Source organism: Bos mutus, chromosome 10, assembly GCF_027580195.1.
Source record: "Bos mutus isolate GX-2022 chromosome 10, NWIPB_WYAK_1.1, whole genome shotgun sequence".
Classification (NCBI taxonomy): domain Eukaryota; kingdom Metazoa; phylum Chordata; class Mammalia; order Artiodactyla; family Bovidae; genus Bos; species Bos mutus.
The window spans coordinates 33,412,214-33,988,929 of NC_091626.1; the positions used below are offsets into that span (position 1 = coordinate 33,412,214).

The window sequence follows — 576,716 nt, forward strand, 5'->3', positions numbered from 1 at the left end:
TATAAGAAGAGGAAATCTGAACACACAGAGATACAAAGGATGCACCAGCACGAAGGAAAAACTGTGAGGGCACAGAGAGAAAGTGGCCGTCTGCAAGCCAAGGAGAGAGGCCTCAGTAGGAACCCAACCTGCCAACTGACACCTCGCTCTTGGACTTCCAGCCTCCAGAACTAAGAGCAAGTAAATTCCTATTGTTTAAGCCATATTGTCTGTGGCATTTTGTTACCCTAGCAAAATAATACAATCTTCTATAACTGTGTATGTAAAGCCAGATTATTTCCTTGTGAGTTTATTGAGGTCATAAAATATGGTGGATTGATCTATGCTTACTCAACATCTAACCAGAGTCTGGCCCAGAATAGGTGCATGGGAAGTGTCTGTTGAATAAACACAAACCATGTTTTGATCATGGCAGAGGCAGAGCAGCTGGATGCCAGCCTGGCTCTTTCCATTTTCCACCTGAAGTTCCAGACTGTTGTTTGTTTCATTTTCCCTAAATAAAAATGACTGTTTTTGTTCTTTGACTATAAAGATGTAAAGCATACACATATAGAAATGTGTATTCATTGTAAAGTATAACCTGGTAGTGTATCAAAGTATGAAGAAGAAAGTAGAACTCACCCAGCATTTCAACACCCAAAGTAACTATTTAAATTCTGGAACATATATTTCTCAAGGCTTTGGGGCAGTTATATCCATATGGTTATTAATTTATCTCTAACAAATACATGACATGACTTATATACTCTTGTTTTTATAACATGCCTTTTCCGTATAACACAATTTGTATATCTTCCATATTAGAAAATAAATATAGATTTATGGTAGTAATTTCAAGTGGCTGAATTATATTTCATTTAAGGAATGTGCAATAATTTATTTAGCCTAGTGCCTACTGATGGTAGTTAGGTTTTTCTAGTGTTTTCCTAATATAACTAGTGCTGTGAGGATTTAGTCTTTTTGTTGCGGTTCTTGTCTTATTATTACCTCTTTCTACTTCCAATTTCTTTATTTACTAAGACATGAAAGATATAAAACAACATACTCTGTAACATATGTATGCAATTGTGGAACTGGTAATGTAGACACAGAGGTAATGTAGATACCTTAAGAGGAAATCCTTGTAGAATTCCCTTCTGGGATAGTTCCATCTGTTCCCAGAACTTCTCTGGTGGCTCAGCGGTAATGAATCCACCTGACAACGAAGGAGATGCAGGTTCAATCGCGGGTCAGGAAGATCCCCTGGAGAAGGAAATGGCAACCCACTTCAGTATTCTTGGCTGGGAAATCCCATGGACAGAGGAGCCTGGTGGGCTACAGTCCATGGGGCCACAAAAGAATCAGACGTGACTTAGCGATTAAACATTATCTGCTCCCAGGAGTCAAAACCTTTCCTGTGAGCTCCACACTGAACTATCAACTATCCTTGACATTTCCATTTTGGATGTATCAGGTTCAAGGTGTCCAAAATGCATCTTCTGATTTCTCTTCTGAAACATGTCTTTCACTAACAGAGCTTTCCCATCTCAGCCAACAGTGCCATTGTTCACCCAGCTGCTGATGGCAGGAACAAATTTATCCCTGACTTTCCCTTGCCCTTTCTTCCCACACCCATTTCATCAATGAGTCCTTGTTGATTTTATCTCCTAGTTTTATCTGCACCCTGTCCTCTTCTTCCTGTCTTCACTGTTCATTTTGTGGCAGGACACTCACCTCTTGCCTAGATGATGGTAACAGCCTTCTCATTGGTCCCACACTCTCCTCTCCTATTTCTTCCTGCTGCAGAGTGATCATGCTACACCCCACCTATAAGTGCCTTGATAGCTTCTCTTTGTACTTTGCAGGGAAAAGTTCTAACTCCTTACCTTGGTCTACAAACTGAATGATATTGCATTTGTTATGCCCAGCATCACTTTTCATTCCTCTCCCCTGCATTACCCCCCAGGAGCCTCACTTTCTTATGGTTTCTTTAACATCCCACACTTAGCTGCACTTGCAGGCTGTTACAAGCACTTTCCCCTCTGCCTGGTCTGCTCTTCCTTCTACTCCACTTGGGCTATGTTCTCTCCTTCCCCTTAGTTTGCAGCTTAAATATGACCTTCACAGAGACACTTCCTATAAACATTTAATCTAAAGAATGTCCCTTTTCCCTTTTCGTCTCTCTTTGATCTCCATCTTTCGTTTTTTCCTTTCTTAGAACTTTTTTGATGTTTACAAATGTTTCACTTCTTTTTTGGTCTTCTTACTCAATCTCTCTCTCTCCTCTACTAGAAGCCATGCTTGGATACCAGGGCTGAAGACCTTCAGCCTGCAGGCTTGACTGCACTCAGAGGCTGAGGCCATCTCAGGACCTAAGGAGGTATGTCCCCATCAGATGTGATTTTGCTGCCAAAGTCCAAGGTACAGTGTCTGGGGTTCTAGGAGCTTGTGGTGTATAGCTGAAACTTTCATCAGCAGCTGTTCCATATGATGGGGCTTCTACCTCCAGTTTGAGTTTGAATTTCAGTTGCCAACTAGGATTGACAGTTCCTTGAGGACAAGCATACCAAACTGCAGATTTGGTTTCAGACCACTACAATAAAGTGAATCTCACAATAAATCCAGTGACAGGAATTTTTTGAACTCCCAGGGTATATAAAAGTTATGTTTAAACTATACCGTAGTCTATTAAGTATGAAAAAGAATTATGTATAAAAAGTATATACCTTAGTTAAAAACACTTCATTTCTTAAAATTTGAATAATCATCTAGGCCTTCAGGGATTGTAATCTTTTTGGTGGTGGAGGGTTTTGTCTCATTGTTGATGGGTGCTGACTGATCAGATTGCTAAAGGTTGGGGTGGCGGTGGCAATTTCTTGACCTATGACAGTAATAAAATTTGCTGCATTGACTGGCTCTTCCTGTCATGAATGGTTTCTCTATAGCATGCAGTAATATTTGATAGCACTTCATCCACAGCAGAACTTCTCTCAAAATTAGAGTCTATCCTTTCAAACCCTGACAATGCTTTATTATCAAAGTTTATGTAGTATTCGAAATCCTTTGTGTTAATTTAAAAACTCTTCATAGCATCTTCACCAAGAGTAGATTCCATTTCAAAAAATCACTTCCTTTGCTCATCCGTAAGAAGTAACTCTTCATCTATTAAAGTTTTATAGTAAGATTGCAGCAAGTCAGTCATTTCTAATTCTAGTTCTCTTGATATATCTACCACATCTTCAGTTTTTTTTTTTTTTACTCTTGAAGTATTGAACCCTTCAAACTCATCTGTGAGGGTTATAATTAACTTCTTCCAGACTCCTATTAATGTTGATATTTTGACCTCTTCCCATGAATCAAATATTCCTGATTCCATCTAGAATGGTGAATCATTTCCAGAAGGTTTTAAATGTACTTTCCCCAGATCCATCAGAGAAGTCACCATATATGGCAGTTTAGTTCAGTTCAGTTCAGTTGCTCAGTTGTGTCCGACTCTTTGTGACCACATGGACTACAGCACGCCAGGCCTCCCTGTCCATCCACAATTCCTGGAGTTTATTCAAACTCATGTCCATTGAGTCAGTGACGCCATCCAACCATCTCATCCTTTGTCGTCCCCTTCTTCTCTCGCCTTCAATCTTTCCCAGCATCAGAGTCTTTTCAAATGAGTTAGCTCTTTGCATCAAGTGGCCAAAGTATTGAAGTTTCAGCTTCAACATCAGTCCTTCCAATGAACATTCAGGACTGATCTCCTTTAGGATGGACTGGTTGGACTCCTTGCTGTCCAAGGGACTCTCAAGTGTCTTCTCCAACACCATAGTTCAAAAGCATCAATTCTTCAGCGCTCAGCTTTCTTTATAGTCCAACTCTCACATCCATACATGACTACTGGAAAAACCATAGCCTTGACTAGACGGACCTTTGTTGGCAAAGTAATGTCTCTCCTTTTGAATATGCTATCTAGGTTGGTCATAACTTTTCTTCCAAGGAGTAAGCATCTTTTAATTTCATGGCTGCAATCACCATCTGCAGTGATTTTGGAGCCCAGAAAAATAAAGTCTGACACTGTTTCCACTGTTTCTCCATCTATTTGCCATGAAGTGATGGGACCAGATGCCATGACCTTAAGTTTTCTGAATGTTGAGCTTTAAGCCAACTTTTTCACTCTCCTCTTTCACTTTCATCAAGAGTCTCTTTAGTTCCTCTTCATTTTCTGCCATAAGGGTGGTGTCATCTGCATATCTGAGGTTACTGATATTTCTTCTGGCAATCTTGATTCCAGCTTGTGCTTCCTCCAGCCCAGCGTTTCTCATGATGTACTCTGCATGTAAGTTAAATAAGCAGGGTGACAGTATACAGCCTTGATGTACTCCTTTTCCTATTTGGAACCAGTCTGTTGTTCCATGTCCAGTTCTAACTGTTGCTTCCTGACCTGCATACAGGTTTCTCAAGAGGCAGGTCAGGTGGTCTGGTATTCCCATCTCTTTCAGAATTTTCCACAGTTTATTGTGATCCACACAGTCAAAGGCTTTGGCATAGTCAATAAAGCAGAAATAGATGTTTTTCTGGAACTCTCTTGCTTTTTTGATGATCCAGCAGATGTTGGCAATTTGATCTCTGGTGCCTCTGCCTTTTCTAAAACCAGCTTGAACATCTGGAAGTTCATGGTTCACGTATTGCTGAAGCCTGGCTTGGAGAGTTTGGCCGTTAAAGCCTTACAAACTGTACTTCTTAAATGAGAAGACTTGAAGGTCAAAATTACTCCAAAACCATAAACTGAAGGATGGATTTGTAACCTCCATCAGAGTTCTTGGGTGATCAAGTGTATTATCAATATTTTGAAAGGAATATTTTTTTTCTGAGCAGTAGGTCTTAAAATTGGACTTCATATATTCAGTAAACCATGTTATAAACAGTGTATTTTCTGTTATCTAGACTTTGTTGTTCCATTTTACAGGCACAGGCAGAGTCGATTTCCAAGAATTCTTAGGGGTGCTAGGATTTGCAGAATAGCAAATGAACAGTGGTTTCAACTTCAAGTGCCCAGCTGTATTAGCCCCTAACAAGACAGTCAGCTGTCTGTTGAAGATTTGAAGCCAGGCATTAAGTTTTCCTCTCTATCTGTGAAAGTCCTCGATGGCATCTTCTTCCAGTAGAATGCTGTTTCATCTACATTGGAAATCTATTGTTTAGTGTAGTGACTTTCATTAATTATCTTAGCAAGATCTTCAGGATAACTTTCTGTGGTTTCTACATCAGCTGCTCTACTATGTACTTTTATGTTATGGAGATGACTGCTTTCCTTAAACCTTATTGAATCAACCTCTTCTAGCCTCAAACTTCTGCTACAGCTTCCTCACCACTCTCAGCTTTCACAGAATTGAAGAGAGTTGGGGCCTTGCTCTGGGTTGCTTTGACTTAAGGAAATGTTGTGGCTGGTTTGAGCCTCTGTTCAGATCACAAGAACCTTCTCCATATTAGCAGTAAGGCTATTTCACTCTTACCATTTGTGTCTAGTACAGTAGCGCTTTTCATTTCTTTCAAGAACTTTTCTTTTGTATTCACTTCTTGGCTAACTGGGGCAGGAGGCCTAGTTTTTGACCTGTTTTAGCTTTTGACATGCCTTCCTCACTAAACTTAATCATGTCTAGCTTTTGATTTAAAGTGAGAGATGTGCAACTCATCATTTGAACCCTTAGAGGCCATTGTAGGGTTATTAGTTGGTCTTATTTAAATATTGCTGTTTAAAGAGGGGATAGAGAGGCTCAAGGAGAGGGAGAGAGATAGGGTATTATCTGTCAGTGGAGCAATCAGAACACACACATTTATCAATTAAATTCACTGTCTTATGTGGGCATAGTTTGTGGCTTCCCCAAACAATTACAACAGTAACATCAAAGATCACTGATCAGAAAATACAATAATAATGAAAAAGTCTGAAATATTGCAAAAATTACCAGAATGTGGCACACAGACATGATGTGAGCAAATGCTGTTAGAAAAATGATGCTAGTAGACTTGCTCAATGCAGGGTTGCCACAAACCTTTCATTTTTTTTTTTTTAAAGCAGTATCTGTGAAGCACAATAAAGTAAGCCTGTATAGCCATACCAGGCTCTCTCCCTGGACCTGGACTTGTTCCCAGGTCCATCTCTAGTCATTGGCTAAGATGCATCTAAGATCCTGAATCAGATAGAATATTCTCTTCTACTTGTCCTTCTACTCTTCCTGCCTGTTTCATGACCTGACTGAAAATATTGCCACTGTCTAGAGCTTTCTGCTGTGCTTCACTCCCAGGTATAGATGACAGCCTACACTGGAATCAAGCTCATCACTGACCCTTTGGATATTAGGATTTGCATTTACTTGCTGTCCAGTTTCATTGGAGCCAAACTGTAGGAAGAGCAGTTTGAAACCAAAGAGTTCTAAACTGGAATTTTGGTTCTGACACTTTTTAGCTGTGCGAAGAGTCAGACACGACTGAGTGACTTCACTTTCACTTTTCACTTTCATGCACTGGAGAAGGAAATGGCAACCCACTCCAGTGTTCTTGCCTGGAGAATCCCAGGGACGGGGGAGCCTGGTGGGCTGCTGTCTATGGGGTAGCACAGAGTCGGACACGACTGAAGCAACTTAGCAGCAGCAGCAGCAGCAGCAGCTGTGTAACCTGAGACAAATTATTGACTTCTTTGAGCCTTAGTTTCACCATCTGTCATTTGGGGGTATAGAATACGTATCTTGAAGAGAGGATTACTGATTTCCTATGACAAGTAGCTAAAGCAGAGCCTCGCATATAGCTGGCACTCAGGCCTCCCCAGCCTGCCTGCTCTAGTTCCTCTGTCCCAGCTCCTTTCTCCCATTCCACTAGCCCACAGGACACAGATTCTGTCCTATGTCTGCAGAGTTGCATCAACTATTTCAGGCTGTTTTTTCTCTCTTGATTTGAGCTGAGTTGACTGCTTTAACTTCCTGAGCTTATGTTTTCTTTTTGGCCCATATCCTTTAAACAAAAACTCTTTTTTAACTGCCTCTAGTTTACACATCTGAGCCACTTTGATCTATTTCTTTCTAGCATAAGAGCCATTTGTTCTCTTTTGGAAGTAAGTTAGATGCATTTTCAAAGAACACTATAGTCATCTCCAGAGAAGACATTGGCCTGATCTCCCCAAAGATGAGGTATAGGGTGGATGACATTCATTATATTCACATGCAAAGGATGTTCTTAGAATAGGGGGACATTTCTTGTGCATTTTTAAGGCTGTAACAGTGCTTTGAACTGCAAATAGGATATAATGTGATGGCCCTTTGTGATAAGAGTATTTTTGCAATGATTTCCAAGTGCACAATTTATTATTTTTTTTCAAGGTTACAATTAGAATTACATGACCATATGACTTTTCTGGAAGGCATAAAGCTTCTCTCTAGAACCCGGCCCCCTCAGACACCTTAGCAGGAATAATTTGAAGAATGACTGGGATCCCATATGTTTCTTCATTCCTCCTAGACAGCGCTGACATTTGGGAATTTATTCTTAGAGTTTGCCTCTTTGAACATGTTTGGTTCAATTAGTCTACTGAAGCTGAGGTGGCATAAACTGTTTTTTAAAGAAGTGGTACCATTTTCAGAATAGGATGTTTGAGACTCAACAGATGGGCTTGTGATCAAGCTAAACTGCCATTTATCAAATTTAGAGTAAACTTAAGTAGTTCCAGAGTACCTAACCCAGTTCCTTAAAAAGTAGAAGCTCAAGAAATGCTGGTTAGAAGAATGAATCATCAACTACTGATGGCTGGAAACCTATTGACGATTTAGGGAAAGGGGAATAAATATGTTGCAGATTATTTAATCTTAGAATGTCAGATGTACTACTGCATGAATAAACTGTCACTGATTTTCTTTCCTGAGATTAAAAGGTCAGAGCTGCTTTACATGATAGTGAGTTACTATTTAAGGAAGACCTACTGTAATGGGCATCTGCTGGTTTTGTTTGTCCAGTATCTCTGGTCCTTTTGGGGAACTGTACCTGTCTCTGTGGTCAGTGAGATTATCAAATATGGTATTGCCTGGCACTTGCGCCATGCTAACTCAGTTCCTGGACTATGTACACGATGCAACCATTCTTGGTGCAAGCATAGATATGTAGATGTATGACACAGTTGGACAGATGCTTAGATAGTGAAAAGAGAGGTTTCTATTTAAACTGGGACTACTAAACTCAGAATTGGTGAGTCTGGACATTAGCATGCAGGTAAACGTTTAGTGGCTATCTCTGGCTGACTTCCAAGAAATGCATATATATGCATATATTTAAATTTATTATAAAGTCCACTGATATAAGAGGTGTATAGCACAAATTTTAAGCAATAGTAAAATATCCAGTACCGTTTATTGTGAATTTCATATAGCCCATTGATTCTCACAGGATACTTTCACTGAGTTTTGCTTGACTCTTAAGTCTGTCGGTCAACCTATGGTTGTCATTGAGGATAATGTAGTTCCAACATAATCATTAGTTGGTATTTTCATTTATCTTAGTGATAGAAATGAAAGGATGAAGATATGTGCTAGAATTTATATTCGTGTTAATGATGTGAGTGACTTCTTTATTGAACTGGGTAATAGCTTTTGAATATTGGAAGAATATTTGCTTATTAGTATTTACAATGTAGCAGCTATAGACACAAACACTTAAATTTAATCCTCATTACTCATAATCTGCATTTTCCCTATTATTTTCTGAAGTCTAGATAATCAACAAACGGTAACTCAAACCCTGATTTGTAGCATTAGCTGAGATCCATGGCTGACTTCAAGGTTCCAATATGACATCACTGAATATGGGGGTTGGAAATTAATGTGTTGTGGCATGCCAGTATAGTGGATTTCCACTATACAGATTTATCAGAAATCAATAGCTTTAACAGCAGAGATAATAGTAAAATGTATTTACACAATTAGGAAGCAAGGAGTTTTGATTGCCTTCCTTTTTAATATGTCATTTAATTGCAAATCACTATAATTTACTTTTTGTTAGTGATTAACCACTGACTCACTAGATCCCTGAAAATTTAAAAGTGGGCTCTCACAAGCCAGTAGAAGCTAGTTTCAACATATCACTGAACAAAAGGCTGCTGTGGTGTGGACAACTCCTTCACTAGACCGAGAGGATCTGTCTGCAGAATACAGGTTCCTCCAGGGAAGCACTGTGGAGAGACCTACAGAAGGGATTCTGCCCAGGGATTCTCTCCATTTCCTTTTGTTTTCTAGCTAGATGGACCTGGATTTTTGTTGCTACCAAATATTCCTGAAATGTCGAGAGCTCTGAACTTCATCACTTCCATTTAAAACGGTCTTCATTTAACAGGTGAAGTTTTTTGGTTATTAAATGCTGTCTCATTTAATCTTCAGAACAATCTATCAGACGTCTGAATGCCTGTTTTTCTTTGTTCTCATTTTTCCATACGCCATGAGAAGGGAAGTGACATGGGCTTGAGTGAGATTCAAGTCCACTTCTGTCTGACTGCAAAACAACTTCCTCAGCCTGTCTTCTCAGCAAATGTAGGGTTACTAAATAGCAAATAGATCAGTGTCTGTAAGATTACTAAGCTTCTGACCTAAAGAAAAGAAAACATCTGTTCACTGGCTTCTTCCACCGCTCAGCCCCCTCCCTAGTCTGCCTTTTTGGCATTTTCTGTATATTTCCCCATGTAATCCTCTTATTCTCTCAAGTCTAGAGATGTTAACAGCTTAGGGGGGAAAAAGTGGTTCCTATTCACCAAAAGAAGTCGGTTTAACTTCATTTCACAGATAAGAAAACTGCATTACCAAAACTTGAGCTGAACCCCAAGAACTGCAGGCAGTGTTGGAGCCAGAGTCCCCACCCCACTTTCCAACTGGGGAACATTCCCGCTGGCTGACTGTTGGTAAAAGAAGAATTGAAAAATACCCACTGTGCCTCCATCAACAAATTCTGCAAATGCCAGAAGGAAATTATGTTTTCATCATTATTATGCCCTTTGACTATAGTTATCAAACTTCAGCGTACATGGAAATCATCTTTCTAGTCACATCCACAAAAATGTACCTGAATTTCCAAGTAATTATCCTGAGTGAAAGAAGAAAAAAAAAAAAAAAAAAAGTACTTATGGTATCATTTCGTTTACATACCATTCTAGAAAATGGAAACTATAGTGAAAGAAAGCAGACCAGTGGTTGCCTATGGACCATGAAGGAGGCATGGATTGCCAAGGGGCATCAGGAAACTTTTCAGGGTTGTGGTGATGGTTTAACAAAAGCTGGCTTAAAGCTCAGCTTTCAAAAACTAAGACCATGGCATCCGGTCTCATCACTTAATGTCAAATAGATGGGAAAACAATGGAAACAGTGACAGATTTTATTTTCTTGGGCTCCAAAATCACTGTGGACAGTGACTGCAGCCATGAAATTAAAAGACACTTGCTCCTTGGAGGGCTTCCCTTGTGGCTCAGCTGGTAAAGAATCTGCCTGCAATGAGAGAGACCTGGGTTCAACCCCCGGGTTGGGAAGATCCCCTGGAGAAGGGAAAGGCTATTCTGGCCTGAAGAATTCCACGTACTGTATAGTCCATGGGGTCGCAAAGAGTTGGACATGACTAAGCAACTTTCACTTTGCTCCTTACAAGAAAAGTAATGACAAATCTAGACAGTGTGTTAAAAAGCAGAGACATCACTTTTCTGAAAAAGGTCCATAGAGTCAAAGCTATGTTTTTTCTAGTAGTTATGTACAGATGTGAGAGTTGGACCATAAAGAGGGCTGAGCACTGAAGAACTGATGCTTTCAAAATGTGGTGCTGGAGAAGACTCTTGAGAGTCCCTCGGAGAGCAAGGAGACCAAACCAGTCAATCCTAAAGGAAATCAACCTTGAATATTCATTGGAAGGACTGATACTGAAACTGAAGTTCCAATGCTTTGGCCACCTGATGCTAAGAACTGACTCATTAAAAAGACCCTGATGCTGGGAAAGATTGAAAGCAGGAGGAGAAGGGGATGACAGAGGATGAGATGGTTAGACGGCAACACCGACTCGATGCACATGAGTTTGAGCAAGTTCCAGGACTTGGTGATGGAGAGGTGTGCTGCATTCATGGGGTTGCAAATAGTCAGACGTGACTGAGTAAGTGAACAACAAAATGTCAAAAGCCAATAAATTTAACTTTTTAAATATGTGTAGTTTATTGTATGTCAATTATACCTCAATATAGCTTTTTGTTTTTGGAAATAAGTTGCTTTATACTTATTCCCTAGACATTTTATGTGTGTGTGTATCATTTCTTTCTGGCAGGTTTTTGCTTTGGTTTTAAATGATCTATTAACAACTGACAGTGAACATTGAATACAAACATCAAAATCAATAGTTCAGTTCAGTTCAGTCGCTCAGTTGTGTCCGACTCTTTGCGACCCCATGAACTGCAGCTCACCAGGCCTCCCTGTCCATCAGCAACTCCTGGAGTTTACTCAAACTCACATCCATTGAGTCGGTGATGCCATCCAACCATCTCATCCTCTGTCGTCCCCTTCATCTCTCGCCTTCAATCTTTCCCAGCATCAGGGTCTTTTCCAATGAGTCAGCTCTTTGCATCAAGTGGCCAAAGTATTGAAGTTTCAGCTTCAACATCAGTCCTTCCAATGAACATTCAGGACTGATTTCCTTTAGGATGGACTGGTTGGAGCTCCTTGCAGTCCAAGGGACTCTCAAGAGTCTTCTCCAACACCATAGTTCAAAAGCATCAATTCTTCAGTGCTGAGCTTTCTTTATGGTCCAACTCTCACATCCATACATGACTACTGGAAAAACCATAGTCTTGACTAGATGGACCTTTGTTGGCAAAGTAATGTCTCTGCTCTTCAGTATGCTGTCTAGGTTGGTCATAAATATTATTATATGAAAAGGAAAAACAAAACCCCAATCTTGTAAATCACCACTGAGTCATAAAATCTATAGTCTTTTATCATGTTCCTGATTACAAGTCAAAATGTATATTGTAGAAATCAATGAATATGTAATGCTTACATTACATATGTTTTTCCATTTGCCTGTATTTTTAAAAATCTTTTCCATATTTCTACATAGTCCTTGAATGTGTCAATTCTAGTGGAATTTTGCTTATAATTAAATTCACATACTGTGATTTGCTTATTGATTTATACATATCTAAATATTTGGGTCATTTATTAGCAATAATACATAGTTTAGTTTTAGCAATTTTCATAAATGTATTTTCTCATTTGAATTATACCCTTGCCCTATATTATTGATATTTCAATGTAACATAGAGGAAAGGATATTGAACACAGTATCCAAAGAATTGGGCTGAGCTTTGACTTGCCACATACTGGCTGAGGGTCTTCTAAAAGTCACTTAATATAGTTGGGGCATTTAGAAAATGTGAGCAATAGAAATAATTATACTTGTTCTACTAATCTCACAAGATATGGTTGAGAATCATGCAAAAATTTACAATTATGGTTATTATCCATTAATTCATTGGGCTATTTGTTCATTGGAATCTTTTATATATAGATTTGTATTCATTCCAAGCAGATTTTGAAGAAAAAGTTTCCCTGTCAAATTAATCATGAATGATTTTTCATTCTTTCAGATTCCTCTTCATCTCTATTATGCTTTTTGTGTGTGTGCAGGTGATATGGTTTGATGTAATCAAATCTGCTTACCTTGTTTTTTATAATTTCCCATGTTTCAGAAAATTTAGGAAATACTTAGAAACCTACTTTTAACAGTTTTAAAGTATTTAACTCAGTAGTATATTTGGAATTTATAGTGGCATGTGGTGTGAATTGTGGGTGGAAATTAAAATCTTTAATTCTATACTAAAATTTTTTCTCAATAGCACTGAATAATTAAGAAAATTTATTTTGTGTTCTGCATGTTATAGGCACTTAATGAGAGCTAAATAAATATATATATGGGTGATAGCAAGAGAATAACTGTAAATATAGAAGTTGAAGGAAAACATTTACTGTTTCAGAGTAAGATCTCTTCATATGCAGGAGTCTCTTATTTTGTTTCTCTAATCCTGATCTTCTCTTTTCCCAAAGCATTAAAAAAAAATTAAGGTATAACTCATATACAACATTATATTAATTTTGGTATACAACATAGTGGTTAGATATTTGCATATACTGTAAATGGTCACCATAACAAGTCTAGTTAACATCTGTCAAAATACATAGTTACAAAAAAAATTTTTGTGATGAGTCCCCAAAGCATCTTGTGTGCCCATTACATATAGATTCCTTCTCCTAAAAAACCATGTTACTTTTTCACTCAAAACATATCTTTCATTGCCTACAGAATAAGCCGAAGTCCCTAATAATGAGTCCCTATCTGTGTCTCCAGTTCTGTCTCCTGTTTGTCTTTGTTAAATCTGAATTATTCACTTTTGGTCATATGTCATAAACTTTCCTATTACTGTGAATTTCCCTTTCCTAGTTCTCTCATGTAGAAAGATTTCCTCCTTCTTTCCACTGAGGGCACCCATCAGAGGGATAAATAGAAATTGAAATCCAGATCACAATAATTTCACCAATTGATGTCCTTGCCTTGGGCCTATGACTGTCCAAAGAAGATTTCTTAATTCTCATGAAGATGACAAACTGGTTAGTGATAGCTCTAGTGAGAAGATAATTAGGATCTCAGCTGTATTTATAACCTTTTTCTTATAACAGTGAGGCAAATGCTACAGTAGAAAAAGCATATGGTGGCATTGGAAGAAGACATAGGAAGGGCTCTTCACTAAGTCTTGGACAGTCAAAGAATGGCTTTTAGAGGAAAAGTTATCTAATCTAGGTTCAGAAGGAATATGCCTGGTGATATAGGAATGGGTAAAGGAAGAAAGGGCCTTCCCTGGTAGCTCAGTGGTAAAGAATCTGCTTGCCAATGCCGGAGACATGAGTTTGATCCCTGGGTTGGGAAGAGCCCCTGGAGAAGGAAATGACAATCCACTCCAGTATTTTTGGTTGGGAAATCCCGTGGATGGGGAGGCTGGTGGGCTACAGTTCATGGGGCTGCAAAAGAGCCAGACATGACTTAGCAACTAAATAATAACAAAGGAAGAAAGAGAGAGCATGGTAAGTACAAGGAACAAAAAGGAGTGTGGGAAGCAAGGAAGTATGAGGAAGTGGGTTGCAAAGGGGAATGGTGAGCACTGATACTGGGGTAAGTAAGCAAGAGTCTGATAGGGAAGGATTTATAAAAACTAATTTAGGGCATTAGACTTTTAGCTGAGGACAAAGAACAATTCAGGAGTGTGATGTAAATAGATTTATGCTTTAAGAGCTTTAGCTACAGTGTAGGGTAAAGAATGAATTGGGTGGAGCTTGGGGATGGAGGCGGAGAGAAGTACAGCAGGGAGATAAATTTACATTCAGTTCAGTTCAGTCACTCAGTCGTGTCCGACTCTTTGAGACCCCATGAATCACAGCACGCCAGGCCTCCCTGTCCATCACCAACTCCCAGAGTTCACCCAGACTCACGTCCATCGAGTCAGTGATGCCATCCAGCCATCTCATCCTCTGTCATCCCCTTCTCCTCCTGCCCCCAATCCCTCCCAGCATCAGAGTATTTTCCAATGAGTCAACTCTTCGCATGAGTTGGCCAAAGTACTGGAGTTTCAGCTTTAGCATCATTCCTTCCAAAGAAATCCCAGGGCTGATCTCCTTCAGAATGGACTGGTTGGATCTCCTTGCAGTCCAAAGGACTCTCAAGAGTCTTCTCCAACACCACAGTTCAAAAGCGTCAATTCTTTGGTGTTCAGCCTTCTTCACAGTCCAACTCTCACATCCATACATGACCACAGGAAAAACCATGGCCTTGACTAGACGAACCTTTGTTGGCAAAGTAGTGTCTCTGCTTTTGAATATGCTATCTAGGTTGGTCATAACTTTCCTTCCAAGGAGTAAGCGTCTTTTAATTTCATGGCTGCAGTCACCATCTGCAGTGATTTTGGAGCCCAAAAAAATAAAGTCTGACTCTGTTTCCACTGTTTCCCCACCTATTTGCCATGAAGTGATGGGACTGAATGCCATGATCTTCGTTTTCTGAATGTTGAGCTTTAAGCCAACTTTTGCAAACTCCATTTTCACTTTCATCAAGAGGCTTTTTAGTTCCTCTTCACTTTCTGCCATAAGGGTGGTGTCATCTGCATATCTGAGGTTATTGATATTTCTCCTGGCAATCTTGATTCCAGCTTGTGTTTCTTGCAGTCCAGTGTTTCTCATGATGTACTCTGCATAGAATTTAAATAAGCAGGGTGACAATATACAGCCTTGATGTACTCCTTTTCCTATTTGGAACCAGTCTGTTGTTCCATGTCCAGTTCTAACTGTTGCTTCCTGACCTGCATACGAATTTCTCAAGAGGCAGATCAGGTGGTCTGGTATTCCCATCTCTTTCAGAATTTTCCACAGTTGATTGTGATCCACACAGCCAAAGGCTTTGGCACAGTCAATAAAGCAGAAATAGATGTTTTTCTGGAACTCTCTTGCTTTTTTGATGATCCAGCGGATGTTGGCAATTTGATCTCTGGTTCCTCTGCCTTTTCTAAAACCAGCTTGAACATCAGGAAGTTCACGGTTCACATATTGCTGAAGCCTGGCTTGGAGAATTTTGAGCATTACTTTACTAGCGTGTGAGATGAGTGCAATTGTGTAGTAGTTTGAGCATTCTTTGGCATTGCCTTTCTTTGGGATTGGAATGAAAACTGATCATTTCCAGTCCTGCAGCCACTGCTGAATTCTCCAAATTTGCTGGCATATTGAGTGCAGCACTTTCACAGCATCATCTTTCAGGATTTGAAATAGCTCAACTGGAATTCCATCACCTCCACTAGCTCTGTTCGTAGTGATGCTTTCTAAGGCCCACTTGACTTCACATTCCAGGATGTCTGGCTCTAGGTCAGTGATCACACCATCGTGATTATCTGGGTCGTGAAGATCTTTTTTGTATAGTTCTTCTGTGTATTCTTGTCATCTCTTCTTAATATCTTCTGCTTCTGTTAGGTCCATACCATTTCTGTCCTTTATCGAGCCCATCTTTGCATGAAATGTTCCCTCGGTATCTGTAATTTTCTTGAAGAGATCTCTAGTCTTTCCCATTCTGTTGTTTTCCTCTATTTCTTTGCATTGATTGCTGAAGAAGTCTTTCTTATCTCTTCTTGCTATTCTTTGGAACTCTGCATTCAGATGCTTATGTCTTTCCTTTTCCCCTTTGCTTTTCACTTCTCTTCTTTTCACAGCTATTTGTAAGGCCTCCCCAGACAGCCATTTTGCCTTTTTGCATTTCTTTTCCATGGGGATGGTCTTGATCCCTGTCTCCTATACAATGTCATGAACCTCATTCCATAGTTCATCAGGCACTCTATCTATCAGATCTAGGCCCTTAAATCTACTTCCACTGTATAATCTAAGGGATTTGATTTAGGTCATACCTGAATGCTCTAGTGGTTTTCCCTACTTTCTTCAATTTCAGTCTGAATTTGGCAATAAGGAGTTCATGGTCTGAACCACAGTCAGCTCCTGGTCTTGTTTTTGCTGACTGCATAGAGCTTCTCCATCTTTGGCTGCAAAGAATATAATCAATCTGATTTCGGTGTTGACCATCTGGTGATGTCCATGTATAGAGTCTTCTCTTGTGTTGTTGGAAGAGGGTGTTTGTTATGACCAGTGCATTTTATTGGCAAAACTCTATTAGTCTTTGCCCTGCTTCATTCTGTATTCCAAGGCCAAATTTGCCTGTTACTCCAGGTGTTTCTTGACTTCCTACTTTTGCATTCCAGTCCCCTATAATGAAAAGGACATCTTTTTTGGGTGTTAGTTCTAAAAGGTCTTGTAGGTCTTCATAGAATCGTTCAACTTCAGCTTCTTCAGCGTTACTGGTTGGGGCATAGACTTGGATTACTGTGATATTGAATGGTTTGCCTTGGAAACGAACAGAGATCATTCTGTCGTTTTTGAGATTGCTTCCAAGTACTGCATTTTGGACTCTTTTGTTGACCATTATGGCTATTCCATTTCTTCTGAGGGATTCCTGCCCTCAGTAGTAGATATAATGGTCATCTGAGTTAAATTTACATTATTGTTGTGGTAATCCAAGTGGATGATGAGACCCTGAAGTACTTATCCTCATGGATACAGATTATGAGTATGCTCTAGGTACATGAATTTAGGGTAACAAGAATTCTCAGTGTTGATTGCATAGGATGAGGTCTGACCTCCAGCAGTGCCAACAGTGATAGTAAGTGGCAAATTTAAGAGACCTGTGGATGGTAGAATAAACAAAATTGGCTGTCAGAGCTAGGGATAGAGAAGAATTGAAGCTATTGACTTGACAACTGGGTGGATGGAGGTGAAATACACTGGAGGGAGAGAATGACTGGGCAGGCTGCAAGATGATACATTTGTTTTGGATATGTTGATTTTGGGATCTCCATGGAATTGCCACATAAAGAGGGTCAGTCAGCACATAGGTAGGCATGTCTAGAGTTACAGGAAGAGATCTGGAATTTGGAAATTTTGGAATTCAGAAATTTGTAGGTTTCAATATATTTTTATCTCTTTTATAAATATTAGTGACAAAATTTCCTGTTATCAAACACATCAGTATCTGTGAAGCAAAACATGTATATTCACAGCAAATGGGATAACAAAAGAGTACAAATAGCTTCATGACAGTTCAGGTCAGACTTTTCTGGCAAATGAGTTTGTAACAAACTTATGAAAAAGAAGTTTAGGATTTCAGAGTTTTACATTAAAAAATGGGGATACAGACTGCTTACCTGCCTTATCTCATTTAATTCTGTTTTTTCTTGTTTAATGATTTTTCTCAGCCTTTTTTTTTTTGGCTGAGAAATCAATACTTTTATTATTTTTTAAATTTAATTTTTATTTTATATTGGACTATAGTTGATTTACAATGCTATGCTAGTTTCAGGTGTATAGCATAGTGATCCAGCTATATATCTACATATATCCATTCTTTTCCAGATTCTCTTTCCATATAGGTTATTACAAAATAGTGAGTAGATTTCCCTGTGCTATACAGTACGCCCCTGTTGACTGTCTATTCCTTAAAAAAAAAAATTTTTTTTTGTTGGAGTATAGTTGATTTACAATGTTTTGTTAGTTTCAGGTGTACAGCAAAGTGAATCAGTTATACATATACATATATCCACTCTTTTTTATTTTTTTTTTTAGCTTTTCTCTCTAATTTTATTTTATTTTTAAACTTTACATAATTGTATTAGTTTTGCCAAATATCAAAATGAATCCGCCACAGGTATACATGTGTTCCCCATCCCGAACCCTCCTCCCTCCTCCCTCCCCATACCATCCCTCTGGGCCGTCCCAGTGCACCAGCCCCAAGCATCCAGCATCATGCATCGAACCTGGACTGACAACTCGTTTCCTACATGATATTTTACACGTTTCATTGCCATTCTCCCAAATCTTCCCACCCTCTCCCTCTCCCACAGAGTCCATAAGACTGTTCTATACATCAGTGTCTCTTTTGCTGTCTCGCATTACGGGTTATTGTTACCATCTTTCTAAATTCCATATATATGCGTTAGTATACTGTATTTATGTTTTTCCTTCTGGCTTACTTCACTCTGTATAATAGGCTCCAGTTTCATCCACCTCATTAGAACTGATTCAAATGTATTCTTTTTAATGGCTGAGTAATACTCCATTGTGTATATGTACCACAGCTTTCTTATCCATTCATCTGCTGATGGACATCTAGGTTGCTTCCATGTCTTGGCTATTATAAACAGTGCTGCGATGAACATTGGGGTACACGTGTCTCTTTCCCTTCTGGTTTCCTCAGTGTGTATGCCCAGCAGTGGGGTTGCTGGATCATAAGGCAGTTCTATTTCCAGTTTTTAAGGAATCTCCACACTGTTCTCCATAGTGGCTGTACTAGTTTGCATTCCCACCAACAGTGTAAAAGGGTTCCCTTTTCTCCACACCCTCTCCAGCATTTATTATTTGTAGACTTTTGGATCGCAGCCATTCTGACTGGTGTGAAATGGTACCTCATAGTGGTTTTGATTTGCATTTCTCTGATAATGAGTGATGTTGAGCATCTTTTCATGTGTTTGTTAGCCATCTGTATGTCTTCTTTGGAGAAATGTCTATTTAGTTCTTTGGCCCATTTTTTGATTGGGTCGTTTATTTTTCTGGAGTTGAGCTGTAGGAGTTGCTTGTATATTTTTGAGATTAGTTGTTTGTCAGTTGCTTCATTTGCTATTATTTTCTCCCATTCTGAAGGCTGTCTTTTCACCTTGCTAATAGTTTCCTTTGATGTGCAGAAGCTTTTAAGGTTAATTAGGTCCCATTTGTTTATTTTTGCTTTTATTTCCAATATTCTGGGAGGTGGGTCATAGAGGATCCTGCTGTGATGTATGTCGGGAGTGTTTTGCCTATGTTCTCCTCTAGGAGTTTTATAGTTTCTGGTCTTACGTTTAGATCTTTAATCCATTTTGAGTTTATTTTTGTGTATGGTGTTAGAAAGTGGTCCAGTTTCATTCTTTTACAAGTGGTTGACCAGATTTCCCAGCACCACTTGTTAAAGAGATTGTCTTTAATCCATTGTATATTCTTGCCTCCTTTGTCGAAGATAAGGTGTCCATATATGCGTGGATTTATCTCTGGGCTTTCTATTTTATTCCATTGATCAATATTTCTGTCTTTGTGCCAGTACCATACTGTCTTGATAACTGTGGCTTTGTAGTAGAGCCTGAAGTCAGGTAGGTTGATTCCTCCAGTTCCATTCTTCTTTCTCAAGATCGCTTTGGCTATTCGAGGTTTTTGTATTTCCATACAAATTGTGAAATTGTTTGTTCTAGCTCTGTGAAGAATACTGTTGGTAGCTTGATAGGGATTGCGTTGAATCTATAAATTGCTTTGGGTAGTATACTCATTTTCACTATATTGATTCTTCCAATCCATGAACATGGTATATTTCTCCATCTATTAGTGTCCTCTTTGATTTCTTTCACCAGTGTTTTATAGTTTTCTATATATAGGTCTTTAGTTTCTTTAGGTAGATATATTCCTAAGTATTTTATTCTTTCCGTTGCAATGGTGAATGGAATTGTTTCCTTAATTTCTCTTTCTGTTTTCTCATTATTAGTGTATAGGAATGCAAGGGATTTCTGTGTGTTGATTTTATATCCTGCAACTTTACTGTAGTCATTGATTATTTCTAGTAATTTTCTGGTGGATTCTTTAGGGTTTTCTATGTAGAGGATCATGTCATCTGCAAATAGTGAGAGTTTTACTTCTTCTTTTCCAATTTGGATTCCTTTTATTTCTTTTTCTGCTCTGATTGCTGTGGCCAAAACTTCCAAAACTATGTTGAATAGTAATGGTGAAAGTGGGCACCCTTGTCTTGTTCCTGACTTTAGAGGAAATGCTTTCAATTTTTCACCATTGAGGATAATGTTTGCTGTGGGTTTGTCATATATAGCTTTTATTATGTTGAGGTATGTTCCTTCTATTCCTGCTTTCTGGAGAGTTTTTATCATAAATGGATGTTGAATTTTGTCAAAGGCTTTCTCTGCATCTATTGAGATAATCATATGGTTTTATTTTTCAATTTGTTAATGTGGTGTATTACATTGATTGATTTGCGGATATTGAAGAATCCTTGCATCCCTGGGATAAAGCCCACTTGATCATGGTGTATGATCTTTTTAATGTGTTGTTGGATTCTGATTGCTAGAATTTTGTTAAGGATTTTTGCATCTATGTTCATCAGTGATATTGGCCTGTAGTTTTCTTTTTGTGGGATCTTTGTCAGGTTTTGGTATTAGGGTGATGGTGGCCTCATAGAATGAGTTTGGAAGTTTACCTTCCTCTGCAATTTTCTGGAAGAGTTTGAGCAGGATAGGTGTCAGCTCTTCTCTAAATTTTTGGTAGAATTCAGCTGTGAAGCCGTCTGGACTGGGGCTTTTGTTTGCTGGAAGATTTTTGATTACAGTTTCAATTTCCATGCTTGTGATGGGTCTGTTAAGATTTTCTATTTCTTCCTGGTCCAGTTTTGGAAAGTTGTACTTTTCTAAGAATTTGTCCATTTCTTCCACGTTGTCCATTTTATTGGCATATAATTGTTGATAGTAGTCTCTTATGATCCTTTGTATTTCTGTGTTGTCTGTTGTGATCTCTCCATTTTCGTTTCTAATTTTGTTGATTTGATTTTTCTCCTTTGTTTCTTGATGAGTCTGGCTAATGGTTTGTCAATTTTATTTATCCTTTCAAAGAATCAGCTTTTGGTTTTGTTGATTTTGCTATGGTCTCTTTTGTTTCTTTTGCATTTATTTCTGCTCTAATTTTTAAGATTTCTTTCCTTCTACTAACCCTGGGGTTCTTCATTTCTTCCTTTTCTAGTTGCTTTAGGTGTAGAGTTAGGTTATTTATTTGACTTTTTCTTGTTTCTTGAGGTGTGCCTGTATTGCTATGAACTTTCCCCTTAGGACTGCTTTTACCGTGTCCCACAGGTTTTGGGTTGTTGTGTTTTCATTTTCATTCGTTTCTATGCAAATTTTGATTTCTTTTTGATTTCTTCTGTGATTTGTTGGTTATTCAGCAGCGTGTTGTTCAGCCTCCATATGTTGGGATTTTTAATAGTTTTCTCCTGTAATTGAGATCTAATCTTACTGCATTGTGGTCAGAAAAAATGCTTGGAATGATTTCTATTTTTTGAATTTACCAAGGCTAGCTTTATGGCCCAGCATGTGATCTATCCTGGAGAAGGTTCCATGTGCGCTTAAGAAAAAGGTGAAATTCATTGTTTTGGGATGAAATGACCTATAGATATCAATTAGGTCTAACTGGTCTATTGTATCATTTAAAGTTTGTGTTTCCTTGTTAATTTTCTGTTTAGTTGATCTATCCATAGGTGTAAGTGGGGTATTAAAGTCTCCCACTATTATTGTGTTATTGTTAATTTCTCCTTTCATACTTGTTAGCATTTGTCTTACGTACTGTGGTGCTCCGTGTTGGGTGCATATATATTTATAATTGTTATATCTTCTTCTTGGATTGATCCTTTGATCATTATGTAGTGACCTTCTTTGTCTCTTTTCACAGCCTTTGTTTTAAAGTCTATTTTATCTGATATGAGTATTGCTACTCCTGCTTTCTTTTGGTCCCTATTTGCATGGAAAATCTTTTTCCAGCCCTTCACTTTCAGTCTGTATGTGTCCCCTGTTTTGAGGTGGGTCTCTTGTAGACAACATATGTAGGGGTCTTGTTTTTGTATCCATTCAGCCAGTCTTTGTCTTTTGGTTGGGGCATTCAACCCATTTACATTTAAGGTAATTACTGATAAGTATGTTCCGTTGCCATTTACTTTATTGTTTTGGGTTGAGTTTATACACCGTTTTTGTGTTTCCTGTCTAGAGAATATCCTTTAGTATTTGTTGGAGAGCTGGTTTGGTGGTGCAGAATTCTCTCAGCTTTTGCTTGTCTGAAAAGCTTTTGATTTCTCCTTCATACTTGAATGAGATCCTTGCTGGGTACAATAATCTGGGCTGTAGGTTATTTTCTTTCATCATTTTAAGTATGTCTTGCCATTCCCTCCTGGCTTGAAGAGTTTCTATTGAAAGATCAGCTGTTATCCTTATGGGAATTCCCTTGTGTGTTATTTGTTGTTTTTCCCTTGCTGCTTTTAATATTTGTTCTTTGTGTTTGATCTTTGTAAATTTGATTAATATGTGTCTTGGGGTGTTTCTCCTTGGGTTTATCCTGTTTGGTACTCTCTGGGTTTCTTGGACTTGGGTGATTATTTCCTTCCCCATTTTAGGAAGTTTTCCACTATTATCTCCTCAAGTATTTTCTCATGGTCTTTCTTTTTGTCTTCTTCTTCTGGAACCCCTATGATTGAATGTTGTAGCATTTAATATTGTCCTGGAGGTCTCTGAGATTGTCCTCATTTCTTTTAATTCGTTTTCTTTTATCCTCTCTGATTCATTTATTTCTACCATTCTATCTTCTAATTCACTAATCCTGTCTTCTGCCTCTGTTATTCTACTATTTATTTGCCTCCAGAGTGTTTTTAATTTCACTTATTGCATTATTCATTATATATTGACTCTTTTTATTTCTTCTAGGTCCTTGTTAAACCTTTCTTGCATCTTCTCAATCCTTGTCTCCAGGCTATTTATCTGTGATTCCATTTTAGTTTCAAGATTTTGGATCAATTTCACTATCATTATTGAATTCTTTATCAGGTAGATTCCCTATCTCTTCCTCTTTTGTTTGGTTTGGTGGGCATTTATCCTGTTCCTTTATCTGCTGAGTATTCCTCTGTCTCTTCATCTTGTTTAAATTGCTGAGTTTGGGGTGTCCTTTCTGTATTCTGGCAGTTTGTGGAGTTCTCTTTATTGTGGCTTTTCCTCACTGTGTTTGGGTTTGTACAGGTGGCTTGTCAAGGTTTCCTGACAAGGAAGCTTGTGTTAGTGTTCTGGTGGGTGGAGCTGTATTTCTTCTCTCTGGAGTGAAATGTTGTGCCAGTAATGAGTTATGAGATGTCTATAGTTTTGGGGTGACTTTGGGCAGCCTGTATCTTGAAGCTCAGGGCTGTGTTCCTTTGTTGCTGGAGAATTTGCTTGGTATGTCTTGCCCTGGAACTTATTGGCCCTTGTGTGGTGCTTGGTTTCAGTGTCGGTATGGAGGCATTTGATGAGCTCCTGTCAATGAATGTTCCTTGAGTCAGGAGTTCCTGGAGTCAGGGTTTGGACTTAAGTCTCCTGCTTCCGATTATCGGTCTTATTTTTACAGTAGTTTCAAAACTTCTCCTTCTATACAACACCATTGATAAAACATCTACATTAAAGATGATAGGTTTCTCTACAGTGAGGGTCACTCAGAGAGGTTCACAGGGTTACATGGAGAAGAGAAGAGAGAGGAGGGGGTTAGAGGTGACCCAGATGAGATGAGGTGAATCAATAGTGGAGAGAGTGGGCTAGCCAGTTGTCACTTCCTTATGTGCACTCCACAACTGGACCACTCAGAGATGTTCACGGGGTTATACAGAGAAGAGAAGAAGGAGGAAGGTAACAGAGGTGGCCAGAAGGATAAAGGGGGGGAATGAAAGGAGGGAGACAGATCCAGCCAGTAATCAGTTCCTAAGTGTTCTCCACCGTCTGGAACACACAGAAATTCACTGAGTTGGGTAGAGTAGAGAGGGGTTAGGGAGGAGACACAGGCGACCTGGTGGAGAAAAAGGAGGGTCCAAGGGAGAGAGGCAGTCAAGCCAGTAATCTCACTCCCTAGTGAAAAATGGGTCCTGAAGATTGGGTCCTTAAAGGTACAAAATTGGTAACAAATACATAAAAGCAAAAATTAAAAATCTAGAGTAGAGTTTGGAATTTCAAAAATACGAACAAACAAAACAAACGTTAAAGAAAAGAAGAAGGAAAAGAAAGAGACAAAGAACAAACAAAAAAAAACAAACAAGGAACAAACAAAAACAAATTGAAAATTATAAAGAAAGTACAGGTACAAAATTGATAACTAATACCAGAAAGCGAAAATTAAAAATCTAGAGTAGAGTTTGGAATTTCAAAAATACAATGTTAAAAAAAAAAAAAGAAAAGAAGAAAAATAAAGAGAGAAAACAAACAAACAGATACGAACAATGTCACAAAAATTATAAAGAAAATACAGGTACAAAATTGATATCAAATACCAAAAAGCATAAATTAAAAATCTAGAGTAAAGTTTGGAATTTCATATATACAATGTTATATAAAAAAGAAGAGAAAGAAACAGAGAAGAAGAAAAAAAAAAGTCACAGAAATTATATAAAAAAACTATAGGTACAAAATTGATAACATATACCAAAAAGCGAAAATTAAAAATCTAGAGTAGAGTTTGGAATTTCAAAAATACAATGTTAAAGAAAAGAAGAAAAACAACAAAAACAACAACAAAAAAAAACCAAGGTCAAAAAATTATAAAATATATATATATGAAGTTTGCTGAAGAAAAAAAAATAGGGTTTTTTTTTTTTTTTTTTTTTTTTGCAAAGTAATAGGTTATAAAAGTGAAAATTAAAGGAACAATAGAGGACTTAAAAATTTTTTTAATTAAAAAAAAAAAGAAAGAATGATGGTAAAAATAATAAAAATATATCTAGGACTTTTTTTTTTTTTTTTTTTGTGGGTGTTGTGGGTTCAGTTCATTTTGGCTAGTTCCTTGGTTAGATTTATATTTCTCAAGATCTATAGGCCCCTTCCTATGTAGTCCGTAGTAACCACAGGGTTTTGATCTATTGTCTGTAGCTTCCAAGGCGTTTCCCTCTGTTATATCTTCTTCTGTTTGCTAGTCTCTTCAGTATCTGGTTTCGCCCTGACTCAAAGGGCACGGTGGAGGACACTTTTTTTTTTTTTTTTAGGCTTACTTGTTCAGTCGCTGTGGGGAGGGAGGAGGATGCTGCAAACAAATAACACTGGCGTGGGCTCGCAGTGCCTCAGCCACCCTGGGTCTGCCCCGCTCACGGCGCGTGTAGCCTCCCTGTCCACACTGCTCGGACTCTAGGTTGTTCCGCGGGAACAATCCGAGGCTGGCCCTGGGCTGCATGCACCTCCCAGGTCCAAGCCGGTCAGGTTCAGGCACTCGGGTAGTCCTCAGAGGCGCAGACTCAGTTGGGCCTGCGTTTTGTGCTCTTCCCAGGTCAGCGCCAATTTGCTCTTCCCAGGCGGCGCCAATGCTGCGACTTATCGCCTCCCGCCACTCGGTTATCTGGATGTAAAACGGCGCACCTTCTCAGGCAGGTATTGACCGTCCAAACCCCAAGAAGTTTTAGTTAGCAAAAAGCCTGCTTACAATTTTATAGATAATGTCTCTCTGGGGCTGCGATTGCCCCCCTTCGGCTCTGGCTGCCTGTCACGGGAGGAAGGTCTGCAGCCGGCTATCTCTGCTCAGTCCTTTGTTTCGTGCGCGGGCCCGGCGGTCTTAGGTTAGGGCTGGCTTTTCGCGTGGTAGGTATCCCACAGTCTGGTTTGCTAGCCCAAATTATTTCGCTCAGACAGCGCTCAGGGTATTCAGGCCAAATTCTTACTCTCAGCGATGCAGCCCACGCCGCGCCTCCCTGCCCAGCCCCGTCTTGCTAATGGCGGATGCAGGCGTCTGCGCTGCTTCTCTGCTGGGGGAGTTACTGTAGGGCTCGCAATCTGCGAGTTTTAAATTGTTCATTTATTTTTTCTCCCTGATATGTTGCCCTCTGTGCTTCCAAAGCTCGGCACAGATTCGGCAGTGAGAAGGTTTCCTGATGTTTGGAAACTTCTCTCTTTTTAAGATTCCCTTCCCGGGACGGAACTCCGTCCCTCCCTCTTTTGTCTCCCTTTTTTTTGTTTTTAATATTTTTTCCTACCTCCCCTCGAAGAGTTGGGTTGCTTCTCTGGGTGCCCGATGTCCTCTGCCGGCACTCAGAAGCTGTCCTGTGGAATTTACTCGACGTTTAAATGCTCTTTTGATGAATTTGTGGGGGAGAAAGTGTTCTCCCCGTCCTACTCCTCCGCCATCTTGGCTCCTCCCCTCTCCACTCTTTTTTAGATTCTTTTCTCATATAGGCAATTACGGAGTATTGACTCTATATCCCATTTAATTCTTCAATCAATTATATGAGATAGGGACTGTTATTATTCTCTTTTTACTAATAAAGAAACTCAAACACACATAGGTTAATTAAAATGCTGAGGTCACACAATAATATTCAAAACCAGGCAGTCTAAGGCAGGAGAACGTTTTGAGTAGACAGGAGTTGGAACAGGGTCAACCATCATAGGCAGGTAAAGTGAAATTAAGAATGAAATTGCCTCACTGGATTTGGCAATTAAAAAATCTGAACAGAACAGTGAGTAAAGAAAGCATTCTTAAAGCATATTGATGTTGAAGAGAGAGGAATGAGGCTGCTGCTGCTAAGTCGCTTCAGTTGTGTCCAACTCTGTGTGACCCCGTAGACAGCAGCCCACCAGGCTCCCCCATCCCTGGGATTCTCCAGGCAAGAACACTGGAGTGGGTTGTCATTTTCTGCTCCGATGCATGAAAGTGAAAAGTGAAAGTGAAGTCGCTCAGGTGTGTCCAACTCGGTGCGCCCCCATGGACTGCAGCCTACCAGGCTCCTCTGTCCATGGGATTTTCCAGGCAAGAGTACTGGAGTGGGGTGCCATTGCCTTCTCCTAAGAGGAATGAGGGGGCAGCTACGAAAGTGAAGTTCTTCCAGAGGCATGAGTGAATAGGATCCAGAGTGCTAGTGGAGGGATGGTGAGGGGAATTGCTTTCTGCTCACTATGAAGAAAGAAGATAAAGGAAAGACAGCCAAAGCAGGAAGTCTAAGGGTTGACAACATAACCTGTTCTCTGTGGCTCATCTTCTGAGATGGAGAGGTAAGAGGGTAGCTCTGAGGTGTGAAAAGAGAGAAGCAGCTTTGGAAAGCTACTGTAGAGAATGGAAGGGTCAGTTGACTAGGGATGTGTAGAAGGCATCCCTAGATGCCTAATATATTCAGTGGAGAGGCAAATTGATTATGGAGACCTTGAGTTTCTGGTGCCTCAATCTTGGAGCTTTTGTGATTCTCTCCTGAGAAGCTCAGCAGCTACAAGTATAGAGAAACTCATAGTTGGATATATTAGTGTGGAGTCTTTGCTAGGTGGTTGTACCATAGGTCTGATCTTTGAGAATTGAGGCTGCTGCTGCTGCTGCTGCATTGCTTCAGTCATGTCTGACTCTGTGCGATCCCATAGATGGCAGCCTACCAAGCTCCCCCATCCCTGGGATTTTCCAGGCAAGAACACTGGAGTGGGTTGCCATTTCCTTCTCCAATGCATGAAAGTGAAAAGTGAAAGTGAAGTTGCTCAGTCGTGTCCGACTCTCAGCCACCCCATGGACTGCAGCCTACCAGGCTCCTCCATCCCTGGGATTTTCCAGGCAAGAGTACTGGAGTGGGGTGCCATTGCCTTCTCCAGGGGGAAGGGATAATTCCATGGTAGATTCTCAGTAGCTGTCTATTTTACACATAGTAGACTTAAAAGCAGCAACAGCAGCAGTGTATATATTGGAGAAGGCAATGGCACCCCACTCCAGTACTCTTGCCTGGAAAATTCCACGGATGGAGGAGCCTGGAAGGCTGCAGTCCATGGGGTTGCTGAGGGTCAGACATGACTGAGCGACTTCACTTTCACTTTTTGCTTTCATGCATTGGAGAAGGAAATGGCAACCCACTCCAGTGTCTTGCCTGGAGAATCCCAGGGACGGAGGAGCCTGGTGGGCTGCCGTCTATGGGGTTGCACAGAGTTGGACACGACCGAAGTGACTTAGCAGCAGCAGTGTGTGTATATATATATGTCCGTTCCAGTCTCCCAATTTATCTCCTGCCCCTTTGGTGTCCATACGTTTGTTCTCAACATTTGTATCTCTATTTCTGCTTTGTAAATAGGTTCATCATACGATTTTTCTAGATTCCACATATGTGTTCATATGCAATATTTATCTCTTTCTGACATTTCATCCAGTATGACAGTCTCTAGATCCATCCACATTTCTTCAAATTACACTATTTTGTTCCTTTTTATGGTTGAAACCATAGTTGATTGTATATGTACCACATCTTCTTTATCCATTCCTCTGTTGATGGACATTTAAGATGTTTCCATGTAGGACAATGGCTCTTAACTTGGCTGCACATTGAAATCACCTCGGGAACTTAAAAAACTACTGATGTATGAGTCTCACACTCAGAGATTCTGATGTACTTGGTCTGGGGGCTGTGGCCAGGACATTGGGATTTTTATAAGCTCCCCAGGTGATTCTAGTGTACAGTCAGGGAATTATTGTTCCCCTAATTTGCTGTAGCTAAAGCAAGGTCGGGAGAAGGCAATGGCAACCCACTCCAGTACTCTTGCCTGGAAAATCCCATGGACAGAGGAGCCTGGTAGGCTGCAGTCCATGGGGTCGTGAAGAGTCGGACACTACTGGGCGACTTCCCTTTCACTTTTCACTTTCCTACACTGGAGAAGGAAATAGCAACCCACTCCAGTGTTCTTGCCTGGAGAATCCCAGGGATGGGGGAGCCTGGTGGGCTGCCGTCTATGGGGTCGCACAGAGTCGGACACGACTGAAGCAACTTAGCAGCAGCAAAGCAAGTTCACAATCCACATCAGTTAGGGTAGATCAGGGTATTGTACAGTGAGGAACAGTGCCAGAATCTCAGTGTCTTAACAGAAGCTTATTTCCTGCTTATATAATGTCTACCACAGGTCTAGGTAATCCTTCCTGTAGCTGTTCTTGTGTTGCTTGGCATTCCACAGTCACTGAAGCAGAGGAAGAGGAGCATCAAACACTGGATTCTGACTCTTATCTGCTTTCACCAGGAAGTAATAAACATTGCCTCTATTCACAGTTCATTGACCAGAACTATTAATAGTTTATGGCCATAATTAATTTCAAGGAAGTGGAGAAGGTGCTTGGTTATTGGTGAGCATAAATAATGACCACCACCTAGAGCTATTATTGTAGATGAAAATAGAAAGGGATGAAAAGGCTTATTGACAAACATTTATATGGTCCTTGTTACATGCCAGATATTATTTTAATAGCTATCAAATAGGATCTCATTTCATCCTCGTAACAGCACTCTTAAGTAGAATTTCAAATTTCCATTCTTACAGCAGGGGAAATTGAGGCTAAATATTCTGCTTTCTCTTAGATTCTGGGGTGGGAGAGAGAAAGACAAAGGTTATAAGTTTAAGTGTGGGACTTTGTGCAAGCAAGGGAATCAAATAATAATTTGGATATTTTATTGCTAGAGCAGAGGTTGGGCTCTAGGTGAGGTGGAGAGTGAGATTTGGAAAATGGATTGGGAAACTGGAAATGGTTTGAGCTGATACTGCAGCTAATGTCACCAATCCTGGAGGCCAGGATGGAGAGCAACTTCTGGCTTTCTGTTTTCTTCTTTCCTCCCATTTCTCCATCAGAACCACCCATTTAACATCTACAGGTTGCATCTTATACCTCTGTCCAAAAACAGAGAGCAGGGATGGAGAGAAAAACCATCCCCAGAGAGAGTAGTGGGTGGGCCATTTTGAAATAAAAGATCAAACAGTGTTAGACTGGACCTATTTTTAACACATTTCTGAGAGTTTACATATAATTATAGCTACTGTCAAATAAACTATATTGTAAATCCTCAAAGGAGGGATAAAAGAATCCTTCAGCAAACCTATAGTAATTACAAACCATTGCTTCCTAATATATCATTTTCTAACTCTTTGCTCTTGTACTGGTTGCTGTTAAACTGGAAAGTGAAGTTGCTCAGTCGTGTCTGACTTTTTGTGACCTCATGGACTGTAGCCTACCAGGCTCCTCTGTCCATGGGGTTTTCTAGGCAAGAGTTCTGCAGTGGTTTGCCATTTCCTTCTCCAGGGGATCTTCCCATCCCAGGGATCGAACCCAGGTCTCCCACATTGTAGGCAGACATACACCTGCAGCTCAGCTAGCCTTCCCTTCATTTCATAGCTGTGACTTTGGAGTTGGTGAACACCTCTGGGTATTGGAACTCTTGGCTCTCACAGTCAACACCACTCTAATTGCAGTACCCCAAGACAGAAGGAAAGGACAATGATTCTGCTCTAAAATGTAATCTTTGCAGTGAAATGCCCTTTGTGTGACATTGAAAGCTTGCTGATTCCTGTCTGTTTCACCTGTATATCCTGTGGCTTGGTTACAACATATGGACTCTGTCTGAAAACCACTTTTAAAATGCTGTACCGGCACCTGCTGCAATCTGCCAGCACATTCCTTCCAGCCAGTCAGTCCATACGCTGCCAGTTCTGCTCTGTTTTCCTTAATTCTATGTTGATTAGGAGCTGTTGCAAGTGATTATCAGGGGTTTCTCTTCTCTGCAGTTCTGCAAAACCAGCGATGGCAGTAGAGATCATCAAATGTTGCTGATCATTACCACGCTATACCAACATCAGGTTTTTTCTATTATTTACAAGGAGCTCTCACTACAGGTTTAGAAGGCTCGATTCTAGTCACAATGTAGCCTCTAAAGCACTGTGGCATCTTGGATTAGGCACCTTATCTCTCCAAGCCTTGCTTTCCTCTTCTGTAAATTGAAAATTTAAACTAGAGGATTAAGAAAAGTGTGTAAACCAAGGATTTGACACTTTCTAATGATCAGTTTTTTTTTGCAATAATCAAAATAATTGCAAAGTTATAATGCTATGATATTATGAAGGACAAAGAAAAAAGGATGTCATTTTAATTAAATCTGCAGCTGGAAATAAATGGGGAAATTCTACCAGTAATTGTGTGACTGTGTCTTAATGGAGTCCAAAAGAGTTTCCTCTTTGGGAAGTGTGAGCTAATACACCCACAGAGGAGTGATTAGGAACAGGGATATTTATACTAGATGGGAAATGCTGGCAAGCTGAGATTTTATATCAATACCCAGAAGCAAGATGTGGGCAGCTGATGATGTGCAAAAGAACATGTAGATTTGAGATATTTCCTGTAAATGGTGATGATAGATTTATCATATGTTAGAAGCCTAGGATTGCAATCTATGAAATATATTGATATTATGCATGTATTTTATAGATATTTATATATTTTCTATTATATATGTGAAATTAGCCTGCTTATTAATACCGCAGTACCTAAGACTGTGAATGGCTGATTAGTCGTGGTCTGTACAGTAGCCTAGTAGCCATAAGCAGAGGTCACAGAAGAATCACCAGAAGAGGGGCAAAATCCAATTGTCTGTCTAAGCTCAGATTTCCAGTTCCTCTTCTGCTTATACAGACTTCCTTGATGGCTCAGACAGGAAAGAATCTGCCTGCAGTGCAGGATACCTGGGTTCAACCCCGGGGTTGGGAAGATCCCCTGGAGAAGGCAATGGATACCGACTCCAGTATTCTTGTCTAGAGAATTCCATGGATCCTGGAGGGCTACAGTCTATGGGGTCCCAAAGAGTTGGACACAACTGAGAGATTTTGACCTTCATTTTCCTCTTAAATCACACACAGTAAACTTCAGAAAGAGAGCTGTAACCTCAGCCACATCTCTGACTCATGTCCTGGCAGGCTAATCACCAGGATCCAATCTGAACTTGAGCTCCTTGTTATTTAACTAAAGACACTCCAATGCATTTATACTAAAAAAACACCCCTATGCATTTATAAGACATTCTAGTTGTAGGGAAATGAACTGGCACCACCAGGAGTGCTTGGGGTAGAAATCAAGGCTGCCTGCCAGTGTACTAAGTTGCTTCAGTCATGTCTGACTCTTTGAGATCCTATGGACTGTAGCCCGCCAGGCTCCTCTGTCCATGGGATTCTTGAGGCAAGAATCCTGGAGTGGGTTGCCATGCCTTCTTCTAGGGGATCTTTCTGACCCAGAGATAGAACCTGTGTCTCCTGTGGTTCTCGCATTGCATGCAGATTCTTTACTGCTGAGCCACCAGAGGAAGCCCAGAAAGCAAGGCTGCTGCTAAGTCGCTTCAGTCGTGTCAGACTCTGTGCGACTCCATAGATGGCAGCTCAGCAGGCTCCCCTGTCCCTGGGATTCTCCAGGCAAGGACACTGGAGTGGGTTGCCATTTCCTTCTCCAATGCATGAAAGTGAAAAGTGAAAGTGAAGTCACTCAGTCATGTCTGACTCTTAGCGACCCCATGGACTGCAGCCTACCAGGCTCCTCTGTCCATGGGATTTTCCAGGCAAGAGTACTGGAGTGGGTTGCCATTGCCTTCTCCCGAAAGCAAGGCTAGGCTACTGTTATTCCAAGTCTCTTGATTTTGTGTGGAAAGAATCCTAGCAGAGCAAACTGCTTCTTACAGCGCATCAACCTTCTGGGTTTGATCAGTCACCCAATCTCTGGAGGAACCAGTGGAAATTTCAGAGGAGAGGGAGAAAATGATCCTAAACTAAAGCCTGGATATTGGCTGTGCATTTATGTGTCTCTTGGCTACAGGCTAGCTTCCCTCCAGGCTCAGAGAGTAAAGAGTCCTCCTGCAGTGAGGGAGACCCGGGTTCAATCCCTGGGTCAGGAAGATCCCCTGGAGAAGGAAATGGCAACCCACTCTGGTACTCTTGCCTGGAAAATCCCATGGATGGAGGAGCCTGGTAGGCCACAGTCCATGGGGTCGCAAAGAGTCGGACACGACTGAAGGACTTCACTTCACCCACTTTGGCTACAGGCTATGGCCCTTACACAGACTGCTCTGGAGAGGGGGACAGTAACTTGAGCGCACTTGGTAATCTAGGGGTCTCCAAAGGAAGTCCAGACACCATCCCCGCTTCCCTATTCCCCTGCCCAGAGTAGGGGCAGAGCAGAGGTTATTTCTTCTGACCCCTTCCAGGGAGAATCCTACTACTTCTGAGCAGCCCAGTTTGATCGTTTCTAGCAAGGGTTATCTAGCACAGGTCCCAGCAAAGGGGACACCCCCATCCAACGCTCCTTTAGCCTTCCTACTTAATGCTTTGCCTAGCTACTAACCTCTGACCCGGTGGGAGCGCACTTTCTGTCCTCACTCCTCTTCCCTGTTTATGCAGTCGTCCTTTCTAGACAGGCCCGGGCGAAGCCTCCGGAGCGAAAGCCTTAGATCAGTTATTCTTAAACTTGAGCAAGAAGAATATTTATCTGGAGCGCTTCTTAAAGCATTGTTAGCCCCAGCTCCCAGAGTTCCTGGTTTCCGAACTCTGGGGTAGAGCCGAATAATTTGCATTTTAAACAAGTTCTTAGGAGGTGCTTCCAGTCCGGGACCACTTAGAACCACGGCCTTAGATAAAAGGAGGTATCCTTGCCGTCATGAGCTCCCTCATTTCTTTTCCTCTGTTGCCCCAGTCCCTTCACACTTAGGCTATTTTCCCTTCTCCGTCACAGACTCTGGCTTGTGGGCTCTGTTTTTAACGGTTCCCCTCCTGTCGCTGGTTCCGAGCTTTGTAGGAAACGATTCCCGCTCGCAGTCTCGGTCCTGGGCAGCTTCGCGCCCACCGCCTTCACGGTTTTTCCACTGCAAATGCTGCTCGCTGCACTCTCCTTCTCTTGGAGGGTGAATTAGTCACTCTCTTCCCCTACTCGTTTCATTAAGTGCAACCTTTCCTGCAGCTTAGCGGCGGCGGGGCTCGCCGCTCGCCTCTGCGCTCCGCAGCCCTGGGAAGCATCCCAGTGCAGTCGCAGCGCCCCACCGAGCGCCAGACCTAGCCTGGGGTGCAGGGGCCATTTCCGAGCCCCTCCACCACCCCCCCTCACCCCCCCCAGCTCTGCGCTCGGACCTTATGTGGCTCTGGCTCCAAGGCGTGGGCTAGGGCGGGTGCAGAGAGCTCCTCTGTTAAGCTTCGGGAGCCCAAGCCCAGAGGGGGGCAGTAGCAGCGTCAGGTGGCTTCTCTGCGTCCCCGCGCGCCGCCCAGTCAGTCCCCTTTCCGTTCTCAGCCTGGGCTGGAGCGGGAGATGATCAACACCTCCGCCCCGGCAGCCGCGTTCCCGGGTGCAGTCGGGACTCTGGACCTTGGCAGGAGAAACGGAGATGTGACCCCCTCTGACTGCCTATTGCTCTCTTTGGCATCCCGCCTGCCTCTCCCCACTTTCTCGCCCTCTTCAGGGACCCATTGGACAGCGAGCGTTAGCCTCGATCTCCGGGAAGAGAAAAGCGGCCACCGGGCGCGCAGCCGGGCAGAAGTTGGGCTCAGCCGGGCAACCCTGAACCAGCCGCGCCAGAGGGGTGGATGAGGGAAGGGAGAGAGGAAGGGGCAGTAGAGAGGGCTTTGAGTAGGCTTTTCCTGCTCCCTCGGCCCCGATGGTCGGGGCAGGGGGAGAAATGCTGATCCCGCGCCTAGGTGACCGCCGCCGCGACAACAGCCTCAGCGGCAGCTTCAGCATCAGCACCGGCGGGACAGCGACAGCGGGGGCGGCGCAGGCGCATTGTGCCCCGCGGAGCCTGCAGTTCCCGAGCCCCGTGCGCGGCACCGCCACAGTCTGGGCAGCGGCGGCCGGGGGAGTGCTACTACCATGAACTGCCTGGTCCTTCTCCCCAGAGCTGCTCATCCGGGTCGGGCTGGAGACACAGTCAGGGGACCCCGCCGCCGCCGCCGCGCCCCCTCTTCTTTCGGCTCGATCTTCTCTTCCACCTTTTCCTCTTCTTGCTCCACCTTCTCTTCTTGCAACCCCCCCTCCCCCGCCGCGGATCCTGGCCGCTGCTCTTTAGACCCAGGATGCCGGGGGGCAAGAGAGGGCTGGTGGCACCGCAGAACACGTTTCTGGAAAACATCGTCAGGCGCTCCAGTGGTAAGAAGAGTTACAGTCAGAACACCCCTCCACCTGCATCCTGACCACCCACGCCCCCATCCACCTCATCTCATCCCTTTCCCAAGGGGGGGAGGGGGATACGGACGGCCCTTTCCAATGGCTTCAGTTACCAGGTGGACCTGATGTGAGGTGGGGGTGGGAACGAGGTGGCAGAAAGAAAGTTTGTTGCAGCCCCTCCCCAAGACTTACTCACCCCCCTCCCACCTGTCCAGAACCGGGAGCAGAGGAAGTCGAAGGGGAGTAGCGGGTAGGGAGGAGGTACAGCTGGAGAACAGAGTTGAGTTTGTTGAGGGATGTCTTTCTTGTTCATCTTTCCACCACATTTTTTTTTTTTTTTAAATCAAGTAGACTGCAGAGACTGATCAAATTTTTAATTTCGGTGGAAGGGCTTCCCTTAAGTTGGGAATGGCTGTGAAAGTGGCTCCTTAAGATTTAAGTCTCTGGAATGGCTTTCAGGCCCAATGGGCACCGTTCAAAGGAGCCTAGTGTTTGGGAGCCTAGTGCTTGGGAGCCTAGTGCTTGGAATTGAACCTAAGAAAGAGGCTGTTCTGGAAAAAGGGAAAGGCTATTATTTTGGTCAAATTTGAAGTTTCTTTTTTCTGAGGCATTGGTCTGTGTTGATCTATATGATATATTTGATATGACTTAAACAGGAGAAATATAGAGGGAACACAATAGCTACTGTGCTTTTAAAGTAACTAAAGAAACAATTTTAAAAATGCCGTCCTACCTTGCTACTGAGGCTAGGGTTTTCTTGCCTTAAAGTGACTTTAAATTTCTGTCCATTTCTGCCTTCATTTCCTCTAAGATATCTGAATGGGGATGGTTATATATTTCACCTTTTAGGACCTTGTAAACTTTGCATTTTACTGAAATATACATCTTCGACTTGTTTTCAAATCTTTTATGTAATTTTTAATTTTACAAGCAAGATATGTAAAATATGCTTTAAAGTTGTCCTTTTTTCCTTCAGAAGCCAGTTATTTTATTTTGAGATCCTTTGCTTGGAGAATTATAAGAAAGACATTTCTGCATATTAATTACAGTAGATCTTGGACTAAAGCAATGGAAATGCTCTATGCAGTTCCATAATCATTGTTTAATCATTCATTCATTCAATTAAACAATATTTATTTGGATGCCTTATACAAGAGACACTCTGTGGAATCCTTTGGATAAAAAATGATTAAGACACTTGTGCTTTCAAAAAGCTCCCTGCTTAGTGGGCAAGACAGAGAGAGGCACAATTGTGCTTTTCCTGAATTGATAGATTAAGTTGTTAATTCTTAGGATATAATCTCTTCTAAAACTAGGTTTGGAAATATTTCCCTTGATTTTGGGACTGTAATGTCAGTGTCCCAAGGTACTTTTCATCAATCTCTGACATGGTATTAGGCTTTAATTTGTGACTTTTGACTTTATTTCTTCCTATTTTATCAATGCCTGTTTCAAGTCTTGAACTGACCTTTTGGGGTTGGAAAAAATGGCTAATAGGCCTGGTCTAGTTTTAAAAAATAACTATAATATTTTTAGCCATTCCAGTGTGATTTTGAGTGTGTGTTTGATTTTTTATGATAATATAAAATATGAACTCATTATGGTAGACAATTTATATGTTTATACATTATTTCCTATATTAATATTGTATAGAAACCTGGAGTACAAAGAGATATTACTATTAAAACAACCAGTTTGGGAAATTTAAAGTTTATTGGAATTAGCTATTTAAGATATAGCTTTTAAGATAGAGCCCGTTTTTTTCAGCTTTCTCATCCTCTTGGGTTATTTCAACTCCATGCAATTTGGTCTGCAAGAGGACTTTTAAGAGAAGGCCTTAAAAATTTTTGGAGGGTTCTCTATTGCTCTGCATGGTAACTAGAAAGTAGATGAGAATTGACTGAAGTTTACTCTTATAGCATCTTTGGATGAAACTTCTTATACAGACTGAAACTATGAGCCAGTTTGCAGAATATCTTTTATTTTTGATATACCATGAAATTATGACTTACTTTATGTGGTTTAGAAATAGCTGCTTCTATTGCCTCCATTTTAAATCCACTATCCAAATTAATGAACGTTTTATCTTTTTTACACTTCATGTTATAATTGCTTCACTGGCTTAATGTTTCTTTCCATGGATAGCAGCTAGTACAAATGAAAATTCATCTGTTTTTGCATTTTAAATATCACCTCTAATTGCATGTGGCTAACTTACAATACAGCTACTCAAAACCTCTCAGCTTTGTTTGAAATGTGTTAGATATTTGAGGTAAGTATATGTTCTTGTGTATGTAATCAGTACTGAAATGTCTCAATGCCACTTACATAGGAAGTACCTCAGAAATTGAGAATTACAGTGTTAAATTTTGTGGGAATATCCCATAGTTGTCGTCATTTGTATATGATTTGGCAGAGAAATAAAAAAATTCATTCTGAGAAATTGTTTAATTGAGATTAACAGAAAATACCCATCAGGGTTCTCACAGATGGATTGAGTTTGTCACAGTAAAGATTTCATTATTCAATAACTTAACAATGTTGAAAGTGATGTATTTGCAGAGCTTTAGTGGAAAAAAAGGGAAGTGGTACTCCCAATATATTTAAGAATTGAAGAAAGATGGTTTGGGATTGGCTATTTACCTGTCCTCCATGAAATTCTTCTTTTTCTGACACAACCTCATTTTCTTCTTGTGAAAAGATCAGATCTTTTAGTGAGAATCAGATGGAGTACAAACATATGTAGAGCTGCACACAGATAAAGTACAGACAGGTATCCACTCAGACACCAAGACAGATGCAGAGGAAATACATTCTTTCACACACTCAGTGGGCAAAAGAGAGATGTAAAAAGTAGCGGAATACAGAGAAGGAGGGAACAAGAAGTAGGGGAGAGAGAAAAGGAGGGATACAAGCTTTTATTTATTAGGCTATCACTAATGAGCTGAAATCTCAGTCAATTAGAAATCCATCAGAATACTTCTTGATGAAGAACAAAAGAGCAAGAAGTGTGATATATTTGGGTATAGTTTTTAAACATGAGGATTTCCTAATAGAGTTCCAAACTCCTCAGTTGCAATTTTCCAGAATAACGGTGCTGTATTCTTTGCCCTAGAGTGGCACTATGGCCTATTTGCTGTTATTTTATGCTTCATGAGATTGGATTTTTATTTTCCTTATTTAGTTGACTCAGTCTGTTATGGGAAAGCATTTCAAATTGTTATTGGTGATTCAAAGTCTATAAAATAAATAATGAGGGCCATTGAGTAGGATGGATACAAACATACTATATAGCCAAATACCCAAATGGTACAAGTAGGAAATTCCTCTTTTAAGATAAAAGATAAGATCATTTTTAGACAAATAAAAGGAATTACAATCATTACATGTGATTCTAATAGGCAGAGAGTGCACATTATTTACTCCAAGAAGTTGTAAAGGTCAAGAGCATAAATGCAATAGCAAGATTTAGATACATTTTTGGCTAGTAAAATCAAAGTATGTAGTTAGGAAGAGAAAGTTTAGGAACTATGTGGCGAGTTCATTACAGACATGCAATGTCTCATAGAAGGCTTCCATCCAAAGTGCTTACTGACTGAATCTGTGTCTGAAACATTATTAGGTTAGCTTTCCTTATTTAAATTTCAGTATTTTTGCAAGCTCTTCATCCATATGTTTTGGGCTGTAGGGAGCAGTACACTTATGGGTAGAGGGTAGGTACCTGAAAGAAAGTAGCAGTTTTTTAAAGACTTTTAGGTAGAACTTTAGATTTAAACAAAACAAAATATTTCCAAGGCCTTCAATGTGATTACTGCTTTGGGCAGTACATTTTTGTGTATATGTTGGCTTTGATTCCTTAGCAAATAGGCAGACATTGTTAGTTTGAGTGACAGTAACTAGTTGCCATTTTGAAATTTTTAACTATAAAAATAATTTCTTTTAAATTAGAATATAGCTATTGTTCTTTAATATTTTAGACATTAGGAAAAACTAGAAGTGTTTTCTTTTTAGAGAAAAAAAAGGGGCTCAGGAAAGAAGAAAACAGAAAAAGCAGTATTTTATGAACTGTTTAACCTTCAAGAGAAGCAACTCAGTATACTGTTTTCCATTTTACTTGAAATACCTCCCCAAGTACTTTCTTTGCTCTTACCAATAGGAAAATCTAAAATAATTTTTGTGCTATAGTTAATATTTGTAAAAACTGAGATCTTAAATGAGATCCTATAGGAGAGGAAGTAGAAAACTAGTGATTTAAAAACAAACAAAAAAAAAGACATAATGACTCATAAGTATCATCCAATTTAAAAAAATGATGAAGGACAAATTTTTTTTTTGGTATAGAGTACTTGATATTTTTTCTTGAAAGATCTAAAACATTCTTCAGGGGATATTGATAAAACCACTTAGAATTTCTGAAGCTTTGGTTTATCCAAGTCTTATGATGTATCAGTTCTACTTTTAAAATATCACAGAGGTTGAAATTACACTGACCACTTCCTAAATTATATTTATGAGTAAGCCAGAGGATTGTCCCATTCTTCAGAGTCCACATTGCCTTATATAACAGATGCAGTACTTTGTTGACTAGGGAGTTGCTTATCCCAGGACATCCTTGTGTTCACTAGAAACTGCTCTGTTTGTCTGTCTTTTGCTTGATTCCAGAAGTAGTTCAGTTCAGTTCAGTCGCTCAGTTGTGTCCAACCCTTTGCGACCCCATGGACTGCAGAGGTAGAAATCCACACGCTTGGCTGTCTGTCAACTGCCCTATGAAACTGGAGCCTATTATACACAGTGAAGTAAGCCAGAAGGAAAAACATAAATACAGTATACTAACGCATATATATGGAATTTAGAAAGATGGTAACAATAACCCGTGTACAAGACAGCAAAAGAGACACTGATGTATAGAACAGTCTTATGGACTCTGTGGGAGAGGGAGAGGGTGGGAAGATTTGGGAGAATGGCATTGAAACATGTAAAATATCATGTAAGAAACGAGTTGCCAGTCCAGGTTCGATGCACGATACTGGATGCTTGGGGCTAGTGCACTGGGACGACCCAGAGGGATGGTATGGGGAGGGAGGAGGGAGGAGGGTTCAGGATGGGGAACACATGTATACCTGTGGCGGATTCATTTTGATATTTGGCAAAACTAATACAATTATGTAAAGTTTAAAAATAAAATACAATTAGGAAAAAAAAAAGAAAAAAGAAAAAAAAAAAAGAAACCTATAGCACAGTATTTTATAGAGTAGAAGGGAGTAGCTATGATTTTTTTGACAGTGACTGAGTACATTTCTGTAAAGAAGTCTTTTAGTTTAGTTAATATTTATCTTTTGCTTTCATTGTTAATAACAGCTGCTGGCTAGCATGAAGGAACAATGCTTCCACATTCTCCAGCCTTTAGTCTAGGAAAAGGTTGCACTGTCTTGTAGTTAAGATTCACCACAAGAGGGCACTATAGGTTCTGCCACAGGTAAACTAATTTACATCTGTTTCTCTTTTCTGTCCTTTTCCTCAAGTTTGGGGGTTAAAACTCAATGAAGTTAGCTGTCACTCTTGGCAGAAAATATCTAAAATAGAAGACCCATAAGAAAGTGAAATGAAGAAAGGAATTGCAATCTTATATTAGTTGATGATAACCAACATTTTCTGACTGACTGAATGTGATATTAGTAAAAACAGTTTATGGAAACAAATTCAAATTTTAGATTAGTATAACATTCGCTTTAGCAGATGAACAAAATGTTATTGTAGCCATCTCAATGTGGTGATAGTATATATAAAATATGAAGTTTTGCAGAATAATTATGTATAAATAATGTTCACATTAGAAGGATGAATACATATTTTCTGTTTCAACAAAAAATTTCCTCATCAGATGTCTTAATATAATTTTGATTAAGTTTGATCAAGTAGAATCAGTTCATGATAATGCTTTGATTTTATTAAAAGATAGTTTACAGATTTACAGATACTTACCTAGGATGTTACATGATTCTAGTAGTTCAATGTTATACAAACTTTAAAAATGAAATACAGAGCTAAAATAAATATTCTTCAAAGTTTTCCAAACTTATTAAACTCTCAAAAAATATGATTGGAGGTATAGTACTCCTTTAAGAGGTTTTATTTCTTATCCGTCATCAAGTTTGAATCTTGGTTTTAGGGATTTTTTTTTCTTTTTGGTAGGGTTAGAAACCATATTTTGAGAGATGCTCTGAAATGTCCTAAACAAAATCAAGTTTTAGTGGGAAAAATTAAAATGTGAATTCACTTTTGTGAATAACATAGATACAGTGTGATCGGAGAAGGCAATGGCACCCCACTCCAGTACTCCTGCCTGGAAAATCCCATGGATGGAGGAGCCTGGTGGGCTGTAGTCCATGGGGTCGCTAGGAGTCGGACACGACTGAGCGACTTCACTTTGACTTTTCACTTTCATGCATTGGAGAAGGAAATGGCAACCCACTCCAGTGTTCTTGCCTGGAGAATCCCAGGGACGGGGGAGCCTGGTGGGCTGCCGTCTATGGGGTTGCACAGAGTCGGACACGACTGAAGCGACAGCAGCAGCAGCAGCAGTGTGAAAACAAATAAACCTGAATAACAAATCACAAAACCAGTGGTAATTATTGTGGAAATTGAGGTCAAAGAAAGTAGTCTTTATGTGTTGTAAGAAATGGACATTTGTAAAATATTTTTCTTTACTAATAGAATTTTAAAAAATCCAGTCTCATGTTCTTGCCACACACACAATAAAGCAGAATAGTAACTATGTGAAATGATGGACATGTTGATTAGCTTGATTGTATACGATATGAAATCATCAAGTTATATACTTTAAATATATACAATTTTTATTTGTCAGTTATACCTCAGCAAGCCTGAAAAAACATCCTCAGTGTATTTCACTAAATATGCTAGCTTAATAATGTAGGATATAACTCCTTTTCATCATTGAAGAATGACTAAAAAGAGTCATTTGAATATTCTCATTTTATATATGTAGATGTTTTAATATTAGAAAGACTTGGTCTTGAAAGATAGTTGATCAAATGAACACTGACAATATTGTCACATATTTCAGAGTGCATTTTAGACATTATTTTAGTATTTGGTTGTTCATGAATATTACTACTAATGCAAAGAAGTATTTGTATACATTCTAGATAATGGTTTTTTTGATATATTAAGCTTTCACATGGGAAAAGATAAGAAAATTAAATAAAAAGTGAAATAATTTATAAAGGAAGAGTGGTTGAAAAGCAATTTGAAATCTTATTGAAATGGATTTCTTTCTTTATTGGGTCTGGTCCCATCAGGGAAACATAAGTACTAAGTCCTATTGATTTCACAAGATATATGATTTTAGATCTGAGATTAGGTGCACAATCAGCAGTTTCTAGAGATAATGACAAATAGCTGGGAAGTCAGGGACGTGTCGGATATGGACTAAGCTGCTTGAGGATATGGGTTGTACCTTACACATACTTTTATGTCCTCCGCTGTGGAGAGCACTGTGTACTAGTTGAATAAATGTTTTTTTTTTTTTTTAATTTTGTCTCCTAAATTAACCAAGTCTAGAATTGATGTTTTTCTAAAATACGGCTGATTAAATCTATTAGGTAAGCTTGTATCAGTAATTGCATAGTTTAAAATATTTAGATAACCAATGTGTAGATCTGAACATGGAAATCACATTGAATGGGGAAAATCAGATGGGACTCTTGAGAGCATGAAAGGTGAATGTGTGAGTGATCTCACATTCATCTCTTATTGCAACTGGATATACAGCTGAAATACTTACTGTCATTTTTTGTTCTGATCGCTAAGCCTTAAAACGTAGACTATTTTATATAGGAAATAACTTTATAAATTTGTTGATTCTAATTAATTCTTTTTGTAAAATGATTTTGCATTAGGAGTTATTGATGGTAAGTTTTATCCTTGGAAATTGGTCTATATCAATTTATGTATCTTCTGAGTGAGTTCCGCCTTGAGAAGCAGCTGGCAGTCCTGTGCAGTAATCAGAAGAAGAGACAGGATACATTTTGGCTTGTTAGAGCCTGCAGGGTCAGCCTCAGGTCACCAAGTTTAACTGGAAAACAACTCACTTAGACTAAGAAAGAGCAAAAGTTCATCTTTATCCTCATTTTTTCTGTAAGCCTTTTCATGTCTCCTGGCATATTTTTAATTTGGGACAAATTATAGCACAATGAGTTTATTTTCACAGTGTTGAGAGAATAGAGAAAATTTTCAATGAGGATTAAACAGTCTGGGAATAAACTCACCTAAAATAACTCCCATCTTTTTGCTTGACCTTCATACTCTTTCTAGTTAATCATTCACTAATTCGATAATTTGACATAAATTTGTTGAGTGCCCACCATGTACTAGACTCTGATCTAAGCACTGGGGCTGCACATTGAACACAATGATAAAACAAATGTTTCCTCCTGCCCCCTTTTTCTTTCTGTGATGGGCAGGGTACACACCGGTTAGGCACCATGGGTTCTGGAGGCTTGCATTAAAATCCTGGCTCTGGTGCTTACTAGCTCTGTGACGAACTTGTCTGTCCCTAGTTTTCTGCTCTGCAAAATGCAAGTAATAATAGTGCCTAGCTTACACGGTGCTGAAGTGAGGATTAAATGAGAAGATACGTGCAAAGTGCTGAGAACAGAGTCTGGCACTTAACAAGTTCCATGTCAGTATTAGTGTAGCTAGTTATTATTATTATTTAGATGTTTAACACTTTGAATGCACCATTTGTAGTTGATGCCTTTAATTCTTGGTCACCACTTCCTTTCGAACCTCCTTTCGGTGGATTTCTGACTAAACTGAAATGTTGAGACTTCCTGCTGCTGCTGCTGCTAAGTCGCTTCAGTTGTGTCTGACTCTGTGCGACCCCATAGATGGCAGCCCACCAGGCTCCTCCGTCCTTGGGATTCTCCAGGCAAGAACACTGGAGTGGGTTGCCATTTCCTTCTCCAATGCATGAAAGGGAAAAGGGAAAGTGAAGTCGTGTCCGACTCTTCGTGACCCCATGGACTGCAGCCCACCAGGCTCCTCCATCCATGGGATTTTCCAGGCAAGAGTACTGGAGTGGGGTGCCATTGCCTTCTCCATGAGACTTCCTAGAAGGTTACAAGTGAACATTCTTGTGAATCCAGAAACCTTTCATTTGTCCATATTTTTCTAGTTTTGCAGGATTTAAGACTCTGCTCCCCTATCCTCTCCTCACTTTTTGGCTTTTGTGACTTTGTACTTTCTCTTGCCATTTTCCCTTTAATTTTCTATTCTCTTTCCACTCCCCTTCCCTCACATCCCCTCCTTTCTCCCCTCCCAAAGGGGAGGTTCAACTCATGTTCAACTTTCAACTGTTTTTCTTACATTTATACCCTTCTTTTCAGAGCAAGTTTGTCCTCTGTCATAATTTAAACTTTATCCTTTCTGTTCTCCAGTCCCATGTTACCAGTGGCCTACAGAATTTCTCCTCTGCTCCCCACAAGTTATCTAAAACTCAGTATGGCCACAGCATTGAATTTATCATTGTTTTTGGTGTCAAGCAGACTTACTTCCTTTGGTATTTCCCCATTTCTGTCAAAGGTGTCTTTAATATTTTAATCTTTTAGTCTAGAAATTTTAGGGTCATTTTTGGCTTCCCATGCAGTATAATACTAGTCTTACTTCCTAACCAGATTATTTATCTCTAGGGGTAAGAATTTTGCCATATATTCCTGCTGTACTCTTTATAAGTGCTGGGTGCAGAGTGAGTGGATGTATGATAGTTCACTGTACTGACTCATCTCGGGGCATGAGATGTGTCCATAACTGGCATCACGTATGGCCAATGTGTATAAGTATGATGGACTAAAGTAGGAATTACAGGTTGAAAGAAGAGTTGCATCATTAACTGGGCCCAGAAATGAAAGATCTCCTCTGAGAGTGAGGAATGAAAGGTGTGATATGTTCTTCTTGTTCATTCCTAAGCAGCCTCTTTTTCTACTAGAGCAACCATAGTCAAGGTAACTGGTCATCTTTCTGGAACTCTGTAGGGCAGAAAACAGTGCTCTCAACAGATAAAAGGCATTTCCATCTTGTCTCGACACAGACTTCCGTCCTGACTCTAGCCATCGGTCTAGGTGACATCTAGGACTCTACAGGATTACAGTATTAATGATTACCTTGCAGGGTTGCTGGAAAGATTCAGCAAACTCACAAATGTGGTGGCTCTGGCACTGTGCCTCGTCAAGGGCTTAAAAAATATTCACCTGTTCCTATTTTTCTCTAAAGTGGGAGTGGTTTTTTCTTTTTTTTTTTTAACCTGAAGAAAGGAAAGTATTAAATAGCTGAGACTTTCTTGAGTTTTATCCTGGTGGATCTTAGCTTAAAGACATTTGGCTTCACTTTACCAAGGGCGTACTTATTTGGAGAAAAACCCAAAACAAACAAACACCGCTCTTCCCTACAATGACAAAAAACTACTACTTACAGTCAAAGAAGCATCAGTTCTTTTTGCCTCAGTAATTGGTAATGCTTGGATAAGCTCAAGAAGAAGGCAGAAATTTAGCTTCTTTTTGTAACCGGCTCAGTTAAATCTGGCCAAAGGAGAGAAATTTGAATATGTGATCTGTATCTTTCCCTTGAACAATTAGCTCCTACTGCATAGATAGTAGAAATTAAAAAATATATATATAGGACAAAGCTTTAGCAATTAATTGGATTATAAATGTATTTAGAAAAGCCTCGCTTCTATTTTTCTACTAGGTGTGGAGCTGAGACTAGTCTTTTAACTGAAATTCTTCATTAGTTATCTTGCCATTAGTGTTTGATAGCCTTAAAAGGTAAACTCTAAAGGAAATAGAATCCCTTTATAAGAGCTGAAGTTCATTTGAAAAAACAAGGTTTGTTTATTTTCAAGATTGAAAATGATGCTTAAACATTAAATATGTAATACTTCTCCCCACTGATAAACGTAACTTGACTGATTTAGCTTCTATCCAAGATTATGTAACTAGTGAATGTTTTACATCCTTATGTATTTTAAGAAATATCATTGTAATAAAATTCAGTAAAAATTTGTTTGTATCTACATGGGTGAAGATTTTCTGTTGTACTATGAGACTACAAATCATACAGGCCATCATTGCAGTTATCTTTTATTTTTAATGATGCTGATGAGTGTACTTTTAAGAAACATATCTTTCATAAAGAAAACACCAATTATTAAAAGTAGAAACCTTGAATTGTTGGACATTCTTTTATGTGTGTGTGTATAGAAATATTTTCTATAACAAAATTGCTATTTTCCTACCATTAGAATTTCAGGAATATATGTTAAAATAGCTCGTGAATCCTGAACCACTTTGGCTGGATGGAAAAATGAATTTAATGCCATCAAAGAAACACAGAAACTTAAAAATGTACCTTTGATCTTGAAGGAGATGAAAAGTGGAGGCATATTTATATCTTTGATGACAGCTGAACAAGTTTGAATAAATTAACAGATTTTTTTTGCATATTTCAAACTCCCACAGTGATGGTCTGCTTAATGTTGCCAATATTATTATATAATAATTAGTCTCATTGTGAAAGGTACAAAGCGTATGTGTCTACACACACACATACACACACATACTCACGCACACACACATTTCTTTGATATAGAGCTGTAGGATAAAGGTGTATTTGTGAGGACTGAAACATACCAGTCTTATATTCTATTGTTGACATAGTAGAAGTGGGTAATGCACCTACCAGAAATCAACATTGTGGATGTGGGCATGACATATAAATTATTTATGCTTTTGTTTAGCCATCTGTGCCAGGATTTTATTTAACCCAAATAAAATGTGCTATATGTGCCTCAGGGATTGTTCTGCTGTTTCTGTTCTCTGAAACTTAAATATATCTATAGATACCACTCACCCAGAAGACAAGTTTAAAAAGTAATATGTGCTGCATGATTTAAATTCACAAGTTTCCAGAGTTCAGGGAAATCTGTGTTGGAACACCTAATCTTTTTTTTTTTTTTTTAACAGAACTGTCCATTCTTTAAAAAAAAAATACCTAGCACAATCCCTATCTATATTCTTGACAATGTCTAGCGTTGCTCTAATAATTACTTATTGACTGTATGACTTTAGGAATAAGAATTTTTCTATTTGATTTGATCATTCAACAAACTTTTGTGTGTATACAGTGGTGAACCAACAGACATGGTGGCTGCCCTCATGGAACTTGTAGTCTGGTGGGGAAACAGGCATTTCACCAACCCAAACCAAATATAAATTATAAATTGTGGTAAGCATTTTGAAGGAACAGGGGAGGGTGCTGTGGTCAAGTGTATTTGAGACTAATTTTGACTGGGAGGTGGTGTCTGGGAAGACATTCCTAAGAAAGTAGTGTTGAATTAAGACCTAAAGTAAGAGGTACATAGATGATGAATGGACAGAAGACTATTTCAGACAGAGAAAACTTGTAAACAGTCCTAAGAAGGAAGAGAAAATGAGTGGCTGGGTTTGTGAAGCTTAGAAGCCAGTGTAGTTGCATCTCAGTGGACAAAAAAAGAGAAATGTGGAAAACCAGGGTGGAGAGACAGAAACCTGACTATTCAGGGAAAGGCTTTTGCATTGTATTCCAAGTGCAGTGGACAGATCTTCTGGCTGCAGGGGTCATTTGCTGTATAATGGCAAGTTGGGTTGGAGGAAAGAACAGTGCCAGTAGGGAACTAGCCAGGAGACTCTTGTGATAGTCTGGGCAAGAAATGGTGGGGTATTTTGCCTGGGATGGTACCTGTAGAGTTTAAGAGAAGTGGGTGCTTCTGCTGGTAAAATTATTAGGGTTTAGTGTTGAAGTTTGAACCAGTCCATTATTCCATGTTCAGTTCTAACTGATGCTTCTTGTCCTGCATATAGGTTTCTCAGGAGGCAGGTAAGGTGGTCTGATAGTCCAGTCTCTTCAAGAATATTCCATAGTTTGTTGTGATCCACATAGTCAAAGGTTTTAGCGTAGTCAATGAAGCAGAAGTAGATATTTTTCTGGAATTCCCTATGATCCAGCGATTGTTGGCAGTTTGATCTCTGGTTCCCCTGCCTTTTCTAAATCCAGCTTGTACATCTGGAAGTTCTCAGTTCATGTACTGCTGAAGCCTAGCTTGAAGGATTTTGAGTATTACCTTGCTAGTATGTGAAATGAGCACAATTCTATGGTAATTTGAACATTCTTTGGCATTGCCTTTCTTTGGGATTGGAATGAAAACTGACTTATTCCAGTCCTGTGTCCACTACTGAGTTTTCCAAATTTGCTGGCACATTGAGTGTAGCACTTTCACAGCATCATTTTTTAGGATTTGAAATAGCTCAGCTGGAATTCCATCATCTCCACTAGCTTTGTTTGCAGCAAAGCTTGCTAAGGCCCACTCGACTTCACACTCCAGGATATCTGGCTCTACGTGAGTGACCGACAACACCGTTGTGATTATCTGGGTGATTAGGACCTTTTTTGTACAGTTCTGTGTATTCTTGCCGCCTTTTCTTAATCTCTTCTGCTTCTATTAGGTCCTTGCCATTTCTGTTCTTTATTGTGCCCATCCTTGCATGAAATGTTCCCTTGGTATCTACAATTTTCTTAAAGAGATCTCTAGTCTTTCCTATTCTATTGTTTTCCTCTGTTTTGTTGCATTGTTCACTTAAGAAGACTTTCTTATCTCTCCTTGCTTTTCTCTGGAATTCTGCATCCAGTTGGGTATATCTTTCCCTTTCTCCTTTGCCTTTCATTTCTCTTCTTTCCTAAGCTATTTATAAAGCCTCCTCAGACAACCACTTTGCCTTCTTGTATTTCTTTTTCTTGGGAATGGTTTTGGTCACCACTTCCTATGCAGTGTTATGAATCTCTGTCCATAGTTCTTCAGGCACTCTGTCTACCAGATCTAATCCCTTGAATCTGTTTGTCACCTCCACTGTGTAATCACAAAGGATTTGATTTAGGTCATACCCCAATGGCTTTATTCAATTTGAGCCTGAATTTTGCAAAAGGATGAATTTCAATAAGTGATGAATTGGATGGCACGAATGAAGAGGTGTGAAGCATGGGGTTTTGGCTCAAGCACCTGGGAATAGATGGAGGTAGGGATGGAGATGGGGAAAACTGAGATGGAGAAAACTGGAAGATTACTAGGTATAGTGTGAAGCTCTAGATATCACCTGCATTATCACTTTGCCTTCTAGCTCCCTTTTCATTCCTTGGAAGAAAATAATGCAGCCGAAGAGAGCTTTGCTCAGTGTGATTGTGTGCAGAAGTGATTTCTGTATTCTTCTTCCAGAGGTTCAGAAAAAGAGTATCAGGTAATTAACCTGATCAGTCTGGTTGTTTTGTGGATTAGAAACATGTAGCTTCAGATTTTAATAGGAGGCCGGCTCATATGAGAGACAAAACTCTGAGGGGTATGTATGTATGTTTCTTAAGTGGGTTTTTAAAATTGAAGTAAGTATAGTTGATTTATAATATTATATTAACTTCAGAAGTATAACAATGATTTAAAATTTTTGTAGATTATACTACATTTAAAGTTATGATGAAATATTGGCTATACTCTCTGTGCTGTACAATATAACTTGTAGCTTATTTATTTTATACAGTATCAATAGTTTGTAGGTCAGTCTCCTATCCCTATCTTGTCCCTACTCCCTTCTCTAACCAAAATTCTAAATCAAATGTAACTTTATAATGAATATTTGACAGTCAGTAGCTCAGCTGGTGAAAAATCTGCCTGCAATGCATGAGACTCAGTTCAATTCTTGGGGCAGGAAGATCCGCTGGAGAAGGGATAGGCTACCCACTCCAGTATTCTTGGGCTTCCCGGGTGGCTCGGATGGTAAAGAATCCATCTGCAATGCAGGAGACCTTTCAATTTCACTTTTCAGTGTTGAAATACCCTTTTCAATCCCTTTTAGAAAACATTAGTGATTGGTTCATGAATTTCATTGTGTTGCTTTCAAGCTCCAAATTTCCCTTTTGGCCACTGATTTTTGGAATTTGAATTCTTTTGCTCTTTGAATCAGAGGATTGTGGAGGGCGGGGTAATACTTGGAGCTGTGAGAGTCTACACTCCAGTCCTTCCCTTCCACTGCTCACTTTGTGGGTTTAACCTCTGTTGGAGGAGCTCTATGCCAGGGTTTTAGGGCTTTCAGAATAAGAGTAATGACTTCTAGGTGATGTGCTTCTCCAAGGCTAGGACTAAATGAATATAATCAGAAGGAGAATCTGGTTGATTTTCCTCGGAAGCAGCTCTAGATCTTGGAAAAAGTATAAATTTGTGAGCAAGTTTTATTCAGTGTTTCTGCCTTCTTTTTGTGAAGACCTTTCCTTTCCTACCTCCACTGCCCGTCTTCTCTCTTCCTCAGGACTCTATAGAATTCCTTTGTGTCTTGTAAAAGCAGAAGTGTTAGTCTCTCCGTTGTGTCCGACTCTGCAATCTCATGGACTGGGACCCACCAGGCTCCTCTGTCCATGGAATCTCCAGGCAAGAATACTGGAGTGGGTGGCCATCCCCTTCTCCAGGGGATCTTCATGACCCAGGGATCAAACTCTGGTCTCCTGCATTATGGTAGCACTTGTTAAAATATCTGAAAATTTCTCTGTGCTTGTATGGTGAAATACTTCTCTCTAGGGTAATTTGCATAAAAATGATGAGAGGAAGAGAGAGAGGTTTAACACCTCAACAGGTGTTCCATACTTTCATTGTTTATGAAATTTCTGGATCAGAAAAGTGTGTAGTTTTCATTAAAAACAAAATAAATGAAACAAAAACCTCAATAAGTATCTAATCATGCCAGACACAGCTAATGTTGCAGTAGAGGAAAGGCATCATTTTCCTAGGAAGGGGAGAAACATCTAATATGCTTTTACATTGTTTTCATTGACTGAATATAACCTTTCTTCTTCCAGAAACTTCTGTCAGCAAAATTATTGACCTCATGGTTTGTACACGATCTCCTTTAGGAATGGGATTAATGTGTAGTGGTGTTAAATTGAATGTCATTATTTTCCTTGTTGTCTGAAGAAATAGGCCTGTAAAGAGGAAGGGCTTCCTTTATATTACATGAAAACAAAAGTTTAAACAGCAGTTCAGAAATATAATGGCGGAAGAGAAAGTCTTAGATAGTGAGATCTAATTCTATCTTTCTCCCCCACTAAATTCCCTTTACCCGTGTTTGCCAAGTTTTCTAACGTCCCTGGCCGGTTTTCCTATCCTTAAAAGTGAGGAAAGGATGCACAAGATGAGCGTATTCATGAGCTTGAGGAATCACCTGATGACCTCACTAAAAAGCAGATTCTGATGCATTCGCTGTGTGGGTCCCAGATTCTGCATTGCTCAGAAACTCCCAGCTGATACTGGTCCACACTTTGAGTAGCAAGGTGTGAGAGCAAAGTTTTCCAAACCTGACAGCCTGAGGCTGACCCTTGTGGCTGTATTTTTGTGTGGCTGCCAACATTTAGGGCTTATTGAAGTAGATCAGGGCTTCTCCACCCTGGCTACATGTTGTATCACTTGAGAAGATTTAAATATTGATACTTATGCCTGTTTCTCACTCCAGATGCATGAAAATCACTCTTTTGAGAGGTGGAGTCACACGAGTAACTCCTGTGATCCCCTTCAATTCTCCTCAACCTCCATCCCAATCAAATGAATAGTCAAAATTGAGAAACACTCATAAAGATCCTGGTGGTCTTGTGATTTAGTTTTTGACCGTCCAAGCCTTGAGGAAAAAGTGTTTCACTTCATGTCCATCTCTGGGAGGATATTGGATGGTCTTGAAAAAATACAATGAAATGTTTTTGAGCCCCAGACTCTTGCAGAGATCTGTTTGAGAATCTGTTGTTGTGTGGGATTATTGCTTCTGAAATGTTTTACTGGACTACTACCATCTGTGACAGAAAATTACCCAATTCTTAGATGCCTCAATAGAAACATATGTGTGTTTAAAACATTTGGACATGATTGTTGCTAAATCACGTGGCTTATAACCAACAAAAATTTATTTCTCACCGTTCTGTGGTCTGCAAAGCCATGGTCAGGGTGCCAGCATTGTCAGATTCTGGTGAGAGTGCTCTTCCTGGTTGTAGACTGCTGACTTCTCATTGTATCTTCCTCATATGATTGGAAGCCAAGCAGAGGGAGCAAGCTCCCTTGTCATTATAAGTGTCCTAATCCCAGTCATGATGGGCTCCATCCTCATGACCTCATTGAATCCTATCAAATCCCAAAGTCCCACCTCCTAAATACCATCACATGAGGAGTAAGGTTTCAACGTATCAGTTTTGGGAGAAGGCATACATTCATTCCATAATAATCAGGATTGTGATGGTCACTCAGAATTATGGGCAATTTCTTTAATGGCTTTGTGTTTTCAAAACTTCTGAGGTGGTCTTGCTTTCAAGATTTGCAACTATCTCCTTTGCAAAAGATGTTATCCTTCAGTAACCAGATTGCTTTTCCCTGCCATGTTTTAAAGCCAAAGGGAATTAAAATTTCCTGGAAGCAATTTTAATTACTCTGCTATCTTGTTCTTAATATTTGTTAATAATACCAGATTTCACATTTACTGCAATAATAATTTTCATGACTATAGGGAAATGAAGCAGTTGTGTGAATATTTCATATATACATACTGAATTTCAACAAACAGATCAGTTTCCAAAAGAAGCTCCTGGACTATTTATTTAATACTTAGTAATTTCCATTTAATTTAGCTTTTAAAATAAAAAAAAGTCTGTCTTTATCTTTCTTTCCCACTTTCTCCTAATATTTTATTTTGTAGTTTAGCTCTTAGTATAATTTTATAGATTTTGGTTTGCAGGGTCAACATTTAAATTTTTATTTTTCCTAGGGTATTTGTTTATACACACACACAGAGCGCTTACACAGAAAGCTCTCTCTGCGTATATAATACAGTTGTAAAAGAATCTTGTACACAATAAACAATACTAGTTTATAGGTAATTTTTACTCCAGTGGTTAGCTTATAAAGATTTTGCTCATATTATTCTAATCTCCATAAACTACCCAGAGTGGTAGGCATTGTTATAAGGAAACCAATAACCTAACTAAAATTCCCCAGGTTTTTCACAGTAGCTCCCTTGGTTGTATTGAGACAATCCAAGTGTTGGCAGAAAATTTGTGGAAAGGGCTTCTAGTGATAATTAAAAAAAACAATTTTTTAAATTGGAGTATAGTTGCTTTACAATGTTGTGTTAATTTCTGCTGTACAGGAAAGTGAATCAGCTATATGTATGCACACATCCTCTTTTTTAGATTTCCTTCCTATTTAGGTCACCACAGAGCTTTGAGTAGTTTGGTGATAATTTGTAATGAAAATTTACTAGTTGATGACTTGTTATATGAAGGACCTAGCACTGTGGTTAATTTTCTCAGTTCAGTTGCTCAGTCGTGTCTGACTTTTTGCAACCCCGTGAATCACAGCATGCCAGGCCTCCCTGTCCATCACCAACTCCTGGAGTCTACCCAAACCCATGTCCATTGAGTCGGTGATGCCATCCAACTATCTCATCCTCTGTCACCCCCTTCTCCTCCTGCCCTCAATCTTTCCCAGCATCAGGGTCTTTTCAAATGAGTCAGTTCTTCACATCAGGTGGCATTGGAGTATTGGAGTTTCAGCTTCAACATCAGACCTTCCAATGAACACCCAGGACTGATCTCCTTTAGGATGGACTGGTTGGATCTCCTTGCAGTCCAAGGGACTCTGAAGAGTCTTCTCCAACACCACAGTTCAAAAGCATCGATTCTTTAGCGCTCAGCTTTCTCTATAGTCCAACTCTCACATCCATACATGACCACTGGAAAAACTATAGGCTTGACTAGATGGACCTTTGTTGACAAATTAGTGTGTCTGCTTTTTAATATGCTGTCTAGGTTGGTCATAACTTTCCTTCCAAGGAGTAAGCGTCTTTTAATTTCATGGCTGCATATACCATCTGCAGTGATTTTGGAGCCCAGAAAAATAAAGTCAGCCACTGTTTCCACTGTTTCCCCATCTAGTTCCCATGAAGTGATGGGACCAAATGCCAGGATCTTAGTTTTCTGAATGTTGAGTTTTAAGCCAACTTTTTCACTTTCTTCTTTCACTTTCATCAAGAGTCTCTTTAGTTCTTCTTCACTTTCTGCCATAAGGGTGGTGTCATCTGCATATCTGAGCTTATTGATATTTCTTCTGGCAATCTTGATTCCAGCTTGTGCTTCCTCCAGCCCAGCGTTTCTCATGATGTACTCTGCATATACGTTAAATAAGCAGGGTGATAATATACAGCCTTGACGTACTCCTTTTCCGATTTGGAACCAGTCTGTTGTTCCATGTCCAGTTCTAACTGTTGCTTCCTGACCTGCATACAGGTTTCTCAAGAGGCAGGTCAGGTGGTCCTGTATTCCCATCTCTTTCAGAATTTTCCACAGTTTATTGTGATCCACACAGTCAAAGGCTTTGGCATAGTCAATTCTCAGTTAGGCTTTATAAAATATTCAGAAATGGTAGAAGCAGTTCTTATGTTTGCCTTCCTAAACTCAGAGCACATATTGCTAGCATGTCATCATTAAGACCTTGAGGTAAGAGCTGGTGAGCACACAGTTTAGTTACTTTGCTCTCTGTTGGTCTAAATTAATGGAATCAAACTCCAAGCATAAAGATGAATGGAGAGCATATTTCTTTGACTGTTTTTTTTAAACTTTAAACTCAGTACAAGCAAATATTCTAGTATGTACCTAGCAAATATCTGGATTGTCCATATTCTATATTGTTAAAATTAAGTATAATTATTTTAAAAATAAGATTGAAGTCAGGCAATATTTCAACAACTCACTTTTTAAAAAGGTTCATTTTTAATTGGAGGATAATTACTTTACAATATTGTGTTGGCTTCTGCCATACAACAACGTGAATCAGCCATAAGTATACATATGGTCTCTCCTTCTTGAAGCCCCCTGTACCCCATCCCACCGCTCTAGGTTATCACAGAGTACTGCTTTGAGCTCCCTGTGTTATACATCAGCTTTCCATTAGCTGTCATTTTACATATGATAATGTATATTTTTCAGTGCTACTCTCTTGGTTCATCCCACCCTCTCCTTCCCCCATGGTGTCCAAAGTCTGTTCTCTATGTCTGCATCTGTATTCTTGCCCTACAAATAGGTTCATCAGTACCGTTTTTCTAGATTCCATAAATGTGCATCAATATATGATATTTTAAGAAGTTGTGGTACATATATGTATAGTGGAATATTACTCAGCCATAAAAAAGAGTGTATTTGAGTCAGTTCTAGTGAGGTAGATGAACACAAAGCCTGTTAAACAGAGTGAAACAGCTTGCTTTTGATTCCAACTTCTGTATTCTTTTCCCCAAACCACTCTGCCTTCAAGCTAATATAAGAATTAGTCTTCCTTGGTGTGAATTGTTTTAAGACTTACCTTTCATTCCTAGTCATATTTCCCATAGAAAAGGTTTGAATTTGCAAATATCTCAGTCGAGAATTGGGATTTAAGGAGCTTTGTGATTCCTGCTTCTGACCTCCTGGGGCACCGGGGCTTCGTGAGTCTCTCACTCATCGCTGGATGGAGTTACATGTGACGTATGATCCAAGACCTGGCACAGAGCAAGGGCTCTGCTCCTGGCTGCTTTTGTTATTAATTTTGTTATACAGTAATACTAGGTTAGCAGTGAAATAACATATCAACAGCAAGTGGATCATGACAGCTGGGCCCTGCTGAGCCAGAGTCTTCATTTCCCATGTGGGACTGTTGAAAGTGGTATGTTGGGGCAGGCTAATATTTTTAATAACTGACTTAACTAGGGACAGTAAGAAATTCTGTTCTAAATCTTAAAAAATGTCTTGAAAACAAGTCTATTTATGAGAGAGGCTGACGTGCAAGACCTTTGGGGATAGTTTGAAGCAGGTTTTTAAAACCATAAGATATGACTCTTCACAGGGCATAGATCGATTTAATGGGTCTTGACTGGCGCACTAAAAGATTGAAACAGAACAGAAATGGAGAACATCTTGTACAGAAAACATTTTCTGAGAAATATTTTCAGTTGTGTATACACGTGTGCATGTGTGTAAACACTGAATCACTATGTAAAATTTATTTCTTACTATGAGCTTTAATTAAACAAAATTGAAAAACACTGATTTGGATAGTTTCTGGGGAAAGAAAGCCCTTTACTGTGTATGGTCCTTCTGTTTTAGAACTGTGGAATTCCCTTTCCTGGGATACTGGGCAATTCCTCTAATCAAAAAAGTAATTACTGTATTGGGGCTTTGTATGCACAGTAGGCATAAAATGTATAATTCTGAGGACTATATCATCCATATGAAAAGACAAAAATTACCATAGATGAAAGCATACAGGAGGTATTTAGGAAGGTACTTCACACTAAATTTAATGATATTAATTGTATAAAGAGATCCCTGTAAGAATCTATGAATGTATCTGTTTATTGATATAGTCAGGGCTTCCCAGGTGGAGCAGTGGTAAAGAATTTGCCTGCAGTGCAGGAGATACAGGCTCAATCCCTGGGTCAGGAAGTTTCCCTGGAGAAGGACATGGCAACCCACTCTAGTATTCTTGCCTGGGAAATCCCATAGACAGAGGAACCTGGTGGGTTACCATCCACAGGGTTGCAAAAGCATTAGACACAATCTAGCAACTAAAACAACAACAAAAACATTGATATAGTCACTCAATTAGCAAGCATATATTATATGCCAGGCACTGTATTAGGTATTGGAGGGTCAAATAGGACCTTACAGCTCACCAGGAAGGTATGTGTTAATCATGTCATGACACAGATGGGTATAAAATTGCAACCTTGATAAGGGCTGTGATGGAGAGGTACATTGTGTCTAAAATTATTAGGGATGACCTGGTTCAAAGGTCAGGGAAAGGTTCACTAGGGTCATGACAATTGAGTTAAGGTCTAAATAAATGTTGATGTCAACTAGATACAGAGGGAAATGAATGATGTTTAGATAGAGAGAACGTCAAGTTAAAAGGTCTCCTGTGATGGAAGAGGATGAAGCTTACAAGAGAAAGGAAAAGTCACTGTGGCTATCATGCTCAGGGCAAGGGGCAGAATGCTGAGAGCTGAGGCGTGACAGACTTTGAGGTCATTATAGACCATGGATACGTTGGAGGGTTCTGATAAGTTACTGATGGATGTTACAGCAGGAAGGGGACGTGATCTGGTTTGAATTTTGAAAAGACCTGTTTGGCTTCAGTGTGGATAATCATTGAAAGAGTCCTCAGTGATTCTTTCATTGAGACGGTCTGAGTAAACAGATTAGATAGATCTTGGCATGCTCTAGGGGAGAGATGATGGAAGCTTGGAATTGGAAGAAGATGATGAGGATCTAGAGAAATGGTGAGATTTGAAAGGGTTTTAGGAGATAGAATTAATAGGATTTGGTAATACATTAGATATAAGCGTAATCAGAAGGATCTTGAAAGATGGCTCCCAGATTTCTGGCTACATAATTGCATTGTTGTTGTTGTGCAGTTGCTGAGTCATATCTGACTCTTTGCGACCCCATGGACTGCAGCATGCCAGGCTTCCCTGTTTCACCAACCCCACGGAATCTCCTCAAACTAATGTCCACTGAGTTAGTAATGCCATACAACCATCTCATCCTCTGTCACCCCCTTTTCCTCCTGCCCTCAATCTTTCCCAGCACTAGGGTCTTTTCCAATGAGTCGGCTCTTCACATCAGGTGGCCAAAGTATTGGAGATTCATAATTGCATAATTCCTCTAAAACAGGGAACACTGGGAGAATATCTGACCTGGGGGAATGACAGGTCATATACATGTTACTGAGGTACATTTAAGCTATCTAAGAGGAGAGGTCAACCTGGGTATAAAGATCTAGAGTTTATAGAAGAGGTCTGGTCTGGTGATATAATACAGTTATAAGTTACTGAATCTATGGAGATAGGTGAAAGCATGAGAAGTGGACATGAAGGAACTTGAATATATACTCACTGGATAAAGAATGTTGAGCCTGCAAAGAAGAAGAGGAGTATACAGAGAATCAGGGAAATTTTTTTTTTTTTTTTTTATGAAAGCTAAGGATTGAGACATTTTTAAGGAGGGAGTGGTTACCAGTGCTTCTGAATTAAGTGAAAAGAGCAAAAAATGTCCTTTGGATTCAAGTGACATGAGAAGTAATGAAAGGTTGTTGTTGAACGAAAAGACGCCGGGATTCTTGGCCCCCAGAGGAGAAGAATTCAATCTGGGGCCAGAGACGAGGCTTGATTGCTCAGAGCTTTTGTGTAATAAAGTTTTATTAAAGTATAAAGGAGATAAAGAAAGCTTCTGACATAGGCATCAGAAGCGGGCAGAAAGAGTACCCTCCTGCTAGTCTTCAGCTGGATGTTATATAGTCACTGCTGCTGCTGCTGCTGCTAAGTCGCTTCAGTTGTGTCCGACTCTGTGCGACCCCATAGACGCATAGACGCATAGACCCCATAGACCCCATCAGGCTCCCCCATCCCTGGGATTCTCCAGGCAAGAACACCGGAGTGGGTTGCCATTTCCTTCTCCAATGCATGAAAGTGAAAAGTGAAAGTGAAGTTGCTCAGTGGTGTCCGACTCTTAGCGACCTCATGGACTGCAGCCTACCAGGCTCCCCGTCCATGGGATTTTCCAGGCAAGAGTGCTGGAGTGGGGGTGCCATTGCCTTCTCCTATATAGTCACTAGCAGTCTGTTAATGAAAGAAAGGAATGTCTTAAAACTCAGAATGGCACCAGGCCCCTCACCCATAAGATGCATTTTGGGATAATCTTGGCACCACATGGTTCATCCTGGGCCATAAATTGATTAACTTGAATCTTGTAGAAGGACAGATTACTATACAGATAATTTCGTTTACACAGATTCAGTTTAGTTCAGTTGCTCAGTCGTGTCTGACTTTTTGCGACCCCATGAATCACAGCACGCCAGGACTCCCTGTCCATCACCAACTCCCAGAGTTCACTCAGACTCATGTCCATCGAGTCAGTGATGCCATCCAGCCATCTCATCCTCTGTCATCCCCTTCTCCTCCTGCCCCCAATCCCTCCCAGCATCAGAGTCTTTTCCAATGAGTCAACTCTTGCATGAGGTGGCCAAAGTCCTGGAGTTTCAGCTTTAGCATCATTCCTTCCAAAGAAATCCCAGGGCTGATCTCCTTCAGAATGGACTGGTTGGATCTCCTTGCAGTCCAAGGGACTCTCAAGAGTCTTCTCCAACACTACAGTTCAAAAGCATCAATTCTTTGGCGCTCAGCTTTCTTCACAGTCCAACTCTCACATCCATACATGACCACTGGAAAAACCACAGCCTTGACTAGATGGACCTTTGTTGGCAAAGTAATGTCTCTGCTTTTGAATATGCTATCTAGGTTGGTCATAACTTTTTTTCCAAGGAGTAAGTGTCTTTTAATTTCATGGCTGCAGTCACCATTTGCAGTGATTTTTGAGCCCCCAAAATAAAGTCTGACACTGTTTCCACTGTTTCCCCATCTATTTGCCATGAAGTGATGGGACCAAATGCCATGATCTTCGTTTTCTGAATGTTGAGCTTTAAGCCAACTTTTTCACTCTCCACTTTCACTTTCATCAGGAGATTACATAGATTAGGGGAACAATATCTGAGTATAACATACTGTTTTGTCAAGTAGGTTCTGAGCCATGAGGCAGAACCGACTTGAAGACAGAGTTTGGGGTAAATGCATAGCACATTAGCATAGCTTAAGACAAATATTTCCATAAGAAAAATGCATTGGTTATCTCAAGGTTTGAGAATAGTTAACTTCAGGTGAAACCAGGTGTCATTATAGCAACACAGTATTTTAAGAGAAACCTCCTTTTAAATTTGTATAGAGAAGGAAAAAAATATTGCTAGTTTGTTTCCTCCTGCCCCTTCAGAGAGATAAAAATTTCTGACACTTGCAGACTATTTCCTCCATTTGGCCTTGCTACCTTTACCCTCTCAGTAATTGGTGACCTAGGCTGTCTTTGAGTGGTGAGGACATAGCCAGATAGAAGTGAGTTGAGTGAACAGGAGCTGAGAAGAAAGAGCCCGTGAGAACAGACAACTTTTATGGAAAGTTTGTCCTGTGAAGGTTTGGGCACATATACTGATAGCCAGAAAATGTGGGTTGACTGGTAACCACTAACTGTGCCACAGAGAATGGATAGTTGAACTGGTTTTTAAACATTTTGATAGGCAAAGGGATAGAGAAAAAGTATTTCATGTGGACAGAGGGCATCATGGATGATTATCTTTTGGTGACATAATGAGGAAAACTGACATAAAGTATGGTCTTTAGGAGTAATGAGAAATATGTTTGTACAGGCAGAGAGGCTGAAGCTTATTTCAGAGGACTTTGTAAGTCTGGAATAGGACCCAATGATATAAGCAGTTGTGAGATTTGATATGAATGAAGAGTAGTAGGAAGGAGGCAGGGTTTGAGGGAGGACAAATGAATGTTAGTTTGAAAATCATCCTGAACGTCAGGATGAGTTGAGAGAGGGAGACCTTGTATAACAAGCTGTATGCACTGCCACAGCTAACCTAGTCATGAAGTGGGGAGCATGTGAATTAGGATAAACTGTCTAGGACTGGCCTGGGCTAAAAGGGGAAAGAGGTTAATTTTAGGTGATCATATTACAAGTCTTTATAATTGATGCTATATATAAATGAAAATATTATATATTTATAGAAGAATTTATATTTTATGAAGCATGTATATAGAAATAAGCTTATTTTAGTCTCTAATCACTATATGTATCAGAGAAAGGTAGTATTACCATTCTTACAGCTGCTGCTGCTGCTGCTAAGTCACTTCAGTCGTGTCTGACTCTGTGCGACCCCATAGACGGCAGCCCACTGGGCTCCCCCATCCCTGGGATTCTCCAGGCAAGAGCACTGGAGTGGGTTGCCATTTCCTTCTCCAATGCATCAAAGTGAAAAGTGAAAGTGAAGTCGCTCTGCTAGAGGACAGCTTACATGACGCTGGTGCCTAAAACGTGTGATCCTCTGGCCCTTTGTGCTCCTTGTGTTTTCTTTGAACTTTGAGGTCTACTTTATTTGAAGTGAAAGATACAGATCTTGGGTTCAGTTCAATTAGTTTTGACAAATGTATGTATATACCTCAATTATTTATATCTCTATAAAGAGAAAACGACCTTCTCCATAACGTTCTTTTTGCATCTTTCCTGTCAGTCCCTCTTCCATCTGCCTCCCTCAGAAATCATTGCTCTGATCCCTATCACCATATATTAACCTGACAATATTTAAACTTCATTTGAATGAAATCAGTTTCTGACTTCTTTTAGTCATCATAATGTTTTTCAGATGAATTTGCAGTGTTCCAATCTATCAGTATGGAGAAGGAGGGAAAACACATGTGTATGTGTGTATTAAGTCACTTCAGTTGTGTCCAACTCTTTGCAACCCCATGGACCATTGCTGGCCAGGTTCCTTTGTCCATGGGATCCTCCAGGCAGGAGTACTGGAGTGGCTTGCCATGCTGTCCTCCAGGGGATCTTCTTGACCCAGGGATCAAACCCATGTTTCTTATGTCTCCTGCATTGGCAGGCAGGTTCTTTACCACTAGCTCCACATAATGTTTTTCAGATTAATTTTTATTGTTGCAATCTACCAGTAATTTCATCATGAGAAACGCTGGGCTGGATGAAGCACAGGCTGGAATCAAGATTGCAGGGAGAAATATGAATAACCTCAGATATGCAGATGACACCACCCTTATGGCAGAAAGTGAAGAGGAACTAAAGAGCCTCTTGATGAAGTGAAAGAGGAGAGTGAAAAAGTTGGCTTAAAGCTCAACATTCAGAAAACTAAGATCATGGCATCTGGTCCCATCACTTCATGGCAAATAGATGGGGAAACAGTGGGAACAGTGGCTGACTTTATTTTTCTGGGCTCCAAAATCACTGCAGATGGTAATTGCAGCCATGAAATTAAAGACACTTAACTCCTTGGAAGGAAAGTTATGACCAACCTAGACAGCATATTAAAAAGCAGAGACATTACTTTGTCAACAAAGGTCTGTCTAGACAAGGCTATGGTTCTTCTAGTGGTCATGTATGGATGTGAGAGTTGGACTATAAAGGAAGCTGAGTGCTGAAGAATTGATGCTTTTGAACTGTGGTGTTGGAGAAGACTCTTGAGAGTCGCTTGGACTGCAAGGAGAGCCAACCAGTCCATCCTAAAGGAGATCAGTCCTGGGTGTTCATTGGAAGGACTGATGGTTGAAGCTGAAACTCCAATATTTTGGCCACCTGATGCGAAGAGCTGACTCATTTGAAAACACCCTGATGCTGGGAAAGATTGAGGGCAGGCAGAGAAGGGGATGACAGAGGGTGAGATGGTAGGATGGCATCACTGACTCAATGGACATGAGTTTGGGTGGATTCCATGAGTTGTTGATGGACAGGGAGGCCTGGCGTGCTGCAGTCTTTGGGGTTACAAAGAGTCGGACATGACTGAGTGACTAAAGTGAAGCATGATCAGTAATTCATTCCACTGTACAGCTGGGTAGTGTCTTGTAGGAATATACCACCATTTTTAATCCATTCTTTTTGATGGACATTTGCATTGTTTTCGATTTTTGGCTATTATGAATAAATCTGATGTGAACAAATTTCAAGTCTTTTTATTAACATATATTTTCATTTCACTTGAGTAAATCCTTCATAGTTGAATATTTTACTTTACTTGAAACTGTTTTCCAAAGTGATCATACGATTTTATATTCTCATTAGCATTTTATAAAGAATTTCAGTTTTTCCACATTTTTGTCAACATTTTGTATCATTAGCCTTTATAACCACTCTAGTGGTTGAGCAGAGATATATCATTGTGTTTTTAGTTTGTATTCCCCTAATGCATGATGATGGTGAACATCTTATTCTTGTGTTATTGTCCATTGTATGTCTTCTCCTGTGAAATGTCTGTTCAAGTCATTTGCTCATTTTGTTAACTGGGTCATTTGCCCTCTGGTAGGATTTTTAGGACCTGTTTTGGATACAATTTTTGTCTTGGTATCAGCATGTGAATATTTTCTCTCAATATGTGGATTTCCTTTTCATTTACTTGACAGTATCCTTGAATGAGCAGTTGATTTTAATTTTGATAATGTCTAATTTATTTATTCTGATAGCTCAATAGTAAAGAATCTGCCTGCAATGTAGGAGATGTGGGTTTAACCCTTGGGTTGGGGAGATACTCTGGAGAAGAAAATGGTAACCCATTCCAGTATTCTTGCTTGGGAAATCCCATGCAGAGAAGAGGCTGGTGGGCTTCAGTCTATGGGATCACAAAAGAGTTGGGCATGACTTAGCCACTAAAAACAATAATTTATTTATTAGCACTTTATTTTATGGTGATTAAGAGTCTTGAGCTTCCTAGGTTGCGCAAGTGGTAAAGAATATGCTTGCCAATGCAGAAGACTCAAGAGACACAGGTTTGATCCCTGGATTGGGAAGATCCCCTGGTATTGTTGCTCCAGTATTTTTACCTGGAAAATTCGATGGACAGAGGGACATGGGGTTGCAAAGAGTTGGATGTGATGGAGTGTGCACATTCACATACACACAGACACACATGCACCCCCTGAAAGAGTCTTAGAAATTTCTGTCTCCTCAAGTTGCAAAGATCTCCTATGTTTTCTTTTTAGTTTTCACTCTTGTATTTGGGTCTATGACCTGTTTTAAATTACTTTTCTGTGTGTGGCATGAGGTAGGGGTCATGTTTCAATTTTGCTTTTGTGGATAGCCAGTTGTTTTAGCATAGTTCATTGAAGTTGTTTTTATTAATGAAATTGCCTTAGCATCTGCTAAAAATCAGTTGACCGTATACATGTGTATCTCTGAACTCTTTAATCTGTTTCATCAATCTATTTGTCCTCACTCCAATTTCATACTATATTAATTACCATAGCTGTATAGTTCTACAACTTGGTTCTTCTTTTTCAGAATTTATTTTGGGTTTTTTTTTATAATTTTCATTTTCAAATTTTATAATTATTTTGTCAGTTACTTCAGAAAAGCCTGTTGGTAATTTAATTGGAACTGTTTACATCTGTAGACTAATTTGAAGAGAATTGAAGTCTTAAAATATCTAGTCTTTCAGTTCTTTCACATGGCAGTCCATTTGTTGAAGCCATTTGAGAGCAGCCTTTTTTAGTTTTAACTCTAGAGGTCTTGCATGCATCTTGTTAAATTTATTTCTTAGTACTTTATATTTTTTGATATCATTCTAAGTAAAATTGCTTTTCATTTTACAATTTAAGGTTAGTTAATGGAAATAAAATATACTTTTATATTGACTTTATATCTGGTAACCTTGCTAAATTCACTTAATAATTTTAGATATTATTTTGAATATGCCTTAGGATTTTCTATGTAAACAGTCATATCATCTGCAAATAGATAAAATTTGCATTTATCTTTTTCACATTTATATCTCTGGTATTTTTTATTTTTCTTTTCTTTTTATTTCATTATTTGGAAATCCAATAAAATATTGAGTATATATCATTGACTTTTTCCTAATTTTGGGGGAAAAATGTTCAATATTTTAGCTTTAAAAATGATGTTAGCTATGGATTTTTTAGTAGGTCTCCTCTATCAGTTTGAAGAAGTTTTCTTTTATTCTTAGTTTGTTCAGATCTTTTAATCATGAATAAGTATGAATTTTGTCAAATGCTTTTTTTCTGCATTTATTGAAATATAATCATATGGCTTTTTTCTTTTATTTGGTTGATGGATTACCTTGGTTGATTTTATAATGATACATCAAATTATGTTCATGAGATAAACCCCACTTGGTTATGATCTATTTTCTTTTTATGTACTGCTAGATTCTACTTGCCATTATTTTCTTCTGGATTTTTACAAATACATTCATAACATCTATTGGTCAGTAATTCTTTCTTTAATAGTTCATTTTTCTTTGAATGTTTTTTATTTCACTCATTAACATTCCAATGTTTATTTTCTCCTATTTAATTTTGGTTTAATAGCTATTATTTTTCTAGTTTTTTTCCATGAAAAAGTTTAGATCATTGATTTTAAACTTTTCATTAAAAATAAAGTTTTAAAAGGAGAAATTTCTCCCTAAGCACTGCTTTAAATATATACCACAAACTTATTATCATCCAATTAAAAATATCTTCTATATTTCTTTTAATTCTACTTTGACCCAGTGGTTTAGAAATGAATTGGATAACATCCAAATGCTTTAGATTTTTCTAGATAATTAAAAGATGACTTTTGATTAAATTAATTTGAGGTCAGAAAATATGTCAGTTCAGTTGCTCAGTCGTATCTGACTCTTTGAGACCCCATGGAATGTAGAATGCCAGATTTCCCTATCATCAAACTTCCAGAGCTTGTTCAAACTCATGTCCAATGAGTCAGTGATGCCATACAACCATCTTATCCTCTGTTGTTTCCTTTTCTCCTGCTTTCAGTCTTTCCCAGAATCAGGGTCTTTTCTAATGAATCAGTTCTTCACATCAGGTGGCCAATGTATTGGAGCTTCAGCTTCAGCATCAGTCCTTCCAATGAATACTCAGGACTGATTTCCTTTAGGATTGACTGGTTTGATCTCCTTGTAGCATGTGGTTGAAAATAATGTCTTTGAATAATTTTATTTTAAAAAGAGCTTTAAAAATTTAAAGTTAGACTTCTGTAAATCAAGGAAATCAGTCCTGAATATTCATTGGAAGGACTGATGCTGAAGCTAAAACTACAATACTTTGGCCACCTGATGCGAAGGACTGACTCCTTGGAAAAGACCCTGATGCTGAGAAAGATTGAAGGCAGGAGGAGAAGGAGACAACAGAGGATGAGATGGCTGGATGGCATCACCAACTCAATGGACATGAGTTTGAGTAAACTCCAGGAGCTGGGGATGGACAGGGAGTCCTGGCATGCTGCAGTCCATGGGGTCGCAAAGAGTTGGACACGACTGAGCAACTGAACTGAACTGAACTGAACTGAAATCAAGGAAAGGAAAGGAAAGGTTAGTCATTCAGTCATGTCTGATTCTTTGCAACCCCATGGACTGTGGCCCTCCAGGCTCCTCTGTTCATGGGATTCTCCAGGCAAGAATACTGGAGTGGATAGCCATTCCCTTCTCCCGGGGATCTTCCCGACCCAGGGATCGAACCCTGGTCTCCCACATTGCAGTCAGATTCCTTACCATCTGAGCCACCAGGGAAGCCCTTCTGTAAATAAAACTGATGTACAAAGAATTTGTCCCATCATGTTAAAATTACATTACTACACTTTTTAGAGGAGTTATCCAAAGTTGCCTCTGCTTCTAAGTTTAATATTCTCAATTTGTGAAGAAGTGACTGTAACCTTAGTCTTAATAAACTGTTTTTAGCTGTGATTGTTATAGTCATTAACATTTAATATTAACCATACTTTATTTTCATAGCATAGTATTTACTTGAATGCAAGAGTATTGTAAACTAACTTCTTTTCAATGGAGTTTTTAGTTCATATGCAAATCTCGTACTTGTTGCAGATCTCACTTGCTGGTCATGCTATGCTAATAATAATTTCAAGGATATGTTTTATTATTTGTGCTTTAAAAACCACAGTTACATTTTTTTTTTTTATGAATTTGTGTTTTTAATTACTTGTACATGGTTAAATGATGCTAAAAAACTTCTCTTTTCTTTTTTCTTCTTTAGAATCGAGTTTCTTACTGGGAAATGCCCAGATTGTGGATTGGCCTGTAGTTTATAGTAATGACGGTTTTTGCAAACTCTCTGGGTATCATCGAGCTGACGTCATGCAGAAGAGTAGCACTTGCAGGTAGGTAAAAGAACAGCTCAGAAATGTTTTCTAAAGTTTAACTAAATGTTGAAGGTGATTAAAAGACTTAAATTTAGACTCACTGTGATATCATGATTTGTGATAAGAAATACATATTTGGTCTTCCACCCAGTTCCTGGCACAGAGCTCCTCAATTCTTGGCTTTTCTTGTGATATGTTAATGAGGTAACTTTTGGAAAGCCCTTAGCTAACCTAAGGATGGGGTTGACTGCTAGAGAAATCAACCATGTGATTAGAAGCACAACTTTTCCCCAGTCTCCTGGAGAGGGGCTGGGGGTTGAATTAGTACCAGTGGCAATGATTTAATCAGTTATGACTGTGTAAATGAAACTTCCATAAAAACTCAGAGGACAGGTTCAGAGACCTTCCAGTTGGGGCAACGTGTAGAAGAGCTGAGAGTAGCATATCTGGTAAGGGCATGGAATTCCCCTACCTTGCCTCTGCATCTATTCCATGTGTCTGTTTCTGAGTTATATCCTTTTATGATAAACCATAAGTCTGGTAAGTAAAATGTTTCTTTGAGCTCTGTGAGTTGCTCTAGCAAATTATTCAAACCAAAGGAAGAGGTCTTGGGAACCTCTGATTTATAACTGGTGCTGAAGTCTAAGGTTGGTATTATGGGAACCAATCTGGATTAGGTGGATCAAAAGCACAGCCAGCACCTAGGCTTGTGCTGATGCCTGAAGTCAGCAGGAGGGCAGTCATGTGGGACAGAACCCTCAATGTTCAACCTGCAGAATCTGATGCTGCCTCTGGATAGATAGTTGGAATTGGAATTCCAATTCCCCTCTCCCCCAGATTGGAATTGAGAACCTATTGACTCACATAAAACCTACAGGGCAAAAATTATATTAGAATGTTAAGGAGATTAAATTGTCAGTAGAAATATATAGTTTAAGAGGCACTGGTGAGAGCTTTTGCTAAGAGAAGTATTTTTGCATAGCTGTGAATTTATCAATTCATTCAATAAATATTTTTTAATCACCATCTGTGGGCCATGAACTATTCTATGTGCCAAGTGATCAGTGTTGTTGTTGTTCAGTTGCTCAGTCATGTCTGACTCTTTGCTACCCCATGGACTACAGCATGCCAGGCTTCCCTGTCCTTCACCATCTCCTGGAGCTTGCCCAAACTCATGTCCATCGAGTCGGTGATGTCATTCAACCATCTCTTCCTCTGTCGTCCCCTTCTCCTCCTGCCTTCAATCTTTCCCAGCATCAGGGTCTTTTCTAATGAGTCAGTTCTTTGCATTAGATGGCCAAAGTATTGGAGCTTCAGCATTAGTCCTTCCAATGAATATTCAGGGTTGATTTCTTTTAGGATTGACTGGTTTGATTTCCTTGCAGTCCAAGGCACTCCAAAGAGTCCAACACCACAGGACTGGAGAAACAGACTTAGGGAGGGCACAAACAAAACCTTGTGCTCACCAGGACCTACAAGAGACTGAACCAGACGTGCCTGTGAGTGTCCAGGAGTTTCTGGCAGAGGTGTGGGTCAACAGTGGCATGCTGCAGGCCAGGGGCACTGAATACAACAGTCCTGGGAGCTGTGGCTTGATGGCATAGATCCTTTTGAAGGAGGTCGCCTTACCACCGTTGTGATTGTTCAGTCATGTCTTACTCTTTGTGACTCCATGGACTATATAGTCCATGGAATTCTCCAGGCCAAAATACTGGAGTGGGTAGCCTTTCTCTTCTGCAGGGGATCTTCCCAACCCAGAGATTGAACCCAGGTCTTCTGCATTGCAGGCAGATTCTTTACCAGCTAAGCCACAAGGGAAGCCCATTACTGCCATTAACCCTAGCCTTAGGCCAAACTACAGGGAGGGAACACAGCCCTGCCTATCAGCAGAAAATTGGATTAAAGATTCACCGAGCATGGCCCTGCCCACCAGAGCAAGAGCCAGGTTTACTCACAGCTGGAACCTCCCAATCAGGAAACTTCCACAAGCCTCTTATCCTCATTCATCAGAGAGCAGACAGAACAAAACCACCATCACAGAAAACTAACCAAAACTGATCATGTGGATCACAGCCTTGTCTAACTCAATGAAACTATGAACCATGCCACAGGGCCATGCAAAATGGACGGGTCATGGTGGACAGTTCTGACAAAATGTGGTCCACTGGAGAAGGGAATGGCAAACCACTTCAGCATTCTTGCCTTGAGAACCCCATGAACTGTATGAAAAGGCAAAAATTTAAAGTGATCATTGGAGCAGCCTATATCAGAGACCCACTGATATCATCAGTGATGATATCACTGATATCATCAGTGGATATCATCCAGAACTTTTTGAGTTGCTAAAACTGTCTTCAACATACAGTCAGCAACTATCAACCAAGTAGGACATGGTTTTAAACATTTAAAAAGATCAAAAGTTCTTTCATCTTGAATAAATCACACATACTTTTGTCATGTTGGTATGTTGTACCACTGCTATTTTGTTTGACTTATATAAAACAGAATCTGGCATTTATATTATTTATAACAATGCTTTTAAAATATTCCATATCTGTGAGCTTAAAGAGAGTATTACCAAAAAAGATCATAAAAAAGAAAAGGAAGCTGTATGTAAGGAACCAATTTAGAACTAAAAGCTTTTCACAATATTTCAGTAAGACCAGATGGGATGTTTTTTCCTTGAGTTAATTTTTCTTTAACGCTCCCACTTAACTAAGTACCAAAAATCATGTTATTTTAGAACCGCAAGGTATATGAATTATTTTCTATTCCATATTCTTTATTTTTCAGAAGAAAAAAACTTGAGGTAGAGTTAGGTTAAGGGATTTGCCCAGGAAAACAGTGGTTGATTTTTTTCTACCTATTTTTTCTTTCTTTTTTTCCTACCCATTTATGCTGCAAAACATTATATGCATGTACAAATATATATATTCGACATCTTCATGAAGGGTAGGGATTTCATATGGAGTCTAAACCTGACTATTTATGGAAATCACTTAGAGAGGTTTAGCAAAACAGATTCTCAGACCTCACCTTAAGCCTATTGAATCAGGATCACCCCAGGTGGGTAGGTGGGAGCAGGAATCAGTACTTTTAACCAGCAGCTCAGATGGTTCTGATGCTTAGTGAGCTTTAAGAAATTCTCTGTTCAAACATCCTCTTCTTCCACTTATCCTCTTCCAGTTATCCTCATTTTCTCTCTATTAAAGTCATTCTCACATTCAGCCTTCACTTCCAGGTGTGAAATTGGTAAGTGGGAGCAATGGAAAACGGTGGCCCCTCTTTGAGAGACTCTCTTTGTCAGCACTGTTGTCTCTTGTGCCTTTTATCTGTGGGGTGGATATATTAGCTCTTGGCCTAGCTCTCTCATTGAGGTGTGTGTTCTAAGTTCTGGGAGGCTAAGGTTTGTATGGACCATTTCTGCTCCCTTATGTCTCAGCAGGGTTTAGAGTAAATGTTATTATATAGTTTTGAAATCACTGAATTCTAGTTAAATATGGACACAAATAATTTCATAGTGAGGGTAACCTTGTAAACAAATCAAAGAGTTTTACTGATTTTAATAATGACAAATTTTAGAAACTACACATCAGTGGGTATTTGTCTTTCCCAATCCTTCTCTCATTAGACCAGGGGAATAGAGTAAAAAATTAAATATATTCTGTAGTTTGTTCCAATATTATCATTGTGATTACTCCAGACAAAGTCTCTATTTTATTTGTTTTATTTTATTTCTTTTCTCCTTCATTCCATCCTCCTTCATCTTCCATAGTTATTCATTTTAGTGTATTTATTTTATGTCTTTCTAACAATTCCATTTGTAAAATAAATATGTGTATTCTTGTAATGATGTTGCTTTATGTGCATTTGTTTTTAAGGCCTGCCTAATTTATACTGTGCAGTAAAATATGCAATTTCTTGCTCTTTTCATTCACCATTATGTTCTTGAGATTTTTTTGTTGCTACATCATAATCTGTTTCATCATGTCTGACCATTTTATAGTGTTCTCATAGCCTTCATTTTCGTTATCCACTTTACTAGTCTTGAGTGCCAACTTCTGCCACTTTGCTACTCCAACAACTTGGAGGTAAACATCCTTATAGCCATCTTCTTGTGGCCCCATGTGAGAAGTTGTCTGTCACTATGCCCAGAAATAAGATTGCTGTACAGAATATATGGAGAATATATGCATAAATTGTAAATTAACTGCTGTCAGATTGCTGTCCAGAATGGCCCTCTGTTTTCACTCTCATCTGCCATGAGGGAAGGTTATAGAGTTCCCTGGTGGCTCAGACGGTACAGCATCTGCCTACAGTGCGGGAGACCCGGGTTCAATCCCTGGGTCGGGAAGATCTCCTGGAGAAGGAAGTGGCAATCCACTCCAGTATTCTTGCCTGGAAAATCCCATGGACGGAGGAACCTGGTAGGCTACAGTCCATGGGGTCGCAAAGAGTCAGACATGACTGAACGACTTCACTTTCACATCCTTGTACTTTATAATAGCAGCTAAATTTCTATTAAAAAATCTGATGTGTGCCATGTACTGTCTCATTTTTATTTCAGCTAAAGTTTCAAAAACTATTTTTTATTAAATTTCTGAATTCCTAGGAATTTCAAATGTTCATTTTATTATTTAATAATTGCATTTCCAAGCTTTTGGACTATTGCTGTATACTGAAGGACATAAAACACATTGTGTGTTAGAAAGAGATTGTATGTAGGTTTTGGGGGAATGGCATTTAAAAACGTCTGATCTTATCTCAGGACCCTTATAAAGTCCTGACATTAGAGACATACTGTCATAGTTCAGGTAAAAAGCACTTTAGCATTCTACTTTTGATTAATCTGAGCCTTTTAAAGGCCTGTTCTGCTTTTTAAAAAATTATTTTTATTTATTTTTACTTTTTAAGATAGAAGGGTGGGAAGACCAATCATATTGGTAGGGAGGATAGGAGTAGACAGATGCATTCGAATACAATTCCCACCCCCCCAAGCTATCAGATTAGACAATAAAGCAGAGATGTTAAATGACACTTTGTTTTCACAAGTAGTTTTATTAACACAGGGTTACCTCAGTCAACAAGAGAATATTCCACATGATGGATATCAGTCAGTCCCTTTCCATTTGGCTGAGGGCTCTGCTTCACACTGAGGCAAGTACTGGAGGGCAGAGTGCCTCAGTGATCAGGTCACACTCCAAACATTAGAGGTGTCTGATGCCAGTCCTAGCTTCCCTTAATTACATGTCATGGATTTAGCTTTTATGACTCGATCTAAATCCTTTTAAGCTCATATAAATTAATGGGCTGTGAAACCTTTTATGATCCATTGTAGAAAGTATGTAATGCTTTGATTTATTATGAAATTACTTCTTTCAGATTTTGAAAGCTGTTCCTATTTATTTCTAAATCCTTCTCCTTACTCTCACTTAGGCTTCTTTTTGATCCTTTGACTATAGATTTCAGCCCATCCTGTGATTAACTTTCATGATGATTTTACTTTTGTGGCTGAGTCTGAGGTGGAGACCACATATTTTTAAGTCAATCTGTGTGGTTTCTGTGATGAAGCATTTGCTAGGCTGTGAACGACAGCCTGTACATAATATTATCCTTTACTTGTGGGGACTGAATGTATATGGGCTTAGTCCAAGAACATTGTTAACCCTTAGCAGATATTTTAAAGTTAGTTTCTACAGTACAGTGAAGTGAATCAGTTCCTGCATTGCAGTGGATTCTTTACCAGGGCTACCAGGGAAGCCCTTATGTATACATATATCCCTTCTTTTGTGGATTTCCTTCTCATTTAGGTCAGCACAGAGCAATGAGTAGAGTTCCCTGAGCTCTACAGTAAGTTCACATTGTTGGCCATTAGCAGGTTAAGATAGATGGGCAGTATTTATGATTAGCTTATATATTTTCTCAGTGTGCACTTTCCTTTCTCCCATGGAAGTCTGTCAACATGGTAGCCATCCTTCCTGTCTGGGATCATAATGAGGCTCGTTTGTGAGATTATGATGGCAGAACAAGGGATCCAAAAATAAGTAAATCTTGCTATAAAACAGAGCCACTGGTCCCCAGAAGTTTCCAGGGTAGGATGTACTTGAAAGATACACTGCCAAATGCTCAGGCAAGCTGGATATGGCCCAAGCTAGCCTTCAGGAAATCTCCCTTACTCCCAAGATCAGAACTTCCCACAAGTTAGTTGTGTGGCAAGATAAGTGGCCAGAGTATCCAGCAGCAGGCTGTGGGTGAATTTATACCTCAATGTCATGGGCTCGCAAAGAAAGAAGACACACAAAATGATGTGTGTATCTCTTTCAGACACAGTGACTCTGCCCAGTAGCAGGAATGAACCAGCTCTTGTCCTCAAATTGTAAAGGATCAAGGGAGTAGGGTTGGGGCTGGAAGGGCCTTCTTCTAACCCCACCCATGAGAAGCATTCCAGTAATAATTCAGTGATTGTATAGTACATTATAATTTATAACTTCATGTACATTATCCTTTAATTCTCACTGTCTGAGTTATATTAACATTATCATCCCTGGTGGCTCAGAAGGTAAAGAATCTGCTTGCAGGCAAGGAGACCCCAGTTTGATTCCTGGATAGGGAAGATCCCCTGGAGAAGGGAATGGCTACCCACTCCAGGGTTCTTGCCTGGCAAATTCCATGGAAAGGGGAATCTGGTAGGCCACAGTCCATGGGGTCACAAAGAGTTGGACATGTCTGAGCAATTAACATTTTCACTTTTCAAGGATGAAAGAACTAAGAGTCAGAGAAGTTAAACAACTTGGCCATGGATTATACAGTTTATAAATGGTCCTCTAAGTGCAGTGGTCCTCTGTTATATCATGGCTGCTCCATATTATAGCAGGGATAGATGGCTTCTGTGCACCTAATTTTATTTTCTGTCCAATAGGACAACAGTGCAGTTGTGGAAGTCATTTATCATTACTGAAGGGGAGTTTTGTGATCCAGTACAGTAATTTGAAGTTCTATAGTTTTTTAGTATTCCCTTTATATATTCCTGGAGGATAGTCAATAAGATACATAAAAGCTGTATAAAATTATTTTATAGATATGTGGTTTCTAAAGTCTGATAATTATCATTTCTAAATCTTGTTTCCATTCAAATACCATTAACCATTCAAAGACTGCATTGAGCTTCAGTCATCTGGAGTCAGGTTGCAGGAAACCTCAGTAAAGAAACTTAGCATTTACATATAAGGAAAGCTGAGCAAGTAAGCAAATGTGCCACACCTATAGTACCCATAGTATATGGAGAAGCTCTGGTTTAGTCATTTTGGTTTAGACAGTGCTGGGTGGAAATACTTTCAAAATTTGAATTACTTTCCAGAACACTTGCCTTGAAAGAATGGATAATACATTTCAGACATTCTTTTGGGCCCTTTTGAAATACCTTGTACTATTTAACTGCTGTATTTTACTACTAAAATATGTGTTCTGTCACTGGAAATACATAGTTTAATAAGCTTAAAAATATGACTGAAACAATATAGGATATAAAATATTATTTTTGAAAAATTATTCAGAGTATAATAATCTGGCATTTTTTTCTTAAAATGCCCCTATTTTTCTTAGAACAGGCTATTTTAGCATTGGGAGAGCTAAAGGAATGGGTTATAGAATTTTCAGAGTTTGAGAAACTGCTTGTTTTCACCTTCTCTTTAGAATTTTAGCTGAATCAAACTTGTGTTGTATTCCTTCTTAAACTGTTACATCAGTTTCCAAGATAGTTTCTTTGATTCTTTTATTTAGTTGTAATTTATCTTTAATCCTATTAGAGTTAATTTTTCACCAATTTTGTTCTTGTTCCTTGTTATATTTTAGATGATTTCTTTTTCATGTTTTTTTTTGTTGGCCAGTTGTGAATATTGTGTTTTGGTTTACTGAACCATCAGTTCAGTACAGTTCAGTCTCTCAGTTGTGTCTGACTCTTTGCAACCTCATGAATCGCAGCACGCCAGGCCTCCCTGTCCATCACCAACTCCCAGAGTTCACTCAGACTCACGTCCAGTGAGTCAGTGATGCCATCCAGCCATCTCATCCTCTGTCGTCCCCTTCTCCTCCTGCCCCCAATCCCTCCCAGCATCAGAGTCTTTTCCAATGAGTCAACTCATCGCATGAGGTGGCCAAAGTACTGGAGTTTCAGCTTTAGCATCATTCCTTCCAAAGAACACTCAGGGCTGGTCTCCTTTAGAATGGACTGGTTGAATTTCCTTGCAGTCCAAGGGACTCTAAAGAGTCTTCTCCAACACCGCAGTTCAAAAGCATCAATTCTTAGGCATTCAGCTTTCTTCAAAGTCTAACTCTCACATCCATACACGACCACTGGGAAAACCATAGCCTTGACTAGATGGACCTTTGTTGGCAAAGTAATGTCTCTGCTTTCCAATATGCTATCTAGGTTGGTCATAACTTTCCTTCCAAGGAATAAGTGTCTTTTAATTTCATGGCTGCAATCACCATCTGTAGTGATTTTGGAGCCCCCAAAAATAAAGTCTGACACTGTTTCCACTGTTTCCCCATCTAGTTCCCATGAAGTGATGGGACCAGATGCCATGATCTTCATTTTCTGAATGTTGAGCTTTAAGCCAAGTTTTTCACTCTCCTCTTTCACTTTCATCAAGAGGCTTTTCAGTTCCTCTTCACTTTCTGCCATAAGGGTAGTATCATCTGCATATCTGAGGTTATTGAAATTTCTCTCCGCAATCTTGATTCCAGCTTGTGCTTCTTCCAGCCCAGCATTTCTCATGATGTACTCTGCATATAAGTTAAATAAGCAGGGTGACAATATACAGCCTTGACGTACTCCTTTTCCTATTTATTGAACCATAGACTCTGACATTTAGTAATAGGAGTAAATGCTTTTTCTTTTCTTAAAGACCACACACATTTAGTAGTTTAATTACTCATATCATACTTTTTGTTTTTGTGTGTTTTAATATTTTCTCTTTAGTAGAGTCTTTAGATTAAAAATATCAGTCAATAAAAAGTTTACCTGTCTGTAAAAAAATATTAGCAGTATTAAACTAGTGTTTTGTTTTGGTGGAGGAAAGGAGGGTGACTTTGTTCACTTTAACTGAGGAATTCTAATTTACTTTTGATGCCCTCAGAGATATTCATAAAACTCACATGACAGTAAGTCAGGCTTTGACAGGAACAGTGGCTTTTCAATGCCCTCTGAGGCATCATGTGCTAGTCTGGCTGTAAGATTATGGAGTTAGAACCTGTCATCCTATTTTAAGATTTTCTTGCTTATTTTACTGTTATAATGACAATTAACTATTCCTTTTTAATAAACAATAAAAGTAATTGAAAATTCAGGATACAGATTGGAGAACATTTGGTTGATGACAACTATCAGTGGGCTTCCCTGATGGTTCAGACAGTAAAGAACCTGCCTGTAATAAAGGATTTGATGCTGGGGTCCAGAAGATCCCCTGGAGAAGGCAATGGCTACCCACTCCAGTACTCTTGCCTGGAGAATTCCATGGACAGAGGAGCCTGGTGGGCTACAGTCCATGGGAGTCACAAAAAATCAGACACAACTGAGCTACTACACTTTCAATTTCATCTATCAGTACTTTCTTAGTTTCTAGAATTTTAGTTGCTCAGGTTGGTGTTACCGTACGATGGGTCATTACTCTGTAATTTTTAGTTGTGATATGGTATCATTGTTGAATCCTGCTAGTTTTCCTGGTTCTTGCTAACAAACTATGCTTTTCATGTTGTAAACTTTCTAGACTAAGATATTCAGGAGCAGATTTCCTATGAAGATAAAAAACCTTAACCTTTATGCCTTTCTGTGAGTGTATGGCTTTCAAGGCTCTGTACTTAATTTTGTTTTATACATTTAGTATTCTGCTCCTTAAAGAGGACCTCTAGAGCTGTATAAGCTTCAGGCCCCACCACGCTTGGATTTACTGCTGGCTGTGTGGATCACAATAAACTATGGAAAATTCTGAAAGAGATGGGAATCCCAGACCACCTGATCTGCCTCTTGAGAAACCTGTATGCAGGTCGGGAAGCAACAGTTAGAACTGGACATGGAACAACAGACTGGTTCCAAATGAGAAAAGGAGTACGTCAAGGCTGTATATTGTCACCCTGTTTATTTAACTTATATGCAGAGTACATCATGAGAAACGCTGGACTGGAAGAAACACAAGCTGGAATCAAGCTGGAATCAAGATTGCTGGGAGAAATATCAATAAGCTCAGATATGCAGATGACACCACCTTTATGGCAGAAAGTGAAGAGGAACTGAAAAGCCTCTTGATGAAAGTGGAGAGTGAAAAAGTTGGCTTAAAACTCAACATTCAGAAAATGAAGATCATGGCATCCGGTCCCGTCACTTCATGGGAACTAGATGGGGAAACAGTGGAAATAGTGTCAGACTTTATTTTTGGGGGCTCCAAAATCACTGCAGATGGTGACTGCAGCCATGAAATTAAAAGACACTTATTCCTTGGAAGGAAAGTTATGACCAACCTAGATAGCATATTGGAAAGCAGAGACATTACTTTGCCAACAAAGGTCCATCTAGTCAAGGCTATGGTTTTTCCTGTGGTCATGTATGGATGTGAGAGTTGGACTGTGAGGAAGGCTGAGTGCCGAAGAATTGATGCTTTTGAACTGTGGTGTTGGAGAAGACTCTTGAGAGTCCCTTGGACTGCAAGGAGATCCAACCAGTCCATTCTGAAGGAGATCAGCCCTGGGATTTCTTTGGAAGGAATGATGCTAAAGCTGAAACTCCAGTACTTTGACCACCTCATGTGAAGAGTTGACTCATTGGAAAAGACTCTGATGCTGGGAGGGATTGGGGGTAGGAGGAGAAGGGAACAACAGAGGATGAGATGGCTGGATGGCATCACTGACTAGATGGACGTGAGTCTGGGTGAACTCTAGGAGTTGGTGATGGACAGGGAGGCCTGGTGTGCTGCGATTCATGGGGTCGAAAAGAGTCAGACATGCCTGAGCGACTGATCCGATCTGATCTGAATAAGTTAATGTCTTAGAAATTCTAAGAAAAGCAATGACAAAGATATACTTGAGGCTTTAAAAACTGTCAAGCCACACATATTTTTCCTGGTGGAAGAAATTACCTGGACAATCATAGCAACTAGTAGAACTGGGTTTTTGAAACCAGATGCACAGCTTATGATTGCAAAAGCATCAAGAATAGTTTTAGAGTCTTGTACTCCTTTGACTGAGTTCTGTTCTATAAATTTGCAGACTTTTGGTGAAGTTCTCTTAAAAAAATAGATAATTTCAAATGTTAGGAAATGTTTGTGAGATGTGGGAGTTTACACTTTGATCTCTGTTTTTATGTTCCTCTAGCTATAGTAATAGCATATGTCCCCTTCAATTTCTCTTCTTTATTTTCCTTCCGTTAGGTCTACTTGTATGTATTTCAAAAAAATCCTCATAAGTAATGAGAATGCCAATTCAGTACTGCATATAATACTGAATCTTCACTTTTCATTGTAGTATGGGAATGTGAAAAAAACTGTACAAGCTGAAAGCATGTAGTGTGACCTTAATACTCAATGAAAAAGTATGATTGTTCCATGACCTTTAACAATGTGTGTCAAAGCATTAAAAAAAAATCTCTTTCTGTTGGTTTTAAGTGCAGGGAAATGAAAATAATAGTAACACTAATATTTATTTAGTACATTATTTAATGATCTATAACATTAGAAACATTGAGATTAAAGTGTTTCATTTCTTTGCAAAAACCTATCAAATCACTTGAACAATTCTTGCATTCTTGTAATATATTTTATGATATGAAGAGAGCATTTTTTTCTACCTCTTAGCAAATAGTATACTTCTTTTAAGTTTGAATCCTTTTCAACTTTATCCTTTTACTTTCAGTACTGTGAATTACTTCCTAGTACTCCTTTAATGTGAAGTTTTTTTTTTTTTAATGGTATTACATCCTCTGGGAAACTTTGGTCTTTTTTACAGCAATCCTTTTCCTGATTTATGTTGATGGGTTTGTCCTCACTAGGTTCCTCTGGCTGCATATTTCAAGTCTCTCAAGTACAGCAATATCAACATCTCCTCATTCTTTTAGAAGAAATAACTTCTTTTATGTTTAATTTGAATTTCACCTCCACCATGATCACTTTACATTCCTTTGGTGGCCTTTACTCTTTGATGGTGAATTCCTGCTTTTATTTATGCATTTTTGTGAAATGTCCCATGAGTGTGCCACTGAGAGACAAGGAGGCAACACACCTGCACACTTTGCTGTCTGTGCATGAGCTGAGTGGTGGATGCACTGTAATTCTGACAGGCTTTAAAACAAGTAGTGAAACTGATCACTGATTGTTATGGGTACTTGTTATTTACTCATGACTTGTAGACTGATGATCTAGCAGCAAAGTTTATGCTTTATGGTATCAATCATAGTTAATATACTATGAAAACCAAAATTTGGGAAACTGGTATTATTTAACAAAAGGATTGTTTAAGTAGCTAAAATTGATGCATACTGGACTTGTGTAAAGTAACGACTGTTTTTCTCTCTTACTCTTTCTCACTGTATGTTCAAAATCACTTAAAAAGCTATCTTCTAGCAAGAGTTTAATAGTCAAGATTAAAACATGGTTTAACTATTTTAGTTCATTTTGTGGGAGCAATTATTTTGTAACTAAATTTGAATACTTAATTTAAAAGAGACAAGTATATGATTTTATGTAGCATTTGAAAAGCAACCCCAAACTGAAATGGATTGTTTGGTGTTTTTTTTTTTTTTTCTTCCAGTTTTATGTATGGAGAACTGACTGACAAAAAAACCATTGAGAAAGTCAGGCAGACTTTTGACAACTACGAGTCAAACTGCTTTGAAGTTCTCTTGTACAAGAAAAACAGTAGGTATCTATGTCATCAATAAGATGCGTCAACTCCTTATTAATATTATATATTGGTAAGTGGTAGCTAACTATAGTGTAGAGAGAATATAAAAGATTTATTGCTTCTCTTGGCAGGAGGTATTTGTAAAAATTAAATAGCAAAATTAATAAATAATACTTATGAAAAACAACCTTTTGAGGAATGAAAGAAAAATACAATGCATTTTGAATATGATTTCTTTTGTGTGTCAGATGGAAGGTTGTTTTGTGATTAATACCCATGTTAAAGATCCTATAGTTATGTGACAGCAGCCAAAAGTGACCGAAAAATTCGTTCATTTCTTCTTATGGTTAAAGGGAAAGTGGATTGTTATCAGTGAGTATGTTATCTTTCAACATAACGTAGATGACATGTGAGTGTATGGTGTCTACCTGAGGTGATCTTTGCCAATATGGCTGTTTGCTAGACCAGACTGCTTTGTTGGAAGACTGGTGAGAATAGGTGTTACTTTCAGAAAGTACCATTCACATCTGGTAACTATGTATTGATTGTATGTGCTGTTGTCTAATGATGGGAAATATGAGTGGTCAGTTGTCCATTATACAATCACATAATAGTTCATGATATGGGTCTTAGATAATTATGGGCCATTTTGATGAGACTCTCCAATAGAGTTTGGAGGAAACGAACAACAAACAAAAAACCAACTAATACACTCATCAACCAAGTCCCCTTTCTAATTTGTTTTCTATGAATAGTCACTTACTTTATTTCTTTTTTGTTGCATTTCCAAATGGGCCTTTTTTTTTTTTTTAAAGAACAGTCACTGCATAAGATGAGTCAATTTATTTAGTGTTAATGGTTAAATGATAGCGAAGCCAATTATTATCTTTAGTGAAAATTGATGGTTACTAAATTCTTTCCCAGTTCAGGAAGCATTCTAGCTTCAACAGGAAATGCTTGTACCAAGTGCAGTGCTGGTTGGGTTTTGTGAAGCATAGTTTATCCTCTCCATTGTACCTTAAATGTTTGTTCCCTGTTGAATATTTAGGTTTTCTTTTTATTAATAGGCCATCACAGGGATAACGACAGCCATAGGCATTGGTTCACGTTAGTAGTGAAGTTCCTGTTACCGGGTGGTACTGGCAATGGAAGAATTAGTTTCAGTGGTTTTACCTAGGGAATGTTCTATCATCTTATTTTTCATTTTAGAATCAAGACTGAAAATATATTTCTCTTTGACACCATATCCAAATGTCTATTGGCTTGTCAACTAGAGAACAATCCATTCTGAATAATCAGCTCTGTCTTCTACAAGAGAAGAGCCAGTTTCTAGGTGCTTTCTGGGCTTTTTCACTAGATCCAAACACATACTGATATTTTGTAGCCAAAACTTGTATGCCAAAGCTCCCTTTCTTTCTTTATTTTATTTGCCTCACCACAAGGGAGGATCTTAATTCCCTCACCAGGGATTGATTCATGCCCCTGACCACCAGGGAATGCCCCTTTTCATTTTTATACAGGGTTGTTACCCCTTGAATGACTTCAATATGTACCTCAAGTTTAGCAAATGATTTACTATTATTCCATATTACTAAGGTCATTTTAGGGGCTTCCTTGATTGGTAAAGAATCTGCCTGCAATGTAGGAGACTCTGATTTGATTCCTGGGTCGGGAAGATCCTCTGAACAAGAGATGGGCTACCCACTCCAGTATTCTTGGGCTTCCCTTGTGGCTCATCTGGTAAAGTATTTGCCTGCAATGTGGGAGACCTGGGTTTGATCCCTGGGTTGGGAAGATGCCCTGGAGAATGGAAAGGCTACCCATTCCAGTATTCTGACTGGAGAGTTCCATGGACTGTAGAGTTGGACACGGCTGAGCGACTTTTACTTCACTAAGGTCATTTTTACCCTGAGATTTGAACAGAATAATCTTTTTTTTCTGATTTTACAGCTTCAAAGCCAGATCCATAGTTTCTGATTTTCTCAAAAATACCTTGTGGAAATTTTGTTTTGTTTATATCCTTTAAATCATGTTAGCAATAACTTTAATATTTCATTTCTAAAAGTTTCCTATGAAGATGGTTTGGATAGTTTGCTTTATTTTAATAGTGTGTAATGATTGTCTGGCCCTTGTTCGGGCCTATCTGGTTCGTTTCAGATAACTTATATATGCATAATTGTCTGTTTGGAGTCAGTAGGGATTATGGCACATAGCACTCTATATTAAAACTCCTGTCATTTCTGGATAGTATCTGCATTGAGCTTTTTCCTTAATATGATGAATAGATATTGTCCATGCACTATAATGGAGTTCTCCTATACTTAAAAGCAGCTTTAAAAAATCTTGTAAATAGTTAGCTAAAGGCTTCTGAACATCAACTGAAAAAAGTGTGCTCTTATGATGTTTTTTTAATGTTAGAAAAATTCACACATCTGTAGAGAACTGTTTTGGGAATGCCAAAATCTTGGCCTGAATGCCAAGTCCTCCCAACACTTCCATTAAATAATTAGCTAAACACCATTTGCAAAAGGAGAGACTGAGATATCTGATTTAATATGTATCACAATTGACATTTCAGTTTGCAACCTCAATTCTTTAGGTCCGTTGCTCTGATTATACTGGGTTGCTTATACTGTTGAGAAAAAATGCAGTGGCTCTGGGAGGATGACTGAGAATGTATCTTTCTGTTTACACAAAGGCAGAACTGTGATAGCTAGGGCAACTCCAAATAATCAATGCCAGGGCACTGCCTTGAGTTTCCAGCAGCTACAGGTCTCTCTACCTAACCCTCCCAGACTTTCCATCACCTTGAACTTCAAATCCAGAATATAGATATTCGCCAGCCATGCAGCAAAAACTCAGCCTCCTCGGAGAAGTCTGAGCCTGTGACTAAACTTGAAAAAAGTATACTGTGATTTCTGAAAGCAATTTTAACAACAGTTCTGACTCAATGCCGAAATTTGAAAAGTTGCTGTTTTCCTTGGAAGGTCTGAGCTGTAACATCATCTCTTTCTATTTAGATTTCTAGCAGACCTTGGAAAACGACTTATTTTTAATGCCCTTTTCTCTCTGTTTATGACCCACTGCCTCAAGCTCACTGTGTTGGAACAGCCATAGGCCATGTATCTGCGAGCGTCTGGGTCTGGTGATTTGTCAAACTGTGCACATCACTCACAGTTCATGGATACAGTGTGTAAAATAAGAAGCAGAAAACAAAGAACAAGCCTTTCTGGGAGATGGTGGGATTGTTTTTGAGGTCCCTGTCTCATCCTGTAATCATTTGGGAAAAGGCTATGTCCTTCTGTAGGCTCCCTGGGGCTGCAAAGGACCTGGTTGTCAGAACTAAATATTTATAAAAACCTCTTCTCTGGAATTCTTTGACTTTTAGCATCTGGTAGTCAAGTCACCTATTCTATGTAAATGGCAAATTTCCCTTTATGGTGATATTATCAGTGGACAATTTTTGACCACGGATTTGGAGATGCTTCTTATAGGTTTTCATTGAAAGTCACTAACAGGCTATCGACTTTCCTCTAAAGATTAAATATTAACAGCTGCACATCTCACTCCCCAAATCCTAAACTTGACAAAAGACCATATGTCTTTAAAATAGACTATTCAGAGAGGCTTTACTGCACTGTGGCTTGGAAAGACTACAATGAAAAATGCATCATTTTGATTCTGATGGAAAATTCCCTCAGTGTTTTATCATTTGGTGAGTAATTACTCCTTTGAAGGCATTTCTTGTGTCTTCAAATATTTATTATTTGATGTAATGCCAGTTTCTGATTTGTCCAAATCCTAAGGCTTGAATACTTTGAAACACTGTGTCTTCTGAAGTCTGCAGGAGCTATTGTTTGAAGATCATTGTGACAGAGTCCAGGCTCATGCTTTGAGCAAGGGAGGTTGGAAGCAGTGTCTCATGAAGATGTCTGAGACTTTCAAGGCCTGGGGACATTTTTTTCTTTAACACTGCCTTCAAGTCTTCAGGTATAGCTTTGTGTACATCAGGCTTGTAGTGTTACTGACATCCTGTCTCTCTGATGGGGGGATGTGGTCAGAGCTGAAGAGTTTAAGTCTGTTTGATTGATGAGAGAAACTTGAGGTAGAAACAGCAATTCAAAAGTTCCTGCAAGAGAAATACTTATCAAAGCATCAGGTATTGATGTTGAAGTCGACCGGAAACAATTCTCGAAGTAACACGGAGAAGCGCATAGGAATGCTCACACTTGGTGAGAACATGGAAGGGAGTTGTTGAAAGCAGCAGTGGTGTAGAGACCCAGATCTAAAGGTGACACTGAAAGGAAAGTGAAAGTGTTAGTCCCTCAGTCATGTCCAACTCTTTGTGACCCCAGAGACTGTAGCTCACCAGGCTCCTCTGCCTGTGGAAATCTCTAGGCAAGAATACAGGAATGGGTAACCAGTCCCTTCTCCAGGGGATCTTCCTGACCCAGGGGATTGTCCTGACCCAGGCCTCCCTCACTGCAGGCAGATTCTTTACCATCTGAGCCACCAGGAAGTCCCATTAACAATACTTAAATAGCAAGACTGCCTTTATTCCATTGTGTTATGAAATGATGCCCTGTGCTTTATTTTCAAATTTTGATATTTTGATTTGAAAAACATATTCATTAATTTTTGAGCAACTGGTAGTTGATATAAAATGAAAATTGTACTGACTCTTTTCAGTAATTAAAATACTGTTGTTTTGGTGCTGATTCCTGACATAGCAGTTAGTGGCTGAAGGAGGAGGGAAAGCAGAAGACCAAATCATTGTGGTGTCTGCATCACACTCTGTTGTCCTTTCTCTCTTTTCCAGGAACCCCTGTTTGGTTTTATATGCAAATTGCACCGATAAGAAATGAACATGAAAAGGTGGTTTTGTTCCTATGCACTTTCAAGGATATTACGTTGTTCAAACAGCCAATAGAGGATGATTCAACAAAAGGTAATTTTCAAAGGAATTACTATACTTAAGGATTAGCCTGTCATTTAAATATAGTATTATTATTTTAACAATATCCATGGGTTGAGCTTTTAAAACAAAATTTTACTATGTGGGCTTTCTTTGGTTTTATATTTATTCTAGTAATTGTCCAGAATCAATTTTATTCAATCATGTTGTTTGAATGGAAATAGGACATTGAAATATTAGGTGGTTAACTTAATTATTATAAGAGAAATTGAGATGAGCTATAAGGAAGAGATTTCATGGAGCATTATAATTTTGAATCAATATGGGAATTTCAACAACTTCTATCATACTGAGACTTAGAAACAAAAAGTATAACAGCTTCTGGGGTTGTTTGATGAAGTTCTACTGGAGCACAGTTGATTAGTTGATTGAATTTTGTTATATTGATTAGAGCATGAATAGTTGACTTTTTCAGGCTTTTCTTCCTTTATTTAGTTGTTGTAGATTCTCTTGGGTAGATGCTGTTTAATTATGTAAAGAACAATTTTGTCATCCAGAAAGCGGCTGGCAAAATGCAAACATTCTGATTGGAGTCTTATTGACTATAATATTCAGAGAGACTACTATAGAAGACATTAGTGAGTGGTATGAGCTTCTATCCCCTTTTATATGTAATTTACTCTCATTTTATTCTGTCTAATTATTTTTAAATTAGAAACTGATGTCATATAAATGAAATTTAAATACCCTTAGAAGAAGTTTTTATGAAATGGTATTTTTAATTATCTCTTAGGAGACTAAAAATGGATTGTTTTCTTTACATTTAACAAACATTGCATTTTTTTACCTCTTTAAAAAAAACTGGCACAGCAATTTTAATATTTTCAACTGTAATCATAATCAGAGAAAAATTACATGTATATATATACATATATCTTATGTATGTACACTCATGTATGTGTGTGTATGCTCAGTTTCTGTTTAGCATCAGATTGCAAGAGGAAAATTTTATGAAGTGCAGACCATTTGAAGTATGACAGAGAACAATTCATTGTGACTATTTCTGAAAATGTGTATGCAAAATCATCTCCTGGAAGTTCAAATAAACTATTCACTTTTCGACTTGTATTACCTGTTACTGATTTTACCTGTAGACCCGGTATCTAGGAAGTTTAGGATATATTGTAATACTATTTTTAATAGAATAGTTTTCTAATAGTGTTTAGGTGTATTGCCCCTTTGTTTTGAAATTCAAGGTGCTCCATCCAACAGCAGCAGAATGCATATGCTTCTCAAATTATGTGGAACATTCACTAGATAGATTATATTCTGGCCATAAAACACACTTCAAAAGCTTTGCTGCTGCTGCTGCTAAATTGCTTCAGTCGTGTCCGACTCTGACAGCCCACCAGGCTCCCCCACCCCTGGGATTCTCTAGGCAAGAACACTGGAGTGGGTTGCTCTTTCCTTCTCCAATGCATGAAAGTGAAAAGTGAAAGTGAAGTTGCTCAGTCGTGTCCAACTCCTAGCGACCCCATGGACTGCAGCCTACCAGGCTCCTCCGTCCATGGGATTTGCCAGGCAAGAGTACTGGAGTGGGGTGCCGTTGCCTCCTCCGAAAGCTTTGCTGCTGCTGCTAAGTCACTTCAGTCGTGTCTGACTCTGTGCGACCCCAGAGACGGCAGCCCACCAGGCTCCCCTGTCCCTGGGATTCTCCAGGCAAGAACTGGAGTGGGTTGCCATTTCCTTCTCCAATGCAGGAAAGTGAAAAGTGAAAGTGAAGTCGCTCAGTAAAAGAGTATAAATCTTGCAAGGTATGTTCTCAGATCACAATGGAGTCAAGCCAGGAATCAATGAGAGGAAGACAGGTAGAAAATCTCCAAATATTTGGAAACTAAGAGATTTCTAAATACCCCACGGGTCAAAGAAAAAGTCTTAAGATAAATTATAAAAATATTTTGAACTAAATGAAGATTTAAGTATGACATATCAAGTTTCTGAAATGTAAAAGCAGTGCTTAAAGGGAAATGTATATAATTAAATGCATATATTTGAAATGAAGAAAGTATGAAACTAAATATCTAAGCTTTCACCTTAGGCAACTAGACAAAGAAGAGTAATTTAAACCAAAGCAAGCTGAAGACAAGAAGTAATAAACCTTAGAGTAGAAATCAATGAAAAGGAAAAAATTAGAGAGAATCACTGCAACCCAAAAGCTGATTCTTGGAAAAGAATGTTAAAGTTAGCAAACCTCTAGCCAGGATAACCAAGAAAAAGGGAGAAGGGACAAATTACCATTACTAGAAATTAAAGAAGGACTAGCACTACATATCCCATGAGCATAAAAGCATGTAAAGAAATACTTTGAGTGACTTGATAGCCACTGCATCGATAACTTAGTTAAAATGGACCAATTCCTTGAAAGACACAAACTACCAAAACTCATGATAGGAGGAATAGATAACCTGAATTGTCCTATATCTATTAAATAAGTTAATAATTAATAAAGTTCCAAAATAAGAAGTGCTGCTGCTGCTGCTGCTGCTAAGTCGCTTCAGTTGTGTCCGACTCTGTGCGACCCCATAGACGGCAGCCCACCAGGCTCCCCCGTCCCTGGGATTCTCCAGGCAAGAATACTGGAGTGGGTTGCCATTTCCTTCTCCAATGCATGAAAGTGAAAAGTGAAAGTGAAGTTGCTCAGTCGTGCCCGACTCTTAGCGACCCCATGGACTGGAGCCTACCAGGCTCCTTCGTCCATGGGATTTTCCAGGCAAGAGTACTGGAGTGGGGTGCCATTGCCTTCTCCAATAAGAAGTGCAGATAGTTTTATTGGTGAATTCACAGTCTCTTCCAGAAAACAGTGGTAGAGAAAACTCTTCTTACTCATTCTATGAGGTCAGTTCCATCATACCAAAACCAGAAAAAGATATTACAGAGTAACATTTCTCGTGAATGTAGATATAAAAGTCCTCAACAAAAATAGATTGCCAGGATGTGTTAAAAGAATTACACTTAATGACTAAGTGAGATTTATTCCACATGGAAAGATGTTTCAAAATTTAAAAACCTATCACTCTCATTCATAGTACTGATATTAGGTTAAAGAAGAAAATTGATTTGATCGTATCAGTTGGCAAAGAAAAAGTATTTCGCCACACCCAAAAGTTGTTCATGATAAAAACTCACAGCAAAATAGGAATAGAGAACTTCCTTAACTTGACAAGAAACATTTATGAAAAACCTGCAGCTAACAGCTGTCTGTATCTTAAAGTGCCATATATATGTTTTAAAATTTTTATTTTATGGTAGGGTAGAGTTGATTAACTATGTTGTGTTATTAATAGTTTCAGGTGTATAGCAAAGCGATTCCTTTTTCAAATTCTTTTCCTATTTTATTTATTACAAAGTACTGGGTAGAGTTCCCTATGCTATACAGTAGGTCCTTATTGGTTATCCATTTTAAATATAGCAATGTGCACATGTCAACCTCCCAATCTGTCCCTCCCTCTGCCCTTTCCCCTGGTAACCATAAGTTTGTTCTCTAAGTCTGTTAGTCTGTTTGTTTTGTATATGTTTGTTTGTATCATTTTTTAAACATTCTGCATGTAAGCAATATCTTATGATATTTGTCTTTCTCTGTCTGACTTACTTCACTTATTTTGATAAATCTCCAGGCCCATCCATGTTGCTGCAGATGGCATTATTTCATTCTTTTTAATGACTGAGTTATATTCCTATATATATATATATATATATACATGTGTATATATATATATATATATTTATACCACATCTTTATTCATTCATCTCTTGATGGACTTTTAGGTTGCTTTCATATCCTGGCTATTGTAAATGGTGCTTCAGTGAACATCGCAGTGCACATATCCTTTCGAATCATGTTTTTCTTGTGATATATGCTCAGGCGTGGGATTGCTGGGTTCTATGGTAGCTCTATCCTTAGTTTTTTTAAGGAATCTCCATACTATTTTCCATAGTGGCTGCACCAAGTTACATTCTACATTTGTCGACTTTGATGAAGGTCATTCTGACAAGTGTGAGGTGATATATCACTATAGTTTTGATTTGTTTTTCTCTTATAGTAATTAGTGATGTTGAACATCTTTTCATGTGCCTCTTGGCCATCTGTGTCTTCTCTGGAGAAATATCTATTCTTGTCTTCTGCCATACTTTTTGATTGGATTGTTTGTTTTTTAATATTGAGCTTCAGTGAATTGTTTGTAAATTTTGGTAAAGTGCTATATTCTAAAATAAAAGATAAATGATTGGCATATGACTTGTGACCCAGCATATTCTTCAGATGAATTTTACTTGCCTTCATACATGAATGATTGCCAGACTGAGTAAAAAATCACAGACTTTTCCCCTCAAAAATATTTATACATTTTTAACTTTCATATTTAATGGTTATTGTTTTTCTCATTCACTTTAACTGACTTCATGGCACAGCTAAAGTTGGCCAAGAAAAGTACAATACTTTCTCACAGGTTTGACCTGCTGAACATTAATGGTGGTATCTGTTTATGGAAACTATAAGTTGGCAGCATTTTACAATGAGGTTGGGAGAAAGGGTGCTAATGTTGAAAGACTGACCTTTATTTCTCAAGCTAATAGCTCTCCATTTATCTGCCTCTACCTCCGTCTCTCTGCATCCTTTCATCAGACTCATAGAGCTTTTTCTCTTTTGAATGCATTATTTTATTCTTACAAAAATGAACTCCATTTAAATAAACTCGAGACAACTCAGACCACTTGATTTTTGAGTAATCTGTTCAATAGACCTGTAAATTAAAATTTATAGGGAAAATCAAACCTCATTGTGAAAACCTTAGACTAAAATATCTCTTTCCAATTTGTAGTGGAAGAGCTTATTTTAAATAGATTTTTATTTTGAGACTCCTCTACACCTTTCAAATGCATAACAGATTTCTAAAAAAGTATTGCACAATGTAACTGTGAATGGTGTATATGAGCTACTTTCTATTATTCATGTGAGTTGTAAAATTAATATGAAAAATTCAATAGAACTAAAATATTTATGGCATTAAGCAATCATCCAACTATCCCTATGAAGCTAGCATATCAGAAAGTATATTTTGAAAACTTGGCGCAAAAATGCATCTTTCAACTTTTTAGTTTGAGCAAAGAGGACCATAGAACTTTTGGGAAAGAGCAGATGAGATTTTGTGATAACACCAGAGTATCAATATGATTCGAGTATAGAACATTGAACATGGAGGCAGCAATGTTATTTTCTTATTGGAATATAAATGCTTTGCATTTTGTGTTAGTTTTTATTGGAATATAAATGCTTTGCATTTTGTGTTAGTTTCTGCTGTACGATCAAGTGAATCAGTCATATGCATACATACATCCCTTCCCTCTTGGAGCTCCCTCTCACAGCCTCCTCTCACCTCTCTAGATCATCACAGAACACCTTGCTGAACTTGTGCTTATAGCAGCTCCTTACCAACTATCTATTTAACACACGGTGGTGTATATATGTTAATCTTAATCTCTCTCTCTCTTCATCCCACCCTACCCCGCCCTGCACCATGCCCACATGTCCATTCTCTATGTCTGCATCTCTCTCCCTGCCTTGAAAATAGGTTCATCTGTACCATTTTTTCTAGATTCTACATATATAGTAATCTTACTTTAGATTCAACCTTGGGCACCAGAGTTACTTAACATGAGCCTTTTTGTGACTCTTCTAGGAGTATTTTTTCTTTTTGTTTATTTTATTTATTTATTTTTCCACAACCAAGCATACTGACTGAGCACACAGTATGGTGCTGGCACTATTAACTAGGTTTTGGAGATACAAAGTTCCTTCCATCATATCCTAATGGGGAGAGGGGTGGTGTGAAAACAGATTGATATATAATGGAAGCTTTCTTCTGATTACTCTTATTTTCTCAGTAAAAGAGAAAACATGGTTATCAACTGAGATTAAGGATGATGAGGAGGTAAGGAGGAGTTGAAGGGGAGAGGAGGAGGAGGAGAAGGAGGAGGGGGAGGAGGAGGAGGAGGGGGAGGAGGAGGTATGAAACAGTTGTGTAGAGAGTGGAGCAGTGAGTGGCAAAGGCTAAATTCAGCAGGTTTTCAGTGCAGCAGTAAGGTCCATGTGAAACTTGTGGTCATGCATTTCGTTAGTATCTATGAGCATGATGATGTGTTTACTCCACCCTAGTAGAAGGCGATGGCACCCTACTCCAGTACTCTTGCCTGGAAAATTCCATGGATGGAGGAGCCTGGTAGGCTGCAGTCCATGGGGTCGCTAAGAGTCGGACATGACTGAGCAACTTCACTTTCACTTTTCCTTTCATGCATTGGAGAAGGAAATGGCAACCCACTCCAGTGTTCTTGCCTGGAGAATCCCAGGGACGGTGGAGCCTGGTGGGCTTCTGTCTATGGGGTCACACAGAGTCGGACACGACTGAAGCGACTTAGCAGCAGCAGCAGCAGCAGAATAGTCAAAGGTGTGTAGATGGTGAAGTAGGTGAGTTGGATCCAACCAGAGTTGGGATTTGTTTAGGTGAGCAAGATGAAAAGAATCAGGGAGCTCAAGGATCAGGGAGAAGGGATCAAGGAGCTGAGGATATTTGCAACAGAGTAGGTTGAAGGTGTTTGCAAAAATTTGAAGCAATACTTAGATAGTAAAAGCTTGGCTGGGGATATAGAAAATAGTGTTTTAAATGCAGAACAAACAAGTGAATCCACACATAGGAAAGCCAGGATATAACTTTCTAGAACAAGGCCATTTTACCTTTTTTAATGTGGAAAAGGGGCAGTGATTGGAACAAAGGCCCATATCGTTTAAGAATGTGACAAAAGTGATTGGAATTGGTATCAGTCTCTTTCGGCTTATATTGGGATTTTTACCAAGAAACTCAGACATATAGGTGAAAAACCTGAGTAAATTGGCTAACTGTGAATTGTACTTCTAAGTTGTATCTGGAGTGGTAACTACAGTGTAATGGCAGCCAACTAATTTGAGAGTAGTACTTCCTCATATGATCACCAAAACTTCATTCTAGATGAATTTCTGCCTTTGAAATTAATGGCACCGAGGGATGTCAACTTACATATACATGATGGGTGGTAGCAGAAACTATTGAAGGGCAAGAAACCAGTCTTGATGAAGCAGTTACTATGTGTCAGGAGCTTTGTATTCTTTATAGCTCTTTCCTATAATTCTGAAAATTAGTGTTATTATCTCCATTTTACTGTTGAAGATTCTGACACTCAAAGTCTGACTGATTTTCAATCCAATGTTCTCTCTATTGGACCATGCTGCCTTATCCCTTTCCAGTGGATACTTATTGGGGTTTGGCCACCTTAAACCCCCTGCTCTCCTTTTTCCCTACAAAGATGAAGCACAGGTTGAGAACAGTCTGATTCTGACAGGACTGTACTGTTTTGAATCAACAGAATTTACTGATGATAATTCAAGGAGGGAAAAGTGTTTTTGTTATCTTTTGTTTCTGATACCGAGGTCCGGGAACTGTTGCTCAGATTATCAGTCAGTGGTACCTGATACATCATTTATAATAATACAAAGGGGGAAAAATGACAGCCAAGAAATCCATTCTGTTGATTATCCATATGTGTTCTAAAAGCGATGGTTCAAATCTCTGCCCATTTATATAGTACAGTATTTTCAAACAGATTCAAAAACTGCCAAGACACTTAACAGTGTGAAATATCCTGTGCCAAATAGTTATGGCATCTTTGTGCCAATAATTGAGACAAAAAAAGTTCCTGTAGAATGAAAATAACAGCAAAAATAGCAGCCTTCCCCTTGTAGGAAGCCAATGGTTTTCTTTAGAGAGGAAACAACAGATGAAATATGAGTAATTATACCATGTAGTCTCTTTGGCCAAGAGTATAATTGTTTACCTAAGCTTTTTTCTTATAGATTAGAATCTTGTGTTGCAGTCTAGTAGATTGATTGAGCTGCCTCTGTGACTTCCTTTTATTTTTAAGATTAGGCAGTCCATGACAAAGAGGTTAATTGCAACCCAATAGAGCTAAACTAATGTTTTATTAAGAAGGAGTTGGCATCCTAAGCTTTTAGGAGAACAAATGTTCTCATAATGCCATGAACAACTTATAGAGCAAGTATTAGGCTCTTCATATTCAGCTGTCTGTTCACATTACCCCATATCGACCACATCTAAGTAACATCAGTGAACTGTGCTGAATAATCAGTCACACCAGTTAGGTCTCAGTAAAGGTGAAATCAGTAAATGTATCGCTGGGGAAAGTTAGAACTGCTGATATGCCTTTTCTCCCCTCTGACCTAGACAGTGTGACTGCTTAACTTTTTCAAAGTTTGACTGTTTAGTGAGGGCTGCTGACAGATCTGGAGAAGGCAATGGCACCCCACTCCAGTGCTCTTGCCTGGAGAATCCCATGGACGGAGGAGCCTGGTGGGCTGCAGTCCATGGGGTCGCTGAGAGTTGGACACGACTGAGCAACTTCACTTTCACCTTTCACTTTCATGCACTGGAGAAGGAAATGGCAACCCACTCCAGTGTTCTTGCCTGGGGAATCCCAGGGACGGGGGAGCCTGGTGGGCTGCCGTCTATGGGGTCGCACAGGGTCCAACATGACTGAAGCGACTTAGCAGCAGTAGCAGCAGCAGCTGACAGATCAAATTAACTGATTCATCTAATCACATGGGCAATTGCAGATGTATCCAAGAGCACAAAGGTATAGTTATAAGGAAATTCACTGTGGCATTGTTAGTGATAGTAAAAAATCTAGAAGCCACTTAAATGTTTGTTAAGTAGAATATATACATGATCAGAAAAGAGCAAATGCCTAATTCTCTAAGATAATAAAGATACAGGCAAGAATCAGTTACCATGGTTGGGTGGAACTTGAGATGGAGGGAACAGAAGGGAAGTTGAAGGCTGTTGTGTTTCTTCTGTCTTCTTTTTTTCAATAATATATTTGATAAGGTAATCTGCTGAGAGTGAGGACAGAGGGACAGCATAAAGAAAATAATGCTGTTTAGAACTGAGGACTGCAAGAAAGCTCTCACCAGAGACAAAAGATCACTGAGCAATTTAGGGAGTGCATCTTTGAGTGCTCCCTTTGATTTAAATGTAAATCAAAACACTCCCCAGCTTTGCATTGGTTTTCTAGCTCTGTGAGCATTTTGATATTGAAGCTCTTAAATGGTTAAATGATTAGACAACTGCCTTTGCTGTCTCTAGGAAAACTCCTTACCAAGTATTGATATTTCCTTCTAAACTTCTCTCAGTATGTCTGAGTCAGTTTGACAATTGTCACCACTTTTTTTTTTTTTTTTCTGTTAGCAACTCCCCAGTTTTCATTTTGAGAGAAAAATTATAGTCCTCCACACTTCCTCCTTAACCCTCTACCCCACCCTTTCTAGCTTCTCCAACCCAAAGCCTTTCCTTCACAAGACAGAGTTGTATTAGTATCTGCTAAGAGCTGAACATAGAAAAGCAGAAGATTTGCTTCTTTATTTTCTAATTTTAACTATTAATACATATAATCTGGGTGCCTTGTTAATTTCTATTTATCTTTTTAACTAATGTTCTCATTCATTCAAAAATGTGTCCAGTGCCCACTATGTTCCAGTCATGGAACTAGACAACCAGGGATAGAAAGAATAAAATCTGGCACCTAAAAGTCATATCATGCAGTAAAACTCCCTTTTCATCTATGTTTAAGGGTTGTCTCATGCAGAATAAAATTTCAGATTGAGGAATTAACGTTTTTCTTTCTGTTTCTTTCTACTGTTTACCATGAAGAAAAGTGGATGTGTTTTATTTTCACAGTTTTAACATTTTGTCTTCCTCCAGGACATTGAAATAAGGTAAAGGGATGAAATAGTTCTTGATTATGTTGACTTCATGTGTAAAATGAGATACACAGACACAGGCACATTTGTTTTATGTTTAAATGAGGAACTGCTGCTTCCTCATTAAGAAACTGTAGTGTGTACTCACGATTCTTGAAATAGAAAACCAGAGGATGATGATGAACATTCATCATCATGTTTCTTCTTCCGCACACATTTGCTTCTTTGTACTATCCGAGGAAAGGAGTGAATATGTGGTATTTGATGATTTGTATTCTTCCATGTATTATTAAACTTATTCCTTTGATGTCTCCTTTAATTTTTAAAAAATATTTTCTGAACAAACCATTATCACACACAGGAAATAAAAATTATCTTCTCTTTTAATCCAATAATCAGATGTCCTAATAGATGCAACGTTATTTATCTTAGAAATAATGAACCTTAAGTTACTATAAGATTGACTTGCAGTAATTCTTGGCAGTCCAGTTGCTAGGACTCTGTGATTTCATTGTTGAGGGCCTGAGTTTGATCTCTCATCAGGGAACTAAGATCCTGCAAGACTTGTGGCTCAACCAGAGAAAAAGAAAAGAAAAGAAACTGAATCAATGTTGACTTGGAAGTTTCTAAAAATATTCACTGCAATTATAATACTCAGTTGCTGTAAAAAGAGAAATGATCAACAAGAAATATTTTAACATACCTGCTGCCAATATAGTCTCTGTCATCTGAGGACATCCTCATCATTTTAACCCAATAAATCAAAAACCAAACCAAAACCCAGTGATAATAATACATGACAATATTTCATGTTAATGCTCATGATAATAAAAATGCAGCTTATTTTTAAATCTTATTTTTAAAGTTACAAATAACTTTTGATTAATTAGTCAATTAAAGGTCTATTTTATGGCAAGCCTCTGCCAAGTTCTGAGAATGGAGAGATGAATGGCAGTTTAATGGGAGTGACTGACATGCTTATCAATGACTGCATTAGTATTGTTAGTGCCATGTGAGGTATGCGTCCTGTAGTGTGAATGCACAGAGGAGAGTGCATCTCTTCCAGTGGATCTCAGAATGCTTTGAGTTTGGAGGTACCAGTAAGCATTAGCCAGAATGATGGGAAGGGCAAACGCATTTCAGACAGGCAGCATGATTATAACATGTGAAAGCATGAAAGCATTGAATGTCATAGGGTGAACAAAGAATTCCTAATGGATTTAGTTTTGTTTTTCAGTTTGTCATTTTAATTACATAGTGATTTGAGTACAGAGTGTGTATGAGAAGCAGAAGGAGATGGATGCAGAGGAAATCTTTAGGGTCAGAAACAAAATGACACATATACCAAGGATATTCAGTGTTATCCTGAAGGCCTCTAGGGATCTCTTAAAGAATTAAAAACGGGAGAAGGGCATAGTAAAACTTGTGCTGTAGAAGGAGCTCTGGCAGCAATGTGGAAAATATGTGGTCAGAGAACAGAATATAGACTATAGTTTTTAGGAGCTACTATCTAACTCAGGTGAAAGATGATATATATGACATGACATATTAGCGATGGAGAAAGGAGATTAAATTTCAGGATATTTGTGGAAGGAATTGGATGTGTGTGTGTGTGTGTGTGTGTGTGTGTGTTTATGACGTGATAGTGTAGGAGGATGGTAAATCTCAAGTTTCTGATTCGGACAGCTGGAAATATTGTTGAGTCATTCACTGAGACCAAGAATCCACGAAAAAAGCAGAGTTGGAGATGTGGGGAGAAGGTGATGAAAAGATCAGTTTTGAACATGTTTAAGAGTCATCTGAGTAAGAGGTGACCAATGGCCAATTAGACATAGGTCTAGTACTTGGAAGAAAAGTCTAAGTTGGTGATATAGATTGCTTGATAGTGTTTTATGTTGATGTTTAGTTCTTAGAGCTGATGACATATCTGGTGCTTCCCTGTTTTTCTAGCATATTGCACAGGACAAACTTTAGGGTTGCATATGATTTCCAAAACCTAACATTCTAGTCACTAGGATGAGCACCATTAATGAAAAAGAATAAAGAATCTTCTATCAACCAGTACCAGTTTACTCTTTTCCCCAATCCAATAGTTGATATCATAGAGTGAGCTGAATTGATGGGACAATATAAAGCCTACATGAAGCCAGAATTAGATTGAAGAATAGCAGTAAAGTATGATGTCATCTACCTTGTGTGGCTTGAAAGACATTTGGTTGTGTCTGCCCAGGATTTCTTCCTTTATTTTTTGTCTGAAATTTCATCAATTCATCATTGTCTGAAATTTCATCAATTCCATTAGAGTCATTCCACTGGACCTTCACGAGTTTTCATTTTTAAGGAGTTGTTTGGTAAATACCCTAGTTAAAGGTAGTACGGTGGAAATTATCAAATGATCTTAATGGAGTTTGTAATAGATTAGAGCTTTTTGGGATAGCTAGAGAAAGGCTAATTGAGATAAGAGCAGACTGTGGTTGGTTTTGTTCCACTTGGTCACATCTCATTGACATTTCCTTAAAGTTAGTTAGCTTAGTAGTGAAAAATTAATGATTTTAATAATGGAAATAATGGAAGAAAAAATTCTTTTTTATTAAATTCACATCCCTTCTTCTCAGAAGTTAAAGTTACTACACTTTTAGAAAACATTATTAAAGGTTCTATATATTCACAAAATAATCCTTAAATACCAGTGAAATTGTTAGTAAGAGAGAAATAACATTTTGGTATGTTACAAAGAAGATGGAGGTGTGTGATATGAATTATAGTATGTGAGATTTGTTGAAGTTGGACTTTATTCTCTTACGTATGTATATCTTCACGTAAGTACACAATAAGACTGTTTTTATTATGGTAATGCTACCTTCCATAATAAATATCCCCCAACTTAAGTAGTTTAACACAAGAATTTGTGTTATTCTTGTTCATATAACAATCCAAGCAATTGATCCTTGGCATATGGCATTCTTCTATGCTCTGATTCAGTGGCTTTGCCATCCCCTGGGGCCTTATTGTCATTTTCATACAGCTAGCAGAAGGAGAGAGAAAGTATGGAGAAGTTTCACTTGCCTCTTAAGTTGTTGCATGCATAGAAGTGACACACATCACTTCTGCTCTCATTCCATTGGTGAGAACTACAGACATGCCCATACCTAGAGGCACAGAAGGCTGGAAAATGCATTCCTGGCTGGGCCACTGTTTCCCATTAACAAACGTATACAATGCTAAGGGGAGGATAGAATTTTATGGACACCTAGCTGCTTGGACCCTATGATATTAATAGATTTTCACAAAACACAAAGATCACACATAAAATTTACTTAGTATTTTATAACTGCCCTTGAAGTATATGATGATGCCTATGTAAAAATGAAATGCTTTAGGTTGAAACTTTTCATTAGGTCTGCATTTTCATTAGCATGAAGTGCTAACTTTTCATTACTTATGCTCTTTCTGAGATCCCTTGAATATGAGCAAGAATATTGACTTCTATATTCATTATGTGTGAAAAACTGAGACTTTCTTTCCTTATTTTTAAGGTTGGACAAAATTTGCCCGATTGACACGGGCTTTGACAAATAGCCGAAGTGTTTTGCAACAGCTCACGCCAATGAATAAAACAGAGGTGGTCCACAAACATTCAAGACTAGCTGAAGTAAGTGCAAGATTAACTTTACTTCTCAACATGCTGGTGGTGGTACATTTCCCCCATCCAAATGTCTCAATATTGATATTTCTGGCTATTATTTTACAAATACTTATGTGTTAATTGATTCTTCCCTTGTAGAATTGTAGAAATTTCATATATTTCTTTTTATGCTCTCCTACTTTGAAAATGGGAGGGTACTTTACAACATCCCAGATGATGTCTGTAGAATATGAGGTTTTCTTTGAGCAAATGAGATAGCAAGTTCATTCATTCACTTGTGTGTGCAGCATAGACTTATTGAGGGTTTGCTCTGTGCTTGGTAGGTACTATGCAAAGGATATGAAGATGAATAGGCCATGGACCCTATCATCAAGGAGTTAAATATCCAGCAGAAAAGGGAGGTGGTACCTGAATGAGATGATACCTGGGCTAAGCGAATTTTTTTAAAAAATTAGAGTTGATTTATAATGTTGTGTTATTGGTTTCTAGTATACAGCAAAGTGATATTATATATATATATAGTTATATAATATAGTATATATATTTTCATATTCTTTGAGTTATAGGTTATTATAAGACATTGAATATATAGTAGTTATTATAAAATTTTATATATATGTTGTTTATCTATTTTATGCATAGTAGTTTGTATCTGCTAATTCTAAGCCCCTAATTTTTCACTCCCTCTCCCCTTTGTTTACTTTAAGTTTGTTTTCAAAGTCTGTGAGTCTGTTTCATTCTGTAAATAAGTTAATTTGTATCATATTTTATATTCTATATATAAATGATATATGATATTTGTCTTTCTTTGTCTGACTTACTTCACATAGTTTGCTAATCTCCAGATCCATCCATGTTGCTGCAAAAGGCATTATTTCATTCTTTGTAATGGATGATACAATATTCCATTGTATACATGTACCACATCTTCATGTATTCCTCTGTCCATGGACATATAGATTACTTCTGTGTCTTGGCTATTATAAATAGTTCTATTATAAGTATTGGGGTGCATGTATCTTTTCAAATTAGAGTTTTCTCCAGAGTTATTGGGCTGAGTGAATCTTGAAGGAAAAATGTAGTGAAGAAGAGATGAAGATCATTTATGCCAGTTCAGTTCAGTTCAGTTGCTCAGTCGTGTCCGACTCTTTGCGACCCCATGAAGCGCAGCATGCCAGGCCTCCCTGTCCATCACCAACTCCTGGAGTTCACCCAGACTCATGTCCATTGAGTCAGTGATGCCATCCAGCCATCTCATCTTCTGTCATCCCCTTATCCTCCTGCCCCCAATCCCTCCCAGCATCAGAGTCTTTTCCAATGAGTCAACTCTTCGCATGAGGTGGCCAAAGTACTGGAGTTTCAGCTTTAGCATCATTCCTTCCAAAGAAATCCCAGGGCTGATCTCCTTCAGAATGGACTGGTTGGATCTCCTTGCAGTCCAAGGGACTCTCAAGAGTCTTCTCCAACACCACAGTTGAAAAGCATCAATTCTTTGGCATTCAACCTTTTTCACAGTCCAACTCTCACGTCCATACATGACCACAGGAAAAACCATAGCCTTGACTAGACAAACCTTTGTTGGCAAAGTAATGTCTCTGCTTTTGAATATGCTATCTACGTTGGTCATAACTTTCCTTCCAAGGAGTAAGCGTCTTTTAATTTCATGGCTGCAATCACCATCTGTAGTGATTTTGGAGCCCCCCAAAATAAAGTATGACACTGTTTCCACTGTTTCCCCATCTATTTCCCATGAAGTGATGGGACCAGATGCCATGATCTTAGTTTTCTGATGTTGAGCTTTAAGCCAACTTTTTCACTCTCCACTTTCACTTTGATTAAGAGGCTTTTTAATTCCTCTTCACTTTCTGCCATAAGGGTCATGTCATCTGCATATCTGAGGTTATTGATATTTCTCCGGGCAATCTTGATTCCATCTTGTGCTTCCTCCAGCCCAGCGTTTCTCATAATGTACTCTGCATATAAGTTAAATAAGCAGGATGACAATATACAGCCTTGACGTACTCCTTTTCTTATTTGGAACCAGTCTGTTGTTCCGTGTCCAGTTCTAACTGTTGCTTCCTGACCTGCATACAAATTTCTCAAGAGGCAGATCAGGTGGTCTGGTATTCCCATCTCTTTCAGATTTTTCCACAGTTTGTTGTGATCCACATAGTCAAAGGCTTTGGCATAGTCAAAAAAGCAGAAATAGATGTTTTTCTGGAACTCTCTTGCTTTTTCGATGATCCAGCAGATGTTGGCAATTTGATCTCTGGTTCCTCTGCCTTTTCTAAAACCAGCTTGAACATCAGGAGTTTCATGGTTCACATATTGCTGAAGCCTGGCTTGGAGAATTTTGAGCATTACTTTAAAATTCACATTCCTTCCCCACAGAAGTTAAAGTTACTACACTTTTAGAAAACGTTATTAAAGATTCTATATATTCCCAAAATAATCCTTAAATACCAGTGAAATTGTTAGTAAGAGAGAAATAACATTTTGTTATGTTACAAAGAAGATGGAGGTGTGTGATATGAACTACTGTATGTAAGATTTGTTGAAGTTGGACTTTATTCTCTTATGTATGTATATCTTCACATACGCATACACAATAAGACTGTTTTTATTATGGTAATGCTACCTTCTATAATAAATATCCCCCAACTTAAGTAGTTTAACACAATAGAAGCCTATTTCTTGCTCATATAACAATCCAAGCAATTGATCCCTGGCAGAGAGGACAGCATGTCCAAAGACTCAGTGATGAGATAGTATGGTGCCTTTGACTGTGAATTCAATGTGGATGAAGTCAGGTAGGAAAGAAAAGGTTAAGGTGGTATATAGTGAACAGAAGTGGATCGTGTCCCATATGCCAGGGAAATGACATGGTCATATTTGTGCTTCACAAACCTCACAAAGGGAGATTGGTCTCAATGGTATTTGTAATCCTGTTTTAACTGTATTAATTTGAAAACATTATTCTAAGAAGTTGACATCCATAGATGTCACCAGATTCCCAAGAGACCCATGGCACAAAAATGGTCAAGAACCCTTGTTTGACCTAGTGGCTCTATGTTGAAATGGTAACTAGAGAGACAAGTTAAGAGGTTCTAGTAGTAATTCAGCTTGGACAACTATGACCTTAAGCAAGGGAGCCAGTAGCAGAAGAGGGCAGATTGCAGATGTACTAAGATTAGAGTCAACACATTTGTTGATGGGTTAGAAATGAATGCGAGAAAGGGGATGAGTCAAGGTCACCTCTATGTTTTTGGCTTGAACAGCTGGATGGACAGATAGTATTGTTGTTGTTCAGTTGCTAAGTTGTGTCCAACTCTGTGATCCCATGGACTGCAGCACACCAAGTTTTCCTGTCCTTCATTATCTCCCAGAGTTTGCCCAAATTCATGTCTATTAAGTCAGTGATAGTATCTAACCGTCTCTTTCTCTGCCTCCCTCTTCTCCTTTAGCCTTCAATCTTTCCCAGTATCAGGGTCTTCTCTGGTGAGTTGTTCTTCACATCAGTTGGACAAAGTATTGGAGCTTCAGCATCAGTCCTTCCAATGAATATTCAGGGTTGATTTCCTTGAATATTGACTGGTTTGATCTCCTTACAGAGCAAGTGACTCTCAAGTCTTTTCCAACACCACAGTTTGAAAGCATCAACTCTTCAGTGCTCAGTCTTTATGGTCCAACTCTCACATCTGTACCTGACTACTGGAAAAACCATAATTTGACTCTATGGACCTTTGTCAGCAAAGTGATGTCTTTGCGTTTTAATATTCTGTCTAGATTTTTCAGAGTTCTTCTTCCAAGGAGCAAGTGTCTTTTAATTTCATGGCTACAGTCACCATCTGCAGGGATTTTGAAAGTGAAAGTGAAAGTCGCTCAGTCATGACCAACTCTTTGTGACCACATGAACTATACAGTCCATGGAATTCTCCAGACCAGAATACTGGTGTGGGCAGCCTTTCCCTTCTCCAGGGGATCTTTCCAACCCAGGAATCAAACCGGGATCTCCTGCATTGCAGGTGGATTCTTGGAGACCCCCCAGATAAAATCTATCACTACTTTCGTTTTTTCCCCTTGCCATGAAGTGATGTGACTGGATGCCAAGATCTTAGTTTTTTGAATGTTGAGTTTTAAGTCAGGTGTTTCACTCTCCTCTTTCATCCTCATCAAGATGCTCTTTAGTTCCTCTTTACTTTCTGCCATTAGGGTAGTATCATCTACATATCTGAAGCTGTTGATATTTCTCCTGGCAATCTTGATTCCAGCTTATGATTCATCCAGACCAGCGTTTCACTGATGCACTCCGAATATAAGTTAAATAAGCAGGGTGACAACGTACAGCCTTGTAGTACTCCTTTCCCAATTTTGAAACAGTCAGTTGTATCATGTCTGGTTCTAACTCTTGCTTCTTGACGTGCATATAGGTTTATCAGGAGACAGGTAAGGCGGTCTGGTATTCCCATCTCTTTAAGAATTTCCCACATTTTGTTGTGATCCACACAATCAAAGACTTTAGCATAGTCAGTGAAGCAGAAGTAGATGTTTTTCTGGAATTCTCTTGCTTTTTCTATGATCCAGTGGATATTGGCAAAATATTTGATCTCTGTTTCCTCTGCCTTTTCTAAATCCAGCTGCTACATCTGGAAGTTCATGTATTGCTAAAGCCTAGCTTGAAGGATGTTGAGCATAATCTTACCAGCATGTGAAATAAGTGCACTTGTATGATAGTTTGAACGTTCTTTGGCATTGCCCTTCTTTGGGATTGGAATGAAGACTGACCTTTTCCAGTCCTGTGGCCACTGCTACATTTTCCAAATTTGCTGGCATGTTGAGTACAGCACTTACAGATGGTGGCTACTGTTGGTTAATAAAATCTCAGATAGAAGAGGAAGAAAAGGAGGTTTGGGAGCAACGGTAGCAGATTTACTCTTGGGCATACTAAGTTTGAAGTTCCTGACAGGAAATTCAAGTGGAGATCTTTAAAAGGAAGTGGGATTTATGGGTCTGCCTCTCAAGGGGTATCTGTGTTTGAGTTACAGGCTTTGGTATCATCCTCACAGATTTGGCTGTTAAAGTCAGAGGACTGGGTGATGTTACCCATACAGAGTGTACTGAAACCAAAGAGAAAAGGAATGAGGACAGAACTCCAAGGCAGCTAGAAATTTTGCTGTTGACATGTTTTACACAATCGTCTTGTGTCTTACTGGTACAAAAGATGACAAAATAACTAATCAAGTTACCAAAACTGTGCTAAGCACTTACTCGGCACTCACAAAAATATTCTGAGGTAACTAACCAAGGAAGAGAAAGATACAATTAAATATGTAAGTTCATCAGCTTATTTTGCTGGTGAAAGTTTAGCTGAATTTCTCCAGAGTAACTTTCTTAACTTGTTGCAGATACTAAATTTCATTTGGAGAAAGTTAGGGAGCAAAGTATATTCTTCAAATTTGGAGAGTTCTGAAGTTTTTTTTGGAACATAGCTAACAGGGTGATGTGTTTGATTTTCTGGTACCTCTGAGGAGAGAGTAATACTTTGATGTGTAGAAATGTTTTTAAAAACCCAAGTAAGACATTAACATATCAAATGTTAAATGATAATAGTCATCATAATATTTTAAAAGATGCAAGGATTCTTCAATATCTGCAAATCAATCAATGTAATACACCACATTAACAAATTGAAAAATAAAAACCATATGATTATCTCAATAGATGCAGAGAAAGCCTTTGACAAAATTCAACATCCATTTATGATAAAAACTCTCCAGAAAGCAGGAATAGAAGGAACATACCTCAACATAATAAAAGCTATATATGACAAACCCACAGCAAACATTATCCTCAATGGTGAAAAATTGAAAGCATTTCCTCTAAAGTCAGGAACAAGACAAGGGTGCCCACTTTCACCATTACTATTCAACATAGTTTTGGAAGTTTTGGCCACAGCAATCAGAGCAGAAAAAGAAATAAAAGGAATCCAAATTGGAAAAGAAGAAGTAAAACTCTCACTATTTGCAGATGACATGATCCTCTACATAGAAAACCCTAAAGACTCCACCAGAAAATTACTAGAAATAATCAATGACTATAGTAAAGTTGCAGGATATAAAATCAACACACAGAAATCCCTTGCATTCCTATACACTAATAATGAGAAAACAGAAAGAGAAATTAAGGAAACGGTTCCATTCACCATTGCAACGGAAAGAATAAAATACTTAGGAATATATCTACCTAAAGAAACTAAAGACCTATATATAGAAAACTATAAAACACTGGTGAAAGAAATCAAAGAGGACACTAATAGATGGAGAAATATACCATGTTCATGGATTGAAGAATCAATATAGTGAAAATGAGTATACTACCCAAAGCAATTTATAGATTCAATGCAATCCCTGTCAAGCTACCAACAGTATTCTTCACAGAGCTAGAACAAATAATTTCACAATTTGTATGGAAATACAAAAAACCTCGAATAGCCAAAGCGATCTTGAGAAAGAAGAATGGAACTGGAGGAATCAACCTACCTGACTTCAGGCTCTACTACAAAGCCACAGTTATCAAGACAGTATGGTACTGGCACAAAGACAGAAATATAGATCAATGGAACAAAATAGAAAGCCCAGAGATAAATCCACGCACATATGGACACCTTATCTTTGACAAAGGAGGCAAGAATATACAATGGATTAAAGACAATCTCTTTAACAAGTGGTGCTGGAAATCTGGTCAACCACTTGTAAAAAGAATGAAACTAGAGCACTTTCTAACACCATACACAAAAATAAACTCAAAATGGATTAAAGATCTAAACATAAGACCAGAAACTATAAAACTCCTAGAGGAGAACATAGGCAAAACACTCTCTGACATACATCACAGCAGGATCCTCTATGACCCACCTCCCAGAATATTGGAAATAAAAGCAAAAATAAACAAATGGGACCTAATTAACCTTAAAAGCTTCTGCACATCAAAGGAAACTATCAGCAAGGTGAAAAGACAGCCTTCAGAATGGGAGAAAATAATAGCAAATGAAGCAACTGACAAACAACTAATCTCAAAAATATACAAGCAACTCCTACAGCTCAACTCCAGAAAAATAAATGACCCAATCAAAAAATGGGCCAAAGAACTAAATAGACATTTCTCCAAAGAAGACATATAGATGGCTAACAAACACATGAAAAGATGCTCAACATCACTCATTATCAGAGAAATGCAAATCAAGACCACTAGGTACCATTTCACACCAGTCAGAATGGCTGCGATCCAAAAGTCTACAAATAATAAATGTTGGAGAGGGTGTGGAGAAAAGGGAACCCTCTTACACTGTTGGTGGGAATGCAAACTAGTACAGCCACTATGGAGAACAGTGTGGAGATTCCTTAAAAAACTGGAAATAGAACTGCCTTATGATCCAGCAATCCCACTGCTGGGCATACACACTGAGGAAACCAGAAGGGAAAGAGACACGTGTACCCCAATGTTCATTGCAGCACTGTTTATAATAGCCAGGACATAGGAGCAACCTAGATGTGCATCAGCAGATGAATGGATAAGAAAGCTGTGGTACATATACACAATGGAGTATTACTCAGCCATTAAAAAGAATTCATTTGAATCAGTCCTAATGAGGTGGATGAAACTGGAGCCTATTATACAGAGTGAAGTAAACCAGAAGGAAAAACACCAATACAGTATACTAACGCATATATATGGAATTTAGAAAGATGATAACAATAACCCTGTGTATGAGACAGCAAAAGAGACACTGATGTATGGAACAGTCTTATGGACTCTGTGGGAGAGGGAGAGGGTGGGAAGATTTGAGAGAATGGCATTGAAACATGTAAAATATCATGTATGAAACGAGATGCCAGTCCAGGTTCGATGCACGATACTGGATGCTTGGGGCTGGTGCACTGGGACGACCCAGAGGGATGGTATGGGGAGGGAGGAGGGAGGAGGGTTCAGGATGGGGAGCACATGTATACTTGTGATGGATTCAATTTGATATTTGGCAAAACTAATACAATATTGTAAAGTTTAAAAATAAAATAAAATTAAAAAAAAGATAATATGCAGTTGACACAAGATTTAATGCACTCAGATACAACTTCCTTTTTAATATAGTGTTTTTTATTAAGTACTACTTGAATTTGAAGCTACTTTCTTTTCTGCCTTCGGTTGTTCGTTTCTTTCTATAAGTCAAGGTAAAGTGTAGGAGCTTGTTTCTGTGACTACTGATTTTTTTGGTCATGACTCTTTCTAGGTCTTAACTACACCCTATTCAGTTTTTCTTTCTTTGTTAATACAACTGGGCAAGAACATGAGGAAAGAGACTATAGAGAGGAAAAATTTCTACCTTAGCACCCCAAATCACTGAAGATGGTTTTTTCCTCTACCTCAAATGGAGAGTTCCTATCCCTTGGACAGCTCATCACTTTTCATTTTTACTCTTGATGAATTTTCATTCCTGTTTCTTCCCATCTGATTTTTTTCTTTCTTTGCTTTGCCTTTTGTTATTGTTCTTTATCAGTCATCCCTAATTTATAAGGCTGATTCAGATACAAAACTGCTTTATGTCAGATCTTAGGCCTTGATTTCAGAGAACATGTGGAAATAACAAGGTTTTCTACAGAGATATAGTCTATGTGTACTTTTAGGTTTTCAAAGACTGACTGAAAAGAGGCACCAAGTTAGCAGAAAGACAATTTTTCCAGTTGTAGTCAGAATCATGTAATTTGCTCAGCTTGAGTATTTGATTTGCTGTTAAATTTCAGGTCCTTTCACTTTTCCCAACACATATACATTTTATCCTATTTCCACTAGGCCTCCTAAATTTAGAGCTGATCCCCAGTTTCAAGGATTCTGGTGTCTGTGTAGGCAATTCATCAGTTTTCAACATGCTCTGACATTCTACTGATTGAATTCAGCTTCCACTTGCATCTGTGGTTCTGACTCCTTTAGAGTCAGTGTGCTCCCGATATTCAGAGAGAAAGAATGTGTCTGTATCAGTACAAAAATACATCAGGACATGTGATTTCATCCCCATCTATCCAAGGTTTACTGCTCCTGAAAGTACAAATGAAATAAAGCAAACAGTCGTTACTCACTGCTTTATAGAAAAGCCCCAATGACGGGGCTGAGATTAAAGCAGAGCTCTACATAGAAGAAACATCAAACTGAAGCATGTGGGGTGTCCCATGCCTTGCTTTGTCGGTGTTGCCTTTCTTCTCCTACTCTCCCTGCTCCTCCTTTTTCTCTTGGAGCAGTTTTGGATTGCTTTAAAAATTCAAGTCACCATCTGAAGAACTGGGTTATGAATGTTTAAAGAAATAGAAGACAAGGGTTTTTATTTTGAACCATACGCTATCATCACCTGGAAAGATTTTGAAAGTACAGATTCTCTGAATTTAATTTAATACACAAAATGAATTTAATTATTTTCTGGCATAGGGGTCTAAGCATGAGTATACTGTATTTTTAACAACTTCTCTAGATGATTCTAGTTTGTAGCCAGATTTAGGAAATACTGAACTCAAGAGTGAGTTCATCTCTAGAGGAGACACCTTATATTATTCCAGGGTGCTGAGTGGGACCAATTTGTCTATTAGCACAGAGTGTAGCACCAATAACACTTTTAGGGGTCCACCAGGATGCCTGAATTTCTACTAGCAGTTGAAGGAAAAAAATGAACTTTTAGGTAAAAAAATAAATAATTAAATGTTCATCTTTGTAATAACACTGTTAAAATAAAAATATAACTTTAAATAAAAATATAAATATTAAACAAACTATATTTTTATTTAAAATGTAATTTTAAATAAAACTTATATATTTATGTTGTATTTATATTTAAATAAATATAAAAATATTAAATAAAGTATAATTTTTATTTTATTATTTTTAAGGAGGAAGGGGTCCAGGAAGGCAAAAGTACTGAGTGCCCGTAAAGGTCCTAATGCAACCTGGCACTGAGTTTATTTTCTAAGTGTGTTTCTTTGTGCTCAAACTACAGAGTGTGTAAATACAGATGGTATAATACTAACATTGAGTATGAAGGAAATTTTCATGTTTAACACAGTGATGTTGGAATGAATAGATCTGTGGTTGAAAGGTGAAGGAGAAGCCATGATTCTGTAGGAGTCTTTATATGTAATTCTGTGTCTCAACATGAAACTTAATCTACCTGCAGGATAATTTGTTGCTAAGTAATTTAAGATCTCATGGAAAAAGCATTACTGGGGTACTGATAATGAGCATAAATATGTAAAAATCTTTATAAATAATTCTTATAGCTCCCAAGCTTAAAACAATAATTATAATGTACACCTAAAGAGAATATCAGTGATTCTTTCATGTTTCAAAATAGCAATGATTATATTATATGCTTAGTTTTCAGTTGTGTAAGTTGTACATATGAGAGACTTCAGGATAAGTCTCAAACTTCAAAAAATGCTAGTTTACTTATTTTGCTTTGTTGCATATAAATTACAGGCCAAGAGGTATTTTTGTTTACATCTATTTGTGCATTGACATAAATTTAGTGCATTTATGATTTTATAATTTGAACTTGTTGACTCCTACTTTCTCGGTCCCGTTAGTCTTAGGGACACTGAATAGTTGAATGTATAAGATGGTAAAGCTGCTGAAAATATTGTTCATCAAAGTCCCACTTACAAACTCCTTAATACACAGGTTTACTCAGTTATAGCTTCATTGGTGGCATGAAGCAGAGGTCTTCAACCTGCTTTTTCAACTCCTTTACACAATGTCCATGTTCCAGGTTCTGGACGGAAGTGCTAAGTCCTGTGTCTGTTGCCTTTTCCCAGGGTTGCCCAGACCTCTGCTCTTGCACTGCCATCTGCTTTTTCTCATTGTCTCTTTAATGAGACCTAATCAGAATAAGTCAGGGTTCATATAAACTTGCATGGAAAATTGTCAATTTGTCAAAAAGGTATGGAGAAACAAACCTGAGTATTTAGAATTTTTTTCTAAAGGAAATTTGCATCTGGGCAGGAAATCCAATATTCTTTAAATCTGATTGAAAGGGAAACAGAGGAAAGCAGGCTATAACATTTATAGCTCTGATACTGTTGTGCCTGTCATTAGGGCCCTGGTTGAGTCCCACGCAACAGCAAGATCACCAATAGTGGGGCCCTGAGGTTCAGCAAAGCCTTTAGAATCAAAGTTATGCTCCTTCAAATCCCAAATATGTAAAGAATGGGTAATGGTGAGCCCTGCAAATAACAGCTGGCCAGTCTGTGAGATGTGTGATTCTAGGCACTTCTGCCCAGTGAATGTGCAGAAGGCACTTCCAGTAGTGGATGTCCAGCAGTGCTGTGGATCAGTGTTGGTGTTGGAGGAGGTCATCAAGAGGATGGGACTGCCAGGTGTTCCTTGAGCTGGACCCAAGCAACTGGAAGCTCCTCACCCCCTCCCTTGTCCTTAAATGTACTTTCTGCCCACCATGCCCATTGTGGGAGCCATTTTCAAGGATACAAGCTTGAGAGAGTTAGCTGTGGTTGAGAACATCTGGACTGTATACATGACTGAAGCCAGTTAAACCTCTGTATAAACTTTTAAGATTTGGTGGGTGGGTTCTGAAACCTCTGGTTTTGTGTTTACCCAATGAAACCTTGTAAGTTCCCTTGCCTATGAAAACTGCCACCTGCTGATCTGGCGTGGTCTGCCTTTCTTTGGTCTCTTTCTGCCCTCCATGTGTGGGCACCAGTTTCTGAATGAGTTGGCCACGGGAGAGGAAGTCAGAGGGAATGGCAGACAAATCAACTTCGATAGAGTGATTGGATTTGCAGTGACTTTGGACAAACCTTGATACAACTCAGGAGAAGAGATATAATTACAAAGCATGGCTGGCTTTGAAACCAGTGGTTTGTCTGCCAGAAAATTTGCATTCATTACTAACTTTGCAGAGACGTCCGGGTCACTTATAAATGCATTTTGTCTCTTTTAGGTTCTTCAGCTGGGATCAGATATCCTTCCTCAGTATAAGCAAGAAGCGCCAAAGACGCCACCACACATTATTTTACACTATTGTGCTTTTAAAACAACTTGGGATTGGGTGATTTTAATTCTTACCTTCTACACCGCCATTATGGTTCCTTACAACGTCTCCTTCAAAACGAAGCAGAACAACATAGCCTGGCTGGTGCTGGACAGTGTGGTGGACGTTATTTTTCTGGTTGACATTGTTTTAAATTTTCACACAACCTTTGTGGGACCTGGTGGAGAGGTTATTTCTGACCCCAAGTTGATAAGGATGAACTATTTGAAAACTTGGTTTGTGATCGATCTGTTGTCTTGTTTACCTTATGACATCATCAATGCCTTTGAAAATGTGGATGAGGTAAGTTTCTTTTCTGTTTTTATTTTTTTGGTACTTTAATCACATTTTGAGAAAATTAGGATAAAAGGAGTTTATAAATAACCTAAACTTCTTTATAGTCACCACTTTCAACCTTCATCCTACTAAATACCTGCCATAAGTGATCATATTTTATTACTTTATAATTTTTATTCAATCTTTAAAAAATTTCTGGTTGAAAATACTAGGAAATGGCTGTGGTTGGAGGTTGTGTTTGAAAGAGGAGAAGAAAAGCCACAGCCTTTGAAGTCAAATATGGTTTATGAACTGGACAGTTGATTGAAAGATAATGCAATATATGTATTTTTTGGGGAAAACAGTAGCAGTTTAAAGCTCTGTGCACCCACAAATATTTTGACTCCTCCCCTCCAGATACATAGGTAGCAGTACTTGTGTTAACAAAAAAATCCAGGAAGCTTTTATGGTAGAGAAATTCTTGAAGTTTTGCCTTTTTGGTTTCTTTCTTTTTTTTTTTTTTAATAGTTTTTGCTTTAAGTTTTGCCTAATCATTTGTGGTTAAAGACTGTATTAGATGAATTCTGATATCTGGTCTAATTCAAGATTTTGCTTATTCAGTGTCATCTGCACAATTAGAAATTTTTAAACATATGTAATGTTTTAATGACCATTTCATCCAAGGCTTCTTCATTTCTAACTTAGTTGTGGATGATTTTCAACTTGCTATACCAAGGATGTATATAAATGAATCAATATAGAATGTATCTGTTTTTAAAATGTGTTCATAATAATAATTACAAACTTAATTTCCCTAAAGATTCTACTCTGTCCTCATAGACTGTTCAGATAGAAAATTCTCCGCTACATTGTTGTCATTCTGTGTGTGTTGGGAGGTAGATTGCAATTTTTCTTCAGGATCTTTTTCCATAAAGATTTCTGCATTGAATCAACTTTAATGATACCAAAAATATTTCCAGAAAGTTTAATATAGACATTGTATTTTGATGCTATACACATAACTATTAATTTAAAAATTCAAGGAAAAAAGAATCATAGTAATTTGTTTCTAATTTTATTTTTATTTATTTTTTAAAATTCCACCTACATCAAGTTTTTAAGGTATATTTCTATCTTATTTCCCTTCTGGAAGTATTGATGGGGATTAATTTTGAAAATGCTGATCTTATGATAAGAAGATAGTAAGTAGTATTTATATGTTCACTTACTAAATAGATTAATATATTAAGATCAATGCATTAGGATTTCTATTATTTAGAACATTGGCATAAAGATTTTAATACAAATAATCAAAAGATTGGTTTAGTTCACAGAAAAGAAAATAAATTAGATTGCATAATAATAAAAGCATCTAATATACTATATAAATATATACCGATATCCTCAGACTTATTAATATTAAGGAAAATGCAAAGTAAACTTATAGACTATACTGACATACCAACAGTTATCACACACACTGGGTTGGAGAATATGGTGTCTGAGAATGTGTACTGCTCAGATCTCCCTTCATGGAAACCTGCTGCATGAAGCACAGGTAGGGGCTTCCTGGAAGTGGCTCCTGGTTTGGAAAAGACATTCTTTAGCATCCCTTTCAAACCCAGCATTCAGTGATATCACACTGTCACCCTGGTAGCTTGAAACTGGCCACGATGGGAGTATTTACACCCTTAAAATGGCAAATGCTATGAATAAAGGCTTAAAAAAAACCTTTCTATGGCATTAGTTGTTAATCATTTAGCAATATACCACTGAATACAGTTGACTGACACTTGCTGTGGCTTTCTGATCTGCTGCACGTCACAGTTCAAAGCTGTTTCCCCAAGGCTACATTCAACCAATGACTAAGAATAGTGGTAATATTATGATTGGGCTTATCAGGTGGCTCAGTGGTAAAGAATCCACTTGCCAAGCAGGAGACGTGAGTTTGATCCCTGGGTCGGGAAGATTCCCTGGAGAAGGAAGTGGCAATTTAGTATTCTTGCCTGGAAAATCCCATGAACAGAAGAGCCTGGCTACAGTCCGTGGAGTTTCAAAGAGTCAGACATGACTTAGCAACTAAACCACCACCACCAATATTGTAATTAGCCTACTCCTGCTCAATGAAGAACTCCTCTGCTGAGCAACTTTTGCCCTGGAACTCCCCATTTACCTGTGCTGTGATTGAGGCTCTTTCTACACAATTCTTCCTTCCATCTTCATAGGTTTCAGACATGCATCGTGGTCTGAAGACTCCTCCCTCCTTTCTCCTTCATAGGCATTTATCTCAGTGAAAGTCTTGCATATCTAACCCTGACTTGGCATCACTCGGTAAGGGATCTGAATTGATACAGTGATGGTGTGAAGTCTCTTATACATTGCTCAAGGGAATACTGGTAAAACTTACATGAAGAATGATTGGCAATATCTAATTTTTAAAAAGAGAAGACCCTAGAGGCAACCACTTTCAGATTGTTTAGGGGATTCTTTTATATTTGCTTCCATCACCAAAGAGCAAGACTGTGTACTTACTCCTTTTGGTTTTTTAGTTTGGGACTTGTCTTTGACTTCTCACTATCAAATTGGAGGTTTCAGCCTCTTTCTCCCTGCCCTCACTGTATCCATGCACTTATTTCCATCACCTCATTCTCACAGTATAGATATATCATCCTTTTGGTTCCATAAATAGTGTTTATATCATTATGTCTACAAATATGCTATTTATGACTGAAAGTGAAAGTAAAAGTTGCTCAGTTGTGTTTGACTCTTTGTGACCCCATGGACTATACTGTCCATGGAATTCTGCAGGCCAGAATACTGGAGTGGGTAGCCTTTCCCTTCTCCAGGGGATCTTTCCAACCCAGGGACTGAACCCATGTTTCCCTCATTGCAGGCAGATTCTTTACCAGCTGAGCTATAAGGGAAGCTCATTTATAACTGAACCTTCAATATATTGTGATTACTTTTCCTCTTCTGCACTTTCCATTTTCCTGAGAGTTGATAATTGTCTGGTTTTATCATTTGCTTTCTTTTATGTACTCATCACTCACTCAACCATTAAACTCTATGCCAATTGTCTAAAGCTCCCTTCCTTGCATCGATGCAAGCAATATCCTATCAACATCATTTTCTTAAACAGATCTCTCGTCATCCTACTCTCCCACCTGATGGATAGTTTGACTGTCTGTAATATTCTAGGCCATTGATAATTTATCCTCAGATTTTGAAGGGCGTGGTACCATTACAGTCTACCTTCTAATAATTCTCGTAAGAGACTTTGAGGCATCGTGACCTATTTTCTCTTTCTGGAAATTTGATATATCTTCTCTATCTAGGATTCTGAATCTTTCCAGTACTATGCTTTATTGTTAGTCCATTTTCATCCATTTTGCTGGGCACTGTCTGGGTAGTCTTTTTCAATCTGGAAAAGCATGTCTTCTGTTTCAGTTTTTTTTCTTATGATTTTTCTCCATCTCCTTTCCTGTTCTTCTCTTTTCTCTCTCTTGTTGAAATTCCTTTTATTCTAATACCTACTAGACTTTTCTAATTTTTTCCCCCTCTTTCCTTATTTTCCAATCCTTTATCTTTTTGCTATACTGTCTGGAAAATTTTCTCAACATTATTTTCCAACTTTTCTTGTAACTAATAATGCCTTTATTTTCCCCTTAAAGTTTGCTTGGCCTGATACTAAGAGCTAAACTAGCATATGTATATTACTTGATATATGTATTTCTACTGCTGCTGCTAAGTTGCTTCAGTCGTGTCCGACTCTGTGCGACCCCAGAGACGGCAGCCCACAAGGCTCCCCTGTCCCTGGGATTCTCCAGGCAAGAACACTGGAGTGGGTTGCCATTTCCTTCTCCAATGCATGAAAGTGAAAAGTGAAAGTGAAGTCGTTCAGTCGTGTCTGACTCTTAGCGATCCCATGGACTGCAGCCTACCAGGCTCCTTCGTCCATGGGATTTTCCAGGCAAGAGTACTGGAGTGGGGTGCCATTGCCTTCTCCGATATGTATTTCTAGCATTTAACTTTTCATCATTCTAGATCGTTATACTCTAGTTGTATCTTTTGTAAATAGTCTATACATTCTGAGAGTTTCTCTAACTGGGAAGTTTACATTTCCCAGTAACTAGTCTGTTTACATTTACTGTAATTAATTACTTTTTGCTTTAGGTAGAGCATCTTATTTTCCACTCTGAAATGTGTTTTAGTCACTTTTTTCTCTCTTTTCTACTTTATTCTTCTTTTCTGCCATTTTTTGGAATGACTGAATTTTAAAAATCTTCTGGATTCCCTCTAATAGATTGGAAGTTTTTGTATTCATCGATTGCTCTTAATATTTTTATCTTCAGTATTTGACTTATAAGTATCTTTGCCCTTCTAAATAAATCGTTGGCCTCTGTTTGCCTTCTCATTTTTCAAACTAGTGTTGTTTTACATTTTGGTTCCACATTTTTTTCAAGTTTCTCTTTCAATTATTGGGTGGCTTCTTTAGGACTTGGTTTATTGTGAGCCTTTGGGATGGTGACTATAGATTTCAGTTTCCATATCTGTTAAAAAAAAAAAGGGAAGGGATGCTTGACTTTTTTACTTCACAAGATGTTTTTAAAGAGTCAATGGAAAAACAGATATGATTTTTGTTTGTAGAATTGTGCATGTTTGAGGGGATATTATTGTTTTGCTTGTGTGTGTCTATTTCCTCAGCTTGGTGACAAGCCCTGTGGTGGTTAGGAATGTGTTCCATCTCCTTGGCAGTTCTTCACTGCTTACTGCACATTGGTGACTCACCAACCTGAAGCAATAAAGTGTTAGTAAGGTTTTAGTAGATTGTACAAGGACATAAAACAAAATAGAACTTAAAAATGAGGAATTGAGCTACTGGTAGCTTGGGAATAGGAGAATATGAGTCTGAAGATCATAGCTTACTCCTTTAACATGATACGGTACAAAATAATTTAGGATGTAATGACATTTTCATATTAAAGAGTGTCTCAGATGATATGCTTTCTGAAGACAACTTGATTTACTAGGAATTCACGAAGTGGATATGTCATTCTTTAAAAGAACTGTGAGGCTGGGAAGATAGTGTCCATTGAAAGAAAGAATTCTGTTTGAAAAGAAATAATGTCAATTTCCTAGATAATATAATGGGGGTAAAAGACATTATCACAAGGAACTAAGGAATCAAACCAAACTCCTTTGTAGTATTTGAACACAGCTCTGGGAGGTCCAGGGAGCTTGATTTCTGAGAGGTTAGGGGGAACTGAATGATAAGACATCATAGAAATATGGGGCAGCTGCAGGTGACAAACAGTTTGGTAGACTAAATGGAATTAGGAAACATGATACTTGGGGAATTCAGGGGACAATGAGTGGTATTAGTGGCAAACACAATAAACAAGGTAGAGCAAACTGAAATTGGAAAAGTGATCACGAATGCACTGTTTCAGGAGACAGAATGATTGAGCCAGAAACTGCTAGGTGGAAATATTACAAATATTTTTAATTTCCAGAAAAGTTTAAGAAAATCATCTTCTAAATTATAATTTTTCTTGATTTATGCTTGTCAAATGGGCACATTCAGTTCAGTTCAGTTCAGTCGCTCAGTCGTGTCTGACTCTTTGTGACCCCATGAACCGCAGCACGCCAGGCCTCCCTGTCCATCACCAACTCTCGGAGTCCACCCAAATACATGGCCATCGAGTCAGTGATGCCATCCAACCATCTCATCCTCCGTCATCCCCTTCTCCTCCTGCCCTCAATCTTTCCCAGCATCAGGGTCTTTTCAAATGAGTCAGCTCTTCACATCAGGTGGCCAAAGTATTGGAGTTTCAGCTTCAACATCAGTCCTTCCAAAGAAAAATGGGCACATACATCATTTTATTTTAGCATATCTGTTTATATAGCAAATTTTTATCTCTGATCTAGATATCAAAGCAAAAATTGGAAATCAAAGCTAATTGTATTCATATATTTATTTTGTCACTTTTGAGAAATTTCAGGCCCTCCATTAAGGATATATTGGAAATTGCTATTTAATATAATTTGATCATCATTACTTTTTCATTAAAACCTTTAGATAATTAAAAATAATGTTTGAGTGGTATAGGAGAGGATTTCATAGTATTTGTTTTTAGTTTTACTAGTTTTAATCTTAGAAATATTCCCAAGTCACCTTATAATTATTGATTTTTCTTATTAGTGTGATAATAAGACTTTTTTAAAGAGCTGTTTTAGGTTCACAGCAAAATTGAGAAGAAGCTACAGAGACTTCCCATAACAGAGGTTGCCCCCACACATGCATAACCTCCCTGTTATCAACACCCCCCACCAGAATGAAATGACATTGACACATCAGGTTGTTCAAAGTCCATAGTTCACAGTAGGGTTCACTCATGGTGCTGTGCATTTTATGGATTTTGACAAATGCATAAGGGCATATTGTAGTATCATGCAGGGTAATGTCATTGTCCTAAAACTCTGTGCTCTGCCTCTTCATCCCTTCTTCCTCCTAACCTCTAGCAACCACTGATCCTTTTTACTATCTCTATAGTTTTGCATTTTCCAGAATGTCATATAGCTGGACTCCTACAGTAGAAAGCCTTTTCAGATTGACTTCTCTCACTTAGTAATATTTAAGGTTCTTCCATGTTTTTTCATGGCTGATGGCTAATTTGAGTGCTGAATAATATTCCATTGTCTGGACATATCAAGTTTATTTTTCCATTCACCTACTACTGAAGGATATTTTGATTGCTCCCAAATTTGGGTAATTATGAATAAAGCTGCTATCAACTTTTGAGTGTAGGTTTTTGTGTAGGCAAAACCTTTTGGGTAAGTTATCAGCTCGTTTGGGTGAATATCAAACAGCATGGTTGTTGGATCATGTAAAATATATTTAGTTTTGTTATAAGCTGCCAAACTATCTTTCAAAGTGGTTTTCACCATTTTGCGTTTCACCAACAATGAAAGACAGTTCCTATTGACTCACATTCAGTTTTTAGCATTATTAATGTTTTTGATTTTAGCCATTCCAGGACTTGTGATATCTTGTTTTAATTTGAAATTTTCTAGTGATATATGAGGGGACTTTCCAGTTGGTCCTAGTGGTAAAGAATCTGTCTGCCAGAGCAGGAGATGTAAGAGACGTGGATTCAATCCCTGAAGCAGGAAGATCTCCTGAAGGGGCATGGCAACCCATTCCGGGATGCTTGCCTGGAGAATCCCATGGACAGAGGAGTTTGCTTGGGCTATGGTCCACGGGGTCACAAAGAGTCAGACATGACGGAAGTGACTTAGCATGCACACACAGTGATATATGAACATATTTTCATATGCTTATTTGCCATCTGAGTATCTCCTTTTGTCAAGTGTCTGTTCAGATCTTTTGCTCATTTTTAATGGGGTTGTTAATTTTATTATTGTTGAGTTTTAAGAGTTCTTTGCATATTTTGGGTAATATTCCTTTATTATTTGCACATGTCTTTTGCAAATATTTTCCTCTAGTCTGTGGCTTGTCTTCTCATTCTTTTGACAGTATCTTTCACAGAGAAACATTTTTAATTTTAGTGAATTCAAGTTTATTATGTCTTTCATGGAGTGTACCTTTGGTGGTATATCTGAAAATGATTACTCAAGGTCACCTAGATTCTCTCCCATGTTATCTTCTTAGAGCTTTACAGTTTATGTTTTATGTTTATGTCTATGATCTGTTTTATTTTATTTTTTGAAGGGTATAAGGTTTGTGACTAGATTCATTTTTTTTTCCATTGGCTGTCCATGTGTTCTATCAAGATTTGTTGAAAAATGATCTTTTCTTTATTGTATTTCCTTTGCTCCTTTGTCAAAGGTAAGTTGACTATATTTATGGGGTTCTGTTTATAGGCTCTCTATTCTGTACCATTGATCCATTTGTTCATTTTTTTTTTCCACCAGTACCACCCTGTCTTGGTTACTACAGCTTTATAGCAAGTATTGAAATTGAGTGTCTGTCCTCTGACTTTGTTCTCCTTCAGTACTGTGTTGGCTATCTTGCACATTTTTTATTCCTCCATATAATCTTTACAATCAGTTTATTGATATATACAAAACAACTTGATGGAATTCTGATTGAGATTACATTGTAGCTTTAGATCAAGTCTAGAATAACTGACGTCAACACAGTATTGAATGCTTCTGTCCATAAACAAGGCTTATTGCTCCATTTATTTAGTTCTTTGATTTCTTTCATCAGTTTCATAGGTTTCCTAGTATACCGCCTGTACATATTTTGTTAGATTTATACCTAAGTTTTTTATGCTAATATAAATGTATCGTGTTTAAAATTTTAAATTCCACTTGTTCATTGTTGGTATATAGGAAAGTGATTGGCTTTTGTATATTGACCATATATCCTGCAAACTTCCTTTAATTGCTAATTAGTTCCAGACTCCTCCTCCCCCCCACCACCCCCAGGTCAGTTTGTTTGGATTTTCTGTGTCCGACTAATATGTCATCTCTAAAGAAAGATATTTTTTTCCCTTCCTAATCTGTATACCTGTTATTTCCTTTTTTTTTTAACGATATGATATAATCTGTAGGGTTTTGTAGATGTTCTTTTTCAAGTTGAGAAATTCTTCTCTGTAGCTAGCTTTTTGAGACTTTTTTTATGATGCATAATTGCTACATTTTGTCAAATGCCTTTTCTGCATATGTTGATATAAACATATGACTTTTTCTTCTTTAGTCCGTGATGGTATTGATTAAATTAATTGATTTTTTATTGTTGAACCAGCCATGCATACCTAGGATAAATCTTACTTGGCCATACTGTATGCTTATTTCTATATATTGTTGGATTTGATTTGCTAGTGTTTTGTTGAGATTTCTGCATCTATGTATTAGAGATATTCATTTGTAGTGTTCTTTTCTCATACTGTATTTGTGTATTTGAGTATTGATATTTGAGTAAAGCTGGCCTCTTAAAACTGGGTTAGAAAGTATTGTTTCTGCTTCTTTTCTGGAAGAGACTGTAGAGAACTGGTATAATTTTTTACTTAAATATTTGGTAGAATTCACTCACGAGTTAATCTGGCTCTGGGGCTATGTGTTTTGGAAGATTATTAATTATTGACTCAATTTGTTTAATAAATATAGTTCTCTTCAAATAATTACTTTTGTGTGTATATTTGAGTTTTGGTAGATTGTGTCTTTCAAGGAATTGATCCATTTCATTTTGATTATCAAATTTATGGGCACAGAGTTGTCCAAATTGTTCTATTATTGTTGTAGTTATTATTATTGCACTTGTTATACTTTAATTGTCTATAGCATCTGTAGTGATGTCCTCTCTTTCATTTCTCACATTAGTAATTATGTCCTCTTTTTTTCTTGGTTAGTGTGGCTAGAGGTTTTATAATTTCATTGATGCTTTCAAAGAAAAAGCTTTTAAAATTTTGTTAATCTTCTCTACTGATTTCCTGTTTTCAATTTCATGGATTTTTGCTCTAATTTTAATATGTTTTTTTCTTCTTATTACTTTGTATTTAATTTGCTTTTCTTTTTATAGTTTGCTAAGCTTAGAAATTTAGGTTATTGATTTTACTTCTTTGTTACTTTTTAATATATGCATTCTACACTGTACATTTTCCTCTGAGTACTGCTTTGCTACATCCCACAAATACAAAAAGTTGTATTTTTAGTTTCAATACATTTTTCTTGATATTTCTTCTCTGATCCATATTTTATTTATAAATGTGTTGTTTAATTTCTACATATTTTTGTATTTTCCAGTTATATTTGTTATTGATTTCTAGTTTAATTTCACTGTGATCCAAAGCAGCTGTTGTATGATTTCTATTGTCTTAATTTTGTTAAGGTGTGTTTTATAGCCCAGGATATGGTCTATATTGGTAAATGTTTCACATCAGCTTATTTTTTTTGCTGTTATTGTATAAAGTAGTCAAAGATGTCAATAATAGACTGTTGATTGACAGTGCCATTGCCTTCCACTATGTCCTTACTGGTTTCCTGCCTTTTAGATCTGACTGTCTCTGACAGAGGGATGTTGAAGTCTGTAAAGATAGTAGTGGATTAATCTCATTTGTACTTGAAGTTCTATTAGTTTTTGTTAGGTTGATGCATGCAAAAATTGTTATACCTTCTTGGAGAATTTATCCCTTTATCATTTATATAGCATTTCTCTTTATGGCTGATAAATTTACTTAACTCTGAAAAGTATAAGATGTTTCTGGATGGTTTTTATTTATTTATTTATTTTTATTACATGTATTGTCTGTAATGAAATATACTATTTCTGGGAGGATGTTACCTTCTCCATGGGACTTTCTCTATTTAAGTTTTTTTTTTTTTTTCTTTTTAGTTTCTTAGTAGCTTGCTTTAAAAACTTTAGCTGCAATTTTAAGTCCTAGTTACCTACCAGGTCTTTACTTAAGAAAGCCCACTAATAATCCCAGAGCTTCTAATAACAATAAAAACATTTATATTTTTTATTGAGGATTGGATTAGTAGTTTACTAACACTCATCTTTCATCTGTATGCTCAGCGGAAGGTTTATGGGTGACCCTATTTTTTATGCTTCAATTTTACTTCAAGTTAAGAGGTCAAATACAATAAAGATCTTTAGGAAACTGAGGGTTAGGCCCCATGCTCATTTCTGGTGGAATGACCTTATGCTTCTTTAGTGCAAAAATAGACCTTATGCTTCTTCAGTGCAAAGATTCTATCATCCTAATATCTTGGATTTGAAGTTCCTGGAACATAGTTGTCACACTGTATATATTTCTATTGAAGTGAATGAGGCATAAACCATTTCTTGTTAGTAATGAAAAAGACAGGGACAAGGGCAATCTTTGTGACACAACCTTATCTGTGGCCCCAAATCCTCCACTCAGAAAATCTAGCATTATCCTTTGGCTACTCTGCTCAGCTCTCCATTCATAAGTTTCTTTTCATGAATTTTCTTATAAATAATCTTCCAGTCAGATGTCCTACCCTACCAACTTTCAATACATGTTTAGGGGTTACCAAAGGGTTTAGATCTCTAAGCTGGGATCTCCCACTACGTGTACAAAGCATAGTGGACAAATGAATGCAAAGATGTACAAGGCTTAGTCACTGAACTCAATGTACCTACCTTCTAGCTTGAGAGTAAAACTTTTGCACAAACTATTCAAAAGTGTGAATAAAAAAGAAGTCAGTGTGAAAGAGGAGATGGGGAAAGGATTTGGGAAATGGATGAGAATCAGCCACAGATTTCAAATTGGAGCAGAGTGGCAGTAGATTGAACTTTTAAATTCTTTTCCAAGTGGGATTTGTGGCATAGAGTGTTATCAAGTTTGGGTAAAGATAGATATCCTTCTTATATTTGAAGGTTTAAAGATAGATATCCTTCTTATATTTGAAAAAACTGGTGATGTTCCAGGAATATAGTCTTTTGCATTAATTTTCTACGGAGACAAAACAATTTGTTTAACTGAGTAAATTAGCTTTGGGAGGATAGGAAGTTATAAGCAAAGAGGACAGCAGTGAGATTCCTTTATTTGATTTTGTTGCTTACATAAATAGAAATTTTTATGTGTACTGATCTTCATTCATGGTAAATGCTTCCTATTGTTAAGCATTAGGAAATAATTCTGATATAAAGGCAAAGAAGGGTGAAATATATTACAATATGTATACTATAACTCTTAAAAATTTTGCCTTAATTAACCATAGATACTTGCTTAGAAATTGCTCTTTATTATTTGTATAATAATTATCACTATGCTGAGAATTCATCATTTCTTCATTCTTCTTTGAAGGAAGTTCTAAACTTCCGTTCCTATTCCATTTAGTCTTTATTACTTTGTTTTATACTGTGATTTTATCTCTGGTTTCACATAACACATGCTGACTCACAGGAAACATGGTTACCTTTATAACAAAATTTTTTATCCTTCAGATCAGATCAGATCAGATCAGTCGCTCAGTCGTGTCCGACTCTTTGCGACCCCATGAATCGCAGCACGCCAGACCTCCCTGTCCATCACCAACTCCCGGAGTTCACCCAGACTCACGTCCATCGAAACAGTGATGCCATCCAGCCATCTCATCCTCTGTAGTCCCCGTCTCCTCTTGCCCCTAATCCCTCCCAGCATCAGAGTTTTTTCCTTAAGAAATTTGTTTATTATACATTGTGGATAAAGGGTTAAACAACCATTTCTCCTGCATGACAGCTTTACCTTTGGTCAGCTGTCTTCCATTCTTCCTCTGGGAAATGATGAAGGAAATATGCTACCTGTGTTTCTAGGCAATATTACTTAGATTTAAAGTAATATTTTTATATATATATATGATTTACATATATAGTTGGACACGACTGAGCGACTTCACTTTCACCTTTCACTTTCATGCATTGGAGAAGGAAATGGCAACCCACTCCAATGTTCTTGCCTGGAGAATCCCAGGACGGGGGAGCCTCGTGGGCTGCCATCTATGGGGTCGCACAGAGTCGGACATGACTGAAGCGACTTAGCAGCAGCAGCATGATATATATATATATCTGATGGGTAAATTTCATCTGAACTGTGAAGACCTTGTAATGAGCTATAAATAACTTGACAAGGACACATAGCTTAAGGGTTCCCTGACTGATACAATTCTGAGCCTTTCTCTTACGGAACTCTGAAGTTATACCTGTATTGTCATTATAGGTATTAAGTTAGGTAGGGCATGAAGCATCAAAAGCTAGAACTACAAACACAATTCATTGATAAGACAAAGCTGAGTTGTGTTTATTGCTTACCATTTGATGGGAGAACAGTATCTTGCAAAGATTTGGTAGCATCTCAGATATTTGATAGTATCTTCTGAGGAAATGAGAGAATTTTTTGGGAACTGGAAGTTTGATTTAAGGTGGATCTTTCAAATCAGGAGAAGTTTAGGAGAGTAGGCTTTGTTAGAATTGGGTAGGTTTAAGAATCATGATACCATAGTCCAGGATTGGTGGAAACAGTAAGGTGATGATTTTGAGGCAAAAAGTTCAAAAAATCTTAGGGCTTAAACTGTCTATGCTTTCCACTGAAGAACTAATGAGTCTTTGGGTAGTTCCTATAATAAATAATAAAACTATTTGCCTGGGCAGAAGTCCTGAAGAATAAGATCATACTAAAGAAGACACGAATAGTACCAAGTCATGTCGATATAGATGGCTAATTATGGTTTCAATTCTTTGTGTCCAAGCTAAGTATGGGGCTAGACAATTTCAGTTCTTAAGATTTTCAAAGTAAGATGGATTCAATACCGGCCAGTTGAGTCTTACTTGCTCACTTCTGATTTGTCCCCTGGTGGGAAGTTCACAAGGAACATAGCTCTGAGGACTGCAATAAAGACTGCTCTGAAGTCAGATCCTGTGGAAGAAGATGTCTTGTGTTCCTCTACTCATAAGCAGTGATTTCTGCCCTATATCATTTTTTTCTTAATATATACATTTTATTGAAGTAAAGTTGACTTACACATTTCAGGTGCACAGCAAGGAGATTCAGTTATACATATACACATGTTATTTTTCAGATTATTTTCCATTGTAGGTTATTATAAAATATTGACTATAAGTCCATGTGCTATACAGTAAAACTTTGTTGCTTGTTGCATATCTATTGTTTAAATTAGAAATCTAACATTCTATTCATGCTAAGTCAAACAAGTGGAATCAAAATGTCATAAGTTTTTTAGTGAGGAAAAAATTCATAAGTTTTCTAAAATATATATACTATACATACTATTTATATATTTGTATACAAAAGCTTTTCTACTATGCTTGATAAAGCCTTACAAAAGAACATTAAAAAAGAGATGGAGCAATTGGAAAATATAAACTAAATGAAATGGGAGCATTGAATATGAAATAGAAAAAGTGAAACAAGCTAGATAAAGGTAGAAGATCATCATATAGTCCAGTTGTTTTTAAACATGGCTGCCCATTAGAAACATATCTGGAATTTTGGAGAAAAAAAGTAATACCTGAGCTTTGTATTTTTCAAAAAAAATTCCAAGATAATCCTGATGTGCATCTGGATTTTAAAAAGTGATTACAGATTTTTCCATTAAATGGTAGTTTTGGTGATATAGAATTCTATTATTTTTCTGTTGAATTTATCATGATAAATTCTTGCAAGGCAAGATAGTGACATATTTCTCAACACAAAAAGTAAGCTAATATCTACCAATTGTATATTAAAGTTTATTTTATACATTCATATCTTATCTATTTGGGAGACTGTCTTGTTAAAATGAGACTTCTTTATCAGTTCAGTTCAGTTCAGTCACTCAGTCGTGTCCGACTCTTTGTGACCCCATGGACTGCAGCATTCCAGGCCTCCCTGTCCATCACCAACTCCTGGAGTTTACTCAAACTCATGTCCATTGAATCGGTGATGCCATCCAACCATCTCATCCTCTGTTGTCCCCTTCTCCTCCCACCTTCAATCTTTCCCAGCATCAGGATCTTTCCCAATGAGTCAGTTCTTCACATCAGGTGGCCAAAGTACTGGAGTTTCGGCTTCAGCATCAGTCCTTCCAATGAATATTCAGGACTGATTTCCTTTAGGATGGACTGGTTGGATTTCCTTGCAGTCCAAGGGACTCTCAAGAGTCTTCTCCAACACAACCATTCAAAAGCATCAATTCTTCAGTGCCGGGGTTCAGCCCCGGCTGATCCAGGGTATTCTAAGCGGGGACGACATCGGCGAGGATCAGGATACAATAGCTTCAATTAGATATTAATTAAAGATGTAAAGAGTAATAGAATGAGGATAGCTCAGTAGGAAAATTCAGTGAAGAAAAGAGGCTGAGTAGCTTGGTTTACGCGGGAGATCAATAAAACTTCAAGACAAGAAGTTTGCACCACTTACATAGGCCACAGGCGTCCTTCCATTCTCCTGAAGGAGAGGAGACACTGAGGCCTCCCCGGTTGGATCTTAGAAGCCCAGGCATAATTAGTAAGCATGGTGGGTTCCACGCTCCAGATGGAGACTCAGCCAGAGTGAGAGAGAGAGCGACATGGGGAGACCAGTATTTCGAGAAACTGATCCCCATTCTTTATTTCCATGGTCTACTTATATACACTGAGATGTTATGCAAAAGTCACATGGGATCAGCAGTCCTGACTTTGATCAAAGTCAGGTGCTTCATACAAATGTATACAGAGGTCTTAGGGGTGTTACATCATCTTCTGGCCAGGGGGCCTGCTGACAAATTATGACCCTCTCCTTGTGACAGCGGTCAGTCAACCAGGATACTTATTTCTCCAGGGGTGATTATTCTTAAAACAGACTCCACCCAAATAAAGTTACATTCCTATAGGGTGAGGGTGTAGTGGGTTTTAGTTAAGGAAAGAATTTACTTAGCCTAAGGTCTAACGTGATTAATATCAAAGGTTAATACTTATTTCTTCTATATATTCATATATATAAGGGCAGGGGATGTGGAGACTTATCAACAAACATTGGCTCAACAAATAAAAAACCCTTCACCAATACAATTTCTTTTTTTTTTTCACCAATACAATTTCTAATCAGCCCATTATACTTATACTAATAGTTTTCTAACTTTTCTAAGGAACCTGTTTTTAGAAAGTTTAAAGCATCTCGTGCCTCTCACAGTTGGGAGGCTGTGAGCAATCACATGTGGCCGGACAAGCCTGTCAGGCAGGCTAGAGAAACTTCAGAGGAAATTGTAGGTTAAAACACTCTTGTCACGCCCAGGAGTTTTTATTAACTGGAGCTCTAGGTTAACTCCTTCTCCGAAAGAGGTGGTGGGGGACAGCCCCCCGTAAAGTCAGAGGTGTAGGTGGGAGCACAAAGTAGTAAAGCAGGCAGGCTCTGGTTATGGGGGTAGATGCTCGAGGATTTCCAGGGGGACTCCTGAGGCTCGATCCTGCCTTTGCGTATGTCAAGCCTCCTTCCTCATGACCTTTGCCACGGGCGGAGTGCCTCACTCTGGCTCCCAACACTTCAGCACTCAACTTTCCTTATAGTCCAACTCTCACATCCATACACTACTGGAAAAACCATAGCTTTGACCAGATGGACCTTTGTTGGCAAAGTAATGTCTTTGCTTTTTAGTATGCTGTCTAAGTTAGTCATATCTTTTCTTCCAAGGAGCAAGTGTCTTTTAATTTCATGGCTCTAGTCACCATCTGCAGTGATTTTGGAGCCCCCCAAAATAGTCTGTCACCATTTCCACTGTTTCCCCATCTATTTGCCATGAAGTGATGGGACCAGATGCCACGTATGTATTTATTTTGCCCCCATTTTATGTCAAACAAGTATGAAATAATGTGCTCATAAATACATATGCTTTCCCCACATTGTATCAGTTAGCTTTTTTTCCCTGCATGACAAACTACTCCAAAACTTTATGGATAATTCTATCACCATTTATTTAACTCATTTGTCTGTGTTCTGAGTGATTCTGCTGGCTTTGGCTAGGTTTGGCTTATTTCAACTACGTTCACCAATGCATCCACGGTAGACTGCTGAGATGGCTGGTGGCTAGCTGATCTGGGATGGCTCATACAGATAATTCAGAGGACTGTTCTTATGACCTCTCATCCTCCTCAAACCTAGTTGCCATTCTTCATATGACAACTTAGAATGGCCATAGGTTCTAAGACCATGATTAGAGGTTATGCTTCTTGAGGTCTAGGCTTGGAACTGGCAAAATGTCACTTACATTACATTCTGTTGGTCAAAGTAGATCATAAAGCCAGTCTAGACTCAAGTCAAGATGTGGAAATAGAGTCTATCTTTTGTTGGGAGAAGTTGCAAAGTCATGTGGCTAAAGGGAAGGAAATGACTGCAGCTGCTTTTCTCAAACAATCTACTGCACATCCTATGAGAGAATGTTAGATGTAGGTGGAAGACCAAGCAACTGAATATTGTAAGTCTGTATTCCTGTTCTCTCAGCCCCACTTAATTGTCATATGTCCCTGGACAAGTTCTTTGATTACTCCTTTTCTGTTTATGAAGCAATGGGGAAAGAAGGTAGGAAAGAATACTAGCTGAGTTATCTATTATCCTTGGCTCAGATGAGAGAATTGAGTTGTATTTTAAATGGATTTATCATTGCAAGACATTATTTTTATGCTAATGACACCCCATGTACTTTTAATGTGGGAATCCACAAAAATACCTTGAAGAGTAAATAACACTGAGATATCTCCAGGATATTGTTCTCTGTGCTCTCATGGCTTAAGGGGCTTGTCAAGTAGGGAAATTGGCTAGAAGGGAAGGCTGATGACTGAAAGTTCTCCATTAGCCCTGCTGTGTTCTATTATGCATTTGATGTGTTTATATTCTCTTCCACCAGTGGAACCCCAGGGATTTGTGAGCTAAGAGCTCAGAGGTTGGGATAGAGGCAGAATGCCACTGGAGTACAGATGAGGGCACAGAAAAAAATTGGAAAGCATGCAGTGAAATTAAGCAGAAAATGAATGAGCAGACAAAACTGGTCAAAAGAACAGAATCAAGAGCTTGTAATAAATAGGTGGTAGTACAGAAGTAAGTAATTTTATTTTGGACAATCAAAGTATCCAGTATTACCACATGGGTTAAATTAAAATTCCTAACAGGGGATTAAGTATAATTTGAGACCCAATCTAAAGTTTATGAGGGTGAGTCATAAAATAAGTAAAATCTAATTTTGGATTGAGTTGAATATGACTCCTCCTCCCCTCTCTCCAAATCATATGATGCAGAAGAAATCATTAATCCAGATTATGTACTGTGGTGAAATGTTAACCTTAATGATACAACAGTGACTAATGGATTTTTCTTAACACATTTTTTCTGATATTTAAATATACTATATTTTAAAAATTCCATCAATTTTACAATCATAAGTAGAGTTTGAAGGATTTTCACAAAGCAAACACACCTAGTAATTCCTAGTAATGCCATATTAGGAAACAGAATATTGCCAGAACCTATTCAGGCCTTACATAGTCACAGTCCCTCCTCAAACAAAGAAAGCCACTTTGACTTGTAATGGCTTCTAATCCCTAAGAGTAGTTCCATTTGTTTTTAAACTTTTATAAATGGAATCACGCAGTATATACTCTTTTGTTCAATATGACACTTTTTAGATTTATTCCTGTTATTTCATATACTTCTAGTTTGTTCATGTTTATTTCTGGATAGCATTTCATTGGAATATGCAATGATTTTTAAAATCATTTCTACCAGAGATGGGCATTTGGATTGTTTCAAGTTTTAAGTATTTTATCAAGTTTTAAAAGAAATTAATTTAACTTTGAATTTTGATTATAGTGATTGCAGTAAATTTTTTTGGATGCAAAACAATGGAGAATGATATAGTTGGGAAAAAAAAAACCTTTCCAAATAAAGCAAACTTCCTTATTTCTGTATTACTTATTTTGAATAACAGTTTCTGGTTTCATAAATAGATGAAAGGGATACTGTGGACAAATTAAAAGGTGAAATTTTGGGGTTGTTTTTGAGAGCAAAAAGTTTGGTTTGACTGGAACATTATTGTTCAGCAAAGTCATGGTTGGAAATGACCTAGCTGTTTAGAGATGGGTTTGTAGACCTTGAAGGCCAGTAGAAGAGATTGTGTTTAATGTCTATGATGATCTCCTGGAGGATACACTTGATATTCTTCTAGGAAGATTATTATTGCAATGATTATTCGGTTGAGGACAGGAAGACTGTGCCGCTGTTGGCTATCATGGGAAATGCATGTAGAATCTGAAGACTAGGTCTGAGTGATGCTTCCATTCCTTGCTAGCTGTATGACTTTTGACAGGTTGTTTAACCTGTCTGAGCTTCAGTGTCCTCCTATGAACAATGGAGATAGGAGTCCTGATATTGTTAGGATGAAATGAGTTGGTCCATGTTAGAGAACTGTAGATTCTCCAGGGTTCTAGGGCCTACACAGACTCCTAAGGGGGTCACTGCTGTGCCTGGCTGGGAATAAGAGGAAAGCAAGCTATTTAATCTTCTTGATTCAGTCTTCTAGAGAATGCTTGTGTTTAAGCTGATATTGTGGGTACTAATGTGATTAGTTAAATAATATGTTATGCTCTAGATATAGTGAGGTTTAGAATGAGGTCAGATAGTGAAGTGGTTAGGAACAAGGAGTGTGGATGAGACTGTCTATAATTGAATCCTGGCTCCTCCTCTTACCAGTTACATAAATTTAGCCAAATTACTGTACTTAATTTTTCTAGGCTATGTTTTAGTAGTGATACCTATCATACAGGATTGTTAATTATGCTGCCTCCCTGCCCCGTGACACATTCAATTCATCACACTCACAAATACTTGTGTTGTAAAAATTTTTCATACATTACTGAATATATTGATTGCTTAACATATTACTGTATGCCAAGCTTTGGAATACAATTTGGAAACAAATTTGGAAAACTCAGCAGTGGCCACAGGACTGGAAAAGGTGAGTTTTCATTCCAAAACCAAAGAAAGGCCATGCAAAGGAGTGTTGAAACTAATGCACAATTGCACTCACTTCACATGCTAGCAAGGTCATGCTCAAAATCCTCCAAGCTAGGCTTCAACAGTACATGAACCAACAACTTCCAGATGTACAAGCTGGGTTTAATTGAAAAAGGGCAGAGGAACCAGAGATCAAATTGCCAAAATCCATTGGATCATAGAAAAAGCAAGAGATTCCAGAAAAACATCTACTTCTGCCTCATTGACTATGCTAAAGGCTTTGACTGTGTCGATCACAGCAAACTGTGGAATATTCTTAAAGAGATGGGAATAAATTGCATAAACTGACCACCTTACCTGCCTCCTGAGAAACCTGTATGCAGGTCAAAAAGCAAAACTTAGAGCTGGACATGGAACAACAGACTGGTTCAAAATTGGGAAAGGAATGCTTCAGGGCTGTAGATTGTCTTCCTGCTTATTTTACTTATATGCAGAGTACATCATGTGAAATGCCAGGCTGACTGAATCACAAGCTGGGATCAAGATTGCCAGGAGAAATATCAGTAACCTCAGATATGCAGATGACGCCACCCTTATGGCAGAAAGTGAAGAGAAACTAAAGAGCCTCTTGATGAAAGTGAAAGAGGAGAGTGAAAAAGCTGACTTAAAACTCAACATTCAAGAAAAGAAGATCATGGCATCCAGTCCCATCACTTCATGCAATATAGATGGGGAAACAATGGAAACAGTAAAAGACTTTGTTTTCTTGGGCTCCAAAATCATTGTGGATGGTGACTGTAGCCATGAAATTAAAAGATGCTTGCTCCTTGAAAGAAAAGCTGTGACAAACCTAGACAGTGTATTAAAAAGCAGAGACATTATTTACTTTGCTGACAAAGGTCCATATAGTCAAAGCTATGGTTTTTCCTCTAGTCATGTACAGATGTAAGAGTTGGACCATAATGAAGGCTGAGTACCTAAGAACTGAGGCTTTTGAACTGTGGTGTTAGAGAAGACTCTTGAGAATTCCTTGGACTGCAAGGAGATCAAACCAGTCAATCATGAAATCAGTCCTGAATATTCATTGGAAGGACTGATGCTGAAGCTGAAGTTCCGATACTTTGGCCACCTGATGTGAAGAGCTGACTCATTGGAAAAGACCCTGATGCTGGGAAAGATTGAGGGCAGGAAGGAAAAGGGGACAACAGAGGTTGAGATGGTTGGATGGCATCAATAACTCAATGGACATGAGTTTGAGCAGGCTCTGGAAGATGGTGAAGGACAGGGAAGCCTGTTGTGCTGCAGTCCATAGGATCACAAATAGCTGGACATGACTGAGCAGCTGAATAATATCAACAACAAGCTTTGTGATTGATACTAGGTATGATCTTCAAGTGATTTAGCATTTCCTGGCATGTTGTGCACACAAACAGAGACTTGTAATAAAGTACTGTTGTGATTATTATTGTAATATAGATGAGCAAAGAGTATATAATAACACAAAGGAAGAATACCTAACTTTCACAGTGAGTATGACCATGTAGATGATAGGTTGGGGAGGAAGATGTCAGAGAAATGCATATAGAGGAGAGAGTCTTTGTCATAAGCTCTAAATAAGGCCCTGGCTGCCTAGAGAGTGGGAGGGAAGGGTGCTTTAAGCAGAGGGAACAACTTATAATGTGGCATGAAGCAGCATGGGCACTCTGGGAGCTATACATAGTTGAGCATGGTGTGAGCCTAGATAGCATGGGGAGGAATTGCTGCAGAAGATGCTGACCAGATAGACAGATGCCAGGTCCTGAAGAACTTTTCATGTCAGAGTAAGGAGTAAACACTTAATCCTTTATGCAATGAGCTAACACCAAAGATTTTAGGTCAGAGAGGGACATGATTATATATATATATATATGTGTGTGTGTGTGTGTGTGTACACATATGCATATGTAATATAAAACAATACCAGGCTAGCCTATCCAGGGTGATCAGATAAGTAAAGGGAGTGAGAATGGAGGTGGGGTGGCTGATGGAGAGCCTATTTCTGTCACACAGGGAGGAAAACTATGAAGCCATGACCAAGACATGACCTTGGGAATAGGAAAGAAGGGACATTTTTTGAGAGATTTATTGAGATTTATTTTGAGCAGTCTGAATGCTGAGATCCTCTAAACTTGATAACTGTCTGGGTGTGGCAGGAAAGAGGGTGGGTCTCATAGTGATGTTGTTCACAAGAGAAGCAGATGAAGAACTGATTCAGGAGAAATGAGATTTGGGATGTTTACCTGTTGAACGCCTATGGAATACCTAGATGGAAATGTGCACAGGCATTTGGCTTCTGTATGAGGAACTTAGGGAAAAATTTTGTGCTAAGAAGTAAACCTGTGAATCCTTCAAGTATTGAAGTCAGTTGAAACATGGATAATATGAAACATGCATAATAGAAGCAGGGATAAGTCTAGCCCCAGAAAATGATTTTGCAAGAGATGTCAGGCAGGGAGCTGACTAAGATCTAGGAGGAAGTGGTATCATAGAAACCTTTACAATTCTTACCAAATATTTTGTAATATTGAAATGATATTGAACATGGCTACAGAAAATGGTGCTTTTAGATTGTTTGGAATCTAGAGCAGGTGGTCCTTAGGGTGGATCACCTCCTCTTGTAGAGATCTGCTCACATCAGAGGTCAAGAGAGTGTGTTTTTCCATCATTTGGCTTTAATTCTAGTAGGTCCTAATTCTTTACAGTCTAGCTGAAGGTTGTGACTATTTTTTAGTTTGATTTGGGGATAAAGTTTCTGTGTCTTTTCCTTTGTTTTTAGAAAAAAAATTATAGTCTTAGAAATACCATGGTTCTTTTAAAAATTGGAGCCAAGGGGAAGAAAATATCTACAGCACTATATTTATTTTTTAATTTAACCCTGTTTGAGTTCATGCATTTTGACTACAGGTTTCTTTAGAGCAGAAGCAAGGTATATTTGTCTTAATGTCCCCAGGGCCCAACTCATAGCCTGACATATAGAAATGCTTGATAAATACTTATTTTGGTCTTCTTGTTCATAATTACATAGTTCCTTTGATTTGAGAGCTTCCAGACTCTCTTGAATCTTCTTACCTCTCATGTCACTGAATGATGCCACTCATCATCTGAATTTTATTAATGCTACCCTTTTGAACTGTTTGAAGTTCAATGTCTCTCCTCCCCCAGTGTTCAAGTGAAATAAGAATTGATTTAAGGCTGTGTATATGCCACAGCCTTTGAGAGTAGGAATCTAAATAGAGCTAGGCCTAAGGATATTGAGCTTGAGACAGAAAACTGAGACAGGATGCTCCTGTTCCTCTTTTGCTTCCACTGGGTCTCCTGTTTCTACTTCTCTTTGTTTTCACTCTCTCTATTTCACGTTTTTCTTTTTAAAAATTTCAAACATATACCATCACATAGAGTATAATAAAATGCATTCTTAACCTTTTTAACTGTAACTATACAATGCCATAATTAGAGTCTCATTAATATTGCATCTGTTCTACTTTACCTACAAGTTCTTCTATGTTGATCAGAATTAAGCTCAGATTAGGTAAAGAATCAACCTGCAATTCAGGAGACCTGGGTTTGATCCCTGGGTTGGGAAGATCCTCTGGAGAAGGGAATGGCTATCCATTCCAGTGTTCTTGCCTGGAGAATTCCATGGACAGAGGAGCCTGGTGGGTTACAGTCCATGGAGTCACAAAGAGTTGGACACGACTGAGCAGCTGACACTTTCAGGTTATGTTAGATTCCTTGTCTCCCCTCTGGGAGACAGAATTAGCAGTAAGGAATTCATGGGCACTGTGAGACTTGAGGTGATAATCAGATGAGAGGGTCCTGGGTCACTGCTTTGTCTTCCTCTTCTGCACCAGGAATGACGTTAACCTTTCTGAGTGGCTTATTGCATGCTTTGCAAAAAAAGTAACTTTGGGAACTTCATGGACTGAATAAAGTCTATGGTGTGTTGAATAAAGTGTATGCTGTGTTTCTATTTGGATAATGCTCTATTTGATATTTTGAGCTTCTCAACAAAATATGAATCTTCTTGCTGCTATTCCCTTATAGTATTCTTTTCTATGACTATTGCTAGAGGATGATAGGATTTCATAGGTATCCCATTCTAGGTTCAACTCTTCACTTTTTCACAGCTCTACAAATTTAGTGATTTTCATAACTGGGAGGAGGTGGTAGAAACAGCAGTGACATTTACTCTTTCTCCTAATATAATATATGCAGAAATATTTCCTGTTTGCTTGACAGTAAAACTAGGATTCCTTTTTTTCAGAAGTTTTGCTGTTCATAGCATTTATAAAGTAAGAAATAAAATAAAATCTTTCAGAGTAGAGGAAACATTTACAAGGAGAAGAAATGAAGGGTCTGAATTTATCACCCTGTTTCTATACTCTGTGTATTGCATCTGAGCTATTTTCTTCTTTGGTTTTTCTCTGTGCTATTTATACTCCCCTTATGAAAATAAACTGGGTCTTACCTAATGAAACTTTTTTGTAAATCTAATAATTCACAAATATCTTATTTCCTGGTGGGAAGGAATCTGCATATAAAAACTTTCCTTATCATTTAAACTTTTTTGTTGCCTTAAAGTCAGAGCTGCATTATGTATGAGTATGTTCTTAGTATATAAACTGTGCTTGAGTTCATTAAGGTGAGCCATTGTTTTGCTGTCACCAGCCTTTGCTTTTCTGAAAGTGTTGTATCATTTCTTTTCTTTTTTTCAGGGAATCAGCAGTCTCTTCAGTTCTTTAAAAGTGGTGCGTCTCTTGAGACTGGGCCGTGTTGCCAGGAAATTGGACCATTACCTGGAGTATGGAGCAGCTGTCCTTGTGCTCCTGGTTTGTGTGTTTGGACTAGTTGCTCACTGGCTGGCCTGCATATGGTACAGCATTGGGGACTACGAGGTCATCGATGAAGTCACGAACACCATCCAAATAGACAGTTGGCTCTACCAGCTGGCCTTGAGCATTGGGACTCCGTATCGATACAATACCAGTGCAGGGATATGGGAAGGAGGACCCAGCAAGGATTCCCTGTATGTGTCCTCTCTCTACTTTACCATGACAAGCCTTACAACCATAGGATTTGGAAACATAGCTCCTACCACAGACGTGGAGAAGATGTTTTCAGTGGCCATGATGATGGTTGGCTGTAAGTATCTTTTCTGTTTTTTTAAAAAAGTATTATTGTTGGCAGCTCTTCAGCTCCAATCTTGGATAGGAGTAAAATGAAACTATTTTGTCTTCAGAAGAATGTTCAATCCATTTCATTTACCTTGCTTTAATTTTTATTCATCCTTAGAAAATAGAAATGCAAATTGATATATTTTACTCTTTAGAATGTATTAGCACATGAAAAACAGTATGAATGAAGTGATAAAAAAATCAGAATGATATTTATTTGATTTAATTCTGTTTATAGCATTGTTCCCAGCAGAGCTATTTCCAAAGAAAGAGCAACATCAAGAAAGACAGTGTCTGGCATATTCCATAGGTTTTGTTGACAATGCATTAAATTCTGAAAAGTAGACAGGATGTGATGTGAGATAGCCTGTTTATAAAATGTTTTAGTTAATAGTCTTGTGTAGGTTTTTACAATTTAGGCTAGTAAAAGTGTTTATAAATCTAGTCTCCATTACAGAATTCTAGGAGAAGGAAATGGCAACCCACTCCAGTGTTCTTGCCTGGAGAATCCCAGGGACGGGGGAGCCTGGTGGGCTGCCGTCTATGGGGTCGCACAGAGTCGGGCACAACTAACGCGACTTAGCAGCAGCAGGTGGAATATATGCCAGGTTGAGAGAATGAAAGGATTAGTAATTGTCAGAGCATCCAGCAATGATGAACGTGTCTAGGATGAGGCATGCAGACCTGAGTACCAAATGACTTGACAATGTTCTTGGAAGTAGGATGCTTCTCTACAGGAGTGAAGGACCAGGTATTCTATCACCACCATCAGACTGAGATTGGACAATACAGGAGATCAGAACGCTAAGGAAATATATACAAAAGAAGCTGTTGAAAAAGGAGATTTTGAGGGAGACTTCACCACCATATACACCATGTGTCACACTGACTTGGATGATTTATCCAAGCCTAGTTCTGAGACCTGGAGTAACCTCAGGACTGAAGTTATAATTAGTGTTACTATGTAGCCTCTGGGTCATGTTAATTGTTTTTGGTCTAAGCCATCCTTTTTGAGATTCCATGTTATACAATTTTATATTTTGACATTAATGGGAAAAATGTTAGAGTCTAGGAATGTCAGTTGACTTGTGAAATGTCAGTATATTGGGTCTAAACAAGGTAATTTGCAGAGTTCAGAATGTCTGCAAGTTACTGGACACTGATATTAACAGTGTTTAGTTTTCCATACTCTTTTAATTGGGTACAGAAACAAGAACACACAGATTCTCTTTGCTGCTTAAAAGCGCTAGAGGTAGAGTGTCAATTCCAAGTGATGTTTGCTCCACAGGCTTTTAGGAGGAAAATGTTCTCACAACGAGATCTTGATGATCTCTTAATTAAACTGCTGCCTACATACTGAAAGTGATAAGATGTATTGGCAGAAGAGGTGCTTTATAAATTCAGAAGAAAACATTTTGTCAGATGTAGTATTTATTATTATACTACTTTTTAATATTTATATAATGCATTTTGCCTTATACTTGAGTATGTTCAAGTAAAAAAAAAATCATTTTGAAGTAATTATAGACTCACTGAAATTTGCAAAGATAGTCTAGTGGAAGGGGAGGATAAGACGAATTGGGAGAGGAGGAATGACATTTATACGTTACTGTGTGTTAAATAGGTACATAGTGGGAACCTGCTGTATAGACCAGGGAGCTCAGTTTGGTGCTCTGTGATAACCTGGAGGAATGGGATGTAGGGGTAGTGATAACCTGGAGGAATGGGATGTAGGGGTAGGGAGGTGGGAAGGAGGCTCAAGAGGGAGGGGATGGGTGTATACATATAGCTGGTTCTTGTTGTATAACAGAAACAAGCACAACATTGTACAGAAATTTAACTCCAAAAAAAAAAAAAAAAAAAAAGATAGGATAATGAGGACCTGTGTGCTCTTCCCTTAGCTTCCTACAATAGTTATATCTTATAGGGCTCTAGTACAACATCAACATTGGCTGTGATACGGTGTGTGGATAGCTCTGTGTTGGATTATCACATTTGTGGATTCCTGTAACCACTACTGAAATCAAAACACAGAATTATTCTGCAAAGATCTCCTTCATGTCACACCCACCCCTTCCTCCAAGCCTCCCTAACCCTGGCAACTACTGATCTGTTCTTTATCTATATAATTTTGTGATTTTGAAAATGTTACATAAGTGGAATCATGCAAAATGTGGTTTTCTGAAATTGGTCTTTTCCACTCAGCATAAGTCTCTTGAAATCTAAGTGGTTGAGTGTATTAACAGTTTGTTCCTTCTTATTCCTGAACAGTATTTCATGGTTTGGGTATACTGCTGCTTAATCATTCATCCATTGAAGGACATTTTGGTAATTTCCAGTTTTTGGTTATTATAATAAATAAATTCACTAAATTCATTGCTAAAGGGCTTTTGTGAAAAAGAACATTTTCAAAGTTTAGTTCTGAAGCAATTGTGGAGAATAGCATACCTTGTTTGTGTATAGTTTTTTGTTTGGACATAACTTTTCAGTTCTCTGGGATAAATATCCAGAAAAGAAATCTCTTGGACAAATAGTGTCCTATTTTTATAAAAGAACTTGTCAAACTATTTTTCAGAGTGGACATATTAGCATAGTTTAATTTTTCAACAAGACAATAACAGAAAAATAAAATCTATGTAGAGCTGAAGGACACCATTATTCACTTTGTTTCTCAGACCCTAAACCTGAGAATTATCTTAGATTCCTGTTTTTCTTATGTATTACATCTATTCATAACACGTCTTGTTGACTTTACCATCAAAGTATATTTGATTATTTCTCTCTGCTTCTGTAGCTTACCATCCAAGATCAACTAATAATCTCCTATATGTTGCTTCTATTTTTACCCTTGACCCATAATCTCTACTCAGAAAGTAAGAACATATTGTTTCTGTGTTCAGAATCTTCCAGTGTTTTACATTGCATGTGAAATAAAATCCTGATCTTCCCACCCCTTCAATCAAAGCTTTAATGGTCTGGCCCTCACCTGCCTCACTCACCTCACTTTTTACCATTCCCACTCTTGCTTATTCTACTCAATCCATGCCAACCATATTGCTGTACACATCAGAAAATGGTACTGTCTCAGGCTCCTTGTATTGCTTCCCTCACTGCTTATAAACCCCTCCCCTAACTTATGCCCCAATTCAGGCAGGTCTCCAATCAAACCACCTCTCCAGAAATTCTTCTCAGTGCTACCCACTGCAATGCCAATCACACTTATTCTCTTCCCTTTAATCTTTTCTTTATTGCATCTACAAGGCCTGAAACCGTGTTTACTCTGTTTTCCTTTTCTTCAGAATGTAAGCTCCATGACAGTATGGCCTTTGTCTGCTTTTTCTTTTTTGGTCTCTATATACTCAACTTGTAAACAGTTCTTAATGCTGAGCCCAACCAAAATTTGTTGTATGATGAATGAAGTTGAAGATGTCCCTGATGATCATCATGAAAATCGCCAGTCCTTGAATCCACCCCATTTGGATCTCTGATGAACGCACCTGCCAGAAGAATGCACACTTTGAATTTTAGCCATGATTCCTTTGTGAAAGCCTGGCGATCTCAGCTGTATTGTCTGCCTGTGGTAGTGCAGCAGCTACTTCAGCTGGATTGTTGCTGTTGTCGTTTAGTTAAGTCCTGTCCGACTCTTTTGGGACCTCGTGGACTGTAGCCTGCCAGGCTCTTCTGTCTATGGGTTGTCCCGGCCTTAAGTTTCTCATGTGGCCTGATAATAAGTTCTGAGAGGCGAGGCAGTAGAATCACCAACAACAGTTTCTCCCACCTTAGTTTTTGTTTTTTACCAACTACCTTCTGAAACTATCAGCTCTAGACATTTTCACATAAATTCAGTTGAGTTTTCAAAACTTCATTTAGTTCATTGTTGGCCTCCTTCTTCCCTAATTCATGTATAGCCAATTATATTGCTATGTCAACATTTCTTTCTCCTGTCTCCTCTTAAGTTCCTGTCTTGATTTCAAGACAATCTGGGCAAAAAGTGGATCCTTTTCCTTCTTGAGTTTCTGCTATATCTCCTTTCAAAGCTGAATAAACCAATTTCTGATATCTTTTGAGTTTGGTTTTCTTTTTATGCCTCTGAAAAAATCCATCTTCTGTAGCCAGAGTGTTTCAAGGAGATGCCTTTTAATTTCCTTCTTAGTCCTTGGGTCCTTGGTAATTTCATGGAATGCTTCCTTTGAAACAACCCAAGAAGATGATTGAAACTGTTAAGTGCCATGAAGTGTTACAGTAACTTTCCACAGTTCCAAATCTTATTGGACACACGTGTACAAAATATCAGCCAAATGTGGCTGTTGCAGCTGTTTGTGTTCTTAGTATAATTTTTTCCCAATATAATTATTTTCCTGTGACAACACGAAGGAAAACAGAGGAAAACAAATCTAGTAAGTGTTCTTAGAACCTAAGAAGTGTTATCAGCCTCAGACTTATCCAGAGATTGTGCGTGTGTGTGTGTGTGTGTGTGTGTGTGTGTGTGTGTGTGATGGACAAGGGGAGGAAGGGAAGAAGGAGACAAAAAACAGGTTTGTGCTTTCAGTTGCACTAGGATTCCAGTCAATCTGTGTTGGCTGTTTGAGAAGCACCACTTGTAACCTTATAACTCAATAACTGAGAAAGATGTTTTTCAGAAGCTTGATGGAGATACCAACTGCCTATTTTCTGTTGAGAAAGTAATCACTGCTTGTAAATGATAGATTCTTTTTTTCTGGAGAGAGCCACCTGAAACTTCTGTGCCTTCCAGCAAACTTTAAAAATTTAAATGGCAGCAATTCCAGTTCCTAGAGCCTTTCTGAACCTTCTTTCTTTAATGGCCTGTCCTCTTAGACTCCTCGGTTCTTTCTCCCTGATACTGAATTATGTGAACTCTGTCCTGGACCACAGTCTCAAGATTCTCCTTGTTGATACCATAGTTTATGACCATGGCCTCCCTTCAACCCCAGGTACCTTCTGTTTCCTCTTGATACCTCTGTGTCAACAGTGTCCCAGTATTTCTCTTTTCTGCTACCTAGGGATTTCTTAGACTTAAATTTAGAGTTCTTACATTTGAATCCTGCTCAGATTCCATATCTGGAAGGGTTGTTTCTTACATAGGTCTATTACCATGTGTTCTTTTTCTCAGATTTATTTATTTTTTCTATGCTTTATGCCTTGAGTGCACCCCTTGGTTCTGGTAGCAGCCATTACTACCCCAGGACAGTCAGCTCCTCCTCATTCCTCTGTCTAATCATGAATGAACCTAACTACTCTGCTAATATTCACTAATCACCACTAAAGGGCTTTTGTGAAAAAGAGCATTTTCAAAGTTTAGTTCTGCAGTAGTTGTGAAGAATAGCATACCTTTTCTTTTTTAGATCAAGATGTGGGTAATTTCTGCCAATTTGCTCAGTAAATACTTAATGATGCCTTCCTAAAATGCTTTCTATTCCATTTCATTCATATAATCTTATTATTGAGCCCCTAATAACTTTCTTTTTTCTGAAGATTAGCAGACTAATTTTGCTTTTCTATTCAGAAAACACCTTCATATGTTGATGACTTGTTTTGATTGCTATAAAACAAAGGAATATGAGTTATAAAATTTTCTGATATAATTATCCTTTTTGCCTTAATATTTTTATGAATCCTCTTTTAAAGATGTGTTAGGTAGTTAGAATAGAAAAAAGGAGTCCAAAATGGTGGTGGCTAAAAGAAAGAAGGGAAAAGTCCGTGAAAATAGAACAAAGGAAGGTCCGAGGACCAGAGTGAGGACCTCAGGTAAAACAAACAGCCCTCCTGGCAACCCAATTTACATAGGGCAGGCTCAGGGGGAGGAGAAAAGCATAAAAAGAGGAGCCTAAATTGAGCCGGGGCTTCTCTTCTCTTTGCGTCTGTTGGGTCAGCCCGCCCACATGCCTCAAGGATGTGTTTTCCTTTGCTTGCCGAATAAAACTGAGCTGTAACACAGAGCTGTTCTGTCTGTCGCTTCAAATTTTTGCTGTGGCGAGACAGAACGGAGGAAATTACACACTCCCCCCGACAGATGTATCAAGAAAACAATTGCTTAACTCTTGCTTCATTTCTAAATAATTGCATAAATTGCATTTTAGCTTATTCCAACCATTGTAAAAATCTATACACTTGTGTTTTTCATTACAACTTTATAAAAAAAGAAACATAAAATAAGAATGTTTTAGATAACTTTTTGCCATAAATTATGTTCACCCAAAATTTTGTTTTCGTTTGCTTTGTTTTAATATATTATAAAATATTATACATGTTAGTAAACATGTTAACAGCCTATTTCAAAGGTCTATAAATACTTGAGTATTTATTTTATTTAAAAACAGTTTTCACTTTTTCCATTGTTGCCTGCTTAGTTGCCAATTGAAGCAGCCTGACTCATGGAGTCTATAATGATCAGAATATGTCCTGGTAGGGTGCCATGCTAAGTAAGTCTTTAAAAGTAAAACAAAGCAAAACAAAAACTACAAATGTGAAAATTGCCTGGGTTTAATTGGAAGAGAGGAAACCCAGTCATAACAATGCTGCTGTAATTTTTAAATGGTCTGTAATTGATGATAGCTCCAACAGTCTAAGAATTTTCTATAATTGACTGGTATGGTTTATAATGCATCAGGCAAATGGTTTAACACATTTAGAAGAATAGCAGGACCATCTGCCAGTGGGATATGTATGACAGGAAATTCAGATCTCCATGAGGGTAGTTATTTAAGAGTGACAAGGGAGCACTTAGTTACACACTGGTCACTCAACATCACGCAGAGGAGACAGATGCCACACATATTCTCTGATACATGGGCTCATTTAGCACCCTCAGTGGAGTTTAGATAAAAGCCAATCTGAGAGTGTGGTGTTGCACTTACCCCGCTCCATAGGAAACAGAAATAAATGCAAGATAGTGAGACTCAGAGATTGTAAAAATGTATTAATAGAATAAGCTGGAGCAAAGGTCTGTGTGACCTTGGAGGGCTTTGGATCTCTTTGGATTTTAATTTTTAAGTGAAAAATGCAGAAATTGAAATAAATAACTTTTAAGGTCTCTTTCTGTACTGACGTTCGATATATCTGAGGTTGGGTTAGTATAGTTATGACCCTGTTCTTAGAATTGGACTGGTTATTGGAGCTGAGGTTAAGATGGAAAAAGAAGAGGTGTCACTTAAAAGTTTAGGACTTTTCATATGCAGTGCATACTTGGTTTTACAGAGAGTAAGGTATGTCTTGTACAGAATATATTCAGTAAAGAGTTGAGAGGGAAGACTGCCAAGGAATACTATGGAGAAAAGAAATTAAGCTTTTGGAAATAACAGCGTTTTATCCTATAGAAGGTAGGCAGCTTGGAAGACTGAAAGACGTTTGCCTCAGGGTAAAGGAATGGACCCAGGGAGAATGCCCAATGGGGACTCTGAGGGATATTTGGTCTGAATAGATATCTAGGCAGGGTTAAAAGTTGTTAACCTTTTAAAAGGGTTAAGAGTTGTTATACTTCTCCAAAAAATTAAAAAATTTGTCTACAAATCTTAACATGAGACATTAGATGACACAGATATAATAATAAGTTATACGTTAAATTTTTTCTTTACTATTGTGGTATAGTTAAAACAGAGTGTCGACATGCTGATTTTCATTTCTGGTTTTAGTTTAGCCAGATGGAGAGAGCTTTAAGCTTAATGTTTATTTTGGAAACTGGGTCAGTTCTTTGTATCTGCTTTACCCTTGCTTGTAAAAAGACTTTTTTCTTCCCTTTTCTTTAATGAGCTTAATATCCCATGAAGAAACATATTTTGTGGAGCCCAAAGTTCAGGGTTATGGGCACCTTTTTTATGGTTTAGTAGTTTCAGATGTACAGTCCAGTATTTGAAAACTGTTTGAAAATTGTCCTGTTTGTCATGTGTTTAGTACAAAGTATTGTGCCTAGTTGATGAAAGTGAAAGTATTAGTTGCTCAGTTGTGTCTGACTCTTTGGAACACTATGGACCATAGCTGACCAGGCTCCTCTGTCCTTGGAATTCTCCAGGCAAGAGTACTGGGGTGGATAGCAATTCCTTTCTCCAGAGGATATTCCATCCCAAGTATTGCATCCAGGTCTCCTGTGTTGCAGTCAGATTCTTTACTATCTGAGTCAATAGGGAAGCCCTAGTTGGTAGATGTGCTCATTGAACATATGTTGAAAAAAAAATTAATAAAAAAGTTCACCTAGTTCAGCTTGAGGAATCCAGGAAAGTTTCTAGGAGGAATTGACTTTTGAGCTCAGGGTGCAAAAGTAAGTAGGTAAATGAGGCAAGACTAAGGTACTTTCCAGGGAAAGGGAACTTATGTGAAAAAACACAGGAATGAACTGAGTTGACCTATCTGCTGTTCTCTGCGTATTTCACTTTAGCTTGAATGGAAAGTAGGAGGAAGGCGAGGAAGAAAGGTACCAAGATGCCGAAGGCCTTGTATAGGTTAAGAAGGATTTTGTCATTTTTGCTGATGGTTATGAGATAAATAAGGATTTTATTCTTCAGTGTGGAAGATAGATTGAAGGAGATGGAGGCTGTGGGCAAAGAAACCAGTTAGGGTGCTTTGGAGTAATCCAGGAAGATATAAACTGAGTTGGTAGAGATATGATGGATGATACAGCTTAGAACTGGCAAATCTTTTTTATAAAGGGCCGGATAATTGTCTTAGGCTTCACAGGCTGTAATGTCTCTTTTGCAACTACTCATCTCTGCTGTTGTAGTGCTAAAGCAGCCATAGAAAGCACACAAACAAAGGAGCCTGAGACGTTCTAATAAAACTTCAAACAGATATAGATGGCCCATTGGCACATGGACCATGGTTGCCCATGGTCTAGCATACACAGTTTGGTTTATAAAAAGACCTTGGACTTTGGAATCAGACAAATCTAGGTTCATTTTTTATCTCTTATTAAGAATTTGCATTAATTATCTAAACTGTCATCTATACAATGGAGATAATAGGCCCTACATACAGAGTCATTTGAAATGCTAAATAAGGGCTTGTATGTAAAATTCCTGGCATGCTGCAGTCCACGTGTCGCAAGGAGTCAGACATGACTGAGCGACTGAACTGAACTGAACTGATGTAAAGTTCCTGAAACATTTAAATTGTTTTGGTGAATGAATGAATGAGTGAGAAAGTAGAAAGAAGAGTTCAAAAGGACTTGTAGATTTCTGGCTAATTCCGATGAGTGAATGACAAAGCTCTTTCTAAGGTGGGAATGAAGGGGCAGGTAATACTGGGACAAGAGGGCAGTTCATTTTTGGACATGCTGTGTGAGGGATTTGCAGGTCATTTGTTAGGAATGTCCACTAGGTTAGAAGTGATAAAATTTAGAAGTGTGGCTTTGGATTCCACTTTCAAGTTCAAGAAAATACATTTCTACTAGATTATTTGGTTATTATATATGCATGGGATTTCTTTTCATGTTACAAAGTAGAAAACAAAAAAATGATTTTGAGAGAAGTTTTTAATGAGAGTCTGCTTTCTAAGAACAGATATTTTAGTCAGGGGAGAATTTTATTTTATTTTTAATTGGAGGATATTTGTTTTACAATGTTGTGTTGGTTTCTGCCATACAACAACTCGAATCAGTCATATGCCCTCCCTCTGGAGCTGTTCTCCCCTTTCCCAGTCAGGGGAGAATTTTATTTACTGATGACTACAAGATGCTTTGGGACCTTTAAATAAATTTAGTTTTGATTTCCATGATTGTATATATTGCCTGGGGCAGGTTGTTGCTTTAAAGGGAAAGTGGTGCTCTGCTATAGAAAAACATTGAGGACTTAATGATCCTTACATATGTAGTATCAAGGATCAATGTACATATGATTTAAATTTTGATGGAGATAAAATAGTTAGATTTTTTCCCCTATGTGTTGAAAGACTAACAAATCTATAGATGACTATATTTAGAACATGCTAAGATAAAAGTCATCCACAAAGACCTTTGTTGTTGTTCAGTCACCAAGTCATGTCTGAATCTTTGCCACACCATGGACTGCAGCATGCCAGGCTTCCCTGTCCTTCACTATCTCCTGGAGTTTGCCCAAATTCATGTCCATTGCATCAGTGATGCCATCCAACCATCTCATCCTCTGTTGCCCTCTTCTCCTTCTGCCTTCAATCTTTCCGAGCATCAGGGTCTTTTCCAATGAGTTGATCTTCACATCAGGTGGCCAACGCTTTGGAGCTTCAGCTTCAGCATCAGTGCTTCCAATGAGTATTCAAGACTGATTTCATTTGAGACTGACTGGTTTGATCTTATTGCTATCCAGTTTAGTTCAGTTCAGTTGCTCAGTGGTATCCAACTCTTTGTGACCCCATGGCCTGCAGCATGCCGGTCTTCCCTGTCCATCACCAACACCCGGAGCATGCTCAAACTCATGTCCATTGAGTCGGTGATGCCGTCCAACTACCTCATCCTCTGGTGTCCCCTTCTCCTCCTGCCTTCAATTTTTCCCAGCATCAGGGTCTTTTCCAGAGTCAGTTCTTCGTATCAAGTGGCCAAAGTATTGGAGCTTCAGCTTCAGCAATGGTCCTTCTAATGAATATTCAAGACTGATTTCCTTTACGATTGATTGCTTTGATCTCCTTGAAGTCCAAGGGACTCTCAAAGGTCTTCTTCTACACCACAGTTCAAAAGCATCAGTTCTTTGGTGTTCAGCTTTCATTATGGTCCAACTCTCACATCCATACATGACTACTGGAAAAACCATATCTTTGACTAGATGGACTTTTGTTGGGAAAGTAATGTATCTGCTTTTAATACTCTGTCTAGGTTTATCATAGCTTTTTTTCCAAGGAGCAAGCGTCTTTTAAGTTCATGGCTGGTCACCATCTGCAGTGATTTTGGAGTCCAAGAAATAAAGTCTGTTACTGTTTCCATTGTTTCCCCATCTATTTGCCATGAAGTAATGGGACTGGAATTGGACTGGAATCAAGATTGCTGGAAGAAATATCAATAACCTCAGATATGCAGATGATACCACCATTATGGCAGAAAGTGAAGAGGAACTAAAAAGCCTCTTGATGAAAGTGAAAGAGGAGAGTGAAAAGTTGGCTTAAAGCTCAACATTCAGAAAACAAAGATCATAGTGTCTGGTCCCATCACTTCATGGGAAATAGATGGGGAAATAGTGGAAACAGTGTCAGACTTTATTTTTTGGGGCTCCAAAATCACTGTAGATGGTGACTGCAGCCATGAAATTAAAAGACACTTATTCCTTGGAAGAAAAGTTATGACCAACCTAGATAGCATGTTGAAAAGCAGAGACATTACTTTGCCAACAAAGGTCCGTCTAGTCATGGCTATAGTTTTTCCAGTGGTCATGTATGGATGTGAGAGTTGGACTGTGAAGAAAGCTGAGCGCCAAAGAATTGATGCTTTTGAACTGTGGTGTTGGAGAAGACTCTTGAGAGTCCCTTTGACTGCAAGGAGATCCAACCAGTCCATTCTGAAGGAGATCAACCCTGGGTGTTCTTTGGAAGGACTGATGCTAAAGCTGAATCTCCAATACTTTAGCCACCTCATGGGAAGAGTTGACTCATTGGAAAAGATTCTGATGCTGGGAGGGATTGAGGGCAGGAGGAAAAGGGGATGACAGAGGATGAGATGGCTGGATGGCATCACCGACTTGATGGACATGAGTTTGAGTTAACTCCAGGAGTTGGTGATGGACAGGGAGGCCTGGTGTGCTGTGGTTCATGGGGTCGCAAAGAGTCGGATGCGACTGACCGACTGAACTCAACTGAATGGGACTGGATGCCATGATCTTAGGTTTTTGAATGCTGCATTTTAAGCCAGCTTTTTCACTTTCCTCTTTCACTTTTATCAAGAGGTTCTTTAGTTCCTCTTTGCAGATGGTGTCATCTGCATATTTGAGTTTATTGATCTTTCTCCCAGCAATCTTGATTCCAGCTTGTGCTTCATCCAGCCTGGCATTTTGCATAATTTGCTCTGCATATAAGTTAAATAAGCATGGTGACAATATACGGCCTTGACGTACTCCTTCCCAATTTGCAACCAGTCTGTTGTTCCATGACCAGTTCTTACTGTTGCTTCTTGTCCTGCATACAGATTTCTCAGGAGGCAGGTCGGGTGGTCTGGTATTCCCATCTCTTGAAGAATTTTCCACAGTTTGTTGTGATCTACATAGTCAAAGGATTTGGTGTAGTCAGTAAAGCAAAAGTAGATGTTTTTCTGGAACTCTCTTGCTTTTTGTATGATTCAACTGATGTTGGCAATTTGAACTCTGGTTCCTCTGCATTATCTTAATCCAGGTTGAACATCTGGAAGTTCACAGTTCATATACTGTTGAAGCATGGCTTGGAGAATTTTGAGCATTCCTTTGCTAGCATGTGAGATAAGTGAAATTTTGTGGTAGTTTGAGCATTCTTTGGCATTGCCTTTCTTTGGGATTGGAATGAAAACTGCCCTTTTCCAGTTCTGTGGCCACTGCTGAGTTTTCCAAATTTGCTGGCATATTGAGTGCAGCACTTTTACAGCATCGTCTTTTAGAATTTGAAATAGCTCAACTGGAATTCCATCACCTCCACTAGCTTTGTTCATAGTGATGCTTCATAAGGTCCTCTTGACTTCACACACCAGAATGTCTGGCTCTACGTGAGTGATCAACACCATCATGGTTATCTGGGTCATGAAGCTCTTTTTTGTATAGTTCTCCTGTGTATTCTTGCCACATCTTCTTAATATCTTCTTCTTCTTTTGTTAGGCCCATACTGTTTCTGTCCTTTATCGTTCCCATCTTTGCATGGAATATTCCCTTGTATCTCTAATTTTCTTGAGGAGATGTCTAGTCTTTCCCATTCTATTGTTTTCCTCTATTTCTTTGCATTGATCACTGAGGAAGGCTTTCTTATCTCTCCTTGGTATTCTTTGGAACTCTGCATTCAGATGGGTATATCTTTCCTTTTCTTCTTTGCCTTTAGCTTCTCTTCTTTTCTCAGCTATTTGTAAGGCCTCCTCAGACAACTGTTTGGCTTTTTGCTTTTCTTTTTCTTGGGGATGGTCTCTTAAGAGCCTTTTCCATCATCACAGTTCGAAAGCATCAATTCTTTGGTGCTCTGCCTTCTTTATGGTCCAGCTCTAACAACCATACATGATTACTGGATAGACCATATCCTTGACTATACAGACCGTTGTTGGGAAAGCAATGTGTTTACTTTTTAATACATTGACTATGTTTGTCAAAGACCTTTAAGCATGGATTTAAGTATTGCTTTGGAATGCTCCAAGAGACTTTTCTTTGGGACATTTTCTAATTCAGTTTTCCCAAGTGGCTGCTTCTTACCTATATATTTGTTGTTGCTGTTGTTAATTTTTACAAAAATTGTGATGACTGAGGTAGGCCTCCCTTGGAGTTCAACTGCTAGAATTTAAAAAATACTCTTTGAAGCTAGCTCTTGAACTACCCTTTTAGATCCTATCTTCTTTCAAGTTGAATTTATGTTTAACAACCCCCAGAAGTCTTAATCTGTGGAAGTCTAAATTGGGAACCTTACAGGTTTAAAATGATTTAAAGGAAGGAAGCTTAAACTCATGCTTCTGGTTAGACTTTAGCAAAGGAGACAGATCTAGTGTTAACTCTTTCAATGAGACTTTGGGGTCGAAGCTAAGACATCAGGAACTTTTCCTATACTAAGCTGCTTATGTGTTTGTAAAATTCCTTAGGAAAGGCTTCAAAAGACCTTCATAGTAGGTTCAGTTCAGTTCAATCGCTCAGTCGTGTCTGAATCTTTGCGACCCCATGAATCGCAGCATGCCAGGCCTCCCTGTCCATCACCAACTCCCGGAGTTCACTCAGACTCACGTCCATTGAGTCAGTGATGCCATCCAGCCATCTCATCCTCTGTCGTCCCCTTCTCCTCCTGCCCCCAATCCCTCCCAGCATCAGAGTCTTTTCCGAGTCAACTCTTCACATGAGGTGGCCAAAGTACTGGAGTTTCAGCTTCAGCATCATCCCTTCCAAAGAAATCCCAGGGCTGATCTCCTTCAGAATGGACTGGTTGGATCTCCTTGCAGTCCAAGGGACTCTCAAGAGTCTTCTCCAATACCACAGTTCAAAAGCATTAATTCTCAACGCTCAGCCTTCTTCACAGTCCAACTCTCACATCCATACATGACCACAGGAAAAACCATAGCCTTGACTAGACTGAACCTTTGTTGGCAAAGTAATGTCTCTGCTTTTGAATATGCTATCTAGGTTGGTCATAACTTTCTTCCAAGGAGTAAGCGTCTTTTAATTTCATTGCTGCAATCACCATCTGCAGTGATTTTGGAGCTCTAAAAAATAAAGTCTGACACTGTTTCCACTGTTTCCCCATCTATTTCCCATGAAGTGATGGGACCGGATGCCATGATTTTCGTTTTCTGAATGTTGAGCTTTAAGCCAACTTTTTCACTCTCCACTTTCACTTTGATTAAGAGGCTTTTTAGTTCCTCTTCACTTTCTGTCAAAAGTGTGGTGTCATCTGCATATCTGAGATTATTAATATTTCTCCCGGCAATCTTGATTCCAGCTTGTGCTTCTTCCAGTCCAGCGTTTCTCATGATGTACTCTGCATATAAGTTAAATAAGCAGGGTGACAATATACAGCCTTGTACTCGTTTTCCTATTTGGAACCAGTCTGTTGTTCCATGTCCAGTTCTAACTGTTGCTTCCTGACCTGCATACAGGCAGGTCGGGTGGTCTGGTATTCACATCTCTTTCAGAATTTTCCACAGTTTATTGTGATCCACACAGTCAAAGGATTTGGCATAGTCAATAAAGCAGAAATAGACGTTTTTCTGGAACTCTCTTGCTTTTTCCATGATCCAGCAGATGTTGGCCATTTGATCTCTGGTTCCTCTGCCTTTTCTAAAACCAGCTTGAACATCAGGAAGTTCACAGTTCACGTATTGCTGAAGCCTAGCTTGGAGAATTTTGAGCATTACTTTACTAGCCTGTGAGATGAGTGCAATTGTGCGGTAGTTTGAGCATTCTTTGGCATTGCCTTTCTTTGGGATTGGAATGAAAACTGACCTTTTCCAGTCCTGTGGCCAATGCTGAGTTTTCCAAATTTGCTGGCATATTGAGTGTAGCACCTTCACAGCATCATCTTTCAGGATGTGAAATAGTTCAACTGGAATTTCATCACCTCCACTAGCTTTGTTTGTAGTGATGCTTTCTAAGGCCCACTTGACTTCACATTCCAGGATGTCTGGCTCTAGGTCAGTGATCACACCATCGTGATTATCTGGGTCATGAAGATCTTTTTTGTACAGTTCTTCTGTGTATTCTTGCCATCTCTTCTTAATATCTTCTGCTTCTGTTAGGTCCATACCATTTCTGTCTTTTATCGAGCCCATCTTTGCATGAAATGTTCCCTTGGTATCTCTACTTTTCTTGAAGAGATCTCTAGTCTTTCCCATTCTGTTATTTTCCTCTATTTCTTTGCATTGATCGCTGAGGAAGGCTTTCTTATCTCTTCTTGCTATTCTTTGGAACTCTGCATTCAGATGTTTATATCTTTCCTTTTCTCCTTTGCTTTTCGCTTCTCTTCTTTTCACAGCTATTTGTAAGACCTCCCCAGACAGCCATTTTGCTTTTTTGCATTTCTTTTCCATGGGGATGGTCTTGATCCCTGTCTCCTATACAATGTCACTAATCTCATTCCATAGTTCATCAGGCACTCTCTATCATATCTAGTCCCTTAAATCTATTTCTCACTTCCACTGTATAATCATAAGGGATTTGATTTAGGTCATACCTGAATGCTCTAGTGGTTTTCCCTACTTTCTTCAATTTCAGTCTGAATTTGGCAGTAAGGAGTTCATGGTCTGAGCCACAGTCAGCTCCTGGTCTTGTTTTTGCTGATTGTATAGAGCTTCTCCATCTTTGGCTGCAAAGAATATAATCAATCTGATTTTGGTGTTGACCATCTGGTGATGTCCATGTATAGAGTCTTCTCTTGTGTTGTTGGAAGAGGGTGTTTGTTATGACCAGTGCATTTTCTTGGCCAAACTCTATTAGTCTTTGCCCTGCTTCATTCCATATTCCAAGGCCAAATTTGCCTGTTACTCCAGGTATTTCTTGACTTCCTACTTTTGCATTCCAGTCCCCTATAATGAAAAGGACATCTTTTTTTTGGGTGTTGGTTCTAAAAGGTCTTGTAGGTCTTCATAGAACCGTTCAACTTCAGCTTCTTCAGTGTTACTGGTTGGGGCATAGACTTGGATTACTGTGATATCGAATGGTTTTCCTTGGAAATGAACAGAGATCATTCTGTCGTTTTTGAGACTGCATCCAAGTACTGCATTTCTAACGCGTTTGTTGACCATGATGGCTACTCCATTTCTTCTGAGGGATTCCTGCCCGCAGTAGTAGATATAATGGTCATCTGAGTTAAATTCACCCATTCCAGTCCATTTCAGTTCGCTGATTCCTAGAATGTTGACATTCACTCTTTCCATCTCTTGTTTGACCACTTCCAATTTGCCTTGATTCATGGACCTGACATTCCAGGTTCCTATGCAATATTGCTCTTTACAACATCGGACCTTGCTTCTATCACCAGTCACATCCACAGCTGGGTATTGTTTTTGCTTTGGCTCCATCCCTTCATTCTTTCTGGAGTTATTTCTCCACTGATCTCCAGTAGCATATTGGGCACCTACTGACCTGGGGAGTTCCTCTTTCAGTATCCTATCATTTTGTCTTTTCATACTGTTCATGGGGTTCTCAAGGCAAGAATACTGAAGTGGTTTGCCATTCCCTTCTCCAGTGGACCACATTCTGTCAGATCTCTCCACCATGACCTGTGTGTGTGTGTGATTAGATTGACTAGTTTTCTGTGAGTATGGTTTCATGTGTCTGCCTTCTGATGACCTCTTGCAACACCTACCGCCTTACTTGGATTTCTCTTACCTTGGGCCTGGGGTATCTCTTCACGGCTGCTCCAGCAAAGCACAGCCACTGCTCCTTACCTTGGATGAGGGGTATCTCCTCACCACCGCCCTTCCTGACCTTCAACGTGGGATAGCTCCTCTAGGCCCTCCTGTGCCCACACAGCCAGGGCTCCTTGGAGGTGGGGTTGCTCCTCCCGGCCGCCGCCCCCGGCCTCGGGCTTGGGGGCGTGGGGTAGCTCCTCCCGGCAGCCCCCCCCCCAACCTCGGACACAGGGTAGCTCCTCTCGGCCGCCCCCTGACCTCGGATACGGGGTAGCTCCTCTTGGCCATTCCTGCGCCGTCGCAGCCTGGCACTCTCGGCCGCTGCCCCTGACCTCGGAAGTGGGGTAACTCCTCTTGGCCACCGCCCTTCGTGCATGGGGTCCAGTTTCCCCAACTCCCTTCCCAGAGGAGGCCCAGTCTGGAGAATAACATCACTTCTCTGCACCTGGCCCACTATTACACACACAGGCACTCTAGATTCCATTGTACCTAAATAATTCCCAACCAGGATCTGTCTGTCTCTTTCGCTCCTCTTCCAGGATTGCTGAGTACTGGCTGGAATAAATCACACATCCCTGTGAGCAGGCACCACTAAAATGCATGGTTCACAACCTTAGGAATCTTTACTTATTTCAGGTCATCTCCTGCTCATGTTTGCAGAGTAGCTATTCTTATGCAACTTGCAATATGTTTTCTTCCTACTTCTTTAAACCTATGACCAGTGTTTTCCATCTCAACAGTTGGCCCTCCTTCTATTTCTTTGAAAAAGAAAGGACAATTATAGCAGACACACATTCTTTTCATTCCTGACCCCTTTCTGACAAAGGCAGGCTAGAGGAGGGTAAGGGGTGAGAGATGGGATGAGTAAAACACAGGGACAGTTATGTTATCAGCCAATGTAGTAGCTTCTCTTCTGACTTAGATGGTGTTACTTTTGAAAGTTTGGGGCCAAAGAATGGCATGATTTGTTTTATAATTTATGAAGACAAATTTGGCTGCTGCATGGAAAACGGACTATAAGGGACAAGGATGGAAGTGGGCAGACAGGTTAATAGTTAAGGTGAGAGAAGATGGTCATGGTGGTTAGAAATGGTTAGATTCTGGACAACTGGTTAGTACCAACAAAATGTGAGGGTTTGAGAGAAAGTGAAGGTTAGGATTTACTTTTAGCCTTTTGGTGTTAGAAACTATGAAGCTAAATTGTGTATGGTCATTTGTCATGTCTAGTGGGCAGTATTCAGTATGAACCTAGAGTTCTGTGACGTGGTCTAGGATATGGACATAGATTTACTTTGTCTCTTGGTGTTTTCTTTCCTCCAGTTTTTTCCCCTTCTTTTTCCCTGTGTTGTCCATCTATCTTTCTACTGGCTCTTTCTCATCACCCTATAAACATGCTCATGTCTTTTCAATTCTTAAAAAATACACATATGTAAATAAAACACGTGACTTTGCACTCTCTTTAACTATTGACACTCTACCAGTTCTACCCTTAAGCAGGCTTCCTAACGCATGTGTCTTTACTATTGTAGCTCTGCTTTCTACCTATTGACAGTGTACTTCTCCTGTACCACCTCTCAAAGTACATTTGCTAAATTTCACAAACACCTTTTCATCCATATTGCAGCACCTTCCTTGGTTTTGTCAACCTGAAAAACAAGAATCTAGTTCAAGAGGCAAAATGTTTATTTGGGATCAAGGAATTACAGTTGAAGGTATACAGATATAGGTAGAAACTCAAATAGTCTTCTGACCAAAGGAGAGGGGATCAGGGTTTTTTCTCAGGAGAAAGAGGGAGATGAAGTAAGTTGTTTTTTTAGAAGTGTTCATTGATATAAGATGATATAAAGCTAGATTTGTACTTCATCAATTGGTCAGGTGACATGGTCACTAGGTAAAAGCTCATTTATCAGTCCTTTCAACAGAAAGAATATTCTGGTTTATTTTGCAGCCTTCTTAAAATGGTGGCAGATTGGTCCAGTTCATAAGTATAGAAAATGTGATGTGCAAGGTTGTTTCTCTGGAATGGTTTCTCTGGCTCTGTTTTAAATGTCTCTACTAATGTCATCTTTCACAGCTTCTTTGATGTTTATTTCTCCCTGGTACCCTCCCACTGCTCTGGGTATTTCTTCTCTGTTTGCTTTGTTGGATCGTTGTACTCTGTCTGTCTCTTAAATATTGAACACCGTGATACTGGCAACAATTTATTGAAAGATCAAAGGCAGCTCTCCTGATAGGCTGAGCAGTGTCTCCTTACAAGGAGTGATTTAAGGGAGTCAGCCAACTTTAAAATCTATTCCTGATTCTTTTACCTGATGATCTTTTCTTTACGTGTCCTTCCCTGCAGAAGGCCCCTGTGAAACTGCCATTTTGTTCTCTGAAAGGTGTAAGTCCAGCCTCTATCACCATGTCAGCTCAGACTGAATTTCAAAGTAGTTCACTGTCACAATGAAGAGAAAAGAGATGCTGAGATTTCAGAGGAGGGTGAAGAAAACATTTGGAACATGGGGTGCTGTTTGGCAGGCAGGCATGGAAAGGAGCTAAGGTGATGATGCCAAGAGTGAAGAGACTCTTCGAGAAGGACATTTTTTTTTCTTCCTAGCTCTAAGTTGGGAAAGTAATCAAGGATTGATGAGTCACGCCCCTTTTCTCTGGTTTTCTGCCATGAGAACTTTCTTCCGAAGTCTGTCTAAAGTATCCCTGTCCTCTATTTATATCTCATTATCCCTTTATTGTGGTCTGTAATTATACTCTTTCCTTCTTTATATGCTTATTGCTTGTCTCTCCAACTAAAATGGGAGCCAAGAAGATTGGAATCTTGTCTGTCCGATTCAACTCTGTATCCCTGGTATAATAGGAACATAGTAGGTGTTCAATACATTCTTTAGAAATGAATGGATTTTGATATTCCATATGTGAAAAGTTGTAAATTCAGAGCAAAGCAAAACTGCACTGGTTCTCCAGACCTGAGTTTTTAGTGGTGGGTTTAAATAGATATTAAAACTTAGATACATGAATAAATGTGGCTGATTCAGTTTTCTGTAACAGATCTCACTGAGTTGGTGACCTCCCTACCCCTGCCACCCTGACTCTTTTCTACCCTTGAAAGTCCCCTTTAATGTTGCATCTGTCCTGTGGTTGTTCCTGTCACTATGTGTCTGTCAAGTCCCGGAATTCTGAATGGGAGACAGGATACATTTCTCTGTTGTTTTCACATTTCCCTTTTAACTTATTTTAGGTTTATTTTTTCACCTATATTTCTTTCTATTCTGCTCACCTGTGTTTCACTGCTCCTTCCTTTGACCCCATGTTTTCTGGAAAAAGAACTAAGGTTTAACCTTAAAAACAAAGCACAATAAGAATAACAACAAAAAAGCCATTTGCTGTCTCAGGGGCCTGGCACTCGCAAAGAAAATCTATGCTTTCATGATTACTGTTTTGGCTATGGGCTTAAAAAATGTCTAATTTGAAACTCAAAGCTACGCTGTTTTCTTTGTTCTTAGCTGTCTTTGCACTTCCTTTGAAAAGTGACTGCTACCATTTCATTGGGAGGACAGCAGAGGGGCCATTAGGAAGAACAAAGAATTAGAGGGACGAAAATGCTGTGTGTGCGTGAATGTGCGTGTGTGTGCACAGGCACACACAATCTCACAAGTTCCTCATCCTCAATCATAACTACCTGCTAAGTCAGTTAATACTTGTTCCTCCAGCTTTAAAAAGTTTTCTTTGTTGTTGTTCTCCTATTTCCTTTGTCCTTGTAGGATCATGGTTAAAAAATTTATTTACTGTTATTTTGTGGAATTTTGGGAAGTAGCAGAGGCACATAAATGTAAAGAATCATTTTGACCATATTGGCTGGGCCTTTTCTGTCTTTTTGCATGCTTCTGTCAGTTATACTGGTTTTTACTTCTCTTTTCTCTGTTTATTATCCAGATTTGTACAGCCCTTGATCTAAAATTTTGCACTAGTGTTTGCCATTTGTCTCAGTCTACTAAGTAGGGAATTCGCTACTTAGTAGGGAATACCACATCCTTACTAAACCCATCAGAAGTCCATTGATATAATATCTGTCTACTTAACCTGCAAGTCCACTCCAATGTCTGCTTGACTTCTCAGCTATGCCGTATGGTCCCTGATCTTTGGCGTTCCTGTGCTGTTATGACAGTCTCTGCTCAGTCATTCTCTTTTGCATTCTTTTCCTCTGTATGCATTGGTGCCAAGCTTTCTCTCATACTACATCAGTCTTCAAGCCCATCTCCAGCAGAGTATCTTTTCCCAATCCCTTAAATATATAAAATGACACTGTAAAAATGATTAAACACTGTCATTGGCTAGATTGAGTTGGCTGGATGAAGTCTAACCTTTTCCTGTAGGTTTATACATTAGAGTTAAAGGGAGGCATCAAATTTACCAGTATGATGAATGAAGCCAGACCAAAATATATTCGATTTCTTAATGTCAGGATTTTCTTACATTCTTAGGACTAGACATGGTCAGCAATAAAAGAGTGAAAGGAAAAACCACCCTCAGTATGAGGGGTAAATTTAAGCCAGTCAGGGCTAAATTCCTCTTCTACCAGCCTTTAATAAATAGCATGAAATAGACTATAGTGAATTTAGCACAGTGATGTTTGGATTTTTTGAGAAACCTGTTATAGGTGTTTCTCAGTTCGTGTTTGCTCTGAAATTCTGTCAGCTGGAATACTTCACTGAGGCAGTCAGTGTTGGATGGGAACATATGTGCCTTTGATGAAAGCCTCTTTGCAGGGAAAATCACTGGTCTTCCTGTGAAGCTCTGTCTTGTGAACATTGTTATACAAGCGCCACCTTTAAAGTCTTGAGCTTGAGTCTGAAGTCCTAAACAGGTTTATAGAGTACAGGCTTACCAGCTGAGCAGTAGTAAAAATGAAATGTGTTCCTATTGTGATATGTGGAGCTTTTCTGTTGTCTGATAGAACTTAACATAGAGAAATTTACATCAAGAGAAGGCTAGCTAATAAAAATCATCATGGTTACTGGTAAAGCCTTAAAGATTTTATGAAAAGGTTGTATCCTCATTGTAAATCAAGTGGCCAGAATTTCTGGAATAGAGAATGGAGGGAATGGTGTAGGGTGAGGTTACAAAGGTAGTGGGACCTGATCTTTCAACCCAAGAAGCAGGCACTGTGGGCAGAATTGTTTCTCCCTGAAATACATATGTTGAAGTCCTCACCTCCATGTGACTGTACTGGAGATAAGGCCCTTAAGGAGAGGATTAAGGGTAAATGAGGTTAAATGAAGTCATAGCATGAAGCCCTGATCTGGTGGAACTGGTGCCCTTATAAGAAGAAAAAAGGACAACAGGGCTTTCCCTCCCCCATGTGAGGACAGAGCAAGAAGGTGACCTGTTGGAAGCCGGGAAGAAAGCTCTCATCAGAACCCCATGCTGGAGCCTTACTATCAGCCTCCAGAACTATGAGAAAATAAGTTTTTGTTGTTTGAGACATCCAGTCAGTGGTAATGGTTATGGCAACCCAGACAGACTAAGATAGTGGGACTCTGTTTTTTTGATACTACTTATTCTTGGCATTTTTTTCAAACATTAGTTCTTTGGGGACTTTCGATCTCCTAACAATCTAGTTAACTGTCTGCATAGCAATAACTCCCCATTTAGGCTTTGAAAAGCTCCTTTAACTGCATCCAACATAGTACTTTGTGCCGAAGAGTATCTGAAAGTTTCATACATTTATCAGAGCAGCTACGAAGGTGCACATCCAGCTTGTCAGGCTCCTTTGCACTGAATTACTTTAATTTCCTAAAATTAAAGGTTGAGTTGCTGATGCAAGCCTATCTCTCTTGCTTCATTTGCATCCTTTTCTTTCCTTTTGCACCCTTATTTTCCTTCTGTACTAATCACTTGCAATATTTTATGCCTGAAACATTTTGAAATGTTTACTGTATGATATTCCAGGATTTATGAAACATTCATCTGTTCTTGATCAATATGTAGTCTTTGTAATTTTTAAAGCCTTTGCAATCTGGAATGGCAAGAACTTCTTTTTGTATGTTCCTCTGGTTTATGTATTAGCAACAACAAAAAAGACAGTACCTGTGAGGTCTTTTCTGTAATTCTTCCAGATTTTATTTTTCTTAATATGGGCATTTCTTTCTTCTTTAATATTTTGTCAGAAAACACTAAAACATTAAACTATTATATGCAGTCTCTGGAAATCCATAATTGGAAATCTAACTTCAGATTCCAGAATTATGTCTGCAAGAGTTGATTATAAGCTGTGTTGTGGCTATGTGATACAGACTATGGACCATCTCTGTAATATAGGCACAAAAGAGAATGGCTACTCACTAGGAATTTAATGGTTTAAAGATACCAGGTAGGTACAGAGGCAATGGAGAGGTTGGTTAATTCTTTATCGTCTACCTGTGAAATACAGAATGAATATGTAATGTCTAATCTTCCCTAGTGGCTCAGACTGTAAAGAATCTATCTGCTATCTGGGAGACCCAGGTTTGATCTCTGGGTCGGGAAGATCCCCTGGAGAAGGGAATGGCACCCCACTCTAGTATTCTTGCATGGAAAATCCCATCAACAGAGAGCTTGGTGGGCTACAGTCCATGGGGTCACAAAGAGTTGGACGTGACTGAACACACACACACACATATGCATATCCTGTGTAACATTATGTATCTTATTATGCATAAATATATATTGTAGGCCGACACCAGATCTAATGTTGGAAGTACCATAATTCATTATGGTACTCAAGGGAAAAACAAAACAGTGTACTTGTGGAGAATTTTCAAAGAAGAGGAAACATTTAGATGAATAGTTAAATATGCAAACTACAGTTACACAAAAGAAAGCCATATGGTTTAATGTTGTACATTAATTTGTTTTAAACCTTTTGTGGTTTATTTTCAATTTAAAATGAATATGTGCCTTAATTAGTTTTGAAGTGGGATAGGGAAACATATGTTTTTTAGTTAAAGACAGAGTAATTTATGCGGTATTCTCTCTCTTATTCTTGGTGCTAGGTCTAAATTCCAGTTAGCAAAAATAAGTGTGGTTCAGAGACCCAGTTTCAGCCCATCTTTATTATGTTAGTATATGTCTTTTTTCTTCTTGTTATACTTTGCTTAACTAAAAAGAAAGAACTTCTAGGTCTTCATTTGACTATTAATCAAGCACTTATGTAAGAAATTTCATATTTATATATATCTACTACATTTAATACAAATTTGTATGCCCCAGTACCTTAATTTCTTATGTCTTTGCCTGGCTATCTTTTTATCTATCTATTAGCATGCATCCTAAGTTGCTTCAGTCATGTCTGACTCTGCAACTCTATGGACTGTAACCTGCCAGGCTCCTCTGTCCATGGGATTCTCTAGGCAAGAATACTGGAGTGAGTTGCCATGCTGTCCTCCAGGGGATCTTCCTGACCCAGGGATCAAACCCACATCTCTTATGTCTCCTGCATTGGCAAGTGGGTACTCTACCACTAGCGCTACCTGGGAAGCCCATCTATCTATCTAATAGAGATAGGTATAGTTATAGATATCTAGGCCCAAGGATACAAAATGAAGTAAAGTCATTTTCCTGCTCTCTAGACCTCAGAGATATTAAAGAAGAACTGCCTTATAAAGTTGAATATGGAAGAAATAAAATTTAGATACCTGAATGCACTCATGTAAGGTGGAACCCAGAATATATGTCCGCTACCTCATTATCTCATGGAATAAACCAGAAAAAGAGTCTGGTTATAGATATAATCATATAGTCCTATGTATGTCATAGAGTTGTTATGAGGTCAGATGAAATAATGCATCATAAGCATGTTTTGTTTTAAATTTTTAAGCACAAAATTTATTGTTGATATTCTCAAAATACTGAAAATCCAGTTCCTGTCAAAATGAGGCAAATCAAGATGTATTTTATTCATCACATCTGAGCCCAGAAGGCTGAGAGATGGATGAATCAGTTCTTGCCCATCCTGAAGTCAGGTCACAACCAGCCTGGTGGATACTGAGAGGCAAGTGGGGCCTCATTCACTGGAGGCCTCAGGGAACAGCCAGTGAGATGTATACAGACCTGCTTTCGTGTGGTTCTGTGGCACAATTCTTTCCCCAGGTGGTGTGTGTGGCTTTAGAGTTATTTGTAGTCATAAAAAATCATGTGTCTTCATGGAGATTTCCTGGGATATTGATGACACAAAACTTGATCAGAACAGATGGAGTTTTCTCTAAACCTTTCTCCACCACAGTCAATTTCTGGACAAGACACAGCCATTTTCTTCTGCTTACTAATGGTCTTTCAGACACGACATATTTGTTAGGATTTTGAGATTCTATCCACAATGTCACGAAACACAAATCATACTTTCTTGTGTTTCAAAGAACAAGCTTAATTTATCTTCCATTTATTCAGAGAACTGATAGGTTTTTAAGATTCTATTTTGATTTGCTTTGGATTAATAAGGAGTTTTTTGTAGCAAGAAAGTGAAAACAGAGCCCTATGTCCTTGCAAACGTGTTTAATTATGGAACATGCTGAGCCACATTTGACCATTTTGTTGTTGTTGTTTCTAAACTAATGTCAACCTCTCCAGTCTGCTACGAAATGTGTTTTTCAGTTCTACAACAAAGATAAAAATAAAATAAATGGTTTGGAAAGCCCCCTGAGATATCTAAATGATAGACAGCCACACATTAATAGAAGTAATAGGCATTAATAGAATGACAAATTAATTGTGCTTCTTTTAAGTGATAACACTGAAAAATTAATGCACTTAACTGCTTTATTGAAATAGAAAGCTCTTTTGTAGTTTGCAGGATTTCTTTTATGTAATGAGAATGTTCACAAGTTTATAAATGAATGCATGACCTCTGTTTTAGGGGAGTCTTGGTAATGTATTTATGTTTTTTAAATTTTCAGACAGAATTTTTCTTTCTTATTATATACATTCAGAACTGAGTTCCCTAATGAGATAAATTACTATAAATTGTTAATGAGGGAATGGGAAGAGAAATTATTTTTCAGAAATTAATAGCTTTGAATAATTTATTGGTGTTTTAGATTTCATGTTTAATGAATTTTATTTTCAAGACTGTAATTTTTATTTCTTGACAAAATAACCTAAATAAATTTATTGTGAGGAATTTTTAAAAAACTACAACAACACTGAGTCCAGTGGTTTTTAAATTGCATTGGAGGGTTGAAGATTTCTTAGGGTCACCCTGGAACTGGAAGAGGGGTAAGAGAGGTAAGCTGGCAGGGTTCCACACTGTATAACCCATGAGGGTTTTGCATCTCATTGTAATCTGACACTTAGAATGCTCTGTATGTCAGAATAAATGGATGAACAAATTAACCCCTACCCTTCCAACCCTGCTTTAGCTTGAGAGGCACAGTTTTTCTCATTTTCTTCATTGTACTCAGAGTAAGCTTTCCAGATTTCACTAGAGGAGTTCCAGAGTTGATGTAAAATATTCTCTGGGGTGTCCTGCCCTATTGCTGCTACTCATACACAGGAATATCCTGGCTCCTCTTCCAATCATCTGCCTCTTCTTCCACGTTTTTCTCCACCATTGTTCCTAGACCTCCAGCTCTACTGTACCATTTGCCCCAGTGGGAGATAGTGTCCTAAAGTGCTGGTCAAGCATCAGTCTCCATTTCCCCGTTGAACTGGCACAGTGATCAGAAACACTGCCAACCCATTACGGAGATGGGCAAGCTCCCTGAAAACTGTCACGTGCTGTGTAAATGCAAGGTATTAGTAATAGTTTTTTTTTATAGGACTTTTTTGATTTGTCACAGTAACTGATATCATTTTGCCAAGACTGGACACCCTCAGATACCCTGGGACCTTGGCAGTCTGGTCTGCCTTCCTAAGCCTTCATTGACCTCTCTTTCTACCTTTGGTTTGGCGATATTATATGTAAATTTAATCATGTTCAAAAGACTGTTTGACCCTTAGTATTCTGAGACAGAGAAAATGATTCATCCTCTCACAGTGTCTGTGGGTGACGCATTGTGAGCAGGTAGATGATAACAACAGTAAATATTTCATATACTTCCATGACAGGAGAGAATGATTCTTTAGAGGATCTCATTTTACAGTGAATAGCTGACAATTTTTTTTAGGATGTCAAGTATGAATCTAAGTGCTTTACATAATTTGACTCATTTCATCCCCATAATAATCTTCTGAGTTAAGTGATATTGCCCATGTTTCACAGAGGAGAGAAATGGAGCGTAGACAGGTTGAGTCACTTGTTGAAAGCCGTCCAGCTCATAAGTTATGGAACTTGGTTAAGTTTCACTCTAGTCTAGGATGTGAGATGCTTTCAGTTTAATCATCTCAGCAATACTGTAATTTCCTTTTATGTTTTTTTTTTTCATCCCTGTGGATCCCAGAATGCTTTTCTAACCTTATAAAGCTTACAAGAAAAAAAAAAAAAAAAGAAATCTAGAGCAGTTATGTTGTTATTAAAACATCATTTCTAGGGAATTAGCTATAATATTTATTTGCTAATAAGATAAAAATAATTTCATTTTGTTCTGAATATAAAAGTAATGCGCACTTTTGAAGAAAATTAAAACCATACAGAAAATATAAATGAGAGATCATAATCACTTGAAGTCCCATTACCTAGACGTATTTGGGTGAATACACTTTCTGAAATTTCTCCATGTACATGTGAAAGTGAAGTGAAAGTGAAGTCGCTCAGTCGTGTCTGACTCTTTGCGACCCCACGGATGGTAGCCTGCCAGGCTCCTCAGTCTTTAGAATTTTCCAGGCAAGAGTACTGGAGTAAGTTGCCATTTCCTTCTCCAGGGGATCTTCCCGACCCAAGGACTGAACCTGGGTCTCTGCATTGCAAGCAGACGCTTTACCATCTGAGCCATCAGGGAAGTACATATAGCTTTTTATTAAGTAACACAAAACTATACATATTGTTCTGTAACCTATTCCTGGGCTCACAATGTATTAGGGATGTCTTTTCTGTGGCCATGACAGTAAGTATATACCATGTTTTAGAATGGTTATATCATACTGCTTTCTATGGGCTTCCCTTGTGGCTCAGCTGGTAAAGAATCTGCCTGCAGTGCGAGAGGCCTGGATTCAATCCCTGGGTTGGGAAGATCCCCCGGAGAAGGGAAAGGCTACCCACTCCAGTATTCTGGCCTGGAGAATTTCATGGACTGTATAGTTCATGGGGTCACAAAAAGTCAGACACGACTGAGCGACTTTCACCTTATATGGCTTTAATATAATATATTTAAGCAGTCCCATATTAAAGAACAGTCACTTCCAATATATACGTTATAAACAATATTATAATCATGATTTCCACAAATCTTTTGTTATGTGGACAATTGCTTTTTTGGAAGCAAATTCCTGAAAGTGGGATTGCTGGCACAAAGGGCATTCTTATTTTTATTTGGCTATATAGTGCCAAACCAGAAAGGCTATAACAACTTAACAATCTACCAATATATTTTGAGTATTCTCTTTTGCTTCTTTTCAATGTTGATTTTGTCAGTTTTAAAATAGTTTTGCCTGTTTGAGAGTTGAAAAAATTTTGTTTTTATTTCTGATACTTCAATGATGAGTAGGTTTGAATATATGTATTATACTTATTGACCATTTATACCTGTATATGAAGGGGACGACGGAGGATGAGATGGCTGGATGGCATCACCAACTCAATGGACGTGAGTTTGAGTGAACTCCAGGAGTTGGTGATGGACAGGGAGGCCTGGCATGCTGCGATTCATGGGGTCGCAAAGAGTCTGACATGACTGAGCGACTGAACTGACTGACTGACTGACTGACTGACTGAACTGATGTGTATATTTTGTAAGTTATGCACCTATTAATGTTACCTATCCACTGTTTTTGTTCATGTGTAGTTTCTTTTTCCTAATTTTTTTATATATGAAAGATAATTGTTTATTCAGTGTGTTACAAATAATTTTTTTTCAGTTTGGGAGTTATTTCTTTAGCCTCATTTAATAGTTTATGATTTGTCTATTTATTATTTGCATTAAAATTTTAATATTTATGTGCTCAAACAAGTTTTTAATGGATTCTTCTGGATTTTTAGGCATTCTTAATAAAACCTAATTTACCCCAACATTTATTTTTATTTTTATTATTTTTTTTAGGTTTTTATTTTTTTTATTTTTTAAATTTCATTTTATTTTTAAACTTTACATAATTGTATTAGTTTTGCCAAATATCAAAATGAATCCACCACAGGTATACATGTGTTCCCCATCCTGAACCCTCTTCCCTCCTCCCTCCCCATACCATCCCTCTGGGTCGTCCCAGTGCACTAGCCCCAAGCATCCAGTATCGTGCATCAAACCTGGACTGGCAACTCGTTTCTTGCATGATATTTTACATGTTTCAATGTCATTCTCCCAAATCTTCCTACCCTCTCCCTCTCCCACAGAGTCCATAAGACTGTTCAATACATCAGTGTCTCTTTTGCTGTCTCGTACACTGGGTTATTGTTACCATCTTTCTAAATTCCATATATATGCGTTAGTATACTGTATTGGTGTTTTTCCTTCTGGCTTACTTCACTCTGTATAATAGGCTCCAGTTTCACCCACCTCATTAGAACTGATTCAAATGTATTCTTTTTAATGGCTGAGTAATACTCCATTGTGTATATGTACCACAGCTTTCTTATCCATTCATCTGCTGATGGGCATCTAGGTTGCTTCCATGTCCTGGCTATTATAAACAGTGCTGCGATGAACATTGGGGTACACGTGTCTCTTTCCCTTCTGGTTTCCTCAGTGTGTATGCCCAGCAGTGGGATTGCTGGATCATACTATTCAACATAGTTTTGGAAGTTTTGGCCACAGCAATCAGAGCAGAAAAAGAAATAAAAGGAATCCAAATTGGAAAAGAAGAAGTAAAACTCTCACTATTTGCAGATGACATGATCCTCTACATAGAAAACCCTAAAGACTCCACCAGAAAATTACTAGAAATAATCAATGACTATAGTAAAGTTGCAGGATATAAAATCAATACACAGAAATCCCTTGCATTCCTATACACTAATAATGAGAAAACTGAAAGAGAAATTAAGGAAACAATTCCATTCACCATTGCAACGGAAAGAATAAAATACTTAGGAATATATCTACCTAAAGAAACTAAAGACCTATATATATAAAACTATAAAACACTGGTGAAAGAAATCAAAGAGGACACTAATAGATGGAGAAATATACCATGTTCATGGGTTGGAAGAATCAATATAGTGAAAATGAGTATACTACCCAAAGCAATTTATAGATTCAATGCAATCCCTATCAAGCTACCAACAGTATTCTTCACAGAGCTAGAACAAATAATTTCACAATTTGTATGGAAATACAAAAAACCTCAAATAGCCAAAGCGATCTTGAGAAAGAAGAATGGAACTGGAGGACTCAACCTACCTGACTTCAGGCTCTACTACAAAGCCACAGTTATCAAGACAGTATGGTACTGGCACAAAGACAGAAATATAGATCAATGGAACAAAAAGAAAGCCCAGAGATAAATCCACGCACATATGGACACCTTATCTTTGACAAAGGAGGCAAGAATAATACAATGGATTAAAGACAATCTCTTTAACAAGTGGTGCTGGGAAATCTGGTCAACCACTTGTAAAAGAATGAAACTAGAACACTAACACCATACACAAAAATAAACTCAAAATGGATTAAAGATCTAAACATAAGACCAGAAACTAGAAAACTCCTAGAGGAGAACATAGGCAAAACACTCTCTGACATACATCACAGCAGGATCCTCTATGACCCACCTCCCAGAATATTGGAAATAAAATAAAAAATAAACAAATGGGACCTAATTAACCTTAAAAGCTTCTGCACATCAAAGGAAACTATTAGCAAGGTGAAAAGACAGCCTTCAGAATGGGAGAAAATAATAGCAAATGAAGCAACTGACAAACAACTAATCTCAAAATTATACAAGCAACTCCTACAGCTCAACTCCAGAAAAATAAACGACCCAATCAAAAAATGGGCCAAAGAACTAAATAGACATTTCTCCAAAGAAGACATACAGATGGCTAACAAACACATGAAAAGATGCTCAACATCACTCATTATCAGAGAAATGCAAATCAAAACCACTATGAGGTACCATTTCACACCAGTCAGAATGGCTGCGATCCAAAAGTCTACAAGCCATAAATGCTGGAGAGGGTGTGGAGAAAAGGGAACCCTCTTACACTGTTGGTGGGAATGCAAACTAGTACAGCCACTATGGAGAACATTGTGGAGATTCCTTACCCCAACATTTAGAAATGACTTCCTCTAACAGGACACAAAACCAAGTTATGTAACTGTCATTTATTAGTCAGTCTCTTTTACTAGGCTTTCACAAACACTTTCTCATTTATTCCAGTTCCTAATATAATGTTACTTTTAATATTTCTCAAATGAGGGAAATCAGAAGAAGGGGGTAAATCACTTACCTCAAATCACACATCTAGTAAGGATTAGAATGTCAATTAGTCTGATGCCAAAACAGTGGAAACACTGTCAGACTTTATTTTTTTGGGCTCCAAAATCACTGCAGATGGTGATTGCGGCCATGAAATTAAAAGACGCTTACTACTTGGAAGGAAAGTAATGACCAACCTAGATAGCATATTCAAAAGCAGAGACATTACTTTGCCAACAAAGGTCCGTCTAGTCAAGGCTATGGTTTTTCCAGTGGTCATGTATGGATGTGAGAGTTGGACTGTGAAAAAGGTTGAATGCCAAAGAATTGATGCTTTTGAACTGTGGTGTTGAAGACTCTTGAGAGTCCCTTGGACTGCAAGGAGATCCAACCAGTCCATTCTAAAGGAGATCAGTCCTGGTGTTCTTTGGAAGGACTAATGCTAAAGCTGAAACTCCAATACTTTGGCCACCTCATGAGAAGAGTTGACTCATTGGAAAAGACTCTGATGCTGGGAGGGATTGGAGGCAGGAGGAAAAGGGGATGACAGAGGATGAGATGGCTGGATGGCATCACTGACTTGATGCACATGAGTTTGGGTGGACTCCGGGAGATGGTGATGGACAGGGAGGTCTGGCGTGCTGCAGTTCATGGGGTTGCAAAGAGTTGGACACTACTGAATGACTGAACTGAACTTAAAGCCACACTCTCAGCCATGGCCCTTCACTATGCCCTCTTACACAGATGAGAAAGCAGAGAAATAAAAAGGTTAAATGGCCAGCCTCCTGCTGAAAAATATTTTCCTCTTTTGATAGAAAGATTAGGAATTGAATCCTTAACTGTTAATATGATGCTTCTTCTAGTAATCGGATTCCATTTGAGTCTTTTGAAAGGAATTTCAGTGGAAAAGCAATTAGACATTAAAAGAAAGAGCCAGAGGAATGTTAAGATAAGAATAATGTGGGGTGTGCTTTGGATTTTAAGAATTAAAAGGATGATGTCCAAATAGTTAAGTGAATTTGTAAAAATGGGTCAATAAGAGAGCCCCCCATTGGAATGCTCGGTCCATTTTCAGGCAGGCGTATTGAGCAAACTCTTCCCTCATCTCATTTCCGGTAAATAGTCAGAGCAAGTATTAAGCAGGATTTTACATGTACAATTAGAAAAGATTTTATCCTGGTATTATGCTGGATTTTGCAGCAGATAAATTTCTCATTCACAGAACATTTTCAGTCTTCAGGTCAAAATTCACTATTTAAGAGGTGTATAGATTTCAGTTGATAGTACATCATTAACTATCAGTACATATGTGAATGCACTGATATTTTCAGCACACACTGTATTTAAGACAATGCAAAAAGTAAACTTTTTTTTGCCCTTTTGTCCCCTAAGAATACATTTAAATAGGCAGTAGTAAGTGAATAATTTCTGTTCTTGCAATGAGATGAACAGAGCTCAGTCTCATAAAAAATGTTAGGGCATTTAATGCAGAACAAAAGAAGTTATATGACAATGTAAAGCCATATCATAGGAGTAAAGCAGATCTTATGCTGATTACAGCAAAACAAAATATAACCTCCTTCATGGTAGTTAAACATATTTTAAACTATAGGGTAGGCTCCAGTTTTTATGCTAGTCTATATCCCTGTTTTATTGGTATGAACCCTCAAAACCGAATTTCTCAGATTTCTAGAAAATGAACCACATTACCTCCCATATGAATTGCTTCTCAGTCTTTCAGGATCCTGCTCAGTGATTGAGTGGATAGAAAATTGCCTCCCTGTACAATGTGGGCTCTGTTATTTTTACCTTCATCTGGACCTCTTCTCTTTCAGCTGAATTGTCGGTTACTTGTTGAGATTGAGAGCCTGAAAGGATGAGAAAATGTTTTCTGAGGCTCAGCGTGTATTTGCACCTGTACCGCCTTGTGAGCATATTGGTGTGAGCTTCTGTTGAGGTTTGCTTCTCGCCTGTCTAATCAAACCTTTCAGTTCCAGAGCACCTCTGTGTTCTCAAATCCCATTAGTTGTGTTTTCTAGCCTGGAGGTTTTCAGAACAGAATCCAGAGTTTATATAGCAACAGGGAAAGATTTTTTTCTCATCAGAAAAACAGGAAAGGCACTTCAGTGGTACAAGAAACTTAATTGTTTCAGTGTCCTAATAAAAAGGCTTCATTGAACCAGGGGCTTTCCCCTGAAGTTAATTACTTCTCACATCAGGGTTGTTCTTTCTAATATAATAAAACTGTAACCTTAAGAAGAAGTCTATTTTTTGACATGTTTTAAAAAATAGCATTAAAATTTGGATGCTTAAGAAATGTACTGACCATCTTTTTAGCTATGTCTTCCTTTCAGTAGTGATCCCCTAATCAGTTGATTACTCCAGGCATGGTTGTGGTAGAGAATGTATACATCAGCCACACGTGGACTCAGATCCTGGCTGTGGGCCAAGAATGACCTGGGCAAGTTGCTTGTTTCTAAACCACAATTTCCTCATTTGTCAAGTGGGCATTATAATGCCTTTCTCTTTTGAGAATGCCTCTTCTCTTTCTCTTATTGAAGTTGCAATTTAAGGTTAAATGAGATAATGTACATAAAATGCTTTCATAAAACTTGACGTCAAATAAGTGTTCAATAAAAAAAGATTTAGTACTACGATTAGGTATGATTGTTACCAAAATGGTGGTACTTCCATAGAGAGGTAACCTTTAGAAAATGACTTTTGGAATAATATTTTCCCCATTTACATATACTTTCACTTCAACATCAGTTGAGGATCTGCTATGTTTCTAACACTGGGATATAGATAGAATAGTACATGACTCTTGGAAACTTAGGAGCTTATGAGATAATTCCATGTTTACTTTTACTGCCTACACTTGTTTAAATCAGTTCAGTTCAGCCTCAGTCATGTCCAACTCTTTGTGACCCCATGGACTGCAGCACACTGGGCCTCCCTGTCCATCACCAACTCCCGGAGCTTGGTCAAACTCATGTCCATTGAGTCAGTGATGCCATCCAACCATCTTATCCTCTGTCATCCCTTTCTCTTCCTGCCTTCAATCTTTTGCAGCATCAGGGTCTTTTCTAATGAGTCAGCTTTTTGCATCATGTGGCCTAAGTATTGGAACTTCAGCCATCAGTCTTGAATATTCAAGACTGATTTCCTTTAGGATTGACTGGTTGGATCTCCTTGCAGTCCAAGGGACTCTTGAGTCTTCTCCAGCACCACAGTTTAAAAGCGTAAGTTCTTCAGTGCTCAGGTTTCTTTACACTTGTTTAAATATCATGTGTAAATTTTTATGGGATTTGTAACCCTTAAAAAGTCTACTGGAAAAGAATTAAAGCCTATACCCCCAAAAGTTCCATTTCTTGCTTTGGGGTTTCTTCTTTAGATTTCGTCTATAAATGACAGTAGTTCTGGAACTTTACAAGCCTTAAATATTCTATTAAATGAAGTATACACCAGAGCACATAGTCCCCACTCTCAAGAAATAGTGGGAGAGTTAGAAGAATATGCATATTTATATAGTGGGTTGATAGCATTAATTCAATGCAGAAAAATTACAAAAGCACAATTAGTTATACCCAAATAATTGATGGGTACCTCACAAGAGTTTTGGCCAGTTACAAAGTTACAGAGTCAATTAGATAAAACAACTGTTATTCTTCATAGACTGCTTAATTGAAGCAAGGAGATCTCTGGTTGAGACGTGCAGTATACTGATCTGATTCCATAAACATTTATTAAATGTTTGTTCTCTGCCAGGAACTGACTCAGCTCTGAATATTAAAAGGTGAATGAGACCAAGAACCTGTTCTCAAAAAATATAAAATCCAATATCTAGTGGGAATTTCCCTGATAATTTATCTTTAAGAATTCACTTCCTGTTATTTTTCACTGCTCAAATGGCAAGATATGCACATTTAAAACTTGAATATTCTCATAAGTATTTTATCAAAGTATTCGTTCTTTGTAGCATCTCACATGGCAGTATTGCGTGTAATTGCCAGATTATGAGGGCCATGTTTGTATGTCTACAAATAAACACTATTGTATTTAGAAACATCATATTAATACAGTGACAGGGGATTCCTTAAAAAGTTAGGGAAGGGTACATAAAGAAAATATCAAAGCAACAAGTTCCATGATAATTTCTAATAGATATTTTTTCCAGTGGAATCATACTTTGTCCTGAAGCTGAAAAATGACACGAATCAAGAAAGGTCAGGTTAAAAACATGTCATTTATTTCTAGATTGTCAAATTTAAAACTGTCGTATTATTAATTTCAGGTCATTTTCTAGACTAGTACCTACAGACTGGAATAAGAATAGAAGATATCATTTTTCTAAAGAAGAATTAAGGTAGCTAGTAATATATAGGCTGCTCTTATTATGACAGATGGGTTATCCTTCTACTTGACTTTTTTAAGGATGGTGGTTCTGGAAAACTGATGATTAATTTGTAATGTTATTTCCATTCATAGCTTTTTGAAAATCAGAACTGCTGATAATGGATAGGGGTTTTGATCTGTTCCTTCTCCTTCCTTTCTCTGATGTGTTTGAAGTGAAGTGAACTGAAGTGAAGTCACTCAGTCGTGTCCGACTCTTGGCGACCCCACAGGCTGTAGCCTACCAGGCTCCTTCATCCATGGAATTTTCCAGGTGAGAGTACTGGAGTGGGTTGCCATTTCCTTCTCCAGGGGATCTTCCTGACCCAGGGATCAAACCTGGGTCTCCCACATTGCAGGCAGACTCTTGTTTACTGAGCACTTAATGAACACCGAACAGTGTACTCCTGGGGAAAATGATGAGGCATGCATAGAACTGATGTTATATTTGAGGTCAAAGTAGTAGGTGTAATAATGTAAGTAATAATAATGCAGTAATAATTCTGTACTTCCTGGTTGTGTCACCTTGGATCACTTAGTGGTCTTTATGAGGTTTGTTTTTCATCTTAAATGTGACACCTATCTTATGGGTCATTGTAAGGGTTGGAGACATGTTCATTTGTTCATTAACCAAGTATTTATTGCACACTATTTTTCAGATGGTGCTAGTGATAAAGAATCTGCCTGCCAATGTAGGAGATATAAGAGACATGTTTTTTTTTTTTAATTAATTAATTAATTTTAATTCATGGCTAATTACTTTACAATATTGTAGTGGTTTTGCTATACATTGACATGAATCAGCCATGGGTGTACATGTGTCCCCCATCCTGAACTCCCCTCCCATATCTCTCGCCATCCCATCCCTCAGGGTCATCCCAGTGCACCAGCTTTGAGTACCCTGTTTCATGCATTGAACTTGGACTGGTGATCTATTTCACATATGGTAATTTACATGTTTCAATGCTATTCTCTCAAATCATCCCACCTTTGCCTTCTCCCACAGTCCAAAAGTCTGTGTGTCTCTTTTGCTGTCATGCATATAGGGTCATTGTTACCATCTTTCTAAATTCCATATATATGTGTTAACATACTGTATTGGTGTTTTTCTTTCTGCCATACTTCACTCTGTATAATAGGCTCCAATTTTATCCACCTCATTAGAACTGAATCAAATGCATTCTTTTTAATGGCTGAGTAATATTCCATTGTGCATATGTACCACAGCTTTCTTATCCATTTGTCTGCTGATGGACATCCAGGTTGCTTCCCTGTCCTAGCTATTGTAAACAGTGCTGTGATGAACATTGGGGTACATGTGTCTCTTTCAATTCTGGTTTCCTCAGTGCGTATGCCTAGCAGTGGGATTACTGGGTCATATGGCAATTCTATTTTCAGTTTTCTAAGGAATCTGCACACTGTTCTCCATAGTGGCTGTACTAGTTTGCATTCCCACCAACAGTGTAAAAGGGTTCCCTTTTCTCCACACCCTCTCCAGCATTTATGGCTTGTAGACTTTTGGATAGCAGCCATTCTGACTGGCGTGAAATGATACCTCATTGTGGTTTTGATTTGCATTTCTCTGATAATGAGTGATGTTGAGCATCTTTTCATGTGTTTGTTAGCCATCTGCATGTCCTCTTTGGAGAAATGTCTGTTTAGTTCTTTGGTCCATTTTTTGATTGGGTTGTTTATTTTTCTGGTATTGAGCTGCATGAGCTGCTTGTATATTTTTGAGATTAGTTGTTTGTCAGTTGCTTCATTTGCTATTATTTTCTCCCATTCTGAAGGCTGTCTTTTCACCTTACTCATAGTTTCCTTTACTGTGCAAAAGCTTTTAAGGTTAATTAGGTCCCATTTGTTTATTTTTGCTTTCGTTTCCATTACTATGGGAGGTGGGTCATAGAGGATACTGCTGTGATTTATGGCAGAGAGTCTTTTGCCTGTGTTTTCCTCTAGGAGTTTTATAGTTTCTTGTCTTACATTTAGATCTTTAATCAATTTTGAGTTTATTTTTGTTTATGAAAGTGTTCTAGTTTCAGTCTTTTATAGGTGGTTGACCAGCTTTCCCAGCACCCCTTGTTAAAGAGATTGTCTTTTCTCCATTGTATACTCTTGCCTCCTTTATCAAAGATAAGGTGTCCATAGGTGCATGGACTTATCTCTGGGCTTTTAATTTTGTTCCATTAATCTATGTTTCTGTCTTTGTGCTGGTACCATACTGTCTTAATGAGTATAACTTTGTAGTATAGCATGAAGTCAGGCAGGGTGATTCCTCCAGTTCCATTCTTCTTTCTCAAGATAGCTTTGGCTATTCAAGGTTTTTTGTATTTCCATACAAATTTTGAAATTATTTGTTCTAGTTATGTGAAAAATACTGTTGGTAGTTTGATAGGGATTGCATTGAATCTATAGATTACTTTGGGTAGTATACTCATTTTCACTATATTGATTCTTCTGATCCATGAATATGGTAGAAGGCAATGGCACCCCACTCCAGTACTCTTGCCTGGAAAATCCCATGGACGGAGGAGCCTGGAAGACTGCAGTCCATGGGGTCGCTGTGGGTCAGACACGACTGAGTGACTTCACTTTTACTTTTCACTTTCATGCATTGAAGAAGCAAAGGGCAACCCACTCCAGTGTTCTTGCCTGGAGAATCCCAGGGATGGGGGAGCCTGGTGGGCTGCCATCTATGGGGTCACACAGAGTCGGACACGACTGAAGTGACTTAGCAGTAGCAGCAGCTCCATCTATTTGTGTCATCTTTGATTTCTTTAATCAGTATTTTATAGTTTTCTATATATAGGTCTTTTGTTTCTTTAGGTAGATTTATTCCTATTTTATTTTTTTCATCACAATGTGAATGGAATTGTTTCCTTAATTTCTCTTCTTTTTTTCTTGTTGTTAGTGTATAAGAATGCAAGGGATTTATTAATTTTATATCCCACAGTTTTTCTATATTCACTGATTAGCTCTAGTAATTTTCTGGTGGTGTCTTTAGGGTTTTCTATGTAGAGGATCATGTCATTTGCAAACAGTGAGAGTTTTACTTCTTTTCCAATCTGGATTCCTTTTATTTCTTTTTCTGCTCTGATTGCTCTAGCCAAAACTTCCAAAACTATGTTGAATAGTAGTGGTGAGAGTGGGCATCCTTGTCTTGTTCCTGACTTTAGGGTAAATGCTTTCATTTTTTCACCATTGAGGATAATGTTTATTGTGGGTTTATCACATATGGTTTTTATTATGTTGAGATATGTTCTTTCTATGCCTGCTTTCTGGAGGGTTTTTATCATAAATAGATGCTGAATTTTGTTAAAGGCTTTCTCTGCATCTGTTGAGATAATAATATGGTTTTTATCTTTCAATTTGTTAAAGTGGTATATCACATTGATTTGTGAATATTGAAGAATCCTTGCATCCCCGAGATAAATCCCACTTGGTTATGATGTATAATTTTTTTAATATGTTGTTTGATTCTGTTTGCTAGAATTTTGTTGAGGATTTTTGCATCTATGTTTATCAGTGATATTGGCCTGTAGTTTTCTTTTTTTGTGGCATCTTTGTTTGCTTTTGGTATTAGGGTGATGGTGGCCTCATAGAATGAGTTTGGCAGTTTACCTTCCTCTGCAATTTTCTGGAAGAGTAGAATAGGTGTTATCTCTTCTCTGAATTTTTGGATAGAATTCACCTGTGAAGCCATCTGGTCCTGGGCTTTTGTTTGTTGGAAGATTTTTGATTACAGTTTTGATTTCTGTGCTTGTGATGGGTCTGTTAAGATTTTCTATTTCTTCCTGGTTCAGTTTTGGAAGGTTATACTTTTCTAAGAATTCATCTATTTCTTCCAAGTTGTCCATTTTATTGTCATATAGTTGCTGATAATAGAAGAGACATGGGTTTTATCCCTGGGTTGGGAAGACCCCCTGTAGGAGAGAATGGCAACCCACTCCAATATTCTTGCTAGAGAATCCTATGGACAGAAAAGCCTGGGGACTATGGTTCATAGGATCACAAAGAATTGGAAATGACTGAAGTGACTTAGCACACACACACATGTATCAGATACTGTTGTGGGCTTTTGGAATATAAGAGTGAGCTAAACAAAGATTCCTACTCTCATGGGGCCTACATTCTAAAGGGGGGAAGACAGGCAATAAATAATGGACACAGTAAATGAGGGAATTGATAGTATATTGAATGCCAGGCTGGATGAGTCACAAGATGGAGTCAAGATAGGCAGGAGAAACATCAACAACCTCAGATATGTGGATGATACTGCTCTAATGGCAGAAAGTAAAGAGGAACTAAAGAGGCTCTCCATGATGGCAAAGGAGGAGAGTGAAAAGCCTGGCTTAAAACTAAGTATTAAAAAAAAACAAGTTTATGGCATCTGGCCCCATAACTTCATGGCAAATATAAGGGAAAAATTAGACATAGTGACAGATTTCCTCTTCTTGGGCTCTAAAATCACTGTGGATGGTGACTGCAGCCATGAAATTAGAAGACGATTGCTTCTTGACAGGAAAGCAATGACAAATCTAGACAGTGTGTTGAAAAACAGAGACAATACTCTGTCAACAAAGGTCCATATAAGTCAAGGGTCTGGTCTTCCCAGAGGTCACATACGGTTGTGAGAGCTGGACTGTAAAGAAGGCAGAGCACCAAAGATTTGATGCCTTTGAATTGTGGTGCTAGAGAAGACTCCTGAAAGTCCCTTGGGCAACAAAAAGATCAAACCAGTCCATTTTAAAGGAATTCAATCCTGAATACTAGTTGAAAGGACTGATGCTAACACTGAAACTCCAGTATTTTGTTCACCCAATGCTAATGGCTGACTCATTGGAAAAGTCCCTGATGCTGAAAAGAATTGAGGGCAGAAGGAGAAGAGGGCATCAGAAGATGAGATGGCTGGATGGCCATGCAATTGACATGAACTTGGGCAAACTTTGGGAGATGGAGTGGTGAGAGACAGGGAGGCCTGGTGTGCTACAGTCCATGGGGTTGCAAAGAGTCAGACATGACTGGGCGACTGAACACCAACAAGCAGATAATAATCACTAGGCAGAAAAAGGATAAGTAGAGCAGAAGCTGGGTGTTTGGGAGTGTCGGGGCAGGGACGGCATCAGGTATGTTTGCTAAGATGGTGATGTTCAAGGAAAGCTGTGAAGGTGATGTGGTTACCTGTGCATTTCTTGTGAGAGCACCTTCAAGATGGAAGCAACGGCAGATGGAAAGCCCTTTGGTGGCAATGTGGCTGTGGTGTTAATATCTGAGGAATAATGAAGAGAAAGCCAATGTGACTATAGCAGAGTAAATGGGATAAAGGGAAATTACATATATGCAATCTGCCCAACATTGTGTCTGACAAATAACAGGCACTCTTCAATTATATTACCGCAGCAGGAGCCCATGATCTGAGGTAGGCATTGAACTGGTTTTGTGGAATTAGTGGTGTTTAAGATGTAAATTAAGGCACAGATAGAATGTAGATGGGGTGTGCAAATTGTTCTGGATTTTGTTATTTAGTCCTCACAGCAAAAAAGAGGTTAGGACTTTACCCCAAACTGTTTTATCATCCCAGCAACATGATCTAAACCAAGTCTGTGGTTTTCATTGCCAAAAGTTGGGCATTCTACTATTTTTTTCCCCACTGATGCTCTGCATGTCCCTTACATATCTTCAAAGAAACATGTACATGTAATGTGTGTAAATGTACACATAACATGTTTTACATACATGTAGATTACATGTGGGGCTTCCCTGGTGGCTCAGTGATAAAGAATACACCTGCCAATTCAGGAGACTCGGGTTAGATCCTTGGTTGAGAAGATCCCCTGGAGAAGGAAATGGCATCCCAATCTAATATTTTTGCTGGGAAATCCCATGGACAGAGGAGCCTGGCGGGTTACAGTCCATGGGGTTGCAAAAGAGCTGGACAGGACTTAGTGACTAAACAACAACAAAGATTACATAAAAATGTGAGAAGACAGAAATGAGATTGTTTCCTTTTCTTGAAATGGAAAATTCCCAGAAAAGGAATAATTCTAGTCACTTATAAAGCTACATTGTAACCACCCTGTTAAAATGAGGTTTCATCTAAAACCATGATTCTAATGTTTTCAACTGTGTCTCTATTAGAGGCTAGTTTTATTTAACTTATTCATGAAGTTCTGGATAGCTCATAGCTGACAGTTCCATGGTGATACAGATCCCTATGCCAATCTTTACTTCTTTCCCCTCATTGTATCTCTTGGAGTGATTTGGGGGCCTCCAGAAAATATAATTATGAGTGAGACTATCCCAGACCACATTAGATCAGTATAAATGATGACTCACAATGAGTAACTGGATTGAAATGGTGATTAATGATTTCTATTTTTTAGAGAAGGAATATGGTTAACATCTGAGAGCTCTTTATATATCATTAGAAAATTTAATTTTTATAATAACTCCTAATATGTTTTTCTATTTTAATAAAATAAATTAGTGTTCATGTACTCCTAAAAATCCATTCATTTTTACTCTGCTTATTTCCATTACCAGAATTTCTGTGAATGTGTGTTTTGGTCAGACGTGAGAATGAAGTGAGAACTAATTCCTGATTTTTATACAAGGGTGAGGGATTTTAGTTGGGGAGGTTTGAGGCTAAAATTGTTGCTTCTCTCTCCATGACTCAAGGAGCTTAACATAAGACGAAAGCCAAGAGCAATTTTTTTTTTTTAAGCCTCGGGGAACTATTACTGCTCTATGGTTACTTGAAAGATGAATAAAATTCTTTGACAAACTACGCTATTTTAGGTGATGATTATGAATCATTAAGAAATCAAAGCTTTTTCAAGTATGCATTAAAAACCATTTTGCCTTAGATTTTATAGTGTTCGTGCTCTTTAACTTCTCCTGAGTGCTATAGTTTTCTAGGTGGTTATATAAATTGAATTTAAAGAATCTCTGTAAATTAGACAAACCATTGCTGTATTACCTATTGAATCAGTTGCCCACCAGTCCATGCCATGTACAGAAGTTTCAAATTTATTTTAACATGCGGTCTGTCCTTGATTTATGTCATTGATCTTTCATGGCTTATTTTATATCCTAAGCCACAAAGATGCATTTGATTCATCCTGTGGCTTCATTTGTCTTGACAAATAACTGCTGTAATCCCTCCTCACTTACATTTTTACTCCTTGGAAAGAGTTTTTTTTAACTAAGTACCAATTTAGAAGTCATTTTTCAAATAGGTATTATTAAAAAATAGAAATGTATTTGTTAGGTAATTCTCCATAGTTTGAGGGAAGAAAAACTTAACCATTTTGTTCTCGTAGCAATTTATAATCCCAGCAGGGGTTTAGATTTAAGTAGATAGATGTACCAAACCGTGAAACTTAAAGGGAAACATACCTTGCTTCTGTGTCTAAAAAACAAAACAAAAAACAGTTGAAGCTTTCTAGTCCCTCTTAATTTCACACTAAAAATGGTTTTATGTGAGTGGTAAATATAAGATTTAATTGTGTTGTATTTGTGGATGGAAGATTGCTTTTCTAGCTAATTATTAAAGTAAATCAATATATAAGAGAAACTAAAAGATAATAGACCAAGGTAAGAGAATAGAAGACTAGATTCTGATGTAATTCAGCAAACATTCTAAGGACTAAAAAAAATAAGATTTGATTGTTGCCATCCCTCAGTTTTCAATTATTATTATAAAATTATAAAATAATTCTTAATACTTAATTTACAAGCTTTTATTATATTAAAGTCATCTTAATACACTTTATTATTCTTTTATAAGTAGCATTTCATTTGATTCTCACAGTGCTAAGAGGTAGGCAGACTTAGGTATGAATAATCTTTAGTCATATATATTTTTTCAGTATATTTTTATCCCTACCTGCACTGAGATATTGTTGACATATAATATTGTGTAAATTTAAGGTATATAATGGAGAAGGCAATGGCACCCCACTCCAGTACTCTTGCCTGGAAAATCCCATGGATGGAGGAGCCTGGTAGGCTGCAGTCCATGGGGTCGCTAGGAGTCAGACACGACTGAGCGACTTCACTTTCACTTTTCACTTTCATGCATTGGAGAAGGAAATGGCAACCCACTCCAGTGTTCTTGCCTGGAGAATCCCAGGGACGGGGGAGCCTGGTGGGCTGCCGTCTATGGGGTCACACAGAGTTGGACATGACTGAAGCGACTTAGCTTAGCTTAGCTTAAGGTATATAATGTGATGAATTGAAATAAGTATATATTGTGAAATAAACAGAGGAGTATGTAAAGCACTTTATATTTCCTGAATTTTTAAAAAGTACTTAAAAGCCTTTGCCCACTAACCTGAAATGCTGATTCCTCTTACATGAAAGTTACATGAAAGATGCTTACTCCTTGGAAGAAAAGTTATGACCAACCTAGACAGCATATTAAAAAGCAGAGACATTACTTTGCTGATGAAGGTCCGTCTAGACAAAGCTATGGTTTTTCCAGTCGTCATGTATGGATGTGAAAGTTGGACCATAAAGAAAACTGAGCACTGAAGAGTTGATGCTTTCTTTTGAACCACCCCATTGTTCTCTGTCCAGTTCTAACTGTTGCTTCTTGACCTGCATACAGGTTTCTCAGGAGTCAGGTAAGGTGGTGTGACATTCTCATCTCTTTAAGAGTTTTGCACAGTTTGTCACGATCCACATTATAAAGGCTTTAGGGTAGTCAGTGAAGCAGGAGTAGACGTTTTTATCCCTAACAATCACTAATCTTTTTTCCTTTCCTAAGAATTTTTATTTCAAAATATTTTTTTTCGCTCAGTATAATTTCCCAAAGATTCATCAAAATTGTTGTGCCTTTCAAAAAAAGCATCTCTTCTCCCTGGGTGATATTCCATGGAATATACAGATATCTGGCTGTTATGAATGAAATTGCCATGAGCTTTTGTTGACAAGTTTTTGTGTGAATATACATTTTCCTTTCTTTGGGATAAATGCTCAACAGTGCAATAGTTTGGTCTTGTGATAATTGTGTGTTTAGTTTTATAAGAAACTGCCAAACTGTCTTTTGAACTGGTACCATTTTAACTTTCCGTTGGCACTGCATGAATGATGCAGTTTCCCCTCTCCAGCCTTTGACGCTTTAATTGTTTCTTATTTTATCCATTCTGATAGGTGTGTGATGATATATTGGTTTTAATTTTTGTTTTCCTGGTGACTAATGATTTTGAACAACTTTTTATATGCTTATTTGCCATCTCTCTTTATTTGAAAGCAACTTATTTCAATAAGTTGATAATTTTATTCTTGATTTAATTAAACTTTTACCTTTATATTTCCTTTGAGTTTACTTTGTTTTTATCTTTAATTGAAAATGTACATTTTTTTTGTTTGTATTTTTATTTTCTTTTAAGCATATCTAATTCTGAAAATTTCTTTGGAGAATCTCTTTGGATATACACCACTGGTTTTGATATGTAATGCTCTCATTATTGTTAAATTTTCTAGTGTCAGTTTGTCTTTAAAATTATTTCTTAATACATGAGTTATTTTAAATTACTTTATCTCCAAGTTAAAATTTTTGCTTTGCTTTTGATGTCTCTTTTAGTCGTACTTTTCTTTTATTCTGCCCATTGATTGTGACTATTATGAAATAGGTTCTTTTGGAGTATGATGTATTCTAATAGCTTTTGAGGCTGTCTCTTGCATGGTTGAAAATGATGCATATCCTCTATTGTTTGTGTGTGTGTGTATACAACTTATTAATACTAATCAAATTTTCTATATCCTGTTTAAAGATCTTGATATGTTAGGTATATTGAAATCCCAATATTTATGTAGATTTATCAATTTCTCTTAATTTTATTGCATTTTTTGAAATATTATTTTCTTGCTTCTTCACGTTTCTTTAATTAATTTAAAATACTCTTTTTAGTTCCTGTTCTTCTTGCTTTTCGTATTGTTAGATTCCCCTCCCTCTTCCCTCTTATTCTGCTTCTTTTTTACCATTGCAAGCTTTCTGAGTTTTATTAACTTTGTAGGTATATCATTTTTCCCCTCTAATTTCTTCACTTGTGTGAAATTTTGCTTGAGGTATATTTGCATTTAACAGCATTGATGAAAACTTGTAGTTTAAAAATTATGTTTAATATAGTTCTGTTTAGTTTGAATTATGCAAAATTGGAATCATTTTATGTTTCTCGTGCTTCTCACACTTTCCCCACATTGTTTCCAGCCTTTTGCTGAATTGACTATCTTGTGTTTGCTATTGTAGTTGTTTTTAAAATTTATGTCCCCTTTCATTATTTGAAAGTTTATCTGATTGGCATTCTAAATTTTTATTTTTTTTCCAATTTTATTTTTTAAAATATAAATTTATTTATTTTAATTGGAGGTTAATTACTTTACAATATTGTATTGGTTTTGCCATACATCAACATGAATCCACCACAGGTGTACATGTGCCCCCGTCCTGAACCCCCTCCCACCTCCCTCCCCGTACCATCCCTCTGGGTTGTCCCAGTGTACCAGCCACAAGCATCCTGTATCCTGCATTGAACCTGGACTGGTGACTCATTTCATATATGATATTATACATGTTTCAATGCCATTCTTCCTAATCATTCCACCCTCTCCCTCTCCCAAAGAGTCCAAAAGATGGTTCTATACATCTGTGTTTCTTTTGCTGTCCCGCTTACAGGGTAACTGTTACCATTTTCTAAATTCCATATATATGCATTAGTATACTGTATTGGTGTTTTTCTTTCTGGCTTACTTCACTCTGTATAATAGGCTCCAGTTTCATCCACCACATTAGAACTGATTCAAATGTATTCTTTTTAATGGCTGAGTAATACTCCATTGTGTATATGTACCACAGCTTTCTTATCCATTCATCTGCTGTTGGACATCTAGGTTGCTTCCATGTCCTGGCTATTATAAACAGTGCTGCAATGAACATTGGGGGTACACATGTCTCTTTCAATTCTGGTTTCCTCGGTGTGTATGCCCAGCAGTGGGATTGCTGGGTCATAAGGCAGTTCTATTTCCAGTTTTTTAAGGAATGTCCACACTGTTCTCCATAGTGGCTGTACTAGTTTGCATTCCCACCAACAGTGTAAGAGCGTTCCCTTTTCTCCACACCCTCTCCACATGTTGCTTGTTGACTTTTGGATAGCAGCCATTCTGACTGTCATGAAATGGTACCACATTGTGGTTTTGATTTGCATTTCTCTGATTATGAATGATGTTGAGCATCTTTTCATGTGTTTGTTAGCCATCTGTATATCTTCTTTGGAGAAATGTCTGTTTAGTTCTTTGGTCCGTTTTTTGATTGGGTTGTTTATTTTTCTGGAATTGAGCTGTAGGAGTTGCTTGTATATTTTTGAGATTAGTTGTTTGTCAGTTGCTTCATTTGCTATTATTTTCTCCCATTCTGAAGGCTGTATTTTCACCTTGCTTATAGGTTCCTTTGTTGTGCAGAAGCTTTTAATTTTAATTAGGTCCCATTTGTTTATTTTTGCTTTTATTTCCAATATTCTGGGACTTGGGTCATAGAGGATCCTGCTGTGATTTATGTCGGAGAGTGTTTTGCCTATGTTCTCCTCTAGGAGTTTATAGTTTCTGGTCTTACGTTTAGATCTTTAATCCATTTTGAGTTTATTTTTGTGTATGGTGTTAGAAAGTGTTCTAGTTTCATTCTTTTACAAGTGGTTGACCAGTTTTCCCAGCACCACTTGTTAAAGAGATTGTCTTTAATCCGTTGTATATTCTTGCCTCCTTTGTCAAAGATAAGGTGTCCATAGGTGCATGGATTTATCTCTGGGCTTTCTATTTTGTTCCATTGATCTATATTTCTGTCTTTGTGCCAGTACCATACTGTCTTGATGACTGTGACTTTGTAGTAGAGCCTGAAGTCAGGTAGGTTGATTCCTCCAGTTCCATTCTTCTTTCTCAAGATCGCTTTGGCTATTTGAGGTTTTTTGTATTTCCATACAAATTGTGAAATTATTTGTTCTAGTTCTGTGAAAAATACCATTGGTAGCTTGATAGGGATTGCATTGAATCTATAGATTGCTTTGGATAGTATACTCATTTTCACTATATTGATTCTTCCAATCCATGAACATGGTATATTTCTCCATCTAAATTTTTTAATGCACATACTTGGTTTCTTTTGAAAGTAAATTTGTTGAAATACATTGACATGTAATAATATATAATATAAAAACAATAAACTACATATATTTAAAATGTAAAATTGTATATTTTGAAATATATTTCCAATATATATGATTTATATAGAATTATATATTTAAGAATTGATGCTTTTGAACTGTGGTGTTGGAGAAGACTCTTGAGAGTTCCTTGGACTGAAAGGAGATCCAACCAGCCCATTCTGAAGGAGATCAGCCCTGGAATTTCTTTGGAAGGAATGATGCTGAAGCTGAAACTCCAGTACTTTGGCCACCTCATGTGAAGAGTTGACTCATTGGAAAAGATTCTGATGCTTGGAGCGATTGGGGGCAGGAAGAGAAGGGGACGACAGAAGATGAGATGGCTGGATGGCATCACCAACTCAATGGACATGAGTTTGAGTGAACTCCAGGAGATGGTGATGGACAGGGAGGCCTGGCCAGCTGCGATTCATGGGGTTGCAAAGAATTGGACACGAGTGAGTGACTGAAGTGAACTGAACTGATATATTTAAAACACAAATATTTGACTTATAATAATATACTTTTATATATGACATATAACCAATTTAGAGCCCTAATATTATGCTAAAGCCTTTTACTGTGTGTATCACAATAAACTGTGGAAAATTCTGAAAGTGATTGGAATACCAGACCACCTGACCTGCCTCTTGAGAAACCTATATGCAGGTCAGGAAGCAACAGTTAGAATTGGACATGAAAGAACAGACTGGTTCCAAATAGGAAAAGGAGTACATCAAGGCTGTATACTGTCACCCTGCTTATTTAACTTATATGCAGAGCACATCATGAGAAATGCTGGGCTGGTAGAAGCACAAGCTGGAATCAAGATTGCTGGGAGAAATTTCAATAACCTCAGAAATGCAGACAGCACCACACTTATGGCAGAAAGTGAAGAGGAACTAAAAAGCCTCTTGATGAAAGTGAAAGAAGAGAGTGAAAAAGTTGGCTTAAAGCTCAACATTCAGAAAACGAAGATCATGGCATCTGGTCCCATCACTTCATGGCAAATAGATGGGGAAACAGTGTCAGACTTTTTTTGGGGGGGGCTCCAAAATCACTGCAGATGGTAATTGCAGCCATGAAATTAAAAGACTCTTACTCCTGGGAAGGAAAGTTATGACCAACCTAGACAGTATATTGAAAAGCAGAGACATTACTTTGCCAACAAAGGTCCATCTAGTCAAGGCTATGGTTTTTCCAGTAGTCATGTATGGATGTGAGAGTTGGGCTGTGAAGAAAGCTGAGCATTGAGAATTGATGCTTTTGAACTGTGGTGTTGGAGAAGACTCTTGAGAGTCCCTTGGACTGCAAGGAGATCCAACCAGTCCATTCTAAAGGAGATCAGTCTTGGGTGTTCTTTGGAAGGAATGATGCTAAAGCTGAAACTCCAGTACTTTGGCCACCTCATGTGAAGAGTTGACTCACTGGAAAAGACTCTGATGCTGGGAGGGGTTGAGGGCAGGAGGAAGAGGGGACGACAGAGGATGAGATGGCTGGATGGCATCATGGACTCGATGGACATGAGTATGAGTGAATTCCGGGAGTTGGTGATGGATATGGAGGCTTGGCGTGCTGCAGTTCATGGGGTCGCAAAGAGTCAGACATGACTGAGTGACTGGACTGAACTGAACTGAAGTATACATTTATTTTTAACATATAATATATTTAAGTATGCAGCTTCCCTGGTGGTTCAGCAGTGAAAAATCTACCCTCTAATGCAGGAAATGCAGGTTTGATCCCTGGGTCAGGAATATCCCTTGGAGTAGGAAATGGCAACCCACTCCAGTATTCTTGCCTAGAAAATCCCATAAACAGAGGAGCTTTGCAGGCTACAGTCCATGGAGTCGCAGAGTTTGACACAACTTAGAAACTAAACAACAACAACAATGATTTTTTTTAGGAAAAAAAATATTTTCTTTCATGTTTAAGTTCAAGTGTTAGTTGCTCAGTTGTGTCTGACTGGGGTGACTATGTGGACTATAGCCTGCCATGCTCTTTTTTGCTTGGGATTCTTCAGGCATGAATAGAAGAGTGGGTAGCCATTTCCTTCTCTAGAATATCTCCCAACTCAGGGATCAAACCCCAGTCTCCTGCATTGCAGGCAGATTCTTTACCATCTGAGCCACCTGGGAAGCCATATGTATATATATAGTACCAGGTCGCACTAATGGTAAAGAACCTGACTGCCAATGCAGGAGATGCAAGAGATGTTGATTTGATCCCTGGGTCAAGAAGATCCCCTAGAAGAGGAAACAGCAACCCACTCCAGTATTCTTGCCTGGAGAATCTCAGGAGCCTGGTGGGCTCTAGTCCACAGGGTTGCAAAGAATGGGACATGACTGAAGGGAGTTATATATATACATATATATTTATATACTCGTATTTATATAAATATATATACATATATATATAGCAGAGCTCAGAATTGATTATATGTTTCTCTGCCTTGTCCAAGAAAAGACCTATAGTATTCTTTTAATTTTCTCCTCTTCTTCCCTATCCCCTGTCAACCACCATGTTGATATTATCTAGAATTTGTTTCAAACTGTCGCAGTCATTTCAAATGGTTGTTGCTATTATTAGCAACCTCTCCTTATTTACCACTGTTGAGTTCTAGTCCATTCCTCTGGATGTTCCAGTTTCATTTCTTTCTTTGTTTAGAAGCTGTTTCCTATCTTGGATGGATTCCTGAAAGTTTCCCTGAATATGAGGTTTGCTTAGGTTTCCTCATCTAAGTTAAAACAGGCTATTTTGTAATAGGAATTTGGGGTAGGAAGGAGAGACCATGGCATGGACTAAGGCTGCCATCTTGACCAACAATTCAGGAGGCATTTTTTGTGTGAATAGGAAGTAGACTTGTGAATGGAGGCAGGCAAGTATTTGGAAATCAGACTTGTCTGTCATATGTCTGCTCATCTCTGCTCTCCTGACTACTAAAAACGTAGTCAACCCAATTGAGCTTTAGTTTCCTGACCTAAAATGTAAAATGGACATCATAGTAGTCTTGTGGGCTCCAAAATCACTGCAGATGGTGATTGCAGCCATGAAATTAAAAGATGCTTACTCCTTGGAAGGAAAGTTATGACCAACCTAGATAGCATATTGAAAAGCAGAGACATTACTTTGCCAACAAAGGTCCATCTAGTCAAGGCAATGGTTTTTCCTGTGGTCATGTATGGATGTGAGAGTTGGACTGTGAAGAAGGCTGAGCGCCGAAGAATTGATGCTTTTGAACTGTGGTGTTGGAGAAGACTCTTGAGAGTCCCTTGGACTGCAAGGAGATCCAACCAGCCCATTCTGAAGGAGATCAGCCCTGGGATTTCTTTGGAGGGAATGATGCTGAAGCTGAAACTCCAGTATTTTGGCCACCTCATGCGAAGAGCTGACTCGTTGGAAAAGACTCTGATGCTGGGAGGGATTGGGGGCAGGAGGAGAAGGGGATGCCAGAGGATGAGATGGCTGGATGGCATCACTGACTCGATGGACTTGAGTCTGAGTGAACTCCGGGAGTTTGTGATGGACAGGGAGGTCTGGCGTGCTGCGATTCATTGGGTCACAAAGAGTTGGACATGACTGAGCAACTGAACTGAACTGAAAGATAAAATGAGTTGAAGAATGACAAATAAGTTTGTATCACCACATATTCAGTGTTTAATAAATATTGATTTCTTTTTAGGTTAAATAAAATGAAATATGATACTTTTATACAAACTAAGTTGTAAACATGTGGAATCTATCACTCCTAAGAGTTTGTTTTGTTTACACAGATAACTATTTGATAATCGTTTAGAGAATGACTTTGTTGATGTATTGGTCAAGGATATACCCTTGGGATGTCTGGGAATGTATCCCCGATATTTTGAAGACAGTGCTGTGGTAGATGACTCTGTCTTTGACAATGCTCTTTTGTGGATCTAGCCACGGGAGGGTACTGACCATCCAATGATCTCTTATTTATGATGCTGCTACATAGGGGAGGTGTCCAGAGTAAGGTCCAGATGCTGCTCTGCTTTGGACCTATCACTTGCCATTCCAGCAGACAGCTCCCTGGAGCTTGAGAACTGCTTCCTGTGTTACAGACAGCATATGAATAAACATGAAATGACAAAAAGATATAACTTAGTATTGAGATCTGACTTCCTTTTAATTTCTAATACTTGTTACTCAGACTTCTTGTTCAGCTACCAATTCTCAGATCCTACATTCTGTAGGCATTCCTGGATTGAAGCTACTTTGCTGCTTGTCCCAGACACTGGTGTCCTTGGATTTCAGGCCCTTTGTTATATACTAACCTTGGCAGTTGCCCTCTACTTCAAGACTTGCATGAAATTATCAATAAGACCATTATGTGGGAGAGAATATGAACGCATAATAAACTAGGAAACAGTGTGGTGCTGTGAAGACAAATCACGGTAGACTTATTTCATTTTCTTCTCCGATAGAGTGACAGTCCTCATAAACAAGGGGGGAGTAGTGGACAAGATCTATGTTGCTTCCCTGTAATTACTCCTGAAACACTCCAGGTATGACAGGCCATATTTTATGTTTCCATACAGTTGAGAAACAGGATCTTTGTCACTAAGCCTGATTAATCTGTCCAGTTTTTCTGAGAGTCTGCATCCGAGCCAATATGCTGAATAAGTTGTGCTAAACAAAAATCAGGGCAACAGAGCTAAATAAAGAATTAAACTAACTCTGTCCATCTAGAAAAGACCATGAGAGGCTTCCTATATGTGGAAGGTTATAGTTAGAATAGCAGGAAGAGGTTGAGATTGTAACATTAAGAAAATATGCTGGGGCTTGAAGATGAAAGATATATGAACAAAGAATCCAGGAAGAATTGAGAGTGTGTTGTAAATTTTTCAGTGAAGGATACAACTTTTGTTTTTGAGACATTTTAGGTAAATTGTCTGAGAATGCTTTGGCGTGGGCTGGCTTTGGATCCCTTCTTCTATCTAGTGCAGTATTTTTACATACGTACTTTCATGGGGAAATTGGAATGATAAAGAATATAGATGTCACCAGAAGATGAGACAAGAAAAAAAAAAGTTTTGTTATTAAAGGAAAAAGAAAACAGATTCTCTAATTTCTATCCTACTTGGGGTGCATGAGGAACATGACTTTTACATGTGAAGGGTGGTCTATTCAATTTTTCTTCATGGATTTCACAGTTTCAATGGGAAAGCAAAGGGTAAAAGCCTGACTGAGTTCTGTTTATTGTTTAACAGAGAGATGAATGGGTTTTATATTTTCAGTATTCAACCTTTTTTTTTTTTTAAAGGGAAGATGGATTATTCTCATTTTTAGTGGAAACTGTGAACAGTGTTGATACAACTGAAATATATAGATTTGTGTAAAAGATAGGAAAGTGGTTTTGTTACAGAATGAGCTTTGGTGTTTCCTCTACCTCTCAGCTCGATCAGTGTTTCATTAGAGAAGTCTTCTCTGACCTCTGGAAAATGCTGGCTCAGTCTTTCATATATTCACAGCACTGAGTATATGTAGGAGTCTCTGTGTGACACACATTTGTGTACAGAGGTCCTATTTGTGATTTTTTAATTTAATATTCCACAGTAGATAGACTGTAAGCACCTCTGAACATAGGAAATGTGCAAGTTCTGGCTCACTATTTTCTAATCGAAGCCTAGTATCTGACACCTATTAGACTCTCAGTAAATGAATGAGACAGTGAACAAGTGGATATAGTCTAGATACTAAAATAATTTGAAAAAGAAAAAAAATAAATTATGAGGATGAAAAGAAATGTGGTCATTGCCCATGAAAGGAGTTTTCACTTAAAAAGTTTTATAGTAAGTGTGTTACCTTTTGAGTAAGGAAGCAAATTTCCAAACATGGAAGAGGCAGAGTGGTGGGTAAGAGGCCACGCTGTCATGTGCTGGGTGGGTGGCAGATGGAGGTGAAGTGGGCCTTATTCCAGCCTCTGTCTCGACCCAATTTTGACAACTGTTACTGAACATGTTTCTCTTTCATCGTGCAATTGAAAGCCCCATTAAAAGCACTCTGCAGGTCCTTTTGATATAGCAAGTGAGAGTGATCAAAGCCGGAAGAGAACTAAACCCTGTTGGCTCATCCTGGAAGGCTGGTTTGTTCACTCCCCTCCACTAACAGCTGCTTCACGGAACAGAAAGGTGGTTCATTTACTGGAGAACAGGAGACATAATAGCAGTTTTCACAGCAGCTGAACACATTTAGCAGAGTAATTTTCTAGCTTTTGGCAACTTCATGAGTTCATGGCTTCGTCTTTGTTGGGAAAGTCCAGGACTCATATCTTTCGTTTGTCATTTTGTTTTCTCCTAAAGTTAAAGAGAAGAAAGGAAAAGAGATCTTAGCAAGAACGGGGAAAATAAGATGGAAAAAATCCAAACTTTCATCTTATAGTCCCTGTGAAATCAAGTCTGGAATGATGGTGATTTTCAGGGCAGACATGCATGATTCCAGCATCCTACAGCCTTTTCCCTGTGACTCATTATTTTCTATATTCACTAATAACTTTTGGTATTAAGGTTATAATGCAAGAGTTGTCACTCTTTTCCCTTTCATTTGAAACAGAGAGTCTTGATTGTCATTCACAGGATCTGATGAACTGGTGAGGTTTTGAGATTTGGAGATAAGGATGGAAGTTGTGGTTATTTAATTGGAGTTCATCAGAAGGTGATATTTTCTAAGTCTAGTATGGGATTCCATCTGAACCCAGGTAATTGGCTTGGTGATTTTTCAGTGACTTCTTAATCTCTTTGATTTTGTGCACACTCTAAAGAAATAAACTGACACTCAGAAGTGCATCTAGATCAGTGGTGGGTAAATTATGAATTTTATAATGAATGTCCTTTACATTATACTCAAATATGTTTCATTTCCTTTTTCTAAAAATTTTAATTTTTTTGGCTGGGCTGGGTCTTCATTGTTGAGTGGGTTTTTCTCTAGTTGTGGAGAGTGAGGTCTACTCTGTAGTTGTGGTGTGCAGGCTCGTCATTGTACATGGGCTTGTCACTGTGGTGGCTTCTCTTGTTGCGGAGCCCAGGTGCTAAACACTTGCAGCCTTGAATAGTTGCGGCTCCTGAGCTCTAGAGCACAGGCTCAATAGTTGTGGAGAATGGGCTCAATTGTTCCTAGGCATGTGGGATCTTCCCAGACCAGGAATAGAACCCATGTCTCCTGCATTGGCAGGCAGATTCTTTACCACTGAGCCACCAGGGAAGCCCCTCATTTCCTTTTAAGCTTCCTTTTATCTCAAAAGCAGAATTTGAACATGTGAACTAATAATTATCACTGGCGGGTTAGCAGAAGTCAAACCTCATCAAATTTCAGATGTAAGACCTCAATTTGGCTTGTTGTTAGGGGCAAAATGAGCTGAGAAATACATCCCAAGTTGGAATTCAGGACTTTTGTCAAAGTATGGGCTAGAGATTGCCACTTAAGCCCCAGTTTAAGATGATTATTATATTATAATGATTAAGATGATATATGTGTAAAAATATAAGAAATGATAAACATGTCTAAAAGAAAACTGTTTTTCTACCTTTGATGAGGGCTAAATTTCTGTAGAGTGGGTATGTGTGTATATGTGCTTGTGTGTGTGAGTATGACAAGTTCTCTAGATCAGAGAAGGTGTAGTTTATGAGGAAACCTTTGAGGACCATGGGGGACCTGCGTAGATTAGTGCGTGGGTTGGATTTTGCTAAGATGAGAGGATCTCTGTGGTTGGATGGGATAAATCAAACACAACACACTCTCCATTATAATTAACTAGGCAACTGCTAACTAGGTTTCCTCCTCTTTTCCTTCTATAATGGTAGCATAAAAGTGGGAGAATGTGCTTGAATTCAGTGTGGTGGAGAACCTTCACAGTGTGGAATAACAGATTCTTGCCAATGAAGGAAAAACATGTATAGTGATTAAGAAAAAATATGCTGATAATCTCATTCTTGATATATAGAGATTGCTTAGACTAAAATTATTTATATGCCAATGTGGAAACAATTACTTTTTCAAATGTTATTAATGAAGATGGTGTGCATTTCTGAGGGAGTTGCATCTGTAACAAATTCATCAGGGTGTACTCTTAAGGTATTTTTATAGGAATGCCACCATTCTGAGACATTGGAAAACCCTATTCTCTTAATTGCACATAAATGTTACAATTCCTTAAGAAACTTGTGTAAGAATGGTATTTTTCATTCAACAAAAAAAGACTGTGGTGACCTCACAATATTTTCTGAAAAGTAAACAAGCATGATTTATAGTATAATGAACTTTATATAAGAGTCTGATCAACTTTTTAATATTAAACTATTATAATAGCATTAATAATCATGCATTTTATATAACTTGACAGCCCTAAGAATGGGACCAATCATCCATCTATCTATCCATTTATTATTTTTTAGCTATTTCCTCAGGCCATATGAATGATGCAGTCTAGTTTCATCTTTGTCATTGTGAAACCATCTTTTATTTGTTTATCACTGAAACCCTGGCACTTTCCCTGTCACGTCTAGATGATTTTTTCTGTGTCCACAGGGACTCAGAGTTCTTCATGGGCTAGTAGAGTGTTAGAACTGAAGGAGACCATAATGTGTTGTCAATGAGACTGAGGTCTGGAGATCAAAGTAATAAAATTGGTGATATCCAAACTATTTTTATATTCATTTTAACTGTCTGCATTTCCATCCCATCTTTCCCTTTAGTCTCAGAAAAATAAATGGTTCCTCCTTATTTATTCAGGAACAGACTCAGTTGGTTCCCATTCCTTCTCTCTCTGGGAGAATCCTAATTTCTATATTAAACACTTGACATAGTCTCATCCTGAGAAGATTTTTAGCTAAATGGAAACCAATAATGGATTGAGAATTGGTAGTATAGGAGTATATATGTGTGTGTGTGTATGTGTGTGCCTGTATGTGTGTGTGTGTGTGTGTGTGTGTGTGTGCAGTGATGATGGTGGTGGTGGTTTGAGGATTCCATCTTTTGACAGGAACATTGTGGGGAGTGAAGAAGAAGAAGGGAGCTCTTTTTTTCCCACTTGTAAAACATTAACTGAAGGACTATAGTATTCTGCTCAACTATTTATTATGCCCTAATAATGATACTGACAGTTTTTAATTTTCATAACTTATGAAAAATCATATAATTTTCATAAATGCATTTTTAACAGTCTTATGAAATAGGTATTATTATCCACACCTTTTTCAGATAAGAAAATTGTAGCAAAGAAAAATTAAGTGATTTGTGTTAAGTCCTACTGCTAACTGGTGGCAGAGCTAGGATTTAAATCATGCTTCTCTGACTACAGAGTTGAACTCTTTCTTAAGAAACAGACTACGCTGCTTCTATCAGACCCAAGCTAGGCTGGTTTTAGAGAGGTAATTAAGTCATAGTTTCCAAGAATGAGGAGATAAATATGCAAGTCATAAAGCTAGTATGAAACCTCATGCCCATTGATTAGCAAGATTAAGTTATGCAAAATGAGTAAGTTCTATAGATCTGCTGTACAACATTGCCTGCAAATGGCAATAATTGTGTTGTACACTTAAAAAGCTATTAAGGGTAGACCTCATATTATCTTTTTAAAATTTTGTCTTTGTGTTTATTTATTTTTTTAATATAAATTTATTTATTTTAATTGGATGCTAATTACTTTACAATATTGTATTGGTTTTGCCATACACCAACATGAATCTGCCACGGGTATACACGTGTTCCTCATCCTGAACCCCCCTCCCACCTCCCTCTCTGTACCATCCCTCTGGGTCATCCCAGTGCGTATTCTTACCACAGTAAAATTTAAAAATTGTATATGGATTATAAAGTACACATCTGTTTACATGTACTTTTAAGACGTGTTATGGATTTGGATGAGGGAAGAGATTATAAGTACATTATTAAGATTTTTGGTTGTGTGATACAATACATCATACATCTAAAGAATATTTATTAAATATATGTAGGGTATCAAAGCAGTAAATGTACTTACCATGCAGCTTAAAGAAAAAAAAAAGAAATCTCTACCAATCCTTCAGACTCCCTCTTCCCTAGAAACCACTCTCCTGGTTTTGTTTTCATAGCAAGAATGTCCACATACAATGTCTTGTTTAGTCTTGCCTGTTTTTTTGCATTTAGTATAAATGGATTCCTACACTACGTATGACTTGATTATTTGCCTCCACACTATGTGTTTTAGATTCGTCATCATGATGTGTGACATTGTAGTTCATTTTTTTCCCCACTGCTAAGTATTCCATTGTAAGACTGCTGCAATTCTTTTCTTAACCAGTGCAACATGTGGTAGATATTATTATCTCTAGTTCTATTTTTTTGTATAAACAATGCTTATATAAACATTTTTGCACACATCTCTCAGTGAACATGTGTACTAAATATTTATACACCTGGGAGTGGAATTGCCATGTACTTGGTCAATTTTATAAGATGATGTGAAATTTTGCTCCATTACCACCAAATTGCTGGGAATGAAATAGTTGTATTTTCAGATTACATTTCTCCGACTATTAATAAGAATTTTTTAAAAGAGAAGAATAAATTCAGATGTCTCCTACTATAATGGATCTTTTCAAGTCTTCTATTCATTTTCTTTGACCTGTCTTTTTAATTGGTTCATAAGAGTTCTTTCCATATTCTGAGTATTTTCCATATAATTTAGTGTTATAAGCCACAGTATCAAATGTGTATATATATTTACCACATGCCAGACGCTGTTCTAAGCTAACATACACTTTTTATAAGGGAGGTACCCTTAATATCCTCATTTTATAGATGTAGCAGCCATAGTATGAAGGTTAAGTTAACTTATCCAAGGTCACATCCAAAAAGTAGCAGACCCCAGGTCCAAGCACAAGCAGTCTGGCTCTTTACACTATGCTGCCTCTCCAGTGTTTACTTGTTGCCTTTTAGTATTAGAGATTTATGATTCATATTAGTATTAAGTACGGCAGATCTTCCAATCTGGTGCTGCTTATGTCAGAGTGTTATGACCTTTCTTGGTATTTTTCTCTTTCATATAAGTTTTAGAATCACCAAGCAAATTTATACCCCTCCCCCCACAGCAATATCTACAAATTATTTACAAATTTGATTAATAAATTTAATACATTGAAACTGTAGATAAATTGGTAGACAACTGGCATCTCATGATATTGAGCATGGCTTATCTTTCCATGTGTTTATAGTTTTCTTCACAAAAGTTTTACCTGTCTATTGTTAAGTTTATTTCTAGAAACACAAGTTTAAAATATATGATATATTGTATGTTAACTTATTTACTTAGTTTGTGAGCTTCAGAAGGACAGAAATTTTTGTCTTTTATTTACTTATTTTTAACTTACAAGGTTCCAGTACATGAACTAGTGTATTATACATAATGGTTACTTTATAAATACTTCTTGAATTAATAAAATCTAGTAATATACTTTAAAATTGTGTCCTCTGACCATTTATAGATATTGAATAGGAAAGCCCTTAATCTTTCTTAATTAAACTTATAGCCAATTATAATGATAAACTTTTATCGTTTCTAAACATTTGTCTGAAGGTTCTTTAGTGATTTGTATGTTATTAAATACAACATAATTTTTCTTTTAAACCTAACACTTCATTTTTCTTTTTATTGAAACCAGATAGAATCTCTAGTTCAGTAATGAGAGTGAATATTCTATCTTGTTCTTGCTTCCGAAAGAAATGCTTTTCTATTTTACCATGAAATATTATGTTTGCTCTAGGGTTTTTAAAATAACCTTTGTCATGTTAAAGAGGGGTTCTTTTCTCTAATCTGCTTATAATTTTGTAACAAATAGTCAAATTTTATCAAACTATTCTCTGTATTTATTGAGAAGATTATTTTTTTCTCTTTTAATCTGTTAACATAGTGAATTTGAGCAATAAAATTGATAATGATGATTCAATATTGTGTTTTCAGAATGAACTTTAGTCATTTATGCATAATTATCATATAGATACATAAGTTTTTAATAGATTATAGAGTTATTTTTGCTAATATTTTATTGAGAATTTTGCATTTATATTCATAAGTAAGAGTGGCAGTAATTTTTTCTTTTTTACGTACTGCTTGTGTCTAATTTTAAAAAATATTTATTTTTATTTGGCTGTGCTGGGTCTTAGTTGTGGCATGCAGGATCTTTTAAGTGACATGTAGAATCTACTTCCCTGACCAGGGATAACCCAGGCCCCCTGCATTTGGAGCACAGAGTCTTAAACACTGGACCACCTGGGAAGTCCTGTGTCTAATTTTTATATTAAAGGAAACTAGCCTCAGAAAAGACCAGGACTTTTCCTAACTTTTCCAGATTCTGAAGGAGCTAATGATAGACAGCTGCTGATGTTCAGTCACTAAGTTTTGTCTGACTTCTTGCAACGCCATAAACTGCAGCACTGCCAGGCTTCCCTATCCTTCACTATCTCCCAGAGTTTGCTCAAACTCATGTCCATCGAATCGGTGATGCCATCCAGTCATCTCATCCTCTGTTGTCCCCTTCTCTTCCTGCCTTCAATTTTTCCCAGCGTCAGGGTCTTTTCTAATGACTCAGCTCTTTGCATCAGGTGGCCAAAGTATTGGAGTTTCAGCTTCAGCATCAGTCCTTCCAATGAATATTCAGGACTGATTTCCTTTAGGATTGACTGGTATGATCTCCTTGAAGTCCAAGGGACTCTCAAGAGTCTTCTCCAACACCACAGCTCAAAAGCATCAGTTCTTCAGTGCTCAGCTTTCTTTATACCCTAACTCTCACATCCATACATGACTACTGGAAAAACGATAGCTTTGACTAGATGGACCTTTGTCGGCAAAGTAATGTCTCTGCTTTTTAATATGCTATCTAGGTTGGTCATAGCTTTTCTTCCAAGGAGCAAGCTTTTTTAATTTCATGGCTGCAGTCACCGTCTGCAGTGATTTTGGAGCCCCAGAAAATAAAATATGTCACGGTTTCCACTTTTTCCACATCTATTTACCGTGAAGTGATGAGATCGGTTACCATGATTTTAGTTTTTTGAATGTTTGACTGACTTAATCTGTTTCTTGAATGTTTCATAGAATGTTTCTGAAAAACCATCTATACTTGTTGATACTTTGTGTTCTGATATTAATTCTAATTCAATTTTTTTTTAAGATTTGTAGTACCATTTGTAATATTTATAGTATCAAAGAAGAGTTTCTCTTTTTTTGAGCCACTTTGCTATATTGAAAATGAAAGTGAAAGTAGCTCAGTTATGTCCGACTTTTTGCAACCCCATGGAAGTCCATGGAATTCTCCAGGCCAGAATACTGGAGTGGATAGCCTTTGCCTTCTCCAGGGGATCTTCCCAACCCAGGGATCGAACCCAGGTCTACCACATTGCAGGCAGATTCTTTACCAGCTGAGGCACAAGGGAAGCCCAAGAATACTGGAGTGGGTAGCCTGTCCCTTCTCCAGTGGATCTTCTCAATCCAGGAATCGAACTGGGGTCTCCTGCATTGCAGGCGGATTCTTTACCAACTGAGCTGTCAGGGAAGCCCTTTGCTATATTAAGTTCTGCTAAATTACATTTTGTAATAAATTTTCAAATTTATTATCACACAGTTGTCAACCCTGACAAAAAGTTGTTAATATCTGCTGTACCATCATTTATGTTTGTTTTTAATTTTATTTGTATTCATTTCTTTTTTTTCCTTTGATACTAGGATGTTAGGTACTTTCATTCTTTTTTTTTTCCTCCAAAGAATCAACATTTGGTTTGTTTATTGTCTTCATCCAATTTTTGTTTTCATCTTTGTTAGTTTTTGCACTTAGCTCTTTCATTTATTAAATTTCATTTTATTTTTTTAAACTTCTTCATTTGGATACTAAGCTCATTTTCAGCTTTTCATTTCTGTGTTGTAAGTATTCAATACTTATTTTCTCTTAGCTTTATCTTATAATTTTTATATGTTGTACCATGTTCATCACCTGTTATAAGCATTATTTTATATAACACTTAGAAAAATGCAATGATAACATAATAGCTTTTCATAATTTCTAAGTTTTATTTATACTTGTTGAAAGATTCTTTAAATGTTTTAAAATATAAGCTTTCCTACATATGAAAGAAAATGTAAAACTAAATTGGTTAAGATATTTAATAAACTTCTTCACATCCAGATCCAGCTCTTCTGAATCATTTATTGATTCAGAGTCATAGACTCTTATTTTTGTTTGCATTATGTCATCCTCTGTGCTATCAAGAGCTTTTATTAAAGAGTGCTTTACTATTTTCCCTGGAATTTTCTTCCAAAATGTGAGTTTTGATGCAGGTGCTCTTTTGATCTTCCCGGAAGTATGTCACTGGATCATTTTTGGTTAGCAAATAAGATTTGTATTTCTTCCTCAAATGGTTCTAAATATTGTATACACTGAAAAATGGAGGGTACAATTTTCTTAAGTCACCAGGAATAACAGTTGAATGCAATTAATGCAATTATGTCATCTGGTCATGTAAATTGAAAGTCATCATTGATTATAAGATACATTTTGATTTCTGAAATATTAAAATATGAAAAATGTGGATTACATACATGATATGTACATGCCTTATATTACATATGAGATAGTGCTCAGCTCTAAGTATTTTCTAATTTCTATTTTGATGTCTTCTTTCTTCTTTGACCAGTAGGTTATGTAAAAGCCATTTTAACATTTCCAAATTCATGAGTATTTTATTTTTGGTATTGGCTGATTATTTGTACTTTTAGTAAGAAATATATTCTGCATTGTATTAGTGTTTTTGAAATTTGTCAAGACTTGTTTATGACCTTGATATAGTCAATTTTGTCAAACATCCTTGTATGTTTGAGAAGCATGAAGTTCTCCAGCTTTTGTGGTTTTTGAATTGTGTTATTCAGTATCTTTACTGATTTTTTATCTGCTTGATAAATCAGTTTTTTGGTAAATCAGATGTTTAATAACTCCAATTATCTCTGTAAATTTTTCAAAATCTCTTTGTATATTGGCAATTTGCTTTATATATTTTGAAGCTATGTTACAAGGTGCATACCATTTAAAATTATGTCTTCCTAGGTGATTGAAATTTTGATAAATATGCAGTTGCTCTACATATCACTATTATTCATCTAATGTCTATTATGTATTCATTATATGTCTAGCAATAATTTACAATATCTCTAGCAATAATTTTAAATGATTAGATCTCTAGCAGTATTTGCTTTTATCTCTAACAATGATATTTAGATGGATGACTATTGTATCTGTTATTAATACCATAATTATTTCAATTATGCTTTATCTGGCACATAAATTTAGCCTTTAATGTTTAACCTTTCAATGTTCCTATACTCTTTTGAATCTTTTATAAACAATTCATATTGTAGTTTTAAAAAGTTCACTTTAACAATCTGGCTTTTAATCAAAGATTTTTGTTTACTTGCATTATTTTTAATTACCAATATTATAAATTTATATCTATAATCTTACTTTGATTTTTCAATTTTTAATTTTTCTATTTCTTTTCCTTCTTTTCTATTTTCTTTTGGATTGAGTTTTACCCTGTGTACTATTTTGGGAGTTATAATTTCCATGTCTATTCTTTTAGTGATTTCTCTAGATATCTTAATGTGTATGTGTAATGTGTAACAAAGTCTACTATTAATGAGTATCTTTACCTTCTTTCAGTGCAATATAAGGGATTTAAAATCAACTTCACTCATTCCCTTCTGAGCTTTTTACTATTATTCTAGTTTTTTATTTCCATCTATTTTTTAATGCCAGAAATTAGGTATCATAGTCACTAAAATATACAAAATGTGACTATTTTTTCTCTTGATTTCTAAAATGTAACCTTAGAATTTAATCTTTATTTTATTATATGATAGATTATATTCTCCATTCTATGTCTCTAATATATCCTATGTTCCTTAAGACCAGGTATCTGATTTTATTTTTTATTAATTCATAGTGCTTGAGACAATGCCATGTACTTAGTAGGTAGTTAATAATTTACTGTCTCATTGACTTAGCTTCCAATTATACTCATGAGTTTTCATTAATTGAGAAATTTAACATTCAAGTTAAAACATTTAGATTTTTTTTTTTTCCTGCTATGGTTAGTATTGGTTTTTCATGCTCCATTTCCATGGGACTGATTCAACTGGATGTTTCAGTTACCAGGTCAAGTGGGTACTGAAAGTATTGGATAGAAATAGAGATAAAAAGAAACAATGAGGAATGCACAAAATATTGTTGCATTTTGTGACTATGTGAAAAGCAGTAAAACTCATATGGTTCCATTTTTTCATTTGCTGCTGTTCTTCCTAACTATATTCTATATTTTTTTCTTTCAAATTATTGACCTCTATGAGTTCTCTTAATGTTCCCATGCTGTAGATGAGACAGTGATAACATTTTATTCCTTGGCCTCCTTCTGCATCAAACAAAGCTATGATAGCCCCAAGACAAATGTAAATCTCTTCTTCTTATCCATAATGTTCTTTTTTTAATATTCTAGCATCTTTCAGATAAAAAGCCTTTTTCTTCATTATGTGATAAACACCCTTGTTAATTTTTTAGCCTTATCTTTTCTACTTGGTTCATCTAGAAAAACATTTCTTTCCCACTAATAGAAATACTTTTCTTGCCTTACAATATCTGATTCAAGAATGGCTTAAAAATAAACCTGAATTTCACTTAAGATAATGTAATAAAGGACTCCAGATCAGACATCTGTTACTCATTATTTATAACCTCTGGCTAAAAGTCATGCTAATCAGGAGTTATTGCTATTTATTTCTCAGACTGCTTGCTCAGAAGACTCATTCATTGTCTTTAGTCATTTTCAATTTGCTTGTGATGTCAGTAAAGTGTAAGTAGAATTTGAAACACCAATTGTAAGTGGGGTACAGGGAACCATCACCATAAAGCAAATTAGTGATCAAAATTTCTCAGTTCTAACCCACTGCCTCAAAGTGACTTTTGTCACCTTATTCAGTTGCTGCAGAGTAATTTGGAATTAGTTGTTGTTGTTGAGTTGCTAAGTTGTGTCTGACTCTTTGAGACCCCATGGACTGCAGCATGCCAGGCTTTCCTGCCCTTCACCATCTCCCAGAGTTTGCAGATGGACTCATGTCCATTGAGTTGGTGATGCCATAAGTAGCTTCAATGATTTTTATTTTTTTTTTTTCTAAAAGAGGCAAGGTGCTTTTTATGTGTATTCCTCATATGTGACCATGTGATATTATCTATATGATCTTAAATTTTAAATCTTTCATTGATATTTGTTGCTGTTTTGTTGTTATTTAGTTGCTAAGTCATGTCTGATTCTTTGCGACCCTGTGGACTGTAGCCCACCAGCTCCTCTGTCTGTGGCATTTCCCAGGCAAGAACACTGGAATTGGGTTCCCATTTCCTTCTCCTGGGAATCTTCGCAATTCAGGGAATGAATCTGTGTCTCCTCCATTGTTAGGTGGATACTTTGCAGCTAAGCCCCAGGAGAGCCCAAAGTTACTGGAACTGAAAGGGATCAAAAGAGGGCTTCTTAAGGACTCATGAAGATCTTTGTTTAAAACAAAACAAAAAAAATCTTTGAATTCTGATCAAAATGCCTATAAAAGAAACAGGAGTCCATTTCATAGTCTTTAAGTCAATAAAGCAGTTTCTTGTGTAAATTCTATTGATGACTGTGCAACAGATACTATATTGATCATAAAACTGAACTCTGAATGTACCTGAGAAAGATTTTTGAAATGCATGGATCAGTCTACTTTTTATTTTTCCTTTAAGGATACTCCCCATAGTAAGAGGAAGGTAGAAGGAAGACTCCCTCACAATGCCTAATATTCATTGGCAATGCAAGATGAAGAATTGAAGTAACTTTAGTACTAGTAGGCCTCCATCTTGAGCTCTCCTCACCTGGAAAAAATTTTTTTTACGTTAGTTACCTACCATTTGCTGACAAAAGTAAATCAAACTGTTTCATTGTATTGCTGTAGAGGCCCTTTGCAGTCAAAACAGAATGTAATTCTGGTTGACTCATAGTTTATAATTGTAGTGACCTATTGACATTTCAAATGAAAAAGAAGGATGTGCTTGGTGCCACTAATGACCATGGCTTCTGCCCTTCCCCTCATAGTTCCAGAGAATTGCCATCAGGGAGAGCAACATCTTGAGATTGTTGTTGTAGGCTCCCTGTTTCTGGGTGTACCTACGGACTGTTAGATTGAATACACAGCAGGTGTTTCTATCATTGCTTCCTACTGGCATAACTTGTGATGTGAAAGCAATTTCTTCTATCTATGTCACACCCTTCACCATCTTTTTCCCCACTAGGAGAGTGAATTAAGTCTTTACCCAAATGGAGTAAGGGTTATACCTGCTACAGGAATTCATAGAAAGGAGAACTTGATGTAGGCTATTCATGTATGCTACAAAGAGGTGTTCTTCAGTAATGCCGATGGATCTTTATAAGACATCTCTTTGGAGCATAGGTTCCATCAGTAGATTTTCGTGAGAAAAAGACATGAGTCTTCTGGTTGTCTAAAATTTCAGGGTATTCTTGTCATATCTCTGAACTCAGAAGACTGTGATCATAAGTGGTACATTTCAATTTGTCCTTTGCTTCCATCCTGACTCAAAAAAAAAAAAATGATTTGCTTTATTCACATCATTATGTTGAATGAGCAAATGTTGACTAATGAGTTCCTTCATCTGTACTGGTAACACAAGGATTAAATTTGTGGGTGCTAGGTTATCAGAATCTTTGTATAATTTCCTAGGAGACTGAAGTAAATAAAACAACAAATGACATTTATAATTAACATTAGCACTCTAAAATATCCCAAATAGAAAGTAGGAAAATAACCTTGTCATCTCACATTTCCAAAGATTAAAAGGCTTATTTAAGAATTAACTGAACACACGGGAATTACATGTTACTTGTAATTTTGTTAACTGAGTCTAAAACTATGTAAAGTCAAGTTTCCTTCCATTATTATGAATTTAAGGTATTTTGCTCTGTTTCTCAGTTACCAATTAGAGTAGATTATAGGCTTGGTCATCTATAGATTCCTAGCTGTAGAAGATGAGGAGAATGCATTCATTCAGAATTAAAGAAATTAAATTGAGGAGTTATCTTTTGAAATATCTGAAAAGTTTATTGAGCCTTGGTGAGTTTAATTTCAGCACATTTAATGAAAACCAAAGGTGGATCCATTTAGTTAAGGCCATTAGGTGGAGGAAACTGTTCTGTGCAGAGGCTTAAGAGTGGAAAATGACTTACAATGAACTTTTGGCTTATAATTTAGCAAATAGACAAAAATTATCTAGAGTTGACTGGATGTTAACCAATGTTAGACAGCTTTTGTTATGATATAGGGGAAATCATTAGTAACCTTGACTTTTAGGTATTCTGAGGAGTGTGGTTTGAACATTCAGTTTAAATATACTGATAAAAGTAAAGATAGAAAAATTTTCTGGAATAAGAAACTGAGGTTGATTTAGTGTTGTCGCTACTTGATATGGAGGAAATTTATGAGGTAGTTGAACACAAATGCATTTGCAAACACACAAGAGGGCAATAAAGTGACTTATACCCCTAAGTTGATGACAGCATTTATTACTTACTGATCTGAGTGCTTCCTTTCCCACTCCCACACCTCCTAAGATACAGATTCCTTCTCTTTGATACTTAGATTCTGTGTGTGTGCATGTTTGTGTGTGTGTGTGTGTGTGTGTGTGTGTGTTTCTGAGTACAGGGTTATAGAATTAGGAGCATAATGTTTAGTTTCAAGCCTTGGTGACTCATGTTGATTTGGTGATTTGGTGCCCATTTAATCCATGACATTTTTATAACCTTCAGCTTCTAAATTTTCCGCTTAACCTTCTAATGCCTTTTTGAACAACTATCTTCAATACTTGTGGGTAACTAGCTTATATCCTATGTAGTTATATACTCAACTGAAACACACAGGCACATATGCATGCAGAGTTACTTCAGTTGTGTCTGACTGTGACTGAATGGACTGTACCTTGCTAGGCTCCTCTGTCCATGGGATTCTCCAGGCAAGAACACTGGAGTGGGTTGCCATGCCTTCCTCCAGGGGATCTTCCCGACCCAGGGATCGAACGCACATCTCTTATTTCTCCTGCATTGGCAGGCGGGTTCTTTACCACTACCACCACCTGGGAAGCCCCAAATACATAGGAACTATGCAGGATAAGTTATTACCACACAGAATTGTTACTGTGCAGAATTTGGTACTTAATGAGCCAGTTTTGTCTTATATCCAAAACATTGTGGTATGGAAATAGTCTGAATGTCAGAATTTGTCCTGGCTTCTCACCTTGGGAAGATTTGATTTTCAAGACTCAGAGCAACGGGAACTGCGCCTGCATAAAAACCCAGCCCTGCCCTGTCAGTTACTGTGATCATGGGCTGCTCTCTAGACTACTGTATCATCTTTCCCCCAGATTCTGGGTATCTGACTCTTGGTTCTTGCCTCTCTTTACTTCCTGTCACTTGGTTGTGCTATTCCTGTTATACTGTTCCCCTATGATTGAGTTTCCTTGGTGCAATCTCTGTCTTCCCTGACTGGGTCCGCATGTGATGTTCTGCTAGAATGAAAGCTCCACAAAGGGAGGGTATTTCTCTATTTAGTTTAATACTATGTCTTCAGTGTCTGTGTCAGTGCTTGGCAGGGGACAGACTTTCAATTAATAAGTACACATTGATTGAAATTTACATTCTTTTGTCTCTATCATTTTGTTTTCCTCAATTCTCTCACCTTTGAATTGCCATGAGTAATCTTTTTCATCTGTTACTGAACTTGTATTATCTATGGGGTAATAGAGGAACTTGGACAAAATCCCCTCTTTCTTACAGCTCATGTACATCTACTAGCCAACTCCTAGCCTGTGGCCATACACTGCATGATATAAACAAAGATGTTAATATGGTAAGGTGTTATCACCCATTAGACTGTGTTGCAACTGGGACCTAAGGATAAATTAGAGTCTCCAAGAGATTCTGGCCTCTCCCAAATTAGTTGTTTTTATGACTAAGAAATTCTTTAGTTCAGTTCAGTCGCTTGGTTGTGTCCAACTCTTTGAGACCTCATGGACTGCAGCATACCAGGCCTCCCTGTCCATCACCAACTCCCGGGGCATACTCAAACTCATGTCAATCAGGTCAGTGATGCCATTCAACATCTCATCCTCTGTCGTCCCCTTCTCCTCCTGCCCCCAATCCCTCCCAGCATCAGAGTCTTTTCCAGTGAGTCAGTTCTTTGTATCAGGTACCAAAGTATTAGAGTTTCAGCTTCAGCATCAGTCCTTCCAATGAATATTTAGGTCTGATTTCCTTTAGGATGGACTGGTTGGATCTCCTTGCAGTCCAAGGGACTCTCAAGAGTCTTCTCCAACACCACAGTTCAAAAGCATCAATTCTTCAGCGCTCGGCTTTCTTTATAGTCTAACTCTCTCATCCCTATGTGACTACTGGAAAAACTATAGCTTTGACTAGATGGACCTTTGTTGGTAAAGTAATGTCTCTGCTTTTTAATATGCTGTTTAAGATGGTCATAACTTTTCTTCCAATGAGCAAGCATCTTTTAATTTCATGGCTGCCATCAGCATCTGCAGTGATTTTGGAGCCCCCTAAAATAAAGTCTGTCACTCTTTCCATTGTTTCCCCATCTATTTGCAATGAAGTAATGGGACCAGATGCCATGGCCTTAGTTTTCTGAATGCTGAGTTTTAAGCCAACTTTATCACGCTCCTCAAGAGGCTCTTTGTTCTTCTTGGCTTGGAGAATTTTGAGCATTACTTTGCTAGCATGTGAGATGAGTACAGTTGTGTAGTAGTTTGAACATTCTTTGGGATTGGAATGGACCTTTTCCAGTCCTATAGCCACTGCTGAGTTTTCCAAATTTGCTGGCATATTGAGTGCAGCACTTTCACAGAATCATCTTTTAGGATTTGAAGTAGCTCAGCTGGAATTCCATCACCTCCACTAGCTTTGTTCATAGTGATGCTTCCTAAGGCCCACTTGACTTCACATTCCAGGATGTCTGGCTCTACATGAGTGATCACACCATCATGATTATCTGGGTCATGAAGATCTCTTTTGTATAGTTCTTCTTTGTATTCTTGCCACCTCTTCTTAATATCTTCTGCTTCTTTTAGGTCCATACCATTTATTTCCTTTTTCCCTTGGTATTTCTAATTTTCCTGAGGAGATCTCTAGTCTTTCCTATTCTATTATTTTACTCTTTTCTTTGCATTGATCACCAAGGAAGGCTTTCTTATCTCTCCTTATATTCTTTGGAGATCTGCATTCAAATGGGTATAACTTTTCCTTTTTCTCCTTTGCCTTTAGCTTCTCTTCTTTTCTCAGCTATTTGTAAGGCCTCCTCAGCCATCCTGCCTTTTTGCATTTCTTTTTCTCAGGGATGGTCTTGATCCCTGCCTCATGTACAATGTCACGAACCTCTGTCCGCAGTTCTTCAGGCACTCTATCAGATCTAGTCTCTAAATCTATTTCTCACTTCCACTATATAATCATAAGGGATTTGATTTAGGTCATACCTGAATAGTTTAGTGGTTTTCCCCACTTTCTTCAATTTAAGTCTGAATTTGGCAATAAGGAGTTCATGATCTGAGCCACAGTCAGCTCCCGGTCTTGTTTTCACTGACTATACAGAGCTTCTCAATCTTTGGCTGAAAAGCATATAATCAGTCTTATTTTGGTGTTGACCATCTGGTGATGTCCGTGTGTAGAGTCTTCTCTTGTGTTGTTGGAAGAGGGTGTTTGTATGACCAGTGCGTTCTGTTGGCAAAACTCTGTTAGCCTTTCCCCTGCTTTGTTTTGTACTCCAAGGCCAAGTTTACCTGTTATTTGGGTAGCTCTTGACTTCCTACTTTTGCATTCCAGTCCCCTATAATGAAAAGGACATCTTTTTTGGGTGTTAGTTCTAAAAGGTCTTGTAGGTCTTCATAGAACCAGTCAATGTCAGCTTCTTCAGCATTACTGGTTGGGTCATAGACTTGGATTACCGTGATATTGAATGGTTTGCCTTGGAAACAAACAGAGAGCATTCTGTCATTTTTGAGATTGCATCCAAGTACTGCATTTCGGACTCTTTTGTTGACTTTAATGGCTACTCCATTTCTTCTAAGGGATTCTTGCCCACAGTAGTAGATATAATGGTCATCTGAGTTCAGTTCACCTATTCCAGTCCATTTTAGTTCACTGATTCATAAAATGTCAATGTTCATTCTTGCCATCTCCTGTTTGACAACTTCCAGTTTGCCTTGATTCATGGACCTAAACATTCCAGGTTCCTATGCAATATTGCTCTTTACCAGACTTTACTTCCATTACCAGTCACATCCACAACTGGGTATTATTTTTGCTTTGGCTCCATCTCTTCATTCTTTCTGGAGTTATTTCTCCACTGATCTCCAGTAGCATATTGGGCACCTACTGACTTGGGGCATTCATCTTTCAGTGTCCTATCTTTTTGCCTTTTCATATTGTTCATGGGTTTCTCAAGGAAAGAGTACTGAAGTGGTTTGCCATTCCATTCTCCAGTGGACTATGTTTTGTTAGAACTCTCCACCATAACCCATCTGTCTTGGGTGGCCGTACAGGGCATGGCTCATAGTTTTCTTGAGTTAGACAAGGCTGTGGTCCATGTGATCAGTTTAAGTTCTTCAGCTTTATCAAAGAGCAATTTAAGGAAATTCTTAGATAAGTGGACTTATTTTTGTATGCTATCTATTTGGTTGGGGTCAGTGATCTTTTCTGTGGTATGAAAAGTAAACATTGTAAACAAGGACACAGATCCAAATGGATTATGTGGATAGGTGACAGGTGTTCTGCAATCTTAGAAAGTCTACAAGTAATAATATTGTTGTGTAGGTCAAGATGTACACTGACACTTGCTTCTAATATCTAGTGGCTCTATTTCTGCCACTGTGAATTTAATGTAGTTAATCTGAGGAGAATTATAGGAATGTATATCGAATTATTTTCCAACTTAAAACCACAGAATTATAGATCTTAGAGCTGAAAGCCACCTTAAGAAATCATCTATTTTAGATGCCTGCCTACAGGCAGGTTAGGTGTAATTCAAATTTCACACAAAGCATACATCTGAGACCCAAATAGGTTGAATGATTTTCCTGCCAAGGGTGACATAGCAAAGCTTTGAAATAAAATAAATCTCACTTATTGGTTATAGTCCAAAAGCTAATATATGTTCTCATAATTTCTGCTTAAATTTTCCTTTCATAGAAAGCTTCTGAAATAATCTTCAATGTTATAAGTGCATCTTTCTACAACATGTACAGGGCTTTTGAGTCTTTGTAGTTTTAGCTAAATGGGATTAGAGGGTAAAATCAAAGGTTTTCTCCTTTTTTTTTTTTCATGGCAGAGGTTTTGTGTTCTTGGTAAGACAAAGCACAATGCATCTAGTAAAATACAGAAGATTCAAGATTATCTGCAGAACCTCAGACTCTTGCTTGAGAATGTTCATGCCAACATTTTTCATCATTCTTAGGTAAAGAAAATGTAAAATGCTCTTAGAAGCATATGCATTAAAATTAGTAGAAAGGTTTAATAAAATTTCATAGATAAGTGAGACTAAAAGCTGTCTCACCTGCAACTTCCTATTTTAAAGAGGAAGAATTGGGTCCTAAAAAGTGATGAGACTATATATTTGACTGCAATGAAAGAAAAAGCATTGGAGTTTCAAGAGTTTCATGCTGGTCTCTCAAAGGCAAAGCTGATGGTAGAATACACTGGTTCTGACTCCAGTGCCAAGGCTTTTTTCTGTTTTAATGAAGTCAGTTCCCTTCTAGGATCTTCAAACTTTATATCATGCTCAGCGTTATTTTATCTGATGTGTTCAGTACCAAGCTTTAGGTTGAAAGCTTACTTCCACGGTTCTTTTTTTTTTTTTTTTTTTTAATATATCCAAATGACTTCTGAAACATTGATAAGAGGCAATTTTGTCTTGCTTTTTTCTCATACTCTGTGTTTTGTCTTCTCACGTTTGGAAATATTCACCACAGAACTTTAAAATTCTAATATTGAATTGTATGGGCCACACAGCGCTAACCTGAAGTCTTGGGCGGTCCTTATTTGTAAACTACAGTGTAGTAGCACCAGACTATCTAAATTGTGCTATGTCGCTCTTGCCTTAATCGAGAACTAATTTGGCTTGTATTCCTTTTGTTCTGTTGCCAGAAAGGCCACACAAGCAGAGTAGTATTGTTCTGAAGTCTCCCTGGAATCCAGGTTTAGTATGTGGAAATGATTAGATCCATATTTCGTCAAATTTCTTTAATGATAATAGTAAAATAGCCATCTCATTTAACTAAGATAGCATAATAACAATTTATATCAGGAGAAATAGGAGCAAAAGAACTAATTATGTATTCTTCCTTAGAATGCCCTTTCTGTTATTGTAGAGATGGAGGATTAGGTAAGCCAAATGTGGCATTTTCTTAGGTTTAGAAGTATTATTTTAAACCCCTGAGAAGTATAGCTTCCCATATCTTCACAGTACCAGTTCTCAGTTCAGTTCAGTTCAGTCACTCAGTTGTGTCCAACTTTTGGCGACCCCATGGATTGCAGCATGCCAGGCCTCTCTGTCCATCACCAACTCCCAGTCTATTCAAACTCATATCCATCGTGTTGGTGATGCCATCCAACCATCTTATCCTCTGTCATCCCCTTCTATTCCTGCCTTCAATCTTTCCAAGCACCAGGGTCTTTTCCAGTGAGTTGGTTCTTTGCATCAGGTGGCCAAAGTATTGGAGTTTCAGCTTTAGCATCAGTCCTTCCAATGAATATTCAGGACTGATTTCCTTTATGATTGACTGGTATGATCTCCTTGAAGTCCAAGGGACTTTCAAGAGTCTTCTCCAACACCACAGTTCAAAAGCTTCAATTCTTCAGTGCTCAGCTTTCTTTACAGTCCAACTCTCACATCCATACATGACTACTGAAAAAACCATAGCTTTGACTAGATGGACCTTTGTTGGCAAAGTAACGTCTCTAATTTTTAATATGTTGTCTAGGTTGGTCATAGCGTTTCTTCCAAGGGGCAAGCGTCTTTGAATTTCATGGCTCCAGTCACCATCTGCAGTGTTTTTTGAGGCCCCCAAAATACAAGCTCTCACTGTTTCCATAATTTCCCCATCTATTTGCCCTGAAGTGATGGTACCAGATGCCATGGTCTTAGTTTTCTGAATGTTGAGTTTTAAGGCAACTTTTTCACTCTCCTCTTTCACTTTCATCATGAAGCTCTTTAGTTCTTCTTCACTTTCTGCCATAAGGGTGGGGTCATCTGCATATCTGAGGTTATTGATATTTCTCCCAGCAATCTTGATTTCAGCTTGTGGTTCATCCAGCTCAGCGTTTCTCATGATGTACTCTGCATATAAGTTAAATAAGCAGGGTGACAATATACAGCCTTGACGTACTCCTTTTCCTATATGGAGCCAGTCTGTTGTTCCATGTCCAGTTCTAACTATTGCTTCTTGACCTGCATACAGATTCTCAGGAGGCAGGTCTGGTAGTCTGGTATTCCCATCTCTTGGAGAATTTTCCACAGTTTTTTGTGATCCACACAGTCAAAGGTTTTGGTGTAGTCAATAAAGCAGAGGTAGATGTTTTTCTGGAACTCTCTTGCTTTTTCTATGATCCAGCGGATGTTGGCAATTTGATCTCTGGTTCTTCTGCCTTTTCTAAATCCAGCTTGAACATCTGGAAGTTCACAGTTCATGCACTGTTGAAGCGTGGCTTGGAGAATTCTGAGCATTACTTTGTTGGCATGTGAGATGAGTGCAATTTTGCAGTAGTTTGAAGATTGTTTGGCATTGCCTTTCTTAGGGATTGGAATGAAAGCTGATCTTTTTCAGTGCTAAGGACACTGCTGAGTTTTCCAGGTTTGCTGGCATATCAAGTGCAGCACTTTCACAGCATCATCTTTAAGGATTTGAAAGAGCTCAACTGGAATTCGATCGCCTCCACTAGCTTTGTTCATAGTGATGCTTCTTTAGACCCACTTGACTTTGCATTCCAAGATATCTTGCTCAAGGTAAGTGATCACACAATCATGGTTATCTGGGTTGACGATCTTTTTTGTATAGTTCTTCTGTGTATTCTTGCCACGTTTTCTTAATATCTTCTAATTCTGTTAGGTCTGTACTATACGAGTTCTACTCATATTTAAATTTTCTGTTATTGAGTAGTATCATCTAACACTCTTAGCTATTCTGGCATTCAGTTCAGTTCAGTCGCTCAGTCGTGTCCGACTCTTTGTGACCCCATGAACCACAGCACACCAGGCTTCCCTGTCCCTTTCTTCCAGTTCTGGCCTTAAGTCCTCACAATTTTTGGTTTATTTTTTTTTAATGCAAAGATGTAATAATTTACCCATTTTGTGTTTTTTCAAAATGCTCCATCAACTTCACAAGCTTATTCCATTAGCCAAGTATTTGGAAGCAAATACATTTTCAACCAGGTGTATATATTATCTTAATGCTCATGTTGAGAGGAACCATATTTTTTCCTGAAAAGCATGATTGAAGAAGCCAGTTTTGCAAAGAGCTCATGATCAGTTTCTTTCAAGGTTCAACTCAAGTTTGACAGCTTGAAGAATTTCATGGAGCAAATGGCAAATTATTCTTTTAAAAATTTCAAGTGGTATTATAATTATTGTGAGTTTCCAAACATACTCTCACTCCACTCCCAGTTAAAGCCATGGGAAGCCTTGCTGTGCCACAGCTTTTGTGCAGCACAACCATGAAGGATAATATGTGGTCATGTTCTTGAAAACCTGTATCCAGCAGGATCCTGTTTTATTTTTTTTTGTTAGTTTTTCAAGCAGACCACATGACATACTACAAAAATGAAAGCTCAGATTTTACATGCAACAAGTATGCTGCTGCTAAGTCACTTCAGTCGTGTCTGACTCTGTGCAACGCCATAGACAGCAGCCCACCAGGCTTCCCTGTCCCTGGGATTCTCCAGGCAAGAACACTGGAGTGGGTTGCCATTTCCTTCTCCAATGCATGAAAGTGAAAAGCGAAAGTGAAGTCGCTCAGTTGTGCCTGACTCTTCGCAGCCCTATGGACTGCAACCCACCAGGCTCCTCCACCCATGGGATTTTCTGGGCAAAAGTACTGGAGTGGGGTGCCATTGCCTTCTCTGCATGCAACAAGTATAGTTTTTGACAAAATCCCTTCATGCTTGGATATTAATTTTGGTTTGGTGGGTTCCACAGGAAACCAGTTTATAATTATAGATGTTTTGGCATGTCTGTACCAAAGTTGTAGCAGCCTAAGGATGTTCAGAAGAGAGATATTCTTCTGTGTGTGTGTGTGTGTGTGTGTGTGTATGTTTTCTCTGCAGGTGCTTAATTTTCAAGGAGAGAAATGTTCAGCTTGAGCAAACATGACTAATAATTGTGAGATGTTTATCTGCAAACAGTCAAGTGTTGGCAGCACAGAATCCAAAGCAGAAATTATTACATTAGAGAAATGCTGTGGGATTTAGGGCTTCATTTTCCCTTTTCTTCTAACAGTCTTTCTTTGGAACTTCAACATTTTATTTATTTTTATAAAAATACTATATGATATATATTCTCCATCTAACTTTGTATTTAATTATTTCTCCCTTCTACTCTGTGATGATAAATAACAACTCTGAAACACAAAGGGATACTTTGACAGTGATCTTCACCATTCTGTCAACAAACTTTATACCCATAATATTTTAAAGTATTTACTTGTTTAACTACTTGCTACTTCCACTGGACTCTAACACTCCTTAAAGCACAGGCCATGTAATTTTGTCATTGTCTCCTGTCAGAAGTGTTTTTAACTATGATTTTTAAATTATTATATGTGAGCCTGGCCAATAATAGAAATTGATAATCTTAGTTATAAATCTATCTTCTTATCGCAGTCTGGAAAAATACTTTTCCCTTATATAGTCTCCTGTAACATTATATGCTTACTATATTCTGGAAATTCGGGATATAATAATAATTATAACCAACATAATTGTTTTAGAACTTAAAAGAACTTTAGATAGCATGTAATCCAAGGGAAAAACATGAAAATAAAGTACACAGAGATGACCCGATTTGTCTAGTACCATATGGGTACTAACAGTTGTGGATTGTTTGATTTTATGTATTATATATATTTAGTCTGGTGGTATTTCAAGAATCTTTTCCTAAGCACCAAGGTCAAACATGGAAATATAATTACTACCATTATCCACTTCATTCTTCAAGACCTAGTCTTTACATTTTTATTCCTTAAAGTACAATACTTGTTTTTTAAGGATTTGTGATAATCTTTGTTTGTTTGTTTGTTTGTTTGTTTTTGTATACTGGCATCCTACAAAGCCGTACAAATAATTCATAAATTGATTATGTGTCTTTTTCAATGCTTTTTATAAAATCATATAGTTTGTTTCAAAATGTACTCACTTCATACTGGAATTGATATAATTGTGTATTATAGAATTCAGATGAAACTTTTCTGGACTGTAAACTTGTAATAATTAAAGATTAGAATTTTAATGTTTCTGTCATCAATATTTTTCACTTACTAGCTTATTATTTAGTTTTCTATTCTTTTGTATTTGTCATTTGCGTTTTTAAAAACATCTGGCATATACATGGCATATTTATATTCTCTACATATATGTACCTTAAAGCTGAGTAAATGGCAAGCCTTGAGTAATAATTTTGATTTCTAAGTCAGTTGTTTGGAATGCAAATTACAGACTCAGGGAAATCATTTTTTAAGTGTATAAATATAACACATTCTGAATGTTATTAGTATTATAGATATCAGTTCAGTTCAGTTCAGTCCCTCAGTCGTGTCTGACTCTTTGCGACCCCATGAATCGCAGCTCGCCAGGCCTCCCTGTCTACCACGAACTCTCGGAGTTCACTCAGACTCTCGTCCATCGAGTCAGTGATGCCATCCAGCCATCTCATCCTCTGTCGTCCCCTTCTCCTCCTGCCCCCAATCCCTCCCAGCATCAGAGTCTTTTCCAATGAGTCAACTCTTCGCATGAGGTGGCCAAAGTACTGGAGTTTCAGCTTTAGCATCATTCCTTCCAAAGAAATCCCAGGGCTGATCTCTTCAGAATGGACTGGTTGGATCTCCTTGCAGTCCAAGGGACTCTCAAGAGTCTTCTCCAACACCACAGTTCAAAAGCATCAATTCTTCGGCGCTCAGCCTTCTTCACAGTCCAACTCTCACATCCATACATGACCACAGGAAGAACCATAGCCTTGACTAGACGGACCTTTGTTGGCAAAGTAATGTCTCTGCTTTTCAATATGCTATCCAGGTTGGTCATAACTTTCCTTCCAAGGAGTAAGCGTCTTTTAATTTCATGGCTGCAGTCACCATCTGCAGTGATTTTGGAGCCCCCCAAAATAAAGTCTGACACTGTTTCCACTGTTGCCCCATCTATTTCCCATGATAGATATATTACAAGTTAAATGGGATTTTGTGAGCTATTGTCCAATTTTATTATAATTTCAATTAGAAAAAATACTTTTTAATTCTAAAACAGAACTTTATAAAATGCCTTTTCTTCAGTATTGGCGACTCTCCAAGTGGCAAGAAGGACCGTGGTTATCAGGTAGATTCTCTTGGGATAAAACTTGTTAAATGTCTGTGTCTGGGTAAGAGAAGGCAGATGGCTATGTATATATCCAGATATTCTAACTTGGGAGCAAAGGACATTATCCTCCATGGCTTAAAGATTCTTTGTGCTTACTCCACCACATTTGCTCTTTACACCCATTTTTAAGTTATTGTAATTATTATTGCTGTAATACATATCTATGGTAGAAAAAGAACAGCAGGGTGTAAAATGAAATGTTAATGTTTCCCTCCGTCATTCCAGTCATTGAATGCAATTAATGTGATTAATAGCTTTCTTGTGTATTTAATAGAGTTTTTATGTACCTACAAGTACCTTTCATTAGATTATCTCAGTCTCAGTTTTTCTGTTTGAATATACCATTTACAAGTCTAGTCTTAATGAACCAGGCATCTCAAAGTATACTAGAATTTTGATGTTTTAAAATTTACATTCCATATGTCAAAGACCTTCCCTGGTGGCTCAGTGGTAAAGAGTTCGCCTACCAAGCAGGAGATATGGGTTTGATCCCTGGGTCAAGAAGATCCCCTGGAGAAGGAAATGGCAACTCACTTCAGTATTCTTAGCTGGAAAATCCCATGCACAGAGGAACCTAGTGGGCTACAGTCCATAGGGTCACAAAGAGTCTGACACAACTGAGCGACTTAGTATGTACACACATTTGTCAAAAGCTCAGAAATAGCAAAAGTAACGTCAGGGAATTACTGAAGTAGTAATTAGTAAAATTGTATTTTGTTTTATTATTTTATTCATAATATTGTACACATGCCAAAGAGACAATTTGCAAACTGGGAGCACTCAAACCAAAATGTAGGAGGCTTGGGGATATATGGTTATCAAGCAGCTTATATAAGAAAGCAGTCACTGTTTAGTATTCCAATGATTAGTTATAATATTAGAATTATCTTAAATGATAGGGAACTGGCTAGTGGTCACCTCATATCAATCTTGGGAAACTGTTTACTTATGATTTCCAAAGGCATAAGCAAGGCTAAGTTAGTCTTGCAAAAAAAGAAAATAAGCTAAATTAAACTTTGCTTGTTTGATTAAACTGGTTTTGTCTGCTTAGGGAGTTATTCAAGTCTGGTCTCTATTGGTGATTTTAAAAATCCCACCCTCTTTTGGTCATTCTCTCAGGACACTGAGAGTAAGACCAACCAGTGTAGCCTTACTCTCAGTTACCACTGTGGATGTAGTCAGACCCAAGAATCACATAGTTGGTTTTTCCATTAGGTTGAGTCATTAGGCCAGAGGGCTGTCTAGTCACCGTCTTCATCATTTATGTGTTTTCTGTTTTTTGATCCAGTTGTCTGATTGTAATAGATACCATTTCACGTGTGAGTGGCTGGAGACAGGCTTTTAAATCTTTGAGCAAACACAACACACTAAAAAGGTTAATATGATGAGTAAAAGGAAAACAATAGCCAAGAGTCAAAAAATTTCCTGGAGCAGAGATTCCCAGGAGCCAAGATTTAACCAATTAAATAACTTAAATGGGTTATAACTCCTTAAAGTTATTTACATGGACACAGCCTGATGTATTGGCAGTTACATGTACTCATGATTACTTAGGACAGGATGAATGTGAAGATACTTTATTTCAGGAGGTGATGATGCAGATACGCTTCCACCTCAATTAGGCTTCTATATGATGTGAATAGTCAGATAATTTAATAAGAGGTGTTTCTATGGTAACAAAAGAAAAACAAAGCTTGGTAGTTTGAACAAATCATAAATTCAGCTTCAGAGTTTGGAGAGAAGTTAGTTTAAAAAATTTCTGGATTGAAGTTCTAAGCATCTCTAGATGGTGGAATAAAGATGACAGTTTCTGTCTGATGAATTTTTCTGGTTTGCAGTTTGAATGTCTTTGATGATGTCATCACGTGTTCTACAGAGCTTACTTGAGTGGCCCATACAGCAACAGGGATAAAGCTTGTCCATATGTAACCTGTTGTGTTTTTTTTTTTTGAAGTTTCCAAGTAGATAAAACCTCAAAGACAGGATTAGAATTTGATAATGGATACACTATAGTTTTTAATTAAAATACAGTTTTTGATATTAATTCCATTTTTATCAAATAATATTTATAATGAAACTGATTTGTTTATGAAATAAGCCTAGTCTTATTAAACTGACTTGATTATATACCTAAGTGGATTCAGAGCAGTAATTCTATGCATGTTCTCAAATATGACATTTCAAAGTTTTGATAATATACAAGAGGTTTCAATTGACTCTATAAAGTCAATTTTGGCTCTTTAAAATTGCTTGATAATAGGGAAGCTCAGATTACACCTTCAGCATCCCTTTATGCTAAGAAAGTCATTGAGGACTTGTCCAATAGAGTTTTTAAAATAGGAGAATATATTCTTATTGAATTCATGTAAATATCTATATTGTCATGAACAATACGAATATTTAATAAGTTTCAGAAATCTAGAAGTGTCAGGTAAAGAAAAAAGATAAATGTTTCAATCTTTGTTGCAAAGACATACTTTACCAAATTGTTGTAAGCTATAGAAAACTTAAAAGGCCAGAGAAAAAGAGGTTATTTAAATCTGGAAAATAAAACATTAAATTAACTAGCAATGTTTTAAATGAAGTCACAAAAATTATAATCTTTTTTATCTGTTCATTTAGTCTTATGTAATTAATTCTTATTTTCCTTGACCTTGGGTTAGTGGCTTTATGAATCAGTTTTCCATTAAAGACTCTTTCCCTATGGATCTCTTTGAAGATGAAGCATTTTTGTAGGAATACTTTTGCAAATGCTTCAAAAGAAAGCAATAACTGTGAGTGTCAACAGAACTAAGAATAGCCGTGGTTAAAGATCTAGTAAGAGTTCCTGATAATGCAGTTATCAAGGACATTTGGTTACTTTTGTGATATAAGAATATTTCAAGATAAAGTTTAAATTTTAAGATGGAATTATGATATGACATTATATTAGAACATCTCAGATTCTAAGAATTTCATGTAATTTCTGAATTTATTTATAAGGTAGTGATGGAGAAACAGACATAGAGAATAGACTTATGGACATGGGGAGAGGGGAGGAAAGGGTGAGATGTATGGAAAGAGTAACATGGAAACTTACATTAACATATGTAAAATAGATAGCCAACAGGAATTTGCTATATGGCTCAGGAAACTCAAACAGGGGCTCTGTATCAATCTGGAGGAGTGGGATGGGGAGGGAGACAGGAGGGAGGTTCAAAAAGGAGGGGATATATGTATACCTATGGCTGATTCATGTTGAGGTTACAGAAAACAACAAAATTCTATAAAGCAATTATCCTTCAATTAAAAAAAAAAAGTTACATAGTTCTGGAAAAAACCTTAGTTCTCTTAATATTGAAAACATTATTTTTTCCTAAGTACCCAAAGGCCTACGACATAGACAAGGTGAAGCATAGGAATTTTTTTCCATGAGATACAGAATTTTCTGTTTCCTAGGCAGGTTACATTAAATATAAAGAAATCTTTTGTTTATAATTTCTGATTAAGAGCAGATCAATAATTTAAAATATCTGGGATTTAACAGAGAAAATAAAATTCTAATTTTGCTCCAGTATACTTTCAATATTAAAACTTTTTAAAATTGAATATAGCTCATTTACAATATTATATTAGTTTCAGGTATACAACATAGTGATTCAATGTTTTTGTACTTTTTAGTTAATTTAAAGTTATTAAAAACAATGGCTACATTTCCCTATTCTATACAATATATCTTTGTTGCTTATTTATTTTATACAGAGTGCAATTCAGTTTAGTTGCTCAATGTCTCCAACTCTTTGCAACCCCATGGACTGCAGCATGCCAGGCCTCCCTGTCCATCACCATCTGCAGTGATTTTGGAGCCCCAAAACATAAAGTCTGCTACTGTTTCCACTGTTTCTCCATCTATTTGCCATGAAGTGATGGGAACGGATGCCATGATCTTAGTTTTCTGAATGTTGAGCTTTAAGCCAACTTTTTCACTCTCTTCTTTCACTTTCATCAAGAGGCTCTTTAATTCTTATTCACTTTCTGCCTTACGGGTGGTGTCATCTGCATATCTGAGGTTAGTGATATTTTTCCTGGCAATCTTGATTCCAGCTTGTGCTTCTTCCAGCCCAGCATTTCTCATGATATACTCTGCATGTAAGTTCAGGGTGACAATATACAGCTTTGATGTACTCCTTTTCCTATTTGGAACCAGTCTGTTGTTCCATGTCCAGTTCTAACTGTTACTTCCTGACCTGCATACAGATTTCTCAAGAGGCAGGTCAGGTGGTCTGGTATTCCCATCTCTTTCAGAATTTTCCACTGTTTATTGTGATCCACACAGTCAGAGGCTTTGGCATAGTCAATAAAGCAGAAATAGATATTTTTCTGGGACTCTTTTTCGATGATCCAGAAGATGCTGGCAATTTGATCTCTGGTTTCTCTACCTTTTCTAAAACCAGCTTGTACATCTGGAAGTTCACGGTTCACGTATTGCTGCAGCATGGCCTGGAGAATTTTGAGCATTCCTTTGCTAGTGTGTGAGATGAGTGCAATTGTGTCATAGTTTGAACATTCTTTGGCATTGCCTTTCTTAGGGATTGGAATGAAAACTAACCTTTTCCTTTCCTGAGGCCACTGCTGAATTTTCCAGATTTGCTAGCATATTGAGTGCAGCACTTTCACAGCATCATCTTTTAAGATTTGAAATAGCTCAACTGAAATTCCATTACCTCCACTGCTGCTGCTGCTGCTGCTGATGCTGCTGCTAAGTCACTTCAGTCGTGTCCAACTCTGTGCAACCCCATAAATGGCAGGCCACCAGGCTGCCCTGTCCCTGGGATTCTCCAGGCAAGAACACTGGAGTGGATTGCCATTTCCTTTTCCAGTGCATGAAGGTGAAAAGTGAAAGTGAAGTCGCTCAGACGTGTCCGACTCCTAGTGACCCCATGGACTAGCTTTGTTCATAGTGTCCGACTCCTAGTGACCCCATGGACTAGCTTTGTCATAGTGTCCGACTCCTAGTGACCCCATGGACTAGCTTTGTTCATTGTGATGCTTCCTAAGGCCTACTTGACTTCACATTCTTGGATGTCTGGCTCTAGGTGAGTGATCACATCATTGTGAATATCTGGGTCGTGATGATCTTTTTTGTACAGTTCTTCTGTGTATTCTTGTCACCTCTTTGTAATATCTTCTGCTTCTTTTAGGGCCATACCATTTCTGTCCTTTATTGAGCCCATCTTTGCGTGAAATGTTCCCATGGTTTCTCTAATTTTCTTGAAGAGACCTCTAGTCTTTCTCATTCTATTGTTTTCCTCTGTTTCTTTGCACTGATCACCGAGGAAGGCTTTCTTATCTCTCCTTGCTATTCTTTGGAACTCTGCATTCAAATGGGTATATCTTTCCTTTTCTTCTTTGCTTTTTGCTTCTCTTGTTTTCAAAGCTATTTGTAAGGTGTCCTCAGACAGCCATTTGGCTTTTTTGCATTTCTTTTTCTTGGGGATGGTCTTGATCCCTGTCTCTTGTACAATGTCATGAACCTCCATCCATAGTTCATCAGGCACTCTGTCAGATCTAGTCCCTTAAATCTATTTCTCACTTCCACTGTATAATCATAAGGGATTTGACTTAGGTCATACCGGAATGGTCTAGTGGTTTTCCCTACTTTCTTCAGTTTAAGTCTGAATTTGGCAATAAGGAGTTCATGATCTGAGCCACCATCAGCTCCCAGTTTTGTTTTTGCTGACTGTATAGATCTTCTCCATTTTTGGCTGTAAAGAATATAATCAGTCTGATTTTGGTGTTGGCCATCTGGTGATGTCCATGTGTATAGACTTCTCTTGTGTTTTTGGAAGAGGGTGTTTGCTATGACTAGTGTGTTCTCTAACTAAACTATTAGTTAGTTTCAGGCTAACTCTATTTTCCTTTGCCCTGCTTCATTCTATACTCCAAGGCCAAATTTGCCTGTTGCTCCACGTATTTCTTGACTTCCTACTTTTGCATTCCAGTCCCCTATAATGAAAAGGACATCTTTTTTGGGTCTTAGTTCTAAAAGGTCTTGTAGGTCTTCATAGAACCGTTCAACTTTAGCTTCTTCAGCATTACTGGCTGAGGCATAGAGTTGGATTACTGTGATATTGAATGGTTTGCCTTGGAAATGAACAGAGATCATTCTGTCATTTTTGAGATTGCATCCGAGTACTGCATTTTGGACTCTTTTGTTTTACAGAGTTAGTTTTGTCTTTTAATTGCATACCCCTATACCACCCCTTCCTATATATCTATTTTTAAATTTAAATTCATTTCACTTTTAGCTTTACCATGCATAAGATTTCATTTCTCAAGATTCCTATTCCACAAACCTTCTGTCACTTTCTATATTCATTTAGGTTTATTCTTTTTCCTTTCTTATTCTAGAATAATTATTTTAATTTAGGACAAAATATTTTCTTTTTTGTCTTAATAAAAACAAAGAAACAAATAAACCCCAAACCCTTGTCTTCATACCTTTTCTTATCAAAATAACACATTCTATTTTTCTTACCTACTTTTTATATAATGCATTTTCTTTTCTTTATTTCTTTTCTTTGCTTTCCAGTGAAAACAAGGAAGGAAGAAATTTTGAACAATCATCATCATCCTGTATCAGATTAGCAAATTCTAAATATGTAATTATAAAAGCATTTTTCAAAGACATGTTTTTATAGTATAATTTTCTAATGTGACAAGAGACTTATGTATTAATAGACTCAGATAGCCTTCATCTCTCTATAAAAATTAAGAGGCCAAGGTGGATAAATTTATCCTGACTAATTAATGTTTCAGTATTTTATCTTATTTGAAATTATTAGATGTTCAATGAATATATATATATTATTTAGTTTAACTTAGCATAAACTTTTATCTAATTTCCACTTACATAAGTTACTTGTTTTTTAACAATTATGCTTGGATCAGAGATTAAATAGCTGTCATCTTATTTTTGTAGTGGACAAATTTGAAGAAATGCCTGCTTTCATTAAGCCAACAAACATAAACTAGCTTTCATTCATGAAAAATTACCCCAGATCATGTGAACTTGAAAGAAATTTGTGTTATTTTCTATATTTCTGAGAGTTTTAGGAATACCAAATTTATATAAAATTTTTTTCTTTAAGCCAATTAAATGGAGCTCTTTAGAAATTAATTTTGACAATATCATCTGAAGGTAGAACAATATCACATATCTAAAACATGGACATAGACATACATAAATACAGGTATAGATGCAAGGAGGAATCCTGTTTTAAAATTCTAGCCATTTCTTAGATATAAAACTCAAATTATACTTGGATCCAAATTATATTTCTTTTAGATGCACTAAAGTTAATTTTACCTGCTTAGATAGCCAGAATTTTTCACTGAAGATTTTTATTTGCATACTGAGCTGTTTTTGGAGTCATTTTGTCTTTTATAAGCTTCTGTATGTACGTGCTCATTTGTGTCTGACTCTTTGAGACCCCATGGACTGTAGTCCATTGGGCTCCTCTGTCCATGGAATTTTCTGGGCAAGAATACTGGAGTGAGTTGCCAGTTCCTTCTCCAGAGGATCTTCCAAACCCTGGGATTGAACTCATCTATTTCAGGTTTGCCTACATTGGCAAGCAGGTTCTTTATGACTGTGCCATTAGGGAAGCTCTGAAAGGTTTGGAATCCTCTCTTTTAAGGGTGTTCTTTAAGGTGGTTTTACCTAAGATAAAGGTTCCCAAACAGCTACTACAGCTCCTGAAAGGTCACTTGTTTCACCAAAGGCACCAGAGCCTTGCCCAAAGACCAGGTGGAACCCAATTTTGTCTTTAGATTTTCTAAGACATCTAACTGTGAGGGTGTTTTTTTGTTTGTTTGTTTTTTTCCCCAACAGCAGTTCCAAAACACAGGGAATCACATGTTTTTTTCCCTTTTTGAACAGATTAGGATGACTTACCAAGAAACAAAATACAGGTGTGTATAATATAGTCTAAGCATTCAAAACAAAACGAGAGCAGAGAGCTCACATCCAAGAGACTTACTCTCAAATTCTGGAGTCACTGAGAAAGCTGTGAACTCAGTGAGCCCTGTGGATATCAGGACCTGTTAGCTCACTGCTCCAGAGTCATTGAAAGTCTTCTTTAGATCTCAATTCTGATGCCTTAAAATGTCAAAAGTTTAAAAATAACAGAGGTAAAACCAATGAATTTACCAAATAGTAATTAGTGAAAATTTATTCTGCATAAACCAAAAAAAGGACAGCTTGCAAACCAGGAACACTCAAACCAAAACGTGGAAGGAGGCTCAGGGGTATATGGTTCTAAGACAGTTTATAAAGTAAGAAAACAGTCATTGTTTAATTCTTCACAGTGATTGGTTATAATACCAGAGTTTTCTTAAATGATGGGAAATTTTTTTGTGGTTACCTCTTATCAACTTTGGGAAGCAGTTTAGGTTAGCTTATGATTTCAGAGGTATAAGCAAGAAATGACCCAGGCTATGTTCAGTTCAGTTCAGTTCAGTTCATTTCAGTTGCTGAGTCCATTCTAAAGGAGATCAGTCCTGGGTGTTCTTTGGAAGGACTAATGCTAAAGCTGAAACTCCAGTACTTTGGCCACCTCATGTGAAGAGTTGACTCATTGGGAAAGACTCTGATACTGGGAGGGATTGAGGGCAGAAGGAGAAGGGGACAATAGAGGATGAGATGGCTGGATGGCATCACTGACTCGATGGACATGAGTTTGAGTGAACTCCGGGAGTTGGTGATGGACAGGGAGGCCTGGTGTGCTGCAATTCATGGGGTCGCAAAGAGTCAGACATGACTGAGCGATGTTAGGCTTGCAAAATAAGCTAAATTGAGCTTTGCTTGTTTGACTGGTTTTGTAAGATCGGGGAATGTTTCAAGGCTGTCTTCAGTTGTTTTTTTATTTTAACATGAAGTAGCAGAGTTATCAGCAGAGTTGTCCTGAACTTAGAAGCGGTCTCTAGTTAATCACGATACTCCATACTGAGAAAACTTCTGGTTTTTTTCAGGTGAAATCATTACATTTCATGGAGTACCTAAGGAACTAACTCATTTACGAACTTTCTAAACTGGGCAGCTAAATTTTCCTAGATGAACTTGGAGATACATCTAATTCTTACTCACAAAGTTGTCCTGATTGGATCAAATAGTTATATGGACAAAAGGATGTGGGAGAAGAACCATACTTCAGAGAGCAGAAAGCAAGCATCTGCTGTTTATCTCCCAGATTAATGAGTGCAGCTCTATTGGTAGAGTGAGTACTAATTAACTCATTAAACAGTTCCCACTGTGATTCCTCAGTGTAATTTCAGGCTAATCTGATGTCAGAGACTTAAAACCTAACCGCAGAAGCTTATCCTTGTAAACTATTGATAAAACTTTCAGGCACATTAGAAAAATTTCTTAGGCCATATAGTAGAAAGGAAGTAATAGAAAGTTACAAACTCTTGTTGTCCAGAAGGTACTTAAATTTTTTCTTTAGCTTAGTTTCCTAAATGTTAATTCATTTGACCAATATGAGGCCGAAGTTTCGTGTTTTATTGATAAAAGCCTTGATTGGCTGTAAATTTGCATCTGTGTCTAATCCTGAAGCCTTAAATGCTGCTCAGCTAAAATCCACCCAAGAAGCATGTATTTTAATAGTAAAACAGATTTATTGGGCTTCATGAAGAAAGAAAAGGCAAGAAAACGAACACTCGAAACTGAGTTTTGAAGTGACTGTTGTGTGAGTGAGAACAGTGGCACTGTTACTCCAGGGCACATATTACACTATCAATTACAGCCACGAAGGCGTGCAGCCCTGCTCTATAGTCTAGGGCTACACTGTGAACACTGTCAAGTTATTAGTGTCACACATGAAGCATGAGGCTGGTTGGTGAGTGTGTAGCACATTGTTTGTTGTTGGATCACAGCAAACTGTGGAAAATTCTTAAAGAGATGGTGACACCAACCCACCTTACCTGCCTCCTCAGAAATCTGTATGCCGGTCAAGAAGCAACAATTAGAACCAGACATGGAACAACCAACTGGGAGAAAAATCAATAAACTCAGATATGCAGATTTCACCACCCTTAAGGCAGAAAGTGAAGAAGAACTAAAGAGCCTCTTGATGAAAGTGAAAGAGGAGGGTGAAAAAGCTGGCTTAAAACTCAACATTTAAAAAACTAAGATCATGGCATCCAGTCCCATCACTTCATGGCAAATAGATGGGGAAACAATGGAAACAGTGAGAAACTTTATTTTTTTGGACTCCAAAATCACTGCAGACGGTGATTTTAGCCATGAAATTCAAAGATGCTTGCTCCTTGGAAGAAAAGGACCAACCTAACAGCATATTAAAAAGCTGAGACATTACTTTGACAACAAAGATCCATCTAGTCCATCCATGGTTTTTCCAGTAGTCATGTATGGATGTGAGAGTTGGACCATAAAGAAAGCTGAATGCCGAAGAATTGATGCTTTTGAACTGTGGTGTTGGAGAAGACTCTTGAGAGTACTTTGGACTGCAAGGAGATCAAACCAGTCAATCCTAAAGGAAATCAGTCCTGAATATTCATTGGAAGGACTGATGCTGAACCTGAAACTCCAATACTTTGGCCACCTGATGCAAAGAGCTGAGTCATTAGAAAAGACCTTGATGCTAGGAAAGATTGAAGGCAGAAGGAGAAGGGGAGTACAGAGGACGAGATGGTTGGATGACATCACTGACTCGATGGACATGAGTTTGAGCAAGCTCCTGAAGTTGTTGATGGATAGGGAAGCCTGGAGTGCTGCAGTCCATGCAGTCTCAGAGTTGAACATGACTGAGCGACTGAACGGAACAAAACTGAGCACATTGCTTATGAGACCTGGCTAAAGTCCCATGGTGTTGCATGCCATTGAATATAGAAATAACAGCATGAAGCTCAGCACTGATTCTGTAACTCACATTCACTCCCCTTAGAAGCAATGATTATTTTCCTGAAAAAGACTTTTAATGTTCTGTCCTCCCAAGCTGACTTGGCTGGAAAATAAGATTGAAGAGTTTTCAGTGGATTCCAGAATGTTCTTAAAAGATGATTAAATGTCTAAAATAAAAGGTTTTGAGGGGGTAAAAATATAGTGAGCCACCAGAGTTATTTTAGAAGAATATATCTGGTCAGGAGGCAGGATTTTGAAAGTAGCCTGAAATTAATTTGAACCCAGCCTTCACTACTCACTAACAATGTAACTTTGAGAAGTTATTTAATCTACTGAATATCCTTCTTCTTCATCTACATCTGTAAAATATGGATATTTATATCAACTTCACAGAGTATTGTGATACGAAGTGCTTCTTAAATGGCACTATTACTAGCAATATATACAGTGATAATGAGCTATTTTCCATTTATTACAGCACAAGTTGTTTCAGAGATTTCAGAAGTGAGACATTCTTGTCATGAGAATTTATCAACAGTGGAACTAATGCAGTCTTTCATGGACATCTTTAGACAAGTGATATGTATTTAGTTTCTTTTGTTCTTGTGTACCTCACTGTTGCTTATTTTAGAATATAAGCTCTTGAAAGCTAAGCACCATTTCAGTGTATCATTGATCACCTATACTGCCAAATATGAGTAGAAAAATGTGCTCTGTTAGGACGTCTTATACTTGTGCATGCTCAGTTGTGTCAAATTCTTTGAGACCCTATGGAGTGTAGCCCACCAGACTCCTATGTTCATGGGATTTTTCAGGAAAGAATATTGGAGTGGGCTGTCATTTCCTCCTCTGGGGTATCTTCCCAACCCAGGGATCAAACTCACGTCTTCTGCATCTCCTATATTGGCAGATATAGGCTTTACCACTGAGCCACCTGGGAAACCCATTCAGTTCAGTTAAGTTTCTCAGCTGTGTCCAACTTTTTGCCACCCCATGGATTGCAGCCTGCCAGGCTTGCCTGTCCATCACCAACTCCCAGAGTTTACTCACACTCCTGTTGGTTGAGTCAGTGATGCCATCCAACCATCTCGTTCTCTGTTGTCCCCTTCGCCTCCCGCCTTCAATCTTTCCCAGCATCAGGGTATTTTCAAACGAGTCAGTTCTTCACATTAGGAGGAAACCCATTAGGCAATGCAAATATCCCCTAATACATATGAATTTTACTGATGCCTTAATGGTGTTTCTATGCAGTGTCAATTCAACTGTTGAAAAGTGACAAATTTACATATGTCAATATTTCTTAATTCACCCCCCCTGTCCTTCCCCCACTGTGTCCACAAGTCCATTCTCTACATCTGCACCTCTTTTCAGTTCAGCTTAGTTCGGTCGCCCAGTCATGTCCAACTCTTTGTGACCCCATGAACCGCAGCATGCCAGGCCTCCCTGTCCATCACCAACTCCTAGAGTTTACCCAAACTCATGTCCATTGAGTTGGTGATGCCATCTAACCATCTCATCCTCTGTCATCCCCTTCTCCTCCTGCCTTCAATCTTTCCCAACATCAGGGTCTTTTCAAATGAGTCAGCTCTTCACATCAGGTAGCCAAAATATTGGAGTTTCAGCTTCAACATCAGTCCTTCCAATGAACACCTAGGACTGATTTCCTTTAGGATGGACTAGTTGGATCTCCTTGAGATCCAAGGGATTCTCAAGAGTCTTCTCCAACACCATGGTTCAAAAGCATCAATTCTTCGGCCCTCAGCTTTCTTTATAGTCCAACTCTCACATCCATGCATGACTACTGGAAAAACCATAGCCTTGACTAGATGGAACTTTGTTGGCAAAGTAATGTCTCTGCTTTTGAATATGCTATTTAGGTTGGTCATAACTTTCCTTCCAAGGAGTAAGCATCTTTTAATTTCATGGCTGGAATCACCATCTGCAGTGATTTTGGACAAATTCAGACTTAAATTGAAGAAAGTGGGGAAAACCACTAGACCATTCAGGTATGACCTAAATCAAATCCCTTATGATTATACAGTGGAAGTTAGAAAATAGATTTAAGGGACTATATATGACAGACAGAGTGCCTAATGAACTATGGATGGAGTTTCATGACATTGTACAGGAGACAGGGATCAAGACCATTCCCAAGAAATAGCTGTGAAAAGAAGAGAGGTGAAAAGCAAAGGAGAAAAGGAAAGATATACCCATTTGAATGCAGAGTTCCAAAGAATAGCAAGGAGAGATAAGAAAGCCTTCCTCAGCAATCAATTCAAAGATATAGAGGAAAACAATAAAATAGGAAAGACTAGAGATCTCTTCAAGAAAATTAGAGATACCAAGGGAACATTTCATGCAAAGATGGGCTCAATAAAGGATAGAAATGATATGGACCTAACAGAAGCAGAAGATATTAAGAAGAGGTGGCAAGAATACACAGAAGAACTATATGAAAAAGATCTTCACGACCCAGATAATCACGATGGTGTGATCACTCACCTAAAGCCAGACATCCTGAAATGTGAAGTCAAGTGGGCCTTAGGAAGTATCTATGGACAAAGCTTGTGGCGGTGATGGAATTCCAGTTGAACTATTTCAAATCCTGAAAGATGATGCTGTGAAAGTGCTGCACTCAATATGTCAGCAAATTTGGAAAACTCAGCAGTGGCCACAGGACTGGAAAAGGTCAGTTTTCATTCCAATCCCAAAGAAAGGCAATGCCAAAGAATGCTCAAACTACCACACAATTGCACTCATCTCACATGCTAGTAAAGTAATGCTCAAAATTCTCCAAGCCAGGCTTCAGAAATATGTGAACTGTGAACTTCCAGATGTTCAAGCTGGTTTTAGAAAAGGCAGAGGAACCAGAGATCAAATTGCCAACATTTGCTGCATCATTGGAAAAGCAAGAGAGTTCCAGAAAAACATCTATTTCTGCACCTCTGTTCCTGCTCTGTAAATAGATTCATCAGTACCATTTTTCTATAATGCATATATATACATTAATATGTGATATTTGTTCTTCTCTTTCTGATTTAGTTCACTCTGTATGGTAATTCACACAGGGAGCTCAACTTGGTGCTCTGTGATGACCGAGAGGGACAGAATGAGAATAGGCTTAAGAGGGTGAGGAGGTACATATACGTATGGCCAATTCACGATCTTGTATAGCAGAAACTAACACAACATTGTAAAGCAATTTTGTTCCAATAAAAAGGTGACAAAGTTCAATAAACTCAGCTCTTATAAAGTGGCTGCTGAACTGAATTGAACATAGTTTCACAGTCATGTCTGATTTTGAGATCCCATGGACTGTAGCCCACTAGGCTCCTCTGTCCAGGGAATTCTCCAGGCAAGAGTACTGGAGTGGGTAGCCATTCCCTTCTCCAGGGGACCTTCCTGACCCAGGGATCGAACCCAGGTCTCCTGTATTGCAGACAGATTCTTTACCAACTGAGCTATTGCAGTTTGTAGCAATTTTTGCCACTCCATGTCAATTAAAGGAAGGACTGAGCCATATAGTAGTGGCTGGCTGGCTCTGTATGTGGAACCTTTGTTAGTTCCAAGTTCAACTTGGCAACAAACATACCCAGAACTTATTTTCCATCCTTTTCAAAAAATAGATCTAGGTTTCTCAGATATTTTAAAATGGACAAAAAGCACACCAAATCCGTAATGGCTGTTTCTTATTTAAAAAAAGAGGAAATAAGTGAAAGTTGTGCATAGTGATAAAATTGCCACTAATGTTAATGAAATTCTTCAGAATCTTCTCTTTTCTGTCTGCCTACAACCCAGTTTCTTTTATCTCTTGCCCTTGTCCTCCAGAACATCTATACATCATTGTTTTAATATCAGCCTAAAAACTTGCATTTGCGTGTAGTTCTGGATCATAGTACTAAATACTTTTTTTTTTTTTTTTTAGAATCTCCTTTCGGTTGTAGAATGCGACAGTACCCTAACAGGTGTGCCGAATGAGATCAAACAGTTTCTCATTATACCAGCATTGAAAACCAGATTCTGCTTTCTAGTTTTTTACATTCTGAAATGATTTTTTATACTCTGATAATTAACAGTATGCAAACAGAATGTAAATTCCAAATCAAATTGGCGAAGTTGCAATAAATTTTAATGCCTGATACTGGGTAGAGAGAGAATGAGATAGCTGTATCACACTACAGATGGGAATATAAATTGCTACAAGTTTCTTGGATAGTATTAGGAAATATGCTTCAAAGAACTTAAAATGTGCTTAAATTACCAGAAATGTGATTGAAGGTAAAAGTTTACCTTTACATTGAAAATAAACTAAATGTTCAATAATAATGAACTTGTTAAAGAAATGCTTTCATTTATTTAGTAAATATTTGTCTATATTCACTATATGCCTCACACTGTTCTAGTCTCTGGGGGTATTGCTGGGGACAGATGACATGTGCGTGATTTAATACTACACATTGATTAAAATCTTAGAGTTTGATCACATGGATTACATGATGTCGCTGGTTGTATGGTAAATATGAGACTGCCAAACTCGTTTTTTCCCAGTAGTTGTACCACTTTGCATTCCCATTGGCTGTGTATGAGAGTTTTGGTTGTTCTATGTCCTTTTCAACATATTGTGTAATTAGTGTTTATAGCTTTACCCATTCTGGTGGGTGTGTAGTAATATCTCATTGTGATTAATTTGTATTGGCCTAGCTGTTAATGGTTTTGAGAATTAGTTTTGTTCTTATTAATCATTTTTTTTAAATTTTATTTTATTTTTAAACTTTATAATATTGTATTAGTTTTGCCAAATATCGAAATGAATCCGCCACAGGTATACCTGTGTTCCCCATCCTGAACCCTCCTCCCTCCTTTAATTTTAGTTCACCTATTTCTCCTAACCCCATCCCCACCTCTAGCAACTACCAGTCTGCTCTCTCTATGAACTTGTTTTTTTTTGTTTATTTTTTTAGATTCCACATATAAGAGAGATTACATGTTATTTGTCTTTCTCTGTGTGACTTATTTTCTTAGCAAAATGTCCTCCAGTCCATTCATGTTGTCATAAATGGCAAGATTTGATTCTTTCTTCTGATTGAATAATATTCCAGGGTATACACATACCATATTTTCTTACCAATTTATCCATTGATAGGCACTTGGGTTATTTCCATGTCTTGGCTCTTTTAACAATGCAGCAGTGAACATGGGGGTGCATATAACTTTTCAAGTTAATGTTTTTATTTTCTTTGGGTGAATATTTAGGAATAAATTTAGTGATCCTAAATTTATATTTTTAATTTTTTGAGGAACCTCCATACTGTTTTCTACATGACTGAGCCATTTTGCACTCTCACTAATAGTGTACAGGGCTCCCTTTTCTCCATGTCCTCTCCAACACTTGTAATTTACTGTCTTTTTAATAATACCCAGTCTAAAAGGTGTGAGGTGATATTTCACTGTAGTTTAATTTGTATTTCCCTGATGATTACTGATGTTGAGCAATTTTTTTACATGCACCTGTGGACCATCCATATTTCTTCTTTTTATTTATTTATTTATTTTTAAAATTTATTCATTTTAATTGGAAGCTAATTACTTTACAATATTGTATTGGTTTTTGCCATACATCAACATGAGTCCACCACAGGTATACATGTGTTCCCCATCCTGAAGCCCTCTCCCTCCTCCCTCTCCGTACCATCCCTCTGGGTCGTCCCAGTGCACCAGCCCCATATTTCTTCTTTGGAACAATGTCTATTCAGATCTTTTGCCCATTTAAAAAATTGTATTGTTTGTTTTTTACTATTCAGTTGTATGGAATCTTCATGTATTTGGGGTATTAGTCCCTTATCAGATTGATGTGCAAATATTTCCTCTCATTTCGTATGTTGCCTTTTCATTTTGCTGAGGGTTTCCTTTGATGGGCATAAGCTTTTTAGTTTGATATAGTCCCACTTATTTATTCTTTCTTTTGGTGTCAGAATAAAAAAAAAATCATTGCTAAGATCTATGTCAAGGGGCTTACCACGTATGTTTTTTCCTAGGGGTTTTATGGTTTCAGGTCTTACATTCAAGCCTTTAATCCATTTCAAGCTCATTTTTGCATATGGTCTAAAATAGTGTTGATTCTTTCTTTTTACATGTGGCCATCTAGTTTTCCCAACACAGTTTACTGAAAAGACTGTCTTTTTCTCATTTTATCTTCTTGGGTACTTTGTCAAATTTACTGACCATATATGCATGAGTTTATTTCTTGGGCTCTGTTCTATTCCTATTGCTTTAATACCAGTGCCATTCTGTTTTAGTCATTATAGTTTTGTAATATACCTTGAAATCAGGGATCATGATTATTATTCATTACAATATATATATATATATATATTTTAATGAAAGTTTTATAGGCTAAATTGTGCCCCCCAAATTCATAAGCTGAAGTGTTTAATACCTCAGAATGTGGCCTTATTTGAATATAGATTCTTTAAAGAGGTAATTAAGTTGAAATAAGGTAATTATGGTAGGCTCTAATTCATTATGACTTATATCCTTGTAAGAATAGAAAATTTGAACAGAGACATGCATAGAAGGAAGATCATGTGAAGACAAGGGATGACATGATGTGTAGACCAAGGAGAGAGGACTGCTAATATCTTGATCTCAGAATTCTAGCTTCCAGACTTGTGAGAAAATAAATTTCTGATTATTTTTAAGTCATTCAGTTTTTGGTACTTTCTTATTGGCACCATAGCAAACAAGTACAAAGGGGCTTTGAACTTTTTGACCCTTTTAAGTTAAGATACTGGATTAAAACATATTCTTTATATGTTTTGAATATACATATATCCACATACACTTGTATATATGTATTGGGAACATTTTCTCCCTGTTTGTAATGTGAATTTTTATTTTCTAATGAAAATACTTTGGAGTGCAGAAGGTTTTAATTTGTAAGAAGTGCAGTCTATCAATTTTGAAAATATTTAGTGCTTTTGGTGTTCTGTAGAAATACTTTTTTAACCTTAATGTCAATGGCGATGGTACCCCACTCCAGTACTCTTGCCGGGAAAATCCCATGGACGGAGGAGCCTGGTGGGTTGCAGTCCATAGTGCTGCGAAGAGTCAGGCACAACTGAGCGACTTCACTTTTGCTTTTCACCTTCATGCATTGGAGAAGGAAATGGCAACCCACTCCAGTATTCTTGCTTGGAGAGTCCCAGGGACAGGAAAGCCTGGTGGGCTTCCGTCTATGGGGTTGCACAGAGTTGGACACAACTGAAGTGACTTAGCAGCAGCAGCAGCAGCAATAAGATTTTGTCTGATGTTTACTTGTAGTAATTTTGTAGCTCTAGTTTTACCTTTAAGTCTATGATTATACTTTGAATTTAAAAAAATATATGATGTATGGTAAGAGTCAAGTTTTTTTTTTATTTTGTGTGAAGATGCTATTTTTCCACCTCTATTTACTGTGGACTACTGTCTCTTCTCTGTTTAAATACCTGAACAAACATAAACTAACTTTCTGGACTCTATTTTGTTCCATTAATCTATATAACTTACCCATATGGCAATACAGTGTTATCTTGATAAAGATCACTATATAGTATGTAATATATAGTATGTTTGTGGAATTTTATTGTTCAGTACATATATTTAAACTTATTTTTAAGTATTTTACACTATTTGATATTGATTTTTAAGTATTATTGCTTTACAAATTTAATTTTTGTGTTATTTATTGGTAGTATATAGGAATAAAATTAGATTTTTGTTTATTCTTTTTGTGCCTTGCACATGACTAGATTCACACTTTTTTGTTCTAATAGCTTTTGGTAGATTTCTTGGGATTTTCTATTTGTATGATCATGTTATTTGCAAATCAGCTATCCTTCACCTTCCCAACTACTGTGTCTTTTCTTTTTCCTGCCTTATTCCACTGGTTAAGATTTCAACATAATATAAAATACAAGTGTTGAGAGTCAATATGCTTTACCTCTCATCTTAGAGGAAGATCTTAAATCTTTTAATATTAAATATATCACCTATGTTTTTGTAAATTACTTCTATCCCTTTGAAGATATTTCCACCAAATTCTACTTTTCTGAGCGTTTTCATTATTAATGGGTATTAAACTTTATAAAGTGCTTTCTTGGAATCTATTGAGATGATTGTATGATTTTGCTGCTTTAGTCTGTTATTACAGTGAATTAGGTTAATTAATTTTCCAAATGTTATATCAACATTACCTTTCTAGGATAAATCATACTTGGTTGTGATACTTATCTTTTTAAAATATCACTGAATTAAATTTGCAAATATTTTATTAAGTGCTTTTATATTAACGTTTATGAGAGTTACTGGTTTGTAGTATTCTGTAGTGCATGCTTGATAAGTCACAAAGTTGTTTCCAATTGTTTGCAACCCCAAGAACTGTAGCCCACCAGGCTTCTCTTAGCAGCAGTAGCAGTAGCAGGCTTCTCTATCCATTGAATTTTTCAGGCAAAAATATTGGTGTGGGTTGCCATTTCCTTCTCCAGTTATGTAGTATTAGTATTCTAACACATCTGACTAGTTTCAGTGTCAGGGCAATGCTGCTGCTGCTGCTGCTAAGTCGCTTCAGTCATGTCCGACTCTGTGCAACCCCATAGACGGCAGCCCACCAGGCTCCCCCGTCCCTGGGATTCTCCAGGCAAGAACACTGGAGTGGGTTGCCATTTCCTTCTCCAATGCATGAAAATGAAAAGTGAAAGTGAAATCGCTCAGTCGCGACCCCATGGACTGCGGCCCACCAGGGTCCTCCATCCATGGGATTTTCCAGGCAAGAGTACTGGAGTGGGTGCCATTGCCTTCTCCTTCATCATGAAGTCAGAAATTATTTTTTAAGAATCTATTTTCTGAAAAAAACCTTGCTTAAGATTCCAAACATCTTTTCCTTAAATATTTGAGAAATTGCCTAGAAAAGCCATCTGGGTAGAGTTTTATTTGTGGGAAGACCTTTAATTTCAAATGTCATATCTTTATTTTTTTTTAATTTTATTTTATTTTTAAACTTTACAATATTGTATTAGTTTTGCCAAAAATCTGAAAAATGAATCCCATACAGGTAATATCTTTAATATGCTATTCTTTTTTTTTTTTTTTTTTTTTTTTGATTTTTTTTTTTTTTTTTTTTAAAAAAAAACATCACATGCCCCATCCTGAACCCTCCTCCCTCCCAACCTCCCCATACCATCCCCTGGGCCTTCCCAGCGCACCAGCCCCAAGCATCCAGCATCGCACTGAACCTGGACTGGCATCTCGTTTCATACATGACATTTCACATGTTTCAATGACATTCTCCCAAATCTTCCCACCTCTCCCACAGAGTCCATAAGACTGTTCTATACATCAGTGTCTCTTTTGCTGTCTCGCACACAGGGTTATCGTTACCATCTTTCTAAATTCCATATACATGCGTTAGTATACTGTATTTATGTTTTTCCTTCTGGCTTACTTCACTCTGTATAATAGTCTCCAGTTTCATCCACCTCATTAGAACTGATTCAAATGTATTCTTTTTTAATGGCTGAGTAATACTCCATTGTGTATATGTACCACAGCTTTCTTATCCATTCATCTGCTGATGGACATCTAGGTTGCTTCCATGTCCTGGCTATTATAAACAGTGCTGCGATGAACATTGGGGTACACGTGTCTCTTTCCCTTCTGGTTTCCTCAGTGTGTATGCCCAGCAGTGGGATTGCTGGATCATAAGGCAGTTCTATTTCCAGTTTTTAAGGAATCTCCACACTGTTCTCCATAGTGGCTGTACTAATTTGCATTCCCACCAACAGTGTAAGAGGGTTCCTTTTCTCCACACCCTCTCCAGCATTTATTATTTGTAGATTTTGGATCGCAGCCATTCTGACTGGTGAAATGGTACCTCATAGTGGTTTTGATTTGCATTTCTCTGATAAAGAGTGATGTTGAACATCTTTTCAAGTGTTTGTTAGCCATCTGTATGTCTTCTTTGGAGAAATGTCTATTTAGATCTTTGGCCCATTTTTTGATTGGGTCATTTATTTTTCTGGAGTTGAGCTGTAGGAGTTGCTTGTATATTTTTGAGATTAGTTGTTTGTCGGTTGCTTCATTTGCTATTATTTTCTCCCATTCTGAAGGCTGTCTTTTCACCTTGCTAATAGTTTCCTTTGATGTGCAGAAGCTTTTAAGTTTAATTAGGTCCCATTTGTTTATTTTTGCTTTTATTTCAAATATTCTGGGAGGTGGGTCATAGAGGATCCTGCTGTGATGTATGTCAGAGAGTGTTTTGCCTATGTTCTCCTCTAGGAGTTTTATAGTTTCTGGTCTTATGTTGAGATCTTTAATCCATTTTGAGTTTATTTTTGTATATGGTGTTAGAAAGTGTTCTAGTTTCATTGTTTTACAAGTGGTTGACCAGATTTCCCAGCACCACTTGTTAAAGAGATTGTCTTTAATCCACTGTATATTCTTGCCTCCTTTGTCAAAGATAAGGTGTCCATATGTGCGTGGATTTATCTCTGGGCTTTCTATTTTGTTCCATTGATCTATATTTCTGTCTTTGTGCCAGTACCATACTGTCTTGATAACTGTGGCTTTGTAGTAGAGCCTGAAGTCAGGTAGGTTGATTCCTCCAGTTCCATTTTTCTTTCTCAAGATCGCTTTGGCTATTCGGGAGGTTTTTTGTATTTCCATTTGAAATTATTTGTTCTAGCTCTGTGAAGAATTCTGTTGGTAGCTTGATAGGGATTGCATTGAATCTATAAATTGCTTTGGGTAGTATACTCATTTTCACTATATTGATTCTTCCAATCCATGAACATGGTATATTTCTCCATCTAAGGATTCTTCAATATCCATAAATCAATCAATGTAATACACCACATTAACAAATTGAAAACAAAAACCATATGATTATCTCAATAGATGCAGAGAAAGCCTTTGACAAAATTCAACACCCATTTATGATAAAACTCTCCAGAAAGCAGGAATAGAAGGAACATACCTCAACATAATAAAAAGCTATATATGACAAACCCACAGCAAACATTATCCTCAATGGTGAAAAATTGAAAGCATTTCCTCTAAAGTCAGGAACAAGACAAGGGTGCCCACTTTCACCATTACTATTCAACATAGTTTTGGAAGTTTTTTACAGCAATCAGAGCAGAAAAGAAATAAAAGGAATCCAAATTGGAAAAGAAGAAGTAAAACTCTCACTATTTGCAGATGACATGATCCTCTACATAGAAAACCCTAAAGACTCCACCAGAAAATTACTAGAACTAATCAATGATTATAGTAAAGTTGCAGGATATAAAATTTGCATTCCTATACACTAATAATGAGAAAACAGAAAGAGAAATTGAAACAATTCCATTCACCATTGCAACGAAGAGAATAAAATACTTAGGAATATATCTACCTAAAGAAACTAAAGACCTATATATAGAAAACTATAAAACACTGGTGAAAGAAATCAAAGAGGACACTAATAGATGGAGTAATATGCTATTCAAATTTTCTGTTTTCATGGCAGTGTGTTAGTTTGTGTCAGTCATGATTAGTTCATTGTATGGTGTATGGTCTAGCCAGGTAAATATTTCATATATACCTGAAAATTTTGTATATTGTAGCATTGTTTGGAGTAATGTTTTATAGTTAATTAGGTCAAGTTGCTTGATAGTAGTGTTCAGGTTTTGCATTTTTTAAATTGATTTTCTCATACTTGTTCAATGAATTCCTGAGAGAGGAGAATTAAAATCTCTATTTGCAATGTTGACTCTTTCCAAGTTTAATTCTTATAGTTTTTGCTTTATTTATGTTGAGACTCTTTTCTAGATGCATACACATTTAAAATTTTTATGTATTCTTAATAAAGTAATGAGTTAATTATCATAAAGTATTCCTCTGTTAGTATTTCTTGTACTGAAGCCTCCTTTGATAAATTTATCCCACCTAGCCTTCTTTTTTAAAATATAAATTTATTTATTTTAATTGGAGGCTAATTACTTTACAATATTGTATTGGTTTTGCCATACATTGACATGAATCCGCCACAGGTGTACACCTAGCTTTCTTATGTTTACTGTATTTTTGGTCATTTTAAAGTTTCAAGCTGTGTCTTTATATTAAAAGTGCACTTCTTATAGTTTGGTCTTGCATATTTATTTAATGTGACTTTCTCTGCTTTTTAGTTGGAATGCTTAAAATATTTTCTTTTAATGTGTTGTCACTATGGTTGGGTTTATATGTACTATTCTGCTATTTGTTTTTGCTGTTTTTCTTTTTTCCTCCCCTCTGCCTTGATATTTAGTGAGTATTTTTACACATTCAATTTTATTGCTTCTGTTGGTTAATTAGCTAAACCTCTTCGTTCTAATTTTTAATGATTCTTCTATGGTTTACAACATGTAACTTTAATTTATCACCATATTTTACCTTCACATGATGCTTTATCACTTTACATATTGTGTGTGTGTGTGTGTGTGCGCATGCACACGTGCAAATGCTCAGTTGCTCAACTGTGTCTGACTCTTTGCAACCTGATGGACTGGACTGTAGGCTGCCAGGCTCCTCTGTCCATGGAATTTTCCAGGCAAGAATACTGGAGTTAAGTTGCTAGTTCCTACTCTAGGGGATCTTAGTGACCCAGGGATTGAACCCACATCTCTCCTCTCTCCTACACTGGCAGGAAGGTTCTTTATGATTGTGCCACCTGGGAAGGCTCCTGTACATATAATGTAAGATGTTCAAATTCTATCACTTTAAAAGTTAAATTTAAATTCTATCACTATTCTTTTGCTATGGCTATAATATGTTTTTAAATATGTTGTGAACTCTACAATATATTATTGTTTTATTTTAAATAGTCACTTTCCATTAAATAAATTTAAAAATGTGAAAATGTCTTTTATACTTACCATCCATTTATTCTTTCCAGTGTTCTTCATTCTTTTATATAGGTCTGATTTTTCATCTGCAGTTATTTTCCTTCTGCCTAGAAAGCTTTCTTTAATATTTCTTGTTGTGCAAGTTTTCTAGTGATGAATTCCCCCGTTTTTATTTTTGTGAAGATATTTTTGTCTTTATTTTTCAAGAATATTTTCATGGTATATAAAATTAGATGTTGACAGAGTTTTCTTTTACCAATGGTTTTACAATTTGATTATATATAGTTTTTTTTTTTTTTTGTATTTTATCTTGTGTCCTGTGCTTACTTGCTCAGTCATGTCTGACTCTTTGTGACCCCATGGACTGTAGCCCACCAGGTTCCTCTGTCCATGAGGATTGTCCAGGCAAGAATACTGGAGTGGGTTGCCATGCCCTCCTTCATGGGTATTTTATCCTGCTTGGGGATTATTGTACTTTTTCAATCTATGTCTTTTGAATTTTCATTAAATTTGAGAGCATTTCATCTCCCTTTCCTTAAATATATTTTGCTATCTTCATTGTCTTCCTAGGACTCTAAGTAATGCACATAAAAGGATTTGCCATGTCTCATGGGTTATTCATGTTCTGTTTATATGTTTAAGTCTTTTTACTCATTCTTCAGTTTGGATAATTTCTATTGCTATGTCTTCGAGCTTACTGTTTCTTTCTTGTGAAAGAGTTTAATCAGCTATAAACCCTACCCAGTACATTTTTTATTCTAGATTTTGTATATTTCTCTCTAGAAGTTCTGTCTGATTGTTTGTATACCTTCCCTTTCTCTCCACTTTACGCTCATATTTTTATTTAAATCCTTAATCATATTTATAAAAGTCATTTTAAAGTTACTGTATGCTAGTTATATCATCTTTTTAAATCTATTTATATTGACTATTTTTTTTCTGTCTGTACATCATGTTTTCTTCTTCATGTATCTAGTAATTTTTGAACAAATGTTGAGCATTATCAGTTTTATGTTATGGATTAGGTTTTCTTGCCTTCACTTGAAGTGTTTTGAATATTGTTTTTATACATGGCTTGGTAATTTGAAGATAATTTTTATCCTTTTAAGGCTTGTTTTAAAAGCTTTATTGTTGTCATTTAGTTGCTAAATCATGTCTAACCCTTTTGTAACTATATGAACTGCAAACCACCAGGATCCTCTGTCTATGGGATTTCCCAGGCAAGAATACTGGAGTGGGGCTGACATTTCTTTCTCCAGGGAATCTTCCTGATCCAGGGATCAAACCCGTGTTCCCTGCATTGGAAGGCCAGTTCTTTTCAGTTCAGTTCAGTCGCTCAGTCGTGTCGGACTCTTTGCGACCCCATGAATTGCAGCACGCCAGGCCTCTCTGTCCATCACCAACTCCCGGACTTCACTCAGACTCACATCCATCGGGTCAGTGATGCCATCCAGCCATCTCATTCTCTGGCGTCCCCTTCTCCTCCTGCCCCCAATCCCTCCCAGCATCAGAGTCTTTTCCAATTAGTCAATGCTTTGCATGAGGTGGCCAAAGTACTGGAGTTTCAGCTTTAGCATCATTCCTTCCAAAGAAATCCCAGGGCTGATCTCCTTCAGAATGCACTGGTTGGATCTCCTTGCAGTCCAAGGGACCCTCAAGACTCTTCTCCAACACCACAGTTGGAGAAGCATCAATTCTTTGGCACTCAGCTTTCTTCACAGTCCAACTCTCACATCCTTACATGACCACTAGAAAAACCATAGCCTTGACTAGACAGACCTTTGTTGGCAAAGTAATGTCTCTGCTTTTCAATATGCTATCTAGGTTGGTCATAACTTTTTTTCCAATCTTTAGATGAGTCTAAAAGACTCCCCTTCATGGATCACTGCCTTGTTGTTATGAAGGGGCTTGCATTACCTCATTGAAGCTATAAGCCATGCCCTTCAGGGATACCCAAGATGGACAGGTCATAGCAGAGAGTTCTGACAAAACATGATCTACTGGATGAGGGAATGGCAAACCATCCCACTATAAATTCCCCCAGGTCTGAAGGTGTCCAACATGGTACTGGCGAAGAGCAGAGAAGAATTATCCATAGCCCCAGAATGAATGAAGCAGCTGGGCCAAAGTGGATACAACACTCAGTTGCTGATGTGCCTGGTGATGGAAGTAAAACCTGATGCTGCAAAGAACAGTACTATATGGGAACCTGGAATGTTATGTCCATGAATCAAGGAAAATTGGATTTGTCAAGCAGGAGATGCTAAGAATAAACATCGACATCCTAGGAATCAGTGAACTAAAATGAATGGGAATGGGCGAATTTAATTCAGATGATCATTTTTCTACTACTACCACCATTCTGTGGGCAAGAATCCCATAGAAGAAATGGAGTAGCCCTCATAATCAACAAAAAGAGTCTGAAATACAGTACGTGGGTGCAACCTCAAAAATGACAGTATGATCGCAGTTTGTTTCCAAGGCAAGTCATTTAACATCAAGTACTCCAAATCTATGCCCATACCAGTGATGCCAAAGAAGCTGAAGTTGATCAATTCTATGAAGACCAAGGAGACATCCTAGAACTAGCGCCTGAAAAAAGATGTTGTATTTGTATTCATCATCGTGAATTGGAATGCAAAGTAGGAAGTCAAGATATATCTGGAGTAAACCCCAAATTTGGCCTTGGAGAACAAAATGAAGTAGGGCAAAGGCTAACTGAATTCTGCCAAGAAAATGCACTAGTTGTAGCAAATACTCTTTTTCAACAACACAAGAGATGACTTTACACATGGACATCATCAAATGGTCAATACTGAAATCAAATCAATTACATTCTTTGTAGCCTAAGAATTGTATACATTCAGCAAAAACAAGACCTGGAACTGACTGTGGCTCATATCATCAGCTTCTTATAACAAAATTCAGGCTTAAACTAAAGAAAACTGGAAAAAACACTAGGCCAGCCAAGTATGACTTAAATCAAATCCTGTATGAATTTGCAGTAGAGGTAAAGAATGGAGTCAAAGGACGAGAACTAGATAACAATGTGTCTGAAGAACTATGGACAGAGGTCCATAATATTGTACAGGAGGTGGCAAACAAAACCATCCTAGAGAAAAAGAGAAGCAAGAAAGCGAAGTGGTTATCTGAGGAGGCTTTATGAATAGTGGAAGAAAGAAGAGAAGTGAAAAGCAAGGGAGAGAGGCTAAGATACAAGCAATTAAATACAGAGTTTCAAAGAATAGCTAGAAAAGACAAGACGGCTTTCTTCAATATACAGTATTTAATAATAGAAGAAAACAGCAACAGCGGAAAGACTAGAGATCTCTTTAGGAAAATTGGAAACATCAAGGGAGATTTCCACCCGATGATGGGCTTGATATAGGATAAAAATGGTAGAGACCTCAGAGATGCTGAAGAGATCAAGAAGAGATGGAAGGAATACATGAAAGAATGTATAAAAAAGATCTTTATGAACCAGATTATTACGATGGTGTGGTTAATCACCCAGAGCCAGACATTCTGGGATGGGAAGTAAAGTGAGTGTGAAAGTGAAAGTCGCTCAGTCTGTGTCTGACTCTTTGCAACCCCATGGACTGTCCATGGAATTCTCCAGGCCAGAACACTGGAGTGGGTAGCCTTTCCTTTCTCCAGAAAATCTTCCCAACTCAGGGATCGAACCCAGGTCTCCCACATTGCAGGCAAATTCTTTACCAGCTGAGCCACAAGGGAAGCCCAAGAACATTGGAGTGGGTAGCCTCTCCCTTCTCCATGAGAGTTTCCTGACCCAGGAATCAAATCAGGGTCTCCTGCATTGCAGACAGATTCTTTACCAACTGAGCTATCAGGGAAGCCCTAAGTCAAGTGGGCCTTAATAAGCACTGCTGTTGATAGAGCTAGTGAATGTGATGAAATTCCAGCAGAACTATTCACATTCCTAAAGGAGGATGCCAACAAGGTTTTACATTCATTAAGTCAGCATATCTGAAAGACCCAAAGTGGCCATAGCACTAGGAAAGGTAAATCCTCATCCCAATTCCCAAGAAGGGTAGTACCAAAGAATGTGCTAACCACTGGACAATTGCACTCATCTCCCATGCTAGTAAGGTCATGCCTAAAATCTTGCATACTAGGCTTCAGTATTATGTGAACTAAGAACTTGCAGATGTCCAAGCTGGGTTTTAAAGGAACAGGAATGAGAGATTAAATTGCCGACATTTGTTGGATTATAGAAAAAACAAGGGAATTTCAGAAGAACAACTATCTCTGTTTCTTAAATACACTAAAGTCTTTGACTGTGTTCAGTTCAGTTCAGTCACTTAGTTGTATCTGACTCTTTGTGACTCCATGGACTGCAGCACGCCAGGCTTCCCTGTCCATCACCAACTCCTGGAGCTTACTCAAACTCATCTCCATTGAGTTGGTGATGCCACCTAACCATTTCATCCTCTGTCGTCCCCTGCTCCTCCTGCCTTCAATCTTTCCCAGCATCAGGATCTTTTCAAGTGAGTTAGTTCTTTGCATCAGATGGCCAAATATTGGAGTTTCAGCTTCAGCATCAGTCCTTCCAATGAATATTCAGGACTGATTTCCTTTAGGATGGACTGCTTGGATTCCCTTGCAGTCCAAGGGACTCTCAAGAGTCTTCTCCAACGTCATAGTTCAAAAGCATCAATTCTTCAATGCTCATCTTTATACTCCAACTCCCACAACCATACATGACTACTGGAAAAAACATAGCCTTGACTAGATGGACCTTTGTTGGCAAAGTAATGTCTCTGCTTTTTAATAAGCTGTCTAGGTTGATCAAAGCTTTTCTTTCAAGGAGCAAGTGTCTTTTAATTTCATGGCTGCAATCACCATCTGCAGTGACATTTGAGCCCAATAAATAAATAAAGTCTGTCACTGTTTCCATTGTTCCCCTACCTATTTGCCATGAAGTGATGGGACCAGATGCCATGATCTTAGTTTTCTGAATATTGAGCTTTTTTTTTTTTTTAAATTTTATTTTATTTTTAAACTTTACATAATTGTATTAGTTTTGCCAAATATCAAAATGAATCCATCACAGGTGTACATGTGCTCCCCATAAGCTTTAAGCCAAATTTTTCACTCTCCTCTTTCACTTTCATCAAGAGGCTCTTTAGTTCTTCTTCACTTTCTGCCATAAATGTGGTGTCATCTGTATATCTGAGGTTATTGATATTTCTCCCGGCAATCTTGATTCCAGCTTGTTCTTCATCCAGCCCAGTGTTTTTCATGATGTACTCTGCATATAAGTTAAACAAGCACAGTGACAATATACAACCTTGACGTTCTCCTTTCCCAATTTGGAATCAGTCTGTTGTTCCATGTCCAGTTCTAACTGTTGCTTCCTGACCTGCATACAGATTTCTCAAGAGGCAGGTCAGGTGGTCTGGTATTCCCATCTCTTTCAGAATTTTCCACAGTTTATTGTGATCCACACAGTCAAAGGCTTAGGCATAGTCAATAAAGCAGAAATAGATGTTTTTCTGAAACTCTCTTGCTTTTTTGATGATCCAGCAGATGTTGGCAATTTGATCTCTGGTTCCTCTGCCTTTTTGAAAATCAGCTTGAGCATCTGGAAGTTCATGGGTCACGTATTGCTGAAGCCTGGCTTGGAGAATTTTGAGCATTCCTTTGCTAGTATGTGAGATTAGTGCAATTGTGTGGTACTTTGAGCATTCTTTGGCATTGCCTTTCTTAGGGATTGGAATGAAAACTGACCTTTTCCAATCTGTGGCCACTGCTGAGTTTTCCAAATTTGCTGGCATATTGAATGCGGCACTTTCACAGCATCATCTTTTAGGATTTGAAATAGCTCAACTGGAATTTCATCACCTCCACTAGCTTTGTAGTGATGCTTCCTAAGGCCCACTTGACTTCACATTCCAGGATGTCTGGCTCTAGGTGAGTGATCACACCATCATGATTATCTGGGTCATGAAGATCTTTTTTTTTTGTATAGTTCTTCTGTGATTCTTGCCACCTCTTCTTAATATATTCTGATTCTGTTAGGTCCATACCATTTCTGTCCTTTATTGAGCCTATCTTTGCATGAAATGTTCCCTTGGTATCTCTAATTTTCTTGAAGAGATCTCTAATCTTTCCCATTCTATTATTATCCAGTCCTATTACTGCATGGCATATAGAAGGGGGAAAGGTCAAAGTAATGACAGATTTCCTCTTCTTGGGCTCCAAAATCACTGCAGACGGTGACTGCAGTCATGAAATCAGAAGATGATTGCTTCTTGGCAGGAAAGTGATGACAAACCTAGACAGTGTGTTTAAAGGCAGAGACATTACTCTGCCAACAAAGGTCCATATAGTGAAGGTTATGGTCCTCCCAGTTGTCACATACTGGGAGTTTTTTCATGATAAGAACCCAGTGGTTGTGAGAGCTGGGCTGTAAAGAAGGCAGAATGCCAAAGAATTGATGCCTTTGAACTGAGGTGCTGGAGAAGACTCCTGAAAGTCCCTTGGACATCAAGGAGATCAAATCAGTCAATCTTAAGGGAGATCAACCCTAAATATTCACTAGAAGTTCTGATTCTGAAGCTGAAGGTCCAGTATTTTGGTCATTTGATGTGAACAGATGACTCATTGGAAGACTTCCTGATGCTGGGAAAGATCAAGGGCAGAAAGAGGAAAGGGCATCAGAGGATCAGATGGCTGTGTGGCATCATTGATGTAATGAACATGAACTTGGGCAAATACTGGGAGATGGTGAGAGACAGGGAGGCCTGGAGTGCTGCAGTCCATGGGGTCACAAAGAGTCAGAAACAACTGGGCGACTGAACAACAACAACAACAAAATATCCTTTATTCTTTTACTAGTTTAACCCTACTCCCAAGACATGACTCTTCTGTGTGCTCTAGTGAGTGTCCTATATATGCAATAAGGTCTCTTCTTTCTGGCTGTTCGGAAGTAAGTCTAGGATAGCTTTATATGATATCTAGATTCAGCTTACATATTCAACAGCTATTTTTATTTGGTCTCTAGGAGTTTTTATCTGTCCATACACAGTATAATATTCAGACAAAAACTCAAAATGGGTGTTTATGTATATTTCTGGAGCTTTTTCCTTTGATTAGCATATTCATTTCTCATATTTAATCACAAAAATCTTAGTTTGCTTAGCCTTCCCCAAATTCTGATCTCAGTCTCATCAGCTTAGCCTGATCACCCTCAACTTGAAATCCATTTTCTCTTCACTCTCCTCCACCCAATTCTTTTGTCTCCAAAAAGATATTCAAAGTAGTTGTTTGGTTCATCTTATTTACTTCCTGTCCCTCAGTGTAACAGTTATGTGCTTTTCCTTCCCAACTTTTAAATCAATTGTTTCATGTTTTTGTTTATTTTTGTTCTCTCTTTATTTACAATGAGAGGATATGTCTGTTATGAATTTCTTTATCATGGTTGGAAGGAGTTCAGGTTTCATTTTTAGGAAATCTCTTAATTTTCCCTAAAACATATCTACCATAATTTCAACTTGTTCAGAGATGAACTTAATGGGAAACAAGAATTACAAAAAATAAATCTTTCTAGTCTAAATTAGCCTTATTAGCTTTTCATCAGGTAATACTTCTAAAAGCAGACTTGATACCTTGCCATCTTGTTTATTTGCTTTATAGAATTTTTAAAACAATAGGTTACTATTTAAGACTAATAAATAAAAAATCAAAAATGCATTTAAGATAGCAAGAAAATCTTAGAACTTGGGATTTTGCTGATCACCTGCACTCAAGTTCTTGTCATGAAAATGCTTAAGAAGTATTTTTCTGGCTTCCCAAATCTTTATGTATGTCAATATGATATTAATGTCAGATTTCAATTTTCTCATTTAACAACATACAAATAGCTGACTTTTGGACTCAGTGGGAGAATGAGAGGGTGGGATGATTTGAGAGAATAGCATTGAAACATGTACATTACTATATGTAAAATAGGTAAGCAGTGCAAGTTCAATGCATGAAACAGGGCACCCAAAACCAGTCCTCTGGAACAACCCAGAGGATAGGGTAGGGAGGGAGGTGAGAAGAGAGAAGAGGGTTCAGGATGGGGGTGACACATGCACATCTGTGGCTGAATCATGTTGATGTATGGCAAAAATCATCTCAGTATTGTAAAGTAATTATCCTCCAGTTAAAATAAGTAAATATTAAAAAGTTTTTGCTATTTCTTATTTTAGAACTATAGCTCACTTCTGCTGAGTGTTTGCATGTGGCAACCTCTGTACAGACCATTTTATACACATCATGTCATTAAATTCACTTCCCAAATGATATAGAAAAGGCAAGGCATATTATTATTGTTGTCATTTTTTATCTGAGGAAACAGTTTAGAAAAATTGAATAAATTTAACAAGATTAGAAACTAGTCTGTAGTAATTTTGCAACTTGTACCCATATTTACCTGATTCAAAAGTCCCATACTCTTAATCTTACCAGCCATTTAAAATGAAATAAGCACATTTATACACAACATTTTTATAAATTTTTATTGTGAACTACTTTGTGAAGTTCAGGTCTTCTGTGGTAACAAACACACAAGCAGAGTCTCCAGAAAAAAAACCTCATGTCTTCAGAAATGAAGTATAGGAGATAAGCTTTAGTCTGTACTCTGCTCCTTCTTCTATGAAAGGATATTTTTAGTTTAATTATGTTTATAATTTAATTACTTTTCCAGGAGTCATGTAGGAATGTGGGAGTTTAACCATAGAGAAGGACCCATGGACGGAGAAGCCTGGCAGTCCATGGGGTCGCTAGAGTCGGACACAACTGAGCGACTTCACTTTCACTTTCATGCATTGGAGAAGGAAATGGCAACCCACTCCAGTGTTCTTGCCTGGAGAATCCCAGGGACAGGGAAGCCTGGTGGGCTGCCGTCTATGGGGTTGCACAGAGTCGGACAGGACTGAAGCGACTTAGCAGCAGCAGCAGCCCCTTAAAATACCCTCTTATGTTAGAATTCTGAGTTTAAAATTAAAAATAGAAAGCTCAAAATGTATCAACCCTTGGAGCTAAGCTGTCAGTTGACATCCACAGAGAGAGAAATCACTTTGCATCTGTCGGAAGCAGACTGGTGACAGTCACTCTTGTGCTTTGCAAAGTCTAAGGGCTGTTCTCATCTCTAGCTACTTCTATACCCTGCCACCTGATCCTTTTAACTGGGAGAAAATATTGAGTAGGATTTTTAGATTTATGATAAATAGGTAAAAAATTGTAGTATTTTCTTCTACTCCAAATCTCAAAAAAGAAAATATTAGTGTTCACTTTTTTAAGTGCCTCCAAACAATTGTTAAAGAAATTCAAAATATGGGACATTAGACAATCATCCTCCCCAAATATACAGTCTATGATTTAACCAGTTGGACAACTCATTTTTATCAAGGGCCCAAAGCTGTATAGCATAAAATATGTGTTTGAATCTCTGATTTGTGTATAGTTTTTATTATCAGATAATTCTACAAATTTGCCTAATGACTTAAACAATTACAAAAGGCATTTGTTTCATTCAGAAAGAGCCAAGTTATAGGCCTTTAGGCTGGTAACAACACAGAGAACTCTGTGATCCACATCCACCCTGTAGTTGTGAACTACAAGTGAAATTTGGTTATTGTTAAGCAACTGTATTTTCATATTCTTTTCTCCCCTCAGTTCAGTTCACTTCAGTCGCTCAGTTGTGTCTGACTCTTTGCGACCCCATGAATCAGAGCATGCCAGGCTTCCCTGTCCATCAGCAGCTCTCAGAGTTCACTCAAACTCATGTCCATTGAGTCGGTGATGCCATCCAGCCATCTCATCCTCTGTCATCCCCTGCTCCTTCTGCCCCCAGTCCCTCCAAGCATCAGGGTCTTTTCCAATGAGTCAACTCTTCACATGAGGTGGCCAAAGTATTGGAGTTTCAGCTTCAGCATCAGTCCTTCCAAAGAACACTGAGGACTGATCTCCTTTAGAATGGACTGGTTGGATCTTTTGCCGTCCAGAGGACTCTCAAGAGTCTTCTCCAACACCACAGTTCAAAAGCATCAATTCTTCGGCCCTTAGCTTTCTTCACAGTGTAACTCTCACATCCATACATGACCACTGGAAAAACCATAGCCTTGACTAGATGGATCATTGTTGGCAAAGTAATATCTCTGCTTTTTAATATGCTATCTAGGTTGGTCATAACTTTCCTTCCAAGGAGTAAGCGTCTTTTAATTTCATGGCTGCAATCACCATCTGCAGTGATTTTGGAGCCCAAAAAAGTAAAGTCTGACACTGTTTCCACTGTTTCCCCATCTATTTCCCATGAGGTGATGGGACCAGATGCCATGATCTTTGTTTTCGGAATGTTGAGTTTTAAGCCAACTTTTTCACTCTCCTCTTTCACTTTCATCAAGACTTTCTGCCATAAGGGTGGTGTCATCTGCATATATGAGGTTATTGATATTTCTCCTGGCAATCTTGATTTCAGCTGTGCTTCTTCCAGCCCAGCGTTTTTTATGATGTACTCTGCATAGAAGTTAAATAAGCAGGGTGACAATATACAGCCTTGACGTACTCCTTTTCCTATTTGGAACCAGTCTGTTGTTCCATGTCCACTTCTAACTGTTGCTTCCTGACTTGCATATAGGTTTCTCAAGAAGCATTCAGGTGGTGTGGTATTCCCATCTCTTTCAGAATTTCCCACAGTTTATTGTGATCCACACAGTCAAAGGTTTTGGCATAGTCGATAAAGCAGAAATAGATGTTTTTCTGGAACGCTCTTGCTTTTTCCATGATCCAGAGGATGTTGGCAATTTGATCTCTGGTTCCTCTACCTTTTCTAAAGCCAGCTTGAACATCTGAAAGTTCATGGTTCACGTATTGCTGAAGCCTTGCTTGGAGAATTTTGAGCATTACTTTACTAGCATGTGAGATGAGTGAAATTGTGCGGTAGTTTGAGCATTCTTTGGCATTGCCTTTCTTTGGGATTGGAATGAAAACTGATCTTTTCCAGTCCTGCGGCCACTGCTGAGTTCTCCAAATTTGCTGGCATTTGAGTGCAGCACTTTCACAGCATCATCTTCCAGGATTTGAAATAGTTCAACTGGGATTCCATCGCTTCCACTAGCTTTGATTGTAGTGATGTTTTCTAAGGCCCACTTGACTTCACATTCCAGGATGTCTGGCTCTAGGTGAGTGATCACACCATCGTGATTATCTTGGTCATGAAGCTCTTTTTTTGTACAGTTCTTTTGTGTATTCTTGCCACCTCTTCTTAACATCTTCTGCTTCTATTAGGTCCATACCATTTCTGTCCTTTATCGAGTCCATCGTTGCATGAAATGTTCCCTTGGTATCTCTAATTTTCTTAAAGAGGTCTCTAGTCTTTCCCATTATATTGTTTTCCTCTATTTCTTTGCACTGATTGCTGAAGAAGGCTTTCTTATTGCTCCTTGCTATTCTTTGGAACTCTGCATTCAGATGCTTATATCTTTCCTTTTCAACTCCTTTGTTTTTCACCTCTCTTCTTTTCACAGCTATTTGTAAGGCCTCCTCAGACAGCCATTTTGCCTTTTTGTGTTTCTTTTCCATGGGAATGGTCTTGATGCCTGTCTCCTGTACAATGTCGCGAACCTCCATCCATAGTTCATCAGGGACTCTGTCTATCAGATCTAGTCCCTTAAATCTATTTTTCACTTTCACTGTATAATCGTAAGGGATTTGATTTAGGTCATACGTGAATGGTCTAGTGGTTTTCCCTACTTTCTTCAATTTCAGTCTGAATTTGGCAATAAGGAGTTCATGATCTGAGCCATAGTCAGCTCTTGGTCTTGTTTTTGCTGACTGTATAGAGCTTCTCCATCTTTGGCTGCAAAGAATATAATCAATCTGATTTCAATGTTGACCATCTGGTGATGTCCATGTATAGAGTCTTCTCTTGTGTTGTTGGAAGAGGGTGTTTGTTCTGACCAGTGTGTTCTCTTGGCAAAACTCTGTTTTCCTTTGCCTTGCTTCATTCCATACTCCAAGGCCAAATTTGCCTTTTACTCCAGGTGTTTCTTGACTTCCTACTTTTGCATTCCAGTCTCCTATAATGAAAAGGACATCTTTTTGGGTGTTAGTTCTAAAAGGTCTTGCAGGTCTTCATAGAACTGTTCAATTTCAGCTCCTTCAGTGTTACTGGTTGGGGCATAGGCTTGAATTCCATGATATCGAATGGTTTTCCTTGGAAATGAACAGAGATCATTCTGTCATTTTTGAGATTGCATCCAAGTACTGCATTCTGGACTTTTTTGTTGACCATGATGTCTACTCCATTTCTTCTAAGGGATTCCTGCCCACAGTAGTAGATATAGTGGTCATCAGAGTCAAATTCACCCATTCCAGTCCATTTTAGTTCACTATTCCTAGAATGTCGACATTCACTCTTGCCATCTCCTGTTTGACCACTTCCAATTTGCCTTGATTCATGGACCTGACATTCTAGGTTCCTATGCAATATTGCTCTTTACAGCATCAGACCTTGCTTCTATCACCAGTCTCATTCACAACTGGGTATTCTTTTTGCTTTGGCTCCATCCCTTCATTCTTTCTGGAGTTATTTCTCCACTGATCTCCAGTAGCATATTGGGCACCTACCGACCCAGAGAGTTCCCCTTTTAGTATCCTATCATTTTGCCTTTTCATACTGTTCATGGGGTTCTCAAGGAAAGAATACTGAAGTGGTTTGCCATTCCCCTCTCCAGTGGACCACATTCTGTCAGACCTCTCCAACATGACCCGCCCGTCTTGGGTGGCCCCACACAGCATGGCTTAGTTTCATTGAGTTAGACAAGGCTGTGGTCCATGTGATCATATTGGCTAGTTTTCTGTGATTATGGTTTCAGTGTGTCTGCCCTCTGAAAAGCTTTTCTCCCCTAGAAAAGCTTAATATTATCCTGTTCTTACAACTGGAACATGATCTTTGGCAAGGCTGTCAGGCAGGGGGCTGAGAGGTGATAAGTGCTTAACCACAGCAGTGGTAGTTTGGGTGGGGCAGATTTCTTATCTGTAGATGGGGGGAGTAATGCCCAGGCCCATGTTTGTTAGAAGGATTAAATGGGATTGTGAAAGCACATGTAAACTATGAAAGCCAGGGAATCTTAGGTAGTATCTTTCTTCTTCAGAATGTTAATCAGCCGTCAGCCTCATTTTCCGACCTTTTCATAAGTGTTCAGTTGTAACCCACTGTCAGGTTAGGTACCACCTGAAGATCTTTTTTATCACGTGTTTATTATAGCTGACGTTTCTGCCACAGTGATGTGCCCAGTAAGATGAACTTGGTATGGCTTTATTCCATACATGTCAGACTTTGGCAGTATGATTTATTAAAAAAGGGAACATTTCATACCTAGTGTTATTAGAAAAAAATGAAACCTAGTCATGTGGGGGATAGAGAAGTTTAGTAATAATCATGCACTGTTTTATGGGTACACAGTGTTTCATGGGCTACACCATCTTGAAAATTAGAAAGAGGAAGATAATTTTATATTATCAAGAATGAAAACCTTTGATATGTTTTAAATCAATGCCATTTTTATAGACCTAACAGGTTTGTGTTGACTGCATTCATTATAAGCACTTAACTCTTACTCTTTAGCCAGCTCCTAATGAAAAGACAGAGGTTACAAAGTTTCTGTAGATAAAATGCTCAAAGTTTCTAGGAATGATAGTTCCTAGGAATCATAAGTGAAGCAATATATTCTGCTTTTTAAGTTTCCAGCTGATGAATTTTTTCATGTTTTCATATATTATTACATGAATTTGTTCTTTTAATTTGATGATGATATGACTGTTTTACACATTATAATCTCTTGGTGATTACTCACTGAGAGATCCAATCCTGTCTAAATATAGGATGGGATTATATCATTAAAATAAGTCAGGGAAGTACCCTATCATATATAAAATACATACTTACAGTGCTTGCTTAACATCAGTTTATTTGTTGTTGCAATCAGTGTACAAGATTCTCCTGGGAAATGTGCGATTCATGGAAAATATATTTTCTTATGCATAATCAATTTACACTTATGTGGAGATGCTAAAGATATACAACTGAAGTGATTTACCAAAAAAAAAAAAAAACTTAGAAGATACAGATCAACATAAAGGAAAAAACAGACAGATTAGTGTCAAGTTATGGCCAACCTTTCTCAGGTTCTCCAAGACTGCAAGAACCTAACTGTGTTAGAGTCCACTGGCTTACATTCAGTTGCTCTGCATTGCTGAATCTTCTTCATGTCTTTTGGTTTATCATCTTGTAGATCCTTATCATTTTCGCTTCACAGAGATGGTATCTAAGCTGGTAGCTTTTTTGCCTGTTGTAATCTTTTTCCCACTCTAGTAAGCTTGTCTAAAATGATAAAAATATGCCTTTTTTCAATTTGCCTTTTATCCATTATTCACCAAATATTGACTCGAGTCAATTAAGGAATGCCACTTTAGAGACTCACATAGCATAGTGACAGAGGACTGCAGGAAGTCTATGCCTAAAACTTCAAAAAGCCTTGGCTAGGGAAAATAAGGAGCCCAGTCAGCTCACATATACTGTTCTTCACCTTGCTCTCTGCCACTTGCCTAGGTTATTTTTTGACCAAATTCAAGTTTGACTTCATCATGTGGCACTTCTACTCTTGCTTTTCCTACAGATTGGTGTTACCTTTCATGACTAGTTCCTTCTCTCCATCAGGCTGTGACATGGGTTGATGCAGCACATCAGTTTTTAGATTTGCTAAAATGGGTTCCTCAGTTGCTGGCATGCATTAGCATCCTGGGATTGTGGCAACAGTTTCTCCTGTGCTCCAATGCCTGCATCTGCCTCTTCCTGTCTACTGCAATGATTGTGAAATGGTTTGCATGGAGATCTGCAAAATGTTACAAGGTTTTTAATGAAGAAAAAGGGTTCTAAGAACAAACTAGTATGAAGAATGGTGTCTTTACTGCAAGGCTTCTTGAAGCTTTTGATATGCTAATATCAAAAATTAATGTGAATTGGGATTTTAAGAGGGAGAACTAATATAAAACTTATTTGATCCAGAAACTTTTTTTTAAAGACAAACATCTGTCACCATCACAGGGAATTATAGTGTTCCAAAGAATAAATTTTGCAAATTTTTGACATGGACTGCATGTCAAATCTAATTCCTTATACCTTGACCAAGTCATCATTCCTTCCCTAGAAAATATTGTTTTCATATCACTCATATTAAAAAAAAATTCACTGTTCATTTTAAACTCCCATGGTCAGTTATATTAGTCTGTATACAGTCTCAGCAAAAAAAAGCAGCATAATGGTTTTAGCTTCTAGAGCCTTGGTTTTATGCTTCATGCCCATTCCAATGAATGTAAAGAGCAGTTTGGGGAAGAGTAGTATTCTAGGCTAGGAGGAAATGGCATGATTCCTTTTAGGCATTGCATCAGGCAGTTTGATAGATACAGTTATCCAAATAAGGTGATTGTGTAGGCTCTTAATGTCATGAGGTGATACGGCATGTAATCAGGGAAGACATATGAGTTCAGATGTTAGTTGAGATCCCATGAATGAACAGAAGTTCTTAGAGTGAGCTGTGACGCAAGTGATCATTACAAGCCCACAGACCTTGTCTCTTGTAACAAGGGAAGGGGCCTTGGAGAAAGGAATTGGAATAAACATGGAGTCACCCATGGTGTGTCTGGTTTACCTGGGATACCTTTCCTTACCCTTGTTGTCCCAGCATAACTAATAAGATTGCTGTCTTTCACTCTCAAGAAAGTGTTGGTTTGATTGATTAATTCTATAGACGGTTAAGATAAGGGAGAAGATAAGAATCAGTGTGTCCTAAATGTGAAGGAAATAAACATTACTTAAAAGGAAGAGAATAATGAAAGTTGTTAAGGGCAATGTTAAGTCAGCAATGATGAGGCTGACCTAAGATTTTAATGTAGAATAGTTGCAGTAGGAAAGTAACTTGCCTGTTTAGTTTTGACCTTATTGACCCTTCAGAACATTTTGCCAACTGTAGTATTATTAAATGATCAGGCCTCTTATTGTCGTGATATTTTGTCAGATTTCTGATACATTGTTTGGAAGATTTTTAAGAAATAAGAGAAAATTCATAATCATTCTTGAGCATCAGTTCAGTTCAGTTCAGTCGCTCAGTTGTGTCTGACTCTTTGCGACCCCCTGAATCGCAGCACACCAGGCCTCCCTGTCCATCACCAACTCCTGAAGTTCACCCAGGCTCACGTCCATCGAGTCAGTGATGCCATCCAGCCATCTCATCCTCTGTCGTCCCCTTCTCCTCCTGCCCCCAATCCCTCCCAGCATCAGAGTCTTTCCCAATGAGTCAACTCTTCTCCTGAGGTGACCAAAGTACTGGAGTTTCAGCTTTAGCATCATTCCCTCCAAAGAAATCCCAGGGCTGATCTCCTTCAGAATGGACTGGTTGGATCTCCTTGCAGTCCAAGGGACTCTCAAGAGTCTTCTCCAACACCACAGTTCAAAAGCATCAATTCTTCGGCGCTCAGCCTTCTTCACAGTCCAACTCTCACATCCATACATGACCACAGGAAGAACCATAGCCTTGACTAGACGGACCTTTGTTGGCAAAGTAATGTCTCTGCTTTTGAATATGCTATCCAGGTTGGTCATAACTTTCCTTCCAAGGAGTAAGCATCTTTTAATTTCATGGCTGCAATCACCACCTTCAGTGATTTTGGAGCCCCCCAAAATAAAGTCTGACACTGTTTCCAATGTTTCCCCATCTATTTCCCATGAAGTGATGGGACTGGATGCCATGATTCTTGAGCATAGACTTTTACAACTAAATTGCTTTAAGTATTAGTCAAAAAATAAAATTATATATATAAAACTGTGCATCTCTTTATCTTCCATAGCGCTTCATATTGCATTTACACACAGTAAGCACTTAATAAATGTGTACTTGACATGTTAATGCATAATCTAATTATTGGCTAATACCAAAAAGACCTAAATATAATTATAAAATAGCTAAAACACCTTTTTAAAAGTTTTGGCAATGTGCATACAATTTAAATGAATTTAAATTTGGATGGACTGTTCAAACTACTGCACAATTGCACTCATCTCACACACTAGCAAAGGAATGCTCAAAATTCTCCAAGCCAGGCTTTAACAGTAAGTGAACCATGAACTTCCAGATGTTCAAGCTGGATTTAGAAAAGGCAGAACCAGAGATCAAATTGCCAACATCTGCTGGATCATTGATAAAGCAAGAGAGTTCCAGAAAACATCTAACTACTGCTTTATTGACTACACCAAAGCCTTTGACCGTGTGGTTCACAACAAGCTGTGGAAAATTCTTCAAAAGATGGGAATACCAGATCACCTGACCTGCCTTCTGAAAAATATGTATGTAGGTCAAGAAGCAACAGTTAGAACTGGACATAGAACAACAGACTGGTTCCAAATCAGAAAAGAGGTACGTCAAGGCTATATATTGTCATCCTGCTTATTTAACTTATATACAGAGTACATCATGAGAAATGCTGGGCTGGATGAAGCAGAAGCTGGAATCAAGATTGCCAGGAGAAATATCCATAACCTCAGATGTACAGATGATACCACTCTTATGGCAGAAAGCAAGGAAGAACTAAAGAGCCTCTTGATAAAAGTGAAAGAGGAGAGTGAAAAAGTTGTAAAACTCAACATTCAGAAAACTAAGATCATGGCATTGGGTCTCAACAGTTCATGGCAAATAGATGGGGAAACAATAGAAACAGTGACAGACTTTATATTTTTGGGCTCCAAAATCACTGCAGATGTGACTGAAGCCATGACATTAAAAGATGCTTGCTCCTTGGAAGAAAAGTTATGACCAACCTAGACAGCATATTAAAAAGCAGAGACATTACTTTGCCAACAAAGGTCCATCTAGTCGAAGCTATGGTTTTTCCAGTAGTCATGTTTGGATGTGAGAGTTGGACTATAAAGAAAGCTGAGTGCTGAAGAATTGATGCTTTTGAACTATGGTGTTGGAGAAGACTCTTGAGAGTTCCTTGAACTGCAAGGAGATCCAACCAGTCATTCCTAAAGGAAATCAGTCCTGAATATTCATTGAAAGGAGTGATATTGAAGCTGAAACTCCAATACTTTGGCCACCTGATGCAAAGAACTGACTCATTTGAAAAGACCCTGATGCTTGGAAAGATTGAAGATAGGAGGAGCAGTGGACGACAGAGGATGAGATGGTTGGATGGCATCACCAACTCAGTGGATATGAGTTTGAGTAAGCCCCAGGAGTTGGTGATGGACAGGGAAGCCTGGGGTGCTGCAGTCCATGGGGTTGCAAAGAGTAAGACACTACTGAGTGACTGAACTGACTGATGCAACTTAATGTCTTTCGTGGAGACACAAACTAGTTTTACCATTTCACCATAAGGTACAGAGTGTAGGCTAACTGTTTTAATATTTTCATGTTAGTTGACTACTTTTGTCAGTAACCCACTTAAAAAAATAATTTATTTTAATTGGAGGATAATTACTTTACAATATTGTGATGGTTTTTGCAATACATCACCATGAATCAGCCACAGGTACACATGTGTCCCCCCCATTCTGAACCCCCGTCCCACCTCTCTCCCCATCCCACCCCTCTAGGTTGTCCCAGAGCACTGACTTTGGATGCTCTGCTTCATACATTGAACTTGCACTGGTCATCTATTTTACATATGGTAATATACATGTTTCAATGCTATTCTCTCATATTGTCCCATTCTTGCCTTCTCCTATATAGTCCAAAAGTCTGTTCTTTACATGTGTTTCTCTTTCTCTGCCTTGCATATGGGATTGTCATTACCATCTAGTTATTCTTAGGGATTATGAAGGAAATTGATATTACTGGCTCTGCATTAAAGAGCTTAGAGTATAAATTTATTTAAGGATTATATTGCCTGTCCTTTTATGAATTGTCTGCTATGCATTACATGAAATTTTGTTAGGTGTTAAGATTATTCATGTACCATACAGGCAGTTGGAGAGATTGCTGTTGTTGTGTGCAGGGAAATGAGTGCAGATAGGGAAATGATAAATTAGCTTATGGAAGAAATATCAATACAAAGTGCTGAGTCTGGTAGGTAGAAACTTTCCTCCATTGAATAGATCCCATAGATTCTTTCAGAGTGCCCTTACCTTAAAGGCTGTTTGTATACACTAAGTATTTTTTACGGAGAAAATAAGATCACAACATTTTAGGAAATTTGCCAAATAGCCGTGTGCCAACTGTATTCCAACAGAGACTGGAGACTGAACAGCAAGGAAGCTGTTGTGCTAACCTATCCATAAGTTGAAATAACAGATTCTAGGCTCTTAATTGAAAGGAGGCTATCGGTCTGAGACATTCTGAAGGGAAAATGAAAAACTCTTGGTAATTAATTTTATAAAGGGGTCACACAGAGATTGGAGACAACAACAGACCGGAGAAGATCAATGGTGCTGTTGCTCATCTCAGGTTTCCTGATGATCTTTTATGTATGTGTCACCTGGGGATTGACCTAAATGTTCTCTAAAGAGATTTATAGCTTCTACCTTTCTAAGGAATACAAATAAATTATTCTTTTTTAAAAAATTTGGAATTTCTTTTGTTTATTGCAAACATTGCATAATGCTGAAGTTTAAAGAACATCAAAATCATTACAAATCATATTTGCCAAATATACATATGAATTAATAAATGTCCCTTTTATAATTAAAAATATGCTGTTAATCTTTTCATATCTCTCCTAAGAGATCCCGTTCATCATCTTAATGGTCACCTAGTTTTCAATTGTGTTGTTTTGCCATCATTTGTATTACCCAACCTTTATTGTTGAACATTTTACTCTTTCTGCATATTATAAAGAACACTTCAGTTATCCTTTTTGTGTGCTTATTTTATAATGTCATGGTGTAACTTCCAAGAAATGGGATAATTGGTCCAAACAGTGTGCCCATTAAAACTTCAGCTGAGACCACTGAATAACTAAATCTCACCATCCTTGCTGTCTGCTGGTACATCCCAGGTTTCTTCAGGAATCATGATCTCAAGACAACATTCTACAATATGCAAGTCCCCTTAATGTCTGGCTCTGGAAATTGCATAATATCATCACTGCCATATTCTATTGGAAGTCATAAACCAGCCCATATTAAAGGAAGCATATTCCACCTTTTGGTGGGAAAAGCAATAAAGTCTTATTGCAAAATGATGTACATACCAAGATAGGAAAAATGTATGGTCAGATTTTGAAATCTACCACAAAGGAACTTAATGACAAAGATTTGGAAGCAAGAGTAAACTGTTTGGAGGCTCAACAAGAAGATAGGTTATGACACTATTTTTCAGAATATATGAGAAACTTTTGTCTGTCCCACAGATACCATTCTTAGTAGCCTCAAGAGTTTATTTAGGTTGTTGGCAGTACCATTTCACTCTGAGTCTTGGATCAATAATACTCATGTTTTGGTAAAGATGTATTTTAATATTATTTCAAGTTTTATATTTAATGCTTCCATATTAATGTAAGTATAATAGTAACACCCACTTTATATAGAAAGAATAAGTGATCTAATGTTACCTCCCTCTATTGTGTCTTTTTACATTCTGGTGCTGAAGATTAGAGAAATGGCTTGCAGGTATAATTAATGAAAATTACATTTAAAATGTCTATTTAGGACAAAATAAACAGAGGAGAGTTATAAATAAATTTATTTTTTCACCGTAGTGGATCCATTCTGTATTCACCATACTTTTTCTTTTACTTTTTTCTTTTCTGTAGCTGATAAAACTAGATGTACAACTTGGTATAGTGAATTGATATTTTCATTTTATAATTTGAAGAGAAAAGGAAAATCTCTGCATCAAATCATTGAACTACTGCAAGACTATCTGATCTCATCATTGTAGTTGGATTATTTTGTGTTTTAAAGTTTTTTTAAATAAAAAGGTATAAGAATATATATGAATACCCTGAAAAATATAACTAATAAATGAATTCAGTCAAGTTGCAGGACATAAGATTAATATGCAGAAGTCTGTTATCTTTCTATATACCAATAATGACCTATAAGAAAGAGAAAATTATCCTATTTAAGATCCTATCGAAAAGAGTAAAATACCTAGGAATAAAATTAACCAAGGTGGTAAAAGAACTGAGCTCTGAAAACAACAAAACAGTTATGAAAGAAACTGAAGATGATAAAAGTAAATTTAAAGATAGCCCATTCTCTTGGATTGGAAGAATTAATATTGTTAAAATGGTCATTCTACCCAAAGCAATCTACAGATTTAATGTAATCCCTATCAAAATACCCATGAAAAATTTCACAGAACTAGAATGAATAGTCCTAAAATTAATATGGAACCACAGCAGATTCTTAATTGCCAAAGCTATATTGAGAAACAAGGACAAAGCTCTAAGTATCAGACTGTTTTCAAACTATATTACGGCCTCCCTGTCATATAGGCTCTTTGTTTTCAGACAGTGTTACAAAGATATAATAATCAAGACAGTATGATTCTGTCACAAAACAGACACATAGATCAACAGAATAAATAGAGCTTAGAAATTAACCCACACACATATGGTCAATTAATCTTAGACAAAGGAGACAAGAATATACAATGCAGAAAAGACTCTCTTCAGGAGGTGGTGCCAGGAAAATATGACGGTTAAAAGAATGAGATAAGAACATTTCTTCATGCTATATACAAAAATAAATTCAAAATGGACTAAAGACCTAAATGTAAGACTAGAAACCACAACACTCCTAGAAGAAAACAGGCAGAACACTTCTGGACATATTTTTTTTTTGGATCTGTCTCCTAATGTAAAGGAAGCAAAAGCAAAGCTAAACAACGGACCCTAATTAACCTTAAAAGCTTTTGCACAGCCAAACAAATCATTGACAAAATGAAACAACAACACACTCAATGGGAGAAAATATTTACAAATTATATGGCTGGAAAGGAGTTAATATCCAAAGTATATAAATAGCTCACATTGTAGTGAGCAGTGAAAGTCACTCAGCCATGTCCAAGTCTTTGGATCCCTATACAGTTCATGGAATTCTCCAGGCCAGAATACTGGAGTGGGTAGCCTTTCCCTTCCCCAGAATATCTTCCCAACCCAGGAATCGAACTCAGGTCTCCTGCACTGCAGGTGAATTCTTTACCAGCTGAGTCACAAGGGAAGTCCAAAAATACTGGAGTGGGTAGCCTATCCATTTTCCAGTGGATCATCCTGATCCAGGAATTGAATCGGGTTCTCCTGCATTATAGGCAGATTCCTTAACAACTGAGATATCAGGTAAGCTTGCATATCTGAGAGTATTATGTAAATGAATTACACTTCGATAAAAAATAGTAAGCATTGCCATATAATTATTGCAGGCTTCTCAGGTGGCTCTAGTGATAAAGAAACTGCTTGCCAGTGCAGGAGAGGTAAGAGACACTGGTTTGATCCCTGTGTTGAGAAGATCCCCAGAGGAGAGCAAGGCAACCCATTCCCACATTCTTGCCTGGAGAATTCCATGGACAGAGGATCCTGGAGGGCTACAGTCCATGGGATTGCAAAGAGTCAGACACAACTGAAGGGACTTAGCATGCACACATGTAATTATTGAAACTAGTTTGATATAGTCAGTTTTCATGATGATCATGGTATCTGGCTGAAACTATGGAAATCTTTCCAATATCTTGCTATAACTTGATAAAAAATATTTTGTTCTCTGTGACAACTTATCTTACTAGTTGAGCATTAATTCTAATAGTGATTCCCAGGGCTGATCTCCTTTAGAATGGACTGGTTGGATCTCCTTTTTCACTCTCCTCTTTCACTTTCATCAAGAGGCTTTTTAGTTGCTCTTCACTTTCTGCCATAAAGGTAGTGTCATCTGCATATCTGAGGTTATTGATATTTCTCCTGGCAATCTTGATTCCAGCTTGTGCTTCTTCCAGACCAGCGTTTCTCATGATGTACTCTGCATACAAGTTAAATAAGCAGAGTGACAATATACAGCCTTGATGTACTCCTTTTCCTATTTGGAACCAGTCTGTTGTTCTATGTCCAGTTCTAACTGTTGCTTCCTGACCTGCATACAGGTTTCTCAAGAAGCAGGTCAGGTGGTCTGGTATTCCCATCTCTTTCAGAATTTTCCACAGTTTATTGTGATCCACACAGTCAAAGGCTTTGGCATAGTCAGTAAAGCAGAAGTACCTGTTTTTCTGGAACTCTCTTGATTTTTCGATGATCCAATGGATATAACATCAAGTAATTAATGAAATTAATTTCTAACAAGATAGTTGGCATGGTTCGGGTACTAGGTAAATGGGACATGGATTAAGTGAATACTGGGAAAGAGGAAATATCTGGTTCATAACTGATGCCTGGAGGGTGCTTTCTTTTATGGGTCATTGCAAAAGAGCATCCAAGGAAACCTGAAGCCATTATGAGACAGCTGGAAGGAGAATAAAACTTGGAAATTGGAGGCCTGATTTTCAGCTTCACTTTGTTCAGCCACTTGGAGTGATTTCAAGTGTTTTAACAGGCTATGTGATACATATACAATCATATTTTGGTGGAACATTTTCCTTCCATGTCTTAAATTTCATTTATTAAAGGTAGACTTTAGTAAATAGAAATAGAAATGGAAATGATGGTTGAACCACTTATGTGGCTTTAATGGTTACCAAAATGCATTCTTATATAAGTATTTTAAACTACATAGTCTAAGGCTAATGATTACTTGCCAAGATTTATAAAAGAAAGATAACTAGGAAAAATAAATGTTTGATGTCAACATGAATGGGCACAAAAAGTCTAAAAAATATAAATTGTTATAAGACAGTGAATGGCTGCAGTGTGACCTAAGGAGCAAACAAAATGAAGTGACTGAGAACATAATTTATTCAGAGAACTAGATATCATCATCTGATCTGTTATTCTGTGCAACTTATAAGAGTTTAGGTAAAGTTACAATTAATTAGCTCGATATAGATTCTGTTTGACTCTGCCAGTTGTTTAACCATGAGAAATAAACTATACTTAATTTATATACTTGATATCGGTATAAGCTCATTTGTGTATTTTTGTAAACTATGAAAAGGATATGATGATCACTAGTTTTCTTTCAAAGACTGTGGTTTTGGAGAATTAAGGATGAACACTTTTCCCTTGGAAGTAGTGAGTACTACTTGAGAACAGAGATTGTGTTTTATCCTTAGTGACTATTTTAGTGGGGGCATATAATAGATGTGCAATAAATATCCATGGAATTAAACAATGCATGAATGAAATCTGGGATTAAGTTATATGACATTATTCAATCATTTAAACTTTGTTTCTTTTTGAAAGCATTCATTCATGACTTCAATGTTTATATTATAAAAATAATAGATGTTTTTGAGTATTAAGATATATTCAATAAAATATATTAAAGTTTTTTTTCCCTAAATATGCTATTAGACTCTGATGTGTATCATAAGGAACTCACTCCTCTCCTCTCTCAGATCTACTAATCAGTTGAGAATCAACTATTCATAAAACTGTTTATTAGAACATTAAGAGTTACATAACTAATCAAAATTAGTGGTTTAAAACAAGAACAGCCATTTATTTCACTCACAAATCTGTAATTTGTGCAGGGCTAGGAAGGCATGACTTATTTCTGGCACATATGTTATCGCTGCGTTTGCTTGACTGGGTCTGAAAAATTCACTTATTAGTTGGCTCAGCCACATACATGGCTAGTAAGCTGATGTTGTCAAGCTGTGTGCTGCATACGGAATCATAGATTGATAGGACATTTTGCTTCCCATCTTAACTATAATTATTAAATATCAGTATAAATAGAAGGGGAAGTGATGGTTGAACCATCCACCCTGCCTTAAGTCAGAAATGTCTTCTTATATCCATAGTTAAAATTGTTCAGCCTAAGGCCAGTGTTTAGCTGGGAGCTCAGCCAAGACTCTTGGCCAGGGGCCTTGATTTCTCTCCATGTGGACCTTTCCAGAGGAATATTCAGGCTCCTTCACAACACAGAAAATATATTCTAATTATTTTAGCAGGTATTTTAGTAGTGAGGAATTAGAAACTTCTAGTTTCTTAAGGCATGGGCCCAGATATTGGCATGTGATTATAGTTACCATAGTCCATTAGGAAAATAGTTAATAGAGTATGCCTAGATTCAAGGGAAAGGAAAAAAGACCCTGGCTGTATATGGAAGGAGTGTCAGAAAATTATAGCCATCTTTAACATAATTTTCTTTAAAATAATCCCCTTGTGGTGAATAAGAGAACTATAGGACTTTTAGCTAAGACATTTACCAGCATATATGTCAGAATTACCAAGTCTTTAAATATGATGTGAAAGTGAAAGTCACTCAGTTGCGTTCAACTTTTTGTGATCCCATGGACTATACAGTTCTTGGAATTCTCCAGGCCAGAATACTGGAGTGGGTAGCCTTTCCCTACTGCAGGGGATCTTCCCAATCCAGGGATTGAACCCAGGTCTTCCATATTGCAGGTGGATTCTTTACCAGCTGAGCCGTGAGGGAAGCACTTAAATATGATAAGCCAGTAAAACTGGGCTTGTCTTAAATTTTCTTAAACTTAAAAGGCTGCTGCTACTGCTGCTAAGTCGCTTCAGTTGTGTCCGACTCTGTGCGACCCCATTGATGGCAGCCCACCAGGCTCCCCCATCCCTGGGATTCTCCAGGCAAGAACGCTGGAGTGGGCTGCCATTTCCTTCTCCAATGCATGAAAGTGAAAAGTGGAAGTGAAGTCGTTCAGTCGTTTCCGACTCTTCGCGACCCCATGGACTGCAGCCTACCAGGCTCACCCATCCATGAGATTTTCCAGGCAAGAGTACTGGAGTGGGGTGCCATCGCCTTCTCCAAAAGGCTACAGGAAAGCATATAAAAAGAGGCTTAACATATTTTAACTGGTGAATCAAATTATTAGTAGTAAAGTAGGAAAATTACCTCTATGGCATCCCATTCAAAGGAAGTAAAAGTGAAATTGAAGTCACTCAGTCATGTCTGACTCTTTACGACCCCATGGACTGCAGCCCACCAGGCTCCTCCATCCATGGGATTTTCCAGGTAAGAGTACTGGAGTGGGTTGCCATTTCCTTCTCCAGGGGATCTTCCCAACCCAGGACAAACCTGGGTCTCCCGGATTGTAGGCAGATGCTTTACCGTCTGAGCCACCAGGAAGTAAAGTAGGAAAATTACCTCTATGGCATCCCATTCAGAGTATCAGATCAGATCAGGTCAGTCGCTCAGTCGTGTCTGACTCTTTGCGACCCCATGAATCGCAGCACGCCAGGCCTCCCTGTCTATCACCAGCCCCTGGAGTTCACCCATTCTCACGTCCATCGAGTCAGTGATGCCATCCAGCCATCTCATCCTCTGTTGACCCCTTCTCCTCCTGCCCCCAATCCCTCCCAGCATCAGAGTCTTCCAATGAGTCAACTCTTCGCATGAGGTGGCCAAAGTACTGGAGTTTCAGCTTTAGCATCATTCCTTCCAAAGAAATCCCAGGGCTGATCTCCTTCAGAATGGACTGGTTGGATTTCCTTGCAGTCCAAGGGACTCTCAAGCGTCTTCTCCAACACCACAGTTCAAAAGCATCAATTCTTCAGTGCTCAGCCTTCTTCACAGTCCAACTCTCACATCCATCCATGACCACAGGAAAAACCATAGCCTTGACTAGACGAACCTTTGTTGGCAAAGTAATGTCTCTGCTTTTGAATATGCTATCTAGGTTGGTCATAACTTTCCTTCCAAGGAGTAAGTGTCTTTTAATTTCATGGCTGCCGTCACCAAGTTATATAATAGTCCCCTACAAACCTTGCCGGGCCAAGCAAGAGCATTCATGTTTGATGAATGACAATAGGCCTTCCCAATTCATTTACTATCTTAATATGGCCAGGACATGTATCACCTTGGTTTCTCAACATTTTATTCTCTCACATGCATTAATAATGTACTTTTGCGTTTTTGTGTCACCAGTAGTGAAACTTTGATTTGAAGAAAAGAATGTTTCTGGAAAAAATGTTTCCTAGGTTTTTGGTGTGTCATTTTACTGAAGGAAAATATTTAAATACCTATAATGTTCCAGGAACTGATCTTTGTTCTGGAAATACAGCAGTGAGCAAAAAAGAAAGGACAAGGCCCAGGCTAGTATTTATGGATTTTGCATTTCTAATTGGGGAGGTAGATATCAACAGATAAATATGTCGTATAAATTAAAGTAGTGATATGTAAGTTTAGGAACAAAGACATAATATGGGTAGAGACTGATGCTGAAGGAAGGGGATGTTTTTTCTGCTGAGTGAAAGTCAATTGTTTGGAAGCTATTTCCATGATGATGATGCTGATATATACATAACATTTCATGGATGCTTACTCCGTATTGGACTCTTTTAAAACCATTTTATATGAGTTATCTTATTTAGCACAACTCCTTTGTAAAGTCTAGAGTAACTGTAAAGTTGTAAGAGAGGAAATAGAATCATCGAGAGCTCTAGTAACTGGTCCAAATACACATAGCTAGTCAGTGGGAAAGCATGTACTCTTAAAGGAGACAAGGATGCTGGTAGAGGTGGTGAGAAGAAATTGAATTAAGGCTCTATTTTGAAGGTAGAGCCAATAGGAATTGATAATGGAGTAGATTAGATGAATCAAGTGAATTGAAGAAAGACTCTGTAGCTATAGTCTGAACAAATAGGTGTGGCTTTGCAATTTAATGAGATGAAAAATGCACTTGGTTGTTGAAGAGAAGGTAGTGTTAAATAAAAGTTCTCTTTTGAAAATGTTAGATTTGAATGGCATTAGACATTCAAGAGTATCTGTGTATCTGTTAATTCAAGAGAGAGGTTATTACTTTGGGAGTTAGCAGCATAGAGCTAGTTTCTATTGAGACCGATTTCTTTCATTGTCAGGTGTCATGTTCCACGGTCACTTCCCTTGAGGTTGTACTCTTTTATCCTGTGAACACAAACTGTGGTGGGAAGCAGTATTGTTGCTTGCCATGGAATGTCATACTTGCTGTCACCATATTTTATGAAATATGCACTAGTCTTAAATGTTGAAAATATTTTTAAAGAAGAAGTGATTTCTCTTTTTAAAAATATACATATATTACATAGATTTGTACAGATGATAAAACTTTTATAAAGTTGTATACCCCCAAAATGACTGCATGAAAAATACTAGTTAAATATAATGTCTATTTGTTTTTGTTGTTCAGTCACTAAGTCATGTCCGAGTCTTTGTGACCCCATGGACTGTAGCCCTCCAATTCTGTCCATGGGATTCTCCAGGCAAGAATATTGGCTTGGGTTGCTATTTCCTCCTCCAGATGGTCTTCTCGACCCAGGGATTGAACTTCCATCTCTTACATCTCCTGCATTGGCAGGCAGATTCTTATAGTTCTGTAGGATGTCATAATTGAGAGAGCTACATGTGGGTATATGTGAGCTTTCTGCTGATTTTTATAACATTTCAAAGTAAAAAACTTTTTACATAATTATGTATGTATTATATATGTATATATAATTATGTATATATTATATGTATTACAAATATGTATGTATGTACAAATATACATACATATTTATACATATAAATTACATATATTGTATATACATATATGCATGCACATAATTATATATATAATATGTATTACAAATATGTATGTATGTACAAATATACATACATATTTATACATATAAATTACATATATATACATATATGCATGCACATAATTATATATATATAGTTGAATGTCTTACCTTAAATTATGACCTTGATTAGTCTTACTCAGTATAGGACACCACACTCACATGAAAGCTGGAGGCAGAAGGTATCTTTGTAATATACCCAGCTTAATGGGATGTTGATTATATCCTTCATTTATTAATGATGAAAACTGTAAACACATTGACAGTTTTATTCATATTTCAGTGCTTAAGCTATTCATATGACTAGAATGTGTGCATATTTAATGTACCCCAAAAGATGAAATGTGTGGTAATTTGTTTAACTAAAAGGCAGTAGTAAGACACTTTGGCAAATATAGCATATTACAAGCATGTTAGGGAGCCAAACAAGTTGAACATGTCAAAATAATGGTTCTGTAATATTCACTGACATTTTAAAATAGCTGGAGGCTATTCAAAAGCTTGACTGTAGCATTATTTAATTAACCTGTAAAAAGCTCATTATGTAAAAAACAAATTCTCTTCATGTCACTTTCTTGGAAATTCAAAATTCCATGTTTGTTATATGATTCTTCTACCATCAATTTGTTCACATTATTTCTGTGCTTGTCTTTCTTAATACCGAAAATGAGGAATAGAGTTTTAAGTTTGTGATTACCTCTACTTTTTGTTTGTTGGTCTGTGCTGACACCAACATCCCAAAATAATAGCAATGCCCCCCCATAAAAACAAAATAAAAACCCTAAAAAGTGATTTAAAAAAGAACCCGAGTAACTGCTTGTAAAATCACAACTTCCTATTTTGAAATTTTAATTTGTTATGCCCAAAGAGCCACTGTTCTTAAAGAAAACAAGTGATTTTCTGAAAATAGATTGAGGATCTTAAGCTGCTTCACTGGTTTGATGTTATACTCTTTCCATCAAGTGGAATTTGATTGATGAAACTGTGAAATGAAACAGTTCATACATTTTGTTCAGAGGAATTATTTTTTCAAATGCTTAGAGGAACAAGAGTGGAAGTGATCATTGTCTGATATTCTATTTATTTGTTAAATGCTTTTGCAATGAGTATGGTTATTAACTATAGTGTTCACTGAATATTAAAGGGAATAAAATACTGCCTTCTTTTTAAAAGAGCTTACTGTTAAGGGATAAAACTAAAGGGACAGGGTAGGTTAGGAGTGGTATGTGATTGAAGATGTATTTATTTGGCTCTGAACTCAACTGCTTTTAGAAGTTTTTTCAAGATCAGGTTAACATTAGTAACCTGATAGATCTGGAGAAAGAGGAGTTGGTAAATTATTGGTTGATGGAGGAAGTAGCAATCAGGGGCATTAAAACACCTTATACTTTTCTTTAGCTACTGTAGATAGATAACAGAGGTTTGCAGGTTACAAGTTACTTTATTCTTAAAATAATGAAGTAAAAAAATCTTTACAGTACTGGATTACTGACATAAATTTAATAAATAGAAATTATCAGATCAGATCAGATCAGATCAGTCGCTCAGTTGTGTCCAACTCTTTGCGACCCCATGAATCGCAGCACGCCAGGCCTCCCTGTCCATCACCAACTCCCGGAGTTCGCTGAGACTCACATCCATCAAGTCAGTGATGCCATCCAGCCATCTCATCCTTTGTCGTCCCCTTCTCCTCTTGCCCCCAATCCCTCCCAGCATCAGAGTCTTTTCCAATGAGTCAGCTCTTCGCTTGAGGTGGCCAAAGTACTGGAGTTTCAGCTTTAGCATCATTCCTTCCAAAGAAATCCCAGGGCTGATCTCCTTCAGAATGGACTGGTTGGATCTCCTTGCAGTCCAAGGGACTCTCAAGAGTCTTCTCCAACACCACAGTTTTTGCTTTGGCTCCATCCCTTCATTCTTTCTGGAGTTATTTCTCCACTGATCTCCAGTAGCATATTGGGCACCTACTGACCTGGGGAGTTTCTCTTTCAGTATCCTATCATTTTGCCTTTTCATACTGTTCATGAAGTGGTTTGCCATTCCCTTATCCAGTGGACCACATTCTGTCAGATAGCTGTTAATTCCAATCCTGTTTCTTCCTAGAATCTTCTAGAAATGAAACACCTTGATTTATCTTCTCATCCTATATTTTTGATATTCTGTCAAAAATATTGATAAGGAAGGAAATATTCCAAAAGCTGGAAAAAGCATGCAATGAGAATGAGCATATATTTCTAAACTGAATCATCAATTCCTCAAAATTTTGAATTGATTAAGCTTCATTCAGGAAGTCAGGGCTGGAGGATAATTTTAGTGATAAGGCTAAGAGGCAAATCATAAACTCGGATCATCTAATTCTTCATGAACTCTATGGATCACCATCATGTTTTACCAAATTGACTAGCTGGTGGTCACTCATAAAATCATGTTTATCATACTAAAGATAAGATTTACTGAGTGAACACCAAATTCTAGGCACTCTTCTCAGGGGGTTATCATGCATAATCCTGAAAAGTTTATTAAGGTATCTCTGTCAGATAATTTATTGATCTGGCCAGTATTCATATAATTTATTTTCACTTGGGATATTTGTTTTATTTTCATCATTTCTTCTCTTTCAGCTCTTCTTTATGCAACTATTTTTGGAAATGTTACCACAATTTTCCAGCAAATGTATGCCAACACCAACCGATACCATGAGATGCTGAATAATGTACGGGACTTTCTGAAACTCTATCAGGTCCCCAAAGGCCTTAGTGAACGAGTCATGGATTATATTGTCTCAACATGGTCCATGTCAAAAGGCATCGACACAGAAAAGGTATGGATTATTATAACCGTTTTTGTTACTTATTTTATGTTTCAATAGGATCTTCAGATGCATGAAACTTGGTCACTCACATAGTACTTGTATATTATTGTTATTCTGTATTTCACAAGCAAATATCAGTCAGTCATATTACTTAGCACTTAGAAGGTAGAAAGCAGTCAACCATTAATCATCAATTAGTACTAGTAGCCATCACACTTAATTTAGGGTTTGTGGTTCCTGAAAACAACTAATTACTTCATTTGCCTAAAATGCTCTCATTACCACTCAGAATAATTTTCCAAATTCCTCAAAAATGCTAACAGTGTTGCCATTTCTCCTGCTAGATTTTATTCCAGATTTCTCTTTTGACACTTTCCTCATTTAAAATTTAGAAACATCCTTGCTTATAACTAAAAGGTTATATGTCTTCTATTTTACCCTCTACTTAAATTCATCTTCTCTCATTTCTGTTTTATAATGCAACTTAAAATTCTCTGTTTTCCCCATTTCCTTACAAAACATGAAATGAATACCACCTCTGTAATCCACCTGACATTACTAATTTCTTTCTTGTCTTTTTATGGAATCTCTAAATTTTTACCATCTAACATATACCAGGGTGAAAGAAGAAATCAATGTCCTTTCATGATAAATAAAGTAAAATTAAAAAGTCCTCACTTCCTATACTCAGCTGATTCACATCAAACTTAGAGAATGACATGTAAGGCTTGCATATAACAATTTTAGAGAAAACTGATCTTGAACTATTTCATTTTATAAGCATTGATGAAGGCTTTATTTTTAGGTACTGATTTTTGACATATGGTAATCAGCACATAACTTGGCCAACAAAAATCCATAGTCAAAGCTATAGTTTTTCCAGTAGTCATGTATGGATGTGACAGTTGGACCATAAAGAAAGCTGAGTGCTGAAGAATTGATGCTTTTGAACTGTGGTGTTGGAGAAGACTCTTGCAAGTCCCTTGGACTGCAAGGAGACCCAACCAGTCCATCCTAAAGGAGATCAGTCCCAAATATTCATTGGAAAGACTGATGCTGGAACTGAAGCTCCAATACTTTGGTTTGACTCATTAGAAAAGACCCTGGTGCTGGGAAAGATTGAAGGCAGGAAGAGAAGGGGATGACAGAGGATGAGATGGTTGGATAGCATCACTGACTCAATGGACATGAATTTGAGCAAGCTCCCACACTCAGTGAAACTGAGCTCAGAGGCAACCATCTACCTTGTCAATCAGTATCTTGGTCAGAAGCTTTTCTTTCCAGAAAATTCAGGGGGGTCTTATGGTAGCTGACAGAAAACATCAGTAAAATGTTGGAATGATAGCTCTTTACATAAACCCAGAGCCTATGCCACAGATCTGATGCAGATCTGATCTTTGAGTTCCTTTCTCTTTCTCTGAATTCCCAGATGCTAGGTTAGTGCAATAATGGAGTCAACAGATTCTCACAAGACTCACCTGTCTGCTTCATGATACAGTTAGGGTATAATACACTGGCATTGGGTGCATATGGAAGTGCATCCACAATGTAGTTTTAGTATAGACATTTTTTTGGTTGTTTGCTATTCACTATTTGTGGTCACAGGAATGTACTTCTGATTGGTAGAATATTGATGGAAAATGGATGTTAGGGAAAAAAGATGAAGTTAATATTAAAATTGAAATAGAATTTTTATTCACATGAAAATATTTTTAAAGAAATAAATAAAAATATTACAGTGAATTCAGTTCAGTTCAGTTGCTGAGTCGTGTCCTACTCTTTGCGACGCCATGAACTGCAGCACTCCAGGCCTCCCTGTCTATCATCAACTCCCGGAGTCCACTCAAACCAATGTCCATTGTGTCGGTGATGCCATCCAACCATCTAATCCTCTGTTGTCCCCTTCTTCTGTCGCCTTCCATCTTTCCCAGCATCAGGGTCTTTTCAAATGAGTCAGCTCTCCGCATCAGGTGGCCAAAGTATTGGAGTTTCAGCTTCAACATTAGTCCCTCCAATGAACACCCAGGACTGATCTCCTTTAGGATGGACTGGTTGGATCTCCTTGCAGTCCAAGGGACTGTCAGGAGTCTTCTCCAACACCACAGTTCAAAAGCATCAATTTTTAGGCACTCAGCTTTCTTTATAGTCCAACTCTCACATCCATACATGACTACTGGAAAAACCATAGCCTTGACTAGATGGACATTTGTTGGCAAAGTAATGTCTCTGCTTTTTAATATGCTGTCTAGGTTGGTTATAACTTTCCTTCCAAGGAGTAAGTGTCTTTTAATTTCATGGCTGCAGTCACCATCCGCAGTGATTTTGGAGCCCAGAAAAATAAAGTCAGCCACTGTTTCCATTGTTTCTCCCTCTATTTGCCATGAGGTGATGGGACCGGATGCCATGCTCTTAGTTTTCTGAATGTTGAGCTTTAAGCCAATTTTTTCATTCTCGTCTTTCACTTTTATCAAGAGGCTCTTTAGTTCCTCTTCATTTTCTGCCATAAGGGTAGTGTCGTCTGCATATCTGAGGTTATTGATATTTCTCCCGGCAATCTTGATTCCAGTTTCTGCTTCCTCCAGCCCAGCATTTCTCATGATGTACTCTGCATATAAGTTAAATAAGCAGGGTGACAATATACAGCCTTGATGTACTCCTTTTCCTATTTGGAACCAGTCTGTTGTTCCATGTCCAGTTCTAACTGTTGCTTCCTTACCTGCATACAGGTTTCTCAAGAGGCAGGTCAGGTGGTCCTGTATTCCCATCTCTTTCAGAATTTTCTATAGTTTATTGTGATCTACACAGTCAAAGGCTTTGGCATAGTCAATAAAGCAGAAATAGATGTTTTTCTGGAATTCTCTTGCTTTTTCCATGATCCAGTGGATGTTGGCAATCTGATCTCTGGTTCCTCTGCCTTTTCAAAAACCAGCTTGAACATCTGGAAGTTCACGGTTCACATATTGCTGAAGCCTGGCTTGGAGAATTTTGAGCATTCTTTAATAGCATGTGAGATGAGTGCAATTGTGCGGTAGTTTGAGCATTCTTTGGCATTGCCTTTCTTTGGGATTGGAATGCAAACTGGCCTTTTCCAGTCCTGTGGCCACTGCTGAGTTTTCCAAATTTGACTGCCTACTTATAGCCAATGAAGTTGTTCAGAACTGAACTCCTAATCATCTCCCGTAAACCGACTCCAGTGACATTCTTCCCTGGTGCAGTTAATGGAAACTCCACCCCTCAGTTGTTTAGGACAAACCTCCTATGTTGAAACTTCCACCAAAATCCTGTTGGCTCCATCTCTGTTTCTCACCACCTCCATTGCTGTTACTTGGTTGAAGTCACTCTCTTTTGTCCCACGTGTGTTATTTTGTAGCCAGATGATTGATCTGTGCATCCTCCCCTGTCCGTTTATAAATTATTTTCAAAATGGCAACCAATAAGCTTATTTGGCTTTCATAATAAAGCTTTCTATCTTTTCTGTTACTCTCATCTCTCTTTTCATCTTATTTATCTAATCCATCCATCCATCCATTCATCCATCCATGTATCTATCTGTTATATAATTCATCTTTACTTTTGATAATAGGAATGACATTGGTTGAGCCTGTTATAATAGGATAGAAGAAAGAAAATTAAAGTTTGATGACAGTAATCCATAAATCTTATAGTTGTAGAAATAATCTTAGAAATATGGATTTACTTGAAGATAGCCTTAGTATACTGCACCTGGTTTTTAAGAGTTATGCTGTTTGATACTGGGCTCCTCTGGTGGCTCAGATCTTAAAAAAAAATCTGTCTGCAATGCAGGAGACCCAGGTTTGATCCCTGGGTCAGGAAGATCACCTAGAGAAGGGAATGGCTACTACCCACTTCAGTATTATCTTCTGGAACAAAATAATGTGTGAAACAAAATCTTTGTTCTAATGTTTCTCTTGTTAGTTTTAAAACAGCTGTATATATTTTTTCAGCTGCTGGTGCTATAGAATTTAATGATGCATTGCAGCTAATTAGAGAAAACCTTCACCCCAATGACTGAGATTTCATTCTACCACTTCCACATATTTAGTTTTATAGATTTTTTTGAATTTGGCTTTAAACCTACAAGCAAATTAATCACTGTAATTTAATTCAGTCTTAACTTGTCTTTTGTGAATAATGCTTTCTCTAATATAAGTTATGGCATTAAGATCAGTACTGATGTGAAGTTGTAGCATTTTTATCATGAAAGTTTGCCTTAGGAAATTTAAAAATATAGAACAGTATCTAGATTAATTTTATTTGGTTGAAAGTATTTTATTGACAACTAATTACTATAGTTTCTTCAGTTTTTTAAAATTCAGTAACCAAAATCCATCCTCTGGCCTTTGCTACTTGATAACATTCTGTGCACTTAAAAGACAAGAGAAATGGGGGGGATGAGAGGATTTAAAAGGGAAAGAGCAAATTATGGGGGAGGGATAGAAATGATGATAGTTAAACCTAAAAAAATCTATCTGACGGTTTGAGGTAACTTTTCTGAGAAATAATTTAAACGACGTAAATGCCTAGAGAGTTTAATTTTCAGCTTTAGGACTATATGAAAAAATATACTACTTGTATTATGTGGGACCATATTTTTCTCATAATACTGGATTTATTTTCTGCTTGTTTTGTAGGATATATTTTAAAACCTTACCGTTTTTTATTTTCCACGGTCTTAACACGTTTTTTTCTAATATATTCTTTGACAAATCTCAATAAGAAAAAAGTTCTTTGGTCTTAATTTCTTGTTTCATGTGTTTTGTAATAAGCATGAAGTATCAGTAGGCAGATCCCATTATATGAAAAGTTCTGGCAGAATTATGCAAAACATTCAGGCAGATTTATGCCTTTAGAATATAAATCTAGAATATAAAGATTTTGAATATGTTAAAATATTGGATTATTTTTATAGCGTATTTATCACAGAAGCACTTTACTTCTTCCAAATATAGTAGGCAATATATACATTTTTCTACAAATTAACTTTCTTTTGTTTACTTTTATACATGTTTTTCAATTTAGAAAAGCCTGTCTAAATATTTCTTTGTATTCCTAAATGTGAAAAACAGGGATGACATTCTTATATATTCATGGTGTCATTATCTTGGTTCAATATTTAAATTATTTAAATACTTCAAGAAGTCTCTATAGCAATGCATAGCTGAACCCGAGTGAAGGAACTAGCTTTCTAAAAAGAGCCTCACCTGGTTAAAGATGCCATGTAAGCATACACATGTGAAGATAGTTAAACAAAACTGAATTGATCTTAAGATGAATTAATAGGACTTTTGCATTTGGGTCAAGGGAGGTACGGAGAAGGCACTGGCACTCCACTCCAGTACTCTTGCCTGGAAAATCCCATGGATGGAGGAGCCTGGTAGGCTGTAGTCCATGGGGTTGCTAAGAGTTGGACAGGACTGAGCGACTTCACTTTCACGCATTGGAGAAGGAAATGGCAACCCACTCCAGTGTTCTTACCTGGAGAATCCCAGAGACGGGGGAGCCTGGTGGGCTTCCGTTTATGGGGTCGCACAGAGTTGGACACAACTGAAGTGACTTAGCAGCGGTAGTAGCAGCAAGGGAGGTAATAATCATCCCAATGTAGTCCATGCTAGTCATATTATAGGCAAAATACTATGTTTAGCTGAATATTTTAGAGAAATATTATCAAATGACAGTACACTTATGAGAGATAATCATGATAACATAAATTTCTGGGAATCTTGTTATAAGATGAATAGTTAAAAGAAATATGAATACTTAGTTTGGCTAATTAAAGATTTTGGAAAGAGGTATGATGGGTAACCTGAGATATTTGAAGTATTTAAAGATGCAATGCTCTGTCTGCATCAGGCAGAAATTAACTCCCTGCCAGTAAAGAATATAGACAGAACAGTGCAAAGTGAATTTTGAGGTCCTGACACTAAAATTACATGCTAATTGTATCTGAATGATTTAGAGTACTATTAAATATCATAGCCATTTTACAATTCAAAAACATATATTCAAGAGACCCTTTATTGAATATTATATAATAAAATCCAATAATGATTCAATAATTGTTTCTCAACAATTTTTATTAGTACATCTAATGGCTGTAGTTTACACATGAAACTAACTGGTTTTACCAATGTGGCATAACAAACACCATCTTAAAAACAATCTTGAGGATTCAGAATCTCTGATGGAGCTAAGCCAGGCCAGGCCCACGGGACAAGTAGCATTTTTTTTTTCCCCTATGGTTTTTAACTAAACTGCTTGTTGAGCAAAAGAGACTTTGGGTAGTCTATTATTTTAGGAAACTATACTTCAGCCTGTTGTGTGAAAGTAACATGCTTCAAATATCTGAAAACTATGACTTTTCTATCTATACCTTAACATGGCAAGGAAACTTAATTATTGTCATGTGTGCATGTGCTTCTCAGTTGTTATCTTCTGAAAAATTACAGGGTAAGCGTTCACACTTTTCTAGCTGACATGAAGGCGTTAGCTGAAAAAGTAGACTTTATCTAAAACCTCAATTATATTTTTCCTTTAATGAATCAGAAGTTAACCAAAATACCATTCAAGGGTTAATTAGAAACATTGTAAGTAGATAGGAATTTTAAGTAATATTTTCTGTGATAGTAATTTGAAACATCAAGTTATATTTGATGTGTCATGGCTTTTGAAATATTTTAAGAGTGCTCCAATGTCAGCTTTATTTTATTGTTAGCTAATACACTTAGTAGTAAATTTTGTATGTGTCATGTAGTAGGCAGTATTATTTTCCTCCAAATGGTAGGGAGACATTGCATAACAGGTTAAAACCAGAGTGGCTCAAATCATTCTCTAAGAATAATATTAAGTGCACTATTTGTGTATCATGTTGAAATTACCTTAGTGCATTAGAGTGGGCTAGTTTGTATTTCATTCTCTCAACATTCTTGTCATAGCCTCTGAGGAAGGGACTGAGGAATCATTTGATAATTATAGTCCAGGAATGAGAAGGAGTTGTTCATATAAGACCACTGGTGATTTGCTCAGTAGCCTAGATTCATCTTGATATGAGAATTGCTTTTGATGCTTTTATGAAACTCACATCCACAATAGAGATTACTATCACTTGGTTAGAGTATGAAAAGTGTGCACATAGGGCTTGCATAAGATAAGCAATAATACACAATATCAAATAATTTCATTTATTGTGGTTACTTTTGATTTCTTCCTTTACCAATCATAAACTATAAGAATTAGGTTATGCATGGCACCATTTTTAATCATAGTCTTTGCTTGTTATTCACTGCATACTGTTTTCTTTAAATATAGATGAAAATAGAACTTCAGTTGAAGGACAATTTGGATGAATAAAATATTTCTATATACATATGCCATGAATGAAAATAAATATATTTTGGACTTCGGTGAAAAAAAAATAATGAATGAATCCATGAATGTTGAAGGTGGTGTTACAGTATGAGTAGGTGTTTGTAAACTACTTATTATTTTGTACTAAGCCACCTTGATTCCTCTGTTCTTAAACTCTCTAAACTTACTACAGCAAATCTGTAGAAATGACCATCAAAATACTTATTTTATGAATGATATTATGCTGTTTCCTACAATTTTTGCAGTGTATTAGATAAAGGTTCAGTTCAGTTGCTCAGTCATGTCCGGCTCTTTGCGATTCCATGAATCGCAGCACGCCAGGCCTCCCTGTCCATCACCAACTCCTGGAGTTCACTCAGACTCACGTCCATTGAGTCAGTGATGCCATCCAGCCATCTCATCCTCTGTCGTCCCCTTCTCCTCCTGCCCCCAATCCCTCCCAGCATCAGAGTCTTTTCCAATGAGTCAACTCTTCGCATGAGGTGGCCAAAGTACTGGACTTTCAGCTTTAGCATCATTCCTTCCAAAGAAATCCCAGGGCTGATCTCCTTCAGAATGGACTGGTTGGATCTCCTTGCAGTCCAAGGGACTCTCAAGAGTCTTCTCCAACACCACAGTTCAAAAGCATCAATTCTTCGGCCCTCAGCCTTCTTCACAGTCCAACTCTCATATCCATACATGACCACAGGAAAAACCATAGCCTTGACTAGATGAACCTTTGTTGGCAAAGTAATGTCTCTGCTTTTGAATATGCTATCTAGGTTGGTCATAACTTCCTTCCAAGGAGTAAGCGTCTTTTAATTTCATGGCTGCAGTCACCATCTGCAGTGATTTTGGAGCCCAGAAAAATAAAGTCTGACACTGTTTCCACTGTTTCCCCATCTATTTCCCATGAAGTGATGGGACCGGATGCCATGATCTTCGTTTTATGAATGTTGAGCTTTAAGCCAACTTTTTCACTCTCCACTTTCACTTTCATCAAGAGGCTTTTTAGTTCCTCTTCACTTTCTTCCATAAGGGTCATGTCATCTGCATATCTGAGGTTATTGATATTTCTCCCGGCAATCTTGATTCCAGCTTGTGTTTCTTCCAGTCCAGCGTTTCTCATGATGTACTTTGCATATAAGTTAAATAAGCATGGTGACAATATACAGCCTTGACGTACTCCTTTTCCTATTTGGAACCAGTCTGTTGTTCCATGTCCAGTTCTAACTATTGCTTCCTGAATGGTTGGATTTTATAAAATAAACTTTAAAAAGACCTTCCACTTCCATTATTTCTGTTGTTGTTGATACTGTTGTTGTTCAGTCACTCAGTCATGTCCAGTTATTTGTGACGTCATGGACTGCAGCATGCCAGGCTGCCCATTCTTTTACCATTCACTGAGCTTGCTCAAATTCATGTCAACTGAGTTGGGGATGCCATCCAACCATCTCATCCTCTGTCATCCCTTTCTCCTCTTGCCTTCAATCTTTCCTAGCAATAGGGTCTTTTCTACTGAATCGGCTCTTTGCATCAGGTGGCCAAAGTATTGGAGCTTCAGCTTCAGCATCAGTCCTTCCAGTGAATATTCAGGGTTGATTTCCTTTAGGATGGACTGGGTTGATTTTGCTGAAGTTCAAGGGACTCTCAAGAGTCTTCTCTAACACCACATTTCAAAAGCATCGATTCTTCAGGCTTCTTTATGGTCCAACTCTCACATCCATACATGACCACTGGAAAAACCATAGCTTTGACTGTATTGACCTTTATTGAAAAAGTAGTCTTTGCTTTTTAATACACTGTCTAGGTTTTGTCAGACCCTTTCTTCCAAGGAGCAAGTGTCTTTTAATTTCATGGCTGCAGTCACCATCCACAGTCCTTTTGGAGCCCAAGAAAACAGTCTGTCACTGTTTTCATCATTTCCCCATCTATTTGCCATGAAGTGATGGGACTGGATTCCATGATCTTCATTTTCTGGATGTTGAATTTTAAGCCAGCCTTTTGACTTTCCGCTTTCACCTTCATCAAGGGGCTCTACTTCCTCTTTGCTCTCTGCAGTTAGGGTGATGTCATCTGCATATCTGATGTTATTGACATTTCTCCCAGCAATCTTGATTCCAGCTTATGCTTCATCCAGCTCAGCATTTTGCATGATGTGCTCTGCATATAAGTTAAATAAGCAGAATGACAATATACAGCCTTGATGTATTCCTTTTCCAGTTTGGAACCAGTCCATCTTTCCATGTCTGTTGCTTCTTGACCTACATACAGGTTTCTCAGGAGGCAGGTAAGGTTGTCTGGTATTCCCATCTCTTTAATAGTTTTGAGTGCAGCACTTTAACAGCATGATCTTTTAGGATTTGAAATAACTCAGCTGGAATTCCACCACCTCTACTTGCTTTGTGATGCTTCTTAAGGCCCACTTGACTTCACACTCCAGCATGTCTGTTTTATTTTTTATTTCAGGACCTGTGACTTTCCACACTTTGTCTGCTTCCCCATCTCTTTCCTGGTTTTTATGATAATGACTAAAAAATGCCTATTTTTTAGCTCAGGATGATAGTTTTTTATTTTGGTCATTCATAGTCTACGAAGTATAAAAAGCTACTTTTAGCTTCTTTATTAGTAGTGCTAGATAACCATGATCAGCCCTGTCTGGCACAGCAGAAGGCAGCAAGAGGGTGGAGCAAACAGAATAAATACATTACAAGAGAATGGATATTTGTTGTTTAAGAAAGAAATTCCTCTAGTTGTTCACTGACAATTGCCTGAGATGCTGCTTCATTCCCTTCTCTGCGCATGTTCCTGGAGTTAAGGAGAGAGACATATTGCTGTGCAATTTAGCATCTTTCTCTAAATTTTCCTTCTTTTGGGTATTGATCTGTGTTGAGACCTTTCAACATTCTCGTCTTTTCCTATATTAATTAACACTTTTATTAGTACTTAAAGTATTAATTAATACTTTCATATTTCTTTATATCTCAAACTTCCTTGTGGAAGTTTTCATTTCCCTGATTTCTGCTGGGCTATCTCCAAGACATAGAAGACATCAATTAAGGAAGCATCAATGCTATGGTAAAATTTACAAAAAGGAAAATGGCTATCTTTTAAAATTTATATCCACATCAAAGGGAAACATGATTTTACATTCTCCAAGATAGATCATACAATAGTTCACAAAAGTTTCAGTAAATTTAAGAGGATTAAAATCATATCAAGCATCTTTCCTGACCATAATACTTTGAGACTAGAAATCAACTACAAAATAAAATTGCAAAAAATATACAAACACAGGAAGTCTAAACAGTACGCTACTAAACAAGTGAATGATGTATAATTCAAAGAAGAAATTAAAAAAAAATACCCTGAGACAAATTAAATGAGTACACAGCAATCTAAAGTCTATGGGATACAGGAAAAGCAGTGGTAAGAGGGAAGTATATAGCAATATAAGCCTACTTTAGGAGACAAGAAAATGTCGCAAAGAGTCAGACACGACTGAGTGACTGAACTGAACTGAACTGAACTGAACCTTATACTAGTAAAAGAAGAAAAAACAAACCCCAAAGTTAGTAGAAGAAAAGAAGTCATAAAGATTAGAGCAGGAAAAATTAAATAGAGACTGAAAAAAATTTTTTTAGTAAACAAAAAGATGGTTTTTTGAAAAGATAAGCAAAACTGATAAATCTTTAGCCAGTCATAACAAGAAACAAAGTAAGAAGGCCTGAATCAATAAAATCAGTAATGAAAAGGAAGTTACACCCAACATCACAGAAATGTAAAGGATCATATGAGGTTACTACAAATAATTATATGCCAATAAAGTAGACACCTAAGAGGAAATGGACAGTTTCCTATAAATGTACAATCTTCTAAGACTGAACCAGGAGGAACTAGAACATATGAACAAGCAAATTTCCAGTAATGAAACTGAATCAGTAATAAAAAAAAATTCCCAGCAAACAAAAGTCCAGGTCTAAATGACTTTATTGCTCAATTATACCAAATATTTAGAAAATGTTCAGGTGTTAATCTACCCTTCTCAAACTGTTTCAGAAATATGCAGAGGAAGGAATGCTTTCAAATTCATTCTATGAATGAATTCGATGAATTCATCCGATGAATCAAATTCAACCCTAAATCAAATTCAACAGTATATAAAAAGGATCATACACCACAATCAAGTGGGATTTATCCTATAGATGCCAGGTTGGTTCAGTATTCACAGATCAAATGTTATGATCTATCATTAAAAAATGAAAGAATAATTGTTATATCTTCTTCTTGGATTGATCCTTTGATCATTATGTAGTGACCTTCTTTGTCTCTTTTCACAGCCTTTGTTTTAAAGTCTATTTTATCTGATATGAGTATTGCTACTCCTGCTTTCTTTTGGTCCCTATTTGCATGGAAAATCTTTTTCCAGCCCTTCACTTTCAGTCTGTATGTGTCCCCTGTTTTGACGTGGGTCTCTTGTAGACAACATATGTAGGGGTCTTGTTTTTGTATCCATTCAGCCAGTCTTTGTCTTTTGGTTGGGGCATTCAACCCATTTACGTTTAAGGTAATTACTGATAAGTATGATCCCGTTGCCATTTACTTTATTGTTTTGGGTTCGAGTTTATACACCGTTTTTGTGTTTCCTGTCTAGAGAATATCCTTTAGTATTTGTTGGAGAGCTGGTTTGGTGGTGCAGAATTCTCTCAGCTTTTGCTTGTCTGAAAAGCTTTTGATTTCTCCTTCATACTTGAATGAGATCCTTGCTGGGTACAATAATCTGGGCTGTAGGTTATTTTCTTTCATCATTTTAAGTATGTCTTGCCATTCCCTCCTGGCTTGAAGAGTTTCTATTGAAAGATCAGCTGTTATCCTTATGGGAATTCCCTTGTGTGTTATCTGTTGTTTTTCCCTTGCGGCTTTTAATATTTGTTCTTTGTGTTTGATCTTTGTAAATTTGATTAATATGTGTCTTGGGGTGTTTCTCCTTGGGTTTATCCTGTTTGGGACTCTCTGGGTTTCTTGGACTTGGGTGATTATTTCCTTCCCCATTTTAGGGAAGTTTTCAATTATTATCTCCTCAAGTATTTTCTCATGGTCTTTCTTTTTGTCGTCTTCTTCTGGAACCCCTATGATTTGAATGTTTAGAACAGTCTTATGGACTCTGTGGGAGAGGGAGAGGGTGGGAAGATTTGGGAGAATGACATTGAAACATGTAAAATATCATGTAAGAAACGAGTTGCCAGTCCAGGTTCGATGCACAATACTGGATGCTTGGGGCTAGTGCACTGGGACAACCCAGAGGGATGGTATGGGGAGGGAGGAGGGAGGAGGGTTCAGGATGGGGAACACATGTATACCTGTGGCAGATTCATTTTGATATTTGGCAAAACTAATACAATTATGTAAAGTTTAAAAATAAAATTAAAAAAAAAAGAGAAAAAATTAAAGAATAAAAAGTCATATGATGATAATCTCTATAGATGTAGAAAAAGCTTGTGAATTCAACAAAATTCAACATCCATTTATGGAAAAACTCCAAAAAGTTTGTACAGAAGGAACAAACTTCACATATTAAGGGCCATTATGATAAGCCGGAATTGGAGAAGGAAATGGCAACCCACTCCAGTGTTCTTGCCTGGAGAATCCCAGGGACGGGGAAGCCTGGTGGGCTGCCGTCTCTGGGGTCGCACAGAGTCGGACACGACTGAAGCGACTTAGCAGCAGCAGCAGCAGCATGATAAGCCAGAAGCTAACATCATACTGAATGGTAAAAAGCTGAAAACATTTACACTAAAATCAGGAATAAGACAAGGATGCTCACTTTCTCCACTTTTATTCAACATACTATTGGAAATTCTGGCCACAGTCACCAGGCAAGAAAAAGAAATTATAGGAATACAAATCAGAAAAGAGGTAAAATTGTCACTTTTTGCAGATGACATGATACTATACATAAAAAATCCTAAAGATACCTGCAAAAAAACACTACACCTCATCAATGAATTTGGTAAAGTTGTAGAATACAAAATTGATATACAAATATCTGTTACATTTCTATTCACTAACAATAAACTTGGACAGCAAGGCGATCAAACTAGTCAATCCTAAAGGAAATCAGCCCTGAATATTCATTGGAAGGACTGATGCTAAAGCTGAAGCTGAAGCTCTATTACTTTGGCCACCTGATGCAAAGAACTGACTTATTGGAAAAGACCCTGATGCTGGGAAAGATTGAAGGTGGGAGGAGAAGGGGACGACCAAGGATGAGATGGTTGGATGGTATCCCTGACTCAGGAGACATGAGTTTGAACAATATTTGGAAAATGATGAAGAGCAGGGAAGCCTGGCATGCTGCAGTCCACGGGGTCACAAAGAGTTGGACGCAACTGGGTGACTGAACAACAACAACAACAACAACAAACTATCAGAAAGAGAAAATAATAAAACAATCCTATCAAAAAGGACAAAATACCTAGGAATAAATCTAACTAAGGAGATGAAAGATTTGTACTTGGAAAATTTTAAGATACTGATGAAAGAAATTGAAGACGACTCAAACAGATGGAAATATATACTATGTTCATGAATTGGAAGAATTAATGTTGCTAATATGACCATACCATCCAAAGCAATATACAGATTCAGTGCAGTTCCTATCAAAATACCAAGTTTTTTTTTTTTTTTTTCACATAACTAGACCAAATAATCTCAAAAATTTGTATGGAAACACAGAAGACCCAGTAGACAAAAGCAGTCTTGAGAAAGGAGAACAGAGCTGGAAGTATCACACTCCTTTAATTCAGACTATACTACAGAGCTACAGTAATCAAAATAGTATTGTACTGAAACAAAAACAGACTTAGAAATCAATGGAATGGAATAGAGAGCCTAGAAATAAACCCACACACCTGTAATAGGTTAATCTACAACAGAGGAGGCAAGAATACACAATGGATGATCTAGAGGGGTGGAGTTGGGGGGTGGGAGGGAGGCACAAGAGGAAGAGGATATATGTATATATCTGGTTGATTCACAATATTGTACACCAGAAACCAATACAGCATTGTAAAGTAATTATATTCCAATAAAAATAAAGTGAACTCCAAAGCAGTAAAAAACTTAAAAATTTTGTGGAAAAGACAGTCTTCAATAAGTGATGCTGGGGAAACTGGTCAGTCACATGTAAAAGAATGAAATTAGAACATTTCCTCACACCATATAAAAAATACTCAAAATGGTTTAAAGATCTATAAGACTGGAAACCATAAAACTCCCAGAAGAAAAGATAGGAAGAAAACTCTTTGATATAAGTTGTAGCAATATTCTTATTGGATCTGTCTCCTAAGGCAAATGAAACAAGCAAATATTAACAAATGAGGCCTAATTAAACCTAAACATTTTTACATACAAAAGGAAAACATCAATAAAATGAAAAAATTATCTACTGAATGGAAATATTTGCAAATGATATAGCTGTTAAGAAATACCAAAAATATATAACATCGTTCTCTATTGAGACATAGCCAGTTGGGGAAGAATGCTGTTACCTTAGAAAGAAATACCCAAAATATATTAATAGCCTATACAGTTTAATATAAAAATATAAAACAACTTGATTAAAAGGTATATGAAGAGCTGAATATATGTTTTTCCAGAGAAGACATGTATGTGACCAGCAGGCACATGAAAAGATGCTCAACATTGCTAAGCATTAGAGAAATGCAATTCAAAACAGCAATGAGATATCACCTCATACCCATCAGAATGGCTGTTATCAAAAAGACCAGAAATAACAAAAGTTAGCAAGGTTGTAGAGAAAAGTGAACCCTTATAGATTGTTGGTGGGAATGTAAATTGATACAGACACTATAAAAAACAGTATGGAGGTTCCTCAACAAACTAAACATAGAACTGTTATTAATATATAATTTAGCAATTGTTCTCCAGGGTACATATCCAAAGAAAAGAGAAACACTTAATTTGTAAAGATACATGTGCCTCAGTGTTTATAGCAGCACTATGTACTGCAGCCAAGGCATGGAAGTGATCTAAATGTTCATTGACATGTGAATGAATAAAGATGACATGCCATACACATACACAAACACACACACACAATGGAATACTACTCAGCCATAAAAAGATTGAAATTTTACCATTTGCAGCAACATGGGGGTAACTGGAGGATATTGCACTTAGTGAAGTAAGTCAGATAGAAAGAGACAAGTACTGAATGTTTTCACCTTATATATGCAGCCTAAAAAACAAAGCAAATGAATATAACAAACAAACTCACAGAGAGGAAACTACTTTTATTGGTGGGGAGAGGGAAGGCTGCAGGGGAAACATAGTGATAGAAGATTAAGAGGTATAAACTACTATGCATAAAATAAATAACCTAAAAGGATGTATTATGCAGCACAAGGAATATAGTCAGTATTTTATAATAACTTTAAATTGAGTATAATCTATAAACATTTTGAATCACTGTGTTATGCACCTGAAACAATTATATTGTAAATCAAGTTGATAGAAAGAAAAGGAAAACATAGTTTTGTAGGATATTGTTGTAATTGCTATGGAGTAGTAAATAAAATAAACATAGTTTCTGCTTTTGTGTTGCTCTGAGTTTATTGTGAGAGGAAAGGCTTAAATAACCACAGAGATAAGTGTGTGATTCCAAATTGTGAGGCCACTTGAAATACAATACAGGGAGCTATAGAATATTTAAAAATAAAAGGAGAGAGAGTAAATATACTTTAGATTGGAAGATGTGGGTTAAAGAAGGCAATAGAGAAAGAAATAAAATTTGGGCATAAAAGTTTGTTACAAAAGGAAACTTCATGAATTTTATAATGAAACTCAAATTAGTTATGTGCTTATCTTCAACTGATTGGTCAGAAAATGGGGAAAAAAAAAGAAGAAAAAGCAAAGATCTGTTTAGTCCATTAATTACTCAAATCAATAATTAAGTTTACCTAAATTGTACATTCTATATGCTATCAAATAGTTTGAACTGGAACATTCATATTGGCTAAAAATCTTATTCTAAAAGCAGTAACAATACATATGGGAACATACTGACTACCTTGGTACTCCAATTCTGATTAAACTAATTAGCATATATTTGTTTATAAATAGGCCTGCTGCTTTTGTAGACAAGTATTAGAGAATACATTAATGACCAGAGTAGACTTTAAACATTCTGTTATCATCATTTCTACCATGGATGGATAAATGTTAGAAGAAAAATATTTTTTCTAACCATTTTCCCCCAAATGTTTATTTAATAGAGATACATGACTGTTATATAGAATAAGAAATGAGAGCTAGAGAAAGAATAAACTATTATAAATCACCCATAATCCTACCATTCACAGGAATATAGCTTGCCACATTTATGCTGTGTGATTTTATGAAATGCTTTATTTTATATGCTACCCACTCCAGTATTCTTGAGCTTCTTTTGTGGCTCAGCTGGTAAAGAATCCATCTGCAATGTGGGAGACCTGGGTTTGAAACCTGGGTTGGGAAGATCCCCTGGAGAAAGGAAAGGCTACCCACTCCAGTATTCTGGCCTGGAGAATTCCATGGATTGTATAGTCCGTAGGGTCGCAAAGAGTCAGACACCACTGAGCGTCACTTTCACTTATATGCTACCTACCCATTCGTAGTCTGTTTAAAGAATATGTCATAGTTTATCAATATCCTAGTATTGGGTATTTAAGATGGCTTAGAGTTATATTAAGGTAAACACTGAGAATGGAACTTGTCAGTCAAAGGGTACGCACATTTTAAAGTTTATATTATTTTTATTGTTTATTTCTCCTAAAAGATCAAATGTGCTGTAGCCAACATAAGTTTATGTGTGTCCTTTTTCAGAATAACATTGTTAAGAGCAGGCAGTGATCTTCTTTTAATCTTCATGAATATAATAGACAGTTTTATTATGTGAATTTTTATTCTTTCCAACACATAAATACCATAATCATTCCCATTTGTTAATATGGAAACTATGCTGTAAGAGAGTAAATGACTGCCTTGAAAGTGAAAGTCAAAGTCACTCAATCGTGTCAGACTCTTTGGGACCCCATGGACTACACAGCCCATGGAATTCTCCAGGCCAGAATATTGGGTAGCCTTTTCCTTCTCCAGGGGATTTTCCCAACCCAGGGATGGAACCCAGGTCTCCTGCATAGCAGGAGGTTTCTTTACCAGCTGTGCTTTAGATCACACATATTGAAACTTGGATTTGGACCAGATCTATACTACAGATGCTATGCTTTTAACCACTGTATGCCTTGTTGCATATTGTTATCTAGTAGACAAGTATCTCCTTATCACATCTTATTTGTTCCTATTTTTTCACATGTTTACATTTCGAAACAGTGTTTCCCTATCCTTTATACTTATCATCTTCCTATATCCCCACAGATAAATCCCATTAGCTTTTGATTGGAGTTGCATTGTCATAATCTCAGAGTTAAAACATACCACTGAGGCCATCTGAAAACTTGTACAGGTTGTCAGATGAAATGTGGTGAGCTCATGAGAAGCAATTAAAGATATTGGAAATACATCTTCTACTGCAGAGTTAGAGGTTCCACTCTTAGAAGCCAATGTGAAGATCAAAATTCCATAGTTTGGGTGCAAACTGGAGGTAGTGTAGGTGAGTATGAGGAACAAAATGCTAGATTTTGTGCATTTTGTGCAAAATGCAGTAGGGAGACTTGAGTTCTGGTCAGCTGGCCTTCCAGTCAAGTTGCCATTTTCCAGTGAATGACCAATCACTTAAACTCATTTGGTCTCAGAATATATATTCTTTCATGATCTTTAAATTGTTTTTAAGTTTAGGTATATTTGGTATTAAGTATAAGTTTCAGATATACAACACAGTGATTCGCAATTTTTAAAGGTTATACTTCATTTATAATATTTTAAATATTGGCTATATTCCCTGTCTGTATAGTATATGCTTGTAGCTTATTTATTTTGTACATAGTAGTATATGTTTTATTATTTTGTACATGGTAGTTTGTACTTCATAATCCTTTTCCCCTGTCTTTCCTCTTCCCCTCTTCCATCTTCCCACTGGTAACCACTAGTTTGCTCTCTACATCTGTGGGTTTGTTTCTTTTATGTTATATTCACTGGTTTTATTTTTTTAGATTCCACATATTTGCAACAACATGGATACACTTGAAGGGTATTACGCTTAGTGATCTTTCCATTTCCAAAATTAAATTTTGGAAAGATTTTTTTGAGAAATGTTAGTAGTTTCTTTTTATCAGGAAAAATCAGAAAATAGGGTCTCAATTAATAGTTTAATATTGTAATCCTTGTATCCAACTTTAGCTTGACAGTAAATGAGAAATTAATGGAAAGCAAAAGCAGTTTTCTGAGAGAAAACCAGTTACTGTAAGAGGAGAAACAAGCCGGCCTAGTCACTGAGTTATATCCATTGTTTCCATTAAGATCCCTCTTGCTTAATGGCACAATTTAAATGCAAGAACCTTCAAGAGAACTATGCCCATTTAATCTGACAGTTATTACTTGACTTCAGAGTACCTTGAAAAGTAGTTAAATCAATGGCTACATAATTTTAGCATTTTTAAATGGTTGATATACTTCAATAAATCACTGTATGATTAGAAGTAAGTTATTTATTCAGCCATTCTCAAGACCCTTGAGAACCATCCTTCCATATGGTAAGGAAAGAAGCAAATGAAACTAAAACCTCAAACTCAAAATCCTCTTTACTGTTCATGGTAGCACTTCATTATCATTTAAATGTTCTGTTAGAGGGATTTTGATTTAATAATGTTTTATTAACTGTAATAAAATATTGTATGGTTAGAGGAAAAATGGAAAATTCTTTTTAAATGGAGGTGAAATTCTGAGAAATTTTATTAAGAAAGCATAGATATTTAGAAACATATTGATGTGTAGGTTGGTATTTATCAATACATTAAAGATTTGTTTCCTGTTCCAGTATTTAATAATAAATGTTGATTAAACCTCTATTTATATTAAAGATATTGTTCTAGTCTCTGGAATTGCAATGGTGAGTGGGAGAGTGCGTGTTCTACAGGACTCCAAGTCTAACAGACTGATTAAGTCAATTTCACTCTCTTTGACCTACTGATAATCTTTTATAATTATACCAAGTGGCACTTGGCCCCCAGGTCTGGAGAACCTGGAAGAATGTATAGACCAAGAATTGAAGGGTAACAGACACACATTTAGTGAATATAATGGTGAGTCAGAATTTGATTCTGTTTCTTAGGGTTCTAATTCCAAATTTCATGCTCTTTGCCCTGCACCACTCAATCTAAACCTATTGTGTTCCAGACACTATACCAGGCACTGGCGATGAAGCTGAACAAGATAGGTAAGGTCTTTGCTTTAAAAAACCTACAGTCTAGTGGGGGACACAGAAAAATAATTGTGTGAATTATTAATATTTTCTAATCCCTAATAAAAATCTAAATAATTTTGAAGTGTTAGCATTCAGTGTAAAAGAAGAAATTAAAAAAAAAATCTTTGGTATTCTTTCTTAACATAGAGAAGGCTGATTCTGCTTGCATTGAGAGTGGTGAGTAAATGTGCTACTCCTAAATCTACTGTGCTCTGTGATTTAACTGAATCTTTGTGAAGAGGAACTAAAAAGCCTCTTGATGAAAGTGAAAGTGGAGAGTGAAAAAGTTGGCTTAAAGCTCAACATTCAGAAAACTAAGATCGTAGCATCTGGTCCCACCACTTCATGGCAAATAGATGGGGAAACAGTGGAAACAGTGTCAAACTTTATTTTTTTGGGCTCCAAAATCACTGCAGATGGTGATTGCAGCCATGAAATTAAAAGACACTTACTCCTTGGAAGGAAAGTTATGACCAACCTAGACAGCATATTAAAAAGCAGAGACATTACTTTGCCAACAAAGGTCAGTCTTGTCAAGGCTATGATTTTTCCAGTGGTCATGTATGGATGTGAGAGTTGGACTGTGAAGAAAGCTGAGTGCCGAAGAATTGATGCTTTGGAACTGTGGTGTTGGAGAAGACTCTTGAGAATCCCTTGGACTGCAAGGGGATCCAACCAGTCCATTCTAAAGGAGATCAGTCCTGGGTGTTCATTGGAAGGACTGATGCTGAAGCTGAAACTCCAATACTTTGGCCACCTCATGTGAAGAGTTGACTCATTGGAAAAGACCCTATTGCTGGGAGGGATTGTCGGCGGGAGGAAAAGGGGACAATAGAGGATGAGATGACTGGATGGCATCACTGACTTGATGGACATGAGTTTGGGTAAACTCCTGGAGTTGGGGATGGACAGGGAGGCCTGGTGTGCTGCGATTCATGGGGTCAGAAAGAGTCAGACACGACTGAGTGACTGAACTGAACTGAACTATGTATATTTTGTGCTGTGTTGTGAGTAGTTGCTCAGTTGTAACTGAGTAGTTGCTCTTTGCAACCCCATGGACTGTAGCCCGCCAGGCACCTTTGTCTATGGGGTTCTCCAGCCAAGAATACTGTAGTGGGTTGCCATGCCCTCCACCAGGGGATCTTCCCAACCCAGTAATCTTTCCAACCCAGGTCTCCTGCCTTGAAAGTGGGTTCTGTACCGTCTGAGCCACATATGTACATGTTACAATGAGGTGATTTTCGACTACTACCTTGTAAATACCCTGAGGCAAACTAATAGCATTATTGTGACAAGTGTTGTTTTTAATTATCAATAGGAGATATGTAATTTTATTTGACTGAATTGGTATAATTACAACAAAGAACAATGAAAATTCAAATTTTAGTGAGCTTAAGCTGCCTAAAATTGGGATGAATGTTAGATTAATACTGAGACTCAGGTTCAATCCCTGGGTCAGGAAAATCCTCTGGAGAAGGAAATGGCAGCCTACTCCAGTGTTCTTGCCTGGGAAATGCCATGGACAGAGGAGCCTGGCGGGCTACAGTCCATGGGGCCACAAAGATCCGAACACAACTTAGCAACTAGAGAGCAGCAGTGGCAGCGGCAGCAGGGTTTTCAATACTGAAAAAAAAAGTTCTTGTATTTGTATTTGTAAAAGTATTTGTATTGGGGTAAAGAAAAGCTGCTTTCATTTTTACAGATGTTTAGTATGTACTCTGAAAAAAAAAGCAAATTTTATTTTCTTAGATTCCTTTAACAACTTCAGTTCCCTTAAAAACTTTTTAATGAACAGATTTCAGAAAGCCATAAGGTCTTACTTAAACTAAGAAACATACAATACCACAATAAGAAAGTACAGAATGAATATATTAGTAGGGGTACTACCGTCGAACTTGTTACTTATGTAGAAAACCTAGTGAAAAAGACCTGATTCTGTAATCAAAATTTAGTAGAGTACCAGAGCTAGTATATTTGATAGTAGATTTATCTTTAATTGGTTTTAAGAAAGTTCTTGTAGTAAAATCTCCTTACAAATTCACAGAGGAAGAATTTCATTTATCTGACATTTTGAGGGCTATTGTAAAAGATTCAAAAGTAAGACAAAGAGATATTAAAAAACAAAAACAAACCAAAATAAACAAGCAAATGAACAAAAAAACCCAGTCTAATTCTTCCTTTTTGATAGCTTAGTTTTAAAGTATATTATAGAAGATTCAGAAGAGCTGATAGAAAGCCCCAAGTCTTAATTATATGACATTTACTTTCTAACTAATAAAACATGTGACCTGATATCACTTAATCTTGATATACTTTTGTTTGCTATTGGCAATGATACATAAAAATGTCAGTGTGAAAGCATGAGTTATTTCACAGAAGTGAATTTTCCAGATAACTTTGTACCTTCCTGCACAATTATTTAAACAGAAATTTGAGAAAAGTCTTTCAAATGATACTATATATTTTCTTTATACTGTATATTATATATTACGTAAATTAAGAAAATATTTTCATCACCAGGAGCACTATACCTCCTCATGAATTTGGACACATGCTCGTACTAGTTTAACACCTTAATTCCAAATACCATAATAGGGTAAGGCAGTTTTGTTACTATAATCTTAAGGGTAACCTTTTAAAATAGTGTATCAAATGTATCCTTTTTGTTAATATATACATATGTTTTCACACAAAATTAGACTTCTCATAAAATTAAAACAAATATAAAACAAGATAATATAAGGCATGCATAAACACTTCCACATACATTTACAAGGAAAGGATTAAATACAATGTAGGTGTCCAACCACCTGAAGTCTAATTTTTATTGAACTTGCTCTTATTGAGATTTTGTTTTTCTGGAAAGCTGAATTAAAAAAGAGAAATAATGTCTATTAAAGGAAGAAAACATATTTGCCTAAACACTAAAATACTTTCTGCTGCCATTAGACCCAAAGAGGACTTTGTTATGCAAATCTTTTGTTTGCAAACAAGAGAGTTTATTGATTAAGATGGGAATCAGCAAAGTTTTTATAGAAAGGACAGGAAAGTACAAAGTTGAGAGTTTGTGGGCCATGTGGGCTTTGTCTCAACTACTAAACTTTGCAATTGTAGCATGAAAAGAGCCACAGACAAAATGTAAATAATGAACATTGCTGTTTCCCAATAAAAGCTTATTTATAGTCACATTAATTTGAATTTCATATATTTTAACATGCCATAAAACATTACTTTCCTTTTTTTCACTAATCACTTAAAAATGTAAAAAACATTCTTAGCTCACTGGCCATCCAAACACAGGTGGCAGTCCGCATTTGGCTCTCAGGTCTTAGTTGGCTGACCTCTGCTTAAGATTATTATATCTCTAGTCAGATTGCTGATTTCTATCCTATTTAAAATTGCAGCATCTCTACCCTTAGAGTCTTTAGGTCCCTTCTTTTATTTAATTTTCTTCACAGAACTTATCACAACCTTAAGTACTGTATATATAGTTCATTTCTTTATTTGTTGTGTCACTATTAAAATAAACATTTCACACAGGCAAGGAGTTTTGTTTCTTGTGTTCATTGCTAAATAATTAGCACCTAGTGACTGGTACATGTTATATGATCAGTAAATACTTATTTTATCAATAGGTATCAGTCAGTTCAGTTCAGTCGCTCAGTTGTGTCCGACGCTTTGTCACCCCATGAATTGCAGCACACCAGGCCTCCCTGTCCATCACCATCTCCCAGAGTTCACTCAGACTCATGTCCATCGAGTCGGTGATGCCATCCAGCCATCTCATCCTCTGTCGTCCCTTTCTCCTCCTGCCCCCAGTCCCTCCCAGCATCAGAGTCTTGTCCAATGAGTCAACGCTTCACATGAGGTGGCCAAAGTACTGGAGTTTCAGCTTCAGCATCAGTCCTTCCAATGAACACCCAGGACTGATCTCCTTTAGAATGGACTGGTTGGATCCCCTTGCAGTCCAAGGGATTCTCAAGAGTCTTCTCCAACACCACAGTTCCAAAGCATCAATTCTTCAGCACTCAGCTTTCTTCACAGTCCAACTCTTACATCCATACATGACCGCTGGAAAAACCAGTCTTGGTTTTAGCCTTGACGAGACGGACCTTTGTTGGCAAAGTAATGTCTCTGCTTTTTAACATGCTGTCTAGGTTGGTCATAACTTTCCTCCCAAGGAGTAAGTGTCTTTTAATTTTATGGCTGCAGTCACCATCTGCAGTGATTTTGGAGCCCAAAAAAATAGTCTGACACTGTTTCCACTGTTTCCCCATCTATTTGCCATAAAGTGATGGGACCAGATGCCATGATCTTCGTTTTCTGAATGTTGGGCTTTAAGCCAACTTTTTCACTCTCCTCTTTCACTTTCATGAAGAGGTATAGTTCTGATGTTTATAGGACATATAAATTTGGAAGCCATTAATATATACAATGCCATAAGCATTTAGCTGTGATAACTCAAAATGACACTGTAACTACGAAAGAGAAAAGAGAATAAGATCAAACTTTGAGAAGCTCCTACATTTAGGTGAAAAAAAATGAGAAAAGGCCTGAAAGAACATTGAAAAGTGGTTGGTGATATCAGATCAAAAGCAGAAATATTTGATTTCATGGAAGTCAAAAGAGAAAATGAACAACTATCTTGAAATCTTCTAAAATATAAATGAAACGTGAAACATTCTGCTTGGATTTTTCAACATAGAACATATTGGTGGACTTGATATAATAGAAGCAGATTTTTTAGAGTAGTGGAGACAGATGCAACATTGAAGTGAGGAGCAGTAATGTGTAGTAATTAGGAGTGTGATTTTCGCATAGGGATGATCAAATTAACATATGGTAACGTTGTGTGTGCATGCTAAGTTGCTTCAGTTGTGTTCGGCCAGGTCCTCTGTCCATGGAGATTCTCCTGGCAAGAATACTGGAGGGGGTTGCAATTCCTACTCCTGGGGATCTTCCCGACAAAGGAATTGAACCCGTTTCTCAGTCTTCTGCATTGGCAGGTGGGTTCTTTACCACTAGTGCCACAATGACACAAGTTAATAAATCTAAAAAATAGTCCCAAACATATGAGGAGACATTATATATGACAGAGACCGACCAACATATAAATACATGAGCGAGAAAGGCAAGACCATAAATGTTATTGGGCTTAATGGGGAAAACAAAGTTCAGTTTGACCTCTTTTTTCCCACAGTTTCATATGAAACCACAAAGGACCTCAAATAGCCAAAGCAATCTTGAGAAAGAACAAAACTGGAAACATCATACTTAACTGATAACAAAATACTTAAAATATCTGCAGTCATTAAAATATGTGGTACAAGCATAAAGACAGACATATAGACCAAGGAACACAAAACAAAGCCCAGAATTTTATTGGCGCATAGATAGTCAACTGATCTTTGATAAGGGTGCTAAAAATTCACAATGGGGAAAAGGTAGTCTTCAATAATTGGTGTTTGGAAAATGGACATTTGCATGTGAAAGAATGAAATTGGGTTCTCACCTGAAAAAGTAAAGTCACTCAGTTGTGTCCAACTCTTTGTGACCCCATGGACTGTAGCCTACCAGACTCCTCTGTCCATGGGATTTTTCAGGCAAGAATACTAGAGTGGGTTGCCATTTCCTTATCCAGGGGATTTTCCCGACCCAGGGATTGAACCCAGATCTTGGATCGAAACCAGGTCTCCCACATTGCAGGCAGATTCTTTACCCTCTAAGCCACCAGGGAAGCCCCCCAAATCAACAAAAATCAACTCAAAATGAATTAAGAAATTGCTAAGACCAATGTCAAGAAGCGTTCCCCTGTGTTTTCTTCCAAGAAATTTAGAGTTTCAGGTCTTATATTTAAATCTTTGCAGTGATTTTTTGGATATAACCAATAGCACAGGCAACAAAAGCAAAAAATAGAAAAATGGGACTATACCAAAGAAAAAGGCTCCGCACAGCAAAGGAAGAAGATAATAGGTGAAAAGACAACTTATAGAACGGGAGAAAAATATTTGCAAACCCTATATCTGATGAGAGATTAATATCCAAAATATATAAGGAACTCACAAAACTTAATAGTGAGAAAACCAAATAACCCAATTTAAAAATAGGCGAAAGTCATGAATAGACATTTCTCCATAAAAAACATACAATAGCCAACAGATATAAGAAAATGCTATGTTATAGAAAGAGCAAAGGGACTTTAAGTCACCCAGACCATGAATTTATTATCAACTTTGTAAAATGGAAATAAGATCTGCTTTGTATCATTTTTATATGGATTAAAATAGTGGTGTCATTTTCTATTTCTTTCAAAGTGCAAGCCAATTGAACCTAAGAAAACAATATTGAAATCCCTGCCAAGCTATATTTGAACCTTAGAAGAGGGATATTTTGTTTCCTACTCACTAGATACTGTGATTTCAAAATAGGCTGAAGGCTGCTGACTATTCAGGGGGCAAGATAACTTCTGAGTCACTCAGGTCTTTGGACTTTCCCAGAATGTTACTCATATTTCATTGATAAAATGCATTAGTTTTAGTTATTGTTGTTGTTAACCTATCTTAATCAGAAAGCTAGAAACTTCTGAAGGTAGTGGCTGTATATATATTTTTTGTCTATATCTGAAAGACAAATCATTCTAGAATTCATAGGTGACCATTAACCAATGAGAAAATGAAATAGCAAACTGATAGAATTATGAATTTAGGGAAGGAGTTATTCCCTTTACTCCTTTGATACTGCTTTCTCAGTTTATTAGATTAGTTACAATTTGCAAAGCTAATATCATTAAAGGATTCACTAAATGAAAATAAAATAATTGCATAAAGATTTTGTTCAGATATAAAACATCACTAAATCCAAATAAATTCTTTGTCTCAGTGAGATTTTCAGTACAGTTTTGAAGGGTCTTGGCATTTAAGAAGATGAAACTGGAATATTTTATAGAGAGCTCTGTTATAAATTGCAAAATTACAGCTTGATTTCCCAGAGCAAAGTGTTTTTTGGCTAAAGCCTTTGGCTTTGTGCTGGAGACTAATGGCTCAGGTCAGAGGTTTGGCATTGGGTTTACCCTGGGCCAGAGGGACAAACTGTAGTTGTCTCTGATGAGATTAAGCTAATCTTCCAGCCAAGCTGGCTCATGTAAATCCAAAGCATACTCCTACTGAGGGGCATACTCAAGTATTTTTGGCTTCATGAAAAGTAATGCTTAATAAAAGTATATTAATGTCACCAAATGCAATACTCTGTTATTAGCTGATGTTCTAGAGACAATGGTTGTTTGAAGGGATAGTTGTCCCTTCCTGGAAAGGGAGAGAAAAAACTTTTAGTTTTTGTTAATACAAAACTCTTAACTTTATTTAAAAAAAATTATTTTGAGGTAATTGTAGATCACACGCAGTTGTAAGAAATAACATAGAGAGGATCTACCTTTCCCCCAGTTTACCATATAAACAGGAAGTTGACATTGATATGAATCATCAACTTTATTGAAATTTCACCAGTTTACACACACTAATTTCTGTGTATGTGTGTGTATGAGTGTGTGTGTGTGTGCTTGGTTCTACAGCAAACAATTTTATCACAACATAAATTCATGCAACCACCGCTACAGTCAAGGTACAGGGCAGTTCCGTCACTGGGCTCACCTTTCACTGCCACAGTCACCTCCCTCCCCTGCACCTTCCTAAACCCTGGCAACCACTAATCTGTTTTCCAGCACTTTAATATTGTCATTTCAAGAATGCTGTATAAATAGAACCATGTAAACTTGTAGCTTCTTTCATTATGCATAATTCCCTTGAGATCTATCTAAATTCTTGCATGTATTGCTAGTTTTGTTCCTTTTTATTACTGAATGGATGCTATGGCATAGATTTACTACAGCTTGTTCAACTGTTCACCCACTGAAGAAAATTTACATTGCTTCCATTTGGAGCTATTACAAATAGAACTATAAACGTTTGTGGGCAGGTTTTTGTGTGGACATTAATTTTCATTTTTCTGACATAAATGCCCAGAGTGTAATTGTTAGGTCATATGTTAAGCACATTTTTAGTTTTGTATGAAACCGCCAGAGTAGATATACAATTTTGTATACTCACCAGCATTATATGGATAAACTAATTTCTTTGCATCTTCTCATCATTTGGGGTCATCATATTTCTTATATTAGGTGTACAATGATACCACATTGTGGGTTTCATTTTCATAATGGCTAATCATGGTGAACATACTTTCATGTGCTTAGTTTTTAATCTGTATAGTCTCTTTAGTAAAACATCTTTCATGTCTTTTCTTCTAAATGGATTTTTTTAAACATTGAGTTTTGATACTTTTAATATATTTTAGATATTTGTCTCTTGTTAGATATGTGCAGGTATTTTTTTTCCAGTTTGTAGTTGGTTTTTTCATTCTCTCCAAGTTTTATAGTCTTGCATTTTATATTTAAGTTCATGATACATTTTGAGTTAACTTTCTGTGTAAGATGTAACGTTTAGGTGGAAGTTGGCTTTTTTCCCCAATATATGTCCAATTTTTCCAGCACCATTTGTTGAAAAGACTATATTTGCTAGTATTGTGCTGTCTTCATTGCTGCAGTGATAGAATATGCCATAACACTGGATAGGGTGGTTTCTACTACCTTGTTCCTTTTTCGATGTTCTTAGCTATTCTAGATATTACACTTTTCTGTTTACATTTAAGAATAAGCTTGTCTATGTCTACCAAGAAACTTTGCTGGAATTTTGATAGGAATTGCATTAAAGTTATAGATAAATTTGGGGAGAATTTCCCAATTAATTACTATCAATATGTTGAGTCTTCCAATTCACTAATATTGTATATCTCTCCACTACTTTAGATGTTCTTTGATTTTTTTCATCAACATCTTGTAATTTTCAGAATATAGATCCTGTCCATATTTTGATAGATTTGCTATTTTATAGATTATAGATGATATTATATTTTGTTTCATTTCCACATGTTCATCATTATGTTTTAGTTTCTTGACTATTTCTTTGGCTCTACTCTCATCTATTGCTTTTCCTCATAGTCAGCATGCACTGCCTGCAAAATTTCTAATAATTTGCTGTCTTTGATTTGCCATGGGCAGAAACTTGATCATGATTGCAGGATCTGGGACTCTGGTAGAGTTCCTTAAAGAATCAAGTGACATCATCAGTGAAATGGAGATGAAAAATAGTGGTACCTATTTCATGGGGTGCCTATGAAAACTAAATCATAATATACAAAAATCATAGTATTCAATATGGAACAAATATTCCATATATTGAATGGTTAAAAAAAAGAATGGTTGAATTCAATATATGGTTAACAAAAAAAGAATCAAGTGACCTCTGAGGCAGATATCATATGCTTGCAAGTCTTCTTCTTTTCATGGGCAGGTTTACTTACTCTTGTGTTCATGGCTATTTTCTGGATGATGAAAATTGCAAGTTTGATTACTGACATGTATGGTTTCTCAGCAATGAGGACAATAGTGACAAATATCAATGAAAGTAATACATAAATCATTTTCATTTTGGGTTAATTTCCCCAAAATCCTTTTAATAATGTCAACATAGCATGCTATATCAAAAAGATAATTTGGTTTCTGGAATATTGTAGAAGACTGATGAGTTTTGACAGAATTTCTTAAACTTACAAAAAAGCATATGTATTTCCCCTGTGCTATTAAATGGACTCATGTAAATAAGAAAAGTTTATTTTTGGTCCTAAAACATTGGAACAGTTTAGTCACCGTGACAACATACATACTATTCAGTTCAGTTCAGTTTAGTCACTCAGTCGTGTCCGACTCTTTGCGACCCCATGAACCACAGCACGCCAGGCCTCCCTGTCCATTACCAACTCCCAGAGTCCACCCAAACCCATGTCCATTGTGTCGGTGATACCATCCAACCATCTCATCCTCTGTCATCCCCTTCTCCTCCCGCCCTCAATCTTTCCCAGCATCAGGGTCTTTTCAAATGAGTCAGCTCTTTGCATTAGGTGGCCAAAGTATTGGAGTTTCAGCTTCAACATCAGTCCTACCAATGAACACCCAGGACTGATCTCCTTTAGGATGGACTGGTTGGATCTCCTTGCAGTCCAAGGGACTCTCAAGAGTCTTCTCCAACACCACAGTTCAAAAGCATCAATTCTTCGGCATGCAGCTTTCTTTAGAGTCCAACTCTCACATCCATACAGGACCACTGGAAAAACCATAGCTTTGACTAGACGGACCTTTGTTGGCAAAGTAATGTCTCTGCTTTTTAACATGCTGTCTAGGTTGGTCATAACTTTCCATCCAAGGAGCAAGCGTCTTTTAATTTCATGGTTGCAATCACCATCTGCAGTGATTTTGGAGCTCAAAAAAATAAAGTCAGCCACTGTTTCCCCTGTTTCCCCAACTATCTGCCATGAAGTGATGGGACTCGATGCCATGATCTTAGTTTTCTAAATGTTGAGCTTTAAGCCACATTTTTCACTCTCCTCTTTCACTTTCAAGAGGCTCTTTAGTTCTTCTTCACTTTCTGCCATAAGGGGTGGTGTCATCTGAACATCTGAGGTTATTGATATTTTACTAGCTTTGTAGTGATGCTTCCTAAGGCCCACTTGACTTCACATTCCAGGATGTCTGGCTTTAGGTGAGTGATCACACCATCGTGATTATCTGGGTTGTGAAGATCTTTTTTGTACAGTTCCTCTGTGTATTCTTGCCACCTCTTGATATCTTCTGCTTCTGTTAGGTCCCTACCACTTCTGTCCTTTATTGAGCCCATCTTTGCATGAAATGTTCCCTTGGTATTTCTAATTTTCTTGAAGAGGTCTCTAGTCTTTCCCATTCTATTGCTTTCCTCTATTTCTTTGCATTGATCACTGAGGAAGGCTTTCTAATCTCTCCTTGCTATTCTTCGGAACTCTGCATTCAAATGGATGTATCTTTCCTTTTCTCCTTTACTTTTCAATTCCCTTCTTTTCACATCTATTTTTACAGCCTCCTCAGAGAGCCATTTTGCTTTTTTGCATTTCTTTTTCTTGAGGATGGTCTTGATCCCTGTCTCCTGTACAATGTCACGAACCTCCATCCATAGTTCCTCAGACACTCTGTCTGTCAGATCTAGTCCCTTAAATCTATTTCTCACTTCCAATGTATAGTCATAAGGGATTTGACTTAGGTCATACCTGAATGGTCTAGTGCTTTTCTTCACTTTCTTCAGTTTCAGTCTGAATTTGGTAATAAGGAGTTCATGATCTGAGCCACAGTCAGCTGCCAGTCTTGTTTTTGCTGACTGCATAGAGCTTCTACATCTTTGGCTGCAGAAAATGTAACCAATCTGATTTCAGTGTTGACCATCTGGTGATGTCATGTGTAGAGTCTTCTCTTGTGTTGTTGGAAGAGGGTGTTTGTTATGACCAGTGAATTCTCTTGGCAGAACTTTATTTGCCTTTGCCTTGCTTCATTCTATAATCCAAGGCCAAATTTGCCTGTTACTCCAGGTGTTTCTTGACTTCCTACTTTTGCATTCCAGTCCCCTATAATGAAAAGGACATCTTTTGCGGTTGTTAGGTCTAGAAGGTTTTGTAGGTCTTCGTAGAACCATTCAACTTCAGCTTCTTTAGCATTACTGGTCGGGTCATAGACTTGGATTACCATGATATTGAATGGTTTGCCTTGAAAATGAACAGAGATCATTCTGCCGTTTTTGAGATTGCATCCACGTACTGCATTTTGGACTCTTTTGTTGACTATGATGGCTACTCCATTTCTTCTAAGGGATTCCTGCCCACAGTAGTAGATATAATTGTCATCTGAGTTAAATTCACCCATTCCAGTCCATCTTAGTTCGCTGATTCCTAGAATGTCGATTTTTTTCTCTTGCCATCTCCTGTTTGACCACTTCCAATTTGCCTTGATTCATGGACTTCACTTTCATTTTTCACTCTCATGCATTGGAGAAGGAAATGGCAACCCACTCCAGTGTTCTTGCCTTGAGAATCCCAGGGACAGGGGAGCCTGGTGGGCTGCCGTCTATGGGGTCACACAGAGTCGGACACGACTGAAGCAACTTAGCAGCAGCAGCAGTAGCATGGACCTAACATTCCAGGGTCCTTTGCAATATTGCTCTTTACAGCATCAATCCTTGCTTCTATCACCATACTATTAAGTAGACAATTAAATAACTAGCAGCATTTGCTATTCTGTTTTCAGGTCTTATGAGCAGCACTGATACAAACTTAAGATGGTAGACACTGCATTTAGTGATAGAAATTCATTATGATGTACCAATAATTTAAGAAAAGTTATTTCAGTTATGTAAAGTGAAAAAGAGGTTTCACATTCATAAGATTCATTAATTATAAAATAGCCAAGTCTCACTTTGGTTTGGCCTAAATGGACCAGCTCACTTTCCCTCAAACATTCCTTAATAATACCCTCCTGTGAGCTGCTGCCAATTATTTCCTCTAAAGGTGGCTTCTTTTTTGCAACTTGCTTACCTTTCCCTGTAACTTTGACTGACTAGTGAGTGTGTTTTACTTTTCTGATGTGATAGGCAAGCAACTCACATGCAGAAACTGTAACTATTAATGCCATCTCCTATATGTTTTACATATAAAAGACATTCTATAGCAATGCTATGTAATTATTTAATGAAATTAGTCATGTCTCCTGTTCTATTCCATATGTGGTACAGCTTAATTCTATCCCAATTTGCCTAATGCTGATATTTTCAGTGGTTGCAAACTGGTGATAGTAATGATTTTCCATATAGTGTTTTATATGACACACCCATACATACACACACATAATGCATACAAATCATAGGCATAAAGATCAATATGTTTTTATGTATATACTATATAACTGCTACTTAGATCAAGATAAAAACATTTTTATCACTCAGAAAGTTGCATCTCATGCTATGCCCAGGTAAAAGGAATGGTCACCCACTCCAGTATTTTTCCCTGGAGAACTTCATGGACTGAGTCTGGGGAGCTACAGTCCATATGGTTGCAGATGTCAGACACAACGGAGGGGCTAACACTTTCCCTTTCATATGCATATTTCACTTTCCCCACTCCGAAGTAATCAGTTTTAAAAATTGAGATATAATGCACATATAAATTTCACCATTTAAAAATGTACAATTCAGTAGTTTTTAGTATGAACAATGTTGTGTACCCATCACCATCCTCCAGAACATTTTCATCACCTGGAAAATAAACTTCAGCCACATTAGCGATAACTTTCCATTATCGCTTCCCCCCAAGTCCTTGGAAAGGACTAATTTACTCTCTGTCTCTATGGATTTGCTAGTTCTGGACATTTCTTATAAGTTAAACCATATTCACATGATATATGGTCTTTTGTGACTGGTTTATTTCATTTAGCATGTCTTCCAGTTTTATCCATGTTACAACATGTATCGGTATTTTATTTATTTTTAATGAGTAAATAATATTTTCTTGCATGAATTTACTACACTTTGATTATTCATTTATCCATTGATGGACATTTGAGTTGTTTGTTGTAACCACGATTTTGATGCTAAACTTCATATAAGTGGAATCATACAGTATATATGTAATATTTAATTATATGGATATATCAAAGGTGCCATCTTTGTTCTATGGCTGATGAACATGAAGGTTGCTTCTAAGTTGGGGCTGTTATGTATAAACATATTATGAAATTTCTGTTAGTGAACATATTTACAGACTTCCGTAGTGTATATTCATAGGAATTAAATTGATGAGTTGTAGTATTGCTAGGAGTTTGGTTTTATTAAGAAGCTGTCAAAGAGTCTTGAAAGTGATAGTATTATTTGGTATTCCCACTAGAACACCTGGTAGACCGGTTGTTCCATATGTTCTCCACGTTCTTGGCATATTCTTGGTATATTGGCAGCCTTTTACATTTAAGCCGTTGCAGTCTGTGTGTGTATGTATTGCCATCTAATTGTGGTTTTAATTTGCATTTCCCCATATTTAATGAGTTTGAAAACCTTTAAAAATCACATTGTTTAGGTAATCTCTTTTGTAGTTGCCCAACTCATAAGTTTCTTTCTTTCTTTTTTGTAAATTAGGTTCTCTGACTATTTCCTATTGATTTGAAGAATTTTTTCATTTTATCTTGGATATGTCTCCTTTGAAAGATACATGTGTGACAAATATCTTCTTTTAATCTAAGGCTTATATTTCATTTTCTTAACTTTTAAAATTGTATTTATTATACAAGTTTTTTAAAATCGGTTTTAATGTAGTCTGTATGTTATTTCTTATAGCTTATTTATGCATGAAATACTGCCATAGAAAATTTAGGAGGAATACTTGAGCATGTAAATATTCAAGTAACTATACATTTTTTGTCTGTTCTAGTGGTCCCAGAGAGCTAAATTCCTGAGACATGTTACTAATAGTGAAGGGTCTAATTATAAGGAAGCTCTGTCTGGTATTGCTATCCCGTTTCAATTATAAATAATAACAAAGCAGGCTTTATTCACTAAGAACATATTGATCAGTGTCCAGTCTGATAAATGTCAGCATATTGGGAGAGTGAATGGAAGAGCTTGGTGTTCTTTGAAAGATTTCTGGTTTTATACTACCTAGTCATTTTACACATTCATACATTACTATTTATTATGTATCTAAGTGTTAGAGTTATAAAATAATGTTTCATTCTAGAAATAATTGTCACCATAAGTATATATAAAGCCATATCAAATACCATCTACCTATATCAGATTTTCTAAGGACAGAATTTTTAGAAGTAAAATTAATGAATAAAGTATTGTATTTTTGTTGTTCAGTTCAGTTCAGTTGCTCAGTCGTGTCTGACTCTTTGTGACCCCATGGACTGCAGCATGCCAGGCCTCCCTGTCTATCACCAACTCCTGGAGCCTACCCAAACTCATGTCCATTGAGTCGGTGGTGCCATCCAACCATCTCATCCTTTGTCGTCCCCTGCTCCTCCTGCCTTCAATCTTTCCCAGCATCAGGGTCTTTTCAAATGAGTCAGCTCTTTGTATCAGGTGGCCAGAGTATTGGAGTTTCAGCTTCAACATCAGTCCTTCCAATGAACACTCAGGACTGATTTCCTTTAGGATGGACTGTTGTTATTGATTTGCAAAGTCATGTCCGACTCTTTGCAACCCCATGGACTGTAGCACTCCAGGATTCCCTGACCTTCACTATCTCCCGGAGTTTGCTCAAATTCAGGTCCATTGAATCAGTGATGCTATTTAACCATCTCATCCTCTGCCACCCACTTCTTTTACCTTCAATATTTCCTAGCATCAGGGTCTTTTGCAATAAGTTGGCTCTTCACATTAGATGGCCAGAATTTTGGAGTTTCCGTTTCAGCATCAGTCATTCCAATGAATATTCAGGGTTGATTTCCTTTAGGATTGACTGGTTTGATCTTGCAGTCCTTGAGGAAAGTATATATATGTGTGTGTGTGTGTGTGTGTGTGTGTGTGTGTGTGTGCATGTGTGTGTAACACAGTGGTAAAGAATCTCCCTATCAAGGCAGGAGATGAGGGTTCAATCCCTGGGTCTGGAAGATCCCTGGAGTAGGAAATGGTAACTCATTCCAGTACTCTTGCCTGGACAATTCCAACGGTAGAAGAGCCTGGCAGGCTACAGTCCATGGCATCACAGAGAGTTGGACACAACTTAGTGATTTATTATATATATATTTTATATATATATATTATATATGTGTGTGTGTATTTATATATATATAGTGTATTTATATTATATATATATTCAGTTTTGTCAATACAGTCAGGTAACTCATTTCCACCTACAACATATAAGAGGAACTTCTTTTAAAGACGCCAGGAACATCATTTGCCATGGGTGACTTTTACAAATATGATGGCCAGATTGTTTCTAGTCTACTGGATAATTAATCAAATTACTTCTAAAATATAATTTTAGAAAATATTTTCACATGTGGAAAAGTATTCTTTTTAGTTATATTCAGTTCAGTTCTGATCAGTTCAGTCACTCAGTCATGTCCGACTCTTTGCGACCCCATGAACTGCAGCACACCAGGCCTCCCTGTCCATCACCAACACCTGGAGCCTGCCAAAACTCATGTCCATTGAGTTGGTGATGCCATCCAACCATCTCATCCTCTGTCGTCCTCTTCTCTTCCTGCCTTCAATCTTTCCCAGCACCAGGGTCTTTTCAAATGAGTCAGCTCTTTGCATCAAGTGGCCAAAGTATTGGAGTTTCAGCATCAACATCAGTCCTTCCAATGAACACCCAAGACTGATCTCCTTTAGGATGGACTGGTTGGATCTCCTTGCAGTCCAAAGGACTCTCAAGAGTCTTGTCCAACAACACAGTTCAAAAGCATCAATTCTTCGGTGCTCAGCTTTCTTTACAGTCCAACTCTCACATCCATACATGACTACTGGCAAAACCATAGTCTTGACTAGATGGACCTTTGTTGGCAAAGTAATGTCTCTGCTTTTTCATTTTTTTTTTAAATTTTATTTTATTTTTAAACTTTACATAATTGTATTAGTTTTGCCAAATATCGAAATGAATCCACCACAGGTATACATGTGTTCCCCATCCTGAACCCTCCTCCCCCCTCCCTCCCCATACCATCCCTCTGGGTCGTCCCAGTGCACTAGCCCCAAGCATCCAGTATCGTGCATCGAACCTGGACTGGCAACTCGTTTCTTACATGATATTTTACATGTTTCAATGTCATTCTCCCAAATCTTCCCACCCTCTCCCTCTCCCACAGAGTCCATAAGACTGTTCTATACATCAATGTCTCTTTTGCTGTCTCGTACACCGGGTTATTGTTACCATCTTTCTAAATTCCATATATATGTGTTAGTATACTATATTTATGTTTTTCCTTCTGGCTTACTTCACTCTGTATAATAGGTTCCAGTTTCATCCACCTCATTAGAACTGATTCAAATGTATTCTTTTTAATGGCTGAGTAATACTCCATTGTGTATATGTACCACAGCTTTCTTATCCATTCATCTGCTGATGGGCATCTAGGTTGCTTCCATGTCCTGGCTATTATAAACAGTGCTGCGATGAACATTGGGGTACATGTGTCTCTTTCCCTTTTGGTTTCCTCAGTGTGTATGCCCAGCAGTGGGATTGCTGGATCATAAGGCAGTTCTATTTCCAGATTTTTAAGGAATCTCCACACTGTTCTCCATAGTGGCTGTACTAGTTTGCATTCCCACCAACAGTGTAAGAGGGTTCCCTTTTCTCCACACCCTCTCCAGCATTTATTGCTTGTAGACTTTTGGATGGCAGCCATTCTGACTGGTGTGAAATGGTACCTCATAGTGGTTTTGATTTGCATTTCTCTGATAATGAGTGCTGTCTAGGTTGGTCATAACTTTCTTTCCAAGGAGTAAGCGTCTTTTAATTTCTTGGCGGCAATCACCATCTGCAGGAATTTTGGAGCCCATAAAAATAGTCAGCCACTGTTTTCACTGTTTCCCCATCTATTTGCCATGGAGTGATGGGACCGGATGCCATGATCTTAGTTTTCTGAATATTGAGCTTTAAGCCAACTTTTCACTCTCCGCTTTCACTTACATCAAGAGGCTCTTTAGTTCTTTTTCACTTTTTGCCATAAGGGTGGTGTCATCTGCATATCTGAGGTTATTGAGATTTCTCCTGGCAATCTTGATTCCAGCTTGTGCTTCCTCCAGCCCAGCGTTTCTCATGATGTACTCTGCATATAAGTTAAATAAACTGGGTGACAATATACAGCCTTGATGTACTCCTTTTCCTATGCACATATAAAGGTACAGAGATGAGATAGAGAACAATAGAAACTCTAAATTTTACCAGAGTCCTACATTTGGAAAGTTAATAGTCCCAAACAGTAGTTTTCACAAGTTAAAAATTGATAACAATTACTATTTTTTTTTTCACTGCTCATTTTACTAGAAAACGAAGACCATGAAAAGCTTGGTGGGAGTGGCTTTCTGTATTTTTTAAACAAAAACCTATGTCTCACTTTTGTATATGAAGTCTAGTCACAGAAAATTTATCTGTAAATTGAAACCTATGAATTTTAACCTATATTCATTCAATGGTTATAGCAGTCTCTGTTGCTAAAAATGTCTTTTTACTTTTAAATAATGGAAATTAATTTACTTTGGTTTTATTACATTTCTCTGAGTTAATTCTGTAGGAGTTTTGATACTCCAGGAATTGGCAGACTAATATCCAGTCAGCTGCTCTCCTTTGGTCTACATGGCTGCCTGGCTATACTCAAAATAATAATAAATAATAATAATAATAATAAGGTTAACTTTCTTTTCTTCCTATAAAGTGAATGAGAATTGAATTCCTGCAGAGAACACTGCTTCACTTGTTGGTAGTCTTGAGCTTTTCATTCCCAGGAAGGATAGTAAAAATGTTTTAGGTGCAAATGTCATTTGCTTGACATTTTTAACTAATTTTCACTAACTTAATACTAATTCATTTGGACTGGTGAACAGGGATTAATTAGCAGGGCATAACTTAATTGCAACAAAGGAAGCAGGAATTTTGAAGAATGTGAACAATGACTTCAATGCCTATCAAAATGTCATCAATGTATTTATTCCATTGTTTTAAAAAAGAAAACTGGGAGATCATTTTCAGTAATCAACTATGATTAAAAAACTAGCACTATATTATTCCTGATATAAGATTTTATAGATAAACAGTAAAATATTTTAAAGAAGTAAGAGATGTCAAGAGGGAGCTTGTTTAGTTCACTACCTTCAGGCACTTAAAATACAATTGTACTTCTTATCCCCATTTTCACATTAAAGATTTGTTGAAAATGAATTATAAGTGGTCTGTCTATGATCACTGAATTCAGGAGCAGTGGTAGGAGATACCTCCACTAAAACTAAAGCTCTCCAGCCCCTGTCTCATTACACTATACAGTTCTTTTGTTTCAGATGAAATTGCCATTTGTTTCTTTTTCAAATGCAAGCAGGAGATTTTAGAGACAGATTCTAAAATTGTGTAAGATACTCTCATATACTACCAATTAAGTGTAATTTGGTACAAATTTTCTGGGAAACAATTTGGCAAGAGCCTTAAAAATGTTTTTATACTTTACTCAGTAATTTTACTTCTAAAATTGCTATCCTTAAGACATTCTGATATAAAGTGTTGATGGCTAGAAAAAAAAAGGTACAGGGTATTTGTTATGACTTGATTTATGAAAGGGAAAACTGAAAATCTCAATATCCTATTTAATACAATGGTTAAGTGAATTGTGTTATAATTATATTAGGAATTATTTTGCAGTGATTCAAATTATGTTTTTGAATCAGTATTTCATGGCATGGGAAATAATTATAACATGACATTGAGTGATTATAGCCTGAAATAAAACTTTAGAGACTCAAGTTTTATAAAAATACTTTACATGAGTATATGTGTACTCTGTTGTGTCCAACTCTTTGTGACCGCATAGACTGCAGCCCACCAGGCTTGTTTGTCCATGGGATTCTCCAGGCAAGAATATTGGAGTGGGTTGCCATGTCTTCTTCCAGGGCATCTTCTAGCCCAGGGATGGAATATCTCCTACACTGGAAGGTGAATTCTTTGCAACTAATTCCACATGGATCTCCTGTGTTGCAGGCAGATTCTTTACCATCTGAGCCACCAGGGAAGCCCCTGTATGTGTATAAATATGTATAAATAATGAAAAAATTCTGTGTTCTTCTTTACAGTTTTTTGACTTACCATGTTTTGTTTAATGATGAGAATTAAAACACATTTTAAAGTATAGTCAATCTCAATAGATGCAGAGAAAGCCTTTGACAAAATTCAACATCCATTTATGATAAGAACTCTCCAGAAAGCAGGAATAGAAGGAACATACCTCAACATAATAAAAGCTATATATGACAAACCCACAGCAAACATTATCCTCAATGGTGAAAAGTTGAAAGCATTTCCTCTAAAGTCAGGAACAAGACAAGGGTGCCCACTTTCACCATTACTATTCAACATAGTTTTGGAAGTTTTGGCCACAGAAATCAGAGCAGAAAAAGAAATAAAAGGAATCCAAATTGGAAAAGAAGAAGTAAAACTCTCACTGTTTGCAGATGACATGATCCTTTACATAGAAAACCCTAAAGACTCCACCAGAAAATTACTAGAACTAATCAATGATTATAGTAAAGTTACAGGATATAAAATCAACACACAGAAATCCCTTGCATTCCTATACACTAATAATGAGAAAACTGAAAGAGAAATTAAGGAAACAATTCCATTCACCATTGCAACGGAAAGAATAAAATACTTAGGAATTTATCTACCTAAAGAAACTAAAGACCTATATATAGAAAACTATAAAACACTGGTGAAAGAAATCAAAGAGGACACTAATAGATGGAGAAATATACCATGTTCATGGGTTGGAAGAATCAATATAGTGAAAATGAGTATACTACCCAAAGCAATTTATAGATTCAATGCAATCCCTATCAAGCTACCAACGGTATTCTTCACAGAGCTAGAACAAATAATTTCACAATTAGTATGGAAATACAAAAAACCTCGAATAGCCAAAGCTATCTTGAGAAAGAAGAATGGAACTGGAGGAATCAACCTACCTGACTTCAGGCTCTATTACAAAGCCACAGTTATCAAGACAGTATGGTACTGGCACAAAGACAGAAATATTGATCAATGGAACAAAATAGAAAGCCCAGAGATAAATCCACGCACATATGGACACCTTATCTTTGACAAAGAAGGCAAGAATATACAATGGATTAAAGACGATCTCTTTAACAAGTGGTGCTGGGAAAACTGGTCAACCACTTGCAAAAGAATGAAACTAGAACACTTTCTAACACCTTACACAAAAATAAACTCAAAGTGGATTAAAGATCTAAACGTAAGACCAGAAACTATAAAACTCCTAGAGAAGAACATAGGTAAAACACTCTCTGACATACATCACAGCAGGATCCTCTATGACCCACCTCCCAGAATATTGGAAATAAAAGCAAAAATAAACAAATGGGACCTAGTTAAACTTAAAAGCTTCTGCACAACAAAGGAAACTATTAGCAAGGTGAAAAGGCAGCCTTCAGAATGGGAGAAAATAATAGCAAATGAAGCAACTGACAAACAACTAATCTCAAAAATATACAAGCAACTCCTACAGCTCAACTCCAGAAAAATAAATGACCCAATTAAAAAATGGGCCAAAGAACTAAATAGACATTTCTCCAAAGAAGACATACAGATGGCTAACAAACACATGAAAAGATGCTCAACATCACTCATTATCAGAGAAATGCAAATCAAAACCACTATGAGGTACCATTTCACGCCAGTCAGAATGGCTGCTATCCAAAAGTCTACAAGCAATAAATGCTGGAGAGGGTGTGGAGAAAAGGGAACCCTCTTACACTGTTGGTGGGAATGCAAACTAGTACAGCCACTATGGAGAACAGTGTGGAGATTCCTTAAAAAACTGGAAATAGAACTGCCTTATGATCCAGCAATCCCACTACTGGGCATACACACTGAGGAAACCAGAAGGGAAAGAGACACATGTACCCCAATGTTCATCACAGCACTGTTTATAATAGCCAGGACATGGAAGCAACCTAGATGCCCATCAGCAGATGAATGGATAAGAAAGCTGTGGTACATATACACAATGGAGTATTACTCAGCCATTAAAAAGAATACATTTGAATGGGTTCTAATGAGATGGATAAAACTGGAACCTATTATACAGAGTGAAGTAAGCCAGAAAGAAAAACACCAGTACAGTATACTAACACATATATATGGAATTTAGAAAGATGGTAACAATAACCCGGTGTACGAGACAGCAAAAGAGACACCGATGTATAGATCAGTCTTATGGACTCTGTGGGAGAGGGTGGGGAGATTTGGGAGAATAGCATTGAAACATGTATAATATCATGTATGAAACGAGTCGCCAGTCTAGGTTCGATGCACGGTACTGGATGCTTGGGGCTGGTGCACTGGGACGACCCAGAGGGAGGGTAGGGGAGGGAGGAGGGAGGAGGGTTCAGGATGGGGAATGCGGGTATACCTGTGGCAGATTCATTTCGATATTTGGCAAAACTAATACAATATTGTAAAGTTTAAAAATAAAATAAAAGTTAAAAAAAGAAAAAAAAAAGAAAAAAATAAAGTATAGTCAAAGAATGAATTAGAGAGAATCAACCATTTTCCTTTGACTCTAGTCAATCATTTCCTCAGAGATTCTTTATTTAACTTCTTGGTTTCTAGTGAAAATATTTAGGTCTCTCTTCTTTTAAGCTTCTTCTAAACACTAATACCATATAAAGGATGAAATTGTTGGGGGAGGAGACCTACCTTAATGACATTTATCAAATTTTCTCTTTATGATATAATCTGGGCCTCCTGGTGACTCAGATGGTAAAGAATCTGCCAGAAAGCAGGAGATTGGATTCAGTACTTGGGTCAGGAAGATCCTCTGGAGAAGAAAATAACTACCAATGCCAGTATTCTTACCTGGAGAATTCCATGGATAGAGAAGACTAGTGGGCTACAGTCCATGGGGTTGCAGAGTCAGGGACACAACTGAGCGACTAACACTTTCACTTTCATACTAATATCTAGTTCAGATTCTTTCAATATATATGCTAAAACTTATATATGGAATAAGATGCCTTCCCTTTGGCAAATGGTAATGAAATAAACTAATAATTTTTCAGTGAATCCTCATGTCTTTACCAACACATTTTGTATGCAATACAAATGGAGCTAAAATAAAATGTTTAGTTAGAAATGGAAACAAATTTGCAAAGAAATCAAGGCTGTTCAGTGATGGTCGTGGTGGCATTACTGATTTCCTAATAAATTAGTTTGATTAATTGGACTTTGATTTTCAGAAATCAGCAGTTATACTTTTGTAATACACTAAGAACCAGGGAACATCAGGAAGTGCCAGATGTTATATTTTAATACTGGTTGAGCTTTGCTTGGGAGCATTGGCTTAAGAGCTGGAACTCAAGAGTTTTAGGCTTTGCTAATTTATTGAGAGGCCTTGAACACATCAGGCACCCTTCTGTAAAATGGAGCACTGGACTAGGAACAGTGATTTTCCAAACTGTTCCTGACTGGAAGCTCCAGGGAGATAGGCACCATGAGAGTTTTATCTCACAGATCTGGGGGGCCTATATAATAGCCTGCATGTGGCTAGTACATAACCAGAGCTTAGTGCTGTGAGTTAAATGAATGAATGTGTCCTCTGGAGCCCTGCCTGGAGTCAGCTTTTCTATCAGATTTTCAGCCAGCATAATGCTACATGTATCTGCTTTATATATCAGGTAGATGTAAGGTAAGATTACATTAAAAATATAAAGGACAATTCTACTGCTGTAAATAAAAGTTTAAAAGCTTTAGGATAAAGTCTTTTCAATTCTGTGATAATTTAATGTTACTATTGTGCTATTATTTAAAAATGCAGATCATAACACCTGTGACTCTCATTTTCCCCTTCTATACGATTTAAACATCTATGATAGAGCTGTGTGTAAATTGTATTTGTGAAACAGCAAGGGATGATATGTGTTTTGATGGATGGATTGGAGGTGACAAGGCAGAGAAGGAGATGATGGGGTATGCCAGTCAAAGGAACAGCTTGTACAAAGGCAAACAACCACAAGTGAGCATGGCAACTTTGAAAATGAAAGTGAAAGTCACTCAGTCATGTCTGACTCTGTGACCCCATGGACTGTACAGTTCATAGAATTCTCCAGGCCAGAATACTGGAGGGGGTAGCAGCCGGGGCTGCAGGGGATCTTCCCAACCCAGGGATTGAACCCAGGTCTCCTGCATTGTAGGATGATTCTTTACCAGCTGAGTCACAAGGCAAGCCCAACTTTAGACAGGCAAGAAGTATGTGACTTGGGTGCAAGGTCGAAAGAAGATAGTAAGAAATGTGGCTGGAAGAGGCTCCCAGTATAAAAACCTTGTATGCTTGCTTAGGACTTGAGCTGTATCTGGTGGGGAAGCAAGTCTAGACTTTTAAGAAAGTGAGATATTTGTGTTTTACTATGAGTAAAACACATATGAGTCTCAGTGTTGAGATTAGCTCTTTGGAGTCTGAGGGTTATCTGTTAAGATACCTCTTGATCTTGGGTTTAATGAAACTGGTATCATAAATACTCAAAAATGTTATCTTTTCTCAGAAAATGGCATACTTTCTCTTTTTTCACACTTGGTTTACAGAATTCTAAAAATGATTCCTTATATATATCAATCCTAATATGTCAATCCTAAAGTAAACAAGTCCTAAATATTCATTGGAAAGACTGATGATGAAGCTGAAGCTCCAGTACTTTGGCCACCTGATGCAAAGAAATGACTCATTTAAAAAGATCCTGATGCTGGGAAAGATTGAAGGCAGGAGGAGAGGGTACAACAGAGGATGAGATGGTTGGATAGCATCACCAAGTCTATGGACATGAGTTTGAGCAAGCTCTGGGAGATGGTGATGGACAGGGAAACCTGACATGCTGCAATCCAAGGGGTTGCAAAGAGTTGGACGTGACTGAACTGAACTCAACTTGCAGAATTCTAAAAATGATCCCGTGTATATAGTCAGAGCTCTTCCAAAGACAAAGCATACTGTCTTGATTAAGAATACACTTTGATTTATTCTACCTGGACATGAAGACAGAGAAGAAAATGGCAACCCACTCCAGTATTCTTGCCTAGAGAATCCTGTGGACAGAGGAGCCTGGTGGGCTGCAGTCTATGGGGTTGCACAGAGTCAGACATGAGTGAATTGACTTAGCAGCAGCAACAGCAGCAGGACATGAAGAAGGGATAAAAAAATCAACCCTGAAGTCAAATAAAAAGTTACTATTAATTACATATAGTCTACTGAAATGTAACTTCATTTGTTTATGACTATAAGAGTACATCATGTGACATGCCAGGCTGGATGAAGCAAAAGCTAGAATCAAGATTGCCAGGAGAAATATCAATAACCTCAGATATGCAGATGACACCAACCTTATGGAAAAAAGTGAAGAGGAACAAAAAAGCTTCTTGAAAATGAAAGAGGAGAGTGAAAAAGCTGGCTTAAAACTCAACTTTCAAAAACTAAGATCATGGCATCCAGTCCCATCAGTTCAGCTCAGTCACTCAGTCATGTCCAACTCTATGCAACCCCATGGACTGCAGCATGCCAGGCTTCCCTGTCCATCACCAACTCCTGGAGCTTACTCAAACTCATGTCCATTGAGTTGGTGGTACCATCCAACCATCTCATCCTCTGTTGTCCCCTGCTCCTCCTGCCTTCAATCTTTCCCAGCATCAGGGTCTTTTCCAATGAATCAGTTCTTCGCATCAGGTGGCCAAAGTATTGGAGTTTCAGCTTCAGCATCAGTCCTTCCAGTGAGTAGTCAGGACTGATTTCCTTTATGATGGACTGGTTGGATCTCCTTTCTGTCCCAGGGACTCTAAAGAGTCTTCTCCAACAACACAGTTCAAAAGTATAAATTCTTCTGCATTCAGCTTTCTTTATAGTCCAACTCACATCCATACATGACTACTGGAAAAACCATAGCTTTGACCAGATGGACCTTTGTTGGCAAAGTAATGTCTCTGCTTTTTAATATGTCGTCTAGGTTGGTTATAACTTTTCTTCCAAAGAGCAAGCATCTTTTAATTTTATGGCTGCAGTCACTATCTGCAGTGATTTTGGAGCCCCAAAATATAAAGTCTGTCACTGTTTCCTTTGTTTCTCCATCTATTTGCTATGAACTGTTGGGACCCAATGCCATAATCTTAGTTTTCTGAATTTTGAGTTTTAAGCCAACTTTTTTACTCTGCTCTTTCAGTTTCATCAAATACTCTTTAGTTCTTCACTTTCTACTGTAAGTGTGGTGTCATCTGCCTGTATGAGGTTATTGATATTTCTCCCAGCAATCTTGATTCTAGTTTATGCTTCATCCAGTCCAGCATTCCTCATGATGTACTCTGCATATAAGTTAAATAAGCAGGGTGACATATACAGCCTTGACATACTCCTTTCCTGATTTGGAACCAGTCTGTTGCTTCATGTCTGGTTCTAACAGTTGCTTCTTGACCTACATATAGATTCTCAGGAGGCAGGTCAGGTGGTCTGGTATTCCGACCTCTTTAAGAATTTTCCACAGTTTGTTGTGATCCAGTCCCATCACTTCATGGCAAATAGATGAGAAAACAATGGAAACAGTGACAGATTTTATTTTTGAGGGCTCCAAAATCACTGCAGATGTTGACTGCAGCCATGATTTAAAAGACACTTGCTCCTTAGAAGAAAAGCTATGACCAACCTAGACAGCATATTAAAAAGCATAGACATTATTTTATCATCAAAGGTCTGTATAGTCAAAGCTATGGTTTTTCCAGTAGTAATGTGTGGATATGAGAGTTGAACCTCTCACATAAAGAAAGCTGAGCACCGAAAAATTGATGCTTCTGAAATGTGGTGTTAGAGAAGTCTCTTGAGAGTCCTTTGGGCTGCAAGGAGATCCAACCAGTCAATCGTAAAGGAATTCAGTCCTGAATATTCATTGGAAGGACTGATGATGAAGCTGAAGCTCCAATACTTTGGCCACCTGATGCAAAGAACTGGCTCCATAGAAAAGACTCTGATGCTGGGAAAGATTGAAGACAGGATGAGAAGGGGACTACAGAGGATAAGATGGTTGGATGACATCACTGACTTGATGGACGTGTGTTTGAGCAAACTCTGGGAGTTGGTGATGGACAGGGAAGCCAATGTGCTGCATTCCATGGGGTCACAGAGTTGGACACGACTGAGTGACTGAAGTGAACTGATAAGATACTCAGTTGGGAGCTATCTGCCAAGAGATTGGATATGACATTCAAAGCAGAGTACATTGAAATTGGGAATAATGGACCAGGTGTGACAGTTATCTTGAAAGTTTTATTTTATAACTTAAAACTAAATTTTGCCTTATATAAGATACTTATTGGGCTTTCCAGTTGGCAATAGTGGTAAAGAACCTGCCTGCCAATGCAGGAGACATAAGAAAAGCATTTTCGATCCCTGAATCAGGAAGATCCCTGGAGGTGGGCATGACAACCCACTCCAGTATTCTTGCATGGAGAATCCCATGGACAGAGGAGCCTGGTGGGCTACTGTCTGTAGAGTCACAAAGAATTGGGCACCACTGCAGTGACCTAGCGCACACGCATTCAGGCAAGGCATTTATGAGCTTCCCAGGTGGTGCAGTTGTAAAGAATCTGCTCGCTACTGCAGGAGACACAAGAGATGAGCGTTCAATCCCTATGTCAGGAAGGTCCCCTAGAGGAGGAAATGGCAACCCCTCCAGTATTCTTGCCTGGAAAATTCCATGGATAGAGGAGCCTGGTGGGCTACAGTCCATGGGATCACAGAGAGTTGGACACGACTGAGCACAAACATCAGCACAAAGATACTTATTAGGGCTTTCATTTACAGAAGAAAATAAGATTATGCTCATATCTCCATGACAGACACACCGTGATAGAGCACATGCTATATATAAGGGATTGGGTGGAGCTTGCCAGTAGGTGTGACTTTGGTCTATTTAACACTTAGTTTTAATTTGTCACTTTATGACATTTGGACTTTAGTATATACTGTGAATCAGAATAATAAAAAAAGTCAATGTCTTAAGGAAAGTGAAGAAAAGAAGGATGCACTTAAAATGTAATAAAAGTCCTCTTTTGGTACACTACTAAACAGAGAATATTGCTAATACTGGGAGATTTCATTCATTCAAGCATGAATCTTGAAAGAAATAATTAAAAGGATGTGAAATGACTGTTACCAAAATGAATCTAAAACAATGAAAATTCTGTAAGGCAACAAAAATAGAAATAGATTAATCTGTTTGACCATTAAGCTATTCAGTGTAATATTTATACATGTATGTATATATTTTAAAATTGCTTTTATGGCTTTTGCTCCCCTAGCACCAATTCTATTTTCAACTTGAGGGAAATATTAACATTAGCTAAAACTTGAAATCTATTCAGGCTCATGCAGAAATACCTTCTTAGTTCTGCCTAGAACTTCATCAAATAGTCAAGAAACAGAATTCAGGCAGGAGTGGAGAATGAAAAAAAAAGCAAATGGCTTTTAAAGAGAGCTAAAAAAAGCATTACATTTTTTTTTTGAATACTCAAATGTTTGGTAGGGAAAATAAAGCCTAGCCTTTCTTTAACATTTACCATGTGCAAGACTAAACTGGGCTAAACTGAAATCCCCATTTAATTCCTGCAATGAACCTATGAAATAAACACTGTTATCCTATTTCACAGATGAGATTCAGAGTGATAAATAAGTTGCCTTAGGTTACAAAGGTAAGTGGTAGATCTGTTCCCAGACCTAGGACCTCCTGAGGCTGATCTTTCATGATACCTCCAGGCACTCTTCCATGTCACCATGGCCATTCCCCTATCATATTTTTCTCACCGTATTATAATTGTCTTTTTACCTCCTGTCTCCCCCTACTTCATCGTTAGCTCCACCAAAGCAAAGACAGCATATTACCCTTCTAGTTCCAGGAATTTAATGCAGTGACATGCCTCACAGTAGAAGCTCAGTAAGTGCCCATTGAAAGACTAATATTTTCAGGAGTCACTGAAAGTTAATATAGTAAAGAAAACATTGTATTGTTATGGAAACTAACTGGAAAGTGCCAATTGCTTCTATAGTTCTGTTAGATGTTCCTTTTTTCAAAGATGAACTCTTTCAGAAAGATAGGAGAGCTGATCACTATTGCATATAGGAATTCAGAAGAGTAAGAAAAAATCCGCAAAGATCCTGAAGTGATGTGACATGATATCACAGTATTAGGAAAGGTTAAGGGGATGGATATTGAAAGCACAATTTAATTAAGGGTTTTTACATTTACGACGGCTCATCTTCTACACACAGACGCAACCTGCTTTTCATGGATAGTGAGCTCCAAGTGAAAGGAATATTCCAGGCCTTAGGTCATTTTTTAAAGGTTAAAATGCAATTAGCATAGGAAAGAAAACTATTTTATATGAAAACCTTATTTGGTATAATTTAATGAGGACAAATCAACTTAGACTTCAGCTCAAGGGATTCAAATTCTATCAGAGAAAAACATTTCTGATTATAAGGAAGAGTTTACCAAGGGAGTTGGGAGGGGATTCTGTTTGCACATGCACCTTTCACAGGGACTGTCCTGACTTCTATAATCATGTCTTGCTCGATGATGCTCTGATGATAATGTGATTATATGTCCATTTTAATCTGGGTCTTTAATTGCCTTGTCTGAAAGCTACAGGGAATAAAATTTCTATACCTCTGTCTCTTTAAGCATGTTTCTGCCATTTGTCCCCTTTCTAAATGGTGCTTGGAGCTTGAATTCTGCTGTTGCTCTCAGCAGTCTTTAGGAGTCAAAGACCTGAACGAGCAAGGGCTACCATGCAGCCTGCAGTGCCCACCTCTGCCAGCATGGACATTGCCAGTTTTTTAAGCCTTACAGAAGGCTGGTGAATACGCTTTTGCTCCCTGCACATAAATTTATTAGTAAAATAAAAATATTTCAGAGTGAAGAAAACATATGGAGAGTGGAGTTGTTATCAGCCATGTCAAGTTGCATGACACATGCAATGATGCTTTTGTTGATTTTGTTGTCTTGCAATTGGTTAATATGAATCCACTTCCAATATGTAGTAAGGTCTGTTATCCTGAATTTTGAAGTAGTTATGAAAATAATTATAAACTAGCAACTAGACTGAAATGAAAGTTAATGACCTATTTTATTTATTTGATGACATTGTAATACATTGTTTTCTGAGACTCTTCCCGGCTGTCTTGAGACTGTCTTCAATCCATGATGAGATCCATACCCACTCAGAGAGTCACTACATGGTGCTGTGTTGTAATAGCCCATATGCTCATCAGCCCATCTCACTGGATTATTAGATCTTTCGGAGCAGAGCTGTGTCTTGTTACTTTTTTCCTCAATACAGCATTTTGCAGACTGTGCCATAGTCAATAAGTATTTGTCAGATTCCTTTTTGTTGGAAATAGTCTTTCTCTCTTTTTTCTTACTTATTCATCTCTCACTTTCTTCAGGTCCTCTCCATCTGTCCCAAGGACATGAGAGCTGATATCTGTGTTCATCTAAACCGGAAGGTTTTTAATGAACATCCTGCTTTTCGATTGGCCAGCGATGGGTGTCTGCGAGCCTTGGCAGTAGAATTCCAAACTATTCACTGTGCTCCTGGGGACCTCATTTACCATGCTGGAGAAAGTGTGGATGCCCTCTGCTTTGTGGTGTCAGGATCCTTGGAAGTCATCCAGGATGATGAGGTGGTGGCTATTTTAGGTACTGTGAACTTTCCTAATGTAGTAGCAAACGTGTAACAGTTTTAGAGGTTTTTACTTCTCAGGTTTCTTAAGAGAAATTTCCTTTGCTGGGTGACTTTGGAAATTGGGTCACTAATGAGATGATGAATCTCAGTGAAAACTAGTAATGCCATTTCAGCAAGGAACATTAGTATTGGTCATAGCTTAATGGGCTGCACTGGGTTTGATTAAACTTTCTTTGGCAACAATACGACAATGCCTTTTAAACGAGAGGTGATCACAGCCTAGGGTGACTGAACTTCCATGTTGGTAAGTGTGAAAATGGCTTGTGAAATGATTGTCAGGTTAGTAACCTACAGTATTTGTCTCAGAGGGACAACAGAACCTTTGTAGATCAACACTTCCCTTTAGAGATGTATAAACTGAGGCTTTATACATTCAACAACAGCCAACAAGTTTAGTGGCTGGTTCAGCTAGCTACCTGAGAATTAGTACTTGAGTACAGATCATCTTTCCCCAGATCTTTCTGCTTTCTTGCAATGGACCTAAGTAATGAGCAGAAAGTAATGAGGAGATATTTGAATTTGACCTGTTATATTGAAATGATCACAATGCAAGTAAACTTAGGTTTTTAAAGCTGGTTCTACCCATCTATATTTATGAGTGAGAAAAATTATTCAGCTAGTAATAAATTTGTTCTAAAATTCAGAGACCTGATATAGTTGTGCTAATTAAAAAAGGCAGTGACAGTACATGTGAGTGAAAAATTTTTTTAAAAAATTGCATGTTTGGGGACAGTGTAATCCATTTTATACTTTATCTTGGTAAAAATTGCTAAATGATATGTTAGATCATTTTCTGATCAAATATCTGCAGCATGAAGTCCACATAGATAAAAAAGGAAGCAATAATGAGGCCAGAGGAGAATAATTTCTTGTGTTTTTTCAAGTAAAATAAGTTAGAATTGTAGGATGTCAGCTCTCTTTTGATCACATTTTTCATGGCTTCTGTCTCATGAAAAATGAGCTCAATTTTTAAGCTATTGGATTTTTTAGCTACTGAGGTCAACCTACCATAACTTGAATGCTACTTATTCTCATAAGTAAAAGATTGACTGGTGTATTTTAGAAACTGCAAAAGCAAAATCCAGCCCCCAAATGAAGGATTGATTCAAAAAGCACAATTACCTGAAAAAGACAGAATCGAGAATTGAGAAACTATGACTCTTCCTAAGAAAATAGGTTCAGTAAATTTGTAAGGGTTACAAAAATTAGTTCAAGGATGCAAATGACTGAACACTATTGTTTGTAAAACTTTAACTGTTGAGAAATAATATTACATTTATGCGTAAATTTCTTTTAGAAGCTATTTTTATTTATTTTTTTGTTTGGTTGGAAAAATGCATGTAGCTCTTAGAATCAGCACTCTGGGTGTGTTTAATGTTGCTTAGTGTGTGTTCTGCTTTGTTTCCTGCAGCATAAAGGAGTTATGTAATACTTCATAAAAAGTGTACTTTTCACCAGAACAATCCTTTGTGGTAAAATGTAGCATGTACACACTACAACAATTCTTGTTTGCTTAAAGAAGATGTTAAAACACAAGCCCAAAAAGGCGTATTTTTTCCTACATGTTCATGTCAATGGTGGGTGGTATAGCAGACATCAAATATAATAAAACGAGTACTGTTGTGATAAATTTCCTAGACTGTGCACTCATTGTCATTTGTTTTGCCCCATTTTCTTCATTGCAGCTTCACCTTGCTAGTTTCTTTTCTAAAAAGATGGATTGAGAAAGCCCTGAGTGCAGTGCCTCTGGGCTAGGTCTGCTAAGCTGGAATCATTTGCTCAGTGAAACAGACAAAATGCATTTTCTTTTCATTTTAAAATAAAATGGTAGCTAGTTTTGCCCAATGACACAGTAAAAATGAACACAGGGCCTCTGGGTATTGGTCCAGTCTCATCATATATCTGTCATATTTTATTTCTTTGAATGAATGCTTTTTGTTTATCCTCCTCAAAAATCTGAACATTTCAGACACTTTTCATCTCTTGGTTTAATGAGTTAAATTACATGTATACCTCTCTGGCAATTTTTCTTCCCTTTATTCTGTGGGTCTCTAACAAAGATTAGCTCAGCCAAAAGGCAATCAAAAGTTTCTGTTTAAAAAAAAATTTTTGCCCTGAAAGTGATCTTCCAAGAAAGAGATAAGTGCGGGGGCGGGGGTGTGGGAAGGCATGACGCTGGAGAGGCTCAAAGGGTCGCCTAGGTGCCCTGCTACTGCTAAGTCGCTTCAGTCGTGTCCGACTCTGTGCGACCCCATAGACGGCAGCCCACTAGGCTCCTCCGTTCCTGGGATTCTCCAGGCAAGAACACTGGAGTGGGTTGCCATTTCCTTCTCCAATGCATGAAAGTGAAAAGGGAAAGTAAAGTCTCTCATTTGTGCCTAACTCTTAGCGACCCCATGGACTGCAGCCTACCAGGCTCCTCTGTCCATGGGATTTTCCAGGCAAGAGTACTGGAGTGGGGTGCCATTGCCTTGTGCTGGCCAAAGTCACATCCTCATGGTGTCTGTGATTTGAATCATCAATGACAAGATAGTTGTGGATAAAAACTTTGAGAACTCTGCCCTGGTGTTGCACCTTCTACCAATCTGGCAGGAAGGCAGTCTGAGGAGATTGTGGAGTAGGAGTGTGGACTCATAGCGAATTTCTGCAGGAGACGGTGTGTGATGTCACATGTGAGAGATGTTTGCACCACATGCCCCAAGGAGTGTGTCTGCCATGGTCCAGATATGCTCTTGTGCTCGTATGGCTTATAGGTTCCATCTATGAGCCTGTTGAAGCTTGTGTCTGTTGCCACCTGTGCTTCATCTAAGAGGTATGGAACCTGCCAGAAGGATCTTTCTTAATGAACCAGCTTCTTGACTTGTAGATTGTCTCGCCAGCTCTGCTGTGTGACTTCACAGTGTGACTTCCACCCAGGATGCATGTTTTCAGACTTTTCTAAGCCAGCAATACTTTTTTTCATAACTAAAAAGGATTTTTATTTTTCATTTAACACTTAAGATGTTTAACTATGTTTTAGGATAGGGAGGGAAAAGGAGTAACTCATCCACATCACTTCTGACACTGTGCTGACTGTTCATTCTTTTTATAATCCTATTTTTTTCCTATTTCTAATTTTTTTGTAGCCTAATTTTGAAATAATTGCAAACTTAATGTAAAGTTGTAAAAGTTATCAGCACATGAAGTTTGGCATATATCAAGGTTTTCTATCTTATTGAGTAAGTTAATTAGGTTTTCTGTATCTTTACTTATTTTTTTTCCTCTTGATCTATACTGGAACTGAGAGTGACGTGTTATTTTATTATTAATGTGTTGTATCTATGTCTCTTTGTATTTCCCATAGCTATTTATACTGTTTATTACTGTGTTATTTGGTACACAGATATTTGTAACTACTATATCTTCAGCTGAATTGTGACTTTTAGCACTGAACTCTTTTCTATTATATCACAACCCTTGTAAGGGTCAGACAGAAACAGCATCCCCTCCCCCATCTGCATATACCTCAGAAAAATGGATTTGTCTAAGTTGATCTGATAGGAGAAATAAGTAGGCCTTGCTCTCTCTTACGCTGATTTATTTGCCAGTTGAAAAGTAGAGGTGAGGTCATTTTAAAATTAATTAAAATCTCTGAATCCAAAAACCAGGTGCAGTTCATTCCCTTGGATCTTTGCCTCTCAACGGTCTCTTGGTAGCTCCATAATTCTTTAGTGTGTCAAAAGTGTTAAGGTGTTTAATGAATAAGTTCTGAAGCAGAACTAATTAATGGAAAGATAAAAATATAGTCAATAAATACCTTCTCTTTTAACATGGAGAGGTGGCTTCAAGATGTTTTCTAAATAGGGCACATGAAGATAATTGCAGTTCATGTCTTTTTCTAAATTGAAGTTCTTTCAGTTCTTACACCTCCACTTTTTTTTCTTTTGACCTTCCCACTTTTTATAAAACACAAAGAATTTCAAATTAAGTTCATGATGCATACATAATATTGTATGTGCTTTAATATCTTCTTGCATTTTCATTTTACCCTGTAATTACTTAATGTGAACAGATTTATTGGTATGTCTAAAATAGCCAGGTTACTTTTAAGTGTCTGACAAAGTATACTGTACCTTATAGAGACTATACAAATGTCATTTCCCCACTAACTTTAGACCCATCTTGTAAAATAGTTGATTTGCTGCATTCACATTTTGACTTTTCTCTTTTCACTGATTATTAAAATCATATGGTTAGAATTATTAATCTAAGGCAATCTATATCTAAGTCTGTTAACTGTAACTTTAAGTTCCCAAGAGAACCATGCTTATTTATGTGGAGTTTAAATAGAGGCTTAGATGTTTTTTTTTTTTCTTGTTTCATACATGATATTTTACATGTTTCAATGCCATTCTCCCAAATCTTCCCACCCTCTCCCTCTCCCATAGAGTCCATTGAAGGAAGAAGGCATAAGAGAAGATGAAAGAGACAGAATTAAATGAACTTAATAATATAAAATGGCTTCCCAGGTGGCACAGTGATAAAGAATCTGCCTCCAATACAGGAGACATACGTTCAATCTCTGGGTGAGGAAGATCCCCTGGAGTAGTAAATGGCAACCTGACTGAAGTATCCTTGCCTGGAAAACTCCATGGACTTAGGAACCTGGTGGTCTATAGTCCATGGAGTCCACAGAGAGTTGAGCAAGACTGAGCGCACACACACAACACAACACAGCAATATGAAAACTGTAATTTCTATTACCTGGGTAAAGACTCCATTTTAATTAGAATCGTTATTTAGAATCAGTTCATCTCTTATAAACATTTGTCAATTATCAAAGAAAACATGAATTCTTCAAAGAATTTGAAAATTTCTCTCAAAGAAAACATAAGAACTCAAAATCTGCTTCTTATTTTTATCCCCCGCCCACCCCCAAAAAAACCCCAGAAACCTGAGATGTGAATGAATAATATTCTTCTATTTTGAGAATCTGTGAAAATGTTACTTTAGTGTTGTGGCTTAGATTTCTTCCCATATACTTGTTGAAAGTCAAGTGTTTCACACTTAAATTCTTTAAAGGGCTTTTCCCAAGCTCCAGAAAATTATTTTCCTTTGTATCCACATTTCTTTGTTTTGAGATGCTGTACTGTGAACCAGGTATATTTGCTCTACATATTGTGATGATGATGAGCTTAGTTAATTTAGACATTTTTATGAAAGTAAACCAGTTATTTGCTTTAAAAAACTCATGCCTGTCTTCTTTTAAATTTTCTAAGTAGTGAGTAAAACATTGTTTGTCTATAGCTTATGTTATACACTTTAGAATTCCTCAGTATGTAGATTTTAGGGTAAAATATAGTCTATTATCTGGTAATTTAGACTTAGGGGGTTCTGTGCTGCCTTAGCAGTAAAAAAAAAAAAAAAAAGAAGAAAAGAAAGGAAAAAAGTCCTGCTGCCAGTGCTGGATACCTGGGTTTGATCTCTGGGTTGGGAAGATATCGAGGAGAAGGAAATGGCAACTCACTCCACTATTCTTGCCTAAGAAATCCCATGAACAGAGGAACCTGGTGGGCTACAGTCCATGGGGTCACCAAGAGTTGGGCATGACTTAGTGACTAAACAACAAAACAAAGTTTAGACTTAACTTCACACCCTTTCCCTGCCATCCTTCAAAACTGATCTTGTTCATTCTATTTTCTTGGTGTCTCTTTAACCTATACGTAATGTACTTTCTATGGAGGGCCACCCAAGATGGATGGGTCATGGTGGGGATTTCTGACAAAATGAGGTCTACTGGAGAAGGGAATGGCAAACCACTTCAGTATTATTGCCTTGAGTACCCCATGAACAGTATGAAAAAGCAAAAAGATGGGACACTGAAAGATGAACTCCCCAGGTTGGTAGTTGCCCAATATACTACTGGAGATCAGTGGAGAAATAACTCCAGAAAGAATGAAGAGATGGAGCCAAAGCAAAAACAACACCCAGGTGTGGTAGTGACTGGTGATGGAAGCAAGGTCTGATGCTGTAAAGAGCAATATTGCATAGGAACCTGAAATGTTAGGTCCATGAATCAAGGCAAAATGGAAGTGGTCAAACAGGAGATGGCAAGAGTGAATGTCAACATTTTAGGAATCAGTGAATTAAAATGGACTGGAATGGGTGAATTTAACTCAGATGACCATTATATCTACTACTGTGGGCAAGAATCCCTTAGAAGAAATGGAGTAGCCATCATAGTCAACAAAAGAGTCTATAAATGCAGTATTTGGATACAATCTCAAAAAACAACAGAATGATCTCTGTTCCTTCCCAAGGCAAACCATTCAATATCATGGTAATGCAAGTCTATGCGCCGATCAGTAATGCTGAAGAAGCTGAGGTTGAATGGTTCTATGAAGACCTGCAAGACCTTCTAGAACTAACACCCAAAAAAGATGTCCTTTTCATTATAGGGGACTGGAACACAAAAGTAGGAAGTCAAGAAACACCTGGAGTAACAGGCAAATTTGACCTTTGAGTACAGAATGAAGCAGGGCAAAGGCTAATAGAGTTTTGCCAAGAGAACACACTGGTCATAGCAAACACCCTCTTCCAACAACACAAGAGAAGACTCTACACATAGACATCACCAGATGGTCAACACTGAAATCAGATTGATTATATTCTTTGCAGCCAAAGATGGGGAAGCTCTATACAGTCAGAAAAAACAAGACTGGGAGCTGACTGTGGCTCAGATCATGAACTCCTTATTGCCAAATTCAGACTTAAATTGAAGAAAGTATGAAAAACCACTGGGCCATTCAAGTATGACCTAAATCAAATCCCTAACAATTATACAGTGGAAGTGAGAAATAGATATAAGGGACTAGATCTGATAGACAGAATTCCTGATGAACTATGGACAGAGGCTCGTGACATTGTACAGGAGACAGGGATCAAGATCATTCCCAAGAAAAAGAAATGCAAAAAAACAAAATGGCTGTCTGAGGAGGCCTTACAAATAGCTGTGAAAAGAAGAGAAGCAAAAGGCAAAGGAGAAACGGAGAGATATACCCATTTGAATGCAGAGTTCCAAAGAATAGCAAGGAGAGATAAGAAAGCCTTCCTCAGTGATCAATGCAAAAAAATAGAGGAAAACAACAGAATGGGAAAGACTAGAGATCTCTTCAAGAAAATTAGAGATACCAAGGGAACATTTCATGCAAAGATGGGCTTGGTAAAGGACAGAAATGGTATGGACCTAACAGAAGCAGAAGATATTAAGAAGAGGTGGCAAGAATACACAGAAGAACTGTACAAAAAAGATCTTCACGATCCAGATAATCACCATGATGTGATCACTCACCTAGAGCCAGACATCCTGGAATGTGAAGTCATGTAGGTCTTAGGAAGCATCACTATGAACACAGCTAGCAGAGGTGATGGAATTACAGTTGAGCTATTTCAAATCCTAAAGGATGATGCTGTGAAAGTGCTACACACAATATGTCAGCAAATTTGGACTGGAATGGGTGAATTCAGCAGTGGCCGCAAGACTGAAAAAGGTCAGTTTTCATTCCAATTCCTTAGAAAGGCAATGCCAAAGAATGCTTAGACTACCACACAATTGCACTCATCTCACATGCTAGTAAAGGATTGCTCAAAATTCTCCAAGCCAGGCTTCAACAATATGTGACCCATGAACTTCCAGGTGTACAAGCTGGTTTTAGAAAAGGCAGAGGAACCAGAGATCAAATTGCCAACATCTGCTGGATCATCAAAAAAAAGCCTGAGAGTTCCAGAAAAACATCTATTTCTGCTTTATTGGCTATGCCAAAGCCTTTGACTGTGTGGATCACAACAAACTGTGGAAAATTCTGAAAGAGATGGGAATACAAGACCACCTGACCTGCCTTTTGAGAAACTTATATGCAGGTCAGGAGGCAACAGTTAGAACTGGACATGGAACAACAGACTGGTTCCAAATAAGAAAAGGAGTAGTTCAAGGCTGTATACTATCACCATGTTTATTTAAATTATATGCAGAGGATATCATGAGAAACGCTGGGCAGGAGGAAGTACAAGCTGGAATCAAGATTGCTGGGAGAAATATCAATAACCTCAGATATGCAGATGACACCACCCTTATGGCAGAAATTAAAGAAGAACTAAAAAGCCTCTTATGAAAGTAAAAGAGGAGAGTGAAAAAGTTGCCTAAAACTGAACATTCCAAAATCTAAGATCATGGCATCTGGTCCCATCACCTCATGGCAAATAGATGGATAAACTGTGGAAACAGTGGCAGACTTTATTTTTGGGGCTCCAAAATCACTGCAGTCATAAAAGAGGAGAGATAAGAAAGCCTTCCTCAGTGATCAATGCAAAGAAATAGAGGAAAACAACAGAATGGGAAAGACTAGAGATCTCTTCAAGAAAATTAGAGATACCAAGGGAACATTTCATGCAAAGATGGGCTCGGTAAAGGACAGAAATGGTATGGACCTAACAGAAGCAGAAGATATTAAGAAGAGGTGGCAAGAATACACAGAAGAACTGTACAAAAAAGATCTTCACGATCCAGATAATCACGATGATGTGATCACTCACCTAGAGCCAGACATCCTGGAATGTGAAGTCAAGTGGGCCTTCAAAGCATCACTACGAACAAAGCTAGTGGAGGTGATAGAATTCCAGTTGAACTGTTTCAAATCCTGAAAGATGAAGCTGTGAAAGTGCTGCACTCAATATGCTGGCAAATTTGGAAAACTCAGCAGTGGCCACAGGACTGGAAAAGGTCAGTTTTCATTCCAATCCCAAAGAAAGGCAATGTCAAAGAATGCTCAAACTACTGCACAATTGCACTCATCTCACATGCTAGTAAAGTAATGCTCAAAATTCTCCAAGCCAGGCTTCAGCAATATGTGAACCGTGAACTTCCTGATGTTCAAGCTGGTTTTAGAAAAGGCAGAGGAACCAGAGATCAAATTGCCAACATCCTCTGGATCATGGAAAAAGCAAGAGAGTTCCAGAAAAACATCTATTTCTGCTTTATTGACTATGCCAAAGCCTTTGACTGTGTGGTATTGGAGAAGACTCCTGAGAGTCCCTTGGACTGAAAGGAGATCCAGCCAGTCCGTGCTAAAGGAAATCAGTCCTGGGTGTTCATTGGAAGGACTGATGTTGAAGCTGAAACTCCAATACTTTGGCCACCTGATGGGAAGAGGTGACTCATTTGAAAAGACCCAGATGCTGGGAAAGATTGAGGACATGAAGAGAAGGGGACAACAGAGGATGAGATGGTTGGATGGCATCACTGACTCAGTGGACTTGAATTTGAGCAAACTTTGGGAGTTGGTGATGGACAGGGAGGCCTGGCATGCTGCAGTCCATGGGGTCGCAAAAAGTCAGACATGACTGAGCAACTGAACTGAACTGCACTGCTCTTGGAAGAAAAGCTATGACCAACTGCAAGAGCAGATTACAAAGTAGAGACATTACTTTGCCAACAAAGGTCCATCTAGTCAAAGCTATGGTTTTTCCAGTAGTCGTGTATGGATGTGAGAGTTGGACTGAAAGCTGTCACTGAAGAAATGATGCTTTTGAACTGTGGTGTTTGGAGAAGACACGTAAGGGTTCTTTAGACTGCAGATTCAAAGCAGTCAGTCTTAAAATGAAATCAGTCCTGAATATTCATTGGAAAGACTGATGCTTTGGCCACCTGAAACAAAGAACTGACTCATTTGAAAAGACCCTGACACTGGGAAAGACTGAAGGCAGGAGGAGTAGGGGACATCAGAGGATGAGATGGTTGTATGATATCACTAATTCGATGGACATGGGTTTGATTCAGCTCTGGGAGTTGATGATGGACAGGGAAGCCTGGAGTGCTGCAGTCCATGGGGTTGCAGATTCGCACATGACTGAGTGACTGAACTGAACTGAATGTCCTTTCCCATGACCTCTGCTCTTAATATTTTGGTTCTGGGTCATGGCTACCATCTGAAAGGCCTATCTGTTTGCTATCTGTTGTCAACTTGAATCCAATTCTATGTTATGCTGCCATCAGAATAATTTTTCTAAAATATAAAATATCTTTTTAGTTTTAGTTAGGATTGGCTTTTTAGCCCCTTTAGGATAAAAACATGACTTTTAGCCTGGACTGTGAGGCTGTTTAGGTTCAGGTCTGTGCCCTGCTTTCCAGCCTGATTTGTGCCATTCCCTATTCCTACTCTCTTTTCACCATATCGAATTACAGGAAATTTTCTAAGCACCAAGTTCTCTCTTCCTGGCAAGCTATTGCATACACTGCTTCTTTGTTTAAAACATCTTTTCTCCTCTTTTTGTCTGACTCTTGCTTCTTCATCTTCTTTTACTCTCTCCCTTTTTTCCCTGGTCTCTACTAAATACCTCTATTCTGGGCTTCCATTACATGCCTAGGGTTCTTCATCTGTCTTTTACTTGTTTATTCTTCTACTGTGTTGTGAGTACTTGAAAGGTCTTACTCATTTTTGTCTCTGTGTCATATGCGATAAGGACCTCTTTAATAGGTTCTCAGATAGCATATTGAAAAGCAGAGACATTACTTTGCCAACAAAGATCCATCTAGTCAAGGCTATGGTTTTTCCAATGGTCATGTATGGATGTAAGAGTTGGACTGTGAAGGAAGCTGAGTGCTGAAGAGTTGATGCTTTTGAACTGTGGTGTTGGAGAAGACTCTTGAGAGTCCCTTGGACTGCAAGGAGATCCAACCAGTCCATCCTGAAGGAGATCAGCCCTGGGATTTCTTTGGAAGGAAAGATGCTAAAGCTGAAACTCCAGTACACCTCATGCGAAGAATTGACTCATTGGAAAAGACTCTGATGCTGGGAGGGATTGGGGGCAGGAGGAGAAGGGGACGACAGAGGTTGAGATGGCTGGATGGCATCACTGACTCGATGGACGTGAGTCTCAGTGAACTCCGGGAGCTGGTAATGGACAGGGAGGCCTGGTGTGCTGCAATTCATGGGGTCGCAAAGAGTCGGACACGACTGAGCAACTGAACTGAACTGAACTGAAAGGTTAGGAGAAGGCAAGGGCAACCCACTCCAGTACTCTTGCCTGGAAAATCCCATGGGCGAGGAGCCTGGTAGGCTACAGTCCATGGGGTTGCGAAGAGTCGAACATGACTGAGCGACTTCACTTTGACTTTTCACTTTCATGCATTGGAGAAGGAAATGGCAACCCACTCCAGTATTCTTGCCTGGAGAATCCCATGGACGGAGGAGCCTGGTGGGCTATAGTCCATGGGGTTGCAAAGAGTGGGACACGACTGAGTGACTTCACTTTACAGTTGTTTTTTTTTTTTTTTTTACTCAGGTGCAAGATGTTTAATCAGCTACTAAATGCCTACAAATATGGCCCTCCTCCAAGAGACTAGTTTACCCCATAAAGGTGTTTAGGTCTGAGGAGAACTGACACGAGCCCTCAGAACATAAGATGAGGATATTAAGTTCTGTCTTTCATGTGGGTATTGGAAAATTTCAGAGTCCATCTAGTTGGTAGGTATTAGTGTGGAGGAGGCATCATGATCGCAAGAATGGCTACAAATCTTTTCAGTTTCTTCCATGAAGATGTGGAGTCTATTTTTCCACTCCTTGAACTTGTACTGGTCTTGTGACTTGTCTCGGTTCCTATGCTTAATCCTCCACTCTTCCCTTAAGTACTAGCAGTTTCTGGATAGAGTTGGAAGGCTTGTCTTTCTTTTCTCATTGCTCTTCTGTTTTCCTGAAGTCATGGCATCCATGTATAGAAAGCTTCATCTTTATTTTTCTAGATTCCTTATACCTGCCTACATACCAATGTCTTGCTCCCACTGTGCTCCTCTACTCTGCCTTCCCTTAGCCAAGCCCATTATTTCATATTTTCTCAAAAAGTATCAAGTGTGCTTTTGTCTTTAAGAAATTGAAAGTTTAACTATTACAAGTTTAATCAGTTGGTTTTGTTTTGTCACTAAGAAGATCAAAGCTAGTAAATTGTAGGTGTTGGTTGACTTGCTCTGTGAATGGCATTGAGAAGTCAGTCTTCTTTTTGGTATATGGAGGTGGAGGTGTTAGTGAGTAGGTGCACATCAAAACTACTAGAATTTTTTAATTTGTAAACAAAAAAACAGGTTCATAAAGTATAACACATATAACCTAATGAAGCTCTGTAGTTCAAAGATCCTGTAATGGTTTCACAGGTCAAGTGAAAGACCTTTTACAATCTCCATCCACCCGGGAGAAGTTACACCTTGTGATCCATTCTAAACACCAAGTTTAATTCACCTATTTCTGAATTTGATCTATCATTTAAATCTACAAGTTCCTCCTTTACCCCTTTCTTTATAATTATTTGCTGAAGACCCTGAGCCCTTTGTCCTGCAGAGTTCCCACAGTCTGGACTCTGCTGATTGTATCCTGACTGTCATTTAGCAGGTTTCTCCATCCTCTCTATTTCCTGTCAACTAGCAGCTGGATCCAGAGGCCTGATCAGACTTAGGTTCAGTCCCTTTGCAAGATTATAAGTGGGTCTGTGTTCTTTCATCAGATGACACATATTTTTGTCTCTAGCTGTATTTTTTTGTTGTTGTTAGCAACTGTCAATACTCAATGCCTAGCTCCATTAACTCATTGGAAGTTGCAAAAGGGAAGTATTCTAGTTTATATTTTTGTTTTTGATTGGAATGCTTTTATAGAGAGTTACCTCTCAACTACTATTTGGTTACCCAGTATGCAGTTCACAGGAGAAGGAAATGGCAACCCACTTCAGTATTCTTGCCTGGAGAATCCCAGGGACAGAGGAGCCTGGTGGGCTGCCGTCCATGGCAGAGTCAGACACGACTGAAGTGACTTAGCAGCAGCATGCAGTTCACATAGGGGTGACTGCACATATACTTAATATTTTTCCATTATTTACCAACTTTTAAGATAGCCAGTTGGTTTCTTGTCCTTTAAGGGTACCTAGATAGTTCCTTAAAAATATCTTTATGCACTAATGAATTTAAACAAATGATGAATTTTAGTGCATTACAGTTTTGACCACTATTGAAGTGCCAATTTCCTGTCTTTGCCAAGTTAGAGCCCCTTCAAGTTGGCTCCTATGTCTTTTTGATACAGTAGTCTTTGATGACTTCATTGCTATGTAGTATGAGCAGATCCTCATCTTGTATAATTCTGCCTCACACCTCAGGCATTTCTCCAAGAAGCTTGAATTCATTTTTGTGAAATTTATTTCACAGTTTTGGTCCTACAGATATTCACAGCTACTGAGTCATTGTTTCTTGGTCCATTTAATAAATAAAATGAGGAGAAAGATATATCTGTGTCTGTGTCTCTGTATATATGTGTATATATACCCATATATATATATAGATAAATAAAAATAAAATTTCTAATGAGTTAATACAGATTATATTTAACTAAAATTCAGTATACTAGGGCTTTGTTTATTTGCTTCTATATTACATCTTCAACTACTTCTTCCATATTTGAGACTGCTGGGGATGATCAAATTAAAGTATTGCATAAATGTTCCATTGCTTTATGTGACATTACAAATATAGCAACCTCAGAATAACAATACTAATGCCATTACCACCAGTATAATTACTGAAAATACATATAAAGATTTTTGCATATGCTTGTTTTCCCATTCTTCCCCACCCATCATTATTTTTAGCAGCCATACTAGCTCTATATTTTCAGAGCCTATAGCATAGCATACTGTACCCTTTCCCTTTCACCTTCATTTAGTCTTAATTCTGCAAGTAACTATATAGTTAGGGCTACCACTAATCTGTATCAGTGTCTCTCTAGGTAATTTAGTTGTCTAAAGGATATTCACTAATCTTGGGAAAAATCCATAGGAACAAAATCCCTGAGTTCTTTTATATTAGTGATATAGTTTGCATCCTTTATTTTTGAAACTCAGTTTTGCTGGGTATGGAATTCTTGGTTCATATTTCTTCTTAGAGTATTTTAAATATGTTACTCCCTCGATCTCACTCGAGTCAATAGACAAATCATGGAGATTTTGTTTTCTACTATCAAGTCCTTTATATCTTTCTTTCCTCTTTAATCTTGTCACTGTCTTAACTTGTGATGAGGTGATTGTGAGGCAAGGTGAAGTCATGCATCTGTAATCTCTGAAATATCATATGGTTGTCTCACAGTGATGTAACGGTACTTCCTTTGACACTCTTCATACCATCGCTAGTTCTGGTACTAAAGCACTGAATAGGCCATGACTGTCTTTACTTGAAACACTTCTGGTGGTTCTCTCTTTCAAACAGGGTGAAGCAGACTGTTGCACAGCACTAAAGTTTCTCCCTCTTGGATGCTCTTTTTTCCCTCTAGACATGGCCTTCTCTCTACATCCCATAGGTTTCCAGTATTGGGGTAACACTGCTTATCATGCCCTGGGCAGATCATGTTCATGCTGCTCTTTCACAAAAAAATACTGCTCTTCTCTCAAAGACTCCACTGTGATTAAACTCAAACACTGTTTTACTTGTAAGGTCTTAACGAAACTCCCTTGAATTAAAAATAAACATTTTCTCGTATGTACTTTGTCATTCCTGATCCTACAGTACTTATCTTTTCCTATATTTTTTGGACGTGTCTCTCGTATTATATACTTAAAAATTCTTGAGAGCAGGATTTCTATTTTCTGCATGTTTTTTCCCCCATGGTATAAAACACATGTTCTAGCTTAAGTGTAGTGCTAGAGTTAGGGTTAGGATGCTGGATGCATTCACTGAATGGGGTGAAGTGGACAGCCATCATTTCTCCCATTTGACAGATGTGAAAGTTATAAGACTTAGTTATAGTATGAAATTATAATAAGTCTCAACTCTGAATGCTTTCTTTGAAAGCGAAAATAGAATTTTAAGACTTAACTACATTTTAATTTAGTCTGTTTCTTAGACTTTTTAAAAAATAATATGCTACTAACTTTCTTGATTTGGACACATGTTTAGATTTCTGTATACAACAAATTTGTTCTTAATAATAATAGTGCCAAATTCAGGATTATCAACCTGCTTATTACCACATTGTCTACCTCTGCAAAGGTAGCCACCATTGTCCTTCACTTATTCATCACAATACTTTCTGTTTTTATACATCCACTTAATGAGAACTATTTGGCTCATTCTTTGTGCATGTCAATAAAAATTCACAAGCTAAATCAGTAGTTTTTTAGGTAGAGAAGAATTATTTGCTTCTCTCAAGGTGTCAGATTTGCATCTGTTATAATTTTTCAACAAGATAACTTTGAAGATCAATCACTAAAGACCAGCAGGCATCAGTTCTAAATGTTTCAAAAACTCTATTCTAACACACCTATATAAGCTCTAAGTTTTAGTGCTCATCATGTTCTTTTCCTTCAAAACATTTCTTTATGACATTTGCTATTTATAAAGTCAAAGTCAATTTAAAATCACACAATTTAACAACTCTTAGCTTTGTTAATTTATAAATGAATTTTTGTGCGTATGAATTTACAATAAAGTTTATGAGCCGACTACAACAATCTGTTATAGTGAAGAGCTGACTAATAAAAGTAAATAGGTGAATTAAGTCCATTCTATAGAAGAATTGTTAAATAGAGCTATCCCTGTATCACATATAGTCACAGAAAACTACCTAAGTAAGCCTCAAGCACTCCATTTTTAGGAATTCATTGGCTATAGTGGATCACTGTACTCATTGATGAATAACTGAGATAATTTATATGAATTCATTTTATCTATATCATTAACTCATCAAATGATGTGTTTCACATTAAAATAAAAACACTGTAAAATCAGCACCTCAGGGGACTGGTATACTATGATCTGTATTACTCCTTTAATTATGTTGTAACTATTTGGCTCTATTTTGTCTTAAATTTTCCAGTTTTCTGCTATATGAATTGTTAATATCTTCTTCTATTTTACAATCCAGTTTCCTGTGGTTTGGACGTGAAATGCTTCATAAGACTTGATGCAAAGAACTGAGAAAATATAAATAGACCAAACAACAACTTTCATGTCGAGTGTGAGCTTTTCTACTAATTTTAGCACTTTGGGGGAAGGTTAGTTTTCTCAAACTCTAAAATGTTTATAGCTGAAACTATTTGCACCCAGTGGGAGCTGACCTAAAAACTAACATCAAATATTCTGTAGTTAAGAGGATGAACAGGATTTCCCAGTTCTAAAAGTATGCAAAGCCTTTGTGATGAAAAAAGGGCGCTTTTCTATTTGACAGTCCATACATAACCCTGTGTCTTCAGTGCTGTGATTCCTGCACGTTATTCAGCGTAAATGTGCATGATATTTCCTGAGGAACATTAATCAGGTTGCAAATTTATTAGTTGAGTTATGTGACAACCATCTTCCCACAAGTGCCTTAAAAGTTGTGAATTGAGTGACCATTAGGTGATATGGAAAACTGGATAAAGAAAAATAGTTTGATTAATGTCTGATTGATATATTGTATATCCTAATGGAAATTCTGTATTATAAAACAATCAGTATTGCTTATATGTAACATGAATTCTCATGTTTGGAGCAGGATAATCTATATTTATTAATATTGCTATGCTTCTCTAGACATTTTTTAGGGAGAGGACCAGAGGGTAATTTTACTTTGGTTGAGTCAGTTAACTTCCCGTGTTACTTTTCAGCCTCATAGACTTTTTATTTCCCCATGATACTAAAAAAGATAAAGAATTTAAATTTTAAAATGTTTATAGAAATGTGATGAGAATTTTAATTTCATCAATTTAGGTAAAATAAAACATATAACAGACATTTGAATACCTCCACAATTTAAAATGATCTATATTGGCAGGGGAAATTTATGTATATATTGAATATCTTTTATCTATTGATGATACATTTATTTATTAATGGATATTTATTTACTGTTCTTCAGATATATGTACCTACTTTATTAATTCAGTCCCACTAAAAGTATAAGGAAAAACATCTGTGAAAATAATTTGTTATTTTTAAATAAAAATTCATTAGAAAAAAATTTAGAAAATAAAAAGTAGAGAGAAGAAAAACAATAAACATATCACTTGAAGCCAATTTTTATAATAGTTATGTGCATTTTATTTTGTCTTATCTCCCTTTTGATTTTTAACACAATTTATTATCAATTGATAAATAATAGTAACCTATAATATACCATATAGACTAACATAAAATAATAAAACATAATAATTTTGTGTCCATCAAGGTTATTCTTCTATAAGAAATTAAGAATAGGAAATGGCAACCCACTCCAGTGTTCTTGCCTGGAGAATTCCAGGGACGGGGGAGCCTGGTGGGCTGCCGTCTCTGGGGTTGCATAGAGTTGGACATGACTGAAGTGACTTAGCAGAGGCAGCAGCAGCAGAAGTTTTATTGGAGGATAATTGCTTTACAATGTTGTGTTGTTTTCTGCTGTATAACATCATGAATCAGTCATAACTATATATTTATATCTCCTCCCTCTTGAGCCTCCCTCGCACCCCACCCCTCTTCCTCCCCTCCAGGTCATCACAGAGTGCCAGGTTGCCTCCCTCTGTTACATAGCGGCTTCCCACTAGCTAGCTATTTTTACACATGATGGTATATATATGTCAAAGCTACTTTCTCAGTTCATTCCACCCTTTCCTTCCCCCTCTGTGTCCACAAGTCTGTCCTCTATATCTGTTTCTCTATTCCTTCTTCCTTGCAAATAGTTTCATGAGTACTATTTTTCTAGATTCCATGTATATGCTTTAATATATTCTATTTATTTTTATCTTTCTGTCTTACTTCACTCTGTATTACAGGCTCTAGGTTTATCCAGCTCACTACAACTGACTAAAATTTGTTCCTTTTTATGGCTGAGTAATATTCCATTATATATATGTACCATACTTTTTTTTATTCATCTGTTGATAGACATCTAGGTTGCTTCTATGTCCTGGTTATTGTAAATAGTGCTGCAATGAACACTGTGGTACCTGTGTCTTTTTGAATTCCTGTTTTTCTCAGCATATACACCCAGCATATATCTCAGCAGTTGGGATGCCTGGGTCATATGGTAGTTTTAGGTTTAGTTTTTTCAGGAATCTCCATTCTGTTCTCCATAGTGGCTTTATCAATTTACATTCCACTAACAGTGCAAGAGGGTTCCCTTTCCTCCATGTCCTCTTTAGAATTTATTGTTTGTAGATTTTATTGCTGATGGCCATTATGACTGGCGTGATGTGTATCTCACTGTAGTTTTGATTTACATTTCTCTAATAATGACTTTGGCCACCTGATGCAAAGAGTTGACTCATTTGAAAAGACCCTGATGCTGGGAAAGATTGAGGGCAGGAGGAGAAGGGACGACAGAGGATGAGATGGTTGGATGGCACCACTGACTCAAAGAACATGGGTTTGGGTGGACTCCGGGAGTTGGTGATGGACAGGGAGGCCTGGGGTACTGTGGTTCATGGGGTCGCAGAGTCGAACATGACTGAGTAACTGAACTGAACTGAATAATGAGTGATGTTGAGATCTTTTCATGTGTTTATTGGCCATCTGTATGTCTTCTTTGTAGAAGTGTCAAGAGATAGACTTTTAATAGAAAATTCTACTGAAGTTTCAGTTTCATTTTTGTGTACTTTACTATAGCTGTAACCATAATTGTATCTTTATTTTTTACTTAACATTATGAGATGTGCACTTTTGCATGGAATTTCTGAAACTAGTTTTAATTCTTATGAATTAATATATACATAGCTATAGATTTCTTTTCTTTGGATATTTTTATTTATTTTTGCCAATCTGAGGTTATAATTAATAGCACTGCAGTGGATATTATATGTGTTTGTTTTAAATCTTTTGATTGAGTCCCAGAAGCAAAATTACTGAGTCAAAGACACTAATAGTTATTGTTGTTGCTATACATGAAAATCAAATAGTTGAAAATTAATGAATATTTATAAATAGGTCAGAGCTTGTATTATAAGTGATAACTTGAGAAAACATTTCAGAAATGATTCAGAAAGAAATGTAATCATTTGTCTCTCTTCAATGTAAAACCCAGTATAGAAAGAGTAACAATGACAAGAGGGGAAAAGGAATCATAATAGTGGCTCAAAGCAGCCCTTTAAAAGTCCTGTTATTTCCATAACACTGGGGACTATAATAATATAATAATTGATTTCTTCTGGTTAAAAAATTAAAACAGGTAGTAAAACTGATCCATTATCTTGATGTGAAGAGCCAACTCATTGGCTCTTTTCAAGAGCCAACTTTTTTCCTGATGCTGGAAAAGATTGAGAGTAAGATGAGAAGGGAGCCACAGAGAATGAGGTGGTTGGATGACATCACTGACTTGATGGATATTAGTCTGAGTAAACTTGCTGCTAAGTAACTTCAGTCGTGTCCAACTCTGTGCAATCCCATAGACGACAGCCCCTCAGGCTCCACTGTCCCTGGGATTCTGCAGGCAAGAACACTGGAGTGGGTTGCCATTTCCTTCTCTAATGCATGAAAGTGAAAAGTGAAAGTGAAGATGCCCAGTCGTGTCCGACTCCCAGCGACCCCATGGACTGCAGCCCACCAGGCTCCTCGATCCATGGGACCCTCCAGGCAAGAGTGCCAGAGTGGGCTAGTAAAGGACAGGGAAGCCTGGCGTGCTGCAGTTCATGGGGTCGCAAAGAGTGGGACACGACTTTGCGACTGAACAACAACAATTATCCTTTTACAAGAAAACCTACTATTTGATACATTTGTTTTGTGTGTGTTTCTGGGAAGAAGAGGGTGCCTAAAATGAGATAGTACTGTATGTATGATTTAATATTCTGCTTTTATTATTTCACATAATGTGAACATTTCTCTGTCATTTTTATGAGACTGACACACTGACTCCAGTGCTGAGGCAAATTCGCTGTCACTTAAAAAAGTTATGATATTTAGTGGCTGCATAATAATCCATCAGTTATTTATTTATTTATTTAATTTTTTTAAACTTCATATAAACTTTATTTGCATTAAGGAAATCAATATTTACTTAATAAATCATCATTTTAAAGAGGAAAAGTACATTTCTTTGACCATAGACCTTTCTTTTTTATTTATTTATTTATTTAGTTTTACTCACATTTATCTTGTTTATACCCTTTCTGGCAATTATAAATATCACTTCAGTGAACTCAGTACTTCAGATAATGCAATTGGAATAAATACCTATAATTGGAATTGCTAGTTTAAAGAAAATGGAGTTCTAAAATTCATCTGTGTTGATGGGAGGTAAGGTTTATCTTTTAAATTTCTATGGCTAAAGTCTCCCTGGATTGTTTTGATGCTGTATCACCCCAGACATCTTATTTGGCTCTCAGGTCCCTAATCTTTCCTTGAACAAATATATGACTGTCATACAGTTAAGCTGTCATCAGCAGCTTAAAAGGTCATCATCACTAACTAAAAAGGAAGTGTTGCGAGAATCTGGAAACAAATGAGACTGCTCAATATTTATTAAATATCTATTATGGTTGTTTTATGATGATCATTTTATCACATAGTAGTTTTAACTACCCCCTCAGTGATATATATGTTTTCTCTCTCCATCCCAGAGTGGCTCTAGGTTCTATAAGGATTTCCAAACTTTCTGTGTGGGGTGATCAAAGAATCCATAATCTCACTTAACCTCAGCCTCTCTTTCTGTCTCTCTTATTCTCGCTCTCTCTTTTTCTCTTATTTTTATCTGGTTGCATGCTATCTTTTCTCTCTGCTGGTCTGACACCTGAAGTGTTATAAGGCATCTTTCTTCTTCCTTAGTTCCTGTCAGTTCTGACTTTAAACTTCATGATAAGAGCTTTTTAATCTTCACTTATCTCTGTGGTTAGGGTACATAAGGAATAAATCTTTGGAAGAGTGACTGTAGAAAGATTTTTTTTTCCCTTCCTGGATATATTCCCCATCTTTTCCACTTTAAAACCTTCTCTTTCCTGCAGAAGAATGGAGAACACAGTTGATGGCCCTTCACAAGCCGGGGGCACTTATGGAACTGCCTCAGCAGGAAAACCTTTTAGCACTTATTCTGATGCTTCCTTGTTTCCCTGTGTTTGGGCAACTGAGTACTCCTGACTCAGGATGGTGAACTGTTGATTTCAGATCACCAGTGGGTGTTGCTCTGAAGTAAACAGTTGATTTCTGTGTTCTATTATCTTAACATCCACATTTGACTACAGTGCAGCACTCTTCATGGAACTGTTTATGGCATAGCAAATCTGGGCCTCTGTGTTTTACCCAGCCTAGTTTCTTAGGCTCCGTGATTGTGAACTGGAGCTCTCTCCAGGGGCTCTGAAGTTGCCCATGAGGTTTAGCTGTGTGAAGAGGGAAAGGCATCCTTGGAGAATCAGTCTTGGTGAGCTTTTGTTTGCCTCCAGCACAAGCCCTAGGTGCTGAATAATTTATGCCTAATATGTGTCGAGTCAGTTCCAGATTTGTAAAGCTATAGGAGGTTTATATTATAACAGGAGGTTCTTGCATATTGCATTTTACTGTCATTTCTACCAGAAGGAGCAGAAGAAAAGATGAAACTGAGAAGTCACCTTTGCTCCTTTTAGTCAGAATGGGAAAAGTTAAGGCGGCAGAAAGTAATGAAACTATTTCTTAAAATGAGGTTCTTGGCTTCTCTGTTGGATTTCATTTATTCATGTCACTCTAGATTTCCATCAAAGACTGAATCTAGGATGATGTTACTTTACATATCATATGAAAGTGTTGTACATTGTTGTATGTACACATGCGGTGTTGCATACTTGGACCTTAAATTATGTTCTGTGATCAGTAACACATGAAACTGATTTAGAAAAAGAACATGACGAGGATAAAAAAAACTAGTGTAGATACTTGAATGTATGTATCTTAACTATTTTCCAGGGAAAGGGGATGTGTTTGGAGACATCTTCTGGAAGGAAACTACCCTTGCTCACGCGTGTGCCAACGTCCGAGCACTGACATACTGTGACCTCCACATCATCAAGCGAGAAGCCTTGCTTAAAGTCCTGGACTTTTATACAGCTTTTGCAAACTCTTTCTCAAGGAATCTCACTCTCACTTGCAATCTAAGAAAACGGGTAAGTTGTCTGGATCCATTTCCACTTACTAGCCTCTAGAGGGTTAATATATTATATTCTATTAGTTAAAGAGTGGTATAGTGATTTTATTTTGTAGTAGTACATTCCCATCAATGTACAGTGACATAATTTTCCCCCTTTCTTTTTATTTTGCTTACTTTTTAAAGGAGTGATAAAAACCCTGAATACATGGATAGAGGTTTGAATATCTATTATTTAAATGTAAAATGAAAAGTGGACCTGAGGAGAAACAAACTGTGCTATAATTAGTTAATTCCTGGGGTTTATAATACTGCTGTAAAATTAATATCAGTGTCTCTTAGTTTATTATGTGAGTCTTTTAAAGCTTCTAAGTTTAATCAAACTGGTTGCCTAGTTTATATTCCTGACTCTCTTTACCCCCTCCCTCTCATTTAATAATCAATTCATAAAGCTCATTTCTCATTAAATCTTTCAAAGTACACTATCTCAAAAAATAATAAGCCATACTGACATATCCTACAAATAGATACAGGAATCCTTTACTTTGTGTGGCTGCTACAAATTTAATCTTCTTGCTGTTTTCTTTTTTATTGATGAGTGTGGCACAAATTTAATTTGCATAAAGAATTCTTCTAGCTCTGATTTATAGGTCATTGGACATTGGTGAGGGCTCTTTTATTGCCAAGAATGAAATAGACGTTTGGATAACTGCACTTAAGGAATTTCATCTAAGATGATTGCCTGTCTGCAGTGAAGTATTTTGAAATAACAAGCCTTCCCTTCCACCAACCCCTTAAATAGAACCTTCCTGCTAGTTAACATAGAGAAAAAAAATCAATCCAAGTGGCAAATTAACATCTATACTGCATCAACATAGAAAGGAGCATAAGCAAATCAATATAATTCTCTACTCAGGGTTCTAAGAGGGGATAAGACTGCAGGAGTCATATTCGTGCTAGTGTCACAACATTTGATTTATATTTGAGAAGCAGTTTCAGTTTATATTTTGTTAACAAATAGTTATTGAGCATCCACAACCTGAAAGACAAAATGTAAAGAGCTATAGAGAACACGAGGCCTGAATAACACAGTCTTTATGCTCAAGGAGCTGACAGGCGAGTGTGAATGTTGTAAGAGACTGAGATTTAAGGTAATGATTAACCTGGAAGACTGGTGCCAAGTATGAGATAAACAGAGCACCTGCTCCTTCATTAGGGAGATTGGAGTCCTGTCTATTATTACACAGAAATATGTCTCTTCACTCTGTGCTCTACCTTTTCCAGTGACAAATGCCTCTTCTACAAGGCTGCCTGGTGGATATTTGAAACTCATATCTTATTAAATCTTCCCAATATACATTTTGCCAGTTTTAGAATCTTCCTACATACTACAAACTTACCACAACCTGGATCTGTCCTTACAGTCCTCAGGGCAGATATTATTTGTTACTGTCCTCCTCTAAGTATTGTTTATACATTATCTCAGCTGATGTTTATAGTATTCTTGTGGGAAAAAGGGCAGTGGTTTTCCCTTCAAAACACATGGGAGGGATTAGTATTAAATAACCAAGTGATATACATGTAATGTAAATGATTGCATCCCTCAAAGAGGGGTAATAAAGACAAAATAAACTTCAGTTCTTCAAAATGTGTTAATCACAAAGCTCTATCATCTTTTTTTCTCTTTCAAACATCTGAGCACATGCATATCACACGTGTCTGGGCACACACACACACACACACACATTGGTTATGAGAGCCAAGTGTATATAGTAGCATGTCTATCTCTGACAGGCATAGAAGTAGAGCAGAAAACTTGTGCTATTTTTTAATGGGACCCAGGAATTGTGCACCTGCCTCTGTAGGTATGTGAGTTAAATCAAATGACTTCTTCCCTTAATAACCTGTTCCTTGTTATAATGTGTGTCAGGTTTTTTGTTTGCTTGTTTTTAAAAAATATTTCCTGCCCTTCTGTAATTGATGAATGGTGTCAATAACTTGAATGTCAGGTCAGGTGTATTTCTCATCAGTGTCACTTTGTTCTCAGATAAAAGTATTTTCATAAATAAGAGAAACTGAGACAGTATCTTCCTGTGATTCATGAGAAGAGCTACCATTTTGAAAGTCTATTTTATATCCATGTTATTCAACATAGTTTACATATAATTAATCGAATTAAATATCAACAACCCGCAAATGAGGCAGTATAATCTTCGTTTCATTGATGAGGAGGTTGAGGTTCTGAGAGTGAGACAACTGAATGCCAAATAAATTATGGGTCACAGCCTAGTTTGAATCCATCTCTGCCTGTTCTAAAGCCCATATTCTTTAGTTTATACTGTGTTGCTTTTGTTTTTCAAATACCTGACTTTTCCCCCCACAACAATATCCCACAGACACGCTTCCACTAATAGTTTCTCCACTGAACTATTAACAAAAAATATTTTGTTCTTATTGCTACCATTTTAAGCATTCTTGAAGTGAATATTCGTTGTGAATTACAGAGTCAAGTCTCTGTCTTTAGCATACCATTGATGTCTTCTAGCTATCATAACCATTAATTAAGAGTGTGCTCCTACTAAGTTGGGGAAGCGTACTTGGGACCCAGGTTTTCAGCCTTCATAGATTTATAGCTCTGGCCACATAAGCACTTAAGGTGTCTCAGTGGGGAGTTTTCTATAGTGTGTAGTTCTCAGTGGCTGCAGTAGGAGGAATGTGATAGCAGGAGCTGCTTGTTTCCATCTCCATTAAAGAGAAACAAGATGCTTGTTATGCAAACATAGCTCCCACTAACCGTTGTTAGGTCCCTCAATATAAAATTGCTAGAATTGTAACTGATATTTTCATCCAAAAACTAGAGAGGGAGTTGGCAAACTTTTCTGGCAAGGACAAGATATTTGAGGGCCTTATAGTTCCTGTCTCAACTACTTAACCCTCCTATTATAGCATGATATTAGCTGTCTTAACTTGGGCTGCCATTACAAAACACCATAGATTGGGTGGTTTCACCAATGGGAATTTATTTCTCACAGTTCTGGAGGTTAACTCCAAGATCAAGGTGCTGGTCAATTCGGTTCCCCAATATGGACTCTTATTTCTGGTTTGGTGACATCTGATTCTTGCTGTGCCCTCATGTGGTGGACAGAGAGTTTGGAAGCAATTTCTCTAGTATCTCTTCTTGTGAAAGTAAAAGTGCCAGTCACTCAGTTGTGTTCAACTCTTTGCCCCCCATGGACTGTAGTCCACCAGGCTTCTCTGTCCATGGAATTTTCCAGGCAAGAATACTGGAGTTAGGTAGCCATTCCCTTCTCCAGGGGATCTTCTTGACCCGGGGATCGAACCTAGCTCTCCTGCACTGCAGGCACTGCAAGCAGATTCTTTACTGTCTAAGCCACATGGAAGCCCAATTATAAAGGCACTAAATTTTATCATGAGGACCCTCATGCTGCTGCTGCTGCTGCTGCTAAGTCGCTTCAGTTGTGTCCAACTCTGTGCGACCCCATAGATGGCTGCCCACCAGGCTCCCCCATCCCTGGGATTCTCCAGGCAAGAACACTGGAGTGGGTTGCCATTTCCTTCTCCAATGCATTAAGGTGAAAAGAGAAAGTGAAGTCGCTCAGTCGTGTCTGACTCTTAGTGACCCCATGGACTGCAGCCTACCAGGCTCCTCCGTCCATGGGATTTTCCAGGCAAGAGTACTGGAGTGGGGTGCCATTGCCTTCTCTGTGAGGACCCTCATGGCCTCATCTAATCTGAATTATTTCCCCAAAACTCTTCAAATATCATCATATTGATGGGATTGGCCCTTCACCATATTAATTTTAGGAGGACCCAATATAGTCCATAGCAACCAAAGATAGTATGTAAATAAATGAGGTTAGTCATGCTTCAGTGAAATTTTATTTATAAATACAGGCAGCTTCTGATGGGCCTTAGTGTGTCAATGGCTGAGTGGAAGTCTGCAAGTCAGATGGGAATGGCAGAAGGTATGCAAATAGAATTCTCCCTTTATTATAAGAAAACAAATCTCTGCTAAGTGCCACCCACATAGAGGGTTATCATGAAATGGAAAATGCCATATATAAGAGGTGGATGCACACAAAAACAAAATCCAAACAAACAAAGCAAAAGAAGAGGTGGCTATAAGGAGTCAGGTAGACAGCACACAGGAGTTAAGACTATGTGTCTGTGAAGACCGGAGAACTCATACCAGATGTGGAAGGGAAGCTGCTACTTACTCTGATTGTATTTGCCTTGGAATCCCAAACAAAACAGGTCTACCTGCCCTTGGTCAACAATCTGTGAACTGAATGGAATGATTTCATGAACCTCTGATCTTATGATACTAGAAGCCTGAAATTTTTACCTGAATCTTGTAAATGTGGATGAGAAAAAATATTACATTATTAATTTCTAAGTGAAATTTAGCTTTTCTTTCAATTATGAAGGTTGATCCCAAACTACGGTTTTATTAGTGGTACCAAAAAAGGTTATGTTTTCATAGCATATTATTTTTGCTGAAGACATCCTGAAATATTTATACTAATCAGTGCTTCATAATTACGATAGTTATTAAACCTGCTGCTAGATGTGTTATTGTGTTAATAAAAAAGCACATAGATTACTGTTTTGTAAATTGCTTTTAATATTTTGATAATTGAATTTCATTATATTCTCTTTGCAACACTATGTATTTTGTTTTGTGCATTTAAAGCAACTCTTCTGGAATGAGCCCTGTTTCACAGGCTTTACCAGACTTCTGGGGATTAAGACGGGACCCCTGCTCCACCCCCCTCCCCACCCCCAATATGAAAGTCAGAAACTGGACTAAGTTGAGCAAAAGGACTGATTGGTATACAGTTTTCAGTAATAATAAGGCAATTCTATAGTTGCCAGTAAATTTAAACATATTCAGAAAAGGCATAGGAGAGCAGCAGAGGAAGGTTGCCATACTTTCTGACTTTATTCATAGATTATTTCCTTTACTAATCTAAGATACCATTTCCTGGAATGACTAAATTCTTTTATTAATTTGAGGACTGGCACTCAGTTATAGGCCCAGAAGGCACACAGCAAAACCAGTGAAGGTGATATCTAAATTTTAAAGAATTCTAATCAGACTTTAAAAGTAACCATCAGGGAAGGGGATTCAGGATGGGGAACATCCGTGGAGGATTCATGTTGATGTATGGCAAAACCAATATAATATTGTAAAGTAATTAGCCTCCAATTAAAATAAATAAATTTATATTAAAAAAAATAAAAGTAGCCATCATACTTCTGCTCATTCTGCCTCCTGTTATACACTGATGTTTACTGTTTGTGTACAGAGTTAATGCAGCAGGCATGACTGCTAGACTTCGAAAGTCCTGCTTCTAAAGTGGGCCCTTGGCTGGCATTTGAGAACTTGAATTTTAAGATGGTTTCTAATACTTTGACTGGTAAGAGTAGCTCACTATGCCTACTGTTTGTTCAAACAGTATGGTTCATGCTGGACATCTGCTTTCCTTCAAGGAGTGTGGAATTTTAGTATGTGCCAGACAGAGGATACCTATTGGCTAAACTCCAGTAAAATCCCTGGGCACTGAGTCCATAATGAGCATCCCTGGTGGCAACTCTTCACAGGTGTTGTCACAACTCATTGCTGGAGGAATTAGAGAGAGGACCCTTAGAGGCTTGTTCATGGAGGGGAGCCCTTTGGATATTGATAAAAAACAATGCCAAACAGATGGTTGCCTGTTAGTTGTAGTTGCAAAGAAATGCCTCCATGTTGCCTCAGAGACTCCTCTTGCTTCTGGTTAATACTACTTTTTACCATACACTTCTGTATCCTTTAGTTCAAGACAGGGTAATCTGAAACACCTCAATGATATTTTTTTAACCCTTGTATTAGTCTGCTCAGAAAGCCATAACAACATTACACAGACTGGGTGGTTAAACAGAAATTTATTTTCTCACAGGATCTGGAGGCTAGAAGTCCAAGATCAACCCTGCTGGCAGGGTTGGTATCTGGTGGGAATTCTCTTGGGTCACAGATGGCTCCCCTCTTGCTGTGTCCTCACATGGCCGGCCAGTACTCTGTGTTTGAGTGTGGGGAAAGAGACAGTGGACTCTCTGATGTCTCTTTTTATAAAAATTATAGACACAGACATAAAAAACAACTTATGGACACCAAGTGGAGTGGTGGGATGGAATGGGAAATTGGGATTGATGTATATACACTGCTATGCATTGTGTATGGGCTTCCCTGGTGGCTCAGCTGGTAAAGAATTCACCTGCAATACGGGAGATCTGGGTTCGATCCCTGGCTTAGGAAGATCCCCTGGGGAAGGGAAAGGCTACCCACTCCAGTATTCTGGCCTAGAGAATTCCATGGACTGTATAGTCCATGGGGTCACAAAGAGTTAGGCATGACCGAGCAACTTCCACTTTATACAGTGTATATATGCATGATGTATGAAGTAGAAAATATTGTTTGATTTCATTTATATGAGGTACCTAGTATCATCAAGTTCATAGAGTTAGAAAGTACATTTTTAGATGCCAGGGGTTGATGGGGAAAGGGGAAAGGTGATGGAGAGGGGGAGTGGGGAGTTAGTGTTTAATGGGGACAGAGTTCTAGTTTAGGAAGGGGAAAAATTCAGGAGATTGATGATGGGAAGAGTTCCACAATAATGTGAATGTACTTAGTGCCACTGAACTGTACAGTTAAGTATGGTTAACATAGTATATTTTATACTTTGTAACTTTTACCACAATAAAAAAAGGAAAAAGAAAATTCCCTGGAGCAGTGGCCTACTCTTATGACCTCTTTTAACCTTTATCGCTTCCTTAGAGATCCCACCTTTAAGTATAATCACATTAGGTGTTAGGGTTTCAATATGTGAATTGGGAAGGCAGATAAGAAAAATTCAGTCCATAACAATCCTGTTTTTTTTAAATTAAATGTGAAGGAGTAATTTTTAGAAATATTCTAAAATCAAAAGTTACAGCTGAAATAGGTCTGTATTACTGGGGATGTTCAGCAGTATCAGTATTCAGCATTGTTCCCCGCCCCCCCCTGCCCCGGGAAGTGCATAATTATCGACACTTGATAAATGTTCTTGCACTTGGAATACAGGAATATGAGAAGGGATTCTCATTTAAATTTAGAAAAATTTCCAAGAATGATCAACACAAATGCTGAATTGGAAAAACAGAAATAGAGGTACCTGTAGTGTTCTTTTCACCCCATAAAGCCAGAATCCTCCACAGATGGCATTGTTTTTAAGTAGAGGGCAGTTGAAGCCAACTGGCAATTTCATGGATAAGCACAGTACCAATTTTGTATTTTAATGTGCCAGTGCTAAGAAATAGTGGTTTAGACTCACTCTTGCATTATCATAGGCTCAGAACTAAGTAATGGTGTTTCTTTCCAGACAGCATTCTTAAAATGGGAAATCCAGTGGCACAGAATGCCTTTTTTTCCGTGAGCAATGAAGCATCTCTACAGCAGTTACCTTTTGTGGATGGAAAACATTCTGAAATGGGATATCAAACAAGTCTAAAGTGTTTTATTGGTGTGCATGTGTTGTAGCCCACAGGTATTTTAATAGTCAAGACTGGCATCTTTGAAGAAATAGTTTGGAAATGTGATAATGGGAATTCCAGCTTCACTACCTTCTTTGCCCCCTTCCTGCCCATATCTGCTAGATAAAATATGGGATCACATTCATTTCACAAATCCATATTTCTTAATCCTATGAAAAAGACATTAGGAAAACATTGTCCACAGTTGAAGCAAAAGATATATAAAACTCTGAAGTATTCTATATAGTACCTGTGTTTACTTCTCTTACAGCAGATTGTGATATTTTGGTTTCCTATCTACATTTTTGTTTTTTCAAGAGAAAAATGAGCTTCCTAAAGAAGATATTTTCTGTAATCTCTTTATTGCCAGTGACCAGAATAGTACCTGTAGTGCTTGCTAATTGAAGGAGTGAAATGTGAATCAGTCATGCTGCCCAGCACAGAATAATCTCGGTCATTCTGAGAAGCAAATGATACCCTTGACAACTTTGGCAAACAGCCTTATGAAATAGGATTATGAAAATGACCATTACCAATTAGTGTTAAATCACAATTACAGTTAACTTCCAGCTGCAGTTTCTAACCATTTATGTCTGTAGATTTTGTATAATGCTAGTGTTCTCAGGATAGTAAAGCAATTTTAACATCACTGTTGAATGAATTAAGATCACCTGATGCCAGGGGCTATGTTTACCAGGACAGTGCCTTAATCTCATTCTAAATAACTTTGAAGAGAAACCATTTTTTTTTTTTTTTTAATTTTGCAGTTTCCTTTGAAGAATCTGCACACCACACTTGAATCTGAGTAGAGTGTTGTTATAACTCTCATGACCTCAATTGAATATCAGGATTGCAAATTCACTGTGAACTGCTGGCTCTGCTGGCAGTTGCTCTACTTACACGCTATGGTTTGTAGAACTTTCACCTCTAAACTGATGTAGTTTGCACACCACAGGCATTATCTCATTTTAGTTTCAAATCAACACTATAGGGAAGTGAACAAAGAGAGATGAGATGACTTGCTTGGGGCCACAGAGCTGGTAGCTGTCCTGAGGCCCCAGCCTTGGTTTCCCAACTCCAAGCTAGCTCTCATTTCACTGATGTTGGTAAAAAGGAGTGGACTTTCAGCAATTCCAGAAGTTTGTCATGTGCATTTAGATGAAGCAGAAACCTAATTATGTAGTCCTCTGAGCCTTTAAGCTGCTTCTATTTAGAGCTCTATGTTGGTCTGCTTCCAGACAGAAAAGAAGCTTTCCCACATTTAGTTACCAGGACATAGGTTCACAGATCCGTTGCTCTTCAGTGGTACCTCCAAAGCATTAGCTAAAGACAGAGTTTCTCAAGTTTCAGAGGGGGCTAGATTGAATAATTTATCAACATACTTGCCAGAAGATTATGCTGTCCTTTGACCACTTTTTGCAACACTGGAATTTATTCTGATTGCAAAACAGTGTGTATTTTAGTAGTAAACAAGAATGAAATGAATAAACTTGTTGTAGACAGAAGAGTATTTAACTAACATAATAAAAGAAGGTAGATATTTTATAAGTTATTTTTCTTGGGAATTCTCAAAGTAGCCAACAATCACTTGAAACAATCATTTGTTTTATTTTAAAGCTGAATTCTGCCTTACAGTAATGCCTTTCTAGAAGCATCATAACTGGATGCCAGATTGTTCATTTCCAATATACCTACCATTCTTAATTCTCAGAAATTAATATTTGACAAGGGACCACAGAAAGCCCGGTGCTATATCATGCCATCTTCATTTAAAGAAAAATACTCCTTTTGAATGTAAAAGCAAAGATTTTTATTAGTATTAAGGCTGAAATACACATATTTTTTATTCCCTAATGCCTTTTGGTATTTATTTAAATTTGGTATGCATGCAATTTCTCCTATTGTATTTTCTTTTTCTTTCTCTCTTACGGAAAAAGAAGTCAATGTATGTGGTTGAATGTAAAATACCAAATCTGGATCTATTTATGGATCTGCATTTTAATGAATTTTTAGGCAGAGTTCTTTTGTGGGAATTCCTTCCTCCTCAATCCCCAAGACAACACCGGAACTTGATGATATAGCTTTTATTGTAGGGATTTTTTTCCTTCACTTTTCAAGTAAAATCTATTGACTCAGCCTTTTCTGTACCTGAGGAAATAGAGAGCTCAAAAGTCATGTATTCAAAAGCCTTTCACACTGATTTTGAGAAGTAGGTTTGTAATATTTTGAGAAGGGTCTAGTTTCAAGATGTTTATTGTGAATTCAGACTTTTTCCAATAAAGTAAAACAAATATTGTAATAAAACATTACAATTTTTATAAAACGAAGAATTTTAAAGCATTGTATACATTTTGCAAATGAGAAAATAGAGAGCTGCTCTGTGGTTAGATTTACTTCTTAACAGTTGATTGTTTTGACCAAAATAGAATCTGCCGTCTTGGAATGTCCATTTTTTTCCTCAGCTCAGAGGTGCATGTCACAGATTTTGACATTCCAATCAAGTTATCTTTTCCCAAAGGAATCAAATCAAGTCATTCTACTAAATAGCCAGAGACACTCAGATGACCCGGAGAGGCTAGGTTCTCCTGGAAAAAAATCCTTCATTTTCTGCCTCTTCTTTCTAAATCAGGTTATACTTGATTCACCCAACACTTTGAGAAGCTGGCGTTTAATTTTACAGAGGTTCATTCTGTGTCCACAGTTAGGGAGTGATGTCATCTGCAGAAGTTCAGCAGAGGTGCTGTCCCTTAGGAAGTTCACAGTATGGAATGGAAACTGCAGAGTAAAAACTGTACCTGCTAAATCTGCATGTAAAATGCACTCAGTTTTCCCTGCAGGCAGCAAAGAGAGGTGGTGTGGGGCATTGGACTTTGTCCAGGAACTTGCTTTCTTCCTTCAGCAGATGCCTTAGCAGCTGCCTTGGGTATGGTTGTGGACTGCATCGTAATTCCAGCTCATTAAATGGGTGACATGTAACACAGGTCCCTTGAAAGTAGTTTATTGTGACCAGAAGATGCGTTGTGCCCCTTCTGAGTAAGAAAATAGTGTTTCCTAATGCTTGGGAATTCAGACACCAGGATGTAGAATGACCTACTTAGCCACTGTAAGGCATACTATCACATGGGGAAGGGTCTGTTATGTGAGCAAAAAGTAAGCATGAAACATCAGATCCAGCCTGCTGGATTTATGACTCCATAAAAATGAGGCTGACTGCCGGTTTGCTAATAGCAACATTTTCACACCTGGCAGTCACCAAGTGGCTTGTTACTGAAATCACACACTAGGAGGACTTTTATCTGTAGGCTCCTTGGAATGGGTATGGATTGAGAGCAAAGAAAACTGCGTGACAAGGCCTGATCACCTTCATTCTAATGCAGTTGACTTTTCCAAAGAGCTTGCAAAAAGAGGACTTAATGTGGACATTTGCTCTGGTGAGAAAAATATGAAAGTAGATGTGAATTTGGTAGTTTTGCCAAACTGAAAAATCTCTATTTTATGTTCCTAGGCCATTCTACTTGGCATGCTCCTTTTAGATGGATGTTTTAATTATGAACCAGAAATTCTATGGAGGTTGGCGACAGTAATGAAGCTCAAACAATGCAGAGGGAGAGACTTTAAAAATGCAAAACCTCAATCAGAGCAAGTCTGTCAACAGAAAAGACTTGCAACAAATGCAATTATACGAAAGTGTATCTGATGCTTGAAGGGTAAGCTGACTTTATATAACAAGATATAAGAGATTTGGATCTCCAGTTTTTGAACTTTATAAAACAAACACATCACTTTTTTTCTGAAAGCAAAGGCACCTCTGCATTTTCCATGATCAAATATCCAAATAGTAGAAACCAATGGATAACTGTTGCCATAAAGCTTTAAATCATTCAGGCATTTTCTCATTTTGTCCAAATTCTCTTTGGAAAAATACATCCAAATTGGAAAACTGATACTTTTGTGTAGATTTCAGACAGTGGAAGTATTCAACAGTCAGATGTGTTCTACTTTGTCAAAGATGCAGCTGATTAATTTTGATTAAAGGATATCAGAAATGCAATTAATACCACCAAAATAAAGTCGAGCTAAAATAAATGAGCAGGGTGGACTTCCCTGGTGGTCCAGTGGTTAAGACTCCATGCTTCCACTACAGTGGGCTTAGGTTCAATCCCTGGGGAAGTTCTGCATGCTACACTATGTGGCCAGAAAGGAAAAAAAAAAAAAAAAAGAATGACTAGGGTTATAATAAAGGCAAAGTATAACAATTCATACAGCAAAAAAGTAGTTCTTTTAAATATAGAACAAGGGCAAAAGTATTCCTTTATTGAATTATAATAGGCTTTTTTCTCAAAACTAAAAATTTGTGATCACATCTTTAAAATATGGGACAATGGAATCATCAAGATTTAGACAAATACAGGAGAGCTTGGGAAAAGAATATATTACAAGGAAAAAGATACGTGCCACTTGAATTGCAGTTTTATAAAAGCAATCAGTCACCTATCCTGTGACTTCCGCTCCCTCCTCAAGGATCAGCTTTGCCCTCACCTTCTCCATGGGCCTCCCCACCTACTCCAGCTCCACAGGACCTCTTCCTTCTCTTTACTCCTGTACCACCCACCACTGTGTCATTTATTCAGTGTTTACTGTATGCTATTTTGGAGGGCTATATGTATTGAACAGATGCCCTGTCCCCATACACTGACTGTCAAGCTCTTGAAAACAGAGAAATGTCTATTATCCCCTACATCCGACTGTTCTTTGTGCTCCAGCACTCCCCTGACATTCGTTGATCGAATGAGTAGTGCTATTGCAGAGTTCATTACTTTGAAGCACTGTGTGCTGCTTCCCTTTCTGGCAGCAGAGCTCGATACCCATGGGGGAGTAAGTACTGAGAGTAAAGTATCAGGAAAAGAGATATCCAATTTCATATTTTTTAATATTCTGATAACTACTGGGATCATTTTGAATACATCTTTAATAGGAATTTGCAAAGATTACATTTTTGAGAAATTAAAAACATTCCTTGGGAAATTAAAGATAAAAAATGTAGACTTGCCATGGGGTAACTCTGAGCAGATATATTTTAACTGAGTAAAACCTGTCCAAAAGTATTAAGGGAAAATGGTAATATTGGGGACTCTCCAAGAGGTACCTGAATTCTTTCTTTGCCAGTAGTAGGCACTGAATTTAGGATGAATCTTTAGTTGTTTTGGTGAAAGGAGAAAAACGGAAAATATGTCCCAAACACGTGGCTCTATCTTTCCTAAAGAACTCGGGGGGGAAGTGGACCTCAGCTTTCACCCGATTCAGAACTAAAAGCAGTTTTGTTTATACCCACAGTCAAAGGACATCTATGCTCTTTCATAGGGAATGTTCCAGGATCTATCTTTGTGAGAACAGCTTTGGGTTCAAGAGTGTGATCTTGGGCACATGAGTCTACTTAGTATATCTGTTTGTACATCTATGAAATGAGGTAACAGTAAATAAATATGCAAGAGGTGCCTCTTAAGTGCCAGATACTTTTGTAAATCAGGGATATTAGGAGTGAATAAAATGAATAGTTTCCTGTCCTCATGGGGCGTAGAGTCTTGTACCCTCCTCATAGGGTTTTTGCAAATGTTAAATGCATAGAGACTAACCCATGGGGGTCTTAGTGGAGATTAGTGGTATTGATGGGGATGATGATGGTGATGAAGATGTTGATAAGGATGCATTTCATAAGTGTCTGTGCCAGACTGGTATGCAAGACCCTCTCAAAATTCTAATGGGTACATTTGAATCAGTTCTAATGAGGTGGATGAAACTGGAGCCTATTATACAGAGTGAAGTAAGCCAGAAAGAAAAACACCAATACAGTATACTAACGCATATATATGGAATTTAGAAAGATGATAACAATAACCCTGTGTATGAGACAGCAAAAGAGACACTGATGTATGGAACAGTCTTATGGACTCTGTTAGAGAGGGAGAGGGTGGGAAGATTTGGGAGCATGGCATTGAAACATGTAATATCATGTATGAAACGAGTTGCCAGTCCAGGTTCGATGCACGATATTGGATGCTTGGGGCTGGTGCACTGGGACGACCCAGAGGGATGGTATGGGGAGGGAGGAGGGTTTAGGATGGGAAACACATGTATACCTGTGGTGGATCCATTTCGATATTTGGCAAAACTAATACAATATTGTAAAGTTTAAAAATAAAATTAAATTTAAAAAAATAAAGATACCAAAGGAATTTATCTTCCTAAAAAAAAAAAAAGAAAAGAAAAGAAAAGGTCAACCTTTACTCTCAGTATTACTGGAATCTGTAAGTTACTGGTGATATGAAAATAAGAATGATGTTAGCAAGACACCCAGATCTGATCTCTTTAGAAAGTAGAATCCCCCTCTTAAAGCCAAATATAATATGTACTGGTGACGAGTTTCATATGCAGTAATGGAATAAACTGAGAATTGTGGAAATAAGCACCTTCATGCTTGCTTATAATGTTGGCTTTTCCCCAAAGAAATACCTACTTTCTTCTGTTAACCCTAAACAACATGTAGCTCTACCTTTTCTCAACTTCACATATTCAGCATGCATAACCTCTGTTAGAGTTAAAATCTCAGCTGTGGTCCCTAACATTTGAGAAAATGATTTTGCTAATGATACATGTTAAGAGAACAGGCAGGGGTTGTGATGTCAAGCATAGCTCCTGGCCCTTTTAACCCATGAATTGCATTTCTCTAATGTAGGTTAATGAACACACTTCCACGCTTTGTTTTGTGTGTGTGTGTGAAGATTAATACTACCAATTTAACTTGATCTAAAATGTGTACTTTAGCTAACGGTTCTAAACTCATGCTGAATTTTATCTATAAAATTTGATTGTCCGAGCACTCTGCAATCTATTGAAATACTGTCCTATTAACTATGACCCTGTGGATATAGAAACAGTTATTACATAAATGTTTCACTTAATGGGAAACACTTGGGAAGCACTGGGAAAAATAGAAAAGAACTTTTCTAATCTGTGCTTAGTATTAACCTCATAGTTTTATAAACCAAGAGCTAAGTCTACTCTTATTAGAACCTCGAGCTAAATTTCAATTGCAGATTCAAATTTGAACTTCTTTTAGAAGAGGCAACTACATTTTGCTTCCATAAGAATTTTAGCTTCACCTGCCATTAACATTCTGGCATCTTTGAAGGACTTAACTAAAAAGAAATTATTTGCATCCATTCATCTGCTTGTGAAAAAACATAATAGAGAGCCCTCTGGTATGGGAAGAATGAGATATATTGCTTTAACAAGCTCATTCCACCAGTCAAATTTGTCAAAGTAAAGGTGAATTAATATCTTTCTTTTTTTAATATTCTCTGCAAGAAAAAGTTGCTCATTTTATTCATGTTTGACATTTCATAGTAAAGGTAAAATTCATTTTTAATGAAAAACATCCCACAGGGTTATTAATTAAAAGAAATGCAGGAAGAGAGAACTGTCATTTAAAAAGAGCAACTCATGAATTAGAGAAAGTCCCTAGTCAAAAATACAGCTCAGGGAAGTTCTCTCTCCAGGATAGGTGGCAGACCGGGCCATTGAAGTGAACTTCACCTATACCCTGGATGGTACCTGTGTCATCTGGGCATGAGGTGCTTTTGCATCAAAGCCATGGTAACTTAAAGAAGTAACTCCTTGAGCTTAGTACTTAGTATACTTATTATACTCCTTATATTTAGTCCATTGTTCTCACAGAATTGTAAACTACTTGAGGTCAAAGATTGTGAATAGTGTAATCATAGCACCTACTAGGGAGAAGGCAATGGCACCCCACTCCAGTACTCTTGCCTGGAAAATCCCATGGATGGAGGAGCCTGGTAGGCTGCAGTCCATGGGGTCGCTAAGAGTCAGACACAACTGAGTGACTTCACTTTCACTTTTCACTTTTCATGAATTGGAGAAGGAAATGGAAACCCACTCCAGTGTTCTTGCGTGGAGAATCCCAGGGACAAGGGATCCTGGTGTGCTGCCGTCTATGGGGTCACACAGAGTCGGACACAACTGAAGTAACTTAGTAGCAACAGCATCTACTAGCATTTTATATGTGTTGTTCAAATAATGTTTGACAAATGAGTGAATCAATATTTGGAGTACATCCTATTTGCAAGAGGATTGAACATAGTTATCATGTACACGGATTTATATGATCAAATTGCCAACATCTGCTGGATCATCAAAAAAGCAAGAGAGTTCCAGAAAACATCTATTTCTGCTTTATTGACTATGCCAAAAGCCTTTGACTGTGTAGATCACAATCAACTGTGGAAAATTCTGAAAGAGATGGGAATACCAGACCACCTGACCTGCCTCTTGAGAAACCTGTATGCAGGTCAGGAAGCAACAGTTAGAACTGGACATGGAACAACAGACTGGTTCCAAATAGGAAAAGGAGTACTTCAAGGCTATATATTGTCACCCTACTTATTTAACTTATATGCAGAGTACATCATGAGAAACGTTGGGCTGGAGGACGCACAAGATGGAATCAAGATTGCAGGGAGAAATATTAAAACACCGGATATGCAGATGAGACCACCCTTATGGCAGAAAGTGAAGAGGAACTAAAAAGCCTCTTGATGAAAGTAAAAGAGGAGAGTGAAAAGTTGGCTTAAAGCTCAACATTCAGAAAACGAAGATCATGGCATCTGGTCCCATCGCTTCATGGGAACTAGATGGGGAGACAGTGGAAACAGTGGCTGACTTTATTTTTCTGGGCTCCAAAATCACTGCAGATGGTGACTGCAGCCATGAAATTAAAAGACACTTACTCCTTAGAAAGTTATGACCAACCTAGACAGCATATTAAAAAGCAGAGACATTACTTTGCCAACAAAGGTCCGTCTAGTAAAGGCTATGGTTTTTCCAGTGGTCCTGTATGGATGTGAGAGTTGGACTATAAAGAAAGCTGAGTGCCAAAGAATTGATGCTTTTGAACTGTAGTGTTGGAGAAGACTCTTGAGAGTCCCTTGGACTTCAAGGAGATACAACCAGTCCATCCTAAAGGAGATAAGTCCTGAGTGTTCATTGGGAGGACTGATGTTGAAGCTGAAGCTCCAATCCTTTGTCCACCTGATGCGAAGAGTTGACTCATTGGAAAAGACCCTGATGCTGGGAAAGATTGAGGGCAGGAGGAGAAGGGGACGACAGAGGATTAGATGGTTGGATGGCATCACTGACTCAATGGACTTGGATTTGGGTGGATTTTGGGAGTTGGTGATGGACAGGGAGTCCTGGCATGCTGTGGTTCTTGGGGTTGCAAAGAGTTGGACACAACTGAGCGACTGAACTGAACTGAACATAATAATGTCTCTAAGAAAAGTTTAAAGAGGTTAGAGTTTTTAAAGAATTGTTTGAAGAGGAGCTTATGTCATAAAAATCTGCAGTAGAGACAGGTTGTAAAAAAAATTATAATTTTCCCCTTTAATGCATTCATATCTCCGTGCTGCTGCTACTGCTGCTAAGTCGCTTCAGTCGTGTCCGACTCTGTGTGACCCCATAGACGGCAGCCCACCAGGCTCCCCCATCCCTGGGATTCTCCAAGCAGGAACACTGGAGTGGGTTGCCATTTCCTTCTCCAATGCATGAAAGTGAAAAGTGAAAGTGAAGTCGCTCAGTCGTGTCCGACCCTCAGCCACCCCATGGACTGCAGCCTACCAGGCTCCTCCATCCATGGGATTTTCCTGGCAAGGGTACTGGAGTGGGGTGCCATTGCCTTCTCCGTCATATCTCCCTACCACCTTCTAAAATTTCTAGTGTTGCCTCTACCCTTACTCCCCAAGCTTTATTCTCCATGTAGCTTTTTGGAACTTAGAAACACCCACTCTTCTGTTGACCATAGCATCTTTTGGAATGTTGTACAGGTCTGAAGGATCTAAAATATAAAAACCCCTTTGTCTAACTCATATTTGCAACCAATCGAGTTATTGAATTATGACTATTACTACTGATAAAGCAGATTGGAGGTTGTGGCTTCAGAGCTTTATCAAGTGGACTTTCTAGTACATTAGCCCTGAATCAGGAAGATTCACTCCAAGTGATTCACATGCCCAGCATGGTTGGAAAGCCATTGCTGAAATGGCAACTCCCTACCCAGGGTTGTGACCAGCCTTTGTGATCCCTTGTTCCCTACTGAAAAGAGATGGAGAAGATGAAGTCTTTAGACTCTGAGTGAAGACTCTTCCGACACTAAGGGTAACGAGGGAAACGGCTGCTATAAGGGAATTGTGCATGGTTCCAAGTGTGCAGTATTTCCTTCCCAGAGATTTCTGGCCCTTTAGGTCTACACTAGGACATCTGGTCCACGTGAGAAGCAGGGCACTGACTAGTGTCCAGTCTGTCTGTCTTGTTTTGGGCTTCTGTGATTAATACCTGCCGCCTGGCCAATCCTCATTCCCTGCAGTCCTTATCTTAAAATATCTCTCTGGCCACTGGCTCTAACCAAAGATCCTCTTCCAATGATTGCTTAAATAAAAATGGATAAAATACATGTGATTGGTTCTCTGAAAGTTTTAAACTATATGTGCTGTGTGCTCAGTCGCTCAGTTGTGTCCAACTCTTTGTGGCCCTATGGACTATAGCCTGCAAGGCTCCTCTGTCATGGAATTTCCCAGGCAAGAATACTGGAGTGGGTTCCCATTTCATACTCCAGGGAATCTTTGATCAGGGGATCTACTCCAACCCAGGAACTGAATCCACATCTCTTGTATCTCCTCCATTGGCAGGCAGATTCTTTACCACTAGTGCTACCTGAGAAGCCCATTTTAAATTATATATCATATAGATCTTTTAAATCATCCCTGTTTAGACAGTTGACCAATTTTGTGCTTTAGAACATTCCCTATGATGTTAAATATTCTGAGGAAATACTGCTTTTGTTGGAAAGTCAGACTCAATACTGATTTTAGGTTAAAGTTGCCTTGTCTAGGATGACAACCACTCATAGCATGAGGACAGCTTGTCATTCTTTACAAGTAACATGACTGCTGCTCCGTCTTGGACAACGCAGGGCTTAAGGTGGGGGGATGAGTGATTTTTTAAGACTTTCTGCATTATGAGCTGTGATCTTCATAGACAAACTGAGTAACCAGCTACTGAATTGATTTGCCATGCAAGATCACTTTTGTACACTAAAAGCCTAACAATTTGACTTTCACCTTGCTGTCAATTTGTGTAATGTAAGTGTCTTATAGGAAAGCAAGTGGTAAAGAACTCTCTGCTAAACTCCAGGTCAAAACAAAATGTAGAGGAGAAGACTAAACTGTGTAAGTCTGTTTAATATGTCCTTGGAAGGACATACCCTTTACATTCTTCCTGGTTACTTATCTCAGTTCCTTCCATCTCCATTCATTGCATCTAAGAGTCTTTTAGATTCGAAATCAGATTTTGAATTAGGCATTCTGAAAGCTGTGATATTTCACTTGATTTTTTTCCCAAAATTCTGATTCTCTTTCTTTATATGTAGATATAGATAGATATAAATAGACATAGATTTATTTTTTTTACTTGGTTTGATGTCAAAAAGTCCATTTGGCCATGTTCTGAGAGTATTTGTGGTAATATGAAAAAAAAATTATTGACTAAGAATGAGAGAATCTGTATTTAAACCAAGGTAACATTTCTTATTTACTTTTTATATGGAGTGGCCACCTTAACCTGTTGTGCCTCAATCTGCTCATCTTTAAAATTGAAATAGTTGTAATATCTGACGCATTTGTAGCTCTTGAAGTTTAGGAATCTATTTAAAGTGCAATATTTTATGTATCCTTCAGGGATCATATCTCCATTTAATAAATGAGAAAACCAGGGCCTATAAAAGCAACATAACTTACCAAGACCTCTCAATATTAAATGGTGAATAACAGTTCTGGAACCAAAACCTGTCTTCAGAAAGTCTACTAATTTTTCACCTATATGAATATCTTTACAGAACTCAGGAAATTGTTAGGAGAAGTTAAGTGAGGTAGAGCAAAAAGGGTTTTAAAAAATCAATAGCTATACAAGGGTAAATTAATATTTAATAAAGCAAGATTGTTTTTTACTAATGAAACCCTGAGATTCTTACTTTTCTCTTTAGTTCCTTGAGATTAGAAGAATTCAAAGCTCATATGAAATAAAGAAGTTAATATAGAGGTAAACATTTGGATAGCAGTTTTTTAAGTTAATTAATTTATCTTAATTGGAGGTTAATTACTTTACAATATTGTGGTGGTTTTTGCCACATGTCGACATGAATCAGCCATGGGTGTGTATGTGTCTCACCATCTTGAAACCCCCTCCCATCTCCCTCCCCACCCCATCCCTCTGGGTTGTCCCAGAACATCAGTGCCCTGCTTCATGCATCAAACTTGCACTGGTTATCTATTTTACATATGGTAATATACATGTTTCAATGCTATTCTCTCATATCGTCCCATCCTCGCCTTCTCCTACATAGTCCAAAGTCTGTTCTTTACATCTGTGTCTATTTTGCTGTTTTGCATATAGGGTTGTCATTACCATCTTTCTAAATTCCATATATACATGTTAATATACTATATTGGTATTTCTCTTTCTGGCTTACTTTACTCTGTATAATAGGCTGAAGTTTCATCCACCTCATTAGAACTGACTCAAATGCATTCTTTTTTTATAGCTGAGTAATATTCCATTGTGAATATGTACCGCAACTTCCTTATCCATTCACATGCTGGTGGACATCTAGATTGTTTCTATGTTCTAGTTATTGTAAACAGTGCTGCAAAGAGCATTGGGGTACATGTGTCTCTTTCAGTTCTGGTTTCCTCACTGTGTATGCCCAGAAGTGGGATTGCTGGGTCATATGGCAGTTCTATTTCCAGTTTTTTAAGTAATATCCACACTGTTCTCCATAGTGATTGTACCAGTTTGCATTCCCAACAGTGTAAGAGGGTTCCTTTTTCTTCATACTCTCTCCAACATTTATTGTTTGTAGACTTTTTGATGGCAGCCATTCTATCTGGGGCAATGGCACCCCACTCCAGTACTCTTGCCTGGAAAATCCCAAGGATGGAAGAGCCTGGTGGACTGCAGTCCTTGGGGTCGCTAAGAGTTGGACACGACTGAGTGCACTTTTCACTTTCACGTATTGGAGAAGGAAATGGCAACCCACTCCAGTGTTCTTGCCTGGAGAATCCCAGGCACGGGGGTGCCTGGTGGGCTGCCGTCTGTGGGGTCGCATAGAGTTGGACACGACTGAAGCTACTTAGCAGTAGCAGCAGCAGCATTCTATCTGGAGTGAGATGATATTTAATTGTGGTTTTGATTTGCATTTCTCCAATAATGAGTGATGTTGGGCATCTTTTCATGTATTTGTTAGCCATCTGTATATCTTCTTTGGAGAAATGTCTGTTTAGTTCTTTGGCCCATTTTTTATTTGGGAAATTTATTTTTCTGGTATTGAGCTGCATGAGCTGCTTGTATATTTTAGAGATTAATTCTTTGTCAGTTGCTTCATTTGCTTTTATTTTCCCCCATTCTGAAGACTGACTTTTCACCTTGATTTTAGTTTCCTTTGTTGTGAAAAATCTTTTAGATTTAATTAGGTCCCATTTGTTTATTTTTGTTTCCATTTTCTGGGAGGTGGATCATAGAGGATCTTGCTGTGATTTATATCAGAGAGTATTTTGCCTATGTTTTCTTCTAAGAGTTTATAATTTCTGGTCTTATGTTTAGATCTTTAATCCATTTTGAGTTTAGTTTTGTTTATGATGTTATAAAGTATTCTAGTTTCATTTACAGGTAGTTGACTAGTTTTCCCAGCACCACTTGTTAAAGAGATTGTCCTTTCTCCATTGTATATTTTTGCCACCTTTGTCAAAGACAAGGTGTCCGTAGGTGCATGGATTATCTCTGGGCTTTCTATTTTGTCCCACTGATCTATATTTCTGTCTTTGTGCCAGTACCATACTGTCTTAATGACTGTAGCTTTGTAGTTGGATAGCAGTTTTTAAACTTGATTTTTAGTATTTGGACTTAATTATTATTAAAGAATTTGTTACAAAGAATTTGTATCTTTATAGTTGATTTAAAATATTATGTTAGTTTCTGTTGTACAGAAAAGTGAATCAGTTATAATCATATATATATATATATATATATATCCACTGCTTTCTAGACTCTTTTCCCATGTAGGCCATTACAGAGTATTGAGAAGAGCTCCCTGTGCTATATAGTAGGTTCCCTATGCTGACTGTATAGAGCTTCTCCATCTTTGACTGCAAAGAATATAATCCATCCGATTTTGGTATTGACCATCTGGTGATGTCCATGTGTAGAGTCTTCTCTTGTGTTATTCAGATCAGATCAGATCAGTTGCTCAGTCGTGTCCGACTCTTTGTGACCCCATGAATCGCAGCACGCCAGGCCTCCCTGTCCATCACCAACTCCCGGAGTTCACTCAGACTCACGTCCATCGAGTCAGTGATGCCATCCAGCCATCTCATCCTCTGTCATCCCCTTCTCCTCCTGCCCCCAATCCCTCCCAGCATCAGAGTCTTTTCCAATGAGTCAACTCTTTGCATGAGGTGGCCAAAGTACTGGAGTTTCAGCTTTAGCATCATTCCTTCCAAAGAAATCCCAGGGCTGATCTTCAGAATTGACTGGTTGGATCTTCTTGCAGTCCAAGGGACTCTCAAGAGTCTTCTCCAACACCACAGTTCAAAAGCATCAATTCTTCGGTGCTCAGACTTCTTCACAGTCCAACTTTCACATCCATACATGACCACAGGAAAAACCATAGCCTTGACTAGGGTATTTGCTATGACCAGTGCATTCTCTTGGCAAAACTCTGCTAGCCTTTGCCCTGCTTCATTTTGTACTCCAAGGCCAAATTTGCCTGTTACTCCAAGTATCTCTTGACTTCCTACTTTTGCATTCCAGTCCCTTATGATGAAAAGGACATCTTGTTTGGGTGTTAGTTTTAGAAGGTATTGTAGGTCTTTATGGAACCAGTCAACTTCAGCTTCTTTGGCATTAGTGGGGCATAGACTTGGATTACTGTGATATTGAATGGTTTGCCTTGGAAACTAACAGAGATCATTCTATCATTTTTTGAGGTTGCACCCAAGTACTGCACTTTTAGACTCTTTCGATGACTATGAGGTCTACTCCATTTCTTCTAGGGGATTCTTGCCCACAGTAGTAGATATAATGGTCATCTGAATTAAATTTGCCCATTCCAGTCCATTTTAATTCACTAATTCCTAAAATATCAGTGTTGACTCTTGACATCTCCTGTTTGACCACTTCCAATTTACCTTGATTCATGGACCTAACATTCCAGGTTCCTATGCAATATTGTTCTTTACAGCATCAGACTTTACTTTCACCACCAGACACATCTACAACTGGGTGTTTTTCTGCTTTGACTCAGCCTCTTCATTCCTTCTGGAGCTATTTCTCATCTCTTCTCCTGTAGCATATTGGGCATCTACCGACCTGGGGAGTTCATCGTTCAGTGTCCTATCTTTTTGCCTTTTCATACTGTTCATGGGGTTCTCAAGGCAAGAATGCTGAAGTGGTTTGCCATTCCCTTCTCCAGTAGACCTTGTTTTGTCAGAACTCTCCACCATGACCCATCCATCTTGGGTGGCCCTACATGGCATGGTTTATGGTTTCACTGAGTTAGACAAGGCTGTGTTCCATGTGAATGGGATTAGTTCCCTTATAAAAGGGGCCTTAGAGAGTAACGTTGACATATATACGCTACCATATGTAAAACAGATAGCTAGTGGGAAGCTGCTGTATAGCACGGGCAGCTCAGCTCAGTGTTCTATGAAGATCTAGAGGTGTGGAATGGGGGGATGCTGGGAGGCTCAAGAGTGGGGGATAGATGTAAACATATAGTTGATTCCCATTATTGTACAGCAGAAACTAACACAATGTTGTGAAACAATTATACTCCAATTAAAAAAATTAAAAAGAAAAAAAAGAAAAACAAACACAAACTTGGTAGGGCAAAACAGAGTGTTGCAAATAATAAATGTTCAATTAGTTATAAAAATAAAAACCAATAAGAGACACAAGAAACTCCCTCACCCCATCCCACCACGTGAAGGCATAGAGAAGAGACTATCTATGAAACAGAAAAAGTACTAGACACAAAAGCTGCTAGCATCTCCATTTTGCACCCCTCTGCCCCCAGGACTGTGAGAACTACGTAAGTCATTTGGTTTATGTCATTTTTGTTACAACAGCCCAAACAGACGAAGACAGAGATCCACAAACATGTGGATCAACAAATATATGTTGAATGACTACTATGTGACAAAAAGTTAAAGGGAATGAAAAATAATAATGAAGTAAAAAACCTCTTTTGAGTGTCAATTTTATTCTGGGAATTGACTTGATTAAGTTAATTAACCAAGTTGGAGATGGAGTCCAGTGGAAAAATCCAAATATTTACTCCTCTGAAATAAATGTAGGCAAGATACATTTGGGTAGTAAAGGACCATCCTGGCCTTAGCAGTGAGGCCAAGTTGGAGGTTTGTGTGTAAAGGCAAGTTTGTCTTTTGATGCAGATTTCTGACTCTTGCCTTGACAGAGGAAGCTGGGATCTTGGAGTGCTTTAATGCAGTGGAGTTCCACTCAGGCTGCACTCAGAATCACTATCATTCTGGGGAGCTTTGAATAAAAGTGTGATGCTGGGCCTCACCCCTAGAGATTCCAATTTAAATTGGTTTGGAACAACGCATAGATATCTTTTTCTTTTAATTTTATTTTTTATGTTCCCTAAGTGATTATAATGTGCAGCCAGAGTTGAAAACCATGTTTTAGGTCAGTGATTTTAAAACCGTGCATAAGAATCACTTGGGGGATATTGGCTAAAATTTAGATTCCTTGGGGCCTGTCCTAAAAGATTTTGATTTAGGTCATCTGAAGTAGAACCCAGGAATCTACCCTGCTGCTAAGTTGCTTCAGTCGTGTCTGACTCTGTGTGACCCCAGAGACAGCAGCCCACCAGGCTCCCTCATCCCTGGGATTCTCCAGGCAAGAACACTGGAGTGGGTTGCCACTTCCTTCTCCAATGCATGAAAGTGAAAAGTGAAAGTGAAGTCGTTCAGTCGCGTCTGACTCCTAGCGACCCCATGGACTGCAGCCTAGCAGGCTCCTCTGTCCATGGGATTTTCCAGGCAAGAGTACTGGAGTGGGCTGCCATTGCCTTCTCCAGGAATCTACCCTAAATGATTGTAAATTGGATGCTTCTTGGAAAACACTTTGAGAAATACCACTTTTGAATTTCAAGTGTTTGCAATCTCGTTGGTTGTTTTGTGGAAACCAGACTAGATCTTTTAATTCACTAAAATCAGTATCTAAAGAATCAGCTTTCTCAGATAGCTAAGGGAGAAGAGTATAATTATTTCATCCATAATTTTTAAAAAATTTCTGGCCGTTCCCATTTATCTATAAAATTAGGTGTTTGTTGTACAAGAGTGTCTCCCCTTTTGGACTTAGACTCAGTCTATAAAATATTTTAAGATTTTCTGCTTTGGAGTATTATTACAATATAATTGAATTATTTTATTCACTTTATTTGGGCTTCCCAGGTGGAGCTAGAGGTTAAGAATCCATCTGCCAATGCAGGAGATACAGGAGAAGCAAATTCGATCCCTGAGTCAGGAAGATCCCCTGGAGTAGGAAATGGCAACACACTCCAGTATTCTTGCTGAGAAAATTCCATGGACAGAGGAGCCTGTTGGGCTATTAACTATGGGACCACAAAGAGTCAGACATGACTGAGCAACTGAGCATAAACACACACACACATTCACTTTATTTAGTATTTTTATATATTAAAATATAATTGTGTTAGCTTATTTTAAAGTCTGATAATAAAACCTACAAAAAATTGAAGATCTTTCAGAAATCTAAAATAAGTTGAGGGACTTCCCTGGCGGTCTAGTGGTTGACTCTGCATATCTACTGCAGAGGGTACAGGTTCCATTCCTGATTGGGAAACTAAGATAACCACTTAGTTACACTGTGTGGAAAGAAAAATTAAAAAATAAAATAATAAAATAATTTTGCTGTACAGAAGTAAGTTGAATCACATATTATAGGGTACCTCATACTCTCTTTTTGTGACATTAGCAAACTAAAGTTTCTAAATATTTTGTATGCTTTTCATGCCACTTGTTTGCAGATATGATTACATTTAATCCTACCAGGCCTTGAGGAAGATATTGTGGTTCCATTGTATAATCCAGAAAAGTCAGATCCACAGAAGTTAAGACCAAAGAGTGTAACCCTGATAAGCAGCAGAGATGAAATTAAGCACCAGGATCTCACTTTGAGGCTGGTGGTCTTTTTTTAATAGCTAAAAATAAATCACAGATGATTTTTGTAGAATTAACAATTTGTAATACTTCTTATTTAAAACACTAATTCTATTCTTTTTTTGCTAGAACACAAATGTAGAGGCTGTTTTTAAAATAAAAGCAGAGAATTAAACTTTATTGCTATGTATTGCCAGGGAAGAAGATTAGATAGATAATAGAATTTTTAGAAAATAATACTAACTTCTATTAGTCAAAAGTTTCTTTATCATATTCCATTTCTCTCTCTCTGGCAATACATTTTAAAAAGTCATTCTAAGTAAGTTGCAAATATCACTCATGTGGATGAATTCTTCTCTCCAAGCCTTATACTATTATGGGTGGGGGGAGGGGACTCAGAGATTCTACAAAATATTGGAAGAGATGACAGAGTTTTTACAATCTAAAATCTGGATAACTCAATCAATTTTAACTGAAAGTTGGTTTGGCATGTTCAGTTCGTTAAAAGAATGAGCCATGGTATGCTACTGTGCTAGTAGTTCACTATCTACAGGCAATCTGTAGAACAGAGTTAGAAGATCATTCTATCTGCAGTATCATGAGCTATCCTTAATGCTTTTCTCCCATCTTAATCTAGTCTATTGACAGAACAGGTCCTTGTATTGTCAATCATCCTCTCATCTGAAAATATAATATAGTCTTTTTTCCCCTACATCTGAAGCATTAAGTACCTTAGAAAAGTTCTGAAAAATAGGTCCAAGCGACTTCAGCTGAGAGTATACTTGTTTTGCTGGGACCATTCCATTATAAGTCTTCCTCACATAGTGATCTACAGAGTTTAAGATTATAATGCTTGCCCTTAAAATGGGAGAAGGATGTCTTTTATAAGCATTTCCTTTTTTTTCGCACTCAGTGAAATCAAGGCATATGTTTAAATGACTTCTACTTAAAAATAAGACATGTCTGGAAACTAGCAGATTAAGTCTAGTTAAGTAAGTAATGGAAGCCAGAAATAAGACTATGAAAGTTTTCCTGTGAGTTCTTTGTTTTAAATTGTGGCATAGAGCTCATCAGTCAGTATTGCCCAAAAAAACAGGGAGAAGGCTTTATATGTTGGTGGATATTAATTTCATTCTTACTAAGAATTATCCAAAAATTATTTCTTGACACTAAACAATCAGCTATGAATGTGGAGTTGATCAAACTTCATTTCTACCACAGTATTAAATATCTTTTTTGTATAGCTTGTCAAAATAGCAAGGTGAGCTTGTCAAAATAGCAAGGTGAGCTTGTCAAAATAGCAAGGTGAGCTTACTAAAATAAACAAAAGAAGAAAACCAGAATGAGGTTAGAGCATAGGAATGTTTTTTTTTTTTTGGGATTATATCTCTTAAAAGTCACATTCTTTGAACTAGCTTTCCAGAACAGTAAGACTTTTCCAGAATGAGATGAAAGTAAGGAGAAATTTTGGGTGTAATGTTGGGAAAAATCAGCAGGAGAGCAACATAGGGTAGGGAGCTGATGAGCAAGAGGAGAGAAATGGATGGAAAAGTAGATGGAATGAGGCTACCTTTGTCTGAACACCTAGGCAAGACATATGAAGGTCATTATTATAATTGCATTTATAAGATCAGATAAGACAAATACACACACATATACACACAGAAAGGTTGAACAATAGACAAATGTGAAGAATGACAAGAAATGTGTCTTTCTGTGGTCAAATATATCCTCACAAATGCCTGTATACATACCTGCTGTATACTGTGGCCACATTTTGGTTTGAAAGACATACATTGATATCTTAGTCCATGTAATGATTCTATTACAAACTGACTCCTACTTGATTTTCTTTCTTCTGTTAGTTAACGAGACTTATTTAAATGTGTGATTTTAGGAATGGAAAGCAGCTTAGCTATTTATATGGTCTGATTGTCAGAGAAAGGATTTTTAGCAGTGCTGATTCAGATTTTAAAACATTCCCATCCCACACCACCAAAAGCACCATCTTACTTTGCTAAAAGGTTCACATTTAATTATATTTTATGTTTATGGCCTATCTATAAAACACCATTAAATGCTATTGTAAATTAAAGATAATGTGCTATTGGCAATCCTTGAGCTATGCAGCAAACTCTCCCTTCAATTCTTCAAACTTCTTGCAGGGGTTTATATAACAAAGAATAACACTCAAATCCCATGCGCTGAGTCTATAGGAACATAAATCTCTGTCCACTTAAAATGTTCGTGCAGAACTTTCTCATAGTATTTCAATCTGCACAATGGTGCCATGATTGAATTTGGTGGCCCTTGGGATTTATAGTTTCAATGGATCACAGAACTCCCTATGCTCCTTAACAGGTTTCTCTGTTAAGATGGTAAATATTGGTATTTAGTAAACAATATCTGGGGCTTTCCAGGTGGCGCTAGCAGTAAAGAACCTGCTTGCCAATGCAGGAGACTTGGGTTCAATCCTGGGTCTGGAAGATCCCCTGGAGAGGAATATGACAACCCATTCCAGTATTCTTGCCTGGAGAATCCCCACGAACAGAGGAGCCTGGCATGCTACAGTCCATGGGGTCTCAAAGAGTCTGACTTGTCTGGAGTGACTTAGAATGCTAACAGTATCTTAGATGTCCTTCAGCATGTTGATGCATAAGTTTTTGTTTTTCAAATGATGTATTACCTTAGCACTGCCTCAGAACTTTCCCTCTAAGAACTCTTAAATTTACACCGACACAAAAAAGGAAACAAAAATTCCTCAAAGAGCCATGCCATTTGGACTAAAGGTTCTAAACCTTTGTTCAAATCAAACTTCAAAGAAATCTATTAAATTTTTGAAATAAAATTTAAAATGTTTCATGTCTTGGGCAATATATATTCTTGAGGGATATTTTATAAGCCTTATTAGATTCACAAAGAAGCACATGACCTCACAAGAGATTGAACACTTCTTTCAATTTAGTTAATAAGACATACTGTATACCACTGCCTTTTACTCTGGAACCATACTATAATTTTTATTGGACAGAAAGTTTACTGCTGCCGTTATTAATTTCCACAGATCAAGGATGACCCCTAAATATCCACATTACCATTAAAATCTACTTACAGACAAAGTTACCACAAGTCTCTCTAAATTATTCCTGAAGTTGGTACTGCTCCTGTTCAAGCTACTCCCAGTGCCTGGCATGCCCTACATCCTCCCTACTTCTCTTTCTGTTAAGTCCTTTAAGACTCAGCTAAAATAGTACCATCTCTAAAATCTCTTTAAGAACCTTTCAGTCACTTTCCATCTTTCATAATGTGCTTTGTATGTGTGTATGAGAGAGTTCCTTCTATTAAAGGCCTTTTAGAGTTTGATTTGTATTGAGGTTTATATGGCTGTATGTTCCTAAGTAGATTGCAAACTGCTATAAGAGTGAGACTATGTTTTATTCATCATTGCTCCCTCCATCAGTCACTGCCTGACCCTCAATAGATACTTAGGAAGTGATTTCTGTTTAACTTTGGGGTGAATGTTAAGTTTATACCAGATATCCTAAAAACAATTTTAAGATTTGATAGGAAGATGAGCACTATACATTATCCCTAGAATACTTACTTGGCAGGAATATATTAGCATATGTAAATCATAGTGGGCAAGGTAAATTAAAGAAATCACAGTACGATATTTTAAAGTGTTTTCTCTTCCCCTTTTTATGGAGTGATACGCTTTCAGGCAGTAGTGCTAAGTCTCATTCACTCACAATGAATTCTTCATGTTTCAAGAAAGTGTAAATGTCCAGGGTTCTTATGTTCAGTACTGTTAGTAAGTACTAGTTGTTAATAATGAATATTGCATTTCTCAGCTCCCACTTTAAAAAATCTTTAAGTCATGCTTGGCAGGGATTTATTTTATTTTTTCTTTTTTAGAACCTATTTTCAGGAAGTCTGACTTCTCCACAATTAAGAATGCCATTTTTTATTACTTACCTCTTAATATAGAGAATCACTTTCACTCTATAAAACTCTGAATAGATTTATTTTAATAATAGCTCATATTTATATAGCATGGTATAAATTACATATGGACTTTTATATGAATCATCCAAGTTGATCCTCAAAACAACACTATGAAGTAAATAGAGTGGATTTTGTTCTCATTTTCACAGATGAATAAACAGACTCAGAGATGACCCACAGCAGTCCACTTACCCTCAGTAAGCGATTCCATGGGTACAGAACCCAGGAATTCTAACTCCTGTGGCAGTCAGTATCATTCTACTTTGTGCTATCTCTAAGGAATTAGAAATCTATTTATTCACTCAACAGGTACACCTTATACATTGTGCCAGATGCTGTGTGCTCTAAGCACTCAGTGTATACCAGTGAACAAAAAAACAAATATCAAGTCTTTTTTTAAGATTAAATTCAGGCTGGAAAAACAACAGATTCAATAAAGGAAATATATAATATATTAGATAGTAATAAATAATGTGGAGGAAAATGAAGTAAGGAAAGGGACTGGTGCATTTTCAGAGGGTTGCAACTATACATAGAAAATTTAGACCTTGTGAAAAAGTGACTCATGAGGCAAGACCTAAAAAAGATGGAGAGAGTCTTATGATATCGAGGGGCTTTATGCAGAGGAAAGAGCAAGTGCAGAGGGCTGAAATAGGATTTTTCTTAGCATGTCTGAGGGACAGAAAGGAGGCCAATGAGGCTGGACTGTGACAAGCAAAAGAGAGGCTAGTGAGAGATAAGATCAAAAGGTACAGAGTCTAGGAGCTACTATAAGGGCTTTGATTTCTACTCTGAATAAGATGGGAAACCATGGGAGAATTTGGAGTAGAAGGCTAGTATGGCATGATGACGTACATGCTTTAAAGATTCACTCTTGCTTCCATCTTATATACTAAGAATATGTTATGGGGTAGAGAAGCAGGGAGATGTAGAAATGCAAAATGAGAGACCAGTGAGGAGGCTATTGCACCTACTCAAGTGTTGGAGCTCCATTAGTTTGCTCCATTAGTTTGCATCTGCCTTTATAAAGCACCAAAATCTGGGTGGCTTAGAACAAAAAGTTATTGTCTCACAATTCTGGAGTCCCCAAGTCTGAAATCAAGGTGTCAGCAGAGCTATACTCTGTCTGATGCCTCTAGGGGAGAATCCTTGCTTGCCTTTTTTAGCTTCTGTTGAATCCTCGGCATTCCTTGTCATGTAGGTATATCACTTCAGTCATGTGGCTGTCTTCTTCCTGTGTCATCACATCTTTCCACTGTGTATGTCTGTCTCTGAGTTTCCTCTTTTTAGGAAAACACCAGTCATATTGGTTTAGGGTTAATCCTAGAGACTTTATTTTAACTTGATTACCTCTGTAAAGACTATTTCCAAATGAAGCCACATTCTGAAGTACTAGAGGTTAAAGCTTCAATAGATCTTATCTGAGGAACACAATTCAGCCTGTAGTAGTGGGTTAGACGAGAATGGTATTGGTATTAGTGGTAATAGTAAGCATCAATATTTATGGACTAATTGAAATATATATTTTCAATTATTATAGATATGTATTTCAAAAGTATGTAACAAATACATATTTCTTTAGGTGATGCAAGAGGAAAGCATCTGAGGAACATCAGACATCAAATACCTCTCTTCAGTTCAAGGGGTCTCTAGGTAGCTCACATGGTCCTAAATTATCTTGCCTCACTGTATTCCACTGCTTGCTTTGCCCTGTAACTGGGATAATTACCATTCCTGAGGCCACCCAAGGGACTTCCTAACTGCAGCTGCAGCTCCAGCATTCTTGTTACCTCTTTATGTCACCAAAATTGATATCAACTCTCCCTGTTGAACCTAAAAGTCAGCGTGCTACAAAGTTGTCCTCCCACTTTCCAAACTGAACATCATTAAGCTTTGTTTCCTGCAATATCTCTAACAGGGTCTCAGGTATAGTGATTATATATAATCACTGTATATATATATATATATATATATATATATATATATATATATAAAATCAGTGAGAGCTGATTATTATCAGCTCTCACACATTTTGACATGACACCTTCCTTGGTCTTGAGATATAAAAATCCAGCCTGATCTGCACCAACTACTTGGTTGCACTTGTCTTAATTTCAAGTGAATACATAGTGTAGAACCTTATACTGGTATATGGCTGCTGCATACAATATATCAATTCATGACTTTGAAAAACTTTCCTATAATATATCAGAATACTAGGTTTTTCATGGCTATCCAAAATGTTTCAATATCCAAAATGTTTCCATATTCATTTTCTAAGTAGTGACACTGATGTTAAGTAGTAATAAGAAGCTTGCAATTACTAATAATTACAGTATTCTTGCCTGGAAAATTCCACGGACAGAGGAAACTTGTGGGCTACAGTCCACAGGGACACAAAGAGTCAGCAGCGACTGAGCACATCAGCACAGCACTCTTAATATTGCTGTAAAGAGCAATATCACATAGGAACCTGGAATGTTAGGTGCATGAATCAAGGCAAATTGGAAGTGGTCAAACAGGAGATGGCAAGAGTGAACATGGACATTTAGGAATCAGTGAACTAAAATGGACTGCAATGGGGGAATTGAACTCAGATGACCATTATATCTATTTCTGTGGGCAAGAATCTCTTAGGAGAAATGGAGTAGCCATCACAGTCAATAAGAGAGTCCAAAATGCACTACTTAGGTGCAATCTCAAAAACAACAGATGACCTCTGCTCATTTCCAAGGTAAACCATTTGGTATCACAGTAATCCAAGTCTATGCCCTGACCAGTAATGCTGAAGAAGCTGAAGTTGAAGGGTTCTATGAAGACAAGATCTACAAGATCTTATAGAACTAACACCCCCAAAAAATGTCCTTTTCATTATAGGGGACTCAAATGCAAATGTAGGAAGTCGAGAACTATCTGGAGTAACAGGCAAATTTAGCTTTGGAGTACAAAACGAAGCAGGTCAGAGGCTAACACAGTTTTGCCAAGAGAACACACTTGGCATAGAAAACACCCTCTTCCAACAACACAAGAGAACACTCTACACATGGATATCACCAGATGGTCAACACTAAAATCAAACTGATCATATTCTTTGCGGTCAGAGATGGAGAAGTTCTATACGGTCAGCACAAACAAGACTGGTTGCTAACTGTGGCTCAGATTGGCTCAGATCATGAACTCCTTCTTGCCAAATTCAGACTTAAATTAAAGAAAGTAGGGCAAACCACCAGACCATTCAAGTATGGCCTGAATCAAATCCCGTACAATTATACAGAGGAAGTGAGAAATAGATTCAAGGGATTAGATCTGATAGAGTGCCTGAAGAACTATGGATGGAGGTTCGTGACATTGTACAGGAGGCAGTGATCAAGACCATCCCCAAGAAAAAGAAATACAAAAAGGCAAAACGGTTGTCTGAGGAGGTCTTACAAATATCTGAGAAAAGAAGAGAAGCTAAAGGCAAAAGAGTAAAGGAAAGATATACCCATCCAAATGCAGAGTTCCAAAGAAAACCAAGGAGAGATAAGAAAGCCTTCCTCGGTGATCCGTGCAAAGAAATAGAGGAAAACAACAGAATGGGAAAGATTATAAATCTCTTCAAGAAAATTAGAGATACCAAGGGAACATTTCATGCAAAGATGGGCTCAATAAAGAACAGAAATAGTATGAACCTGACAGAAGCAGAAGATATTAAGAAGAGCTGGCAAGAATACACAGAAGAACACTACAAAAAAAGATCTTTATGGCCCAGATAACCATGATGGTGTGATCACTCACCTAGAGCCAGACATCCTGGAATGTGAAGTCAAGTGGGCCTTAGGAAGCATCACTATGAACAAAGCTAGTGGAGGTGATGGAATTCCAGTTGAGCTATTTCAAATCCTGAAAGATAATGCTGTGAAAGTGCTGCACTCAAAATGCCAGCAAATCTGGAAAACTCAGCAGTGGCCAGAGGACTGGACAAGGTCAGTTTTCATTCCAATCCCAAAGAAAGGCAATGCCAAAGAATGTTCAAACTACCGCACAATTGCACTCATCTCACATGCTAGTAAAGTAATGCTCAAAATTCTCCAAGCCGGGCTTCAACAGTACATGAATTGTGAACTTCCAGATGTTCAAGCTGGTTTTAGAAAAGGCAGAGGAACCAGAGATCAAATTGCCAATATCTGGTGGATCATCAAAAGAGCAAGAGAGTTCCAGAAAAACATCTAGTTCTGCTTTACTGACTACACCAAAGCCTTTGACTGTGTGGGTCACAACAAACTGTGGAAAATTCTTAAAGTGGTGGGAATACCAGATTATGTGACCTGCCTCCTGAGAAATATCTATGCAGGTCAAAAAACAACAGATAGAACTGGACATGGAAAAACAGACTGGTTCCAAATTGGGAAAGGAGTATTTCAAGGCTGTCTATTGTCACCCTGCTTATTTAACTTTTATGCAGAGTATATCATGTGAAATGTTAGGCTGGATGAAGCACAAGCTGAAATCAAAACTGCCAGGAGAAATATAAATAATCTCAGATATGCACATGACACCACCCTTATGGCAGAAAGCGAAGAAGAACTAAGGAGTCTCTTGATAAAAGTGGAAGAAGACAGGGAAAAAGTTGGCTTAAAACTGAACATTCAGAAAACGAAAGTCATGGCAGCCAGTCCCATCACTTCATGGCAAATAGTTGGGAAAAATATGGAAACAGTGAGAGACTTTATTTTCTTGGGCTCCAAAATCACTGCAGATGGTAACTGCAGCCATGAAATTAAAAGATGCTCGCTCCTTGGAAGAAAATCTATGACCAACCTAGACCTCATATTAAAAAGCAGAGACATTACTTTACCAACAAAGGTCCGTCTAGTCAAAGCTATGGTTTTTTCAGCAGTCATGTATGGATTGAGAGTTAGACTATTAAAGAAAGCTGAGCACCGAAGAATTGATGCTTTTGAACTGTGGTGTTGAAGACTCTTGAGAGTCCCTTGGACTGCAAGGAGATCCAACCAGTCCATCCTAAAGAAAATCAGTCCTGAATATTCATTGGAAATACTGATTCTGAAGCTGAAACTCTGATACTCTGGCCATCTGATGTGAAGAAGCGACTCATTGGACCCTGTTTCTGGGAAAGATTGAAGGTGGGAAGAGAAGGGGATGACAGAAGATGAGATGATTTGATGGCATCAATGATGCAATGGACATGAGTTTGAGTAGGCTCCAGAAGTTGTTGATGGACAGGGAAGCCTGGCACTCTGCAGTCCATGGGGTTGTTAAAAGTCAGACACAACTGAGTGACTGAGCTGAACTGACTCTTAATTTATGAAAAAAACTTCCATTAAATATTTGCTTAATTTAAGTAACTGTACTATTCAGTGTTAAAAGATAACCAAGTCATGTTCCCTGGCTTAGAAAACTTCAGATTTAATAAGGTAGAGAGAGATACTAACACATAATTTTGGTATACTATTTTAAATTCTCTGAGAGATTTTATGGGTGTTACTGTGCTGCAATTCATGGGGTTGCAGAGTCGGACACGACTGAGTGACTGATCTGATCTGATCTGATCTGATAGGAGCCCAACTGTAGACAGCAGAAGGGCAGTAGGAAAGGCAGAGTACCAGCAGATGAGAGGCTGGGTAAATATTTGCTGGAAGAGGGGTTTCTTGAAAGAAAAAAACAAAACAAAACAAAACAGTGCCAAGGCCAAAACACTAAGAACACAATCAGATAACATGATCAAAAGCATTTTGTAAAAAAAAAAAAAAAAAAAAAAAAGCATTTTGGGCAAGAGTGACAGATTTCAAAAGACACAGAGGCACCCAAGAGCCAACAAGTTTCAGAGCAAGATATACCAAGCTAATTCTCCAACAAAGCAGGAACATAACCCCAAGCACAAAAATATAGGTGGCCAAAAGTCACATCAAATCAATAGACACCTCAAAACTCACTACTGGACACTTCATTGCACTTAGAGAGAAGAGATCCAGCTCCACCCACTAGAATACCGACACAAGCTTACCTAACCAGGAAACCTTGACAAGTCACTTGTCCAACCCTGCCCACAGGGAGGAACCCCCACAATAAAGAGGAACCACAAACTTCCAGCACACAGAAAGGCCTCCCCAAACACAGCAACCTAAACAAGATGAAAAGGCAGAGAAATATTCAGCAGGTAAAGCAACATGATAAAAGCCCAGCAAACCAAACGAAAGAGGAGGAGATAGGGAGTCTAACTGAAAAAGAATTCAGAATAATGATAGTAAAAATGATCCAAAATTCGGAAAACAAAATGGAGTTAAATAGTCTGGAGACAAGGATTGAGAAGATGCAAGAAAAGTTTTACAAAGACCTAGAAGAAATAAAAAAGAATCAATCAATAATGAATAGTGCAATAGCTGAGATCAAAAGCACTGTAGAGGGAACCAATAGTAGAATAACTGAGGCAGAAGATAGGATAATCAAGGTGGAAGATAGAATGGTGGAAATAAATGAAGCAGACAGGAAAAAAGAAAAAATAATTAAAAGAAATGAGGACAACCTCAGAGACCTCTGGGATAATGTCAAACACCCCAACATTTGAATCATAGGAGTCCCAGAAGAAAAAGACAAAAAGAAAGGCCACAAGAAAATACTTGAGGAGATAATAATTGAAAACTTCCCTAAAATGGGAAAGGAAATAGCCACCAAAGCCCAAGAAACCCAGAGAGTTCCAAACAGGATAAACCCAAGGTGAAACACCCCAAGACACATATTAATCAAATTAACAAAGATCAAACACAAAGAACAAATATTAAAAGCATCAAGGGAAAAACAATTAACCCACAAGGAGATCTCCATAAGGAAAACATCTGATCTTTCAATAGAAACTCTTCAAGCCAAAGGGAATGGGAGGACATACTTAAAGTGATGAAAGAGAAAAACCTATAACCCAGATTACTGTACCCAGCAAGGATCTCATTCAGATGTGAAGGAGAAATCAAAAGCTTTACAGACAAGCAAAAGCTCAGAGAATACAGCACCACCAAACCAGCTCTCCAACAAATGCTAAAGGATCTTCTCTAGACAGGAAACACAGAAAGGGTTTATAAACTCAAACCCAAAACAACAAAGTAAATGGCAACAGGATCATACTTATCAATAATTACGTTAAATGTAAATGGGTTGAATGCCCCAACCAAAAGACAAAGACTGGCTGAATGGATACAAAAACAAGACCCCTATATATGCTGTCTACGAGAGACCCACCTCAAACCTAGGGACACATACAGACTGAAAGTGAAGGGCTGGAAAAAGATTTTTCACGAAAATGGAGACCAAAAGAAAGCAGGAGTAGCAATACTCATATCAGATAAAATAGACTTTGAAATAAAGGCCATGAAGAGAGACAAAGAGGGACACTACATAATGATCTAAGGATCAATCCAAGAAGAAGATATTACATAATAAATTTATATGCACACAACGTAGTGAAAGTGAAGTCGCTCAGTCGTGTCTGACTCTGCGACCCGTGGACTCTAGCCCACCAAGCTCCTCTGTCCATGGGATTCTCCAGGCAAGAATACTGGAGTGGGTTGCCATTTCCTTCTCCAGGAGCACCACAATATGTAAAGCAAATGCTAACAAATATGAAAGGGGAAATTAACAGTAACACAATAATAGTGGGAGACTTTAGTACCCCACTCACACCTATGGATAGATCAACTAAACAGAAAATTAGCAAGGAAACACAAACTTTAAATGATACAATAGACCAGTTAGACATAATTGATATCTATAGGACATTTCACCCCAAAACAATGAATTTCACCTTTTTCTCAAGTGCACATGGAAGCTTCTCCAGGATAGATCACATCCTGGGCCATAAAGCTAGCCTTGGTAAATTCAAAAAAATTCAAATAATCTCAAGCATCTTTTCTGATCACAGTGCACTAAGATTAGGTGTCAACTACAGGAAAAAAAAAAAAAAAACTATGAAAAATACAAACATATGGAGGCTAAACAACACACTTCTGAATAACCAACAAATCACAGAAGAAATCAAAATATGCATAGAAATGAATGAAAATGAAAACACAACAACCCCAAACCTATGGGATTCAGTAAAAGCAATGATAAGTGGAAGGTTCATAGCAATACAAGCCTACCTCAAGAAACCATAGAGAAATCAAGTAAATAACCTAACTCTACACCTAAAGCAACTAGAAAAGGAAGAAAAGAAGAACCCCAGGGTTAGTAGAAGGAAAGAAATCACAAAAATTAGGGCAGAAATAAATGCAAAAGAAACAAAAGAGACCATAGCAAAAATCAACAAAGCTAAAAGCTGGTTCTTTGAGAAGAGAAATAAAATAGACAATCCATTAGCCAGACTCATCAAGAAACAAAGGGAGAAGAATCAAATCAAGAAAATTAGAAATGAAAATGGAGAAATCACGACAACACAGAAATACAAAGGATCATAAGAGACTACTATCAGCAACTCTATGCCAATAAACTGGACAACTTGGAAGAAATGGACAAATTCTTAGAAAAGTATAACTTTCCAAAATTGAACCAGGAAGAAATAGAAAATCTTAACAGTCCCATCATAAGCACAGAAATAGAAAACCGTAATCAGAAATCTTCCAACAACAAAAAAAGCCCAGGACCAGATGGCTTCACAGGTGAATTCTACCAAAAATTTAGAGAAGAGCTAACACCTATCCTACTCAAACTGTTCCAGAAAATTACAGAGGAAGATAAACTTCCAAACTCACTCTGTGAAGCCACCATCAGTGGGCTTTATCCCAGGGATGCAAGGAAACTTCAATATTCACAAATCAATCAATGTGATACACCACATTAACAAATTAAAAGAAAAAAAACCATACGGTTATCTCAATAGATGCAGAGAAAGCCTTTGACAAAATTCAACATCCATTTATGATAAAAAACCCTCCAGAAAGCAGGCATAGAAAGAACATACCTCAACATAATAAAAGCCATCTATGATAAGTCCAAAGCAAACATTATCCTCAATGGTGAAAAATGGAAAGCATTTCCCCTAAAGTCAGGAACAAGAGACAAGAATACTCACTCTCACCACTACTAGTCAACATAGTTTTGGAGGTTTTGGCCACAGCAATGAGAGCAGAAAAAGAAATAAAAGGAATCCAGATTGGAAAAGAAGAAGTAAAATTTTCACTGTTTGCAGATGACATGATCCTCTACATAGAAAACCCTAAAGACTCCACCAGAAAATTACTAGAGCTAATTAATTAATACAGTAAAGTTGCAGGATATAATTAACATAGAGAAATCCCTTGTATTCCTATACACTAACAATGAGAAAACAGAAAGAGAAATTAAGGAAAAAATTCCATTCACCATGGCAACTAAAAGAATAAAATACTTAGGAATAAATCTACCTAAAGAAACAAAAGACCTATGTATAGAAAACTACAAAACACTAATGAAGGAAATCAAAGATGACACAAATAGATGGAGAAATATACCATGTTCATGGATCAGAAGAATCAATATAGTGAAAATGAGTATACTACCCAAAGCAATCTATAGATTCAATGCAATCCCTATCAAGCTATCAATGGTATTTTTCAGAGAATTAGAACAAATAATTTCACAATTTGTATGGAATTACAAAAAACCTTGAATAGCTGAAGCAATCTTGAGAAAGAACAATGGAACTGGAGGAATCGACCTACCTGACTTCAGGCTATACTACATAGCAACAGTCATCAAGACAGTATGGTACTGGCACAAAGACAGAAACATAGATCAATGGAAAAAAATAGAAAGTCCAGGGATAAATCCATGTACCTATGGACACCTTATTGTTGACAGAGGAGGCAAGGATATACAATGGATTAAAGACAATCTCTTTAACAAGTGGTGCTGGGAAAACTGGTCAACCACTTGTCAAAGAATGAAACTAGAACACTTTCTAACACAATACACAAAAATAAACTCAAAATGGATTAAAGATCTAAATGTAAGACCAGAAACCATAAAACTCCTAGAATAAAACACAGGCAAAACACTCTCTGACATAAATCACAGCAGTATCCTCTATGACCCACCTCCCAGAGTAATGGAAATAAAAGCAAAAATAAACAAATGGGACCTAATTAAACTTAAAACTTTTGCACAACAAAGGAAATTATAAGCAAGGTGAGAAGACAGCCTTCAGAATGAGAGGAAACAATAGCAAATGAAGCAATTGACAAAGAATTAATCTCAAAAATATACAAGCTGCTCCTGCAGCTCAATTCCAGAAAAGTAAGCAACCTAATAAAAAAATGAGCCAAAGAACTAAACAGACATTTCTCTAAAGAGGACATACAAATGGCTAACAAATACATGAAAAGATGCTCAACATTACTTATTATTGGAGAAATGCAAATCAAAACCATAATGAGGTACCATCTCACGCCAGTCAGAATGACTGCTATCAAAATGTCTACAAACAATAAATGCTGGAGAGTGTGCAGAGAAAAAGGAACCCTCTTACACTGTTGGTGGGAATGCAAACTAGTACCTCCACTATGGAGAACAGTGTGGAGATCCCTTAGAAAGCTACAAATAGAACTGCCATATGACCCAGCAATCCCACTGCTAGGCATACACACTAAGGAAACCAGAATTGAAAGAGACACGTGTACCCCAATGTTCATCTCAGCACTGTTCACGATAGCCAGGACATGGAAGCAACCTAGATGTCCATTGGCAGATGAATGGATAAGAAAGCTGTGGTACATATGCATAATGAAATATTACTCTGTTATTAAAAAGAATGCATTTGAATCAGTTCTAATGAGGTGGATGAAACTGGAGCCTATTATACAGAGTGAAGTAAGTCCGAAAGAAAAACACCAATATAGTATATTAACACACATATATGGAATTTAGAAGGATGGTAATGATGACCCTATATGTGAGACAGAAAAAGAGACACAGATGTAAAGAACAGACTATTGGACTCTATGGGAGAAGGCGAGGGTGGGATGATTTGAGAGAATAGCATTGAAACATGTATATTAACGTATGTGAAATAGATCACCAGTCCAGGTTTGATGCATGAGACGGGGTACTCAGGGCTGGTGCACTGGAATGACCCCGAGAGATGGGAAGGGGAGGGAGGTTGAGAGGGAGGGTCAGGATGGGGAACACATGTACAACCATGGCTGATTCATGTGAATATATGGCAAAACCACCACAATATTGTAAAGTAATTAGCCTCCAATTAAAATTAAAAAAAAAAAAAAGACGTGGAGGCATAAAATAGTAGGATTTGAACTGGGAACTATAAGCAGTTTGGTATTAATAACACAGAAAGCACAAAGCCTCATAATTCCAACTGCTGAGACTGAGGATATAAGTAAGGTTTAATGTGGAAGAAAACGTTTGTTTGCCTTGAAAGAGCTCAAGCTACAGTCATTTAAGGGTCCTATGTAGTGGAGTGGCATGGTCAGATGTTTCACTCCAGAATTTCTCTCTGGTAGAAGCATAACAGTAATTTTCAGTGAATCGTGAGGAAGCTGATAAGAGAGAGGAGACTAGGATGACTCAGACTTCTGGTTGAATGAACGGAGCCATTAGCCTAGAGGAAAAGAGAGGTTCTGAGGCATGTAGTATAAAGACAGTGATTGTAGTATTGGCCATGCTGCACTTAAAGGGTCATTAGAATGTATAGATACTTGTGTCTAAGTGAATGGCTGGATTTGGACTGTTTTGGAAATGCTTAATGTCTTGAGAGTGAAGGGCTTAACTTAGGAAAATCATATAATGTTAAAAGGAAACTAGGTAAAGGACTGAACCATGAGGAACACCAGTATTGGAAGGGATAATAGTAAGAGGAACTCAGGAATGAGATATAGAGGGACAGCAAAAAGCATTTGATGAGTCTAAGTATAAGGGAGTTAATTTCCTAGAAGAATGAAGTGGTCAACAGTATAAAATGGAGAAAAAAATGTCAAATAAAATATGACTGAAAGGATGACCACTGGATTTGTCTATGTGGAGACCATTAATAGTGACCAGAGAGAAAGAAAATACATTCAGTGTAGGGATGATGGGACAAAAGCTAAGTTGTATAGGTTGATAACTGAATAGGATGTGTGTGAGTAGTATATCAAGAGCCTCTTGATGAAGGTAGAAGAGGAGAGTAGAAAAACTGGTTTAAAACTCAACATTCAAAAAACTAAGATCATGGCATCCATTCCCATCACTTCATGACAAATAGATGGGGAAGCAATAGAAAGAGTGACAGACTTTATTTTCTTGTGCTCCAAAATCACTGCAGGTGGTGACTGCAGCCATGAAATTAAAAGACCCTTGCTCCTTGGACAAAAAGTCATGACAAACCTAGACAGTGTATTAAAAAGCAGAGACATATTTTGCTAACAAAGGTCCATCTAGTCAAGGCTATGGTTTTTCCAGTAGTCATGTATGGATGTGAGAGTTGGACTGTGAAGAAAGCTGAGCGCCGAAGAAGTGATGCTTTTGAACTGTGGTGTTGGAGAAGACTCTTGAGAATCCCTTGGACTGCAAGGAGATCCAACCAGTCAATCCTCAAGGAAATCAACCCTGACTATTCATTGGAAGGACTGATGCTGAAGCTCCAATACTTTGGCCACCTGATGCAAAGAACTGACTCATTAGAAAAGACCCCGATGCTGGGAAAGATTGAAGGCAGGAGGAGAAGGGGACAACAGAGGATGAGACAGTTGGATGGTAACACTGACTCAATGGGTATGAGTTGGAGCAAACTCTGGGAGATGGTGAAGGACAGGGAAGCTGGGCATGCTGCAGTTCATGGGGTCGCGAAGAGTCAGACATGACTGAGCAACTGAACAACAACAAGTAGTATCGATATAAACTGTTCTTTCAAGGAAATTATATCAAGTGGAACCTAGAAGGAGAAAAATCACAGACTCTTATTGGATAATTTGAGATGAGGTAAATAAAAGGCTTACATACAAAATGTGGGTAGCCCTTATGGTTTCTCCACATAAAGGATACTGCTACCCATGGAGAAGTTACAGCACACAGTTACTATCTATTGACCTAAATGAGGTAGGAGAAAGGAGGAAGAGAGGGATAAGAAGGAAGAGAGTGAGAGAGAGACAGCTTGTATCAAGAAAGTTGCCTGATAGAATCTGTGACATTTAAATAGGAATTAAGCCAGACCATGGAGACACTCCAGGAGGAGCTGGGATAAGAAAGCCCAATCCTCAGTCTCCTTACTTCCTTAAACTCTTCCTTCTAGTGCTTCGCATTGGCCAAACCTAACTGGAAGCAAGGCAGAAAGTAGGTCCATTGATACATACAGGCCAACATCCAGTGCACAGAGCAAGGTCAAGAAGGGTGATGAATGGATCTGGAGGGGCACATGGAATATATTCAGTACAAAATTAGTTTGAGTAGATCAGTAAGAAGATACAATATTAGTTAAAGTGGCTACAGAGTCCAAGGAAGGGGTTGAGTTTTATTAAGTGTTTTCCCACTTTACCAGCATGCAGAGAGCCAAAAGCTGAGGTTAAAACTCAATAGAAAAGAAGTTCATTCCATTGGAGTATTTAAGGATAAATGATAGATGGCTGAATGGCATCACCGACTCGATGGATGTGAGTTTGAATGAACTCTGGGAGATGGTGATGGACAGGGAGGCCTGGCATGCTGCGATTCATGGGCTCGCAAAGAGTCGGACACGACTGAGTGACTGAACTGAACTGATAGAGACAAGTCCTAGAGAATTCAGGTGATAAAGAGTCAAAGTGAAGGGGAGTCTTTAAATAGAAGGAAGAACATCTTATTTTCTCAGTTTGGCAAGAAAGGGAGGAAGACGCACAGTTGTACTGGATCTATAGGTAGTAAAGGGGAGAGGTAAGAAATTGAAAGAACTGTCCATAGAAAGGATATGATCATCTGCTGAGCATACGTGCATGCAAAGTCACTTCAGTTGTGTCCAACTCTGCGACCTTGTGAACTGGACCTTGCCAGTCTCTTCTGTCCTTGGGATTTTCCAGGCAACAATACAAGAGGGGATTGCTGTGCCTTCCTCCAGGGGATTTTTCTGACCCAGGGATTGAACCCAGATCTCTTGAGGGTGGAATATCTTGGTGGATTGGAGGAGAACTATATATCTTTTAAACAGACACTGTGGGGAACAGAAGCAGGAAGTGATCAAGACCTAATGTGCCCACTGAAAGCCTGGTTAATGTTGGAGATCCTGAGCTCTCACATGTGGCCTATATGTGTGACTGAGGGATTGTTCTCTACACAGCCTGATGATGTAATGCAAGGTCAGTTAAAGGGATGCTTCAGGATACAGGTTTTATCACATTAGTTTGGTAGCAGAGTAAAACTAAAGGAAATGAGGCCATTTGTGATATTCCCTCAATATCCATCTCACACAATTGTAATAATTTTATTTTCTCCATCTTGTTTTGGGTGCTATTTTAAAAGTGTACTGGCAACATATATACTTAAATCCATGCTAATGGTGGCATTCTTGGAAATATTTCATAAACTTTAGATAAAATATCTACAAGTATTATAGCTATCATTTTCATTCTTAGTGCAACGAATTTTTTTCTGGGGGTTAAATCAAGTGTCACATAGGGCTTATAAATATAGTGTAGGTTCAAATTTTAGTAAACAATTGAATAATATTTATATCTCTACATTGCCTGTGGAAACCATGAATGGTATTTGCTAATTCCATGCAGCTTATAACTAACAAATTAATATTGTATTTCAAAATAGAGAACTACATTGAATTATTGTAGTATTTTCTTTTCTTTTTCCTATCAATATGTCAATATGATTGAATGTCATTTCTGCTATGGCCCAACCTCTACATTCTTTATGGAGCTATTTTTCTACTCTTCCCCAGGAGCATATTGGACGCCTATTAACCTGAGGGACTCATCTTTGGTGTCTTATCTTTTTGCATTTTCATACTATTCATAGGGTTCTTGAGGCAAGAATACTGGAATGGTTTGCCATTTCCTTTTCTAGTGGACCACGTTTTGTAGGAACTCTCCACCATGACCCGTCCGTGTTGAGTAGCCCTACACAGCATTGATCATAGCTTCACTGAGTTACACAAGGCTGTGATTCATTTGATCATTTTGGTTGGTTTCCTGTAATTGTGGTTTTCATTCTGGAGGCTATGGGATTGTAGTTCTTTCTTCTACTGTCTGCCCTATTAATGACCCAGATAACCATGATGGTGTGGTCACTCACCTAGAGCTAGACACCCTGGAGTGTGAAGTCAAGTGGGCCTTAGGAAGCATCACTACAATCAAAGCTAGTGGAGGTGATGGAATTCAGGTTGAGCTATTTCAATCCTGAAAGATGATGCTATTTAAGTGCTGCACTCAGTTCAGTTCAGTTCAGTTGCTCAGTCATGTCTGACTCTTTGTGACCCCATGGACATCCAACCGTCTCATCCTCTGTTGTCCCCTTTTCCTCCTGCCTTCAATCTTTCCTAGCATCAGGGTCCCCTCAAATGAGTCAGTTCTTCACATCAGGTGGCCAAAGTATTGGAGTCTCAGTTTCAGCATCAGCCCTTCCAATGAATATTCAGGACTGATTTCCTTTAGGATGGACTGGTTGGATCTCCTTGCATTCTAAGGGACTCTCAAGAGTCTTGTCCAACATCATAGTTCAAAAACATCAATTCTTCAGGGTTCAGCTTTCTTTATGGTGCAAGTCTCACATATATGCATGAATACTGGAAAAATTATAGCTTTGACTAGACAGACCATTGTTAGCAGAGTAATGTCTCTGCTTTTTAATATGCTGTCTAGGTTGGTTATGGGCTTCCCTAAATGTTCAGTTTGTAAAGAATCCGCCGGCAATGCAGGAGACCCGAGTTCGATTCCTGGGTTGGGAAGATCCACTGGAGAATGGATAGGCTACCCACTGCAGTATTCTGGCCTGGAGAATTTCATGGACTGTAAAGTCTATGGGGTCACAAAGAGTCGGACATGACTGAGTGACTTTCACTTTCAGGTTGGTTATAGCTTTTCTTTCAAGGAGCAAGCATCTTTTAACCACTCAGTATGCCAGTAAATTTGGAAAACTCAGCAGTGGCTACAGGACTGGAAATGGTAAATTTTCATTACAACCGCAAAGAAGGGAAATGCCAAAGAATATTCAAACTACCATACAATTGCACTCATTTCACATGCTACGAAGGTAATGCTTAAAATCCTTCAAGGTAGGCTTCAGCAGGACCTGAACAGAGAACTCCCAGACGTACAAGCTAGACTTAGAAAAGGCAGAGGAACCAGAGATCAAATTGCCAACATCTGTTGGATCATAGAAAAGGCAAGGAAATTCCAGAAAAACAACTACTTCTACTTCACTGACTATGCTAAAGCCATTGACTGTGTATCACAACAAGCTGTGGAAAATTCTTACAGAGATGAGAATACCAGACCACCTTACCTGCCTCCTGAGAAACTTGTATGCAGGTCAAGAAGCAATAGTTAGAACTAGACATGGAACAACATACTGGTTCCAAATTGAGAAAGGAGTATGTCCAGGTTGTATATTGTAACCCTACTTATTTAACTTCTATGCAGAGTACATCATGCAAAATACCAGACTGGATTAATAACATGCTGGAATCAAGTTTTCTGGGAGAAATATCAACAACCTCAGATATGCAGATGATACCACTCTAATGGCAGAAAGCAAAGAGGAAATAAAGAGCCTCTTGATGCAGATGAAAGGGGAGAGTGAAAAAACTTGCTTAAAACTCAACATTCAAATAACTAAGATCATGGCATTTGGTCCCATTTCTTCATGACAAAAAGGAGGATAAAAAGAAACAGTGACAGATTTTACTTTCTTGGGCTCCAAAATCACTGCAGATGGTGACTACAGCCATGAAATTAAAAGACTCTTGCTTCTTGGAAGAAAAGCTATGAAAAACATAGACAATGTATCAGAAAGCAGAGACATCACTTTGCTGACAAAGGTCCATCTAGTCAAAACTATTGTTTTTCTAGTAGTCGGTTATGGATGTGAGAGTTGGACTATAAAGAAGGCTGAGGACCAAAGAACTGATGCTTTCAAACTGTGGTGCTTGGAGAAGACTTCAGAGTCCCTAGGACAAAACTAGTCAATCATAAAGGATTTCAACCCTGAATATTCATTGCAGGACTGATGCTGAATCTGAGGCTTCAATACTCTGGCCTCCAAGAACAGACTCATTGGAGAAGACTCTGAAGCTGGGAATGATGGAGAGCAAAAGGAGAAGGAAGTGACAGAGGATGAGATGGTTGGGTGGCATTGCTGACTCAATGGACCTGATTTTGAGCAATCTCTAGAAGATAGTGAAGGACTGGGAATCCTGGCATGCTGCAGTCTATGGGGTTGCAAAGAGTGGGACACAACTTAGCAACCAAACAACAATTAATATGATTAGTATTTTAAAATGATCAGTTGTTGCAGTTTCAAAATTCCTAAATCATTAATTTTTGCCAGTAAAATCATGGAAAAATTATATTTTTAGAAAAGAGCAGCACGTGCTTCAGCTACATATATCCCAAATCTATATTTATTGTTTGGAATATGATTAAATAACATACAATTTCATATTGTGCCTTTGTAGTTTTATTCTACCAACTTTAAATATGCGTTCTTGTGTCAGGGATGAAGTCTACCTGTCAGTAAACACAGATTTTAATTGTATATAATGTCTTCCTGGCAAAAATAAAGATTTCTGGGAGTCTATTATGTTTCCTGATTCATTTAACAAATAAACTTTCCATGTGTTGTTCTTGATTAGATATGGAAAGAGGTTTCTTAATTCTGTTAATATTAAATAAAGTGAAATAACTTGGAGAGATTTCTTTCCACATAGTGAAGAGTAATCAAAGGAAAATAAAGAGGAGTGAAGTGTCAGATAAATTGATTTACTATGCCATTGATTATAGCAGTTGATTCACAGTGAACATTTTTGCTGTAAAGTTATTTATTTTGCTCTCTTGCAACTTATTTTCCCCATTACTATCAAAGGAGGTAGGATAATCTTATCAACAGGAATCATTAATTCTAAAGCAATGCTTGAAATTAAATAGCTAGAGTCTATCAGCTATTTTATTTGGGCTTTTTAAAAATAAGGATCAGAAGATAATACTTGACCCATATATTTCTTGTCCTTGATGTAGTCCATTAAGTCCCAAAAGATAATTTTTTATTTTAAACTATAAAAGGAAATTCCTGGGATAAATTTGCATGCTTGCATTCTGCTTTGCATGCAAAATGTAGATTATTTTAAACATACTCTTTGACTTCAAACAAATATTTATATGACAATGTTTAAATCAAATTGAAAATTCACAGAAAGTCTATTAGTTTCTTTGTAAAGGAGATTCTAGCACCAAAATATCAATAATCTCCCAAATTTCAGTATTTTCATAAAATTTTGATTGTTGTTTATGTAAAAATCCAAAGAAAATGTTTGGTGTGTAGTCTCCAATAGAGTGATTCAGGGACCCAGAATTTTCCATCTTTTTACTCCATCATTCCCTAGATGCACTGGCCTTTCACTTCCAACTGACAAGAGTGGATCCTGTATGGAAATTAGTCCAGATTAGGCACGGGCATGATACCACATAATTTCTGAACATGTTCTCTTAGCTAGAGCTGTTACACAGCAACTTCTAAGTGAGGCAAGAAAATGTCATCCAGCCTTGTGCGAGGGGGGAAAAAAGTTTAGTGATAAATTAGTAATCTGCAATGGATATTGACTATATGTCTTACAGAACACAGAGTAGACAATAGCTAGTCTCATCTAAGCACTGTATCCAGTTCAATGTCTGGGATGTCCGAAGAGTGTGCAGTCCTCTTTCTCACATTTGAATATGAAGAATTTTTTTTGAGCCATGTTGAGGTTTACGTGCCTATTGGCTATCTAAGGACAGATGTTGGGTTAGTAGCTATATATATGTGGTGTCCATATGTTCTACTTTGCCCAGGACAGTCCTGATTTATGCTTCTTATCTTGCAGTAATTGTTAATAGGAACTTCTCTATCTAAAATATATTCATTTTAGATGATATGTTATGTGAATATGAAAGCTTGAAGTTTAGATTATGACTACAGAAATTTTTTGGTTATTCTTTGGGACATGGCTGTTATTTAAAATGGTGGGCCCTCAGGCACTCTGATATTTAGAAATCAGGAAGAAGATGAGGATCCAGAGAAGGAAACTAAGGCCAGTGACTAGGAAGTGAACCAGGAGAATGTGGAGGTCACATGATTTGGAGAAAAGGTAGAAATGATGACTACTTTCATGGAATTCACTTCTCCAGTGAATCTTTCCAACCCAGGAATTGAACTGGGGTCTTCTGCATTGCAGGTGGATTCTTTACCAACTGAGCTATCAGAGAAGCCCTATAGAACTCTCAGTCTTCTGAAAAAGAGTGAAAAATTTAAAAAATAAGCTTAAATTACATTTTTAGATTAACCTTCCATCTTTTAGTCCCAAGAAACTTTGATTCCAAGTCAAAGTTTGACTAAGTTTCTTTTTACGCACCATGATCTTAGTCTTCTGCGTGTTCTACCAGATGAGTCTCTCTGCCTACCATTCCTTCCATTCTACTCATGATTAAAGATCCTGCTCAAAAGTTTAGGAAGCTTTCCCGGTCCCCATCCAAGGCAACATTAGTGACTTCACACAATTAACTATCATTAGTTATTCCTTCCTCCCAAGATCCAACTTAAGCAACTTATTTTAATCATCATTATATTACCAGCTCCTACAAACCTATCATGCACATGATAAGGGCTCCTATAAATTTTTGATGAATTATACTAGGTTATCCTACTGCATTTTAGTAGCATGCTAATGAGAGGATCTACTCCTACCTACTACAATGATAATCATTGGGGAAAGGACAAACCCATTTATTACTTAAGTAAACTATTAATTGATAAATAACTTACATATAGATATATGTATAAATCAAAATATTCAGTTCAGTTCAGTCACTCAGTTGTGTCTAATTCTTTGTGACCCCATGGACTGCAGCACACAAGGCTTCCCTGTCCATCACTACCTTCTGGAGCTTGTGGAAACTTATATCCATCGAGTTGGTGATGCCATCCAACCATCTCATCCTTTATTGTCCCCTTTCCTCCTGCCTTCAATCTTTCCCAGCATCAGGATCTTTTCTAGTGAATCAGTTCTTTGCATCAGGTGGCCAAAGTATTGGAGCTTCAGCATCAGTCCTCCCAGTGAATATTCAGGACTGATTTGTACAGCTTAAGAGATTTTTACAAACTGAGCACACACATATAATCGCCATCTAGCTTGAAAAGCCGAATAAGCACATCAGAACTTTATTTGCTTCACTGCATTCATGAAGAACTGTGCTTTTATCACTTTAATTAATTAATTAATTAAATTGAATGAAACATTCTTTAAATTCTATAGTGCTTAACAGTTTTCAAAATTTGCACATGGATGATTTCATATAATCCCATTATAATCCATTCTTTCCCCTAATCCTGTAAGGCCCCTTCCCCTTCCTTCTCCCCACGGTAACCATTAGTTTGTCCTCTAAGTCTGTGGGTCTGCTTTTGTTGTGTATATTTATTATTTATTAGTTTGCTGTACTTTTTTAGATTCCACATAAAAGCAATATCGTGCAGAATTTGTTTTTCTACATCTGACTTATTTGACTTAACATAATGCCCTTCCAGTTGAGCTATTTCAACACATGTATACCTGTGGCGGATTAATTTTGATATTTGGCAAAACTAATACAATTATGTAAAGTTTAAAAATAAAATAAAATTAGGAAAAAAAATTTTACAAAAAAAAAAAAAATCCTGAAAGATGATGCTGTGAAAGTGCTGCACTCAATATGCCAGCAAATTTGGAAAACTCAGCAGTGGCCACAGGACTGGAAAATTCAGTTTTCATTACAATCCCAAAGAAAGGCAATGCCAAAGAATGCTCAAACTACTGCACAATTGCACTCATCTCACACACTAGTAAAGTGATGCACAAAATTCTCCAAGCTAGGCTTCAGCAGTACGTGAACCATGAACTTCCAGATCTTCAAGCTGGTTTTAGAAAAGGCAGAGGAACCAGAGATCAAATTACCAACATCTGCTGGATCATCAAAAAAGCAAGAGAGTTCCAGAAAAACATCTATTTCTGCTTTACTGACTATGCCAAAGCTTTTGACTGTGTGGATCACAACAAGCTGTGGAAAATTCTGAAAGAGATGGGAATACCGGACCACCTGACCTGCCTCTTGAGAAACCTGTATGCAGGTCAGGAAGCAACAGTTAGAACTGGACATTTAACAACAGTCTGCTTCCAAATAGGAAAAGGAATATGTCAAGGCTGTACATTGTCACCCTGCTTATTTAACTTATATGCAGAGTACATCATGAGAAACGCTGGGCTGGAAGAAGCACAAGCTAGAATCAAGATTGCCGGGAGAAATATCAATAACCTCAGATATGCAGATGACACCACCTTTATGGCAGAAAGTGAAGAGGAACTAAAAAGCCTCTTGATGAAAGTGAAAGAGGAGAGTGAAATAGTTGGCTTAAAGCTCAACATTCAGTATACGAAGATCATGGCATCTGGTCCCATCACTTCATGGGAAATAGATGGGGAAATAGTGGAAACAGTGTCAGACTTTATTTTTTTGGGCTCCAAAATGACTGCAGATGGTGACTGCAGCCATGAAATTAAAAGATGCTTACTCCTTGGAAGGAAAGTTATGACCAACCTAGATAGCATATTCAAAAGCAGAGACATTACTTTGCCAACAAAGGTCCATCTAGTCAAGGCTATGGTTTTTCCATTGATTATGTATGGATGTGAGAATTGGACTGTGAAGAAAGCTGAGCACTGAAGAATTGATGTTTTTGAGCTGTAGTGTTGGAGAAGACTCTTGAGAGTCCCTTGGACTGCAAGGAGATCTAACCAGTCCATTCTAAAGGAGATCAGCCCTGGGTGTTCTTTGGAAGGAATGATGCTAAAGCTGAAACTCCAGTACTTTGGCCACCTCATGCGAAGAGTTGACTCATTGGAAAAGACTGATTCTGGGAGGGATTGAGGGCTGGAGGAGAAGGGGATGACAGAGGATGAGATGGCTGGATGGCATCACCGACTCAATGGATGTGAGGTTGAGTGAACTCTGGGAGAGTGGTGATGGACAGGGAGGCCTGGCATGCTGCGATTCATGGGGTTGCAAAGAATTGGACACAACCAAGTGACTGAACTGAACTGAACTGAACCAACAATATACAAAAAGTCCCCTTTTATCATATGACCTCCAATATTTATATTTGTGGTCTTTTTAATGACAGTCATTCTGACAGGTATGAGGTGATATTTCATTGTTGTATTGATTTGTCTTTCTCTGATAATTAGTGATATTGAACATCTTTTCATGTGATGCCTCTTATATGCCATGTTTGGAGGAATATCTACTCAAGTTTTCTGCCTGTTTTTAATCTTTTTCTAATGTCATCACTGACTCAATGGATGTGAGTCTCAGTGAACTCCGGAAGTTGGTGATGGACAGGGAGGCCTCGCGTGCTGTGATTCATGGGGTCGCAAAGAGTCGGACACAATTGAGTGACTGATCTGATCTGATTGACTTGTATGAGCTATTTACATATGTTGGAAATTAACCTTTTACTGGTCATATTATTTGCAAATATCTTCTCCCATTTAGTTGGTTATATTTTTGTTTTGTTGATGGTTTCATTTGCTGGGGAAAAGTTTTTAGTTTAATTAGGTTCCATTTATTTATTTTTGCCTTTGTTTCTTTTGCTTTCAAAGATAGAGCCAAAAAATATTGCTACAATTTATGTCCCAAAGTGTTCTGCTTATGTTTTCCTCTAGGAATTTTATAGTAGCAGTCTTAATCCATTTAGGTTTTTAATTCACTTTGAGTTTATTTTTGTGTACAATGTTACAGACTGCTCTAACATTATTATTTTACATGTAGTTATCCAGTTTTTCCAGCACCATTTATTGAAGAGACTGTTTTTTCTCCATTATTTATTCTTGTTTCATTTATCATATATTAATTGACAATAAGTGTGTGAGTTTGTGTCTGGGATCTCTATTTTGCTTCCTTGATCTATGTGTGTTTTTGTGCTAGTACCATACTTTTTTGATGACTGAAGTTTTGTAGTTGAGTCTGAAGTCAGAGAGCTTGATTCCTCTAGCTTTGTTCTTTCTTAAGATTGCTTTGGCCATTCAGGATCTTTTGTGTTTACAGTTTTTAAAATTATTTGTTCTAGCTCTGTCTGTGAAAAATGCCATTGGTATTTTGATAGGTATATGACTGAATCTATTGATTGCCTTTGGTAGTATTGTCATTTTAACAATAAGAGGGCTTCTGATGCAATAATATGTTATATCCTTCCATCACTTTGTGTCAACTTCAGTTTCTTTCATCAGTGTCTTGTAGTTTTCTGACTACAGGTTTTAACTTCTTAGATAGGTTTTTTCCTAGGTATTTTATTCTTGCGGATGCAGTGGTAAATGGAATCATTTCCTTAATTTCTTTTCTTGATAGTTTGATGTTAATATATAGAAATGCATCAGGTTTATGTATACTAATTTTGTATTTTTAAACTTTATCAGATTCATTGATGAGCTCTAGTAGTCTTTCCTTTTTGTCTGGTGGCCTGTTATGGTGCATGAGGCCAGTGGCTTCAGATCTTGCCCATTCAGGTTGGGGAGTGAAGTGCAGGGGCCCCTTTTGCCCTTTGCCATGAAAAAATAAATTTTTTGGCTCCAGTACACTGCTTGGAGAAGGAAATGGCAACCCACTCCAGTGTTCTTGCCTGGAGAATCCCAGGGACGGGGGAGCCTGGTGGGCTGCCGCCTATGGGGTCGCACAGAGTCGGACAGGACTGAAGCGACTTAGCAGCAGCAGCAGCAGCAGTTTTCTGGTAGCATCTTTAGGGTTTTCTATATATAGCATCATGTCATCTGCGAACAGTGACAGTTTTACTTCTTCCTTTCCAGTTTGTATTACTTTTATTTCTTTTTCTTTTCTGATTGCTGTGGCTGGGACTTCCAAAATTATGTTGAATAAAAGTGATGAACATGAACATCTTTGTCTAATGCTGATCTTAGTGAAAATGCTTTCAACTTGTCACTATCGAGTATGATGTTGACTGTTTGTTATATGGCCTTTATTATGTTGAGGTATGCTCCTTCTATGCCTATTTTCTGGAGAGTTTTTAATTATAAACTTATGTTGAATTTTATCAACAGCTTTATTTGCCTCTGTTGAGATGATCATATGGTTTTCATTCTTCATTTTGTTAATGTGGTGTATTACATTGACTATTTATATATATTGAAAAAATCCTTGCACTCTTGGGATAAATCACACATGCTCATTGGGTACAATCCTTTTAATATATTGTTGGATTCAGTTTCCTAATATTTTCTTGAGGATTTTTACATCTATGTTCATCAGTGATATTGGCTTATAATTTTCTTCCTTTTTGTAATATCTGTGTCTGGTTTTGGTATCAGGGTGATACTGGCCTCATAGAATGAGTTCAGAAGTGTTCCTACCTCTGTAAATTTTTTTTGGAACAATTTCAGAAGGATAAGTGTTAACTCTTCTCTAAATATTTGATAGAATTTACCTATGAAACCATCTGGTCCTGGACTTTTGCTTGTTGGGACTTTTAAAATTACTGATTCAATTTTAGTACTGGTACTTGGTCTATTCATGTTTTCTATTTCTTCCTGGATCAGTCTTAGGAGACTGTACCTTTTTAAGAATTTGTCCATTTCTTTTAGATTGTCCATGTTATTGGCATATAATTCTTCATAGCAATCTCTTATGATCCTTTTTAAGGTGTTCGTGGTTGTAACATTTCAAATTAAATCTCAAGTGTTAGTCACTCAGCATAACACTTTGTCACTGTACCCTGCCAGGCTCCCCTGTCCATGGAATGCTCCAGGCAAGAATACTGGACTAGGTTGCTATTCCTTTCTCCAGGGGATCTTCCCAATCCAGGGGTCAAACCCAGGTCGTCTGCACTGCAGACAGATTATGGTCAAGAGTTAACTACTGTTCTGACTTCTGACTTTTAATACTTTGTTTAGTTCCACCTCTTTGATTTTTAGAGTTATATGAATAGAAATACATATTTCATACCTATTTTATCTGGCTTCTTTCACCCATTATTGTTTTGTTGGAATCGTTCATGTTGCCTATGTTCACTAATATCCACTGTAGTTTTACTAAATAAATATACTTCAACTTGTCTGTTCTACTCCTGATGGACATTTAGGCTTCCAGTTGGATTATTATAAACTATATTGCTACAGACATCTTGTGTATGCCTCTTTATTTACATTTGTATAAATTTTTTGAGAGGAGATATACACCTAGAAGTGAAATTTCTTAGAGTATGTTTATCTTTTAGTAGATACTCATCAAACAAATTTTACAAGTGGTTGTATGAATTTGTACACCCACCAGCAGTTTATGAGCGTTCAGTTTTCCTACATCCTCCCCAATATTTGTTGTTTTCTTTCTCATTTGAGCCATTCTGGTGAGTGTGTAAGGGAAACACGTTGTGGTTTTAAATTGCACTGCCTTGATTCCTATTTAAGATGAGTACTGTTCCATATAATTAATAGTAATATATATATAGCTTTTTCTTGGTAAAATGTTCATTTTTCTATTGAGGTTATCTGTCTTTATTCTTAATGATTTGTAACAATTCTTCATAAATGTTGCGTGTGAGTCCTCTGTAGGGTATAGGTATTGAATGTCACTCTGATTGTCTTTTGATTCCCTTCATGGTGTTTTTCAAAGAACAGAAAGCTTTAATTTTAATGTAGTTAGTTTCATTTATTCTTTTTTTTTAAATTTTATTTTATTTTTAAACTTTACATAATTGTATTAGTTTTGCCAAATATCAAAATGAATCCGCCACAGGTATACATGTGTTCCCCATCCTGAACCCTCCTCCCTCCCCATACCATCCCTCTGGGTCGTCCCAGTGCACTAGCCACAAGCATCCAGTATCGTGCATCGAACCTGGACTGGCAACTCGTTTCTTACATGATATTTTACATGTTTCAATGTCATTCTCCCAAATCTTCCCACCCTCTCCCTCTCCCACAGAGTCCATAAGACTGTTCTATACATCAGTGTCTCTTTTGCTGTCTCGTACACCGGGTTATTGTTACCATCTTTCTAAATTCCATATATATGCGTTAGTATACTGTATTTATGTTTTTCCTTCTGGCTTACTTCACTCTGTATAATAGGCTCCAGTTTCATCCACCTCATTAGAACTGATTCAAGTGTATTCTTTTTAATGGCTGAGTAATACTCCATTGTGTATATGTACCATAGCTTTCTTATCCATTCATCTGCTGATGGACATCTAGGTTGCTTCCATGTCCTGGCTATTATAAACAGTGCTGCGATGAACATTGGGGTACACGTGTCTCTTTCCCTTCTGGTTTCCTCAGTGTGTATACCCAGCAGTGGGATTGCTGGATCATAAGGCAGTTCTATTTCCAGTTTTTAAGGAATCTCCACACTGTTCTCCATAGTGGCTGTACTAGTTTGCATTCCACCAACAGTGTAAGAGGGTTCCCTTTTTCTCCACACCCTCTCCAGCATTTATTATTTGTAGACTTTTGGATGGCAGCCATTCTGACTGGTGTGAAATGGTACCTCATAGTGGTTTTTGATTTGCATTTCTCTGATAATGAGTGATGTTGAGCATCTTTTCATGTGTTTGTTAGCCATCTGTATGTCTTCTTTGGAGAAATGTCTATTTAGTTCTTTGGCCCATTTTTTGATTGGGTAGTTTATTTTTCTGGAGTTGAGCTGTAGGAGTTGCTTGTATATTTTTGAGATTAGTTGTTTGTCGGTTGCTTCATTTGCTATTATTTTCTCCCATTCTGAAGGCTGTCTTTTCACCTTGCTAATAGTTTCCTTTGATATGCAGAAGCTTTTAAGGTTAATTAGGTCCCATTTGTTTATTTTTGCTTTTATTTCCAATATTCTGGGAGGTGGGTCATAGAGGATCCTGCTGTGATGTATGTCAGAGAGTGTTTTGCCTATGTTCTCCTCTAGGAGTTTTATAGTTTCTGGTCTTACGTTTAGATCTTTAATCCATTTTGAGTTTATTTTTGTGTATGGTGTTAGAAAGTGTTCTAGTTTCATTCTTTTACAAGTGGTTGACCAGATTTCCCAGCACCACTTGTTAAAGAGATTGTCTTTAATCCATTGTATATTCTTGCCTCCTTTGTCAAAGATAAGGTGTCCATATCATAAGAGACTACTATCAACAATTATATGCCAATAAAATGGACAACGTGGAAGAAATGGACAAATTCTTAGAAAAGTACAACTTTCCAAAACTCGACCAGGAAGAAATAGAAAATCTTAACAGACCCATCACAAGCACGGAAATTGAAACTGTAATCAAAAATCTTCCAGCAAACAAAAGCCCCGGTCCAGACGGCTTCACAGCTGAATTCTACCAAAAATTTAGAGAAGAGCTAACACCTATCCTGCTCAAACTCTTCCAGAAAATTGCAGAGGAAGGTAAACTTCCAAACTCATTCTATGAGGCCACCGTCACCCTAATACCAAAACCTGACAAAGATCCCACAAAAAAAAGAAAACTATAGGCCAATATCACTGATGAACATAGATGCAAAAATCCTTAACAAAATTCTAGCAATCAGAATCCAACAACACATTAAAAAGATCATACACCATGACCAAGTGGGCTTTATCCCAGGGATGCAAGGATTCTTCAATATCATAAAATCAATCAATGTAATACACCACATTAACAAATTGAAAATAAAAAACCATATGATTATCTCAATAGATGCAGAGGATGCCTTTGACAAAATTCAACATCCATTTATGATAAAAACTCTCCAGAAAGCAGGAATAGAAGGAACATACCTCAACATAATAAAAGCTATATATGACAAACCCACAGCAAACATTATCCTCAATGGTGAAAAATTGAAAGCATTTCCTCTAAAGTCAGGAACAAGACAAGGGTGCCCACTTTCACCATTACTATTCAACATAGGTTTGGAAGTTTTGCCACAGCAATCAGAGCAGAAAAAGAAATAAAAGGAATCCAAATTGGAAAAGAAGAAGTAAAACTCTCACTATTTGCAGATGACATGATCCTCTACATAGAAAACCCTAAAGATTCCACCAGAAAATTACTAGAAATAATCAATGACTATAGTAAAGTTGCAGGATATAAAATCAACACACAGAAATCCCTTGCATTCCTATACACTAATAATGAGAAAACAGAAAGAGAAATTAAGGAAACAATTCCATTCACCATTGCAACAGAAAGAATAAAATACTTAGGAATATATCTACCTAAAGAAACTAAAGACCTATATATAGAAAACTATAAAACACTGGTGAAAGAAATCAAAGAGGACACTAATAGATGGAGAAATATACCATGTTCATGGATTGGAAGAATCAATATAGTGAAAATGAGTATACTACCCAAAGCAATTTATAGATTCAACGCAATCCCTATCAAGCTACCAACAGTATTCTTCATTTATTCTTTTCCTCCTTTTTGATTCCCACTTTCTGCTTGCTGTTTAAGAGATCTTTTCTTGTCTCAAGGTACTGAAGATTTTCTCCTCTATTTACTTTTAAGAGCTTTATGGGTATGGCTCTCCTTATTTGGATCTGCAATCTATCTCAAGTTTATTTTTGTGTTATAATGTGAGATAAAGGGCGAGGTATTTCAGGTATTCCATTTATCATATACCTGTATTGAAAAGATTATTTTCCCCTATTTACTATACTATTATTTTAATCATAATTTAGTGTCCAAATATGTATGGGTCTATTTCTGGACAGTCTATTCTGTTCATTTGTTTATTTGTCTATTCATGTGCTACTATAGAGTGAATAGTTATGTTCCCTCAAAATTCATGTCTTGAAATTTACTCCCTAATGTAATGGTATTTTGAAGACAGGCCTCTGGAAAATGAGTAAGTCATTTGGTAGAGCCATAAATGGGATTAGAATCCTTATTTAAAGAGGCCCCAGAGAATTTCCCTCTCCTTTCAGTGAAAGATGAGCCAGGGCTTCCCTGGTGGCGCAGAGGGTAAAGAATCTACCTACAATGCAGGAGACCTGGGTTCTATTCCTGGATCAGGAAGATCCCCTGGAGAAGAGGATGGCTACTCACTCCAGTGTTCTTGCCTGGAGAATCCCATGAATAGAGGAGCCTTGTGGGCTACAGTCCATGGGGTCTCAAAAATTCGAACATGATTGAGTGACCAAATACACACACATAAAAACCAGGAAGTGGGCCTCACCACATACCAAATCTACCAACGTTTTGATCTTGGATTTCCCAACCTCTAGAACTGTGAGAAATAAATTTCAGGTGTTTATAAGTTACCCATGAAATTCATGCAACCATGAAATTAAAAGACGCTTACTCCTTAGAGGAAAAGTTATGCCCAACTTAGACAGAATATTAAAAAGCAGAGACATTACTTTGCCAACAAAGATCCTTTTAGTCAAGGCTATGGTTTGTCCAGTAGTCATGTATGGATGTGAGAGTTGGACTATAAAGAAAGCTGAGCACCAAAGAATTGATGTTTTTGAACTGTGGTGTTGGAGAAGACTCTTGAGAGTCCCTTGAACTGCAAGGAGATCCAATCAGTCCATGCTAAAGAAAATGAGTCCTGAATATTCTTTGGAAGGACTGATGTTGAAGTTGAAACTCCAATACTTAGGCCACTTGATGTGAAGAACTGACTCATTTGAAAAGACCCTGATGCTGGGAAAGATTGAAGGCGGGAGGAGAAGGGGACGACAGAGGATGAGATGGTTGGATGGCATCACTGACTCAACGGACATGAGTTTGAGTAAACTCAGGAGTTGGTGATGGACAGGGTGGCCTGGCATGCTGCAGTCCATGGGGTCACAAAGAGACAGGACTGACTGAGTGACTGAACTGAACTGATAAATCACCCAGTCTATAATATTCTGTTGTGGCAGGCTGACAAGACTAAGACATATGCTATACCACAGTATCTTAATTACTATTGTTTTTAATAGGGAAATATAGGCAGTATGTCTTCTAGTATTTTTCCTATCAATTGGTTGTGATTTGGCTATTGTATACATTTTATATATCCATATAAATTATAAAATTGCATTGTTAATTCTTCAAAAGATCCTGCTAGGGTTTTGATTTGCATTATAATAAATCTATGAATCAATTAGGGGAGAGCTTCTTCCATCTTCACAATAGTCAGTGTTCCAGACCATACACATGGTCTGTCTCTGCATTTATTTATCATTTATTTTTATATTCTCTATGCAAAATTTTCCAGGAACCCAGCTGACCCTCAAAAACATAAACTCTCATACTCCCTCTCCTTCCCTGCTTATGTCCTCAATCAACTATGATCTCTCATATTCTCCCTTTTATCCCATGTGATTCTCAACTAAAAATAATTAGCTTACTCCTCAGAGATTATCTTTCATTCAGATCCAAAATTCTCTGAATTATCAGATGAGCTATATAGTTTTTGCTTTCTAAGGAAACAGGGCAAAGATTCTTCTCAAGTTCCATATTATTTTACCTGTGTTTTTAGGAGACAATACCTCCAATCACAGTAATGTATGGAATATGATGCCCTTCCACATAAGGATAACACAATTAGCTAACAATAAATAATAGCTAAGCATATTTATAAACATATTTCCAAATAGAATAAACCACAGATATATGTTTTAATTAATGAATAGTAATTTGGTACCAATATATGAATATATTATTATAGGAAGCTTCAAGTGAGTTATCATATATTATACTGCCATTTAATACCCACATATAATTTTTCAAAATTTGTGCCCCAAAGCCTAGATCTCTTTAACCAGACCTTACAATGGTGAGAGCTCAAACTTTACTTCCAGGAGCCTCTGTTGGCCCTGCAGTGTGTATGCACATGCATGTTGGTGGGAAACTGAACTGACACATCTCAATCCCTCAGTCAATCCACAGCTCTGTTCTTTTTAAAACTGTAGTTTCCAACTCCTGACAACGGCAGCACTAAAGAAACAGCCACAGAGCTTCTCACTCTTCTTTGACTAGAATAACTAATTACAGTTTAGCACTGTGGGAACAAAGTTATTACCTAATACCCAACTCTAGACACTGCAATTCAATTACTGGCCCGCACTCTTTAGAAGCACAACCTTGGTAATTAGCAGCAAACTTTCATCTTAGCACAGCATGTGAGCAGTTGCCTGTGGAGGAAGCAGAATCAAAACAAAAATAAAAGCAGCACATGTATGTATCCTAGCTCTGTAATTGTTACCGAGGGTCATAGGAGCCTCAGCAGAGCCAGGGTTTGATGAAAAGAATTTTGACATTTGGAAAATTAGGCAAGGGTGCAATCTTATAGCAAGAAGTTATGTCAGAAATAATTTAAAAAGAGTAAAGTAGATTGTCTTATTTCATATATCTGAAGATAGTTAAAGCTGAAAAGAACTAAATCCAGCCTTGTCATAAGTGAAGTGAAAGCCGGTAGTCATGTCTGACTTTTTGTGATACCATGTATGACAGTCCATGTGATTCTCCAGGTCAGAATACTGGAGTGGGTAGCCTTTCCCTTCTCCAGGGGATCTTCCCAGCCCAGGGATGGAACCCAGTTCTCCTGTATTGCAGGCAGATTCTCTACAAGCTGAGCCATCAGGGAAGACCAAGAGATAAGTATTTAAGTAAAGAAACTAGAGTCCCAAAAGATTATGGGACTTGTACACAAGGTCACATAGCTAATTAGATCCCTGGCTAGGACTAGAACTCCAGTCTCCAAATGACCCATCATTGTTCTTTCCACTGGATCCTCTAAACATCAGGTCGCTTGCAAAAGGTGTTTTTAAGTTGGAAGGGGGCACTTATCACCAATTCTGTTTCTACTAGCTTTTTACTAGAATGTAATGTATTGAAAATATTGTACAAGTTATTCAAATGGAATAGAGATATTCCAAAGAGGCAGGGAAATATTACTTGCACATTTAATTTAGCTTTTATAGAAAGTTCAATAAATCCAAGTGGTGAATGAAAGAGGAGTGATTTCTACACAAGAACTTGGTTATTTTGCAATCAACAAATACAGACACCATTTTGAATTCAGCTGGGTCAACATATGCTATATTTATACCACTCATTAGATTCAACATGAGCCATTGATGTCTGTTTGACATAGAATAGCTAAATCAGCCTGATAAAATAGAGAATTATTTACCTGTATAAATAGATATTTAAGTACATCTGGTATTTAGAAAGACTGAGTGGCTTGGTCAACTTTATACAGGTAGTCAGAGAGAGTATCCAAACCCTAGTCTCCTGACTCTCAGAGACATCTTTAAAAAAAATTGATGCGCAAGAGAGTGAACTTAGTTCTGAATATAACTGAATGGCTGGCTATCCATCCAAGTGCCCATTCACTTGATTCCTCTTGAGTTTCAGCTATCAAATTCCACAAAATAAAGAAATGTCCAAGAATTATTTTATGTAAATTTGATTCCAAATGTAAAAGATTGAAACAGTAAGATAGCATCTAGACTAGATATACATAGCTAAATCTTTCTAGAAGATAACACTCCAACAGATAATTATTTGCCTATCAACCTATATTTCCCAGCAGCAAAGAATTTGTATGTGATAGTCACTAAAAGCTGCAACATTCTTTTAGCATCAAAGGCAAAAATTAACACATATTTAAATATACTAGCGTTGGTTTTTCAGACAAAACCGTAGAAATTTTCTTTCATCAAGAAAATATTTTTTGAGGTATTGTAACTGCCTTACTTTGATAATGGTTCTCCCTGAGGCACAGCAATTATCTTACAAGGCAAATGCTAAAGCCACATATTAGATGTGTTCTTGGGGACAAAGAAATAGTATCAAATGAGATCTAGTAGAGTAATATAGCTGAAAGTACATTGTAAACTATAAAACAAAATTATACATAGCATTAGGAGTGTCAGCGTGGAATAGTGGAAGGAACACTGGAGTTGGCAGTAGAAAATAGATTTCAGTCCCAGCTTGGCCATTTGCTAGCTAAATGAATTCAGGCAACTCATGTAACTTCTCTGACCTTCATCTGTCAAATAGGGATAATAATAATTGCCCTGCCTAACTTGTAGAATTTGGAGAAGGGGGATGAGGCAACATATGCTAAAGTGTGTTATAAAATGTATCACATTTGACAAATGTTAAGCAGTGTTATTTTCTACTTGCATACTGAGGAGTCCTATTACATATTCATATGTCTGTATCTCCTTCCGTGTGTTAAACTTTCAGCCCAGTCATGACTTTGGTGTATGCTATTACTAAAGTGATTTAACCTCATTTATCATTTAATTTCCTTCTCCCTAGGCCTTTGATCCTTTAGATCCTTTGCATCTCTCCTAAATTTAGATCAGGCATTCTTAAATCAGAGAAATCTAGTTTTTGAGTTCAACAGAACCAGGTTGGAAACTTAGTTTTGTCTCTCATTAGTTGTGTAGACTTGGGGAAGATTTTAAAATCTTGCTAAGCCTCAGTGTTTTAGTCTATAAAATGGATTATTGTTCAGTTTAAATGAGCAAATAATCCATGGGAAATACTTTGTACAATTCCCCCAATCTGGTATTTTTATTGAAGCAATTACAAGATGAAGACATGTGGACACAATTGCTACTGTGACAGAATAACTATGTTATCAAAAACATTGTGATCTAATGGTCCATTTATGGATTTTAGCCAGTACTAATGGCTTTAGTCTTACATTGCATAGCAAGCAACATGTAATGGTGATGTTTGTAAAATCAATTTTGTTCCTTTAAACTTGAGTGTGCTAAAAATTCTATAAGAACTTAAAAGTAAAATAACTTTATTCTTCTGAATCTTCTAAATATCTAAATGCTGACAAATAGTTGCAGTTGAAAATTATAGTTCTTTAAGAAGGATCCTTTTTTTTTTAATAGTATATGTATGTTGTGTTCAGATTCTGGGAAAATAAATTTTCTCTAATTTTTGTTTAGCACTGCCTTAACAATTATTTCCTTTTTATGACTTGTTCCCCCAAATTAATTTCATTTTTGTTTTTATCGATATATCAAGTATGGAGCCCCTGGTGGCTCAGACAGTAAAGAGTCTACCTGCAGTGTGGGAGACCTGGGTTCAATCCCTGTGTAGGGAACATCCTCTGGAGAAGGAAATGGCAACCCACTCCAGTATTCTCGCCTGGAGAATCCCATGGCCATGGGCTCTCAAAGAGTCCGACATGACTGAGTGACTTCACTTTGTTTTTCTTTCAAGAATGTAAATGACAATTTTCTGCTCAGTACACTTGAAACTGTGATGTTGAATTCAAATTTGAATCTCCCATATATATATATGTGTTGCCAGTAAAACTATGTGAGTGTTTGTTTAATTATTACCCTTCCATTGTTCTTGTCTTATGTAATTTGTTTTCCTTCTTGGTTAACGATCAGTGTTTTAGTTTGTCTTGATCAGTAGTGATGGAAATAGTCTAAATTTCATGTCTATTTACTGATGAACTTATATTTTTGCGTGTGTGCAAGAGGACTTTTTCAAATTGAAGGTAATTTTTTAAAAAGTTTATGATTCTATTTTTAGATACTATTTGAATTCTAAATTGTTGGGAAAATATAACATAAAAATTTACCAGCTTTGTTTAAACCATACAGTCCACTGTGTTAAACATATTCTCATATTTATGTCACTGGAAATAAATTGTTGGGTATCAGCTTAAGTTGATACCAAGAGTGAGACTCTGCCAACATTAATTCTAAAATATGAGGCAGTAACTTAACAGGAGTAGAAATAAGTAAGGAAATTGATATTTGAGACATGAAAAGATGGAAACCAATATTTTACAGTGACGAAACATGTGGTATAGTGGACGTCTGTGATTGCGTTCCAATGCACTAGTTCTTTTGGAAAAGTTTGGAAAGCAGAATTCCAGTAGTGAGTGGGGGTTGTGACTGGTTACATTTAGCAAGGCATGAGAAGAAAGACCCGAAGAGTCAAAAAGTGAGTGACTTCACTTTCACTTTTCACTTTCATGCATTGGAGAAGGAAATGGCAACCCACTCCAGTGTTCTTGCCTGGAGAATGTCAGGGATGGGGGAGCCTGAAGGGCTGCTGTCTATGGGGTCTCACAGAGTCGGACATGACTTAAGTGACTTAGCAGTAGCAGCAGCAGAGAAGAAAGAGGTGATCACAGGCAAGAACTGGAGGGCCTGTAAGCAGATATGGAAAGGATTTAGAACATGAAAATGTAAAAATAAGACAGAAAAGATTTGCACAAAAATGACTTTTTGGTACAAAAAAAGTCTAGATGGTTTTATGGCTTCCCTGGTGGCTCAACTGATAAGGAATCCACCTGTAATGTAGGAGACCTGGGTTGAGTACCTGGATTAGGACGATCCCCTGGAGAAAGGAATGGCCACCCAGTCCAGTATTTTGGCCTGGAGAATTCCATGGACTGTATAGTCCATGGGGTTGCAAAGACAATGCACTAGTTCTTTTGGAAAAGTTTGGAAAGCAGAATTCCAGTAGTGAGTGGGGGTTGTGACTGGTTACATTTAGCAAGGCATGAGAAGAAAGACCCGAAGAGTCAAAAAGTGAGTGACTTCACTTTCACTTTTCACTTTCATGCATTGGAGAAGGAAATGGCAACCCACTCCAGTGTTCTTGCCTGGAGAATGTCAGGGATGGGGGAGCCTGAAGGGCTGCTGTCTATGGGGTCTCACAGAGTCGGACATGACTTAAGTGACTTAGCAGTAGCAGCAGCAGAGAAGAAAGAGGTGATCACAGGCAAGAACTGGAGGGCCTGTAAGCAGATATGGAAAGGATTTAGAACATGAAAATGTAAAAATAAGACAGAAAAGATTTGCACAAAAATGACTTTTTGGTACAAAAAAAGTCTAGATGGTTTTATGGCTTCCCTGGTGGCTCAACTGATAAGGAATCCACCTGTAATGTAGGAGACCTGGGTTGAGTACCTGGATTAGGACGATCCCCTGGAGAAAGGAATGGCCACCCAGTCCAGTATTTTGGCCTGGAGAATTCCATGGACTGTATAGTCCATGGGGTTGCAAAGAGTCGGACATGGCTGAGTGACTTTCACATGGCAAAGATCAGATAATAGAGATGTGACATCCCATCAAATCTGATGCTTTCAATGTAGTTTCCATCATGGAGGAAGAGACAGAGGCAGAGACTTGAGAGTAACAGAGACATGGTGCCAAGAAAGTAAAGGATTAAACCAGACTTGAGAACTACATCTAGGAAATACCTTTTTGTGAGGTTGCAGGAATATGGATTTGACTATAAACAGATCAGAAGCTAATTTTTTAAAGATAATTATATGGCCAAAGAAACCATCAGTTCAGTTCAGTTCAGTTCAGTCACTCACTCGTGTCCGACTCTTTGCGACCCCATGAACTGCAGCACGCCAGGTCTCCCTGTCCATCACCAACTCCCGGAGTTTACCCAAACTCATGTCCATTGAGTCGGTGATGCCATCCAACCATCTCATCCTCTGTCATCCCCTTCTCCTCCTGCCTTCACTCTTAAGCTTGGTCTTAAAAAATCATTTTTTTTTTTTTGTTTTTAATGTGATTTCAAAACCAAATCTCAGGCCCCTAATCTGCAGGCAGGAAGAAGCTGAGGAAGCTCTACAGTCTTGAAATAGGATAAAATTTCCAACCCCGATAATAGGTTTGAACTGTAGAGGGAAATGGACAAAAATGAGCATCCAAAGAAAAGGAATCATGAGCCACAGAGAACAGTGGATGATAGAACTTATCCCACATAGCAGACTGAGAAACTAATAAAGGACTTTACCCCTCTGCCAGGGCAGCGGGGCATCACAGTGCCTGCCTGGCAGATCTCATCATTGCCTGGGACCAGTGATGGCTGAGCCTCTCAGCTGTGATTCCCTACAGCTTTTAATGGGAGTGTTAAGTCAGTTATACTGCTTTTCCACTTTGATACATTGTGCACATGTTTATATATGCATGTACGTATATATGCATGCATCTGTGTGTGTGTGTGTGTGTGTGTCTAGGGGGACAGATAGCTTGTCTTTCTAGTTTATAGGACACCATATCAGGTTTCACCATCAGAAAATGGTACTGCTATTTATACTTTTGTGTAGCCTAAAGAGAGACTGTAAATTTTATATTTTCTAAGATTGTTTATCCAGTACATCTGCAAATTCCATTAGTCTTACTGGCAAAATAAATTCAGAATTTGACCACTTGTCACTACCTCCATTTCTATCTCTCTTGTCTTAGTCAAACATGATGTCTCAGCAGAGTTACCCAAAAAGCTTCCTAATTGGTACCTTCTTGCTGTCCTTCTGACTATATAATTTATTTTTTCCCACAACAGCCTGAGCTATCCTTTCAGAGTGGAAGTGAGACCCTCTGCTCCAAAGTCTCCTACGGCGTCTCCTCACATTTAAAAACCGAAGTCCACGGCCTCCTCTCCAACCTCTTCGGCAGTAATTCTCCCCATGGTTACTAAATGCCAGCAGCTCTTCATTCCTCAAACATGCAGACGCTCTCAGCTCTAGTTCCCCCCGTCCCCATGGCCATCTGCATGGCCAGCTTCTTCATTCCATGACTGTCTTCGCTCCAATATCACTTCCCAATAGAGATCCAACCACTTTGCCTTCTCTAGGTCCTGATTCTCTTTCTTTTTCTTTGTAGCCCACATCACCTGACATTCTATGGAATAGTTAAGAGGTTTTGTTTTGTTTACTGATATATACATAACTCTTAAACAGGGCTTGAAACATGGTAAGTGTTTAACAAATACAGTGTGAATGATTATCTTATTTGCTTCTGTATCCCACCATTCATGTGTCATAAAATAAATGCCCTGAGGATGTAGAATAGGACAGAATCGAAGATTCGGACACGACTGAGCGACTTCACTTTCACTTTTCACTTTCATGCATTGGAGAAGGAAATGGCAACCCACTCCAGTGTTCTTGCCTGGAGAATCCCAGGGACAGGGGAGCCTGGTGGGCTGCCGTCTGGGGTCACACAGAGTCGGACACAACTGAAGTGACTTAGCAGGAGCAGCAGCTCTACCTGGGGGCAGTAAGTGAAAGTCTCCCAGCACGGTGGCTTCCTGGATGCCCAGCCTTAAGACTTTGCTCTCAGGAGAAGAGCCCAGATCTTGGTTGAATACTCTGTTGCTGTTATATTGAAATTCTTCATCATTTTGAACAAGAAGACCTGCTTTTTTTTTTAGTGATATAATTCATGCACCATACAATTCACCATTTTAAAGGATACAGTTCAGTGATTTTTAGTACATTCAAAAAATTTTGTAACCATCACCACTATCTAATTCCAGAATATTTTCATTACCCACAAAAGAAATCTCACACTTTCTAGTATTCATTCCCCATTTCCCATATCCCCTAAACTTTGGAAAACATTACTTCCTGACTAAATTTGCCTATTCTAAACATGTTATATAAGTGAAATCATACAATGCATGACACTTTGTATCAGGCTTCTTGCACTTAGGGTGATATTTTCAAGGTGTCACATGGATCAGTACTTTGCTTCCTTTTATGGCTAGGTAATATTTTTTGTATGCGTATATCACATTTTGTTTGCTGATTCATTCATTATTAGATATTTGGGTTGTTTCTACTTTTTGGCTATTATGAATAATGCCACTATGAACATTCATGTACAAGTTTTTGCATCACTACATTTTTTTTTTCTTGGATATATGCCTGCTAGTGGAATTGCTGGGTTGTATGGCTACTCTATGTCACATTTTTGAGAAACTGACAAGCTGCTTTCCACAGAGGCATTTTTATATTTGCACCAGCAGTGTATGAGGGTTACACTTATTCTACATCCTCCCAACACTTGGTATTTTCTGCTATTAATAATACTTGTTATCTTTTTATTATAGCCATCCTAGAGGAAGTAAAATTGTGGTTTTGGCTTGCATTTCCCTAATGACTAATGATGCTGAGCACCTTTTCATGTGCCAGTTGATAATTTGTATAGCATCTCTGGGTAAATATCTTTTCTAATTCTTTGACTATTTTTGTATATTTTTATTGAAGTACAGTTGATTCACAATGTTGTATTAGTTTCAAGTGTAAAGCAAAGTGACTTACATTATTAATTGATCCCTCCCCCTTACTGTTTCTCTTCTGGTAAGCATAAGTTTGTTTTCTATTTCTATTGGCCTATTTCTCTTTTGTATATAAGTTCATTTGCAAAAGCTTTTGAGATTTCATATCTAAGTATTATTTGTCTTTCTCTCTTAATTACTTAGCATGATAATCTCTAAGTCCATCCATATTGCTGCAAGTGGTATTATTTCATTCTTTTTTACGATTAAGTTCTGAAATTTAGTGAAGTCCAAATTATTTATTTACTATTTTTGGTAACTTGAGATTTAGGTGTCTAAGAAAGCTTTGCCTAATTCAAGGTCACTAAAATTTATGCCTTGGGTTCTTTCTAGGAATTTTATAGTTTTAGCTCTTACATTTAAGTCTTTGATATATTTTTGAGTTGAATTTTCTATATGGTATGAGACTTGCATCTGTATCTATCTATCTATATATATATTTTTTCTTTTTTGTGAACATGCAGTTGCTCCAGCACCATTTGTTGAAAAGGTTAATCTTTCCTAATTGAATCCTCTTGGCATTCTTGTCAAAAAGCAATTGACCATAAATGCATAGGTTTATTTTTAGACTCTTAGTTCTATTCCATTGATGTATAAGTCTGTCCTTATGCCAGTACCACACTGTCTTGATTACTAAAGCTTTGGAATAAGTTTTTAAACTGGAAAGTACAAATCCTCCAACTACATTCTTATATTTTGATATTTTTAGATATTCTGGGTCCCTCACATTTCCACCTATATTTTAGGGTCAGCTTGTCAGTTCCTGAAAAATAAAATTTGTATTTTAATTCCTAATCAATTTAGGAATTAAATCTACAGATGAATTTGGGGTATATTGTCATGCTAACAATATTTAGTCTTTCAGTTTATAAACATGAATATCTATTGATTTGGATCTTTAATTTATTTGAACAATGTTTTATAGTTTTTGTATATAAGTCCTGTGTTTCTTTTGTTAAAATTTTTCCTAAATATTCTATTTTCTTTGATGTTGTCTTCTGACATTATTTTCTTAGTTTTATTTTTAGATCATTCATTACTAGTATAGAAATACAACTAACTTTTTATTGATTTTGTATCCTGCATTTTTGCTGAAGTCCTTTATTAGCTCTACTATTTTTTTTTGTCTGTATGTTTGTGTATGTGTGCATGCATGCACAATTGTAGTGGATTCCTTAGGATTTTCTGTGTACCTAATCATGTCATCTCCAAATAGAGATGGTTTTAATTCTTCTTCATTCTGGATGTCTTTTATTTCATTTTCTTGACAATTTCCGTGACTATTAGCTTTAGCACCGTGATGAATAGGAGTGGCAAGATGGTATGTACCTGTTTCTTTCCTGAACTCTTGAAAGAGCTTTCAGTATTTTACCATTAAGTATGATATTAGAGGCCCTGAATTTTTATGTTGTATTTGGCCCTACATATTGTATAGCCGGGCTTCCCTGGTGGCTCAGATGGTAAAGAATATGCCTGTAGTGCAGGAGACCTGGGTTCAATCCCTGGCTTGATCCCCTGGAGGAAGGCATGAAAACCCACTCCAATATTCTTGCCTGGAGAATCCCCATGGACAGAGGAGCCTGGTGGGCTACAGCCAATAGGGTCACAGAGTTGGACATGACTGAGCAACTAAAAAAAAAAAAAAAAAGCACATTGTTTAGCTGGTCCTGACTCATAAAGACGAGCAGAGTGAGCTGAGGATTAAAGGATAAGTGGGAGCTCCCCAGCAGGTGAGGAGGAGGAGAGAGAACACTATGTGCAGTGTTAGATTCTAGATCTCGAATTGATTCAGTAGCTGGTGTGTGAAGGTCAAGTGAGAGTGAAGGAAAACAGAAGCTGGAAAAGAAGGTTAACTAACCACTGTAGGCTTGCTGACTGCATTAAAGAGCTTTGATTTTACTCTGTAATTTTTGTGTGTGGGACACTATCATGTTTGATATATAATAGTAAAGAATGGAATAAAGGGAAATAAAGGTAGAAACTGAGACAGGGAAGACAAATCATGGATTATTGCAATATTTGAGACTGAGTCTAAACTTTGCCAGCTTTACCTTGGATTAGCTATATTCTCGGTTTTGAAGACTTCGGCTTCCTGCTTTTATATTTTTTTAATGAAAAAACTTTAGTAATAGAAATGCATAATTATATCAGTTAAGTCTAGAATGTCCTGCTGTTGCTGCTGCTGCTGCTAAGTCACTTCAGTCGTCTCCAACTCTGTGCGACCCCCGTAGACGGCAGCCACCAGGCTCCCCGTCCCTGGGATTCTCCAGGCAAGAACACTGGAGTGGGTTGCCATTTCCTTCTCCAATGCATGAAAGTGAAAAGTGAAAGTGAAGTCGCTCAGTCATGTCCGACTTTAGTGACCCCATGGACTGCAGCCCACCAGGCTCCTCAGTCCATGGGATTTTCCAGGCAAGAGTACTGGAGTGGGGTACCATTGCCTTCTCTGAGAATGTCCTGCATTTGCATCTTATTAACTACATCTATTCGTATCAGGCATTTCCCAACACATTAACAAAATCAAACAATTTTCTTTTTCTCTCATTTCCTTATTTTTTCCTTTCTACTCACCTCCCTTCCTTCCTTTTTCTTTGTATTAATCACTTAATTAATTAATTCCTCAAAGCTCATTTAGGACCTACAGGGCTGAACTAGATCTATAACACATTCCTTGCCCTGGAAGAGCCTATGAATGGTTGAATGAAGCAAGGCAGCCATATTTCAAATCAGAGTATGGTGTATCATTGTTATCCTTCAGTCACACATGGTCACCTGCCCCAGCTCTGTCACTGTGGCCTTTGTTAAAAAAAGTTTATAGCATCTGATATACACGCAATAGTGATTGCTAAGTGCTTCTTTGTTGTATTAGTTCAGGTTGGAATGGTTGAAAAGACTAGAGTTAGAATTAGTGACTAAGTTCATAGAAACAGTAAAAGGAACCAAAGCACCAAAACAACTAAGTCCTTAAAGAGTCAGATAATCTGGAGCTGGTGTTTGATTGTATAAGTAGCTATAAATTCCTAGTCAATTCTGTAGATTCACAGATCTGGGAAGTGATGAGCCATTTCAGAGAGTATACCTCTATCCTCCAAATTACATAATACTAAATCCATGTCATTAAATAAATGATTCTAACCCTTTTTTCCCCCTTGCTTTTATTGGATTTCAAAGTTCAGTACACATTCAAATTATTCAATTTTGATATCCCTTTTTATTATCAAATGTCCTACTTTTGAAGTGGAAAGCTCAGTTGGCCATGTTCCCTGTCAAGTTTAAGAAGCTTTTATCATTTAAATAAATTAAACCTTCCAGCATGGGCTCCACAGAACATAATGAAGCAAGGAGAAGAAAAGCTTAAATGAAATAAACCCTTTTACTCATAGAAACAGTACAGGCTATTGTGCATTCTACCAATAAATGTGTGGCTCTAATCATAGTCTGATTTGTGATTTTTCTTTTCTAATTCTGTCCTTAATTTTTTAGTGTTTATTAGCAATTTGACTTGCCATTCAGCAAAAGATAGACATGGTGCAAGAGGTTGTAGGAACCTCTTGCTCAAGGTTCCTAAAGAAAAAAGCAAATATTGCATTTTTAAAAGCTGATTTATTTTAATCCAAGTTGTTTCTTTACACGATTTAATTCTAATATAAGTTGATCTCCTCTGAACTTCACTCAGATCCTTTAACTATTTTTTAAAATAATGTTTTGGGGGATTTTGCTTTTAAATCTTTGTTTTCTAAGGAAAAATAATCATAATTTTATGTTATCATTTGGCAGAATTAATGTATATAGCTTATGTATTGAATTATTGAATTAATAGGAAATTTTTTACTTTCTGTATGACACATTGCCAATGTAAGAATCAATTGGATAATGAAAACTCTTATTATTTGAAGATTCTTTCAATGCCAAAAAGTAGCCTGCAGATTATTTTAATCTAAAATAAAAACACACTGTTTTGAAGGTTTAACTAACTAAAAATTATCAATCTTTCTCTTCCTTATGAATTTAAACCATTTTATTCTACATGATTAAAACGTTAAAGGTAAGAAGCACTTCTTTAGAAGGAAAGATTCAGCATGGACTGAGATAATTTATATGAGAATATTCATGCTTGTAATGGTAATGTAGAATAATTTTCATCCTATTTTTTATGATGAAATGTCTTCTTTGTAATAAAAACATGTTGTTATTGAAAGTTGGGGTTTAGAGTCATAAAATTATCTTCAAACTCTGAGCATTTATTATATTTAATGTTACTACATTTAATGTTTTTGAAATATGGTGACTTTATTTTCTTATTTGTTGTATAACACATTTTTTATAAGTCATAGCAAAGTCTATCAGGCTTTGCACATAAGACATAGGCCAACTGGTTGTGACACCTCTGTAATTTTTTTTTAAATTTTCAGGGCCTATATTCTCATACCTCGCATTAGGAAAGTTTTGCTTTGTCATCAGCCAGAAAATACATTCTTAATGGATGTTATTCTATTCTTACAGTTCAAGGATTCTTACTCAGGTTCTTTAAAGATTGATCTGTGGGTCAAAAACTTGAACTTGATTCTACTCAGCAAGTGTTTGTCAACTCTACTTATTCAACAAGCACAGAGCTTCAATTGTTTATTAATTTCACCACTTTGAGGGATGGTTTGTCATGGCAAATGCTCTGTGAAGGGTTGCCTTTTGGATGTTAAACTGCTGCATCACTCCCTACTTCATCCACTCACCTGTCTGGGTTTTCACAGGTACAGGAGGTGCTGTCAAAGTTATCCTGAAGAACTGCATTAGACTGTAATGGTTAACTGTTTGGGATCTGACTCCATGGATTTGTACCCTGGCCATTTACTAGCTGTGTGACTTACTGCAAACCATTTAAACTTTTTTGCTTCAGTCTGCTTTTCTGTAACATGAGAATAATAGGACCTATCTCATAGAGGAGTAATGACAGTTAAATGAGATAATACACTTGTAGAAGTGACCTCTTTTTTAATAAGTATTTTTGATAAGCATTTTTGAAAAAGTCATAATTTCTGTTCTACAGTCAAAATAGATAAATTTAGTCTCATTCAGGAAACTCCATTCAATTTAAAAGTTGTTTGTTTTTTTTTTTAAAGTGAGCTTTGACTTACAAGTCTGTTTATGCTAAATAGTTGATTAAATCCAAGTATGAATTCTTCGGATTCTGTTTTTCATATACAAAACCTCATTCTTTCTTTTTCTCATTTCCTTTTACATCTTTTTGGTGACAAAATATGCCAACCCAGTTCTATTTTATTTGTCCCTTGATGCAGAGTGGCAGCCTGGCCCTGTCACAGAACTCCCCTTGTACTCAGTAGTATGGCATTAGGAGTCTTTGTTCTCCACTTAGTGGTAGCTGTGTCAAAGGCCTTTGTTGGTTTTTGGTTGATGGAGAGGGCCTGGCTGGTAAGGGAAACTGGAGAAAGAAGGCTTATTTTTTTAAACTGATGTTTTACTTGGGCATATTACATCCTTAAATCACAAAGCATCCCAAATTTGGTAAGCACACAATAACTATAAGCAATTATTAGCCATTGTATTGAAAATTTAAAGTATGGCCTAAGATGCCCACAGATTCTCAGTCTCCAGGAACCCCACATCTTTCATCTGTGAACCTCACATGGCAGTATAAATTTATCCCATTCAGATAAATACTGTATGATTTTTTAGTGTGTCCTAAATATTGCATGGATGTGTTGTATTTTATCTGACATCCCTGTGCACCAAGCCTTGCCCTCCTCCACTGTTCATTTGACATAGATGCATTTCCCCACCCCCAAAATGTGAAGGGTAATCTCAGTTACCACCCCTCACCAAGGCTATGTCTTTCCAAGTCTAAGTAACTACAGTTAAAAACAAACCAGGCTGGAGTCCAGTGGGAAGAAGGATGTGACCCACCGTTTACATTAGTCCCTTTATGTCAGTTCATAGAATCAAAGTAACTGCATTTACAACGAAAGGGAATGATCCAGGAATAGAGTATCTTCATTTCCATGTTTAGATTTGTCTGGTCTCAAAAAGTGTTAATATCTTGAAGTTTAGAACAAGCCTTATTTACCTAGGAAGCATGAGAAATATGTCAACCCTTTGAAAGACTTCTTATTAAACTGCTGGAGCTTTGATGTCAGACTAAAGAGATTAGAATTACATTTTTCAAAAAGATCTATTTCGTGTACTAGTAGAGAAGGGAAAATATGCTGGTCTTTATAGACAGTTACTGAATTTAGAGAATATTTATTTTAAAATATAAATTATTACTTCTTGATAAGCTATATTTAGTGCATCAATATCAATTTAGAAAATGTGCTTTTATAGGGAGAATTGCCTCTCCTCTCCCTGACTTCTCTGTTTACAGTGATCATCACTAGTATTGGTTCTAGCATAAGATCAATGACTATACAGAGACAGAGGTGATGAAAATGGTTTCAAACAGAAAGTGTTTTATGAGAGTTCAAGGGAGATAATCAACGTATTCTGAGAGTCTATTACATGAGAGAGACTATATACTTCACATGTAGTTCTAATCCAACCAACAGCTTAATAAGAGAGGGTGATAGAGGCAAGTAATTTTGCTAGCATCATAAAATTATCTGATTCTGAAAGCACACTAATGTAACTCCCTTGTGAATATTCCTTATAACCCTCATCTGTAGTTATTTTGTTCTTTAGAGTAAAAAATCTTGCACTTTCCAAATTCACCTCTAACTCTGATAATATAAGTGGTAATAATTTCTTACATAGTCAGTCTTTTATATTTTTCTTGATGGAGTTGTAACTTCACAATATTATTTTCAAAATACATTTTTAATAAAATCTATGCTTACTTATATTTGTGAGTGCTCATCTAATCCTGCATGTACTATGTATTTAACTTTACATTTGAATTTTTAAAATATTGGAATTTGAAGAGTCTAGCCTCCTACTCAGTGAAAGTATTACATGGACAACGTTCTTATTTCTGTTCGAATATTTCAGTGGTGTGAGTTTCATGAGTTTTTGAGGCAGTGTAATCAGTTAATGTGTAGTAGTTTGAAATAAAGTTTGTATACTGACCTGGTATTTACCTTCCCGAAGCTTCTATATATAAATCCTTGTTCTAGCCTCAGAGCCACATAAATAAATTTAATCCCTCCTTCTATCCAACTCACAGTGCTATGTCGGTAGACTGCCTAAATTTTCAGTATTTTTATAGCTTAGAACTCTTATTATTTGACCTCTAAACAGAGGATGGCATTAAGAAGGGGTTTGAATCATATTAATATGATCAAAAAGAAAAAAGAAAAACTTACAGGAAATAGTGATATATTGCAAAGAGATAAATATGATTTCTTGCACATGCATGTATACATGTATGAATATACATATATACTAACATATTAATAGATGTTTATATTTATGTATTTGTCTATTTTCTGTGAAGTGGGAATGTGAACAAGAAAGCAAATAGCTCTATTTAGTTGTTTCTTAACTACATTCCCCCTCTGATATGCAAGGAAGTGGGACAAAATGAGCTGAGCAAGCTTAGTCAGTGTTTCTATGTCTAATTTCAAGTGTACTGTACCTGTTAACTGGCACTGGACTATTTTTCCCTTCAGAAATGGTCTTGCTTGCCCTATCTTCAAGAGTTTCCTTTGGAAAACAGAATACACCTGGTATCTTGTCACACAAGTATTAAGTCATCTGTTTCTATAGTCAAGTTTTTAATCTTTCTGCCCCTCCACAGATCATTTTCCGCAAAATCAGTGATGTGAAGAAAGAAGAGGAGGAGCGCCTCAGGCAAAAGAATGAGGTCACCCTCAGCATCCCCGTGGACCATCCGGTAAGAAAGCTCTTCCAGAAATTCAAGCAGCAGAAGGAGCTGCGGAATCAGGGGTCAACGCAGAGTGACCCCGAGCGGAACCAGCTGCAGGTAGAAAGCCGCTCCTTACAGAATGGAGCGCCCATCACCGGCACCAGTGTGGTCACCGTGTCGCAGATCACACCCATTCAGACGTCTCTGGCCTACGTGAAAACCAGCGAGTCCCTCAAGCAAAACAACCGCGATGCCATGGAACTCAAGCCCAGTGGTGGCGCTGACCCCAAATGTCTCAAAGTCAACAGCCCCATAAGAATGAAGAATGGAAATGGGAAAGGGTGGCTGCGACTCAAGAATAATATGGGAACCCATGAGGAGAAGAAGGAAGACTGGAATAACGTCACTAAAGCTGAGTCGATGGGGCTATTGTCCGAGGACCCCAAGGGCAGTGACTCAGAGAACAGTGTCACCAAAAACCCATTAAGGAAAACGGATTCCTGTGACAGTGGGATTACAAAAAGTGACCTTCGTTTGGATAAGGCTGGGGAGGCACGAAGCCCATTAGAGCACAGCCCCATCCAGGCTGATGCCAAACACCCCTTTTATCCCATCCCCGAGCAGGCCTTACAGACCACACTGCAGGAAGTCAAACATGAACTCAAAGAGGACATTCAGCTGCTAAGCTGCAGAATGACTGCCCTGGAGAAGCAGGTGGCAGAAATCTTAAAAATACTCTCAGAGAAAAGTGCACCCCCAATCTCTTCTCCAAAATCCCAAATGCCTCTCCAAGTACCTCCTCAAATACCCTGTCAGGATATTTTTAGTGTTTCAAGGCCTGAGTCACCTGAATCTGACAAAGATGAAATCCACTTTTAATATATATATACATATATATTTGTTAATATATTAAAAACAGTATATACATCTATATACATATGTGTATATATACAGTATATACATATATATATATATTTTCACTTGCTTTCAATATGATGAACACAATATGGATTTTGATGTGTAAATATTGCATGTCCAGCTGGATTCTGGCCTGCCAAAGAAGATAATTATTAAAAAGTAGATATTGCTTGTATATTATGCAGTTGACTGCATGCACAATTTACATTTATTTATAATCTCTATTCTGTAATTTTTAAAAGTATGATTTTTGTTAACCAAGGCAGTGTAATAGTTGAAGAATCAGGGTCCAACCTGCCAATGTTGCCATGACAAATTTGATCTCAGGCTGAGTATACTGATCTGTCATTTCCTCACTCTTCTGTTAAGTTAAAATTATAAATTAACACCAAGGAATCATTCAACCTTTTAGACTATTAGTGCCATTTTATGATTTCATTCCATAGGATATTTTTCTGTAACATAGTATTAGGCTATTTTCCACAACAGGCAGTATTTGCTCCGTTGAAATAACTGTTTTGTTGCCTCAGTCAGACATCGACGTGGGATATGGAACTTACTACTCGGGTTTGTGCATGAATTGCATTTTTGCTCAACTGTACCTCTCCTTGTTCAACATTTACTTAGATAGTAATCATTAACTCTTATGTAAGGATATCCCTACTCCCTTCATCTTGGATAACAGCCACCATCTTATAAGCTCATGTTTTTCAACCCCATAAATACTGAACTATTAATATCGTGTATATTATTATAGAAATACTGCACCACAGGGTAAAAGGGTCTTTTTAACCATTTATGTTAGAGATGCTGATTTTCCAAAGGTGATGAATGTTCTAAATTTTATTTTTAACTTGCTCAAAGGTGAACTTGAAAGGTTCTTAGCAAAAGAAAACCAAGCAAACAATATTTCACATATACAAAATTTAACTAGAATAACATAAAATAAAAAAGAATATAAAAAGATAAGTTTTGTAGCATATTTGTGACTTAGAAAGAATGAAGCACAGATACAGAATTGCTCACACCCGATTCTTACTGCTTGTAGAGGTACTACATGAAATGTGGTTAGGAAAAAAAAAACAACACTAAAAAGTAGATGTTAAGTTGTTCAACTCAGACAACTGCTTTTCTATAATATTATTCTAGTTACAATTTTCTAAAGCTTTTTTTGCACACGGTTCTATTGCTGGACTTCTGCTGAGTTGATACAATTGAGGCTCAGGCAGATCTGCTTATGAAAGGAGGGTACTAAAGACCAAATTTCAGGGTCTTTTGGGCCACAAATCCTTTTCTTAGAAAGTGCCTATTATCAACTAAAAAAAAAGTAACAGAAGATCGTGTATAGCTACACTCTCAAATGCTATGTATTGAGAATAAAATGCACATTCATTTGTAAGAACTTAGGAAAGTTTATTTCTTTTGACTAAAGTTTATTTTATAAAGTTGATCAGAGAGGCATACTTTTAAATTGGTGCATGAATCACATTTAATAGTGGAAGCAGGGCAGTTAATGTTTGCATTGAGTTGAAAATATATAACAGTAGTTTGTATATTATTGGACCATCTGTACATATATATTAACATACACGAGGTGATAACAAAATCAAGAGATATTTTGATGTATTGTACCCATTTTTATGAGCTTTTTAAACTGTCTCCCAGGATCCCCAAACAAAAACAACAGAACTAAAAGACAAGTTACGACCATCCGCCTGGAGAAGTATAAAGCAAAGTGATTTGTAAAAACAGTTGATATTTTAGAATTTCTATTAGAGCTTCTTCGCATGCCCACAAGATGTGCCTCTTTAATCCAGGAATTTCAGGACAGATGTTATGTGCCATGGGTTCCATTTTCCTATTTTTGTGCCCATAACTTCCATTACTCATAATGGAAGCTTTCAGGGTAGCACGTCTTCATGCTATGCTACAATAACTACCTACCATAGGCACAGGACAATGAAGTAATCATGGTGTAAGAAATCAACGTTGCAAGTGGGACTCCACTGCTTTCATGATGAGGATGGTACTTTTCTTTGACCTCTGATATTTACTGAATTTCAGGGTATTTTCTATTTAACCATGTCTGAGACAAACTTGCCTAAGCTTTCAAAAGTGAGTGGTAAAAAATAATCTGAGTACAGAAATGGTTAGTTTAACTTTAGCCACGTGCTTCAGAAATAGCGGTTGGTGTAAAAGTATGAGTAACTGAAACATCAGAGTGGTTTGTAGTTGGCAATCCACGCCTTTGCTTATTAGCGTTGCTAATATTTACTGTGTTCTAACTGTGACTTCATCTAATTGACCTACAATATTGATGTTCATGTATTGGGAAAAGAAATATATGGCTTAAAACTACTTTAGTACAAAGGAGGGAAGAGTATCAGTTGCTTATTTATGGTGCAGTTATCACAGTATTCTTTCCAGCCACCCCTGTTCCTGTGTGCATGACATGATGTGGTGCTGAATACACTCTGCTGTTTTCAGCAGAAATGCATGTGTTCAGCAAACCTTGTATATAGAGTAATCTTATAGGTTCCCAGATTCCACAACTCTTTCCAGTCAAACTTACTCAGACTTGGGTAAAGGGTGATCGCTTACTTTAATATGTCCAATAATGATACAATCATGTTCTGTGTTGCCTCAACCAGCACATAGACAGTAGGTTCTCTCTAAGGGGACCAGAGGACTGCATGTTTCATTCTTATGCTGTATAGATGCTCTTGGTGCATCCAGAATAAAATTTTTATTATTATCTTTCTGAACAATGTAATAATAGGAGTAAATAGATATGTATTTAAAATTGGAACATTTTCCAAAGCACCTTACACATCTTCAATATTCTTTTATAATAATGTATAAGATCAGATGCTGTACCCTGGACAGGTGGTTGCAACATGATAGCAGAAGTCAAACAAAAAAAATGTGAGCTGCATATCAGGATGACAAGTTTTATCAGTCTGTATTAGGATATTATTGCACTACATTGATCTAGTAAATAGAGGAGCTTATGATAAAGGCAAATAGGAACACAAAAGGCAGATGACAATTTCAAAGCAGTTCATGTACCACATTGACATAAACAGTCTTTAGAATGGTCCGGGCATAGATGTTGAATAGAGACACAGACTTCATTGTTAAAATGGAAATTTTTTGATTATGACACAGGTTTCATCTTACATTAAGTATAGCAGTACAAATGTCCTTTCTAATTCTCTGGCTCTGATCTATGGGGTTGCAAAGAGTTGGGCATGACTTACTAACTGAATAACAATAGCAACACAGATGTCCTAAGTATTCAGTTAAAAAAAAATTATGTAGATCAGAGCAAGAGATTTAGAAAGTTTGGGGTTTTAAATTGTTCTTAAGAACAAATATATATTCCCAGAGTACCCAGCACTTTAATAGGAATATTAATTATGACCACTAAATAAAGTGCATTTTGAAAGCTAATCTTATTGGAGCCTAAATGAAAATCTGTTTTCTGTCCTTAACTTTAAGGAGATTTGGTTCACTTGTTCTATTTTAAATAACTAAATTCTTCTAGAAAGCTTTATTTTTAAATTAGTCTTCAGAGCAATGATTGTTTATGAAGTGTGCAGTGGCTGATACTAGTGAAATTATTTGTCATATCCCTAATAAATGCTACTATCTTGTAAAATTGTTATCTTTTAAGTAATCCTATGTCTCCTTTCCAAAATTTCATGTAGGTAATCAGAAAGTTTGTCTAGAATGTACATACCATACATGGATAACTTTAAAATAGGAATATTTGTAATCACGTGAATGTTGAGTTTCATACTTTGTTATGTATAAGAGTGTTTCTCTTGTGGTCTAGATGGAAAGGGAGAGAAGAAAGAACAACTTTTTGGAAAACTAGAATTCAATCCTAGGATGGATATCTGAGCTCTGTCTTGGATTCAGAATCTGTGTCTTTGTCATAATCACAGTAACTATGGGCAGGTTAGCTGTTTTTTAGTGTAGCTGGGCTTCAGTTTCCCAATCAGTAATTCATAAGATAGGAACTGTCCTCTTCTTATATCAAGATGATGTTAGGTCAGTGGAAAATCATCTTCCTCTTTGATGAAAATAACACTAAAGACAAATTATTTTTTTTTTTTTTCATAGAAGACCAGCCAAGATGCATTTTCTAAATATTCTAGGTTTTAGAGAAGACTTCTCTGGTCAGACAGTGGTGGCAAAAGACATAAGTCACTGACATGTGAACATAAGATTTGAAAATTATCTGGGGATATATAGCTACTAATCAAACATGAAAAGAATGAAGAACTTTTAGAAAAGAAGAGAGAAATAAGAGAAAAAGTCATATATAAATATTATGATTTTTCTTATTCTATTTAATCATATAGCTCAGCAGAAAGTCTCAATTTTGTGAGAAAATATAAACAAATTGAGTATTCAAGGTATATTTCATCCTCAACCTTTTGTATGAAAATAATGACTTAACTCCAGATAGTGGCTGCACATAGGTAGATGCTCTTATACCAAAATTTTTAACTATGAAAGAATCCTTTCCAATGACCAGTTTTTCAATGTGTATCTTGAATTGGAAAAAGAACGGTTTTAAAAAAGGAAAACCATTTGAATTATATTAGAGAACTACTCATGTTGTATCCTAATGAGAGTGTTTTAATTTTTTAAAGTTATAATTTATGATTAGTGATATCGATAACTCAAAGAAGCTACTTATAGTATGTAAAAATTTACTTTCAAAAATGAGATTCATTTTCTTAATGATTGTTCATTCTGCAAAGACAGTCCTGCACGCTAAGAGATACACTCAAACCTGCTGTATTACGTTTGCTATGACCCTTTGAGCAAAGAAAACAGCAAAAGCATGTAGAAACAAAGGGGAAGTTTTAATGTACTACAAGAGGTATTTAGATCTCTTATTGGATTTTCTAATCTTTCCATCAAATCGGAATTTAAAAATTGCTATTAAAAGTTAGGAATTTGGTGTTATTTTGAAAACAGACACAATATCTCAAGTTAAAGAAAGAATAGTTATAAATGTCTGAAACTTTCAAGGAGTACTAGAGAAGGTTTAAGGGGATAGATAGATAGATCATCACTGACCATGACTTTTTGCTATGCATTGTAATCCTTATGAGTTATTTGCTAAGTGGTCAGTAACATATGTTTATCTACTGTGATGGGCCTGTGGCATTCCAACTCACAGTCTTATTACATATGTATTTGCATACGTGAATAAATGGTTTCAATCAGCTTGCTCTCAGTGTAAACTGGTACTTCCTAAATGTTGTTAGCAACTTCAGTAATAAAGACTCTTCCAAGTATGGCATGACGTTTATTATTTTTTAGAGGGCTGATATATATTAATTTTACATTATAGGAAAATTCTTCTCATCTTGGTCTGAGAAAACATACCAAGAAGTTATACATGGGGGACTACAGGATCAGAAGAAAAATAGAGTAAGGTTTTAAGTAGGATAGTCGTGCCAGACTGCATGATTTCACAGGAGTGCAGATCAGGATTTGCATTTTCATATTTGGAACAAATCTACGAAGAATGTAATGGAAATTGCAGTTTAGTGCATGGAGATGTAAGCGTGGTCTTTGGCAAAGATTACAGGTACAATCAGATCAACTTTTGTGAGTTTATGTAGAATTTTTTTCTTTTTTTGACTTCCCTTAGTTTTAATGGTGTACATTGCTTTACATTTATCGACTGCTCTGTGTAAATATGTGCAGCCTTCTCAATGAGAAGGGGTAGCTAAGTCTGAATCTTTCATTAATCATCATGTATACATGGCTGTGGAGTAGATGAGGAAGCTTGTCAGGATAGCATAGCTATTGAGATTTTAACACAGGCAGGCAGACCCTGGAGAGAAAACTTTATTTTACAAACTATTGTCATTGCAAGGGCTATCTAGTCCAACCACAAATTTCAAATATTTCAAGACACGTACTTTAAAAGTTTCCTAAAATTAAAATTTTTAAAACTTCACTCTATGATATAAATGTAGTTTTTAAATTTTCCATAGTAGATTAGAATAAATGACAGAGATTGAACGCATAACTGTTGCAAGCACAGAGTGCCTCATCCTAATAATGAACTTTTCCGTTATTTCTCCCCACAATTGACAGATATCAGTAGAGGTAAGTTGCCAAATGTGGTTATAAGTAAGAAGCAAGTGTGGTCACTAGTATTAATATTTCCTTTTCCAACTTTATTTTAACATAAAGAGGTAATGTATGATATTCAAGAAAAACAAGAAATATTCAATTTCTTTGCCTATAATCTCTCTTATTTTTTATTATTGGTATTTGAATGAGACTATAGGATATTTTATTTTTAAAATTTATTTTGACCCACTGAGTTCTAAGTGTATTATGCAGATCTTTTCTTTTTTTAATTATACCACTGTTGGCTTCTTGGCCAAACCACTACTAAACGCATTATCCAAATGAACTATTTCAGCTTAGAATAGCAATTTGTATTATTTCCAAATTGAATTAACTTTTTGTAAGTTTATTTACTTCAGAGAGTTTAAATAGTTTTCTCTAATGAAAAAAATGTTAATTTTCTTCATGTGATTTATTTATTCTATCCTTTGAAATGTTTTTAAGCTAATGTTTTGGTATAAGGAGGAAAAGCAAGGTATTACATTATACTCTGGGACCCTCGGCCCAAACCATCTTGTTTTCACTTTGATGATAATACAGTGAGAGGTAACCATAGCAAAGATCAGTCTACCTTTTTCATAACAACTGGGGAGGGCCCCGATGACACTGCATAAAGCTTTTATAGTCGGCTCACTTCATCGCTGGCTTTTACATTATCACTGTGTTACTATAGAAATAAGGCCATGACTTGTGCTACATCCAAATATATTTGTTCAAGGAATAGTTGACCTAAAAGTGCAACTGGGCCAGAGTTATAACTGAGGAAATAAAAAAAGAGGAGTGGGAATAACAGTTTCTTCCTCTTAATGTGTTTTCCTCTGTGTGATGCTTTTAGATGTTTATTTATTTATAGATGATTTATGTTGTCGAAAAGCATCGTTGAACCTTTAATGAAACACAGGAAGTGATGTGAAAGTTTTTCAAGTGCCATAGCTTTAATACATATATAAATGAATGCTCCCCCATCAATTGCATTTAGAACCTCTAGCTGTAACCGAGAAGTCGAGGCCTATAAGTACCTAGCTGCTTGGGTTCTTCATGGAGTAAAACCAAGAGGATCTGATCACTGTCTCATTTATGCATATGCACTGACTGCTGAATGATGAGCCCAATCAAGCTGAAAATATCTACACTGATGCATAAATAAACCATATTGAGTATCCATAGTAACTAAATGAAGTCATTCACTACCAAATAATTTATCTTTCTCTGCTAAATCCTCTGCTAAATTTAACGTCTTCCTTCCACAGTCAGGCTCTCTATTGGGAAACTGGACTTTGTGATTAGGGCAACATAAAGAATACTTAGGTCACAGAGATGTTTGTATCATGAATCCCTCATTTGCTCTTCAACTTTTTCCAACCAAAGTATGATGGGAAGGATCCTAGATGAGACCGTGATTGAGGTAAAAAGGAAGAACAGCTAGCCAACTATGCAAAATCATGATCAAGATTCATTTTGAAATTCATATCAAAGATATTTCGATAGACCTGGGTATTTAATAACAATGTATCATAGTCATGCATTGCCAGTTTATTAAAAAAAAGCCCAATGTGCTTTCATTTAAAATCAAGATTATTTAAAATATTCCATATTTATAAAAATAGTGGCAAAGATTGGTTTTTGATCTCTTCAGAAATGTTTTCATGTTATGATTCTCAGTGTTCTTTTTCAAAGAGGGTAAAAATGTCTTGATGTCTTGTTCCCATCCATCTTATTGGCAGCACTGCCATCTTCCACTGAGCAGTCATCTTCCTCCTTAGATTCTATTCACAGTTAAAGTGAGCTAAAACATGAATTTGATGTTAAGAACGATGTGATTGTTACTGCACTGAAACTGGAAGCCAATTTAGATCTATTTCTGCCCTAAATGTCCATTGTAGTTTATGGGAAAAGCAGTGATTCCTAGAAGTGCTTGGTACTCAGACAAAACAAAGTAAAATGTGCATATTTATGATAAATCAGAGACTATAGATTTCGTTCTATTCTATGCTCTAGTGACTTTGTTTACATTAGTTGCAGTGTTTTGTATATTATACTGCAGATTCCTGACTAAAACACTAATGTTACTATGGAAATTCACTTTTGCAAATTTGTAAATGTTTTTGCCACTGCAACCATACTAATGGGAATTTGGGGTATTAAAAATGTCTGTATCTATAAAGGTTAATTCACTGGAAACAACTGATTTATGTATTGGCCAAGGAAATAAATGCAAAAACTTCTTGTGATGTTTTAATACCTAATATGCTAAGCAGTACTAGTTTGTTCTGTTCAAAATTAATTCATGTTTAATAGATCATTGTTTTCTACTTAAAGGTATTGCAGTGTGTAATGCAGAAATTTTGTATGTGCTATTGACTTATTACTGATTGCTGAGAGAATGTGTGAAAATGTTTTGAATGCTTGTGATCAAAATTTAATTATTTCTGGGAAGTTTATGGTGATTATCACTTTACTTAAGATTTGTTCTCAAAAAATCATTTTTAAAAAGTGAATTGGCAGGTGGAAGTTTCTAACCCAAAAGAATTCTGGGTTTCAGCACAATAAACTGTATTTCATCAGGGAGGATTAACTTTCATTTTTTCCCACTTTATTTAAATGTGAATATTTTTTCATGATACAGAATAAAATGTGCATTTTATGGAACTTGTTTGAATTGAGTCTTTGTTGAAAATTATTGTCTTGAATTTAGTTTAGTAAATGAAAAGTTTCACATTACAAACATATGAAGCAGTGGGTTCAAATAAAAATCTTTTGATATTAATAATTAGCTTAAAATGTTATTTTAAACTTTTATAATACCTTTACTCTGATAAATTGTAGTGATGGGAGAAGTAATAAAATTAGAGTCATATCTGAAACTGAATTTTAAACCCCAGTGGTAAGTGTGCTTGAATTAGAAGATGTATCTGTTTTGTGAAAGATAGAAAATAAAATCTAGATAGAATATTGGAGAAAATTTTATTTTTAAGAGATTTCTTAATATTTCTTCATTCTATCAATATATAAAAATGTTATTATTTCCCTAACATTATAGGTTTATCCCAGTCTATGAAGCATAAGGGTAGAATGTATAATACACAGGGAAATAGAGTACTTTCATTTTGGGGAAACATTCATAAATGGTTCTGCCACTAGCCCTTGAAGCATTAAAGGTAAGGGCTGAATATATAATAAAGATTGTTATTTGAGAATACAACATTTTTTTTCTAATTGAAGAAATCCAGTTTAAGAGGTGCATTTTTTAATGTCACTGAATGTTGTTGTTCAGTTGTTAAGTTGTCTGTGACTCTTTGTGACCCCATGAACTGCAGCACCCCAGGCTTCCCTGTCCTCCACTGTCTCCTGGAGTTTGCTCAAACTCATGTCCATTGAGTTGGTGATGCTATCTAACCATCTCATTCTCTGCTGCCCTCTTCTCCATTTGCCTTACATCTTTCCCAGCATCAGAATCTTTTCCTATGAGTCAGCTGTTTGCATCAGATGGCCAAAGTATTGGAGCCTCAGCTTCAGCATCAGTCCTTCCAATGAATATTCAGGGTTGATTTCTGTTAGGATTGGCTGGTTTGATTTCCTTACAATCAAAAGCTTCTTAAGAATCTTCTCTGGCACTGCAATTTGAAAGCATCAGTTTTGTGGTGCTCAGAATTCTTAATGCTCCAGCTCTCATACCCATACACAACTACTGGCAAGACCATGGCTTATACAGACCTTTGTTGACAAAGTGATGTCTCTGCTGCTTAATACCTTGTCTAGGTCTGTGATAGCTTTCCTCTTCAGAAGCAAGCATCTTTTAATTTCATGGTTGCAGTCACCATTCACAGTGATTTTGGAGCCCAGAAAATAAAATATGTCACTGTTTCCACTGTTTACCCATCTATTTGCCATGAAGTGTTGGGACCAGATGCCATGATCTTTATTTTTTGAATGTTAAACTTAAAGCCAGCTTTTCACTGTCCTCTTTCACCTTCATCAAGAGGCTCTTTAGTTCCTCTTCACTTTCTGCCATTAGAGCGCATATATACATATACGAGTTTGTTGATATTTCTTCCAGCAATCTTGATTCCAGCTTGTGATTCATCGAGTCTGGCATTTCACATGATGTATTGTCACCCTGTTTATTTAACTTATATGCATAGCACCTCATGAGAAATGTCAGGCTGAATGAGTTACAAGCAGGAATCAAGATTGCTGGGAGAAATGTCAACAACCTCAGACATGTAGATGATACCACCCTACTGGCAGAAGGTGAAGAGAAACTAAAGAGCCTTTTTATGAGGGTTGGAGAAGGAAATGGCAACCCACTCCAGTACTCTTGCCTGGAAAATCCTATGGACAGAGGAACCTGGTGGGCTACAGTCCATGGGGTCACACAGAGTTGGACACGACTGAGTGACTTCACTTTCACTTATGAGGGTGAATGAGAGTGAAAAAGCCAGCTTAAAATTAAATATTAAAAAAAAACCAAGATCATGGCATCCAGTCCTATCATTTCATGGCAAATAGAAGGGAAAAACGGTGGAAGTAGTGACTGATTTCCTCTTCTTGGGCTCTAAAATCACTTTGAATGGTGACTGCAGCCATGAAATTAAAAGACAATTGCTTCTTGGCAGGAAAGCTATGACAAAACTAGAGTGTGTTAAAAGCAAGGACATCACTTTGCAGACAAAGAATCCTATAGTTGAGGCTATGGTCTTTCTGATAGTCATGTACGGAGGTGAGAGCTGGACAATAAAGAAGGCAGAGCACCAAAGAATTGGTGCTTTTGAACTGTGGTTCTGGAGAAGACTCTTGGAGAGTCCTTTGGAATGCAAGGAGATCAAACCAGTCAATCTTAAAGGAAATCAACCCTGAATACTCTTTGGAAGGATGGATGCTGAATCTGAAGCTCCAGTACTTTGGCCACTGGATGCAAAGAGCTGACTCATTAGAAAAGACCCTGAAGCTGGGAAAGTTTGAAAGCAGAAGGATAAGAGGGTGACAGAGGATGAGACTGTTGGATCACATCACCAATTCAATGGACATGAACTTGGGCAAACTCCAGGAGATGGCGAGAAACAGAGAAGTCTGATGTGCTGCAGTCCATGGGGTTGCAAAGAGTTCGACACTGCTTGGCAACTGAACAGCAGCAACAATCTGCATATATGTTAAATAAGCAGGGTGACAATATACAGCCTTGACATACTCCTTTCCCAATTTTGAACAAGTCATTCCATATCTGGTTCTAAATGTTGCTTCTTGACCTGCATACAAGTTTCTCAGGAGACAGGTAAGGTCGTCTGTTATTTCCATCTCTTTAAGAATTTCCCACAGTCTGTTATGATCCACACAGCCCAAGGCCTTAGCATAGTCAATGAAGCAGAAATAGATGTTTTTCTGGAATTCACTTGCTTTCTCTATAATCCAATGAATGTTGGCAATTTGATTTCTGGTTCCTCTGCCTTTGCTGAACCTAGCTTGTGCATCTGGAAGGTCTCAGTTCATATACTGCTGAAGCCTAGTTTGAAAGATTTGAAGCATTACCTTGCTACCGTGTGAAATGAGTGCAATTGCGTGGTAGTTTGAACATTCTTTGGCATTGCCCTTCTTTGAGATTGGAATGAAAACTGAACTTTTCTTGTCCTGTGACCACTTCTGAGTTTTCCAAATTTGATGACATATTGAGTGCATCACTTTAACAGCATCATCTTTTGTGATTTTAAATAGCTCAGTGGGAATTCCATTACCTCCACTATGCTTCCTAAGGCCCACCTGATTTCACACTCCAGGATGTCTGGCTGTAGGTGAGTGACCACACTATCCTGGTTATCTGGGCATTAAGAACTTTTTTGTATAGTTCTTCTGTGTATTCTTGTCACTTCTTAATTTCTTCTGCTTCTGTTCCTTACCATTTCTGTCCTTTATCATGCCCATCCTTGTGTGTAATATTCTCTTGATATCTTTAATTTTCTTGAAGAGATCTCTAGTCTTTCCCATTCTATTCTTTTCCTTTATTTTTTTGTATTGTTCACTTATGACATTAATAACATCGCTGAATAGTTATTGATATCTATTTCTTTTCTTTGAAATGTAACATTTTGATTGAGAGAGGACTAAAAAAAGCTTTCTTTTTGGTATGGATACATTAGGGTATGTTTATAGAGGGCAGAGGTTCTAGAGGAGTCAGCTCTCATATGGAAGCCAAGGATATGATGATCACACAAAACTAAATGAATATCAAAGTTGTTGAATACTTTCTGCTCAAAATATCAGTAATTAACGCTTCCTCCACTTTTTACCCCTTTTTTCCCTCTTTCCTTACACACACACAATCAGCAATATATTACAGTCTCTCCATGCAAGTTTGGTGGTAATACCGTAATAGACAAAGACATCAATTTTTAAAATGTGATAAAACATATTATGGATTTATATAAGATTAAGAGGAGGATGAAACATAAATTTCTCTCCCATGAGACATTTTCTCCTGAGTGTGTGTGGTGAAGAACAAAGCTTGTATGAACCTTTAGATTCTCAATCTTATATTAGCATGCTTCTACTCCCAACCAGCAAGGAAGGTTTTACTTTCTATAACATTTCTGAAAACAAGTCATATCCATTTGTTTAATCTAGGTAAACAAGCATAAGCTAACTGGATTAAATAAAAATGTGCCCAATGTGAGCAAACCAGAACTGACATTTTACAGCTGGAATGGATGTTGGAAATGAATCAGCACCACACTCACTTCAAGAAATGAAGATACCAATAATTGGAGAGGGTAAGTGATTCTCCAAAGTTCTATGTATAGTTATTGTGATTACCTAGGAGCTAGGATTGCAATTCAGCTATCTTGATTCCAGGTCCAATGCCTGTTCCACTATATCACATGGCTGTGTTCATTTTCCACAATGAACACTCGCTCACTCTCTCTGTCTCCTACACACACATTTCAGCTAATGCTACTAAAAACATTGCTAGTCTCATCTCTGAGTGTTGTTGAAATAACAATTGTCCGACTGTGCTATTTACTTAAAGCTGTGTGTCCTTTATTTCAATTTTATTAAAATGGTATCTCACAAAAGATGTAATATACTCTCCCTCTGATATTATTTAGTGTCTTACAATCATAATTAATACTCTCTTTATTCCTATGAATTTTAGAGTCAGAACTAAATAGATCAAGTTTGTTGTATCTGGCTAATGATGTAAGTTGGGAAAGAGTTCAAGAAGATGCAAAAACTTGGCTGGTTGCTGAGCAACCCAGATCACTGTGTGAGGAGCAAAAGCTAGAACTTCTGGGCCTTTTGTCTCCTGCAGTCCATGTGGGTGCATCAAACGTGACTTTTCCATTGTGCCTGATTCTACTCTCTCCTGGTACCCAGACTTAAGTCTCTAAATGTGTGTATGTATGTATATGTGTGTGTTTAGGGAGGGTATCTTCTTTGATTCTTAAAGCTCACTGAAACTGTTTCAATAGAAAGAGAAAGTATATATCTATGTTACAGTTTATAAATAAAAGTGTTCAATATGGTCAGTGGCTGGTAGAGGAGTGCTGGCATCTTGTCACCTGGAATCATTCAGCCCATCAACAAACATTGCTTCTGTGTATGATATGATGAGCATATTGATCAAATATAGCTACATACCCAAGGTATGGACCTTAGGGTTGGCTGTCTTCCAGAGCTGTGAATATTCTGTTCTAACACCCACAGCGAGATTCTGTTGAAATGCTTATGCTAATGACTTTTGAGCTATTTAATTTGCTGATTGGCAGGAGTGCCAAGAATGATTCCTGGGTTTAGAGAAAAGGAAGAATTTCAGCTTTCTCATGTTGTTGTTGTTCAGCTGCTAAGTCTTGTCTAACTCTTTGCGACCCCATGGGCTGCTGCTCACCAGGCTTTCCTGTCCTTCACTGTCTCCTAGAGCTTGCTCAAACTCATGCCCATTGAGTCAGTAAAGCTATCTAACCATCTCATCTCTTTTCTCATACCTTCTTTAAATTTCTGCCCTCTTTACCATTCCTCTAACTCTGAACAATTCGGGCAAAGAGAGAAGAGAGCAGATTTTTAGAATCCTGTTTCTTTCACTGCTGCCCATGCACACTAGCTGCTGTTCCCTGTAGTTTTCCACTGGGCTCTAAGCAGGGGGCGGAGAAGAAACACTGCAGATGACCTTGAGCTGATGTCTTTGGGACTCCCTGCCTGCCTCAGGAAAAAAAAAAAGGGAGGACTAAAGCAAGATATCCAGCAATCACCATTAAACCCTCTTAATGACAGGGTCTGACAGGATGGAATGCAAGGAGGAGAGCTGCTTTTCAGCGCACCAGCAGTTCATAAGACACTTCTGTGCTGTGGGGCTGCTAGGAGCCTCTCACCTAGTCCTCTCCTCTACTAGTGGGTACTTTATTTTTTGTGCAGCCTGGAGTAGGTAGGCATAATCAAATAAGATAATAGTGAAAGTACTTTGAAAAAGTTAATGAGTTATACAAAACTGTGCGTGTGTGTGTGTGTGCTCAGTAGTGTTCGATTCTTTGCAATTCCGTGGACTGTAACCCCTCAGGTTCTTTTGTCCATGGAATTTTCCAGGTAAGAATACTGGAGTGGGTTGCCAGTTACTATGCCAGGGGATCTTCCCGACCAGGGATCGAGCCCGTTTCTCTTGAATCTCTTGCAGAGAGATGAATTCTTTACCACTGTACCACCTGGGAAGCTGATACAAAACTTGAGGTTCTTTCTATTTACTATTAATTTTCCCGGTACTCAAGGGTAGATTCTAGAATTTATTTGAGGAATCATAAATATCAGTAACACACATGACACCCAATTTCTACTGATGTTCCAGATTTTCTAACCTTCTTTTTAGAGAAAATCAAACAAGATCAAAGTTTGTTCAAGCATGGTTAGTAGCTAGAGTGCTTTTACTTCCCTATCGACCATTAAGACAAACACATACCCCACACACCCTCTCCTGTCCTACCTCCCACTTCAGGAAATAAAATATATTTTTTTAAAAACCCCATTAACTTATGGGCTGTATAATAGCCCTAATTTAATTAATTTGAAATTCTCAAGAAACAGTACAATTCAACATTTTTACTTGCAATGAAAGCATCTTATGAAATCTCTCTTACACTAACTGGAAATTAAGTACTGTTTCAGCATCCTTTCTGATTTATGATTCAGAGCTATAAGATAAATTCCCAAAGTTGATGGTAAAGCAGTAGAGAGGCCCCTAGATGTTGAGTTAGTTTAGGACTCTCACTCAACTTCTTTACCTGCAAGTGAGCATGGCAATTTAGTGCTTATACTGAACATGACACAGGGACCAAAATTCAATACCAACAACTATACCCTCTTTTATAAGCCTCCCTTCCATCCCTTGACAGGATATCTGTGGCTTATACAGAACTGCATCTTTTGTGCTTTTGCCCCTATTTTTACTGTTTTACTCGAATTGATTTTCTTGTAAAACCAAGATTCTTACTATTTTGTATGCTGTATATAGACGGGTGGATAGATAGATAGATAAATAGAATTGTCTATCATTTGTTTCATAGAGTCCTAATTACTTTCATATGTAATGCCCCCCGTGACCCCATTAGAGACTCAAGACCACAGGTTCTGGGTGACTAGGAGCCTTTTCTAAGCTCATACGCTAGAAAGTATCAGAGAAACTTTTCAAAGTCCAGAGCTCTGACACCAAGTTTATATTTGCCTCAAAGTGTTTCTCAGATTTGCATTAGATACCTGGTTTTTACATAAGCACTTGAAAAAATAAATGTTAATGTTACTTGAGGGGATTCTTTGGTGTTTCATGGTTCTCAAAGGAAGTTATCATCTGATCTCGGAATTTCAAGCTTCCCAAGTGGCTCCATGTAAAGAATCTGCCTGCCAATGTGGGAGATACAGAAGACGTGGGTTTAATCCCTGGATTGGGAAGAAGCCCTGGAGTAAGAAATGGTAACCCGCTGCAGTATTCTTGCCTGGAAAATTCCATGGACAATGGAGCCTGGCAGGCTACAGTCCATGGGGTTGCAAAACAGTAAGACACAACTGAGCACACACACATGCCCAGATTTCAGGGTTTGACCTTGTGTTGTTTGTAGGGCATGAGACAGTGTAAAGGTTCACCATCACGTGTGGGCTGCGTGTGCACAGGTGTGAAATACTGCAATCCATGGCATCACCTTAGTTTCTCCTTTGCACGGTGATCTGCATGGAAAAGCCCCACAGGAGCACTGAGATCAATGCAAAATTATCTGAGGATGTTGACCTGAAGCTATTTAAAGAAAAAAAACTCTGTGTTTTTCTTCTTCCTCTATAGCTTCCCTCAGTGCTCAAGTGTGCCCTGTGCACAGTACAGGTCTTGAAAGGATGCTGGAAATATCCCAGGTCTATTATTTTTAGACTCACTTCAGTTTGAAAAGGTTTAACACAGCTAACTCATACAGGAAAAATATATCTATCACATGGTCTTCTCTTTGCATTCAGGATGAGCAAGGCATCATGCATCACTTCCACCTGTCAGAGGTAACCATGAATTCCCCGTTCTTACCCTAGGTGCATGAACAGCCCCATTTAGCATGAAAAGCTCCCCACCTGGCTCATTCTCTATCAGCCAGAACAGCTGTGTTCCTCTCAGTCCTCAACGAAACAGATTTCACTTCCCTGCCAGCCCAAGTTTTTCAAACAAGCCAATCACATCCTCAGATGGGAACCGCGGGCCGCTCCCACCCTCTTGTTACCACGAAGCCTTCCCTTCATAGCCCTTGCTTGTTCTGCTCTCAAATGCAACCCCAGTGCAGCCCTTCATGGAACAGAGTTTCGTTCTCCCCCAGACTGTGAGTATATGTGACTCTAACTGCTATTTCACATTTCCAATGTTTGGTGTTGTGTGTTTAACCATCTTGCACCATTTGGAATGGTGGATTCTTCCGTAACCAACACAGTAAAGAGGTTGCAGTTAGAACAGAGTGTTAATTCAGTTTACTGAAAAGAAGTTTAATGTCTATCAACAAACACTGCTCTTCAAAAATAAGCACATTACGTCTCCTCTCATTTTAATTAATTAAGTGACAATCTCTATATACAGTGGGGCTTTGTAGTCAAATGTGATAAAATTTGATTGGGTATAGATTTTGGATTTTGTCTTTTGACTTGTTGCTAATATTTCATAATAAAGGCAATTTATTTAGCATAATGGGGATCAGCCATGTAGTAAAAATCAGTCTCTCTTTATGTAGTTTGAAAGTTTAGAACAGACTCATTTACCTCACTCACTATTCTTGATGGCTGCCGTTTTCTGATGCAATAAAACATAACTAATGATACTTTCCTTCTTGCAAATGTCTAAACTTTCAAAGATACTCACTTTGCATAGTTTAGGTATCAACAGATTTATAGTTTATCTGGATAATTTGATGGCGAGAGACATTATATTTTTTCCAAATTCATATGCAATCTTTTGACTAAAGAATTTGGACTGATTATTTAGACCATTGGTTTTTAGTTATGGATAATTTTGTACCCAGGGGGAATTTGTCAGTTTCTGTGACATTTTGCTTCTCTAATTGGGGCAGACATGTTATGGGTGTTTATTGGATAGAGACCAAGAAGGCTGCAATGCGTTCTGCATCATATTGAATAGCTTGCCATAATAACAATTTACCCAGCCTAATATATCCATAATTATGAGCTTGGGTTGTGATACTGCAATTTATAAGAAAAAAATATATATTTGGCTCTTGTCCCTGTTTTTGGAACAGAGGTCCTAAAACTCAGAATTTCCTACATGATAAGAGGGATGGAGAAGTCTTCTGTTAAAGAGGTGACTTTCAGATAGCAGCTAAGATGGGTTCTGTTTGCCAGAGGAACCAATGATGTGATTAGAGGGTTGGAATCTTTTAGTCCCACCCCAGTGACTTCTGAGGAGGGGAGTGAGTTGGAAATTGAATTCAGTCACCAATGGCCAAAGATTTAATCAGCTCTGCCTAGGTAATGAGGCCCGCATTACCTGAACCTAGAAGGATTAGGTTCAGAGAGCAGCTTGTTGTACCTGTAGAAATTTGAGGAGAGTGGCATGCCTGGAAAGAGTACAGAAGCTTCCTGCTCTTTCTACATCACTTGCCCTCTGCTTCCATGTGGCTGATCCGGAGTTAATAGCTTTTTGTCATTAGCCAGAAATCTAGCAAGTAAAATGTTTCGCTGAGTTCTGTGAGCCTCTCTTAACAGATTAAACTCAAGGAGGTGGTCATGGTAACTTCTGCTTTATTTATACCTGGTCAGTCAGAAGTACAAGTTACAACCTGGACCTGCAATTGGCAGCTGAAGTGGAGGCAGACTTGAGGGACTGTGCCCTTAACTAACGGAATCTCATGCTGTCTCTGGGTGCATAGTGTTGAAATTGAGTTGAATTATAGGGAAATGGCAACCCACTCCAGTACTCTTGCCTGGAGAATCCCAGGGATGGAGGAGCCTGGTGGGCTACAGTCCATGGGGTCACAAAGAGTTGGACACGACTGAATGACTTCACTTCACTTCATAGGGCACCTAGGCTTCCCAAGTGGCACTAGTGGTAAAGAACACTCCTGCCAATGCAGGAGACATATGAGATATGGGTTTGATCCATGGGTCAGGGAGATCCCCTGGAGGAGGGCATGGAAACCAACTCCAGTATTCTTGCCTGGAGAATCTCATGAACTGAGGAGCGTGTAGTCCATGGGGTCACGGAGAGTTGGGTACGACTGAAGCAACTATGCATGTAAATGCATAGGGCACCCAGCTGGTGTCGTAGAATTGTTGCATGTGTGGAAGACCCACTCCCACTCCAAAGACACACCCACTCACATTATAATTGATCTCCTTGAGAAACTTTTTATTTAGACTATGGCCATAGGGTGTATTGCTTGCTATTTTCACATTACAAAAACAACAACAACAACAAAAAAACTATAATGTGACTGCTTTGACCCACAAAGCAGCCCCAAACTGTCCAAAATACAATAAAGACTGGGGGCTATGGTATAACCCATCGAAAATTTTCAACCGTTTTAGTGTGTATATAGTCTCTATACCCCAAAATCTCTTCCTACCTGTCTGAACAAAGCAAAATTCATTGTATATTCTCCCATGATAGAATGGCAGATCTCAGTCTAATTCTGTAAATTTCAGCTCAAATATCTTTTACAGAACATTTGTATCTTTTTCATTTGATATTTAAGTTTTTTCATATATTTATATATTCTTCTTTTATTTGAAATTTGTGGATGGAAAAATATTTAAATTCCTAACTTTCATTTTTAGAAGAACTCACTGAACAATTAAATGATTCTTTGAAGTATCTCTCAAATTAAAAAGTAGCCTTTAAAAAAAAAAAAAAAACAGTACCCAGTACAATATAGCTTAAATTGCAGGAGAATAAATGTTGATGATAATATATTTTCTGGGCTCATTATGAACTATTTAAAGACATGCAACCTGCCTTAATTTTGTTGGGATTTCTTCCCTTCCTCACTTTCTTCTTTGCCTTCTACGTTGTAATAGCTCTGATGGACTCATTAAACGATCTTTGGAAGGAAAGCCTGGGCTTAGAGGCAGAGATGTGAGCTTGTCTGTGCCTGTCAATGAGAAAACACATTGAGAGCCCTGCACAAGTTCATGTTTCTCTTACTGTTATTACAAACTTCAGAGTAAATGTGATGCTTCTACATGAGCATATACATACCACATACATATACCACATTCATGTGAGTGGAAGAAGTTTGGGAGACAATACATAATCTTGGCAAATAGCCTCATTCTCATTTCTTTTTGAATATCATTGTTCCTTGAAATATTTCTTGTCTCTAGAAAATATGCCTCCTTTTGTATCCAAAGTATACAAAATCACACAAGTGAATTTTTTCTATTAGAGATTCATTACCAGGTGAAGATCTATTGGAGAAGCTTTCTTTGGAGAAGCTTTATTGTCTCTTTACAAACAACTTTTTTGAAGTTGTATCGCTCTTCATCCTGTTTGTGACACCAATTGTCTTGCTGTATCTCACTATGAACCCAGGATAGGCAAGGTGCAAGCTAAGAGGCTGGAAGGAGACTAAAGGATCCATAGGAACTGCAGACATGTTTATTCTCTCCTGGCTGGCGCAGCAGCCATAGCATAACCTAACACACGCAATTTCTCTCCTGGCTGGCATAGCAGCCATAACAGTATTGCCTCTTAGCTGAAGCAGCAGCCATAGCAGTAGACATACTATATTCTCTCCTCTAGCTACTGACCCAATGGACTCAACTGTGACACAGCAGTAAATGCCTCCACTTTCTAGGTGGAGTTCGTATATCCCTACAGCATAAAGTGACTCGTGACCAAGTGAGTACCTCATGACACCCATGCACAGTGCTATGAATGTTCTCAGCTGTTACGTAATTGTTATTTACAAAGCACGGCGCAAGAGAACCTGTACATGCCATCTTGGCTAATTTGCTCTCCCCTCATGGAAGTGTAATTTAAACAGAACAAAATTTACTTATTACTATAAGTGTACAATTCAATGACTTTTAGTACATTTATATAGTTGTCTAATCATCACCATAATTCAGATCTAAAACATGTCCATTATCCAAAAATTTCTTTGTTAAATTCTTTATTTGGTAGAAAAGTCACCTAGTTTGTTTTATCCACTAGATTCTTTAGCAGCCTGCAGTTTTTGCTGTTTTTTTGTTTTTTAGTTAAAAAAGATTCTTCTTGCTCTGAAATCGAGTAGACATGGCTATATAACAATGCTATGTACTGATATTCTCTTTAGAAAAATCTTACTTTAGTTCTCAAGCTTAGGAAATGTAGGGGTATAGAACATACCAATCCACCCATGTTGGTTTGTATTGCAAACTCATTCTTGGAAATTTATGAAGAAAAGACTTTTTTTCTTTTGACTTGTTAACCTTGATTTGTTCTTCCAGAATAACCTAATGAGAAAGGAATATGACTTGGAATATGTTGAGCAGAACAGACTTGCTCACAGTTAGAATTCAGTATTGCTCCAAACCAAGTTTTGGCTCAGTTTTCTCTGCCATGTCTCAAGGCACAGTGAAACTTTGAAAGAAGATGCCTATTGAAAATTGTTTCACAGTCCTGGGACCTCAGACTGTGCTGCTTCTAAATGTACTTGTCCTGAAGTATATTTAGTATAGCTTATAAGTTCAAACTAGGCTTCCACTAATTTATAAAAATAAATCCCATTTCCATTGGACTGATGCTGTGACCTGATTCCATGAGGACTAAGACCACATCTCCTGGACACCATTTTTAGCTCAGAACCTGGAAAATGGCCATGCATCTAGAATATATTCAGTAGTTATTTGTTGACTAAACAAGCATTGAATGTTACCTTAACATTGTCAAATGTTAACACTGAAACGTTGAGGGAATATCTAAATACCTCACTGGCTCCTTCCCAGAGAGACTGTCTTCTGCCTCAGTGTTTTCAGTTTTATTTAGATTTATTCCTTTTGGTGCAATACAATTAAAATGAAACAAAAGTTATATGTTCTGATAAAATCTAACAACATTATAGAATATATGGAATTACCAATGCATAACTGTGCCATTTTAATTTTCCTTTAATTCTGAAGAGGTATTTTATTTTACAAACATGCATTAGATTCATACTATATAGAACTTCTATGCCTAGAAATGGAGAGTTACAGAGGTAAATCAGAGAGAAAGAACTTGCTTTCAAATGAGCTTAGGATTGGGATAGGAGGCACAAGAGTTAGTCATTCAGTCATGTGCAACTCTGTGACCCCGTTCTCTTCTGTCCACGGAATTCTCCTGGCAAGAGTATTGGAGTGGGTTGCCATTCTCTTCTCCAGGGGATCTTCCTGACCCAAGGATCAAACCATTGCAGGGAGGTTCTTTATCACTGAGCCACCTGGGAAGCCCCATGGGAGGCACAGAGATTAAAAAAATATCAAGAGACTTAGCACAGGTGGAAGGAATAGGAAAGGAAACAGAAAATGATGATTGTGGAAAGAATCACTCTGAAACTTCCAAATGGGAACATTAGTGATAAGATCTACCCTAGTTTTCACTCTGAGGGACGTAGAGCTGTGAACTAAAAAGCAAATGGCCAGAAGGCACTACTCCTGAGTCCCAGAGGTGTACATAATGCTCAAAGAGTGAGCCCTGCTCCAGTTCAAGGGAGCTGAAAGTTGTTAGAATAAACTATACCGTCTTCCAGACCTGTCATGCTGTTTTCTGAGCATAGTAGTGAGTGAAGTCGCCTGAGTCGTGTCCGACTCTGCCATCTCATGGACTGTAGCCTACTAGGCTCCTTCGTCCATAGAATTTTCCAGGCAAGAGTACTGGAGTGGATTGCCATTTCCTTCTCAAGGGGATCTCCCCAACCCAGGGATTGAACCCAGGTGTCCCACATTGCAGGCAGACGCTTTACCTTCTGAGCTACCAGGGAAGCCCTTTCTGAGCATAGATGTATTATTTTACCATATTACCTATGTTTCTCCCAGAGTCTGTTATGAATTAAGATTTGAAGTTTATAGAAACCAGATTATTTTATTGGATAGAAATTAGATTGAAAATGCATGTCCTATAGATATAAAGATGTACTATTTTATTTTCTGATTTGGAAGAGTTATACTATTCAAGTTTTGAATAAGATACTTTGAATAAGATAAGTTTTGCAGAAGATACCTCCCCATCTTTATTGTCTGTGAGGGAATAAAATTCACCATCATTTAGTACTGCCTTGCTAAAAAGGCTAGTGACACTTTTTTCAGTTCAAACTCTGCATTAAATTCTTAACAATACATTCCAGCACTAATTTTTTTTTGAGATTTGAAAGTCATAATTTACTTAGCATGAGAAATCATAAAATTCAAAGCTTAAAAATGCTTAACAATACCATAAGTATCAGAAAGTCCAGAAAAATTATATCTTGTTATCTGTCTGATGTATGACTAAAATATCTTTTGTTACCTTTTTTGAGCTACATATTCAAAAAATCTACTCAGATTACTTCTCCAAATGTTACCAATTTAATAATAGCTCTGCAAAGAGGAGACAGGTCAGTCTTATTTGTAGCATGTTTGTTCAATGTTTTTTTCTTATTGATAGTTTAAAATCTTTCAAGTTTCATGACTCATTATTGGAAATGTCATGTAAACGTCTACAGTTCTTGTCAATTTGGGGGAAACTTCCAACAAGATTTCTTTCCTATATGATTTCAAGACTCCAGAGCCTATCGAGTTTTTTTTTCAGTGGTGACTAATCTTAAACACTCTTTGAATTGAGAAATAATCATTGATTAATCAGCTGGTCATCCGTGTTCTTTTTATAGAGACATATTATGAGTTGTATATTATCCTCATAGATGTCCGTTTGTCAGTGAGGAATGCAAGTCTTTCTGTAACACAGTCATAAGGTTAACTCCTCTTCACTGACTGGATTATTAAGCAATTCCAGAATCTATTCATTATTATTCTATTGGAAAGTTAACTCTTCCACTTACTGAATTAGTTCTTTTGATATGGTGCAACATTTTTTGGTAATAGTTCTATCTTTGATGTCAGAATAATTTTCATTTATTTCATTAGTTTTCTTTTTTCAGTGACTTTTCCCCTGAAATTTCTCTCAGTTCTTGAATAAATGTATTTAAAAATGACGAATGAATGTCACCTTCACATGGGCCAATGTTGGGAGTCTAGGGCTCTCTTATTTACTTTATTGAAATGTTCCAAAATCTTTCCAAATTGAATTAAAATGACATACTGAGCCTTATAAACTTTTAAGTGAACACCCTTCTTCTTATTTGTATTTGAATTTCTCTTCTTGTTGCCAGTGAATTTAATGTTCCTGCTTTGTCATGAAAAAATTTGGAGACAAAGCGATAGGTTAGAAGTGGATGTATTTAGAGAGAAACACTTTCCACAGACAGTGTGGGCCATCTCAGAAGGCAAGAGAGCCTCAAAATATGGCGTGGTTAATTTTTACAGGATGAGTAATTTCATAGGGTAATAAATGTGTATTAGTCAGTCAGTCGTGTCTGATTCTTTGTCAGCCCATGGACTGTCGCCCACCAGGCTCCTCTGTCCATGGAATTCTTCAGGCAAGAATACTGGAGTGGGTTGCCATTCCCTACTCCAGGGGATCTTCCTGACCCAGGGATCAAACCCAGGTCTCCTGCACCGCAGACAGATTCTTTACCATCTGAGCCATCAGAAAAGCCCAATGAGTAGGAGGATTATTCCCATTATTGCGGGGAAGGGGTGGAGATTTCCAGGAATTGGGCCACTGCCCACTTTTTGGCATTTTATGGTTAGCCTCAGAACTGTCATGGTGCTGGTGGGTGTATCATTCACCATGCTAATGTATTACAATGAGTGTATGATGAGGCTCAAGGTCTATTAGAGGTTGACTTGTCTGCCATGTTGCTTCTAACCAGTTTTTGTCATGTCCTATGGCTCTGTCATTTTTTTAAAGGTTGTGCCCTGCCCCATTGCCTCTTGTTTCTTGTTCCCTTCAAAGATTTTACTCCCATATTTTTATGAGAAGCAGAAGGCCCATGGTTCATCTCCTGTAACTGCTTCAAGGCTGAGTAGGGCCATTCATTGACCCTGCCTGTCAGGGAGTTAAAATCTCTGGATGCCTGATCTGTGGGCCCAGTGGCAGGACAGCTTCTTGTTTTAAGTTGGTATCAGCTGGAATCCTTACATAGCCATCACCTTGATGTGGAACTGTTGTAACTGTTTCCTTAACCTTCCTATGAATCTCCTTGATAAAAGAAGAACTTTTTGTAACAGCATCAGAATACAAAAATATAAATGACAAAAGACTGTCATATCAATGGTCACTTCATCTGTGGTTTCTCCCTTGTGATGATGACTGTTTTCTTAGGCGCCTTAGAAAGTTCCAGGTCCTGTCAGTCACTGCCGTGACTGGCGTGGGGGAATTTCCTTGTTCCCTTTAGACCTGGGGGCATCCCCTCTGTCAGTGGCCCATATTTTTTCAGACTGAGCACAGTGTTTGGTCATAGGCTGGGACCTATTTCCTGAGCATTCCTTACTCCAGTGTTCAAGACACCCCAAACTGAAATTTTCTCCTTTTCTTGGGAGAGGTATTCTGGGAGTACTTTTGATGTGACCAAGAGGTGGGTTGGAGAAGGAAATGGCAACCCATGCCAGTACTCTTGCCTGGAAAATCCCATGGATGGAGGAGCGTGGTAGGCTACAATCCATGGAGTTGCAAAGAGTAGGACATGACTGAGTGACTTCACTTTCACTTTTCAGAGGTAGGTTTGGTCTTGTCAGGACAGTTGTCAAAACCCTGGCTTGCCATCATCTCTTCCTTAAGTCAGGCTATTCATTCTTTTTATCCTCAGCTTGGTCTCTACTGTTAAAAACACTGAAGACTGCATCAGTAAAAAGGCTGAGAGAAGTTTAGGGTGCCACGTCAAACTTTTGGCCTCAAATTCTTTTGTGAACCAGTTAGAGTCCTCCAAGAATCTGCCTAAGTGATGTGACATTGGTTAAGGTCAGGCAAGGAAAAAGGGGTATGGACTCTGATAATCCTCTGAGGCCCATCTACTAATTCCTAATGGGGGCAAAGAGACTCTGCTTGCATTTTGGGGTACAGAAGGGTAAAGAGGCTTATAGGGTAGGGGAGAGGCTGAAGAGGATGGAAGAGTGTGGGGCCTGGGTCTTCTGTCTGGGGCTCCTGTTCTTCCAGGGCTGCCACTTGAGAGGACTTCTATGTAGCCTGAATGGGTCCCAGCTGGCAAAGTTACCTAACATAGGATTTTCATAGCCCCGGGTTTTCTCTTAGGGCCATAAAAGCCTGTACGTAAGAACTTCTGTCCATTTCCCCTGCCCTTTGCAAAAGATGTCTGACTGTAGAATGGTAGTGTAGTTGAGGCTTCCAATTTCTTACCAGGCCTCATTGTCCTCAAGTTTATATTGGGATTCAGCCTTATTACAAAAGAATAGGAGCCTTTTCATTTTAAAAAGTCTGGAGGAAACTTGTCCTAATGACTCAAAATTCGCCCGAGGAGTGACTCTTGAGAATGGAAGAGGTTTTTCCCCATTCGTTCCTTCTAGAAGAGGATGTTCCTATACCAGAGAGGAGCATTTGCATTCGGAGGTCCTGTGGGGACTCTCTAAATCAGGACTGGATACAGGCATCTTCGTCCACCTAATCCTGTTCACTTTACCCACAATGGGGGGTGAGCTACACCCCTGTGGCAGTCCTGTTGGTCCCTATGTCCTGGGACCTGTGTCCTATCCTAGCATCCATGGTACCAAGGATGACTGGCCTTCCTGAAGGCTTCTCTATAGATTCTGTAGATATGTTTCCCTGGTATAGGCATCCTCATGGTTCTAGGACCTGTTTAAGTTCCAGCTTTTTTCTCTACAAAGGTGATAAGTTCTGGAAATCAGTCACTGGCCATTAAGGGATATGGTTTGTGAAATGCATCCTGCCCTGCCCTAATAGGGTGGGATAGGGGTGGGGTCAGAGTGAACCCTGGAGGTGAATGATAATCTTACCACCATGAGTCCCAAACATCCCAACCATGTGGTGCAGGACCATCCCCCATCTCCTAATACCTGAGGGTACACACTCTAAAATCACTGCAGATGGTGATTGCAGCCATGAAATTAAAAGACGCTTACTCCTTGGAAGAAAAGTTATGACCAAGCTAGATAGCATGTTAAAAAGCAGAGACATTACTTTGTCAACAAAGGTCTGTCTAGTCAAGGCTATGGTTTTTCCAGTGGTCGTGTATGGATGTGAGAGTTGGATTATAAAGAAAGCTGAGTGCTGAAGAATTGGTGCTTTTGAACTGGGTGTTGGAGAAGACTCTTGCGAGTCCCTTGGACTGTAAGGAGATCCAACCAGTCCATCCTAAAGGAGATCAGTCCTGGGTGTTCATTGGAAGGACTGATGTTGAAGCTGAAGCTCCAGTACTTTGGCCACCTGATGCGAAGAGCTGACTCATTTGAAAAGACCCTGATGCTGGGAAAGATTGAGGGCAGGAGGAGAAGGGGACGACGGAGGATGAGATGGTTGGATGGCATCACTAACTCAATGGACATGGGTTTGGGTAGACTCCGGGAGTTGGTGATGGATAGGGAGGCCTGGCGTCCTGCGATTCATGGGGTCACAAAGAGTCAGACACAACTGAGGACTGCAGTGAGTGAGTGAGTGACACGCACAGACCACCTACTGTGTGAGGGAGCTCCCAAAGGTATCACAGCCACTGTAATCCTGGCACAAACTCTAAGTAAGGCTGTATTTCATATTTTTACACAATTGGACTTACTAACAGTTAATGTAATGTGGATAAGGCAAACCCAGAGGGTTAAGAGCCTATGGGTTGTGTCCCTAGCTGCTTGTGAGGACGGCTGGAAACTTCCTGACATGCTCTGAACATATGTAATAGTAAGTAATGGAAGACCTAGCGGCAAGTTTGGAAAATGCTTGGCATAGTTCTTTTGCCCCATTTTCAGCAGAGTAAAGCATGAGGTTAGAGTGGAAAGCAAGAGTGGGGTAAGGGAGAGAGTAGGAGGGTAGTGATGGGGAGTACGGAGAATACCCCACAAGCACAGGGAAAGCGAGAGGCTGAGACTTACCCAATTCTCCTGGCTGGATTCGCCAATATGCTGCTGGTGAATTTAAAGTTCTTGATTGTTCATGAAAGAATTCAGAAATGAACAGATAGGTAAGAAGTAGAATTCTTTAGTGAGAAACACAGTCCACAGGCAGAGTATGGGCCATCTCTGAAGGCTAGAATCCAGCACTGACATTTTAAATTAAATTTATAATTTTGAAATACTTACAGATTCATGAGCAGTCATAAGGTAGTTTGGAGAGGTCCTGTGTACCCACTTGTACTAGGAATTTGGCATTGGCACAATGTGTGTTTATAGTTCTAAGTCTTTTCCCACATGGGTAGTATGGTGGGGTAACCATGATGGCAATCAAAGCACAGAACTGTTCTACCACTGTTCCTGGTGAATTTCAGGTTTTTTCATGTCTTGAAAGAACTCAGAGATGAACCAGAGAGGTTAAGAAAGTAAAAGTTTATTTAAGCAAGGATATACTCTCAGAGGGAGAGCAGACAGATAGATGAAGTGATGCTGCTGCCCTGGGTTACTTTGGCAAGCCAGTTGAAAGGGGCACACAAATGAAGGGGTGGAATATTCACTGGGGAAGGTGAAGTTTGGGGGTCACATTCCTTGATTTTCATCCCAGGTCCACTTTGCCTGGGGAAGAAGAACTTTTTGTCCTTATTTAGCTAAGATCAGAAGTGTCAGAGTGATGGTGCATGAATACTTCTTATCTGTAAGGCTAATCTTCTATGTAATAAGAGCACAATGAGCAAAGGGTTACATTTGGAGGCAGGAGATTCCTGCCTTTCCTTCCCTTTCTTTGTCTGCTATCTGGACCCTTCTCTTTTTGCCTTTCCATATTGGATTCACCTGATGTGAAGAGACAACTCACTGGAAAAGATCCTGATCCTGGAAAAGATTATACTGGAGTGAGTTGCCATTTCCTTCTCCAGGGGATCTTTCCGACCCAGGGATTGAACCTAGGTCTCCCGCATTGGAAGCAGACGCTTTAACCTCTGAGCCACCAGGGAAGCCAAGGCAGGAGGAGAAGAGGCCAACAGAGGATGAGATGGTTGGATGGCATCACTGACTCAATGGACATGAGCTTGAGCAAGCTCTGGGAGATGGTGAAGGACAGGGAAGCCTGTTGTGCTGCAGTCCATGGGGTAGCAAAGAGTCAGACCCGACTGAGGTACTGAACAACAATGGACCCTTATCACCCTGAATGTGTGGTTTCCTGTCAGTCTGAAGCTTCTTGCTTTGCTTTGTCTGCCTATGGAACCCTGCTGTTAACAAGATGTCTGATTTCCTGCCATCTGGCTTCTGCCCACGTTTCTCTGCTCCTACCTAGCTATCTGCCTGCTGAAACACTTTCACAAAGATCTCTCTTGTTCTATTGCCTGTTAGTCACAACCTCCACTCTCCCATCTCATTTTCATCTACAACTCTGGCAACCACTAATTTGTTCTCTACCTTTATAATTTTATCATTTCCAAATATTTTGTGAGTAAAGTCACACAGTATGAAATCTTATGAGATTGACATTTTCATTTAGCATATAACCTTGAGGTCTAACCAATTCATTGTGTGTATTAATACTTGATTCCTTTTAACTTTGGCAGAGTGTTCCACAATATGAGTGCATGGTGTTTGTTTCACCATTGAGGATCATTTTCATTGTTTCCATTTTTAGCCTATTACAAACAGTGCTGCAGTGATCAATTGTGTAGAGGCTTTCTTGAGAACTTTAGTTTCATTTGTCAGAGATAAATGTCTCAGAGTGCAAATTATTAGGTCATGTGTTAAGTGTATGTTTAGTATTGTTGATTGGAAAAAATACATGTGCCTAAAAGTTGAGAGTAGGTTTATTTGGTGGGAATCGTGAGGACTTCAAGCTCGGGAGACAGCATCTCAGGTGACCCTGAGAGAACTGTTTCTGAGGAGGTGGGGAAGGGAGGAGCCAGGCTACCTAGAAGTTTTCCAAAAGAGGCAGGTAATCTGAATATTAAAAGATTACTGTTAATTAAGGAAAACCAGATCTCTTGCATTAAATTATTAGCACTCTTTTATGTATGGGGAGATGCAAGCATCCAGGCTTACTGAAATCATTTTTGCATATGCATCTCAGCTACCTGGGGCCAAACTGTGCTTTTTGATTGTTTTCATCCTCAGTTTGGCTGCAGCCCATGGGGTCACAAAGAATCAGACACACCTGAGTGATTGAGTAACAACATCATTAATTCATCATTTACCTTAGGGGGTGATGGGTGTGGCAGATGGCTGTCTCGTGCACTTTCTCACCTCCCTGAGCTCCTCAGCTCAGGAGCTGAGGAAGTGGCTGATGACTGCTAGATGACAACCTGGGCTCAGAAATTTGCATTTGGAAGGCTAGAATCCCTGATGACTGTGACATGGCTGTGACATGGTATTTTGGTGTTGTTCAGTCACTAAGTCATATTTACTGGTATAGCAGAAAATAATTTATTTCACACAAATATTTCATTTTATAGTATTTTAAGACACTGTCCAAGTGTTTCTGGAGAGACTATACCACTTTATGTTCCTACCAGCAATGCATGAAAGACCCAGTGTCTCGACATTCTTACCAGTATTTGGTACTGTAAATATTTTTCATTTGTTTTTGTTTTTCAGTCGCTCAAATTGTGAACCCATGGACTGAAGCATGCCAGGCTTCCTTGTCCTTCACCATCACCCAGAGTTTGCTCAAACTCATGTCCATTGAGTTGATGATGCCATTCAGCCATTTCATCCTCTGTTAGCCCTTCACCTCCTGTCCTCAATCTTTCCCAGCATCAGGGTCTTTTTCAATGAGTCAACTTCACATCAGGTGGTCAAAGTATTGAAGCTTCAGCATCAGTCCTTCCAATGAATATTCAGGATTGATTTCCTTTAGGATTGACTGGTTTGATTTCCTTGTAGACCAAGGGACTCTCAAGAGTCTTTCCAACTCCACAGTTGAAAAACATCAATTCTTTGGTGCTCAGCCTTCATTATGGTCCAACTCTCCCATCCATACATGACTACTGGTAAAGCTATAGTTTTGGTTATATGGACCTTTGTTGGTAAAGTAATGTCTCTGCTTTTTAATATGCTAGTCTAGTTTTGTCATAGCTTTTCTTTCAAGGAGTAAGTATCTTTTAATTTCATGGTTATAGTCATCATCTGCAGTGATTTTGGAGCCCAAGGAAAAACAAGTCTGTCACTGTTTCCATTATTTTCCCATCTATTTCCCATGAAGTAATGGGACGAGATGCCATGATCTTCATTTTTTGAATGTTGAGTTTTAAGCCAGCTATTTCACTTGCCTCTTTCACCTTCATCAAGAGGCTCTTTAATTCCTCTTCACTTTCTGCCATTAGTGTGGTGTCATCTGCATATCTGAGGTCACTGATATTTATCCCAGTAATCTTGATCCCAGCTTGTGTTTTTTCACTTGAGTTGCTCTAATAGGTATATAATGATTTCCTATGGTGGCTTTACATTGCATTTCTCTAATGGCTAGTGATGTTGAACTTTTCATGTGCTTATTTGCCATTGGTATTTCCTTTTCAGGGAAGTGTCTCTTCATGTATCTGCTATTTTTTAAATTGAAATTCTTTAATGTTGAGTTCTGTGAATTAGTTATGTATTCTAAACGTGAGTCTTTTGTTGGATGTGTGGTTTGCAAATACTTTCTCCCAGTCTATAGCATATCTTTTCATCCTTTTAACAGGGTTTCTTGATAAAGTCAAAGTATTTAACTGTAATTAACTTCAATTTGTAGATTGTTTTTAATAGTGTTTTTCAAACTATGCCTAAGAACTCTTCACAGTGTTCTGGGTCATTTTCTTCTTTGCTGTCTTCTGAAAGTTTTAGATTTTTATGTTTCACACAAATCTATGGTTTGTTTTAGAGTTAGTGTTTGTAAAAGGTGTGAAATTCATGCCTTTTTTTGTTTACAGATGCTCAATTATTTTAGAACCATTTGTGAAAAAGTTTATTCTTCTGTTAAGTTGTATTTTCACCTTTGTAAACAATCATTTGGCCTTACTAATTTGTTCTGTTTATTTATGTGTCTGCTACTGTATCAGGACTGCATGATCTTGCTTTCTGGAGCTATAGAATAAGAACTAAAATTACGTAAAGTAATTCCTCCCAATTTATTCTCTCTCTTCAAAAGTATTTTCAACTATTTTAGTTTCTTTGTCTTCCATATAAATTATAGAATAATCTTGTCTATATCTATAGAAAATTTCATTGAGATTTGATAGAAATTGCATTAAACCTGTATATAAATTGGGGGAGAATTAATATCTTCACTGTCTTCAGTCTCCCAATCTGTAATTATAGAGTATTTCTCAATTTATTTAGAGATATTTTGAATATCTTTATCATTTTGTAGTTTTTAGGATACAAGTCTCATACAAGTTTTATTGGATTTACATGTAAATATTTGTGTGTGAGTGATTGTAGGTGGTATTGTATTCTTCATTTGGTTTCTACAAGCTTACTCCCATTATATAGTAATATAATTTATTTTTGTATGTTTATCTTGTATTCTGTGACCTTGCTGAACTTACTCAATAGTTCTGGCAGTATTTTTATAATGTCCTTGGGATTTTCTATGTAGACACAGAATCTACATACAAGTTGAGACAGTTTTACTTCTTCCTTTTTGATCAGTCCACCCTTTGTTCCCTTTCTTGCCTTATCACACTGGCTAAAACAGTTGATGAAAGATAAAACAAACAAACAAACAAACAAAAACATTAGGTGGCTAAGACCTTCAGGGAGCAATGAGAAGTTTAACTTGGCAAGAACAAAGGTTAACATCTAGGATATCAAACTCTTGTCTTTACATTCTTGATGTAAGAGGAGGAAGGAATTAGAGAGATGCTTTACATTTGCAGTGGGAAAGACGCCAAATGCCAGAGCAAATGGGAGAAAGTAACATGGCACCGAGGATATAAAGGCTACAAACCAAAGTTTTCATAGTTGCTTTTTCTTACTTTTTACCTCACAATGATATCACCCATATTTTACATTTTGAAGCTTATTAGAATTTATTACCATTTAAGAGCCTAGATTCTAAGATTTTTAAAAAGTAAAGTAGCAAGTTTTCTTTTTGGCACTGGTTTTGAAGGTTTTTTAATAAATTCATAACTCCTTATAAATTCTTCTTGCTCAGAGTTATTAAATTTTCTATTATAAAGAAATCTATTAAAGCATGTTTGAAGAGCTTCTTCAAACCAAACCAAGTGACCAAGAAAAATGTTTCTGAATAACATATAAAGACTGACAAATTTTAATACCCATTTCTTACCATAAATAACAGTTGGTAGATGAAAGATGAAAATAACTCCTACTTTTAGCATATTTAGTAAAGGCTATGTAGGGTGGAAATTTTGTTAAATGTTAAAAAACAAAAGCAAACAATAGACAAGCTGAATAATGGAATTGCAGTGGGTAGTTGAAGCATCTTTCTATTAAATCATGTCATGAATACTTCCTTCACATTCAGACTTGCATCATTTCTTAGAAGATTTTGTTGTCATGACAAGTTTTATGAGACCATTTTCAGCTTTTATAGTTAGAATTATACAAAAAAGGGTTTGATACAATGAACACAGGTGAGCCTTAGATATTACATTTGGATAAAAGCCACCTGCTTTATCACAGTCATATCCTTGAAAAAATTTAAAATGTGATACTTCTTCCCTTTTCTAAAAAAGGTCATTTTACTATAAAGTTTTTTCTCTTGAGAAAATGGGTTTAAAAGGCTCCAAATTTTTCTGTTTAAATGCTGTTAGATTGGAAGGTAATTTATAATGGATAAGACATAACAACATCTAATACATGAAAGGACTTTGAAACTGTATTCTATTTCTTGTAGAGATAAATTTTGATGAGTAGAACTAAGAATAATATAGTTGAAAGTATAGGTAGAACATGAAAATACTGAAGTATGTAGTGATAATCTGCACTGGACCTATTTTATCTTACTTGAAAATCTCATTAATGTAAAAAAAAAAACAAAACCTCTCAGGTTATCCTGTTTCTCTTTTGTAAATAACTTCAAGACAAATGGGAACTCTTTCTTTGTGTTAATTTCAAATGTGTACTCCTGTATAGTGTTTTTTAGCTATGTACTAACAGATGTGCTTAGTTGCTCAATCTTGTCCAACTCTTTGTGACCCCATGAATTGTAGCCTGCCAGGCTCCCCTGTCCTTGGGATTTTTCCAGGCGAGAATATTGGAATGGGTTGCCATGCCCTCCTCCAGAGGATCTTCCCAACCCAGGGACTGAACCCAGGTATCCCTCATTGCAAGAGGATTCTTTGCCTACTGAGCCAGCAAGGAAGCCCATATGCATTAACAGATAATCATCTTCAGATAATCAACACATAAAGTTGTATCTTGGCATGTTCATTAAGAGGTGAAAAATCAATATTTTGTGCTCTTTAGAAGAATTTCTTTAATATTTAAATTTCTTGAATATTTACAAATTATTATTGAATCTAGCATATGACTATTATAGCAGCTTAACTGGGCCCAAATTTTAGTGCCATGTTTTTCCTTATTCATATTACTTTAAGAGTGTTTTTTCTAACTCCAGATATGTCCCCATTCTATCTTCATAAAAATACTAATATTCTGAAAATGTTCATTTTTATGATCATTCTAGCTTATCAATTATAGTATTATCTCTAGTATATAGTCTATTGCAGCTAGAACTTGAGGAGACTGCAAAGCTCAATGGCTAAGAATGCTGTCTCTGGGGTAAGCCTCACTGGGTTCTAGCCCTAGCTCTCTCTGTCAGTAGGATGTAATCTTAGGTTAGTTTTTTCACCTATAGGCATTTTGTTTTATTTTACCCAAAATAGGGCTAGTATGACTATTGTAGAGCCTGCTGGAACTCATACTCCTTTTAGTTTCCAGGTTCATTATTCCAAGGGGGGACTTTAATTCTCACTGTCAAAGATGGCTCCTAGAGCCCGTTCCATCTGTGTTCCAGGCAGTGGATATAAGGGAAAGAAGAAAAAAGACATAGGCCTCAAACTTTTAAGGAGACTACCTAGAAATACTACACAACACTTTTGATTACATTCATTGGCCAAGACTTAGTTACAGACCCTACTTAAGTGTTAGAATGACTGGGACATTTTGAGTTTTAGCAGAGTGATAATATGGTTGGCCAAATATACTGGGTCACTTGGTGAAATAGAAACAGCAGAATGGATTTTGGGAGATGATTTCCAAATCAAAGTCCTAGTAAAATGTTTATGATCCTGCTTTACACTTAATATTTCAAAGTAACATGTGAAATGACTGAATTCTTCAGTTAGGAAAATTCTTAGTAAACCATCTTTTTCCTCTGTGTACGAAGTCACATAGCTAATTCATTTAATGGGTTTGTGCAGAGATATTTTTTAAAAATCTATTATTTATGAAAGACTAAGCTTTATGCTGCTAGGACTGTAATAGTAAGATACACCCACCACTTTTAATGGGATGATGGGTAAAATAACCATTGCTTAAAGAATGATATGGTAAGTTTTATAAAGGATCTATAAAGGTTTGGAACTCAAGGTCACTACCCAAGAGAAGTGATACTGTAACTTGATGGATGGATTAGCATAGAATAGAATTCCAATGCCTATTATATTGATGGGTGGCATTGAGGGAGAGGTGAAAATAAAGTGTATATGTAAACAAAGTTATGGATGTGTGAAATAATGGCAGTAATTTGGGGGGTGGGGGATGGCTTCACTACATCATGTATTAGAGATGAAGACATAAAACTTAGGGAGGCTGGAATAAAGCAGGTCCTACATGCATTACTAAATGGCAAATGTGTTCTGAATTCATTAAGAAAATGGTGAGCTATTGAAGGTACAAGCAAGAGAGTGACATGATTAAAGTTATATCCTAGGACAATAATTTCACTATAGTGTGTAAAGTGTATTAGAGACAATAAGGAATGGAGGCAAATAAAGTAACTATCCCTGAAGAAGGGAATGGCTATCCACTCCAGTATTCTTGCCTGGGGAATTCCATGATCAGAGGAACCTGATTGGCTATAGTCCATGGGGTCGCAAAGAGATGGACTCGACTGAGCAACTAACACTTTCACTTTTTTCGCACAAAGTAAATATACACTTACCCTAATAGAAGTGTACCAATGAGAAGTAAGCAGGAATTGGATGAGAGTGTCAAGAAAGGTTCTGGAAATGATCATCCAGACCAGGTTTACAGATGTTTATATACCAGAGTCAAACTCTGAATTCAATCCTCTCTGGCCAGTTACTAATATGGTCACCCAGGATAGGAGAATCAGTCTCGTTGTGACAGATTCAGCAGGCACGTGAAAATAGTACCTGCCTCACTGGGTTGCTATGAAGATATAATTTTTGAATATCAGTTCTCAGGTGGTGATAATTTGTGTTAGTCATTATTATAATGAAAACCCTTCTTATTTCTGGATTGTTAGTGCTTGTAGTGGTTGAGAAGATAGAGGCTAGCAAAGAAGACAGAGGAAGGACAACAGAGGATCCAATGGCCTAGAGTCTACAAGCAGAGGGAAACTTGGTTCCTAGGGTCATAACCTTCCTAGAGAAAGAAGACAGAAAATGCCAATAGATTTGGAAAGTAGAATCATTGAGATAGCAGATTCAGTACAGGGGTAATGGCAGAACCCGGACTTTGAGGGGTTAAGAGTAAGAAGATAGTGAAAAAGTGGAAGTAAACTTATCCTACTTGTTTAAAAATAGTTGGTACTTAAGGAAAGGAAAGGAATAAATTTAAGTAGTCAAAGCTGACAGCAGAAGAGAGAAAAATTAATTTTCTTTTTTAATTTTAGGAGTCTAAGTTTTTTTAAATTTATTTTTTAATTGAAGGATAATTGCTTCATAGGGCTTCCTTGATAGCTCAGTTGGTAACAAATCCGCCTGCAATGCAGGAAACCTTGGTTCAATCCCTGGGTCGGGAAGATCCCCTGGAAAAGGGAAAAGCCACTGACTCCAGATTCTTGGGCTTCTTTTGTGGTTCAGCTGCTAAAAGATCCGCCTGCAATGCGGAAGACCTGAGTTTGACTCTGGTTTGGGAAGATCCTCTGGAGAAGGGAAAGGCTCCCCACTCCAGTATTCTGGCCTGGACTAAATGGACTAAATTGGTTTGTAGAATGGTTCAGTTCAGTTCAGTTCAGTCACTCAGTCGTGTTTGACTCTTTGCGACCCCATGAATCGCAGCACACCAGGCCTCCCTGTCCATCACCAACTCCCGGACTTCACTCAGACTCACGTCCATTGAGTCAGTGATGCCATCCAGCCATCTCATCCTCTGTTGTTCCCTTCTCCTGCCCCCAATCCCTCCCAGCATCAGAGTCTTCTCCAATGAGTCAACTCTTCTCATGAGGTGGCCAAAGTACTGGAGTTTCAGCTTTAGCATCATTCCTTCCAAAGAAATCCCAGGGCTGATCTCCTTCAGAATGGACTGGTTGGATCTCCTTGCAGTCCAAGCGACTCTCAAGAGTCTTCTCCAACACCACAGTTCAAAAGCATCAATTCTTCGGTGCTCAGCCTTCTTCACAGTCCAACTCTCACATCCATACATGACCACAGGAAAAACCATAGCCTTGACTAGACAGACCTTTGTTGGCAAAGGTCTCTGCTTTTGAATATGCTATCTAGGTTGGTCATAACTTTCCTTCCAAGGAGTAAGCGTCTTTTAATTTCATGGCTGCAGTCACCATCTGCAGTTGGTTTGTGCCAAAGGTATATTTTTTTTTTTTAAATAATTTGCTGTTCAGTCAATAAGTTGTGTCTGACTCTTTGCAATCCCATGGACTGCAGCATGCCAGGGTCAAGCTTCCCTGTCTGTCACTGTCTCCTGGAGTTTGCTCAAACTTATGTCCATTGTGTCGATGATTTTTAATATTTGCTTTTACTTATTTGGCTGTGCCAGGTCTCAGTTGTGGCAAGCCGGATCTGGTTCCTAGACCAGGGATCTAAACTGGATCCCATGCATTAGGAGGACAAAGTCTTAGCCACTGGATCACCAGGGAACTCCCAAGAGAAACATTTTTGAGATTGGTTTGCCTCTGTGTGTGGGAGAAAGGTGAACATATCTCCTTTGAGAATTTGTATTCTCAAAGGAGGTTATAATATTCTTACAGCTTTTTAAAAGGCTTTCAAGGAAAATCTGAGAGAACCTGGATGTACATGCAGAGGTTTTACTTTTGCTTTTGTTTGTTTGTTGTTGCTTTTTTTTTTTTCTTTTTTTGCTATATCATCTTTTAGATGAAACCAAGGGTATTGTTTACAAATTGAGATATAATAATCTTGTGAAGTTTTTCATATGCTTGATGGTTGTTAAATCTTCATTGTCAATAATGTATAGATGATAATCTATCAATGTTCTCTTTCCACACTTTTCATTCAGTTCAATTCAGTCGCTCAGTCATGTCCTACTCTTTGTGACCCCATGGACTGCAGCACACCAGGCCTCCCTGTCCATCACCAATTCCCAGAGCTTACTCAAACTCATGTCCATCAGGTTGGTGATGCCATCCAACCATCTCATCCTCTGTCGTCCCCTTCTCCTCCTGCCTTGAAACCTTCCCAGCATCAGGGTATTTTCAAATGAATCAGTTCTTTGCATCAGGTGGCCAAAGTATTGGAGTTTCAGTTTCAGCATCAGTCCTTCTAATGAATATTCAGGACTGATTTCCTTTAGGATGGACTGGTTGGATCTCCTTGAAGTCCAAGGGACTCTCAAGTCTTCTCCAACACCACAGTTCAAAAGCATCAATTCTTTGGTGCTCAGCTTTCTTTATAGTCCAACTCTCACATCAATACCTGACTACTGGAAAAACCATAGCTTTGACTAGATGGACCTTTGTTGGCAAAGTAATGTCTCTGCTTTTTAATATGCTGCCTAGGCTGGTCATAACTTTCCTTCCAAGGAGTGAGTATCTTTTAATTTCATGGCTGCAGTCACCATCTGCAGTGATTTTGGAGCCCGAAAAAATAAAGTCTATCACTGTTTCCACTGTTTCCCCATCTGTTTGCCATGACGTGATGGAACCGGATGCCATGATCTTCGTTTTCTGAATGTTGAGTTATAAGCCACTTTTGCACTCTCCTCTTTCACTTTCATCAAGAGGCTCTTTAGTTCTTCTTTGCTTTCTGCCATAAGGGTGGTGTCATCTGCATATCTGAGCTTATTGATATTTCTCCCGGCAATCTTGATTCCAGCTTGTGCTTCTTCCAGCCCAGCGTTTCTCATGATGTACTCTGCATAGAAGTTAAATAAGCAGGGTGACAATATGCAGCGTTGATGTACTCCTTTTCCTATTTGGAACCAGTCTGTTGTTCCATGTCTAGTTCTAACTGTTGCTTCCTGCCCTGCATACAGATTTCTCAGGAGGCAAGTCGGGTGGTCTGGTATTCCCATCTCTTTCAGAATTTTTCAATTTGTCATGATCCACACAAAGGCTTTCGTGTAGGAAATAAAGCAGAAGTACCTGTTTTTCTGGAACTCTCTTGCTTTTTTCATGATCCAACTGATGTTGGCAATTTGGTCTCTGGTTCCTCTGCCTTTTCTAAATCCAGCTTGTATATCTGGAAGTTCACGGTTCACGTACTATTTAAGCCTGGCTTGGAAAATATTGAGCATAACTTTACTAGTGTGTGATATGAGTGCAATCGTGTGGTAGTTTGAGTATTCTTTGGCATTGCCTTTCTTTGAGATTGGAATGAAAACTGACCTTTTCCAGTCCTGTGGCCACTGTTGAGTTTTCCAAATTTGCTGGCACATTGAGTACAGCACTTTAACAGCATCATCTTTTAGGATTTGAAATAGCTTAACTGGAATTCCATCATCTCCAGTAGCTTTGCTCATAGCGATGCTTCCTAAGGCCCATTTGACTTCACATTCCAGGATGTCTGGCTCTAGATAAGTGATCATACAATCATGATTATCTGGGTCATGAAGATCTTTTTTGTATAGTTCTTTTTTGTATTCTTGCCCCTGTTCTGAATATCTTCTGCTTCTGGTCCCTACCATTTCTGTCCTTTATAAAGCCCATCTTTGCATGAAATGTTCCCTTGGTATCTCTAATTTTCTTGAAAAGATCTCTAATTTTTCCCATTCTATTATTTTCCTCTATTACTTTGCATTTACCACTGAGGAAGGCTTTCTTATGTCTCCTTGCTATTCTTTGGAACTTTGCATTCAAATGGGTATATCTTTCCTTTTCTCTTTTTCCTTTCACTTCTCTTCTTTTCACAGCTATTTGTAAGGCCTCCTCAGACAACCACTTAGCCTTTTGGCATTTCTTTTTCTTGGGGATGCTCTTGCTCCTTGTCTCCTGTACTATGTCATGAACCTCCATCCATAGTTCTTCAGGCACTCTGTCTATCAGATCCAATCTCTTGAATCTATTTGACATTTCTACTGTATAATCATAAGAGATTTGATTTAGGTCATACCTGAATGGTATAGTGGTTTTCCCTACTTTCTTCAATTTAAGTCTGAATTCGGCAATAAGGAGTTCATTATCTGAGCCACAATCTGCTCCCAGTCTTGTTTTTGCTGACTGTATAGAGCTTCTCCATCTTTGGCTGCAAAGAATATAATCAGTCTGATTTTGGTGTTGACCATCTGGTGATGTCCATGTGTAGAGTCTTCTCTTGTGTTGTTGGAAGAGGATATTTGCTATAACCAGTGCATTCTCTTGGCAAAACTGTATTAGCCTTTGCCCTGCTTCATTCCGTACTCCAAGGCCAAATTTGCCTGTTACTCCAGGTGTTTCTTGACTTCTTACTTTTGCATTCCAGTCGCCTATAATGAAGAAGACATCGTTTGTGGGTGTTAGTTCTAGAAGGTCTTTTAGGTCTTCATAGAACTATTCAACTTCAGCTTCTTCAGCGTTACTGGTCAGAGCATAGACTTGGATTACAGTGATATTGAATGGTTTGCCTTCGAAATGAACAGAGATCATTCTGTTGTTTTTGAGATTGCATCCAAGTATTACATTTCAGACATTCTATTAACTATGATGGCTAATCTGTTTTTTCTAAGAGATTCTTGCCCACAGTAGTAGATATAATGGTCATCTGAGTTAAATTCACCCATTCCAGTCCATTTTAATTCACTGATTCCTAAAACGTCAATGACTCTTGCCATCTCCTGTTTGACCACTTCCAATTTGCCTTGATTCATGGACCTAACATTCCAGGTTCCTATGCAATATTGCTCTTTACAGCATCGGACTTTACTTCCATAACCAGTCATATCCACAACTGGATGTTGTTTTTCCTTTGGCTCCGTCTCTTTAGTCTTTCTGGAGTTATTTCTCCACTGATCTCCAGTAGCATATTGGGCACCTACTAACCTGGGGAGTTTGTCTTTCAGTGCCCTATCTTTTTGCCTTTTCATACTGTTCACGGGGTTCTCAAGGCAAGAATACTGAAGTGGTTTGCCATTCCCTTCTCCAGTGGACCACATTTTGTCAGAACTTCTCATTCATCAACCAATAAATGTTGGCTGGTCCTTCTCTCTGCTTAGGCAAAGTATAGTGGGAAAGAAAGAAAGAAAAGATTTCTGTTTCATTGTGTACAGGAGACAGTTGGAATCTGGGTAATTTAAACACACTTTCTAAAACAGTAGAGAAATATGCAAGTATTTTTTAAAGCCTAATTTATGTTCTTTGGTATTTTGGTAGGATCTTCATATAGATTTAAAGGGTTTAAATTGTTTCAGTGATGCTTCATATTGCTTAACTTATTTCAAAAAAATTAAGAATACTATGGACAGACACACATTGTGATTCTTTTGGGAAATGTCCTATTAGAATTATAGAATAGTTTAAAAGTGACATTTTTATTTTCAAGTAACTAATATGATTACAATTCACTCCTAGAAGCATTGATAAGTAAATAACACACCAGATCTTTTAAAATGAGATTTTACAGTTATTATCATTTACTTACAAAGAGTTTAGGGCTGAACTGCAGAGCTGCAAACATGGAATTACCTAAGTGACAATGGCTTGGTGCATGTTGACGTGCACAAGAGAAGTGTTGTGGTCCTATCTTTGGAGGTATGACTGGTGGTAATTATCATCTGTGTGTGAGACTGTGGCTTAGATGATCGATACCAAGTGGTGGACCTCACCACACTATCCCCAATCTGCATCGATCTTTGATTTGTGGTTGAAACTATTGTCCACTATAATTTTACATCAGATAAATTGCATACACACTCTTGTGGTTTAGGATTACTGATATTTGTTATTCAGAAACTGTATTCTCAATATTCATGCTGCAGAAGCCAGGTTGTAACCAAAACAGTTTGTTGCTAAATATTCCTTATGCCTTATTGAGCAACAGGGCCATTAGGAAATCTGGAGATGCAGTCTTATTGATAATACAGTCTCCTTACCATCACAATTCCTACAGGCTTACCTGAGGCCAAAAATAAGGTCATATCTTAACTTCTGTCTGCTCAGTTGACTGCTTCTGTAATCTCATGACCAGACCCAAGCCTAGAACAACTGTTAAGCAAAATATGTCTTTGGTTCTTCTGGGAGCTCTTTTTCCTTTTCATATCCTCTCTTTCCTATAATTTCTGATAATTAGCCAAAGGCTTAATTTCTATAGATAAATTATTGACACTACACAGATGTATGTGCATTCTTAACAAAGAACATCTTTCACATCTCTTGTGAAAAGTAAGTTGAACCAAATTAAAGCAAACAAAGCAAAAACTATGCTTATTTTGAGCAGGCTGTAGTTTTCCACAGATATTTGTTGCTAAGTTTTGACAATGTACATTAGTTACTACATCTATTCTTAACCTGAAAGACCTGAATTCAATTTACCAAATCTCAGTACCTCATTATAGAGGCATCTGAATATTTTCTGACCCCTTTCTTATACTTCCTTCATTGATAACCTTTACAGACTTCCAAGTAGTCGCTTTAAAAGATTGCTATTTATAATTGTTTCTTGGTCTCCATTTTTACTTGGAAACCCCTATATTGGATCATCCAAATATGTAGAAATTCCTTTCTGGAATTTTAGGGAGGCAAACTTCTCCTATTTTCTGGACTCTTGATTCTTCTTTAGTTGAACTCCCACAGTATGATAATTAGATAATTACTTCCTGGTGTCTAGGATGAACCTTGGCTTTTGGTAAGAGAGATTTGGGATGCTCTAATCTAATACCCTGGGAGACAGATGGTTACCTTAGATTCTTCTCTGATCTTGTGTCTTAATTCATGCTCCTAGACTAGGTCACTCACTGTTTCAGTGTTCTCATTCCTTAACCCTGACTCTTGGACCTGGTCTCCTGCTTTCATCCCTGCCTTGATCTTGGCACATTCCCATCAATCACGTATTCTTGCCTCCAGGCTCCTGCAGTGGTCCTGCTATCTGTTCTCAAAGGTCCCACTCTACCACTACCCTGTGCAAAACCTCACAGTGCTCTGTGTTGTGTGCTTTTAAGAGGTACTCTTTCTACTAGATATTGAGGCCAATATCTCGTTACCTTTAGTCTCCTTGTCCCCTCACTTCACTTAACTAGCCACTTGCCACATTACGTAGATCCTTTGTTCACCGTCTCAAAGGTGTCCTTAACTTATCCATGGCTGTTGCTCTGATTCAGGCTCCCATTTTTTCTTATATGAAGTATTTCAATAAAAATTAACTTATTAGCATTGATGGTCTTTCCTTTCAACTGGTGTGAGTCCACTCGTCTGTGATAACATCCCTGATCTTCAGTGAAATAAGTAGTCCCTTCTCCTTTACTATATATTTACCTAGTGTCTCTATGAGAGTAAGAATTACATTGTATCAAAGCAATATATGTATGTATGTCCAATGCTAGCCTAAGAGCTTTACAAATATTAACTCATTTAATACTTACAAAAACTCTATTCTACTTTTATGGGTGAAAAAATCTGAGGCATAGAGATGTTAAGTCATGGGTCCAAGATTATCTTGCGAACATCACAACAAAGTCATACATAATTTGAGCTCACAGAGTCATAATTTGAGCTAACTTTAGAGACTTTCACAACTCTAAAATTAATTATTGTATCTTTGAAGAGGATAGTCATAAATATTCAACAAATTGTAATAAGATGGCAAGGATAATCTGGGCTTACTTTAAAAAAAGCTTCTATTTGGAATATTGTTGTTGTTCAGTTGCCCAGTGATGTCGGACTCTGCGACCCAAGGATGATAGCATGCCAGGCTTCCCATCCCTCACCATCTCCTGGAGTTGTTCAAACTCATGTCCATTGAGTTAGTGATGCCATCCAACCATCGTGTCCTCTGTTGGCCCCTTTTCCTTCTGTCCTCAATATTCTCCAGAATCAGGATCTTTTCCAATGAGTCAGCTGTTTGAATCAGGTGGCCAAAGTATTCGATGCTATTTTAGCACCTTTTTTTCTCTGCTTCAGTAGATGTGAAGTATCTTTGGATATTAGTTATATTAGTGATTTTTGTACCAAATCTAGGAAAGTTCTTATTAAAATCTAATAATAGTTTAGTATATACTACCTTGAAATAATGAGTCTTCAAGAAGGAGACAATGGAGTTAAGAATATTGGAGGCAGCTGTGAAATACAAGAGGGCCTTGAAAGCAAGGAACATATTTTATGTATATAAAGAAGTAGGCAGAAAGTATCTGAGGTCAAAGACAAGGAGAGGCAGTAACAGGTTCATAACACTGTAGAGGAGGTGGTGACCAAAACCATCCCCAAGAAAAAGAAATGCAAAAAGACAAAATGGTTATCTGAAGAGGCCTTACAAAGAGCTAAGAAACAAGAGAAGTGAAAGGCAAAGCAGAAAAGGAAAGATACAAAGAGATGAGAAAGCCATCTGAATCCAGACTTCCAAAGAATAGTACGGAGAGGTAAGAAAGACTTCCTAAGTGAACAATGCAAAGAAATAGAGGAAAACAATAGAATGGGAAAGACTAGAGATCTATTCAAGAAAATCAGAGATACCAAAGGAAACAGTTCATGCAAAGATGGGCACAACAAAGGACACAAACAGTATGGAACCTAACAAGAAAAACAGATTAAGAAGAGGTGGCAAGAACACAGAAGAGAACTATACAAAAAAGATCTTCATGACCCAGACAACCATGACGGTGTGCTCACTCACCTAGGGCTGGACATCTTGAAGTGTGAAGTCAAGTGGGCCTTAGGAACCATCACAACAAACAAAGCTAGTGGAGGTGATGGAATTTCAGCTGAGCTATTTCAAATCCTAAAAGATAATGTTGTTAAAGTGCTGTGCTCAATATGCCAGCAAATTTGGAAAACTTAACAGTGGCCACAGGACTGGAAATGGTCAGTTTTCATTCCTATTCCAAAGAAGAGCAGTGCCAAAAAATGTTCAAACTATCGCACAGTTGCACTCATTTCACATGATAGCAAAGTAATGCTCAAAATTCTCCAAGCTAGGATTCAACAGTACATGAACCAAGAACTCCCAGATATTCAAACTGGATTTAGAAAAGGTAGAGGAACCAGAGATCAAATTGACAACATCCACTGGATCACAGAGAAAGCAAGAGAATTCCAGAAAAACATCTACTGCTTCATTGACTACACTAAAGCCTTTGACTGTGTGGTCACAAAAAACTATGGAAAATTCTTAAAGAGATGGGAATACCAGACCAGCTTATCTGCCTCCTGCAAAACCTGTATGCAGGTCAGGAAGAAACAGTTAGAACCAAACATGAAATAATGGACTGGTTCCAAATTGGGAAAGTAGTACATCAAGGCTGTATATTGTCACCCTGCTTATTTAACTTATATGCAGAATACAACATGTGAAACACCAGGTTGGATGAAGCACCAGCTAGAATCAAGATTGCTTGAAGAAATATATATTTTTTACATTCCTAATTTCTAAAACAAGTATGTCCTTTGTGTACTGCTTCAATAACCCTTTGCTTCAAGGAAGAGGAAGATTTTACTTAAATTCCTTCTTTTATTTTATTTATTTTTATTTTTTTCACTTTATTTACTTTTTGGAGGCTAATTACTTTACAATATTGTATTGGTTTTGTCATGAATTCATGTCATTACATTGACATGAATCCACCACAGGTGTACATGTGTTCCCCATCCTGAACCCCCCTTCCACCTCCCTCCCCATCCCATCCCTCTGGGTCATCCCAGTGCACCAGCCCCGAGCACCCTGTATCATGCATTGAATCTAGACTGGGAGAAATATTAATAACCTCAGATATGCAGGTCACACCACCCTTATGGCAGAAAATGAAGAGGAACTAAAGAGCCTCTTAATGAAGGTGAAAGAGGAGAGTGAAAAAGCTGGTTTAAAACAACATTCAGAAAACAAAGATCATGGCGTCCAGTCCCATCAGTTCATGGCAAATAGATGAGGAAACAATGGAAACAGTGACAGACTTTATTTTCTTAGGCTCCAAAATCACTGCTGATGGTGATTGCAGCCACGAAATTAAAAGACGCTTGCTCCTTGGAAGAAAAGCTATGACAAGCCTGGGCAGTGTATTGAAAGGCAGAGATCCCTTTGCTGACAAAGGTCCATATAGTCAAAGATATGGTTTTACCAGTAGTCATTTATGGATGTGAAAGTTGCACCATAAAGAAGGCTGAGCACTGAAAATTGATGCTTTTGAACTGTGGTGTTGGAATAGACTCTTGAGAGCCCCTTGGACTACAAGGAGATCAAGCCAGTCAATAAAGGAAATCAACTCTGAATATTCATTGGAAGTACTGATCCTGAAGCTGAAGCTCCAGTACTTTGGCTTCTTGACTCATTGGAAAAGACCCTGATTCTGGGAAAGATTGAGGGCAGGAGGAGAAGGGGACCACAGGGGATGAGATGACATCATGGACTCAATGGATAGCACCACCGACTCAATGGACATGAGTTTGAGCAAGTTCTGGGAGATGGTGATGGAGAGGGAAGCCTGGCATGCTGCAGTCCATAGGGGTCACAAATAGTCAGACATTACTGAGCAACTGTAAAACAACCACAATTAGGCTGTATCTTCTCCTGAGTTGGTGTAATCTCAAGAGATGGGAAGAAATGACAGTAATGCATTTCTAAGGAAAAACTTTTCTAAGAGAAAAAATTAAATAACCTCAAAATTTATCCCATAATATTCACTCATATGGTGATTAAATATGACAAGGTTGAAAGCTGAACAAAGTTCCTGTTGAATTATTTATCCAAATTTGGTCTAAAGTCAGATTAATATGTGAAACTCTCTTGTCACCAAGAGTGAAACCTTACTCTAAATATAGCAACTATTAATCAATGTGCTATACTGTGGATAGAAAGTGTCATTCTCCTCAATGTGTTTATAACATCTGTAAATATGATCTCTATAGTATATTATCCACCAAAACTATGCTGTTTCACCTTTGGTGATGTACTACTTTACCTCCCATTAGCTTTTTTTTTTTTTTTTACATCTTAAAAATTTATGATGTGTGTGACGCTTGATTTTTCTTTTTTTTTTCCTTTTTTTTTTTTTTTAGGATTTCTTTATTTTTTTTAAATTTTATTTTATTTTTAAACTTTACAATATTGTATTCGTTTTGCCAAATATCAAAATGAATCCACCACAGGTCCCATTAGCTTTTTGATTAGTAAGAAAATGAGGGTTAAGGATGGCAATCACTACAAACACTATCAATAATAAAGACTTGAGACCCTGTCTGAACTTTGTATGGGACATGAGGAAAGATCTTTTAAAGAAGCTTTTTAGTCATCTCTCTACTTTCTCTATTCATGTATAAAAGCATGGAGTCTAAAAAGCATGGAATATAAAAGAAGGGGCAAATAAATAGTAGAAGTCTTACTCTACTCAACTATGACCATGACTTCCTTTTTAACTGTTTCCCATAGGGTATCACATACCCCTATATACAAGTGCAAGTATAAAAATATAAAATGAAATGTTTTTGGATTATGCTAATAGCCATGCATGTCTATGAGGCAATCAACAGTGACTCTATTTGCTGATTCCCCATCATTAAATAAATCAACTACAAAAACAAGCAAAAATACTCCTGAATCCTGCATTTGCCCCATTTATATATCCTTTGTGTAGCAGGCATGCCCAATATTATTATATCCTCATTCAAGGCTGATAATTAATTTTTAGTAAAAGAAAATAGCTCTTTTTAAAGAAGAGTCCTTATTATTTATTAAGTACATATTCTGAGTCCAGAAAACATGGAAATACATCACACTGAATTGATGTTGAAAAGGATGGTGGTAAAAATCACAGATGGCATGAATCATTTGTATCTCTCGATAACCCACAATCAACATTCAAGTAAGAGTTTGGACAAGCAGGCAGCTCTGCACCTCTTCCTCTTAGTTTCAGGATATCTTTAAACCATACTGGATGGTCTTCACAAAGGAGCAGTAAACTACCTTTAATCAAGAAAGCTAGCCAAGACTTAGAGGGGTGGTATCAGATCAGATCAGATCAGTCGCTCAGTCGTGTCCGACTCTTTGCAACCTCATGAATCGCAGCACACCAGGCCTCCCTGTCCATCACCAACTCCCGGACTTCACTCAGACTCACGTCCATCGAGTCAGTGATGCCATCCAGCCATCTCATCCTCTGTCATCCCCTTCTCCTCTTGCCCCTAATCCCTCCCAGCATCAGAGTCTTTTCCAATGAGTCAACTCTTCGCATGAGGTGGTCAAAGTACTGGAGTTTCAGCTTTAGCGTCATTCCTTCCAAAGAAATCCCAGGGCTGATCTCCTTTAGAATGGACTGGTTGGATCTCCTTGCAGTCCAAGGGACTCTCAAGAGTCTTCTCCAACACCACAGTTCAAAAGCATCAATTCTTTGGCACTCAGCTTTCTTCACAGTCCAACTCTCACATCCATCCATGACCACAGGAAAAACCATAGCCTTGACTAGAAGGACATTTGTTGGCAAAGTAATGTCTCTGCTTTTCAATATGCTATCTAGGTTGGTCATAACTTTCCTTCCAAGGAGTAAGTGTCTTTTAATTTCATGGCTGCAGTCACCATCTGCAGTCATTTTGGAGCCCAGAAAAATAAAGTCTGACACTGTTTCCACTGTTTCCCCGTCTATTTCCCATGAAGTGGTGGGACCAGATGCCATGATCTTCGTTTTCTGAATGTTGAGCTTTAAGCCAACTTTTTCACTCTCCACTTTCACTTTCATCAAGAGGCTTTTGAGTTCCTCTTCACTTTCTGCCATAAGATGACATAAGGGTGGTGTCATCTGCATATCTGAGGTTATTGATATTTCTCCCGGCAATCTTGATTCCAGCCTGTGTTTCTTCCAGCTCAGCGTTTCTCATGATGTACTCTGCATAGAAGTTAAATAAGCAGGGTGACAATATACAGCCTTGACGTACTCCTTTTCCTATTTGGAAGCAGTCTGTTGTTCCATGTCCAGTTCTAACTGTTGCTTCCTGACCTGCATACAGATTTCTCAAGAGGCAGATCAGGTGGTCTGGAATTCCCATCTCTTTCAGAATTTTCCACAGTTTATTGTGATCCACACAGTCAAAGGCTTTGGCATAGTCAATAAAGCAGAAATGTTTTTCTGGAACTTCTTGCTTTTTTGATGATCCAGCGGATGTTGGCAATTTGATCTCTGGTTCCTCTGCCTTTTCTAAAACCAGCTTGAACATCAGGAAGTTCACGGTTCACATATTGCTGAAGCCTGGCTTGGAGAATTTTGAGCATTACTTTACTAGCATGTGAGATGAGTGCAATTGTGCGGTAGTTTGAGTATTCTTTGGCATTGCCTTTCTTTGGGATTGGAATGAAAGCTGACCTTTTCGAGTCCTGTGGCCACTGCTGAGTTTTCCAAATTTGCTGGCATATTGAGTGCAGCACTTTCACAGCATCATCTTTCAGGATTTGGAATAGCTCAACTGGAATTCCATCACCTCCACTAGCTTTGTTCGTAGTGATGCTTTCTAAGGCCCACTTGACTTCACATTCCAGGATGTCTGGCTGTAGGTCAATGATCACACCATCGTGATTGTGTGGGTCGTGAAGATCTTTTTTGTACAGTTCTTCTGTGTATTCTTGCCATCTCTTCTTAATATCTTCTGCTTCTGTTAGGTCCATACCATTTCTGTCCTTTATCGAGCCCATCTTTGCATGAAATGTTCCTTTGGTATCTCTGATTTTCTTGATGAGATCTCTAGTCTTTCCCATTCTGCTGTTTTCCTCTATTTCTTTGCATTGATTGCTGAAGAAGGCTTTCTTATCTCTTCTTGCTATTCTTTGGAACTCTGCATTCAGATGTTTATATCTTTCCTTTTCTCCTTTGCTTTTCGCTTCTCTTCTTTTCACAGCTATTTGTAAGGCCTCCCCAGACAGCCATTTTGCTTTTTTGCATTTCTTTTCCATGGGGATGATCTTGATCCCTGTCTCCTGTACAATGTCACGAACCTCAGTCCATAGTTCATCAGGCACTCTATCTATCAGATCTAGGCCCTTAAATCTATTTCTCACTTCCACTGTATAATCATAAGGGATTTGATTTAGGTCATACCTGAATGGTCTAGTGGTTTTCCCTACTTTCTTCAATTTAAGTCTGAATTTGGCAATAAGGGGTTCATGGTCTGAGCCACAGTCAGCTCCTGGTCTTATTTTTGCTGACTGTATAGAGCTTCTCCATCTTTGGCTGCAAAGAATATAATCAATCTGATTTTGGTGTTGACCATGTGGTGATGTCCATGTATAGAGTCTTCTCTTGTGTTGTTGGAAGAGGGTGTTTCTTATGACCAGTGCATTTTCTTGGCAAAACTCTATTAGTCTTTGCCCTGCTTCATTCTGTATTCCAAGGCCAAATTTGCCTGTTACTCCAGGTGTTTCTTGACTTCCTATTTTTGGATCCCGTCCCCTATAATGAAAAGGACATCTTTTTGGGGTGTTAGTTCTAAAAGGGGTGGTATAGTTCTGGTTTATTCCCTATACTGAAATATATTGATTAAAGATTGTTATTTTGAGAAATTTTGGATCTTCCCTAATCAAAAATCAAATTATTGAGCATTTGGAACAGGCTAACTACTAAAAATGGTAAATTACTCATGGCATATCATGGAAATGATCACATCTATGTTTCTGAGGGTCCTTTCCAAGATGGTTGTTTTATTTCTCTGGAGTAAGTGCCTGACATACTGGGCAAACCATAGTCTCAGAACTTGGCTTATTTTAGAGTGGTCTGTTTAGAGTATATGGTCTCTGGAGCATGTCATTTTTCTTAACCCCTTCTTCTGTAGGACAAAAATATTTATGGTAATAATGCAGTAATCAAAGTTATTATTTTTAGATTCTTTATTCTTTTATAATAAAAACTAATAAAAGTGAAAGATTAAAAACTAAAGAAATTATTGAAATTCAGCAAATGTTTTACCTATGAACTAAAACTAGCACCCAACACAGAAAAGTATTATATTATTATTGTATTATCACTTCACACTGTGTTTCAGTGTTCTAAACTATAAATGCAAATAAAAACAAATTACATATATATGTAAAAACTAAAAGCAATTAATGAAGGATTTGTTTAGAACTTAAGTGAGCAAAATAGTTTTTGAGGGAGATATTTATCACTAATGTGAAGAATTGCCAACTAATGGTGCTAATGAAATATACACCCACTTTCAGTTGTTTTATTATTTTTCAATTCCGTAGACTCAAAGCATCCCCTTTTCCTCTTATTGCTGCACCAGGACAGACCACTTCCAACACTAGCCTTGGTACCACTCAGCTTGAATAAAATTCCCAGTAGCTCAAATTAGCATCTCCTGTGCCCTTCCACATAATTGAAAGTACTTAAATTCAAGTGAGTACTTTCTGGTGTGGAGCAGCTGGTTATTCTTCCCCCTTGTCCACACACATTTCTTTCAAATGGCAATATAAATGATCTTCATAGGATCAGAACTTTTACTATAATCGTCTCTTTCTAAAACTTCCTATGAGAACTGTAGTTCTGTCTGATCTAACAGCCAGCCTGAGGGTAACAGATAATACTGGCCAAGATGTGATTTATCCCCACATTTCCTTTAGAGATCAGTTTGGCCCAATTCTCTACTGCATACCAAGCTTCTGAACTGAGACACCTAGAAATTTCTCTTTGCTCATAGCTCCACGAGCAGACAGGCTTTCCTGGCCCAGATTAAATGCATTAAAATTACACACAGATGAAAGTATAATGATCTAATATTCATTTTAATGCTGTTATCTCCAGTGAAGGGGAACAGAAAATAGAATATCTAAAGAAAGGAACATACATGAATATCTTGTTAATAGCTTTCTTGCTGGTTAGGACATAGTGAGCAAATAAAAGTAGTATAATAATTCAGTGAGACAGAGGATATTAAAATGAATCATTACCAAGATGGGACCAAAGCCAATACTGCTGAAGTAGATTCCTTCTGCAAACTTTATCATGTCTTGACAGTGGGAGTTTTTATTTGCTGAGTCTTAGAGATCTGTACTTAGAAAAATTATTATTGTTAAGCATAGAATCTAATAGTCCCCAAAGCCAGAAAACTGCCATAACTGTATGCTTTTCAAACATTTCCTTTGTGGCAATAAATAGCAAGTAATTGTGTGACTGTCCTCTTGTACTTATTTCAAATGTCTGTTGTAAGAGGGTGGAGAAATGGCAACCCACTCCAGTGTTCTTGCCTAGAGAATCCCATGGACGGAGAAGCCTGGTGGGCTGCAGTCCATGGGGTTGCACAGAGTCGGACACAACTGAAGCGACTTAGCAGCAGCAGCAGCAGGAGGTTGTGGCAGCATATATCTGTGAACTCATTAACATTGAAATTCTATTTTGTGAAATTCTGGAAATGTTAGGACCCCAAACTTAAATTTATTCAATAAAATTGTTTATCTGCATGTTTTTGGCAAAAAAAAAAAAAGTTTAAGACACTGAAAGAGCACAACTTAATGTGTGATAATGGATCTCTATAACTATAGAAGAAAAATAATACTTGTGAAATAATATCTGTAAAATTATATTACCCCAGTGTAAGTAGTTTAGGAAAAATCAATAGGTCTTTGAATTCAGGAAATTCAATTAATTATTAAACCAGGTCATATATGCATATATATTATTCCACTTTACTAAATATGGTCATGAAAGTGGGGTCAGCATATCTTATTTACATATATTAGGTATATATCATCTTTAAGTACCTCACATGTTATACATACAAATATTATATGTATGGAAAATATATATGGAAAATATATATATATATATATATATATATATATATATATATCACAAACTTCCCTGGTAGCTCAGCTGGTAAAGAATCTGCCTGCAATGTAGGAGACCTCTGTTCAATTCTTGGGTTGGGAAATCCTCTGGAGAAAGCATAGGCAACCATTCCAGTATTCTGACCTGCTGAATTCCCCGGACTGTATAGTCCATGGGGTTGCAAAGAGTCAGACATGACTGAGCAACTTTCACACACACACACATATATGTATGTCACAAGTAGGTTACCTAATAATCACCCATTTTGAGTTTTAGGATTTATGTATAGTTAATACACCTACTCATATACAGTTTGTTTTTCAAGCCTCACAGTTTGTGATCCCTTCTGGTTCTCTGGCTCTCCCTAGCTGCAGGAGTCACTTGGCCTTGGTGTGAAGCATTGATGAGACCAGCCCTGAAATCCAGCAAGAGTGACAGAATCTCAAGGAAAAGCTTTGTGGTTCAACACTTGAATTATTCTGATTTGCCTCTAATCTGGCTGTAAGCTTGAGTCCTCATGACTAACTGGATCTTAATCTTGTTCCTTGCATCTAAATTTTGAGACCAGATATGGACTTAGACCAAACTCCACTGAGAAGGGTTCTTGACTCAACAAAAAACCCAGATCCCCAGGCAGAAAAGGCCATTCTCTGAATTTGTCCTCCTGGAGTTCTTCCTTCTCCTTCAACCCCTAAGATTTGGTTCTCAACTATCGGTTTATTTTTTTGTTTGTTTTGCTCTGTTCTTTGAATTCCATGGCACCCAAATTTATCTTACATAAATTTAGGTGTTTATAAAATGTTTGATCACCTGGTTTCCGAAATTCTAAAATCTTCTGTATTTGATTGCCTCTGGACTTGGCATCGTCTGGTTCTTTTCTGGCTTATCACTTGCACTGATCTTGACTCTTCCTCCATGTTGTGAGGGTTTGTCTCCCTAGAAAATCTTACTGAGAATTTGGGACCCAGCAATTGGGAACTTATTTCCTGACTCTAAATTTTACCCTGGCCACCTGCTTCTCAGCTCTACCCTATTATAGTCAGCCTATTTCCTTCTGACCCTATCATTCTAGTCTAACACTTTGCTCTGAATTCTTTACTCTGTCACTAACACTCCTCTAAATTGGCTCTTAATGTGCTTTGGTTGGGAAGAAGGAAACTTCATCAAGTTCTGTGACACAGAGAAAATAGTATAAAGCCTGTGTTTGGTGCCATGGACTTTCTTTTGCGACTTTAGTAATTTTATGTAGTTTTTCCTAATTTACTTAACAATGAGGTTTTGTGAGATTTTAACTGGACAATGTATAGCAATGCATCTATTAGAGGGCCTGGCATACCTTCTCTGTCATTCGGGATTTTATCAGAGCAGCAAAACCATCAGAAATGAGATAGAATAAGGGATTTATTAGGGGTGCTTGACATTGTGCCAGTGTGGGAGTTGGTTAAACAATTTATGTATGGCTGTTGCTTTTGCATTTGATGCTGGACCTGAAGTGAGTAGGGAGTTGGAAAGCAGAGATGGATGGGAAGTAGACAAGAGCAAGGATGATCTATAATCCAGGAGGATATATTGGAACCCAAAGGGTAAGCTGACAATTGAGTTAATCTGTCACCACTGCCAATCCTTTGATTTAGATGAGGCAGTTGATTTGTAGGAGAGATGGACACTCTTTAGAATCCTAGAAATGCACCTGACCCAGGTGTGGGAGAAACCCAAGGAGATTAGACGAAAGTCAACATGGTGAATCAGCATCTTCACAACATAGTCAGCTGCACTAGCGTCTGACCTGCTGAGCTAAACCAGCCTCTTGATTCACTCCCAGAGTCCACTCCTTTCACAAATTTCCCATATGATTAGCCCTCAACCAGACTCATACAGAGAAGAGAATTCTAGGAAACATATTTCAAGCTTAGCTAAGCTGGCATAGTACAGAGACTCCACATCTTTTTCTTTCTTCCCATCTGTGTTTCAAGTCTATATCTCAAAAGATGTGGTGAAAAATAATATGTAAACTCTTTAGGTCTTGTTTAAAAGACCTAATTGAATTGGCAATCTCTGATTCAATCAGCAAGGTCAGTTTATTCTATTTGTCACAAAATTGGACACCTGGTTAACCCTATTTTGGTTTTTGCTCTTTAAGCCGGATCAAGTTATTTCACTTCTCTTGGCCATAGTTATTGTGTGTCTAGGATTTAACACTACCTTTGAGACTATAACTATACCAATTTTGTACTTCTTTCAAGCATGATGGGAAGATAATTGGTTTATGACATATGAAGCCCTTTTATGCTTCTTGGGTGAGCAGGGGGGTGGAGGCATCATAGCACCAAACTTCATAGAACTGTTCATTTAATCGTTTTTACTCATCCAGGCCCACTGCTGATAATCCTGATATGAACACTGTGCATCATTCTTCCAAGGGCAGGGTTATTTTAGTTTTAGAAAGGTCTCAAAAGCTTTTTAAACCTGTTTGAGCTCTGAAGGTCTGTGATAGTAATGCATTTTCACCACGTTAAATAATACATTCAAGTGTAAGTGGCTTTCAAAGTGAGGAACTAAAGAAGAGGGCACTGGCTGAATCTGCTCTTGCTGTGTCTCCAAGGCGACAGCTTGTCACGTAGCAATGGGCTGGCCCTCTGACAAGGCTGGTGGAGAGGGGTGGTGTAATCAATATATTCCCTTTCAGAGCTGCCGCTCATACTAGATCTGACTAAATTCCTCAAAACATTGAGTTCAGTGGCAGAAAAGGAAAATGTGATATGACACTGCCCATATCAATCTTGAAACTTAAAATCAAAGATAACATATTTATTTTCTACAAAAGAAATCTTTTAAGAACTCAGATTTACAACATTTGCAAATACATACAGGGAGAAGAACCTGGGAAACACATTCTTCAATAACTTCTAAACAACAGGAGGATAGGATTTCTAAATCCTGCTTTAGCTAATACTACTTATGGATCTCAGTAGCTTTTTTTCTGAAGAAAACGTATCATTTCTTAGAAAATTTGGAATCTCTAATTAAACAATTTATCTGTCATCCCTTTGAATATTGAATGTGTGTTTAAGCACCCCATGGAAACGATCACTAATTTTATTTCTAGTTTCTAAATTAATAGTTTCTAAATCTTCTAGCAACAAGTCTCTAATATGTCATCTAATCATTTATTAAAGATAGAATACTATGTTAGCAATTAATTATGGCCAAAGGCAAACCCAATTAAGACCTCTAGAAATTGTCCAGAGGGAAATAAAAGGCCCTGAAGTGTGGCAGTGAGGCCAGAGAAAAAGAAGATGGAATTGAGATTTCCTGACTTGAGTGGTTGGCGAATGTACAAAAAAAGCCAATTTGGAGCTTGGACCATCAGGTAGATGATAATGCAGTGATCTGAGAAATAAAATGGAGGAAGAGAAGCAGGCAGGAGATGAAAAGATCAGTTTGTAACCAATGTCTGGAACTAACTGCTGCATCATTGGCTACCTCTGTGGAAGTTCTTAGTGGTTTACCCATCAGTATCCATCCTCCTGAGCACCAGCAAAATCCGTCTAACATCTCACCATCTGCATTTAGTGAGGGGAATCACAGCTGCTTTCCATGTCCCCACAGTTGGAAAGCCACGCAATACTGTCAGTATTTCAGAGCGGTTGGTTGGCGCTGGTTCGATTTGTGGGTGGATTTCATTGTTGATAATAATAGTTCTGTTGGCTGTTTTCAGGACTAGAGATTTATCTGCTACTTAGCATAGGAAGCAAAATTGCTGAATTCAGTGCACCTGGGGAGAATCTTAAACTCATGCCCTTTTGAAATGTTAACTAATGATTTTCAGTTTAATATTTTACCAGAGCTCATGGGATTATGGGTGATTAAAAACTAAAAATGTAAGGTTGATGTTCTGGAAACAATGATACAACTTGCTTTTTATGCAATTTTAGAAAATGCATAAATGTTCCAGGTCAGGCGGCGTAGTAGCTGTCATAATATGTTGGCATCTTGTCACTCTTACACTTTACCCTCTGCGTAGGATTGTGTTTGTTCAGACTCTGAATAGCATTAAGTTGCTTCCTACTAGAATAAAATATACTCAGTTCCATAAATACTGAATTAAATTCACTTCAGTATTTTAATACTGGTTTTTACACCCAATCTTAATAAACTTAGATGCACAGCTGCATTAAGTGAACAATTGAGATGTACTTAACTTTTTTATATAATAAGTAAAAAAATAGGGTTTCATGAATATTGACTTATATTGTGTAGGTGTGTTATAATGTACATTTACATTTTTTTCCTCTCTACACAGGAAAAGTCTGACTTTTAATAGAGTAGCCCTGTCTTTGCATTCTTCTGTTTAATTCAGAATACCTGCCTACATATAGAATGTATTCAGAATATTGGTAACAGATATTAGAGGAAAATGGATCAAGAAAAAAATCAGGCTTTGTAAAACGTCAGGTTGGGAAAATTAAATGATGTATATCTTTTAAAATGTCTGAACATATCATCTTTTAAAACCTTAAATCAACTCCCAGTTCTTACCAGAATTATCTTATTATAAATAAAAAATTGATTTACTTTAATGTTCTCTTTACTTTGGTGCTATATGTATCCCTTTGCCTTACCTTTGGATAGTCTTTATCATTTAATTTTTTCTTCAAGTGCTGTCTCAGTACATTTCTTCATATTATTCCTCTATCAAAAACTGGGTTCATTTTTTTATACTACGTAGGTATGAAATTGAATCTTTTAGCACTCAAAGAGTTTTCACAATCAGAGCTATCTGCCTAATTCAATACTTGTGTCATCCATCTATTACTCTTTTAAACTGGTACTTTTATTCTTCAACGATACGCCCCTCTTTCCTTCCTCCATTGTTTTTCCTTGCTAAGAGTGCCCTCACAACTCCTCTGCCTTTCCAAACTAGACCGATCCTTCTATGTCCTACCTCAGGTCCAAGCCCCTTTTTCACACTCCTCTGGAATATTCTCTGACTTAATAATCTCTACCCTGCAGTTTAGTTTTGAATTAAATGCTATTTTAACATATAGAACTCTAAGGTGTGAAATTTCACTGTTTAAAAACTTTAAGTTGTGGAAAAATATTTCAACAAGTGAAAAAACAGACAATTTAGTAAAACAAGCATCTATGTATCCATTGCCTGGCTTCAGAAAGGACCAACTCATATCTAGTCTTGTTTGATCAGCTCTTTTCCTTCCCTTAATATTTCAGAGTAAACCTCAGAAATCATTGCATTTTATTTTTAAATTTTAATAATGTGAAATAAACTTTTTGAGTTTATTTTCAGTTTAAACTATATGTATAAATAGATATATCTGAACCTGTGACTCTATCTCTATACCACATCTGTCTATGTCTTCTATGTCTAATATACTAGAAGGGAATTTATAACAAATATTTGAACAAGCTGAACTTGTGTTATGGAACGAAGAGACTTCACATTCTGCTATTCATTTAGCACAAGCATAAATAACTTATAAACGATATCTTTTCCACAGTAAGCTTTTCATACTAGTTTGCTTCCTTATTAAAGAAGCTTCTCTTCTTATGGGCTTCCCAGGTAGCTCATTGATAATGAATCTGTCTGCCAGTGAAACAGACACAATCATACGGATTTGATCCCTGGGTCAAGAAGATCCCCCAGAGTAGGAAATGGCAACCCACTCCAATCTTCTTGTTTGGAAATCCCATGGATAGAGCTCAGTCCTCTATCCATGCTACAGTCCATGGGGTTGCAAAGAGTCTGAAATTATACAGAAGCTCTCTGAGTGTTCCATGCTATATTTGACTAACGCCGAAGAATTGGTGCTTTTGAACTGTGGTATTGTAGAAGACTCTTGAGAGTCCCTTGGACTGCAAGGAGATCCAACCAGTCCATTCTGAAGATCAGCCCTGGGATTTCTTTGGAAGGAATGATGCTAAAGCTGAAACTCCAGTACTTTGGCCATTTCATGCGAAGAGTTGACTCACTGGAAAAGACTCTGATGCTGGGAGGGATTGGGGGCAGGAGGAAAAGGGGACGACAGAGGATGAGGTGGCTGGATGGCATCACCAACTCGATGAATGTAAGTTTGAGTGAACTCCAGGAGTTGGTGATGGACAGGGAGGCCTGGCGTGCTGCAATTCATGGGGTTGCAAAGAGTCGGACACGACTGAGCGACTGAACTGAACTGAACTGAAGTAACTATTATAAATGGTATCTTTTCCACAGTAAGTTTTTCATTCTAATTTGCTTTCTTATTAAAGAAGCTTCTTCTCTTCTTATGGGCTTCCCAGGTAGCTCATTGATAACGAATCTGTCTGCCAGTGAAGGAGACACAAGTAATGTGGATTTGATCCTTGGGTCAAGAAGATCCCCCAGAGTAGGAAATGGCAACCCACTCCAAGCAGTAGATATCTTGGTCATCTGAGTTAAATTAGCCCATTCCCATTCAATTTAGTTCACTGATTCCTAAAATGTCGATGTTCACACTTGCCATCTCCTGTTTGACCACTTCCATTTTACCTTGATTTGTGGACCTAACATTCCAAGTTCCTATGCAGTATTGATCTTTGCAGCATTGGACTTTACTTTCACCACAGACACATCCACAACTGGGCATCGTTTCCACTTTGGCCCATCTGCTTCATTCTTTCTGGAGCTATTAATAAGCACCCTCTGCTGCTGCTGCTAAGTCACTTCAGTCGTGTCCGACTCTGTGCTACCCCGTAGACGGCAGCCTACGAGGCTGCCCCATCCCTGGAATTCTCCAGGCAAGAACACTGGAGTGGGTTGCCATTTCTTTCTCCAATGCATGAAAGTGAAAAGTGAAAGTGAAGACGATCAGTCTTATCCGACTCTTAGCGACCCCATGGACTGCAGCCTACCAGGCTCCTCCATCCATGCGATTTTCCAGGCAAGAGTACTGGAGTGGGGTGCCATTGCCTTCTCTGAAGTGCCCTCTGCTCTTCCCCAGGAGCATATAGCATAATTACCCTCTGCTCTTCCCCAGGAGCATATAGCGTAATAGTGCGCTATTATGCTATATGCACCTGGGGAAGAGCAGAGGGCAGTGGCTAATAGCTCCAGAAAGAATGAAGCAAATGGGCCAAAGTAAAAATGATGCTCAGTTGTGGATGTGTCTGATGGTGAAAATAAACTTCAATGCTGCAAAGAACAATATTGCATAGGAACCTGAAATGTTAGGTCCATGAATCAAGATTAAATTGGATGTGGTCAAGCAGGAGATGGCAAGAGTGAACCTTGACATCTTAGCAACCAGTGAACTAAAATGAATGGGAATGGGTAAATTTAACACAGATGGCCATTAGTAGTACTCTTATATTCTCTCTTTTGCATTCCAATATCTATCTAATTTACTTAACATCCTTTCTTTTTCCACCAAATCATTTAACTCTTTTTTCCAGTCACACCCTGTACCTCCACCAAAGTCTGGCTGTCAGCCCAGCATACTTCTCTACTCACTCCCTGTGTGCAGCTAGTGATAAAACCCTGCCTTTTTTTCCCCTTTATCATTTCTCTCCCATTTTCCATTAATACTTCGATTTTACTAGTTGTGGCTCTCTTGTTCTCTTCCCCGGGATATTATCCCAGGGAAGTTACCAGATCTTCCTGTCTCCTCTTGTCTTCTCCAATTCATTCTTTATACCAGAACAACCTTCTTAAACTAGCCCATAAAACATAAATCGCAAAAGCTCAATAGTTGTGGTATGTGGGTTTAGTTGCTCCCAGGCACATGGGATCTTAGTTCCCCCACCAAGGAGGGATTGAACCTGTCTCCAGCATTGCAAGGTGGATTCTTAACCACTGGACCACTGGGGAAGTCCTTGTTACTTTTTTTTTTTTTTTTTTTTTTTACCTGAACTATTTCCTTCTGCTTATGTAGATTTGACTCCTCACATATTTGTCCCTCCACTGTGCTCTGTACATAATTCCATAAAGCACTCAAGCTACACTATTGTAGTGTCTGTTTGCACATGTCTTCTACTATAATATGTTCATTGGAGACAAGATAACGTTAAATTCACTTCTAACAGAGAACCTAGTTTATAGAAAACACTAAATGTTCATTGAAAGATGGGATGGAAGAATGATGCAAAAAAAAAAAAAAAAAAAGAATGATGCAAAACTTTCTATTTATTTGATGTTATTCAATTACCTATTTGTATGTTTATAAACTTAATCTTTTGGTATATTGATATTCGATTCTCTGAAGAAACTCTCCTGGTAGGTATCAGGAGTTCAGAGGTGAATTTAACCTTGTTCTTTTCTTCAGTGAACATATTATAGTAGAAGACATGTGCAAAGAGACAATACAATAGTGTAGCTGGAGTGCTTTATGGAATTATGTATAGAGCACAGTGGAGGGACAAATATGTGAGTAGTCAAATCGACACAAGCAGAAGGAAATAGTTCAGGTAAAAAAAAGTCACTAGCAAAGTGAACTAACACTGTGATATAGACCTGGTAATTGATTTTACTCTTTCAGATGTGATATGGTCCATGTTAAAAAGTAACCATTTTAAATCGAAAGGCATTGAAGAAAACATAATTCAAACTTCATGTTGGGTCTTCCCACTAAGTGGAGTGGACAGACACATGGATATTTTGACTGCCCAGCATCTGAATCCCCTTCCTGTGTTTCTACTGTGTGTCTTGGTGGGATGCAATACCTAATCCTACCAAAGCTCCATAGAGCCCAGTTAATTTGGATTCAAGTTTCTCTCATGAATGAGATCTAGGTTTGGTCAACAAGATCAAGATACCCCTCACAGTTTACATTTGAGGGAGTAATACTAAATTCAGAGACAGCAGGATGCATTCATCTGTGCGGAAGCGACACCCATTTCCCAGGTTGGATGTCTGCTCCAGTAACACGGGAAGCAATATCTTCATGTAACCACTCCAGTGGTCTTGCCACCTGCCTGATATTCCTTGCTGCCACTTGTTTTCATTTCATTTTCTAGATTTCTGAGGAACTTCCTAAGTTAATCCATCTTGATAAAATCTTTCAGCTTCAGTTGACCAGAATCAATTTTTGTTTCTTTCTGCTAACAAAATTTACTAATAACTATTGACAAATTTTACTTACGTGGAACTGTTTAAGTGGAAGACTATGTGCTAGTATGCCTCTAATTTAAAATGAATGTATTTAATTCACTAAATACATTGAGCAGAGTTATTCCCAGTAACAAATATAGAAGCAAAATGTTCTTCTAACACAACACCAGGGAGCAGACTGTGGGTAAATGACGTAAGTAATTTATGGACAATAACCATTGCTTTGCCTTCAGATATTTCTTCATCTCTTTTGCATGCCATTCCCCAGGTGCCATCTGAAAAGGGAGTAGTAGGCAGCTAATGAAGGTGTTCTCTGTGGTATTATAAGCAGTCTCAAGAATAAGGAATGGAGCAATTGTCTGCAATCATAACCAGATGTTGTAAAGCTCTACAAGCCTTAATGGCTGTTGTTTCAATACAGCTTTTTAGGAGGAAAAAAATCAATAACACTAAAATAAATTATCTATGGGAAGCATTTACTCACCATTTTTCATGAGAAAATTACTGCACAGAGACATAATTGTGCTCTTTGGATGTAGTTTGAAAGTTGAAAAGCTAAAGGATTATGTTTATACTTGCATGTTTGGCTTTTGTGAGAAGTTTTATGAATTATTACTGGGGCATCTACAGAATGTTTTCTAGTGAAAACTGTGCATGATTTTAGACTTTAAGCCACTTAAAATATGTGAAAGGAACACTACATCCTGTTTAGCTGAAATCATGTAGTACTAAATGGAACAGATGTGGGGCCTCAAGATTTGAATATGTCAAAACTGTAGATCTCTTCGCTCTCTTAAATTGGACTTCTGGTGGCTTCAAGAAGAGTGAGCAATATGTGTGCAAAGCCATCTAGATGTTTTCCTCCTACTCATACACCAGATTCATGGATAGTGCAGGGTGTAAATTAACTGGGAGATGCTGGCATCTTAGCCACATTTTGACAGTGAAATCTTTTAGTCTGTACCAGAATCCCAAAGGGTGGCCCTTCAAGTGCATATATCAGTCACTTGGGCTGCTTATTAAAAGTGTAGATTCTTTGGTCCCACCCTACACACTCATTTTAGGACCCCATAGAAGTACATGTGTCTGTGATACTATACTCTCTAGCATCGATCATTGATAACGTCCTTCTCTCCTTTTAAATGCCTTCCCTAGGACCAGAATTGGACTTCCCTCATAGCTAAATTGGTAAAGAATCTGCCTGCAGTGCAGCAGACCCAGGTTTGACCCTGGGTTGGGAAGATCCCCTGGAGAAGGAAACAACAACCCATTCCAGTATCTTTGGCTGGAAAATCCCATGGAGAGAGGAGTCTGGTGGGCTGCAGTCCATGGGGTCACAAAGACTCAGGCATGACTGAGCGACTAACACTTCACTTTCACTTCAGGACCAGAGTTAATTCTAATTAAAATGTGAATAAGTACACATGTATTAATATATGTAGAACCTTCTTTCCCGCCTGGTCCCCTCCCTTCCCAACCCATTTGGGAAGCATTTCTTAGCCACTTCACTGTGTTTTCTACACAATCCACTATCTGGGGCTTTCTCTTAATGCTATATGCTTTCTGTGACCCTACACACTCAGAATTTGGTCATCACATTCCTCAAACTCTATTGATCGATTAAAACAACTGTCCTAAATTTTATCCTTGTTGCCAAGTCATCCACAGCAATAAGGAAATATTGACAGGTTATTCTGTAACAACATGAGAGGGCTGAAGAAAATGTCATAAATAATCCTTTCATCTTGAGTAATACTTCAGCATTTAACAGACCTCCCCTGTACAGAGCACCTCATCGGCTGCTCTTCCAAGTGAGTCAATAATCACATAAGATTCTGCAGCTAGTATACTTTTAATAAATATTTGTTTAAAAATTATGGAAATTGCAATTCAGGTTGAAGGGAATGGTAACATGATGATAAATCTATGAGAGTAATAAAGCTTCTAAAACACGAATAAGAAGTGAAGACTTATCAGTGGCAGGTAAATGATTTCACAGAAGTGATGTAAGAAATGTACTGTGTTCAATGCTCAAAAAAAGTCATTAGCCAAGTAAAACAGATATCTACTGCATGAATGAGGGGGTGGATGGTGGGGAATATAGTGTTTGGTATGTGAGTGGTGCATCAGGGCAGGACAATTTAAAAATACATCTAAAAGGAACTTGGATAAGAATTCACTTGTTATACCAAAAGGGATTCTAGATGGAGGAAACAGATGAACAAAGACAGAGATGGGAAAAGGCTGAACTTGGACATGAGTTGTCCCTAAGTTGGGTCCAACTCCTTGCGACCCCAAGGACTGTAGCCCGCCAGGCTCCTCTATCCATGGGATTCTTCAGGCAAGTACTAGAGTGGGTTGCCATTTCCTCCTCCAGGGGTCTTCCTGACCCAGAAATGGAACGCGTGTCTCCTTTGTCTCCTGCATTAGAGGGCAGACTCTTTACCACTGAGCCACCTGGGAAGCCTGAACTTGGACATGTAAAGATCTAAACTAGAGATGGAAAGAAAAGAATTGGTGTTGGACTCACTGCGGAAAGGAATCTAAAAGGAATTGAATATGGACTTCCCTGGTGGTCCAATGGTTAAGAATCCACCTGCTACTGCAGAGGACACTGGTTCAATTCCCGGTCAGGGAACTAAGATTCCATATGCTGTGGAGCAACTAGGCCCACATGCCACAACTGCTGAAGCCTGTGTGCCTAGAACCTGTGCAACAAGACCAACACGAAATGTCACCACAATGAGAAAGCCTCACCCCCACCAGGAAGAGTAGGCCCTACTCACCACTGCAGTTAGAGAAATCCTGCATGCAGCAATGAAGTCTCAGCAGAGTCAAAAATAAATAAATGAATAAATTAAAGAAAATAAAAGGAATTGACTGAAGCTGTATACATGTGTGTGGGAAGGGAGGGGGACTCTGCTTTTAAGTCCTGCTGCTGCTGACAAGTCGCTTCAGTCATGTCCGACTCTGTGTGACCCCATGGACTGCAGCCTACCAGGCTTCTCTGTCCATGGGATTCTCCAGGCAAAAACACTGGAGTGGGTTGCCATTTCCTTCTCCAATGCATGAAAGTGGAAAGTGAAAGTGAAGTCACTCGGTCGTGTCTGACTCTTAGCGACCCCATGGACTGCAGCCCACCAGGCTCCTCCATCCATGGGATTTTCCGGGCAACAGTACTGGAGTGGGGTGCCATTGCCGTCTCCCGCTTTTAAGTCCAGTTGATGCCAAATAGGTTGGTAGTTTGAGTGTGATAATAAGACTCATCTTTCAACATATCTTGAAACTGTTTTCCCTGAAAGTCCTGTACAGGTAGAGTTTGGTCCTCTTATTGTACACCTTCTAGGCATTAGTGAAAACACAGTTCCTCTTTTCCATCCTTCTGTTATTTGCTGAAAGCACCCATGTGATGATTATCTTATTACTAGAATTACCCAAATAAGATTCTCAGGAAATGGAGAAAGTACATTTGAAAAATGCAGTTTCCTTTTCCTTTGAAATGGGAAGTCTAACATTCTTAATGATGCCAGAAACCACAGACCCTTAATTTGATTTCTTTCCACCACAGATAAAGAACATCATGATTGATTTGCTGCTTTAGTGAAGGAGAATTACCCATAGGCAAGAAACTGTAGGGGGAAAAGTCAAGAGAAACATTGAAGTTATTTTAGATAAACAGATAAAGAATCAAACCACATTTGGGAGGACCAGTCATTATCCAGGAGGCATTTACTGTTAAAGTGATAGAGTCTGTTAATCCAAAAATATTTAGGGAGAAAGTGTAACATCTTTTAATTTAGATAGATGTCCATATCAATTCATTTATTATTTTGTATATTTCTGATATTTGGATTTTTAAAAATATATATGCAAATAAATTCTTCCTTTATATTAAAGTTATCTTTTGGATCTCTGATAAATTTTCTCATATCCATTTGGATTCAGTTACATTTCTTCAAGGGTTATATTATTTTTTTTTTGAAGAGTTTGGAATGAACCAATCATACCTGGATATCTTGGAGAAGAGAGATGGATCCACCATATCAGCCACCTGGCCTCCCTCATTCCAATTTAAACACATCTGTGTCCTTTTAGCCAGCTTATCTCCCTATTTCATTGGCTCTGCATAAAGAGATCAATTTCCCTCTAGGATTGAGAACAGATTCTTATGAAAGTATGCAAAATTTTACATCCTAAATTGTATGTGAAACAAGAAATTTGATTTTGTTTCTCTTAACACAGTTAATCACGTCTTATAAACTCAGTAAGAACACATAATAAAAACAAGATAGCAAATAATCTACACAGAATGTTAGCACTTGTAATCTTCAAGGCTTTCAACTGACACAAAAGTAAACTAAGTCTTTTAGTAATATTTCTATTTCTCACTGTAATTAAAATGAACTGTTTACTTCAAAGAGTAAGGAAAAAAATCCAATGATTCAACAGTGATACCAATTAAGTTTCTATAATGCTTTAGAATTGTCAAAGTATTTTTTTTAAGATTTTAAACTTATTTAATTTTCAAAACACGAAATCTAGGAAAGCTATGACAGATACTATTTCCTTTTGATGCATGTCATAGCTGAGCTGGTAAATAGCTAGGTTTAAGTCTGAAAGCTATTAAGAGGCAAAGCCAGAACTCCAATCCTGGTGGTCTTCCGACTTCAGTGATCAGTGTGTCAAAAGAGTGCGTTGAGTAGCATATTCTGATTTTTATATAGGAATTCAGAATAAGACTTACACTCATGTAAAATTTACAAATATATTTCAACAATGGATCTGATTAATGTATTCTAAGTTTTGTAAAATATCTTATAAGATAGTAAATGGTTTAATTAAAAAATTATATGATTTTATATGCATTTATAGTTATTACAAAATATTGGCTATATTCCCCTGTTGTATAGTACATACTTGTAAATAGTGAACAGTTTTATTTTGGTAATAAAAATACAGCATAAAATTGTAAAACAATAATGTTAGGCAATTTCTTTTCAACTTTATTACAAAATGCTTTGCAAATTGGAAAACTGGAAATCAAGATGAAATCTTAATGACTAAAAGGTGTATACTGAATTAATGTTAAGGAATTGAACAGTAAATGTTAACAGGATAGATGGATTTAAGTATTTATTCTTAAAAGGGAGAAAGTAAGATAAACAAGGAAGAAAATGCTTATTATCATATATTTTAGAAGAAAACAATGCAGTAACTTCATTAAAACTTTTAAATGTTTCCAACAATTTAAAATTTCTATCATTTGTAATACTCTAAATATAAAAATCTGCCTGAAGCTAACAATTAATAAAAAGCTTGAGCAAAATCCTTCATATTTTAAAATTATGATACATTTTAGTATTTCTTAGTTTAAGCATGGAAAATTGTTATCATAATAGATGACTTGCCTAAAGCCACTTGTATCTTTCCATTGGAGCTTTTGAGTAAAAAGAATGAATAAAACTTGGATTGAAAATATGCTACTGTTTTACGAGAACACTAGAAGAAAAAAATTCAGAAGTTGATATGAGTCTTCATGAAAGCTTCAAAAAAGCTTCATGATCAAGAGCACCAAGGCACCTTGTTAACATAAAAAGGCACATACATATTGCAAGCAAATAATACAGAGAATGATTTTGGTATCAACTTCTAATTCTTTCTGTCTAAGGTGACTTCAGTATATTTAGCAGAAGTGTGTCTCCATATCTCCTCAGATGTCTCTTCTTTCATGATTCTAATTCTGAATTTCAGTGTTCCAAAGACCTTCACTGGAATGGACAATGATTTGGATAGTGTTAGCATAGCAATTTCAAGGAAATTCTGTCTCTCGTTGAATTTTCATAAAGTTCACAGTTTAAATGCATCATGTTTAATTCTTCTTTTGCCTTTAATTTTCTCTTTACTTTTCTGAGAAATATAACTTCAGGAGGACATATAACTTAACTCCTTCACAGTGTATTGTCTGTAAAAATGTCTACAGAGATCCTATCCCAGGAACTATAGACAGACTGCCATGCCTTTCAGTAAAAAGAGCCTCTTAACCCCCATCCTCCTCACCTCACTATACTACAAGAGTCCTAAGAGACCTCATTACCTCCCATGCTGCACTCAGGAACCCCTATCCATCTTGAAGAGCATCTTCCCATCATCGCTTGATAACTAGCACAACAATATGTAAGGAAAGGTACTGGCCTTTTAAGCAAGGCTTTGCTCAGTCTAAAGAAGTGAAGAATAAAATTTTAGGCATTGTGGCATGGTGAGTGGAAAACACTGATGAAAAAAAGGAAAAGCATTGCCACAAGTGGGTCACTTTCCATTCTTTCACTAGACACCATTTTTAGAAAAACATTCCTGGTTTTCATGGCTTTGCCTTACTAGCTATATTTCCTCATAGAGATATGAAAAGGAATATGAGTCACTGATCTCATCCAGACATTCAAGTTCTTTTCTTTCTAGACATAGGCAAGATTAAACTTTCTTACTTCTTAAATTAGAAGTAATTGTGTGACTTGCCTTGACCCCAAAACTATGATCAGAAGTGTCATGAATCACTTTCAAGCAGATAATTTAAGAATACATATAGAGTGAAGTAAGTCAGAAAGAGAAAGACAAATACTGTATTTTATCATATATATGTGGAATCTAGAAAAATGGTAGAGATGAACCTATATCCAGTGTAGGAATAGAGATGCAGATGTGAGAATGGATATGTGGACACAGATGGGAAGGGGAGGGAAGGATGGGACAAATTAGGAGATTAGGATTGACATACATGCAGATGACACCACCCTTATGGCAGAAAGTGAAGAGGAACTAAAAAGCCTCTTGATGAAGGTGAAAGTGGAGAGTGAAAAAGTTGGCTTAAAGCTCAACATTCAGAAAACGAAGACATGGCATCCGGTCCCATCACTTCGTGGGAAATAGATGGGGAAACAGTGGAAACAGTGTCAGACTTTATTTTTCTGGGCTCCAAAATCACTGCAGATGGTGACTGCAGCCATGAAATTAAAAGACGCTTACTCCTTGGAAGGAAAGTTATGACCAACCTAGACAGCATATTGAAAAGCAGAGACATTACTTTGCCAACAAAGGTCCATCTAGTCAAGGCTATGGTTTTTCCACTGGTCATGTATGGATGTGAGAGTTGGACTGTGAAGAAGGCTGAGCGCTGAAGAATTGATGCTTTTGAACTGTGGTGTTGGACAAGACTCTTGACAGTCCCTTGGACTTCAAGGAGATCCAACCAGTCCATTCTGAAGGAGATCAGCCCTGGGATTTCTTTGGAAGGAATGATGCTGAAGCTGAAACTCCAGTACTTTGGCCACCTCATGCGAAGAGTTGACTCATTGGAAAAGAGTCTGATGCTGGGAGGGATTGGGGGCAAGAGGAAAAGGGGATGACAGAGGATGAGATGGCTGGATGGCATCACTGACTTGATGGATGTGAGTCTGAATGAACTCGGGGAGTTGGTGATAGACAGAGAGGCCTGGTGTGCTGCAATTCATGGGGTCGCAAAGAGTCGGACATGACTGAGTGACTGATCTGATCTGATCTGATCTGACATACAGTACCATGTGTATGTAAAACAGATAGCAGCTAAGTGTTCTGTGATGACCTAGATGGGGGGAGGGTAGGAGAGATGTTCTAGAGGGAGGGGATACATGTATATGTATAACTGATACACTTTATTGTACAACAGAAACTAACACAGCATTGTAAAGCAATTATACTCCAATTAAAAAAACAAAAAAAGGAGTAAGCACACCAGTCACCATACTCCCTTTCGTCATCTTTCCAATCTTGGAAATGCAGAGATAGGGCCCCTTAGCTTGGGTGCCTAAATGTGGATGATACATGGCAAGACTCCTTCCCCAGATAACTCATGATAAACAAGTAGCAAAAATATACCTTTATTGTTTTAAGCCAGTGATATGCTGGAGTGGTTTGTCATTACAATAAAAACTATCCTATCTCGACAAGTATAAGAATCAAGTTGAATATAATGTAAAACTACTTCAAAGGCTTTTAAGTTCACATAGACATAAGCTATCATTTCCACGAGAGATGCCTACTGTTATTCATAAAACAGGCTCTAAGTTTCATCAGCTCTTTGTAAGCAATTTTTTTAAAGTTTAGTCTTGATATTTATACTTTAACAATCAAGAGTTTTGCTACTAAATATTGAAATATTGATGAACAAAGAATTCTAGAGGCTGCCTAAGTAGCTCCTTTTTATCATACCTTTATTGTTGTAACTGGTTTATAACATTTTGTAAGTTTCATGTCTACAACAAACTATTTCTACTTTTGTATCCATTACAGCATGCTCACCACCAAAAATTAGTTCCATTCATTATTATACTCTTGATCTCTTTTACCTATTTTACCCCTCCTCTACCTCTTCCCCTTTGGTAACCAGTACTTTGAACTCTATTCCCAAGTTTGTTTGGTTTGGTTTGCTTTGTTCATTTGTTTTGCTTTTTTGCTTTTTATATTCTATATATGAGTGAAATCGTATGCTATTTGTCTTTGCCTGACTTACTTCATTTAGTATAATACCCTCAAGATCCATCCATGTTGTCCCAAATGGCAAGATTTCATTTTTATGGCTGAGTAATATTCCATCCTCTGTGTATACCATTATTTCTTTATCCATTCATCTACCATTAGATACTTAGATTGCTTCCACATCTTGGCTATTGTATATAATAATGTGATGAACATACAGATGCATATTTCTTTTCAAATTAGTGTTTTTTATTCTGTGGATACACAGCCAAAAGTGGAATAGCTGGATCATATGGCAGTTTTATTATTTATTTATTTATTTTTTAAAATTTCAAATGGGACATCTTACCATTTTAAAGAGAAGCAGATAAAACTAGTTGGTGGAGAGTGAATGGTTCCAGGATAATGGGATCATCCAAATTTTCCACCCCCGGGTTCCATCAAGATTCATTAACAGAGCAAGAAGTTGCAGACAGCTTTGCAGGCCATCCTGAGAACCCAAGGCCATTTGGACCTCATGTGTGTTTTGTCCCATCTCATTGCCTTCAGGTTTTTTGCTTGGTTACACAATGTGGGTCCTGATTAGGTTTGAACGTAGTTTAGAGTAAAAAGTGGTTTTAGTGGATTTCAGGACTACTGTTCTAAGCTATATTTAGAGTCCTAGATAAAAGCTATGTGGAAACCTAGAATAGGTAAGAGTTGGGTAACTTCATATGATTGAGAATCTAATTTAAAAAAATCCTTAAAATCCACATCAAAAGCAATGAAAGGCCATAAGATATTTTTTCCAGTATGTGCTTCTGAAAGGCTAGTATTTTTCCTTTCTTCTCCTTTTGTTATATTTCTCTCTGTGTAATTTAATTTCATCCTTCTGCTCCATTAACCTTCAAAGAAGCTATATAACAGGTGCTAGACTGAGGCAATGTCAGAGCCCAACAAAGACACATTAAGTAATTAACAAACATATAAAATTTGTTAACAATTCATCTATGCATTAAACATTTTGAAAAAGGACTGTTAGTAATTAGTGATGTTTAATGTTCAGTATACAAGGAAAATGACCGTTGTAACTGCCACCTTGAAAATAAGCAACATATTTATTGATCTGAACTTTAAAGTGAACTTCTAACCTAGTTAGAGTAACTGTTTTGACTCAGTCTATAATGTTTTCCTATCATTATTTGATGTTTTTAATGAAACCTCTTATATCCTAATAGTAAGTGGTACCTAAACTGTAAGTAGGCTTTTTTCCCCTAAAATGATCCCTAACATATGGATATCTTAATTTATACAATAGCTCCTGTGCGTAGAATAAGGTAGTCCATAAAAGCCTTCAAGGTCTTGTTAGAAGAGCATCATCCATTTTCCTTAACCATACTCTGCTTGATTTGTAAGAAAAAAGTTATTCTGTTTGCTATTTATTCTCCAAGAGAGATTAGTATAGCATGTGGGCACCCTATTTCTGGGTTTTTTAAGGACAGTATTATGATCTCTTAGGCTTAACAAGCCGTGTTTTTTAAGCTTGGGCAAGCAATAAAAGCACTCCTTCATTGGGGTAACCTGGGAGTCCAGGGAGATCAGTTGTCTTCCCCTCAGAGGCATTCTGCCCAATCTGAAGTAAAATGTGAATTAAGAGAATAAAACTGACAGGCTAAAGCAGGAGCAAGATATACATGAGATACTCAACTAACAAAATTAGTAGGAGAAAATATTTACACATTTTAATATGCTTAGTGTTTTATTTTTGCTTCTCACAGTACAAGTGTGGGTGTGGAAGGTATCTGCTCAAACATAGCCATCTGGCTTGGAAAATCAGGTTAAAATAAACGTAAAATGCACAATGAGTGTATCGATATCGACACACACACACACACACATACATACACACACATACATACACACTCATATAGGAAGATTGGTGTAGCTTTATTTTCTTTTGTAAAGTGTAAAATCCTGAACTCTTTAGATCTAAGAAGCTTATAGTTTTTGACTTCAAACTTCCAGTTGACTGCCCTTCCTAAAATAGCTTTTGTGCTTCTTTAGTCTTTAAGCAGCTTGTGTTTTGCTTAGCTAGTCATCCCAGTTTTTCCCTTTTCTCCATTTTTGCTGAAAGGAAAATTGAGATGCAGCCAAGCTCAATGATTCAGGGAACTTGGGGAGAAATGTTATCACAAAAAATAGTCATTCTACTTCTTTAAAGAAACCACTGGTGGTTCATTTCAGTGTGTGTCCAAGTTGCTACTGTCTGGCTTGTCGAAATCATCTGTATTTTGAGATGAAAAAGCTTCCAAGTTGAGTACGTAGTAAACTTGTCTAGCTAAGAAAAGAAAGTAAAATTCATCATGACAGGAAAGTCAGAAGACCATCATGAAAAAGGATTACAATTCCTGAAAAGCTAAGGTATCAAGCTAAAGAGATTGCAGATACTGACAAGTCTCATCACAATCACACAGGATTTTACTTGTTAATTCACTGATTTTCCCCCAAAATGGTATTTCCCTACTCTAATAATGAGAATACCGTAAGCTTTAAACAGTGAGGTATCAATGTTAATAATAAGATTTTTGAAAATAATCAAGTTGCAAATGCAACCTAGAAGCTATCATACACTTGATGAAACCTAGTATATCTTTACTGGCTGTTGATATAGTAGGTAGGTCTGAGAAACATGTCATTTTAAGTATATTCTGTGATTACAGCAATTAAATATCTGCTGTGTTTAAGACAAAATGCAAGCTACTATGTGCTTCATTATATGTACAAGTAAAACCCCACAGAAATAATATAAAAGCTGGAAAGTTTACCAACGCATTCACAATCAGCATTGATTCAATACTGGCATTAACTCAACCTCAGAATCAAAATTTACTTTTCAAATAATTCTTGAAAGCAAGGCCAGAAAATAATCTGAAAAGAGAGGACAAGAAACTCTGTAAAGTAAGTCTACAAAACTTAATTCAGTGTAATAGTTCAGAAAAGTATTACTGATTATGATTGAACTTCTTCAAGCTTAATCACAATCATTTTACAAACAGTAGATAGAAACACCTGTTATTTACAGTGATAAATAATGATCATTACTTTGTAGATAATATTGTTCACTTACCCTCTGAGCCTCATTTTCCTCGTCTATGAAGTGGGTAATGTAATAATCCCTATTCCATAGAATTATGTGAGGACTGACTAATGCATGTAAAGCAATGCATGCATGCTAAATTGCTTCGTTCGTATCAGACTCTTTGTGACCCTTTGGATTATAGCCTGCCAGGTTCCTCTGTCCATGGAATTTTCCAGGCAAGAATACTGGAGTGGGCTGCCATGCCCTCCTCCAGGGAATCTTCCTGACCGAGGGATCAAACCCAGGTCTCTGCTTCACTTGCACTGACAGGCAAGTCCTTTACTACTAGCACCACCTGGGAAGCCCCACGTAAAGCAGTAAGTCAAGTGTATTGGCCATAGACATTATTTAAAAATACAGTCCAAATCATTTTTATGTCTTTCTAATTGCACTGAGAATAAAATCCAAACAATACTATCAAGGTTTCTTAGGCTGTAAACACCTGAGACTCACCTACATATCTCTCTTTATCATATACTATATTCCCTTTGCTCCACATATGCCAGCCACATGTGCTGGCCTTCTTTTGGAAGCGTAAACACACCAAAGAAATTCTCAATTCAGGACCATTGCCCCTCTTGATGCCTTTTCCTGGAATGACCATCCTCTAGGCTTCTGAGGTGTCCCCCTTTCATCAGTCAGCTCTCAATTCAGTGGCTGCATTCTCTAAGAGGTCTTTCCCTGACCAGCAGGTCTAAAGCTGTTTAGCCCCTCCTCCAGCCTCATTCATCTCTGTCTCACTAACCTCGCTCATTTCCTTCATAGGTTTCAGCCATTGTTAAAAAGGTAACTTTTAGAAAAAGTTAAAATCATAAGCCTCAAGAAGACATAAACTAAACAAAGATTCCCTGCCACTCCTTAACTAACATCATACAAATCTGTGGATTAGACAAACTTGTAGATAAGGGATATTGAAATGAATGTGCAAATAGAGACAAAAAAGGCTTTTTTTTTTTTTTTGCAGGGAGTGGAAGAGAGTGGAAAGAGATGGAGAAGAGAAGCCAAATGTGCTTCTAGACAGGACAGAATTTGCAAGTGTACAAGGTTTATTCTACATTGCCTATCAGTTGTCTACAACTTATGGAACTGTAGAATTGCCGAAAGATGAATGACTAAAAGCAGATAAACTAGAGGGTTATCCTCCTGATGGTGCAATATTTTCAATTAAAGCATAAATGTTTTCTACACTATATATATATATATATAATATATGCATATATTATATATATATATACACACCATTATTTATTTGGCTGTCTTGAGTCTTAGTTGTGGCACAGAGTTCTTCTTTGCGTCACGCGAGATCTTTCATAGTGGCAGGCAGACTCTCTAGTTTGGCCTGTGAGTTCAGTAGTTGCAGCAAGCAGATTTAGTTGCAACAAGCAGATTTAGTTACTCTGCAGCATGTGGGATCTTAGTCCCCCTACCAGGGCTTGAACCTACATCCCCTGCATTCCATGGTAGATTCTTAACCACTAGACCACCATGAAAGTTCCATACTTGATATGTTAATTCATTTATTCATTTACTTATTTTCTTTTTAATCCACTTACCTATTTATTAAAATTTGCCCTCATTGCAAACTTCCTGAGGGCAGAGATTTTGATTTGTACACTGAAAAAAAATCCCAAATGCCTAGAACCATGCCTGACATATATATGCTACAAATACAGGGCTTAAAAAAGGAAATACTTGATATATGGTTGTTTTCACTGCTTTATAGGTACCGTTTTCACCTTTCTTGAAATTTGTACAATCTTGTTCACATTTTTATTCTCTTCTGCTTCCCCTGCTAACTTCAGTATCGATAGAAACATGGAAATTTAAAGCTGAGGGGGAAACTCAGAAATCAATAAACTTCAAAACACTTGTTTAATGGATAACAAAATTGTTGTCTACAGTGACTTACCAAATGTTGTTAGCAGAGCCAGGGCTAGATCCTGCTGTCATCATGATACTCATCCCAATACTCATCTCAGGGTTCTTCCCCAAATAAGATTTTCTTAAATATAAATGATGGAGTAATTCCTTTAAATTAAAAGTCTAACTCAGAGAAGCACTGACTTAACAGCTCAAAGTATCAAAATATCTTTCATTTGGGCATTACCACCTGAGAAATCAAGTTTATAACTGATTAAATATTAATTTAGGCTATCATCCAAATAAGAACTACAGATTAAAAATCCTCTTCTGAAAAATTCTCAGGAATATATGCATGGATTCAATGTGAAAAAAACAGAACCCAATTATGACCCTCCAGCCAATCTGATATCACAGATTTGCAACTTTTTTTCACTATCATTGCCTTAAAATTGATTTTAATTCTACAAATGTCTATAGTAATTTATATTGAAAATAAGTACAGTTAAACAGCAAATATACAAATTTACATCCATTATATAGAGTTGCAGTTGGAATACACAGGCCTGAGAATCAGGAGAGCTGATGATGGTATAAATTTCAGTCCAGAGTGGCAGGCTCGAGGTGCAAGAAGAACTGAAGTTTCCATTCAAGTCCAACATGGGAAAAGACTGATATCCCAGTGCAATCAGTTAATCAGAAAGAGCTCTCTCCTCTCATGGAAGGATGAGCCTTTTTGTTTCATTCAGTCCTTCACCTGTTTGGGTTCGGGTTTCCCATGTTAAGTAGGACAATCTCCTTTACTCATTCTATTGATTCAAATGATAATCTCATCCAAAAACATCCTCACAGGCACCTAGGACAATGTTTGATGAAATATCTGCACACTCCAAGTCCCAATCAAGTTGACATACAAAATTTACCAACATGGTTTGTAATTTGTAATTTAATTGCCATAAAAATTTTAAATGTTTGAAAGAGTTCATTTCAGAAAAGAAGATATTTCCCTCATTTATGCTTCAATGCTATTGCTCACTCGTATGATATTTATTGAGCAGTTACATGGGAGAGATGCCACTTAAAGACTGGGATTTCAGCACAAAGTCCCACTCCTATAGAGAAGGTATCCTCTGGTGGTATAGGCAGCACCTAGACCACAGAATCACACAGCGCTCTTCCCTGATGTCCCACTAAGAGGCTGGCCTGGATGTCTCTATTCCCAAACTTTCCACAGCTCTTTACCTGTCATCCGTCTTGCTTGCCAATGCTCCTAGCAGATTAGACATTGCATTCCTTCTCTGTTCACCCATTTCAGATATTTATTAAGAAAGCTGGTGATTATTGGCTCAGTCTGGGTCTGTGGTTCAGCCAAGCCTTTTAATGTTCATCTTTCCTTTCTATTATGCCTACTGGGCCCTGTCCACATCTTGCTGTCAACCTTCACTGCACCTGGACCGCAGGGACCCTCATAGTAGTCACTGTGGAAACCACCACACGTAGAACCTGTGTTGTCCTCAGTACCATTCTATAGCTTTTCTATTTCGAGCAGGCCTTGTATTGCTGCTGCTGCTGCTGCTAAGTCACTTCAGTCGTGTCCGACTCTGCAACCCCATAGACTGCAGCCCACTAGGCTCCCCCATCCCTGGGATTCTCCAGGCAAGAACACTGGAGTGGGTTGCCATTTCCTTCTCCAACACATGAAAGTGAAAAGTGAAAGTGAAGTTGCTCAGTTGTGTCCGACTCTTAGCGACCCCATGGACTGCAGCCTACCAGGCTCCTCCGTCCATGGGATTTTCCAGGCGAGAGTACTGGAGTGGGGCGTTGTATTACATGCCCACAGACATCATATTTTCACATCCTAGGATCCTTCAAGTTTGGGAGTTATTATGATCCCCATTTTGCATACAAGAAAATGCAAACTTTAAGAGATTAAAAAATTTTCAAGGTCATACATCTCAGAAATGATGTACCCAGAATTTAAACTCACACAGCACAGTTCTGGATTCCAAATTCTTGAGCCATGTTATTCTGTCTGCTCTGAGGCACCCTCCAGCTCTCATTGCTCCCCTTGGACTCCTCCTTCCACCTTGTTTCCTTTTTCTGTTTGCCTTCAGTCTCTTTTCTATTAACTCTTTCCTGACTTTAAATCTGCTCAGCTGTCTTTAACCTGGAGGGACAGTCCTACGTTAAGCAGACAAACAAACAAAAAACACAACATGTGTTTCTATGTGTTCAGGACAACTTTCAGTGAGGCACTGAGGCCTGCTATCAGCCTACGTCTCTCCCTCATGCCAACTTACAGAAAAGCAGCCAATTTCCACTTTTAAAAAATCACATCTTTCTTTCTATCAAACCTTGAATAGAGTTTGCATTACTCTCACTCCATTAGGATTGTGTCTTTTCATCTCCTAGGGTGTTCACACTGCCAAATAGAATGGCTTTTTCTGAGCCCTTATTCCATATTCTCTTAACGTTCTCTTGGTTCTTAGGACTTCAGAGTCGTTTGGAATATTTCAGCATAGGTTGAATCTCTAAATAGAGCAGCGGTTCTCAACTGGGTAGAGGCCAGGGCAGGGAAATATTGTCCCCAAGGGACATTTGGAAGTGTCCACAGTTAATTTTTTTGATGGACATGCTAAGGAGGAAAACTACTGGCCTCTAGTGGGTAGAGGCCAAGGATGCTGCTAACTGTCTTTGTAAGTCACAGACAGCCCCTCATAACAAAGGATTATCTAGCTCAAAAGTTAACAGGGTTAAAACTGAGAAATCTTTAGACTGAGCAAAAGGGAAAGATGATTTTTGAAATTTTCTGTGGTTCAAACTCCAGGTAGATCCACCTGGTTTAAACTGTCATAATTGGGTTATAGAAATGTTTATTCAACCTTTATTTTCTACTTCGGCATCTGGCACAGACAAAATGATAAATGCAGCAGACAGCACGTCATAGCCAAGCTCTGGGTGTGTGTCAGACTATAACAGCAGGTGCTACCTACCAGCTGCAAATTCCTAAGAGGTTTTCAACCTGGATGCCTTTCAGAATTTCCCCATGTGCCATGATATTCAGGTCAGCAGCAGTGTTCCTATTAGCGGTGCTCAAAATTCAGCTTCATGAAACTAATAACAGAGTATTTTCCACAGAGTCTTGTTCTCCCTATTTTCCCTCATTTCTGACTAGATTTGAAAGAGTTTCCATTTTCTGGTCATGACTGGTCAAGCACAGAGAGATTTTAGAAGGAGGTGGTTACAAATTTAAAAACAAGATTATATTGCATTATGGAATATCTGAAAAATACTCAATAAAATACAGAAAAAATTCCTGACACAAAAATTGCAAATGTCCAATACAGTTGTAGATTTTCAGCAAGCATTTGTTGAATAAGCTACCATCTTTCCATTCTGATTCCATAGGTTGTAACCATCGAATCCCCATCCTGAACTCCATGGTCCTCTTCAGTTCCAGGACCTCTTCAACTAGATCACAGCCTGGCTCCAACCGACCTTCAAATTTTATTTCTCAATAATTTTGCCTATGAACCCCTGCTGTATTTAAACCAATATAGTCAAAGTTTAAAAAATACTCTGTGCCCACAAGTCTTTCTAAACTACAGGACTTCTACAATATGAAGAAAAAACTCTTCTGAAAATGTAGATTCTATTCAATGAAGCCCAATAGTTTTATTTTTATAGCAATATTGTATTATTAAATTTTTAGAATAAGAAGATTGTTGTTATAAAATGAAAATAAAAGAACAAAATTGAGCTTTATTCAAGGAAAAAAATCACAATATAAAAATTAGACTCCTATCCAGGGAGCTGATGCTGGAACATGTGAAGTTTTGCCTCTTTAGCAAGTAGGAAAAGCTTGCCAAAATGTCAAAATATGTTAACCACCCTTTTCTTTACCAACTCCATAGATATGAAACAAATCCTGCAGCACACAAAGCATTTAACAATCTCCATTTTCATTATAACATCGCCAACAATTAGAATCTAATACTACAAAATTGATTTATATGTGTCATATTTAATACTAAACAGTCCCTTGGACTGCAAGGAGATCTAACCAGTCCATTCTAAAGGAGATCAGTCCTGGGTGTTCTTTGGAGGGAATGATGCTGAAGCTGAAACTCCAGTACTTTGGCCACCTCATGCAAAGAGTTGACTCATTGGAAAAGACTGATGCTGGGAGGGTTTGGGGGCAGGAGGAGAAGGGGACAACAGAGGATAAGATGGTTGGATGGCATCACCAACTCGATGGACGTGAGTTTGAGTGAACTCTGGGATTTGGTGATGGACAGGGAGGCCTGGTGTGCTGTGATTCATGGGGTCTCAAAGAGTCGGACACAACTGAGTGACTGAACTGAACTGATGTTTCATAATGGCAGAAAGTGAAGAAGAACTAAAGAGCCTCTTGGTGAAAGTGAAAGAGGAGAGTGAAAAACTTGGCTTAAAGCTCAAGATTCAGAAAACAAAGATCATGGCATCTGGTCCCATCACTTCATGGCAAATAGATAGGGAAACAGTGGAAACAGTGGCTGATTTTATTTTTTTGGGTTCCAAAATCACTGCAGATGGTGATTGCAGCCTGAAATTAAAAGATGCTTACTCCTTGGAAGGAAAGTTATGACCAACCTAGATGGCATATTCAAAAGCAGAGACATTACTTTGTCAACAAAGGTCCGTCTAGTCAAGGCTATGGTTTTTTCAGTAGTCATGTATGGATGTGAGCATTGGACTATGATGAAAGCTGAATGCCGAAGAATTGATGCTTTTGAACTGTGGTGTTGGAGAAGACTCTTGAGAGTCCCTTGGACTGCAAGGAGATACAACCAGTCCATCCTAAAGGAGATCAGTCCTGGGTGTTCATTGGAAGGACTGATGTTGAAGCTGAAACTCGAATCCTTTGTCCACCTGATATAAAGAGCTGATTCATTTGAAAAGAGCCTGATGTTGGGAAAGATTTATGGAAGGAGGAGAATGGGACAACAGAGGATGAGATGGTTAGATGGTATCACCGACTCAATGAACATAAGTTTGGGTAAACTCTGGAAGTTGGTGATGGACAGGGAGGCCTAGCGTGCTGCAGTTCATGGGGTCACAAAGAGTCGGACACAACTGAGCAACTGAACTGATGCTTCGTAACAATATCCTACTCTAAAAAAATCCCAAGGATATGAGTTCTTTTTTTGCCTGGTGTTGTGGAAACTCCTTATTCTCCTAAAATCTTATTGTCTTACCCAGTTTATCATTCTTAATTTCTCATTGCTATTGTTTCTCTGCTTTCCTCTGAAAGCCTCTCCCTTTCATGAAGCTCATTTCATTTCAGCTGTGGTGAAGTGGTATATCAAAGCTGTTAAGAGCATTTGGGCTTTGGAATCAGACATTTCTGGATCTTAGTCCACATGTTGACATTTACTAGTTGATACTTGAGGCCTCTCATCCTCAGGCAAGATGGTTGCTGCTTCTTCAAGCATTGCATCCACAGACCTGGCCTAAAGAAAAGGAAAGATCCAGAGTGAAAGTCCTTCTAGCAAGGTGCTATCTTGGAAGAGATATACTCTCCAGGGATTTTTGGTATATCTGATTGGCTAGAGGAAATTGAGGGATTAAGAAAAAAGGAGGTTATAATAATGCTCACCCTTCACTCTGCCTTGTGGGAGTTCCACAAATACTGAAGGCTTGATACAGCATCTTTATTCATTTGCTCAATTTCAGTGTATTGTCATGTATTTAAACTTATATACTCTTGATGAGGAGAATGTATGGGCTATATTATCTAATTATAACCAAACAAAATCTCACAGAAAAGACAGCATCTTAAAATGATTTTATAAGAAAAATATGATATGAAGATACTATTACTAATAAAAGAAACTACAATACAAGGTAATTATCACACACATTTTGAGACTAAAATGATCACTACCCAAACATATCAGAATAGAAATCAGGCAAAGAATATTGAAATTGTGCAAAAGACTTAAGAGTAAGTTTCACCACTGTGATTTGTCTGAAAAACATTCAGAATTTAAAACATAAGTGCCAAGCGTGTAGAATATGAAAACAAACTCTATAACTATATATAATGTTTTAATAGCAAGAAAGAATTGTGTCTTATAACAATTGGTAGTAGTAGAATTGAGAATACTTGATCAGGTTCTATAAATATTTAGAAGAAAATAACCCATAAGGTTTACTCAAAGGTGGAATAAATAGTGTGAGTGAATGTGACTGTGAAAGAACAAAGTCAAGGACTTAGGCCTGAATGATTAGAAGGAAGCTGTTTAATTTCTGAGACTGGAAACACTAAGGGAGAGGCAGGTTTGAGATGAATAAAGAGTTCACTCGAGGAAATGTTAGGTTTGAAGAGCCCTGATAGAATAGAGTGAAGTGGAAATGTCAAGTAAGCATTTTATATATTTGAGAGTAAAGTTCAGGGTAGAAATTGTGCTTGAGATATACATTTGAGAATAATTATCAAAGTGGTACTATTAAAACTCATGAGACTGAATTAAATAATTGAAAATATTTCTAAAAAAAGAGATGCGTAAAGCCAAGACCTAGCACACACTTAGAGGTCTGGGAGATGGGTAAGTATTAAGAAAGGTACTCACAAAACAGGATGTGATATGAAAGGGCAGAGAGAATGGCATTCTGGATTTTTTTATTTTGGAGGCAAAATAAAAAAGGGTATCCACTCTATCTATTAACAGTTGGCTGATAGACTGAAGAAGATGAAGACTGAGAAGTCATATTGAAACACGTAGAATCTTTGTGGGGTGGTGGTAGTGATGATGAAAGCCTGCTGGGAGTTGATTTAAGAAATAGTGGGAGGAGATGAAACCGAGAAGTTACCTCTAGAATTCTGCTATATTAGGAATCACAGAAATGTATAGTAGCTAGGGTAGAGTGAGGGGTCAAGGCATTTTTTCTATTAATGTGGGATATATTGGTGTTTTTCAGTATCTAAGCCGTGTATAACTCTTTGCGACCCCATGAACTACAGCATATTTGTGTAACTTTGGGAATGATCCAGCAGAGAGGTACAAATAGTAATGCAGGCAAAAAGTAACAACTGTGGAAGAATATGAAGTTGAGTGAATGCTTGGGAGAAGGTCTTGATATTATGCTTTATAAGGGAAGGAAAGGTATAGTGCATGCAGAGTCCGTCTAGTCAAGGCTATGGTTTTTTCAGTAGTCATGTATGGATGTGAGAATTGGACTATGATGAAAGCTGAATGCCAAGAATTGATGCTTTTGAACTGTGGTGTTGAGAAGACTCTTGAGAGTCCTTTGACTGCAAGGAGATACAACCAGTCCATCCTAAAGGAGATCAGTCCTGGGTGTTCATTGGAAGGGCTGATGTTGAAGCTGAAACTCAATCCTTTGTCCACCTGATATAAAGAGCTGATTCATTTGAAAAGAGCCTGATGTTGGGAAAGATTTATGGAAGGAGGAGAATGGGACAACAGAGGATGAGATGGTTAGATGGTATCACCGACTCAATGAACATAAGTTTGGGTAAACTCTGGAAGTTGGTGATGGACAGGGAGGCCTAGCGTGCTGCAGTTCATGGGGTCACAAAGAGTCGGACACAACTGAGCAACTGAACTGATGCTTCAGAACAATATCCTACTCTAAAAAAATCCCAAGGATATGAGTTCTTTTTGCCTGGTGTTGTGGAAACTCCTTATTCTCCTAAAATCTTATTGTCTTACCCAGTTTATCATTCTTAATTTCTCATTGCTATTGTTTCTCTGCTTTCCTCTGAAAGCCTCTCCCTTTCATGAAGCTCATTTCATTTCAGCTGTGGTGAAGTGGTATATCAAAGCTGTTAAGAGCATTTGGGCTTTGGAATCAGACATTTCTGGATCTTAGTCCACATGTTGACATTTACTAGTTGATACTTGAGGCCTCTCATCCTCAGGCAAGATGGTTGCTGCTTCTTCAAGCATTGCATCCACAGACCTGGCCTAAAGAAAAGGAAAGATCCAGAGTGAAAGTCCTTCTAGCAAGGTGCTATCTTGGAAGAGATATACTCTCCAGGGATTTTTGGTATATCTGATTGGCTAGAGGAAATTGAGGGATTAAGAAAAAAGGAGGTTATAATAATGCTCACCCTTCACTCTGCCTTGTGGGAGTTCCACAAATACTGAAGGCTTGATACAGCATCTTTATTCATTTGCTCAATTTCAGTGTATTGTCATGTATTTAAACTTATATACTCTTGATGAGGAGAATGTATGGGCTATATTATCTAATTATAACCAAACAAAATCTCACAGAAAAGACAGCATCTTAAAATGATTTTATAAGAAAAATATGATATGAAGATACTATTACTAATAAAAGAAACTACAATACAAGGTAATTATCACACACATTTTGAGACTAAAATGATCACTACCCAAACATATCAGAATAGAAATCAGGCAAAGAATATTGAAATTGTGCAAAAGACTTAAGAGTAAGTTTCACCACTGTGATTTGTCTGAAAAACATTCAGAATTTAAAACATATGCCAAGCGTGTAGAATATGAAAACAAACTCTATAACTATATATAATGTTTTAATAGCAAGAAAGAATTGTGTCTTATAACAATTGGTAGTAGTAGAATTGAGAATACTTGATCAGGTTCTATAAATATTTAGAAGAAAATAACCCATAAGGTTTACTCAAAGGTGGAATAAATAGTGTGAGTGAATGTGACTGTGAAAGAACAAAGTCAAGGACTTAGGCCTGAATGATTAGAAGGAAGCTGTTTAATTTCTGAGACTGGAAACACTAAGGGAGAGGCAGGTTTGAGATGAATAAAGAGTTCACTGAGGAAATGTTAGGTTTGAAGAGCCCTGATAGAATAGAGTGAAGTGGAAATGTCAAGTAAGCATTTTATATATTTGAGAGTAAAGTTCAGGGTAGAAATTGTGCTTGAGATATACATTTGAGAATAATTATCAAAGTGGTACTATTAAAACTCATGAGACTGAATTAAATAATTGAAAATATTTCTAAAAAAAGAGATGCGTAAAGCCAAGACCTAGCACACACTTAGAGGTCTGGGAGATGGGTAAGTATTAAGAAAGGTACTCACAAAACAGGATGTGATATGAAAGGGCAGAGAGAATGGCATTCTGGATTTTTTTATTTTGGAGGCAAAATAAAAAAGGGTATCCACTCTATCTATTAACAGTTGGCTGATAGACTGAAGAAGATGAAGACTGAGAAGTCATATTGAAACACGTAGAATCTTTGTGGGGTGGTGGTAGTGATGATGAAAGCCTGCTGGGAGTTGATTTAAGAAATAGTGGGAGGAGATGAAACCGAGAAGTTACCTCTAGAATTCTGCTATATTAGGAATCACAGAAATGTATAGTAGCTAGGGTAGAGTGAGGGGTCAAGGCATTTTTTCTATTAATGTGGGATATATTGGTGTTTTTCAGTATCTAAGCCGTGTATAACTCTTTGCGACCCCATGAACTACAGCATATTTGTGTAACTTTGGGAATGATCCAGCAGAGAGGTACAAATAGTAATGCAGGCAAAAAGTAACAACTGTGGAAGAATATGAAGTTGAGTGAATGCTTGGGAGAAGGTCTTGATATTATGCTTTATAAGGGAAGGAAAGGTATAGTGCATGCAGATGGGTTTGTTGATTTGACAGTTTAAGCATGTCAATATTTTCTTTTAGTTGCCTTTATCAGTGAAAAAACAAGGAATTTAAACCTGGGTGTTCATTGGAAGGACTGATGCTAAGGCTGAAACTCCAATACTTTGGCCACCTCATGCTAAGAGTTGACTCATTGGAAAAGACCCTGATGCTGGCAGGGATTGGGGGCAGGAGGAGAAGGGGACAACAGAGGATGAGATGGCTGGATGGCATCACCAACTCAATGGACATGAGTTTGGAGGAACTCCAGGAGTTCGTGATGGACAGGGAGGCTTGGTGTGCCGCAATTCATGGCGTTGCAAAGAGTCAGACACGACTGAACGACTGAACTGACTGAGCTTGAAATACATAGCAATATGTCCAGGAAAGGAGAGAACACATGAAATCATCTATTAGGAGAGTGTATGAATGAATAGACAAAGGAATTTAGGAAGATATTTAGGTAGCACTACAGGCTTGGTCAGTAATTTATCTTGGTTGTGTTATCTCTCCTGTCACGGTCCTCTATTCTAGTGCAGGTGTGGACTAAGAGTTGTATTTAACTGAGTATGACAGCTATTATATGATGGTCAGCAGGAGAAGTAACGGAACGGAGAGAATGCAAGAGGATGATTAGAAAGATATACCACATAATATAAATTGGGCAAAGAAAGAAGTGAAAGAGAAATAGGGTTCATGAATGAAAGTACAATAAGATTTGTGGAGATGTAGAGGAGTATTTTGATAAATGTTTTAAAACTTGATTATGAAGGCTGTTTAGTGGGTCATAGTCAGCACTGGTTAACAATAAACACAAATGAAAGGAATTGAATACAGAATACCAGGTAGCATCAAGTAATGACTGCAGATGTTGTTTCACAAAATATTTGTTTTAATTATATACATGTATATAGTGGATCTAATGGAAAATTCTGAATGAATTTTTGGCCAACCCAATACATATACATATGCTAGGTTTCAATGTATATGTATGTATATATATATATGTGTGTGTATATATATATATGTATATATATATATATAAAATCTGGTTCCTTGTCAAAGCTCTTTGTAATCTTATTTAAGGGCTGTGCTTGGTAAAGACCTGGGACATCAGCCTCATTTGTTACTACAAATACAGATTCGTTGCTACAGTTTATAACTCTTCTGTTTTGGAAACAAAAGTAATCAGCCTTTCAACTCTATTAGGCTGCAAATTATGGGATTCGTATTCAATTTAGATAGCAGGCAAGGACAGAGAACAGCTCTCTTAGCGGTGCCCTATTTCTTTCCATCTTGGTTTTTTGACTGGTGAGGTCTAGTTTAAGTTCATATTTCTCTATCAAGACATTATTGCTGAAAATGACAAGAAAATAATCAGTATACAAAAAAAAAAGAAATCTGAATTTCCTGCCATTTTCCCTGACACTGCAGCCTTAATAGGAACAAAATCTGTGGTTTACAGCAGGTGAAAAATAGGCCAAATATTCCCTCACCACATAATAAAGGTAACCAATTCCCCATGACAATATGTATGTCATCCTTCTCAAGGTCCTTATAAATCAGTTCTATCTTGTAGCATCATACTTCCCCTTACCAAATTCTACTACAGGCAGGGTAGTAATCAGCCCAGTGCAGCAGAGAATACAAACAATGGCTGTTTAAACAAATGGGAACGTATCTAATTTTTAATGTAACAGAATAGCTCAGGGCTGTTAAAAAAACTCCTCCTTGCTACCAACATCCCCAAATCTATCTTTCCACTTAGTTATATTTGGTTAAGTATCTGTTTTCTACAGCTTTATGCCTATTCTTCTTGACTCTTCTCTGAACTGCTGGCAATGGAACTCTGCAAGCCATGTTTCCCAGACTATTCTGGCAGCTGTCTTCTTGTTACATTTTACCAAAAAGGAGTCACTGATGGGAGATTTTTAAAGTAGGAAGAAGCAAGAACAATGCTTTTTCTGGCTCTGAAAGTGTCCGCAGTTGCTCTAGTAGCTGGTGGTTTTAAGAGTAGTGGAGACCAGATGGCCATGCATTTACTCCAGCAGGCCAATACTTTCTGCTTTTCCAGCTCTGACAAGGGTAGCACCCTTTGGAAGTTCTAGTCCCTTCATGCTATTGGCTCCATTGCAGACATGATAGTGATTTTCTGATTTGGGGGTAACATCTTTTCTTCCTTCTGCTCCTCTAGTCCTTTTCATACTTTTGAACTCTTTTCCTTTATTCAATTTTCTCTGCTTGAAGTATGTCATTTTATGTTTTCTTTTCCTGAGACAATGAATTACTTGATCTTTGGCAAAGGATTATTAAAAATAAGAAACTGAAAGCTCTTGAACAAAATATTGAAAGAATTACCTGTGGAAAAATAAAATACTGATGGCCCATGACATGGTTAATTTTCATAATTACTTTAAATATAATCTGTTTGAGCTGGAGAAAGAATTTATATTGAAGACAGGGCATGGGAAACCAACTGAGCTCTTGAAGATCCTCTGAAGCAGGTATCTTGCGTGAAGATGTTCATTCTCCTCTAGACCCACCCTACTATTCCTTATTACTTCTAGACCCATAACTAGAGCCATAATACAGGAAGTTCTAGAAGGAATCTTGAAAACTTTAGGATAGAATTGAGTTTGAGCTAAACAATAGAAAAAGTTGTATAATAATAGAAACTTTAAAACTATGTTGAAATGAAACTTTAAAACTATGTTCTCAGTTCTTAGGGTTTATGGAGATCATCTGTTACATGGAATTTGCTTGGAGTCTATCTCATAGTGGGTCCAGTGGATCTAACCATCATGTGGTTATTTCCTCAGTTGCTAAATACAAAATTGTGATAAACACACTTAGCAAATGGCAAAATCAACACATTGGTCAGGAACTTCACCTTCTTTTCGGCGTGTAAACCAGAGCCAAGGTTTTGTATGTGGTACTACAGAGATTAGTGCTCTCATCTAAGACTTGAAAGTTACAGGGGTGGTGACTCCTGCTATGTTCTCATTCAACTGCCCTGTTTGGCAAGTGGATTCTAGAGAATGGCTATGGAGTATCATAAATCCAACTAGGTGTAACTTCATTTACAGCTGCCATTCCAGATGTGGTATATTTATTGAAGCAAATTAAACAGCCCTTGACAGCTGATATGCATATTGATCATATTGTTTTTCCTCCATATAAACAACAAGGACCAGCAGAAACAATTTCTTTCACCTGGAGGGGAGAGGGCCCTATCAACCCTACTCTTCTCAGTTATAACAGTGGAGAACCTTGATCCTCCTGACATCCCGTAGATCATTTATTATATTGACTGGACCTGAGGAGTAGTGCAAGACAAAAATCCTAGAAGCTTAAATAAGATAAATGTGTCCAGACGGTGGGATATAACACCATGAAAATTCAGGGGTCTGTTTATTTAGAAACTTTTCTAAGATTTTAGATGTCTGAGACTTGTTAGAATATTCCTTCCAAAGTGAGTTTCCTACCATTAAGAAAGAAGTACAATCATCTCTGAATTTTAAAAGCAGTATATACCAATGTGAGTGTGCTCTTCTCAGTCATTAACTTAGCAACTGACATTTGAGTCAGTCCTGAAACAAAGCAAGATCTGCAGAAGGCCAGGCTGCAGTGCAAGCTACTCTATCACTGAGGCCTTATACCAGCTGGTATAAGGATGCTGAAGTATGTGGCAATCAGGGATGTTGCTGGCTCCTGCTTGCTACTAGGCCAAGTAAAGATTTAGATACTGATTATGATGTACCATATGGTCACACAATCCAAGTTACCCAACATGAACCAAATGATATCTAATCCACCAAACCATAATGAAGTCTGAGGATATCAACACTGTTATTAAGTGGAGGTGGTATGTAATAGACCAATGACTTGAGTATGGTACTTTTTAATTCCATAACCAAGATGTGACAAATTCAGGAGACAAAGGGTGAAAGTGGAAAAGGTTCCTTCCGTTACTACTTTTAATAACCTACTCCACAAAATGTGGCTTCCTGTCCATAAAAATTTCAACACTTCTTATTCAGAGATGTTAGTTCCTAAGAGAGTGTATGCTAGTTTGTATTAAGTGCTTTAAAGGCTCTCAATTGGTCCCTACAACAGTGTAGTGAGTAAGAAGTCCCCTTCTTACTATCGTTGGTTTTGTAATCAGCCAGAGGTCACCCAGGTGGTAGTAGGTTCTGGAATATGAACTTAGATTCTTCTATTTCCAAAGCCTGTGCTCTTTCCCACTGCATAATTTTAGCCTCGAAGATAACTGCAAAATGCTGCCCCTTATTCTTAGCATTTGAGAAGGCAATGGCAATCCACTCCAGTACTCTTGCCTGGAAAATCCCATGGACAGAGGAGCCTGGTAGGCTGCAGTCCATGGGGTCGCGAAGAGCTGGACACGACTGAGAGACTTCACTTTCACTTTTCACTTTCATGCATTGGAGAAGGAAATGGCAACCTACTCCAGTGTTCTTGCCTGGAGAATCCCAGGCACAGCGTAGCCTGGTGGGTTGCCGTCTGTGGGGTCACACAGAGTTGGACACGACTGAAGCAACTTAGTAGTAGTAGTAGTAGTATTCTTAGCATGATGGAAACCATGTCTTGTTGGTAATAAGCTCATTTGTTTTGGTTACTATTACTGTGGAATAGCCATCCTAAAATAATGACAGATTTTAGTTTGTTCATGCGTCAGCAATTTAGGCAGGGCGAAAATCCCATGGACGGAGGAGCCTGGTGGGCTGCAGTCCATGGGGTTGCTAACAGTCGGACACGACTGAGCGACTTCACTTTCACTTTCCACTTTCATGCATTGGAGAAGGAAATGGCAACCTACTCCAGTGTTCTTGCCTGGAGAATCCCAGGGATGGCAGAGCCTGATGGGCTGCCATCTATGGGGTCGCACAGAGTCAGACACGACTGAAGCAACTTAGCAGCAGCAGCAGCAGCAGCAGTGGGACTAGGTCCACTCCACTAATGGCAGTTTGAAGCTGGAGGGTTAGAATCATCTGAAGGCTTGTTCACTCACATGTCTGGTAGGTATGCTATCACCTTGGACCTTCACTGGGGCCAAAGTCATAACACCCGTGCAAGACATCACTATGGTCCTGGGTTACCTTACAATGTGATGACTTGTTCCCAAAGATGAGCGTAGTAAAGAAGAGAGAGGCAGATGGAAGATGTATGACCTTTGATGACTCAGTCTCAGGAGACATACAGGATTATAGTCACCTCTCTGTATCCTTGAGTTTTGCGTGTATGTATTCAACCAATCATGGATCATATTTGTGACAAAAATTCCAGAAATTTTCAAAAAGTAAAACTTGAATTTACCTCATACTGTCAATTATTTACATATCATTTATATCATATTAAATATTGTAAGTAATCTAGAGGTGCTTTAAAGTATACAGGAGTATGTATGTAGGTTATATGCAAATACTGTGCTGTTTTTATATTAAGGGGCTTGTGCATCCACAGAGTTTGGTATCCAGGGGGTCCTGGAACCAATCCCCTGAAGATACCAAGGGATGACTGTGCTGCTACATTCTATTTATCTCACAAAATCTGGCCCAATTTCAAGAGGAAAGGAAACTAGGTGGGAAACCTCTGGGTGGGAGAGTAACAAGTTTCTAAAGCATGTGAGGCCAGAAATATTGCCATGGTCAGTTTTGAAAAATGGAATATGCCACATCATTGCTAAGGCTAATTGAGAAGAACTAAAGTGCATTGGGATATGCAGAGTCAGACTATGGTGGTCTTAAGCCCATGGATGGGATCCAAGGTCAATTCAGCTGTAGGAAGCTGAGAAGATGAGTCAATTGCTCATAACTTGGAGAGGAGCTTAGACTTTTATATTTTTAACTAAAAGAACTCACTTCCAAGCTCACCACCCACTCTCCCTACCACCATAAAAAAAGAGCCCACCCTAATCAATTTCTTGTGTCTATTGAGCATTCTGCCCAATGTCTCCAAGTATAGCAATGGATCTTTACTGCCTTCTTTGAGTGGGACAATATCAAGTGTCATGAAAATAATTTTTATGAGCAAATAGCAGCATCTTGTTCCCACTCATAATTTTATAAATGAAGTGGTTATTAATTACCAACTCATTTTATACAGGCAGAAAAATTAAGAAAATATATGAAGTCATGTTACATACAGGTAAAAGAAAGTCTTACTTTGTGTCCTTATTTCCTCCCAGAAATTGAAGAAGAGATGTAACAGATTGATATATGACACGCGCAAGAACCCTGACACACTAAATGAGGAATAGGGATGGGGCCGCTGTACAAACTGGTGAATGACACTCAGAAATTACCTGAAAAATTCCTTGACTTTGTGATGCCAAGTTTCCCTGGCCCTTACTAGCTCATTGACTCTTGGCAGCCTGCCCCTTACAACTCCTTGAACCCTGTTCCATCACCACCCTGAGTGTCATGGGTGAGCCCAGGAATGAGGGTGGGAGAGGAGGATGGCTGTTGTGTTTATAGATAGTTCTCTCATAGTCTACCTCCTTTCTATGAAAATACTCGTTTATACACCAACATCATTATCTACCTATCTTTCCCAAACAGCAAGACCCCTCACAGGCCCTGTGCTGTGTGACATGTGAAGCACAGGAGGATAAATCTCTGCTAACCACCCCATCACATGCAGTCACTCTACCTCTCACCAGAACTCCAGTAAACAAATTCCTTTGGTTTCCCCCTCCATCATCCTGGCACATATCAAGAGACTGGACTAGAAATTGAAGGCAGAGATAAGTGCCTCTATACTCTTTGTCCCTTGGCCACCCCGCAGACATCACTCATGTTTTCTGCTATGCTCATCTAAGTGGGATTCCCAATATGGGCTCAGTATTGGACATCTATTATAAATACTCCATTTTGCAACTCTTTTAAGTCTTTGCAGTGTTCTCTAAAGGTCATGCAGGGTCATGAGTGGTGATGAGATTTGGTGAGTTAGGCAGGACTCATGGCCTGGAAGAAGACTCTTAATTGTGGACTCAAAGATTACTCTACGGGGAAAAAAAGGTTGGAAACAAGGACAAGGCAGAGATGGGACTTCTGGAGAATGAAACTAAAGCCTGATCAAATTAGTAGGAACCAGTCACTGAATAATAACTTCCATTTCCCATCAGACCCATTGACTTTCATCATTGAAGAGCTAGATAGGGATAGAAGTAGGATTATTAAGTATGAAAGTTAAACATAAATTTTATTGTATCTCTTCTTGATTTAAATCTTCTGGTAGCTCCCCATTGTCTTCTGAATAAAAGCATAAATTCCTAAACATGGCATATAAGGACCTCCCTAATCAATTTCTTACCTAACTTTTTAGCTTCATCTCCTGAACTAGTCATCTAGGGCTGCCATAATAAAGTACCATAGTTTGGGTTGACTAAATAAAATAAATTTATTTTCTAATGATTCTGGAAGCCAGAAAGCCAAGGTCAAGGCCAAGTCATGATTGGTTCTTCTTGAGGCCTTTCTGCTTGGTTTATAGATGGCCCTTTTCTCCTTGTGCCCCGACATGGTTTTTTCTCACTGTGTATCTGTACTAATTTCCTTTTATGATAGGGACAGTAGCCACATTGAATTAGGGCTCAGCATAATGACCTCATTTAACCTTAATTACCTTTTGAATTCTTTGTGCACATATTGTTATGGTGTTAGAAAGCTTAATAAGTCTACTGAATGCTAAATTGCTTCAGTCATGTCCAAATCTTTGCAACCCTATGGACTGTAGCTTGCCAGGTTCCTCTGTCCATGGGATTTCACAGGCAAGAATTCTGGAGTGGGTTGGCATTCTTCTCCAGGAGATCTTCCCAAGCCAGGGATCCAACCCAGGTCTCTCTGTGTCTCCTGCATTGGCAGGTGGGTTCTTTGCCATTAGCGCCACCTGTAAAGTCTCAATAAATCTACTAAGCTCAGCTTTTTTGAAAACTTCCACTGCAGCTGTCTTCCTCAGGTTATGTTCTCAAAGAACCTTCTGTAAAGTTCTATCATGTTGTCTATCACTTGAAATTGTAGTAAGCTATTACCTTTCCTCCTAGCCCATAGAGGTAACAAAGGTGTGTTTAAGGTCTTCCTGCATATAGTAGATATCTCACACCTTTTTAAAGGGTGAATGAAAGTCTGTTACTACTTTCTGTACAATAGCTGGGAGACAATGATTAAATTAAGGAGAGGGTCCATTAGCATTATTCTAATCTCCATTTTTTTTCTTTGTCCAGGGCCAGGATAAGTGCTACAAGGAATAGAGGTAAAATGTTGCCATTAAATGCAGAGTCTGGTGACTGAGGGTATGGTAGGGTTCAAGCCTCATGGAGGCAGGAGCAGCATGAGCTCAGAGTAGGCAAGTCTGGGTCCTCATGGTGGATCTACTCCCCAGCTCTGCTTACTTTGTGCCTGCAGGTAAATTTCTTGACTTCCCTAAACTTAGTTTCCTCATAATATAAGTAGTATTAATATTGCCTATTTTGAGTTCGTGTTGTGAGAATTCAATGAGATACTTTACACAAATATGTAAAGTAATCATTATTTAGCCTTTGAAAATGTTTTGATGAAATAAGCTCTAATGACATAAAAACTTTCTAATATTTAATGTGAAGACAATAAAATTGTTAAATATATTATAGGAACTCAATTATATATCAGACATTAAACATGTGTATACACAAATACAGACATTTAGGAAAAAAACAGCGAATATTCCCTTATGTTTGTTGATTCTTACAAGGAGTAGACATCATGATGGAATTGGGAATGTAAGTGCTCTGTTTGTTAGGGGAGTGAAAGATAAAAGGAGGAGGAAGCAGTATGGGGCAGAAATAGCCTTTAGACCTCTATGCAGATCTGATATGTGTGACGTGGGAGAGTTGGAGAAAGTCCTCTTCACAAAGCAGATTTGACTGTCTCTGCCAACCCAAGAGGGAGCTCCAGAGCAAAGACTGACCTTTAGAGAGGTTCCATGTTAGGCAGAGAGGAGATACCCAGCGTCCGAGGTCAGGGGCGAGAGGAGATACCCAGCTTCCGAGGTCAAGGGCGGCGGCCGGGAGGAGATACCCCACGCCCTTAAGCCCGGGGACAGGAATGGCGGATGGGAGGAGCTACCCCATGCCCGAGGTCAGGGGTGGTGGCCAGGAGGACCAACCCCACACCGTGGCTGCGAGGGCACAGGAGGGCCTAGAGGAGCTATCCCACGTTGAAGGTGAGGAAGGGCAGCGGTGAGGAGATACCCCTCTTCCAAGGTAAGGATCATTGGCTGTGCTTTGCTGGAGCAGCCATGAAGAGATACCCCATGCCCAGGGTAAGAGAAACCCAAGTAAGATGGTAGGTGTTGCAAGAGGGCAGACACACTGAAACCATACTCACAGAAAAGTAGTCAATCTAATCATACTAGGACCACAGCTTTGTCTAACTCAATGAAACTAAGCCATGCCCGTGGGGCAACCCAAGATGGGCAGGTCATGGTGGAGAGATCTGACAGAATGTGGTCCACTGGAGAAGGGAATGGCAAACCACTTCAGTATTCTTGCCTTGAGAACCCCATGAAAAGTATGAAAAGGCAAAATGATAGGATACTGAAAGAGAAACTCCCCAGGTCAGTAGGTGCCCAATATGCTACTGGAGATCAGTGGAGAAATAACTCCAGAAAGAATGAAGAGATGGAGCCAAAGCAGAAAGAGTACCCAGCTGTGGATGTGACTGGTGATAGAAGCAAGGTCCGATGCTGTAAAGAACAATATTGCATAGGAACCTGGAATGTCAGGTCCATGAATCAAGGCAAATTGGAAGTGGTCAAACAAGAGATGGCAAGAGTGAATGTCGACATTCTAGGAATCAGCGGACTGGAATGGATGAATTTAACTCAGATGACCATTATATCTACTACTGTGGGCAGAAATCCCTCAGAAGAAATGGAGTAGCCATGATGGTCAACAAAAGAGTCCAAAATGCAGTACTTGGATGCAATCTCAAAAACGACAGAATGATCTCTGTTCGTTTCCAAGGCAAACCATTCAATATCACAGTAATCCAAGTCTATGCCCCAGCCAGTAGCACTGAAGAAGCTGAAGTTGAACAATTCTATGAAGACCTACAAGACCTTTTAGAACTAACCCCAAAAAAGATGTCCTTTTCATCATAGGGGACTGGAATGCAAAAGTAGGAAGTCAAGAAACACCTGGAGTAACAGGCAAATTTGGCCTTGGAATACAGAATGAAGCAGGCCAAAGACTAATGCAGTTTTGCCAAGAAAATGCACTGGTCATAAGAAACACCCTCTTCCAACAACACAAGAGAAGACTCTATACATGGACATCACCAGATGGTCAACACCGAAATCAGGTTGATTATATTCTTTGCAGCCAAAGATGGAGAAGCTCTATACAGTCAGCAAAAACAAGACCAGGAGCTGACTGTGGCTCAGACCATGAATTCCTTATTGCCAAATTCAGCCTTAAATTGAAGAAAGTAGGGAAAACCACTAGACCATTCAGGTATGACCTAAATCAAATCCCTTATGATTATACAGTGGAAGTGAGAAATAGATTTAAGGGCCTAGATCTGATAGATAGAGTGCCTGATGAACTATGGACTGAGGTTCGTGACATTGTACAGGAGACAGGGATCAAGATCATCCCCATGGAAAAGAAATGCAAAAAAGCAAAATGGCTGTCTGGGGAGGCCTTACAAATAGCTGTGAAAAGAAGAGAAGCGAAAAGCAAAGGAGAAAAGGAAATTTATAAACATCTGAATGCAGAGTTCCAAGAATAGCAAGAAGAGACAAGAAAGCCTTCTTCAGTGATCAATGCAAAGAAATAGAGGAAAATAACAGAATGGGAAAGACTAGGGATCTCTTCAAGAAAATCAGAGATACCAAAGGAACATTTCATGCAAAGATGGGCTTGATAAAGGTCAGAAATGGTATGGACCTAACAGAAGCAGAAGATATTAAGAAGAGATGGCAAGAATACACAGAAGAACTGTACAAAAAAGATCTTCATGACCCAGATAATCACGATGGTGTGATCACTGACCTAGAGCCAGACTTTCTGGAATGTGAAGTCAAGAGGGCCTTAGAAAGCCTCACTACGAACAAAGCTAGTGGAGGTGATAGAATTCCAGTTGAGCTATTCCAAATCCTGAAAGATGATGCTGTGAAAGTACTGCACTCAATATGCCAGCAAATTTGGAAAACTCAGCAGTGGCCAGAGGACTGGAAAAGGTCAGTTTTCATTCCAATCCCAAAGAAAGGCAATGCCAAAGAATGCTCAAACTACCCCACAATTGCACTCATCTCACATGCTAGTAAAGTAATGCTCAAAATTCTCCAAGCCAGGCTTCAGCAATAGGTGAACCGTGAACTTCCAGATATTCAAGCTGGTTTTAGAAAAGGCAGAGGAACCAGAGATCAAATTGCCAACATCCACTGGATCATGGAAAAAGCAAGAGAGTTCCAGAAAAACATCTATTTCTGCTCTATTGACTATGCCAAAGCCTTTGACTGTGTGGATCACAATAAACTGTGGAAAATTCTGAAAGAGATGGGAATACCAGACCACCTGATCTGCCCTTGAGAAATTTGTATGCAGGTTAGGAAGCAACAGTTAGAACTGGACATGGAACAACAGACTGGTTCCAAATAGGAAAAGGAGTACGTCAAGGCTGTATATTGTCACCCTGTTTATTTAACTTCTGTGCAGAATACATCATGAGAAACGCTGAACTGGAAGAAACACAAGCTGGAATCAAGATTGCCGGGAGAAATATCAATAACCTCAGATATGCAGATGACCACCACCCTTATGGCAGAAAGTGAAGAGGAACTCAAAAGCCTCTTGATGAAAGTGAAGGTGGAGAGTGAAAAAGTTGGCTTAAAGCTCAACATTCAGAAAACGAAGATCATGGCATCTGGTCCCATCACTTCATGGGAAATAGATGGAGAAACAGTGGAAACAGTGTCAGACTTTATTTTTCTGGGCTCCAAAATCACTGCAGATGGTGACTGCAGCCATGAAATTAAAAGACGCTTACTCCTTGGAAGGAAAGTTATGACCAACCTAGATAGCATATTCAAAAGCAGAGACATTACTTTGCCAACAAAGGTCCGTCTAGTCAAGGCTATGGTTTTTCCTGTGGTCATGTATGGATGTGAGAGTTGGACTGTGAAGAAGGCTGAGCACCGAAGAATTGATGCTTTTGAACTGTGGTGTTGGAGAAGACTCTTGAGAGTCCCTTGGACTGCAAGGAGATCCAACCAGTCCATTCTGAAGGAGATCAGCCCTGGGATTGGAGAAGGCAATGGCACCCCACTCCAGTACTCTTGCCTGGAAAATCCCATGGACAGAGGAGCCTGGTAGGCTGCAGGCCATGGGGTTGCTAAGATTCAGATACGACTGAGCGACTTCACTTTCACTTTTCACTTTCATGCATTGGAGAAGGAAATGGCAACCCACTCCAGTGTTCTTGCCTGGAGAATCCCAGGGACGCGGGAGCCTGGTACGCTACCGTCTATGGGGTCACACAGAGTCAGACATGACTGAAGTGACTTAGCATAGCGTAGCGTAGCCCTGGGATTTCTTTGGAAGGAATGATGCTAAAGCTGAAACTCCAGTACTTTGGCCACCTCATGCGAAGAGTTGACTCATTGGAAAAGACTCTGATGCTGGGAGGGATTGGGGGCAAGAGGAGAAGGGGACGACAGAGGATGAGATGGATGGATGGCATCACTGACTCAATGGGCGTGAGTCTGAGTGAACTCCGGGATTTGGTGATGGACAGGGAGGCCTGGTGTGCTGCAATTCATGGGTCGCAATGAGTCGGACATGACTGAGACTGATCTGGTCTGATCTGATCCTATGTCAGGCAGTATTAGCGAAGCAATTAGTACCCCCACCATGCTCTGCTATTGGCTGCGAGAATGGCCTGAGCTGCAAAACTGAGGAGGATCCCCATGTGTTAGGGGCTGGAGGCTGGCTGCTAACTGCATTCCTTGCAGCTGCACTGAGAGGTCTTTCTTGAAGGGAGATTCAAGTGACCTTCATAACTGCTACACCAATTATTCTTATTTGTTTTTCAAGTATATAGTACAGTTTATTACTATAGTCATTATGCTGTACGTTAGATCCCAAGTGGTTCTTGGTTTATAACTAGAAGTTTGCAGTCTTTGACCAACATATCTCCTTTCCCCCCAAACCCCCAGCCTCTGATAAGCACCATTCTCTATTTCTATGAATTGGCCCATTTTAGATTCCACATATAAGTGTTACCATACAGTATTTGTCTTTCTCTGTCTTGTTTTATTTAGCAAAATGTCCTCGAGGTCTGCCTGTGTTTATTGCAAATGGCAGGGTGTCCTTCTTTCTCATGGCTGAATAATATTCCATTGCATATATGCAGCTACTCCTGGGTAACTGTGGGGGATTGTTTCCAGGACCTGCTGCAAATACCAAAATCCACAGATGCTAAAGTCCTATAGCCAGCCTTCCATATCCCCGGTTCTGTCTCCATGGATTCAACCAAACTTTGACCATATTTGTTGAAAAAAATCTGAATATAAATGGATCCGCATGGTTAAAACTCATGTCATTCAGGACCAACTGTATTTACCACATATTATATACCACATCAGGTGTATTATACTACAGATGAATCTTTATCCATTCACATGTATTAATTTTTAAGGAAAGAAAGGATTATTTCCATTTCCTTCCTCATCTGTATTTTCAAAATCCCTTATACTTTTTCATTCATCCTTTAATCAGAAATATATTTTAAATTAAGCCCAGATGGGGGAAAAATAACCTTTGAACTTCTGTTCTAAGTACTAAGATAACCTGTAGTGCTAGAAAAGCAGTAGTTTTAATAATGTTGTATGTAAAGATAGTATTTTATTAATTGTATCTTATATACCAGTCAGTATATTAAGTGCTTAATCTGTATTTTCCTATTTAGTCCTTGCAATTGTATTATTTTTCCCACTTCATCTGTCCATAGCTGGATGGACTATGATATATATATATAGATATATATAGATATGTAGATATATATGGAGAGAGAGAGTCAGGTTATACAGTATAACCTGACTTGGGTTAGGTTAGAGAAGAACTGTGTTGGATCCACTATGCCGCATGTGCTCAGTTGCTCAGTCATATACATCTCTTTGAGCCCCATGGACAGTAGCCTGCCAGGCTCCTCTGTCCATGGAATTTTGCAGGCAAGAATACTGGAGTAGGGTGCCATTTCCTACTCCAGGTTACCTTCTTGACCCAGGGATCAAACCCACACTTGATCCTGTGTCTCCTGCATTGGCAAGCAGATCCTTTACCACTAGCATCACATGGGAAGCCATGTTGGATGGACATATGGGGCAGCTACAGAGTCTGCAGGAGGGCTGGTGGATGAGGTAGGGACCTGGTTCCCCAGGGATGGAAGAAGGTAGCCTGCTCAGGTGTTGTCTAAGGCTCCTGGATTCTCCAGGCTGCTCCTGCTGTGCATTTGGCACCATCCATTTCTCATCTCTCCTTTTATGTATGCCCTCCTCCCTCCAGAGGCAAAGCCTCAGCAGGAAGAATTGTTGGCCACATGCTGCAGTCTTAACCAGCAGGATGGGAGGTTGGGGTTGAGAGGGTGTCTGACTTCTTTGGCCTCCATAGCGGGAAGTGGTGGATAAAATCTACCATACAATTGGCAGATTCCTCAGAAGGAAGAAAAGAACCTTCGTGTGATGCCAGCTGGAAAAAAAAGGAAAGGAGGGAGGGAGAAAGAAAGAGAAAGAACGTAAGATGAAAGAATAGAGAGAAAAAAGAAGTGGAGGAAAAAAATTGAAAAACTTCCCCTGTTCCTATATTATAGGTGAGGTTACAGAAGTTAAATATAATAATCCTACAGAAGATAAGTAAAAGAGCCAAGATTCAACACCAGGCAGCCCGATTTCAAATTTTGTGCTTTTAATCACGCTCCTATTCTTGCACCCCAGACTCTGACAAGCCAGAAACAAGAAGAGAATGCACAAAATACTAATTTCTGCTTTCTCAAGGTCACCTTACCTCCCAGACACTGGAGCATTACAGACTGAGTTCATAACTGCATACTAGTTCCATCTGAGCACTATCTCTGCTCCTTCCAGAAAGTTTGTACTCATTGAGAAAACAAAGCCTCCTATACACTTGATGCAAGCCAGAAAAAAAAAAAAAAATAGGCTGATCCCAACTGCAGACTGGGCTATTTTAAAGTAAAGCAAACATGCTGAGAAGCAACTTATCTTAGGTCTAGCTCACCGCCCTTCTTTCTGTCCCCTGTTTTCTGGAGCAAAAGCCAGCTGGGACTGTTGTTTTAATATCTCAACTATGGTTCTTGTGTGAGCTAAAAAAAAAAAAAAAAAAAAGAAAAGAAAAGGCTTTTTTTTCCTTTAAAGAATAAGACTTACCTTGGGATTTTATTTTTCACATTGATACAGTAATCTAGGTTCCTGAAGTGTTTAAACTAAATGCTCAATATTCTGAAATGAGATCTGCCACTTGGGCAGTGACTTGTAAGTTTTACAAAAATATTCTTTGTCTCTTTCACTTATTCAGTGTATTGCTTCCTATAGATTTTTCATTAAGGATTCCTATTTGTCACTTTCTATCTCTCAGTTTCCTGGACATTTATGTCATTAAGAGACTGATGCTGGTCATTTGAATTCCTCACTCATTTCTAAAAGACACTTTTATTATATCTATTCCACATAGATCACACTTTGCTCACCACCATGAGGTTCCAGAAATAACAGAATTGTTCCTGCGGTACTCAAACCTTTAGATGGCAACTAAAATGGGGATCTAAACAATCATCCAGAAATTGGGGTGATGAATGCCTTGGAGGGATGAACATTATGACATGGTAGAAAGTGTTCCTGCTTTGAGTTCAGGAGTGTTGGGTCTCCTGCCCATAATGCACTGGGTTGGCCAAAAAGTTCATCAGGTTTTTCAGTAACCAGCTGAGCCTCAAGGGAAACCCAAGAATGCTGGAGTGGGTAGCCTATCCCTTCTCCAGCAGATCTTCCCAACCCAGGGGCTCTTGCATTGCGGGCAGATTCTTTACCAACTGAGCTATCAGGGAAGCCCTTTTCAATAATATCTTATGGAAACACTTGAACAAACATTTTGGCCAATTCAATATAAACTATGTGACCTTAGGCAAGTAATGTATTCTTTCTGAGCCTTGATTTCCTTGTAAGTGCGAATACTAAATTGTGCTTCTCTGGATGGCTGTAAAGTTCACGCTGGATAATGTGCATGAATGAGCTTGGAACTGGCCAATGAAATATAAATGATGCTATTTTTGTTGCTGTGGACAGTCTGGAAATGGTCTTGGAAGTTGGAAGAGTAAATTTCAAGGCTTGCTGCCTCTCAAAAAATACCAAATTTTCTTTTGACAGACCTGAAACAGGCCTCCCCAAGGCAGAGGCCTAACGTTCAAGGGCAGGGGGCCTTCTTTGCTGTCAGACAGCAGGGTGCTCCCCAGCTGGTTCCTGGACAACACACCAATGCACCTTGACCAAAGCAGAACAATAGTGTGCTCTGCCCACACTGTGGCTGAGTAATTGTTAGCTCACGTCATTTCTGGGAGCACTGCCGTGCCAAGTGAAAGCTGAGGAGGAGATGGCTGCTTAACAATTTATGTTCTCGAGACTCCCCAGGTGGCCCAGTGGTTAAGACTTTGCCTTCCAATTCAGGGGCTATAAGTTCAATCCCTGGTTGGGGAGCCAAGATCCACATCCGTCTTGCCAAAAAAAACAAAACATAAAATAGAAAAAATATTGTAACAAATTCAATAAAGACTTTAAAACCTGTCCACATCAAAATAACCTTCAAAAAAAATTGTGTTCTTACTTTCTGCTCTTTACTTCATATCCTTTATCACAAATTAGAATCATGCTTATTTTGTGAAAAAAATGTTTAGTGTTGATCTCTATTTGTACATTATAAGTTCACTGAAAACATGAAAGAGGTCTATTTTTATTAACAGCTCTTTTGTTCTCAGCACCACAGCAAGTATCTGTCATAAAGTAGTGACTTAAGAATTTAGTGAATAAGTTTATGAATAATAGAGTATTCTTGGGAATTTAGTAATCATATGTGGTATCACAGTGACTGTTATCTTGTGTAGGAATATTTTAGCATCCTGTAAGAGTGGAATCACAGGAGAGGGAATTAAGGATTGATATGCATACACAGTTCCATAGAAATGTTGTATTTTTTCCATTTCATATTTAGTCAGTTATTTGAGTAGCTAATATTGACTGAGATAGTGTATAAAAATATATTTTGTTTTTCCTTTTTAATTTCTAAAGAATAATACAGCAATGAAGCATTCAAGCTTTGCTTCTTTCTTCAGAGGTCCTTTGGGAACACTGTACCATGAGAGCCCAGAATCTCAGGGACACCATTGCATAAATAGGTGAATGACATTCATCTCTGTAGTGAAGAAAGGCACCAGCAGAGAAACAGCTGGGAGCCATTTTTGAGGCATGCATAAACATTTCCCAACTCACTTCCCTTTTTCCATATTCAGACAATTCATGCAGCTAATGACAAACATAAATTTTGGAGAGCTGTTTTCTGCAAGACATTTCCAGAGACTATCTATAATTTACCTCATCAGGCAAGAAGTATGAATTTTCTTTTATTTTTAGTTGTTAAGAACAAAAAAATGCTTTCTTAAATTCACTCTGGCATTGATTGGGAAGAAAAATGAATTTTAGCAGCTCTGAGATCCATTCTCCCCCAACCATCCCTATTAAAAACCCATCAGAAATTCAGAATTATGGTTGTTACAGGAATTGGATTAATCATATGATCATGGCACAATGCTTTGCAGGCCTCAGGCAAGCCTAGTAACTAATGGTTTACAGCTGTCATGGCACTCCAGTGGCGGCTAATAAGAAAAGCTCTAGGATGTCTATTAAAGCAACTGGAGTGCAAAGTAAGAAAACCAAGTTGAGTATTCTGTCAGAGCGAAGGATCTGATTTAGTAGAAAAGCTGGAGTTTCCATGCCACTCAACCAAGAAGGCATTACATAAATAATGCCCAAACATAGCTTGGGCTTCTGTGAAAATGCAAATGGATGTGAGGAGAAGGGAGGGCAACATGTCAGGAAGGATTCTCCGACTCAATGGACATGAGTTTGAGAAAACTCCAGGAGATAGTGAAGGACAAGGGAAGCCTGGTATGCTGCAGTTCATGGGGTTGCAAAGAGTTGGATGTGACTTAGTGACTGAACAACAATACAGATAATAGCTCTGCCCATTTGGAGATAAGCATGCTTATTTTTTAAATGCTATGAGGATTTTTCATGCCTTTGAAATAATTTTCCATATATGGATAAAGCTGAAGCTATGCATTCACATGCTTATCAAGCACAAGGAGTGTGCCTGCTACTATGTTAGCCATTGAAGACCAAAATTTGGTCTTTGGTCTTAGAAACTCAGAGGATAATGAAAGAGAATGTAAACAAATACTACAGCATTTGAAAGACTAAACCAAGTGCTTCATAGAGGGAAGAGGCATGTCTTCATCTTTATATATTTTTAGCTTTTAGTCCACTGCCTGGCACGTATATTCAGTGCTTCATAAACACTGAAATTGCTGAGAACTGAGATATGATTATAGAGCTTTATAATATAGGAGTTCAACTTTCCAGAGGAAGTGAATTTTGACAGATTTGTTAATAACACAGGCTAGGCAGGCAAAGAAAGAGACCATGAACATTCTAGGCAGTGGGAAAAGTGTGTCCGAGAGAGTGGAGTGATTGAGAGTGTGCTAATTTCCTAGAATTGCAAAACAGTATTTTTAATGTCTGCAGGACAAGATGAGTGGTGAGGAATGATCAGATGTGGGGCTGGACAGGGTACAGGGATCAGACCTTGGAGAATGTCAGGCTAATGAGCTTGAATTTTAATCTTGAGGTGATGAAAAACCATCGAAGCATTTTAAGCAGGAAACTGACATGCCTGGATTTACAGTATTAAAAGACCACAATGATCACTTTATACTAAAAGGTTCTCTGATGGCTCAGATGACAAAGAATCCACCTGCATTGTGGGAGATCAGGGTTCAATCCCTGGGTCAGGAAGATCCCCTGCAGAAGGAAAAGTTACCTACTCCAATATTCTTCCCTATAGAATTCCATAGACAGAGGAACCCAGTGGGCTATAGTCAATGGGATTGCAAAGAGGCAGACGTGACTGAACAACTAACATTTTCATCATAGCTTTGGACTTCCCCAGTGGCTCAGTGATAAAGAATCTGCCTGCAATACAGAAGCTGCAGGAGATACAGGTTCGACCCCTGGCGTCTGGAAGATCCCTTGGAGGAGGAAATAGCAACCCATTCCAGAATTCTTGGGTTTCCCAGGTGGCGCTAGTGGTAAAGTAACCACATGTCAATGCAGGAGAAATAAGAGACATGGGCTCCATCTTTGGGTAGGGAAGATCCCCTGGAGGAGGGCATGGCAACCCACTCCAGCATTCTTGCCTGGAGAATCTCATGGACAGAGGAGTCTGGAGGGCTACAATCCATAGAATCGCAAAGAGTTGGACAAGACAAGTGACTTAGCATGCATGCACATGTCATAGCTTTATGAAGGATCATTTAGAGGGGCAATAAAATTTCAGGCAGAGTGTGATTGAGAGGCTTTGGAATATTTCAACAAAAATTGATGGGGACTTGATAATGACAGTGGCTGTGAAGATGGAGATATGTTGACTAAATTGAAAGATATATAGGAGGTAGAGCTGGCACACCTGGTGATTATATGCAAAATGAGAAAGGAAAATGTGTCAGGAAAGGTGCTCAGGGTTAAGACATGAGCACCTAGTAGAAGGATAACATCTTTTATTGACCAAGGTGCTGAGCACTGAAAGGGAGAGATTTGGCTGAGATAGATAATAGTGCTTCTCTTTCTATATGATGAACTTAAGGGTCTGGGGAAATTCAAATGGAGATACCAAGTAGGTTGTTGAATATTTGGGTATATAGATTATATATCAAAACAGAGTTCTGGATTGATGATGCAACTTTGAGAGTCACTGACTTGTGTGACTTGCAACTGAAGCATAGGTACTAGATGAGATGATATAGAAGAGAAGATGGAATGAGAGGAGAGTCTTCAGAGGAAAAAGTAAAGTTCCTTTAAGTAGCTTGTCTCAAATAAGAGGCTGAATAAGTAGGAAAAGAAATAAGAAAATGGTGAGCATCTAGTATATATCCACTAAAGAAGTAGCACTCAAAAAACAGTAAAGGATCAGTCACCATTTTGTCTCAATAAATATTGCTTAAATTCACATTCATTGTCTCCAACATTCAGCATTCCCACATCATAAGCATACCAGAAATGTACATTATAAAATTCAATGCAAGTGGCACAAAATGTACCTGTTCAATGATAATATCATAACAGAAGAGCCCCAGAGAGAAATATCTCATTTGGGAATCAGAAATTGTAATTCTCTCCTGCCTTTTCTGTTAAAATTCCTGCTGCGTGTTTTGGGTTATGTGCTGTGGTGGTGATGGGGGTAGAGTGGATGGAGTCTAAGAAGAGGTACAGTTAAAAAGTAGAAAGATTTAAGTTTTGTATGTCTTTGAAAAAGTGTACTCTTTGCAAAGGATATATTGGTTTGTTTTAGCTATGTCTGAAGTGGTGGTGGGCACCACATGAGCAAAATTTCCGACATCACTTCAGACACTGGGGTTTTATAGCCTTTCTTTAAATCTGCTTTTTGAGGGTCTGTTTTTATAATGCTCTTTCTATAATTAACTTTTGTTATTTTGATGATGTAAAAATCTGCTTTAATAGCCAGTGGGCATTTGCTGTATAATTCAGGGAGCTTAAACTGGGACTCTGTGACAACCTAGAGGGATGGAATGGAGTGAGAGGTGGGAGGGAAGTTCAAGAAGGAGGGGACATATGTATACCTATGGCTGATTCATGTTGATGCAGGGCAGAAACCAACACAATATTGTAAAGCAACTATCCTTCAATTAAAAATAAATACATTTAAAAAAATCCACTTTACTTGTCAGCTTTGGTGCTTCATTTGGTGCCTATACATCCAATTTCAATGGCATTGGCTATCATCTTTAAAATAGCAATCACCAAAATGGATTCAGAGTACCCACCTATTGACTGTGTGCAACTGAAGAGCCTAAAGCAACTAAGGTCAGATCTAGTGTTGGTTAAAAAATTAATTATTCTTCCCTGATTCTATTATTAAGTAAAATGCTTATTTATCCTTATTTCTGGATGTAAATTTTTAAAATGTTATTATTAGGTATAATTGCTTTACAGTGTTGTGTTAGTTTCTCCTGTACAGCAAAGTGAATCAACTATGTGTATAAATATATTCCCTGCCTCTTGATCCTCCCTCCCACAACCCCACCCACCTAGGACATCATAGAGCACAGAGCTGAGCTCCCTGTGCTATACAGCAGCTTCCCATTAGCTATCTACAAACAATTTTAAAAAATTTTTTGTGTTATATTTATTGGCTTATAGCTGATTAACAATGTCATGACAGTTTCAGGTGCACAGCAGAAAGACTCAGCCATACATATACGTGTTAGATATAAACATTTTAATGTATACTTTACCTACAATAATATCAACATAATCTAGATATGCATTAAAATGGAATAGTGAAGGCTTGGAAATAAAAGGGAAGTTCAGTTCAGTTCAGTTGCTCTGTTGTGTCCGACTCTTTGTGACCTCATGAATCGCAGCACACCAGGTCTCCCTGTCCATCACCAACTCCCAGAGTTCACTCAGACTCATGTCCATTGAGTCAGTGATGCCATCCAGCCATCTCATCTTCAGTCGTCCCCTTCTCCTCCTGCCCCCAATCCCTCCAGCATCAGAGTCTTTTCCAATGAGTCAACTCTTTGCGTGAGGTGGCCAGAGTATTGGAGTTTCAGCTTCAGCATCATTCCTTCCAAAGAAATCCCAGGGCTGATCTCCTTCAGAATGGACTGGTTGGATCTCCTTGCAGTCCAAAGGACTCTCAAGAGTCTTCTCCAACACCACAGTTCAAAAGCATCAATTCTCTGGCACTCAGCTTTCTTCACAGTCCAACTCTCACATCCATACATGACAACAGGAAAAACCATAGCCTTGACTAGACAGACCTTTGTTGGCAAAGTAATGTCTCTGCGTTTGAATATGCTATCTAGGTTGGTCATAACTGTCCTTCCAAGGAGTAAGCGTCTTTTAATTTCATGGCTGCAGTAATTTTGGAGCTCAAAAACAGAAAGTCTGACACTGTTTCCACTGTTTCCCCATCTATTTCCCGTGAAGTGATGGGACCAGATGCCGTGATCTTCGTTTTCTGAATGTTGAGCTTTAAGCCAACTTTTTCACTCTCCACTTTCACTTTCATCAAGAGGCTTTTGAGTTCCTCTTCACTTTCTGCCATAAGGGTGGTGTCATCTGCATATCTGAGGTTATTGATATTTCTCCCGGCAATCTTGTTTCCAGCTTGTGTTTCTTCCAGTCCAGCGTTTCTCATGATGTACTCTGCATAGAAGTTAAATAAGCAGGGTGACAATATACAGCCTTGACGTACTCCTTTTCCTATTTGGAATCAGTCTGTTGTTCCATGTCCAGTTCTAACTGTTTACTTTACCTACAATAAAATAGGTAAATAGGTAAACAATAAAAAACAACATAATCTAGATAGGCATTAAAATGGAAATAGTGAAGCCTTGGAAATGAAAGGGAAAGAAACCTACAAATCTTCCAGCAAGAAATAAACTCAAATAAAAGCAAAAAATAAAGTTTGGAAAACAATAGTTTTATTTATAAATAAAGCACCATTTAAATTTCCTTCACACTCCCTACTTTGTTGCTTTGCTACTTCATTTCTAGGCAAGGGTTATTTTCTCCATTTTATAGATAAAAATCCTGAAGCAGGCAGAGTAAGTGAATTGACCAAGGTCAGAACTAGAGATCAGAATTCAAACCCAGGTTATCCATAATCACTGGCCAGAAATCATTCCATGGATGATTAATCCATGGAAATAGAGAACTGGTGATTTGCAACTCTGTTATTTAAGAAATGATTGAGAAATGATGCACTTCCAAAATGGACTGCAAGCCTCTGGATTACCATACTTGAAGAAATCTTGTCCAAATAAAGTATTTGTGTTTTTGCATTTGATGTTCATTAATTAAAATGTTCTTAACAATTAGTATATTTCACAGGTGAAATTGAACTCTTCTATTCACAACACTATTGATTAAATAGTGGCAAAAGAGTTCTAATTTAATTGTTTTCTCTTTCAAACAATGCAGTAAGCCAAACTTGCAGTTTCTTTTCTCAGTTGTATTGGTTTCATGAATGTATCTGATATGAATATTTCAGGATTGGGAGTTTATTGAGTTCATAGTGAGGTCACTAACTGCCTGTATGGCCAGGCCATCAGACAGCTGTTACCCTGTTCTCTATACATCCCTTGCCTGACGTTTACCTACACTGTAGTAGTGGGCCTCGCCAATCCTCTTAATTATCGGATCTAATCAGTAACTGCCTACAGGCTTGCTCCGGCCTCAGGTTTCTCTGGTAACTGATGAGCTCACCTGACATTAATTCCCCATATACCTGGTAGAGTCCTTCTTCCCCCTTAGTAGGGAAGATGACTGCCACATCGTGGCTGCCATCTGCCATCCATGGTGGAGTGTTGGCCTGGGACTTTTGCTTCAAATGTGTAAGATTCCCTAGCCAATACATTGTGGGTATCTCTGTTGCTGTCTCTAGGCTCTTCCTTCAGTCTCACAGCTGGGAAATGACAAGACTTGAAGACCTGCAGGGTGTAGCCCAACATTTTCACTGGAGCATATTTTAATGAACATCTTTTGGTAAGTGACGAACATTTGTCTAGCTGGATGTGAAGATTTTCTTTACACATATATGTTATTGACATGTAATATATATGCATTTTACTTATATAAATATGTACATATAGGTAAATAAATTGATAAACATATGTTTATATATATATATATAGAGAGAGAGAGAACAGAAACTCAAGGGCTAAATACTGACTCATTCTTTTTTTTATTCTGAAAAATGTATAATTCTTCTAACAGGTCAGTCAGAGTTATTCACAGTTCAGTTCAATCACTCAGTAGTGTCCGACTCTTTGTGACCCCATAACTGCAGCACACCAGGCTTCCCTGTCCATCACCAACTCTCAAAGCTTGCTCAAACTCATGTCCATTGAGTAGGTGATGCCATCCAACCATCTCATCTTCTGTCATCCCCTTCTCCTGCCTTAAATCTTTCAGCATCTTAAAAGACCAGCATCAGGGTCTTTTCTAATGAGTCAGTTCTCATCAGGTGACCAAAGGATTGAGTTTCAGCTTCAGCATCAATCCTTCCAATGAATATTCAGGATTGATTTCCTTTAGGATGGACTGGTTGGAACTCCTTGCAGCCCAAGTGACTCTCGAGAGTCTTCTCCAACACTTCAGTTTAAAAGCATCAATTCTTCAGTGCTCACCTTTCTTTATAGTCCAAATCACATCCGTCCATACATGACTACTGGAAAAAACATAGCTTTGACTAGACGGACCTTTGTTGGCAAAGTAACGTCTCTGCTTTTTAATATGCTGTCAAGGTCGGTCATAGCTTTCCTTCCAAGGAACAGGCATCTTTTAATTTCATGGTTGCATTAACCATCTGCAGTGATTTTGGAGCCCCAAAATATAAAGTCTCTCACTATTTCCATTTTTCCCCATCTATTTGCCATGAAGTGATGGTACCAGGTGCCGTGATCTTAGTTTTCTGAATGTTGAGTTTTCAGCCAACTTTTAAACTCTCTTCTTTCACTTTCATCTAGAGGCCCTTTAGTTCCTCTTCACTTTCTGTCGTAAGGGTGGTATCATCTGCATATCTGAGTTATTGATATTTCTCCCAGCAATCTTGATTTCAGCTTGTGTTTCATCCAGCCTGGCATTTCACATGATATACTCTGCATACAAGTTAAATAGGCAGGGTGACAATATATAACCTTGACGTACTCCTTTCCCTATTTGGAATCAGTCTGTTGTTCCATGTCCAGTTCTAACTGTTGCTTCTTGACCTGCATACAGATTTCTCAGGAGGCAGGTCAGGTGGTCTGGTATTCCCATCTCTTAAGAATTTTCCACAGTTTGTTGTGATCTATACAAAGCTTTGTATAGTTAGTAAAGCAGAGGTATTCTAGACCAAAACTTAAAGTTTAATTGGATTCTATATTGAGATTGAAATATTTATTCATTTCTATATGAAATGAGGTATACAATATATTTAGAGTAGGGTTTGTAACAATCCATTGTAAGTTTTACTACTTAATTCAAAAAGTTAGTTTAATAACTCTGAACTGCACTAAAATCAATCCAAATTCATGCTCATTTGACTCATGACTGACCAGTCATTTTTACATTAACTTTTCTCCATGCCTTCTGTAATCCAGGAAAATGTTTTAAATTTAGCTTAAACACATTTGTGTAATTGTGTTATTTCAGCATCTTATCAAGTCAGCATAAGGTATATTCTGCTAATAGTTTAATGATAGAAATATTCATATATGAAATACCTCATTTAATGTATTTTATTAGCATATTGAAGTTTATCAATACCATTTCTTCAGAAATATAATTTGATCTTGGTTGAAAATGACATAATATTCCTAGGTATTATATTCTTTTGGATGTGATTGTAAATGGGATTATTTTTTAATTTCTGTTTCTCCTCTTTCATTATTAATGTATAGAAATACAAGAGAATTCTGCATATTAATTTTGTATCCTGAAAAAATTTACCAAATGCATTTATGAGTGGTAGTAGTTTTGGGTTCGCATCTTTAGGATATTCTATGTATGGTATCATATTATCTGCTAACAGTGACAGTTTACTTCTTTTCCAGTTTAGATTCCTTTTATTTTTCTCTGATTGCCTTGGCTAGGACTTCCAAAACTATTTTGAATAAAAGTGGTGAGAGTGAACATTCTTGTCTTGCTTCTAATCTTGGAGGAAATGCTTTCAGCTTTTCACCATTCAGAATGATATTAGCTGTGTGTTTGTCATATATGGCCTTTATTATGTTGAGGTAGGTTCTCTTTATGCCCACAATTGGAGAGTTTTTATCTTAAATGGGTGTTGAAGTTTGTCTAATATTTTTTCCATAGCTTTTGGTATGGTAATTTTGTTTTTATTCTTCAGTTTGTTGATGTGGTGTATCACACTGATTGATGTACAAACATGGAAGAATCCTTGCATCCCAAGGATAAATCCCTCTTGGTCCTGGTTTATAATCCTTTTAATGCATTCCTTAATTATTTAATGCATTTGGTTTGCTAGTATTTTGCTGAGGATTTTTGTGTCTGTGTTAATCAATAGTATTGATCATAATTCTCTTTTTTTGGTAATTTTTTTCTGTAGTATCTTTGTCTGATTTCAATATCAGAGTGATAATGGCCTCATAGAATGAGTTTGAGGGTGTTCCTTCCTTGGCAATTTTTTGCAAGAATTTCAGAAGGGCAGGTAATAACTCTTCTCTCAATGCGATATAATTTGCCTGTGAAGCCCTCTAGTCCTGGGCTTTTGTTTGTTGGGAATTTATATGTCATGGTTTCAATTTCAGTGCCTGTGATTCTGCAGTCCCACTTCTGGGCCTACATTCAGAGAAAACCTTAATTTGAAGAGTGCCCAATGTTCATTGCAGCACTACTTACAACATCAAGACATGAAAGCAACCTAACTGTCCAATTGACAGAGGAATGGATAAAGAAAATGTGGTAGTATGGAATCGTAGCTGTTAAAAAGAGTGAAATAATGCCATTTGCATCAACATGGATGGACCTAGAGATTATCATACTAAATGTAGTAAGTCAGGGAGAGAAAGATAAATATCATATGATACCATTTACATGTGGAACCTAAAAAAATGATACAAATGAACTTACATATAAAACAGTCACAGACTTCATAAACATTTATGGTTACCAAAAGTGAAATATGGGAGGAGGGATAAATTAAGAGTTCGGAATTAAAATATACACACTACTATATACAATATAGATAATCAACAAGGATCTACTGTATAGCACAGGGAAAGCTACTTAACAATCTATAATAACATATATGTTAAAAGAATCTGAAAAAAATGGATGTATGTACATATGTAACTATATCACTTAGATGTTTACCTGAAAGTAACACAACATTTTAAGTCAGTTATACCACAAAAAATTAAATTTAAAAAATGTACATGTAAAAACAGATGATGTAATAAATGTTATTATAAAACATGGGCTTTTTTATTTTAATTTGGGTATTATTGCTTTGTCAATTTATCTTTATATTTCAGAATTTTTCTGGATATTCTTGGTGTTTTTTTTAATGTGAATTATAGAATATCTCATCAATTTTCTTTCCTCAACTCCAAAATTTATGCTAGTGTTTTTTAGAGACAAGTTTATTGAAGGATAATTTACATAAACTGTGCTGATTTTATATGAACAGATTAGTAAGTTTTGGTAAATATGTGTAACTATATATTTCCTTTACCCTACAAAATTCTCTGATACTTCTTATCACCAATCTTCCTACCCTGGCCCCAAGTAGCCACTGATCTTGTTCCTATCATTATAGATTAGAAATTCATGTAAATAGAATTATAATATATAAACTCTTGTTTCTAACTTATTTTATTCAACCTAATGGTCTTGGTAGTCATTCATGTTCTTATATATAGAGTAGTTTCTTTTTATTCCTGAATACCATTCCACTACATAGGAGCACCATTCCTGTTTTTAATCCATTCTGGAGGGACAAGGAAATTTTTTTTTCTTTTTTTTTTTTTTCACAGGGAGAAAATAACCAAATGGAGTTCCTGGAGGTAAATCTCAAAATGTGGGGTCCCACTTAGGAATGGGCCCCCTTGGAAATACTAACCCTCAAACTACTCTATACTGTCAAGAAGCAACAGTTAGAACCAGATGTGGAACAAATTAAGAAAGGAGTACATCAAGGCTGTATATTGTCACCCTGCTAATTTAACTTATATGCAGAGTATATCATGTGTAATGCCAGGCTGGAAGAAGCACAAGCTGGAATCAAGATTGCCGGGAGAAATATCAATAACCTCAGATACGCAGATGACACCACCTTTATGGCAGAAAGTGAAGAGGAACTAAAGAGCCTCTTGATGAAAGTGAAAGAGGATAGTAAAAAAGCTGGCTGAAAATCCAACATTCAAAAAACTAAGATTGTGGTACCTGGTACCATCACTTCATGGCAAATAGATGGGGAAACAATGGAAACAGTGAGAGACTTTCTTTTCTTGGGCTCCAAAATCACTGCAGATGGTGACTGCAGCCATGAAATTAAAAGATGCTTGCTCTTTGGAAGAAAAGCTATGACAAACATAAACAGCATATTTAAAAGCAGAGGCATTATTTTGCCGACAAAGGTCCATCTAGTCAAAGCTATGGTTTTTCCAGTAGTCATATATGGATGTGAGAGTTGGACTATAAAGAAAGCTGTGCACCGAAGAATTGATGCTTTTTAAGTGTGGTGTTGGCAAAGACTCTTGAGAGTCCCTTGGACAACAAGGAGATCCAACCAGGCAATCCTAAAGGAAATCAGTCCTGAATATTCATTGGAAGGACTGATGCTGAAGCTAAAGCTCCAATATTTTGGCCACCTGATAAGAAGAACTGACTTGTTAGAAAAGACCCTGGTGCTGGGAAAGATTTAAGGCAGTAGAAGAAGGGGACAGCAGAGGATAAGATGGTTGGATGGCATCATCAACTCGATGGACATGAGTTTGAGCAAGCTCCGGATGTTGGTGATGGACAGGGAAGCCTGGCATGCTGCAGTCCATGGGGTCACAAAGAGTCAGACACAGCTCAGCAACCAAATGGAACTGAACTGAGCCTCCAGTAGTTCATCAGTTACTGTTTGAAGTGTTCCCACTGAAAGGGGCTTCTGCTATGTACATACTGTGATTCTCTGTATCTGTGTGGGGTCTGTCTTTCTGAATTTCAGAGCAGTAGTTTGTCTTGTGACCTCAATTCTCTGATGGACCTGAGTTGTTGATTTACAATTTGTTCAGTTTTCTTGTGAGGATAAGAATGATAACTTCTATGGTCTTTACATATCATCTTGGAAGCTAGAAGTGCTCGTTTGCTTTTTTTTTAAAGTAACCCACCTCCTTATTGAGTAAAAGGGTTTTTTATATTTTGTGGATAAAGTACTTTTTTGTCAGATATATGGATTTCAACTAGTTTCTCTTTTAGTTTTATTTTTTTCAGTTGTTCATTTTTATTTTATAACAAAATCAGCAAAAAAAAAAAAAAAAAAAAGAGAGAGAGAGAGAAATGTCATCTACATGGAAAATTACAAAAAAGGAAGAGATCGTAAAATGGACAAAGGGCTGTCTCTCAATAAATGGTGTTCAAAAACCTAGACAACAACATTTAAAAGAATAAAACTAGAATGCTTTCTTTTATAGCATATAATATTTACTCAAAATGGATTGAAGGACTTGAATATATGATCAGAAACCATAAAATTCCTAGAAAAAGAAAAGTAGAGTAACCTTATTGACATTGGTCTTGGTGATGCTTTATAGCTCTAACTCCAACATCAAAGAAGAGAAAAGCAAAAATTAAATGGGACTACATCAAACTCAAAAGTTTTGGCACATTGGACAAAATCATTATCAAAATGAAAAGACAACCTAATGAATGAGAGAAACTACTTGCAAAATCCTATGTCCAATAAGGGGTTAACGTCATAATATATGAAGAACTCATAAAACTCAACAACAAAAGCCAAAATGACCCAATTAAAAATTGGGCAGGGGACATGAATAGACAGTTTTTTCAAAGTAGATACACAGATGGCCAACAGATACATGAAAATATATTCAACAACACTAATTATTAGATCAAAACCACCTCACACCTATTAGAATGGCTATTACCAAAACACAAGAAATAATAAATGTTTGAAAGAATATGGAGAAAAGGAAATCCTTACACACTGTCGATAGGCTTTTAAATTGGCACAGCCACTATGGAAAATAGAATGGAGATTCCTCAAAAAATATATGAGTAGAACTATAATATGACCCAGCCATTCTACTTTAGGGCATTTATCCAAAGAACACAAAGACATTCATATGAAAAGATATATACAGCATTATTTACAATAACTAAGACATGTAAGAGACATAGGGTTGATCTCTGGGATGGGAAGATCTTCTGGAGGAGGGCACAGCAACCCACTCCAGTGTTCTTGCCTAGAGAATCCTATGAACAGAGGAACGTGGCAGGCTGCAGCCCATATGGTTGCACAGTGTCAGACATGACTGAAGTGATTTAGTGCTTAGCACTTGCACACAAGATGTGAAAAAAAACATGTGACTATAGATAGATGAGAAAATAAAGAGGATGTGATACAAACACACAGAAGAATATTACTCAGTCCCGAAAAAGAGTAAAATTCTTCCACTTGGGCCAACATGGATAGAACTTGCAGGTATTATGCTAAGTGAAATAAGTCAGAGAGAGAAAGACAAATACTTTGTGATTTCACTCATAGGTGGACTCTGAAAGAAAACAACAACAACAACAAATAAGCTCATAGATAGAAAGAATAGACTGATGTTATGAGAGGGCCAGTGGGAAGGGTTAGTGCTGAGGGAAATGGGTGAAGGTGTGATATTAATCCTAATACCATTTTTGTAGATCCTTTAGAATCATTTATGTATAATCATGCTGTATGTACATACTGTTTTGCTTATTTTTTTGCTACCTGTAGGTATTTTATTTTCTTGACTTATTGCAGTATCTAGAACTTAGTGTACAACGTTGACATAGTGAGAGCATGCTTTCCCAGTTTGCCCCATTCCCAGTCTCAAGGAAAGTTTCTCTTTCAATAATAACTACAAAGTGTGCATGGATGTCCAAAGTTTGCTGAGAGTGTTCCCTTCTATTTATAATTTTCTGAAAGTATGGGTTTCAATTCTGACTAATACTATTTTCCCTGGTGTCTCAGATCATAAAGAATCTGTGTTTGATGCCAAAGACGTGGGTTCAGTCCCTGGGTTGGGAAGATCCCCTGAAGGAGCACATGGCAATCCACTCCAGTATTCTTGGCTGGAGAATCCCCATGGACACAGGTGCCTGGTGGGCTACAGTCCAGGGGTCACAAAGAGTCATACACAACTGAGCGACTAAGTACACACACACATTTTTGTTATAATTTTGTTTCTTTAATGATTGATACTTTATCATTATGAAGTATCATTTTGTTTTGTGTGGTCATCTTTTTTCTATTAGTTCTCTTTGGTATTGATATCAGATCAGATCAGATCAGATCAGCCGCTCAGTCGTGTCCGACTCTTTGCGACCCCATGAATCGCAGCACGCCAGGCCTCTCTGTCCATCACCAACTCCCAGGGTTCACTCAGACTCACGTCCATCGAGTCAGTGATGCCATCCAGCCATCTCATCCTCTGTCCTCCCCTTCTCCTCCTGCCCCCAATCCCTCCCAGCATCAGAGTCTTTTCCAATGAGTCAACTCTTCGCATGAGGTGGCCAAAGTACTGGAGTTTCAGCTTTAGCATCATTCCTTCCAAAGAAATCCCAGGGCTGATCTCCTTCACAATGGACTGGTTGGATCTCCTTGCAGTCCAAGGGACTCTCAAGAGTCTTCTCCAACACCACAGTTCAAAAGCATCAATTCTTTGGTGCTCAGCCTTCTTCACAGTCCAACTCTCACATCCATACATGACCACAGGAAAAACCATAGCCTTGGCTAGACGAACCTTTGTTGTCAAAGTAATGTCTCTGCTTTTGAATATGCTATCTAGGTTGGTTATAACTTTCCTTCCAAGGAGTAAGCGTCTTTTAATTTCATGGCTGCAGTAATTTTGGAGCTCAAAAACAGAAAGTCTGACACTGTTTCCACTGTTTCTCCATCTATTTCCCATGAAGTGATGGGACCGGATGCCATGATCTTCGTTTTCTGAATGTTGAGCTTTAAGCCAACTTTTTCACTCTCCACTTTCACTTTCATCAAGAGGCTTTTTAGTTCCTCTTCACTTTCTGCCATAAGAGTGGTGTCATTTGCATGTCTGAGGTTATTGATATTTCTCCTGGCAATCTTGATTCCAGCTTGTGTTTCTTCCAGTCCAGCGTTTCTTATGATGTACTCTGCATAGAAGTTAAATAAGCAGGGTGACAATATACAGCCTTGATGAACTCCTTTTCCTATTTGGAACCAGTCTGTTGTTCCATGTCCAGTTCTAACTGTTGCTTCCTGACCTGCATACAAATTTCTCAAGAGGCAGATTAGGTGTTCTGGTATTCCCATCTCTAGTGACTCCAATTTTCTTATGTGTTGTTATGATCTTTTTATCCTTTACTGTCAAGCTATATATTTATGTTTAAAATATGCTTCATGTAGTTAGCATATTTAGGTCTTTTTTATATCCTGTATGGCTATCTCTACCTTTTGAGTTTTGGGAATAATTACATTTAATGTAATTATTTACATGGCTATGTTCTATTACCTACCTTGATTAGTTTTCTTATTTGTCCCATATCCTTCATTTAATTTTTTTGTCTTTTCCTGTGTTATTTTGGATTAAGTTAGTATATTTTGGTATTTCACTTTTTCTCCTTTTGGTTTATGAAGTATACTTATTTGCATTAAATTAGTGGTTACTCTATAGTTTAAATATATATATATTCAGCTTATCATGATATACCTTCAAAGAATAATATACCATTTCTCAAACAATACATGAATTTAGTATGTTTCCCTTTACCCCTCTTGTATTTGCAGTATTGCTTTTATACCTTTTATTTCTACTGCAGTTTTATGGCCAAAGCCTGTGATAATTTTTTTTTCAATAGTTATCTTTTAAGAAATTTAGAAAGGAGAAAAAAAGTTTTTTGTGTTTACTAACACATTTATTTTTTACAGTGTACTTTATTACTTCAGTTCAGTTCAGTTCAGTTCAGTCGCTCAATCATGTCCAACTCTCTGTGACTCCAAGAATTGCAGCATGCCAGGCCTCCCTGTCCATCACCAACTCCTAGAGTTCACTCAAACTCACGTCCATTGAGTCAGTGATGCCATCCAGCCATCTCATCCTCTGTCATCCCCTTCTCCTCCTGCTCCCAATCCCTCCCAGCATCAGAGTCTTTTCCAATGAGTCAACTCTTCACATGAGGTGGCCAAAATACTGGAGTTTCAGCTTTAGCATCATTCCTTCCAAAGAACACCCAGGACTGATCTCCTTTAGAATGGACTGGTTGGATCTCCTTGCAGTCCAAGGGACTCTCAAGAGTCTTCTCCAACACCACAGTTCAAAAGCATCAATTCTTTGGCACTCAGCTTTCTTCACAGTCCAACTCTCACAGCCATCCATGACTACTGGAAAAACCATAGCCTTGACTAGATGGACTTTTGTTGGCAAAGTAATGTCTCTGCTTTTGAATATGCTATCTAGGTTGGTCATAACTTTCCTTCCAAGGAGTAAGCGTCTTTTAATTTCATGGCTGCAGTCACCATCTGCAGTGATTTTGTAGCCCGAAAAAATAAAGTCTGACACTGTTTCCACTGTTTCCCCATCTATTTCCCATGAAGTGATAGGACCAGATGCCATGATCTTCATTTTCTGAATGTTGAGCTTTAAGCCAACTTTTTCACTCTCCTCTTTTACTTTCATCAAGAGGCTTTTTAGTACCTCTTCACTTTCTGCCATAAGGGTGGTGTCATCTGCATATCTGAGCTTATTGATATTTCTCCCTGCAATCTTGATTCCAGCCTGTGCTTCTTCCAGTCCAGCGTTTCTCATGATGTACTCTGCATAGAAGTTAAATAAACAGGGTGACAATATACAGCCTTGATGAACTCTTTTTCCTATTTGGAACCAGTCTGTTGTTCCATGTCCAATTCGAACTGTTGCTTCCTTACCTGCATATAGGTTTCTCAAGAGGCAGATCAGGTGGTCTGGTATTCCATCTCTTTCAGAATTTTCCACAGTTTATTGTGATCCACACAGTCAAAGCCTTTGGCATAGTCAATAAAACTTTATTACTTACATAGATATAAATTTTCATTTGAAATAATTTCTCTGATGTTTTAATTATTTTTTAAAATCATTAGTTCAATAATTTGATAACAACGTCCCTTGGTGTGCTTTTAAACATGTCTCTCTTGCTTGGAGTTCACTGAGCTTCTTAAATACTTAGGATTAATCAAATTTGAAAAATGTCAGCCATTTTTTCAAATATATATATATTTTTCTGCCCGACACATTCTACTTTGAGAACTTCAATCAGCTTTATATTAGACCATTTTATGTTGTCCCACTGATCACTGAAGCACTATTTCTTTTCCATCTTTTAGTTACTGTGCTACGTATCCTATACCAGTTCTCCCAAAACATCTAGAAGCACAAGTCCCTCTATTCCTCTTTTATTTCTATATATTTAAATTTTGTTTCTCCCCCAAATGTGTTTAATTATTAATTCATAACAGGAGATATTGTACAATTTGGAAACAGAAGTTGTATTCTATTCATGAATATAGTTATATGTATTTGTTAAAAATAGTTTGTATTATGTATACATGGCAGTTACCATTCATTAATAAACACAAAACCAAAGATGACCAAATATTTGAGGAAAATAAACAAAGCAAAGGATATACAATATGAAGTAACAAAACAAATGCCTTCAAAAATTATAACTATATAATTTATAATATAAACTACAAGAAAGAAAAATAATTCTAATTGGTATCCTCAAAATGATTTGCAAAGCAAGACACTGCATTTGAAAAGCAAGAATCGACTGATCTGAAAAAGAAGTTATCAGAAAACAAAGCAACAACAAAAAGTTTGGAAATTAAAGTATGGGAAAATAGTAAATTCAATAGATGGGATTAAAAAGTACAGATGAACTATTCTAGGGTTTATTTCAGCATCTTATTAATGCCAACCACCTTGCAAATATGGCAAAATGTTCACCACAGGAGAGAGATTTAATAGTCAGCTCAGCTCAAAGTTAAAGTTGTATCACCTTTGTTTCTTGGAAAATAACCACAAAATTTCCTCGGTTGTCCAAAGCATCAGTTTCATAAAAAAGGGACAATATATTGCAAAGTATTATGAATAATCAAGTTTTCTGCTTAAATCCACCCTTATGCTGTGTTTTCTAGGTATACACTCTGAGCTGTTTCTAATTCCATTGTCCCAGGTAGAAAAGATGAATCTTTCAGTATTTAATTAACACCAGGAAAGTATTAGAATCCTTTTAAGACAAAGAGAAACTAGAATTTAATCTTATCTTGCAAATACGTTGATCAAATATCTTGATCAGCACTGCTATGCCATGAATCAGTAATTCAGATTAACTTCTATTTTTTCTGTGTTTAGAGGAGTAGATTTTTATAAGTAAACTTGAATAGCAGAACTGAAAATTTTGATTATATACAATACAATTATAAAGTTAGAGTCAGCACATCCATAAATAATTGTTTGAAGTTTGACAATAGATACACTAAGTGAATTTGATTGGCTGGACCAAATTATTGAGTGTGGAAAGTTTGTTTTGAATAAAATTAAATTACATAAACAAAGCACTGATGAATGGTTAACACCAGGCCAGTGTTTATACTAAATCAAATAAGTTGAGCTGCTTTAGACACAAGCTAATAAACTAGAACATGCTTTGTTTCTTTAGGGTGATGGGTATAAGAATGTCTATTATGTTAAGTATGATTGATAGTTACTTTTTATGAACCCTAGTAATGAGCTTAAGTCATCAAAATGTCTCATATAATCAACATTATCATCTAATGTTTTATATATCTAAGATAACTTTTTAGTCAACATATTTTTCCTTCAAATTACTTCTTTGGATATTCTTGTGTTTTTGTTCAGTCCTAGTTACAAGGGTATTTTTTACAAGTTTGTCTATAAGTCAAGGGTTTGAAAAGTATAAATAATGTTTAAAATGGTGACTTTTTTCAAGAATTTTCTCACCACCCTTGTGAAAATAATGTGGATGAATACTAAGAATGTTATTTTGTTTCTCTTTGAGATATTCAAGACTAGTGCTGAGCTATTCTAGAAAGAGTGGCAGTCATGTACTCCCTTATTTCTATTGATCCCAATTATAGAATTACTTTTATTTTAAAAGATGTTCTAAATCTAAATCTCTAAATCTTGGCTTCTAACCCAACAATGAGATATTTGGCATCAATGCCAAATATGTGTCAGGTTGACTATAGGTTTATAAGGAAGCAACAATCCTTATAGTTATCCTTGAAACATGGATATAGTTATTTGGAATATTGTGAAGTAAAAAAAAGTTGATTTAAAAAAATTTTTTTTTAATTCCATAGGGAAGGGAAGTTGAAAGACATAATTTGCATAGAGAGTAGCAGTAAACCTGGTAACTCCTGGGAGTCATCTCTTCAAGCCACAGCCTAGGATGCTCATTTCCCCTGCAAGAAGCCTGGCTGCTGGCCAGTGTCCCTCCATTCAGTCTTTTCTACAAAACTTCATCTCTCTACCTTGAATTTCCTCATATTTTACTTGTCCTCAATTCCTTCCTATCTTCTTTCCTTGACAAGTTATGTTAAATGAAATCAGACTATTGTACTATCAGCAAATTTAGCTTTAAATTAAATAAGTTTTTATTTTCTTCTGAAGCGAAAACCTGAAAGCATAAATCATCTCCTCAAGACTTTTCATTCTCCACTTTGCTTTGTTCTCAAAATCTTTAAAATATCACACTGAGGTGATTATCGTTGGGTCCCCTCCTCTTTTCATTTCTTCCACTTCTCTCCAATCTAGTATTTGCTTATGTTGTCTGTTCCTAGTTACATGGCAGAGTGCCCAGGTCACATCTGGAAAGACTGAAAATTGGACTATCAACCCACAGAAACTAACCAACGTCTTTTACTATCACAAGTATTTCATAGATAGAACATATTGTGCTGATTAATCACAATGGCAGGGTTAGAAATAATCCAATATCTCCTCTTTGAAATAGTTGATAGGCAGGTTAAGAAGCATAAGAAGCTTAAATTCAAAACTAGTGAAATAGAGCATAAGATGGGAGAGCCCACAGTGATTTCAGGCTGTTAGATAGGTAGGTCCAGATTTCCAACTTTTATTCATGTGAGAGGGTTCATCTATGATGTTAATAGTTAGAGTGCTTCTCTATAAAACATGAAATTAGATGCCATGGAGGACAAGAAGGTAAAAGATGCATGGAATCTTTATCTATGATGTGCATGCCATGTAGCTTAAACATTGAGATGTTTAGTTAAATGGTGTAATACAATATAAGAAAATGTCAAACAAAATACTACTGGTTTTTTGTGATTTAGTAAGAACAGAATTCTATCTGGATAGCAACTGTTTTATATAATATGACTATAGAGTAAGAAAAAATGAACATAAATTTAAGCCAATGGATTTGATTATAAGGAGCATGCCATGAACAAAAGAAGATGACTTTTTTTTCTTGGACAGAATGACAGTGGCTCTGCTTTCATTATGGAAGTGGGAAAATACGATTTCATGGTTCCTTTCATTCCTATGTTTTAGATAATAACTATTAATTATTTTTATTCTCATTATTTTTATTTATAGTTGTAGTTTATCAGTGTATCTCCATGGTAACAAATATACAGCAATTAAAATGCAGCAGTTAACCATGTCATCTTTCTGTAATGATTTTAATTTGTAAAGCCATTAAGTGCTATGTTAAAAAGCAATAGACTATAAAAGGTAAGAATATGAATCATAATTAGCATTATAATAAAATGATTAGACAAATAGAATACACTTTTAATGATGTGCAGTTAACATGCTATGAATGCAAAAATATAGATGGCCCACAGTCCATGTAAATAGCAAATTGGTATTTCTTTTATGTGGCCAAATTGTTAGTTAAGCAGTCCCATTTCCCCCATACAATTTTGAAAGCAAAACATCAAGAGCTAGTGACTCTTGTAGCATAATAAAGTTGCTATCATTTTATTATTTTAGATAGACATATCTAATTCTCTCATAATTTGCTCATTTTAATATATAGCTTTTACCTATTTTTATTTCTATTACTTTCTAGTAGGTAGATGTTGAAACCTAATGGACATGGAAAATCTAATGTCTTTAGGTTGGCCAAGTAGATTTATGCTTAGTTATGATTTTATTTATACATTAAATGCTCAATTCAAAAAATAGCTTGGAGTAAAAATGATCTAGCTTTAACAGAATATTCTAATGATGTAAATTTAGACCAATAAAAGTAAAACAGACTTTATTCTGAATATATATCTATATTTCTTGATAAATCCAAATAATTCCTAAATGTTTTTCTAAATTCTGACTCTCTCCTAAAACACAAGCCTCTAGTTTTGTCTTAGAGTCAAAATATCAAAATAGAGAGACAAACACATGATCAGGAGCAGTGCACAGTGCCATTGTGGTTTTCAGTATGGTTGGAACACGGTTTCCATTTATTAGAGACCTAGAATTTACACTAAAGTCTATTTTTACAACAAAACCCTGGACCAGCATCAAGGAAACAGGCTAAATCAAGAAAAGTAAGGAGAGTGGGAATCAAGACTGGCATCATGTCAGATTCAATGCAGAAACAGAAGTGTCAGAAAACTTACCAGAGAAAAAAATGAGTCATGGTGACTGGGGTGAGTGATTTTCTGAGAACCAAAGTAAGAAAAATACAAAGCTAGTAAGGAAACTGATTCAAGTAAGGAAACTAAGATAAATAAAGCAATTGTTCTGGCTTGGGTCAAGTGCTTTTATCCCTGTTTCTCAGAACTGCATTGTTGAATATGATAACTACTAACCTCATGTATGGGTGTGAGAGTTGGACTATAAAGAAAGCTGAGCGCTGAAGAATTGATGCTTTTGAACTGTGGCGTTGGAGAAGACTCTTGAGAGTCCCTTGGACTGCAAGGAGATCCAACCAGTCCATTGTGAAGGAGATCAGCCCTGGGATTTCTTTGAAAGGAATGATGCTAAAGCTGAAACTCCAATACTTTGGCCACCTCATGAGAAGAGTTGACTCATTGGAAAAGACTCTGATGCTGGGAGGGATTGGGGGCAGGAGGAGAAGGGGACGACAGAGGATGAGATGGCTGGATGACATCACTGACTCGATGGACGTGAGTTTGAGTGAACTCCGGGAGTTGGTGATGGAGAGGGAGACCTGGCGTGCTGCAATTCATGGGGTCACAGAGAGTTGGACATGACTGAGCGACTGAAAAAAAAAAAAAAGACTGAGCGACTGAACTGAACTGAACCTTATGTGATTAATTTAAATAATATTTAAAGTTCCAGTTCTTCAGTTTCACTAGCCACTTTTTAAATGCTCAGTAATGGTGTGTGGCTAGTAGCTCCTTTATTGGAGAGGTGTAGAATATTTACATTATTGTAGAAAGTTCTCTTAGATAGCACTGACCTCCGCTAATCCTAAAGGAAATCAGTCCTGAATATTCACTGGAAGGACTGATGCTGAAGCTGAAACTCCAATACTTTGGCCACCTGATGCGAAGAACTGATTCATTGGAAAAAGACCCTGATGCTGGGAAAGACTGAAGGCAGGAGGAGAAGGGGACAACAGAAGATGAGATGGCGGGATGGCATCACCGACTTGATGTACATGAGTTTGAGCAAGCTTCGGGAGTTGATGATGGACAGAGAAGCTTGGTGTGCTGCAGTCCATGGGGTCACAAAGAGCTGGACATGACTGAGCAACTGAACTGAACTGAGAAATATGAATCAATCCCATGGTGAAAACTAAATGGCTATAAAGAGGAAACTCTACTTGACATCCTCTTTTTGTAAATCATCAAACTGAATATATGAAACAATAGCACTCAGGCACTGTACAACTGGTGATACAAGACTGAAATCCATGAGAGTTGAGACACTGTGGGTAAGATCTATAATCAGAACAGCTACCTACCTGGACATAATAGTCTGGCCACAGCACACTGAGCAAGAGTAGAGGATGGAAATCATGCTGAATTGAAGAGTCAGATGTCAAGAACCCCTAGCAACTTAAGTCATTGGAATATATGGGGAAAAACATTGGCAATGAGGCATTGTGCAGAGGGTTTCCCAATGGGTTCTTGGCAGTGGAGCAAACTGAGCATTAGCAGACAGCATTGGGCTTACTGGATTGTACCTGCTACAGAAATGATCCCAGAGAGAGTGCAAAAAAATTATAAATATTCTTTTAAAAATATGTTTAATGGAGTATAGTTGATTTACAATGTTGTGTTAGTTTCAGGTGTATAGCAAAGTGAATCAGTGTAAATATCCTTTTAACCTGGTGGGTATTCAGCTGAGACATCAAAAACCCTCATCTCAAAAACAAACAACAGCAACAAAGACCTACTCTAGATCTGCCCTAATAAAGCCTAATGTCCTAGCTACATTTACAGGGGAGATAGTGTATAAATGTTGAACCCTATCCAGCTAGAGGGCCTTGGGAAATGTAGTAAGCTTTTTAGAGATTCCCCAATAACACAATGTGAAACCAAGCATATACAAGTTCGTGATGTTCAGCCAGGAACTGTACATGAAACTAGAACAATAATAACTTTTCAGGGAAAGATAGGGCTTCCCTGGTGGCTCAGACAGTAAAGAATCTGCCTGCAATATGAGAGACCTGGGTTCAATCCCTGGGTTGGGAAGATCCTCTGGAGGAGAGCACAGCAACCCACTCCAGTGTTCTTGCCTGGAGTATCCCATGGACAGAGGAACCTGATGGGCTACAGTCCATAGGGTGGCAAAGAGTCAGAAACGACTGAAAGACTAAGCATCCAGGTCACCAGGGGAAGATAAAAGACTTCAGAGCTTCTAAAATGTATCAATTACAATGTTCAGCATAAAACAATATAGTAGAAGACATTTAAGACATAAAAAAACTATGACTTACAGTCAATGAAAATAGTCGATAGAAACTGACTCATCAAGAGTCAGATGTTGGATTAATCAGGCAAAGACTTTGAAGCAGTTTTGATAAACAAGTAAGTTCAGAGAATTAAAGACAAAGTTGTTTAAAGTATTAGGGGAAAATGTAAGTCTTTCCTTAGGGTGTGCGGCAGCTGTCACAGTTTTAAGATTTGGGGCTGGCGATGGAGGGACTAGAGTTGGATTCAGGTGGGAGGCAGGTTTTTTGCTGTGCTGTGGCCACCACCACCCTATTGGTGGTGGGACTTGATCCAAAGTTGCTGGAGCAAGGGACTTCCCTGATGGCTTAGATGGTAAGGAGACTGCCTGCAACACAGGAGACCCAGGTTTGATCCCTGGGTCGGGAAGATCCCCTGGATAAGGGAATCGTTACCCACTCCGGTATTCTTGCCTGGAGAATCCCATGGACAGAGAAATCTGGAAGGCTAACGCTACAGCCCACATGGTCACAAAGAGTTGGACATTGTTGAGCCAGTTACACTTTCAATGTTTACTTTTTTTGTGTGTGTGGAGCAGAAGCCCTGAGGGTCAGGCCCAAACTGGTTTTGTTCCCTTTAAGAGTGTGTTTTCTTCTCCCTGAAGGGAACCCTTTGCCTCCTGGGGTCGGGTGGCAGAAAGTGCTAAAGCAGTGAAGCCTGTGAAGGCTTCTGACTCCAGTCAGTCACAGGCTGAGAGACAGTGTATTGCCTCTGCAACCTCAGGTGCCAATTCTCTTTGTCCCTCACAGCTCATCATACCCTCAGCTTTCACCACCTCTGCCCATGGTACAATTGCTCTGCGGGGCCGAAGGCCTGTGTGGGCTCTCAACATGTACTGGGGATGGGTAAGCTGTGTTGGAGTGGCTGCTATGAGAGATCCCAGCTGCTTCAGAGGTGTGCTGCTGGAGAAAGTGTTAATAACGGCTGCAGCCACCCACCCAGGCTCTGCCTCAGGACTGGGTTGCCTCTGGGTCCCATAGGCGAGTCTTTTCCCTTGTCATGGCTACCCTAGATCCAGTGCTGCATTGCAGTGTGGAGTGAGTGGAGCCAGAGAGTGTGCTTGGCCCAGGCTGGGGTGCTCAATGAGTTAGTTGTGGGAAACCCTGCAGTTGCTAGAATAGATTTCTCTCTTCCCTGTCTGAGGGCAACCAGTGAGTGCCAGTTCAGGCTTCTTCAGAGCTTCTGTTAGTCTTAGAGGTCCTCCAACTAGCCAAGGGGGCTTGTCTCCCCTCCGTAGGATGTCAGAACTGCAGCACTCACTCTGGGACTTGAATTGTTCACTCCCCAGGTTCGATGTCCTCCCATGAAGTCTCCCTTTTTTTCTGAGTTCCCTCTCAGGGGCACAGGTCCCCCATGGATTGCTCTTTCCCTCTTCCAACCCAATTACCTGTGGGTCTTTCTTACAACCTTGGTTTTACAGGAGTCCTTCTGCCAGTTTCCAATTAGTTTTCAGTGAGAATTATTCCACATGTAGATTTATTTTTGATGTGTTCATGGGCAGAGGTGAGCTCTATGTGCTCTTATTCTGCCACCTTGATTGGAATCCCCTTGTAGCAATTATTTAAATTATATATTTTGTAATTCAACTTCCTTTAGATGTGATATTTTGCTGTTATCGTTTAGTGCCTCAGTCGTGTCTGACACTGCAACCCCATGGACCGGGCTCCCTGTCTATGGGATTTCCCAGGCATAGGAATGATAACAAACACCCAATTATGTCTTGACTCATCATTTAATCATTACTTGGAACTGCTTATTTTTACAGAAATTTTCCTATAATTTTATCTGAATGTTTGTACTTGCCATTATTTGAAATTTTTGCAGTGGCTTTTCTCATACAGAGCTCTACATTTATGGCTGCCACTTGAATCCTATTGGCACTTCAAATTTTATTTACTCAAAATTGTATGAATATATTCCTTTTTCCACATCATTATTTCTCTGAAATCCCCACATTTCCTAGCATCCCATATCTAATCAATCCCTCTAATGTCTCTCAAAACTGGTCTATCCTTTCTTGTCCCATTACAGTAATTCAGGCCCCATTACTTTTTATCTGGGCCCTAACTATCATAATGGCATTATTTCCAATCTATTAATTTTCATACTTCCGGGAGCCGGTGAGGCATTCCACTCGTGACAAAGGTCATGAGGAAGGAGGCTCGGCATACGCAAAGCCTCAGGAGTCCCCCCGGATATTCTCGAGCATCTACCCCAAAAAATCAGAGTCTGCCTACTTTATTGCTTTGTGCTCTTGCCTCTGACTTTACTGGGGGCTGTCCCCTACCACCATCTCGCTCTCTCTGTCAAAGAGTTAACTTACAGCTCCAATTAATAAAGTTCCTGGGCAATTAGGAGTGTTTAAATCCAAACCCCTCAGATGGCTCTCTAACTCGCCTGACAAGTTTACCGGGACGCCTACAGCTATGCATACGATTGTTTACAGTCTCCCAGCCTTGAGTGGCACGGGAAGCTTAAGATATTCAAATAGCTTAGAACCTCTCAGAGAGTTAGAAACTGTCAGAATAAACTAGTAAAGGATTTCATTGATGAGCCAATGCTTGTTGCCAAGTTTTCACATCCCCTGAATTGTATCCTTGAATGTGTATTAATTAATATAGTTGGTATATAGAAAAAATAAGTAGTGGCCTTGGTGTTAGTAACTTTAGACCCTTAAGGTAATAAATTCTTTCCTTTGTTGTAAACCCATTACACATCTGCCCTATAGGAATGCAATTTTATCTTCGGAAGATGGCGCCAAACCTTAAAATAATTACTCTTAGAGAAAATAAGTCTTTGTTGATAAGTCCTTGTCAAGAGTCATAAAATGTTAATAGGCCTTCTGGCCAGAAGATGATGTAAATCACCTAAACCATTTGTATACGATAAATTTGCAGGAAAGAAACCCTGGTTTTTGATAAGGATCAAAAGCTGCTGACTTTGCATCCCCTATTATCCTCTATGTGTAATTTAGGGTATAAAAACCCCTGTTGAAAATAAAGCTACGGGCCTTGCTCACCAACGCTTGGTCTCCCCATGTCATTCTTCCCTTTAACTTCTGGCTGAAGTCTCCATCTGGAGCGCGGATATCCTCTGTGACCATTTATTTGCCTGGGCTTCTAAGACCCACTCGAGAAGGTGTCTAAGGTGGGGCACCTTCCGCTATTCAAGAGGGCGCCTGCGGCCTCCGTGGTCAGAGCTAACCTCGTGTCACGGGTTATATTGATTTTCCGCGTAAACCAAGCTACTCAGCCTCTTTTCTCCACTGAATTTTCCTACTGAGCTATCCTCATTCTATTACTCTTTATATCTCTAATTAGCATATAAATAGTCACCTAGGCCGTCTCTCCTTCGAATACCCTGGATTAGCCGGGGCAGGACCCCGGCACATACTGTTTTCTTTCTTTCAAGATTCATCCTCCTAATGCCTATCTTAATCATTATAGAAGGCAACACTTTCTTTTATTAGATTTCTTTAGAGATTGGGTGTTATATTGTCACTTGGAATCCATGTCACAATGTGTGATATGTAGCAGGAAAAGACAGGCCATTCCCATTTCTCCAAGGCACATGGCATGGTGCAAGCATTCTGACTGCTTCAGGGATGTTTTGTCATTTGGTCAACTGAAAGATTTTGCAGGCTCAGAAATGGCGAGTAATAGGTAAGGAAATTAAGTTCCCCAATAAGTGTGCTGATAGTTAGGCAACAGTGAAATCTGTCTTCAAGTGAGTTTTTAGGTGACGAATATTTGGGATTGTCCTCTTCTCTATCATCAGTCTTCATTTAATGGAGCAGTTCATAAGTATACCTGGTTTTATTGTGCTTCATACATGTGGCTTTTTTTTTTTTAATTGAAGATTTGTGGCAGCCCCGTGTCAAGCAATTCTATTGGTGCCATTTTTTCAACAGCATTGGCTCGCTTTTGTCTCTATGTCACATTTTGGTAATTCTCACAATATTTCAAACTCTTTCAAAATTATAATATTTGTTATTGTGGTCTATGTCAATGATCTTCGAGATTACTACAGTAATTGTTTTGGGTTTCATGAGTTGCAGCTGTATGAGATGGTGGGATTAACTGATACATTCATGTTTGCTTTGACTACTCTTTCCACTGACAGTTCCCCAACCTGTCTCTCTCTCCTCAGTCCTTCCTATTCTCTGAGATACAGTGATACTTAAATTAGGCCAATTAATAATTCTACAATGGCTTCAAAGTGTTCAAGTGAAAGGAAGAATCACGTCTCTCACTTTCAATCAAATCTACAAGTGACTAAGCTTAGTGAGGAAGGGATGTCAAAAATGCATAGGCCTAAAGCGAGGCCTCTTGTGCCAAACCGTTAGACAATTTGTGAAGGGAAAGGAAAAGTTCTTGAAGGAAATGAAAAGTGCTACTCCAGTGTACACATGAATGATAAGAAGCAAAGAAAATAGTCTCATTACTGATGTGGAGAAAGATTTAGTGTTCCGGGATATAAGATCAAACCAGCCACAATATTTCCTTAAACCAAAGCCTAATCCAGAGCAAGCCCTAACTCTCTTCAATTCTATGAAGGCTGAGAGAGGTGAGGAAACTGCAGAAGAGAAGTCTGAAGCTATCAAAAGTTGGTTTATGAGGTAGAAGCTGCAACAAGTTATCCAGGAGATCTAGCTAAGATAATCAGTGATAATTGCCACACTAAGCAATAGATATCTAGTGCAGATGAAACAGCTTTCTCTTAGAAGAAAATGCCATCTAGGACTTTCAAAACTACAGAAGTAAAGTCAATATCCAGCTTTAAAGGACAGGCTGCCTCTCTTGTTGGAGGCAAATGCAGGTAGTAACTTGAAGTTGAAGCCACTTACCATTAAAAAACCTTAGAGTCTTTAGAATTATGCTAAATCTACTCTTCCTGTGTTTTATAAGAACAGCAAAGCCTGAATGATAGCATGTCTGCTTGCAACATGGTTTACTGAATATTTTATGCTCACTGTGGAGATATACTGCTCAGAAAAAAAATATTTCTTTTAAAATAGACTCTTTGTGACCCCATGGACTGGCCCACCAGGCTCCTCTGTCCATGGAATTCTCCAGACAAGAATACTGGACTGAGTTGCCATTCCCTTCTCCAGGGAATCTTCCAAACCCAGGGATTGAACTCAGGTCTCCTGCATTTCAAGAGGATTCTTTACCATCTGAGCCACCAGGAAAGCCCCAAAATGTTACTAGTGACTAACAAATCCACCTGGTATTTCAAGAATTTGGATGGAAATGTGTGAAGAGATTAATGTTTTTGTCATGCCAACTAACTCAACATTCATTCTACAACCCTTGGATCAAGGAGTAGTTTTTGACTATTAAGTCTTATTATTTAAGAAATACATTTTGAGGGTGTGTATCTGCTAAAGACGGTTGTCCTTCTGACTGTTAAGGCAAAGTAAATTGAAAACTTTCTGAAAGGATTCACTATCTTAGATGCCTTTAAGAACATTCATGATTCATACAAAGAAATCTAAATATCCATACCAACAGGAGTTTGGAAGAAGTTGGCGGTAACTGTCAAGGATGACTTTGAGGGGTTCAAGACTTCAATAGAGGATGTCACTGCAGATGTGATGGAAATAGCAAGAGAACTAGAAGTGGAGCCTGAAGATGTGATTGAATTGTTCCAATCTCATGATAAAACTTGAGCAGATGTGAAGCTGCTCTTATGGATGAGAAAAGAAAGCAGTTTCTTGAAATGGAACCTGCTCCTGGTGAAGATGCTATGAAGACTGCTGTAATGACAACAAAGGATTTATAATATAAACAGAGTCTGAAAGGATTTGACTTCAATTTTGGAAGAAGTTCTACTGTGGGTAATATGCTATCAAACAGTATCGTATGCTACAGAGAAATTTTTCCTGAAAGGAAGAGTCAATTGATATGGCAAACTTCATTGTATTATTTTAAGAATTTGCCATCCCTACTTTCAGCAACCAACACCCAAAACCCTGATCAGCCAGCAGCCGTCAACATTGAGGCAACACCCTCCCCCAACATAAAATGTTATGACTCACTGAAGTCTCAGATTATAGTTAGTATTTTTTAGCAGTAAATTATTTTTTATTCATCTTGTGCATTGTTTTTTAAGACATAATGCTATTGAACACTTAACAGAATACACTACAGTGTAACATTTATACACACTAGAAAACTAAAAAAGATTGCGTGACTCAGTTTTTTGTGATATTCACTGTATTGTAATGCCCAGGAACCAACCCTCAATATCTCCATATATTCCTGACCAGATTGTGCTAAAATGTTTTAAAATTATCAATCTGGTTATGATGTTGACAGTGGTTAAAATAAAGCATTGAAAAAGGTGCTAGAGTGTTAAGAATTAAACACAAAATAAAAAATATTTAGGAAATGAGCTTTTTCTAAGAATCAGAATAAAAATGCAAATACCATATGAATTTTTTAAACACGAAATATTGGTAACAAGGTACAGCGGAAAGGGAATATCTGGTCTCTATAGTGAAACAAAACAAAATTCCTGAAGAAGCTGCAAGAATAGGCCAAATATTGCTGTAGGGCAGAGGGCACTGTATAAGCAGAGTAACTGAGTATTTGGTAAAAAACCTGGGTGCAGTAGATGAGCAACTTAGGAAAAGGGGAATTTTAATCCAAATTTAATGTGCAAATCCAATCAATGGGTATCACAACTTTTAGAGATACTAGCTACCTATCAATACCCAAGTAGACTTTAGTTTGGTAGATGTAGAACATGAATCACAACATTGCTATATCTACATTGCCTGATTAATTTTATTATTCAGCATTGTTACAGGAAAAAGTCAGTTCAGTCACTGAGTCATATCCAACTCTTTGCAACACCATGGACTGTAGCATGCCAGGCTTCCCTGCCCATCACCAACTCCTGGAGTTTACTCAAACTCATGTCCATCAAGTCGGTAATGCCATCCAACGATCTCATGCTCTGTCATCCCCTTCTCCCATCTTCAATCTTTTCCAGCATCAGGGTCCTTTCCAGTGAATCAGTTCTTCATGTCAGGTGGCCAAAGTACTGGAGCTTCAGCATCATTCTTTCCAAAGAATATTCAGGACTGATTTCCTTTAGAATTGATTGGTTTGATCTCATTGAAAGTCCAAGGGATTCTCAAGAGTCTTCTCCAACACTACAGTTCAAAAGCATCAATTCTTTGGCACTCAGCTTTCTTTATAGTCCAACTCTCACATCCAATCATGACTGTTGGAAAAATCATAGCCTTTGCCTTTATTGGCAAAGTGATGTCTCTGCTTTTTAATATGCTGTCTCAGTTGGTCATAGCTTTTCTCCCAAGGAGCAAGCATCTTTCAATTTCATGGCTGCATTCACCATCTGCAGTGATTTTGGAGCCCCGCAAAAGTAAAGTCTGTCACTATTTCCATTGTTTCTCCATCTATTTGCCATGAAGTGATGGAACCAGATGCCATGAATTAGCTTTCTGAATGTTGAGTTTTAAGCCAGCTTTTTCACTCTCCTCTTTCACTTTCATCAAGAGGCTCTTTAGTTCTTCTTTGCTTTTTGCTATAAGGATGGTGTCATCTGCATATCTGAGGTTATTGATATTCTTCTCAGCAATCTTGATTTCAGCATGTGCTTCATCCAGCCCAGAATTTTGCATGATGTACTCTGCATATAAGTTAAATAAGCAGGGTGACAATATACAGCCTTAGTGTACTCGTTTTCCTATTTGGAACCAGTCTGTTGTTCCATGTTCAGTTCTAACTGTTGCTTCTGGACCTGCATACAGGTTTCTCAGGAGGCAGGTCAGGTGGTCTGGTATTCCCATCTCTTAAGAATTTTCCATAGTTTGTTGTGATCTGAACAATCAAAGGCTTTGGCATAGTCAATAAAGCAGAAATACATGTTTTTCTGGAATTCTCTTGATTTTTGATGATCCAACAGATGGCAATTTGATCTCTGGTTCCTCTGCCTTTTCCAAATCTAGCTTGAACATCTGGAAGTTCACGGTTCACGTAATGTCAAAGCCTGGCCTGAAGAATTTTGAGTATTACTTTGCTAGCCTATGAGATGGGTGCAATTGTGCAGTAGTTTGAGCATTCTTTGGCATTGCCTTTCTTTGGGATTGGAATGAAAACAGACCTTTTCCAGTCCTGTGGCCACTACCGAGTTTTCCAAATTTGCTGGCATATTGAGTGCAGCCCTTTCACAGCACCATTTTTTTATGATTTGAAATAGCTCAACTGAAATTCCATCACCTCCACTAGCTTTTTTCATAGTGATACTTCCTATTGCCCACTTGACCTTGCATTCCAGGATGTCTGACTCTAGGTGAGTGATCACACCATTGTGATCTTCATGAAGATCTTCTTTGTATAGTTCTTCTGTGTATTCTTGCCACCTCTTCTTAATATCTGTTAGGTCAGTACAATTTCTGTCCTTTATTGTGCCCATCTTGGCATGAAAATTTCCCTTGGTATCTCTAATGTTCTTGAAGAGCTCTCTAGTCTTTCATATTATATCGTTTTCCTTTATTTCTTTGTACTGATCACTGAGGAAGGCTTTCTTATCTCTCCTTGCTATTCTTTGGAACTCTGCATTCAAATGGGTACATCTTTCCTTTACTCCTTTGCCTTTTGCTTCTCTTCTTTTCATAGCTTTTTTAAGGCTTCCTCAGACAACCATTTTGCCTTTTTCCTTTATTTTTCTTTGTGACAGTCTTGATGACTGCCTCTTGTACAATGTCACAAACCTCTGTCCATAGTTCTTCAGGCACTCTGTCTGTCAGATCTAATCCCTTGAATCTATTTGTCACTTCCACTGTATAATCACATGGGACTTGATTTAGGTCATACCTGAATGGTCTGGTGGTTTTCCATACTTTCTTCAATTTATGTCTGAGTTTGGCAAGGAGGAATTCATGATCTGAGCCACAGTCAGCTCCCGGTCTTGTTTTTGCTGACTATAAAGAGCTTCTCCATCATTGGCTGCAAAGAATATAATAAATCTGATTGAGGTATTGACCATTTGGTGACATCCATGGGTAGAGTCATCTCTCGTGCTGTTGGAAGAGGGTGTTTGCTATGACCAGTGTGTTTTCTTGGCAAAACTCTGTTAGCCTTTGCCCTGCTTCATCCTGTACTCTAAGGTCAAATTTGCCTGTTATTCCAGGTATCTCTTGATTTCCTGTTTTTGAATTCCAGTCCTATGTAATGAAAAGGACATATCTTTTGAGTGTTAGTTCTAGAAGGTCTTGTAGGTCTTCATAGAACTGTTCAACTTCAGCTTCTTCAGCATTACTGATTGGGGCATAGATTTGGATTGCTGTGATATTGAATGGTTTGCCTTGGAAATGAACAGAGATCATTCTGTCGTTTTTGAGATTGCATCCAAGTACTGCATTTTGGACTCTTGTTGACTATGAGGGCTACTCTATTTCTTCTAAGGGATTCTTATCCACAGTAATAGGTATAATGGTTATCTGAGTTCAATTCCCCCATTCCACTCCATTTTAGTTCATTGAGTCCTAAAATGTTGATGCTCACTCTTGCTGTCTCCTGTTTGACCACTTCCAATTTACCTTGATTCATGGACCTAACATTCCAGGTTCCTGTACAAAATTGTTCTTTACAGCATCAGACTTTACTGCCATCACCAGTCACATCCAAAACTGGGTGTTTTTGCTTTGGCTCTGTCTCTTCATTCTTTCTGGAATTATTTCTCCACTGTTCTCCAGTAGCATATTGGGCACCTACCGATCTGGGGAGTTCATCTATCAGTGTCCTTTTTTTTCTTTTTTTTTAACCCTTTCATACTGTTTATGGGGTTCTCAAGCAAGAATACTGAAATGTTTTGCCATTCCCTTCTCCAGTGGACCACATTTTGTCAGAACTCTCCACTATGACCCGTCTGTTTTGTGTGGCCCTCCATGGCATGTCTCATGCTGCTGCTAAGTCGCTTCAGTCGTGTCTGACTCTGTGCGACCCCATAGACGGCAGCCCACCTCATTCATTTAGACATGGCTGTGATCCATGTGATCAGTTTGATTAGTTTTCTGTGATTGTGGTTTTCATTCTGTCTGCCCTTTGATGGATAAGAATAAGAGGTTTATGGAAGCTTCCTGATGGGAGAGACTGGCTGAAGGGGAAACTGGTTCTTGTTCTGATGGGCGGGGCCGTGCTTAGAAAATCTTTAATCCAATTTTCTGTTGATGGGCGTGGCTGTGTTCCCTCCCTGTTGTTTGCCCTGAGGCCAAACTATGGTGGAAGCAATGAAGATAATGGCGACCTCCTTCAAAAGGTCCCAAGCAGGCACTGCCATACTCAGTGCCCTTGACCCTTTACCAGGCCACTGCCAACCCATGACCTCTGCCGGAGACTTTCTGGACACACGTGGGCAATTCCAGGTCAGACTCTTGTGGGGTCACTGCTCCTTTCTCCTGGATCCTGGTATGCACAAGGTTTTGTTTATGCCCTCCAAGAGCCTGTTTCCCCAGTCCTGTGTAAGTTCTGGCATGTCTATTGTGTGGTTAATGTTGACCTCCTCCAAGAGGACTTATGCCATACCCACGTCTGCTGCACCCAGAACCCTGACCCTGTGGCAGGCCACTGCTGCCCTGTGCCTCTGCAGGAGACACAAACACAGTTCTGGCTCAGTCTCTGTGGGGGACTCTGGGTTCTGGTGTACACAAGATTTTGTCTGTGCCATCCAAGAGTCTGTTTCCCCATTCCTGTGTAAGTTCTGGTGGCTCTATGGTGGGGTTAATTGCAACCTCCTCAAAGAGGGCTTTTGCTATACCCAGGTCTGCAGCACCCAGGGCCCCTGCCCCTGCAGCAGGCCACTGCTAACCCATACCTCCACAGGAGACACTCAAACACTCAAAGGCAGATCTGGCTCAGGCTCTGTGGAGTCCCCTGGCATGCATAAGGTTTTGTCTGAGCCCTCCGAACATCTCTGGCCAGTATGGGGTTTGATTCTAAATGCAATTTCGCCCCTCCTACCATCTTGCTGTGGCTTTGCCCTTGGACATGGGGTATACTTTTTTGGTGGGATTCAACATTCTCCTGTTGATGGTTGTTCAGCAGCGAGTTGTAATTTTGGAGTTCTAGCAGGAGAAGATGAGCACACATCCTTCTACTCCGCCAGACAGTTGAAAATGGAAAACACTCACTTTTCTTGGTGCACTGGATTAGTCTTCCTTCAATCTCAGTAGTCTAGACCAATGCTGCACAACATATAGTATCTGAACTGATAAAGACTATCAACTCTGTTACAGATCTGCAAAAAAAAAAAAAAAAAAAAAAAAAATACTGTTAGTGAGGGTAAGCATTTAGACATTTTTATAGTAATGTGGCATTGCTGTAACATCCAAGAGCATAATAAGTGGATTTGTCATTTTGAATAAGATTAGACCAGTTCAGTTGTTGAATTCATGATATGATTTTTATATGTTTCAAATTGAACCTTACTATGCCATATGAGATAATGTTGTGAGGTGTGATGTTTTAAGGTGTTTGTTACCTCTATTTCAAAAGATGTAGGAATATGAGAAAATATAAGCTTTTATATTTATAACAATATTTTATACTTAATATTTGATCTTTTTCTCTAAATTTAATATCTATAATTTATAATTAAATTAAAGAAGTCAATTTTTAATTATTTATTTTAAAATGTATCTTGTTCAGTTACTTTCTTGTGCAGCTATTTGTGACACCATGAACTGCACCACAATAGGCTTCCCTGTCCTTCATTATCTCCTGGGGTTTGATCAGACTCATGTCCATTGAGTCAGTGATGCCATCCAACCATCTTATCCTCTGTCTTCACCTTCTCTTCCTGCTCTCAATCTTTCATAGCATCAGGGTCTTTTCCATTGAGTTGGCTCTTTGCATCAGGAGGCCAACATATTGGAGCTTTAGCATCAGTCCTTCCAATGAATATTCAGGGTTGATTTCCTTTAGGATTGACTGGTTCAAAATCCATGCTGTCCAGGGGCTTCTCAAGAGTCTTCAACATCACGGTTCAAAAGCATCGATTCTTTGGTGCTCAGCCTTCTTTAAGGTCCAAATCTCACATCTATACATGACTACTGGGAAAACCATGGCTTTGACTATATGGACCTTTGACAGCAGCAAAGTGACGTCTCTGCATTTTAATGCACTGTCTAGGTTTGCAAAAGCTTTTCTTTCAAGGAGCAACTCTCTTTTAATTTCCTTGCAGTCACCATCTGCAGTGATTTCTGAGCCCAAGAAAATGAAATCTGACAAAGTTTCCGCTTACTATCCATCTATTTGCCATAAAGTAAGAGGATTGGATGCCATGATCTTCATTTTTTGAATGTTGAGTTCTAGCCCAGCTTTTTCACTCTTCTCTTTCACCTTCATCAACAGGCTCTTCAGTTCTTCTCCACCTTCAGCCAGTAGAGTGGTATCATCTGCATATCTGAGGTTGTTGATATTTCTCCCAGAAGTATTGATTGCAGCTTGTGATTCAAGCAATGATTCACAAAATGTACTCTGCATGTAAGTTAAACAAGTAGGGTGACAGTATACAGCCTTGTTGCACACCTTTCCCAATTTTGAACCAGTCTATTGTTTAATGTCCAGTTGTAACTGTTGCTTCTTGACCTGCATACAGTTTTCTCAGGAGGCAAGCAATGTGGTCTGGTGTTCCCATGTCTTTAAGAATTTTCCACAATTTGTTGTGATCCACACAATCAAAGAATTTAGCTTAGTCAATGAAGTAGAAGTTTTTCTGGAATTCCCTTGCTTTTTTTGTGACCCAATGGACGTTGACAATTTGATTTCTGGTTCCTCTGCCTTTTCCAAATCCAGATTGCTACATCTGGACGTTCTTGGTTCATTTGCTGCTCAAGTCTAGCTTGAGTGATTTTGAGCATAATCTTGCTAACATGTAAAATGAATGCAATTGTTTGGTAATTTGAGCATTCTTTGGCATTGCCTTTCTTTGGGATTGGAATGAAAACTGACCTTTTCCAGTCCTGGGTCCACTGCTGAGTTTTCCAAATTTGCTGGCATATTGAGTGTAGCACTTTAACAGCATCATCTTTTAGAATTTGAAATAGTTCAACTGGAATTCCATCACCTCCACTAGCTTTGTCTGTAGTAATGCTTCCTTAGGCCCACCTGACTTTGCATTCCAGGATGTCTGGCTCTAGGTGAGTGCTCACACCATCGTGGTTATCTGGGTTATTAAGATCTTTTTTGCACAGTTCTTCTGTGTATTGCCACCTCTTCTTAATCTCTTCTGCTTCTTTATGTCCTTGCTGTTTTTGTCCTTTATTGTGCTCATCTTTGCATGAAATGTTCCTTTGATATCTCTAATCTTCTTGAAGAGATCGCTAGTCTTTCCCATTCTATTTTTTCCCTCTATTTCTTTGCACTGATTACATAGCATGACTTTTTTTTTTTTAATCTCTCCTTGCTATTCTTTGGAACTCTGCATTCAGATGGGTCTATCTTTCCTTTTCTGCCTAGCCTTTCACTTCTCTTCTTTTCTCAGCTATTTGTAAGACCTCCTCAGACAACCAGTTTGCCTCCTTGCACTTCTTTTTCTTGGGGATTGTTTTGGTCACCACTACAGTGTTATGAACCTCCATCTATAGTTCTGCAGGCACTCTATCAGATCTAGTTCTTTGAATCTATTCATCACCTCCACAGTATAAGGGACTTGATGCCTAGGGGTTTCCCCTACTTTCTTCAATTAGAGCCTAAATTTTACAATAAGGATCTGAGCCACAGTCATATCCAGGACTTGTTTTTGCTGACTGTATAGAACACTTTATCTTTGGATGCAAAGAATATAATCAATCTGATTTCAGTATTAACCATCTGGTGATGTCCGTGTGTAGAGTCGTGTCTTGTGCTGTGGTGTTTATTATGACCAGTGGGTTCTCTTGACAAAACTCTGTTAACCTTTGCTCCACTTCATTTTGTACTCCAAGGCCAAACTTGTTACTCCAGATACCTGTTACTCCAGGTATCTCCTAACTTCCTACTTTTGCATTCCAGTTCCCTATGGTGTACAGGACATCATATTTTTGTGTTAGTTCTAGGAGGTCTTGTAGGTCATCATAGAATGGTTCAACTTCAGCTTTTTTCAGCATTAGTGGCTGGGGCATAGACTTGAATTACTGTGATGTTGAATGCTTTGCCTTGGAAACGACTGAAGCTCATTCTTCATGTTTGAAATTGCAACCAAGTACTTCATTTCAGACTCTTTTGTTGACTATGATGGCTACTCTATTCCTTGTAAGGGATTCTTGCCCATGGTAGTAGATATTATGGTCATCTGAATTAAATTCACCCATTCCAGTCCATTTTAGTTCACTGATTCTTAAAATGTTGATTTTCACATTTGCTATCTCCTATTTGACCACATCCAATTTACCTTGATTCATACATTCTAAGTTCCTATGCAATATTTTTCTTTACAGCATTGGACTTTACTTTTACCATCAAACAAAACCACTACTGAGCATTCTTTCCACTTTGGCTCAGCGTCTTCCTTCTTTCTGTAGCCATTTCTCTGTTCATCCCCAGGAGTATATTGGACAGCTAATAATCTGGGCTATTTTTCTTTCAGTGTCGTATCCTTTGCCTTTTCAAATAAATATGTCTTACATGTAACTAATAAAACTTCATTGTACCCTTTTCCCTAACATGTTAATAGTAATGAATTATATAACAAATATAACATATTACATAAAAATACAACAATTTATAAAACAAATATATATAACAAATAACATATTTAATATGTTTATAATATATAATACATTTTATATTAATTGTAATATATAATAAATTTATATAATTATATTTTTTATATAATTATATAAATAATTATATATTTAAAGGCAGAGGAACCAGAGATCAAATTGCCAACATCCGCTGGATCATGGAAAAAGCAAGAGAGTTCCTGAAAAACATCTATTTCTGCTTTATTGACTATGCCAAAGCCATTGACTGTGTGGATCACAATAAACTGTGGAAAATTCTCCAAGAGATGGGAATACCAGACCACCTGATCTGCCTCTTGAGAAATTTGTATGCAGGTCAGGAAGCAACAGTTAGAACTGGACATGGAACAACAGACTGGTTTCAAACAGGAAAAGGAGTATGATAAGGCTGTATATTGTCACCCTGTTTATTTAACTTCTCTGCAGAGTACATCATGAGAAACGCTGGACTGGAAGAAACACAAGCTGGAATCAAGATTGCCAGGAGAAATATCAATAACCTCAGACATGCAGATGACACCACCCTTATGGCAGAAAGTGAAGAGGAACTAAAAAGCCTCTTGATGAAAGTGAAAGAGGAGAGTGAAAAAGTTGGCTTAAAGCTCAACATTCAGAAAACAAAGATCATGGCATCCGGTCCCATCACTTCATGGGAAATAGATGGGGAAACAGTGGAAACGTGTCAGATTTTATTTCTCTGGGCTCCAAAATCACTACAGATGGTGACTGCAGCCATGAAATTAAAAGACGCTTACTCCTTGGAAGGAAAGTTATGACCAACCTGGATAGCGTATTGAAAAGCAGAGACATTTCTTTGCCAACAAAGGTTTGTCTAGTCAAGGCTATGGTTTTTCCTGTGGTCATGTATGGATGTGAGAGTTGGATTGTGAAGAAGGCTGAGCGCTGAAGAATTGATGCTTTTGAACTGTGGTGTTGGAGAAGACTCTTGAGAGTCCCTTGGACTGCAAGGAGATCCAATCAGTCCATTGTGAAGGAGATCAGCCCTGGGATTTCTTTGGAAGGAATGATGCTAAAGCTGAAACTCCAATACTTTGGCCACCTCATGAGAAGAGTTGACTCACTGGAAAAGACTCTGATGCTGGGAGGGATTGGAGGCAAGAAGAGAAGGGGACAACAGAGGATGAGATGTCTGGATGGCATCACTGACTCGATGGACATTGGTCTGAGTGAACTCTGGGAGTTGGTGATGGACAGGGAGTCCTGGCGTGCTGCGATTCATGGGGTCACAAAGAGTCAGACATGACTGAGCGACTGATCTGATCTGATTATAATTTTATATAAATAATATGTTTTTAATATATAATTTAACATATATATAACATATAACATTATATAACAAATATAACAAATTATAAAAATGGATGGGTTCTTAAAATATAAAGACAAAAAAGTTTATCTGAGTTATATTTAATTTGGTTTTGTAAACATATTTAATGATGGTGTGAGAAAAACCACAGAGTATTATTTGCAGAGATATAAACTGTGGAAAATTCTGAAAGAGATGGGAATACCAGACCACGTGACCTGTCTCTTGAGAACCCTGTATGCAGGTCCAGAAGCAACAGTTAGAACTGGACATGGAACAACAGACTGGTTCCAAATAAGAAAAGGATTACCTCAAGGCTGTATATTGTCACCCTGCTTATTTAACTTATATGCAGAGTACATCATGAGAAACACTGGGCTGGAAGAAGCACAAGCTGGAATCAGGATCGCCAGGAGAAATATCAGTAACCTCAGATATGCAGATGACACCACCCTTATGGCAGAAAATTAAGAGAAACTAAAAAGCCTCTTGATGAAAGTGAAAGTGGAGAGTGAAAAAGTTGGCTTAAAGCTCAACATTAAGAAAATGAAGATCATGGCATCCGGTCCCATCACTTCATGGGAAATAGATGGGGAAACAGTGGAAACAGTGTCAGACTTTCTTTTTTGGGCTCCAAAATCACTGCAGATGGTGATTGCAGCCATGAATTTAGAAGACGCTTACTCCTTGGAAGAAAAGTTATGACCAACCTAGATAGCATATTGAAAAGCAGAGACATTACTTTGCCAACAAAGGTCCGTCTAGTCAAGGCTATGGTTTTTCCAGTAGTCATGTATGGATGTGACAGTTAGACTGTGAAGAAAGCTGAGTGTCGAAGAATTGATGCTTTTGAACTGTGGTGTTGGAGGAGACTCTTGAGAGTCCCTTGGACTGCAAGGAGATCCAACCAGTCCATTTTAAAGAAGATAAGTCCTGGGTGTTCTTTGGAAGGAATGATGTTGAAGCTAAAACTCCAATACGTTGGCCACCTCATGCAAAGAGTTGACTCATTGGAAAAGACTCTGATGCTGGGAAGGATTGGGGGCAGGAGGAGAAGGGGACGACAGAGGATGAGATGGCTGGATGGCATCACTGACTTGATGCACGTGAGTTTGGGTGAACTCCGGGGTTGGTGATGGACAGGGAGGCCTGGCATGCTACAGTTCATGGGGTCGCAGAGTTGGACACGACTGAGTGAACTGAACTAAACTGCCTAATGAAGCAATGAAACCATTAAAACCTAAGTAGAATTTTCAAACAAACCATTACAAATATATTCACACAAAAATAATAATTTGAAAGAAAGAATATTGAATTATAAAGTCAATGTAAGATATTATATGTGAATATTAATCATCTAAAATGTACTCTTTCAGTAAACACATATAGGTTTTTAATTTTCATTTTTTATATTTTATGTTCTGATTATATTTTTGAAACGTAATTCTATGTCTAATAAATATCAGGATTGAATCTAATAAAAATCAAGATTTTATAGTATATGTTTTATTTTAATATTAATAAATTCTTTTATACTATATTGATCTCAATGGATATGAATCACAAATAAAAGCAATTAAAAATATTCACAGATAGTTGACAAGCCTCTTCTCTAGGCAGCCTGTATTTTGGCTTAGTATTTCTCAGGCTGATTTTAATATGTGTGAAAATTTCTTGTGGATATTGTTAAAATGAGTATTATGAATTCAATATATTTATGATAGATGATATTCTACATTCTATTGATTAAAAAGTTTGCAGATGATGCTAAAGCTGCCAGTTTCTATTTCACAGTTTGAATATCACATTATTATAATTTTCTCATATATTCAGTATTATCCCACTTCACTAACACTGATGAATATGAATATGACTCTCCATCCCAGCCACCCCCCACCCCCCCGAGAAAAAGAGTGGAACAGGAAGCCAATAGATATAATGGAAGTTTTGAAGTTTCATGTGACTATCTTAATTTGACTTGATGAAGGAATATTATGAAGAGATATCTGGGATTTTCCTATAAGGGTCATAATTATATGCAGATAACCTAAATGAAACAGTCATACTCTTTTTTTCAGGCAGCAAGAATATGCTCTATCCAGATACAACAGTGCTTCTTCACTATAAATCTCTGACTGAAGTGCAGACCCCTCTTGACTTGAAGAGGGAATCTCAGGCCCTTGGAGACTTGTGGGCTACTTCTATGTGCAAATAACTTCCTTGAGGATGAGATTCTGGGCCATAACCTTATTGGTTCAAGTGCTAAAAGTAAACAGTAATTTTAAAAGGGGAAGTGGGGTTGTATCCCTTGTTAACAAAACTAAGCATAAAATAACAAGAAGTAGATTCATGGTGTAAATGACAGCTTCTCTGGCTTTCACTATTATAACATGATATCCACAAAAATTGGTGAATGGGGCTTACAGATTCCAGTAATAACAATGTGGCATGCTGAGATTAAGCCTCCAGGAGACACAGCAGAAAGAGATACCTATATAAAATCTAAGACAAACATATAGCATCACCCAACTGATGCTGGGAGGGATTGGGGGCAGGAGGAGAAGGGGACAACGGAGGATGAGATGGCTGGATGGCATCACTGACTCGACGGACATGAGTCTGAGTGAACTCCGGGAGTTGGTGATGGACAGAGAGGCCTGGCATGCTGCGATTCATGGGGTCACAAAGAGTCGGACACGACTGAGCGACTGAACTGAACCGAACTGTGTGAAGGCATAGGATAGTGATCAAAACCATCAACTGGAGGGGAATCTTCCTTTGAGAGACAGGAAAAGTTAGATCCTGGCAATATGTGTAATTTAAAAAATTTTTTGTCTGACTCATCCCCCAATCTTCCCTTGGCTCAAGACATCAGAAAACTGTTTGGGTTATCACAAAACTTCAGCTTTACTAGCTTCAGTTATTAGAAGACATTTGAGACTGGTAAAACAAATAATTAAGGGGCAGAAGATCTAGAGAGGAGGAGGTCACATGGATGAGAGCCACAAAATCTTCATGTAAAATGTGTAATCACTGAAATCTTTGGCTAACCAAGGATCTGTGCAATTGTAGAGGAGACACCAGTGTCTACAGTAACTTGAAGATAGAAAAACTGATTAGAGATTTCAACTGCTGTTATAAATAGAAACCTGAAATGCAAAGTTTGACCTAGCTGTGTTAAATGCTTCCCTGCTGGCTCACATGGTACAGAATCCACCTGCAATGTAGGAGACCCAGGTTCAATCCCTGGGTCAAGAAGATCCCCTGGAGAAGGGAATGGCTACCCACACCAGTATTCTTGCTTGGAGAAATCCATGGACAGAGGAACCTGGTGGGTTACAGTCCATGGGGTGGCAAAGAGTCAGACATGACTGAGTAATTACCACACACTTGAGAAAAAGGTAACTAAAGTCAAAGTCTCTACAATGTATCCATCATAATCTTTAATATTCATGTAAAAAACAGCTTTTTTAAAAAGCTTTATAAAATATAACATATAAGTACTAATCAAAAGAAATCTTCAGTAGTTTTATTAATATCAAATTAGTGAACTTTGGGGCAAAGAAAATTATCAGGACTAAACATGACAGTTCACCAAGACAAAACAATACCAGATGATCATGCAAAAATAAAAATCTTAAAGATACATAAGGCTTATGTATTTTTGTAATATATAGAAAAATTGAAATAACTAAGAGGAGAAAGTTAATAATATCCTTAAAATTTAGGAAGATTGAAATCATTTCATGTATCTTTTCCAAACACAAAGGTATAAAACTAGAAATCAATAGCAAGAGGAAATACGGAAATTTCACAAGTATATAAAAATTAAATAATACAATCCTGAACAACCAATTGTCAAAGGTATACTAAAATAGGAAGTCAAAAGATATCTTGAAAAAAATGAAAATGGAACCACAAAATAACAAAACTTCTAGGGTACAACAAAAGCACTGGTAAGAGGGAAGTTGACAGTGACAAATGAGTGCATTAAAAAAATTTCAAATAAATAATCTAATTGTATACCTTTGTTGTTGCTGTTCTTTCGCTTGGTTGTGTCCAACTCTTTGAAACCCATGCATTGCAGCACACCAGGCTTCCCTGTCCTTCACCATCTCCAGAGCTAGCTTTAACTCATGTGCATTGAGTCGATGGGCTTCCGTGTTGGCTCTGATGGTAAAGAGTCTGCCTGCAATGCGGGAGACCCAGGTTCAAACGATCCCTGGTTGGGAAGACCCCCTGGAGAAGAAAATGGCAACTCACTCCAGTGCTCTTGCCTGGAAAATTCCAGACAGAGGAGCTTGGTAGGCTACAGTCCATGGGGTAACAAAGAATCAGACACGACTGAGTGACTTCACTTTCTTTCACATAAAGTTGGTGATACCATCTAACCATCTCGTTCTCTGTCATGCCCTTCTCGTCCTGCCTTCCATCTTTCCCAGCACCAGGGACTTTTCTAATGAACCAGCTCTTTGCATCAGGTGGTCAAGTATTGGATCTTTAGCTTCAGCATCAGTCCTTCCAATGAATGTTAAAGATTTATTCCCTTTAGGATTGACTGGTTTGGTCTCCTTACAGTCCAAGGGATTCTCAAGAGTCTTCTCCAGCATCAGAGTCTCAAAGCATCAGTTCTTTGGTGCTCAGCCTTCTTTATGGTCCAGTTCTCACATCTATACATGACTACTGGAAAAATCATAGCTTTGACTAGATGGATCTTTGTTGGCAAAGTAATGTTTCTGCTTTTTAATATGCTGTCAAGGTTTCTCATATCTTCTCTTCCAAGGAGCAAGCACCTTTTAATTTCATGGCTGCAGTCAGCAACTGCAGTGATTTTGGAGCCCCCCAAAATAAAGTCTGTCACTGTTTCCATTGTTTCCCCATAGATTTTCCATGAATTGATAGGACCGGATGCCATGCTCTTTGTTTTTTAATTTTAAGCCAACTTTTTCACTGTCCTCTTTCACTTTCATCAAGAGGCTCTTTAGTTGTCCTTTGCTATATCTGAGGTTATTTATATTTCCCCCCGAAATCTTGATTCCAGCTCGTGCTTCATCCAGCCCTGCATTCCATGTATGTACTCTGCATATAAGTTAAATAAGCAGGGTGACAATATACAGCCTTGACATACTCCTGTCCCAATTTGGAATCAGTCCATTGTTCCATGTCTGGTTCTAATTGGTGTTTCTTGACCTGCATACGGTTTTCTCAGAAGGCAGGTCAGGTGGTCTGGTATTCCCATCTCTTAGAGAATTTTCCAGATTGTTGTGATCTACACAGTCAAAGGTTTTATTTTAACATAGTTAATGAAGCAGAAGTAGATATTTTTCTGGAATTCTTTTGCTTTTTCTATGATCCAACGGATGTTAGTAATTTGATCTCTGGTTCCTATGGGTTTTCTAAGTACAGCTTGAACATCTGGAATTTTTTGATTCATGTTCTGTTGAAGCCTAGCTCATAGAATTTTGACCATTACTCTCCTAGAAAGTGAAATTAATGCAATTATATGGTAATTTGAATATTCCTTGGCACTGCCTTTCTTTGGGATTGGAATGAACTCTGATCTTTTCCAGTCCTGTGGCCACTGCTGAGTTTTCCAAATTTGCTGGCATGTTGAAATCAGCACTTTAACAGCATCATCTTTTAGGATTTGAAGTAGCTCAGCTGGAATTCTATCACCTCCACTAGCTTTGTTCATAGTGATGCTTCCTAAGGCCCACTTGACTTTACACTCCAAGATGTCTGGCTCTTGGTGAATGATCACAGCATAGTATTTATATGGGTCATTGAGATCTTTTTCATATAGTTCTGTGTATACTTGCCACCTCTTCTTTATCTCTTCTGCTTCTGTTAGGTCCGTATTGTTTCTGTCCTTTATTATGCCTATATTTGCATGAAATGTTTCCTTGGTATCTTCAATTTTCATAAAGTAATCTCTAGTCTTTCCCATTCTATTGTTTTCCTCTATTTCTTTGCGTTGATTACTTAGCATGCCTTAAAAAAAAAAATATCTCCTTGCTATTTTTTGGAACTCTGCATTCAGATGGTATATCTTTCATTTTCTGCTTTGCCTTTCATTTCTCTTCTTTTCTTAGCTATTTGTAAGGCCTCCTCAGATGACATTTTGCCTTTTTGCATTTATTTTTTGGGGGGACAGTTTTTCTCACTGCATCCTGTACAGTGTTACGATCCTCTGTCCTTAGTTCTTCAGGTACTCTGTGTATCAGATCTAATCCCTTGGATCTATTTATCACTTGCACTGTATAATCATAAGTGATTTGATTAAGTCATACCTGAATGGTCTAGTGGGTGTCCCTACTTTCTTCAATTTAAATCTGAATTTTGCAATAAGGAGTTCTTTATCTGAGTCACAGTCCACTTCCAGCTGCAAGGATATAATCAATCTGATTTTGGTATTGACCAGTTGGTGATGTACATGTTTAGAGTTGTCTCTTGTGTTGTTGGAAGAGGGTGTTTACCATTACCAGTGTACTCTCCTGGCAATACTCTGTTAGGCTTTGCCCTGCTTCATTTTGTACTCCCAGGCCAAACTTCTCTGTTACTCCAGGGATCTCTTGACTTCCTACTTTCGCATTCCAGTCCCCTATGATGAAAAAGACATCATTTTTTGTTGTTAATTCTAGAAGGTCTTGTAGGTCTTCATAGAAATGTTCAAGTTCAGCTTCTTTGGCATTAGTGGTTGGGGCATAGAGTTAGGTTACTCTGATATTGAATGGTTTGCCTTTACACCTTAAACAACTAAAAAGAACAAACTAAGTCTAAAATTTGAAGAAATGAGATAATGTCAATCAGAGCAGAAATAAGTAGAGAACAGAAAAAAAATACATAAAAGTCATTAAAATTAAAAATTGAACTTTGAAAAGAGAAACAAAATTGACAAAACTTTAGCTAGACTTATCAAAAAATAAAGTGAGGACTCAAAATTAGGAATTAAAGTGGAGTTACTACAACTGATAACACAAAATTGCAAAGAGTCATAAGCAACTACTATGAATAATTACTTGCCAACAAACTGGGAAACCTAGAAGAAATGGATAAATTCCTAGAAAATATGTAATTTATCAATATGAAATAATGAAATAAAAAAATCTAGACATATCAGTAATGGGTAAGGATATTGAGTCACTGATTAAAAGCTTCCCAGCAAATAAAATCCCTGGACCAGATGGTGAATTATACCAAACACTTAAGAAAAATTATAACCAATCTTACTCAAACTATTCCAGACTGTTGAAGAGGAGGGAATACGTCCAAACTTATTTTATGAGGACAGCATTACCTTGATATCAATGCTAGATAATGACATTAAAGCTACAGGCCAGTATTCTTGGTGAACATAGATACAACAATTTTCAATAAAATGATACCAAACTATGTACAACAGGGTATTGGAGATTCTAGCCAAAGCAATTAAGGAAGAAAAAGGCATCCAACTGAAAAGAAAAAGGTAAAATAGTCTCTACTAGTGACATGATCTAGTACATAGAAAATCGTGAATTCTACCAAAAAGTTGTTAGAATTAATCAATGAATCCAATGATGTTGCAGAATACGAAATTGGTATAAAACAATTGCGGGGGAACAAAATGACGTGGCTGCCTGGGTGACAACCCCAAGAAGGAGGGATTTCTGTTTTCCCCATGGAGGAGCAGGCTGTGGGGTAATGAGCTCAGTTATGTGAACTCCAGAGCCTACCTGGCTGTCTCATGCCTGAGTCCTGCCACCCCTTCCTCCAAGAGAAGACACCCATCAAGATCTGTCCTTGGAGAGAACAAGATGGTGGAGGAGTAGGTGGATGTGGAGTACATCTCTCTCCCCAGCTATATCAGGAGTACAACTTCAGACACATAAGTGGATCCAGAACACCAGCTGGAGTGGACAGGAGCACCTGACCAGTGGAAAAGAAAATATAGACCATGCAAAACTTGATAGGATGAAGGAACTAGGGGGAGAAACAGGAATGTTAGTAGGACTGGACCTGCCCTCTGCGGGTAGGGGAACTGAAGCAGGGGTCTGATTCCCACACTGGGGCAATTGTCTGAGTCAGAGGAGAAATATTTAAGGCTGAGAGTGAAACAGCTGGTCTGTGCCAACCTAAATGGAATGAGAATCAGACAGTCCTTGCTGCAGCCATATATACCCTGGACAAGGACACAGGTCCCCTAGAAGGCACAGCAGCTGGGAGTTGGATTTTAGGGATTGTGGAGCAATCCCATGGCTAGGGCTGCTGTTTACTGAAGAAGGATGGATCCAGGGTATGTGAGGGAGGAGTTTGTGGTGGGAGGTGCCTGTGGAGGGAAGCCAGGCAGCCGTGGAAACAAGGTGACGCTGCTGAGTCATGCATAGTGGGTGGAGCCATCACCATAGCCTCTCTCTCCCCACACTGCCAGCATCAGCAGCTGAACAATAGAGAGGCAGTTCAGTTCAGTTCCGTTCAGTTGCTCAGTCGTGTCTGACTCTTTGCGACCCCATGAATCACAGCACGCCAGGCATCCCTGTCCATCACCAATTCCCGGAGTTCACTCAGACTCACGTCCATCGAGTCTGTGATGCCATCCAGCCATCTCATCCTCTGTCGTTCCCTTCTCCTCCTGCCCCCAATCCCTCCCAGCATCAGAGTCTTTTCCAATGAGTCAACTCTTCGCATGACGTGGCCAAAGTACTGGAGTTTCAGCTTTAGCATCATTCCCTCCAAAGAAATCCCAGGGCTGATCTCCTTCACAATGGACTGGTTGGATCTCCTTGCAGTCCAAGGGACTCTCATGAGTCTTCTCCAACACCACAGTTTAAAAGCATTAATACTTTGGCGCTCAGCCTTCTTCATAGTCCAACTCTCACATCCATACATGACCACAGGAAAAACCATAGCCTTGACTAGACGGACCTTTGTTGGCAAAGTAATGTCTCTGCTTTTGAATATGCTATCTAGGTTGGTCATAACTTTCCTTCCAAGGAGTAAGCGTCTTTTAATTTCATGGCTGCAGTCACCATCTGCAGTGATTTTGGAGCCCCAAAAATAAAGTCGGACACTGTTTCCACTGTTTCCCCGTCTATTTCCCATGAAGTGATGGGACCGGATGCCATGATCTTCGTTTTCTTAATGTTGAGCTTTAAGCCAACTTTTTCACTCTCCACTTTCACTTTCATCAAGAGGCTTTTGAGTTCCTCTTCACTTTCTGCCATAAGGGTGGTGTCATCTGCATATCTGAGGTGATTGATATTTCTCCTGGCAACCTTGATTCCAGCTTGTGCTTCTTCCAGCCCAGTGTTTCTCATGATGTACTCTGCGTATAAGTTAAATAAGCAAGGTGACAATATACAGCCTTGACATACTCCTTTTCCTATTTGGAACCAGTCTATTGTTCTATGTCCAGTTCTAACTGTTGCTTCCTGACCTGCATACAGATTTCTCAAGAGGCATATCAAGTGGTCTGGTATTCCCATCTCTTTCAGAATTTTCCACAGTTTATTGTGAAGCAGGCCCATCAAATGCCTGATGAACTACAGAGTAGGACCCCACCCAGGTTGCCCCTTTAAGAGCCTGGGGCACTGATTTTCAGAGTAGGACCCCAGCCAGGGGGGCCCCTCTATGTGCCTGATGCGCCAAACAACAGAGAAGGACCCCAGGTAAGGGAGTCCTCTAAGTGCCTGAACGGTGGAGCTACGGAGAAAAACTGACCAAAGAGGCCTTCTGATCGCTAGCGACAAGAGGCTAGAAAAAAGACTCTGGTTGGTAGGTCCAAAACTCCTGCAGTGGAGGCAGTCCATGTCCCTGTACACATAGTGGTGCCAGGGTCCCCACAAGCCAAGCAGATGTTCCACCTTCACTCTCAACTCTCACTAGGGCATAGCTGTCACAGACAAAAAAGTCTTGCGTCTATGTGCACAGGGTTGCTTTGGTCATGTCCAACTCTTTGCAACCCTATAGACTGTGGCCTGCCAGGCTTCTCTATCAGGGGGGTTCCCCAGGCAAGAATACTGGAGTGTATTGGCCAAAAATGATTGCCATACTCTTCTAGAGCACTGTATTTCCTGCTGCCCTTGCTGCCAACTCCCCTGAGTATCTGGTGTTGCCAGAACCCCTGCAACCCAAGCAGCTTCGACACCTCCACACCTGGCCCGCACAGGAGCAAACCCAAGTCCTCCAGGGCAGCCTCAGGAGACCCCAGTGGCCGGCCCACATGCTGAGGTGGAAATAAAACCACAATTGAAACCCAGGGGCAGTGTGGCTAAGATAGAAGACTCAAAACCTTCCCACCAGCTGTATAAGCTGCAGATTAAATCCACATAATCAAACTAGGCAGACTCTGTATCTATGGAATATATAAAGGCACATCGAGAGCTCCCACAAAAGAAAATGCACTAGCTCTAATAGCTGTGGACATTGGTGGCAAGAACACACAGGAGTAGAACCAGATTAGAATCTGAGCTGCCCTGACAGCAGGTCCAGAGATCAGCAGAGTGTTGGAGGGGATCCTAGGGAGGTGAGGTAGACTGTAACTCTCAGCGAGGGAAAGGACTCTGAACTCATGACAAACTTCTTGTTCTTACGTTTTGACTTGTTCTGTAGATTCTTTTCTCTTTTCTTTTTTTCCCCTTTTGTTGTAGTTGTTGATTTTATTGGCACTATGAAATCCAATTAAGCTTTTGAGAGTTTTTTCCTCAGTCACATTTTTTATTGTTGTTATAAACCTCTGCCTCTACATTGGGATTTTGTAGTTCTGTGGAGTTTTCCTTTTTTTTTTTTTTTTTTTTTTTCTCTTTTTTAAATTTTCATTTTTTAAACTAACATTATTTTTCCTACATTTATTCCTTTGTTTGCTTTACCTACTATTCTTTTCCCTTTGCAGTTAATCTTTAATGCATATAAATCTTCTTTATTTACCTCTATTTAACTTTGCATATATATTCTTTCTTTTCTTTCTTTCCTTTCCTCTCAACATATTTGCTAGTATTATTTTCATTGCTTTATTCCCAACTGACACCTTGCTTTTTTTTTTTTTTTTTCAATTTATGCTTTAGTTAGCTTTGTTATTAACTGGTAGATATAACTTTCAGTTTCCTTTGTTTTCCGGGTCAATCTATTGTACTTTATTTTTGTTGGACTGTTTTGATTTTGCTTATATGTATATGTGTATATTCAGTTACACATTTTATTGTTGCTATAAGCCTCTGCTTCTATGTTGAACTTTTGCAGTTCTGTGAAGTTTTCCTTTTTTCCTTCTTTTAAAATTTCTTCTTCCTTTTACTTCTTTTTTTTTTCTCTTTTTTACAATTTAAAATTTTAATTTCTTTAAACCTATTGTATTTTTTCTACATTTATTTACCTTTCCTACTGTTCTTTTCCCCTTGCAGTTAATCTTTAATGTATATTCATCTTCTTCATCTATCTCTATTAAATTTGCACATCTATTGTTTCTTTGTTTTCTTTCTTTCCTTTCAACATATTTGTTAGTTTTGTTTTCATTGCTTTATTCCCCACTTGACACCTTGCTTTAGTTTTGTTTTTCAGTTTGTGCTTTAGTTAGTTTTGTTCTTAACTGGTAAATATAACTTTTAACTTCCTTTGTTCACCAGGTCAATCTACTATATTTTTGTTGGCCTGTTTTGACTTTGCTTATAGGTATATATTGGAGCAGGAACTGGTAACCCACTCCAATATTCTTGCCTGGAGAATTTCATGGACAGAGGAGCCTGGCGGGTTACAGTCCATGGGGTCACAAAGAGTCAGACACAACTGAGCAACTAACACACACACACATGGGTGTGTATGTATATGTGTATATTCAATTATTTTAATTATTGTTTGCCTAATTTTGTGACTGCCATTTGTCTGGGGTTCATCTTTGGTTTCTCATTTTGGGATATGTGTTTTAATCTCATTTAATGCCATAACAAATCACTTGTAGAATCTTCATTCCTGACCAGAGATGAAGCTCTGAGCCTTTGGAGTGGGAGCACTGACTCCAGAACCCTAGACTACCAGAGAACAAACCCTGTGGAGTATCAGATAGTGAGAACTCACACAAAGAAAACCACTTGCATACAAGACCCAGCATCACCCAACCACCACTAGCACCCTGTGCAGGACGCCTCATCTAAAAAACAAAAATACAAACCCAGTCATCAGCAGGCAAGATTACCACCTTATTCAGCCTTGCCCATCAGAGGAAAAATGAACAAACAAGCAAAAAAAAAAAAAAAAAACTCAGCACAAATCTCACCCTATAGGAAGCTTATGCAAATCACTGGACCAACCTTAGGAGGTCAGAAACCAAAGGAAGAAAGAATTCAACCTTGAGGCCTTGGGAAAAGGAGACCTCAAACACAATAAGTTAAAAAAAAAAAAAAAAAAGTAATGAAAAGGCGGAGAAATACTACACAAATAAAGGAGCAAACTAGAAACACAGAAGTCCAAATAAATGAACAAGAAATAGGCAAGCTACCTGAAAAACAATTCAGAATAAGTATAGTAAAGATGATCAAAAACCTTGAAAACACAATGGAGAAAATGCAAGAATCAATTAACAAAGACCTAAAAGAATTAAAGAATAAACATACACAGACAAACAGCATGATTACTGAAATTAAAAATACTCTAGAAGGAATCAGTGGCAAAATATCTGAATCAGAAGAATGAATCAGTGAGCTGGAAGATAAAATGGTGGAAATAACTTCTGAAGAGCAGAATAAAGTAAAAAGAATGAAAACAACCAAGGATAGTCTCAGAGACCTCTGGGACAATATCAAATGCACCAACATTCAAATTATAGGGGTCCCAGAAGAAGAGTAAAAGAAAGGGTATGAGAAAATTTTTGAAGAGATTATAGTTGAAAATTTCCCCAATCTGGAAAAGGAAATAGTAAATCAAGTCCAAGAGGCACAAAGAGGCCCATACAGGATAAACTCAAGGAGAAACATGCCAAGACACTTACTAAACAAGCTAACAAAGACTAAACACAAAAAAAGAATATGAAAAGCAGCAAGGGAAAAGCAACATACAATGGAAAACCCATATGCTTAATAGCTGATCTTTCAGCAGAAACTCTGCAGGCCAGAAGGAAATGGCAGGATATATTTAAATACTGAAAGGGAAAAATCTACAACCATGATTACTGTACCTGGCAAGGATCTCATTCAAAATTGATGGAGAAAACAAAAGCTTTTCAGACAAGCAAAAGTTAAGAGAATTCAGTACTACCAAGCCAGCTTTACAACAAATGTTAAAGGAGCTTATATTGTCAAGAAATACAAGAGAAGAAAAAATATCTACAAAATCAACCCCAAACAATTAAGAAAATGGCAATAGAAGCATATATAAATATATCAATAATTACTTTAAATGTAAATGGATTAAATGCTCCAACCAAAAGACACAGACTGGTGGAATGGTTACAAAAACAAGACCCATATATATGTTGTCTACCAGAAACACACTTCAGATCTAAAGACACATATAGACTGTAAGTGAGAGGATGGAAAAATATATTCTATGCAAATGGGAAGCAAAAGAAAACTGGAGTAGTAATCCTCATATCAGACAAAATAGACCTTAAAATAAAGAATATTGTAATAGATAAGGAAGAATACTACATACTAATCAAGGTATCAATCCATTAGGAAGAGATACCAATTGCAAATATCTATGCACCCAACATAGCACCTCAATACATACGACAAACACTAACAGACATAAAAGGAGAAATTGACAGTAACACAATAATAGTAGGAGACAGTAACACCCCACTCACACCAATGGACAGATCATCAAACAGAAAATTAATAAGGAAACACAAGTCTTAAATGATGCATTAGATGAGATGGATCTCATTAATATCTTCAGGACATTCCATCCAAATGCAGAAGAGTACACCTTCTCAAGTGCACATGGAACATTCTCCAGGATAGACACGTCTTGGGTCACAAATCAAAGCTCAGTAAATGTAAGAAAATTGAAATCATATCAAGCATCTTTTCTGACCATAACGCTATGAGACTAGATATCAATTACAAGAAAAAACTGAAAGAAACACAGACACATGGAGATTAAACAACACATTTCTAAATAATTAACAGGTTACTGAAGAAATCAAAAGGGAAATCAAAAATTTCTAGAAACAAATGACAATGAAAACATGACAACTCAAAATCTATGGGATGCAACAAAAGCAGTTCTAAGAGGGACATTTATAGCAATACAATCCTACCTCAAGAAACAAGAAAAACGTTGAATAAACAACCAAAGTTTATACCTAAAACAACTGGAAAAAATAGAACAAAACCCCCCCAAAATTAGCATAAGGAAAGAAATCATAAAGATGTGAGTGGAAATAAATGAAAAAGAAATGAAAGAAAAAATAGTAAAGATTAATAAAATTAAAAGCTGGTCCTTTGAGAAGATAAACAAAATTGACAAACCTTTAGCCAGGCTCATCA

General features: G+C 37.9%; 1 protein-coding gene across 1 annotated transcript; it reads left to right on the forward strand.

Moving 5' to 3' along the window:
- Window positions 1–35,251: 35,251 nt before the first annotated feature.
- On the forward strand, window positions 35,252–419,810 carry KCNH5 (potassium voltage-gated channel subfamily H member 5). Its single transcript, XM_070378509.1, has 11 exons — window positions 35,252–35,324; window positions 67,124–67,247; window positions 80,025–80,131; window positions 84,937–85,065; window positions 98,428–98,543; window positions 110,530–110,922; window positions 135,101–135,527; window positions 269,470–269,669; window positions 319,601–319,853; window positions 341,777–341,973; window positions 418,863–419,810. Exons 1-11 carry the CDS (start codon window positions 35,252–35,254, stop codon window positions 419,808–419,810), a joined length of 2,967 nt encoding a protein of 988 aa, XP_070234610.1.
- The last annotated feature ends 156,906 nt before the right edge of the window (window positions 419,811–576,716 follow it).

What these genes read in the sequence shown, in the direction of transcription:
- KCNH5 (XM_070378509.1), top strand. Translation starts at nt 35,252, where the DNA reads ATGCCGGGGGGCAAGAGAGGGCTGGTGGCACCGCAGAACACGTTTCTG. An exon ending in CAGAAGAGTAGCACTTGCAG is followed by an intron (nt 67,248 to 80,024) that starts GTAGGTAAAAGA and finishes TTTTTCTTCCAG; the next exon opens with TTTTATGTATGGAGAACTGA. An exon ending in CTTGCAATCTAAGAAAACGG is followed by an intron (nt 341,974 to 418,862) that starts GTAAGTTGTCTG and finishes GCCCCTCCACAG; the next exon opens with ATCATTTTCCGCAAAATCAG.